The 551,641-nt window shown below is 53.4% G+C and overlaps 26 protein-coding genes, 4 long non-coding RNA genes and 1 other non-coding gene across 84 annotated transcripts in view; 15 read left to right on the top strand and 16 right to left on the bottom strand.

Moving 5' to 3' along the window:
• The window catches only part of ZNF592 (zinc finger protein 592), a 44,801-nt gene extending 28,849 nt beyond the window's left edge, over window positions 1-15,952 (top strand). For 3 of the 5 annotated variants that reach the window (XM_065077192.1, XM_065077194.1, XM_005509245.3), the window contains 6 exons: window positions 2,074-2,250; window positions 4,016-4,175; window positions 7,035-7,313; window positions 8,641-8,753; window positions 12,079-12,214; window positions 12,964-15,952. In XM_065077192.1, coding sequence (XP_064933264.1) covers window positions 2,074-2,250; window positions 4,016-4,175; window positions 7,035-7,313; window positions 8,641-8,753; window positions 12,079-12,214; window positions 12,964-13,476 — 1,378 coding nt within the window. In that variant the 3' untranslated portion in view covers window positions 13,477-15,952. The other 2 variants (XM_065077196.1, XM_065077195.1) reach the window with 2 other exon arrangements.
• A 58-nt stretch (window positions 15,953-16,010) lies between these two features.
• SEC11A (SEC11 homolog A, signal peptidase complex subunit) lies at window positions 16,011-25,098 on the top strand. Of its 2 annotated transcripts, XM_065077197.1 has the most exons (6): window positions 16,011-16,146; window positions 16,233-16,342; window positions 19,570-19,719; window positions 23,789-23,908; window positions 24,412-24,469; window positions 24,635-25,098. In XM_065077197.1, exons 1-6 carry the CDS (start codon window positions 16,096-16,098, stop codon window positions 24,683-24,685), a joined length of 540 nt encoding a protein of 179 aa, XP_064933269.1. In that variant the 5' UTR covers window positions 16,011-16,095; the 3' UTR covers window positions 24,686-25,098. The 2 variants fall into 2 exon arrangements, with proteins under 2 accessions (XP_064933269.1, XP_064933270.1); XM_065077198.1 differs by lacking the exon at window positions 19,570-19,719.
• Window positions 25,099-36,650: 11,552 nt separating this feature from the next.
• NMB (neuromedin B) lies at window positions 36,651-40,422 on the top strand. The gene is made up of 3 exons (XM_065077199.1): window positions 36,651-36,839; window positions 37,172-37,374; window positions 40,140-40,422. The coding sequence occupies exons 1-3, from the start codon at window positions 36,704-36,706 to the stop codon at window positions 40,185-40,187; spliced, it is 387 nt and encodes a 128-aa protein (XP_064933271.1). The 5' UTR covers window positions 36,651-36,703; the 3' UTR covers window positions 40,188-40,422.
• Window positions 40,423-47,711: 7,289 nt separating this feature from the next.
• Window positions 47,712-53,963, top strand: DUOXA1 (dual oxidase maturation factor 1). 3 transcript variants are annotated; one of them, XM_065076342.1, is made up of 8 exons: window positions 47,712-47,857; window positions 47,946-48,109; window positions 48,583-48,737; window positions 49,524-49,581; window positions 50,171-50,305; window positions 50,458-50,671; window positions 51,906-52,120; window positions 52,648-53,963. In XM_065076342.1, exons 3-8 carry the CDS (start codon window positions 48,591-48,593, stop codon window positions 52,860-52,862), a joined length of 984 nt encoding a protein of 327 aa, XP_064932414.1. In that variant the 5' UTR covers window positions 47,712-47,857; window positions 47,946-48,109; window positions 48,583-48,590; the 3' UTR covers window positions 52,863-53,963. The 3 variants fall into 3 exon arrangements, with proteins under 3 accessions (XP_064932414.1, XP_064932412.1, XP_064932413.1); XM_065076340.1 differs by having other exon boundaries at window positions 47,713-47,857; window positions 48,574-48,737; XM_065076341.1 differs by lacking the exon at window positions 47,946-48,109 and having other exon boundaries at window positions 47,730-47,857; window positions 48,574-48,737.
• A 533-nt stretch (window positions 53,964-54,496) lies between these two features.
• On the bottom strand, window positions 54,497-64,697 carry DUOXA2 (dual oxidase maturation factor 2). Of its 2 annotated transcripts, XM_065076344.1 has the most exons (8): window positions 64,449-64,697; window positions 61,715-61,983; window positions 61,527-61,584; window positions 59,321-59,455; window positions 58,950-59,163; window positions 57,811-58,025; window positions 56,830-57,053; window positions 54,497-54,789 (listed from the first exon to the last, which is right to left on the bottom strand). In XM_065076344.1, the coding sequence occupies exons 2-7, from the start codon at window positions 61,859-61,861 to the stop codon at window positions 56,860-56,862; spliced, it is 963 nt and encodes a 320-aa protein (XP_064932416.1). In that variant the 5' UTR covers window positions 61,862-61,983; window positions 64,449-64,697; the 3' UTR covers window positions 54,497-54,789; window positions 56,830-56,859. The 2 variants fall into 2 exon arrangements, with proteins under 2 accessions (XP_064932416.1, XP_064932415.1); XM_065076343.1 differs by lacking the exon at window positions 54,497-54,789 and having other exon boundaries at window positions 55,735-57,053; window positions 64,449-64,696.
• DUOX2 (dual oxidase 2) lies at window positions 59,598-89,201 on the top strand. Its single transcript, XM_065076336.1, has 34 exons — window positions 59,598-59,843; window positions 67,584-67,675; window positions 68,317-68,400; window positions 70,495-70,659; window positions 72,027-72,214; window positions 73,482-73,683; window positions 74,176-74,342; window positions 74,424-74,484; window positions 74,613-74,709; window positions 74,838-74,925; window positions 75,270-75,372; window positions 76,099-76,262; window positions 76,910-77,076; window positions 77,271-77,389; window positions 78,276-78,413; window positions 79,121-79,234; window positions 80,073-80,275; window positions 80,531-80,716; window positions 81,116-81,341; window positions 82,006-82,099; window positions 82,655-82,830; window positions 83,069-83,129; window positions 83,240-83,332; window positions 83,809-83,987; window positions 84,796-85,026; window positions 85,547-85,646; window positions 85,760-85,809; window positions 85,889-86,016; window positions 86,198-86,351; window positions 86,853-87,085; window positions 87,316-87,474; window positions 87,625-87,780; window positions 87,863-87,991; window positions 88,388-89,201. Exons 2-34 carry the CDS (start codon window positions 67,627-67,629, stop codon window positions 88,508-88,510), a joined length of 4,587 nt encoding a protein of 1,528 aa, XP_064932408.1. The 5' UTR covers window positions 59,598-59,843; window positions 67,584-67,626; the 3' UTR covers window positions 88,511-89,201.
• On the bottom strand, window positions 66,799-109,362 carry SORD (sorbitol dehydrogenase). Of its 3 annotated transcripts, none has more exons than XM_065076337.1 (9): window positions 109,194-109,362; window positions 105,854-105,887; window positions 104,495-104,659; window positions 101,608-101,767; window positions 99,160-99,278; window positions 98,791-98,856; window positions 93,573-93,748; window positions 92,695-92,816; window positions 66,799-67,667 (listed from the first exon to the last, which is right to left on the bottom strand). In XM_065076337.1, exons 1-9 carry the CDS (start codon window positions 109,251-109,253, stop codon window positions 67,496-67,498), a joined length of 1,074 nt encoding a protein of 357 aa, XP_064932409.1. In that variant the 5' UTR covers window positions 109,254-109,362; the 3' UTR covers window positions 66,799-67,495. The 3 variants fall into 3 exon arrangements, with proteins under 3 accessions (XP_064932409.1, XP_064932410.1, XP_064932411.1); XM_065076338.1 differs by lacking the exon at window positions 66,799-67,667 and adding an exon at window positions 89,581-90,724 and having other exon boundaries at window positions 109,194-109,361; XM_065076339.1 differs by lacking the exons at window positions 66,799-67,667; window positions 109,194-109,362 and adding exons at window positions 89,581-90,724; window positions 109,011-109,063.
• A 23,818-nt stretch (window positions 109,363-133,180) lies between these two features.
• On the bottom strand, window positions 133,181-160,051 carry RBPMS2 (RNA binding protein, mRNA processing factor 2). Of its 6 annotated transcripts, none has more exons than XR_010475507.1 (9): window positions 159,692-160,051; window positions 148,003-148,080; window positions 147,505-147,543; window positions 147,216-147,278; window positions 145,542-145,692; window positions 144,853-145,001; window positions 141,887-142,054; window positions 134,667-134,740; window positions 133,181-134,443 (listed from the first exon to the last, which is right to left on the bottom strand). XR_010475507.1 is itself a non-coding variant. In XM_065077190.1 (8 exons), exons 1-7 carry the CDS (start codon window positions 159,749-159,751, stop codon window positions 134,678-134,680), a joined length of 603 nt encoding a protein of 200 aa, XP_064933262.1. In that variant the 5' UTR covers window positions 159,752-160,050; the 3' UTR covers window positions 133,181-134,443; window positions 134,671-134,677. The 6 variants fall into 6 exon arrangements, 2 of the variants coding, with proteins under 2 accessions (XP_064933262.1, XP_064933263.1); XR_010475506.1 differs by having other exon boundaries at window positions 134,671-134,740; XR_010475504.1 differs by having other exon boundaries at window positions 141,892-142,054.
• Window positions 160,052-185,736: 25,685 nt separating this feature from the next.
• Window positions 185,737-198,130, top strand: OAZ2 (ornithine decarboxylase antizyme 2). Its single transcript, XM_065076331.1, is given in 6 exon segments — window positions 185,737-185,894; window positions 188,662-188,737; window positions 188,739-188,819; window positions 192,545-192,720; window positions 195,699-195,784; window positions 197,396-198,130. Coding segments are annotated over 6 exon segments (573 nt in total). The 5' UTR covers window positions 185,737-185,874; the 3' UTR covers window positions 197,530-198,130.
• A 2,120-nt stretch (window positions 198,131-200,250) lies between these two features.
• On the bottom strand, window positions 200,251-259,812 carry ZNF609 (zinc finger protein 609). Of its 3 annotated transcripts, none has more exons than XM_065076310.1 (10): window positions 259,640-259,812; window positions 247,523-248,383; window positions 213,000-213,225; window positions 206,736-206,823; window positions 204,136-206,488; window positions 203,348-203,714; window positions 203,027-203,202; window positions 202,343-202,559; window positions 201,613-201,682; window positions 200,251-201,476 (listed from the first exon to the last, which is right to left on the bottom strand). In XM_065076310.1, exons 2-10 carry the CDS (start codon window positions 248,267-248,269, stop codon window positions 201,470-201,472), a joined length of 4,251 nt encoding a protein of 1,416 aa, XP_064932382.1. In that variant the 5' UTR covers window positions 248,270-248,383; window positions 259,640-259,812; the 3' UTR covers window positions 200,251-201,469. The 3 variants fall into 3 exon arrangements, with proteins under 3 accessions (XP_064932382.1, XP_064932383.1, XP_064932381.1); XM_065076311.1 differs by having other exon boundaries at window positions 201,604-201,682; window positions 247,523-248,386; window positions 259,640-259,809; XM_065076309.1 differs by having other exon boundaries at window positions 247,523-248,386; window positions 259,640-259,809.
• On the bottom strand, window positions 230,812-247,516 carry LOC135580511 (uncharacterized). The gene is made up of 2 exons (XR_010475294.1): window positions 246,946-247,516; window positions 230,812-245,804 (listed from the first exon to the last, which is right to left on the bottom strand). It is a non-coding gene; the product is annotated as an uncharacterized LOC135580511 (long non-coding RNA).
• Window positions 259,813-261,985: 2,173 nt separating the features above from the next.
• On the bottom strand, window positions 261,986-291,631 carry TRIP4 (thyroid hormone receptor interactor 4). 5 transcript variants are annotated; one of them, XM_065076313.1, is made up of 14 exons: window positions 291,473-291,631; window positions 289,946-290,112; window positions 289,087-289,223; window positions 286,800-287,027; window positions 285,814-285,892; window positions 283,692-283,821; window positions 283,397-283,612; window positions 282,107-282,233; window positions 281,207-281,394; window positions 280,087-280,211; window positions 279,250-279,341; window positions 267,342-267,458; window positions 265,135-265,237; window positions 261,986-262,232 (listed from the first exon to the last, which is right to left on the bottom strand). In XM_065076313.1, the coding sequence occupies exons 1-14, from the start codon at window positions 291,556-291,558 to the stop codon at window positions 262,165-262,167; spliced, it is 1,863 nt and encodes a 620-aa protein (XP_064932385.1). In that variant the 5' UTR covers window positions 291,559-291,631; the 3' UTR covers window positions 261,986-262,164. The 5 variants fall into 5 exon arrangements, with proteins under 5 accessions (XP_064932385.1, XP_064932386.1, XP_064932388.1 ...); XM_065076314.1 differs by lacking the exon at window positions 267,342-267,458; XM_065076316.1 differs by lacking the exons at window positions 265,135-265,237; window positions 267,342-267,458.
• A 962-nt stretch (window positions 291,632-292,593) lies between these two features.
• On the top strand, window positions 292,594-295,816 carry PCLAF (PCNA clamp associated factor). Of its 3 annotated transcripts, none has more exons than XM_065076334.1 (4): window positions 292,611-292,739; window positions 292,836-292,913; window positions 292,989-293,145; window positions 295,396-295,816. In XM_065076334.1, exons 1-4 carry the CDS (start codon window positions 292,661-292,663, stop codon window positions 295,463-295,465), a joined length of 384 nt encoding a protein of 127 aa, XP_064932406.1. In that variant the 5' UTR covers window positions 292,611-292,660; the 3' UTR covers window positions 295,466-295,816. The 3 variants fall into 3 exon arrangements, with proteins under 3 accessions (XP_064932407.1, XP_064932406.1, XP_064932405.1); XM_065076333.1 differs by having other exon boundaries at window positions 292,617-292,739; window positions 292,989-293,151; XM_065076335.1 differs by lacking the exon at window positions 292,989-293,145 and having other exon boundaries at window positions 292,594-292,739.
• A 3,319-nt stretch (window positions 295,817-299,135) lies between these two features.
• CSNK1G1 (casein kinase 1 gamma 1) lies at window positions 299,136-395,017 on the top strand. Of its 5 annotated transcripts, none has more exons than XM_065076319.1 (15): window positions 299,136-299,258; window positions 319,060-319,131; window positions 339,811-340,226; window positions 347,086-347,126; window positions 351,083-351,152; window positions 371,026-371,177; window positions 375,426-375,660; window positions 376,841-376,926; window positions 378,477-378,561; window positions 379,487-379,635; window positions 381,071-381,175; window positions 385,231-385,338; window positions 387,451-387,557; window positions 389,407-389,430; window positions 392,127-395,017. In XM_065076319.1, exons 3-15 carry the CDS (start codon window positions 340,049-340,051, stop codon window positions 392,179-392,181), a joined length of 1,395 nt encoding a protein of 464 aa, XP_064932391.1. In that variant the 5' UTR covers window positions 299,136-299,258; window positions 319,060-319,131; window positions 339,811-340,048; the 3' UTR covers window positions 392,182-395,017. The 5 variants fall into 5 exon arrangements, with proteins under 5 accessions (XP_064932391.1, XP_064932394.1, XP_064932393.1 ...); XM_065076320.1 differs by lacking the exon at window positions 299,136-299,258 and adding an exon at window positions 317,806-318,228; XM_065076322.1 differs by lacking the exon at window positions 389,407-389,430.
• Window positions 351,163-360,043, top strand: LOC135580512 (uncharacterized). Of its 2 annotated transcripts, none has more exons than XR_010475295.1 (2): window positions 351,163-359,047; window positions 359,513-360,043. It is a non-coding gene; the product is annotated as an uncharacterized LOC135580512 (long non-coding RNA). The 2 variants fall into 2 exon arrangements; XR_010475296.1 differs by having other exon boundaries at window positions 359,140-360,043.
• On the bottom strand, window positions 390,122-392,132 carry LOC135580513 (uncharacterized). Its single transcript, XR_010475297.1, has 2 exons — window positions 390,737-392,132; window positions 390,122-390,442 (listed from the first exon to the last, which is right to left on the bottom strand). It is a non-coding gene; the product is annotated as an uncharacterized LOC135580513 (long non-coding RNA).
• Window positions 395,018-396,013: 996 nt separating the features above from the next.
• Window positions 396,014-398,254, top strand: PPIB (peptidylprolyl isomerase B). Its single transcript, XM_065076324.1, has 5 exons — window positions 396,014-396,273; window positions 396,926-397,039; window positions 397,145-397,238; window positions 397,735-397,919; window positions 398,024-398,254. Exons 1-5 carry the CDS (start codon window positions 396,118-396,120, stop codon window positions 398,144-398,146), a joined length of 672 nt encoding a protein of 223 aa, XP_064932396.1. The 5' UTR covers window positions 396,014-396,117; the 3' UTR covers window positions 398,147-398,254.
• Window positions 398,229-402,698, bottom strand: SNX22 (sorting nexin 22). Of its 6 annotated transcripts, none has more exons than XM_065076327.1 (6): window positions 401,898-402,229; window positions 399,915-399,998; window positions 399,156-399,218; window positions 398,949-399,043; window positions 398,795-398,871; window positions 398,229-398,710 (listed from the first exon to the last, which is right to left on the bottom strand). In XM_065076327.1, the coding sequence occupies exons 1-6, from the start codon at window positions 402,195-402,197 to the stop codon at window positions 398,607-398,609; spliced, it is 723 nt and encodes a 240-aa protein (XP_064932399.1). In that variant the 5' UTR covers window positions 402,198-402,229; the 3' UTR covers window positions 398,229-398,606. The 6 variants fall into 6 exon arrangements, with proteins under 6 accessions (XP_064932399.1, XP_064932400.1, XP_064932397.1 ...); XM_065076328.1 differs by having other exon boundaries at window positions 398,795-398,868; window positions 401,898-402,181; XM_065076325.1 differs by having other exon boundaries at window positions 399,114-399,218; window positions 401,898-402,169.
• A 135-nt stretch (window positions 402,699-402,833) lies between these two features.
• On the bottom strand, window positions 402,834-414,456 carry SNX1 (sorting nexin 1). Its single transcript, XM_021283400.2, has 15 exons — window positions 414,222-414,456; window positions 411,388-411,490; window positions 410,684-410,820; window positions 409,750-409,816; window positions 408,851-408,894; window positions 408,014-408,155; window positions 407,483-407,561; window positions 407,067-407,142; window positions 406,050-406,163; window positions 405,825-405,918; window positions 405,150-405,355; window positions 403,940-404,083; window positions 403,699-403,779; window positions 403,407-403,478; window positions 402,834-403,249 (listed from the first exon to the last, which is right to left on the bottom strand). Exons 1-15 carry the CDS (start codon window positions 414,366-414,368, stop codon window positions 403,199-403,201), a joined length of 1,557 nt encoding a protein of 518 aa, XP_021139075.2. The 5' UTR covers window positions 414,369-414,456; the 3' UTR covers window positions 402,834-403,198.
• Window positions 414,457-416,371: 1,915 nt separating this feature from the next.
• On the bottom strand, window positions 416,372-423,597 carry PATL2 (PAT1 homolog 2). Of its 3 annotated transcripts, none has more exons than XM_021283401.2 (19): window positions 422,561-423,597; window positions 421,510-421,612; window positions 421,076-421,383; window positions 420,865-420,933; window positions 420,692-420,745; window positions 420,213-420,380; window positions 420,031-420,117; window positions 419,575-419,729; window positions 419,405-419,473; window positions 419,190-419,328; window positions 418,985-419,105; window positions 418,814-418,911; window positions 418,501-418,545; window positions 418,200-418,348; window positions 417,828-417,987; window positions 417,377-417,517; window positions 417,185-417,282; window positions 416,957-417,106; window positions 416,372-416,670 (listed from the first exon to the last, which is right to left on the bottom strand). In XM_021283401.2, exons 1-19 carry the CDS (start codon window positions 422,741-422,743, stop codon window positions 416,631-416,633), a joined length of 2,337 nt encoding a protein of 778 aa, XP_021139076.2. In that variant the 5' UTR covers window positions 422,744-423,597; the 3' UTR covers window positions 416,372-416,630. The 3 variants fall into 3 exon arrangements, with proteins under 3 accessions (XP_021139076.2, XP_013227045.3, XP_021139077.2); XM_013371591.3 differs by lacking the exon at window positions 422,561-423,597 and adding an exon at window positions 422,099-422,305; XM_021283402.2 differs by lacking the exon at window positions 416,372-416,670 and having other exon boundaries at window positions 416,953-417,106.
• Window positions 423,598-423,733: 136 nt separating this feature from the next.
• Window positions 423,734-426,761, top strand: B2M (beta-2-microglobulin). The gene is made up of 4 exons (XM_005515495.3): window positions 423,734-423,926; window positions 424,286-424,564; window positions 424,865-424,903; window positions 426,079-426,761. Exons 1-3 carry the CDS (start codon window positions 423,749-423,751, stop codon window positions 424,876-424,878), a joined length of 471 nt encoding a protein of 156 aa, XP_005515552.3. The 5' UTR covers window positions 423,734-423,748; the 3' UTR covers window positions 424,879-424,903; window positions 426,079-426,761.
• Window positions 426,762-430,806: 4,045 nt separating this feature from the next.
• TERB2 (telomere repeat binding bouquet formation protein 2) lies at window positions 430,807-434,555 on the top strand. Its single transcript, XM_021283403.2, has 7 exons — window positions 430,807-431,076; window positions 431,201-431,282; window positions 432,626-432,765; window positions 433,104-433,165; window positions 433,573-433,658; window positions 433,766-433,857; window positions 434,062-434,555. Exons 1-7 carry the CDS (start codon window positions 431,013-431,015, stop codon window positions 434,205-434,207), a joined length of 672 nt encoding a protein of 223 aa, XP_021139078.2. The 5' UTR covers window positions 430,807-431,012; the 3' UTR covers window positions 434,208-434,555.
• Window positions 434,556-435,275: 720 nt separating this feature from the next.
• RPS17 (ribosomal protein S17) lies at window positions 435,276-439,213 on the bottom strand. Its single transcript, XM_065076332.1, has 5 exons — window positions 439,058-439,213; window positions 438,691-438,842; window positions 437,404-437,509; window positions 435,674-435,739; window positions 435,276-435,399 (listed from the first exon to the last, which is right to left on the bottom strand). The coding sequence occupies exons 1-5, from the start codon at window positions 439,058-439,060 to the stop codon at window positions 435,319-435,321; spliced, it is 408 nt and encodes a 135-aa protein (XP_064932404.1). The 5' UTR covers window positions 439,061-439,213; the 3' UTR covers window positions 435,276-435,318.
• LOC135580628 (small nucleolar RNA SNORA71) lies at window positions 438,500-438,630 on the bottom strand. The gene has a single exon (XR_010475546.1). It is a non-coding gene; the product is annotated as a small nucleolar RNA SNORA71 (small nucleolar RNA).
• A 682-nt stretch (window positions 439,214-439,895) lies between the features above and the next one.
• Window positions 439,896-478,642, bottom strand: CPEB1 (cytoplasmic polyadenylation element binding protein 1). Of its 10 annotated transcripts, none has more exons than XM_065077178.1 (12): window positions 478,554-478,642; window positions 473,541-473,718; window positions 463,713-463,901; window positions 448,769-448,995; window positions 446,923-447,172; window positions 446,471-446,584; window positions 446,284-446,373; window positions 445,189-445,325; window positions 443,980-444,178; window positions 442,053-442,147; window positions 441,724-441,804; window positions 439,896-441,406 (listed from the first exon to the last, which is right to left on the bottom strand). In XM_065077178.1, exons 2-12 carry the CDS (start codon window positions 473,614-473,616, stop codon window positions 441,296-441,298), a joined length of 1,569 nt encoding a protein of 522 aa, XP_064933250.1. In that variant the 5' UTR covers window positions 473,617-473,718; window positions 478,554-478,642; the 3' UTR covers window positions 439,896-441,295. The 10 variants fall into 10 exon arrangements, with proteins under 10 accessions (XP_064933250.1, XP_064933249.1, XP_064933243.1 ...); XM_065077177.1 differs by having other exon boundaries at window positions 446,269-446,373; window positions 478,554-478,638; XM_065077171.1 differs by lacking the exon at window positions 478,554-478,642 and adding an exon at window positions 477,352-477,381 and having other exon boundaries at window positions 446,269-446,373.
• Window positions 478,643-479,142: 500 nt separating this feature from the next.
• Window positions 479,143-490,486, bottom strand: AP3B2 (adaptor related protein complex 3 subunit beta 2). 5 transcript variants are annotated; one of them, XM_065077167.1, is made up of 28 exons: window positions 490,310-490,472; window positions 487,840-487,915; window positions 487,684-487,758; window positions 487,449-487,544; window positions 487,206-487,366; window positions 487,015-487,081; window positions 486,458-486,640; window positions 486,176-486,352; window positions 485,855-485,952; window positions 485,522-485,576; window positions 485,297-485,368; window positions 485,076-485,138; window positions 484,740-484,872; window positions 484,548-484,657; window positions 484,296-484,472; window positions 484,025-484,211; window positions 483,805-483,923; window positions 483,467-483,578; window positions 482,919-483,108; window positions 482,671-482,839; window positions 482,534-482,588; window positions 481,769-481,875; window positions 481,428-481,659; window positions 481,263-481,347; window positions 480,570-480,667; window positions 480,433-480,456; window positions 479,825-479,963; window positions 479,143-479,595 (listed from the first exon to the last, which is right to left on the bottom strand). In XM_065077167.1, the coding sequence occupies exons 1-28, from the start codon at window positions 490,420-490,422 to the stop codon at window positions 479,445-479,447; spliced, it is 3,324 nt and encodes a 1,107-aa protein (XP_064933239.1). In that variant the 5' UTR covers window positions 490,423-490,472; the 3' UTR covers window positions 479,143-479,444. The 5 variants fall into 5 exon arrangements, with proteins under 5 accessions (XP_064933239.1, XP_064933241.1, XP_064933240.1 ...); XM_065077169.1 differs by having other exon boundaries at window positions 483,500-483,578; XM_065077168.1 differs by lacking the exon at window positions 480,433-480,456 and having other exon boundaries at window positions 490,310-490,486.
• A 1,275-nt stretch (window positions 490,487-491,761) lies between these two features.
• LOC135580591 (uncharacterized) lies at window positions 491,762-495,399 on the top strand. Of its 2 annotated transcripts, XM_065077182.1 has the most exons (9): window positions 491,765-492,181; window positions 492,454-492,468; window positions 492,583-492,772; window positions 492,879-493,138; window positions 493,302-493,343; window positions 494,060-494,246; window positions 494,353-494,609; window positions 494,773-494,817; window positions 495,092-495,399. In XM_065077182.1, the coding sequence occupies exons 1-9, from the start codon at window positions 492,113-492,115 to the stop codon at window positions 495,098-495,100; spliced, it is 1,074 nt and encodes a 357-aa protein (XP_064933254.1). In that variant the 5' UTR covers window positions 491,765-492,112; the 3' UTR covers window positions 495,101-495,399. The 2 variants fall into 2 exon arrangements, with proteins under 2 accessions (XP_064933253.1, XP_064933254.1); XM_065077181.1 differs by having other exon boundaries at window positions 491,762-492,181; window positions 494,773-495,399.
• Window positions 495,400-498,866: 3,467 nt separating this feature from the next.
• LOC102099049 (uncharacterized) lies at window positions 498,867-502,652 on the top strand. 3 transcript variants are annotated; one of them, XM_065077183.1, is made up of 7 exons: window positions 498,867-499,226; window positions 499,597-499,795; window positions 499,901-500,160; window positions 500,324-500,368; window positions 501,086-501,248; window positions 501,355-501,455; window positions 502,453-502,652. In XM_065077183.1, exons 1-6 carry the CDS (start codon window positions 498,975-498,977, stop codon window positions 501,429-501,431), a joined length of 996 nt encoding a protein of 331 aa, XP_064933255.1. In that variant the 5' UTR covers window positions 498,867-498,974; the 3' UTR covers window positions 501,432-501,455; window positions 502,453-502,652. The 3 variants fall into 3 exon arrangements, with proteins under 3 accessions (XP_064933255.1, XP_021136991.2, XP_021136990.2); XM_021281316.2 differs by having other exon boundaries at window positions 498,870-499,226; window positions 502,203-502,652; XM_021281315.2 differs by having other exon boundaries at window positions 498,874-499,226; window positions 502,472-502,652.
• Window positions 502,653-504,886: 2,234 nt separating this feature from the next.
• On the bottom strand, window positions 504,887-511,366 carry LOC135580594 (uncharacterized). The gene is made up of 2 exons (XR_010475503.1): window positions 506,233-511,366; window positions 504,887-505,196 (listed from the first exon to the last, which is right to left on the bottom strand). It is a non-coding gene; the product is annotated as an uncharacterized LOC135580594 (long non-coding RNA).
• Window positions 511,367-511,500: 134 nt separating this feature from the next.
• On the top strand, window positions 511,501-513,865 carry LOC135580593 (uncharacterized). 2 transcript variants are annotated; one of them, XM_065077184.1, is made up of 5 exons: window positions 511,501-511,889; window positions 512,260-512,458; window positions 512,556-512,785; window positions 512,949-512,990; window positions 513,487-513,865. In XM_065077184.1, the coding sequence occupies exons 1-5, from the start codon at window positions 511,638-511,640 to the stop codon at window positions 513,697-513,699; spliced, it is 936 nt and encodes a 311-aa protein (XP_064933256.1). In that variant the 5' UTR covers window positions 511,501-511,637; the 3' UTR covers window positions 513,700-513,865. The 2 variants fall into 2 exon arrangements, with proteins under 2 accessions (XP_064933256.1, XP_064933257.1); XM_065077185.1 differs by having other exon boundaries at window positions 511,530-511,889; window positions 513,615-513,865.
• Window positions 513,866-520,557: 6,692 nt separating this feature from the next.
• LOC102098564 (uncharacterized) lies at window positions 520,558-522,714 on the bottom strand. Of its 2 annotated transcripts, none has more exons than XM_005513874.4 (6): window positions 522,449-522,714; window positions 522,162-522,176; window positions 521,857-522,046; window positions 521,491-521,750; window positions 521,286-521,327; window positions 520,558-521,007 (listed from the first exon to the last, which is right to left on the bottom strand). In XM_005513874.4, the coding sequence occupies exons 1-6, from the start codon at window positions 522,605-522,607 to the stop codon at window positions 520,999-521,001; spliced, it is 675 nt and encodes a 224-aa protein (XP_005513931.2). In that variant the 5' UTR covers window positions 522,608-522,714; the 3' UTR covers window positions 520,558-520,998. The 2 variants fall into 2 exon arrangements, with proteins under 2 accessions (XP_005513931.2, XP_005513930.2); XM_005513873.3 differs by having other exon boundaries at window positions 520,558-520,733; window positions 522,449-522,585.
• Window positions 522,715-551,641: the final 28,927 nt, after the last annotated feature.

Raw genomic sequence — 551,641 nt, 5'->3', positions numbered from 1 at the left:
AGTTTCACAGAATCACAGAATCCCAGAATGTGAGGGGTTGAAGGGCCCTGGAAAGCTCACCCAGTGCAATCCCCCCATGGAGCAGGAACACCCAGATGAGGTTACACAGGAAGGTGTCCAGGCGGGTTGGAATGTCTGCACAGAAGGAGACTCCACAACCCCCCTGGGCAGCCTGGGCCAGGCTCTGCCACCCTCACCCCAAACAAGTTTCTTCTCAGATTTCAGTGGAACCTCCTGTGTTCCAGTTTGCACCCATTGCCCCTTGTCCTGTCACTGGTTGTCACCATTTTAGACTGAAAATGAGAAAGGTGTTCTGCGGGTAAAAATTAAAATCAACAAGCGTGTCCTAAACGCTCCTTCCCAAGTGTAACCGAGCACCTTCCGGCTGTCCCGCTCCTGTTTTCCCGTTTTCCTGCTCTGGAGAGCCAAGGGGCTGGAAGGTGACGGCAAAGGAAACATTCCGAGGGTGAAGTCAACATCTTGTAGCTTTATCTTCTCTCACAAGAGCTTTCCAGGACTTTGATGCTGCTCCTCCTTGCCCTGGGGCTGCCGAGAGGCTGCTCCGGAGGCTGCTCCGGCAAATGATTCCCCGGTGTCGGGGAGACCATAGCGGAATTCGCAATTTGCAGGAGTTAGATGGCAAGCTTCTGACATCCTCCACCCACTTTGTTCTGCTAATTAGTTTACTTTATCAAAAGTCATCCTCCTGGCACTGGGATTCTTGATTAAAAGTGGCTGTTGTTTAAACTTCCATTTACTGTAAATCAAATTAACTCGTGATCATTTGACCCCGAGTTACTACTTATTTCATCCCTAATTGTATAAGAAGTACTCACTGAACGTAACACAGACCCATCTCTAGGCAGTTTGTTGGGTGTTTCTGGAAGGAGCCTGTTGGATATTCCTGGATATACCAGCCAGGCTTTACTGTCAGGATTAGCATTTGTTCTTCCATCTTTACCTGGGAATTTATTCCTCCATATTAACACTGTTCCCGGTGTTACTATAATAGGAAATCTCTCCCCGTCTCACGTGAACGAGTCTCGAAGGCAGAGCTGCCCGAACAGAATATTTTCCTGCTTCCCCAAAGACAACACCAGCTGTCACCAGCGCTTCCCTCTCTCCCTTGCAGAAAACAGCATTTCTGTGTGTATTTTGGGGCTTTGGCTCCTCGGGGTTGGCTTCTGCCGAGCCATCTTTTGAAGTGTAACTTCAAAGCGCAGGCTCGTTTCCTCAGCGCCGTCGGGAGGCCGGGTCGGAGGGAAGGATCATCCGACGGCTTCTTTGGTTTTGATACGGGCTTGGAGCTCTTCCAGCAGCTCCATAGCTGCGCTCCATCTGCCGTGGCAGCGTCCGTGCCGCGGCACAAACCCTAATTAGCGCCGCAGGCAAAGGGCAAACCTCAGCAAGAAGGAAAACGGTGTTTTCAGGGCGGCTTAGCTGCGGGCTCACCGGAGGGGGAGATCCCTGGAGCGTCTCGCATCCTCCTGGCTCCATGCGCAACTTCTGCTGCTTTTTCTTTCTCCTCCCAGAGCATCCCCCCAGATCCCAGACAAGCGCTTTCCAGGCAACACCTGTGCCTTAATGACTTTAATGAGCTTAATCAGTTCCCTGGGTGATTCTGTTGCTGTTTTGAGTATCTTTGCTGTCGCTGTTGTTATTTTCTAGGGCTTAGTGGAGTATGAGAAGCAATAGTAGAGGGTAACTGAAGATTTCCTGTTTGTTTTGTACTGGTGACCAACTGGCATTTCTGCTCCTTATTGCTACGCAGAGATCTCAACAAAATCTTTTACTTTAGTTCTTCACTTGTACCTGTGGTGGAATTGGCTTTCACAGATGGCATTTTGTTGAACCGCCTCTTCCTTTCTTCTTTCTGGGTTGTTTTAATCTTGGAAGGCTTCTTTTGTAGATCTTGTTTGCTCGGCGCTGCCATCTCGTTCTGGGATCTGCCCAGTTTGTGAATTCCTGTATTGTGTCCCCCCTTCACTCTTCCACGTTGCTACTGAAGACACTAAAGAGTTCCCACCTGGTGCTCACCTTTGTAACTCGGCCTCTTTCTTGCTGCGTCCCCAGGTGCATCCATTGCGGAGTCGTCTTCATGACCCTCGCCCTGCTCAAAGTCCACATCCACGAGAAGCACTGCGAAGTCTTCCACAAGTGTTCCTTCTGCCCCATGGCCTTCAAGTCGGCCGACAGCACCACGGCCCACATGAGCAGCCAGCACCCGGCAGAGCCTCACAAGACTACTCAGTAAGTACTGTGGCTTTCGATTTTCTTCTTTTTTGCTGGGTAGCTCCAGGATTCCCCCTTTCCCTCACGATTTTCACAGAACCACAGAATGTGAGGGGTTGGAAGGGCCCTGGAAAGCTCATCCAGTGCAATCCCCCCATGGAGCAGGAACACCCAGATGAGGTTACACAGGAAGGTGTCCAGGCGGGTTGGAATGTCTGCACAGAAGGAGACTCCACAACCCCCTGGGCAGCCTGGGCCAGGCTCTGCCACCCTCACCCCCAACAAGTTTCTTCTCAGATTTCAGTGGAACCTCCTGTGTTCCAGTTTGCACCCATTGCCCCTTGTCCTGTCACTGGTTGTCACCAGAAGAGCCTGGCTCCATCCTCCTGACACTCCCCCTTTCCATATTGATCCCCAGGAATGAGTCCCCCCTCAGTGTCCTCTTGTCCAGCTCCAGAGCCCCAGCTCCCTCAGCCTTTCCTCACACGGGAGATGCTCCACTCCCTTCAGCATCTTGGTGGCTGCGCTGGACTCTCTCCAGCAGTTCCCTGTCCTGCTGGAACTGAGGGGCCACAGCTGGACACAATATTCCAGGTGTGGTCTCCCCAGGGCAGAGCAGAGGGGCAGGAGAACCTCTCTGACCTACTGACCACCCCCTTCTAACCCACCCCAGGTACCATTGGCTTCCTGGCCACAAGGGGCCAGTGCTGGCTCATGGTCACCCTGCTGTCCCCAGGACCCCCAGGTCCCTTTCCCCTACACTGCTCTCTAATAGGTCATTCCCCAACTTACACTGGAACCTGGGGTTGTTCCTGCCCAGATTCAAGACTCTACACTTGCCCTTGTTCTATTTCATTAAATGTTTCCCCGCCCAGCTCTCCAGCCTGTCCAGGTCTCTGATGGCAGCACAGCTTCCAGTATCAGCCACTCCTCCCAGCTCCGTGTCACCAACAGACTTGCTGACAGTCACTCTATTCCCTCGCCCAAATCATTGATTAATATATTGAGTATGTATCTTTTTCTGGTTTTGGTTTCATTCCTCCTATGAGAAGATCTGTCTGCTGGGGGTCCATTCCGAGCCACAGCGTCCTTTGCTTGCTATGAACATGGTCTTCTGGGTAGGAGGAGAAGAGTTTGGGCAGGGAAGAGCTATTCAGCTCTTCACAGAATCACAGAACGGTTGGGGTTGGAAGGAACCTCTGGAGATCATCCAGTCCAACCCACCTGCTAAAGCAGGGTCACCAGAGCAGATCGCTAAAAAGCAGATCCCTAAAAGGTTCTTAATAGTCGCCTCTTTGTCCAGCAGTGCCCACCCTGGCACCTCTTGGCAGATGGTTCCAGGGTAACCGCAGCCTCTGGCACTTGCAGAGCGTTACTCCCAAAAATCACTAGAGAGGAACCTCCTGTTTTTTCCACCCTTCGCTTTCCCCTCCAAGGTTTGATCTAGTGCTGAAAATATGTGTGTTAAGGGAGGAACGGGGGGAAGGTTGGGATGGAAAGTAAAGATACTTCGAGTTTGCTCCCATCTGTCCGCGCTTAGCGACACGCACACGTAGGTAGTTAAGCATATGCATAGAAGTAAACTTATTTTTAGAAAGCTGTGGTATGTCCCTGAGGCGTTCTGTTGTTCTTCCCAGTTGCGCTGGTGGTTCAGCTGTCCTTGGGTGCATGTTGACAACACGAGGAGAGCACAGCCCTCCCGAAATTCCCGAGGTAACTTTTTCTGCTGTCTTCTTGACGTAACACAGAGAGACTGAGTTTCCCTTGTTTTGAATCATTCCAGGGTGATCTACAAATGCTCTTGCGAGACGGTCTTTAACAAGAAGAAGCTGCTCCAAGAGCACTTCGAGCAGAACACCAGCAAGTTGTTAGTAGGGGTGTTTAAGTGCCCGCAGTGTCAGCTGGTCTATATGCAGAAACAGCAGCTAATGCAGCACGTTAAGGTACGTAACTCCCGCCGCTTGTTGGTACAAGCTCCTATTTTTGGAGCTCACAGTTTGCATCAGCTGCGTGAGGAAATGGGTTGAAGAAGTGGAAGGTTCTTGAGCAACACGTTAGTAGAAAAATGGATTACAGTGGTTTCCAGTATTATCTGGAAACATCAGTGGAGTGTTTTGTGTTAGTTGGTAGTAATGCAGGTGGTTACGCTCATCTATATGTAATTTTACATTACGACAAGGAGTAAATCTTTTTGATTTTTAGCTGTTCTATATTAAACCCAAGGGTCTGATTAAACCAGGGCGGGAGATTGATCTTTGACTGGGAAACACGGAGAAGTATTCTCCGCCCTCAGCAACAGCTCATATTGCAATCGGCACTGCAAAAATCGCTCTTTTAGACACATGAAAAGCCGGTTATTGCCCATTTAGTGGTGGTTTTTAGCTGGATGCGTGTGAGGACTTGCAGGTCTGATTATCCCGTCAATGTGCGAGCGCCGCACTTGTCTCTCTCTCAGTCAGTATGTTCTATGTACAACATCTAACAACTCTACCGTGGAAGTCCTCTCGGAACGGTTCTTGGTGGTGTTCTAAAGCAAGAGCTTGCAAAGTCTTACTGCCCTTTAGCTTGCAAATCTGGAAATGCTTTGGTGTGGTAATGCATGAAAATGCGAAGTGCTCCTGTGAAGTTGATGATCGCTCATCTTGCTGCACTATAGCTTGGAAAATCGAGCTGAGATTAAGGCTGGGAGCCTCAAATCGGAATTCAACCCCCATGCTCAAAGACAAGGCTTGAGTTGAGATACACAACTGGCTGCAGCTCATTTCCAGCTCCCAGCCTCAGGGAGCAGTTTGTGCCCCAGCGCCCTGACATCTCCACTACAAAACTTCTGGATTTTGTGTATTTTGGCTGTATTGGGCCATCAACGGGTCTTTGAGATGGTAACTGAAGCAGATGTGCCAGGGTAGGAACTGCACTAATTTTTGCACTCATTATTGCACCTCTCTCATCTCCTATCAGGTCCTGCTCCTTTCTGCAATATAGAGGTTATAGAAGGTGCTGTCTGACGTGCAAAATAAAGAAACCACATGCCTTCCCATCTTCTCGTTTAGTTAAAACATAAGAGTAGGAGTTAGAAGGTCTGGTTCCTGTTATTGATTCTGCGGAGAAGTCGGTTCATTTTTCTACGCTCCTTTTTTCCCCAACTCCCCGCGGTGTAAGAAGGGGAGAGCTGGAGTAATGTGTTCTGACGCGGTGTAAGAAGAGGAGAGCTGGAGTAACGCGTTCTGATGCGGTGTAAGAAGGGGAGAGCTGGAGTAACGCGTTCTGATGCGGTGTAAGAAGGGGAGAGCTGGAGTAACGCGTTCTGACGCGGTGTAAGAAGGGGAGAGCTGGAGTAACGCGTTCTGACGCGGTGTAAGAAGATGAGAGCTGGAGTAACGCGTTCTGACGCGGTGTAAGAAGAGGAGAGCTGGAGTAACGCGTTCTGATGCGGTGTAAGAAGGGGAGAGCTGGAGTAACGCGTTCTGACGCGGTGTAAGAAGGGGAGAGCTGGAGTAACGCGTTCTGACGCGGTGTAAGAAGGGGAGAGCTGGAGTAACGCGTTCTGACCTGGTGTAAGCAGGGGAGAGCTGGAGTAACGCGTTCTGACGCGGTGTAAGCAGGGGAGAGCTGGAGTAACGCGTTCTGACGCGGTGTAAGCAGGGGAGAGCTGGAGTAACGCGTTCTGACCTGGTGTAAGCAGGGGAGAGCTGGAGTAACGCGTTCTGACGCGGTGTAAGAAGGGGAGAGCTGGAGTAACGCGTTCTGACGCGGTGTAAGAAGAGGAGAGCTGGAGTAACGCGTTCTGACGCGGGCTGTGCACAGAAGACGCGGCGTTCGTGTCGCCCTCGGCAGCCGGCGATGCTGCGACGGAGCCGCGGACACCGGCCCGTCAGGTGCAGAGCGCATGGGCTGCTCGGACGGGACCTCGTGTTTTCGAGCTTGGTTGGTGTGTAACCCACAGAAAGGCTACCCAAGGCCCGGGGCCTTCGTGTGTTGAGACTTTACCCATTATTAATTATTGCGCACAATTAAACCTCTAAATTATCCTTTTCTGTGCATGCACTGGTGGTGTCCCTAGGGTAGTTTCTTGAGGTTTCTTTGGTATGTTGCTGTTTTGCTTGCTTTTGCTTTCCCACAGCTCTTAGTTTATGGATTATTTTCCTTATGTTCAATTTTCTTTGTTAAAATAACTTTTTGGGGGGGACTTTGGATTTTAGCCTGTTGAACAACCAAAGAGCCTGGAGACATATTCCTTATAAGGCTGGTTTCTGGCTTTACGCTCACTGGTATTTGTCAGGAGCCAAGTTTTGAACTCAGAAAATGTAAATAGCAATAGACGGTGTGGAATTGAAGAACATAGAGTTGGAGAAGCCAAGAGGTTGTCTCTTGCCGTCCCTTGAGCAAAGGTGAAGCAGCTTTGGAGCCCCTGAGATAACAGCAATCGTTTCATTCAGAGCTCACCAAACTCTGTGTTTTTAGAGCTTGGGCTCTTGAAATCATGACAATTAACATTTCTCTCCCATGACATCTTCCCCGTTGAACCGGAGCTCTCAGAGCTCCTCCAAAATGTTAAACAGGCAGCACCAAGGAGCTGCTACTGTCATGCAGGAAACATAAATAGAAGCTTCATGTTTCTTGGGGAAAGCGCATCAAGGGGAGATGGGAAAACCTGCGGGGGCAAGACATCAGCTCATTGTTTTGAGGGGTGGGGGGCTTGAAGTATGTATTTAAATAATAGATGTTAGTAATTGATAAATAAAGCTGTGTCATATGAATTACATGTAAATATTATGTGTGATTCTATTATTATTGTTATCCAGGGTGTTCACGGAGTCCCCCAAAATCCTGAGGAGCTCTCCAATTTCCGCCAGAAATCTGAGAAGGCGTCAAGGAACCAGGTTCATACCCCACCAAAGGAGCTGTCGGTCGCCAACGGGACTTCCCACCCCCCTGTGCCGAGGAAGGACATGAGGCTGGAAGGACACAACCCCGAATCCAAGTCCAGATTGAGAAGAACTGGTTGGATTTGCAAGGAATGTTCCCAGTGGATCCCCGATCGGGAAACCTACGTGTCCCACATGAAGAGAAACCACGGAAGGGTAAGGTCTCGGGTGAAAAGCTTTGACTGGGTAACAAGTTAGTTTTAGCAAAAGAGTTGGATAATCGTTAATATTTGGGGCAAAAAGAAGATGAGAATCTGATCACCGGCTCACTGAGGAGTGAGCTCAGGGCCTGAACAAAACCAAAATGATGTAGCCTGTTATAAGCACATGTTCTGTCCTTGCTCGCATGCTCTAAACCTGCGCACCTCATCCTCTTTGCTGTTCCTTCTTGCACTGCGTCTCATCTCAGGCTTCCTCTTCGGCTCATCGGGTGAGTGGATGGAAAGTCGTGTCTTTCCAGTTGCCAGTTCAACAGTCTGATCTCAACTACCTGCACTCAAAGTTACAGAAGGACATACGGTTCCTCGACTGATGTTTTATTGTTTGGTAGATATTGCTGCACCTAACTAGGGAAGGGCGAAAGACTCATGCGGTGCACAGAGCGACCGATCTAAGAACTGTACATCTCAATTTTGTTGCTTTGCGTTGCGTTGACCTACTTCTGTCAAGCGAATCCTTGCTCGCTGGCGGAACACAGGCCAAGGTGATGCGCACAGCCAGATTTCTTAGTCCTTTGGCATCAGGACTTCTTGTTTGATACACTGAGTCGCCCTTCTCGAGTCCCATGGGCAGAGGCTGTGGAAATCTGGATCGTGGTCTTTGATTCCTTCCAGCTTGATTGGGCAGAGCTGGATTGTCCCACTCGCTAAGTATCGAGAGAAGATGGGGGCAGGGGTGAGGGAATGCTGGATTTTCCCATTTGAGTTCTATAGAAGCAGGAAATGTGCTAAATAAGTAAGTTCAGTACATATATGTATTCATTAAACAAATCCCAGAAGATTTTAAATGGAATGCACGGAGGTTATACGAAGGGCGGCAGGAAAAGGAGGAGGCTGGTTATGGGGCAGAGCTGCGTAGGGGGACGTGGATGTCGGACGTGGATGACAAGTGGGACTGCGTGATGCTTTTTAACATCTCAGCCTTTTATTGTGCTGAATTATGAGGAGAGAAACAGGTAGTTTGGCTTGTACTTCACACCGGGGTGAATTAATTCTGCAGAGGGGCCTGTGGGGAAATGAACCCACAGGTCAAGCAGCTAATGCAATTCCTATTAAAAACAAACCGAAAAAATAATATACTTTAACTAGTCCTGGTTTTTATAAGACCAGTGCTGCTATTAGCCAAATGTTGGGCTGAGTCTAAGTGGGACCCCAAAATTCTCAGTGGGTTTTTTTGCACCTGAGAGGTGAGGTTGAGATGAAGAGCATGGGAACGTTAGAATCCGTCTCCCTGTTATTAAAGGATCTTTGTGTTCTCCTGCCAGTCTATGAAGAGATATCCCTGTCGACAGTGCGAACGCTCGTTTAACGCCTCCAACAGCCTGCGCAGACACATCCGCAATAATCACGACACAGCAAAGAAAGTTTATACTTGCTGGTACGTACCAAACACCACTTTGTTTTCAAGGACAGGCTAATCCTTCGATTTTGGAAGCGCTTTGTAACAGATCCTCTCTGCTCCTGTCCACTCCAGCCTGTAAGGTACTGAGGGAGAACGAGATGTTAAACGTGAGAGACCTGGTGGCTACAATAAGTCCTTGCTTTTGACTTTGGAAGCTTAGGGAAAGGTTTAATTTGAGATCCACAGGTGCAAATGAGATTTATGTCACGCACCCTTGCGGAACAGCCCATAGAATATTGGGCCAATCTTTGCTGCTTTGTGGTTGGTGTAGTGATGCATCACTCTTGTAGCTTCCCCATGAAAAGATGGTACAAAAGGTGACCGTGCAGACTTGTTTTCCCACCTCATTCTGAGACAGAATTACAGCACATTTGTGTTGGAAGTTTGTAGGGCTGTATGTTGGGGGATATTTTTTCGTTTAACTCAAATTTTGGTTTAATGCAAGTGTTTCTGAGGAGCGTGCTCTCACTTCGCTGCACTTAAGTTACTAAAAGCCTGTCCTGAAGAGTGCAACCCTTGTGTACTTTATTTCTTTGCATTGCCATGTGAGCCACAATAGCTTTTAGTAAATGGATAAAGTATTGGCATCAGCACTGGGGCATGACAGGAATGCATTCCTGACGCATTTTTTGGCCAGGGTGTCTAAACTTTAAATTTCTTGTATCCGAGCTCTGCTGTGGAATCTCTAGAGAGGACGAAATGTTGACTCCCAGGATGCTTCATTCTGTTTTAAGTTGGTGGGTGTTGGTCTTTGGAGTTACGTGCACGTGATTTGTATAAATCCAGTCTCTCTGAACCAGTTGTTTTCAAGGTGGAGCGTATCAGAATCAAAATGAACACAAGGCCTCGCTGGCAAGAGGGATTTCTATAGAAACACCCGAGGACTCACCAGCTTGTGCAGGCCCCAGGGTCCAGTTTATCTATGATTTTTTAGAACACACAGTTGTGGATTCCCAGCTTCACCCACAGGTCCGTGGTTGATGCTTACAGCAGAGAAGACCCTGCTAGAAATTCAAGTGAATTAGGGTTGTGTTCAGTTCTCAAGCTTGCAGTTGCTCCTTCTCGAAATCTGTTGATGAAGTCTTAATTGGGCAGCGGTTACGCCCTCTTTAATCACTCCTGAAATCACAGCGCTCTTCTTCCTTGAAATACTCATCCCAGTGTCTCCAACAGCTGCTGTTTATTTGGATCCAAGGTCTTCTCTCTGACATTCTAAAAATCTCTGTGACCATTGCTCGCAAATCACGGAATGGACTGGGTTGGAAAAGTCCTCAGAGATCATCCAGTCCAACCCTTGGTCCAACTCCAGTCCGTTCACTAGATCATGGCACTAAGTGCCATGTCCAATCTCAATTTACAAACCTCCAGGGCCGGTGAGTCCAGCACCTCCCTGGGCAGCCATTCCAATGCCTGACCACTCTCTCTGCAAAGAATTGCTTTCTCATCTCCAGCCTCAATTTCCCCTGGCAGAGTTGAAGCCCATGGCCCCTTGTCCTATTGCTGATGCCTGGGAGAAGAGACCAATTCTAGTTCTAGTTCTAGTTCTAGTAGTATTTCTAGAACTGCCCTTCAGGTAGTTCTAGAGAGTGCTGAGCTCAGCTCTAAAGCCTCCCTTCTCCTCCCATCCCTCTGAACATCTCGGCTCCTTTCTGTGCTCATCACATCTCCGCTGCTCCTTTTCTTTTCCCTCAGTTGCTGGTCTCTTTTTTTCATCCCACCAGGCAGTTTGTATCAGTCTCACCTGTTATTTCTTTCAGGGGTTTTGACGCTTTAACTCTGTCTCACCCTCTTCTCCTGGATTTCCAAGTGAGTTGGGAGGAAAATCTGCCATTTTTCTGACAACTGAGTATTTTTGTGACTCCAGGACGCTGTCTTGTAGGTGACCTCCCTCTGGCTTCTACCATTTCAAGCTGTGATTTCCCCTTCTCTGCCTTCTGCTAAATGTGTAGGGAGGGAGCGGGATGATGGTCTTGCTTGAACACCCCCTGCCAAGCTTCTCACTGAAGAAATTCAGGTTAGGAAAGCGTCTTCGCCTGCTCACATGAAAAGAATTCTAAATTAGGACAAATTGCAAAATAGTCTTATGTTTTGTGTGTTTTCTTTCATAATGCATTGTGATGAGGACTCGCTTTTATTTCCCAAGCCTTAAGTACAAACTGCCTGGCACGCCTGATTTTCAACATGTTTATTTTTGATAAATACCACTTAATAACCTCTCATCTTTCCTCCACGAGTTAGAAAAATTCCATCACGATTAAATATTGATTCATCATCTAAGAGGCTCCTGTTCAAAACCAGAAGTATTCAATGAGCACATCTACATTTTTACATCGTTACCGACTGTTGCTTAATTTCCATCTCGTTACTGGAAGATCAATAGGAATCTTCTTCCCTCCTTTCAAACGGAGTCTTTGTTGCCCAGAGACGCTTCGACTCCTCTTGGCTGCTTTTCATCCCACATTTCAGCTGCCATTTGTGTGTCTCAGAGAAGCCTCATCGCTGGGGTCGACACGGAGCTGCTGGACCGTCCCATGTCACCCAAAGGCAATTTTGGGTTTCCACGTTGCTCACAGAGACCTCTGTGTACCTCACCGTGCCACACACGGGGGGTTACGTCTCCGCAAGACCTGGCATTTATTTCCAGTAGACGTCGGTCATCGGAAGAGAAGGTTGACAGCTGGCACGTCCCCTTCATGTCTTTTGAAACATGGACCGTGCTCTCTGGCGGCTCTTGAGTCCTACCTAGTCTGACCATGAATAATTACGTATAAATGATGCGTTGTGAGGGCCTCTGCATAGATTATTGTATTAAAGTTGGAAGTTCAGCAGTTTAGTAAGGATTTTGAGTCTGTTATGATACACGTGGCCTCGTGCTGCAGGCTCCTCGGTGTTGGATGAGCCATGGGGTCCATCTCCGTGTAGGTCTCTCATCAAAGAGTGGTTTTCCCCTGTGCTTTTCCCATCGTGATTATTTATCTTGTGCTTGCATAGCATGTGTTACAGCGGGCCTGATCTCCTCTAGGCCCCGTATTTATTAAAACTGAGCACTGTAGTACAATAAGACGTGCCTTGCTTTCATTCTTATTCATCCATAATCTCTGAGCGGTTCTAGATTTCTCTCAGGGGTAATATTTTACTATTAAAATGATGATTTGCTGCACATTTTGGTCATCTAACAGTACATCACTCACCAGTGTCCGTCCCCAGCGACGCCCGTTGGTTTGGCACGTAACAAATTGTTGTTTGGATGGAAATGAACAGCTGGGCTTTAACAATTCCTTTTCCTTTTTGTATTTCCCAGGTACTGCACAGATGAACATCAGACCTTTCCTCAGCCGTTCATGCTGGAGAATCACATCAGCCTCATGCACGGCATCAAAAACCCGGACTTATCCCAGATGGCCAAAGCAAAAGTTCCAGAGAGAGACACAGCAGAAGTAACTGATATATTTTCATTGCAAAATAACCGTACCTGGCAAGTAGCTGTTCCCTGGGGGTGTCACGACGAGCCCTGGCAGATCCTTCCCCTCTTCTCAGTTCCATCCACGTTGCTTCTCTCTGGCAGCGTTAGGGCCAGAACCGAAAGTGCAGCTGAAGCTGCAGCAGTACCAGGGCAACGCCTTTTGCATTTTTCAAGACATTCTTGAACGTGCAGCCTGATATTTTACCGGCCTTTTCTCAGTCTGCTTTGTAACCAGGTCTAACGTAGGTTTGGTTTTACCCTTGTTTTGCGGCCACTCAGTTCATGAGCCTGGTACAGTTTTCCTGTTTCTCCCATGTATTTTTCTGCTAGTTACCAAAGATTTCTGTTTTAAAATACTTATTAGATCCATTACCTACAAGAACCACATTCCTCCTAAGTAGCACATTTTTCAGCAAACATAACTGTTTGGCTGCTTTTGAGTTGGTTTGGAGGACTGGCCGATTGCGCTTCATCGCTCCATTTACTTAAAAAATAGATGTGAGGTTTCGTTATCACCACAATTTATCATTCAGCTGTACCCTGGCACTGAGGGATCGCAGCCCAGACTGACTCCCCCGTTTATGCCGTAAGGGAATCTGGAGTCTCTTTGTGTAGTTTGTGTCAACAAACCAACGTGTATTCACCCTTAGGGTGTGGAATTTAGCACCGACTCTCCCATGGGCTCAAACGATAAAGTAACTTTTGAATCTTGTTTTTTTTAAGGCAAAATCTCCAAAGAAGACGGCAGCGGACGAGCTGGGTCAGGCACAGACTGTTGCGGGTTCGGACGCGCCGCCGGCCAAAAAACTGAAAGCGCACTGGAAATGCGCGAAATGCGGCTTTGCCACCGACGTCAGCGCCGAGTTTCAGGAACACATCCCGCGGCACAAGACAGACAGCTCCACCTACCAGTGCTTGTTCTGTGGCTTGTGCTACACCTCGCACATCTCCCTCAACAGACACCTCTTCATCGTGCATAAAGTAAAAGATGAGGAGGAGGAGGAGGAGGAGGATGAAGAGGAGGAGGAAGACGAAAGGCAGAAGTTACAAAGGGAGAGGGGTGAGAACGGACACAAGGGGTACAATGGCGAGACGAACACTACGGCGGAAGAAGAAAACCCGAAATGCAAAGAGTGCAAAAGTGACTCAGCTCTTTGTGAGCACAGTCAGACGTGCGGCGTGGAGGGGCCCAACAGCACCTCGCAGAACAATCATTTGAAGTCTCTTAAGACTTAAAAACAAAAAAGAACCCCTTTTGGTTGGTCGGGGGGGTTTTGTTGGGGGGTTTTTACTCAAAAGACGGGGTGGGGATGGGGCGAATCTTTGAAATATTCTGTTGATTTCTTGGGGTGGACACAGCCTTCCGTTAACTTCTATTTGTAAGGGAAATTTAAAAAAGGAAAAAACAAAACCAAGCCAACCAAACCCTGCCATTGCATCCTAAGCGCTACCTCTCTGCCAGCCCAGAGAGGTGAAAAGGGAAAGCAGGGCGAGAATCCTCGCTGGAGCTCGTGCAGCTCCTGAGGATGGAGGAGCACTTTCTGCAGCTGCCGTTCCCCTCGGACGAGCTCTGTTCCTCCGCGCGCCGCCTCAGCCCTGCCCGGGGCCCGGCCTCGCCTTCCCCGTCTCGCTTTCTTTCTCCTGTTTATGGCTTTCCTCTCTTCCCATCCTGTCTTTGTTTTATTCATTTTCACTCGTGACACCGTCTCAGCAAAACTCGCTTGTCTGGACCGTGCTGGCCCATCCGGGGGCTCCTGCGTGACACGGGATGGGTTCGAGCTGCGAGCTGTGCTCATTTTTGTTTAATTGCCCAAATAACCACCTTGTTCTCCAAAAGGCAATTTAATGAAATATCTTGGACATGAATCATCCTGAAAGAGCATTTTGTAGCCCCCATCCTCTCAGGTGAGCACAGCTCAAAGCCGCGTGTCGGTGGGGCTGTGCTGCTGGACGCCGTCCCGGGGTGGGCAGAGCCGGGGGGCAGGTTGGCACCATCCCCGGAAGGGGAAAACATCTCCCGTCCCATCCGTGGTGCTGGCTGGAGCCAAACCATCACTGACCGTGTCGGCCGGTGTCAGAGCTCCCCGGCGGATGGGTATTGAGCTGCTGTGGTGAGGAGGGGAGCGTGGCCGCTGAGAGCATGGCGGGAGCTGCCATCCTGCAGCACCGTGAGGGCTGGAGTTCCGTCACCAGGGCTGGCGTCTGGCGGGAGCTCCGGTGTCCATCACAAGGGCATTTGGTTGGGACCTCTGGTGTCCATCACAAGAGCATTAGTTCCATCAGGAGCTCCACTGTCTGTCAGGAGCTCTGGTGTCCATCACGAGGGTGTTTGGTCAGGAGCTCTGGTGTCCATTGCAAGCTCTGGTGTTGATCGCGAGGGTGTTTAGTTGGGAGCCCTGGTCTCTCAGGAGCTCTGGTGCCCATCATGACGGCATTTGGTCAGGAACTCTGGTCTCTTGGGAGCTCTGGTCTCTCAGGAGCTCTGGTGTCCATCACGAGGCTGCTTGTTCCGTTGGGAGCTCCGGTGTCTGTCGGGAACTCTGGTGTCCATCACAAGGGCATTTGGTCAGGAGCTCTGGTGTCTCAGGAGCTCTGCTGTCCATCACAAGCTCTGGTGTCTCAGGAGCTCGTGTCCATCACACGCTCTGGTGTCCATCACAAGCTCTGCTGTCCATCACACGCTCTGGTGTCTCAGGAGCTCGTGTCCGTCACAAGCTCTGGTGCCCATCACATACTCTGGTGTCCATTGCATGCTCTGGTGTCCATCACAAGGTCTGGTGTCTCAGGAGCTCGTGTCCATCACACGCTCTGGTGTCTCAGGAGCTCGTGTCCGTCACAAGCTCTGGTGCCCATTGCACGCTCTGGTGTCCATCTCACGCTCTGGTGTCCATCACATGCTCTGGTCTCAGGAGCCTGTGTCCATCACATGCTCTGCTGTCCATCACAAGCTCTGGTGTCTCAGGAGCTCTGGTGCCCATCACAAGCTCTGATGTCCATCACAAGCTCTGGTGTCCATCACACGCTCTGGTGTCCATCACATGCTCTGGTGTCTCAGGAGCTCGTGTCCATCACACGCTCTGGTGTCCATCACATGCTCTGGTGTCTCAGGAGCTCTGGTGCCCATCACAAGCTCTGATGTCCATCACAAGCTCTGGTGTCCATCACACGCTCTGGTGTCCATCACATGCTCTGGTTTCTCAGGAGCTCGTGTCCATCACAAACTCTGATGTCCACCGCACGCTCTGGTGCCCACCGCACGCTCTGGCGCTGGTTCCGTCAGCTCTCCCGCGCGGCTCAGCGTGACTCCTGCCCTGGGAGCCGTTTCTTTCCGTGTGGTCACACTGACTCTTTCCTCGCTCACTCCCCCGTCTCACTCCTGCTTTGTGTAATATAATTATCTCCTCCGCCATTATTTTTATTACGTTGAGCCAGAACCCTGCTCGTTATTGTTTACTATGACGATGTTTAACTAATTTAAGAACTATTTATCTTGTCGCATTCGGCCCGCTCACCTCCTCGACGTGTTTTGATACGAACACTTTGGACTCTTTGTACTTTTGATACCTGCGGGCGGCCCAGGCCTGCCCGAGCGCGCAGGGCAGGCCGCAGGGGCCGCTCCCGAGCCGTCACGTCTCTATTTACCCCGCAGCGGCGTCTGTGCCTTTGCTCTGATGTTTACTTCGAAGTATCGCCAATAAACGCATCCACGGTGCCGGCCTGGGCCTCGTTCTTCCCTCGGGCCGCCGTGGCCGCCGCCCTCGGGGGGTGCGGGCGGAAGCGGCGGTGACGCGGGCGGCAGCGGCGCCGGAAGCGGAAGCGCGGCCGGGCGGGCGGGCGGTGGTGGCGGCGCCGGCGATGCTGTCGCTGGATTTTCTGGACGATGTTCGGCGCATGAACAAGCGGCAGGTGCCGGAGGGACCGGGGGGCGCGGGGAGGGGCCGTGCTTGGCGGGGGTCGGGCCGGGCGTGCCCCGGTTCCTGACCCCCCCGCAGCTGTACTACCAGGTGCTGAACTTCGGGATGATCGTCTCGTCCGCGCTCATGATCTGGAAGGGGCTGATGGTGGTGACGGGCAGCGAGAGCCCCATCGTTGTGGTGCTGAGGTAAATCCCGCCCCGGGGGCGCGTGGGGGCTCGTTCGGGAGCGGGGCCCGAACCGAGGGGCTTCCCGGCCATGGGGTGAGAGCCCCGGGGCTGCGGCGGGACAGGGACAGGGACAGGCGGGGAACGAGGGGAGCGGGGCCACCCCGGGGGTTCGCTGGTTTAGCGCCTGCTGCTCAGCTAGCGGGTTATGTTTTAATATTAGTGCGATCTGCAGAGATCTCTCTACACCAGCATCGTCACACTGTGCTTGATCCGCTGTACATGTCTCTGCTCCCAAGGAACAGGCAATGGGACGAGAGGAAATGGCATCAGGTTGCGCCAGGGAAGGTTGAGGTTGGATCTGGGGAACAATTGGTGACATTATTAATATATATATAAAGGGGGAGTGTCAGGAGGATGGAGCCAGGCTCTTCTGGTGACAACCAGTGACAGGACAAGGGGCAATGGGTGCAAACTGGAACACAGGAGGTTCCACTGAAATCTGAGAAGAAACTTGTTTGGGGTGAGGGTGGCAGAGCCTGGCCCAGGCTGCCCAGGGGGTTGTGGAGTCTCCTTCTGTGCAGACATTCCAACCCGCCTGGACACCTTCCTGTGTAACCTCATCTGGGTGTTCCTGCTCCATGGGGTGATTGCACCAGATGGGCTTTCCAGGGCCCTTCCAACCCCTGACATTCTGGGGTTCTGTGAATTTCTTCCCCAAAGGGCTGTGGGGCATTGAACAGGCTGCCCAGGGCAGTGGTGGAGTCACCATCCCTGGAGGGGTTTAAAAGGCATTTAGACGAGGTTCTTAGTGACAAGCAGTCTTGTAATCAAAGTGTCTTTGATTTGGGGTCAGGGCTGGTTGCTCTCCCCATCTGGCACCTTCTATCCCCTCAGTAGATCTTTCACTTACACATTCTGTCGCCCTGTCTGAGCTGGAAATCCCACAGCCTGGTTTCCACCACCAGTTCCATTTATTACACAAGATTCTTCCTGGAAAGGGCTGTGGGGCATTGGAACAGGCTGCCCGGGGCAGTGCTGGAGTCACCATCCCTGGAGGGTTGAACAGGTGGAGATGAGGTTCTCAGGACATGGGGCAGTGCCAGGGGTGGGTTATGGTTGGACTCCATGATCTTGAGGTCCTGTTCCAACCAAAATGATTCAGTGAGGCTGCTGGGCGCATGTAACAATAGCATCTGTCAGCTGCCTGGAGTGTACCTGAGAGGTGGCCCTGAGGGAGGAAACAAGAGGAGAAAGGACTTCAAAGGAATATGGTGAGAGCGCAACGCAGGCATTTCTGGATCGTAGCAAACCCCTTGAAGAAATGCTCAGCCACAGCTCTGAGCGGGAGAGGTTTGCCAAAGGCAAGTCTTGAAACACAGAGCCTGGCAGAAGCGACGAGCCCCTCGTTTGGGGGTCATCCCTGTGTCAATGCAATGTTTGTGGCAGAGCTCGTCTTCTCAGGGCAGTGCTGGAGTCACCATCCCCGGAGAGCTTTAAAAGACATAGAGATGAGGTTCTCAGGGACATGGGTTAGTCTGAGAGTTAGATTATGGTTGGATTCGATGATCTTGAGGGTCTTTTCTAACCCAAATGATTCTCCTTAAGGTCAATGGCACCTCCCACAGTGGCAGCTGCGGCAGCAGAACACAGCGGCACCTCCTGCCCTGCCCGCCTGTCGCTGCTGCTGCCCGAATAGTTGTCTGGTGGGATGACTCTTGGTCAGCAAAGAGGAACCTGAAATCTTTGAGCTGCCAGAGAATAAACTCGTATAGTGAAAAGTGTATTTTAAATGGGAACTGGCCGCAGCGAACTCTATTATGTATTATGTTGCATCCTTAAAAGGATCCACTAATGCTGCTTCTGCAACTGTTTGGTTTTTTTCCTGGCCTTCTGGTGAGCTGTAGCGTGACCAGGAAAAGGGGAACTTCAGCTGTACCCTTTTATAGAAGGGCTATTCCCCTGTAACTGGATGTGATAAAACATGTTTCATGTGTTGCCCTCAGGGAAGCGCTGTGCAGGAGGCAGCACCTGTGTCCCCCCATCCTCCTGCCCGAGACCAGTTCACAGAACCACAGAGTGTCAGGGGCTGGAAGGGCCCTGGAAAGCTCATCCAGTGCAATCCCCCCATGGAGCAGGAACACCCAGATGAGGTTACACAGGAAGGTGTCCAGGCGGGTTGGAATGTCTGCACAGAAGGAGACTCCACAACCCCCCTGGGCAGCCTGGGCCAGGCTCTGCCACCCTCACCCCAAACAAGTTTCTTCTCAGATTTCAGTGGAACCTCCTGTGTTCCAGTTTGCACCCATTGCCCCTTGTCCTGTCACTGGTTGTCACCAGAAGAGCCTGGCTCCATCCTCCTGACACTCCCCCTTTCCATATTGATCCCCAGGAATGAGTCCCCCCTCAGTCTCCTCTTGTCCAGCTCCAGAGCCCCAGCTCCCTCAGCCTTTCCTCACACGGGAGATGCTCCACTCCCTCCAGCATCTTGGTGGCTGCGCTGGACTCTCTGCAGCAGTTCCCTGTCCTGCTGGAACTGAGGGGCCACAGCTGGACACAATATTCCAGGTGTGGTCTCTCCAGGGCAGAGCAGAGGGGCAGGAGAACCTCTCTGACCTACTAACCAACCAACCTGCGGCCGCAGTTGTGGGGCAGCCACTGGACGCTGGTGTGGACACCATGTGGGGCCTTGTCTGTGTCTTTTTACATCGGTGTTAATTACCGTATGTCATTTAACAAAGCTCCGTCCTGATGGGGCTGTGAAGTCCAGGGCAGCAGGGAGCAAGACGGGGCCTTTGGGTCCCATCCCTGCTGCAGCGATGGGATCTCCTGTGCTGAATAGCAGCTGTCTCGAGATAAAACACAAATATATGCGGTGCTGAAAGTTCATCATTTTGTCTTCTACTGCATTATTTATTCAGAATTAAGAAGGTTAAGTATTTCGTAACAATTGCCATTTACAAGACAGGAGAAAAAGAACTTGAATAGTGGTGCCTGAAATGAGATAGTTAAGCAAAGCGATGAATCACAGTAACACATTTTTAGCGCATCTGTCTGTCTGTTCCAGATGGGAATACAAGAGCCCTGTGTGTTTTCAGCGCTTTGTTCGTGAGGATGATCTATCTACCTGCAAAAAATTAAAGATAAAAAATAAATGACAAAAGTTTTGCACCACTGCGGTGCTGCCAGCGTAGCCCTACCGACTGAGTGTTGAAATCTTGTTGAACCGCTCCTCTTCTCTTTTGCAGCGGAAGCATGGAGCCCGCGTTTCACAGGGGAGACCTGCTGTTCCTCACGAACCGAATCGAAGATCCCATCAGAGTGGGAGAAATCGTCGTCTTTAGGATAGAAGGACGGGAAATTCCCATAGTCCATCGTGTCCTGAAAATTCATGAGAAGTATGTGGAGAACTGGGCGGGGGTTGTAGTGCAGATGTTGAGCTAAATTGTATTTTTCCTCGTCTCGTTGGGTAAACGAATGGGTGGGATGTCAGTAACAGGTGTGCAGGTGCTGTAGGAAGTGACGCAGAAGTTTCAGACACACAGAATCTGCCCTCCTGGGCTTATGTGTGAGGATCACCCAGCTGAATGCGCAAAGTGGGGAGTCTGTGCCAGAATCCTGGGCTCCCCACACCACTGAATGTCTCCGGTGCCATCGTTTCCATCCCAAGCTGCTGCATCGTGTTGCTGTGTTGTCCCTTGGAGCTATGGCTGTATTTGTGTGTGTGAAGTGGGTTTTGTTGGTAGAGGTAGAACTTACGGAGAAGGTGTTTTGTGTGTAGCATGTGTTATTTTTAAAGTTGTCTTTATGGTTCTGGTCTCATGCAGAGGCAGAGTGTTCATAGAATCACAGAATCACTTTGGTTGGAAGAGACCCTTAAGATCATCGAGTCCAACCATAACCCACCCCTGGCACTGCCCCATGTCCTGAGAACCTCATCTCCGTCTGTCCAACCCCCCAGGGATGGCGACTCCAGCACTGCCCTGGGCAGCCTGTTCCAATGCCCCACAGCCCTTTGGGGAAGAAATTGTTCCCCAGATCCAATCTAAATGTTCCCTGGCACAACCTGAGGCCGTTTCTCCTCTTCCTAGGCCACTTGAGGCCATTTCCTTGTTCCTTTTCTTCTCTGTCAGAAGTTTTGTGCTGTTTTATGCGCTGTGCTCTCCACGTACTGTCGGTTCTCTTACATTTCACAGGTTGCATGTCTGACGTGCAGCCGCTTGGGTTTGATTGCTGAACGGGGCTTCATTTTCCAAGCAAAGCTTCTTCTGGAGCCATGAGCCTTCCTGGTTGGAGAATCCCAGACTGATGGGGGCTGCAGGGACCTCTGTAGATCCCGCAGACTAACGCAGGGTCACAGAGCAGATCACACAGGATCCCAGGCGGGCTTGGATGTCTCAGAGCAGGAGACTCCACACCCGCTCTGGGCAGCCTGGGCCAGGCTCTGGCACCTCCCAGCAAACAAGTTTCTCCTCCTGTTCACATGGAGCCTCCTGTGTTTCAGTCTGTGCCCGTTGCCCCTCACCCTGGCGTTGGGCACCACTGAACAGAGTCTGCTCCATCCTCTGACACTGAGACATTGATCAGTTCCCTCTCAGCTTCTCTTCTCCAGCTCAACAGCCCCAGCTCACTCAGTGTCTCCTCATCACAAAGATGCTCCAGACACCTCAGCATCTTTGTAGCTCTCGCTGGACTCTCTCCAGTAATTCCTTGTCCTTCTTAAACCAGACACAACACTCAAAACACAGTCTGGGGGGACACGTGCCAGCCCCATGAGGCGTTTGAGCCAAAACTAAATCTTGAACTGAATCCCTGTTCTTCAAGGCAGCTCTGAGAGCGCAACAGCATTTGTAGCAGCCACAGCTGTTGGGACATGGAGACCATGGTCTCCATGGCCCAAGGTCAAGGTGGAGCACCTTTGTGGGCATCAGCAGTGCAGCAGAAGCCCCGTCTGTGTGAGCGGCACAGGGTGGCCCAGCAGGTTGTTTGCTGTTCAGGTGTGTTCTGCACCCAAAACTTTGACCAGCGTCAGTTCCTTGAGACCACTAATTTAAAAAGAAGTTCGATAGGTGTGGTGACTTTGCTATCTGACGCTGCACGTGCGCTTTTGGTGGTGTGTCAGGAGCTCTTTTAAGTAAAACGCTGCTTTCCATCTCCCGTGTTGTTCCAGTGCTGCTGTGGGGCTGATTATTGAAGAGCCGGGGTCTCCGCTCTCAGCCGGTGTACGGCAAGGAGAAGCACAAATGTGCATTTGGTGTGGCAGTTGGTCTCCAAATATTACCCACCCTTCTTATTTTGCCTCTGCAGGAGGTATTAAGGATCCAGCACATTTTTTTAATATAACAGGACCATAGTGCCAATCCTAGATTCTCTGGTATTTTAGGTTTCATTTAAATGAAACAACCAAACACATCTTTACGTTACGAAAGATACAACTGAAAAACCTGTACTGTGACCTGAGGTGAGGCGCTGAAGGTATCGGACTCTGCGGTGTCGGCTGCTTCGTTTGTTTCTTTTTCATTCACTATTTAAAGAATATTCTTCTGGTACTGGTTTGGAATTCAGGAGTGTCCTCTGAGTGGCTGGAGATTCCCGTTTCTTCCTGTAGTTACGGAATGAATAGGAAAACTGTGAAAAGTCTCCGCAAAAGCCGGCAGGAGTGTCAAAGTGCAGGAAAACTGAAATCCTGTTCTTCAGGGTTTTGTGGTAACTCAGAATCACCCAGAATCACAAAATAATGTGAGGGATTGTAAGTGCCCTGGAAAGCTCATGCAGTGCAATCCCCCCATGGAGCAGGAACACCCAGATGAGGTTACACAGGAAGGTGTCCAGGCGGGTTGGAATGTCTGCACAGAAGGAGACTCCACAACCCCCCTGGGCAGCCTGGGCCAGGCTCTGCCACCCTCACCCCAAACAAGTTTCTTCTCAGATTTCAGTGGAACCTCCTGTGTTCCAGTTTGCACCCATTGCCCCTTGTCCTGTCACTGGTTGTCACCAGAAGAGCCTGGCTCCATCCTCCTGACACTCCCCCTTTCCATATTGATCCCCAGGAATGAGTCCCCCCTCAGTGTCCTCTTGTCCAGCTCCAGAGCCCCAGCTCCCTCAGCCTTTCCTCACACGGGAGATGCTCCACTCCCTTAATCACATCAGTATCGTTCCAGTGAGACAATGGTTTTTCCTCGCTAGCCTGTGTGCAGAAGGAAATTGAGCTCATTCTTTATCGCTAAACGGAGTCTGCGCTCAAACTGTGCCCAGTGGTGCTGGTGCCGGGAGCTGGAGCTGCTCCTGGAGCTGGTGCCTCCAGCATCATCTGCGGGCTGAACCCGTGTTATCAGGACCGGCAGCATCTGCCAGACTGTCCCTGAGCTCCCAGGGTGCTGGTTGTTCCCACACTGGACAAAATGTGCTTTGAAGAAAGATCTGGTCTTAAAAAAGGGATTTTTTTCCCCCTTTTTTCCTTTTATTTCATTCTCTCCCCCCTTCTGTTTTTCTCTTTTCTCTCCTTTTTTACCCCTCTTTTCTCTTTTCTTTTTCCTTTTTAATTTTCCCCCTTTTGCCCCTTTTTCTCCCTCCCCCCCCTTTCCCCCCCTTTTCCCCCCCTTTTTCCGCCTTTTCCCCTGGTTTTCCCCCGTTTATCCCCCGTTTTCCCCCTATTCACCCTTTTCCCCCCCTTTCCCCCCACTTCACCCTTCTCCCCCCCTTTTCCCCCCTTTTCTCCCATTTTCCCCCTTTTTCCCCCTTTCCCCCCCTTTCCCCTGTTTTCCCCCCTTCTCCCCCCGCTTCCCCTTTTTCCACACCTTTTACCCCTCTTTCCCCCTTTTTCCCTTCTCCCCTTTCCCTCCCCTTTGTTTCCCCCTCTGCTTCCCCCCCCGGCTTCCCTGTTCCCCCCATCACTCCCCCTTCGCTCCTTCCCTCCATTCCCCCCCTTTTTCCCGTTTCCTCTGCCCCAGGATCCTGTTGCTGGCAAACTCACTAACTCATCTCACAACAAATTAAAGACGGCACGTAGCAATCATTTCCCCGCTCTCCACAAATGATTTTGAGCGCAAATCCTCAGTCCTTTATTAATAGCCTCCTCCTTTTCCTTTCTCACACTGGTCGCTTCTTGAACTGATACCATTTTTTGGCATCCGAACCATGCTCTGGGGGAGCCGGGATCCGGTTCACCACCGTTAGTTCTGCACGGCACCTCGTCTGTCGTGAATTAACCCGTTACCGCCGCGTCTCATTTGCTGCCGTCTGGGTGTTGCGTTGGAAGAGGCAGCAAAAGCTGTTTGGTTGTTGCTGTCTGTGCCATTTCTGTTGGACAACTGTTGTATCTCCATCAGTTCCGCCTTTTCCAGGCTGCAGAGTCCTGTAGCGCACGTTTGCTTCTAATATCTTAGTGTTAGTCTCAACACGCTCGTTCCAGAACAGCTTTAATTAAGTTCCTGTTCCCTGCCTTACCGGCTGTCTTGTCTTTGCCAGGCAAAACGGTGACATCAAATTTCTGACGAAGGGAGACAATAACGCCGTGGATGACCGAGGGCTGTACAAACGGGGGCAGCACTGGTTGGAGAAAAAGGACGTCGTGGGACGAGCGAGAGGGTAAGTGACGGTGAAAAAGCTGCGGCTTCTCACGCTGCCCTCCCCCAACGCCGTCTGTTAATCCTCTGGATCTCTCCCTGCGCGAAAGGTTTCAAAAAGTACTGCGGGGAGTTAAAAAACAAAGACCGCTCAGTTCTGAGCTTGGCTTAAGCGAAGGCATCAAGCTGTGAGCTGAGCCCGGGGCTCCGCTGCCGGGCGCACAGCAGTGCGAGGGCAGCGCACGCTCGGGCGTGATCGGAATGTCCATCGAAATCGTTCTGCGAGGCACCGGCTTTGCTGGGAGGCGAGGTCTGAAAAAGGCCGAGGCTCAAACACTCTCTGGGGCTGTTTGTGGCTCGTTCCGCGCGGCCACGGCCACCCTGCTCGGGGAAGGACGTTCCGAGCCTGTCAACCATCACCCTCGCGTGCTCGAGCGGCTTTTCCTTGGCACACAAACCAGCGCGGGGCTTCCCCGCCTGCGCCCTCCGACCCTGTTTGATGCCATAAAACCTCTTCTCTTGTAGATTTGTGCCCTACATTGGAATAGTGACTATCTTAATGAACGATTATCCGAAATTCAAGGTAAGAGCTCTTTCATTCTCCGCCTGCTTCTCCCACCCCAGCTGAAATTCCTTCTTGAGAACCTTATACGCACGGGCAGAACCAATTGCCCTGCGTGTTTGCTGCCGCTGCTGCATCTTTAGATGTGGGTGTGCGCTCTTGTGTCTTCTCTTCTTTCTCCTACAGTACGCAGTCCTCTTTTTACTGGGTTTATTTGTGCTGGTCCATCGAGAGTAGCCTCTTGCACTGAAACACAAGCTGAACGTGCCAAGGATTTTTTTAGATGAACGTTTGAAGTAGATGATGGTCCGGCGTGCCGGGAGGAAGAAGAAAACATGCATTTCAAAGCTGCTTGCCAGTTTGGGTTTGTCTTGTTTTTTACTGCGCAAGGGCGGATGTTTGTCACAGTATTTCCAATGGTTTGTCACATTTTAGCATTTTTAGTGAGTTTTTATATTAAAAATTTAAGCCAAACCGTTCAGTGTTTGTACTTTGGAGCTGAGCTTCCTCTCCAAGTGCCTGCAGGACCGTGTCCTCCGCGTCGGGCGAGCGCGGCCGCTCGGGCGCTGCCCGCGCTGTCACACCGCGAGCCGCGGACGCGATGTTTGTTCCAATTCCCATTTGGAATAAAGGTTTTTCATCTCGCCCGACGTGAGCCCTGGCATGTTCTTCGTTATCGCTGCCGAGGGCAGCCCCGTCGCCCGCTTCCCCGGGGGGTACGTGCGCTTTGCTGCTGTGGACGCTCCTAGAGCTAGGCAAACTCACTCGGCCTCTTTACAGAGCAACAGCGGCTGCTCCTCTTGCTGCTTTTTGGAGACTGAGCGGTTCCCGAGCTGTAGATCCGCTCAATATCGTACTGAAATCATTTAAACACCGCGAGGTGTTCTGTGCTCAAGGTGGCAAAGGATTATTTTGCACATGAGCTGTCACTGCGGCCCTGGGTAACAGAATTGGGGTGGGAAATACCTGTAGCTATAGCTAATACCTATAGCTAGTACCTATAGCTATTTGGCAGGGTTAACAGCTCTCCTCAATCTTGCAGAATCCTCAGACAGTTCAAACGTACAGAGTGTGACTTCAGGTGCATTTCACTGTGTCCTCTATTCCCTCGTGTTCGTGGCTGCTCCAGGGTCGCACAGTTTAACCGGGGGGTTTGTTCTCAGCGTAGGATGAAGGAAAACAAATCATCTTATATTTGGGATGCTGCAAAAAGTCTCTGAGCAGGTCCAGCCCGTGGCGCTAGGGGCCTGAGGGTCTTGGAGTAATCATCACTTAGTAATAAAAAATGAGGATAAAATCCCTACCTCCCACTCCCAGTGCTGGAGCCCTTGAGATGAGGATTTGGATGCAGAATTTCTCCAACACGAACGGGGTGTTTTGTTAAAAGCCGAACCTGGGCAGCAGCGAGGGAACACAAAATCTCCCTTTGGGAGCTGCTGTCGCAGCTTTTCCACCTTTGCAGGACACGCTGAGCCCAGGTCTGTTCTCAGCTTTGCCTTGAGCTTCAACTCCTTCGGAGCTTAAATCGGTTTTTAACTTGGGACTGAGCCGAGCTCTTCTGAAATGTGCTGATCAACACCTCTCGGTGCAAACTCGCCCAGAGCTGTTGCTGTTCTCCCCGTCCTCTCACTTTCACACCTTTTGCGAAAACCTGAGCGTGCAGCAGCTGTGTTACTGTCGCTGAGTCAATTTGACATAAAAAAAGGCTGAAACACAAAGGATTTCTGATGGTAGGGGATTCAAGGATTAGCTCTTAAAGGGCACCTGCAGAAACCCCGGTTCTGAGAGAAAAGAAATGGTCGTTTTTGAGATGTGGGGAATAACGTGCCCATCCTGCTTGTGGCAGGAGGGTGTTACTGGGTGGCCACTCTCTTCTGCATTTGCAAATGCTTTAAGGACAGAAACATTTGCCCTAAATCAGGGGCTGTAGCGTGAGGTTTGGGAAGTTGTCTCTGTGGCCCGTGTTCTGTTTATTTTCAGCTCGGTGCAGCTGAGAACGTGGTTCTGCGTTACCCACAGTCGCGAAACGAGGTGTTGGCTCTAATTAGAGCGAGGATAAATCAGCAGCTCCCGCAGCCCCGTCACCCCCGCGTCCCCGCGACACCTTTTGCAGCGGGAGGAGCCGGGGACGGGGCTGCACAGCCCGGGAACCGAGAACAGGGGGACAGGATGACAAAGGGTTGTTGCTGGCTCTGTCCCCACCAGCTTTATTCTGCTTTGCTGAGCAGAAGAGCCCCAGAGCGTGCAGGCTCTGGGTGCTAATGCTGAAAGGTCTGGTGAGCGCCGCTGTGCTCCTGCAGAGCCAGGGTTTTGCTCTTAGAACTTGATGCGTCTTTGTTTTTCATTTCGGGTTTCTCCTTGTTGTTAAAGGTGAAGCTCCGGCAAAGCCTTTGAGACGTGAGGCTTAGGGAAGATGGGGGTGGGAAGGATGGAGATCTCCGTGTGGCTGCGGGAAGGGGATTTGTTTGTAAAGCGTGTGGGTGTTGAACGGTCTGGTTTATAGAGGCAAAGAGAGAAAAAAGAGTCTGCCAGGGCTAAGGTTGCTGCTGTGTCTGTTGTGGTTACAGCCAAACGCAGCAGGTTCTCTGGGAGGCGATTTATTGTTTAATTACCGTTCAGTCACATCCGCAGCGCAGGGCACAGATTCCTCCATGGGCAGGACTGTTCCACACAGCTCCTCATCCTCACTGGAATTGTGTTGGGTGACTTCTATTCGTATCAAGCCGACGCATATGCGCAAGCACACTGGACGGGAGGCGAGCGGTGAGGTGTAATGTGCTGAGAGCTGAGGCTCCTTCAGACCAGCCTGTCTGTGTGTGTTTACGCCGCTTGAACGCGCGGTTGCCGGTTAAACAATGATACACATTACACTGCTTCACCCTGACCTGTGGTAGCAGGGGTTGCCAGGGCTTGGGTTGGTAAGTTGATTGGTTGCCTGCTTTATTTCGTGAGACCGGGTAATCTTACGGTGGCTTTCTTGCCCTTAAAATGAGAACAGTCAACCTTATTTTTTTTGAGGAGAACCTACAGGATGAAGTCGTGTCCATGCACAGTTCCAAGACCTCTTGCTGCTGGAGGAATGTGTGAAGACAACACCAGCTCCCGGAATGGGCTGCGTGCAGTGGCCAAGAGAAGGAGGGGACGCTCAGCCAAGTGTAGAGTCTGACATCTGGGCAGGAACAACCCCAGGTTCCAGTGTAAGTTGGGGAATGACCTATTAGAGAGCAGGGTAGGGGAAAGGGACCTGGGGGTCCTGGGGACAGCAGGGTGACCATGAGCCAGCACTGGGCCCTTGTGGCCAGGAAGCCAATGGTACCTGGGGTGGGTTAGAAGGGGGTGGTCAGTAGGTCAGAGAGGTTCTCCTGCCCCTCTGCTCTGCCCTGGGGAGACCACACCTGGAATATTGTGTCCAGCTGTGGCCCCTCAGTTCCAGCAGGACAGGGAACTGCTGCAGAGAGTCCAGCGCAGCCACCAAGATGCTGAAGGGAGTGGAGCATCTCCCGTGTGAGGAAAGGCTGAGGGAGCTGGGGCTCTGGAGCTGGACAAGAGGAGACTGAGGGGGGACTCATTCCTGGGGATCAAGATGGAAAGGGGGAGTGTCAGGAGGATGGAGCCAGGCTCTTCTGGTGACAACCAGTGACAGGACAAGGGGCAATGGGTGCAAAGTGGAACACAGGAGGTTCCACTTAAAGATGAGAAGAAACTTGTTTGGGGTGAGGGTGGCAGAGCCTGGCCCAGGCTGCCCAGGGGGTTGTGGAGTCTCCTTCTGTGCAGACATTCCAACCCGCCTGGACACCTTCCTGTGTAACCTCATCTGGGTGTTCCTGCTCCATGGGGGGATTGCACTGAATGGCATATGCTGCTAACACAAGTATTATAGACCAGCTTACCTACAGAGGCTGTTAAAAATCACCTGCTCCAGAGGAATATACATCTGAGGTGACCTTTGGCATATTTGCTTTATATTTAAGAGACACTTAAGAGGTTTTAGTTATCAGGATAATTTTGGGTAACTGAGGAGATGTTTGCTTTGTGCCAGGATTCGTGAAAATAGGTAACTATAAACAAAAGTAATGGGAGGTTCTCTTGTCTGACAGAAATTTTAGGGAAAAAATGAAGAAGACCAAAACACATCCATCAGTAACGGAAGCAGACACAAATAGAAGTCTTTCCTAATCCGTTTGCACTTCCATATTGCATTTTGAGCTGATTTAATCTCTTCCTGCCCCTTTTCCCTTCTCCCCTTCCTTGCAATATTAATTTGTCATCTTCCTCTTGTTCATCTTCATCTTCATCTTCACCTTCACCTTCATCTTCACCTTCACCTTTGTCATCTGCAGCCGCCGCTTCAGCTCATTCCCCCCGTGCGAAGGGACATGGTGGCTTTCCCAGTGGCACCTACCGAGCCACCATCGGGTGGACTCTCCGCTGGCTGGTGATCGGTGGCTTTGCTGCTGCGTCTGTAGGAAACCACCAGCTCCTCCCCACACGCGCCGGGTCCTGCTCACGGGACAATCCCTACACAACTCCGGCAGGTCCTTTGAATGCTTGAGCTCCCCAAACCTTGGGGGAAATTGTGGATCTCCGGAGACAAGAACAGACGAATTAGGGACGGACTAGAAATGCACCATGTGCAATTCAGGACTCTCAGTCGCTTGTTTTTGCTGCCCGGCTCCTCATCTCTTGACTTTTTTTTGCTGCTTCTGTTTAATAATATAAAAACACTTCCCAGAGCTCTCTCTTCTGAGCGTCTTTCCTTCCCAATCTCTCCTTGTAGAAACCAGCCTTGCGGGGCTTCAGTTTCCAGCGAGACAGAAGTAAAAATAATGTGGAGAAAACAAACTTCAATTTAATTTGTCGGAACCTCAATTCACTGAGGCTGGGATGTCAGATTTCTGCCATGTAATTCTGGTTGGGACGCTTCTGAGTTAGGCCTGGCTTTGCCTGCAAGAAAACAAGGTTTTGTTCGCTAAGTCTTGTTGCAGAGCAGTTATTTGTGCTGTGGCCAGCGGGTGTGGAGTGAGCAGGAAACCTCAGGGAAAACCACAGCTCATTTACGGCTTAAATGGAAATTGGAAAAGAGTTGAAAACAAGATGTGCGAGATTTCACATTTCATCTTTTATAAACAGCGGTTGTTGCCTGTGGACGAATGAATGTAACAGGGGGATTTAATCTTTGTAAACAAGAGACAAAAACATCAACATAGACCTTGGGGCACACGGCAGGACTTTAAATTCGACCTGGCTTTGGTGAGCGGTGAAGAGTCCGCAATGGCTTAACCACTGCTAAGAGTTTTATTGACACCAGCAGCTCTGCGGAAGAGACAAATAGGGGGATTTGAGGCCTTTGCTCTTTGTTTTTTATTAGAGCCATCGTTTTTGAGCGTGTGTGCCTGCCCAGCTGGGTATTTGCGGAGCCTGCGCTGTGTTTCGGGAGCTCCGCAGCTCCCAGTATGTCCCAGTCCAGACTGGGAGTTGCATCAGTCAACACCGAGACATCAGCCCAAAACTCAGCAGAGAAGAAACAACACAGACCTGGCTTTAAATGCTCCAAACCAGGGTATTTCCGGGTTGGTCTGTGATGTCTGTTCATTTTTAGTTCCGCGTTAGCAAGGCCGGATCAGCTCAGCGGTTTATCGATATGTTTATTTTGCATCGTTACAGAATCACATAATCCCAGAGTGTCAGGGGTTGGCAGGGCCCTGGAAAGCTCATCCAGTGCAATCCCCCCATGGAGCAGGAACACCCAGATGAGGTTACACAGGAAGGTGTCCAGGCGGGTTGGAATGTCTGCACAGAAGGAGACTCCACAACCCCCCTGGGCAGCCTGGGCCAGGCTCTGCCACCCTCACCCCAAACAAGTTTCTTCTCATCTTTCAGTGGAACCTCCTGTGTTCCAGTTTGCACCCATTGCCCCTTGTCCTGTCACTGGTTGTCACCAGAAGAGCCTGGCTCCATCCTCCTGACACTCCCCTTTCCATCTTGATCCCCAGGAATGAGTCCCCCCTCAGTGTCCTCTTGTCCAGCTCCAGAGCCCCAGCTCCCTCAGCCTTTCCTCACACGGGAGATGCTCCACTCCCTTCAGCATCTTGGTGGCTGCGCTGGACTCTCTCCAGCAGTTCCCTGTCCTGCTGGAACTGAGGGGCCACAACTGGACACAATATTCCAGGTGGTTACAGAAAGATCTTTCTTCACGTGGTGAAATCTTGCTTCATCTTTAGGTACCTTTGAAGGATTTGCTAACGGTGCCTGTTTCAGAGCTCTCTTACTACCCGTATTAGCCAAGAGTTGCTTTTTGACAGGGACCAAGGCACACTGATGTCCTGTGCTGCCACCAGCTCCGGGACACCAGCCCTGGCAGAACCTGCTGGAGAGATCAGGGACCAAGAGGAGAACCCACCTGGCGTTTCCAAAGGTATTTGGGAAGGTCTATCAGCAAAGGCTCCTAAAGAAAGGGAGGTGATAAGAGGAGAAATCAATTGCTAAAAGGTAAGGAACAAAAGGTAGGAGGCAACAATCCGTAGCAGAAAACAGCAGGGAGCTGAGCAGGGACCACGCTTGTTATATTCAAAAGCAATCAGCAAAAGCCGGCAAATAGTGCAGTTTGCTGCTGATACACAGGGTTGTGCGGGTGAAGGCAAACTGCGGAAAGAGACTGGGCAATAAAAAAGATGGAATTCAAATGTACCTAAATGTAAAATGGTGCACAGGGGGAAAGAACAATTTAAACTCTATTTATAAAACAACGGGTTCTGAGTTAAGTGTTACCATCCGGAACGTCGGGGTTGTAACAGATTGTGTGATGGAAATGTCAGTTCAGTGGTCAGTACCCATCAAGAAAATAAACGGCATGTGGGAATTACTGGGGGAAAACAGAGCAAAACAGACAATCGTGTTTCCTCCAGCTGGGGTATCGGGAGAAACCGCGGGGTGCGCTGGGGATCCTGGGGCTCTGAGGCTGCTGTGGGTGACCAGGGGCCGTTCCTGGCGCCTGTGGGTCTGTGCAGAGGGGGCTGCAGGGCCAGTCCCACCAGGAAAGGGGACATTTGTCATGGTGCAGATGCAGATGTGATCGTCGGCGTTTGCTGTGTCATCCTTCCCTGGCTGCGTTGGGTGGCCTTGGCAGCAACCTGGTGGCATCACCTGTAGAAGCTGGTGTGGTGACGTTTATCAGCAAAACTGGTTTCTAAAACAGAATTTTCCCTGCTTTTTTTAATACGTAAGCTGGCCCTGCATTGAATCCTGTGTTCGGTTTTGGGCCCCTCCTCATAAGATGGACATGGAGGTACTGGAGCGAGTGGAGAGAAGGGAACGGAGCTGGTGAGGGGCTGGAGCACAAGTGTGATGGAGCGGCTGAGGGACCTGGGGGTTCAGCTGGAGAACAGGAGCTGAGGGGAGACCTCCTGATCTCTGAACTGCCTGAAAGGAGCTTGGAGCCAGGGGGGTCGGGCTCTGCTCCCCAGGAACAAGCGCCAGGAGCAGAGGAAACGGCCTCAAGTTGCGCCAGGGGAGGTTGAGGTTGGATGTGGGAACAATTTCTTCCCCAAAGGGCTGTGGGGCATTGGAACAGGCTGCCCAGGGCAGTGCTGGAGTCACCATCCCTGGAGGGCTGGACAGACGGACATGAGGTTCTCAGGACATGGGGCAGTGCCAGGGGTAGGTTATAGTTGGACTCGATGATCTTGAGGGTCTCTTCCAACCGAAATGATTCTATGATTTTATAAGGTTCCTTCAGTGTCTGGCAGCAGTTGGGAACTTCTGCCGAGCTGAAGAGCACAAGTGGTGGAGGAGCACGGGAGAAGATCCATCACAAACCCTGACAGACTGGTGACCTGAAGTTCCAGTTGTGTTGCTCCCAGGTAGGTCCTGGCTACCAGTTATTATTCCCAAATTAGGAACAACATCACCTCTTTTTGGAGGAGATCCAGACTAGAAAATCCAGAGAAAACCTGGTCACTGTAGGCAAGGCCACTTTTGCCACAGCCACCTCTTAGGCTGCATTTGTTCAGGCTCAGGGTGACGAGGGAGGTGGCAGCTCTCTTGCCTTCCCGGGAATGGAGGAATTTAGCCACTCTGGCCCCATACAACCTTATTTCCAGGTGCCGTAAAACACCCTCCGGATGGACCCAGCTTGTCAAGCATCAGACCTGCCCAGGGGCTGCTCAGCACCAGCACGATGTCCATCGGAAAGCTGCCTTGGCTGTAACTGTGCTGCTGAAGAGGGCGTGAGCTGCGCAGGACCTGTTGGCATCGGGGGCCGGTTTGTGCCGAGGCTGCTGCGGAGGATGCGCTCAGTTCTCAAACCCTGCCTGGGTTACAGCTCTGCAGTTCAGCACTGACGCCGATGACCTCGGGTCGCTCACACAAGGTATTTTCGGTAAAACCCCAGAGGCTGCCCTGAGCTGTGCTCCCGCTTCAGCCTCCGCTGAGCCCCCCAGCAGCTCTTCCATCGCTCTTCCCAGGCTGGAAATCAGGGCTCGGAGCTCCCACACATGCCCCGTCTGGCCTCAGTCCTCAGCGATTCACCCCGTGTCCCCTCAGGTTCTGAGCATTTGTTGTGACAGTGCAACAGGGCAGGAACTCCCTGCTCTCCTTTTCCCAGCCTCTCCCGCTCCTGCCTTGTCATTGGCACCTCTGGCATCAGAAATACCGTTCCTCCCAAGGCAGGTAACGCCTGCAGCCACCAGCTGAAAAAAAAAGATGTGTGTCAGGTCTGTTTTGTATCTAGTTTAAAAGACACCAGCACAAAAGCCTTCACCCTGTTTGAAATGCTTGTTCCCGGTGCTCGTCCCATGTCCCTCTCAGTTAATCCCCCAGGAGCTCTGTGCTGCCCCGACACAGCAGGGCTTAACCCCCCGTCACACTTCGGTAGGTGCTGTAATTGCTCAGGGCTCTTTTCTCTGCTCTCTCTGCAACTGGTATCACTTTATCCGTGGCTTTGTCCTCCCTAATCCTACAGGTATCCCCGTGCCTCACTGTTCTCTGCGTCTGGCCGCGGGTGTGCGGGACACGGTGGCTGTAGCAGACCCAGTCCTGGGTGATCGGGCAGAGCTGGGACCCTGACGCAGGGAGAGGCTCCCCCGGCTGGCACTGCAGCTCCCTGAGCGAAACCCTGGAATTTGTGGGGGAAAAGCAGTGAATAAATCACCTGCATGTGCAGTGGAGGAATCACAGAATGTCAGGGGGACAGGTTTCTCCTGGTGCTGGGGAAGGGTCATTACCTGGGCTGCTGCATTGTGTCCAGTTGTGGCCCCTCAGTTCCAGCAGGACAGGGAACTGCTGGAGAGAGTCCAGCGCAGCCACCAAGATGCTGAAGGGAGTGGAGCATCTCCCGTGTGAGGAAAGGCTGAGGGAGCTGGGGCTCTGGAGCTGGACAAGAGGAGACTGAGGGGGGACTCATTCCTGGGGATCAAGATGGAAAGGGGGAGTGTCAGGAGGATGGAGCCAGGCTCTTCTGGTGACAACCAGTGACAGGACAAGGGGCAATGGGTGCAAACTGGAACACAGGAGGTTCCACTGAAATCTGAGAAGAAACTTGTTTGGGGTGAGGGTGGCAGAGCCTGGCCCAGGCTGCCCAGGGGGTTGTGGAGTCTCCTTCTGTGCAGACATTCCAACCCGCCTGGACACCTTCCTGTGTAACCTCATCTGGGTGTTCCTGCTCCATGGGGGGATTGCACTGGGTGAGCTTTCCAGGGCTCTTCCAACCCCTCACATTCTGGGATTCTGTGATAACATAACATTAGAGCTGTGTTTGCAGTTCAGACTCCAACCCTCTGCTGTTGAGGAGGAAATAATCTCCTCTGGGATAGCAGGACATTCTGGGAAGGGCATCACTAGTAAATCTTCCCAGGAGAACTGGGTCATCTCAGGCACTTCCTCCCCTACCAGCCAGCACCTCCTTGCTACGTTATGGAGCTGTAAATTTATCAGAAGCTGTCAGGGCTCTGAGGACACTAATAGGCATTAACTGGTCTCACCTGGGGCCTCATGGACCCAGGAACCCATTTAAGTTCAGTCCTGGGCCTTTAGTCTCTCGTTGATCTGTGTTGTAGGAGCACTGGTGTCCAGCTCAGCAGGGCCTGACTTGGCCTTAGACCTGCCTCGTCAATACGGACCAGTCTGGATGTGTCCGAATTTGGTGACCCTCACCAGACCTGCAGCTCACCCCAGGACCTGCTCCATCACCATGAAGTGCCTGATGATCTGGGCGCTCTTGAACTTGGTGACGGTCTCTGAATCCGCTCCGCTTGGCTCTGAGGTCCTGTGGCTGCTGAGAGCTGCACCGCTGCCCGCCTGGTCCTGGGCAGCCCCAGACTCTTCAGACCTTCAGCTTCCTGAGAGCAGCCTGTATATACGACACAAAATGGAGAAAATTTAGAGCCCCGAAGGAGATTTCTGAGCATTCTTAACTCATCTTGTCTTCATTGTTTCAGACACACAGGTTTCTCCTGCAGTGGTCCAACCCTTGGAGCACCCCTTGTGTAAATGTGGAGCCTGAAAGCCCTGCAGGCTGAAGGAGCAGAAGAGACAAAAAGAATCCATTTTTACATGGACTTCACTTCACTTGAGCCCTGGGCGTAAACAGCCCGTGTCACAGGCCCATGCTATCGCTGGGCCCGGCTCCATCCGTGCTGTTCCTGGGCACGTAGAGATCCATCCCATCAATGGAAGAGGAGGAAATGGTGGGGAATGGGATAACTGGTGGTGGGTTTGGGTGTAGTGACCAGGAAATGGTCTGCAAGGCCCTCAAGGGAGTGGAAAAGGTGAGTGGTGATGCCCAGACTCTGGTCTGCAGGGAGCTGGGATCCCATGGGAGGCTGCTCTCAGTGGGAAAGGAGCTCAGCAGAGCTGCCAGGTCTTCAAGGACGGGATCTTCCAAGTACACTCCAATAATTGGGTACACAGGTGGATGTACTGGGAGGTGGGTTTGGCTGAACTGGGAATGAAACTCATAACCGAGCTCCCGTGTGAAAAAGCAGCATGAAGGATGTGGAAGCATGGAGAGACCATGAAGGAGAAGTTTGGAAATGTTACCAGGGTGTGTAGGAACACTAAGAAAGCCAGAACTCAGCTTCAGATGTGCAAGGAACATCTCAACTAAGTCAAGGCTGAAGAAGGAAAGTGTTCACAAAGGCACCACTGCAAATGGTAGCGGATGTGGACAAGTGCCACCTTTGCCACAGTGTTTACCAACAAGGTCTCCCAGGCCACACACCTGGAGACAGGGTTCAAAGAGAATAACAGCATTGGACGAGGGTCAGGGTGATTATTACTTGGAGAACTTGACCCATAAAACCCCAGAGAGGCTGTGTCCCAGGGTGCCAAGAGCTGGCCATGGGTGCTGGTTGATGTCCTCCCAAGGCCACTCGTAACATCATGGAGCATATTCCTGGGCAGACGCAGAAGCAGGAGGTGACTGGGGAATGGGCAGCCTGGGGTGAGAAGGGGTAAACCCACCCTGGTCACCTCCTGTGGTGGGACCATGGGATTCGTGGGCAAGGGCAGAGCAGTGATGCTGTCCACCTCTGGGGTAGGTCTGGCACCATCTCCCACCACCGCCACAGGGACAAGCTGGGTGGTGAGGAGAGTCCAGTGAGAGCTGTGAAGATGCTGGAGCATCATTATGGTGAGGAAAGGCTGAGAGAGCTGGGGCTGTTGAGCTGGAGAAGAGAAGCTGAGAGGGATCTTATTGATGCTGATCAATGTCTCAGAGTGGGTGTCAGAGGATGGAGCAGACTCTGTTTGGTGGTGCCCAACGCCAGGGTGAGGGGCAACGGGCACAGACTGAAACACAGGAGGCTCCATGTGAACAGGAGGAGAAACTTGTTTGCTGGGAGGTGCCAGAGCCTGGCCCAGGCTGCCCAGAGCGGGTGTGGAGTCTCCTGCTCTGAGACATCCAAACCCAGCTGGGATCCTGTGTGATCTGCTCTGGTGACCCTGCGTTAGCAGGGCTGGGCTGGGGGATCTGCAGAGGTGCCTTCAACCCTGATAACCCTGTGGGGCTCTGAGGGTTGTGCTTAAGGGGTCACCCCCCACGGGCTGTGGGCAGCAAGTGCGGCCCGTCCCCCTGAGGTGGGCGCTCGGGCTGGGGGGTCGGTCGGGGCTGAGGTGGGTGCCGGGGGTAGCGGGGTCGGCCGGTCCGGGCTGAGGCTCCTCGGGGGCGGGTCCCCAGCGCTGCCGGGGGCGGGTCCCGCCGCAGTCCCGCCCGCCCGCGCTCTATAAGGCGGCGTTGGCCGCGGCGGGTCCCGGGCGGCCATGGCGGCGCTGCGCTGCCTCCTGCTGCTGCTGTGCGGGGCCGCGCTGGGACCCGCCGTGCACCTGGATTTCGCCGAGCACCGCAGCCAGGCGGCCAAGATCAAGGTCAACCCCCGCGGCAACCTGTGGGCCACAGGTACCGCGGGGCGGGAGGACACGGACACGCGTGTGCGGGGACGCTCCTACTCCCCTCTGCGCGCTGCAGGACCCCGCGGTGGGCGGCGAAGAGCAGGGCAGGGATGGGGCAACATCATCCCACATCCCTTGGTGATGGGTCCTGCATCTCCTTAACCTGTCAGCCAGGGAGGGAAGTTTCTTGAAGTCCCGTGTGGAACGAGGACCTGGGATTTCTGGGTTTCTGCTTAGCTGCGCTCGCTGATTTAGGCATTACGTTTGCTCGGTACTTCGTGTTCACTTGTGCTGGGTGAGGACGCGGCTGGTGCAGATGCTCCGTGTGTTTCGTTACAGGTCACTTCATGGGGAAGAAGAGCGTCCCGGGCTCGCCGCGCCTGGAGCCGCCCGAGGAGCCCGCGCTGCCCGTGGCCTTCGGCCCCTCTCTCCGCGCCTTGCTGGAGGACATGGTGGAACTGCTGACCCGGGAGCTCCTCAAAATCCTTTTGCAAGAGAGACTTTTGGATGAGAACCAGGGGAAATATGACCTCGCTGACCAGGTGAATATTGACTAAGCTGGAGGGAGATGCTCGGAGCAGGGAGGTGGTGGTTGTGTGAAGCTACAGCAGCCGGCTTTGCTGGAGATACCCCTCTAGCAGCCGTGCTGATGCTGCTGTTTCCCCCCCTTCTCGTCCTGTTAGCCCTTCTTACACCAACAATTAAGGGGCTGAGAGGAAGGGTTGTGTCTGGCTGGGCGGTGGCTACTAGTCCCAAATGCTGGGGAAGGGTGTGAGGACGAGCAAGGGATGCCGTGATGGAGCTGTGGCAGTGATCTCCAGCCCAGAGGTTGTTAATAAGCATCTGGGTCTTCCTCAGCCAGACGCAGAAGTGGCTGGCTGGGAACTGTGGCTGCTGTGAGGAAATGGCCCCTTTTCCAGCCACTGCAGGGCCGTGGAAATCCTTTTTTACCTTCTGTGGAGAGAGGCCAAGAGGGACACAGCTCCATCTTGGGCTTCTGATGCCCCCGACCTGGGTCTGTGTCGCTGTGGTTGGTACTTTGTTCGCTTGCCGGGGAGCAGGGGGAGCTCTGGTGGTCCCGCTGTGCTTCAGCAGACCCTCAGCCTCCTCCCTGTGGCTTTTTGTGTCCGAGCCACCCGGCTCCAGGTGGCAAACCTGCCCCTGGGAGCAATGCGCACGCACAGATCCTCACGCAGGACATGGCGACGGAACCGCTCGGTCCGTGGGGCTCGCTCAGTCACCTCATGGTGCGATTCCTGGGTGTTTTGCCCTTTCGAGTCTCTGCAGGAGGTAACACAGAGCCTAAAAGGGATGAAATCTGCTCAGGTGGGTCCTGCTTGTGCTGTCACACTGAACTGCTGGACTTGTGGAGCTACCAGTGACCCTGCACACAGGTAAAGCTGCTCCTGCTGTCCAGGTCTGGCAGCGCTGGCTCCTGTCCTTGGCATTTTTTGGGAAGGCGCAGGTGCAGCGGAGTTGCAGGGATGTGAACCTGCGTGGCACTGGTGTTGTTCAGGTGCCTTCTTGGCTTGGTTTCAGCAGACTAAGGTAAACTGAGGCGTTCCTAGAAAGCTGGTCCTGTTGTGACAGAGGGATTTCCACCACAAAGATACGGCTGAGCCCACCCTGCTCCCCTCATGGTGCCGTGAGCACTGCTGCGACTTTGGCTTCTGGGGTGCAGCTGAAAGGGAGGAGAGGACGTCCTCCCCGCGAGCTTTTGAGGGGGAGATTTGCTGCGTTAACCCCTGCAGCGATGGGAGGGCGGGTGGGTGTGCTGCCCTGCCTCGTCTGCAGAGACGTGCTGGGGTTGAAGTGATCCTTGTGTAGCCAAGGCGCACGGTTGCCGCTCGCCCCGTGTTGGCTGTGCTGGGAGCTGGGGTGTCCTGCACGCGCGCCCCATCGCAGCTGAGCTGCCTGATGTGCGTCTGGCCGCTCGTCTCCTCCCGAAGCCTCTCACCTCTCCGTGGCTGCTGTGCCAGCTGTCCCCTTGGTGGCACTGGGGACCCTGCTGGGTGGCAGGGCTGGTCCTGCCCTTCAGGCGCCTCTGAGCACCTCACTAAACTCAACTCCTGCTCCTTTCTTCACCATCCTTCCCCCCGAGCTGCGGGTTGATACTGCAGCACTGCTCCTCCCCCGTGCTTTTGGGTGCTGTCTGCGTCAGACTTTTCTGTGGGACCTTAAGTTTTTTGTTCCTTTTGTGGGTGACACGGTGCCGATGTGCATCCCTATGTTCCCGCTTGCTGTGACTGTTGTTGGACACCTGGGCTCAGCTCCCAGCCCCTGCTTAGCTGATCTCTGCTGTGTTCAGTACCTGCCTAATAAGCTGTTCAATAGCTCTGCTCCATGAAACTCTCAGTCCACCCCTTGCTGAGGATCCGTCACTTCCATTTCAACTCGGTTTAGGAAGGCAAACAAGCTTTTTCCTTCCTTGGGGACCCCCGGTCAGCAAGTCGGGAGTTAACGTGCTCTCTAAGTGTTGCTCTGCTCCTCCGGCACACATGTGGCAGGATGAATATCGAGGGAATTTGACTTTTATTGAAAAAGCTGGTGGGCTTTTCCTTTTCGGAGGGTGTCGCTGATCATTCACAAGCGGGTTCTTCCTTTCTGCGGGTGAGCACTAAGTAAACCCCAGGGCTTGCTCTTTTTGCTCGTTGTCCCTTCCTGTGGCCGAGTCCCGCCAGCTGCTGGCGGGTTTTGTCTCGATGTTTCCCAGCCTGTCGTGCGGAGCAGAAGGCGTTAGCGAACGGGTGTTTCTGTGTTGGATTTTTAACCGCAGGGGGCGGGCAGGGCTGGGGCTCCCGGTGCTGCCGTGTGTGACCAGGGTTTGACCGGCAGAGGAGGATCGTCTCCATCCCTTGTCATCGTGAGCCCGTGGCAGTATTTCTGCTGGAGACAGACGGGGTGACACTGGGTGAGCGGTGACTCGCTGCCCTGCATTGCTCCGGCACCTCTGGCCAGTACATAATCCCTCTATTAACCCTTCCCTGCTGTGTTCTGTATCATTCTGTATCTGCTGAATCAGACCCTGTGGCTGCTCCTGGTCCTGAATCCCAAACCCAGCGTGCTGGTGAGGTTTGGCTCTGCTGTCTGCCAGCTGTGGTCCAGCTGTTGGAGCAGTGGGTGGCAGAGAAGATCCGGGCTCCTGGTTCTTTCCCTCTTGGGTGCTGCCCCCAGCCTCTGTTGTCCCAAACCACCCCTGGAAGTGCCGCTGTGGTCCAGTTTTGTCTGCTCCCCCGCCCCGTGGCACCAGGCGGGGATGTCGGCTGCGCACGGGACCAGCGTCTCACCCTTGTGCCTTTTCTTGTAGGAGACAGGGCTTCTGGCAAAGGTGCTGGAGAAGTACTTTTCAAACTGACGGAGCCCAGCGCTGGAGGATGAGCTCTGCAGGCTCGGCCACGCGCGGCGAGCGGAGGAGAGCATCGTCTTTGTGGGTTACTGTAGCAACGTCACTTTTATTTATTATTCCTTTAATCTTGTCAATAGTGATTGCTTGTATGAAAAGCAGAGCCTCCCTCTATATTTCCTGTATGTTTTCTGCTTTCTCGGTGGCTGACATGCCCCTGTGAATAAAGCCGGCTCTGCGCACACCAGCTCAGAGTTTTCCGTGGGTGTGAGCAGGCGGAACCCCAGGGCTGGTGTGGGAAGAGAGGAATGGGGGCAGAGTGGTGGGGAGGAAGCTCCTGGTTCTCCGTAGGAGCTGGGAGGGGGTTGGATTCAGTCCCTGCTCACTGAGGGAGACCTGAACTGCTGCGTGACAAAATTACAAGCTTGGACAAGCTGATTACACCACTCACTACCGGAGCATCTTTATAACCCTCTTTGGTGGGGGCATCACCAGCAAGCCCTCCTGAAAACAAAAAGCATCTTGCTCGAGGCTTTGCTGGGGTTTTGGGTTCAAACAGGGCTGCCCAAAATGGGTGATGGAGCACAGTCCTGTGAACAGGCTCTGGTTCTGCCCCTTCTCAACGTGCTGCTCACAGGTACACCCAGGCAGAGCTAAACCTGGCAGCAGATCCCGGGGTGGTGCTGTAAATGAAGCCATAAGCTTCTCCTCCACTTCTGACGCTAAATTCAACCTGAATGTTTGAGCTCCTGCAGGGAGGAGAGTGATGGGAACCCAGAGCCACGCCAAGCCAAGGCACAATCCAGCATCTGAACATGCTGGCGACCGGTAGAGAGGAGAAAGCTGCTGTAGGAGACCTTCCCACCTTGCTCCCTATCACTTCGAGGGTGCCTTGAAGCCCAGGTGGTATTTATAACAGAATGACAGAATCATTTTGGTTGGAAATGATCCTTAAGATCATTGAGTCCAACCATAACCTGACTCTGGCACTGCCCCATGTCCTGAGAACCTCATGTCTGTCTGTCCAACCCTCCAGGGATGGTGACTCCAGCACTGCCCTGGGCAGCCTGTTCCAATGCCCCACAGCCCTTTGGGGAAGAAATTGTTCCCAGATCCAACCTCAACCTCCCCTGGCGCAACTCAAAGCCATTTCCTCTGGTCCTAAATATATGTTTATGAATGTATTGCTCCTGCAGGAACTTACTGAGGAGTGAGGGAAAGGCAGCAACAGCCTTCAAAACAAACCTTATTTCCAGAGTTGCCCGTCTGCCCCATTGCTCACCTGTCCCCTTCTTGTCCCCTGTGCCACTCTGGCGTTTGCTGGCAGCACCTGCCCAGGTGCCCCAGTGTCCCCCCGTGCAGCGAACACAAGCCCCACACATTGGCCCCCAAAACTTGCAGATCTTAGACCAATAAATGAGAATTTGTTTCCACCTACAGCCTGGCTGTTGAGCCTTCAGAGTCTGTAGTATTTCACCTATTCAAAGGCTGGTTTTGGTGGGTAAACCCCAAATATCCTACAGCTAGTTTGTCCCAAATATTGCCTTCAAAACCTGGTGCTCCCCATTGAATGTCCCACTGACCTGTGTCCTTCAGGAGATGGGACCAAGCAGGGAGGGAGTTTTCCACGAGGTGTGTGATGATGGTTCAGGTCATGGCAAACTTCCCCTGCCTCGCTGGAGCAGCTTCATGACCCCTGGAGAAAGTGCCACCTTGCTGCCAACTGGAGCCCTCCCAGGTTCTCCAACCTGTGCACCATAGGATCATTTTGGTTGGAAGAGACCCTTAAGATCATCAAGTCCGACCACAACCTAACTCTAGCACTAATCCATGTCCGTAAGAGCCTCATTTATGTGTCTTTTAAACTCATCCAGGGATGGTGACTCCACAGTTCCTACCCACCAGCTTCTCTCCAGAGCTGTCCCACTGTCCTTCTGTGGTCACTCATGCCCAGGGATGCAGGAGATTTTTCTCCAACCTGTGTGTTTTCACCCGGGCTTTCTGCTGTGTGCTGGGACATGGGTGACCCCCAGCTTGCCTTTCATTAGCTGTAGCAAAGCCTTGGCTTAAAACTAATTATAAGCAAGGAAAATAATGACAGAGCGTATCGCGTTTGACGCTGGAGCAGACCAGATGCCTCTCATCCGGCCGTGGGATGGACTGGCAGCCCAATGGGATTCCTGACCTGATGTCACGTCATGGGACCACCAGCTCATGCCGCACACAGGCAAGCTCGTGGGAGGGCGAGCAGGTTCCTGAGCGTCCCAGCAGAAACCTGCCACGAGACACCCGGGTGAGATCCTTGTTCTCACACCCACCCAGCAAGACCTGTCCATCTGTCTGTCTGTCCTCCATCTCCCCCCATCACTGTATTACAGGTTGAGATAAAGATGGGGAGGTGACTTGGTAATTACTGTCACCGGCAAAACAGACTCAGCTTGGGGAATTTAATTTACTGTCAGTTGATAGAATATAAATATTTGAATACTGATTCAGGTTTTGCAAACAAACTAAAACCCCTGAGCATTTTCAGCCTTGGGGAAAGCGCCTCCCCTGCCCTTTGCCAGGCTTCCTGCACCTCTTCTCCTCCTTGTTGCCACCACAGGTGACATTCGGTCCCCTTGGTGAAGCAGCCGCTTCGTTCTCCTCCTCTGAACTGCTCTGTAGGCTTCTGGAGCAATGGTGATCCCCTGAGCCATGTGCTTTTGAGAAGCAGCGTGTCCAGCACCTGCCTTGGACGCCATCCGAGAAGCGCAGGATAACTCAGGCTAGAGAGGACATCTACAGAGGACTCCATCAGGGCGATGGAGCGCAGGGAGAGGAGGTCTAACACAATTTCCCTTCCATTTTCTATTAGTTATGATGGATTTTTAACCGCCATGTGGTGCTGAGAACCAGCCAAGGACTATAAGAAGAATAACAATATATTAATAGGTTCTTCAGGCTCGTGGTGTATAAAATATAGCGAGTGGGCTAAACGTGACGTAGCGCCGGGAAACTGCTTTGCACCGGTGACAGCTCCTGGAGCTGCGGGCTGGAAGGTGCTCCTGAGTCCACCTGCCAACCTCGGGACTCCTCGTACGGCACTGAGACTGTACCAGGAGCTGTGGTGCTGCGTAATTGATGGATTTTATAAACTGATGGCTTTTATAAAATGTAGGTTTTATAAACCTACATGCAGTTTATAAAATGCAACACTGAGGCGTTTTCCCAGTGTGGGAGGCCAATCAAAGCCGTAATTCAGGCACGTCCCTTCCTGAAGCAGTGGGCAGAGGTGGGCACAGGAAGGATCTGGAAAGAGTGAACGTGGGATGTTCCTTTCTTCCCATTTCCAACTCTTGCTGTGTCTATGGCCTTGGCATCCCCCGTCCTCTGGTTGGAGGACTTGTGGGAATTCAGTTCTGGGCCTTGGGCCAAGGTGGACTCTGTTCCTCTTGCCTGGAAACATCCAGGTGGCCATGTCCTTTCTCCCCAGCTTCCTCATCTGCCATGTCCGCTTTCTCTGGAAGGATGGGACACACATGGCCGGAAAGGTTTTGGGGAACCAGCTCTGCTGGGAGGTCTGTGAGACTGTGGTGGGAGGAGCAGCACTACCAGATTCATATAAACGCTGGTGGGATGACCTTTGAAGGTCTCTAGTTCAACCTTTCACAGCAGGACTGTCACCAACCGCAAGACACTATCCGAAGGTGATGGGTGGAGGAACAGGACCACTGGGTGGGAAGAGCTCTGCACCCCAAGCCACAAAACTGGTAGAGAACACGCGCGAGAGACCTGCCCAACCTCAGATCTTCTTCAGATATCTTCCACCACGACGTTTATCCTCCTGTTCCAACATCTGCAAGCTCAGCCCCAGCAGGAGGTTGTCCAAGTCCTCTGAGCTCCAGAGGCTAAAGCCATGTGGAGGGACTCTGCTCAACCAGAGGTCCTTGGGGGTCTCTGGGACAGTGACAGGGTCTTGCAGGATCAAAACCGGTTGGCAGATTGTCCCACAAGCCCTACAAAAATCTGCGCTAGTTGAAGCCAGATTGCAGTATTTATTGCACATAAGGCAATCCCACCTCTGCTTGCAGACTGCATCGACTCTACGGATTATTATTATTATTACTTTTTGATATTAAGCAAGCGGCTGATTTTAATTTGTGTTATGCTATTTCTGCCCACACGCTGCGGAGCAGCCTTTGGATCCTTGCGCAGCTTTTCCGACAGACGCGGGGTTTCTTATTGCACCGTGTGCTATGGGCACTTCTGCCTGGCTGGACGGCGCAGATTCTGAATGATCCCCTGCCCGCAGCTGGGACACGGGGTGCAGAGCGTGTGTGCTCAGGCACAGACCTGCTCCGGACCGAGGTGCGGTAGCGTTGCTTTGTACGTTAATCTCAAGGCTGGCGGGGAGACACCAGGTGCAGGAGTTCTGTGGAAAAAACGTGTATCACTTTAATTACACCTCTAACAACAGGGATTACAAAATAAAGCTTCTCTCTATGGTACAGCCTGGGACAAAAGTGCTAATTACCACTGAGTGCATCATTAACAAGCCCCAGCAGATCCTGGAAAAGTTCAACTTGCTGATAGTTGTGTCGGAGTGCTTGTTATCTGTGGGGACAGATCCCGAGCTGGGATGGTGAAGCCCCGAGGAGATGTGTCCCAAAGGCTGATGTCCTTCCTGACGCTCATACCCGGGCAGCAGAGATGTGCTGGATGACTGGGGTCCACGGGGATGAGGCGAGTGAGGAGATCGGGCACCCACACTTGCTTGAGTGGAGAGGCAACACTTCTTTGTGATGATGGGGTCAAACATGGGGTGTCTGGGTGGGATGGACATATTCAGGAGGCGATGAGGCAGCTGTTTCTGTCCCCTGGGTCTCTGAGAGCATGTGGAAACCTGCAACAGCACCTGGTAGGAGATTCTGGCACCTCTCCTGCGTGATAGTGATGGCTCTTGTAAGGAGCAGAAGGTTGGACACCCAACACAATTTCTGGCCTCAAAATACGGCTGAAGCCCCTCCATCAGAGGATGGGTGGCTCCTGCTGAGCTCTTCTTCCATCTCCTGGGAGCCCTCCCAGTTGGCCCAGAGCTGTCTCCATCGTGAGATACAAATCCCAGTGACACCTTCTCTAAGTCTTTCAGTAACTTCCACGCAAACCTGGAAAAATAGATCCTTCTTGCAAGTATTTCTAGAGCCAAACTGCGGCGAAGGCGCTGTGAACGTCCCTGCTCAGCCGGGTGGACGCTGGCCAGAGGAGGTCCCTCCACCCTTCCTTCTGTCCCTATGTCAGGCTGCTCCATCGTGTGTCAATCGGCTGCTGCAAAGGATCCCGAGCAAGGAGCCACATCCATGCATCAGGGTAATAGAATCACAGGATGGTTTGGGTTGGAAGGGATCTTCACAGCTCATCCAGTGCCACCCCTGCCATGAGCAGGGACATCTTCACCAGCTCAGGTTGCTCTGAGCCCCGTCCAGGGATGGGACATTGCACCGGCTCCAACGCGACAGAGCCCCAGCCTGACCCAACCTGCAGCATCCTCCATGCTGGGGGCCAGGATAAAGGGGCCATGGGGACAGCCAGCGGGGCAGGGTGACACCTGGACGCATCTGTCCCACAGAAATCCCCTGAGCAAGGGGCAGCCCCTTGGGGGTCCTGCTCGGTCCCCAATCCACCCCCCTGCACCACGAGATATGGCGGCTGATCTAACACGGCTGCTTGTGCAAGAGGTGACAGGTGCTGCTCCCCTTGCCCCCGGCTCCCTGGGGTGATCTGGATGGGGTGACTCATCCCGAATCGCCCTGTCCGTCGCTCGCACACGGCTGCAGCAGAAGCTGCCCAGTTAACCCGGGCTGCCCGGGCGGGAGCAGTGCCCTGAGCCTGAGCCTGGGAGCTCCTGGTGAGCAAGAGCGAGTCCCCAGACCAGTTCAATGAGCTACACACCTTTACTACCTACAGAAATACTCAGAAAATTAAAAAACAGAGGGGGGAAAAAATAAATCTCAAAATCCAGTTATCATCATGGCCTCAGGCTCTCTGTGGGACATCTTTGTGGATGCAGAGCGCTGGGTGAGGTGAAACCAGCAGTTTTCCCATACTTGGCAGCCCACAAGCCCATCAGCCCCCCAGGAGCATACCCCCCTGACCATCACACCCCATTTCCATCACTGCTGGGGACAGATAAGGGAAGCAGAGCAGCCCTGTGAGCTGCCCTGATGTCCTTGCATGCAAACACTGTGTTTCTGGGCACCTCCTTTAGAGAAGAAGGAAAACTGCCTCCCCCCAGCTTTCCTTTTTGGCCACAGGGAGTGCAACCAGCGATGGTCTAACCCCAGACCACTCATCTCAGTACCACCTCACACAGTTGCTTCTTCCCCACCTCAATTAATCCCAATTAATGCCAATCACAAGGCACCTCCCCAATTATCCCTCTCCCACACTGGAGGGGTCTTTCCACCTTTCCATGCGTTCCCAAGCCCCACGCGTGTCCTCACCCCGAGGTCTGTGCCATTTGCTGTGAAGTCCACATCTCCCTGCGCTTTGCAGATGCTGCCACAGCTGGTGCTGACGCCACATCCCAGCACCATCAGACACCTCTGAGCGCAGCTCTGCGCACACATTTCCCAGCCACGTCACCCTTGCCACCCTGTATTTGATTTAGTTTCATTTAATCCCTCCCTTGGGAAAGGATTCAGTGTTCAGACTGCGTTGCACCAGTCTGAGACTTGAGGGGAAATGGCAAAGTCTTTGCCCAGAAATGCCTTTATTTCCTGCTGGGCATGCATTAAAGCTTGGTTTTACCTCCCTCTGCCCAGGGAGGGAAGCAGAGCTTCTCAAGGCACCCAGCCAGGCCATCACCCAGGACGCAGCAAGAAGTGTCCAGGGAATGGCAGTAACTGTGCCGGCTTTGGAGGGAAGCCCCAAAACGTGGGTCAGGAGGGTGTTTCTGCCACGCCAGGACCTCTCTGCATCCATGCAATCTGCTCCAACCAACCAAACTGCCCAAGAACAAGAGCAAACCCCAAAAGCTTGAATTTCTGTGATCTCCAGATTGTGGTCAGGTTAGTAACCTGAGCATCTTCTGCTGGGGGCCCCTCTAGACCTGTGCATCTCCTCTGGTCCCCGTCACCAATCACTGTGTCACCTTGCTCAGTGACCCACAGGTCAGCTGGGACCTTCCCAGGGAACCTGCCCCAGGGATGGAGTCAGGAGCAGGGTCAGTGGGATGGTGCAGCCACAACCCGTGCTAACTGACCTCGGCTGGGATGCTGCACCGGGCAGTGCTGGTCAGGGCTCCTGAGGAGCCCCAGCGTCCCCATCCCATAAGGAACAGATGGACTTTTCACTGCTCTGCAGGAAAAGTCAAGGAGAAGAAATCAAAGCCCCCCTGGGATCACCCACCCTGTGATGCTGCACAGCACCGTGCTGGCTGTGGCTCCCCTGCCCACCCTGGGGCTCAGCAGGGCTGACAGTGGGGACTGACCTGCCGTGGGGACTGACCTGCCGTGGGCACGGCTGGGCCATCCAGCCGCCTCTGGAGGCGGGAACCGTGAAAAACGCTGGGACAAGCACAACCGTGACACGCCGGGCTGGCTCCTCGCCCGCAGCCTGTGCAGGCAGCGCGAACAGGCAGCGCGAACAGGCAGCACCCGGAGCTCTGCGCTCATCCAGCCCTCGGGACCGGCCAGGCAGAGGTAGGCTCGTCTGGGAAAGGGGACACGGGTGTTTCTGCTGGGACAGTCCCCACTCGCAGGGGTGCTGAGCAGCCCTTTCCCCTTTCAGAGCAGGGAGGTGCCTTGCCCCAAACTGCGGCACCTTCCCCAGCAGCACCCCTGCAGCACCTTCCTCCAACGGCTCCAGGAACGGCTCCAGAGGGTGGTGACTGGCAGCAGTGACAGGCAGTTCTGTCCCCTCTGGGTTACTCCTGTTTCCGTGGACAGTGGGAAGTGAGTTTTCTGCGTGCAGGCTCAGCGAGGAGCAGCCGGGCTGGGTGCAGCCGTGTTTGTGCAGTGATTCACCGGGTGCCCTGAGCGGGGAGGATGGGAGCACAGGCAGGAGACGGGGTCACGGACAGGAAGAGGAGGGGAGCAAGAGGCCCGGAGATGTGTGCACATCTTGCTGTCCCATCTTGGGGACAATCTGAGCATTGCACCAGGAGTCCCGGTGTCTCCAAACCTGCTTTGCTCTGGGATGTGCCCCGGGGAGATGGAGGGCTCGGGCGGGAGATGCCTGGGCGTACACCCAGATGTGGGACTGTGAGGTCCATGGGTGCTGGGATGCCACACAACCATGCCTGGGACAAGGGACATGCTGGCAAGTGGGCAGGAGGTGGCTCTGTGGAGAAGGTTGGGTGGGATGGAAGTGTGGAGGTGATTTTCTCCATGCTGTCTCTCTGGGTACTGATTTCCAGCCCTCCCAGGCAGCAGGATGACGCTGTGGAATGGCTCCTTCCCCTTCTACCCCGGCACCAACGCCTGCTTCCCCGTCGACACTGCCTGGGCCATCATTATCTCCATCTTCCTCTCTGTCTTGGCCACTTCCATCATCATCTTGCCGGGGATCCGGGGCAGGGCGGTAAGTGGAGGGACAAGGGAGCTCAGGCCTCTGGTCCCTGCCCTGTGCATCCCACATCTCCTCTCTCCCAGCCTCAGAAACAGACTTGGGGAGCAAATGTGCCCACAGGGTTATGGCCAGGGCTCTGGGACATCTAGCAAGCCATGGGGATGAGCTCCAGCCCAACCCACCATGCACCCCCATGCCAGAGACACCAAACTCCCCCACCCCAAATTTAGGAGGTGCCCAGGTCTGAGTGTGGCTGGATTTCCCTGTCAGCAAGCCCCGGTGATTTCACAGGAGCAGAAAAACAGGGTGAGGCTCAAAGACCTCACTCCACCTTCCCCGAAACTCCACTCAAAGATGAGGTGTGCGCTGTGCGTGCCCCAGCTCCTGTCCCACGCTGAGCTCTGCAGCGGGGCTGGCCGAGAGCCGCCCCCAGGGGACATCCCTGGCCGCTGCTCCTGTCTCCAGCTGTGGCCAGCTGCCAGCACGTCCAAACACACAAGGTTTGGCTGAGTGTGGAAATCCCAGCTCAGAACCGTTAAAGGGAGCATCTCCATCCTCCGTCACAGAGACGGGACCTCTCGGCTTTTCCAAGCGGGCTGTTTGCCCCTTGTTGCTCTGCCGGCATCTCCCTGCTGCCTCCCCGCTGCCAGCCACACGTCCCCACCGTGCCACCCGCCTGTAGAACCCATGTCCCAGGGAGGGACAGGCCCGTTTCTCAGCAGCTGGTGATATGCTTGGTGCCGAGATGCCCTGAGCAAAACCTGAGACCTGTTCCCCTCCTCTGCTCACCCTTCGCAGCGACTCTTCTGGTTCCTGCGGGTGGTGACGGGTCTCTTCATGGGAGCAGTGGTCCTCAGTGAGTACCAGGGTCCTGGGGGGAAGCTCAAGGATGCCCAGGACACGGGAGACGGAGAAGCAAAGCAAGGGAGGGTGGATGAAGCAGCCAGGCACCAAGTGCAGCTTGCAGGATAAGTTTATGGGGGAGACCAGTGCCTGTTTGTGCCTTGGACCTGGCTCCAGCAAGCGGTGGGAGATGCAAGTGGTCATCTGTCTCCTCTCCAAAGGCTGGTGGTTGTATGCACAGACACCCCCTGGGCAGTCAGCAAAAGCCCACAGCCAGCTGCCAGGGGACTCAGACAAACTGGCAGGGGCTCGGATGAGGAGCAGTGCCTGGATGGTGCCCCCACAAAATCCCCATTGCCTCTAGGGCTGGGGACTGCGCTGAGTTTGGGGAGAAACCAACCTAAGTGGGGCTCTCAGGGTCATGAGTTGGGATTGGCCTTGGGGAGGGTCATACAAGGCTTCTGCTCCTTGGGGCTCACAACTCAGGCCCTGCCATTGGGATGGGGTGGATGATGCTCAGGCCATGGTGACTATCACGGCAGGTGCTTTCAGCACTAGATGTCTCGCTGCCAGGCCATGACTAACCTTTGAAGTCTTCACAGGCGTACAGTTCAGCAGGGACTGGGAGACGGGCTGGGTGATGGCAAACACCTCCTACAAGTCCTTCAGCCGGGCCCTGGTGAAGGTGGACATCGGGCTGCACATTGGCCTGGCAGGGGTGAACGTCACACTGGTGGGTGAGTGCACATCACAACAGGACGGGACCAGGTGCAGGTTTGGCAGCCATGCACCTGGGTACTTGGGCTGTGGACCCTCGAGCCCCCACACCAGGGAGTCTTGGAGCTGCCTCCAAGGCTGAGAAAGGTCCTTAGTCTTCATCATCTGGCAGGAAACCCAGTGAATCAGGTCAATGAGACCATCAACTACAACGAGCACTTTGCCTGGAGCTTCGGTGCAGACTACGACCACAGCTATGGTGAAGGACTGGAGAAAGGGCTGCCCAACCCCATCCTTTATGTGGCAGAGAAGTTCACCACGCAAAGCCCCTGCAACCTGCACAGGCAGTACCGCATCTCCGGCCACTACGCGTCCCTCACGCTGTGGTGAGTTAGAACCAGAGGTCAGCCCTGTCTCTGGTGACCAGAACCAGGCAGAGCAGAGGAAGCTTGATGGAGCCACCCTGTCCCTGTAAGGCCATTCCAAAGCTTTGGCTGGTCACTGGTACCAAGCCCTGTGCAGAACCAGGGGTGCTGATGATTCCTGACCATGTCCCCTGAGCCCTCCTCTGTCTCCTCTCTCCTCATGTGCAATATTGCAGGTGGAGGAAAATTATTTTTCAGTTGAAGGAAAGCAGATACATCTGTGTGGGGTTTATGGTGCAAGGTCCTCTCCCAAGCAAGACGTGGAGCCCTGACGAGCCCAGTTGTGGTGGGGTTCCTCTTGCATGCCCAAGAGGGCATGAGACCCACTGGTGAGGAGCAGGAGGGACTGTCATGAGAGTGCTCAGAAGCTGTCTTGAGGTGTAAAGCTGAGGGCCCTTGTGTGTGTTGTGATCATGGAGCCCCAGAGCATCCTCACGTGCCCCAGAGGTCATGGAAGAGACACTGTGGGGAAGAGTCTTGCGACTCCCCCTCCAGGTCCCTGCCCACATCTCCTTTTTGAGTTTCAGGAAAAATAACAAGCCCTGCTCAAACCTTCTTGCTGTTGAGAAGGAATATTTCAAGGCAGGGATGTTGACGCAAACTTATTTTTCGTCATTATTATTGGAACGAGAACAATTTGCTGTGCTCAGCTCCCCCGTGAGCTGAGCCCAAAGCTGGGCAGGGCTGGCAGCTGGGTTCACTCCAAGAGCTGAATCAGACGCGGGCACGACTCCTTGTGCCGTTCTCCAAACAAAGGTCTCCCTTGTTGCCTTAGAACAGGTGGGAACCGCCTGGGCGCGGCCAGGTGTGGAGGACCACAAGAGTCAGAGAAAGAGTTGATCTGGAGGGACCTCCAGAGGTTTCCACTCCAGTCCCCCGCCCAGAGCAGGGCTGGTATCAAAGGCGTATTGAGGTGTTCAGTGCTTCGTGAAGTTCAACACTGAGTGTCCCCAAGTGTGGAGACCCCTCTCCACCACTGTGGGACCTGTCCCACAGCTCCACCATTCATGAAGTTATGGAATCATTTGGGTTGGAAGGGATGTCCTTATATCAGCCTGTGCAGCCTGCTTGCTCAAGCGAGGTCAGCTAGAGCAGGTTGCCCAGGGCCATATCCCTCTACTGGAATGTGGAGAGAACAGCCTGAGAGAGGCTCCAAACCGGATTCTTTCTGCTCAGTTTTGTGGTCCTTTCGCAGGATGGCCTTTTGCACGTGGCTCATTTCCATCCTGTTGTTCTCCATGCCCATCCTGCTCTACGGGGGCTACATGCTCCTGCTCACTGCTGTGCTGATGCTCTTCTCACTGCTCTTCTTCTTCACTGCGAGGAACACCCCAAAGTGCCCCATCCAGTTTGGCCGAGCTGCCTTGAAAACAGACTACGGTGGATCTTTTTGGCTGACATTAGCGACAGGTGAGTGCTCAGGTTACTCCTGGGGCTTTTGTTCTCCGTCCCTGCAGGGTCGGGCTCTGCTCCCAAGGAACGAGCGACAGGACCAGAGGAAAAGGCCTCAAGGGGAGGTTGAGGTTGGATCTGGGGAACAATTTCTTCCCCAAAGGTACTGTGGGGCATTGGAACAGGCTGCCCAGGGCAGTGCTGGAGTCACCATCCCGGGAGGGTTGGACAGACGGACATGAGGTTCTCAGGACATGGGGCAGTGCCAGGGGTGGTTTAACAGTTGGAATTATGACCTTGAGGGTCTGTTCAAACCAAAATGATTCTGTGATTCTATGATCTGCCCCAGTTCATTGACTCCTCTTTTGTTCTGGGGACCCCAAACTGGTGGCAGAGTCCAGGCGTGAAGAGGGAAATAACACCTTCCCTTAACCTCCTGCGTGATGCCACATGCTGTTGGCCTCCAAGCCCAGATCTGTGTCTGGATGGGGCTGGGACACATGGGGAGGAGGTGCTGATGTGTCTCCCCATGCTGTGCATTGCAGGGCTGCTGTGCCTGCTGCTGGGGCTGGGCATCATCATCCTCAACTCCCTGCGGCCGGAGAAGCTGAAACTGGTCTTTAACCTGGACGAGGACAAGGGAGAAGAAGAAGAGGTGTGGGACAAGTCCTGCCAGCCAGCTGAGCCCAGCTCCTCTGCACGGGATGTGCTGATGGTGCCCCTGGGCGAGCTCTGCGAGGTGACAGCCACCCGGCTGTAAGGCACTGGCAAAGCCCAAGGACACCCCCCGAATTCACGCTCTGGTCCAATTCCCCCAGGAGGGATGTGTCACAGCAAGAACTTGGTGACAAGTCTTGGAAAGGTGTCTCAAACACGACAGTTTGCCCCGGTTTTCCTTTGCAGCTGTTGTACTCACCAGCAGCTGGAAGAGCTCCTGCCTCATCCCTGGCTGCCCAGTTGCAGGCGCTGGGCTACTGCCCTGTCACTTAGTCTATCCCCAACCAACTTCAAGAGTCCTCCTTAAGATGCAGAGAGTAAACCAGAACAAACTGGAGATAAATCAAATAAACGCAGAATAAATATGAACCAAAGGAGAAGTAGAGCCCCCCCCGCCCAGGTTCACCTTTACCCCAAAGACCTCTCAGAAGTCCTGTCTGCCCAGGGATGCTCGTCCCATCAGTGGTCAGGAAGAGCAAGCAGAGCTGTGGTCACCAAGGTGTCCCGTATCCCGCACCTTCTCTTGAAGAGTAGATTGTCAAGGAGGTCTGTGATTGCTGGAGATACCAGACCTTGAAGACACCCTGGATTTCAGACCCAACCTGGCACTGCACAGCCCAGCTTTGTTGTGGGTCTGAGATGCACTGGGCTGTACATTGGGTTGGAAACATTGCAGTCAGGAGCTGGTTGGTTGGCTCCTTCTTTTCACAGTGCTTATGAAGACCTCAAGCCACAGCCACCAGCCTGTGAGCTATCGGTGCTCTCACAGCCCTCTGAAAGGGAGACAGAACGTTTTGGTGGGAGAGAAGCAGAGGAGAAGGTGGAATGAAGGTGCCGCAGTGCCCTGGAGAGCGGCTGTAATCAGTTAGCAAGAGGTGAGCATCACACCTGGTCTGGGAGGTTTGTCTTCCTCCTGCTCAGCCGTGGAGATACACGTCATGGGGCAGGTGACACCGAAACCCTGCACACCCAAGGTGGGTGCAGCCAACCACCAACACCTAGCAGGTACCTTGTCCATGCAGGGGGGGAGCATGTTTCAGGTTTTCACCCCTTTAACTGTGTGCATGTTTTGCAACTTGTTTTTTTTCTGTTTTGTGTTCACCTATCTTCCCCTCTGTCTCAATAAAAAATAAGTCGGACTTGGTGTTTCTCTTGTCTGTCGACAGAGGTGTCCCTCAGGGTGGGCTGGCAGGGGACGCTCTGCTACTGGGACATGTCATCTGTAGAGAAGGGAAGGAGGCAAAGGCAGAGACCTTTTGTGGACCTGTATGGCGCGTCTAACCATGGCTGGTCAGTGCAGGGCAATGAAGTCCACAGGCGGTAAATAGGGTGTTGGGGCATCCCCAGGCAAACAAGAAGGGGAGATATGGGGGGACTTCAGCTGCTGGAGTGACCCTGGGCCTGTGGAAGGTTTGGCAGGAGCAGCTCCCAGCCCAGCAGAGAGGTTTGCAGAGGGACCACCGTGGGGATGGGGTGCTCAGACATGGCATCCCCATCCCACTCCAGATGGAAAAGCCTTCAGTGAGGATCTAGAGAACCCAACAGGCATTTAAAAATAGGTTGGAGCTGAATTCCTTGGGCTTGGGAGACCTCAGCCAGGATGTCTCCAGTGGCATCTACCAGAAGGTGCTTCGCCTTACAGCTGGACTAGATCCAAAGTACAACAAACCCCTTGTATTTATTGGGTTGAAATTCAGCCCTCATAAACCTCTGCCTTTCGCAGGTGTGTTTCCCTCTGCAGCCCAGCATGGGGACAGGGGAGGGGATGGCTCTGCTGTCTGTTTGATGGCATGGTGGCTGCATGTCTTGGTGCAAGGAGTTCCTCCAGGCGTGGGGACCACGGTCCTTGAAGACGCTCCTTGCAGAGCTGTGATGTCCAAGATACTTACAGTGTTTGCTCCACTGCTGCCATTGTCTCCCTGGTTAGATGCGAGATCCCCTGGAAAGCAAGGGGCAGAAGCAGCCTGGCCCTAGAGGTAAAGATTTAATGGCAATTATTTTACGTTTTGTTGCCCACAATGGCTCAGTCCAGTGAGTAAACTGAGGCAGGAGCTGTGGTGGACAGAGGAGATAGGACCTGCAGCAACACAACCCAGGAGCTGTACAACCACAGTTCTTACAGAGCAAGTGAAGCAGCTCCTATGACAGCATGTAGTGAGGAAAATAATCACCCCTGAGCGATGGCCCTTGTGTGTGCACATCCCCATGGTGGCAAGGGGAGAAATCCTCCACCTGCAAACCTCCGTGCAGGTGGTGAACCATGGTGTGCTGACAGCCTGCTCTGCAGGAGACACGATGCACAAAGGAGTCCCTGCATCCCCCATCATGTCACTGGCCCCATGCAAGCCCTACTGCAGAAATCCTGGACAGCTGGTGTTTGTTGGGAAGCAAGCAAGACACAGATCTGGTGTCTTTGTGCTTCAAATGGATCAAATTTTGTTTATTTGGGTTCATGCCTCTGTGTGTCTGATGCAACAGGCCAAAGCTTTTCTTCTGCTGAGGATGCAATGGGGGAAAAGCAGGACATGGGGCTGGAGAGGGGCAGATGCATTGACAGAAAGGATGGGAAACCCCACAGCACCCTGTGCTTTCAGGACATGGGATCTGTCCCACACCAGCTCAATAACTTGTGGTTGGTTGTAGCATCTTCCCATGATGCTTTCAGATCTGACATGTCTGGATGCAACAAAGACTTGAGAAAGGCTCCTCCTTTTCCTGAGGGAGTCTTGTTGGTTTGATCTTATGGCTTTTGTCCCACTGCTTGGCTCGTTAAATTCCTTTTGATGCTCTCCTGCATCCCTGCAGGGTACTGCTCCCCGTGACAAGGGTCTTTCACCTTGACACATGTCAACAAGCCTCGTCGTTCCTTTGGGACACCTCTGCCAGGGCAGCTGGGGATTCACAAGAGCCCCTGCTTAAGAAACCAGCCCCCCAAAATGCCCAAAGCATTTCCAAGGAGCAGGGCTTTAATGAAGTTTTGTAAAAAATAATAATTCTTGCCCATAACAAATCACATTAGTGCAACACAAATATGATGTGAAAGAAGTAAGTAACTTAACAGCAAGGGTCTTTTTTCAAGATAGAAAAGAGTCCAAATACTGAAATTATGTCCTTTACAATTAATTGGGCTGAAGCTGCCCGGGTCTCCAGCATTCCGATGTAGTGATCTCCTTATGCGGGTGCTTGGAGGCTCCCTCAGGCTGTGGGTTTGGTGCCAGAGCCCGTCTTCTGTTTGCAATAACGCAGCCTGATGTGTGTCATTTCTCACCTTGGCTGGCTCTGGCCTCCGGTTTGCATTTTGTGGTGAGCCCAACCAGCCCAAGTGTGCTCCAGCTGGATGGGGATGACTTCAGCCTTCTGGCTCTGTCCTTCCCTCTGGCATGTTTTCAGCCCACACTAGGCTACAAGTCTTACCTAACAAAGCCCAGGTTTGGAAGCGAAAAGAAATCACATCGCCACATTCTCCCTGCGCAAACTGCATCGCAGGTTTGCTCAGTCTGTATTTCTGGAGCAGCTCGTGCAGCATCCAGCCTGGTGGGGTTGGGGTCTGTGCCTGGCTTTCCTAGGTAGGCCGAAAGGTCTACATGAAAAGGTCTATACTTTATCAAGTGCTTGAGAAAGAGATGAGCAGCTTTAATCACTGTCTTTTGGAGTCAGGGGTCCTCCTCATGAGAACGTGAGCAGTGAGCTCAGTTTCTGCTGTGGGAACTGGTCATCGGAGACTCGCTGCACCACGTTGTGCCAGGGCACAAGGCAGGAGGGACATTTCTCCTGGGACAGAGATCCCCAGGGGAGGGTCCAGCTCAAGTCACCAGAGCTGGGAGCTGCTCCCTTTGCAGCTCTCTGCAAAGCCTGTCCTTTTCCAGAGGGCACGGTCTGGGAGATACAGCCTGCAAAGGTACATCACATCATCCCAAGGTGCGCTCGTGTGCTCTTCAAAGGCAGTTGAATGGGGAAATGGATTTCTGGGGACATCAAGAAGGATTTGTGTCCTGCACTTTCAGACTCACCTTCAGGGAAAGTGCAGGAAAAACTTTCTTCTAGATGCTGTTGAGTTTGGAGGGCTGAGAAGGACACAGTCCTTTGTTTCCACAATGAGAGTTGACGTACACTTGAGTCATCTCCTGGTACTCCTCTGCTTTGTCCTCGCGGAGGTCGAAGAAAGTTTTCAGCAAGTCCAAGTTGAAGTAGTGCAGTGCGACAACAGCGATCCCGGCCACAAGACAGAGCAAGCCTGGAAGACAACATGCTCTCTGTGAGCATCCCTGTAACCATCAGCACATGGCCACCCCTCTTCTGGTGTCCCCCTGCCAGGGGAAAATGTCTTCTCTTATGGAAAATCATAGAAAAATTTGGGTTGAAGGGGCCTTCAAAGCTCCCCCAGTTCCCCCCTGCCATGAGCAGGGACATCTTCACCAGCTCAGGTTGCTCAGAGCCCCGTCCAGCCTGGCCTGGGATGTCTCCAGGGATGGTTCATCCACCATCTCCCTGCCCAAACTGGGCCAGGCTCTCACCACCCTCAGGGGCAACAATTTCTTCCTCATGTCCAGCCTGAATCTCCCTCCTTTAGTTTAAAACCGTCACCCCTTGTACTATCACAACAGGCCCTGCTCAAAAGTCTGTCCCCGTCTTTCTTATGGGCCCCTTTTAAGCCCAGAAAGGCCACAACAAAGTCTCCCCGGAGCTTCTCTTCTCCAGCTGAACACCCCAACTCTCTCAGCCTGTCCTCCCAGCAGAGCTGTTCCAGCCTCAGATCATTTCTGGGGCTCCTCTGGCCCCTCTCCAGCAGGTCCATGTGTGTCCTGTCCAATCTCTCACCCCCAGCATCCAAAGTCCTTCTCCTGGGGCTGCTCTCCATCCCTACATCCCAGCCTGGAGTGACACCGGGGTTGCCCTGACCCAGATGCCCCAACCGTGCACATGGCCTTGTTGAACCTCATGAGGCTTGCATGGGCCCACTTCTCGAGCCCAGTGTAGCCCAGTGTCCTTACCAATCACCAGCGTGAGCCAGAAAGATCCCCCATAGCCTATGTGCAGGACTGCAGTCCCAAAGTGGATTGGGCACATCGGGGAGTTCCTCACAGTGGAGAATGAGATCAACGAGAAGATCATGAAGGCCCCTGTGATCAGCAGCATGTAGCCTCCATAGACTAGGACGGGCATGGAGAACAGCATGTTGGAGATGAGCCAAGTGCAAAAGGCCACCCTGGAGATAGGAGAAAACAAATGGATGAGTTGTGCAAGTGCCAGGCACTAGGATGCTCTGTGAGGATTTCCAGGTGGGAGGAGGAATCTGGAGTCCAGGTTGCATTGCATGAGGCCAAGAAGCTCTGTGGGCAGGCTGGAGTGACCCCAGGCTGAGCAAGCAGACGTGCAACGCTCACACTGCTGCATCCCGAAGGCAGAAGCCCGGATTTCCTCCTCCCATTGCTCAGCCCACAGTCTGTACCAGCCTCCAGGAGGTCACGGCAGTGTATGTGGACTATCTCAGCTTCCCGCCTTTCCAAGCGTGGGGCAGAGAGCAGCACACAGCACTGGGATAACTGCTGCTACGGACCAGGGCCTCTCACTCCATGGTACCACCAGGTCCCTCTCCTGCATCCCTGCTCTCAAATCCAGTGCAATGGTCTTCACCCTCCGCAACCCATGGTAGAGAGGAGCATCTCCTGACAGTTGTGGACTAGCTCTCCCTCGGCCCAGATGAGCAGCAACACATCACTGCCCAGCACAGACAACTGAAGAGTTGAGGTCAACCCCATAATAACAGCATCACCAGTTTCTCCTCATCTGGTCTCGCTCCCAAACATTAAATACCCTCAGAAATGGGGATGGAAGAATTCTACACATGCCCTTGGGCCTCTTGGGGCCACTGAGGGTAGCAGGTCCACAGGGATGGGCCCCTGCCATCATCACCACATCGCAGCAGGGATCTGCATCACGTTCCTCTCTCCTGTGCCCAGCCCTGGTGAAGCTGATCAGCAGAGAACCAGGACCATCCCTCTTATCTGCTCACCCCAAGGTGCCCTTGCAGAGGCCCCATCACGCACATGTATTTCCTCCTGAGAAGGGCAGCAGGGCGTTTCCCACATCTCTGCATCTCCCCTGCTTGGACCAGGAGAGCAAGGCTCACCAGAGAGTGGCCGACGCGTAGTGGCCGGAGATGCGGTACTGCCTGTGCAGGTTGCAGGGGCTTTGCGTGGTGAACTTCTCCGCCACATAAAGGATGGGGTTAGGCAGCCCTTTCTCCAGTCCTTCACCATAGCTGTGGTCGTAGTCTGCACTGAAGCTCCAGTCAAAGTGCTCGTTGTAGTTGATGGTCTCATTGACCTGATTCACTGGGTTTCCTGCCAGAGGGAGAAGATTGAGGTCCTGCTGTGTCCCAGTAGCTGGGGTGGACAGCAGGGTCCCAGGAGCCTGTGTGCAGACCAAGGCTACCCACAGAGCACTTGGAGACCTCCTGGGGCCATGGCTGCTCCAGAGCTGCAAAGACATCAGACTCACCCATCAGCGTGACATTCACCCCCGCCAAGCCAACGTGCAGCCCGATGTCCACGTTGACCAGGGCCTGGCTGAAGGACTTGTAGGAAGTGTTTGCTGTCACCCAACCGGTCTCCCAGTCCCCTGTGAACTGGACAGCTGCCAGGAAGAGTAAAGCTGGGGTTAAAGAGGGTCCAGTCCTGGGCTCTTCTGTGCTCAAGGGGGATGACGGGCGAGCAGCAAGGGCGGCGTTGGCACTGCAGTGCTGCCAGGGAGGGGAAGGACGGCAGGAGAGCTGACTCAGGCCCAGGACGTGCCTCAACCAGCCCCCACGCCCTGGCAGAGCTCGTGTCCGCCCCGCGCTCAGCATCTCCTCCCTCCATCCCGGAGCAGGGCAGCTCATATCCCCAGGGATGAACCCCACGACCTGATTCCTCCTTGGACATCCTCACCAGGACCTCCCTGCAAGCTGCCCAGCACGGCAAGCACCGCAGCCCCCGGGGACAGGGCTGGGAAATGAGCCCATTCCTCAGCCTCGGGAACACGGGTGAGTTTCACTGCCAAATATTAAGTTCCCTAGATCGCACTGTTAGTGAATAGTGAAGATCACTGTCAAACCAGGGTGGCAAGTGCCGTCACAGCTCTGCCAGACACTTCAGCTGGGGGAAAAGGTTGAAACATTTCTAGTATATGGTGTTTTTTTGGAACAGAATATCTTTTTTCTGATATACTTTCACTTTGTGGTGGGCTTGATTTTGTGATGCTGAGACAAGCTGAAAGTGAATCACAGATGGTTTGTGTTGGAGGGAAGCTTCAAGGCTCCCCCAGTCCCCCCTGCCATGACAGGGACATCTTCACCAGCTCAGGTTGCTCAGAGCCCCGTCCAGCCTGGCCTGGGATGTCTCCAGGGATGGTTCATCCACCACCTCTCTGCCCAACCTGGGCCAGGCTCTCACCACCCTCAGTGTAAACAACTTCTTTTGAAAGAAAAAGAAGGTGACGATTTACTCCCAGGCTGAACAAGACCTTTTAAACCTGCCTGAAAATAAGTTCAGCTGCTGAATCAGCTTGTGAGGGCACTGATCCAGTAGCAGCTCTGCAGGAACGTTTCCCAGCTGCGGGGTTGAGTGTGCCCTGCTGCCGACAGACAGAAACCCTGATTCTGGCTTTAAAACAATCAATTCCGCCTGGCTGCGTCCTTGTAAAGAGAGAGGCACTGGACGGCTCCCCAGGGCTGAGCTGGTGGAGCAAGCCCTGACCTCCGTCCCTCTGCCATCTCCATCCCGACACCACACTCCCGGGCAGCTCTGACAGCATCTCCCAGTACCTGGATGTCCCCAGGCAGAGGGTGACCACCACGTGTCAGCTGGCAGAGCCCCACGGCTGGTCACAGCCTCGGTATCTCCTTCTATCACCTGGGTGAACTGGGGGTTGTGTCACTTAGGTTGTGCTTCACCATCCCTCTCCAGGCAGTCTTGTAATCAAAATCTCTTAGATTTGGGGTCAGGGCTGGTTGCTCTCCCCATCTGGCACCTTCTGTCCCCTCAGTACACATTCTGTCGCCCTGTCTGAGCTGGAAATCCCACAGCCTGGTTTCTACTACCAGTTCCATTTATTACACAAGATTCTTCCTGGAAAGGGCTGTGAAGCTGTGGAACAGGCTGCCCAGGGTGGTGGTGCAGTCACCATCCCCACAGGGGTTAAACAGATGGAGATGAGGTTCTCAGGGACATGGGGTGGGTTAATGGTTGGACTCGATCTTGAGGGTCTTTCCAACCAAAATGATTCCATGATTTTGATATTTCCTGGTTTCTGCTAAACCAAATCCTTCATCTCCTTCTGCCTTGCTCCTTCAGAGGTCTTTACCCTCTCTCCCACCACACTTCTGCCCTGCCTGTGTTTTATTTTCACCCATCACCTTGGCCATGGGCAGCTCAGGAGAGCTTGCATGGCCAGAGGAACCACCTATTCAACCTCTGCTGTGCAGTCACAACCAGCAAAGCTCCTTCTCGACTCAACAGTAACCACAGGCATCTCCAGATGCCAGGGAGGGGGAAGCCCTTTTGGGAAGCTGTGGGACTGCTTTGCAGAGCAGGGGTTGGGCAGACCATGCAGCCAACCCCGGCCAGGCCACGGCTGTGACCACCACCTGGTGTTTCCCAACACAGACCCTGCCCTGGGGTTTAATCCTGCCCCCAGATTCCCCCTCCGAGAGCTGAGCAGCACTTACTGACAATCACCACTCCCACGATGAGGCTGAGAAGAACCCGCAGTGTCCAGTACAGCCTCTGCGGGGAGAGAAGTGGGACATGAGGTGGGACATCAGCCCTGGCTGTCCTCCCGCCTCACCCTGAACTGGCCAGGACTGTCCCAGCATCCCAAACGTGGGGAGCAGATATGGGGAGAGGGGTCACGCACCGCCCGTCCACGGATGCCCGGGGTGATGAGCAGGAAGCTGCAAGCAAACGTGAGGAAGACCACGATGACTATGATGGTGCTGACGTTGAACACGGAGGCCTTCCTCAGCTGCGGGTAGAAGGGGTAGATGCCGTCAAAGAGAGTCATCCTGCACCTCCGGGAGAGGGCTGGTCACAGTGGTGGTGGTGGCCAGTCCCAGCTCAGCTCCAGAATAACCAGCTGCAGCAGGTCCACCTCAAAACTCCCCGGAGGGACAAGGAAATGTGATGCTGCAAGGAAACAAGCAGGTGAAATACTTCCCAGCAGAGAAACACACCGCCCAAAAGCTCTCGGTGGAGAGGAGGTGCCTGGGGCAGGGCTCCGCCAGCCTGGAGGGTTTGTGGCAGCCCAGGGAACCGCCAGCTGCTGTCCTGCTGCGGCTTGAGGAGCAGCACGAGCCCAGAATCCTGTCGAGCAGCTCCTCCCCAGCCAGAGCCGGGTCCTTCCTTCCAGCAGCCAGAATCCCAGAATGTGAGGGGTTGGAAGGGCCCTGGAAAGCTCATGCAGTGCAATCCCCCCATGGAGCAGGAACACCCAGATGAGGTTACACAGGAAGGTGTCCAGGCGGGTTGGAATGTCTGCACAGAAGGAGACTCCACAACCTCCCTGGGCAGCCTGGGCCAGGCTCTGCCACCCTCACCCCAAACAAGTTTCTTCTCAGATTTCAGTGGAACCTCCTGTGTTCCAGTTTGCACCCATTGCCCCTTGTCCTGTCACTGGTTGTCACCAGAAGAGCCTGGCTCCATCCTCCTGACACTCCCCCTTTCCATATTGATCCCCATGAATGAGTCCCCCCTCAGTCTCCTCTTGTCCAGCTCCAGAGCCCCAGCTCCCTCAGCCTTTCCTCACATGGGAGATGCTCCACTCCCTTAATTAGCCAGGGCTTTCCACTTTGTGGAGCACCCTTAGAGGAAGCCCATGAGCTGGCAACCACCGGCAGGTGCAGCCTTCCTCCAAAACGACACGGAACCACTGATACATCGATCTCTAAGCAGCAAAATTACCCCCAGCCAGGGGCCACCACCTCCAAGTGGAACAAAGCCCACCAGCCCCATCTCCTTGATGAAGCTTTTCCCCCTAAAAAGTACAATCTGGGGAGGCAGGACTGTTCCTGTGCTTGGTCCAAAGGGACCAGAAGCAATTCCCAGAGCTGGGATGTGGGTCCAAGGAGTGCACGAGCATCAGAAGCTCATCTCAAGGCTAAAGGAACATGAGTTACACGAGACAACAAAGTGCGTAATTCCCACAGACGGCTTTGAACTCCTGCTGGCACTTTAGTTCTAGCAATTACAGAGCTTCCCCCGTTCCTGGCTTAGAGCTTTTCTACCAAAACTGATTACATGCTTAGTCCTTTTATTTTGCTTATTTAATAGCATCTCTGCAAGCAACTACCCCAAGAAGTCTCCTAAAGTCAGGGAATGCCGGCGCTAATATGACTCACACCCAAATACAATTTCATTCTATCCCTGCATGGAGGAGTTGATTTTATTCTCGTTTTCTGAAAACAGTATTCATCATATTTTTAGGTAAGATCCAACCCATGTGCTCACGAAACAGTCTGAGCAGCTATAAGAGGAGAAATAAATGAAGAGTTTAGCCTAGGACAAGTTAAATCTTGATTGCTTGAATTCCGCCAGTTTCAATATATCTTTGCCCAAATTTCATATGAGATGCAGAGAGGGAAGGAAAGATTCCAAGTGTGTACTCACTGAAACACAACTCTTCACAGCTTAAACAGATACGGAACAACTGAAACCCCAAAACATAACATGCAAAGTGTTGCCTTGTTAAATCAAAATTTAAATTTCGAGTTATATAAAGGGAGATTTACATTTCTTCTATACTTTAGAACTTCTGGGAATAGTTTTATAGAGGATTTCCAGGGAAACAATTCTTTCTGTTGCTGTCCGCCCAGTCTTTCTCACTTGATTAACCTGCACAGGAGACCAGCTACTTGGCATTTTTGCAGCTTTGAAGTGGAAAACTGATGCCTGCAGCTCAGGGCAGGAGAAACTGAAGCTGTTACACCTTGGAAAGCATCCTCCATGCAGAAGCACGGCCCTGGAGTCTCTGTGCTTTCCTCTGTCACAGTGTATGGACAGGGAAAAGACTAGAAACATCTTAAAGGAAAGATCAGTAATTTGGCATAGACAGACAACTTTTCTGTTTGAAGTATTCTGGACCGGCAAGGGAGAAAGGTAAAGGAGGCAGAAAGTTTGCCCCAAACCCAGGAGTTTCTCCTTACAGAAACCCAGTTTTCCTGCCCCACAATGAATCAAGGACCTTTCTAAAGTGCCCAGATAAAACTCCTCTCAGCAGAGCCAACAGCAATCCTAGACTGGGTTGCTCGGGGCTGCAGATGGGTATTTTCCATTGAAACAAGGAAAATCCTGTCCCCTGGAAACCGAATGACCAGAGCTGCAGTTCCGGGATGGGGGGACTGCATTTACCTGCCCCTTCAAGGGGGTCAAACTGGGATAGCAAAAACCGCCGGGCTAGCTCAGGATGGGTATTCATCCTCCCCTCCCTCCCCCCGCCTAACCAGGACCCCTCGAGCAGCGTCCGGGGGCTGCTCCCCGGAGCGCCCGAAGCGCCCGGGCGGGGGCGAGGCGCCCCGGCGGGGTGCAGGGGTGGGCGGTCAGCGGGGCGCGGGCGGGGCGGCTCGGGGGGTGGCGGCCCTTTTTCAGGTACCTACCTGCGGGCGGTGGCGGCGGCGGCGGGGATCGGGCGGCACCGTCCCGCACCGGCTCTTATAGGCGGCGGCGGGCGCGGAGCCCTATGTAAATGCCGGGGCGGGCCGCCCCGCAGCACTGCCCGCCGCACCGCCGCCGAGGTGAGCGCCGGGACCGGGGGCTGCAGCCACGGGGGGAATTTGGGGAATCGGGTCCACGCGTGTCCCTCCTCCCCCTGCGTGGGGAACTGGGAGCCAGAGCCACGCAATTGCTGCCTGCGGGGGGGATTGTGCTCCTCTCGACTCCTCCTGTGCGGGGGACAAGTTGGGAAGGGGTCATGCATGAAGGGGTGGAAAAAATGGGGCTACACGTTTCTTTCCTGGGTGATGGACAGGGTGGATGCGGCCGTGTGTTCCCCCGACCTGCATGGCTGCTGGGCTACTGGTGTCCCTGCCTGCTCGGGGGACAGGACACAGAGTGAGATGGGGGTCACATCCCCATCTGCACGGGGTACCAAGGGGACAGGGCCACTGTGTCCCCACCTGGCTGGGGGACACACGTGAATGGGGCACTAGGAGGTTGGGGATACATCTGTCCCTGCCTGCATGGACTTGGGGTTCTGGGTCACGTGTGGGGACAGATGGGATGGAGTCACGCGTGTCCTCACCTGCAGGGTGCGACGGAGCCACGCACACCCTGCCTGGGAGGGAGCAGGGTGGCAGGACAGAGCAGGTTGGGACTGTGCATGTCCCTGCGATGTGGACACAGGGCACCGTGGGGACAGGTAGGGACCTTCTGTTCCACCAGGGGAGGCAGCCCTGCTGTGCACTCTGGTGGCACTGTGGCATCTGGCCCTAGGGGTGTCCCGAGGTGGACACCTCCCATTGGTCCCTGTGTGCGTGCACACAGGTTTGGGATTTTCTGGTGGGCATCCAAGGCTGGAGAGATGCAGCTTGCTCCCAGACCCAGAAAGGTGACAGTCACCTGGTGCATCTGCTGAGATCAGGTGGAGCAGGAGATCCTTGCTCTGGGGGAAGCCATGTGTTGCACTCTGTGCACCATTGTTTTTGGAGGAGTATGAAGCTCCAGGGCACAGGGATCCTCTCTGATGGGAGAAAAAACGACGAGGGAAGCAAGTGCTTGATTTCATTAGATCCAGAGGAAAGGAGTGACTTCCCAAAGGTGTCACAGGGAGTCTGTGGAACAGCAGAGCCCGGAGAGCTCATCAGACTTCACAAGCTTCCTGACGCTTCACAAGTCTGCGGAGCTAATCCAAGCTTGCAAAGCTTTCCTGCACCATGGGCTTCCGAGGCTGATCTGGTTTCCTTATGTCAAGGAACCCCCTGGGTGGTTTGTGAGATTCGGGAGGCAGGTGTGAGGGCAGGGAGCTCTTTCTGGAGAAGCTTGGCAACTGGTCCTCAACTTTGGGAGAGCACGTTGGGGAGTGCTGCAGCATGGATTGTGGGACAACTGGGTGCCACTGGCACGAGGTCCCCAGCCCAGATCTGCATGTCCCTCTTCTTAAGTGCATCCTGTAAGGACTGCTGTGACTCAGCCCTGCCTGAGAGGATGTTCCCAGTAATAGCTGGAGAAGGCTTGATGGTGTCAATGTCTCCTCATGCCTTTACAGACCAAGTTCTGCCAGGGAGAGCTGCTCCCAGGGAAGGGATTTGGTTCTTGAGGTTTGGTTGGGAGAGACAAATGTGACCAGTAACTTGTAGATAGACATAAAGGTAGTGTGGAGGCATGGGAGAGAAGTTCCATGTTGGTGGGAAAGGCCTCAGAAGTCTGTGGTCCAAACTACTGCTTGGAGCAAGACCACCACTGTCACTGTATCATGTTGTCCATGGTCAAGGTCCAGAGACCCCCCCCACGGTCTTGGATTGACTGGGCAATATGTGGGTTTCCAGTGCCGCGCCATGGGGAGATGAAAAGTGCCTGAGAGCCACCATGTCATCTTATGGCTTGGGTCAAGAGTGATTCCGGGAGCTGAGGACATGGGAGGTTTGCTCAGCGCCAGAAGGAATCTTAGCACACATTTTCTGCTGGAGCCCTTCGAGAAGACCCAAGGGGAAGGGGGAGACCTGCTGCACCGTGCCTGTGCTGATGTGCTTTGAGCTTTGGCTTTGCCCCATGCAATGTGGCTAAATCTGGTGACGCCTTCAGGCCTCAACTCTAGGTGGGGGTTGCAGCTCTGTCTGTGGAGGTGAGACCTGAACCGAAAACATGGTCAGCGCAGAGGCATTTCAACAGTGATTTAATGTTAAATCCACGTTACGGGAACCTGATAACGAGGTTTGCATGTAATAATATTTAGTGAGGTGTGGAGCGCAGAGAAGATGTTGTGACAGAGGAGGAACATGGAGATGTCACTTGTTGAGAAACAGCATGTTGCAAAGGTCATAATACAGAAAACTATCAGAAGGGAGTTAACGCGGGTTATATGCTGCACTCACAACCTGACAACTAGTGTTCAGTTTATCAACACAATTAATGTGACTGCAAATGACAACATCTAAATCTCAAACCACTTCGTTTGCCAAGCGGATGTTGTATTTAGGGCTACAGAGTTGCTGGCAACATGGAAGCCTTTTTGAAACCATCATTTCTTGGAGTTTTGATTAAAACAATGAAAACAAGAAACTAAAAGCATCGCTTTCACTTGCAACAGGGCGCTGCAGGAAAAGCTGAAAGCTGTGCATCGTGCGTCTCTTGGCTCTGAAGAGATGCTGCTCTTTGGGCACACACCTGCAGCACTGGAACAAGGGACGAAGAGACAGATTTAACAGAAAACCCTCTCTTGGAGTTAAATCCAAGCTTGGTGTTCCTGTGCGTGCAAAGCCAGCGGAAGCATTGTAGCATTTATGAGCAAAAAACATAGCTTTTGCTGTTCGTGTCTGGGAATATTTCTCCTCAGTCAGGTGTTGGCCGGGGTTTTAAAGGTTTATGTCCCACTGATGAAATTTGCTCTGGATCCAGGGCCTTTGTGGAAAGTGAGGTGGTAAAACATCATGAGAAAGGCTGGTTATGAGACAACTCCATCGAGTTGGATGGTGATGGCAGCGGGGTTTTACCAGGCAGAAAAACCACCAGAGGGAGCTGAGATGATGGTCTGAGCATCCTCCCAGCTCCAGCTCCCTCCTTCTCTCCCTTCGCAGGTTCCTTCTTCCAAAGACCCAGCAGCCGCCGCGACCCGCAGAGATGATGCTGAGTTTGACGGTGGCTCTGCTGCTGACGTGCACCTGGGGAAGTAAGCGTGATTTCAGGGAAGAGGATCCAAGGGGGTCCGCTCTGAGGACCTTCCTCAGACTCATAGGACATCGTATCAGAAATGGGGATGATTCAGTTTGTGATAAGAAAAAAATGGAACGAAACACTGAACTTGCAGACCAGGAGACACACCTACTGCTGTTTATGTAAACAGCTTGTAACCAGGACCTGGAGCTTCTTGCTAGAATTATAATAAAAGCAATAAAAATTAATGCAAAGGAAACAAAGTATATATTTATTGACAAGGGCTGATGCTGATACACAATGCAGAGCAAAGTCCAGTGTCAAGGCCTTTTCTTGACTCACATGAACACTGTGGGCATCAGAAGTAAGGAGAGACTTCTTCTGATACCCTGAGAGAGAAGGAGGAAATGAAGATCCTTTGGAGTAGACTGGTGGGGGCCAGAAATTGCTTTGGGGACATCAGGGTCACAAGCATGAATTTCCGACTTTAGACATGGCTATCCCTCAAAAAGAGTGTACAACTCGTCTAAAGAACTGTTTGTATAGATAGTTTAAGAAAGAATATGGGAAAATATCACAGTATAAATATAATTCTGTAATGGAGATGCTCGTTTCGTGTGTTTGTGATGGTCACCAAGTGGGTCTGATCTCTTGCAGGAGCCCAGGAGAGCATCTCTTGGGAGGTCCAGCGCTATGACGGCTGGTACAACAACCTGCTGCACCACAGCCGCGGCGCGGTGGGTGAGTGCCGGGGACGGGGATGGTGGGACGGGGCGAGCTGGCACACTGGCGTCTGGCTCGCTTTCTGACTGAGAGAGAAAGCCCTTCTGACCTGAGCACAGAGGTGACCAGGCGAGGCCACCTCCCATGGCCCTGAGAGGCGGCTGTTTGCGCCCAAATGATGTCCCTGGTTGCACAGGTAGGAGGACCCAGCTCTTCCCAGCAGGTGTTTCAGTGACTGTCAGGGATCCCAGAGCTGGGAAAAAGGTGTTTTTAGCCAAAAGTCAGCATGTAGTTCCAGCAGCATTCAACACAGGGCCAGAGACAGAGGAGTTCCAGGCACACTGGACCTACTGCTTTTGTGCTCCACACAAGGCAGACATTGCACTGTTGGGCTGATATGCAACATGTACTGGCGTGCACTGGGACAGGCACGTGGGATTTCCCTGTGCCACTGGTGAGCTGCTTTCTCGTGCCTACAACCAGCCCATGGGACCACCTCCAGGAGATGTCCCCAAGCCACACACACCAGGGCAGAGCAGGCAGGATCTTATCGAAAATACTATGAATCCTTCTGTTTCCTGCAGCACAGATTGGTTGCCTTCATGGTGACACAAGGTGCAGTGGAAATTAGACAGCTTCTTCTGAGTCTGGTTGGCTCTCCAACTTGATGTGTGTGTCATCAGCCCTGTGGTGTAACCAAAGGGACATCCAGGGACATCTCAGGGACATCCAGCAGATTACAGCAAAGCTTTGGTTACAGCAAAGGCTGTCAGGGACATCCCTGGCAGATGAATCTCCCTCTTTCAGAGAAGACAGATCAAGCCTTAACACTTGGAAACAAACCTATGGAATCTAAGCCTGAAACTAAGCCTGTAATGTAGGATTTGCTCCAGCAAATGGAGCCCACCACAGTGAAGAGCCTTTCAAAATGAACTTGCTCATCAGTGAGAAATGACCTCCCACCTCCTGGATGCTCAGTTCCAGGACAGGTGGTGGGTACAATGTCAGGGTGTTTCTCTCTCATCTTCTCCCTTGTCTCTCTGCCTTTCTGGCTGTTCCCTTTCCTAGACAAGGTTCTTAGGGCCATGGGTTAGTGCTAGAGTTAGGTTATGGTTGGACTCGATGATCTTAAGGCTCTCTTCCAACCGAAACAATTCCATGATTCCTGTTTCCTATGGTGTTGTCAATCACTGTGTTTATGCAGGATTACATAGTAAACATGGGCAGCTTAACATCACTCCAGTTAACTACTGGACCAAGCCACCCCAGAGCCCCAGGAGGCAATGAGGATGCACATGGACCAGAGAAGGACAACTGAAAGGGAACATGCCCATGGAGGATCCCTCCTAGTGTTAAGAGCACTGATCCCAGTCTTGCAAGAATTTTTGGGTGTTGGTACCAAAACTTGTGTGGTTTCGGCCACTGTAATTCACAGAATCCCAGAATGTGAGGGGTTGGAAGGGACCTGGAAAGCTCATCCAGTGCAATCCCCCCATGGAGCAGGAACACCCAGATGAGGTTACACAGGAAGGTGTCCAGGCGGGTTGGAATGTCTGCACAGAAGGAGACTCCACAACCCCCCTGGGCAGCCTGGGCCAGGCTCTGCCACCCTCACCCCAAACAAGTTTCTTCTCAGATTTCAGTGGAACCTCCTGTGTTCCAGTTTGCACCCATTGCCCCTTGTCCTGTCACTGGTTGTCACCAGAAGAGCCTGGCTCCATCCTCCTGACACTCCCCCTTTCCATATTGATCCCCAGGAATGAGTCCCCCCTCAGCCTCCTCTTGTCCAGCTCCAGAGCCCCAGCTCCCTCAGCCTTTCCTCACACGGGAGATGCTCCACTCCCTTCAGCATCTTGGTGGCTGCGCTGGACTCTCTGCAGCAGTTCCCTGTCCTGCTGGAACTGAGGGGCCACAGCTGGACACAATATTCCAGGTGTGGTCTCCCCAGGGCAGAGTAGAGGGGAAGGAGAACCTCTCTCAACCTAGTAATTGTCTATGCCAACCTCTCGGTCCCTTCTGGGACTTTCGCACATGCCGGTGTACCCCGCTATCACTGTGTCTCCCATCTGTTGGGTGCCACCAGACCCACACTGTGTTGCTTGGGTGCCACAGGTTCCCGGCTGCTGCGTCTGCTGCCAGCCAACTACGCGGACGGTGTCTACCAGGCACTGCAGGAGCCCCACGTGCCCAACGCTCGCCAGCTCAGCAATGCGGTGGCACGGGGACCCTCCGGGCTGCCCTCCCTCAGGAACACAACCGTGCTGGCCGTCTTCTTCGGTAAGAGCTGGGACCTGGCAATGGGTAGAAGAATGTTGGTTTGGCTGGAAAAATGTTGGTTTCTTGCACCTGAAGGCAACGTATCTCAGTGCTCCTCACCCATTGCTTAGAACAGACCCACACCCAAAAGACAAAGCCTTGGGTATGGCCATGCCAAGGTACTGTCCAGCCAAGAGAGTTTGCGTGAATTTTCATTGACCTTCGGCAGTTGCCCTAAATACTGATATTTGTCATTTGAGAACTTCCTCATTTGTTTTAGCGGTAGAGTTACCTTGTTGCAAAACATCTGAGAGATGCGATAAGAGCCATGCGGTGAGTGATTGCTGGGCAGAATTCCTGCAAGTTGGAGCAGTTTTTGCTGTTCCTCAGGAGCTCATTGGGGTCTTGGGTCTCCAAACCCAGTTGTGTCTGTCTCTGGGAAATACTCCCAGCTCATTCAGAAAACCGTCTGAACTTGTCAAGGTGGAGACAATTATCTCCTCGTACAGCTTAAGGTTCATATACATCCCCTGACACCCAAGCCTGGAGAACAGGAGCTGAGGAGAGACCTTCTGATCTCTGAACTGCCTGAAAGGAGCTTGGAGCCAGGGGGGTCGGGCTCTGCTCCCCAGGAACAAGCGCCAGGAGCAGAGGAAACGGCCTCAAGTTGCGCCAGGGGAGGTTGAGGTTGGATGTGGGGAACAATTTCTTCCCCAAAGGGCTGTGGGGCATTGGAACAGGCTGCCCAGGGCAGTGAACCCTGGAGGGCTGGACAGATGGACATGAGGTTCTCAGGACATGGGGCAGTGCCAGGGGTGGGGTAACAGTTGGACTCGATCTTAAGGGCCTCTTCCAACCATAGATTCTAAGATGTGCCACAGGCAGGGCAGACACTAGTGCAGTTCCATTTAGCTTCTCCCTGGAGGCACTTTTTCCCATTACACTGAAGTTCTAATAGGCCAAGAGCAACAGCAGCCACGAAGCTCAACATCAGCAGCAACCCTTGGCCTGAAGGCCACGGGCAAGGAAGAGCTCAGGGAAATAGTGGCTACATGCAGAGCCTTGATCCTGGCAAAGTGGTGGCCAGCAGAAGGTCCAGCTGCCGGTGGTCTCTGTACATCTGTTGGCTAAGTTTCTCTGTGCGGGTCCCTGAATGACCCTACCCTACTTGTGAGGTCTAGCCAGGGGCTCCTAGAGTCCTGCTTGAGTTGACTGGAGCTCAACACCTCTGGGCTCCAGCCCAAAGAGACTTTTTCAAAGTCGTGTAGCAAACCAGCAGTGAAGGCAGGGGAGGAAATCACGTACGGCTCAACTGGCCACCACCACATCCCGTTCTGGGTGCTGGTGACTCTCCTCCCAGCTGCTGACCACCCTTGGCTCTCTGGCAGGTTTCCACGTGCTCTCGGACATCCTGGGGACAGAGAAACCCGGCTGTCCTGCTGAGTTCCTGAACATCCACATCCCGCGCGGAGACCTTGTGTTTGACCCCACGGGCACTGGAGATGTGGTCCTGCCCTTCCAGCGCATCCACTGGGCGACGGGGACAGGGCAGAGCCCCAACAGCCCCCGGGAACAGGTAGGACATCATGTTTCTTTTGCTCTTTGGCTCAATTCCTCTTCACCTAACACCGGGGTCTGTAGTAGCCAAGATAGTGTTTGCAAATAAAAAAATAAAGGAAAGCACCACCATTTCCTTAAAAATATGTCTTTCAAGTGTTTGAACCAATTTCAAATGAACCCAAAGTACAGTCTCCAAGATTCTGGTTCACGCAGAGCAACATTTGGGGTTGCTCAAGTTCGGTGCATTTCTTGGCCGCAGAAAATGTAATTACTCTAGATCTGTGTCATGTATTTTAATGCAAGGTTGAGTATCTTGCATAGTCTATGAGGAGCAGAAGAGGATACGGTAAAGCAGGAGCAATTCACGGTTATGCTTGGCTGCCAAATTTTTTATCACTTCAATTAAAATGAGCAAAGGTAGGGCTGTCTGTGGTGAAACAAGGGATAACTGGAGCATTTTGGAAAGTGTAATGAACTTCCATCACTAATTTATATGTGTGTGCCACTCTAGAAGGTCAGGAATTATGACATGGTTTTTTTAATCATCAACTCTTATCTTTAACAACATATCACAAAACTGAGCCGGTACTGTCATAAAGTTGTAAACTTGTAAAGCTTCTCTTAATTTCAGTCATTTTGGGAAAAAAGTCCAGATTTTCCCCAGATTTTCCTCTCTATTTTTCTGTGCTAAGGCTGGATGTGTTCCCAAGCACATGTGCTTTTCCTTTGCTGACAGAAAGCTTCCCAATCAAAATCACTGAAGCAAAATTCCCTCCTGAACCTTTCACATGACAAACCACGATGAGACCAGATTAGCAAGTCATGGTTTTAGCAGTATTTCAGACCTTGGAAAAACGGAAACTCCAGCATGTTTTCAGACTAAAAAGGTGGTTTTCCTGAACACATTTAGCAGGGGAGATACTCAACATGCTGCCAGGACAGGGCTCACCAGTTGTTTCCAGTTTCCCCAGAGATGGATGTAGTCCCCTTCCAGCTTGGTCTTGCCTATGTAGGGATCCATGAGACAAAATGTACTTTTGAAGAAGCTGTACCTGGTCTTTTCTTGTACCTGGAACTCATTCCTGCAGTTGGAATCATAAAATCATTTTGGAAGAGGCCCTTAAGACCATCGAGTCCAACCATAAGTATAGTTTGCATCTATATATTTGAATACACCTCTTGTTAAAGCGGGATGGGATGCCTGCCTTGCAAGACAAAAAGGGCCGGTTTGGGGCTTTTCAGATGTTTTGCACCTTCCTGTAAGACCCCTTTTCCTGCCCTAGACCAACGAGGTGACGGGCTGGCTGGACGGCAGCTCCATCTACGGCCCCTCGCACTCCTGGAGCGATGCCCTGAGGAGCTTCTCGGGGGGACAACTGGCCGCAGGGCCCGACAGACGTGTCCCCAGGGAGACGGATGGGAGGGTCCCCATGTGGAAGGCGCTGGACCCCTCCACAGGACAGGGCGGTCCCCAGGGGATCTACGGTAACGGTGGCATCTTCAACGGCTTTTCATGTGATCGCGAGCAGGGGGAGCAGGAGGAGCTGAGCCCAGAGAGGACCCCAGGAAGGGGTGGGGGATGCGATGACACAGGGGTCATGAGTCCCGTGGGAGAGCAGGTGGTTTCCCAGCCCCAGGAGTAGGAAGATGTGTGCCCCAGCAAAGGCTTCCCAGCACAGACACGCTGTGAACTTCAGGCAGCGGGTCATTTCCCAGCCAACACATAGAGACCGGCAGGTGCTGCTCTCTCTGATCTCAGGCAATATCTCCTGTGGGGAAATGGGCTGCTGCTGATAAAAACCTGCTCAGTTTGCTTGGAATCCTCACCTTTTGTCCCTGCTGGGGTTCTGCTTCTCACTCACTTGGGCTGCTCATCTTCCCAGGGAGGAAGGAAGGGTGAGGGGATGCTGGGCTGCTGGGCTTGGGATGCTCCTCCAGTGGTGACAACCCCCCTGTTGTTCCCGGTGGCTCTTGCAGACCTGGGCAGCGCCTGGGGGAACGAGAACCTCTTCCTGCAGGCCGAGAGCATCGTCTGGTTTCGCTACCACAACTGTCTTGCCGCAGCACTGGCCAGCAACCACTCCACGTGGTCGGATGAGGATGTCTTCCAGCACGCTCGCAAGCGGGTCATCGCTACCTTCCAGGTGAGGGCTGGGACACTCTGGCTCTGCCAAGGCCCCCAGTAACCTCCCATCTCTGTCCCTGACCTGATTTCCATGTCCTAGAGCATCGTGCTGTACGAGTGGCTGCCGACATTGCTGGGGAAAACTGTCCCAGAGTACAATGGTGAGGGGCACAGCGGAGCTGCGGGGGGCAGGGTGGGGGGAGCAGGGGAGATGAAGGGCGGGGTGGGATGGGGGGCTCAGCCCCTTTCACCCCAGCCTGACCGCTGGACCGCGGCCGCTGCCTCGCAGGGTACCAGCAGCACCTGGACCCCAGCATCTCACCGGAGTTCGTGGCAGCTGCAGGACAGTTCCTGGCCACCATGGTGCCACCGGGCGTTTACATGAGGTAGGATGGGCTTGGTGGGGCTGTGGGAGGGTGGTGCCTGTGCCCAGGATGAGGATACCCGAGCTGGGGATGGTCCTTGTCCATTCCCGGTCAGCAGCTGTGGGTCCAGCCCCTCTCTGCTGTTCCAGAAACCCCCAGTGCCAGTTCCAGCAAGTGCCCGGCCCCGGTGGCTCGTTCCCAGCGGTTCGGCTCTGCAACAGCTACTGGAGCAGAAAGGTACAGGGAAGGGAGCGCGGGGTCCTGAGGACATGGCAGGCTGGCTGGGGGGGCTTCATTCCTTAATGTATGTTCTGGAGGAGCTCACAGGGGTCTGAGAGGGAAATGAGGTGCAGAGCATGACAGCCAACCAAGGGGTGTGAAATCATCCCCAGATACCACCTCCAGCTGCACCAGGGTCACACCTCACGGTTGACCTGATGTGGAGAAAATGAACCTGGAAAAAGCCCCTGGTGTCCCTGCACCCAGGGTCTGCACCCTCATGGGCACCAGTTCAGGGGTGTGGGGCTGCCCCATGTCCTCAGTCCTGTGAGCAATCACCTGCTGTTCCCATCTCCCCTCAGAGCACCGGGCAGACAGACGATATGGACGTGGACAACCTCCTGCTGGGGATGAGCTCGCAGATTGCAGAGCGGGAGGACAACATTGTGGTGGAAGATCTCCAAGGTCTGCACTCCCCTGCACTCTGGCTGGCATGTCAGTGTGGGACTGTCTCTTGTGGGGCTGTGCAGAGGCCAAGGTGGGGAGGCAGGTCCCAACCCACCACCATCAGCACCCAACCACACCCTCAGACGATAGTATCATAGAATAATTTTGGTTGGAAGAGATCCTCTAGGGTCATTGAGTCCAACCATAACCTAGCTCTGGCACTAACCCATGTCCCTAAGAAACCTCATCTAAATGCCTTTTAAACCCCTCCAGGGATGGTGACTCCAGTACTGCCCTGGGCAGCCTGTTCCAATGCCCAACAGCCCTTTCTATGAAGAATTTTTTCCTAATATCCAATCTAAACCTCCCCTGGTGCAACTTGAGGCCATTTCCTCTTGTCCAATCACTTGTTACCTGGGAGAAGAGACCAACAACCCTCCATGCTACAGCCTCCTTTCAGGCAGTTGTAGACAGTGATAAGGTCTTCCCTCAGCTCCTGTTCTCCAGGTTGAAGCCCCCCAGGTCCCTCAGCTGCTCCTCGTAAGACCAACTTGAGCCTTGTTAATGGAGGTGCACAGAAGGTGCAGGGCATGTTAAGTGTGTTACTGGGACTACCTTGACAAGGCCATGGAGATGCCCTCCATGTTCAGCATGGCCCATGGCAGAGGGACTAGGCTGGTCCAGCAGCTGTGGTTGCTCCTCCAGCTCTGCCTTGCCATCACAACAGCTTCAACCCACCTGCAGATTACTGGTACGGGCCCCTGAAGTACTCCCGCACCGACCACGTGGCCAGCTGGCTCCAGCGCGGGCGAGACCTGGGCCTGCCCACCTACAACCAAGCCCGGGAGCTATTCGGGTTGGAGCCTCTCCAGAACTGGTCGGCCCTTGCCCCACACCTGGATCAACAGGTAACAGGGAACTGGTCTGGCCACAGAAAGCATGTGGCTCAAAGGACGTTGGGGCCGTCCAGGTGCTCACTGGCTTCTCCAGCGAAGTAGGAAGAGGGACATAAGTGCACACCCTGCCCTAGCACATTTTCATGCCTGCGGGGCTGTTGCATTGGGGTAATTGTAATTAAATGGTGTGAATAACTATATCTTGCCCCATAGAATCATAAAAATCATAGAACCATTTCGCTGACTCCAGCCATAACCTAACGCAACTCGAGCAGTAACCCATGTCACTGAGAACCTCATCTAAATGCCTTTTAAACGCCTCCAGGATGGTGACTCCACCACTGCCCTGGGCAGCCTGTTCCAATGCCCCACAGCCCTTTCTGTGAAGAATGTTTTCCTAATATCCGTTCTAAACCTCCCTTGGCACAACTGGAGGCATTTCCTCTGTGCCTGCACTGCTGTGATCTGCGTGCTCTGGGAGTGATGCTGAGTTGCTCAAGTCCAAGCCACGACCTCAGGGCCGTGTGGGGCTGAGCATCCTCACAGCACATGGACGAGTGATGATGCCTGGAAAGGCATGTTCCTCACTCCTCCAGCCAGCACTTGCAGGCGCTGGCAGAATTCCCTCTCCTCACGTGTGCGGTGTGGGTTTCTGCCAGGTCCTGGAGACGGTGGCTTTGCTGTACGCCAACGACACGGCCAGGCTGGAGCTGCTCCCCGGGGGCATGCTGGAGGCTGACAGCTCCCTCTTCAGTGCCATCATCCTGGACCAGTTTGTGCGCCTGCGTGACAGCGACAGATTTTGGTTCGAAAACACCAAGAATGGGTAAATACCTCTTCCCTGTCTGGCCCACAGAGCAGCTGCCCACTGCTTTGCCAGCCCCAGTAAGACATAACGACCAGGGATGGAGGAAAAACCATCCTCCATCTTCCTCAGTTCCTAAACCAGTGTGGGGAGCGAATCCCTCCTGCCACCAGTGACACCCAAGGCCACCGCTTGGCCCCACATCTTTTCCACAGGCTATTCACGGTGGAAGAAGCCAAGAAGATCCGTAACATCACCTTCCATGAAGTCCTGACCGCTGTCACCTCCGCAAGCCCCGAATTGCTCCAGGCCCAGGTGTTCACGTGGAGCGAGGGTGAGTCCTTTGTGCAGCAGCAGGGAGTCGGGGAGGGAAGCAAACCCATCTCGGTGACACAGCTGGTGACTCAGTGACACAGGGGAAGCATCAGACGGGCAGTTTCTCCAGCCTGACACCTGTGGTGGCCCTAAGCCAGCAAAACGTCTGCAAAATGCAAGGGTTGCTTGTCAGCAAGGCAAACAGCGCTGGTGTGGAAGGTGGGCTGAAGTCCAGGCGTGTGCATTGCATGAGTCTTGGAAAGATCTCCAGGCACAAAAATGCAGCTGATGCCCTGGAAGGTCATGCTGGGGTTGGAACTCATCCTCTGCCCACCCCACGCTGTGTCACGCTCCGCACTGATGTGTCCTCCAGCTCCTTTGGTATAAACACACAGCTCTGCAGGTTAAACTGATGAGTGACCCAAGAAGTGATAAAGTTTGCAGATGAATTAAGCTTTGCACGTTAACTGTGTAACGTTGCCTGCTTTTGCCTTTAATGGCAACAACCCCTGAGTGTTTTGGTTCCCTTGGCGTATGCTCCATGTGGTTGCACCAGGAGAACTCCCTGGATGTGCAGCACATGGATGAGCAGAGGCTCAGAGCCCAAATGTACCATGGCCTAAGGTGCTTCTTGCTCAACCCATCCCATCAGGAGAGATGATGGTGCCAAGTTCCAAGGGTGCTTGAGTCCAGTTCTGTGCTTGGTTTGCTGTGGCAGGCAAAGTTTCAACCCAAAAACTAGGGTTGTCTCTTAACATCTGGAGTTTATCTCCAGCCTCCCAGTTCTGCAGAGCTCCCTGGGTCACCTGACAATGAAACCCACCAACATCTGAATGCCGAGGTTCCTGGGGATGATGAGAGGGGTAGAAGGTCCCTGACACTCACAGCCTGTCTCCCCTGTGCAGGGGACGCGTGTCCCCAGCCCCAGCAGCTGACGGCTCAGCACCTGGCCAACTGCACGCCCATGACCGTGCTGGACTACTTCGAAGGCAGCGGCGCAGGCTTCGGGATCATCATCGTTGTCCTCTGCTGTCTGCCTTTAGGTTTGCTGCTCCCTTTCTTTACCCATCTCCTTTTCCACCACAGAGAGGGACTCAGTGCCAGTGGATTGAGCACCTCCCAGCAGGAGCTGCTGAGTCTTGGCCACTCTTGAGGTCCTTGAGGTGGCAGGATCCTCAGGCAGCAGTGGGAGCAGGGCTTTCATGTGGCAGCCCTGTGTTAAATAAAGCCATAGAGTCATGGGGAAGAAATAACACCTTTGGCTGCCCCGTCATACAGGTGATGCTGCCAAAGCCGGAGGAGCTTTGTGATACCACATGCTTTCTGGGCTATGAAGATGATGAGGGGTCTGCAGCGTCCTTCTTGTGAGGAAAGGCTGGGGGAGCTGGGGCTGTTCAGCTGGAGAATGATGAGGGGAGACCTTATCAATGTGATAAGTATCTCCAGGGTGGGTGTCAGAGAATGGACCAGACTCTGTTCAGTGGTGCCCAACGCCAGGGTGAGGGGCAACGGGCACAGACTGAAACACAGGAGGCTCCATCTGAACATGAGGAGGAACTTCTTTGCTGGGAGGTGCCAGAGCCTGGCCCAGGCTGCCCAGAGCAGGTGTGGAGTCTCCTGCTCTGAGACATTCAAACCCGCCTGGGCCCACCTGTGTGATCTGCTCTGTGACCCTGCGTTAGTCTGGGGGATCTAGAGAGGTCCCTTCTGACCTCAACCAGTCTGTGATTCTTCTCCCACGTGTCCCCAGTGACTCTGTTTGTTGCCTGGATCGTGGCCGTTCTCCGCAAGCGAGACTTCAAGAAGCTGCAGAAGAAGCAGGGCTCCAGTGTGCGATGGGAGGTGACCGGCGAGGCGATACAGGGTGAGGTGGCTCTGCTGGTCCCACCATGGTGGCTGGTTACGCTGCTGGAGTCAGGGGACACAGGCAGGGCTGCTCATGGAGCTTGTGCCCAGACAGGAGAAACTGTTTCCCCATGGGGATAGGCAAGCAGTGGAGCAGGTAGCCCAGAGAGGTTGAGGGGTTGTGTGGTCTCCATCTTATCCGAGACCTGACTGGATAAAGCCTTGAGCAGACTGGCCTGATGCCATAGCTGGTCCTACTTTAGGCAGGAGGCTAGGCAAGTCCCTTCCAACCTGAGTCATCTTATGACCCTTTAATTATAACCCTCTCCAGATCACACCTTATCTGAAGGAATCCTATGTGGAGCAATTGCACCAGTAGCTCCAGGATGGGGAATGGCAGAAGATGTGCCAGGGGAGGGTCAGTGGGACATGAGGAAAAGGTTCTTCACCCAGAGGTGCTGGACACTGAACAGGCTCCCCAGGGAGGTGTCACGGCCCCAACCTGACAGTGTTCAAGAAGAGACCGGACAGACAGATGGTGTGAATTTAGGAGTTGTCATATGCAGGGACAGGAGTTGGACTTGGTGATCCTTGTGGGTCCCTTCCAGCTCAGGACATTGTATGATTCTATTATCTCCTTGTCCTGGACAATGGAAAAATCTGACCTCCCTGCTCCATGGTCTGTACTCCTCCCCTGACCATGCGCTTGTATTCTCTGGGTGGGAGATCATCCTTTTTCCCTTAACATGTGTCTGCTCATGCAATCACTCCCAAGCTGAACATCGGTAAAGGAAGTGCTGGGATGAGTAAGAGGCCAAGTGCACCTTCCAGCTGAGCCGTGTCCTCTCTCCCACCAGCTATGGAGTGGCACGGTCCCAAGACAGACAGCTCTCCCGTTTACATTCAGCTCCAAGCTGACAAAGTCCTCAAAGTGCTGGATAGGAGAGGGTGTGCGCTGAGGAACATCAGCCTGAAAGCCCATCAAAGCGTGGAGGTGATCCTCTCTAGCAACAGAGGGAACAAAGCTCTGCTCCTGAAGAGCCCCAAGGAGTATGACCTCGTGAGTACTGTGATGCCTGGGGTACGATACCTTCCCCTGGACCCTCCACCATCCTCTGCCACTGGTCACATACACCCTGCACCACCCAGTCCTGGGCACTGGGACCAGCGTGTGTCCCCAAAGGGTGTCAGTGGCTTCCTGAGAACCACCAGGTCCAACTCTGACCATGGGGTGACCACTGTGGTGAAGAGGAGCAGTACAAGCATCCCGATGGAGTGTCTGCTGCTCACAGCCATTTGGTGGGGTCTCCTGCAGGTGCTGCTCTTCAGCGAGGAGGCAGAGAGGAGCAACTTTATCGGGAAGCTGCAAAGCTACTTGGAGGAGAGTGGCCTTGACCTGCACATGTCCGAGATGAAGGAGCAGAGCCTGATGAAACGGGCAGTCACCCAGGAGCAGAGAAAACAAATTCTGGAGACTTTCTTCAGGCACCTGTTTGCTCAGGTATGTAGAGGTGTGGCTGGCTCTGCATGGAGGAAGGTATTTTGGTATTGATTAAGCAAAGAACATTGCTGCTGCTGCTCACCGTAAGAGCTGGTAAGCCATGCACAAGGAAGCTTCAGGACCAAGGGACATTTCCCCTTGCAGAAGACAAAAGGCTGTGGTGGTAAAAGTGTCTGGAGTTGAAAAGGGACTTTTGGATGACATAACTGAGGTCTCTGTAGTGGTTGGTGGTGTTTAGTGTGGAAGTCACGTTGTGTAGGAGTGACACAGCTGTGGTATCTGCTGTAGGGTTTGTGCTGGGGGAGGCACCGGTGTCTGTGCAATAGGTTGGGCAAGTGGACACCGGCCTTCTGCTCTGCCAGCACTCACGGGACTTCTTTTGTGGGACACAACCTGCAGGTGCTGGAAATCGATAGGTCCGATGCCGGGGAGCTCAACTTCGAATCTCCACAGAAGGCCAAGGAGTCCCTGACGTGTGAGCTGAGCAGGGCTGAGTTTGCCGAGGCCCTGGGCCTCAAAGCCCACTCCATGTTTGTGGACTCCATGTTCTCCCTGGCCGACAAAGATGGCAACGGCTACATCTCCTTCCGGGAGTTCCTGGACATCTTGGTGGTCTTCATGAAAGGTGAGAGCTGGAGCTGGCCTTCATCTCTTGCCCCAAGTCCTGGCAATGCCACCAGCAGAGTGAAGGACAAGATACATCCAGCAGGTTAACCTGTAGACACTTCTACAGATTAAAATCCCCTTCACTTAGGACAGCTTCAACTTGAATTATGGGGCTGTGACAATGTAATTATGTTTTCTGTAAGACTGTCCATGAGGGGAGCCATCTCAGAGCAGTGATTTACTGATCTGTCACCGCCATGGACAAGTCTTCTGAATGGATCATGCATCCTGTCCTTGAAAGACAAAACAGCCGTATCAGACATCACATTTGATCCCCCCTAAATGACCACTGGGAAAGCAGGTTCATATATGGAAGTGGTGAATGCCAGATTTTATCAAAGGAGCTCCCAGAAAAATCATCACTGTGCAAAACCCCATTTTGAGTGTGAAAAATAATGCCCAAGAAAGCATCAGTATCTACCTGATTTTTCACCTTGCACTTGAGGAGGCCAAGCAGAGGCTGTTCCCACTGTTCACGGTGCGCTCAGCCGTGTGATCTCAGTCTTCTCGGAGCTGGGTGAGACTTTGCTGCAGACCCAGACTCTCAAAGACAATGTTTGAAAGCACTTTTGCCAGTGAAAACAGGATCTTGTTCTTACTTCGCCTCTTTCCCTCCCCTCCAGGGTCCCCAGAGGAGAAGTCCAAGGTGATGTTCAGGATGTATGACATTGATGAGAACGGGTTCCTCTCCAAGAAGGAGTTCCTGAGGATGCTCAGGTACTTCTCCTCATTTCTCGAGATGTTTTCACAGTGTCTGTAAACAGAGATGTCTCCAAAAGCAGCTCCAGATTCTGTGCTTAGTTCCCCAAGGGTGCTGTGGGAGAGCCCACGGGTTCAGCATGCGCAACCAAGAGACCATTTCTCCTATGAAATTGGTCTGGGGCTCTGCCCTGGGTTATTTTGCTTATAAATATCTCAGGGTGGGTGTCAGAGGATGGACCAGACTCTGTTCAGTGGTGCCCAACGCCAGGGTGAGGGGCAACGGGCACAGACTGAATCACAGGAGGCTCCATCTGAACATGAGGAGAAACTTGTTTGCTGGGAGGTGCCAGAGCCTGGCCCAGGCTGCCCAGAGCGGGTGTGGAGTCTCCTGCTCTGAGACATTCCAACCCGCCTGGACCCACCTGTGTGATCTGCTCTGTGACCCTGCGTGAGCAGGGGGGTTGGACTGGATGATCTCCAGACCCCCTCCAACCCCAACCAGTCTGGGATTCTGTGATTCTGTGATGTGAAGGACTCAGGCTGTGGTCCCATCTCCCCTCCTTGCTCCAGGTCCTTCATTGAGATCTCCAACAACTGCCTGACAAGAGAGCAGGCGGAGCAGGTGACCGAGTCCATGTTTCGGGCCTCAGGCTTTGAGGACAGGGATGAGCTGACATGGGAGGATTTCCACTACATGCTGCGGGACCACGACACAGAGCTTCGTCTCACCCATCTCTGCCTCAAAGGTCAGGTGCACAGGGTCACCGCAGGCCCTGCAGGGCTGGAGGTGATGGGCAGCACCCAAATCGTGTCCCATCAATCCCTCCAGCCCAGCTGCAGTAATGGGGCATCAGCTGTCGCTCCATGTACAACATGTTTGGGTTCTCTCCGAGCCTCCCCCCACCCCAATCCTGCCCAAACATTGTCCACTGCATCTCACAGACTCTAAATAAAACGGCTCTTTGTCCTTTTTGCTCCTGAAAGGTGTCCCCGAGGAGCTCAAGCAAAACCTGCACAACCGCGTCTCCTTCATAAAAAAGAAAGAGTAAGCTCTCCTCTTGCTGCTGCTGCTATATACGGGGAAATGGGGACAATGCTGCCAAAGCCCTTCCTGCAGGTACAGCTTTGGGCTAGATGTAGCTCTGTGTCCAACAGGACCATCTCAGAGGAGAAAGACCCAAACCTGGACAATGTGAGTCACTACGTGGAGCAAGAAGGGCAAGAGCTGAGGAGGAGACCAGGCAGAAAGTGAGTAATGTCCTCTTCTCGCTGGGCACGCTGCTCGGGTTCGGTCCAGCCTGGTTGCTGTTCCTCATATCTCCAAGTCACCTCAGCGAGGACGGTGCTGTAGGGTGATGGGTCTGGGTGATGTGCAGGAAGGAACCAGTGAAGTGGTTGTTACCCATGGCCAGAACATCCTGGTTTGCCTTAGTAGCTCCAAGGACCTTTCCCTAACCCGCAATCAGTTCAATATCACTATGAAAATTATCCTTTATAGTTCTTATCTACTGTTTCATTTATGAGTCACTATCTGCATGTTTGCTATTGGCTTTCAAAAGTGCTCCAGCCTGCAGGATGACCTGAGATCACCCGCTGACACCATGCCCTGCACGTCACCGCTGTCACCGGTCCGCAGAGGTGGCCACCAGGATGAAGACCCAAACCTGGGCAGCGTGGCCTGGGCCATAACTTTGAGATGACACCATCCCTCCTCTTTTTCCCAGGGTGAACCAGTACCAACTGCATTTATACACTGAAGCGCAACGGAAGAAGTACGAGCGGAACAAAATCCAGCAGAAGATCCAGGAGTTCAAGCGCTTCATTGAGAATTATCGGCGCCATATTGTCTGCGTGGTCCTCTTCTCGGCTATCACCGCCGGTGTATTTGTGGAAAGAGCCTACTGTGAGTGCCCAGCCAGAGCAGGCCTGGCTCCTCAAAGCTGCCGCTTGCGTAGGGCATGCTGGGCTGTGAAAGGTCCCGGCTCAGCTTTGGGCAACAGGGCTGGTCCTCCCTGGAATAACCAAAGGGTTGCGGAGGTTGGAAGGGACCTCTGGAAGCCTCTGGTCCAATGCAAGGCCAATTTCACAGCTGAATCAGGCTACTGAAGGCCATAATTAGAGAAGGTTTGTAGAGGTCTGAGGTTGGAGATCCCACCACACCTCGTTGGGCTTGTGCTAGTTTTTACCATCCTCTAAACCTGAATTTCCTTCAGTGAAAGTCATGCTGTTGCCTCTCATCCTTTCGCTGTGCATCTCTGAGGAAGACTTTGGCTCTCTCCTCTCTGGAACACCTGTTAAGTTGTTGCAGACAGTGACAGGGTCTTCCCCAACCAGTCTCCTCCAGCCTGAACAAGCCCATTTCCTTCAGCCTTTCCCTTATGCAACATCCTCCAACTCCCACCCATCCTGGTGGCCTCCACTGGACTTGTTCCCGTTTGACACGTCTCATACTGGGATGCCCAGCTGAGGACACTGTACCAAGGTGCAGTTTCACAGAGGAGGACAATCACCTCCCTTGACCTCCAAGGAGACCCTGTCACCAGCAGCTCTGGGGTGTCTGACACAGCGAATCGTGCCCCTGTCCCCACACAGCCCTATCCCTGGTGACCGTTTCATGGTAGAGCTGCACAGGTGGCTGTCCCCTTGTTGCAGGAAGGGTCATGGCCTTCGACGCTGACCACATTGATGTCTTCTCCTCTCTCTTTCCCCAGACTATGCCTTCGCATCCCCCAGCACTGGAATCGCACAGACCACCTTTGTGGGGATCATCATCTCCCGGGGATCGGCTGCCTGCATCTCCTTCATGTACTCCTACATCCTGCTCACCATGTGCCGCAACCTCATCACTGTCCTGCGGGAGACCTTCCTCAACCACTACATCCCCTTCGACGCCGCCGTGGACTTCCACCGCTGGATTGCCATGGCCGCCCTGATCTTCTCAGGTAGGTGGGCTGCTGGGGGATGCATGGCCCGTGAACCACAGCTGAAGCAGGGGGACCAGCCCATCATGGCACAGCAGGACCAGGCAGACTCTTGAAGGCCCATATGGAGTGCGGAGAGACACAGATGTTTTGCACCAGAGAGGAGGAGGAATTGCCAGGTCCCTGGCACGTGGAATCATAGAATCGTTCTGCTTGGAAGAGACCCTTAAGATCATAGAGCCCAATCACAGCCTAACTCTAGCACTACCCCATGTCCCTGAGAACCTCATCTCCGTCTGTCCAACCCTCCAGGGATGGTGACTCCAGCACTGCCCTGGGCAGCCTGTTCCAATGCCCCACAGCCCTTTGGGGAAGAAATTGTTCCCAAAATCCAACCTCAACCTCCCCAGTGCAAATTGAGGCCGTTTCTTCTCATCCTGTCACTTGCTACTCAGGAGAAGAGACCAACGCATCAGCAGGATCTGCCACATCTCCACCCACACCAACAGTGCTGCTTTTCTCTCCTGCTTTTCTCTTCCAGTGCTCCACACTGCAGGTCACATAGTGAACGTCTACATCTTCTCAGTCACGCCCCTCAGCGTGTTGTCCTGCCTCTTTTCCAGTGTCTTTACAGACGATGGGTAGGTGACTTCTAAAACACCATCCAGAGTGTCCTGAGCATGGATGGGAGTGGAAGTGGAAACCAGGAGTTTTCTCTGGCCACTCCATGCTGCAGCCTCTTGTCCTTCTCCAGGTCACAGCTCCCACAGAAGTATTACTGGTGGTTCTTCCAAACGATTCCAGGTGAGACCACCTGCCCTGCCTATGTCCAGATGGAGCCCATGTGATCCCTGCTGAGACCTCCCAACCTCTTCTCTGGCAGGCATGACCGGAGTGCTGCTGCTGGTCATCCTGGCCGTGATGTACGTGTTCGCCACCCACCACTTCCGACGTGTCAGCTTCCAGGGCTTCTGGATCACCCACCATCTCTACGTGCTGCTCTACGTCCTGGTAAACCCTTTGGGTTGGGAGGGTGGATTGGTGGCCAATGCATCACAAGCCCAGGGGGCAGCCTGGTCACCAAAGGAGCTGGTGGCCGCAGTCCTGGCTGCTGCCGAGCTGCCACCAAGTCAGACAGAGTGGTGGCTTGTTGGGCTGAGTGTGGTGCTGATGGCGGCTGCTCCCCGCCCAGGTCATCATCCACGGCAGCTACGCACTGATCCAGCAGCCCCGCTTCTACGTCTACTTCATCATCCCGGCGCTCATCTACGGCGCGGACAAGCTGCTCAGCCTGAGCAGGAAGAAGGTGGAGATCAGCGTGGTGAAAGCCGAGCTGCTGCCCTCAGGTACCGCGTCCTCCACGTGGGCTGCAGCAGTGCAGGGGACACAGCAGCCGGCCCTGCCAGCACGGGGTGGCAGCGGATCCCAAACCGGGTGGCAAGTGGGTGACCCTGGCACCAGGAAATGTCCTCACACATGCTGGTGGGTCAGGCTGGCATCTCCAAGCATTAGCTGTATGTTGCCCCAATGCCTTTGCAGCACTTCTGCATGGCAAGAGTCTTCTGTGCCACCCCTTCCCCCCAGACAGGGAAACTGAGGCACAGAGCTTGGGCCATCACCCACGGGGATTGGTTAGCTGCCCAGAAGACCTGTTTGGCCCCAGGGCTGTGGCCCATCACAGCCTCTCCAGCACCCTGATCCCTGAGCTCCACGCCTTGTCCCCAAGCCCCATCCCACCCGCCCTGTGCACAGCTCCATCTTTCCTTGAGCCCACTCATCTCCCCAGCTTTTCCTGTCCAACACTCCATTTCTCCACCTTAACAACGTCCCCATCCCCGTCCCGCCAGGTGTCACTCACCTGCGGTTCCAGCGGCCGCAGGACTTTGAGTACAAGTCGGGGCAGTGGGTGCGCATTGCCTGTGTGGCCCTGGGCACCACCGAGTACCACCCCTTCACCCTGACCTCGGCGCCACACGAGGACACACTGAGCCTGCACATCCGAGCCGCGGGGCCCTGGACCACGCGCCTGCGGGAGCTCTACTCCCCGGAGAGCCTGGCGCTCATCGGCAAGATGCCCAAGGTGAGCCCCACGCTGCTCCTCCGGGGACATCTGTTCTGGGTGAAAGCAGCGGGTTGGACTGAATGATCTCCAGAGGCCCCTTCCAACCCCAACCAGTCTGTGATTCTGTGACCCAAGCCCAAGAGCAATGGGTTGTGCCCAGCCCGTGGTGCTTCTCCAGCCTTGAAAGAGGCCAAGCCGTGGGCAAGTGGAGGAGGGAGATGCTCTGCTGACAGCTGTCCCCCTTCCAGCTCTATCTGGATGGGCCTTTTGGCGAGGGCCACCAGGAGTGGAACAAGTTCGAGGTGTCGGTGCTGGTGGGAGGAGGCATCGGGGTGACGCCCTTTGCGTCCATCCTCAAGGACCTGGTCTTCAAGTCATCCATCAGCTCCAAGCTGCTGTGTAAGAAGGTAAGAGGAAGCATCTGGAGGACAAGAGCCCTCCCCGGTTGCCTCCTGCTGCTGTGGCCTTGTTGGGGGCAAAATTCCCCGTGACCCAGCTGGGAAGGAGCCCCATGGACGTGCCAGCTCCATGCTGAGCCTCGTCCCCGTGTGCCGCAGATCTACTTCATCTGGGTGACGCGCACGCAGCGGCAGTTCGAGTGGCTGGCGGACATCATCCGCGAGGTGGAGGAGGCGGACGGGAACGACCTGGTCTCTGTGCACATCTACATCACGCAGCTGGCCGAGAAGTTTGACCTGCGCACCACCATGCTGGTGAGCCTGGCCACCCACTGGGAAGGCTGCCACGGCATGCTGGGCCATGCTGGGCCACCTGACACGCACTGGTGTCTTGCAGTACATCTGCGAGCGGCACTTCCAGAAGGTGCTGAACAAGAGCCTGTTCACGGGGCTGCGCTCCATCACCCATTTCGGGCGCCCTCCCTTCGTCCCCTTCTTCGACTCGCTGCAGGAGGTGCACCCCGAGGTCAGTGCTTGGCTGGGGATGGGGGGGACACTCACCCACCAGTCTGGAGGACTGGAGCTGGTCCCAAACTGTCCTCCTGGCCCTGGAGACCTTGGTGGCATCTGCACCAAGGGTAGGTCAGGAGAGGCATGAACCCCACTTTGCCTCCGGAGCTGGGATGAGCTGCAAGACTCAGCGATGCCCCCTGGCGCTGGCAGGGACCCTGGGTGGTCCCATCCTTCCTCCATGGCCCCAGCAGCTCCATGGGGAGGTGACAACCTCCCCAAAAGCCTCCTCAGACCAGGCCAGAGCCATCATCTGGGCCCAAAGCTGCTGGAGGGCACAGGGCCAAGGGGAGCTGGGCTGGGGGGGAGCTGGTGCTGTGAGGTTTGAGCCCTTTGGTTGCTTCTTCCCCAGGTGCAGAAGATCGGGGTGTTCAGCTGCGGCCCGCCCGGGATGACCAAGAGCGTGGAGAAGGCTTGTCGGCAGCTGAACAAGAAGGACCAGACCTACTTTGCGCATCACTATGAGAATTTCTGACCCTGCCCCGTGCTGTTTCACCCCCCGGGCTGCAGTCATTGAAAACGTGTGTTCCACCCCAGCGCCTGTGTGACAATTCTCCAGGTGGTCACGGTCCTGGGCTCCCACCCCCAGGAGAAACCCACCCATGGCTGAGCTGGGATGCTGAGACCAGCTCGGGGTGCACCAGCACAGCGCTGCCATCCCAGCATCACCCCGCACGGCCATGGTGTGACCCCAAGCATCCTGCTGCCCCCATGCACCCCTGCAGCCCCACACCAGGGTCGGGCTGACACGTCCCAGTCCGGAAAAGCCGGTGTTTGAGTCAAGCCTGGCTCTAGCACATTAGCCCCAAGTCAGAGCCTGGGTTACATGGGGAACGGCTCTGAGTGGCTTTGGGGAACAGCCCGGTGCCTGCACCCCCCAATTCACAGCAATCTGGGGGACCTGCACTTGGGGTGAGGAGTCAGAGAGCTCCCCACCATCCCTTGTTTTGAAACTCAGCTTCACTAACACGCTCACTAGTGCCTGCTCGTTAGCACTCCAAGCCTTCCCTGGCTTTGCACAGGTGGTCCTTGGCTTCTTTCAGCAGCATCACACTTAGATCAGGGATCACTGGGGTTTGTTTAACCAAGGCCTGGCTTTGCATCGCTGGGCTGCTGCTCTCGCATGCTGTGATTGAGCTTAAATAAAGCTGATTGAAGTTTTAAAACATTTTCTCGCTTCTGGCGGTTGTGTTTTGGTGACCTGGAGCCTTGCCAGCCTTGTGGCACAGTGCTGGCCTTGCTCTGAGTTGGTTTTACCTGCTCGGGCTGACACGCTCACAACCCTGTTTACTCCACTTTGCTGCTCCGGGGAGTTCCCCTGGGTTACGTCTGAGCAGACTCGCAGGGCCCTACCTCTGCCAAGATGAACTTAGTCACGTCTGCAATAAACACAGGCTTTGATTTACAAGCAGCTGGGTCATTTAAGGATTCACAGTGCTGCCAGCATTGAGCTCATCTGCAACCCTCAGCCCAGGGGTCCGCAGGGTCCCTAAAGTCAGAGACCCCTTCAAACCACCCACCCACACTTGAACAAACACAAACACAGCAGGTAGGCAGCATTTATTGAGGAAAGTTCAGTACCGGCCCAAGAAAGGGACTGATCTCCCGGTGTTAAAATTAACCATAATTAAAGATGAGATTTTATTATGTGCAACCTGCTACTTCACTAGTACCTGGTTCTTGGCTCACAAACTCAGCAGGAAGCTCTGATATTCCCCCAAAGTTGTAATTTGTTTGCAGTGGTAAAACCTTTGAGTGATGCTGTCCCTTACCTTCTCACCTGCGCTTCCCCACACGCTAAAAAGCGAGCTGTGCCCCCAGCCTCACAGGGAGCCACACGGGACAGGGCTCTCTGCCTCAGTTACCCGCACACACCCCCCAGTGAAGCTCTGCAGATCCTCGCTGCCCCGCATGGAGCAGATACAGTCCCAGCTGGCCTCCAGATGTCTCCTCCAAAAAAGCTCTGGGCTCACACTCTGCTGTTTGCAAAGAGCACAGAGAGAACGACCTGAACGTGCAAGGCTTTGTTCTAGGGGCTGTGCAGCCCCTGAGCATCCCCGAGGGACGGGGCGACTGGAAAGCGCAGGGTTCACACTGGGCTCCCCAGAGCTGGGTGGGAAGGCGGAGTGCCAGCATCTCCGTCCTCCCGTCACCCCACGCCCGGTGACGCCTCCCGCAGCACGTCCAGACGGACACACAGGCGGCTCTGCCTGATGCAGAGAGAACCAGGCTCTTCTGGGTCCGCCAGAGGAGAGCCAACGATGTGAACCATCGTCTAAACAAACAGCAGCACTTTGATTCAAATCTTCTGATTTCTAGTTACCTGTTAGTACCCTAACAATGTATCTACCCCTCAGTGCCATTCACCCTTATTATGGTTTGATTTTTTAGCTCTATTACAAAGCTGTGCCTGCATAAGGTGACGGTGTAAACACGCAACAGCCAGACATCGGCATCCGGTGGCCTCTTGCTCGGCGTCCTGCGCAGGCAGCATGGTGGGGACGGGGCCGGGACGGTGGTGGCTCAAGGGTTGTGGTCAGTGGGGTCACACTTCAGCATGACTTTGATCCCCTCACCCCTCCTGGTGGTCTCAAAGGCCTCCAGGGCCTTTTCCAGGGGGAAGCGGTGGGTGACCAAGGGCTTCACGTTGATCCGCTTGGATGCCAGCAGAGCAATGGCCACCGGCCACCTGCCAGGGGAACAGAGTGGGAGGTGAGAGAAGTCGCCAGTTTGGCACCCCAAGGAAAGAGCACAGAGGAGCCTGGCTTTGTAACAGTGATTTCCACAGCAAGGGAAACCAAGGGGAGTTTTTGTGGCCAGGAAGCCAATGGTACCTGGGGTGGGTTAGAAGGGGGTGGTCAGTAGGTCAGAGAGGTTCTCCTGCCCCTCTGCTCTGCCCTGGGGAGACCACACCTGGAATATTGTGTCCAGCTGTGGCCCCTCAGTTCCAGCAGGACAGGGAACTGCTGCAGAGAGTCCAGCGCAGCCACCAAGATGCTGAAGGGAGTGGAGCATCTCCCGTGTGAGGAAAGGCTGAGGGAGCTGGGGCTCTGGAGCTGGACAAGAGGACACTGAGGGGGGACTCATTCCTGGGGATCAATATGGAAAGGGGGAGTGTCAGGAGGATGGAGCCAGGCTCTTCTGGTGACAACCAGTGACAGGACAAGGGGCAATGGGTGCAAACTGGAACACAGGAGGTTCCACTGAAAGATGAGAAGAAACTTGTTTGGGGTGAGGGTGGCAGAGCCTGGCCCAGGCTGCCCAGGGGGGTTGTGGAGTCTCCTTCTGTGCAGACATTCCAACCCGCCTGGACACCTTCCTGTGTAACCTCATCTGGGTGTTCCTGCTCCATGGGGGGATTGCACTGGATGAGCTTTCCAGGGCCCTTCAACCCCTGACATTCTGGGATTCTGTGGGAGGCGGGACAAGCCAACTGCTTTGTGCTGCTGGGCACTGAGGCGGGAGGCACTGCCACACGCAGAGATCTGGAGCTGCTTCACCCTCCAAATGAGTGAAAATCATGGGTAACAACTGAAGCATCGAACAAAAAATAAAACTGCTGTGCTGCTCTTGTCCTGCCCCCTCCTTTGCAGACTGATCGCTGTGGAGTCCAAACTCACCACCTCGGTGCAGGGAGAAGAAAGAAATAACCTTGATCAGCTTCCAGCCTCGGCTTGGGCTGAGCCTCATGCGATTTGGTCACCTCATTGCTCCACTTGAATGGGCCAAATTAGAGTGATAGGGATACAAAGGGATGCAGCAGCTAATCTAATTTCCAAACCACCTACTTAAAGACATTTGTCATTTTAGAGCAGAATAGAATAAAATTATTTTGGTTGGAAAAGACCATCGAGATCATCGAGTCCAACCATAACCCACCCCAGCACTGCCCCATGTCCTGAGAACCTCATCTCTGTCTGTCCAACCCTCCAGGGATGGTGACTCCAGCACTTCCTTAAGAAAGAGCTTGACTGCGCCTCACAAATCCTCACTGGAAAACAACCTCTACGCACTAAGTGGAGATTCCTGCTCTGCAAGGGAGAAACTACAGCTCTGAAGACACGAGGAACCAGGCTGCGAGGGCGCAACGCTGGCTCTGCCCAAGGAGAACAAGACCAAGGAGGGAACAGCTGAGCTTTTCCTTCCTTCAGGCAAGACCAGCTCTCATTACGCTAAAATATCCACCTGTGCTCGAGCCGTGCGGCTCAGCAATCCGCACAGAGCACACACACCTTCACACCAGCTCCGGATATATCCAGAAATGTCTCCTCCAAAACCCCCAGCACCCAGCCTGCCCTTTCTACAGGACATGAGTTGAAGGCATAAATACTACTGACAATTTTTAAATCATTCTGGCCTGCTTGCTTACAGCAGATTAAGGGTTTGTTGGGCCTTTTGTTTGCACCAAATGCTGCGTTGAAATAGGACAGCGGGACAACCCAACTGGACAGCTCTGCGGTGGTCAAGGCTCTTCCAGGGAAAAATGCAAGACGTATCCATCACGCTGCCTGCACCGCAGTGCTGGGATCACAGAGTGACATGGGGTTCAACCCACTATATGGAAAACCAGCCTTTTCTGCGACCTCTCTCCTTGTGGAAAGCAAGAATACCCCAAGGCCAGAGCTGGAGACACATCAGGCCACCTCGCAGGAGACTCACGTGTTGCAGTAGCGGAAGATCCCCCGGATGTCGACTTCCCGCACGGCCGCGTTCACCACGGGCAACGTCACCATCTCAGGCCCCAGCCCCACCAGCACCAAGGTCCCACCAGAACGGGTGGCCTGGAGAACAAACACACAGATATATGCTTTATTTTGCAATAAAATCAAGTCACACTTTGAGGCTGTAACGGGCTGTCCAGGGTGCAGTGGAGAAGCTGGGGAGAGGCAGGATGTTGTCAGGAGGCCCTAAGCCTGAAACATGCAATAAATAAGGCTTAAAAAGCAATCTTTCAAAAGTCCCTGAAGGGTTTTGGTATCTAAATCTCATTCTGATAAACAACTCGCACTCAGGAGTACAAAAAGTACTTCCAGATTTCAGTGGGAGAGATTTAAAACCAAGAGCCCAATGCTCCACTGGAATGTCTCTTTTTGCAGCTTGTCCCATTTGTCTCCTGTCCTTTCTCTGTGAAACTCTGTGCTACCTTCTCCACATCCTCCATGACAGCAAGACACCCCCTCCTCAATTGCTTGCATCACCTGCCGGCACTAATTTTCTTAATTATTCTCTTTATTTTGACATAACTTCAATGTAATGGAAGCTGCTGCCCTACTTGTTCCAGCTGCCAGACACGGTGGCGCAGCCGAGCTTGGGTTTCACTGTGGTCTCTGCTAAGTGGTAAAGCACTTGAGCATCAATTCAGACAACTATTCCTCGCCATCTGCAAAGGCGTTAACTCTTTAATTCCCTCTCTTCATTTGTCGTCTAATGAGCACCTTCTCTCAGTGAAACGAAGCGCTAGGGGAGGGAAATAACTTGCCGTTCACCGCAGAAAGGACGCGCGTCGCTGCTGCGCCCCGGGGCCGAGCGGTACTCACGTAGATGCCAGTCTGGATGCAGGCCTGCACCCCGGTGCACTCCACCGTCATCTCGGGCATGCAGCCCAGCAGAGCCTCCACCTTGGAGGCCACCTCCTGCGGGGTCTCGGTCGTCACCTGGATGGTGAAATCCGCCCCCACCTCCTTGGCTTTTTGCAGGCGAGAGGCGGATAAATCTGGGGAAAGACAAAACAAGGCAAGAGCTGGAGCCTGCAATCTGCTTCCTATCTCAACAGAGCCACCTGCTTGGGGGACCAGCTCTCACCTATCTCAGGAGAGAAGAGAGAATTCGTTACATGGTAGGAGAAGATGGAAAGCTCCAGCCCACTAGTACATTCTCAAAAATTTATCTAGACCACCCAGACCAAAGTAGGCAGGACACCATCGAGGGGCCCTGATGGAAGCACATTGATCTGGGGTCTGAGCACGCGTTCACAGCTATAACCAGGAGAGGAAAGAAAGGGTCTAAGCTCCCTCCCTCAAACTCACGCAGGGCAGGGAGGAGACCTGCCTGCTTTTCCCGACAGGCAGAAAAGGACAAGTGATGGGGACAACTCAAAGACTTGGGAGATGCCGAAGCTTGGGGGTGTGATTCAAAGAGCTTAAACTCACAGACAAAACCTGCACCATGCAAAGCAACGTCCAAGGGGAGGAACAACTGTCACTGCTAGACCCAAGGGGTGTCTTCTATGAGAACATTGGTTATACATCTAGGGAGATCTAGGTTATGGTTGGACTTGATGATCTTAAGGGTCTCTTCCAACTGAAATTTTATGATCCAAAGGGCACCAGGCAGAGACAAGGTTGCTTTGATTTTACACCCCGATGCTCAGAAATGACCTGGCTACACACAGCACAAGACCAAGGAGCCTTTCAGACTGGAGACGTCGGGCTCAGAGGATCGTTAGCACGGCCATTTCGCTTCTAACGGTACCAGATGAGAGCAGATCATGAGCTGTCTGGTCTACAGTGTGCTGGCACTCATAAAGATGTTCAGATCAAAGGAGGATGTATACTAACAGCCAAGATGTCCTAGAACCAAGACTGAAGGGTGGGCAATGTCTCCTAGACTTGAAGACTTGGAAAATCATGCTTTGCCAAGGCCATACTTGCTTCCAGGATGCACAGCATACTCACTGCAAAGAAAATACTGCTCCCACGGTCTTCAGGGAAGTTAAAGGTGGGCGTAGGGGGAAATATTAAGGGAAAAGAGGAGGAGGGCAATGCCGCTGCTCCGACATGAGCCGCTCTGACTCAGCGCCAGGAGGAAGCCAGGCCAGAGGACCTGCCCTGCCCACCGCACCGCGAATGTGATGCTCTTCACCACCGGGATGGGTGATGGATGTGCCCCGCCAGCAGCAGGAGAGGTTGGGATGCCGTCTGAGGGGACACCCAGCGAGATGAGCACCCAGGAGGTCTGTGGAGGGAGCTTCAAGAAGTGAGAACAAAGAGTCATAAAACGCAAGCGAAGGAGAGAAAGCCAAGGCTGAAAAGTTGAGGGCAGCGTCACCCCGGAAGCCTCGACGTGGGTTCTGCTCCCTGTGGCTGCAGGAGATGCGAGTCACTTCTGTCCCTCCAGAGCTCTGAGCCTCAGGTTATTGTTTGCAAGGTCTTTGCGGGCAGAGTTGCACCCAGAGACCTCCGAAGGCACAAGAGCTGCTATTTCTGAAGCACCTGAAGAGCTGAGAAGCACTTCTACCTGGTGGCTGCTGTCTCCCAAATCTCCGTGTGCAGCGAGGAGACCACAGCGCTCCCACCACACGCCAAACTCCCCACGACGTCCCCTGCTCACAACACCCGTGAGCAGCAGATACCGCTGGATTCAGCCGTCTGTACTATCTGCCCACTCACTAATGTATTTTATGCTCTCTGGCAGAAATACATCCAGACACAAGTGTCTTGGAGCAACAGGAGAGACAGGCTGTCCTGCCAGGCCACAAAAGCTGCTCTCAGGCAGCAGAACTCCACATCTCAACTATAGTTGCCCTCTGGTTTGCTGACCTGCTCGGGTAGGACATCCTGGGGCTGGAAAGGCACACAGGACGCGGCAGCAACACCATCAGACCCAACTGTGCTACCACCTTGGTACACCTGGCCTAATGAATCACTTAACGAAGCAGACAGATCTGCACATTATCAAATGAGAAGGTCACCACGTCGTTTAGAGCTCCAGACACTTGTGAGTCTCAAGAAGGACTGAGTTGTTTGGATTTGCACCCTCACTGTGGCTGAAACCCACACTGCTCTTGGGAAACTCGTCTGTTATACAATTAAAGGTTGCATCTCGCCTCTAGGCAGAAATTTGTTTTCACTTCCTGGCTGCTTGGAGCTAATTAAAGTTTTGGCTGCCAGATTAAGAGTTCTTGTATCTCCGCTCCCATGGAAGTTATTACACTTAAGCTTCTCGTGATGGTTTATAAGCCAACTTAACAGGCAAATACTCTGGAAGCTCTCACACTTTCTATGTTGATCTTTTTCCACAAAGGAGCTGAACTATGTCCAGTTATTCATCTTCCCTGACCTTGACTTCCAGGGTTTCTGGAGACACCAGCACCCAGGACTTCTCACTGAGACAACGCAAGGCGAAGTTTCCCTTAAGCAGGAATTACTAAGCACTTTTAGTGACAGAGCGAGGCGAGACATCCCAACACTGCCATACGAACACCCAAACTGTCCCTTCACTTGCTGGTGATTAAGGCTGCTCTTTTATGAGCTCGTAAGGAGAAAAGCAGTTTTTCAGTGACGTCCACAGGCAGAAGGACAGGAGAAGGTTGCCCATAAAAATCAACCAGGAGGAGTGGAGGAGGAGCGGAGAAAACCACAGACCTTAGGGAAGAGAAGATGAGGACCCACGGAACAAACTGATCTTCTGCCACCCAACTGCAGGCCATTAGGTACAACACACACCCCCCAAAAGTGAGAACACCAGCCTGCCAGGGAGAAGAGCAAAGGTTACCAGGAGCACTAACAGCTTTTATCACCAAGCTCTGGCACAGACCAGCCTTTGGAAGGTCAGGCTGAGAAATCAGTGTCTAATTATGGTGCCAGCTGCTCTCTGGGGGTCCCAGGGAAGGGACCCGACCCCTCGGCAGAGACGTAACTTTCCTAGACTCCTTGACTCCAGGTGTGCCAAAGACAATTGCCACAGAAGCTGCAGGAGGCGAGTTCTCCCCTGGTCAGGAAAAAGCTCTTGTAGGTATTTCTGTATTTGTGTGCAGCCTGTCAAAACAATCTCAAACATTTCAACCCTTAAGCGCTGCCAAAAGCTCTTCACAGACAAAACGCCTCATAAAAACCCAAAGAATCTGGTAGCAAAGCACAAGAGGGGCCTTTGTGGGCACACAGTCACCTGGCAGGTGTTGGCTCCTAAAGCCGAGGCAAAAAGCAGTTCCTTAAGAAGGGCAGCAAAATCCCCCGCAGCAACGAGCCAAACTAAACCCTTTCCTTGGCTCGCATCACGTACAAATATTTGACCAGGGCCAGCACCTCCATGGGTGTCTCTGAGCATCTCCGCCAAGGACCTCCCAGGTGGAAGTTGTCTATGAGTCAGGATTGTTACCTAGGCCAAGGCGTAAAGATCGGAAGGGGTTAATTCCATGACGCTGAGCTTGCTGACCCTACAAACCAGGTACCAAGAGCTTCCTACCATCACCTGGAGCCCTGAAGCGGCTGCCTCAGCCCCACCAAGCCCTGCCAGCTCACCCAGCCCTTCCCCACCCACCCATGGGCCCACACCAGCCCCTGCACCAGCTCAGCTTGTGTGTGATTCAAGAGGCAGAGCTGCTCCTCCTGCTAGAGCAACCATCATCCCCAAATGACAATGCTTAGCGCAATCCGAGGCCCAGACTGATTACGTCCACCGAGGACACGCCTGCAGGGTGGGGTGAGCGGAGTGAAAAGTGCCCTGGACTCAGCAGCAAGTGGATTTAGGGAGGAGAAGGCAACCACCTGCCTTTGGTTCTGACGTGAGCTACTCCTGAAGAATGCTTCTGCGAAGGCAAGAGGGTGCAACCTGAACGTGGTCTCTCAACCTGAAAATGGCAAGAGGTCAAAACCAGACCTGGCCCGAAGCGTGGGAGGTGGAGTGACAGCCTTCTGAAAGGTCCACGTTGGGTCTTGGGCCCAAAAAAGCCACAGCAACCTGTGTTTGTTGTCTAGTCGCACCTGTAACCACCCCCCGGTCACCACTGCTCAGAAGGATCAGAGCGGTGGAAACGTCACTTCCAGGCCCTGCCCAAGCCCCAGGTGGAAATTTCAACCTGGGGACCTCCTCAGGTTCCTCCAGGTCTCAGTTCTTCGGGACAAGGTACACCAAGAAGAGCCTGACCTTCGAGGAGAGGTGGAGTGAGCTGGGCTGGGGTAGGAGGGCAAAGAGAAGAGGAATTGAACCCCAGCAGGAAGAAGGGCAGAAGAATTAGAGAGGGACAATGTGTCGGGACACAGAAAGGACTGTGAAAACATGTTCAGGCCATCTCCGTGGACTTCTAGAGGAAGGAAGAAACCTGCTCAGAGCAAACTTCCCAAGAATAGCTCCAAACAGGGTATAAAATATGCTGTGTCGCATGGTCTGTGTGCCTAGGTGAAGACCAGAAGCAAATACAATCAAGGTCTATAAGCACTACAGGGAAGATGAAACCTGATCCTTAAGGCTTATGAGCCAAAGGCAAAACACAAAGCTGCGGTTAGAAGAGCTCAAAATGGAAAAACCCCAAACCAAACCCCAAACAAACAAAGAGGCAGTGATCAGAGGTGCCAGGAGCAAACAGAGCTTCTGTAACTCAGAGCTTTGTCACACAGTGTTGCCTCTTCCCAAAAGACCTGCTCAGAGTCTGAAAAAGGTCTCTAGGCTTGACCCAATGGCCACTCATGAGCTGCTGGTTTATTGTCCTTGAAGCACTGTGGTTACTCCACCTGCACAACTTGCCTGCGTCGGGAAGCAGAAGTTATTACCCAGGTCTGCTAACCTCACAGAGAAGCATCAGCTGTGACCTGCACCTTCTCACAGACCCCAGTTAGTGGGGATTAAAGTCTTGTCCTGAGGAACAAGGTGTTAATTAGGATTCCCTCCAGAAAGGCACATTACTACTCCATTCATAAACAGACTTTCCATTGTGCGTGGGCTGCCTTCCCCAGTGGTTACTTGAAAGAATAATGTGGAACGAGTCAAAGTGTTGTATTTTGGGAAACAGGCACACTCTTATAGGTTAAAAGGACTTACCTGTAACTACCACAGCTGCTGCGCCCATCATCTTAGCAACAAGCACGTTAACGAGGCCAATTGGTCCTGGGTACAAAGGGAGAACATATGGAAGTGGCGGAGAGCAGCAGCGTGGGCTCAGCGTGCTCCCGGGCAGCAGGAGGCTCCGGCTGCGCTCCGGGTCTCTGGGATTGCAGCAGCACCACAAGCCCGGGGCAGCGAGACCAGAGGAGCGGCTGCTGCATGAGAAACTCCGCAAGGAAACCAGCGCCCGCTGCTCTGCCCCCTCAGCACACCCAGACCCTGCGCATTGCGTTTGGGCTGCGCAAAACGCAGCGCTGGAGCGCAGCACCCCGTCCATCCCCTGGGGACTGAAAATGTTCACCGTACCGGAGCCAGACACGAAGACTTTGCTTCCCAGAGTGACTCCCGCCCTTTTGCAGGCATGGATTCCCACCGAAAGCGGCTCGATAAGGGCTCCTTCTTCAAAGGTGACGTTATCTGGAAGCCTGAAAGAACCAGACACAAGCAACAGTCACCAAAGAGGTTTATGGGGGGTGATGAGGAAAGCCACAGCATTTGAAATGCTGAAACCCCAAACACGGGTCTAAACCACAGTGGCGAAACACACTCTCATTGTATGGTCTGAGAAATGCAGGGCTGGAAGGCATTTCAAGTGGTTATATCCCTCTTAAGCAGCAGCCAGGACACCTAAATCATTTACCAGTGAGGTTTGCCCGAGCACCAAAGGCAAACTTCCCCACCCCATCTCTCCAGTACTTGGTGAGTCAACCCTAAAACTCCTTCGCCACCCTCGGAATAAACCCCACAGTTGTGTATGTACCACCTGGAAGTCTGCCCTGCGGCTGGGACCCACCACTGAGCTCCCAGACCCCTCATCTGGGTTGAATCGTTCAGCTCTGCACTTTTTGAAAACATCTTGCTGGCAATGGTGATGCCATGGAGAGCAAAGGTCTCCCCATCACCCCCTGGATGTCCTCACTTGATGCACCAAGTACTTCAATCAGTGGATTGGTCCCAGCACGAAGTGTCCCAGCAGTCAGGAAAATGTGTACAGTGGGTGTCTAACACCTTCTGGACACAAGCAGCACTGTAATGCAGCGGTGGAAAAAAGCAGAGTGGGGCAAAAGCCATCTGAACTGCTGCCAGAAATAAATCCCAACCCTCCAGAAAGCCACCAGCGTGGGCTCTCACGCGGTGCTGGGAGCTGTGTCTGCGAGGAAAGTCTTTGTGACAGCCCTGGGAAGCCTGAGGTCAGATCTCAGCCAGGCCAACACAAAATAAGGGAAATGACAGTTGTGGGAAGGCAGCTGTAAGATGTCTGTATGTCCCTTATCTCCAGGAGGCACCGAAGGGCTGATTCCAAACGTTTAGTTGCCCGAGAGTCTGGCATCACATTTGGCATCACATTCACTCCTACTGGGTCTCCCATCAACGGGGAGAGCAGCTCTGCAGCACGATCCCCCTCCATCACTCTGCTCGGAGTGCCCAGCACAGTCTGTCCGCCTGCAGAAGGACAGACAACACCTGCCAAAATGTGTGAGAACCCAGGGAGCTCAGACATCATCTTTTCTCAGCAAATCCGCGCTGGCAGTGACTTTGTGCCAGGGAATGAGCTCTGCATCGGATGGGCATGGCCCTGCGGATTCGAACCCACGGGCACCAAATTCAGGCTTTGCATTTCACAGCCTAAGAAAAAAACAATATAGCCCAAGTAATATTTACTCAAATTGAAGAAAGCAATCTCTCAAAGCAGATCTCTCCCTGGAAGAAGACAGCTACAAACCAGCCACTTCCTCCCAAGCAAAAGCTTGTAATGCTATTTTAACAGTACACAGGACATCAGTGACAGTGGGTCTCGACAGGGAGAAGTTTGTCCCATCCAGAGCAACATCTCTTGACACCGGCTGCTCGGGGTTTGCTTTGAAAGGAGCCTCCTGCTCGAGAACTCTCAGGAGAAGAGCACTCAAGCATCAACTCCCGACCCTCTGCAGATCAGCCCTGAGGATGGAAGCACCAGCTCCACACAGACTGAGAAAGAACAAGCTCCACAGGTAGATCAGTCTCGGGAGGCCACGACCTGAGCCTATTTTTAACTCATTGTGTAAATGCATTTATGCAAGTATAACACCGCAGAGGTTTGTTTAGGTTTCTAGAGTATTTGCCAAAGTACTTAAGCACAGACTTGCTTTTAAGCAAATGCGTCAGTCCTGCCACAATTAAGAGGAGATTCCAGTTTGCTGAGCTGGATAGGAAAACAGACACGTAACGCCGGCAGCTTAGCGGGGCCGCTCAGCACCACGAATTAAAGCAGCATAGTAGGGACACTGCTTTCTGTTCCTGCTCTGCTCTGAGCAGGATGACTTTGTTGTAAGTGACACAGCGAGGTGTGAGCAGTCAGTGTGGTGCTTCCCAAAAGCCGCAGCAAAGCTCACTCAGCTCAGAGAATCAAAGACCTCCAGGCACCGTCCTAAGAATGCGAAGATATAAAAAGACGGCAGAAAAGAAACCAAGAGGAGGGGGCAAATAGTAAAATAATTAGAGGGTAAAGCAGAGGTGACATCCCAGGAAACACACGAGAAATGTTTATTTATGTCTGGCAGCAGAGGGGATAAACTATAGCTGCCTGACAAACCCTTTGCAAAGTGGCTGCCATCCAAGCCTTGAACATGTTATTTATGGATCAGAAAGCAATAAAACCCTTTGTGTTCAGGTAAAGAGAGCTCCCTGCAACACTCAAAAGGGCCACGAGGCGATTGCTTCAGCTAATCCCTCCCAGGGAGTCTATATTTCTCCGCAGAGAGGGCACCGACTAACTTGTAGCAGTAGCTGGCGTTGTGCTTGTAGTAGCGGCACAAGTTGCCGTCGTCGGGAGGCGTCGCGCAGAAGAAGATGGTTGGAGACAGGTTGTAGCGGCCGGTTTTGCAGAACTCGTCCATTTCTCTCGGGACGCCGGGCTCGATGGCCACTCGGTCACCTGCCAGGGTGAAAGCAGACCGAGTAACTCACGAAGAAGGTGGGCACGTAGGTACAAGTCGCATCAAACCGGGGAAGATGGCGTGAAACCCCAGTACGAGAGAAACACGAGGGACGTCTGCTGAGAAAGGTGACGCTGCTGCACCAGCCAAACTCCCGACGCTCCCTTCACTGTGGCTGCATCACCGAGATCTTCGCCGCTAAGTGAAAAGAGCTGCTGTTTGAGGCACAGACACAGATGAAAGCTCAGTCACACACAAACCTCCCCAGCTGCCTTGTGCTCAGCAAAAACGCAGTCCTCATCTCAGGTGATCAGGTTTTTTCCCAAATCTGTAGTAACTGGAACAGTAGATAATTAGCCTTTTTCCCTGAAAATAAGCCCTACCCCAAAAATAAGCCCTAGCATGCTTTTTCAGGATTTCCAAGGATGCTCAAAATATAAGTCCTACTCCAAACATAAGCCCTAGTTAAAAGTCACTATAAAGTCAATTTAAAAAGTGTCCAGGCAGCTATACATGTAAAAAAGTAAAATTAATTGGCAACGGAATGCAGCAGGAGCAGACAGACCCTTCACCAAGAAATGCAGACACCCCCGAAAGAAATTCACAATGGAATTCAGGGCTTGGAGAGTTATGATGATGTTCCAGAAGATAATGACATGACCATGTTTGAATAAATGTTGACTTTTTTGTTCAAGAATCATTTTGGTTGGAAGAGACTCTCAAGATCATCAAGTCCAACCATACCCCAACTCTGGCACTGCCCCATGTCCCTGAGAACCTCATTTAAAAGCCTTTTCAACCCCTCCAGGGATGGTGACTCCAGCACTGCCCTGGGCAGCCTGTTCCAATGCCCCACAGCCCTTTGGGGAAGAAATTGTTCCTACAAAAATTTCCTACGATGAAGCTGCCCAGACGGGACAAAAATTACTTATTTATTTGCAATCACGAGGCAGGATGGACTAAAGACATGAATGTACGAGCACACTAAACTTGCAAGTACACAAAGAACACAAGACAGCCCTTTTTATTCAGCAGATGAAGCCAACAAAGCCAAATCTCTCCACCAACAGACTTTCAGTTGGCAGGAGGATGGATTGAAGCAAAAAGCCACCTAGCCCACTGCTCCTCAACTTCCCAGCTTAGTCATTCGTCACAGAGATGGTGATACACATCTCATCTCATCATTATTCAATACATTCATAAACTATTTGGACGAGGGAATAGAGTGTACTATCAGCAAGTTTGCTGATGACACGGAGCTGGGAGGAGTGGCTGACACTGGAAGCTGTGCTGCCATCAGAGACCTGGACAGGCTGGAGAGCTGGGCGGGGAAACATTTAATGAAATAGAACACGGGCAAGTGTAGAGTCTTGAATCTGGGCAGGAACAACCCCAGGTTCCAGTGTAAGTTGGGGAATGACCTATTAGAGAGCAGCGTAGGGGAAAGGGACCTGGGGGTCCTGGGGACAGCAGGGTGACCATGAGCCAGCACTGGGCCCTTGTGGCCAGGAAGGCCAATGGTACCTGGGGTGGGTTAGAAGGGGGTGGTCAGTAGGTCAGAGAGGTTCTCCTGCCCCTCTGCTCTGCCCTGGGGAGACCACACCTGGAATATTGTGTCCAGTTGTGGCCCCTCAGTTCCAGCAGGACAGGGAACTGCTGGAGAGAGTCCAGCGCAGCCACCAAGATGCTGAAGGGAGTGGAGCATCTCCCGTGTGAGGAAAGGCTGAGGGAGCTGGGGCTCTGGAGCTGGACAAGAGGACACTGAGGGGGGACTCATTCCTGGGGATCAATATGGAAAGGGGAGTGTCAGGAGGATGGAGCCAGGCTCTTCTGGTGACAACCAGTGACAGGACAAGGGGCAATGGGTGCAAACTGGAACACAGGAGGTTCCACTGAAATCTGAGAGGAAACTTGTTGGGGGTGAGGGTGGCAGAGCCTGGCCCAGGCTGCCCAGGGGGTTGTGGAGTCTCCTTCTGTGCAGACATTCCAACCCGCCTGGACACCTTCCTGTGTAACCTCATCTGGGTGTTCCTGCTCCATGGGGGGATTGCACTGGATGAGCTTTCCAGGGCCCTTCCAGCCCCTGACATTCTGGGATTCTGTGATCTCCTCCTCCTTGGAAACTTCACTTTTTTAATCTCTCTTTGGAAAGGAGAGCAGAGCTGCCTATAGCCGTGCGGTGACAGCCGCTTATTGAGCCTCTGTCCCTTTCCTAACACCGATCTTTGGCTGTGTCAGAGCCAAAGGCCTCTCTGCTCAGCAGTGATGCTCAGCCCATCATTTTAGATACAAAGCTGGTTTTGTTTCCTCTGCAGCGAAAACCACTTTATTTGCATTGACATTGATCTACATCTTATTACCCGGGCACCCGTAAGGTCTCTCTGCAACTCTTAACAGCAGGTTGTTGGCAAAAGCAACGTATGTGTTTTCTGACCCATTATCTATCTACTTTAAAAGGCACCCCGTAGCAGTAGACATTCTGCTCTGCATTAAAATCAAGTCAGAGCAGCTCAAGATATCACAGGATCAAGCCTACTGAAGAAATACCATAAACTACAGGGGCCAGCACGGTGACAGCCTTTGAAAAGAGACGGTCACGCTGTGGAATTCACAGCTCAGAACATCAGATAAATTCACCCAACAAAAAAGCACAACCTGTTATCAACGCATTCTCACGAACCGACCGGCAGGAAAACAAATAGAAAGCCATTTTTCGTTCCAGGTACCTGGTTTCAGATGAGTCACTCCCGATCCCACTTTGATGACGGTCCCAGAAGCTTCGTGCCCCAGCACCATGGGGTTCTTCACCACAAAATCCCCGATGCGGCCGTGCTGCCAGTAGTGAACGTCGGAGCCGCAGATCCCAACAGAATGCATCTGCAGCAGCACCTCTGCCGCAAAACAGAAACACAGTTCTTATAAACATCTTACCTTCTCGGGAGAGCAACACGTGTGCTGTCCCCGTGTCCCAGCGCAAAGGCCAAGGCGGCACTGAAACATCTGAATTTATTAGCATTAAATAAATGTAGCAGAACAGCACATGCACGCATAAGGATGGGTGGCGTGTTCACGAGACGTCTGCTGAAATACAAAGGGTTGACAAACCAGGAAAGCTTAAAGACCCCCATCAACAATGCTTATACAATCTCAGAGGGGCATAACTACCGCTGGAGCAAGAATGAAAGAGCAAGTCTGTTTAATTTTCTCCTTTTCCTAAACCATGATTTCAGCCCTGGAGAGTCAGTGAATCAAATTCCCACCCTGTTTCCCCGAAAATAAGCCCTACCCCAAAAATAAGCCCTAGTTATGGTTCGTTAAAAAAGTCAATTTAAATAGCTATACATGTGAATAAAGTAAAATTAATTGGCAATAGAATACAGCAGGACAGATAGACTCTTCGCCAAGAAAAGCAGACAGCTGATAGTTAACTGACATTTGTACATTATAAGCAAGTGACTTGGACATGAGGTGCTGATTTAAAGAAAGCGCTGTTGCTGGACATGAGAAATCGGGGCTGATGGTTCTCAAGAAAATGGAGTCACAAGAAATTCACGATGGAGTTCAAGGTTTGGAGAGTTATGATGATGTTCCAGAATGTGACATGATTACGTTTAAATAAATGTGGATTTTTTTTGTTCGAGAATAAATGTAGATTGTTGATCATGGAAAAATAAGACATCCCCTGAAAATAAGCCCTAATGCATCTTCTCAAGCAAAAATTAATAGAAGACCCTGCCTTATTTTCAGGGAAACAGGGTATCAGCCCATATGCCCAGCCTATTAATATTGAGTCCTGCAGTGAGATCATCTGACATGTCCCAAAAGCCATTTAACATGAAATACGTGAACTGAGGAGACAGGAGGTGGAAAAGGGCAGATTAAGGGAGATCTGCCACTGCTCCAGCTCTTCTTTTCTACTGGAAATTCAGTGTTACCTGTTTCAACCATATTTTCTTTTTTCAGATTATTTTATACTTTCTCAGAAATACTATCTCTCCTTGCAACATCAAGGACCGACGAAAGAGAGTGAGGAAAGAAAGGGATTGTTAAAAGAAGCAGACAGAAGCAGTCATCTCCAGACCTACCGTTGGGACCCGGTTCTGGGATCGGACGGTTTTCCTATGGACAAAAAGAAGATACAAAAGCGTTCAGTTGTCTGTGCGTGGCCATGGGAATACCTGGTGGGAAGTCAGCCCAGGGTGGCTCAGGTAAATCCGTAATCACCTTCTGTAACCAGGAAGATTCTGAACCACCTCTTCCTATAAAAAGTTGATATTGAAGTGCTTTATTATTACTATAAGTAATAGGAAATATTTTACTATGTAATAAAGTATAAATCAACTGTAAATATTACTGTAAATCACATTTAAAAGCACATCCTCTTGCGGGATGAAGGATAAAACCAGAATCAAAGCAGTCACTTGGCCCCAAGTCGCCCTGCACTGAACTCCCACAGCTGCCTCAAAAGAGAAAGGCATCATTTTGTTGGGTTTTACAACCTCAGGACAGTACAACACCCACCTCTAGGATCGAGCCCCCACCAAAGTTAATTAGTGCTACCAAGGAACTCTTCATAACCATCTGCTGCACATTTTCTTTGCATCTTAGAGCCCAAAACCGAGCGCAAGACCTTTGAGTGCAGCTCCTATTCGCACAGTTCCTTTAAAAAGTATCTGTTACGCACATATTAAGGAGCCCACGGTCAGTTATTTCTCCTCGCCAGAACATCTACTTAGCAAGAAAATTGATCTCTGGATTTGAGAGATGCACAATCACTTTTAGCCCTCCACGTATTCACTGTCACAGGTAAAAGCTGCTACACAACACGGAAGACGAGATTTCCCTCCTGTGGCGAGAGCGGGGAACCCCCTCTTACTTTTGGGGAGCGCTGGTTTGCGTTCTAGCTAATTAAATCCATTCTCAATCCCAGCATGACTCCTCAACTAACACTTTGGACTTGAGCAATTTAATGGCACAAAAAGAACACCTGCTGAATAATCAGCAGGCAGGACGGCCTGAGTTGTGTCAGCTGGAGCGCAAATCAAAATACAACCCAACCTACTGAAAGCTCAGTGCTCAGAACTGCACCTGCATTTTGGGGTGTTTGTTTTGTCCCACCAAGGGCACAGCCCAGAGCATCATTTTTTAAAAGAAGTCGACCTAAATGTAACCTCCTACACAGAAAATATCTGATGAGCGTGCAATACGCTTTTATGTTTTTAAATAACAGCTGTGCTGGAAAACAGACGTTTTGGTGGAAAGTAAATCCCCTGGAGTGATTTGCAGAAAACAGGGGTGACCAAACTGGACCCCAAAGCATTTCAGAATGTGTGTTCTGCTCACTGAAAGACACAGAGACGGGAACTGGCAGAACGGAGGATGTGAAGGAAACAGAGCAACTGTTTTCTGTGGAAGGAGACATGTAAAGAGAGGATACGGTACATGCATGAGAAACAATAAATCCTCAAGTGGCAGCAAATATGAGCCCGTGGCAACCGCCTCAGACCAAGAGGAGAGTCAACAATGAAGCCAACGCAGTTTCACGTTAACGCGGGTCGGCTACTGAAGTCATGGAGCCTCTCCCCGCGGGCAGCACGTCCACAGGAATGGAGAAAGGTGTGGGAATTACAGGGAGGATGATCTCACCTATCTTTAGGAATCAATAACTCAAATAACAGGTGCAGAGTTCACTGTTTCAGCTCCTTACATGGTCAGCGGGCAATGTAACGAGTGCCATTCACAGACGTTAGGGAAGCCAGGAGGATCGCACCCCGAGGGTAATGCCAGGGGAGCACCGACGGCACCTCCCAAGGCTCCAGCAGTACGAATATCCCAAGGAAAACTTACACATTTGGGTGTAAGTCGGTTTAGAGACCAGCAACGTAGATGGGATGGAGCCAGAATCCACCCTCACATCCCACACGCCTTTGTAAATCACAGGGGTCTGGAAACATGTTCTTGAACTAGAGGGACCATCTCCATCCTCACCCATTATTTCTAGTAGAAGTGGGGCTGCACGTGCTTCTAGTGCAATCGCAGTTGTATCAAAGGTGGCTGGAGCCACAGGGGAATTACCACATGAACACCTTTGGCACGTGGCGCTTGATCTGTGCAGGAACAGTAAAAAATCAACAGTTTCCCTGATAATCATCCCCCAAACAAGCTGCAGGAGGTATCCAAAGTCCGCACGTTCCCCAGAGCCCTCCTGCCCGCACTGTTTGCACGGAAAACTGCCCGTCAGTGTTTGCCTATGTAAATCATTCTCGCCCCATCCAGCGCTCGCCAAACCAACACCAGTCTCCAGCAGCGATTCGGCACCCAGGGACATCCGAGGAGCAGAAATGGTTTGAAGCACCGACTGAACACCAAGGCCCCACAACAAGACGGGCAGGAAGGTGGTTCCTTGCCAGCGGTTGGGCAGACAAGTGGCTTTTTGTTGGGGCAGAACAGGTTCCTTCACCTCTCCTGCTCCTCCCTGCCGGGACTGTAAGGAAGGTTTAACGAAGGACTGTTGTTTTTACGTAACTGAGGACCAGATACCTGACCCCAGCAGGGGGGAAGGACCGACAGACACCGGACTATGTAAAACAGTCTTTTCCCACAATATATACTGACACCTGTATACATACCAATACCTGTATTTACAAGGTAGTTTAGGGGGAAGTGTAGCCAAAGCACCAGGAATCCATATCTTAAATAGATTGATAATGGGAAGGGTGTTGTAAGTGTCGGGGTGGTCTGTAAACCCTGCAGTACCAACCAACGGGGAACAGGGGAGGGATATTGCAGCAGCGATTTTTGGGGGGATATAAGCAGGGGCTTTTTGCCCTATTAGGTGTGCTGACCTTTAGACAGAACACCCAGTCTTGCAAAACCATTATTAAAATGGTTTGCTGAGAGATCCTGCCTGGGCCTATCATATTTGTAAAATAACTGCTTCCTACAACTATCAGTGCAGTGTCCCCCGTGTCTTCCCCTTCTCTTTCCCTCTCACCGAGGGCGCTGGGGCGCACGCTGCCCCCCGAACCCTTCCTGCTCCTCGCTCGGCGAAGCAACACGCGTCCCCCCGCCGCTGCTCTCGGGGAACGCCTTTTCCACGGGGCTGTGCGCCCAGCAGCACCCACTCCCGCCCCCTCCATCCCTGTGTGACCCCGGGGCAGCTCAACGCTTCGGGCTCCACTCCACCCACGGGTCACCCCAGCACGGGCGCGGCCGCAGCCCTTCCCGCCTCAGCTCACCGACCCCCTCGCACTCCCCGGGGCTCATCCCCGGGGCGCTCCCGGCTCGGCTCCCCCACCCCGGGCCGCGCTGCGGGGCCGCCCCCGTCACCACCCGGCCCGGCCGCCGGGCCCGCCCCGCAGCCTCCGCCCCGAGCCCAGCCGAGCCGCGGCGGCCCCGGGCCGGCCCGCTCCCCCCGGCCCGTACCAGGCGCAGGTCCCCGGCTCGGTGCACTACCACGGCCAGGTTCTGCCCCGGCGCCGCCATGGCTCGGCTCGGCTCGGCTGGGCTCGGCGCGGCGCCCGCGTCCAAGGGCCGGCGGCGGGGCCTCCCGCGGTGGGGCCGCCCCTCTGCCCCCGGCCGCCCCCGCGCCAGCCCCGGCACCGCCCCCGCCGCACGGAGCGGGCACGGCGGGCCCCACACGTCGGCCTCGTGTCCGGGCTCCTTCCCTTGCCCCAGCCCCAGCCCCAGGGCTTAGGCCCCAAGCACCGGGGCCACACTCCAGGCCCGAGGCCTCGGCCCCCGCTCACACTCCAGGCCCAGGCCCTACACTGGCCTAGCCTACCCCCGGGGCACACAGTGAAGAGAGGCCGCCAAATTAACGTATGCTGTGGTTAAGTTATAAAAGACATACCCATCAATTAACCAACTGACATGAGATAAATGCTTTCTGGCCACCTGCAAAATGAGGGGATATTTTTTCAAGTTTTAGATCCTTCTTCATGACGAGAGGGAGACAGAAGATCAAGTAATACATTGTTCAGAAGCAGAGTGCTTAGTTTATATTTAACAATAAATAGGTGTAAGTAAGAAATTAATTATAACTAACGTCATTATTTCTTAGTGTAGATGTATGTGAAAATTACCAAAAATTGTAAAGCATATGTAAAAATTACGTGAATATAAGCAATGCAAGAGCATCCGGTGTTTGGAGCACTTACGGGGAATGGTTCCCAGAGCTCCCCTGTGCTGATAAAATAAAGAATGCTGCTTGACAGTATAACTGACTCTGCTGTGAAGTTTATGTCTTCGTTTTCTCTGTTTCTGCGCTAAATGGAGTGTCTTGGGTCACCCCGCCGCTGGTGCGAAGCCGGAGCCGATGTGTCACTGCGCACTTTGGCTAAGATTCCAGAAAGCCCGTGGGCTCGCCTGGGCCCAGCCAGCCGCAGCATTGCTGGAATGTGGATATCTCCAAGGAGAGAATGGCTTATCAAGAGAAAAACTTGAGATTAACGAGGATTCCGGGTTCCAGGGATAGGAGGTTTTCTGCCCAGAATCCTCGGCAGATGGAGCTGGCAAAGATCTCAAGAGGTTATGCTCTCCAGTGCTCCTTAAGAGCCATCTGAAGTCAAAGGCTTTCCGAGCTTGACTTCCTTGGAAAAATAGAAAAAGTACAGGATATGTAATGCAAAGTTGCCAGCACCAGCTAAAAATAAACCACGCTTCTAACGTTATTGCTTCCTCCCGCTTGCATGAATGGGAGCGTTTGCTTTCCTTGCAAAAATGTTCCACCTGCCGGGCAGCCAAGGGCTGCTGCATTTCTTTGCTCCCTGTTGGTGTCATTCCCTGTTTATCTGAGTTGAGCCAGGGTCTAATTAGTGGCCATGAGCCGCCCCCACTGTTACTCTGGGGGCAGGAGCGTGTGTATGATTCAAGCCGCGATGAAACGCCTTACTCAGGGTTTACGCAGCAGCGGCTGCCGGCCGCTGGGCACGCTCGTTTTGTCAAAGCGCCTCTCTGCACCTCTCCTTTTTGGGGTTTATTTGCAGCCAGCCTCCAAGCTTGACTTGCCGTGCAAACGGTCTGCATTGTCTTGTCTGCATCCCAGCTTGGAAGTTGCTGTGAAGCCCCACAGCTCTGCAGCAACGTGCAGCCTGGCCCTTTGGCTCCCGAAGTCGGAAGAAACGCCGGAGGCCCCTACGTGGGGCTCAGCTGAGAACGTGGGGCTCTTGCTACAGTTCCTTTGGGTCACAGCAGTCATCTTCAGCTCCCACAGCACTAAATCTCACTCTCCTGATGAACTCTCTTCCCCAATATTGCTGATCCTCAGGCAAAGCTCTGCAGTTGCCCAGATTTCCTCTGAGTGCATCGAACACACCGGGCCAATGGCAGGTGTGTTGGGCCAGCCAAAAAAGTGTGTTTCAATTACCACGGGCTTTGTCTTGCTGTGAAAGTGGCTTCTGTGCTGCTTTGATCTGCTTTTGCGCAGCAGAGGATGCACTGAACATCCCACCCCCAGGCCGCTGCTGTGCCCTGACGGGGAGGGGAGGGCTGGCGGATTTAAAATGCTTTGGTTCCGTTCTCTTCTCTCCCAGGAACACCTGATGGAACTGGTTCTTCGTGCCCTCGGCCAACACGACCCTGTGGCCACACAGCCTCTGCTCCTGCCCCGCAGCAAGACGGGGAGGAAAGTGGTTCCTTGCCAGCGTTTGGGCAGACAAGTGGCTTTTTGTTGGGGCAGAACAAGTTCCTCTAGCTCTCCCGTTGCTCCCTGCCATGACTATCAGTGCTGTGTCTTCAGTTTTCTCCCCTTCTCTTTCCCGCTTTCCTTCTGAATCAGATTAACTCCACGTCCATCTGTGTTTTCTCTCCAGCGTGCAGACTGGGTCTGCTCTTGCTTCATGACCACCAGGACCTTCTCCAGCTCCTCCAAGTCCTCAGAGATCCTCGTTTAAAACAAGTTTTGAAGCTCTTCCCGTGGTCCATTTCTGTTTGTTTTTTCTTCAGGACTGTCTGGCAAGCTGTTTTCCCTGCCAGCCAAAGAAAGCTCTAAACAAAACATACTTAGGACTTAGCGGCGCATTCATTTCTTTTTCAGTTGTGCTTCTGGGCATCCAGGTTTTACTGACCACAGGGATCATTCACATTCCTTCAAGCACACATCAAGATCGTGCCATAACCATAAGTTGACCTTGCAGAAAAATCCTTTCCACCAGAACAGTTTCACTTTGGATTTCCTGAAGTCCCTCCGAAGCTTCTTGCCCATCCCAGTGTTGCAATTCTATTTCTGAGCAGCTAGATCAGATGTTTTCTCTCAGATTTATGCAGAAAATACTAAGATGCCTGTTCAGATCCACCAACACCTGTCACAACAGTTAGAAAAAGAATCAGTTTTGTCCCCCCCCAAAATAGAGTCTCTGTTGCTGAACATACCAACAGGGCTGGAGCTCAAAATATCTATCAACAATCCATATTTTAAAATATTTACTCCTACCCTGCCAAAGCAGTTCCTTTGCTGTTTTGGGGGTTTGAGTGACCACCACAGAGCTTGCCCCCGCTCCTTGTCCCCTGAGCACGTCACAAGATGCTCTGCTGGGAAGACAGACCAAGGAATATATCAGGATGCAACATTTCCAACACTCGGACAGCTGGGTGAGGGCAGGAGAAGATCCCGTGAGTGTTTGTGGCTGCTGATTAAACTTTTGCAGCGTTGTTCTGTTCTGGGTCAAGACAGCCCTGCGTGTACGTGCCACCACTCACCCAGCCTTTTCTATGGAATGATTTGATCAGTCACATATTTCCTAAACACTAGTTATGTGAACAGTTCAGATTTATAATTTAATCAGAAGCCATCCTCAGCCACTGACTTCCTTGTCCACACCTGCTTGTACCCTCACATGCTGATAAGACATTGCACTTCGGATCATCCCATCAATTAATATGTAACTTAATTTTCCCCAGAAGAGTACAGCTCAGGGCATAAATTGAAGTGCGTTTGTGAGACACTCAGAGGTGGGGTGTCAGTTTTTTAAGCACATGAAGGCACGCACCTTCCCCCATCCCAGGAGAGGTGGCTGTACCCTCAGTGACAACCACCCAGGTCTGTCCTGTCCCCAAACCTGAGACGGGACCACAAGTCCTCACGGTGTGTTTATTCTCAGAACTACAGAGCTTACCAACCACCTCTTTTGCAAACGAGCTTTGTCTGCATGGCAGCGGTGGGTCTGGGACACGCGTTGCTTGGCCAAGACGTGTCCAACTGTTTCTTTTGTGTGTCCTTCCCTGGAATATCCCGAGCCCACACACACAGCGGTGTGAGCCACCCTTGCAGGCTGCGCCAGGTGCAAACTGCCACGTAGTCACCCAAGAGAATTTGGTGGAGTTTTAGGGGTTTTAAGCCAAAGACACATCCCGGAGAAACTTTGCTCCGGTACATGACTAACTCTCACTTCACACACCCGGAACACCCCACGTCAGCCAGCTTTGCTAAGCCACCGGACAGTGGCAGAGCTCTAAACATCCACATAAGCATCCAGGACTTAAAGCACTGGCTCACATTTATGTACAGAGGGGACTGAATCCAGGGCTGGTGGGAGCACAGAGCCCTCGGCTCTGGTCCTGCTCCCCAGAGCTTATCAGGAACAAAATGTTCTCCTGGACATATATGGTTATAAAATAGGTTTAGGAGCAGCAAGACCTTCTTGCTGATGTATTTTGAAGTCTCCTGTACTGCCTCTTTCCTGGCCTTGACATTGCCACCCCATGAGCAGGTCATTACCACCCAAACACGTCCATGCAACAGCATTGCCAAGTGTTGCCATGCCTGCTCTGATCCCCCTCGGTTTCAAGTACAGTTTTGCTGATTTTATGTTCACTTTTCACTCAAGACACTGCCAAATCTTTGGCAACTCCCTCCCCAGCCTTACTACCATTCCTGGGAGCCAGGCACTAGTATCAGTTCCCCAGACTAGTTAGTCTGCCTGCGTGGACTATAACCAGATCTGCTTCTTAGTCTGATCCAGCACAACATGGCAATTGGGCGTATAATTCAGGAGACTTGCCTGGATTAATCATTCATGTTTAATCCACAACCCTCTGTGTGCATAAGCCATACAATATCCTACTGAAATTCCTGCCTGAATTAAAATCTGTTATTCACTTTGCACAGATGAGAAAAAGACACCAGTGGTCGCATTTTAAATGGCCCTAAGAGTCCAGTGTCCTCCCATGGCTAATCTGCAACGCATCAAGCAGCAAAATAAACCCCAACTGTCTGACCCTTTTTGGCCCCACAGGAGTCTTACTCATGGAATTAAGAGAAGTGGGAGAAAGAAACGCAGTCACCAGGATCTATCACCATATAATCACAGTGAGATTTAGGCTACATGGACCTACTGGGGGTCTCTCATCCATCTCCTGGCCAAAGCAGGGTTAACTTCAAAGCCATGTTGAGGTTGTTCAGGGCCTTGTCCAGACTGGTGGTGATGTTTTCACGGCTGGCGATCCCTTTCTGAGTCTTTGAGTTTGTCCAACAGCTGCACCATGAGGAATTTTATCCTTTCCTGAAATGTCCCTACTGCAATTTGACCTGTTACCTCTTATCCTTTGGGCATCTCAGAAAAGGCTGGGTCTGTCTTCTCTTTATTGTCCCTCTACATAACTGAAGGCAGCAATTATATTTCCTGGAAACCTTCTCTTCTCCTATGGGACAAGTCCAGCTCCTTCAGAATCTCCTTAGGTGCCATGTAGTCCAGTCTCAACCATCTTAGTGATGCTCTGCAGGACTTTGCAGCTGACCAAGCTTCCAACACCTCTCTGGAAGGATATGGACAAAGTCCTGCTTCCACAAACACAAGCGAAATCAAGTGGTCAGTGATGTTACATCCCCTCCATTGCAACATCCCTTTCTCCATGTACCACCTGCAAGCTATCTGCATAAACATGATTATCTTCCCAGAGTCACAGAATGTGAGGGGTTGGAAGGGCCCTGGCAAGCTCATCCAGTGCAATCCCCCCATGGAGCAGGAACACCCAGATGAGGTTACACAGGAAGGTGTCCAGGCGGGTTGGAATGTCTGCACAGAAGGAGACTCCACAACCCCCTGGGCAGCCTGGGCCAGGCTCTGCCACCCTCACCCCAAACAAGTTTCTTCTCAGATTTCAGTGGAACCTCCTGTGTTCCAGTTTGCACCCATTGCCCCTTGTCCTGTCACTGGTTGTCACCAGAAGAGCCTGGCTCCATCCTCCTGACACTCCCCCTTTCCATATTGATCCCCAGGAATGAGTCCCCCCTCAGTCTCCTCTTGTCCGGCTCCAGAGCCCCAGCTCCCTCAGCCTTTCCTCACACGGGAGATGCTCCACTCCCTTAATGATTTTTGTTGCCCTTCTTGTTCATGTCTGGCTTTTTTTTTCATTTTTTTTTCTGCTACTGGTCACACACCACGGTGCTCGTGTTCAACCCCAGAGACTGTTGGTCCAGTGCAGTCAACGGTCTATGTTTTGGGCTTCTAGTATTTTTATTTTTCCATAAGAAAGGGACATGATTTTTGATGAAGGAACGACAGAGAAGCTGCCTGAATGCTTTTCAGAGCTTTTCCTAAGTTCATAGAATCATAGAATCATCTTGGTTGGAAGAGACCCTCAAGATCATCAAGCCCAACCACAGCCTGAATCTAGCACTAAACCATGTCCCTGAGAGCCTTGTCTATATGTCTTTTAAGCCCTCTCTGAAATCATCATTAAGATAGCAGCTTGAGCCCTGACAGATCCATGCAGGAGAGGTGAAGCCAGTTTTGGGGGAGCTGTTTCATACCTGGGGGACGGGTTGTGGAGCATCTCCGGTGTGAGGAAAGGCTGAGGGAGCTGGGGCTCTGGAGCTGGACAAGAGGACACTGAGGGGGGACTCATTCCTGGGGATCAATATGGAAAGGGGGAGTGTCAGAAGGATGGAGCCAGGCTCTTCTGGTGACAACCAGTGACAGGACAAGGGGCAATGGATACAAACTGGAACACAGGAGGTTCCACTGAAATCTGAGAAGCAACTTGTTTGGGGTGAGGGTGGCAGAGCCTGGCCCAGGCTGCCCAGGGGGTTGTGGAGTCTCCTTCTGTGCAGACATTCCAACCCGCCTGGACACCTTCCTGTGTAACCTCATCTGGGTGTTCCTGCTCCATGGGGGGATTGCACTGCATGAGCTTTCCAGAGCCCTTCAACCCCTCACATTCTGGGGTTCTGTGATTCTGTGAAATGGGACAACAGAGCACAAAACAAGTGGGGCTTGGAGGGAGATGTGGATCCACAGAGAGGGGACCCTGGACCATGGTGAGATGGAGACCGCAGGAAAGCTTGGACAACACACAAGGAAGCTACAACGTTCTTGGGCTATGCGGAAGGTCCAGCTACTTCTCAGCAGCGATCAATACTCCAAGCTCTGGTTGATGGGAGATTTCTGCACTTTGTCCCCTCCTAGCTGGTTTATTCCCCAGGGTTTGTTTCCTGGGAGTGCCTGGGCTTTTTTAGCACTGGCTGCAGTCATTTGTTTGCTTTGCTTTGCAGCCGTATCTAATCCATTCCCGTGCCATCCACCACTAACTTCAACACCAGCAGGACGAAGGAATACTATAAAAAAACCACACACACATCTTCAAACACAAATAACTAAGCACTCTGGAACGAAGCATAAATCATACTTCTTCTGAAGATGAGGAAACACGGGGAAACAAAAACATCAAGTGCAGTAAGGAAGCTGGGTATTAGTTTGTTGCCCTACCCCTCAAGGTTTGTTTGGCAAGTTAATATAAATGTGTTGACATTATTTCTTGTTAAACAAGGTCACCTATTTACAATAAATCCAACCACTCAGGGCTAGAAATGAATGCTACATCTGACGGGGGAATTAATAACTTCCCCTTCTCGGGGGGTGAAGCTCTGGTTTCTGATGTGACGTGGACCCCACTTCTGAGACGGGAGGGCAAGTATTGGCCCCAGTGGAATCTCAGCCCTTGGATAGTGTTAATAGCCCATATGGGCAAAAAAGGTTGAGACTTTAACAAAAGCTATTTAGGACATCAGGGTAGTGGCCCATGGGGAAGATACTGAGAGAAGAAACAAGCTCTGAGCAGATCAGATGGATGCTGGTGGTCCATGCTGTGAACATCCCCAGCAGACGGGACCTGGGTACATCAGGAGCAGGAACAGGCCTCTGAATGTTTCCTGGATCCAATGGAGGGTAGGACATAAAAATCTACCCATCAGGAGCCCTGCTTGGAGACTGAAACACAAAGACAGACAGAAGACAACTTGTGAGTCAAGTAATAACTGCAGCATCCAGGTTTTTCCTTCCTCTGGCAGCACCAGACACCTGGAGGTCTTGCTCAATGCCACCAAGGAGGCCTTGGACAGCACAGCAGTTCCCTGATTGGTGGTCTTGCCAGAAACGTGAACAGCCTAGTAGTGAAGCCTCCCAGGAGGGTTTTCTTCCTTGTTTAACCTCATCCTGAGTACACAGAGGTGTGACACTCTTGTCCTTCTCTGCTCTCCTCCAAGGAGGGAAAAGATCAACTAGACATCATCTACGGTAACCGTCAGGGTGGATTGCAGCAACGCTAATCTGCGCTCTGAGCCAGGTGGACGTCAGCAGTAAAGAGCTCCTCATGACAAACATTTCTGCAGAAAGTAGCCAGAGATTGCTCTGAAATTAAACAAACATGGACAAACCCTGGTTCTACCTTATGTCTGGCTGGTTGCCGTACAAACCCCCAGTTCCCAAAGCACCAGAAGGACTTGGAGAAGCCCCTCTTACTGATGAGAACAGCAGGTTTTGAGGCCAAATAATCTCCTTTCCAAAGGCTGTGGATCTAACAATAGATGTTTGTGTGGTGTTTGCTTGCTGGCCAAACTGCCAGCGACTTGTGGAGCAGCTCTGCCAAGGGAAGGGAGCAACCCAAGGAGATCACAACGTCACTGTCCACCTTTAAATCTTCAGCCACAGAGGAAACATGGTTCCCAGTCATAGAATCATAGAATGTCCTGAGTTGGAAGGGACCAAGAAGAATCATTGTGTCCCTCTCTTGTCTACTGCTAAATGACTGTTCTCATTTATAAGCCTGGGATGATAGCCTAGAGGCAGGAATAGCCTGTCCTACTTATCTTCCATAAAAGTAATGCATAGTTCCTGTCACCTAATGCAAAAACCCTAGAAAAAAAAATCGTTTTTAGGTGGAACAAAAACATAATAAAGAAAATATGTGAGAGTTCAGCAGCTTCTTACCTCAAGAGGTATCTGGAGAAGAACATGGGAATACTAGGAACATCTCACCCTTCCAGATCTCACCATTGGAGAAGATCTCACCCTTTCCAGTCAACCTCAAATGTTCTTCTTTGCGATGTCCCCTTCTCCTTCAAGGCCTCCTCCTCTCTCTCCTCTCAGCTCTTTTGCCTGCTTAGGGTCTTCTACAGAGTCACAGGCAGTTCCTTGCCCTCAAGGCTAACACCCACCCAGTAAACATCTCTCCTTGCAGTCACCCGCTCCCTCATTCCCCACTCCTGCCAGACTTCTCCCTTGGGTTGCCCCGTTGGTTCCTCCTGGTCTTGTCATCTACAGCACTGGGCTTCCTGACTCCTCTGAGAGAGCTGGAGAGGCCTCAGACCTCAGTGGTTGTTTTATGTTACCCAGTGTGGCTGAGGGCTACAAATAAAGCTCTGCTGTTTCACTTTTTGGTGGTTCTTTACCAGTCTGTAGGGACCATTGATTAAATTTTCTCCATCCAAGTGTTGTTCAACAGTCTTGGAGTAGCTCCAGTTTCTGGAAACCACCATGCCAAGGTGTTCTGATGTTCCTAGTGTTCCCACATTCTCTGGACACCTCTGGAAGTGAGAAGCTGCTGAATTGTCACATACTGGCTTCGTTATGTGTTTGTTCCATCTGACGCTGACTTTTTTCCTAAGGTGTTTGTATTAGGAGGCAGAGAGTATGCATTACTTTTAAGAAAGGTATGTAGGAGTTGCATACTTATCCTCACGCTGTGAGCAGCAGGAATGATCTGGAGCATCCTTTTGGATGCTAAGAGCTGGGTGTGGTTAGAAAGGCATGCTGGGCTTGGCATGACCAGCCCACTGTCCACGTACAAATGACATTCCTTCAGAAATACGATGGAAAAGCAACTGCCAAAGGAGAAGGCTGAGCGTGGAAATCTGGCTTGAGTTGAGCTGGGGAGGATGTTGTAGGAAGAGCTCTCCCAAGGCTGGGAGTGCGCTGGAGCCCATCGAGCTGCAAGCCGCAGGTGTTGGGCTGACAGCTGGAATATGAGGTAGATCTTCTGCACCCACCTGAAGACCAATGGGACTGCAACTGATAAATGCTTAGATTATTTCACCGTGTGGGCTACCAATGTTCTCCCAGTGACAAAAGACACTCCTGGGCTGTCACTTCTCTGCTGCTGCATGGCTGAAGTGACCTGCATGTGCATGGTGATACATCCTACTCCAAAACTTGCTCTGAAGACCAATCTAACGGATCATCTCCAAGGTTTGCCCCAGACAACTCTCAGCCCTCTGTGATTTGCTTGTCCTAATTTTGCATGTGGTAGAATCATAGAATGGTTTGGGTTGGAAGGGATCTTCACAGCTCATCCAGTCCAACCCCCTGCCATGACGGAGACATCTTCACCAGCTCAGGTTGCTCAGAGCCCCGTCCAGCCTGGCCTGGGATGTCTCCAGGGATGGTTCATCCACCACCTCTCTGGACAATCTGTTTTACCACGCTCACTGTTCCTTTTGGATAGCAGTGAGTGATTGGCTCCTTCACTGGGGAGCAGCCAAGCCCAGCTGGGGAGAAAGCCCAGGACTAAGAGCCACGACAAGGAGCTGGGAAGCTGTGTCTCCAGAAGAAGCTGCTAGAAGGAGCATGGAGGAGGTGCTGGGGTGATGGAGAAGGACCAATGGCCTCACACAGAGTTGATCTCAAAGCCACAGAGCTGACCAAACCCAACTCTGGAAGCAATGACAGCCTCATGGCCACAGAACTGGAGGAAAATTTGTATAAACTTCTTGTTTTTCTATTCCAGCATTGCAACTTTGAGTCCCTTTTAGATGAAAAGCGATCTGTTGTAGTTTATACTGGGTTTGCTATGCTAGCAGTCTTTGTGGGGATTGGGAAGTCTGCGAGCCACAGCAAGGGTTTGACTGACTCAGGGTGGGAACATGCCCTGGCAAGAAGTAAAAACCTGGGGCCGAGAAAGAAACGGGATGATGCCTTCAGAAACCCCGTAAAGGCTCCGTCTGACTCGTTTGGTGGATTGGTGACACAGACAGTGACCGCTCTTTTAGCCCTTGGCAGGTGGCCATCCTGTACATCCCTGGGCTAAGATGGACATAGGCCAGCAAGGTGCCAAGTCTGGCCCTGACTTGCAGGCTACAGATAATTAATTGGTCTGTGGGATGCCGAGTACAACCTGTTCATTCCCTTCTTCTTTCCAGCATACCAGTTGGCTTACACGTGAGACTTCACAGTTGAGTCACTCCTGTGTTTTCTTCTCTTCCAAAGCTGTGACTGAGCTGGAAGTTGCTGATCCTATTAGAAAAGCTGGTTTTTAAATTACTAAGCCCATCTCTTGCAAGATTGTGGCTCCCGCGGCTGAGTCCATCGCTCCTGCTTATCACCATCACATCTGTGTGGCCCAGCAGTCATTGCCCGTTCCTCACGTGTGTTAAAAAGCTAATCACCGCTCCCACGCTGGCAGCAAGGTCTGAGCCGCCGGGTGCCTTTGTTTACCTGCTCACTGCTTACTGCACAAAACCAACTCGACAGGGCACTTCAGCACTTGCCCGGAGTTTGCTTTGCCAACTCACCTTGGCAGAGCCACACCACTCCTTCCCCTGCCCTGCTCATTTCTGCACACGGGTGTTCTTACGGCGTTAGCCATGACTGCCTCTGCCAACAGCTCAGAGCCAGAGAATTTGTTTTGCTGACATTTTTGTCAGATTTTTCAAAAGACTGGTTAAAAGCGCACTTTCGCTTCCCTTGAACTGGTTATTTACAGGTGGCTTTGTGCAGATAATTATATACTAAGTAGCCTCAGAGGCAGGGAAAACCACTGCGTTAAAATACAATTAACTTAGCTCATAAATGGAGCAGCAAGTATGACAAGACTAATTTTCTTATTTTCAGGTGCAAACTTCTCCTTGAAGTATGCATGGTTGGTGATTTAGAGCTGCACAAAAATCATAATGTATTAGTGATTGAGAAAATGTAGCTTCAGACTTGAGTGCAGCAGGATTCAAATCTCAGTCAAAGCAAGCACGTCCTCCAAAGCTGTCCTCCAAAGCCTTTGTGATCTTGGCAATGGCTCCTTCCACGCAGCACTTTCGGCAGTCAGCTTTAAAAGCCCACTGTGAGCCTCTGAAGGTTTTATAACTTGAGTTTTTATAACATTGTTCCCCCAGCCCTGCCAGGAACCCATTTGCTAGAGGTTCCAACACACTCATCACCAGCTGAGGGGCGGGAGAAGACTTCAACAGGACAATAAAGATGATTTCACAGATGTTCATCATCACGGGGCCTGGCATGCAATAGAACAATCCTTGTTTTTGGACCGTGGCTTTATCAGAGTTCTTCATACACAGATGCTTCTTGCCCAAACCTTGGGGCAATTCTCCAGTTAACAAACGGAGTTTGCTCTACCAGCTTCTCCAGTGCGAAGTCCTGCAGACCCCGTGTCCTGCTGCAGCGTGGAAGCATCTCTGACACCCGTGATGGCTCCTGTCCCATCAGCGCAGCTGCAGCTCTGCCCCAGGTGAAGTCCACCCTGACCTGGACGTGACCAGGATTGTGTTTCTTAGCTGAGAAGCAGCTGGTGGGGAAAGGGAACCCTGTGGTTTTGGAGGAGCAAGGCTGGGGAGAAGCCGGATGCAAAAGAGTTGGTGGTTGGAAGAAAATGGTTTCTCAGAGCTGTGAATCAGTCCTGGGGCCCTCCCACATTGCTGGAAAACTCCAAAAGGCCTCAGCCAAAGAAGATGAGAGGATCCCAGTCTTGCCGCGGGCAAAGATGACTCAAAGGGAAAGGCACGGTGGGGCTTCATGGGTGGAGGTTGTTCTCCCCTTCAAGAAGGCAGCACAGGTATTTTTTGTTGCTCCTGTAAGCTGGGCCAAGTTGCCGGTTGTTTTTGTTGGACTGAAGGTTGATTTGAGACACCTGACAGGGGTGATGGTGGATGGGAAGCAACACATGAGTATCTGCTGCTCCACGTCACCATCCAAGCGCTCAGCCTCCCTTAGGTCCCACTGCCTTGAGTCCCCACGGCTCTTCCAAAACCTCCTGCTCCTGCAGGTTGTCACTGTCGGCACTACGATGAGCATCTCCAGGGCAAGCCTTTCACTGTGGTCCTTGAGGCTGACCCACAAGGGTTGGGCTTGGTCTGCTGGGGCAAGCAAGGAGGAATGAGTGCAAGGCCGGGGACAACATGAATCACAGAGACATGCTGAATTCCCTGCGGAGCTCTGAGAGTGCTCATCTGTGGCAAATGAAACCCAGTCCTTTAGTTTGGTATTATTTTCACGCTGGAAAACATCTCCAGTGGCCACTGATGTGCGAGCAGAGCGTGACCTCGGTCCTGCGCTATGCGCCTGACTCACCAGCACAGCTTTTGCTCTCCGCTGGAGATCTTTGTGCCGTTAGTAAGAGAAACTTGATTTCAACACATCGTGGCACAGAGAGCGGGTTTTGTTCTAAAATGAGGAAAACACATATTCGATTTTACTTTTCTATACTCATCTTCTTATAAGATTATTTTCAATGACCTTATTTAGAACTGAACTGTCTCTGTACCATTTCCCTGCCAAAATACATGATTTCCTGCACAATGCTTTGGAATTTGTTAGCCCGAGCTTTGCTCCTAATGGTCGCAGCCACACAAGCATCAGTGCTGGTATAATGTCTGTATTTGCTCTTCCCTAAAAGAACATTTTCAAAATTATTTAAGACAGCTCACCATTTTTCTCCACAAAGATTTAATACACATTTTAATAGTGACCAGAAATACCCACAGTATCGGGAGATCCTAGAAAAAGAACCAAAGGGTGGGATGCATGTGATGGAGAGAAGGGATATGGAGATCTGTCCAAAATCCATGGGAGGGAGAGGCACATGACAGCACTTTCGGGTACTGGCGATGAGTGTGCACGTTTCTCTAGCCCTGTAATCTCCACAGAGCAGGTTGGTTTTGCCCGTGTTTGCTCTAAGGCTCTCCTTTAAGCACCAGTGGGATTTCTGTGGGCAAGTCAGGACACCTCAAGGTACATCTCTGCAGGTGGAAACAAAGACAGGCAAATGCTTTCCTGATACCAGTTTTGCATTTCTGAGAAGTATCTGCCCTCGAGATCTGTTACCAGGTGAGAATCGAGCCACACATGGGTTGTTGGGTTGACATGGAGCTGGTTTTCCTCCCAGTCGGTTCCTCTGTTCCATCTGGGATGGTTTTGTCGATCGTCTTGTCCAAGGAAGGTCACGCGTCTCTGCCCCATTATCTCAGGAAGGTAAATGTCTTCTCTCCACAATCTCTCCTTCATCACAGGCTCTGGAGATGATGTTCCTCATAGTCCTCAACAGTGCTCTATCACTTGGGTTTTCTCCTGCAACTCTCCCAAAATGCTTTCTCACATCCTGCCTTGTCCACGCAAGAAGGTTATACTGGGAGGAAAAAACATGAATTTAAATGGAAGGATATTATTTTCCACAGCTCACCGCAAAAAGCATTAGATGTGGTGGCTCAGCTCCCGCCTTTCTCATCTTGACTTTGACTTTGGCCAGTTCCTCTCTGTCCTTCAGATCTGCTGATACTCCAGATCTTACATGGACTTTGCCCAGAAATGGAAGGTCCGTAGCTCTGACTACCCCCATTCAGAAAACCATGAGAAAACCCATTTTGTGTTTTTTCCAGGGCTCACCCAGCACCATTTTCTGTGAGTCTCACCAGCATTTGCTTCCACTTTCAGCTCAAGAACCTCCCGCGTTTCGCAGCTGATCCGATACGCAAACACACGCCTCTGGGAGATCGCCTTTCTCTTAACCACAATGTATTTTCTTTAGATACCCAAGGTTTACTTAATGGCTTTTCATTTGTGTGTGTGTTTGTAATAACCTTTTTTAAGATTATAAATAGTTTTAAATGCTGTTAGCTTCCAGTTTTCTTTTATATAGCACTTTTTTTAAGGGCAGGTGCGATGAGAAGTGAACACCAAGATGTGCTTGAAATGCTGAAACTAAGAAATACTTAAAACTCTGGAAAACGTCGGTTGCATTCAGTGAGTATAATAAATCTAATCCTGAAAACAATAGGTATTTTTTGTTCTGAGCTAGAAACTTACTTTTTAAAGAAAAAAATGTGTTTATCCACATGTATTAAGTGATAAATTCCTTCCTACAGACTGTGGCCAGAGACTTAGCCAGAGTTATCCCGTCTCCCCTGCAATGTCCCATAAATTGCGAGAATCAGAAGAGGTTTGAGGGAACTCTGGAGGTCCCGTCCCACCAGGAGTGTGTGAAGGTCTCCAAGGATGGAGGTCCCAGTTCTCTGTCTCATCTCCAGCAGCTCCATCACTCTCCATGTGAATTTTTTCCCTTGGATCTGACTGGAATTTCAGCCCTTTTCCCAAGGGGCTGTTGGTTGTTCCCCAGCCACAGAACCTCTCCATCACAAATTAAAAAAATCATCATTTTCAACTGTTAAATGTTAATAAAGGATTTTTAGCCTTAGTTAAATATTAAAATAGTTTTTAACACTCCACCACCAAGATTTTTTTTTACATATATTGGATCCAAGTTTTCCAGCCAAATCTATAACATGAACTCAACACGCCTTCCAATGAGATGCCATTGTAACCTTTTCGTCTGTAACATGGGCAAATTTTTCAGATTTTCCTTTTTTTGAGAAAATAAACCAAGGCCCAGTGGTCCCTGGCATTTGGAGGTAAGCCTTTTTTGTGTATATTAAGAAAAGAAGTCCATATCCAGCTGCTCAGTTCAAGGCAATGAACCTACAGCCAATGTACCTACAGGTGGCAACTTCCATGGAAAAGCAGTATTTCCTCACTGAACAACAGCTCATATCTAAGCGCCTACAACGGAGGAGTAACCCAAAAATGTGCGTATTTAATTAAATTTTAATCAAATTTTAACTTATGTGGTCCTTGTCAGCATTTTGATGTGCTCAGGACACAAGTGCAAGGGCTGGTTCAGGAAGAGGGTAGTCCTGACTTGTGGTCAGTGATTTGTCCTGGAGTTGTTTTCTTACAGAAATGAGCCATTAGGCAATTAGGCCGGGTGGTGATTCCCATTCCTAAAGGTCTCAGGGCTTCGTCTGTGAAGCCCTTATCGCAACTGGTCTTAGAATCATAGAATCATTTGGGTTGGAAAAGGCCCTCAAGGTCATCAAGTCCAGCTGTTACCCCGCCCCTGGCACTGCCCCATGTCCTGAGAACCTCATCTCCGTCTGTCCATCCCTCCAGGGCTGGTGACTCCAGCACTGCCCTGGGCAGCCTGTTCCAACGCCCAGAAACTCTTTCCGGGAAGAAATCACTCATGATATCCAATCTAAATCCCCTGTGGCGCAACTTGAGGCCATTTCCTCTCATCTTTCATTCCTCCAAGAATGAGGATAAAAACCAAGAGGTTTCTGTTGAGTGTCGTAGCCCCACAGACAGAGCAGTGAACTTCTGCAGAGGTGATGGGTTCCCACCAGCTGGTCAGGGACCCAGAGTGCGTTTCTCCAGGTGGAGGTGACTCTGGGGGTGACAGCTGCTTCCCAAAGCCACAGACATCTCCTGGACAGCACAAGGGCTACATGCTCACACCCTTGTGCTGCAACATCTCAGGAAGGAAAACCGATCCCAGGGATCTGCTTCCACGCAGGTCCCACTGCCTGCTCTTCACTCCTTTTTTTCGGAAGTGGTCCTCTGGCACAGAAACCATATTTCCTCATGGTGTGGGTTTGAGAAGCAAAAGCACTGGCTGCAGGTGACTGCCAGGAAGGCGGGTGAAGGCATGAAGCTTCCTGCAATGCAGGGATGCCTCATCAGGCTGTCCATCAACCCATCTGGCGCCCCACCGAGCCAAGCACGCGGAAGCAGCGCTCAATGTGTTGACTTTGGCCAAGGATGGCACCCGCAGCTCAGCTGGTCTGCATTAGCAGGACCTGTTCCCAAGGTCAGGCGCTGGGATGAACCGCTTGACATCCACCTGCACCAACATGGCCACCCTGCAGCACAGGGACCTCCTGGGGCCTGGCAGGGAGGAGGTGGCAGCTACTTGGTCTTCCCAGAGCTGGGTAGCCGTGATGCTTCTTGCTTGGAGGAGCAGGACATGACCCAGCTCAGGCTGAAATGGGGGCTGTTGTGGAGAGAGCAGAGCTGACAGCCTCTCCCAGCCATCTGCAACATTCAGGTTCTTCTGTCAGAGCCCTTCTAAGCTCACGCGTTCCCTGCAGCTTTCTCTCCCAGAAGGCCATACGCAAGTCACGACCACTGCTGCTGGTGCTGAGAACTCACAGTAACCTGAAGGTCAATGACAACAAGATGTAAGTTGTTTCTCCATGCAGGACAGCTCTGTCCCACCTCCAGAGAGGCATCATGAAGCACCATGGTCCAGACCTCTGTGCCTTGGGGAAACGGCCAGAAAAGCTTGTTGCAGGAAGATTTCCAGCACTTGCTGTCAGTATCTGTGATTTCCAAGCTGGAAACACCCAACAGGCAGTAGCGTGGGCTGAGGCCTTGTCATGAACCCGAGGCACCAGTCCCTGAGGCCAGCAGGTCACAGAATCGCAGGCTGGTAGGGGTTGATGGGACCTCTGTAGATCCCCCAGTCCAACCCCCCTGCTCACGCGGGGTCGCAGAGCAGATGACACAGGATCCCAGGCAGGTTTGGAGAGCAGGAGACTCCACACCCGCACTGGGCAGCTTGGGCCAGGCTCTGGCACCCTCAGAGTAAAGAAGTTTCTCCTCATGGTCAGATGGAACCTCCTGTGTTTCAGTCTGTGCCCGTTGCCCCTCACCCTGTCATTGAGGTCTCCCATGAGACCCTCTCAGATCAGACCCTGTTTGCGTTCTGGCAGGGCTGGCAGATCTCCTCAGAAACCCCAGCACAACCCATGTGAGCTCAGCTCACCACTGGTGGTGGACAGAAGGCTGTCTTTGCTCTCTTTGCCAGCAGAGAAGGGAAAGACCCTGCAGATGACAGCAGGTACCCACCTCACCAAGAGAGCAGGAGGGGGACCATGTTGTCACCTATAGACCCTTGAGCAACCACCCCAGTCCTCAGCAGGACGCCAAGGAAAGCCAAAGGAGAAAGGGCACATGTTGGCACAAGTCACCATCCTCCTCTTGCCCATGGAAACTCCTGGATGAGCAGCATGGAGATTGGGTCCCCCAGGGAGCTTCAGGAGTTCCCACTTGGTACTATGATTCCGAGGAGGATGGATGGAGTGTGTCAACCAAAATGAAGCCCAGGAGATGAAGCCCACCAGATAAGGTGTGCTTGGGCTGCCGTGCCTCGAGTGTGGGAAGGGGAAAGCTGTGGATTCCTGCAGCAGGACAAACACCCTGGAGACTCCAAACCATCTGCGTCAGAGAGGAAAAGCTGGGATGTCTTCTGTGAGAGTGCCCCAGACCAAGGAAGCAGAGCATTTTAGGTGTATTTGGAGACACTTCTTGCTTTTTTGAGGTGTGGGTGTTCTCCTGCTTTCCCTGTCCCAGGGGCCTGGGTTGCTGCAGCCGTTTCTTTCTTCTTGGTCATAGAATCATAAAATGTGCTCAGTTGGAAGGGGACCCACAAGGATCATTGAGTCCAACTGGTCTCCTGCCCAGCCTGCTCAACTGCTCTACAGTCCATGCTGGAATGAGATTGGCAACTCCAGCGGTGGCCATCCAGGCATCCCAACGTGCTCCGTGCCTCCCAACCTGGTGTCTCAGTGACATCTGCTGTCTGCCCCAACACCATCGTAGGTTGTGGTGATGCTCCCACCCATTGCAGCCCTCAGCCTCACTTGCGAAAAAGAGCTGGACCAGGTAGCCCACTGTCAAGCCTGGGTGGACCTTCCTGCCCTGGTGAAGAGCTGCATGTGTCATCACTGTGTCATCAGCTAAGACTGTGATAAATTTTCTTCTCTTTTAGTTAAATGAGTCATACCAGGAGCTATGCCTGGGCAGAGGCACCCAGAAGAGGGACTTCTCCAGCCTCGGGGGTTTCCCAGGCTCAGCTGAACCAAGCCAAGACTGGCCAGAGTCAGTGCTGGTGATGGTCCCACCACAGTCAGGCTGGGCTGTGGACACACTCCTCCTCAGCAAACCCGCTTATATTCAGCATATTTTTGCTAAAAATGCTATAGCTATATATGCTATAGCAGAGATTCTTTGACTAAAGCACTTCAAGGAGGAGAGGAAGGCGCAGGACAACATCTGTGCATGTTTTCTGTGCTGTCCCAAGCTGCAGCCTCCCGTTCAGCTGCCGCTTGGGAAAGTGTCCTGGTTTCATGTGCTCAGGTCTCGGATGCCACCTCCTGGCTTTTCCACCGAACTGTGCGTCTCCACAATGTGCCGTGACCCAACAGAGCCGGAGCACCTTCCCCATCACACTACAGAAAGATAACTAAGCCATGCGAAGCCTTTACGGGTTCAGAGCAGCTTTTGTTCTTTGAGAATCTGACCCCATCCCACGTATTTTTGGATCAGAATGGAGGTAACTCCAGTAACTAATAACCCTCCTGTCACTCACTCGCTGTTACATTAAAGGCTTTTGTGCAGAATCCATCACAGCAGCACCTGGACCCCCGAAGCCCCCCTGGGCTGTGATCCATCACTTTGGTCCAGGTCTGGATACCTCTCCCTTTTCACCAGCAGATAGTGTGCAGGTTGTATTAGTATTTTTTCCCTACACCCCCTGTGTGTATTAATATCACCTTGTCTCTCTGTGCTCGCTGTTTGGGAATGCTCTTTCCAAGTCCCTCCAGATTTCTTGTTCAGTTGGTGAATAACTGAAGTGGGTCGTTGGCAGGGGGATGGCAAAGGTGTTTTTGGAGCTGTCAGTGTGGCAATACCCAAGCCTGGCAGGTGAGCACAACCCCTGCGAGGGGGCACTGTGCGGTAAGGAAATGCACAATAACGTACCGGCAGCGTGCTCTCTCCTCCCTGCTGCCTCTCCGTCATTTCCCAGCTCTTTCTGCCCTTCCGGTGATGTTCCTGGCCTGGTTAAGCCAGAACCTGCCAGCCAAACCAGCCTGTTCCAGAGCTGTGCTGCCAAGTCCGTGCTTGGCCACTCATTTTATTTGGCCACAAGCCACGGCTGGGCAGGGGCTCCACAGAGCTGGGACGGTGATGCTCCCCAGCGCAGCAGACTTGCTCCTCAACCCCACGGGGCTGGTCCATGCACATTTGCCAGGGAAATCCCAGCAACAGGACGTGAGCTGCAGCTTCTTGGAAGTCAGCTGGGAGCGGCAGCTGCTTGAGCCAGAAATTTCGGTGGTTTCTGGGATCATCTGAGACGTGGTTCACAGAATCACAGAATCACAGAATGTGAGGGGCTGGAAGGGCCCTGGAAAGCTCATCCAGTGCAATCCCCCCATGGAGCAGGAACACCCAGATGAGGTTACACAGGAAGGTGTCCAGGCGGGTTGGAATGTCTGCACAGAAGGAGACTCCACAACCCCCTGGGCAGCCTGGGCCAGGCTCTGCCACCCTCACCCCAAACAAGTTTCTTCTCAGATTTCAGTGGAACCTCCTGTGTTCCAGTTTGCACCCATTGCCCCTTGTCCTGTCACTGGTTGTCACCAGAAGAGCCTGGCTCCATCCTCCTGACACTCCCCCTTTCCATATTGATCCCCAGGAATGAGTCCCCCCTCAGTGTCCTCTTGTCCAGCTCCAGAGCCCCAGCTCCCTCAGCCTTTCCTCACACGGGAGATGCTCCACTCCCTTCAGCATCTTGGTGGCTGCGCTGGACTCTCTCCAGCAGTTCCCTGTCCTGCTGGAACTGAGGGGCCACAGCTGGACACAATATTCCAGGTGTGGTCTCCCCAGGGCAGAGCAGAGGGGCAGGAGAACCTCTCTGACCTACTGACCACCCCCTTCTAACCCACCCCAGGTACCATTGGCTTCCTGGCCACAAGGGCCCAGTGCTGGCTCATGGTCATCCTGCTGTCCCCAGGACCCCCAGGTCCCTTTCCCCTACGCTGCTCTCTAATAGGTCATTCCCCAACTTACACTGGAACCTGGTTGTGGCTGTTAATGTCTGCCAAAAGTGCCAACAACCGGGAGGACATCAGTGGTCAGAGCAGCTGGGTAGAGTTTATCTGGGGGAAGGAGGCCACCAAAAATAAAACCCAATAAGATACTGGACAGATTTTTAAGGTGTACAGTATGGGAATTAGTAGTGTTGTGCTTTTTCAAGGTGCAGGCGAAATCTTAATAGTGATTTTTGCAAGTCTTTCTGTTGGCTGAAAAAAGCAATGATGTAAGTAACAAACTTGTGCTGTTATGGAGGTTGTATCTTGCCATATCCTTCTTTAAAGGTGAGAGATTTTTTAAAAGTCTCAGAAAAGAGGCTTAGTATTTGTTACCAAAAGTATTGGTGACAAAAGAAGAAAACAATCGTATTTTGTAGGTGACTTGCTTAAATTGGTAACTGCTGTATAAAACTCAAACAGAACAGGAAAATATTAAACTTGGGTTTCTAAGAATGTTTTGCTGGCTATTCTGGTAGTGGAGCTGGTACCTGATATGCAGACTAGGAAACCAACTGATAATTTATCATACAAGACACTATGTATTCAGTTGTTCAGAGTGATAGTTTAACTCGTCTTCAGAGGTTGTTTCTGATGAATGATATATTGAAGTTTTTGTCTATTCCAGCTATTTCTAAATATTATCCTTTACAGAGTGGCTGAAATTCAATCTTAGACTAGATATTCACACCTCTAATGATGGTGGCGATGAACAGACAGTTTTTGGGAAGCTCCAATGCCGTGATGTGAGTGTTTTCTGTCAGTGTAACTCTTCATGCAGAAGGTCAGGCTGGAGCTGCAGCAATGGGGTGACGTTGATTGCATCACCCTGATTCCACGGGCAATGGCGTTTGGGCAACAGCTGGCAGCTGTGCAGTTGTACCTTTGCGTGTTTTTCACTTGTCCTTTAGCGATGAAATCCAAGGTGGGCAAGTAGGACTGAAGGCAGAGCTCAGGTGTGGAGACACCCCTGCTTCTGTCCTTGGAGACCGATGAGAATTGTCCTCCATCCAGAGGACAAAGTGGTCTTCAACCACGAAAGCCTGCAGCCCGAGCGAGGAGGGATGCCTCGGGAGAGGAGCCGGTGGCAGCGGCTGCGCTGCCCGTGCACACCAGCAGATGGAAGTTGCTGGAGTTTGCAGGAACCATTCTGATGCTTTGCAGAAGCCGGTTGAAGCCTCATCGGCATTAGCCACAGAAATGGGCTGAAGGATCACACAACCTGCCTGACCAAGCCGCGTCTGGGTACCCGTGACCATCTGCAAGGGTGTGCAGGACCCTGAGGAGAGCGCCGGCTCTCCTGACCTCGGGGACAGGAGCTCTGCGGCCCCTCGTGACCAGTGGGTGGGTCTCTGGATGGGTGACCACAGGTGTTAGATGACCTGTCCCCCTCCACCGCAGTTTGTCCAGCACGGTCATGCCAAGAGGCCTTTTTCCCTCAGATTCCAAAGCACTCGTTCCTGCAGCACCTGGACCACACGGCGTGGTGGAGCACGGCATTTTCAGGAGAAAATGCTCTGGAAGCTCCCAGATTGATTTATTTATTGTCCCACCTTCAAAAAGGGGGAAAGAAGAAGGAGAGCGCTCGCTCTGGCTGGCGGGGGGGACGCCTGGGGACCCTCGGAGCAGACGTGACCTACTTTAGCTCTGAGGCGAGCCGTGTTGCGCGGGTCCCAGTGTAAAAGCTTAATAGAGCTGGGCATAAATTATTCATTGCCTGACCATGTTAATGCATGTGCTAAAGGCTTTTCTTTTTTTTTAATATACAAAAAAAATCTCCTCTATAATTTAAAGCCTTGCACGCTCCCATCGCCAGGCCCCGGCTGCTCTCCGGGGTGTTCGCGCTTCGGTGAGCAGAGCTGTGAGATGCGGATGAAGCCGGCAGGTGCTGGGATGCGGGATGGAGATGGGATGCGGGATGGAGCTGGGATGTGGGATGGAGATGAGATGTGGGATGGAGATGGGATGTGGGATGCAGACAGAATGCAGGATGGAGCTGGGATGTGGGATGGAGACGGGATGGAGGCAGGAGCTGGGATGTGGGATGGAGATGGGATGCAGGATAGAGATGGGATGTGGGATGCAGACAGGATGCAGGATGGAGCTGGGATATGGGATGGAGACAGGATGGAGGCAGGAGCTGGGATGAGGGATGCAGATGGGATGCGGGATGGAGATGGGATACAGGATGGAACTGGGATGCAGATGGGATGCAGGCAGGAGCTGGGATGCAGGCAGGAAATGGGATGCAGGATGCAGATGGGACAGAGGCAGGAGCTGGATGCTGGATACAGATGGGATGCAGGCAGGAGACGGGATGCAGGATGCAGATGGGATAGAGGCAGGAGATGGGATGCAGGCAGGAGCTTTGCAGCCCGTGGGTGGGGGTCCCGCGGGGCAGGGGCTGGCAGCGTTGCTCCAGCTGGGTCAGCCCGTGGCCCTAGAGCGAGTCACTTCCCGGAGCAGCCGAGCTCAGCTGAGCCCGTTCCCAGGCACAGTGGCCAGCGGGGCTATTTTTAGATCCGGCTTTTGCTTTTCTTTCCTGCTCTTTGCCTTTGCTCAGTGCTGCCCTCAAAACCCTGGGGAAAGAGGAAAACACTGAGCCCCGGGTGGGTGGGAAGCTGCGTGGGAGGGTTTTCGGAGCACCCCATCACAAGGACATGCCGAGCCCAGCCACAGGGCACAGCCAGGATAGCCCGCAGGCCAGCCTGCTGGGATTTCAGCTGCCTCCAGCGCATCCACAAGCAGCTCCCGCTGCTAACACCCAGCCCTGTTTGCATCCCACCGCTTCAACCGCCCCCCACCCCAGGGCTGCGGTTCCCACGGCTGCTTTACCAGGTACCGATAAAGCCCAGAAAAGCAGGGGCAGGCAGGGCACCCAGCGCTGGAGGAGGAGCGGGGCGACGCTGCCGCAGACGTTTTGCCTTCTATGGCCATCTCGCCACGGTGCTGGCACAGAGGAGAAGCCCTGAGCCTGCGCAGGCACCGGGGAGGGGGAAACAAAAACAGCCAGAAAAAGCTCCTTTTTGCCCTCTCAGGGGCCTCCAGAAGAGCTCGGCATCAAGCAGCCGTCATAGAAGAAGCTGCCGCAACCCCACAGCATCATTCCCCACATCCCTGCATCCCTCCCAGCAGCGGGACAAGGGGTGCAGGTACCACCAGACCCACAACATCCCACCCTGTCCCCAGAAGAAAACACACCACACCACAGAAAAAGAGTCACAGCAGCCTCTGGGTATATTTTTTTCTTTTTTTTTTGTTGCATTTCATATATTATCCAGTTTCACATTCTCATAGGATCAGCAATTATATAGCAACTTACTCTCAAATCTTTTAATACAAGCGAGACAGCCATGGTCATATAATACTTAAAGCACTTCAATACCAAGCAATAAGATGCTAAAACAAAAATTGCACAATTTCTCATTTACTATGCCTGACTGAATCATTGGTACAGAAGACAACCCTTCTCTTTCAAGCTTTTAACTAAACATTAACTTATCTTACAGGATTACAATTTATCTTTAATAATAATAATAATAATAATTAATTGCACACAAACACACAAAGTCTTTATGATGCATAAATATTTCCTTATTACACATGGTACAAAAATACTCGTACTTCTTTTTTTGTTCGGTATTCCCATAAGGATGGCTGATTATTTGGCAGGACTGGATGCTCTCCAATCAGAAGGAGGTGGAAATTAAAAGAACAAAAAGTTAGGTATTCTACAGCCATTCTATATATAGAAGTCTGAAGAAGAAGAGAAAATTAATATAATAACCCTGACTTTAAAACTGGAGAAGAATGGATGAGAACAGAAACCCAGTGCATCATACTTAAAAAAAAAAAACAACAAAAAACCCATTTTTCAAATTCTTCTGGTTGTACTGGGATGGGGAGGGCGGAGGTGGGAGAAGGGGTGAGACAAGGACAGTTAGTATTTCTCAAAGCCAAGTCTTCACCGAAGCAAGATGAAAACCTTGATGGATCAATCCGTTGGGCCAAGACCTGTTGCTAACGGTTACACAAACGCTAGAACAAACAAACTTACACTCACACGGACACAAGTTAAGTGTTTTAATTCATGCCAGAAAACATGCAAAACCCATTTGCCTTTCATTGCCTTCAGCCGAGCCGCTGGGGCAGGGCGAGCCCGGGGAAGCCCAGGACCGAGCGCCCCTGGCCGGGTTTCGGCACAGCCGGACGGCGAAGCTCGGTCGGGGAGGAGGTCCTGGGGACGGAGGGATGCGGGGATGGACGCAGGGTGGAGGGATGGAGGCGGCGCACGGCCTGTGGCGTTGGGCCGCGGTGGCTTCACAGTCCGGGGAGGGGGACGCCAGCAGCCCCGGGGGGAGTGCGGCGGGGCCCGGCGCCTTGTCCGCAAACCGAAGCGAGAAGACTTGGAGCCGTCATCCCTGGCACATCCCTCGGCCAAGGGGCAGGGAGGAGGAGCGCGAGCCGAGGAGAGACGCTGTGGGAGAGGAGCGGCGGTGAGGGGGCCGGCCCCATCTGCTCCCCACTTCCCTGCCCTGTGGTTTGGGAGGCTCCCTGGTGGATTTAGTCCCATCACCCACCAGTGTCACCCAACCGCATCCCTGGGCGCTGAGCCCCAGCTCCCATCCCTCCTCCCACAAGAGGTCAAGGAACCCAGGGATGCGCAAGACAAGGACCCAGCTCCAAGAATAATTACTTACTTACTAACAAACTAACAAAACTGACGAGACTTCCATCCTTGCTGGGTAGCTTCGGAGGGAGGATACCAACGCATCTGGAAGAGAAAGCCACGCCAGAGGTCCGTGATCCAGGTTTATTTCAAGCAGAGCCCAAACCTTCAGGTCCTTCAGGCCACACCTGAGGTACACGGAGTAGAGGCATCTCCAGCATTGGGAGGCTCCATGGTGAGCCCCAAACACTACTCAAGTAGCACCCCAATCTGGGGTTGCACCATGGGCAGCACTGGTGGCCCCTGCAACAACAGGCTCAGGCTCCCCCGGCACCAGGACGTCCTGCCTTACAGAGCATGGCAGGACCCCACACATCCCAGGAGGGACCTAACACCCATCTCAGGGCTTGCCAACATCTCCAGTACTTTCTGCCTGTTGGTGTAACCAGATGACAGCCCCAAAATTCACCGCCATGCCTGGCCCCAGCTCACTACACACAGAACACCACCGGTCAAGCCAGGAAAGCTCCTCACCACCAAGTTCTTGATAACATTTATCACTGCCAAAGTGCACGCAAGGAGGGGCTGTTTTCCCCCAGCACACTCCCACACCCCAAATTTACATCTTCCCCCTGTGCAGGTGCAGACAGGGCAGAGGAAGATCCCTTTGGGCATGTAGCACCCCAAGGTGGTGACCGCTCCATCCTCAGCCAGCAGGAGGAGGAGGCATCTCAAGACTGAGCATTTAAACCAGACCACCTCTCTATGACACACACGGGGTAAGAACTGGCGCTCCCATGGCAGAAGAGACCCATGGAGTTTTCTGAGCCACAATCCAGCCATCAGAAGTGGCTTGAGGCAGATCACATCATGGGAAGAACTTGGTAGAGCTGCCAACCAGCAAGACTGGGAGGCTTCTCCAGCAGGTCGCTGCTGCCACATCTACTGCTCCTTCTCCTGCAAGATGGAGACACAAGGAGCAGAGGAGGGAACAGAAACTTCCCAGCCCGTCAGTAGATGCAGCAAGCTGGCAGCATCCAGCAGAATAGCATCAGACATGCAGATGCTCCCGTTTGGTCTCCAAGACCTGCAGACGTCAGGCTGGGCTCAGTTAGCAGCTTCATGCCTGAGAGGATGGGAAATGAGGTTGTGCTGCTTGGCTGAGCGCAGATCCAGCAGCAGGAGCAGCCAGAGCTGCTCAAACACCGTGGCCGCCCCCCGTCCTCCCGCCCAGCCGGTGGCAGGTACGGCCATGGCTCTGGGTACCCACAGAGCGATGGGCTTCACTTTAAGACGGATAGAAAAGAGGCAGAAAACCCCTTAGAGCACAACATGAACTGTCCCCCTTGCCAGACCGTCCTGAACAAGTCTGGCCAGGTGTTCCCCTCCCAACACATGCACCAGTCCAGGGCCAGAGGGAGAAACCAGTATTCCCAGAGCAGCTCCAGCCCCTGTGCACACCACTAAGAGATACCCTTCATCATCATGATGGGTTTGGGTTGAAGAGACCTTCACAGCTCATCCAGTCCAACCCCTGCCACAAGCAGGGACATCTTCACCCAGATCAGGGTGCTCAGAGCCCCATCCAACCTGGGATGAGGATGGGCAGAGTTTCTTGAAGCAAGAACCCAGGTCAGTTGGGCAGAGGAAGAGCTGGAGCCACAGCCAAAGCATCCAGCTTGGCAGAAGCTTTACAGCTCATCTCGCTCTACGTGGCTGTGCCCAGCAAGGGTGATTCTGCCATACTCTTCCTAACAGAGCTCTTGCCAGAGCCAGGTCTCCCCCACAGACGGTAAGTGTGCAAGGACATCAGGAAAGCCACTCCAGGTGGAGAAGACAGCTGGCAATGAGGGGGAGAGGCGCTGGCTATTTTCCAACCTCAGCCACAGGAGACCTCCAAAAGATGCACACAGGTCTTCAGAAGAGACAGTGCTGAAGACCAGCACACCTAGAAACTCAGCGAGAGCCCCTGGGTTACTCTCCAGGCTGGGCACATCCTAAGCAGGTCCCATCAAACCCTACTCTACCACTGCAAGAAGCAGAAGCCAGGCACCTAACAGAGGGGAAGAGTCAGAGGCTTTACATTTGCTCCTTCGCACAGAGACACGCAGCAAACTGCCAAGACCTTGACACTACCGCCTCCTTACGGGAGCTGGAGGGGACGACAAACCCCCACCTACCTGCAATGGCCAAGTCCTCCCATCACGAGCACAAGGGCTGTGGTGCCAATAACTGAACAGCCCCAAGCACAAGCTCAGGGACCTCGAGTCCCTCTTCTTGTGATGGCTCCTCCAGGAATGAACCCTACAAGTCCGCAGAAGCTCTGTCCCAGCAGGAGCCCCTCAGCAGGGCAGATCTGCTGAATGTCCTCAGTAGGAAGGGATCCCCAAGGATCACTGGAGTCCAACTCCTGTCCCTGCACAGTACACCCCACAGGTCACCCCGTGTGTCTGAGGACGTTGTCCAGTCTCTTCTTGAACACCGTCAGGTTGGGGCAGTGACACCTCCCTGGGGAGCCTGTTCAGTGTCCAGCACCTCTGGGTGAAGAACCTTTTCCTCATGTCCCACTGTCCCTCCCTGGCACATCTTCTGCCATTCCCTGGGCTCTGTCACTGTCACAGAGCAGAGCTCAGCCCTGCCCCTCCTGCTCCTGCTGAACCTGCAGCCCCATGAGCTCTGCCCTCAGTCTGCTCTGCTCCAGCTGAACAAACCCAGGGACTCCAGCCGCTCCTCATACAGCTTCCCATCAAAGCGCCACCTTGGTGCCACACACACCATGTCTTCGCTTCTCCCTCGGCCTGTGAGAGGATGCAGTTCAGCTCCCCAGTCTGTGGCCACCACACTGTCCCAGGGCACCATGACCTCCTTGCACTGACACCCCCAGGAAACAGCCCCGCGCAGGCATCCGCGTCACCAGCACCTCATGGGGCCACCACAGCAGCTACCAGGGCACGGATGGGAGTGACACACTCCCCCCCAGCCCTGTCACCAGGAGGTGCTTGCTCAGCAGAGCCACATTCAGCAGCCAGCTGTCCTCCCTGGCCTGCTCCCCCGCTCCAGCACCTCAGCAGCTGGAAGCACATTCCTCCTGCCCAGCAGCAGGAACCTCCCCCTGTGGTCACAGGGCCACCAGCTTAACCCGAGAGCCGCCTCCATCCCACACCATACGGCCATGCCCACCCGCTGCCTGCGCCTGGTGGGTCTCCATCCCCTCCTCAGGGCACCCAGCTTCTGCCCCACATGCACACCCCACACCTGGCCAGAACCTCCAGTTGCAACAGAGATCCTGCTTTTCTCCCCAAACACGCACCATTTGTAGCTCTGGCACTAATAAACCTCCACTTCCGATGGGCCACCTCCCCTTGCCTTCCTCCTGGAGGTCTCCAGTGCTCGTATGCACAAACCCAACCAGCCTGACTTCATGTCCCCTCCAGCTGGTGGCAGCCAGAGCAGCTCAGTCCAGAGCAGGGGCGGATGCGATGGACCAGGGGACAGGCCAACACTCTGCTGTGCTGACCTGCCAGGGCTTCCAGCCCACAGAAAGATGAAGGATGTGTTGGGACAAAGCAGGAATGACTAGGAGGGATGTTTCTGAAACCACTGGAAGAACCAGACCAGAGGCAGCAGACAGCCAAGAGGACACATTCTTTAAAACAGTGGCACCTGCCAGGACACTTCGCATCCTTCAAAGTGTCTCAGACACCTGATTTTGCCCCAGGCTCTGCAAATAGAGCAGCTCCCAGAGCCACCTGGAAGAGGAGACCAGCACCACGAGAGACTGTGCAGGGGTGCTCCAAGAGGGATCGCAACCTAGCGGGTCAAACCAGAGCTCCTGTAGGGAGCAAGTTTCTCAGGGGGCTTCTGGAAGATCCATTGTCTCTCAAAATACCACATCTGTCAAAGAGGGAGCTGAGAAAGAGTGAACGGAGGCATCCAACACTGGGTGAGGAAAGTGGAGAAAGGGAGGCCTTTACTGGAAGAGACACAGTTGGAAAGGAGTCTGGCCATGCCACAGTCAACATCCCCTTCTCACCCACCCATATGGATGAGACAGGCACCACCAGCCTCGTGCTGCCACACTCAACGTCTGGCCCAGAAAACAGCTGGAAATGAGAAGTTCGTGCCTCTGCCTGTCACCTTCCAGGGACCAGGTGAAGCATCTGGAAGCAAAGAGCCTCTCCCTTGCTGCAGCGCTACCCAAAAATCACGCAGAAATGATAAACAGGGGGGATAAATGGCACTCCACTCTCCTTGTCACCTCCTCCATTGTCCCAGTTACCCTCAGAATTTTAATGTCCCATCTTGCCACCACCCTTATGGAGAGCGATTCCATCGGCAGGCAAAAAAGAGCAAGGAAGGACCCGGCACACAGACGGGTGGCCTCAAGCCACCTGTACCTTAGATGACCTGCCTCTCCTCCTTAGTCACTTCTAGGTCTGCTTATCTTTGCTCTCCAGCATCTGGCGGCGCTCAGAGCTCTCCCTACAACTGGGATGGACCCAACCACCTCCCCAGGTACCAGAAAGCCATGAGCCCTTCACGGTCACCACATCCCCCAGACCGCAGGTCACCGGGTGCAAGCCCTGGGCAAGGTGCCACCAAGAGCTGCTCTGCTCCAGCTGCAGACACAGTTGGCAGGAACACAACCCAGGGCTGGCAAGGACAGCTTGCAAAGGTGCACCCAAAGGCACCAACGTCACCCATTAGTGCTCTCTGGACACACATTTCAAGCCACCCACCTCCAGAGTCCTTCAAGGGGTCTGGGTTGAGATGAACATCCAAACACTTGCATCTGTGCAAGAACCAAGCAGCTCAGCCCACCACCAAGAACCGTTGCTGTGTTCGGAGCAGACACCTCTCCTCATGCAGCTACAGTGAGGGAGAGCTGGAGGATCAGCACATCATCTCTCACCGTGTTGCAGAACACACAGAAGATGGACACTGATCCATCCTGTTGCTTAGAAGGAGTATTTCAACAGGGGTCCATCCTTTGCTTTGTGCCCCCCAGGCCCTGAGGTGTCTCATGGAGATGTACACATCACACAGACTCCAACAAACAAGTGTTTCTCCTTTTCCCAGAGTGGAAGTGGCTTGTGCTGCTTTTATTTGGGTTAAGCCAGCCAGGGAGGACCAGTGCTGGCCACTTCTGACACTTTCTCAGTCTGACTCACTCATTAGGTGTGATTTAGTGAGAATCACTGCTCAGCAGGTATCTGGAAGATCTCCCGCCTTTCTCTGGCCAGAGGGACACAGCTGGCTTAGGGACAGCGTGCTCCAGGCTGCTTGGCCAGCCTGTGCCAGCACCAAGTCTCCAGAGTTTAGGAGAACATCATAGCTACACAGATCTCGAGGAGTGCTTGACATCTCCTAGAAGCCTAGAGATTGCCCATAAAAAAAATAACCCTGGCAAGTCCTACGTGACAGCCCCAAATAGGCAATGAGACTCTGCATACAGAAAATCTGTCACTGTCTCCAGCCTCCCACCCCAAGGAGGGTCTATCAGCACCGCAGCCCCAGCAGATCTTCTCACATCCCCAGTTCCATGGGCTCAGCATCAGACCACAGCCACTGGGATCTGCCTCATGTCCACCCACAACCATAGCCACCACCCAGGAGAACCAGCTTGCTCTGAGCCAGCCCAGGCAGCAAAGAAGAAGGAAAGGGTTTTTTGGAGCACTGACCTCCCCTTCCATCGATGGGCTCTGCTGGGAAGCCTCAGGGTCCTGCTGGGCTCTTGCCCACATAGCCATGGATCCAGAACTGCTCCTTTTACCCACAACTTGCTTGGATGGGTCCCAGCTTCAGAGGTCCACCTCCACCACCTCCTCAAAGCATCTAGACAAGGCTGCTGCCAACAGCTGCAATGTGGATGCTCTGAGGGCACCTTGGGGATCCCACCTCCAAAAAGATGGGCAGCTGCCAGCTTTCAGTCCATCACCTGCTCCCTGTCTGCGAAGCACCTACCACAGATGGCCTCCTGGGCTCTACATACCCGTCATGTCAGCCTAGTGTCCTACAAGCACCATGCGGTAACCACCACCAGCCTCATTCACGTTCTTATGAAACAACCCTGCATCTAGTCCCTGCTTTCCGGGGCAAGTCTTGCCCTCAGGGGTGCTGCCACAGCTGGAAGCACCTCATTGCAGAAGAGCCCCAGGAGCATCAGTAGTCCCTGGTGTCTCCCCTGCACTCCACAACAAGAGGTTTCACATCAGAAGCACAATGCAGCCCAACTCCATCACACAGGCAACACACAAAACTGTTCACCAAGCCCAAAGAGAACAAGACAAGCCATATCATTGTCTCTATCCTTGCATCAAGTGCTCCCCATCTTCCTGGAAGACTAGCTCTGCACATCTTTGCAACTCACAGTCTTCCAAGGGCACAAGCAGACCTGGGCCCCCACCTTTGGTGGCTTCTTTCCCCACCACCACTACCACACAGAGGAAAATTGTCTACTCAGAACCACCAGAAGAAGTGAGCCAGGACTCTGTTCCTTTGGAGCTGACCACAGCCACCATCCTCCCACCAACCAGTCCTAAGCCAGACCATCTTCCCTCTCCCCGAGCTCCCAGTTCCCTACACTGCTCACATTTCTCCCAGGCTGCCGACTCCCTTTGTTAGGGCTCACGAGACCTCTGTCCTGCCTGCCATTTCAGGCTGCAAAGAGAGAAGCCAAGCTCCAGGTAGGAACTTGCTCTGTTTCCAGTAACTGGAGAGGAAAGAGGTGAGATTAGACCCAGACTGAGGGCAGGGTCTGTCCCGGTATGCAATTCTGGAACAAAGTGACCGGCAAGTGCTGTTGTCTAACGTGCCCGCTAGAATTTAGTCGTGTGCTGTCGCTACCACGTCACTCACCTCCCCCACCGTGTGCCAGGAGTGAGGTCAAGGTGTATTTCTGGTTGCCCTCGAAGGGTCGTGGCTGGGGAGAAACCGGGTTTCTTTCACGCCGAGCGGCAGGGTTGTCGCTGCCCCGGCTCAACCGGGCTGCTCCCCTCCCACCGGCGGGGCCTGGCTGAGCCTGACTCAGCTGGGAGGAGTTGATGTAAGATGGTGCCATGCTGTGTGCGCCATGTCATGTGCTGCCAAGTTGGAGACGTGGGTTAGAAAGAAGGCCTGGTATCTCATTCCCCAGGCTCTGGTGGGTGGGTAGCGTGAGGCCCATGCACTGGGTTGCCAAGGAGATACGGGCTACAGAGATGGGCAGAAGCTTGCAAATCCCATGGTGCACCTTGGAGGAGAGATGGTTACCTTACCAGTCTTTCCAGACGTGGCTGCCATCATGCTTAACACTTCTAGGAATGGAGCTGTGGGACAGCCACTCCACTAGCTGCAATAAGGCATCACTAGGGCGTCCCATCTCCGGGGACAGCTCTGAGCTTCGGGGCTAGCCTGCGCTGGCATCATGGCTGGAGTTCACTAGGGACATCAAAGGAGGGATTTGAGAGAGGGTTGGAGGGAGGGAAGGCAGATGGGACAGTCAAAGTCAGTGGAGTTCCCACAGGTAGAGGCTCCCAGCAGTGCAGGGTCAGGCCACGGTCACTTCTACAGCAGCCTGGTGCCTGCAGGGACCATCACCATGGCTTGGTGGTGCCACCAGTCTCATCGGCAAGCAGCTCACCAACAGCTCCTTGCACCATCTCCTGCCCCTCCGGGCAGCTCTTCAGGAGGTTGCACAGGTCCATCACAGAGGGCAGCCACCTCCTTTCCCACTTGAACACAGAGCCACGAGGGGATGAGCACTTCGGGTTTAAATCTCTTGCGACAAGCTCTCGGCTTAGCTACCACCTCCAACTCCACACCCGGCCCAGGACTGAAGGACACGGAGCTGCTAAAGCTCTGGCCACCCCCATGAACATCCTCCAGCTGACACCAGTCTCAAGAGGAAGACCTGTAGCTGTCCTGGAGAACAACTCACGTGCCCACCATCCCACCAGCAAGGCAAACCAGCCCCTACCAGTGTGAGCAGAAGGCTCAGCACACCAAGACCAAGGTTACAGCTTTTCGCCCAGTTTGTGAGCAAAAGTCATCTCACTGACTCGCTCCACCCTGCCTGGGCTCCGCGAGGGACAGGGCTCCAGCCCAGAGATCAGGCAGCTCGGAGCTGCCAGCCCGAGTAATGTTTAACCCCATAAAAGTTTATTGGTAATGTATACTGCACCAGAAGTTCTCCTGCGAGGTCACTGCCGGCTCAGGCACAAGGCAGCAAGGAGCAGCTCTAACTGCTTGGCCAGCCCAAGTGCTCTTCTCCAGAGGAGAGCTGGGTCCAGCTGTGGCCACGGCCTTAGGGGCTACACTGGCTTAGGGACATGTCACCACTTACAGACTGCCTTGGGCAGGGATTCCTACCCATGCAGAGAGCTCCCTGGAGCCTCAGGGTCTTTCTTTAGACCAAAAGACCTCTTGGAAAGCTAAACTGTCTGTCTAGAACAAGTAGCTTCCCACCTGGAGGGCAGGAACTAAGACCCCAGAGGGAAAAGATCTGGCTGAAGCCATCCTTGATAACTGCTCTCCTAAAGCAGAGGGTTTCTCCCCTACCATGCAACATAAGTTTTGGTATCTAACCCTTACACTCAGGGTCCCCATGTCATTGGTGATCCATCCTTGAAGGACCTGCAGTTATGGTTTCACCTTCCTCAATCACCTCAGCCAGAACAAAGAGGTTTTTTTCCTGGTGCTCCCTGCCAGGGGCAATTCAACCAGCAACAGCTGTTGGCTCCACCACCCTACACACAAACAACAGGGACGGGAAGAACCTGCTCTCCAGGGCTGCCCAAGAGAAGAGCACACTCAGGTGTGGACATCATCAATAACTTTTGGAGAACAGCAGCAAGCACAACACTCCCAGTTAAGGGCCAGCTGACCTGGAAAAGCAGCCTGGCTCTGGATGCCCCTGGAAGAACCAGCCGCTGCGTGGTCCTGCCCTGGGCCCCACATACTCTGCAAGAGCTTCAGCCCAATGTGAGCTCACCAGGAGAAGGGCAAAAGCAGCAGAGGCCTTTGAGCATGTGAGAGGCAGGACAAACAAGCCTACATAGGCCAGGAGCTCACATCCATATTGCTTCTGGGAAACAAGCTGGGGTCAAAGCTGAACAGTCACAGTCAAGACACTTCCAAGAAGCAAGAAAATGCCAAAGGGCCAACTGAGCTGACCACCAGGCAAGTGGACAAGGTGAAGGGACACGGCTCTTTTTCCTTTCCATTTAAGCAGGAAAGAGCGGAGCTGAGCACCCTGCCTGGCAGGGCAGAGAGCAGAGGTTATGCCCTGATGCTCTGGGGTCTGAGTGCAGAGCCCCAGTGCCCTCGTCCCCTGCCACTACTGCAGGAGCAGAGACCGAGGCAAGCAGAGCACAGCTGGCTGGGAACACCTCGCAGGGCAGGGACAGGGCCTCCAGGCTCTCCTGTTGTACCAGTGCTCCAAACCAAGCTCCTTAACCCAGAATTAGGACACCTCTCTGTTTTACCTTTCTTTCTCCACTTCCATGGTTTCATGGACCCTCAGCAGGAGTGCTGGTCTCAGGACATTCCAGTTCAAACCAGTACAGACATCACTACACCTCCAGCTGTCAGCGAGCACACCTTGGGACACCAGGCAGCTGGTTGCACCACCACCAGCATTTCCATAGGCTCGTACAGAGTGACCCTCTCTAGCCTGCATCCAGTGGCTAACACCACCATCCCATCACGGTCCCTCACTGTGGCAAGGCTCTGGTCGTCATCTCCTGTAGGACATCCCCCTCTAGCTTCAAAAGTGTGGGAGTTGCTTGGCCCAAGTGGGTTCTGGCTGACCCTGACAGCTCCAGCACCAAGCTAAGCCTATTCTGGCTTCAAGGAGAACATTTTTCAGCTATTTTACTTGCTGGCATGCTGGGTTTCCTCCCAGCAGTCCCACAATGTGGCTCTCTAGCCATGGGGACCAGCAAAGCCAGCCAGAAATGGAGCCCTGCCTGTCCCCACCTGCCTGCCTCTCACAGGGAAGCAGGTTGGACCCGCAGGGCCAGAAATCCTCATCCAGCTCCAGCTGCTCTCTGCCACTTCGATCTACCCCCTGCAGTTTGCTCAGGGCTGGGGGGCCCCCCATGCACTTCAGCCTGGAGGAGGCTTTGCCCAGGAGCCAAGGATCGAACCAGCCAAGCAGAGACCGGCAGGAGCAAGCACTAGGGGCAGGGGAGAGGGGACAGCCAGGTTCCTGGCATGGGACGCAGAGAGCGACTCACCTGAGCGTGAAGAGCAGCAGCCGCGGCGGCGGCCGCCGGGTAGGTGAAGGCGGCATGGGGGATGGCGGGGGTCAGCTCCGTGGTGTAGAGCGGGTAGGGAGCCCACGCTTCTGGGGAGGCTGGGATAAGAGCCGCTCCAGTCAGGTCATCTAGACAGGAGGAGACAAGGTGACAGCGGCTCAGCTTGCTTCAGGGACAGGCTCTGCATTTCCAACCCCAGCTAAAGCTCTGCAGTGCCATCCCAGTGAGGTGTAAAATTAAACACCCTGCCAAGAGAGGGCAGGAACACGCTCCATCACTGCTCAGCACCCCACACAGGCTTTGGGCAGGCTGGCTGACACACAGAGCATGAAGCTGGTGCCACCAGGGCACATCTGCCCCACCAGGGCACATCTGCCCCACCAGGCTATGCTGAGGGTGCACAGTGCAAGACTCATCCTTTCTACTTCACACCTACAGATGAGTTAAAAGACTTACATCACTTGAGCTACCAAACCAAACCTGCTCTCTCAACATTTCCAGTGTTGGCCAGAAGTTTTACCAGATGTTAAATATTCTCCTGCAACCCTAACAGGCTTGTCCTCCCACACCAGGCAGATTCCACCCAGAGCGCTCACAGTTTCCTTCCCATCCCAGCATCTCCCAGGCTGGACCAGTCACGACCTCCACCTGCCTCGCAGCATACTCACAGGGGTCCCGTGCAATGAAGTGTGCGCCCAAGGCAGGGTGGATGTTGGTGGGGTTTGGTGTGGCCATCAGCTTGCTCTTGGCCATCTTTGTGTTGGCTTTAGCAAACTCTAACCGCAAGGTCTGGGGGTTCTCTGGGTCGAAGCGGATGCCCTGTCACAGAAGAAAGCACATGAATCTCTCAGAGGTGAGGTTTCCAGCCCAAGCACAGGTGGTGTCTACTCATGGAGAAAAGCCCAACCAGGCAATCAAGGCCATCATGCTGCAGTCACACGCTCAGATTTTTGTCCCCTCACTGCAACACTCAAGCTCCCACAGGCTTTTATTTCTATTTTTAGCTAGCCTAGTGTCACTGCTTCCAACATGAGACACAGTTTTGCTCCTTATGTGCAGTTCACCAACTAGCACTGGTCAGGAAAGATCTGTCTGCTGGGGTCCCATCTACACTGGAGCTGCAACATCTATTGCCAGCTGGGCAGAGCCACCAGGATGTGCCCCAATGCCCAAGGCAAGGTCCACAGCAGAGCAGAACCAGCTCAGCTTGTCTTGCTGCCTAGATCCCACTGACTTCTGCAGGGCCACATGGGATAGACATCATTTTGGGTGTGCCTGTCATGCTGACCAGTCTTCTTCTTGAGTCACAGCAGCTCGAAAACATTGTGAATGTGCTGAAGAGCCTGTATCAGACAGTTTTGTCCCTGCCTCATGCCCTGCCATGGAAACAGCAGCGTGGGAAGGCTGGTTTGCTTTCTGAAACAAGTACCTTCTGGCTGCAAAGGTCATGGCAGGCCAGAGACCAGGACAAGGACCTGCTCTGCTCAGCTGCCACACATCAGGGCGTTTGGTAAGCGAAGCTTTAACTAGGCCACTAGCACTAAGCAAGTCCTACAGTCGTATGACAGACCAGCTTTGCTATGAGCTTGTTTCACTACCCTTGTACCCTGGTGAGCTTGACCTAGAGCTTCAAAAAGCTGATGCCAAACACAAGTTGAGCTCTACGTGCCTCATTAAAGCATTACAGGGCATCATCGGGGTTTCACCCTACACCTGGAAACCCCCTCTGCCCACAACACGTCTTCCCATCTGCTTGCCAAGGGTTGGTTCCCCAGAGAAGACCTGCCTGCTGCAGGTGCTCCAAGCTCAAGTCAAGGTAGGATGAGCCCCCACCATGGTGCTCAGCCCAGACAACAGGAGAAAAAGCTCCCTGAAGAACAGGTCTGGCACACACAGCGAATCCATGCTCATTCGAACAAGGGGTTGCTAAGCCCACAACTCTTCCCTGTACAAGAGGGAGCACTTGATGGGAAAGGAACAGGATTCACAGCCTGGGTCCTGTTATCAAGGGCCAGCTGCTGAGCAAGGAGGTATACACCAACTCGAAAAAATAAGTAGTTGTTCTTTCCCTACACCCTCAGAGGCCCTGAAGAGTCTTCCAGCGGTTGGAAACTTCACCTACACTGAGCACAGGACAGTTCACATCCACTTGCTCAGGCTGATGTCAGCCTTAAACAGGTCTCCTGCTTCCCAGATGGGATCCTGCAGGACCATTTTGCTTCCAGACTCAAGGGCACAGCGGGGACACCCTGACCCTTCCCACGCTATGGACAAGCCAAGCATTGCTCCAGCTCACAGCAGGACGTACGACCCCCAGCCCTCCCGGCACGTTGGGTACTCACATTCAAGGCATTCTTTGCTGCTTCAGCACCAGCACGGCTGTCAAAGGTCACAAAACCAACTGGCTAAAAACAAAACAAAACCCCAATTTCAGTCTGGAAGCCTCTTCCAGCTCCTCAGACTACCCTGCCACCCCCATCTGTCCCCAGCAAGCAGAAGAGACCACCTAAAGCTGCAGAGGGCCTTCAAGCGGAGCTTGAAGGGTCTTGGGTCGTCAGCCCAAGATTCCTGCTCCATATCTGCTCCCACCACACCAAAGCCACTAATACCCAAGCTGGAAGAAGGAGGTACCTGCTTTGAAGTGAGCTTGATCAGTGACCCTTCATAACCCTGCAGAACGGAAGAAAGCAAGTCAGCATCAGGTTCCTGAAGGAGCTGAGCTACAACCGAGATGTGATGGGACATCTCCAGGAGCTCCTGCAGCACCAAACCCTTTGCAAGGCAAGGTTTGCAGCAGGAGTAGGTACATTAACATGTCTCTTCTTTCCCACCATAAGACTAAGATTAGCATCTAAGGACAGAGGAGGTATCTCAGCTAGCCCTTTGGGAAGAAATCCCCTTTTCTAGCCCTTCACCAAGCTTGGAGACAGCATGATTTCAACAGGCTCCAGGTGAAGTTAGCCAGCTGAGCATGAAACCACACTGGTTTCAGACCAGGTTCCCCAAGCTCTCACAGAAGACCCACCTTCCCACTTCATACATGCTTCCCTCTGACCGAGATCTTGGCTGCAAGGTTGGCCACAAGGCAGCACCCTTCCCACCAAAGATCAAGTCTGAAGACCTCCTTACCTTGAATGGTCGGAAGAGTAGGTAGAGCTCTCTGGGCTTAATATCCACAGGAAGTCCACTGACAAACAGCGTCCGGACCTAGGAGAGAGGTCAATGAGGTCTACTGAAAGGCCCAAAGAGGGCAGTTGACAAGCCAGGTGCAATAAGAGTGGGCCACCTTGTACCAAAAAGTGGCCTTGCAGGCACTAACCCTTCTCTGCGCTAGAATCATATAATCATTTGGATTGAAAGAGACCCTTAATAGCATTGAGTCCAGCCATAACCTAAGTCTAGCACTAAACCATGTCCCTAGCAACCTCATCTATACACCTAGACGCATTGTCCAGGATAAAACACGCCCAGTCCTTTCCTCCCTGCCACAAAGGATTTAGACCTTTACAAAAATTGATTAGGTTGGGTTGATTAGGACATGGACACCAGCCCCACACTCTGACTGGACTTTGATAACTCAAACTTGAAAAGACTGCTAGAAGACCATAGACTGTCACGAGCACTAACAGAGTTTGACACATATCAAGGGTCCAGAAGAGACCAGTTGTCTCTCTAACTCTTTCTACAGATCATGCACTAGATCTCCTTTCCCAGCCCATCCTGGCACTTCCAGCCACCCATTCAAAGACAGCCCTCAACTTTCAAAAATACCTCACATCTTTTGACTTCTGCAAAAGCCCCAGGATATTGTTTGGAGGCTCCTTCACCACCACACACCAGACCCTTCAGAAGTTGCTGCCAAACCAGCTCTTGCAGTTGGTTCCATGGTGGCCAGCCCAAAGCCAGCTGTGCTACACCAAGACCATGTAGTGCCACTGCTCTTACCAAGCTGCAGAAGTCACCTACCAAGTCCAAATGCACGCAGCACAATAAGCAAAAATACAGCATTGGAGGAAGATTTCAATAGATAATTTCTACAGACTATCTGTAATAGTTCACACAAGGATCCAGGAAGAAGAAATAGTGCTGAAGGCTCATGGGCTGAGACAACTCTGTTCAACACTGCGACCATGGTGGTCACCTTCTCCCAGCACTGGGAGATGTTGGCCAGCAGCCTATTTCCATAGCAAGCAGCATGACAAAGCTGCCAAGATGTCTCATAGATCAACACGGAGCTCGAAATGGAAGTTATGTGCAACAGACATCACCAAGACACTAGTCATCGTCAACGAGGACCAGGAGATGGCATCCACAGCTTGGCCAGTACTGACAGGTGAGAAAAGACAGAAGACTGAGATGGAGCTTTATGTTTCTCACTCTTCATTGCACAGGGATGCCACCCACTGAGCCAGCCCCAAAGAAGCCACAAGAAGGTCATGGGACAGCACTGATGCCCCAGTGCTCAGAACGACACCAAACAGTGCCAGATGCTTCCGAGCTGCAGAACATGCAGCAGGACCAGGAGCCATAGGCCAAGCCCACCTCCTGGCCTGTTCCCAGTCTGGAGTGACCACATCACATTTGCTGGGCAGAAGCACTCTGCTCCCACATTTGAGTTTTTGCTCAGCTGTTTCCCCTTCCCCAGACAAAGGGGGTTGTATCCAACAGCCTCTTTTGCCACCAAAGTGAGTGGTACGTGCTTGCCCTGCTCCTGGGCTGGAGACAGGGGGCACCTGCAAACACAGGAGCACACAGCAGAGCCTCTGCACCCTGTAGCTCTTTGGGGGCAGCCAGATTTAGACTCCTCCAAGTAGGGAAGCTTCTCCTCTTTACAGGAGAAAACAAACCTCCTTGTGCTGCTGTGCCCACTACAGTCCTGCCGGAGCAGAGACACCCTCCACATCAACTCAGAGGGCAGCTTAAAGCCCTCCAGGATGGACAGTGATCAAGGAAATCTTGGGGTCCCCTTGCTCTCCATGCATGTTGAGACATGGTGGACTGCTGGCATATCTCAAGACTGCTCCAAAACGCAACTACCAAGCATCCTTCCGTCCAACACCAGCATCCTTCCCATCCCATACCCTCATCCCTCGGTATGGTTGGCCCTACCACACACCCTGGCTTTTGCTTTGCCCCATCCAGGGCAGCAGGATGCTCTCTGGAGCACACCAGAAACATCTCCCAGGCTCAGCACTACAGCCTCCCTGTCTGACCCAGCCCCTCATTTGATGCATCACTCCAGGGCCACCTCACACCCGGACCGAGCGCAATGGCTCCATGTCTCAGCTTGCTAGCTGCCTCGACGGTCTCAGTGTTTGCGCCTCAGCAGGAGCTACATGGAGCAGCGATGCCTGCAGCGCGTTCCCAGAAGACGCGCGGCCATGTCTTGCAGGGGAGGACTCACGGTGGCATGCACGTGCCTCAGCCACGTGAAAGCACCGGCCCTTTTCAATATTTCAGGATCCGAGTGCGCTCAGCCCCCCAGAATGGATGTTTCTTCCAAGCAGATAGAAATCTGCATCCCTGTTGGGTCTCTAAATGGTCCCGTGATGTGTTGCTCGGTAAGTCCATGCGACAGGCGTGACAGAATGGAAGATGCGCAGTTGCTCGGGGAAGGGGCAGTCGGCTACTCGGAGCACTTAAAACCGCCTGAGCAGAACAACACAGGTGCCCGGGAAAGCCCTTTGTCAGGGGTACCAAGCTCCTAACGCCAGCCCCACAAGCCGCTGCCAAGGATGGGAGCAAGAGACCTTCTGTCACAGACCAAAAGCCTCCCTTGGCCTCCAGGCCCAGCCTGTCACCACACACAGTATCGCAAAGGGGATCCCAGCCAACCCACAGCACCTGCCGAGGGCTGGCACTGCCCCAGAGCAACCACGTGCCACCAGCTAACATCTTCAAACGAGGTTTCCCCAAGGGTCTCCAGACAGACCAAGAAAGGTCACCGCTCAGAAGAGCGTGTTAGAAACGATGAGACCAAGCAGTTAGTTTTCTGAGATCTCTAATTCAGCACACCCATAAGGGATCTAGAAAAGGGGAAAGCAACACCAGGTTATTCAGGGAAGTGAGGGTGAAGCTGGTGAGAATCCTGAGCAATACATTTGAGGGACAGAGTGGGGTAAACCACAAGGAGAACGCTTCTGAGACCAGGTGTAACCAGCAGCAACCAAAAAGCAAAGGAGATCTGGCTTATCCCATGGCAGATAAGTAGGAGGCAACTTGCCAGTCTGAGCCTCTCATGCCCTGTGGGCCACCCTGGTCCAGCCTCCTCCCTCTGCTCCCCAAATTAGGAAACTAGATGAGGACAAGAGGGTCTGGACAAGCACCTTCCAGTGGGTTAACTCAGCTGGGCCTCTCCAGTCACCCCCTTTGCAGGACAAGTCCTGCTGGCTTCGAGAGGCCACGGGTAGCACCCAGGGCTGATGAATCCAGGTTCCCAGCCTCTGCACCCAACATGCCAAGACAGGGTAGGTTTCTGTTTAAATATATTTTCCCTGCCACCAAACACACATAGATATTCAGCCTCCCCACAGAGCAGCTGGAAAAGCCACGGGACAAAAGAAAACAATATGTATAAAATAATAATAATCTATCCAGGGCTACATCAAGAACTGCCTGGGCCAAACTGTATGTCCAGCAGGAGCCTGGAGAAGGTACTGCAGAAGCAGATCTCCAGGAATATCTTGTTCTGATGGTCACTTTTAGACTCTGCCACCAGCCACTTGAGGTGAGGTACCAGGTGAGAACAAGTGCATCTCAGCCAGACAACAGATCTTCACTGGACACGCATGGGAAAAGCAGGACAGGGAGCAGCTCTGGGCTGCAACAGCCCAGCCAGGTGATGCTGCTGGAGGCCCTGCAGAAAACACTTTCCCTTCCCATCCCTGCCCCCTCTGGGGATGTCCCCGCTGCAAACACCCAGCGGAGATGGAGGAGAGCCATGGAAAACAAGATTTGTGCCAGGAGGGACATGACCATCCAGGCCATCGCGTAGGGAGGGAGGATCCCAGCACAGCTTCCCACGCAGGAGTGTGGAGGGACAAGGACAAACTCGTTTAGTGCTCAAGTCCTCGGTGGCTATCAAGCAGTCCTTACACAGCTGTGCCTCCCAGAAGAGACACATCTCTGCTGCAAGCACAGCCGGGTACTTAGCACCAAGGCTTTAAAGAAGCCAAGCAGCAACACCTGCCACTTCCCACCACAGCTCCAGCACTGCCAGGAGGTCAGCAATGGGTGTTACAACACCCACAGCTCCTGGCCATGTCTGCTTTTAAATAAGAGCTCTGGAAATGTTGTCTCAAGTGCAGCCATACACTGCCCTGCAGCCCAGCAAGGCTCAGGTTATGTCAGAAATGTTAAACACAAAGGCATGAGCACCCACCTGGCACAAGGCTGCTCCGGTGGGTCTCCAGCACTGGGCTTTTGTTAAGACACAATCCACAGCTTCGGATCCTCCCCTTCTGCAAGATCATCCCTTCAGCTGCATCACCTACAGCCCCCAAAACCAGCTGTGTCCTGGGGCCACATTCCCTGCACCAGGAGCACACCAGCCTTTACCACCACTGCTTAGGGGACCTCTGGGGACAGCTACAGCAAGAACGTGCTCTGGTGCCTCATCCACATCAGGCCACTGGCCGTCCCTCCTCTTGGAGAAGCCACCCCCTGCTATGTGCCATTTATTCCTGGGGACAAGCCGTCTCCCACCGAGCCTTCTCCCTATGCCACCAGCAGCAGGGACCCCGCGCCATCCTGCCAAGGATGGGGACAAGCTCTGCTGCAGCCACCCTGAGGTCCCAGCATCCCAGTGGGGTGTCCCTCCAGCACCCAGGGCCACCAGAGCCATGGGGGGTACACAGCCCCAGCCCTGGCCACCACGATGCCGCTCAGGCCACTTGACGCGAGGCCGCTGGAATGCGGTGAGGCTGCCGGCGGCCCCAGCAGCCGGGACTTATAAGGCACGGCAGCGAAAAGCGGCGAGACGAGCTTGCAAAACAGAGCTGCGGGGAGGGAAGTGCTCCGGGGCCCAGTGGCGTGTCTTAAAAACAGGACAGTGCCCTCATGTCACCAACCCAGTGCAGTTCCTGCCATGGGGCTGGGTGCACCCAGCCCTGGGATGTTCTGCTCCTCTACACGTCAAACCTCCAGAAAACACAGATAAAGGGAAAAACTGAGGGAGGGAGATGGTTGATCTGCACTGGGGATGGCTCAGTGGGAGAGCAGGGCGGCCTCGATGTGCCTCCCAAAGGGAATGGGCTTGCTAACGGGCTCCTTCACCGCTCCGTGCCTCAGTTTCCCCTCCACCAGCAGAGGTGCTGCGAGAGCTGGCTGCAGCTTGCAAGTCCAGCACCAGAAGAGCTCTGATGTCCCCAGGCAGCTCCCAGGGCAACACTGATCCCCCACATAGGCATTTCATTCCAAAATCAGCCTTTTGCACGAAAGGCACCAAAGGACCAACATCCTGCTCACCCAAAGCAGAGGAAGGCAGGCTGACCACCAGCCAGCCCAAGCACAGACACATTTCATCCCCAAGGCTGGAGCGTTTCACATGTGACACCGCTTATATCAGGGTCAGCCCCTCACCAGCATCACGGGGACCCTGTGTCGAGCAGGGGGATGTCAGGGGGCTCAGCTGCCCCTGCGGTCGGGGCAGGAAGAGGCACCAGGAAGCACATGGGCACCGATAAGTCTGGGCGCAACGGGGCAGCACCCAAAAATAGTCCATGGTCCCGCAGAGGAAGCTCTGCACCAAAGACTCCCCACTATCGAGCCCTGTCCACCATGTCTCTGCGGTATCTCGTGAACAGGATGGCACATAGGGGGCTTGGGCCACTGCAAGGGTTCAGAGCTGTTGAGACGTGGGGAAGCCACCCCCGCGACTCCCCAGATATCAGGTCCCCAGTGCAGGGAGATGCCACCACAGCTTCCCCCCTTGCTAAGGGGTCTGTGAAGCTGGAGGAGACATGCAGGAGCATCCCAGCCCACTGAAGGACACTCACATCTATGTGTGCACCGCCCAGCCCGCTGCACTGAGCCCGCGGATCTGGGGACCCTGGGATGTTGGGGACATGCACCAGCAGCTCTGGACCTCACCCACAGGGACAGCTCTCACACCAGGGAGTCCTGCCCCAGCACTGCTCCTCCTGCCCACACCCCGGCATTTGTTCTCCTGGCAGGAGACACAGAGGTGAGACGAATTCCTGGCAGCCTCTGCCCTGAGCAGACAACATCGGTCTGGATGCAGAACCCTCATGAGATCCATTCCCACCTCACGTCCTTCAGCAAGTACATCTGTCTCCACTTTGCCCTGCCACAAGGTGATTCCTGGGCACTTTTCAGTCCTTTGCCTGCTCTGCCCACAGCACCAGGACACAGGAATCCCTCCTCAAGCCAACTCAATTGGGGGCAGCACACTGCTGGCCATGCCACAGCCCCACAGAGCACATCGGGCACCTCTAGAGCCCAACAACAAGCAAGGTTGCCACAAAACCCAAGTGATGGCAAGCTGAAAGTTTGCAGCAGCTCTCCGCTGTTGACAGTGGTTATTGTGGTGTCACCTCCCTCACAGGGAGACCTTTGGGGACAGCAGGAGGATGCCAGGACAGGGAAGCCCCAGGAGGTGAAGCTTCCTTCCTTCCTCCAGTACCTCCCAGAGGAGCTGGCTGCTCTCTCCAGGTCCATAGATCGCTGCTCTAGGTGACCCAGGGGGGTCCCACTTTCAGACAAACACTGGTGTCCTGCCCCTGAAAGCAGATGTGAGGGACACGTGTCCCCAGGACAACAGCTGACACACAGCCGCGTACCAAGACCTGACCCCACACCAACGCAAGAACCCATCACCACATCCTTTGCAGTAAAGGAAGGGCTGCACCATCCCAAACGAGGAGGTGCAACATTTCCATGGGCTCTTCTGGGCAATGCAGTAGGGCTGGAGATCCTCCGCATGGGTCAGACTGCCCTACAGGGTCCTTGGGTTTCCAGCACAGCCTGCAGCCAGGGGAGCTGGGGCTCAGTGGCCAAGGAGAGCGACACGCAAGGCCAGCATGTGAGGTCCCACACAACTGTCCTCTAGAGAAATCCACAGCCACTGGACACACCAGGACAAAGCTTGAGGCAGGGTCTCAGATGTACACCCTTCCACCCTGCCCTACCACAGGATAACTACAAGTGGCCAGTTGGGCTTGAGACTGTTCCTTCCCATAGGGCAACACCTCATCCCCATCCACAGGACTGGGTGCAGAAGATGATGTTCACTAGACAGATGGACAGACGAAGCCTCAGCATCATCCCTGCTCCTATCTCCAAGCAAGAGGGTGAGCCCTGGGGCCACAGAAAGCCTCACCAGCCCAGACACACCAAGAGCTCCACACTCACCTGCCATCCAGCCATCACCCAAAGCATCAAGACACTCCTCTCCGGTGGGACAGGCAACATCCCAACCATGCCATGACCCTGCAGTGGTCAAAGTGTCCTTTTCAAGCCTGCAGCATCCACTTCTGCAGGGTCACCTGCCACACATCTCCTCACTGTGCTGGTGCCACTGCCTGCCCCATGGCACCTCCTCATCAGATGGTCTTCATGGAACGGTGGCTGTTGCTGCAGAAGGTGCTTTTCTGCTCCTGGGGTGGCCTGTGATGTACAGATATCCCTGGGAACACGGTTTTGAGATTGCTCACCTTCAAAACTGAGAAGACTACTGGATCTCAGCCTGGTGCTCCTGGAGAAAAGGTGCTGAGCACTATCGGTGATGTCCTGACCTGGTGAAACTTCAAGACGAAGCCTTTACTACAGGCACTCAGATGTCCAAGACAGTCTCCGTGATCAGAGTGGCAAAGTCTACTTGACTTGGCATGGCCAAGGATCTTCTGGCTCCACAAGCTTTCCTTACCAGCTCCAGCAAGAGCCGTACTTAACTTCACACAGCACCAGTTCCTCCAGCAGAGGCACAAGAAAGGACAGCAAAGCTTGAACTACTCTTAGCTGCCTTCCAGACATCTCCAAGGGCATCCTTCCCACTTTGGTGAGGGGAAAGCAGAGTCCCTTGCTAGCAAGGGAGCATTTGGGTTTGGCCTTTCATAACTTGTGCAAGCACCACCAGAAAGCCCTTCATTTTGAGGGCAAGTAGGGAAAGCTCTGCTCAGCAACTCCTCAGATTAGCCAAGGAGGAAGAATAATTTCTGAAGCTGGGTCTCATTTACTAGACCAGCTACAGGAGGAAGAACAGCTACCCCATCATGGGGTTTTCGTGCTCAAAGCAACTGAAACTCATGTCTAAGATGTTTAGATTCAAAAGAGCAAGAAAGAAGAAGGAAGCTCCTTTGCAGGGTATTTACAGAGGCTCCAGGACAAAAATTCCCACAGCCTTCCTCTAGCAAGAGCAACTCATTGATGGACCAAGAGGAGGTCTGTGAACACACCAGTTCCCAGAACCTCCCTGCACAGTGACTTCAGGGTGTTTGCTCAGCCAACAAGCTGTCACTAGCAGAAAGCTGCATCTAACATTGAGGGGACTTATGATGCATGAAAACAGCTCTGAAGCACCATCTTGGTTCAACCAGACCAAGTACAAGCAGATTACCAAGTGGTGACCATAACTACTACACCCTCAAGTTCTTTGTAGCAAAGAGCGGCATCACAGAGCCATTTGACTTCAGAAATTACGTTAACCTTACTTGTTTCAAGCCAGACAGCCAGAATCCACACATGCAAGAGGTATCTAGGTCCACTCAAGCAGAGATTACAGGAATCAAGAGATGCCTGGCACCCGTCCGTGATGTGCTACAGACATCCAGCACGTAACACGGTCTGCTTGCCACTGGCATCCCTGGCAGCTGAGAAAGGCCAGGGATGAGGTACTTGCTACCGAGGAGGCCATCTGGGAGCCAAGAGCTTCTGCCTCCCCTCACGGGGCGTTTTCTAACTCTGATGGGCAACACTGCAGCCTTGCCATGGGCCGGCGGGGAAGATGGTCCTCCTTGAGCAGAGCTCAGCACCATGGCTTCTCCTGGTCCTCACCTTGGCTCTGCCCACCCAGCACAACCTCAGTTTTGACACTTTCCACATCCACCAGTCTATAATGTCCAAGCTCTACCACGACAGCAGCTGCCACTACCCGTGGAGCTGCAAACATGTCTTTGAGACTGGCCTAGAGAGACAAGGCCAAGGGGACACACGGGACAACTGCAGACTTCACTACAGCCAGCTCCAGCTGTCCCCTGCTCCCCACAGATCTTCAGCTTCCCAGTGACCTCCTGGGAGAACAAGGTTGAACTTCCAGAGCAGAAGCAACACTTCTGCATCAGACACCCAAGACAGAAGGGTGAACGCATGGCATCCTTATTGCAATAAGGACACAAAGACAACACGCAGTGCCCATGGTAAACGAGGAAGCCCCCCCGGCTGCTGGAAGAAGCTCTGCCCGCAACAGGGGGTGCGCAGCGCCTTCGGCAGCACCCCTCACGAGCACCGGGACGTTTGCTGTCACGCTGATCAGCGGCTGCCTGGAAAACTAAACAGAAGATAGCAGCGAGCGGGGAGGGATCGAGTTTGGGGAGGTGTCTGGTGAGGAACAGCAGGGACTGACATTAGGCCCTGTTTGTTTAACATTCCCCTTAACGACCTCAAGAGGAGCGAGAGGCATTCCTGTCCTCCGCATGTCACCGGGCAGGAAAGGGCTGCGAGATCCAGGGGCTTGCAGATAAGATAAAGGGAAAGGCTGGATTTAGGAGCTTCGCCTTGCCGTATCTGGGGCACACCGTGCCCTTCTGAAACACTTGAGGAGGCGGCGAAGGAGCCTCGCAGGGGGGAAATGGAGGAGTGTCCGCAGCACCAGGACCTGGTGGCGTCATCCACACAGTGTGGGAAGATGTTCCAGCGCAGCCCCCTGCGTGTGTTGGGACAGAAGGATTCAACTTTGCACCAAACATACTTATCGCTCTGTATTGAAGGGAGCACTAGGCCAGAATTTCGGTGGGATGTGGTGTTAAGATCCCCAGATCATGCTGGGACCCTGAACACAAGGTCACTCTTTGTACCACCATTGGCTGCTTCTGTGGTGAGGAACGGCCCCTGGTCACCTGGGAGCATGTGTAGGAAAAACAAGCGTTTGGAGAGTTCCCGGGGGCTCAGAATGGTCACTGTGGAGCCCAACCAGCAGCTCAGCACCCACAGTGTTATTTGTGATGGATCTGGGTGCAGAGAGGCTTTCCAACTGCAACAGCACCGGGGTGGGGACACCCCCCCAGTCCCAGACCAGATGGAGAGCAGGGGCTGCTTCTGTTCAACCCCTGCTCCATTCCCCAGGGATACAATCTTTAATTTGGTTTTCCGGCCACCAAGCATCACTCCAGGGAGGACCAGCTTCCCCAAAGGGCTGGGATTTCCAGGCTGCCAAATGCAACAACTTCCAACACCCGCTTCACCAAACCACCACCCAGCAGCAGAACAGGCCAGTTCTGCCCCCGGCCACCACCCGCCATGCACCAAAGCAACGCAGCCGGGGTTCGCCAAGCAGCACCAACCTCAGGGAGCTTTGCAGGCCAGTGAATAATTGGATCAAGGAACCGCATTGAGTCTTCTGCGCACGCGTGCGCAGCCCGCGAAACCCCTTGGTACCGAGCCTCCCCGCACCGGGGAAGTGGTGCAGGGACCCAGGTGCTCCCTCTCCACCCACCCACACCAGTGCCACCCAGTGAGGCTGGGAGGTGTCACTAGCAGCATCACACCCATGTCCCATCGCATCACCAAAGCCCTGATCTGCACAGGGGAGAGAAATGCTATGGCCGCTGCCCGCCAATCCATTCCACCCCATTAGCCGGGTCCCCCCATGCCACGGTTGGAGACCAGCGGCCACGGTGGCCCCAAGACAGCTGGTGCACGGGGACCGTCCAGCGCCGGCGGGTGTCGGAAGGAGCCAGGCGCCATGTTGCGGCGGCGCGAGCGCACGGCGCGCTGGAGGGGAGCGAGGGGAGGGGGCAGAGCACCTCCCCGGTCCCGAGGGCCGGGTGCGGAGGACTGCAGCAAAACGCTACCGAGGCCGGGCGTTTTCCAGCGCCGGCTCCAAGATGGAGGGCGGCTGGTGACCCACTGTTCAAGGGGCGCGAGGGGAAAGGCGCTGTGCCGGCAGCAATGCCAGCAGTTCCAAGGGCAAATGCATGGCACTGCAAGCTCAGCTTCGGCATGTGGTTGTGGACAAGTGACCCTCGCAAGCCCACCCAGCACAGGGTCCATGCTCCGGCTCACAATGGCCACCCAGGGGAAGGGACTTTGGGCACAGCCCTCCATGCCCAACGAGGCTGCTAGCACATGGGGAGCAGAGCAAGGTCTCCCACACCATGGTCCAAGTGGGTCCCTAGCAGAGCAGTGCCTAGATGCGGGAGCCTGGTGCCCTCCAGCCACAAGGACTTGGGGACAGGACACTGTCCCCTCGGTCAGGCTGGGGGAACCACGAATCCACCATTCCCCTGTCCCACAAGGCTAGAGGGACATCGGGCTGACAAGGGGGCTCCCAGCCAGGACTCACCCTACCCACCCCAGCCCTGGTCCCTCCCCGGCCAGACCCACGGGGCTCCAGCCCCGACGCCCCGGCTTCCCGACGGCTCCACACACCGGCGGCTCCGCACCCCGGCTCCCACGACCCAGCCCCGGCATCCCGTCTCCGGTGCCCCGACGCCACAGCCCCGACGCCGCGGCCTCGGTTCCCCGAGCCCAGGGCTGCGTTCCGCCCCCAGTGCCGCGTCCCCGCCGTCCCATCTCCAGTTGCCCGCCGTGCCGTGCTCCTTCCCCAGCCCCCCGCCCCGCCGTGCCGTGCCCCGGTCCCCACCTCCTCCTCGACGTTGCCGCTGCCGTTGGTGTGCTCGGTGTCCTTGTTGAGGTTGCTCATGGTGGGGGTGCCGGGGTCGGTTAGGGTAGTGGTGCCGGCTGCTCCGGAGCTCCGCGGGGCCGGGCCAGGGGTGCCGGTGCGGTGCCGGTGCGCGGGGGCGGTGCAGGGCGGTGCGGGGCGGCGCTGCCCTCCCGGCTCACATGCGGCGTCCCGGGACCGCGCCGCTGTTAAGGGCCGGGCCGGGCGGAGCGGGGCCGAGCGGAGCGCAACGAGCCGCAGCTGCGGGGCCGACGCGCCCCAGCCGCCGCCGCCGCTCCCGGTGCCGCCGCCGCCGCGCACCGAGCAGCGGGGCCGGGACCCGCCCGCCCCCGCCCCGCCTGCCCGGGGCCGCCCCCGGGCCGCCCGCCGCCAATCCCGGCCCGGCCCGGCCCCCGAGGGGGTGCGGGGCTTTTTTTTTTTTGCTGTTGGGCTCGAGTTATTTTAATTTATTTTTTTTTCCTCCTTTCCACGAAAAACTTTCTCAACTTTGATGAACTTTCGGGCTTCGACTTTCTTAAAGGGGCCGCCGGCGTCTCCACCCGCAGAAGGGCCGGGCTGCTCTTTTCCGGGCATCCCCGGGGCAGGGTGATCGTGGCTGAACCCCGTGGGGGTCCGAACGCCCCGGGACTGCGGCCCCACAGCCCTGGGACGGCACAGCTGTAACCCCCGGTGAAACCCCTGGGACAGCAGCCCCAGGAGCGCAGGACTTGGGTCACGTAACCCTGGGACAGTGGCCCCACAGCCCCAGGGACAAGTGGCCCTGTAAGCCTGGGACAGTGGTCACACATCCCCTAGGACAGTGGCCCTATGAGCCCAGGACTATGGCCCAGATCCCCCAGGACAGTGGTCCCACATCCCCCAGGACAACAGCCCCGTGTACCCCAGGAGTGCAGCCCCAAGTCCCCAGGCACAGCAGCCCGGGGTTCCCTGGGGACAGCCACGCCGTGCCCCTGCAGCCGGTCAGTGGGTGCCAGGAGCCTGGGAAGAGGAGCAAGGTTGAGGCATGTCCATCTTCTTGCCCTTCTCTCTGCCCACCCTTGTGCCCGACCAGCCTCATCCCAACCAAGCCGGCAGGAAGGCCGACACAGGTCAGGGTGCCCAGATCCCCAGGAGGGATCACACAGAGATGCCCCCCATGCCCAGGGAGCAGCCCAACCCATTCCTATCTCCACTATGGCAGCTGGAGAGGATGAAGAGGGTCCTGCCTTCTTCCAAGACTTCCTGCAGCCCGCAGTTGGGGATGTGTAACAGGAGCAGAAATGGGCTACGTGGCTCATCCCTGCACGACGCATCCCCCAGCTCGCTCCCTGTGCGAGGCAAAGGTGTAAAACCTCAAGAGTTTGGGGTCAATCCACAGACTGGGAGATGTTTGGGGGATCCGAGGCACATCAGCTCCACCAGTGTGGCTTGTACCCAGTGCTCACCGCTTCCCCAGCTCCACAGCTGGGTGAAAGGGAGGTGAAACATCAGCCCTGGTGGCTCCATAGCCCCCCGAGCTGCAAAAGCAACATGTCCTCCTGGCTGGAGATGCTCTAACGCACCCATGGCCTGTGCTGTCCCAGCTGCATCAAACGTCACTTCAAAATCGACTGGCTCTGAGTGACCATTTGCCTGCAGCTGCGGGATAGCGTTTTGCTCATGTGCATGCCCTGAAGAGAAGTGAGCCTGCCTGGGGGCGATCACAGCTGATTTCTCCACCAGCACCTGGGTTTGCCGCCCTGGTCAAGCCCCAGCCTCTGATTCGCTTTGCCACCTGCTTGTGCAGAACCTCCCCATGAACATTTAACCCTCAGCTCAGCCATCCCCGTGCACAAGCCAAGGAGCTGCGGGTCCAGCACTGGAGGGGACATGGAGGCAGCACCATCACAGAGGTGGTTCCATACTCAAGCAAGCGCCTGTGGGGTCACAGGATTTCATGGCAGGAGGTGTTTTGGGGGGAGGAAGTGTCCTCCCAGGAGTGTTGGCTTTGCATTTGCTTGCTTTCTACATGAGGGCTTTTAGCAGCAGTGGCAGTTTGCATGCGGCACAGTGGATCTGTGTGTCGAGTTCTCATACATACAGCAGCAAAGTGACTATTTCTTTTTGAGAGGCTGTGTAACAAGCCACTAAGCCAGAAAGCCCAATCCTTGCCAGGTCCTGCAAGAGGGGAGGAAAAAAACCCTTTTTAACTAAAAAACTTATTGACAATGTTGTCCTACGGGGTGTTTTCTGGGGAGAATTTTCACCCAAAGAACCCACCCAGCCCTGCTGAACCACAGCGAGAGCCCCCAGTCCACCCGCAGCGCCCAGCATGGATTGATCCTCAGCAGAGCGAGGGCTTTCTCTGCTCTTTGGCAATGCTGTGTTTCACCAAAACTTCGTCCCTGCGCAGTAATAACTCCCAGGAAAGTGCTGAAAAGACTCGAAGCAAGCCCGCCCTGACAAAGACCAGGGATATTTGCTTCCTGTGCTAATTAAGCAAAACCCAGCGTAACGTGGGTGTTTAGAGTGGGGGTTTTTGTACTTTCTATAGACTGGGAGTCGGAAGATGTGCAGCCTGCGGCAAGCGGAGGAGGACACAAAAGGGTGGAAGTCGGGAGCAGCAGCGGGTTTCCATCAGAGCCCGAGGAAGCGGCACGGGCGGGGGAACATCCCGCCTCCTCCGCGCCAGGAAAGCCCCGCCGCAAGCCAAGAGCTGCCACATCCATCGCCCTGGGACAACAGCGGTGCCCGCGACCTGTGGTTTATTCCGTAGGCGAGTTCATCGTGGTGCTGTTGGGCAAGAGAGAGGCGTCCTGCTTGTGTGGCCGTATGTGGTGGCAGCGTCTCTACATCTGAGCAGCTTGTGGTTTGCAAGTCCCTTTGATGTCCCCATAAACATCGCACCCAGGCAGCCTCTCCCCTCCCAAAGCACGGCGGCAAAGCAGGGTGTGCTTCGCACATGGAGCCCTCGATGATCCAACCAGCTGCGCGGGGAGACGGTTCCTGCCCCCCGGGGTGGACGAAGGTGGGACAAACAAGCAGCCGCTGCTACCAGCTTGTGCAGGTGAGCTGGAAATCTGGGACGTCTCCACAGTGGGTTTGGCTGCGGGTTTTTTCTTTGGGTGGTTCTCCACTTCCACATGGAGATGCTCAGCTGCAATCTGAAACCACATCAGAGGAACCAGTGCAGGACTGGGGGAACACTCTGGTTTGACCCCTGCTTATCCAGGTTTTACAGAAACGTGTTTTTACACCAACACTTTTCACCCAACAGCATCTACCTGTGCCGTCCAAGCACCAGAGGCCCTGTCCTCACCACCCCAGATCTACCAAGATGCTATTTCACACGTAGGGATGGGCAGCACACACAGGACTGTCCCTGTCCTCAGTTGTCCTGCCATGATGCCACACTGTCCAGCCTGTAAATGATAGAAAGGGCAACGTCTCACCAAGAAAATGCAGTAAAAGCTGTGACGTGCTCACAACCATCAAGAAGGTCCTAGTGAGGGGGTGACTTAAGTACCTGAGATAGAAACAGGTTGTCATCAGCTGAGAAATCAAGGTGCAACTTGAAACGACAACCACCTGTAGGCAATCTTGTGTTTTCGCACAGTTGTTTCACATTTTCCAAGTGCTCCTTCTCACTCTAGAACGAGCAGGTCACGGGCACAGGAGATGGGATGTAGGTGATAACGGAGCGATGTCTCTCTCCGTTTGGATTCTTGCATCCTGTATAATTTTGTGATCCCAGGACTGTATAGAGGCAGTGAATTTCATTTTGGCGCTCACGGTGGTTGTCACGGGGGATCCTTTGGGCCACTCGCAGGCTGTGCCACGCTCTGGATGAGGCGCTGGGTTGTTTTGCTGTTTCTCGCTGCTTATCTGGACAAGAGCTGAGCCTTGGCACCTGTCCCAGGGCAGCGAGGATGCTCCCGTGCCACATCCAATACGTTTGAGGTACGGTGAAGGGAGGATTTCCTCTGCTCAACACCAACTTCTCCTCCTCTTGTCCTTGCCCGGGAGGCCCCACACCTCCCTGAGACCCCCCTGCACAGCCCTCCGTCCATCCCAGCTGCTCTGCCCTTGGTCTTGCCGGTTAATTACTCTGGGATTCGCAGCGCTGGTTGGAAAGCGGCCACTAACCATGGGATGTGGAGAAACCCTGATTTCCAAGCAGGCTGTGCAGACCGGGTGACCCCACTGTGCTGTGGGGCTGACACTGCTGCAGTGAGTGATGGGCATGTGCGAGTGTCACCGAAGACTCTTTGCAAGCCCTCAGATGAGTTCTCAGAGAGCTTTCTGGCCACAGGGAGGAGGCAGCTTTAGGGCTGAGATGCTGCTTTTGGAACGGATCATCGCTCAAACATCTGGAGGCTTGTTAGAGCACCAGCCAGCAATGGTGGGGAGGCGCCTCTGGAGTCTGCCATCAAACAGCCCACAGGACTCTCACCAGCACCGGGTTGGGTTGGTCCTGCCTTGAAAAGCCTCAAGGACAGAGCAATCCCACCTCTCCAGGTGTCTGTCCCACCACCCCTGACACCCAGCCTGACCCTCCCAAGCCACCATCCACAGCTGTTGCCCCACGTTATATTATCTGCCACTGTCACAGAAAGTGTAGCTCTACCATCTTTGTAACTACTCCTCTGGGAGTTGTAAGCTGCTAGTAGACCCCCTTTGAACCTCCATGTGACGAGACTAACCCAGCCCACCTCCTTGGTGACCCCTCGCTGTCTCCACCAGTGGCTTCCCCACCTCCTTGGTGACCCCCCAGTGTCCCCATAAGTGGCTCCCCCAGCTCCTTGGTGACCCCTCGCTTTTCCCATCAGTGGTTCCCCCACCTCCTTGGTGACCCTCATTGTCCTCATCAGTGGTTCCCCTGCCTCCCAGTCCCCTTCTCTGCCAACACAGAGCCTACCCAGCCGTTCCTCCTGGACCCACAACCTCCTTTGTCCCGTCTGTCCCCAGACAGCAGGGATGGCACTTGGCCAAGGCCAGACTGAAGAGCAGCTCCCAACCCCTTCCCTGTGCTGGACCAAACGCCGCATGGCTACACCGGTCCTGAGCACCGCAAAGGTTCAGGGGATGGATTGCTGCTCCTGCCCAGTCAAACCATTTAGCTTCCCGCTGGTCCCAGTTCTTTTGCTGTATTTAACCGCGATAGCTGCAGGACACGTCACTCCTTGGAGAAGGGGATGGGCAGCCCTGGAGTGTGTCACCAATGTCATGGTAAGAGGTGTGAGGGCTCTAGGGCAACAGGAGGATGCTCTGAGGTGGGAGAGCAGCGGGTCACCCATTGTCATGGCCAGAGCGACCTCCAAGGGGAACCACTCCCTGCCCCAAATCAACCAAAACCTTCCCTCCGAAACCCGGGACATCCCCAGGACTGATTCAGCAGCACCGCTAAAGGGCAGAGGGTGAAATCCTGGTAGGAAAAGTGGCACCGCGGACCGCTGATGTTTGAATACCGAATGATGGGATGCAAACAGCCCCATCCTGGGGGCTGCGCGGGATTTCGGGTGGCCCGGTGGGTGCTGGGCAGAGACGAGGAGCGGTGGAACATCGGGTCTCATCCAACATCACATGCCTGGAGTAGCTGCTTGGAGGACGGCGGTGAGCGCTTTCAAACTTTAATTCCTTTCTGTACGTCACCACTCATCTTCTCCAGCTCGGCCTTCCCCCAGGAGGACGAGCTGAAGCTAACCGGGAGAGACAAGGGCTCGGAGGTGCACAAATGTTTGCTCAGATGCATCGCATCGCTGCAAAGCTGCTTTTATGGGCATTTTGGAGCGGCTCCTGGCAGCGCCGCCGAGGACGCTTCGCCGCGCCCCGTGACGTGAACCCACTGAGTTGGGCTTCGGACCAAAAAGGGGTGAGGAGAGCTGGTGTTTACAAAATTTGAATAATAATAAGAAAAAAATACCGCCAAACTGAAAAGCCTGGTCGGAGCCAGGAGAGGGAACAATAAACCCAAGCGCTTCTTTCCGCTGATGGGTTGCAGATGCAGCGTGCTGGCAATCTTCGGGTGGAAACAGAACGGCTGCGTGCAGGGCTTTTGCTGTTTATTCACCTAGGAAATGAAGACAATACTTTAGTCTGCCCCGAAACTCTTTGTTTTTTCGCCTTGAAGATGAAATACGGAGGAAAAAAGGGCAGCGCTCCTCCTTGCTTGTGCAGTGCTGTTATCTCTTTAGTTTCATAATTAATGTGTCGTTTGCACTGTCTGGGCGTATTAATTGCAGGGGAGCAAACCAGCGTGAGTGTTTCATACAGGAATTTGTTAAAGCCCCCAGAGAAAGCCTGGCTCCAGCACCCTCCCGCACCAAACCGCTGCCCAAGGGACACCGATCGCCGGTCCCTAACAGAGGCAGAAACACGGCTGTGCCGAATGGGTCCCAGCACCGGGGCCATGCGACGTGCACAGACCTTGCAGACACGCTGGAGCATCAGGGTCTCCCTGATGGAGACTCCAACAGACTCCAACTCCATCAGACTCCATCCTGCCGCTCCCTCCGTGTCCATCCCTGCAGCTCCTTCCACCGCCGTTCAGCCAGGAGAGCAGCTCAAGCCACCGCGGTGCTCTCGGGGGCCAAAATGCTCTGCATTGTTCAGCTGGAGCTCAGCAAAACTTCTCCAGGCAGCCTGTTGCTGTGCTCTGGCACCCTCCAAGCACAGGAGTTTCGTGCTGGCGGAGGGACGTGCTCTCAGCTCCGCGGGGGAAGGCTCCCCCAGCTCTGCTATCACCGGCTCTGTCAGCAAGCGCAACTCTGCTTGGGCATCTGGCACTCGGCGCTGACAAAGTGGCACCGACGGTCTCCAGATCCATGCCGGTGGCCGTGGTGAGCCCTTGCCAGGCCAGATCCCGCCCATTGCCACCCTCTGCCGCTGTTTGGCTGAGGTTTTGACAGGGTGGTCGGTGAGAATATCGGCCCATGGGGGTGGCTGGAGCAGCAGGGACGGGACAGGGCTTGATCCAGGGCATTGAGACAGGATCAATGTCATCGGTGTCCTGAGCCCAGGACCCGGCACAGGCACCTCTGGGTGTCAGCAAACCCAGGTTGCCCACTGTAGGATCCCTCAACCAGGTGCTACCAAGTGGAGAAGCCATGTCCCATCCTGCTCAGCAGACCCATCTCTGACCATCCATGTGGCTTCTCCAGCCCAGTATCTCTTAACCCTCTGCTAAGTTATCTTCGTACCTACTTAGCAGACATTATGGATCATTTGGAGGGCAGAAATGCTCCCAAACTTTGCTGTTAAGCATGTAGAGAGTCAAGAAGGGGCACCTTTGTAATGGAGCTTTGAGCCCTGCCGCGTGATGTGTTCCCTGGTCACCACAGAAAGCATTACCCGAACTCTCCCAAGAAAAAAGGCGCTCCATTTTCACGAAGGTTATTAATGTCCAGCTCTTCTACACACTGCAGACCTTGTCAAATAAAACAAAAGGACTTGTTGTGGAGGAATCTTTGGCAACACGACCGACATGCACATGACCTTCTGACTTGGAAAACAAATGGCCCAAAAGCCAAGCGAGTGATCCCACCTCGAACGGCACGGCCTGGCTCCCGTGATGCCACCGCGGCTGCCAGCAATGGGCCCCAATGCCACCGCAGTCCCCAGAGCCTGACGGAGCAAGCGGTGAGCGAGAGGGGACGTGCGGGATGAGCATCGTTCCGGTCTGGATGTGGCGCTTTCTCTGTGGCAGCTGCAAGCTTGGAAAAGCCCTTTATCAGCTCGTTTATCACCCCTTCCCCTGCTCAGACAGGGTCCCCTCAGCCACCTCGGGGGTACATGTCCATGGATGGCTTCAAGGGTAGGGAACAACCCTGTGTCTCTCCATCATCAGACCCTGTGTGCTGGGAAGATCCCAACCTACCAAGCATGGCATGGAGACGATCTCCCACTGACTCCAGCCTTCCGTCTCCTCTGGTCAAGGAGAACTCATGGAGAACCTGGAGGCAATTGCTGGCCGAGGGTGCAACCTGCTCTGCAAAACCCGGCGTTTCGAAGGCTGCTTCTCGGTCATGTGGATAACAAGAGGGATTAGCAAGTCAGGGGAGGACGAGAGCTCAGTGAAGCGTTGCCTCGCAAGAGGCGGCTCCGTCCATCCTGTCTTCAGGTGGAGAAGGGAAGGCATTGTGGCTCCGCCATCCCTCCGGGACATGGGGGTACAAAATGCACCCCAGCAGCACCCGTCCCGGTGCCGTCCCCATGCAGGGACGCTCACCGCAGCTCAGCCTGCACGACCTGCATGGTTTTCCAGGGCTCCTTGGCTTGGGCAGAGCATGGGGTTCCCACCGGGCACAGCATCCCCATCCCCAGGGCACCCCCAAGTCTCACCCCATGGAGCCTCAAGCCTTGGCAGTGAACCAAAGCCATAGATCTTCCCCATTTCTCAGTGGCAGAAGCGCCAGACTTGTTTAAACTGGACTGTTTAGATGAATTTGTGTACGTTGGTATGTCAGACACCCAGCATGAAAGACTTGAGCTCATGATTAAAGTTTGGCAAAGCCTTGAAACCACAGAAAACAAAGAGTTTTATCATGGGAAGCACCGGTCCCTGGGACGAGCTATAATTACTTCTGTTCTACTTCAACTACAGTGTGTAAACACCGAGGATCGATGACTGATTTTCCAGAGGTGGTCGCTGCCGATGGCTTCGGCCGGTGTGATGGGAGGGGACACGCCGTGGTGCAAAGTGTCCCCGTGACCACCACGCTGGGCTCGTGCCTGCAGCCCAGGCATTTCCCCCAAAATTCCTGCGATTCCATTGCATCACTGCCCATCGCCAGCGCAAACTTCCCAGGAAAACTTCATTTTCAAGAAGGGAAAACTCCAGCCTTGGTGGGGAACAACAAGCAAGGGGCTGTGATGGAAACTGCTTTGCATCTTTAATTATTTCACCCCAAACGCTGGCAGCCCCGGCAGCGCCTCTCGCCTCGTAATCTCATTAGTCTCCTTGGGAACGCCTGCCCCACGAGAGCCCCTCTTGCCCTCTTATCACTCCCCGTGTATGTCCGCTCCCCTCCAGGCACCAAAAATTGCTCCCTGCGAAGCTCGGGGGTCTGGCCAGCCCCCCGCGCACCCTGCCAGGCGGCTCCTGGGAATGCCTGATTTATCGTCCTATGCCTCGTTGTGTTTACGCCAGGCGAGTTATTTAAAACGAGGAGAGCGAGAGGAGCCCGGGTTTTGTTTAAAAAGTCCAGTGAGGAGATTTGCCTTAAATAGTCAAGAGCTGAGGTTGGAGGGGAGGCCGCCCGGCAGCCCGGACCTCCGGGCTGGGAGCTGCTGAGGGGAGGTGGCAGGAGTGTCCTGATGAACCCCGGGGAATTAAACCACCCCGCGGGATGGCTCACAGGCCCGGCTTTGCGTGTACACCTCCCCGACATGGAAGACGTGAAACAGCAGTCTCAGGAGAAACACTGCCGGTCCTTGCAAGACAGCGTTCACTATGAACCCTAATGATGGCGAGCTGGTGTTCACTCTGAACCCTAATGATGGCTCCATGGCTAGAACTGGTGCAACCAGCCCGCCTGGCACAGCTCCAGCTCTGAACCCCCCAAGCAGTCCCCCTCCGGTCCTCGAGCTCTCCTCCTTAGGTATGAGGATAAACGTGAGGCCACGCTGATGTAAGAGCATCCCGGAGCGGGGGGACGTCCCACGGGGGGGACAACACAAGCTCGGTTTGCTTGGTGCTGAGCACAGAGCTGATTGCTGTCTATAAATACATCCGGGGTCAACACCAGGGACGGGGAAGAGCTATTTAAACTCAAGGGGGATGCTGGCAAAAACAAAAGGCTATATATAAACTTTCCATGAGCGACGCCAGGCTGGAAGGGAGGTTTTAACTCCTGGAGCCAGGAGGTGGAAGAAGAGCCCCCCAAGAAGTGGGGTGAGGCCATGGGATGGGGCCAGACATGTCTCTTTATGCACCCAGGGTGGGCAACCCCAATTTCTCTCCGTCCCCCGTCTCCAAGACAGCAAAATCAGCAGCGGGGCTGGCGACCATCCTTGGCACAGCAGCAACAGCTCCCAACCCCGCTCCGGGCAGGACGGCAAGGGGCAAGAACCTCTTCGGATACTTTTCCACTTTCTTGACTTATTTGGTCAAAATTGCTGACGACTTAATCAGAATAATGAGTAACTCGGGTGCCCCGAAGCAACGGTCAGACACTGCAAGGCAGAGCTGTTGTGCAAAGCCTGGCAGCCTTTGTCAAGCCCTGCTGCCTGCGCCCCAGTGATCCCAGTTCCTCCTGCCCAGCCCTGAACTGGGAGGGGAGGAGGAGAGGGCGGCTGTGTCGCGGTGTCATGGCCCCAGCGAGCGGGCGGGCTCATGGGACACCATCCTGCCTTTTTTTGCAGCTTATCTCCGGGGGATCTGAGCGCGGGGACGTCACCATCTCTCGCGGAACAGCAGAACCATCCGCGGGGCGGGGGGATGAAATATTCAGAGAGGTTTAAAGCAATTCGGTGTCTCCCGCGGAACACGCTGATGAATATTTCAGAGGAACAGGCACCCGGAGGAGGCCGGGGGCTGGCTGAGCACTTCGCCAAACAGCCGCCCTGCGGTTGCGGTGCGGTTGGGCAGGGACACTGCTGGGGACAGCAGGTGACACCGGTGGGGACGTCCAACAGAACAGAGCTGTGAGACAGCAGTGACCAACGAGACATCGGTCCTGGAGGGGTCTGGGGTCTTCCCACAGTGTGACGGCAGCCAGAGCTTGCTCCCACGCACGTGCCCACCCACCCGTTCCACATCACTTTGGAGTTGCCTCCCAGCAAACACCCCATCTTCCCAGTTCCTCCCAACTGACCTCCCTGCCACTCGTGTCCTCCAAGCAGCTCTGCTCCTGCCCTGTCAGCCCCCGTTTTGGTGGCTGTGGGGGGAAGGTGACGGTGTTTGGCACAAAGAATGTGCACGCCTCCATGGGAAACCCCTTGCAGCACCAGCCGCAGGATCTGGTCCTTTCCATGTGGAATAGGAGGAAGCCGACCACAGGGACAGTGAACAACAGGCTCTAGTGTGAGGCCCACAAACATCCATCCCTGTAAATTAAAGCAGAGCTGCCCACATGGGTCACGCTCCCCAATCCCCTAAGCCACAGCCCCGCCGGCAGCTCTGCCGGCACCGGTGTTGTAACAACCAGGGGAGTGCGCGGAGTCACGTCCCGGGAGAAAAGTTCAGGTGTGAGCTGGGGGAGCCTGCGGGGCAGAGGAAAGGTTTGAGGTGCAACACCAGGGATGCACCTCGGTGTCCCCAAGCTGAGCTGTCCACCACCAGACACATGCTCTCCTCACTGCCAGCGAAGCCGCCTGGGACAGGACCCCCCGTGTGCCGGGAAGGGGCTTTAATTCCTGCTGCATCCGGGGGGAACAGCGGCAGGGCCGGGAAATGTGCTGCTGGGAAACTCGGGGCGGCAGGAGGGAAGGCGGCACAGCTGCCACGGGCCGAGCCGGCGCTGAAGCCACATTCCCCAGGGACAGATAAAAGCTACCGTAAAAGGGGAGACCTGTCACAGGGGCTGGCCTGGTTTGTGTCAGCGCGGCGCGGAGAGCGGTGAGCCACTCAGCGAGCGGGTGCCACCGCGGCTCCCGCGGCTGGGGGCACCTTATCGGCAGCACCCGCTGAGTGACGCCGGGGACAGCACCGACCCGCCGGGCACCTCCGAGCTGTGTCCCCCCGCGATGGCAACCTGCGGGGACGCGCCTGGCTGGAGCTGCCACATCGCAGCGGGGTCCGCCAGCTGCCGTCCCCCGACTCTGCGTGCTGTCCCCTGCTCCGCACACTGTCCCCACTCCACACAGTCCACACTCCTCACACTGTCCCCTCACTCCCCCAACTGTCCCCCCACTCCCCCAACTGTCCCCCCACTCCTCACGCTGTCTGCCACTCCACACTCTGTCCCCACTCCACACACTGTCCCCCAACTCCCCAAACTGTCTCCCCACTCATCACACTGTCCCCCAACTCCACACACTGTCTCCCCACTCCACACAGTTCCCCACTCCACACACTGTCCCACATGCCCCCAACTGTCCCCCAACTCCTCACTCTGTCTGCCACTCCACACACTGTCCCCCGACTCCACACACTGTCCCTTCACTCCACACTGTCCCCGCTCCACACACTGTCCCCCCACTCCTGATGCTGTCCCCCAACTCCTCACTCTGTCCCCCACTCCATACACTGTCCCCCCACTCCACTCACTGTTCCCACTCCACTCACTGTTCCCCCACCACCACAGCCCTTTGCTGGGAACCTGGACTTGCTCATGGGGCCCCAGCATTTCCAGCCCATGCCCACTCCCTCCATCCCCCCCGTGCACCCCAGCGTGGGCAGAGCTTGGGCGAAGGGAAGGCAGGGGAGAGCAGCCCCCCCAAAACAGCAGGAACGGCGCCCCTGGGCCCGGCAGGAGCTGCAGGGGGGCTGACAGCCGTGACGGCTTTTGCTTACGCTGAGCAAAACGCTCGAGATCCTGCTTATGCAGGAAGAGGCTTTTTTTGAGTGAACTGCAAAATATTGTCTTTGCAGGGCTAAACTCCCCCGCCCGTGCCTTCTCCTTGCCTTCCTCCCTACCCCTCGCTCCTCCCGCGGCCAATTAGTGAGACAGGGTCGGGGGTCAAGGGGCTTCCCGAGTTCACGGCGCTAATTGCTGAACCACTGCCGAGTGGAGCCGGCGTCGAGCAGCGCACATGGGGCAGCCCCCGCGTCCCTGGGACACCCTCCGGACAACCAAGGCCCCCACGAGGTCTCCAAATTTCCCCCATCGTCACCCATGGCCAGGTTCCCCGCTCGGTGCCCAGCTCCCCGCTTCATTCCTCCGCGACCTGACAGCCTCCAGCTGCCGAAACGGCCCCCACGCATCTCTCGGCAGAGCCATCGCGGCTTCATCCCGGTCTGTGGGGCTGCAGGAGGAGCCCATGTCTCTCCAGCCCCATCTCGGCACCGCCACGCCGGCCCGGGCAGCCCCATCGACACCCCCCGCCAGCCGCCCCTTCTCCTCCCCGAGCCGCGCTGCAGCAGGCCAGTGTCCGCTATCAAATATTCATGGCCCTGCGTGGTAAATAAGCATTATGAATTTATGACTTGCTGAATTAAACAGGCTCCGTCTCCGGCTGGCTGCCGTTCGGCGAGGCGGAAGGAACGGCGGCGTTGCCGGCACATGTGGCAGCAAAGGGCACCACCAAAAGCCAACCACGTTCGCATCCAAACCAAACCCTGGCTTTGGGGATACCCACAGCCCCCGAGCACTTGTTCCAGGCTCCTTCACCTCCCGCAAATCTGCCACTGCCCTCTCCGTTTCAGCGCGTCCCGGGGTCGCCGACGGCGCAAACTTCTCCTCCATGGAGCTGCGGTGCCTCGGAGCCGACAGGAGGGGGTGAATCCAGGCACGGGTTCACTGGCTTGAACAGTATTGAGTCCAGTGCTACAGCTATGTGACTAACCGGGTTAATGAATAACACGGCAAGTGTTTGCCCAGTGCAGGAAAGAAGCACAGGGTGATTTTGCTGGGCTCGAGGAGGCCAGCAGAAGGTTGCCCATGAAAGCCCCAGGCTGCAGCACCGATGCAGGGAAGGAGCAAGGCCCCACATGCCGGCACCGTTGGAAGGGGATGGTTTTCCACAGCTGATAGAACACGTGGGATGTGAGGAGAGGGCTGCCCCTGTGTAAGGGTCAGATCCAGAGGGGGAAACACTTTTGCCTGAGCAAATAGGGCACTTCACACCTCCCTGCCACATCGCGAGGCCAGGAGCGTCCAGCCGGTGCACTGGCCATCCCGCCAGGCCCAGGACGTCGCCAGCGCCACGTCCCCTGGAACATGCTGGCAGGGTGTCACTGGGCCCACGCTCAGCAATGGGACCCCCTGCCACACTGTTAATAAAGCAAATCACCTTCTCACGGCCCCCCCATGGTGCCAGGCTGCAGCTGGTTCCTCGGCACTGGCACGTCCTCTGCGGAGCCGGACACCCTGGAACTGCAAAGCACCCCGCGCTTGGGTGATCTGCTCCCCAAATCACCCCCAGCACATCTCCTCCGGGCTCCTCTTCCTCCAGCAATAACAGCCCCCATGGGGCTGTGCAATCCCCCCACTCCATCTCCCTGCCCCGCCAGCTGTTCGGCGCTTCCCGGCACTGCTTTGCTACCCAGCGCCAGCAGCAGCCACGTGCGCTCCTGGCATGCCTGGCTGGTCACACAGCCGGCCACAGCCAGCTGGGCTCTCTCACCACCACTAAACCTCTCCCTGAAGACCCCTCCTCGCTGCAGTCGGTTCCCAACACCGGGTGACACTTCGCTCCCACCCCCACATTTCCCCCGCCATCCTCCCCCAGCTCCTCAGCCAGGACAGGACGTTCCCACGTGGCCGCGCGTGCCCCGGGCGGGCTGGGAGAGGCCACGTTCACACGGGACAGACCCCCTGAGGATGCTCCAGCCTGGCCACCCCCAGCCCCTCATCAATAGGGCTTCAGCCCGGCCCCCCCGTGCCCACCACAAGCCAGACCCACGCACCACGGTGGCATCGTTCCCTCTCCCCACCCAGGCTGGCAGCCACAGGGATGGGTTTGGTGGGTCTGTGCCCCCCTCACCCCAAGAAGGTGGTTTTGGGGCTGTCAGGGTGGGTGAAGCAGCTCAGGGAGGGGCTGAGACGGGCAGAGGTGAGGGAAGGGATGGGGAGCAAGTTGTGGGGAGATCCCCCATCTCTGCCACCAGTGCACGGCAGCCAGGGCACAGCCATGACTTTATTCTTATTTTTTTCTGCTTTCTAAGTGCATTTTCCACTGGCCCTTTCAGAATAAATTATAAGTCTGTCACGGGGAGAAACCATAAGCCCTCCCCACGGGGATCCTGCCACGGTCCTGGCCTCACCCCACACTCCCCCTGTCACAGGACCGCAGCGGTTTTGGGGCGCCAAGCAGGAGGCTGTGGTGACCGTGACAAACACGGTGGCATGAGCCCGTGTGCCAGACCTGGGGATGACACTACAAGCTTAAGCCACATCACTCCCTCCCCACCGACGACAGGCCAGATGACGAACAAATCCCACCTCCCTCGCTGGATCCAGACCTAGACAAGACCACAGAGCTTGAAAACGGATTTCTTGAGCTTTTGGGGCCACGAAAAAAGCTTTTTCCTGCGTGGCTGCGCTATTTAAAATTAAAGATGTTGCTGACCGCGTGTTCGTCCAGAGAACGTAGCTTGAAACCCCGGCCGGCACGTTACTGGGATACAACGCTCGGAGCTTGGCGCAACGGGAGCTCGGGAGAAACCGCTCGTTGTGAAAGAGTGACCCCAACCGTCGCGCCGCAGGGAAAGCTCCGCCGCACCCCGGCCGCGCGGCGCCGGACGGCGAGGGCAGAGCGGGGAACCGCTGCGGGGAGACACTGCACAGCCACAGCGCGCGCAGGGGACGTGGCCTCGCGTCCTTCTCGCGCAGGAGTTCGCCTGGGGGGGAGAAGGAGAGGAAGCTGGTTTAGTTTTAGATGCTTGAAAAAGTTTTTGAGACTCCAAAGTTTGAGGTGTCACGAGGCGGGATTTAAATGGATCAATCTCTATTTTCACCGCCGGCAGCAGTGAGATGTGTCGCTGTTCCTGGTGTCACCTTCCTGGGACAAGGAAATGTCCCACTCTGCACCTGCCCTCTGTGCCCCTACGAGGCCACGAGAGCTGATATAAACCTCATAAAGTGGTAAAAATGCAGTCACTAGTGGGAATGGAGGGAATGGAGGAGCAAGAGAGACAAAAAAACAGGTAACGGATGGGGTGACAAGTGGCACTGAGGGGTGCAGAGGGAGCAGGGTGGCCGTGGGGTTTGGTCCTGGGACATCCCCACCCTGAACTGTTCTCTTCTGGCAATGGGGTGCAGCCCCTCAGCATCACTCTCCTGCCTGGATGTGCTCCACCGCAGCCCCGTTTGGACACCCCCAGTGACCGGTACCAGCTGGGGAAACACTGAGCAGACTGAGAGCAAAATCATAAACCCACCAAGAACTCCTGTCCCAAATAATTCCCCCTCCCTGTGCGTATCCAGACTCACTGAGAGAGAAGGGAGCTGGAAACGTACCGAGCAAAACAGCCAGGAGGTGGAGGCTGAGCTGAATATTCCCTAAAATAAAACACAGGGCCACGGGCCAAGTGTGCCTGACAAGGCCGTGCTTGGGGACAAGGACGGGACACTGCTGCACCCACGTTCCCAGGGCTCTTAGAGCACGGCGATGGCCCCAGAAAGTCCTGGGAGAGATTTGGGGCATGAGGGACTCCAAAACATGCCATTTCTCAATCAACTGAGAGCAGAACTTGGCATAGTATAAAAAATCCTGCTGGCAGAGCCAAAAGTGGCACTTCAATCATTTCCCAAGTACGCAGAGGTTTTAGCAGCCAGAGAAGTTGCCTCACTTAATAAAAAGGAAGAAAATAGTAAAAGGCACATGGGACATTTCAGCTGGTCCATAATAACCCGCCTCTTTGCTTCACGCAGCGCCCAGCGCCTGCTCGGACGGGGGGACAGCTGGTGGGAGCGACTGCTGAGCAGGAAAGGGGTGACGAGGGGTGCAGAGCACCCACACCTGGAGAGGGGCAGCAACACGGGCATGGGACATGTCCACACATGATGCCATCCTGTGAGGGACCATGAGCCCGGGCTGGTGACACGTGTCCCTGCACAGCCCTGCACCTGGTTTCACACAGAATCCCAGAATGTGAGGGGTTGGAAGGGCCCTGGAAAGCTCATCCAGTGCAATCCCCCCATGGAGCAGGAACACCCAGATGAGGTTACACAGGAAGGTGTCCAGGCAGGTTGGAATGTCTGCACAGAAGGAGACTCCACAACCCCCTGGGCAGCCTGGGCCAGGCTCTGCCACCCTCACCCCAAACAAGTTGCTTCTCAGATTTCAGTGGAACCTCCTGTGTTCCAGTTTGCACCCATTGCCCCTTGTCCTGTCACTGGTTGTCACCAGAAGAGCCTGGCTCCATCCTCCTGACACTCCCCCTTTCCATATTGATCCCCAGGAATGAGTCCCCCCTCAGTCTCCTCTTGTCCAGCTCCAGAGCCCCAGCTCCCTCAGCCTTTCCTCACACGGGAGATGCTCCACTCCCTTCAGCATCTTGGTGGCTGCGCTGGACTCTCTGCAGCAGTTCCCTGTCCTGCTGGAACTGAGGGGCCACAGCTGGACACAATATTCCAGGTGTGGTCTCCCCAGGGCAGAGCAGAGGGGCAGGAGAACCTCTCTGACCTACTGACCACCTCCTTCTAACCCACCCCAGGTACCATTGGCTTCCTGGCCACAAGGGCCCAGTGCTGGCTGTCTTTTCACACTCCGGGCTCGGCGGGGCTCATCCTCCCATCCCGGGCTGTTCCCATGACCGCTGCCCTTCCTGCAGCGCTGGGACGTGGGGGTGGACGCGCTTTCCGCACCGCGGGTGGAAGGAGAGGCCGAGAGCGGGTCCCGGGCTGGGAATGGCCCCTGTGCAGCATTCCCCAGCCGGACACCTGAGCTGGGACTCACTCACAGCCAGAACTGCTCTGTCAATGCCGCGGGTCTCGGGTGATTTCTTAACATCCAGAGCAAGGCTGAGCGCCCAGCAGAGCCATTATACGACATTTTGTACAATGCTCCAGCCCAAACAGCCTCCTCTCCCTCCTGAAGGGCCGGCCGAAGGGGACGCTATCGAAAAACTCAAATCCAAATTATCCAAGCGCCAGGTTCCCTTTGAGAGGATTCAGGAGATCGTCCCACAGGAGCTGTGGGCTGTAGTGAGGCCATCACATCACTTCCCACAGGTGTAAGACCTTTATCCGTACCCTAAACAGGTTAAGGTTGGACTCGATGATCCTGAGGGTCTCTTCCAACCAAAATGATTCTATGATTCTAAATCTACAGGTGAGCCCCAGCAACACGTGTACCCCCAACTTTCGGTGCTGTATTCACGATCATCCTCCACGCGGGCAGCTCGTGAATCCTTTTGTCAGTGTTACAGATGACCGGCACATCAACCCCTTCCTCGGCATTTTCTAAAGTTCCTTATCACTAAATATTTTGAGCTTTCCTGAGGTTGGGCTCACCCTGCAGCTGGAACCGGAGCCCCCAGGACAGGCTGCCCCATCCATAAAGACACCAGCGACACAGCCCAGCTGTGCACCTCGGCTTGGTCTCCCAAAGGAACGAGGTCTCCAGAAATATTTTTAGCTGTGGGGGGTCTTGAAAAACAAAGCATTTGTTTTCTTGGGGACTCCTCTCGCTGGCCAACACAACCGGATGAATCCAGCTGGAGTCACCTGCGACACAAAGGTGTTTGTCCCCCCGCCGCGCAGAGCCCGGGGACGCCCTTTTCCTGTCTCCATCCCCTCTCTTTCCCCTCTCCATTCTTTGTGTTTCAATACAAATTCCCCGGAATGAGGCGAACGGCAAGGTAAGAGGTATGAAAAGGTTTGGCATCTGGACGTGTTCTGAGCTGACAAACCCCATTATTCCACGGCTGTTATAACAATGCTGGCAAGCGACGTGCCGCACACACCCCCGCAGCCAAGCGCCGGGGAGGAGGGAACGGCACCTCGGGCACCCAGAAACCGAAGGAACGCACTGGAGATCCTGCTCACCCCCTCGTGGGCACACAAAACCTTCCCGGCCGCGTTCCCCGCTCCCATGTGGGTGCACATCCCACCCAGTGCTACAGATGCGCGGTGACAACCCCCAAAAGGGTTTGCAGTCTCCTTTGCAACACAACAACCCACCATCAACTTCACTTTCCTTCTACCGTTTTGCTACCAGAGTTACAGGTGATCTAACTTGGGAGCTTTGGAGTCTCTTTCTAAGGTAGTGGTTGTAAAAGAGCTCACGGCATTTTTCTCATTCTTATCACATCCGCTAAATTAAACTCGCAACTCCTCCAGAATCCAAGACATTTCTCCCCCTCCTCATGCCCGAGAAGTGACTTCTGAGGTTGGTTCAAATAAAGAATGTAATTTTGTAAGAGTAAACTAAATCACACCTAAAAAAACCAGAACACAGCCAACTTTGAAACACTAGAGGAAAGTTTATTTGGCGGGTTCGAAACAGGAAAGGATTGCAAGGTTATATTGTATGAAGTGACTTAGCTATCCATGTTGTGGATAAATAATTGGCCTACATCACTTGGGAAAATATCCATAAAGCACAGGCTTCTAGGACATGAGCACCTATATATACATACATCCATAATAAAACTATCCAGAGAGCAGTTTTAGCAGTATTTGGTAAATATAAAGGAGTTCATCTTCAGAAAATCAGCCACTTGAGGGCTGGCTTGTGGTTACCAAGCTGCGGAGAGGAGCCCAAAGCCGCGCTGCGGTCCCAGTCCAGGAGCAAGGCGGGCAGATCCGCAGCGAAATATTCCTTCCATTGCCTCCGTTCGCAAACGGCGCGGAGGGTGAACACCCTGCAACCCCAGCAGGGAGCCCCAGCGGTGCCACTGAGCCGGCAAATTCCTGCGGGCCAAGAAAACACGAGCGTCACGAATCTAAGGACACAGGAACGGAGACGCGTTGAGCAGAGACCTCGTGTGCCCACAGAAGGGTCCGAACCCGCGGGGTTTTTGCACATCCCCGAGCCTGGGCGGCCAAGTCCACGTTTGCACGTGTGACATGGAAAGAGAGGAATGATGTTTTACCTATTCTAGAAATATCCGGCTATCAGGCCTCAACGTAAGCTTTTAAGTGCGTTAAAACAGGCCCAGACACATTATTATGGGGGTGTAGAATTGAGAAAAACACAATTATTAAAGCAAACGGAGGAGGTGTTTTGCCTGGACAGGTCCCTGAGCTTCTCGTCTCTTTGTTTCCAACAAGGGAGTTTTGAGATGGCGCTTTAAGGATTTCAGATCTGCAGGGACTCCAGATGTCCCTTCTGAGACTTTTTCATTTACGGTACAGCCATAGGTTAATATAAATGACACAAAACAAGCTCCCCCAGGACATAATTCTGAATTCTTTCACGTGAAATTTCTAGGAAGCCTCACTCCAATACTGAGAAATGCCATAAGGAGATGCAAGGCTTTAATTTCCAGATTGTGCTCGCAATGTGCAGTCAGCCTGTGCTCTTACAATGCAGCTCCACGATGCCTTTTGGGTGTTTGGCTGTGGCTCCCATCATCATCACGCCTCTTCACGCCAACACATCCTTTTCCACAACCCCCTTTCCATTCATGGGAACAGATCCCAAACTACCGAAACCGCATGGAAAAGCAAAAGCAGCTTGCGAGCAAGTCCCGTTGCACAGAGGTAGGACATGGGCATAGTTTTGGCTAAATTTGGGCAGCTCTGTTCGAAACACCTCCAGCTCCATCCACCCCATCTTCACGCAGCGTCTTTAAAGCACCAAGACACCCTCCAGGCACCTGTTTTTATGCAGGAACAACACGCGGAGCTGCCCGTTCCCGTGTGGGAAATGAAACCAAAGGGATGTGAAATGAAAACTGCCGTGTCTGTATGAAACGAGCAGCGACGTGCCAGGAAAGATGAGCTCATTGAGAAAATAATTGAAAGAGCTTTCACAAAAATCAATACAGAGACCTAGCTGGGTTCAGATGTGCAATGCCAGACACAGTGCTTTCCTTTGTGTGTTTTTTTTACCGATTTGTCCTCAGATTTTCCCCCTTTTTGTCTCTTGGTGCTACACACCAGTCCTGGAGTGTGACCATGGGCTCCAAGGAAAAGAGCTCCGGGCACAGAGGAGCGGGGATGGCGCAGAGAAGAGGCTACGGGCAGGTTTCCTTCAGGGAGCACTGATTTTGGCCAGGAGTGATCTCCAGACTTACCTCGGGAGGCCATCTCTTGGCCAAAAAGTCCTTTGGACTTCCCGGCTCGCTCTTCCCAACACGCCTCCTTCCCGGGTTCTGTTATGCCAAGGGGTTATGGGATCGCTTGTTTCCCCGGCGTTTGCCCATAAAACCACGAGCTGCCTCTTCAGGGCAGCCCATCTCGAGGTTCTGTGCTTGGCGGGACGGCAGGTTTGCGGGCACATCTTCCACAGCAGCATCTCACCCCGCGTCCCATCGTCCCGCCTCTAGCGCCTGTAAAGGTGCTGGCACTGGCCCGGAGCATCGATCAGAGCGCGGGGCTCATCAGTGACACACGAGTGACAGAGCCACCTTGTGATGGGCCACCACGTGGCTTCAATCCCACCCCAGCACGCCCCAAATTCACGCTGCACAAGGATAACTTCGTTGCACTGGCATGAAGAAGGATGATGCCTCTTCAGAGCACACACTCGCTGTGATTCCTACATGTTTTCACACCGGTCCGAGGCCTTGGACACATCGCCCAAGCTAAGCTTGATGCTCAGTGTGCTCCGAAACAAGACGTCCCCTGACCTGCTTTTCTCTCATCACTAATTCACACCTAGCAGATTCTCAACTCAGCTCATGCGTGAACTCCACGCTGGCACCGCTTAATGGCTAAATAAATTCTGACAAAGCTCATTAAAAAAAGAAAGCCATTGATGGCAGCGACGTGCCTCAAGTCTGACCCCCAGCTTCAGGCAGGTGTGCCAAGGAATCAACTCGTCCCGTTAGAAATATGAAGGAAGGGCAGAGAACCGCATCCACACAGCTTGGAAGGAACCTCTTGCGACAGAGGTGACGTGCTCAGTTCTGGGCCCCTCAGCTCAGGAAAGAGATTGAAGTGCTGGAGCGGGTCCAGAGAAGAGCAACAAGACTGGGGAAGGGACTGGAACACAAGCCCTATGGGGAGAGGCTGAGGGAGCTGGGCTTGTTCAGTCTGGAGAAGAGGAGGCTTAGAGGTGAGCTCAGCACTCTCTAGAACTACCTGAAGGGCAGTTCTAGCCAGGTGGGGATTGGTCTCTTCTCCCAGGCATCAGCAATAGGACAAGGGGCCATGGGCTTCAACTCTGCCAGGGGAAATTGAGGCTGAGATTAGAAAGAAATTCTGTGCAGAGAGAGTGGTCAGGCATTGGAATGGCTGCCCAGGGAGGTGCTGGACTCACCGGCCCTGGAGGGTTTTAAACTGAGATTGGACATGGCACTTAGTGCCATGATCTAGTGAATGGACTGGAGTTGGACCAAGGATGATCTCTGAGGGCTTTTCCAACGCAGTCCATTCCGTGATTCTGTGCGCAGGAGACACAGGTTGGTGACACTGAACAGTCCAGGAGTTCAAACACCGAAAAGCCACCTCTGCGGCGACACCTCGAGCGCGGTGCCAGGCTGACGGCCGCGCAGTGGGGAGCTGCCATCCCAGGGGCGCTCCGGCGCTGCCGCGGCTGTAACCGATACGGGCGTGTTGGCACAGGACGGCCAAACCGGCAGCTGGGCTGGGAGCACCGAGGTATGAAAACAAAATTCCCTGGCAGCCTTCACTTATATTTTTCCCCTAGCAAAACAAGATCCTCGCGTTAAAAAGAAAAGAGCAATCACAGAATGGGGGATGAAAAGTCTGCTGTTGAAAACATAATTACATTCCCAGATATGTGTACAGTTCTGAGTGACACAATTCTCAAGGTGTTTTTCAATAGCAACAGGGTATTAATTACATATAAAACCATCAGCTCTTTTCTCCCTGTTTTGAAACCTCTGCTTGTAAGCGTTTTCCACGAGGGAACCCCTTTCAAACGCATGTGCTGTAGGAACCGCGGCGGAGGCTCCGGCTGGACGCGGCACCCACTGCGCACCCCAGCGCTGGAGAGTATCGTCTGAGAGCTCCAGAGCCCACAATTAACCACAATAACTAATGAGAATAATTAGGGAGGTGCACAAGTGCTGTTTGCAAGCCTCTAAAACAGGAAGGTTGCAGACGTCACCTGTTCTGTGTCTAGAATTTGGGATAATTAATCCTAAAACGTGGCGCGACAAACAGCAAACCTATTCGGAGGTGCCCGTAGCAAAAAGGCAAAAACCATGGCACAACAGCACTTTTCAGTGCTGAAACCCCAGGCAGGGCAATAAAACCACCTCCAGGCCTGGGGAGGACACGGCAGCAATGATTTTATAAAGGAGCGACGTGGCGCTAGCAGAACCGGAGCACAGCGGAACCAGCCGGCGCTAAATCACCAGCAGAGCTCTCGGGGCTGTGAAGCTGCCTGGAAATGGCTTTTATTCGGGAAATAAAAGCAGAGAGAAGCGTGATAGATCAGCGAGGAGAAGGGTGACGGTGCCGGGCAGAGGGCAGCAAATGGGAGGAGAAGGAAAGCGGCGCAGGGCCTTGCAGAGCAGGGGATGGGAAAGGCACGGGGCGAGCGAGCGGCACAACGGGTGCTCCTGGCGTTCAACAATGTGACATCGGCGATATTTTGGCTGTTAGGACGTCTCTCGCGGCACCCACCACCCTCCCCAACAGGGACACGCAGGCAGAGACACCCACAGCAGCGTCTGAGACCCGCGAGCAGCAGCCGGAGACCTCGCGCGTTGCAAACTTCCCTCGGCACAGATGGGGACACGCAGCAATTAAAACAGAAATAATCCTTCCCAGAGGGATATAAAAATAATACCGTGTACATTCCAGCTTCCCGAACAACAATCGCCCAAGAAGCCGGCACTGTGGGAAAGTCTCAGCTCGCTTTTCCTGGGTATTATAAATAGAACGCCGGCTGCGAGCGGGGCTTTAAACGCGGAGGAAGGGGGAAAGGCCATTTAACGGGCTGCGTTTGAACTCGGGCGCTGGCCGGTGTCCAGCTCTCTCACAACAGCTGGTCGCTTCCTGCGCCGCGCTGGGAACCGGGACGGCCAAGCCGGGCAGATCCTGGAGCGCGGGGCTCGCTGGGGACATGGCGCTGCCACCAGTGTCACTCGGGAACCCGCGCAGGGCCTGTGTTCTCCGGCGCGTTGTGAGCAGCAGCACACGGACAGCGTGAGAGCCGGCGAGGGGAGCGAGACCCACAACCCCAGCCTGCAGGGTTTGCATCTCGAGGGTGTCAAGAGCTTCTCTTCCAGTCTCTGCGCCCGTGGGAAGGTTCGGTGTCCACCGAGCTCTGTGGGACTGATGGCACTGCCTGGTTCTCCAGGGTCCTTGTCTTTGTCCAGGTGACTGTCCTGTTCCTTACGGGTGTGCCGCAGAGCTTTGCCACAGGCAGCTTGACATCCCCTCCACCAGTTTCCTTATTTTAGCTCCTGCTCACCTGGGTTATGAGCCTGCAGTCCCCCAGGCCACCTTCAGTATAAAAACTTCTTCCTCATGTCTGGCCTGAATCTCCCTCCTTTAGTTTAAAACCATCACCCCTTGTCCTATCACAACAGGACCTGCTCAAAAGTCTGTCCCCATCTTTCTTATCGGCCCATTTTAGGTACAGAAAGGCCACACTGAGGTCTCCCGGAGCTTCTCTTCTCCAGCTGAACACCCCAACTCTCTCAGCCTGTCCTCCCAGCAGAGCTGTTCCAGCCTCAGATCATTTCTGGGGCTCCTCTGGCCCCTCTCCAGCAGGTCCATGTGTGTCCTGTCCAGTCTCTCACCCCAGCACCCCAAGTCCTTCTCCTGGGGCTGCTCTCCATCCCCACATCCCAGCCTGGAGTGACACCGGGGCTGCCCCGACCGGGTGCAGGACCTTGCACTTGGCCGTTGAACCTCAGGAGGTTCTCATTGTAGGAAACAATACCTTGCAAATATAATAGGCTCAGGCAAGATCTCTCGGCAAAGCATATTTTAATAATGGTTTTGCAAGACCGGGTGTTCTACCTAAAGGTAGGCACATGAAATAAGGCAAAAAGCCCCTGCTTACATCACCCAAATCCTGGCCGCACATTCCCTCCCCTGTTCCCCCTTGGTCAGTACTGCAGGGTTCACAGACCACCTGCCCCTGCCTCAGTTTACCTGTCTCATTCATCTAATTCTAACAACCTCAATCCTCTTCTTGATTTATTTAAAATATGGATTCCTGGATCTTTGGTTACCCTTCCCCCTAGATTACCTTTTTAAATACAGGAATCAGTCTGCAATCTGGGATTAGTTCAAAGAGACTGTGTTTTGCATTAAGGATTCGTAGTCTGATGTCTGTTGGTCCTTCCCCCCAGCTGGGGTCAGGCACCAGGTCCCTAGTTTTGTAAAAACAACAGTTCTTTGTTAAACAATCCTTACACTGGGGGACGGTTGTAACGACCTTGCACTTGGCCTTGTTGAACCTCAGGAGGTTCTCATGGACCCGCTTCTGGAGCTTGTCCAGGTCCCTCCGGATGGATCCTGTTCCCAGAGAGCTGCTGAGAGCACACTCGATCCCTTCACCCGTGTCACTAATGCAGATGTTGAACAGCTCTGCAGATGTGTATGTTTCCCACCACAGTGCTGCTGCATCTGGAATATTGTGTCCAGCTGTGGCCCCTCAGTTCCAGCAGGACAGGGAACTGCTGCAGAGAGTCCAGCGCAGCCACCAAGATGCTGAAGGGAGTGGAGCATCTCCCGTGTGAGGAAAGGCTGAGGGAGCTGGGGCTCTGGAGCTGGACAAGAGGAGACTGAGGGGGGACTCATTCCTGGGGATCAAGATGGAAAGGGGGAGTGTCAGGAGGATGGAGCCAGGCTCTTCTGGTGACAACCAGTGACAGGACAAAGGGCAATGGGTGCAAACTGGAACACAGGAGGTTCCACTGAAATCTGAGAAGAAACTTGTTTGGGGTGAGGGTGGCAGAGCCTGGCCCAGGCTGCCCAGGGAGGTTGTGGAGTCTCCTTCTGTGCAGACATTCCAACCCGCCTGGACACCTTCCTGTGTAACCTCATCTGGGTGTTCCTGCTCCATGGGGGGATTGCACTGGGTGAGCTTGCCAGGCCCTTCAACCCCTCACATCCTGGGATTCTGCTCGTTCTCCTCACGCTCGCTCCGCAGCTCCGCTCCCAGCCCCGGCAGAACCGCCCCCCGGCGCACAGACCCGCGCTCCCCGCGCTCCGCCCACTCTGGGTGCCGGGAGCCCCGGAGTGCGTGACCGCGACCCGACGGCCCCCGACCGGCCGCCGTGGTGACGTCACTCGCAGGGGGGCGGAGCGCAAGGCGCCTGCGCGGTGGGTGGGCGTGGCGGGGCCTTTGTTTGGGGCGGTGGTTTCCCAGGGCGCCCCGCGCGGGGGGCGGGGCCCGGGCGGCGCGCGGCGCGGGGGGCGGGGCGGGCCGGGCCCGCGGGGTCAGTCGGAGCGCGGCGGCCGTAGGGAGCGGAGCGGGGTCGGTGGGCACACGTAGGGACGGACACACGGACACGGCCCGGCCGCGGCGAGACGGAGCGCAGGATGATAAACACCCAGGACAGGTGCGGGGCCGCGCCGTCGGGCTCGCCCGTCGCGGCCTGAGCGCCCCGCGGAGCGGAGCGGCCGCCGGGCCCGGGCTGGGGCGGGGGCCGGCCGGGGGGCAGCGGGGGATTTTCGCCGCTCTCTTAAGATCCCCTCTCTGTTAAAACCTCTTCTGTCCCCGCGGGGGTGTCGGGGCTGGGGTGCATCACCTCCGCGGTGTCCGAGCAGCCCTGTGCTAATGAGCCTATTGCTAATGAGCCTTTTCCTAATGAGGGTTTAGCGCCGGCAGGGTCCGTGTCTCCCCCCGCAGCCCCAAGGAACGCGGATCTTTTTGCGTTTATCGTGAACTTACACCGTTTGTGGGTTTTTTTCTCAGCTGACCGAATTATCTCGTGTGTCTCTTCCTTGTTTAGAGCCCGAAAAGTGTCATTTCCTGAGCCTCTAGATAAGCGCCTGGACCGGCTGTGTAAACCATCCTTGTTTCTTGGCTGTAGGTGCGTGAGCCGTGCTGTTATTTACAAGTTGCTTTTTAAACCAGGTTCCTTAATATACGACTTGCGGTGGCTGGCGGCGTGGTATTATTACAGGCGAAGCGCAACAGCATCTCAAAACCCTGTTTTGAAAGGGGTGAAAAAGAAAACAAGCAAAAAACCTTCATTTCTGTAACATCAAGGGAGCTGCAAGGATGGTTTCATCTGGTCTAAACCCCACAAAGCGTGGGTCTTAGCCCCAAAATGGGTTGTTGTGGGGCAGGGCTGGCTGCAGGTGCTTGTCCTTTGCGCTGCCCAGGGACGGGACACGGGCTTGAGATGGCTGGAAGCTTAGTGAGTTAAAATTATACCCGCCGGCTGGAAACAAACACGCGCTTCCAGCTCCTGTTTCAGGCGGGGATCCGTCCAGAGGCTTTTGCTCGGGAGTTTCTTCGGTGAAAGGCCCGTGGTGATCTCAGTGCGCCGTAATCTCAACCAAGCTGCTGGAAAGCAGCTCCTCCAAAGGGCAGAAGGGAGCACAATCCTAATTTTTAAGCAATGAAGAGGCCTCGGGGAGCGGAGTCGCTGGTGTGCGGATGCACAAAGCGCTCAGGCTTTGTCGGGCGCTCGCACCAACTTCTTCCCGAGGTGCTAATGTGCATCTGGAGGAAGCAAAACCCCGTTTAATTTGTGGTCCTGCTCTGGGGGACCCCCCCCTTCCCCCCCACAAGTTTTGGGGCTGGCACGCAAGTCTTGGCTAAGCCGGGCTTAGCAGCTGGAGGGGTTTTGTGTTTTGACTTCTGCATGTGCCAGAGGAAGCAAAACTGGGAAGTGTCTTGAACTGCTTTGCATGTAAACTACAGCCTGTCTCTTTTTTGTGTGTGTTTTTTCCCACAACTACAGTTCATTATCCAGCTTCTCGATGCCTTGGCGGCGAGTTGGAGCGAGCTATCAATAGTACATTGTTGACTGGGGGGGGCGAGGGAGGAGGGAAGGGAATAACAAAGCTGCCAACAGCTTTCTGGGGGTGGGGAAGTGCAGAGCAAAGTGCTTTGTCATGGCTCTGCACATCCACTACTCCGGAATACACACCGCTCCATTGATACCCTGCGGGAGGAGGGACCGAATCCACGCTCATCGCCACTCCTGGGGTCTTTAAATGCCTTCTCTCCAAGCAGGGGCTGCTCTAGGCCACCGCAACGCTGCTGAAAAGCTCAGAGGAGGGGGAAATATACGGAGCAAGGCTATTTTGTGTTTCCTGAGTATTTTGGTGTGAGGTGGCGAGCGGAGATCTTAGCAAATTCCGCCCGCGGCACACCTGTGGGTTGTTTTTTTGGTGTTCAGAAATGGCAGATTGCGGCGGTTCGCTTGCAGGCTGCTGGACGTTCCGGGTGGTTCCCCGAGCGGGGTTTGGTCCTCGGTCTTGGATATTTCAATCTGTCCCCTTTGCGGAGAGGGATTAGAGCGGAAAAAGTCTTGGGAAACAGCTCCAGTGAGAAATTTTAGGACAGAGAGTAAGTTGTCAATGCATCTCCGGCATCTGTCCCTTGTAGCCTTATTTCTCACTCCGTGTGCTTATCGAAACCGCTTTATTTTGGTGGTGTTTCCATAGCTTTGCGCTGGCGCGGTTCGTAACCAGGGGAGCAACTGTTTTCTCGGCGTTGCTTTTGCAGGCTTTGTCGGAGGAATATCGCTGTGGTGCCTCGCAAAGAGCTTCTGTGGCACCGCTAAAGGAAGCGATGCTCCAGGAGTGAAATCATTGGCTTTCGTTAAGTTTCTAAAGCAGATAGTAAAGTGTGTGTTCAAAGCGATCCTGAAAGACCTGGTTTAGGGCATCCAAACTGCAAGGGAAACTTAATTTCTTGCTCTTAAAAGTAGATCCGCGTGGCGCGCTTATAACTTTTAGGGTTGGAGTGAAGGATGCGTGTGTGACGTTGCATATGAAAATGTCAACGCGGGCGTTGTAGAGCGCGTTGCAAAAATACCTGCAGAACCGGCCCTTTTTGCTGCTCCTCGTTTTGGAAGGGTGAGAGCGAAGCCTCCTCCTGCGGGGCCCTGTTGGTGAACTGGTGGATGTGTGTCTGCAGGAGGTGTGTGCTGCTCTGGCCGCGTGTCCCCCCGATAGCACCAGCTTGCTCGGCGCTCGTGTTCCCAACCCAACGCCGCTGATACGCCGCGGGCAGCGACTTTTCCTTGTGGATATCGGGGCTCGAAAGCCTCCGATGCGCAGGGATACGAGTGGTGAGGAGCTGTTGCGTCCTAAATGTGATTCCTACTGATGTAACCTTGTTTTTTTCTCTCTTTTTTTATCTTGCAGTAGTATTTTACCTTTGAGTAACTGTCCCCAGCTGCAGTGCTGCAGGCACATCGTTCCAGGGCCTCTGTGGTGCTCCTGATGCCCCTCACCCACTGTCGAAGATCCCCGGTGGGCGAGGGGGTGGCAGGGATCCTTCTCTTTCAGCTCTGATCTACAAGGTGAGACAGATCTCGTGCCTAAATACCGACCTGCAGCTGCGTTTGGTTCGTTCCGCGCTCTGATGGGAATAAACCCAAACAACTTCAGGGTGATAAGTGGGAGAACGCTTAATTTTTCAGCAACAGCTAATTTTTGGTTCTCCTGCTTAAGTGTCACCTATTTATTAAGAAATCAGAGACCTTTTTCTTAAAGGTGTGCAGCAAATAATTCACTAGCCCTGTGTCCCAGCGGCCTGTTTCAGCTATTGTATGCGGATTATCGAAACATCAAACAACTTCTTAAAAGTCTCGCAAGAAGCAGAAAGGTAAAATGCAGAGAATGGTTGATAAGCTCCTTCCTGTGCCCCGGTCCGGAAAGACAGAACTGTCGGGGCCTGAACCGCCGCACGGAGGAACTTGTGGCCTCACCCACGTGCCAACGGGGCCGTTTCTGGAACGCGGACACGGGCAGCGCGGATCGGGAGGGTTTGTACCTGCGGACGCTTGCTCAGGAGCACGTGGAGCCGCGCAGCTCTTGGCTTTTCTGGCCTCTTCACTCTCCAAGGCCTTTCCGTCCGCACGAGGAGACCTGGCTGGTCCTCGCTGAGGGGTAACAGGCGCTTCTCTTGTGTTACAAGGGGAACACATCTGCCCGTCTCCCTTTTGGGACACGGAGCTGCTCTGCCATGCGCTATCGGCTCAGGCAGCATGAAGTTCCGCGCAGCTCGCACAGGGGTGTTGTCATAGGCGTCAGGCTTGATTTTCAATTACCCCGTGGGAGGCACACGGCGATGAGAAGATACAGGGACTTTTGGGCCACAGCAACCAAAGTCTACTCTTGAAATCCGTGAGAGAACCTCATGGCTGCTTCCAGAGGCCTTTAATGCAGCCTTGGTGAGTTTTTAGCACATGCCTCAACCGTTTACCTTGTGAGTAAATGTCACCCTCTGTCGCCTCTTAATAATAACGTAATGTCAGCTTAATGCCATCGAGTTGAATTGTCACAGGTGGTACAAAATCCAGAGAGGTAGGAAAATTGCACAATGGGCTTCCTGATGGATAACAAAGGTATATGAATGGCTTCAAGAGGGGCTCAGCGCAACTAATCAGTTCCCTCACGGAGGGGCTCAGAAATAAAAGACCCTGCACCTTGAACTGCTGCTTTGCTGTGCCTTGGACCAGGCGAGGGCCCAAGCCAGAAAACGGGCTCAATGTAGGAGGAAAATCACAGTTTGGAGGTTTTGAAGGGTTTGGCTTCAGTACGGTCCCGAATTCACACAGAAGGTTTTGGCGGCGGCGTGTGGGCAGGGGGGATGTGACCCGAGAGCTGCACCCGGAACACGGCTGTCATTCCTTCTGGGTCAGAACGTCAGCCCCTTCTGTGGTGGCGCATCCCAGAGCAGACGGTTGCGAGTGCTTCAAAATCCAACCTCAGGCGGCGGTTCCTGGGGCTCTGCCCCTCCCAAATCCCGCTGGAGTTGGACCGGGCCGAGCTTTTCAGCCAGCGAGCTCCGCCGTCACCTGGAAAGGCACCTGGACCGAAAGCTTTGGTACTTTTTCCAGCTGTATCAGCTGCTGTGGTTCAAGGGGTGACCTTTCCCTGTGCAACCGCGCTATCGATTCAGCAGCTCCCTGTGGTCCTTGCGTTACGAGCAAAGGCGCTTTACCGGAGCTGGGAGGCAGCGGCGATCGTGCGAACGGACGTGCCCTGGCTGGCAAACTTGGCAGGATCCCGCAGGTGCAGCCCATGCCAGCGCGGGCTTCTCGAGTCGCTTGGCTGTGCTGGATCATAACATCCTCTGTTCGGACGCTGCCAAGGGGCTGCCCCGTCCTTCTCGGCACATCGGAGCTTGGAAAATGGAACTGTAACCCAGTGGAAGCTGCTCCTTGTGGCTCCACTTCCCCGAGGCTGGAGAGCTGGTGGTTTCGGCAGCTGTGTATCTGATGGCTTTATTTTCTTCCCCACAGGGATTTTGCAGGGGTTGAACTAAACCCCAACGTTTGTTGCGTAGACAGGGTTTTGCTTTCAGCAGCTTCCCAAGGGTTCTGAGCTGCTGCTTCACAGGAAGGGCTTCTCAGCCCAGCATCTCGCTGGCTGCAGGTCTAGAAATCAAATGGAAACGTAATTCCCACCGAACCGGGGGAACCGGTTCTCTTAATCCCTGCAGTTTCCCTCCGCTGTTGCGTTCGGGGGTGTTCAAGTGGCAAAGCCTCGGCTGGTTTGGAGCGCGGGGTGACGCTCATGGGGACACGAGCCCAATGGCTCCCAAAGCTTCTCCCTCCTGCCACGGGCTCCCCGTCCCGTGTGTCACCCCCAGCTGCTTTTGTCAACTTCCTCGCTCTGTTTTTGTTATCACAAAGTATAAGAAAAGCATCTGTGAGCTGTTGTGGAGAGGAGGATCTTCGCTGAAGCGGAGACGCGTTCTGCACAGCAACAGCTGTCAAAGAAACTGCAGGATGTGCGATAATCCCCTTCTTGCTGGTTTTTGGGGTTTTTTTTGTTGTTTTCTGCAGCACGGAGCTCTTGCTGAGCTCAGATCTAACTCTTGCTGCTGGCTTTAGCAGCAGCAAGCCTGACTTAACTTGAGCCTGTGGGTGCCTTCATGCACTTGGCTTAAAACAGGAGTAAAACCCGACAGCGGGCGCGACCACAAAAACTTCTTTCAACTTCGATGAATAAACTTATTTCCTACAGGATATTTATTCTGATGAAGTGTAAACTTGTTTTTCAGCTCAGCTTTGTGGGCTTTAAACAAACGGCGGCTTCCTCTGCCAGTGTTAACATACTCAACGGCGGCTTCCGTGTCACAATAGTCAAACCACGAGGGATTTATTTTAATGTATGTGGTTACAGGAGTTCAAGCACCGGCACACAGCCTTGAGGAGCCTCGGAAGGTTCTCGGAGATATTTTTTCTGAACCAGCAATGCTTTTAATAGCTGAAGAAGAAAAGATCTGCTTGAAAATGTTGAGACCCTCAGCATCGTTGAGTCCAACCATAACCCAAGTCGAGCGCTAACCCACGTCCCTGCAAACCTCACCTAAACACCTTTTAAACCCCTCTGGGGATGGTGACGCCACCACTTCCATCTTCATCCCTTAAACCTGTTGGTTGTAAAATCTGGGAAAGCAATTTGTGGGCATTTAAACAAAGAGACCGTGTTGGGGGTTGGGGATATAACAGAATTGGTGGCAGCAGATGCTCCGGTAGTTCATGTGGCTGGGACCTGTGGTGAATGAAGACTCAATACACAGATATTTAATATAACGTAAATTTGCAAGGCTGCATCACTTTGAACAGGAAAACATGAGCAGACAATCACTCCGAGGTCTGAGCGCTCATTGTGGAGTGTGTCCCAGAGAGGGAAAAGTATCATGTTGGGAGTAATTTGCCATTTGCATCCCTCTAGTTACACTCCCCTGGCTGTTTATAATGCAGGGCTTTACTCTTTTTGTTCCTGATTAGAACAGAACAAAGTACTCCCGGTGGTTCAGAATGATAGCTCTGAACCTTTCAGGCTTGTGTAGAGCTCTGCGGCTCGGACGTGAGCTACGGCGAGTCCCCCGCTGTCCGTTTTAGTCTGTAATTCTGGACTTACAGGGCTGGTCCTTACTCAGGAGTAAAACACCATCCCTCTGCATGCTCATTTAAGCACGGTTGATTACCGTTTTTAATCTACAGTCTCACAGATAGTTCCCTTTACCCCTTAACCTTATTTCACGCGCTCTCCTCCCTCCCTGGCACAGGACGAGAAGATCACTGTTAACCAAGATGTCCCGGTGCACGAGGGGAAGCCTCATCTTGTCCACTTCCAGTACAAGGTCACGGAAGTGAAAACCTCCTCCTGGGATGCCGTGCTCTCGAATCAGAGCCTCTTTGTGGAAATCCCGGATGGATTATTAGCCGATGGAAGCAAAGAAGGGTAAGCTGGGCATCCCACGGGCTCTGGTCCTGCTCTGTGTATCCCTTCCCCCTTCCTTCCCCCTTCCTTCCCCCTTCCTTCCCCCTTCCTTCCCCCTTCCTTCCCCCTTCCTTCCCCCTTCCTTCCCCCTTCCTTCCCCCTTCCTTCCCCCTTCCTTCCCCCTTCCTTCCCCCTTCCTTCCCCCTTCCTTCCCCCTTCCTTCCCCCTTCCTTCCCCCTTCCTTCCCCCTTCCTTCCCCCTTCCTTCCCCCTTCCTTCCCCCTTCCTTCCCCCTTCCTTCCCCCTTCCTTCCCCCTTCCTTCCCCCTTCCTTCCCCCTTCCTTCCCCCTTCCTTCCCCCTTCCTTCCCCCTTCCTTCCCCCCCCTGTGTCCTCCTGTCAATCCTCCTTATATAAATTTTTTTACCCTCAGTGATCGGTTCAGATGCGTTCCTGTTTTTTTCAGTCCCTGTGCTAACGAAAAATAACCAACAGCTTTTCCTGCTTCAGTACGGAAAAAATCTACAAGCCTTTCTCCATTTTTTGGCCCCTTGGCAAGCTTCTTTTGGCAGCTGTTTTCCTCTTTTTTTAAGGGAAAAACCTAAACCTCCATGATACTGATGCGCTCCCCATCAGCAGGTGGAGCCGCGCAGGCGCTGGGCTGTGCCAGAGCCCCTGGTTTCGATCTGTTGGCAGAACCGGACGGTGTTTTGTCCAGACAGCTCCGCTCTGCGGAGGTTGTGTAAACGCAGCTTCCAGAGCAGCTCCCGCTGCCAAGCGCTCCCAGCTTCACCGCGTCCTCCTAAACCTCCCAGTAGGCTTCATCCATCAATTACACAAGCTAATTAAGGAAAAAGCCCTCATTAGGCACTGTCAGGAAGTGCTGGTATTCTCGTGTCTCACATTTGACTCCGAGGCCCAGGTAAAGGTTTGTGTAATTTCTGCAGTCAGCCCGTAAATCCTTCAGCTGTCGCAATTCCTGCTCTCCTGGCAGTGGAACCTTCTGGGAGGGGATTTACCCGCCTGTGTCACCGCGACTTAAAGTGCAGCTCCCCAAGATTATTTTCAGCTGGGTAAAACAGCCTTGGAGAGGCTGTAATTAAAATAATTCGTTACCGCATTAACAAAACCCTTGCAAACTTAATCTCCCTCTCTTCTCTCCTGTCTCTTCTCTTTTCTTCCCATCCCTGTCTCTTTCTCTCCTGTCCCTCCTCTCTTTCTCTCCCCCATCCTGTCCCTTCTCCCTCCTCTCTCCCTTCTCCCTTTTTCTCCCGGTCCCTTCTCCCTTTTTCTCCCGGTCCCTTCTCCCTTTTTCTCCCGGTCCCTTCTCCCTTTTTCTCCCGGTCCCTTCTCCCTTTTTCTCCCGGTCCCTTCTCCCTTTTCCTCCCGGTCCCTTCTCCCTTTTCCTCCCGGTCCCTTCTCCCTTTTCCTCCCGGTCCCTTCTCCCTTTTCCTCCCGGTCCCTTCTCCCTTTTCCTCCCGGTCCCTTCTCCCTTTTCCTCCCGGTCCCTTCTCCCTTTTCCTCCCGGTCCCTTCTCCCTTTTCCTCCCGGTCCCTTCTCCCTTTTCCTCCCGGTCCCTTCTCCCTTTTCCTCCCGGTCCCTTCTCCCTTTTCCTCCCGGTCCCTTCTCCCTTTTCCTCCCGGTCCCTTCTCCCTTTTCCTCCCGGTCCCTTCTCCCTTTTCCTCCCGGTCCCTTCTCCCTTTTCCTCCCGGTCCCTTCTCCCTTTTCCTCCCGGTCCCTTCTCCCTTTTCCTCCCGGTCCCTTCTCCCTTTTCCTCCCGGTCCCTTCTCCCTTTTCCTCCCGGTCCCTTCTCCCTTTTCCTCCCGGTCCCTTCTCCCTTTTCCTCCCGGTCCCTTCTCCCTTTTCCTCCCGGTCCCTTCTCCCTTTTCCTCCCGGTCCCTTCTCCCTTTTCCTCCCGGTCCCTTCTCCCTTTTCCTCCCGGTCCCTTCTCCCTTTTCCTCCCGGTCCCTTCTCCCTTTTCCTCCCGGTCCCTTCTCCCTTTTCCTCCCGGTCCCTTCTCCCTTTTCCTCCCGGTCCCTTCTCCCTTTTCCTCCCGGTCCCTTCTCCCTTTTCCTCCCGGTCCCTTCTCCCTTTTCCTCCCGGTCCCTTCTCCCTTTTCCTCCCGGTCCCTTCTCCCTTTTCCTCCCGGTCCCTTCTCCCTTTTCCTCCCGGTCCCTTCTCCCTTTTCCTCCCGGTCCCTTCTCCCTTTTCCTCCCGGTCCCTTCTCCCTTTTCCTCCCGGTCCCTTCTCCCTTTTCCTCCCGGTCCCTTCTCCCTTTTCCTCCCGGTCCCTTCTCCCTTTTCCTCCCGGTCCCTTCTCCCTTTTCCTCCCGGTCCCTTCTCCCTTTTCCTCCCGGTCCCTTCTCCCTTTTCCTCCCGGTCCCTTCTCCCTTTTCCTCCCGGTCCCTTCTCCCTTTTCCTCCCGGTCCCTTCTCCCTTTTCCTCCCGGTCCCTTCTCCCTTTTCCTCCCGGTCCCTTCTCCCTTTTCCTCCCGGTCCCTTCTCCCTTTTCCTCCCGGTCCCTTCTCCCTTTTCCTCCCGGTCCCTTCTCCCTTTTCCTCCCGGTCCCTTCTCCCTTTTCCTCCCGGTCCCTTCTCCCTTTTCCTCCCGGTCCCTTCTCCCTCCTCTCTCCCTTCTCCCTCCTCTCTCCCTTCTCCCTCCTCTCTCCCTTCCCTTTGCTTTTTCCCCCATGAAGCACAAACGTGCAGATCCCCCACGTACACTGTGCCCCGGCCACGGGCCAGCTGTGGTTTTCAGCCTGCATACGAAGCCGGGCGGCGTGCCGGGTGCGGGGCCGGTGACCCGCGGGTGCCTGCCGGCTGCGGCTCGCAGGGCCGGACAGTGCGGCAGGAAGCCCATTGTTCCAGCACATTGTTCGCTGGAAGGGGCTGTAAACAAGGGATCTTTCTGCCCAAAAACATTGGAACAGTTGATAATGCTCTGAGGCTTCCTCAGGCCAGGACTTCCTATCGCTGATGGTCCTTTGTTGTCTCCTCCTTGGCAGGTTATCAGCGCTGCTGGAGTTTGCTGAAGAGAAAATGAAAGTCAACTACGTCTTTATTTGCTTCAGAAAAAGCAGAGAAGACAGAGGTGAGAACTCGCCCCCGCCGTCAGGTTTGCTCCCTCAGTCCAAACCAGCACTGCTGAAACCGTACTAAAGTCTGGTAATCCCGAGGCCAGGCTTAATAGATGCTGTCTACTGCAGCGTTTTCATGGTGTTCTTGCAAAGTAGAAATAGTTTCTTATGGAGAAAATAAGCCCTTTCTTGAGACTGAGAGAGAGGGAGCAGTTGTGGTTTCTGCAGCAGGTAGGCTTTGCTGTTACTCCTGTGGAAAGATGCTCCTGAGCAACCTGGAGCATTTTATTGTCCAGAAATTGGTGACTGTTTCACCTTTGGTGAGGAGTGATGTTCTGAATTTGATACCAGGCTTCTGTGATGTGGAAGGAGAAGCCGGGGAGAGGTTACTACAGGGGAAACGAACTCTTGTAGCTTGTTGCCCTGATGTTCAGCTGCTATTTAAAGATCTCCTGGCACTTCTGCCCTTCCTAGACCTCCAAGTAATCCTGACCCTGGCTCTAGATGCTTCGGCTTAAGGGGCTGCATTAGGATCTAAAGATAGATGTGTTGGAGGAGTGATTACAGCACGGAAGTTGGAGGCGATTTGTGCTGATGTTCCGAGCTATGGATGGATTTAAATCCTCCGAGACGCAGGCGAGTAACCAAGTGATCGCCATGGCAGGAGTCATTCAAACCTGAATTCGCAAGCTGCAGCGTCTCCTCTGAAACAAAGCGCGTTAGCAGAGCCGCGATGTCACTCCCTGGTATGACGCCAGGAATAATTTCCAGATTAAGTTCTTGCCATGGTGTCACCACGATGCACAGGTGACCCCGCAGCGGCTGCTCACAGGAGACAGCTGATACTGGGGTTTGTTTTTAAAAACGGGTACTTGGACCAGGCTTATGAGTTCTGGAGAGCTCCAGATTCCGGGTCCTTGTCTGTGCAGCTGGAAATTGAGCGCTGGCTTGAAAACCATGTAGGCTCTTCCCTGTGTGCCTGGACACTGATGGATGCTGCGGAGATGAGATGCGGCACCAGGGTCACCTCCCGGACCACGGGGAAGCGATGGCTTTGTTACAAGCGAGGACGTGTCTTGTCGCCCGTGTAACCTTGTCTGACCGAAACAAGGTGTGCGGGCACTTCTGGAGTCGCCTCGCTCGGATTGCCCGCGTCACCTGCGGTGGCTTTCCCGGGGGAGCTTCCACCAAGCTCCGGCTCCTCGCAGACACAAAAAACTCCAGCCTAGAGCTGGAGTGAGGAGATTGCTGTTTGCTGCTGCCTGACCCGCTCAGGGGTGCTGAGAGCAGCCGCCGTGTAAGTACAGAATAAAAGCTGGAAGCTTGGGCGTGCGGGCCAGTAACCAGGCACTGCTGCTTCCGAGGGGCTGGCACAGCCGTCGCGGGATAAACGGGGCCGAACCTGCTCCGCTGCACAACCCAAATCCCCCCGGCGCTTAGGGCAGCTGTGCTGAACGCAGGCAGAGACGGAACCACCTATTTGAGAGCGCTGTCGGGTTAAAAATGTGTTTTTCTGAGCAAGCAGCTCACAGAGGGTGCTCGATGCCCGCGGATACTCGTGGCTTCTCGGGCGCCGCAGGTGGGGAGGATTATTTGGCGGTAACCAGTTTCCTTCTCTTTGGTAGCTCCGCTCCTGAAGACGTTCAGCTTCTTGGGCTTTGAGATCGTGCGGCCCGGTCACCCCTCGGTCCCATCGCGGCCAGACGTGATGTTCATGGTGTACCCCCTGGAGCAGAACTCTTCCTCCGATGAAGAATAACCGCAGCGGGGGACCCCAAAATGCTGTTGAGGGGAGAGGGGGCGACACCTCCTTCCTCAAGGAAAGGGAAAACAAGCTTCTGTTGGACTGAAACTGCATTTCTCATTGTTAGGTTGGCCTGTGTATCCTCCGAGTTGACTATCTCATTGAAACGTGTTGCCTAGAGAACTATATATCCACATGTAATCACCAAATAGTACAGGGAGGTGTTGAAGGGGCGCAGGAGCTGTCGGGGTGCGATTCGGGGAGCCCAGCGCTGGTGCAGCGGTGGCTCCTCCAAACCCGCTGGTCCTTTCCCGTGTGCGCTCATCTGACCCACTACTTTGGTTTTCATGTTATTTTTCACTCAGACTCTTAAATAGACGGCGTGTTTGGGTGTTAGGAGGGAGGAGACGTGCTCGAGTTTAACCTTTAACACTACATTAAAAACCCCGCACATCTCCACTTCGGGGCGACCGATGCTGTTTAAGCTGGTCTTTTTTTTTTTGTCCTTTTGAAACTTCTTGCTCTTCCAGCTTTTGTTTTAAGCAGTCTTAACTCCGTTCGATGTTACCGCCGCACTATCACAGCGTTCGTTCAATAAAAGGGGCATTCGGATGAACTTTGCTCAGCTGGGGCTGCTTTTTTGAGAGGAGCGGAGCCGCCGGTGCTGCTGCGGGCTCAGAGCAGTGATTCCTCCGCTCGGGGGGACGTTTCCTCACCGTGTGATGGTCCCAAAGAGCCAAAAACCCGACGGACAGGTCTGGAGTGGGGCTGGAGCTGCCACCTCTCCTTCCTCCTCCCCTTCCCAAAGGGATGATCTCAAACCTTGAGACACCGAGTTGTATCCAAACCAGAGGAGGCTGCGTGCAGGGGCAGGTGTGGATGGTGGTGCTCCCAGTTGGGTGGGATGCTCTCCCAGTTCAGTGAGGTGCTCTCCCAGTTCAGTGAGGTGCTCTCCCAGTTCAGTGAGGTGCTCTCCCAGTTCAGTGAGGTGCTCTCCCAGTCCCGTGAGGTGCTCTCCCAGTCCCGTGAGGTGCTCTCCCAGTCCCGTGAGGTGCTCTCCCAGTCCCGTGAGGTGCTCTCCCAGTTCAGTGAGCTGCTCTCCCAGTCCCGTGAGCTGCTCTCCCAGTCCCGTGAGGTGCTCTCCCAGTTCAGTGAGCTGCTCTCCCAGTTCAATCAGATGCTCTCCCAGTCCCGTGAGGTGCTCTCCCAGTCCCGTGAGCTGCTCTCCCAGTCCCGTGAGCTGCTCTCCCAGTCCGGGGCTGTCCCGCTGTGCTGGCCGGAGCTCGTGTTCTGTGACACTGGAGGTTGTGCTCTTGTCCCCGGGCTCAGGCGGGTGTCTCTGGAAGCTGTTCGCTGTGCCTTGTCCCCGTGCGCGTTGCTGTGCTCTCACACTTGGAGGGTTGTTTTAAGTAGCCGAAGCCGAGCCGTTCCACATCCATCACCTTCAGTGCTTTCTGTTTGGGGGAGAGAGGTGCGGCTGGGATATGAGTTGGTGTGAATAAATCATCTTAAAGTTTGTGCCTTTCCCTCCTTCCCCTCCAATGAAACCAAAGTGCTGGGGGCTCTGCTCCTCCTTGAGTAGTCTGGTTTGAAGTGGGAGCCTGGGAATGTATTTACTGCCATTTGCTGTGCCCCGTGACAGGTATGACCCTCCCGTCCCCTCCACACGCAGCGCAGAGGAGACCTCGCACCATTCTCTGCTTAAACCAACACTCATTTTTAGTTCTGGCTTTAGAAAAGCCAAGTTTTATCCCTTCTTGGAGCAGAGCTGCCTCAACCCCTTCCCTGGGCCGCGGATGTTCCCTTCGCTGGCACATCCCGGCGTGACGGAACCGCTTTGCTCCTTCTTCACCCGTCACAGAACGTGATGCCAGGAGCAGCACATCTGCTTAAACCCTCAGACACCCCAGGGATGGGCACCCCCCGCCCCCCAAAAAAATCACTGCCCACAGCGTTTGGGGACAAAAGAGAATTGGGGGGAGCAGGAAGAAAAAGCCACCCTCACAGGTTTGTGATTGTCTCTTAAAAAGATTTATTCTCTCTCCTTGCCCAAATGTACAAAGGCAAGAAGAGTACAGTTTGTATATATATATATTTATATATATATATATATAAAAAAAACAAGGAACTTGGTAATAATGTACACTTTACAGAAGGGCAGAATCAGGAAGACTGAAATGAAAACCCAACACAGCAATGCCAATGGAAACAAGAGCTATAAACACCAACGGTTTGACACCCTGGGGGGGCACGGGGACCCCCGGGCAGCGCTGACACCCCGGGGGCTGCGGTACCACCCACGGGCAGCACCTGACAGGGAACCCCCAAAAAAAAGTCAAACCTCAAACCTATTCTGCTGAAACGGTTGTTTTGTTTAACATCTAAAGGGAGACGCAACTGGGACCCAAGGGGGAAGGTGGGGAGCGGCACCTGGAGCCCCCCGCATCCCCTTCTGCTGCCAGCGGAGCCGGCGGCACCCACCCCGCTCTGGCCACCCCTCCGTGCCGCGGCTGCCCCGGTTGTGCCGGCTCTGCCGACACCGCGGCCGGAGGTGGGAGCAGCCGGCGGGACCCCCGAGCCCCCTGTCCCCGAGGGCCGCGCTGGGTCCATCACCAAGAGCGGAAGAAACATGTGCGGAACGCGAGCGGCCGCCCCAGCACGCGCCTCCTTTCCAACCGGGTAAAGCGGGATGGAGGGAACCGGAAGGGGAAGAAAACAAAACCCAAAACCAACAGCTTTCAAACAATTGCTTTTTACAGTATGTACAGAGCCCGGCGGGCAGAGCATCCCGGTACAGCCGCCCCTCGGGGCCGGGTGCGACACGGACGCACGGACGCAACCGAGACCGACGGCTGGCGGGGGGAGCCGGGGCAGCCGGTGCTGCGGGGCCGAGGTAGCGTTGGCCAGGGGAGCCGCTGCGGTGGGGGCAGAGGACCAGAAAGCCCCTGTCCTCGGGCAGAGGGACCGGCGGCCTCAGTGCCCGGTGCCCCCAGCCCCGGCTTGGGGAACCAAGGGCCGGACGGGACCTGGCGCAGCCGCAGGTGCCTCTGGCAGAGCCCGTGTGCTTGTTCCTGGCCGGGCTCTGCCCGTGGCCTGGGAAAGCCCATTGAAAAGCAAAAGGTGGATGCGAAGGGCATCACAGCCCTCGCCCCAAGTGGGGTGCACTGCCCCAGGGTTTGGGGCGAGGGGGGCAGAGGAGAGGCCGGGGGTTTGCAGAGTCACAGCTCACAAACCAGCTCAAAAGCCGCGGGCAGGAGCCTGGGGCAGGTCTGGCCCACGCAAGGCACTGGGGAGGGACCCTGGTGGGGTGCAGGGGGGGCAGAGGCTGCTTTGCCGGGCCCAAGAGCAGCCCCCGGCTCCCCCAGCCCACCGCCCCGGCCACAGCCCACGCGCCGGCAGCTCCAGCCCACACACGGGTGCCGTGGGGTGTGGGAGCAGCCACGGAGCTGGGAGAGGCTGCGCCCCACATGCCGCCCGTCCCCGCGCCCCCGGCTGCCACCGGTCAGGGTGACACCCCCAGCTCGCACCAGCCTCCCCGACACGTGCGTGACTCCCGGCGGGACGCGGCCCCTGCCCGGCCCCAGTCCCACGGCGCTCGGCCCCAGCGCCAAGCAGCAGCTCGCAGAGCCGCGGCGGGGTCCCAAATCCAGCGAGAAACCTCAGTGCTTCCGTTTCCTCTTCATATGCACCAGGCGGGAGAGTCCCCTCCGTCCCGAGCGCTGGTGCCCAGTAGAATAAATATTTCCGCAGGTACCAGCTCGCCCACGCACCAAGGGGAGGGTGTGGAGGGGGGTCAGTGTGTGTCCGACGGGGGGGACGGGACACAGTCTGCCTCGGATCACGGCAGGAACGTCAAGCGGAACAATTAACACCATTCAACTGATGTCTAACGAGTCTCCAGCGCTTCCCCATGTGAGCCAGTCACATGTCTCGTACAGCCCAGGCGTCCGGCGCGTCACGTCCTGCCACGACCCAAGGGCACGTCAGCTCCCGCCGCCGCCAAACCCCAAACCCACTGTCCCCACGGGCACCCCCGGCACGGCCACCTCCTCGGGGAGCAGGGTGGCCGTGCCGGCAGGACGGCCTTACCGGTCTCACCTCCGCGGAGGTGGGTACAGGGAGGGAGCGGAGCCTTGCTGGCTGGCCACGATGGCTGTGGAGGAGAGACCTGCGGAGGAGAAGCCGCGTTAGGAGTTCCAGCCTGGGACGGGAGAGCCGGAAAATCACAGAATCCCAGAATGTCAGGGGTTGGAAGGGCCCTGGAAAGCTCATCCAGTGCAATCCCCCCATGGAGCAGGAACACCCAGATGAGGTTACACAGGAAGGTGTCCAGGCGGGTTGGAATGTCTGCACAGAAGGAGACTCCACAACCCCCTGGGCAGCCTGGGCCAGGCTCTGCCACCCTCACCCCAACAAGTTTCTTCTCAGATTTCAGTGGAACCTCCTGTGTTCCAGTTTGCACCCACTGCCCCTTGTCCTGTCACTGGTTGTCACCAGAAGAGCCTGGCTCCATCCTCCTGACACTCCCCCTTTCCATATTGATCCCCAGGAATGAGTCCCCCCTCAGTGTCCTCTTGTCCAGCTCCAGAGCCCCAGCTCCCTCAGCCTTTCCTCACACGGGAGATGCTCCACTCCCTTCAGCATCTTGGTGGCTGCGCTGGACTCTCTCCAGCAGTTCCCTGTCCTGCTGGAACTGAGGGGCCACAACTGGACACAATATTCCAGGTGTGGTCTCCCCAGGGCAGAGTAGAGGGGAGGGTTTGCTCAAAGCAAAGCTCGGTGTGCAGCTCACGCTGCCCAAAAGTGCCAGGGCAGGCTGGGCTCTCACCTGTTGCATAGGGCAGGTTGTACTGTGCCGGCAGCAGCGAGTACCCGAGGTGGTGGTGGTGGTGATGGGTGGAGAGCAGGCGCTGCGAGGGGGACGTGCGGGGCCGCTCTGTGCTCCTCTCTCCCCCGCCTGCTCCCCCGACGCTGCTGCAGCTCCCGCCACCCCCCACCACCCCGCAGCCGCCGCGGTCCCGCTCCTGAGACGTCTTCTCGCTTATCTGGAGAGGAGAAAGCAGACACAGGCTGAGGGACGCTACCTGCTACCCCGGGGCTGTGCTGGGCACTCGGGCGGCCCCATGGGGATGATATTCCCCTGCCTTTGCCTACAGGTGCCCACGACTCTCTGGGAGATGATTACAGGATGGCTGGTGACCAGCCCAAAAGCCAGACACAGGTTGTGTTTCAAGCACCCCCATCCTGCCCAAAACTGGGGTTTGCTGCCCCTGTGTCATCCAGGAGGAGCTCGTGACCCTGCACTGCTGTGGGATGGACACAGCTCCTGCATCCCACCCACCAGCTCCAGGGCTGGGGACAAGTGTCACCCAGTTGCTGCAGGGCCTGCAGGTTTGGCACGTCAAGCCCAAAAGGGCTGTGCTGTGGGATGACGACTCAGCCCCAGGATCCAGGCAGCATCTCGAAGCTCAAGGACGGAGCCGGCCAAAGCCGGCGCCTTCCCGACCCTCACCGTGGGCGATTTGCTCTTGTAGTGGCTGGCGTGCTGCTGCAGGATGTCCAGGGCCTTGGACTCCGAGCTGGATTTACAGCTGACGCTGGGGCTGGCTCGGGACTTGTCGCTGTCATCGCTGCCGGACGCTTTGCTCCCATACGGAGAGAAGGAGTAGCTGGAGGGGAGGTATGATCCTGGGGGAGAAAAAGCACCCAGGGCATGAGGAACCCGCGTGCAGCACAGCCCTGACGTGTGCAAGAGGATGTCCCGCTGCCACCCACCACCCCAGCACGGGGACAGCAGGGAAGGGACGTCCCTGAGAGGAGCCCGGCTCCCTACCTGGGTAATTCTGCATCATGACGGTGGGCATGGCCCGGTAGCTGGGGTGGTTGGGGTCGTAGGACTGGCTGTAGGAGTAACCGTGCATGTAGGGGATGTAGGACTGATGCTGCGTGAGAGGTGAGGACACGGGGACGTGGACGCTGGGTCTGGGGTCCTTCCCCACCAGCCGAGCCTCCTCGCTGGGGGTCAGCTTGCACTCGGAGCTGCCGCTCTCCTTCCCGTCCTCCTTGGACGCGGCTTCTTTGCTCCGATTCCTTTCTTCCTTCAACTTACGGTCCCTCTCCTCTTTCCATCGCTCGTCCTCGGTCTTGATGTCCGAGTACTTTGCTGGGTACACGTAGGTCCACATCCGCGGCTCAGCTTCCTGCAAGAACCAACCACCATCAGAGCAGTTGCCGTCCCCCAGCCCGGCCTGTACCAAAATTTGGTGGATTTGGAGACCAGTGAACCGCACTCCCCTTCCTGGGCTCCATCCCCAGGGGAATCCTGTGGATTCCCACCATGAGCAGAGGACTACGCGTGTTCTCTGAGGCGATGGCCCCAGCAAACCCCATGGGCATTACTGAATCACAGGAAGCTCCATCTGAACATGAGGAGAAACGTCTTTGCTGGGAGGTGCCAGAGCCTGGCCCAGGCTGCCCAGAGCGGGTGTGGAGTCTGCTTCTCTGGGACATTCAAACCCGCTTCGACCAACCTGGGCGATCTGCTCTGGTGACCCTGCGTGAGCAGGGCCGGGGGATCTACAGAGGCCCTGCAACCCAACCAGCCTGGGATTTCGTGATTACCTGTCTGTACCAGAGCACGGGGTCCACTTCGGCTTGTCGCCCACACTCAGAACCAGCCTTCGTCTCGCCGGGTTCCTTCCCGAGGTGGCCGCCCTCGCTCAGCTTCACCTTGAGCCCCTCGGCGACCTGGCTGCCCGACAGCTTGCCCGAGTCCTCCAGCTTGGGGATGATGACGGATTTGGCCATGTCGGGAGCTCCCGGCTCCTTGGCCTTGCTCAGCCCTGACTTGACGAGGTCTGTGAGGCTCGGGGCCTTGGTGAGCGTGGGGGGCATGGGCGGCTTTTGCTTCCACTCCTCTTTGAGTGCCGCCTCCCTCTCCTTCAAGCCCAGCTCTGCTTTCTTCTCCAGCCCTCGCTGCTGCTGCTGCTCCAGGCTCTGCCGCTGCTTCTGCTGCTCCTCGTACTGCTGCCGGTACGCAGGGTTGGTGCTCAGCAGGTGAGCGTGGTAGCCCTGCTCGTTGTAGCCGTACGGGGGGACGTAGGCGTACTGGTTGTAGTAGAGGGACTGCATGTACATGTTGGGACGCTGCTGGATGACCGAGGGCTGCTGGCTGGAGCCGCCGAGCTCCGGCTTCTTCTCTTCGCAGCCCTCGCTCTTCACCTTCACCTCGGGGTTCTCCTGCTCCTCGTCCTTCTTCAGCTTCAAGGCCTGTGTGTCGGCTGCGGCCTGGCCGCCGGGGTTCAGCGGGCCCGGGCTAGCCTGCGGGTAGCCAGGGGAATAGTAGGTGTCGAAGCCTTGGTAGTAGGGAGACTCTTTGCTCTGCGCTTGCGGGGGGAAAAGAGCTTTTTTGGCGCCTTCCTTGACCAACTGCTCGGGATCCTTGGCCTTCACACCCTCCAGCTTGCCCTCGCCGTCCTCCCCGGCGTCAGAGATGTCGGAGTATGCCGGGCTGTTGGTCTTCACCGAGCTGGCCTCGGCGCCGTTCTGCGTGACGACGTGCAGCGGGGTGAGCGGCTGGGCCGGGGCGCTGCTCTCCAGCCGGCTGGCGCCGCCGATGGACGGGCTGGGCGCGTTGTCGCTGAAGCTGTAGATTTTATCCGCCTCGGCCTTGATGCTGGCGAGGCGGCTCTGGTGGGGGTCGGACGAGCCGTTGAGCAGCCCCTCGCCCTTCGGCCCCAGCTCGCTGGGTTCCCCGCGGAATGGGCTCTTGCCCTCCTCCGCTCTGCAGGCCTTGCCGGGAGTCAGAGGGTTTTCCACCTCCTTGGGCTCCTTCTTCTTCTTGTCCTTCTTCTTCTTCTCCTTAGAAGGGGTGAGGGCAGGGTTGACAGCGAAGGGCTCTCCCATCACCGTGGGTTTGGGCTGGATGGGTTTGAGCTGGGGGCTGTTGGGCATGGTCTGCACCACGGTGGTGGCCAGGCCGGCGGAGGAACCGGGGGCGGCCGTGGTGAGCGTGGCCGTCTGGAAGGTGTAGATGGGCTGCGGGGGGATGGCTGGCGCGATGGGTCTGGCCGACTTCAAGCTTTTGGAAGGGATCTTCTCCGACTTGGCCCCAGATGCCTTCTTGGGCTTGTCCTTCTCAACACACCTTTTCTCCAGTGAGTCGAAGCCGTCGTTACTCGTCTCATCGGCCACCGACGGACCGTCCTCAGAGCCATCATTGGACAGGGCACCTGGGTCGGTGTCTCCTTCTCCACCCAGCTTCTTCTTGCAAGGAACCTTGGCGCTGAACTTGCTGGAGGGGGACGGGCTGTGTGGCTCCATCAAGCGCACCTTGGGGGTGGCCGAGCGCGCGGGCGAGAGCGAACCCTTCTGAGCGGCGGCGGCGCCGTTGCAGCTGCCGACGTCGGCGTGCAGGGCGGGCTCCTCGCCATACTCGCTGTCCACGTCCGCCTCCAGCTTGCTGTCGTCATCCGTGTGTGCGTGGGCCTGGTGGTACTTCAGCCCGTTGATGTGCTTGTACTTCTTGTTGCAGTTGGGGTGGGGACAGTCAATGAGGATGGGAGAGGGGCAGTTTCGGTCCAGGACGGCCGGTTCCACCTTGACGGCGGCGGGCGGCACGGCCGCCGAGCCCATCGAGTTCGTGCGGATGCGTTTGCTGCCCTTGGAGTCCTCCGAGCTGGAGTTGAGCTCCATGTCGGAGAGGGGTTTGCTCTTGCGCTTGGTGACGGAGGAGGGACTGGCCTTCACGTCCTCGGCCGTGCCGGCAGGCGGCGTGCGGTGGTCTGAGGAGTTCTGGCTCCCTCGGCGCCCTTTGCTGTTGGCTCCCGCCCGCGTCTTGCTGCTGTTGCTGGTCCCTTTGCTGTCCGAGGCGGCCGCCGTCTCGTTGACGGGCGTGTTGCTGTTCGGGCGCATGCGCTTGCCCCTGCCCCGGCCATTGCGCATCTCCAGGTCACTGGTGGGAGAGTCGCAAAACCTGCAGGGAGGAGGACAGGTAGGTTTAAACACAGAGATGGTCACACCGGGCAACACAATCCCCCTTTCTCCCCTCGCTTCCGACCCTGCGTGATGGTTCCCCAAACCAAACCAGGTCAGTCTGCAAACGCTCGACCACCTCTAGCCTCCAGGATGAGGGAGCCTGTGACCCGGACAAGGAGATGTCACCCCCCATGGCAGAGCTCAGTGGGTGCCCATCCGTGGCCAGTTTGCCCACGGATGCTTACCGGGGAGGTGCCCAGTCGTGCTGCGTGCAGTCCAGCAGCGTCCCCACGTATGTCTTGTTCCTCCAGGTGACGTTGACCACCAGCATACCTGCAAGAGGAGGGGACAGGGTCAGCTGGGGCTGGTGTCACCGCTCAGCGTCTCGCCCTTCCCCGGGCATCGGGGCAAAGGTGGATCCCACCTCGAGACCAGCAGGAGGAAGAGTTCAGCTCTAGGGCTGCCGGAAGGTGGATAAAGGCTCTTGGGGCTTTGGGGAGAGGTGAGACCCTGGGCTTGGGGCTGGGGGGGACACCAAGACAGGCGCTGGAGCCCCCCAGTACCCCTCTCTCAGCCAGGCTCTGATCAGTGTCCACCCAACCTCCTCCTTGAGCCAAAACCAGTGACTCCCAAAGCTCTGCAGGCTCCGGGGGGGCCTGAAGAGCCACATTGTCTCTAGGTGTGCTCAGGTCAGGCAGGGAAAGTGGAAATCGCTGTGGAGCGAGGGCTGGGAACCCCCGGGGAGATCAGACAGCCCCGGCAGGCTGCGGCCCCAACGCGGAGCCACAGAACCCCAGCAAGGCTGAGACCCCCGTGTGCGGCTGTGAGCCCCACAGCCTCCGGCAAAGGCTGGGTTTGCCACTAGATGGCAAGCTGAGCCCAGCATCCCAGCTCCACAGCCCACCCTGGCAGGAAAACCAACTTTGAGGGAATAATCTCGGTCCCTCTGCACCTTGCAGGACACCTCGCGGCCTGCAGAACCATCCACGGGGCCACATCTCCTCCTGCCATGGAGCAAAGGCATTGGGTGTTCAGAAAACCTCCTGGTTTCAGCTTTTTCACCCCCATTTGAGAAGAGAAGCAGCCCGGCTCACACCTCATAGACCCTCAGCATCTCTCCTCGGAGCTGGGGGCCTTTCACAGCGTCCCTTGGCTCTGGGAACAGCTCTTTCTGCTGCAAACCACTCGGATCTACCGCAGAACTACCGGGAGCGGAGCCTGTCACACCAAGAACGTTTATCTGAGCAAGGAAAAACCAGAGAGATTGAAAACTCGTTTGCGAGGGGCGATGAGCGCGGTGAGATATACGGCCGGGTGGCCCTGGGAGATGGATGGAGCCCGGAGCAGCTGTGCCTGAAGCACGCTGATAAATCTCAGCGCGTATCCCACGGTGTGCCGTGCCAGCAGCCAGCTGCAGCCTTCAGGGGGATAATATATGGAGCCGAGGTCTGAAACGTGGCTCTGTTTTGGGAAAAGAAGTAAAACGCAGGTCTGGTTTTCCCTGGGAAACGTTGGGTGCTCTGGAAAGCGCTGGGGACCTGCCTTAGCACGGACACGGCCAGGACGCGACGCTGGAGGTGACAGCGGGTAGAAACAAGCACAAAACCAACTGCTGGGTCCCCCACGCAGGTGGAGATCGATGCGTGAGATATTAGAAAGGACGTGCTGGCATTTTATCTTCCCCCGGCGCTGCGATGGCGGGCGGGAGATGAAAGGCGAAGGGCGAAGAGAGCAGCACGCAGCCGGCCCGCCCTCCAATGCGCTCCAGCCTATATTTAACCCGCTGCAACCAATCAGCTCAAATCCCCTCCTAATCCTCCAACAATAACCCAGGACAATTTAAACCCCGGGGATAGATCCTAAGCAGCTTTTTTCACCCGCCGTGTCCTCCTCTCGTGGCAGGATGATGAGCAGAGCAAGGGTGGGCAGGGAGGAGGCGACGTCCTCGCGTCCCCGAGGCTGCAGATGCTCTTGCAGAAGACGAATCCCACTCGGATAACACCAACCCCACCTGGTTTTGTGTGAATCCATCATCCTTCTTCCATTAACTCCTCCTCCAGCTCCATCACGTTTGGGATGCTCCAGCTTTGGGATGCTTTAGGCTGCCCATCCTTCCATGCATTTTTCCTCCCGCTCCATCACCTTTGGGATGCTCCAGCTTTGGGATGCCCCTCTTTCCACAAATTTCTCCTCCAGCTGCATCGCTTTTGGGATGCTCAAGCCTTGCTGTAAAGCCTTGCTAAGCCTGGCCTGACCCACAGTGGCTTTGGGACACAACACCCAAAGGTGTTTCTTGGCCATCATGAGATGGGAGAGCAGAGGACACCACAGGGCAGGGGACAGCAGGACAAGAGCCACCTCACCCAGCAAGGAGATATCGGTCACCGGTAAAACAGACTTGGGGAAATTAACTTCATTTATTGCCGGAGTTGAACCCAGTTTAGCTACGAGGAACGTGCGGCAGAGCAGCCCGGGAGCCTCCTCATGAACGAACCCTTTAACGCAGCACTCGGCAGCTGCAGCAGGAGCTGGTGGCACCCGAGGCAGCTATGGACAGTAGGAGATGGATACCAGCACCAGTCCCGTCTGGAGCAGAATATTGCTCACCCGGTGCTAAACCAGCCTCTGCACAAACGCTCTGAGGGCGCTGAGCGGTGCGGTAGCTCTCCTCCAGCAGATGTTAGACCAGACAGCACTCACAGCTGTGGCTGTTGCGGCTTTGGGGGCAGTGCGGTGGCTCAGCGACCTCAGGGGGGATTTACAGCCGCTCGGGCCTTCGGGAAACGCCATTAAAGCAAAGGAGAAATCCATATAAAAGCTCATCTCCTGTGCCTGGGTCTGGGGACACGCAGCGGTGAAGACCAGAGCGCAGCCAGGGGACAGTGCAGCCCCTCTGAAGCCCCATGAGCGGTGCAAGCCTGGCACATCTCCCCTTTTAAATCATCCCCAGAGCAACTGGGGTCGCAACCGAAGGCTGCGGGAAGTGGCGAGGCAGCACCTTCAACATGCAAAACCATCCGATTTGGGGTCAGGCTTCCTCATGGTCGCGGTAAAACCTTTCAGTGTGTCAGCTGGCGGCTTTTTGGTTGCGAGCGGTGCCAGGAACAGCGAGGAGGTGACGTGCTCTGAGCCAGGTGACACCGGCTCCGTAGAGGGGGATGGAGGAGAGCCGGCAGCTAACGAGGCAGCAAATGGAGCGCCGCTTTCCGGTGTAATTAGATCAGCTAATAGTTCCCGCAGACTGAAACCACAGCGAACAGAATTAGGGCAACTGCCGAGACAGCTGCTCCCACCGACGGCGTCCCGACAAGCCCGGTCCTTGTGCAGAGGGACGGTGTCACCAGCGTGGCCACCAGGACCAGACCCCGACCTGCAGAGCGTTAGGACAGACTGACCAGCAACATTTGGTGATGCTCGTCCGGCCATCGCAGGCTCCCAGCAGCTTTTTCAGAGAGAGGAGAGGACCAAGCTGGTGTCGGAGGCAGGAGGGACATTGTGGGGCCTCTCAGAGCTTCCCACTCCCATCTCAGCTGGGTCAGATCCAGCGTGTCCTTCTGAGGTCGCTGGGCTTTGGCTTTGGGAGCCTTTCTCCCTGATTTTGCAACCCAAAAGCGCCAGTTTCTACAGAAAGGGAGCTGTGGTTGAAGAACCATGTTGCCTTCCTCACCCCAGCCCCACGGGAAGGGAAGTTTTGCAACCGCCTGAGCCCAAATGTCCTCAAGTTGGACCAGGAAAGGTTCAGATTGAATATTAGGAAATATTTCTTCCCCAAAGGGCTGTGGGGCATTGAACAGGCTGCCCAGGGCAGTGCTGGAGTCACCATCCCTGGAGGGTTGAACAGAGAGATGAGGTTCTCAGGACACGCGGCAGTGCCAGGGGTGGGTTATGGTTGGACTCCATGATCTTAAGGGGCTTTTCCAACCAAAATTACTCTATGATTCTAAATACGCTTTTCCCAGCGAGCGCAGAGCAACGCAGATTCCAACATCCCAACGTCTTGATGTGAGGAAGAGCTTTCCAACCCAACTGCTTCACCCAGCCTCTCGCAATTAAGTGCTGCTCTCGTTAAGCTGGTGGAAGCAGGTGGGATCCACACACTGGGACCCATCGAGCTGCGGGGAAGGATCTGTCCTGCGGTCACTCGGAGCCGCCCGGCGAGGACTCAGCATCGCGAGGAACTGGGGAGAGGTGGATCCCTCTTGGTGGAGGTGCTGGGATCTCTCTGGAGATCCTGCTGGAATCCCCTTGTTTGGGTTTGTAGACATGCCCTTGGTGCAGCTTTCTTCCCCGGATCCTTCAGGTGGGGGAGCTGCCCAATGAAGCCCCCCACATCGCACAAGCTCCAGCTTTGGCCAGGAGGTCCAGTATCTCCTCCAACATCACCTTCGATGCCCCGTTAATAATGGGAACGCAGGAGAGAGGGGCCAAGGACACAGGGACGGTTTCACCCGGACTTTTCACTCAAGGACAAGACACAACGCTACAACACATGCAGCACAGCACAAGGGACCAAAGGCACCGGTGGGATTTGTCTTCTGCACGGTTGGCTGGAAAAGGCATTACTCCCGATGGCGGCAACCGGGCAGCAGCCAGTGGAGAAGGACCTCTGCGCAATTCATCAAATTACCGCAGATAAAACTAGCCAGGCTGCGGGAAACTGCAAACACGCTGCGAACCAGCGTGGGGTGATGCGGACAGACAGAGAGACAGGCCACGGGGATTCGCAGTGGAGAGCGGGAGAAAAGGGAGAAGAACCAGAACCCACCCCCATGGAACCGCCTCTGAACCAGGATTTGTGGGGAGGATGTTTTTGTGCCCTGTTCATCCCTCCTGGCACAGCCGCATGGGTTCCTCTGCCCGCCATGAGCAGATTCTCCTGATTTCCGCCCCAAAAACACCAATCCTACAAGGTCCAAGCTCTCCTGGCTGCCTCAGCTCCGATGAGTTTGTTCCTACTGAACAAGACACAAGGACAGAGGAGCGTGACACAGCTGGAGGTCCCAGCAATCCCATCCCAGCCTCCCCCAGCACAGTCCAGGTGCTTTTCTCTCCCCAAACAGCCCACGTCACGACGCGTTTCCCAGCTTTGGCGCCCACCACCTCCACATCGAGGGCCACGGCAGCACTCAGTCCTGCGCCAACCGCAGCTTCCAAACCAGTTTTCCCAGTAGGGAGAGCGGAAAGGCAAACTGGGCCCTGCTGCTGTTCTCCCAAAGTGGGGGGTGAGAAGGGAACCCCTGGGAACGTGGGGTTCAGTTTGGCTTCTGTCAGATAACGAAGGGCGGGCAGGAGGTCAAGGCCAACATGTTCACCAGCGATGGAAGATCAGGAGCAGACATCCAAGAGGTCAAGGGCCGACGTGAACCATCAGTTGGCCTCCACCACCGCTGCTTTTTCTCACCTTGGAGCTTCTGGGCTCTGTTTCTGCTTCCAGAGCCCAGCACAAGGCTGAGGAGCTCAGCCCGGAGCAGAAACCTCCGGCGTCCCATTGAGGGTGGAGGGCCGGCTGGGTTCCAGCGCTCGCCACCTATTCATCCCCACGCTGCTTGGCAGAGCCCCAACAGCAACGAAACCCATCAAAGGAGCTGGGCAAACAAAGCAAGCTGCGCGGATGAGAAGAGCTCCGGTGGAAAAATAGAAAAAATCAAGGTTCGATTGGCTTGGCAAGAGAAGTGAGCGCCTGATCTCCCGCCGAGTCCATTTTGAAAGCTCCGCTGGGGTTTTTTAATCCAGCAGGAGATTTCTGCCGCCTCCCAGGGTTTGAGCGTTTTTGTGACAGACCTGCGGGTTGCCAAGCAGAACCGAATCAGCTTCCTCGAGTTCCCGTGCGGGCTGGCGCGGCCGCTCCTCCAGCACCGCCACAACAAGTTTGCTCTTGCAGGAAGGTGGAGAAACCACAGCTCGGGTTTTCACCCGCGGTCAGGGCAGGGGGACGACTCAACGCATTAGGCTGACACAAGTGTGATGGCTGAGGGACCTGGAGAACAGGAGCTGAGGGGAGACCTTCTGATCTCTGAACTGCCTGAAAGGAGCTTGGAGCCAGGGGGGTCGGGCTCTGCTCCCCAGGAACAAGCGCCAGGAGCAGAGGAAACGGCCTCAAGTTGCGCCAGGGGAGGTTGAGGTTGGATCTGGGGAACAATTTCTTCCCCAAAGGGCTGTGGGGCATTGGAACAGGCTGCCCAGGGCAGTGCTGGAGTCACCATCCCTGGAGGGCTGGACAGACGGACATGAGGTTCTCAGGGACATGGGATGGTGCCAGGGGTGGGTTACGGTTGGACTTGATCCTGAGGGTCTCATCCAACTGAAATGATTCTGTGATTCTATAAGTTTTGGCCCTTTACTCCCTCTGCTGGACAGATTAAGGGCTCCTCTGTGTCCTGACCACCCAGACACAGAGACAAGTCCAGGATGTCCCAACAAGCGACACAGCAGGAACACAGGAAGGAAGGGATGGCCGTAACTCCACAATGACACTGTGAGAGAGCACAAAGCTCTCCGGTGACACTTACCATCCTCTGTCTCTTGCCAGACAATGCCCTCCAGGTTGACGCTGGTCCCAGGCTCGCAGGGGCCCAGGCACTCGGGCTCGGTGGCCAGGGCCACGTCGCAGGTGTTCACTCCCACCGAGCGGGTGCGGACCATGATCTGCTCGCAAGGCGATGAGATGTCGTTGTTGACAACGGGGACGAGGAGGTGCAAGGGCAACACCGCAGGTGTAGACACCGGAGACTCCATCTGTGGGGAAGGAGAAACACGCCGGTCACTGTCAGGAATTCAGGAAGGAGAGCAAGTATCGACAGGCATCTCCATTCCTGGAGAACATCAAGACCGGGGCTGCCAGCTCCTCAAGGTCTGTGCCAGCGGGCGGTTCAGGTCCCACACCCATCAGAGGACAAGGAGCTCGGAGGTGTCTCCCACCCGCCGTGCCCATCCGCACGTAACCATTAAGAGCTTTGTAGTCAGAGATCACACCCAGGAGTCCCTCCGCAGGAGATATCTGCTCTCCTGCTCCAAGAGTTTCTGCCAAGCTCTTCCCCCGGGTAGTCATCCCCGCTCAGGATGCCTTTTGGCTACTGCTCAGATGTTAACGCAGACACGACTTTGGACCTGATGGCTCATTAGAAGGAAAAAAAAATATACAGGCTTCTGCTCAACTGGCAGGACAGGACAGACAAGTAGCAGTCTCCCTCCAGCGCCCATGAAAACCACCCTCCTCCTCCTCCCAAATCCTCCCTGTGACCCCCTGAAGAGGCAGATGTTGGGATCACATCCCTCTTCCCTGCGCAAGCCTCTGCAGAGCCGGATCCAGCCGACGGCTGAGCCAGCTCAACCTTCCTTGTCATGGAAACCACATCTCCCGGCCAGAACCGGGCCTGGCAAGCCAACGAGCCCATGCGCCAAGGGGAACCACGGCCAAGTCCCCCTGCGGGTGACGAGCCAAGGTTGGCTGCTCTGCCACGCCGGCGGATCCCAGCGGTGTTAGGACAGCTGATGGGCGGGTTTTGCTGTTGGCCAAGGGACGAAGAGAGTGGAGACCTTCCTGTTATAGAATCATCACATCAGTTTGGTTGGAATTGACCCTCAAGATCATCAAGTCCAACCATAACCCACCCCTGGCACTGCCCCATGTCCTGAGAACCTCATGTCCGTCTGTCCAACCCTCCAGGGACGGTGACTCCAGCACTGCCCTGGGCAGCCTGTTCCAATGCCCCACAGCCCTTTGGGGAAGAAATTGTTCCCCAGATCCAACCTCAACCTCCCCTGGTGCAACTTGAGGCTGTTTCCTCTTGTCTCATCTCTCGTTATTTGGGAGCAGAGCCCGACCCTCCCTGCTCCCCCATCTCTGAAACCGTTGAAACCGTTCAGCTTCCTTCCACTCTGCGACAGAAACCACAGCGCAGCACAGGAGTGTTTAATTACAGTTCCAGCTCTGCTAATTATCACTCGGTCACATTCGTAATCTGCATTACGCCATGGTGCATAATAAGCAGCTGGCTGAGATCTCTCTAATAAGCAAGGCGGCTTGATGGGATTTCGTATTTCACCCCGTGCTGGAGCAAACACGGCCCCGTTCGGCAGCCGCGGGGGGACACGGCGGCAAAATAAAAAGACCCAGCGTGGCTCTGCAAGGGCAGAACGGAGCCGCTTTGCTGGGACACGTGATAAATGCCCAAAGCCAGGCTGGAGGAAGAGGCAGATGGATCAATCCCTGAATTCACCCCCCTGGCGTGTGTCTTATCTCCGGTGCCACAGCTTTTCATCCTCCGGCTTTACCGAGCAAGGAGATGCACTGCCTGGCGTTCCAGTTCCCTCAGCTGGGCCAGTAGCCGAGGGACACGCTGGCACTGGGGCCACCGGGCAGCAACTGTACCCTCAAGCAGTGGCTTTTGCATCTCCTCCGGTGAGCGGGGATGAAGCTGGAGATCTCCGGTCCGCAAATCAAGCCCTGCACCCTCCAGCATCCAGCTCCCACATGCCACCCCGAGCAAACCGCTTAATGCTGCTGGGTCCTAAATCCCCGTTGCAGAACGGACAATTGATTCCTCTTTCCTTGCCGGGTAGGCTCTAAGATTAAACGCCGGCGAGTGCAAACGCAGGGGCTGCCCCAGGGAGTTGATGTATTTGCAGCAGCCCCTCCGCAGGAGTCAGTGGGGGAGAAGCTTCCCTGCACCCGCCCCGATGAAAGCCCTTTGTGTTCCCCGCCGAGGCTTTTCCAGCACGGGGAACGTGCTCTCGCCACTGCTGAGGACACAAGTGGAACGAAGCCAGCTGCTCAATGGGGAAAAGGCAAAGCAGAGAGAGCGCGGGGCAATGGCGCCATCCGGGAGAGTGTGTCTAGGGGGTAATTAAAACCTCCCCCTCGTCACAGCCCAGGTGAAGGGCAGTGTGGGGAGATGAGCACAAAGCAGCTCTGGCTGTCTCAGAGTGGCTTCGTTAGCACCAGGTGCCATTAAGGGCAATTCACAGCAGCAACCGGCTACCGGGAAACAGAGGAGAGGGCACAACGAAAATAAAAACACCACACTGATTTTGATGCCAACCCCTAAACCACTTGCTCATATTTATGAGTATTTTGGTTTGCTCCTGATAATCAAAGCCAAGCAGGCAAGAAAAGCGCGGTTTTGAGCAATCCAACAGGGACGCCAAAAACACAGAGGAGAGGAATTAGCTGAGATATTTGTGGTGTATCTACAAGGGAACAAGCAGGTGGGACAGGGTGCCCACCGAGCTGCAGCCCTTGGTCAGCGAGGACCTGGCCGTGGTCAGCGTGGGACCACTGATGCACTGCGATGGCGCTGGGCTACCAGCGTGTCTCCATGTGAACGAGGTTTTCCTCATCTAAAAGGTCCTTCAACTCCTGCAAATCCCAGAATGTGAGGGGTTGAAGGGCCCTGGAAAGCTCATCCAGTGCAATCCCCCCATGGAGCAGGAACACCCAGATGAGGTTACACAGGAAGGTGTCCAGGCGGGTTGGAATGTCTGCACAGAAGGAGACTCCACAACCCCCTGGGCAGCCTGGGCCAGGCTCTGGCACCCTCACCCCAAACAAGTTTCTTCTCAGATTTCAGTGGAACCTCCTGTGTTCCAGTTTGCACCCATTGCCCCTTGTCCTGTCACTGGTTGTCACCAGAAGAGCCTGGCTCCATCCTCCTGACACTCCCCCTTTCCATATTGATCCCCAGGAATGAGTCCCCCCTCAGTCTCCTCTTGTCCAGCTCCAGAGCCCCAGCTCCCTCAGCCTTTCCTCACACGGGAGATGCTCCACTCCCTTCAGCATCTTGGTGGCTGCGCTGGACTCTCTGCAGCAGTTCCCTGTCCTGCTGGAACTGAGGGGCCAAAGCGGCCCTCAACCTTTACCGCTTCAGCCAGACCCTCCCTGCTAGCGAGGATGAGGTGCAGCAGCTCCTCTCCTAGTCAGCTCCTCCACCATTTGCATCAGGAAGTTCTCAAGGCACTGGAGGAACCTCCTGGACTGTGTCTGGCTGAGTTGTCCTTCCAGCAAATATCAGGGTAGTTCAAATCCCCCACCACAACCAGGGCCTGTGACTGTGAGGCTGCCCTCAGCTGTCTGTAGAGGCCTCATCAACTACCGCACCCTGATCTGGTGGCCTGTAACAGACACCCACAATAGTATCACCCCTGCCAGCCTGGCCCTTAATTCTCACCCACAGACTCTCAGCTCTCTCCGCATCCGCCCCTGGACAGTACTCAATACTCTCTCGCATAAAGAGCAACTCCACCACCACGCCTGGCTGGCCTGTCTTTCCTGAGAAGGACACAGCCATCCATGGCCACATTCCAGTCATGCAAGCTGTCCCACCGTGTCTCCGGAATTGCCACCAGATCATAATCTCCTGCCTCAACACAGGCTTCTGACTCCTCCTGCTTATTCCCCATGCTGTGCATTGGTGTGCAGGCATTTCAGGGAGCGAGCTGAGCACACCCATTTCACCCCAGGGGGACGGGAGGCCTCCTGGTCTTCATCAATTCCAGAGCGTTCCCCCACTGGTGCAAGCCCAGCTACAACCCCATCCCCCAATCTAGTTTAAAGCTCTCCGAATGCAGATAGACAACAAAAGCCAAGGAGGAGCCTCATTAGTGGTGACAAACTCTTGGCTGCCGTGTGCCAGGGGACAAAACCCGGACCAGAAGTGCTCCATCTCAGGAGCATTGCCTAAGGCCACAACCACCCCTTCCCACATCAGCCCAACGTTTGGGAGCTTTCATGTGGGCACTCTTGTCCTGCTCGGCCACCACATCCCCAACAGCTTTGGATTTTCAGAGCAGGACCTGGGAACGTGAGCTGGGATAGCTCACAGATAAGCTGGGAGCAGATCCATCCAGTTGGTGGATATATGTGGTGGACTTCTCCAAACGTCAAAACCGCACCACCCGAGCTGCCTCTCATCCACCGCCAGTGACCTCGGCAGGGATTTCAAAGAGGAACTGAAGACTTCTCCAATCTGACCGCCAAAGCTGGGTATGGAGAACCTGAAGACAAATCCTGTTGTTGACACTGGTGCCCACCACGCCTACGATTCAATCTTGTATTTACTTGCAGGCATTGCTCAATAAGCTCCAACAGACCAGCTCTGGGTGCAAAGCTGCTGGTCACGTCCCCCAGTGACAACATCCTAACATGACCCCAGGCAGCACGGAGGAAGCTTCAGAAGATTTGTCTTGACCTTGGCAAGGAAGCCACCACCAAGAGCTTCCAGCAAAACCCCACATGCCAGGAACTACTGGTGGCACAAGCATCAGGCCCAAGGATGGAGCGGGGAGTGTGGTCCTGGACACGGATCCCAGCACTGTTGCTTCTCTCATGCTAGCTGGAGGTTGAGGTTGCTCACATAAAGATGTCAAAAAGCAAATCTGTTTTAGAAGCAAGCTTCCCTTCCCTGGAAAAACGCCAGCTTAAAGAAATGAAGTTATTCCTCCGGACCACGGGAACATGCTCAGGGAGGACACTGGGTTTCTCAGTCAGCAGATGGTGGCCAAAGGGCCAGCACACCACGGCACATGCTTTTCACACCCAGACTCACCTTTATCTGGGTATTTTGGGGAGAACCTGGCCAAGGAAGTCCACCCCGGCCACAGATGAGCACGCCACAGAAACCCAAGCCTGCATGAAGACTTCTGCACCAAGCTCGAGGTCCCGTCACCAGAACCGCTGCCAACAGAGCTGGTTGGGATAACAGGTATATCAGGATGCGACAGCTCATCCCGTAACAACCTCCTCTCAAATCAGTGACAAAAAAATGATCCAAATGCTGCTCCTGGGCGATCCAGTCAGTCGGATGCATATCAACCCCAGCCAGGCTGCTGGAGAAATTCAAATGTCACCCAGCACGACCTCCAACCAGCAGCTTTTTGTCCCCGGGCCGCCGCTCTCCAGCACAGAGGGGAATCAAATCCCTGCTCCAACACGACGAGTCTTATCTCGGTGCTCGCAGCATTTCGAGATCAAGGGGAGGCAGACGCGGCAGAGCCACAGTCTTGCATGTTACCGCGTCTTCAGTAAAGCCAGGAATAGCATCCAAGGCAGACGTGCTGGCACCAAGTCACCTGCTCCAACCACTTAGGAGACTATCAGATCTGCTCTAGGAAGGGGAAAAAAAAGGTGTCTCCAGCAGGAGGGAGGTAGAGAAGAGCAGCGATGAAAGGGGACAGCTGATGTGAGCGAGAGACACAGGAAAGAAGAAGCTCAAGCTGGGACCTCTCTGGATTGATCCCCAACTGAGGACAGAAATCTCCAAGCACCCCTTGTGTTGGCCAAGCCAACCTTTGGCCCCTTCTCAGCCCCTCTGCTGCTGTGCAGGGGCTGCTCCCGGTCACCAGAGTCATCCTCACCGCTGGCAGTGCTGTCCTGTCAATGTGGCCAACGTATGGTTGGGTTCTTAGATCGCTGCCCTGTCTCCAGCATCCCCTGCACCACCAGCCATGTGGCCTTCAAGCCAGGACGCTAAATGGAAGAACCACCACGTGGCAAAGTCTTGCTCTTATTTCTTTTCTTGCTCCCAAACTCAACAATATAACCAGGTGACCCTACCCAAGCAGAAAAAGGATCCTTCCACACCACGGGAGACACAGCAAGCCCCTTTCTTGGGGACCTTCTCAACCACCAGTGCAGCCTAGATCTCCAGTGTCCCCCTTCAGACACATCTCTTTGCTTGCAGGGCTGGAGGCCACCATCTTGTCCCTGGGACTGGCTGCCCAGCAAGGTCCCAGCCCCGTGCCCAGCCTTCTTGAAGATAACAGCTCTTCAAGCCCCCCAAACACCCTCAGCTCACAATGTCCACCTACAACAGGCTCCACCAGCTGCTCTCAACCAACCGCCCCCACCTTCGCCTTCTGCTCTGTTCCCACTAGATGTTCACATAGGAAAGACCAGAAGCAAGAGGAGCCAAGCCATGATGACAGCAAACAGACACATTTTCTGCCTCGGACCACATGAAATTCAAGCCCAAATCCCAGCAGCGCTCAGATGGCCACCATCAATACCAGCACTCTTTGACCAGCACATCAGAGCAGGCAAAGGAGCAACACCAAAGATTTCATGCACACCTCGGTGAATCCATCTCCTGGAAGAAGGACATAAATACGACAGGCCCTTCAGGAACCGCTCACCGCAGCGGGATGCAGCTCCAGTCACTGCTAAGAACTCACTGATCATCGCCAGCTACACAAAATCCACCTGGAGGACCATGCCCATGCCAGGAACACGCCAGCATGAGCCCCAGCCAGCAGGTTCCACCACAGCTAGAGGTCCCTGTACAAACACCCTGGGCCAGACCCTTCTTAGAGAGTCCCCAACTCCTCCACCGGCCTCAAAGAGGACACAAAAACACGGTTCTCCCCATCTGCTGGGCACTAGGAAAGAGACTGAAAACAGGTTTCTGGAGGTGCTGAGAAGTGGCCTACAAAGGATTAACTACCTCAGTGTACAAAGGAAGGGCTACGGATGTCACCTATCTGGACTTCTGTAAAGCCTTTGACACGTTTCCACACAACATCCTTCTCTCTGAATTGGAGAGGTGTGGATTTGATGGGTGGACTGTTTGGTGGATGAGGAACTGGCTGGATGGTCACACCCTGAGAGTGGTGGTCAATGGCACAATGTCTGGATGGACACCAGTGACAAGTGGTGTCCCCCAGGGGTCCATACTGGGACCAGTGCTGTTTAACATCTTCATCAACGACATGGACACTGGGATCGAGTGCACCCTCAGCAGGTTTGTGGGTGACACCAAGCTGAGTGGTACAGCTGACGTGCCTGAGGGACGGGATCCATCCAGAGGGACAAGGACAAGCTCCAGACGTGGGTGCATGAGAACCTCCTGAGGTTCAACGGCCAAGTGCAAGGTCCTGCACCCGGTCGGGGCAACCCCGGTGTCACTCCAGGCTGGGATGTGGGGATGGAGAGCAGCCCCAGGAGAAGGACTTGGGGTGCTGGGGTGAGAGATTGGACAGGACACACATGGACCTGCTGGAGAGGGGCCAGAGGAGCCCCAGAAATGACCCGAAGCTGGAACAGCTCTGCTGGGAGGACAGGCTGAGAGAGCTGGGGTGTTCAGCTAGAGAAGAGAAGCTCTGGGAGACCTTAGTGTGGCCTTTTCAGTGCTTAAAAGGGGCTGATAAGAAAGATGGGACAGACTTTTGAGCAGGGCCTGTTGTGATAGGACAAGGGGTGATGGTTTTAAACTAAAGGAGGGAGATTCAGGCTGGACATGAGGAAGAAATTGTTGTCCCTGAGGGTGGTGAGAGCCTGGCCCAGGTTGGCCAGAGAGGTGGTGGCTGAACCATCCCTGGAGACATCCCAGGCCAGGCTGGACGGGGCTCTGAGCAACCCAAGCTGGTGAAGCAGGGGGGAACTGGGGGAGCTGGGAAGGTCCCTTCAACACAAACTGTTCTATGATTCTATGATTCATTTTTTTCCCCAAGTTTTCTCCACCTCAGCCTTGCAGGTCTAAAGCTCCAAGCCCCAGCAGCTGCTGGGCTCCCAGCAATTCACACCAGGGCGAGCGCACTCACCAGCATGCCAACTCAGAGCATTAATAATTAAGTGATTTAATTAATTAATGATGCCCGTCCAGGCACAGTGTTCTTATCTTTGGAAAGCTGCAGTACATGTAAGTCAAGCAGAGGAGACACAGCTCAGGATTTACTGACGATTCCAGTATAAAACTGAACTCCAGTAAATTCAGAGATGGATCCGAGACTCGCCAGGAAAACGAGCTGGGCTCAGACCTGCCCCATCCAGGGTTCTGTGGTCCAGGGACCACCCTTCTCCCCATCCATCCCAGTATCCACAGCAACTGCGCCGGTCACCCCTTCCCAGGTGAGACGGGACAAATCCAGCCCACAGGTCACCGCAACCCCGGAGTCACTGTGCAGGGCGGATACGGAGTTATGGACATCGATAAATCAGCCAAGCGCTACCCCAAGGTGGTCATTCCCATGATTTACAAGGGTATCAGCTCCAAGATGCCATCTTAGCACCACTGAATGGTTTGGGTTGAAGGGACCTTCAAAGTCCAACTCTGCCATGGGCAGGGACATCTTCACCAGCTCAGGTTGCTCAGAGCCCTGTGCAACCCGACCTTGAACACTTGTAGTGATGGGGCATCCACAGCTTCTCTGGGCAACCTCCTTCAGCGTCTCACCACCCACAACTTTAAAAATGTTCAATCTGAACCTGCCCTCGTGGTCTTTGTCCACGCAACACGGCCTGGGGGTCCCTCTAAGTGCAGAAATAGCACAGATGGTTAAGCGGTGTCACCAAGCTGGCTCGGCTACACTTGTCCTATTTTCTGTAGCCACTGGGAAACCAGGTACTAATGTGGTAAGACCAGTTTGCAAAAGAGACCCGGAGGCAGAGCCAGGAGCAGCAAATGGGACTTTGCTCAGTCACTTCTACATCGAGCCATCCTTGCATGTCTCAACCCCCATTCAGCTGGGACACAGTATATTCTGGACAACTCATGACCAAAAAGGACAGAGAGAAACTGGAGGAAGTTCAGAGAAGGGGAACAAAACCAACAAAGAAGCTGAAGGGACTGGTTTGGAAGAGGAGATGAAAAGAGCTAAATGTGGATAACGTGGTTCAGCCACAGCTACATGGGGACATAGTCGGAATCTGCAAATGGATGAAAACACCAAAATGAGAGAGGAATTGCGCAGGGTGATGTCCAACATCCAGCCGTTCCGGACCTGGCCAACTTCAGCCGAGGCACCAGCAAACCTCAGGCTGGCCAAATTTCGGCACGGTAGGAAAAAAGATCCTTCTCTCATCACATCACTCATCACAAACAGCAGTTGGTGAGCTGAAGCAATTTTCTAAGCGCTTCTGTGCAAGAAACCAAACAGCCTGTGCCAACCAACATTTGGTCCTGAAGGTCACGTGGACTCATCTCCAAGGCATAAGAAGTCAACGTGTGCGCTTGGTGCTCGGACCTAGAAATGTGGGTGGTGGGAAGGAGATGCCAGGAGGTCTCTGCATCTCCTGAGCCACCTGCACAGCTCCGGGATGAGATGTAGCACTGGGGGAGCAGCATTTCGAGGACACCGGGGGATCGCAGCCTTGGTGGGACACCAAGAAGCATCACATCTCAGTCCCCTGCGTGCAGGGTGCACCCAGGTGTGGATTCGGGGGAAAAGAAGCAAACCAAACATTTTACACCCATGTGGTTATTCGCAGCTCCCGGAAGGGCTCAATTCCAGGGCAAGACGCACATATTTCAGATACAATAAGCAGCAAAGTCTAGGAGGAGTTTCAGATCTATTTATCCCCCAGGCAAGAGGAGACATCTTCCTCCCATCTATTTAATATTAAAGACCTATCTTGGTATGATTTTCACGTCCCAGCCCTCGCAGGCTGCGCGTTTCGGAAGCCGCCCGCTTGGCTCTCATTGGTTCTTTGTAGGTTTTGCTCAGGTCGTCAGGAGAAATCCTGGTGGTTTCCAGACACAAAGCCAGCTCGGTCTGATGGGAGATGACGGGAGGGGAGCAAAGGAACAAGAAATAAGCCCAGGCACATGATACACGAGGATGTGGGTGAGCAGGAGGGTGGCACCAGGACAAGGTGGCACCAGAGCGGGGACAAGCGTGGCGCTGCCCTTTGGGGACGCCCATCTTGAAAAGCAGCTTCCAGCATCGCTCCTTGGGTTCTCCTCAGCACCCAAGATGGAAAACTGTCCCCCCCACTCCCCAAATCCCAGCTTTCCAGCCAGTTTGGTCAAAGATGCTATTTTTAAAGCAGCATAAGCCAATACTCCTATTGTTCTCTCCGCAGTCCCTCAAGCGATGACTTGTGCGCGGAACACGCAGCCGTCGGTACCCGCAGGACACAGCGGTTTAAATAAGAAGTTTTTCAAGCCGATTTGGGTTTCTTTGATTATTGAAATCAAGCCGCTGTCTCTCTAAGCCCAGACACACCCACCGACCCCAAAGAGGCATGGAATGTGTCCATATTGCCCCTAAATCTCGCAAGGGGAGGAGGCTTTGCAGAGGCTCCCATCACCTCCCATCGCTCTCGATTTTAGTTTCAGCCTCAGAGATGAAAAGCAGCTCTCTCTTCTTCAGCTCAAATGCCTCTTGGTGCCTCTGGTTTGATCAAAGGCAGCTGCCCGGAGGAGAGTGAGCTTGAGGGGACATCCTACCCCAAGCCAGGCTTTGCCAATCACAGATTCACAGAACAGTTTGTGTTGAAGGGACTTTTAAGGTCCCCCAGTGCCCCCCTGCCATGAGCAGGGACATCTTCACCAGCTCAGGTTGCTCAGAGCCCCGTCCAGCCTGGCCTGGGGTGTCTCCAGGGATGGTTCATCCACCACCTCTCTGGGCAACCTGGGCCAGGCTCTCACCACCCTCAGGGCAACAATTTCTTCCTCATGTCCGGCCTGAATCTCCCTCCTTTAGTTTAAAACCGTCACCCCTTGTACTATCACAACAGGCCCTGCTCAAAAGTCTGTCCCATCTTACCGGCCCCTTTTACGCGCAGAAAGGCCACGATGAACCATCCTCCAGCACAAGTCTGGTTTGTACCCGCCGGGATTGACCACTGCAGCTTTGCTCAGAGTTGACACATCTGAGCCCGTTTTTAACACCCCCAACACGATGGTGTCGAGCCGGTGCCCCAGATGTCAGACACATCTGGGCCGTGGTGCTGGGAGGTCTCGGTTTTGTGCCGACACCGGAGCAGGGCAAACACAGAGGACGGATGCGGCTGCAGCTTTCTTCCAGCCCAATCAAGCTCCGGGAAGGTTTTTAGCCGGTAACCCCACGTTCCTCAGCCTGCACGCAGGGATACGCGCAGGTCACTGAATTCCGGCTAAAGAGAAATAATTCCCCTTCGCCACAAAACCAAGCGCGGTTTGAAATGAGGCAGCAAACGCCATCGCTGGGGCAAAACCACCAGCAGCCGCTGCGCCTTTTCCACCCGGCAGCGCCTTATTTTGCACGTACATGTGCAAAACCGTGATGCCGGGGCTGGCGGGCACGTGGGTCAGGGCTGAAGGCCAAGGTTATATCCAACCAACACGCTGGATTTTCAGCTGGCCTCCCTAAAAGAAAGCAAAGCTAGAAAGAGATCCACCGTAAGCAAGCCCAGATCTTCACCGATTTTATTCCCTGTGCTGTTAAAATTTCATTGATTCTTCAAATCAACAACCAGCTAAGGCAGAGAAAACCTGATGTCATGAAAAAGAGCATAATAATAAAAAATACAGGAATATTAGCAGCAAGGATGTCACGCTCAAGGCTCCCTGCCATGTATCGGGCTTTGTTGGCAACTGCAGCCCTGAATTCGGACACCCGTTATTAAAAATCCCCCATTCCCCGGATCCGAGAGGGATCACTGAACTCTCCTGCGGTAAAGAACGCGGGTCCTGTTTGGAATGACACAAGGGAGTCACAAGTCACCCCAACGCCTGTGTGAATGTCACCAATCAATATGGCAGACACGTTGGGAAATTACATATTAGAGAGCAGTGTAGGGGAAAGGGACCTGGGGGTCCTGGTGGACAACAGGATGACCATGAGCCAGCACTGTGCACTTGTGGCCAGGAAGGCCAATGGCATCCTGGGGTGTATTAGAAGGGGGGTGGCTAGTAGATCGAGAGAGGTCCTCCTGCCCCTCTACTCCGCCCTGGTGAGACCCCATCTGGAATATTGTGTCCAGTTCTGGGCCCCTCAGTTCCAGCAGGACAGGGAACTGCTGGAGAGGGTCCAGCGTAGGGCAACAAAGATGATGAAGGGAGTGGAGCATCTCCCTTATGAAGAAAGGCTGAGGGAGCTGGGTCTCTTTAGTTTGGAGAAGAGGAGACTAAGGGGGGACCTCATTAATGTTTATAAATATATAAAGGGTGAGTGCCATGAGGATGGAGCCAGGCTCTTCTCGGTGGCAAACAATGACAGGACAAGGGGTAATGGGATCAAGCTGGAACACAGGAGGTTCCGCTTAAATTTGAGAAAAAACTTCTTCTCAGTGAGGGTGGCAGAGCCTGGAACAGGCTGCCCAGGGAGGTTGTGGAGTCTCCTTCTCTGGAGACATTCAAACCCGCCTGGACATGTTCCTGTGCGACCTCACCTGGGTGTTCCTGCTCCAGCAGGGGGATTGGACTGGATGATCTTTTGAGGTCCCTTCCAATCCCAAACATACTGTGACACTGTGATACTGTGAAAAAACATCCCATAGCTCAGCGCCAACCAAGGAGCTTCCCCAACACAACACAGCCCAGTGGCATAACTCAAGGACACGGTCCTTGGTCAACCCAACCGAGAAAGAAGAGGCATGGGGGCAAAATAGGAGTTAGGAAGCAAGGCCCAGCAGTCTGGAGCAGCCACGAGGCTCCAGGAGGGATCAAACACACATGGGAATAGCTGATATGTCGGATCCCAGCGATTCTTCTTGGCCATGGAGAATAAAGACAAATCACTGCATCTGAAGGACACTGCTGCGGAGAAGAAAGGTGACGACTGCAGGGATGGAAGCCCTAGCAAAGCTGCATGGGACCAGGGGCAGGGAGGGATTCAACAGGATAAAAGAGTTAAACCTTGGTAAAACACCGAGAAATTCCTCCCTTCTCGTGGAGGAACATCACCACAGACATCATGGAGAAGAGGGGTTGAAGAACACCCCTGAATAAGGTAAGAGTAACCAGAGGAATGCAAATAAGGATGCAAAAAGCCAAGGTGACGCCCCAACAGGATTCTAGTAGGAGAAAAGCCTTTCTCCATGATATCAGTGACCTTCCTTCCCACCAGCACGGAGCAAATGTCTCCTATGCCCTCTCTGGGCCCCACACCAGCTGCCGTCCCTGGGGATCGCTGAGCCTGGGGCCCGTCCCCTCAGCTGAGCATCCCCTGTGGTCCACAGCCCTCACTCTTCTTCCCTTGACAGCCAAGAGACCGCAACCCATCAGTCATCCAGCTTGAGACATCCTACCCATCCGTCATCGCCCCCCTGGCCTGGCAGCTGTGGGACAGAGGCAGGAGACGTGGTGAGACCACACCTGGAATATTGTGTCCAGCTGTGGCCCCTCAGTTCCAGCAGGACAGGGAACTGCTGCAGAGAGTCCAGCGCAGCCACCAAGATGCTGAAGGGAGTGGAGCATCTCCCGTGTGAGGAAAGGCTGAGGGAGCTGGGGCTCTGGAGCTGGACAAGAGGAGACTGAGGGGGGACTCATTCCTGGGGATCAATATGGAAAGGGGGAGTGTCAGGAGGATGGAGCCAGGCTCTTCTGGTGACAACCAGTGACAGGACAAGGGGCAATGGGTGCAAACTGGAACACAGGAGGTTCCACTGAAATCTGAGAAGCAACTTGTTTGGGGTGAGGGTGGCAGAGCCTGGCCCAGGCTGCCCAGGGGGTTGTGGAGTCTCCTTCTGTGCAGACATTCCAACCCGCCTGGACACCTTCCTGTGTAACCTCATCTGGGTGTTCCTGCTCCATGGGGGGATTGCACTGGATGAGCTTTCCAGGGCCCTTCCAACCCCTGACACTCTGTGAAGAGCGTGGCCGGTGTGGGGCGGCACTGGCACACACAGACCTCGTGTAGACATCAACTGAAGGCTGTGGGACACTGCTCCAGAGCTGGAGATACAGACACAGATGAGCTCCTTCTACCAGAGCCCAACTGCTCACCCACCCTTCTCCACAAGTCCTGCCTCGGCCCAGCCAACGCTACCAGCTTTTCCATTGGGATATGGCCATACTGGGACACACAGTGCCATTAAGTCCTCCTGGGGACCAGGCCCAGCTTGGGGTCTCAGGTCCAGCATTTCACAGCTGTACCCAGGCTGTGAGAGCACAAGGATGTTCTGGAACGTGGACACCACCTAAAGAAACCAATCCCACCTTCTGCTTCCTCAACCTGGGCAGCTTGATCAAGCTGACACTCAGACCATCACTCTCGCAAACCGAACCACATCCCCAAGCAAAGGAAAAACCATGTTTGCTGCCACACATCAGCTGCAAGAAGCTCCAGTGGAGCCTGTTTGACTCCCACTGCTCCCAAGGATGCAATCAGCCACCTTCTCGGGCCAGGAGAGACATCCCAGCTCCAGCCATGGCTTCCCCATCCCCAGGGTCCATATGGTCCAACGCTGCTGGGACAACCCAGCCAGCACGGGGACAACCCAGCCAGCGCAGGGACCGGCGCTGCTTTCCCCGGCCAGCAGCTCCCTCCTCCTCCTCGCACGCAGGCAGAGGAACCTCGGAGGAGGGAAGCGAGCGCAGAGACTGCAGACACATCTCGGTTTTAATTGCATCAGCAATCGCTAAGCAATTAACAGCAGGGAGGAGGAGGAGGAACAGGGCACCGGGAGAGAGAGAGAGGGATGCAGCGAGCGAGGGGAAACGATTGACTCGTTCCCTAAGGACAGGGGCACTATTTACAGGCGCAGCTGCAGCGGCCTCACCCGCTGCATCCCGCTCCCAGAGCATCTTGTGCCATACCCAGACCGTTAACCTGGTTTTCTTTGTGCTTTAAGCCCCAAAGTCATCTCTTAGCCCCAGATGGAGGTCTCTGACCCTTCCACATGAGCAAACCCTCCTACACGCTTCCCAAGAGCCACAAGCCATGGCAAAACCACGCGTCAGACAATAACTATTGCCCAGGACATGCAGGGAGCGGAGACGGAGCCTGTCTGCTCTGCAAAGGCACCGCAGCTCCCACCCAAAGTGCTGTCTGGTCCCCATTGTCACCCAGACCCATCGCACCCAGCGCAGCAAAGCTCATCCCTGCGAGATGTCGTCCTTCAAAGCCTCCACGGCTCGATCCCAGAGATCGCAGCTCCCCAAACGCCACCTGGAAAGCAGAGCCGCTGGGATGCCAGAAACGCATCATGGATGAAAACCAGCAACCAAGCGCCAGGAGCCGTGACCGGCTCTGCTGCGTCTTTAGCCACGTGGAGCAGACGCTCAAGGAAAAGCCCGAATCCAGCAGCACTGACAGCTGGTGCAACAACCTTCAAGGACGGGGAAAACAAGCAGCTGGTCTGATCCCCAGCTGGAAAAAAAAGAATGCAGAGCAAGGAGGAAAGCATCCATGGGAATTGCCCAGCAGCCGGTTTGCAGCCTTCTCACCTAACCCTCCTCTTCATGGCGTCTGGCAGCCCAGCCCGGCGACACTGCCGCTCCAGGACGGCACAGGGAGCAGCGATGTCCCCGCCGGGCCGGCAGCTCCGCTCACCTCTGCTCCTGCTGTTGGAATGAAGCACTACAGCAGTTTCTTGCTCTGTTTAGTGAGTGCCAGGGACTGCCAGCACTTGCAAAGCTCAGGGCCTGACTGTGTTCTCTGCTGAGCGATTCCTGCTGCAGTTCAGCCGGGGATGGAAAACAGCTTCTGATGCATTGAAAAGCTTGTGCTGAGGTCAGAGGATTCATCCCCCACGGCTCCCTGTGACAGACAGAACAGGCTGAGACACCTCAAAGCTCAGCGCTGGAGACCCATTGAGCATGGAGCCATGCAAAGCTGGTGGCCACAGCCTCCTACTTGTCAGCAAACCTCCTGGTGGCTTCAAAATCCAGTGAGCAGGAACAAACCCACGTTGGGGAATGACCTATTAGAGAGCAGTGTAGGGGAAAGGGACCTGGGGGTCCTGGGGACAGCAGGGTGACCATGAGCCAGCACTGGGCCCTTGTGGCCAGGAAGCCAATGGTACCTGGGGTGGGTTAGAAGGGGGTGGTCAGTAGGTCAGAGAGGTTCTCCTGCCCCTCTGCTCTGCCCTGGGGAGACCACACCTGGAATATTGTGTCCAGTTGTGGCCCCTCAGTTCCAGCAGGACAGGGAACTGCTGGAGAGAGTCCAGCGCAGCCACCAAGATGCTGGAGGGAGTGGAGCATCTCCCGTGTGAGGAAAGGCTGAGGGAGCTGGGGCTCTGGAGCTGGACAAGAGGAGACTGAGGGGGGACTCATTCCTGGGGATCAAGATAGAAAGGGTGAGTGTCAGGAGGATGGAGCCAGGCTCTTCTGGTGACAACCAGTGACAGGACAAGGGGCAATGGGTGCAAACTGGAACACAGGAGGTTCCACTGAAATCTGAGAAGAAACTTGTTTGGGGTGAGGGTGGCAGAGCCTGGCCCAGGCTGCCCAGGGGGTTGTGGAGTCTCCTTCTGTGCAGACATTCCAACCCGCCTGGACACCTTCCTGTGTAACCTCATCTGGGTGTTCCTGCTCCATGGGGGGATTGCACTGGATGAGCTTTCCAGGGCCCTTCCAACCCCTGACATCCTGTGACTCTATGAGCCGTACTCCACATTCAGGTGTGCTGGGAGGAAAGGCATGAGGAATTTCGTGCCAGAAAGTGGCAGCAGCTTCTCTCCAAAACGCCCGCGGGAACAGCCCGCTTGGCACCCCCAAAGGAGATGCCACAACATTTCACTGCATCAATTTCACCATTTTCTAGAGAAAGCCCTGAGATGCAGGATTCCTGACCGACGGTTCAAACCCTCTGAGCTGGACACACACCCCAAATGGGTGCTGGAAATCCAAGCTTTGCTCTAGCAAAATGACAATAAAAACATCATTCACCCACTGACCTTTGCCTTTTAAAGATTATGGGCTTGAGTGGCAAGCCCGGTGTCTGTCAGGAGCCGCACTGCACGCAGGTAAAGGGGCAAGCCAAGCTGCCAGCATGAAGTATATCAGAGTGATTCTTTCTGTTTATCCCTTGAGAAATGATGTTAAAAGAGGAGCGGGACTGGGCGGGAAGCCTTCAAGGACCACGCTCGCCCAGCAACAAGGAGCAACTGGGCAGCTTGGCGGCGGATACCGAATTTGCCAAGAATCAGGAGAGAGGCACGAAGCGCCGGCAGCGATTTCTAAAGCTGCCGTGCCATCCCAGGTCACGTATTGATAGCAGCCTCGCCTCCTCCGCAGGCGGGGAGCCAGGCCGATTATCTGTCATATGCTGCAAGCCGCTGTGCCAACAGCCGAGCCGAGATCACCCAGCTTGTTCGCAAGAAAATATAATATAAAAGAACCACGCAGATGCAGGCAACCGGCTTTTGTTCAAGCCCGTGCTTGCTGGTGGTGGGTGAGCGAGCACATCAGCCTGCAAAAGCATGTAAGGCCTGGGGCGATCCTCCCGCGGCTCCTGGAAAGAGCGAGAGCGGCGCTATCGCCCGTGGGAGCAGCTCTGCCCAGGGCTGTCCTCCCACCCTCACTCACCCCAAACTCAGCCCCGGGCTTTTGGCGGCGTTTCCCGAGGACGGAGCGAATTGTTGCTTCTGCTCGCAGCGGCAGAACAGGCTGGGTGAAGAAACGGCGTCCGTGGGGCTGCGCGCAGGTGGGTTTTGCAATTAGCCCATGCTAACAAGCACACTTTCTTTCTTTTTGTAAATCACCTATTTCAATAACTCGGAACTTCAAATTTAACGCGGTATTTCCTCCAAATCCCGTCTCCTCTGCCAGACCAGAGGGATAAGCCGAGGAGCACCTGCACCTGAGCCAGCCGAGCTGAACCACGGCTTGGAGGACACGAGTTTCTGGAGCTGCCAGCACCAAATTAACCTCTTCTTTTCCTGCCTTCTGTTTTCCCGAATAATCCCCAGCGCGGGGACTCTGCGCAAGGTGCCGTTTGATATTCCTGAGGGAGCCGCAAAGGTTCACAGCGCTTGTTTGACAGACCTGGAGAGCAAGTGTGGTGCAAACCCCACCACCTCCACAGCCTGTTTCATCCAGAGGTTTCAGAGAAGAAACCAAATTACATTGGAGAGAAACTCAAGACTGAGACTTTGAGAAGCGCTCGCTGATTTTTTTTGGTCCCTTGGGTTCTGCCAAATGCCTCGGAGGATGCAGATTTTCCGAGGAGGGCATACTGAGATTCTTCAAAACAAAGACATGCAATAATCGAACCATCTAACGTAATCCCTGATGAAAATACGACCCAAACCAACAATACAACCTTGTGTTTCGAAGGAATAAACAAGCCTGGAAGAGCCAAACTGTCAATGCACCATCCGTGTGGACCACCGACGCAACGATGTGTCGCAATAGTCTGTCTATTGAAAAAGCTTTAGTGGAGATTTTGAGCCCATTTTGGTGCCACCAGCTGCACAAGCAGCTCATGTAGACCAGAAGCAAGGCCAACACCTGCTGCCAGGAGGATCCTTGGATCCAAGCAACATCTTCACCTGCGACACCAAACACAACGCACCGGGAACCCAGCGCTGGGTCATTACGAACCGGAATATTTTTCCACCTAAGATCCATTGCTCCGGTGCTGGGAAAAACGGGACCAGGAGCTGAGGATGTGGGAACAGCAACAAAAGCCTGGGGTTGTGAGCCAGGCTCTGTCCCAAGTCCAGCTTGCGTGCTACAAGTTGAAGAAGGGGGTTGTTTGTTGACAGCTTAAAGGATTTAAGGGCAGGATTAACCACGGCTTTGCTGCTGAGGGGATGGGTGGCAAACTCGGAGCAATCCCATGAGCATGGGGAGAAGCTGGAAGAGGACGGGAAACAGGGGACGGGCCTACAATGGCAAAACCAACAGGGATGGTTCATTTTGTGTGGGGAATTCAACCGCGAGCTGCTCTTCCAAGTGCTAACGACCTTCATTTGCTACTCAGTAATTACGGTGGAGTCCCAGCACCTTCATGGGAGAGCGCTGTGGCATTTGTAGAAGTGAGAACATCCCAGCCCTCGGTCATCAGGAAAGGTGCCCAAAAAGAAGCGATAAGGAGGATGAAGATGGAGGTGATGGTCCTGGGCTGGATGTGGGGCAGGAGGTGACGCCCGTCCGGAGCCGCACACAGCACCAAGAGCCAAGAAACATTCATGTTTGCTGCCTGAGAGCTCCACAAAGCGTTTCCAGCCAAATCAGGCTTATATCCAGGTGGACGTCACAGGCAACGAGCAGGAGGCGGCAGAGCTGCTGCTCCAGCTTGGCTCCACGCACTGGAGGGGTTCATTCCGGCAAGCGCACAATGGCCGTCGATGGAACGACGGGCTTGTCTGGCGACACAGGAGCTGCTAATCCACCCTCCCCAGCCAACCCAGCAAACCTGCACGGCCCCCTTAAGAGAAAGCACAACCGGCCCCGATTTAGCTGGAAGAGGGTGGAGATATCGCTGAGCCACCGTCTGAACCTTATCTGCTGCTTTAATACCTATCAGTGTTGATACAGATTAAAGGATTAGGCAGGATTACTGCAGGCAACCCCCGGGGTGCGGCACAGCCCCCTGCACCCACAGCTGCACCCTTGGGAGAGAAGGAGCCCATGAAAATGTGGCCAAGGGCTCCCCATGAGCCTTGAGACATCAATCCAACCGCCGGGGAGCGAGACTGGGCTCTCCGGGAAGAAAATGAAGCCCAGCAGGAGTCGGGTTTGCTGTCCCTGCGGTCGCCTACCAACACAGGCCGTGTCCAACGAGTCTTCATGGGCCAGCACCGTCATCAGAAGGAACCATCCACCACGGCCCAACCACAGCCGTCCATCCCTCCCCTGGCCCAAAGCCCTTTTACCAACACAAGCGCTGGGAAACCGCCTGGTTCAAACCCGCTTTTGATGTTGCTCGGTGTAGCTTTTAATTGGATCATATCCCTGACCCAGTTCCCCACACGGTTGCACAAATGGTTGAGTATCAGTGTGGGAAGAGGTGGCCAGAGGCAGGTAGGACACGTCCCAGTGTTGCAGACAAGCTCAGATGATCACGCAAGGAAGCACAAAAGCTCCTGTGCCCAAGCTCAGGCTGAACATGAACCTGGTGAGATCTCCCATCTTCCAAGAGATCGTAACCAAATATCTGCTGTGTCCTGACACCCATTGAGGAGAGCAGCCTACAAGGTGGTAGAACAGGTGGAACAGTCTACTCCTGACGTCCAGACAGATTTACGGAGGAGATAAGAAAATGCAAACGTGCATTTCGGGATTATTTAGTTGCTTGGCACAGCTGCGGTCTCAGTTCTTCACACCTGGCTTAGGAGGAACCAATGCCCTGCGATCTGTGCTCCAGCCAACGCTGCTGATGAAAAACACACACAGATAAAAGATTCCCCCTGCGCAGAGAAGGCTTGAGTAAGAGGAAGGACCAAACTGACCACGCTTCAATCCAAAATACACTGGAGGAACAAGATGAAGACCTGTGGCTGAACTTTCACAAAAGCCCGATGACAAACCTACGTGGAGATTTTCACTTGGGTCCAGAGGAAACGCGCAGCGTTTGCCCCCCGGGAAGGCAGAAGCTGCAGAAGCTGCGGCGGGTGCTCGGTGCTGCTGACACCAATAAACGTGTCGCTGGAACGGCCTCGCAGCCCCGACGGGTCAATTAAACCCCTAAGAATCCTTGGCCTAGGCGGGACAGCGGCGGCTCTGGGCCCTGTTGAGTTCCCAGCCAGCTGGAGCCCTCCAGCGAGTCTCCAGAGCTTGGGTCGTGTCCCGCGCCATTCGCCAGCATGGACACGGCTTTGAGGAGCCACCAAGCGCCTGGTGCTTCCCAGAGTTCATGTTTCTAGAGTCACGAGGAGCCCCCGAGAAGGAACACGTTGTCCCACTGACACAATCTCTTCCAGGTTAGTACCCAAACTCCTGGTTGTGACATGAATCCTCCACCCGCTGGTGGTGGCATCATCCCCGGGTTGCACTCACCCTCCAAAGCTGCTGGTTGTCTTAAAGAGAACCCGAGCAGCTGCACATTCAAGGTTGGGCTTTGTGTGCTACTCAACGGGACATGACAGCCACCAACGTTCTCACCGCACAAGTTCCACCTGCAAAACGTGACCCCTGAGGCTTGCCGTGCAAGCCACCAGCCAAGGGGTTCAGCAGACAGCCCTCCTACAAGCACACTTTTCTTAACAACACCTTAAGAAGCGGCTGTATTCAGTTAATTGTGAATTCATACAACCAGCCCCGTGTCCTTTGGGAGAGGCGTGGTGCAGCACAAAGCCAGGGGAGCACGTTAAACCCCCTCCGGCAGACCCAACTCCGTCCCCTACAAAGCAGACGGCATCAAAAACAATATTTTGCTTCGTGGCCACGTAACTTTGGAGAACTCATACCACGTAGACCTCCATGTCTCAGCGAGACACAAGTTGTCAAAGTGACAGCATAGGGACACGTGATGATGAGTGCGAACGCTGCCAGAGGGAGGATGATGAAGGGGCAGAGTTAAGGTTGCTGCATCTCAGCACTTCCCAGGCTGCACCACCCTACTTTTCATCCAAAACCCTAAAGATCAGCCATATCCCGTTGTCACCTCAACACTCAATGCCATGCCAGCCATCGGACTCGCCCTATCAGCTTATCACAAGATCAGAATCTTGAAGGAGGAAGAGCAAGTCACAGAATCATTTTGGTTGGAAAAGACCCTCAAGGTCATCAAGTCCAACCACTATGCTCAGTCGTTACAAGGCTGAGGAAGATGGACATCTGCATCATCAAGTTCCAGATGGTTCCCACCAGCTGGCTGTGGGCAGATCCTCCTCTCAAGGACCTGGCCACCTCAACCACCATCTCCTGCAACTTCCCTGACCCGATCACATCATCTCACGCAGCGCGTGACAAACTCAAACATGAATTTTCAGTCCTGGAACCCCCAGCAGGAAAAACCAACTGGAGCATTTGGGGGCTTCCCTGGGTCATTCGTTGTCCTCACCCACAAATTGTTTTACAGGAGAAAGCCCCGAGAGTGGTACTTAGTCTCAAGCAATGATTATTTTTGGCAGCTTTATCAGAACAGTTCACACTCCCTTAGCCTCTTCTTGGATGAAAGCACATTTACGAAAACAGTCCAGATGTTGGAACATCAATAAAACAAAAGCAATGGTAGAATGGCGTCTTGAAGAGCCTTTTACAAATAAACACAACTTTGGGGGGTTCTGCTGAGCAGAGCCAGGCCCACGCTCATAAACCAAAATTACATGCTCACCTCGCCTGGAATAGGGAAATAAAAGCTGGTTTGGGTTACCCACCTGCAGGACACACACGCAGGAACCGCTCCTGCAGCATTCCTTCCCTAAACAGCCAAGCTACTCGTACCACTCTAGGGATTTTTAATCAAATTTTCCGAAATAACAGTTTACAGAAGGAGTTACAACTGAGCCAAACCCCAAAATGAGAAACTTGAGCTGAGATGTTATGGGAAACTCATCGCCAGTGATACACGGGGTCTGGAGAGCAGAGATGAATCTCCCAGCACAGCAACAGGTTTGGACAAGTGAGGAGACACCCCTCAAGGGGACACCCCTCCAACAGACACCCCTCAAGGGGACACCCCTCCAACAGACAGCCCTCAAGGGGACACCCCTCCAACAGACAGCCCTCAAGGGGACACCCCTCCAAGAGACACCCCTCAAGGGGACACCCCTCACACAAGTCTCGGTCTGAACCCAAACGTCACCCCCAAAGGCTTTGAGCCTCCCAGCAGCATTTCTCACTCCCAACAGCATTTATCGTCAACAACTTCACACCACAGACCCACAGAACAGTTTGGGTTGAAGGGACCTTCCCAGCTCCCCCAGTGCCACCCCTGCCATGGGAAGGGACATCTTTACCAGCTCAGGGTGCTCAGAGCCCCGTCCAACGTGACCTTGAACACCCCCATGATGGGGCATCCACAAACTCTTCCAGTGTCTCACCACCCTCACCATAAAAACATTTCTTCCTTAATTGCAACCTAAATCTCCCCTCTTTCAGTTCACAATTGTTGCCCCTTGTCTCGTCACTACAGACCTTGGTAAAAATTCTCTTTCTTCCTCATACATATTGAAAAGCCACAATAAGGTCTGTCCAGCGTCTCTGCAACTGCACAACCCACCTCTCAGCCTCTCCCCATAGCAGAGCTGCTCCAGCCCTCTCACCATCTCCATGGCCTCCTCTGGACCTGCTCCAACACGACACAACTGGCTTTCCGGGCTGCGAGAGCACACAGACAGCCCCTGTCCGCTTTGTCACCTCCCAGTGTCCCCACGTCCTCCTCCACAGGGCTGTTCTCAACCCGTTCGCCCCCCAGAGTCTGTATTGATACCGGGGGTTGCCCCAACCCAGCTGCAGAACCTCACGCTTGGCCTTGTTGAACTTCATGAGGTTCACATGAACCCAATCCTCACGCCTGCCAAGACCAGCTTCTTGAAGAAACCCAACCATACCACACAACAGCCCCAATCTGCAAGACCACAATGACTACAAAGCCATCTCCTCCAAGCCATGCTGGGCATCATCTCCAGGTCTGGGATGACTTCCATCAACCACCCCAGAGGACTCTGCCTCATTTCCAGCTGACAGCAAGTCTCTTGCACGTTGAAGACGACTGATTTCTCCTCTCACTCAGCTCAGGGGGTCAGGAATGCTAATGTGATCCCACTAAACAGGCCAGAAGAAACCCAACCCACCCAAGTCTTTGCCCTTTCCGCTCATCGGCAATCTCAGTCGTCTGAAGATTTCTTGGGTTTCTCTAAGTTCTCCTGCCAAGTTCTGATTAAAATCCTCCCCTAAGTGGTTTTCTCTTTATTCGATTTCCTAGAACTGAGAAGTAAAGAGGACCGGAGTGCCAGAGCCAACAGCCACCAACACAGCCGGCCCGGCTGAGCCTCCCACGCCGGCTCCGTAGGATCAACGGAAAACTGAGAGAGATTCTCTTCCCATCTCCTGTATCAGCCCATCAGCTCCCAGAGGAGATGGGGTTTTAATGGCCTTGCTGGGTGGTGGGACGCTGGAACCCTCACTGCCCAGGCCCCTCTTGCCCGGTGCTGCTTTAGTGCCACGTTTGAAACAGGTTGGCCAGGGACCAAAGGGTTTTGGGCAACGCACAAAGGCAGAACAATGAGCAAGGAGCAAAGCACAGCACCGTAACACGGGTCTCTGCGCCCAGAAATGTCCAGTTTACCAAAACCCCGGCCCCCTGCCGCAGCTCGACATGCTCCGCTTCACAGTAGTGGCTTTGAAAGAGGAGCCAACCCCTCACCACAGGCTTGGGATCTGCACCAAATGGATCCCTCTCTTGCCCAGAAAATCTGGCTGCTCCGGCGGCCTGGAGGATGAAGCTCTTGGTTTCTTGCCCAGAAAGAAGAGGCACCTGCAAGTCTGGTCGCTCTCGTTCCTGCGGCCAAAGGACACCGGGAAAACGTGGTGCACCTCACCCATGCCCGTCCCAGGGCTGGCCCTTCCCTGTGCGCAGCTCGCAGGGCATCGCTTCAACTTCTGTCTTCTGCCTGAAATATAAGAAATCGCCTCCTTCCTCTTCTGTCGCTTCAAAGGTGGCTGCAAGCTGTATATTTTTGACCAGACTCTATAATCAGACTTTTTGTTTTAAATGCCATCACTGTAACTATCTGCTGCTACGCGGAAGAAAGAAATTAAAGTTAAGCTGTTTGAGCAGCATTAACACATTATCTGACCCACGCGCCAGCAGAGCGCAGTCTTCAGAGTGCTAATGGGCATCTCTTGTTGCTCCAGGACTTTGGGAAAAGCTTTGTGCGAGCACACTGCCATCTGACAATGAGAAGTATTGCTATTGTGCAGGCCGCATTGAGATTTTAACGGCAGACGGTGTTGCTCTTTACGTTCACCCTTGCTGACTTCACATTGAAGCCAACAGGAGCTTTGCTCACTGGTTCAGGATCAGGTCTCACCCCTGGGCTCGAGCACACTGGGAGTGTTGGGAACCCCAAAACAGCCACCGTCCGCATGAGAACAAACAGCCCGGGACCTGCCGCTGCCCTCTGCACCGGGACCCACGGCCCAGAAATCCCCAAATTCCCATTTTTTAATGCCACGCGCCTCAGGGAATGAGCAAACACTGAACCTGCTTACAGAGCCCACACGGACATGATGCCCCATTCGCTACCATCGAATTATCCATTGTGGGGAACACCACCATCTCCTGCTTTCCTGGGCTGCAGGACAGAGCTGAGACAGCGTTTTCCTGGGACGACGCTCGTCCGCAAACCAGGCAGCAACTGGCAAAGCCACGGCACGTTCGGTCATCGCGATGCTTTTTTGACACAAGATCCAGTCCCTGCAGAACCACCAGCTCTCCCCGTTAGCAAAGGGCTTTATCTCTCCCCCTGGGTCAGGGCGGCTGAGAAACATTCTGGTTGCGGCTGTAGGGTTTGTACCAAAAGGCTGGCTCCCCTCAAAGGGCCATTCAACGCTCAGCCCCTCCAGCTCCCTTCACCCTGTACACAAAGTATTAATAGCCGGCCTGGAAGACCATAAAACACTAAATACCTCCAGAGTTCCTGTACCTTGAAATGTTAATGCTCAGCAAAAAATAAACCTTCCTGTTAGCAAACTGCTGGGCTCTGTGATATATATACACGGTGCCTTCCTCCCCTCCCGGCCGCAGAACAGCAAACAGCACTTGAAGCCCTAAAGCGTCGCTCTGCCGACAAGGCCGCCTATAGATCCGCCTGTCTGGGAGAGGCTTCGCCAGCACACGCGGCTCTTCCCCGCCATTCGTTACCGCCTGGCGCCCGGCCATCCCCCCGCACAGGCTCCTTTTCAGCCCCGGCTCGTCCTTTCCTTCCAATCCCTCCTGCGCTCCATGGCCAGGGCTCAGCTCCGGCACCAACGTCCCCGCTTGTCTCCTGCCCACATCACAGCAGGGAAAAATGTAATGAAATAGAACAAGGGCAAGTGTAGAGCCTGACATCTGGGCAGGAACAACCCCAGGTTCCAGTGTAAGTTGGGGAATGACCTATTAGAGAGCAGTGTAGGGGAAAGGGACCTGGGGGTCCTGGGGACAGCAGGGTGACCATGAGCCAGCACTGGGCCCTTGTGGCCAGGAAGCCAATGGTACCTGGGGTGGGTTAGAAGGGGGTGGTCAGTAGGTCAGAGAGGTTCTCCTGCCCCTCTGCTCTGCCCTGGGGAGACCACACCTGGAATATTGTGTCCAGCTGTGGCCCCTCAGTTCCAGCAGGACAGGGAACTGCTGGAGAGAGTCCAGCGCAGCCACCAAGATGCTGGAGGGAGTGGAGCATCTCCCGTGTGAGGAAAGGCTGAGGGAGCTGGGGCTCTGGAGCTGGACAAGAGGAGACTGAGGGGGGACTCATTCCTGGGGATCAATATGGAAAGGGGGAGTGTCAGGAGGATGGAGCCAGGCTCTTCTGGTGACAACCAGTGACAGGACAAGGGGCAATGGGTGCAAACTGGAACACAGGAGGTTCCACTGAAATCTGAGAAGAAACTTGTTTGGGGTGAGGGTGGCAGAGCCTGGCCCAGGCTGCCCAGGGGGGTTGTGGAGTCTCCTTCTGTGCAGACATTCCAACCCGCCTGGACACCTTCCTGTGTAACCTCATCTGGGTGTTCCTGCTCCATGGGGGGATTGCACTGGGTGAGCTTTCCAGGCCCCTTCCAGCCCCTCACATTCTGGGATTCTGTGAAACACTCGGAGCTGGAATAATCACGTTAGCAGTGGCTCTCGGTGCGCACGATGCTCAGCGTGGGACTGCGAGGACATAGCAGCCCCTCTGCCACAATGTGCCATCCCGGCACCAACACTGGCGTTAGCAGCACCGATTATTTTGTAGATATCCTAGAGAACAAACCCCTTTGGGACAACACAACCCCACCACTGTCACACACACAGGCTGCTCTGCTTCCTCCAGCCCAAACGTACTTGAACGCAGGACCAAGCCCCAGCACGGGATCCTGTTTCACAGGTTGAACCCCAGGCCGGTGCCGCCACAGGGTTCACTCCATAACCAGCCCCCTGTGCAACGGGTGAACGGGGCTGTTCCCAGGGCGGGAGGCCACGTTCCCGCATCCCAGCAAGCGGAGGGAGGGATGGGGAGGCAAGCGGGAGGAGGCTGGGAACAGCGTTCGTTTGCATAGCACCTGGGGAAAAAAAAATCACAACATTGCATTTACATCGCTAATTGGGGAGCGAGCTTCCCAGGGTGAAATTACTTGCTGACATGGGGGAAAAAAGCAAAGGAAACACAACATCAGCACAGGGTTTGTAGCTGTGATGGTGTGTTCTCCAGCCAGAGCACTTGGGTGCTTCTGCTCGACAAAGCACCTAATGGGGCATCTGATCCACGCATGGGAAACTGAGGCACGGAGGCTCCAGCACTAAGGAAGGGCAGCGCAGAGCCCGCACAGCTCCTCCTGGTCCCTCGCACCGGGCAAAACACCGTTTTGAGTTGTATCACATCCCATCCCCTTGACGAGATGTAAAATGTGGCAACCTCCACGCCGTGACCAGAATTAATGCTGAGGGGCAGGCTTGCTCACCATCTTCACCAGACCCCAAGAGAACGAGGGCCAGACAATATTTTACAATATATCTAGACACCGAGTTTTAAACTAAATTCAGTCCAAGCACAGGGGGAACATCAGCAGACAGAAGCACGTGCTGTTACTCCACCGTACAAAAGCTTTGTGGTTAACGTCTCCCTGCAAAGGGATTTATCCTGCCCACAGCACCGCTCAGCCAGGGGACAAGGGACAAGAAGAGGTGCTGGCCAAAGCCACCGCCAGCCCCGCGAGAGGCCCTTACACCCCAACACCGGCCGGCAAAGCCGTGTCCCCCGCTGCCCCGGCCCACAAAACCCCTTTATTCTATTCCAGCAGCTCAGCCCCCCGCGCTGCTCCGTGGGCAGGAGTGAGTAACAGCGACAGGAATATCTCCAGCAGATGTTGTCACCAAATACAACGTATCATCAGGCTGCTGGTGGCATTAAATCATCTCAGAGCCCGGCGATTCTTTTTCCAGCCCTGGGCTGTGTCTCCCCGGCTCTCCAACTCCTGCGAGACCCAGGGCGGCTTTGCTCTTGCAGCGAAATGAGGACTCCACGACCACCACGAGGTGGGAAGACCCCGATGAGTCACCACAGAAAGTCCATTGCAATCTCCAGCTGCACAAGGACTCGCAGGTGGGATGGATTTCACAGCCCGAAAATCACCGTCAGAGGAACACAGCACCGTGTTTGCACGGCAAACATTGGGAAAACAGCGGCACAAAGCCTGCAGGAAACAGGGAGAAGGTGGCAAATCCCCACCAAACCACGCTGGAAAAGCGGAGGAAGGGACAAGCAGACGGTGCTTTGCTCCCCAGCCCTTTCCAGTGGTTGGAGCAGCTTTGCTCATTAGCAGGTTATTCCTGGCACATCCCCCTACATCACCTCCCCGGCACAGCCGCCGGGTTTTGAAGCTTTCGGAGACGCACGAATCTTCCTTTAAAGCAATCTCACTCGGAGAGATAAATGGTGCTGGGTAACCGGGGTCATTAGGCTAATGAGCAACCACCGCCAGCCTGGAAGCAAAGTAACAAACATGAGTCTACCCAGGCCGATTAGCCTCAAAATCTGACCCATCTCCAGCGTTCCCCTCGCCATCGCAGGAGAAATCAGGTCCGTGAGTCAGCAGGATCAATCACCCACCGGCCTTTTCATCAGCATTTCTAATCACAGTGTCAGGTGTGCAGCTCGGCCGTGCCGAGGATGCGGCGCAGACCCCCCGGAGGAGCCGTCCCCTCCATCAGCGCCCTTTTCTCTGCTTCCCCAGCTCCGGTACCTGCTGCCACAGGTCCTGCTTCCCGCTCTGGTGGGGATGGGGCTGCGATTGGGCTCAACGAGCGATTAACTGGGATCCGGTAATGCCGGTGGGTCGGGCAGCACAACTAACTCACCCCTTAACTAGTCCTTCCTCACGCTGCCAGCCGGGAAAGCAAACAGGGAGAGATGCAATTTTGCCTTCAGAGGTGGGATCGGCTGAAGCTGCTACATCCAGCAGTTATTAAAAAAAAATAAAATAATAAAAGCCCGCATATAAATAACTTCTCAGCAGGAGCCAAAACTCAAAGACTAACCCCATGGTTTTAAGTGAACGAGGCCAATTTCCTCCTTTGTAGCTCTTGACACGAGTTGGCCGCGTGCCCCTCGCGCCTTGTTCCCGCGGCAGAAGCTCCGGGGCCGATAAGGAACCGAGTGGTGCTGTTCCCAAAACCTCCCAGCACGGCCCTGTCAGCAGCTCATCCCAGCCCGGCCGGGGACAAAAACCATGGCGAGAGGCAGCTGCCTGCACCCCGTGTCACTGCACCCCCATATCAATGCACCCTGTCTCCCTGCAGCCCCATGACAATGCACCCCCTGTCACTGCACCCCTGTGTCCCTGCAGCCCATGTCGCTGCAGCCCCGTGACAATGCACCCCCTGTCGCCCCACGCCCATGTCACCACACCCCCTGTCACTGCATCCCTGTGTCGCTGCACCCCACATCACTGTCAGCGCCATTCCCTGCAGAACAAGGGGGACACAGCACTGAGCGGGCAGGAAAATCACTTCTGCCCGGATTCGGGGTATGAGCAGGTATCCACCCCAAGCGTTTGCCCGAAAAATCCCAGGGGAAAAGGAATGGCAGGGTTGAGGCAGCCCTGGAGACCAGAGCGAGCTGCAAGGGAAAGGGTGGTTTCACCCAAACGCCTCCGTTGGGAAGTTTTCCTCCCCAAAATCCAGCCCCGAGGCAAGTGAACCCAGGCTGGGCGCTACCTGTCACTTCTGGGTCCAGATCACACACACGTCTGCCACACATGAGGCCGAGGAGGCCTCTCCATCCTCGGTCAGGGCAGCCTGGGCTTTGCTGAAGCCTCGCGTCAAACGTCTTGACGTTTGGGGTGGGAAAAGCTGCTTTGGTGTGTTTTGGGTGGTTTTTTGCGAGCACGGAAGGCTCAAGCCCTAGGCACGGCAGCTCCCACGCGTCCCTCTTTCTATGAGATACAAACCCAGAAGGAAACGCAACACCTAACGTGCAGAAATGTCCCCAGGAGGGTCTGCGGCCGCCTCCTGTTGGGCTGGACCTGGTAGATCTTGCCTCTCCAAGCTGGAGTCACCTTGGCACATCCAATCCTCGGCCCTCCCAGCAAAAATGTCTTAACAACAACACAAAAGCACCATTTCCAAGGCCACACTGGCCCCCAGGGAACCAGAAATGTATCTTCACACCACTGCGGTGTCCCCGACCCGACAGCCAAAGCCTGCGATCTCCGCTCAGAGGGGGAAATTCAGGGTCAAAACAATGCACCCCTGGCTTTTATCCCCTATGGCACGGAGGGACATGGCCAAATCCACCCTCCTCGCCGCAGCGCACGTGACCCGGAGAGGCTTTTCAGAGCTGCCGAGTCTCCAGCAGCTTCTGTTTGCCTTTCCCTTGCTTGCAGCAGCGTCGCATCTGGACGCTCGTCAGGAGGGGAAAAAAAAACCAACCCATGCGCCCTCCTCCTGCTGAACAACCTCTCAATCAAAACAAAGCCGGAGCAGCAGCCAAGAGCTGGGAGGCTCTTTTGTTTAATGCCGAAGGTCCGCAGCCGGGCGAGCCGCCCCAGCGCGCGGGTGCCGGGGCAGCAGCACGGCGGAGCGGGGCTGGCGGGGGCGTTCGCCGCCCCGGGAACCCACCCGCGGGACGGGAACGCGGCCGGCGGCACAAAGCGGCTCGCCGAGCCCCGCTGCGCCCTGCACGGCCATTTTGCTGAGCGCGGCCGCTCGCCCAGCGCGGCCGTTCCCTCCCAAACCAGACCTGGTTCTGGTGCCCGTGCTCCGGACACGGGTCCATCAGCACGTGCTTGTTTCTCTTGCTCCCGCTGGTGGCCCCAAAAATACCTTTTGGGGCTCTGGGAGCTGGCGAATGGCAGCCCCAGGGAAACCTGCACCCGCGGCCTGTTCCACCCCGGAGACCCTGGAAGGTCTCGGAGAGGTTGTTGCCAACAGGTTTCGTCACCATCAGCCCGATCCCTGGCGACGTTATCGCTCGTGTCCCGATGCACTGGTAGCAGCGGGCTCAAGGCGAGTACATAACAAGTCAGGACATGCCACAGAGCTGGATATGTGTTGAGAAAAAGGGCGTTCGGGAGATTTGGTTCCCAAGGAAAGCGGCAACCACAAGAGCTGTGGGGTCACACCGGCAAAACATCTCCCACTGAGCCCATGGGCCACGTCCACCAGCAGCGCCAGACACAGGAGCAAGGGTGACCTTGCCCGTGCATACCACGGCAACTCCTGCAGACGTGAAAACCCCAAAGCAAAGCTCTTTCCTCCAGCCGGCGCAGACGGGAGGGCTGCGAAACCCTCCAGCGAGATGTTCAAAGAGCACAAAAGCAGAAGGAGGGGCGAGAGGTGGCACCGAGGCACCGCAGCGAGGCGAAAATACTTGTTGTTCAAGTGCTCTTTAATCCAGCCAGGGAGGTACAACGAAACCGCCCGGCTGCTCCACCGCACGTATGCACGGGAGAGAAGGTCCCTCCCGCTCCATCCCAGACGCGGAGCGGGAGCAGCGCCGGGTTACCCAGAGGACACGCTGCCGGGGACCAAAGGTTGGGCTGAGTCACGTTGCGGCCGTTCCTGTTTCACTCTGAACAAGCTGCTCCGTTCCCAGGCAGGGTTTGTCCCCAGGCCTGCAAGAACTCGTCCCCTCCGTCCCGGGCACAGCTGCCCTCCCACGGCCAGCACAGCCCTCTGCTCTGGGCTTGTCCTCCAGACCCATTCAGCAGCATCTCTGCAGCTTTTGGGAGACAAGGACAGCACGAGGCCGCTCTCATCACCATCCTCCACCCTGCGCCGGTCACTGGCTCATCCTCAGATGCTTCTTCAAGAGATAAAACCACGTTCCCACTCCTCACCACACAGACTCCATTCTTCTCCTCACCCATGAGTGTCCCAGCCCAAGGGAAGTCATCTTGCTGTGCCCAGGAGGCTGATGGAACATGGCCAACGTTTCCTCTTAGACCAGACATGAGATGTTTTCCTGCAGATCCAGACCTTAAATCACTCCCCCAAAATCGCAATGAGCCTTTATCAATGTGGTTGTACCTGAACTGGGACAAGTGAAACAGCAGAACTGTTCTCACAGGATATGTGTGCAGAGATCATAGACCCACAGAATGGTTTGGGTTGAAGGGACCTTCCCAGCTCCCCAGTGCCACCCCTGCCATGGGCAGGGACATCTTCACCAGCTCAGGCTGCTCAGAGCCCCGTCCAGCCTGGCCATGAACACTTGCAGCGATGGGGCATCCACAGCTCCTCTGAAGAACCCATCCCAGTGTCTCACCACACTCACCATAAAACATTTCTCCCCGCTGTCCAATCTAAACCCACCCTCTTTACTTCTCTGGTAAAAAGTCTCTCTCCATCTTCTGTACAAGCCCCCAGTATGTATTGAAAAACCACACTAAGGTCTCTCCAGACCCACCAGCACCACCGAGTCCTCCTCCACAGGGTTGTTCTTTGCAGGATACCGGGGTTGCCTTGATCCAGCTGTGGGACCTCACACGTGGCCTGGCTGAACTTCAGGAGCTTCACGTGGGCCCAGTCCCATCAACACCCATGATGTCTGGTCCCTGTCTTCACAATCCCCACCCTGCTTTGGCATTGGTACCTGTAGATGCTCTCTGCACCCGCAGCAGGGAAAGAAATCATAGCGAAAATACAGGAGAAGCCCCATGGGGTCCAACCAAAGGTCCAGGCAGCTCCCATGGCAGCGGGGATGGCCGTGAAGGAACAGAACAGCCTCAGGACATTTCCCAAACCACTTCCCGAGCTCCAGCCCTCCTCGGGCTTCCCCAACCAGGAGACACTGCCCCGTCCATCCCCACGACGGGTTCCTCCTCCACCAACCCACCCAGCTGAGCCTCCGGCACCCACAGCTTCTCATAGCAGCGTTCAAGTCCACCACGCAAAAGAGCAGCTGCTGCTCTCCCCGCTCTCCTTTGCCGGTTCTGCTGCTGGGAGGGATGAGGAAACAACGCGGCGTTTCCGCACCACCCTTCATTTTACAGGCTTCACTCTCCTGCCCCAGGAGCCTTTCTCTTGACGGAGGAAGCACTGACCTACTTAGCAGCTCTTCCCCCATCACTGACCATTCCCACCACGCTTCTCTCCGTATATATTCTATATTTTGCAGGTGGAAATAAAATAAATCTCCCCAACATCTCGCTGGTCTCAGCAACTCTCCCAAATCCACCGAGTGCTCTCCACCCAGCACCGTGGTCTCTATACCAAAGCCGGAATGCTCCCGGGGAGCCGAAAGCTGCAAACACGGGCACACACACACCCGACACCCCCCAACCGCTCTCCCGACACCCAGCACGTGGAGACAGCGCCAGGGCTGAGCCCCAAGAGCGCAGACGCTCGTGATGCTCACGGCAAACCCGATCGGACCGGTGACGTCCCACGTCCAACCGGTGCGGAGAAGCTTCAGCTCCGCGCACCCCAAAGCGGCCCCCGCCTGCCCACAGAAACCACGACAGTCACCACGATTCCTAAAAACCAACTGAACCCAGCCGCCCATCAGGAGGCTGCATCCACAAACAGCTGTGCAGAGCCAAACGGCACTCGGACAGACGGACAGACAGACAGACGTACACCACATCACCGCACACCACTGGCTGGGCTTTTTGTGGGCCCCATGACCTGGAAAAGGAACTTTGCTGGCTCAGCATGGCTGCTGCACGTTAGTGGAGAAGGAACATGACAGGAAATCCACTCAGGAACCCACCGATAGTCACCGCGAGGGGGACAAAGCCCACGTACCAACGGCGGAGTCAGAAACCAGGTGGCAGCTCCTGTCAATCTCGTGCTTGCCCGCGCCCCCGCGCAGATCCCGCATTTACCAACACGCTGAGGTCTCCTTCTCTGCAAATGATGCAACTGGAGAGAAATAAGTTCCTGTGGGAGCTGCGGAGAGCTCTGACACGCAAGGTGAAGCCCCTGGGAAGCAGAGCATGGCGGCCAGACACGGTCCTGTCCTGGCAGGATCCGGCACAGGCTGCTGAGATCACCTTCACCGGCCCTGGCTGCTCCCGCAGAGCCACAGAGAGACTCGGACCCACTCGGCACCGATGAAACCAGATCCCCGAGGGTCCGGCAGGATCGCAGCCTGACGCACCGCGACTGCAAGGTCTGTAGAACACGGGCACAGCGCGAGCGGTGCCTTCCCATCGCCGCGGCCAGACCCGGCACGTCACACGGCCAAAGTGTCCTCACGCCACAACCAGAAGCACCAGCTGCCCACCAGCACCGGCCGCCAGTGGTCCCTGTCATTCCCTGGAGCAGCCGCCGGAGCCGAGCGGCAACGCCACCTCCACCCGCAGCCCTTCGCCTTTCTTACCTTCTCCGATTTCACCTTTTTCAGCTGCCGGCACTCGCTTTCCCCGTCCTCCAGCTCCGACTTAACTCCCAAGGGGTTGAGCGCAGCTCCCGTGTCGATAGCTATACTCCCGAGCTGCTCGGCAGCAGCAGGTTCTGTCCCCTGGCCCCCGTCGTACTGTCCCACCCTCACGGCCAGGGCCAGGGGCTGCAGCACGCTGGGCTCCTTCTCGGCCGCAGCCCCCGCGCCCTCACCCCTTTCCTTCTTGCTTTTGGACGAGCCGCCCTCCTTCTCCTTCTTGGAGCCGGCCACGCTGCGAGACGCCTTGGCCGACTTCTCCGAGCCCTTTGGGGTGACAGTGGCCACCAAGCCACCCGAGTTCGCGCCGTCCCCAGAACGTCCTTGAGCCTCCTTCTTGCCACCAGCGCCCTCGCCGGGAGTGAACAAGGAGGTCCCCGGCGTCGGCTTGCCACTGTCCTTGCCACTCTTGCTCCTTTTCGATTTGGATTTGCCCTCCTTGCCCTGCGGGCCCGGCACCGGGCTCACAAACTTGATGTTATCCGGTAGTGTCGCCACCGCGTTGGGTGCCGGCAGCCCCACCTCTTTGGAGCCCGACATTTCCAATTTCTGCTGATCCTTCTCCAAATCAGCGTCCAGGTCAATGATGAGATTCCCTACGCCAATGTCCCACTCATCCCCGCTGTCGTACGTCTCAACCGGGTTCGCATCAATTCCTTTCCCTCCGGAAGCTCCGCTGCTCAAGGACATCTTAGAGTTAACGGCCCCTCGCGGTTCAAGGCTCTTCCCTGCTCCAGGCCCTGGGGGTCACCTACTTCCTCAGGGGGCTTCCAGCGCTCGGGGTCTGCGCAGGTGACGGCATCGCTGCTGAAACGAAGAGCACAGACAACAGCGTTACACACCAACATCTGCCTTCACGTGCGGGCAGGAGAGCTCTAAACCCCCCAAAAATCCCCTATCGCAACATCCTCCCGTCTCCTCCCCGCCACAGCAGCCATCTGGCACCGGTCCCTCGATCAATAGCAGCCCTGGCAGGTCACGGCTCTCGGCTCCAACAAGACATTACTCACACGTTTCCCCGCTCGCCATTTCCCTTTGAATTATCGAGCGCTGCCCCGGGAAGGGAGGATTGATTCCTCTCCTGCCGATGCCACCCGGGGGGAGGGACAAGAGCCGCTCGCCGGGGAAGTCGAGTGTCTCGGTGGGAGATAAATCCCCGGCTTTGGAGTGCCCGCGAGGCTTAAGAACGGTAGCGGGAAGCGCTGGGTTTCCATCCTGCACCCCCAGGCTTTATGGTGTGAAACCCATCACCTCCAGCAGCTTCAGATGGTGGGAAACTGAGGCACAGTTGTATGGGTAACTGGTCTTAACTGGGAAGGACGGGATCGGCCCACGGTTGACCCCGGACGGCCCGAAATTTCTCCTTCGGAGAAATTTCGGGCCGTCCGGGGTCAACCGTGGGCCGATCCATGTTCCTGCTCTGGTGTGGGGATTGAAAGATATTCGCTGATATTAGCTGGTGGCAATTATAAGACATAATTAAGAGGTGAAACAGCTTCTTCCCAGCCAGCTCCTGGCTCTCCACATCTCCTCCCAAATCCTTGAGCGCCCATTAGGCTGGCGCTGCTCTCCTGCCTGTCCTCGCCAAGCTCTGAACAGCACTTCAAAACCAGGTGATTTAAACAGAAATGAGAAGGGGGGGGGGGGGGGGAAACAACACCACCACGCACACAAAACCCACACAAGCACGAATTTCTTCAAACCCCAGCAGGCAAGAGCCTGGAAAGCAGCTTCGTGGTGCGTTTCCAGAGATGCAAACACTGTAAAAATGCCAGGGATTCTTTCATCAGCCAGCCTGCCGCAGCCAGGCCGTTTTCCATCTGCTCCCCACAGCATCCTCGGCCCTGTACAGCTAATAATCCGCTCTCTGACAGGTCATTACGGAGATTTTTAACCCCAGGAGCTGGGGGCTAGCACGCAAGCTGGAAACGAAAAGCACTGACCTCTCATTTCAGCGGCACAGAAAGTGCCAAATCAGGAGAACACTTTGTGCGCCGCAGTCGCTAAACGGCTTCCCAAAGCTGCCCCACGTGCTCCTGCCGCTGCTGCCCCCTCCTCTTCCTCCTCCTCCTGCCCCGGCATCCAGCCCGACCCCACAACCCACCTCCCCAAACTGCCCATGGGGTTGGCGACGGGCAGCAACCATCGGCACAGACGCCCCGGCGCCCTTTGTGCCACGGATCCGCAACAATTGCTTTGTCCAGATGGGCAAAGCCGGGTGGATGAACCAGATTTTTAGGTGGTAACAGCCCCAAAGTCGAGGCACAGCGACAACCCCACAGCGCGGGGACACGCGGGACCAACACACCAGCTACCGGGGAGGATGGGGGTCGGTGTCCAGCCCCGAGAGCTGCCCACCCAAAGGGCCACGGCTGGCTCAAAACAGAGGGACAGACGGACAAGGACACGAAGGCGACAGACAATCTGCAGGGCTGTATTGCGACAGGCACAGCATCACCTGCTCCGCGCGACGCCGGCTCTCAGCTCGCTGTTTTGAGCATGCATTTGTACATAAATATTACTTACACATACGAAATAAGGAGAGCAGACGAGCAGGACTTTGCTCTGAAACCATGCAAACAGCAGCAGCGTTTGCCAACTCCTACCACAACAAAAAGAAGAAGGAGCCCAGAAGTCCGCTGGGTTCCCGGAGATTAGAGAGCCAGGAACAATCAAAGGGTTAGAAAACAAGAGGAGAAAAAAACCATTCACCCTACGGAGGAGGCGTCGAGGGAGCCCAAGCTCGGCTAATGCAGAGGGAACCGCAAACAGGACGGACGAGAACAGGCGGGTTTGCAGGAGCAGTGGGAAGTCACGTCGTGCCCAGAGCTCGGGAGAGGGACCGGGGCAGCGATCGGCCCTTCCCAACCCGCGGTTGGGGACCAGGGCCCCGGGGCAGGATCCAGGGGCGTCCCCTGCAAGTCACCCAATGCACGTGCCTCTGAGGCACCTCCCGCAGCTCAGACACTGAGATTCCCACCCTGATTCCCCGTTTCTTGTCTCTTTGGAGATGAGGGTTTCGGCTCTCTCTCCCAAGCAAGACCCTCTGACCTGTGATGCCACTGCTACGTTGGTCGGACCCATCGCAGGGTCCCTTCCCACCGCCTGGTTTGGCAAAGCCGGAGAAGCTCCGGGTGCCATCCAGATCCTCCTCGTCTGCCCAACGGGGGGAGTGAAGCCGCCACAAATCCCAGCACCTCCGAAAACAGAGCAAAGAGATTGATTGGGCTCTGAACGTGTCCTTCCCCTTACCTCCTGCCATCGCGGGATTGATCCCCGTGCAACATGAAAAGCATGTGCTCACTTGTTGGCCTGGAGACCTGCCAACAAAGCGTTTTAAGAGCAGTCCTGGAGCGCAGATCCTACAAGGAGGCAGCTTTCTGCTTGGGAATGCTGCGCACACACAGCACCAGACATGAATAATTCAGCTCCATTAGGTGCTGAGACCTCTACAATCCGCAGATACGGGCTGGGACGGAGCCAAGCGTATTAAGACAAAACCTGAAAGTTCACTTTCAAACACACCTAGAGAAAGCTATTCAAACAGAACGGGCTCACCTTCAAAACGAGAGCGAGGAAACCGCACGAGCCCCCGGCTCTTTGTGCTCAAACCCGGGCAGGATGCTTGGTAGCAAACCCGCGTGGCCCCGGCTTTCTCCGCCGCTTACCGGAGGCCAAGAAACCAAAAGCGAGGAAGGACTGAACGCCCAAGGGCGGCGAGATGCAGGAGAAAAGCTCTTCTCCTGGCAACGAGCAGCCCACACGGAGGGAGCCTGTCTCATCGCCATGTGCTCCATCCAGCCTGCAGCGCTCCAGCTTCAGCCTCTGGTGGCTTCCAGACATGACCGACTGCAATTTTCACCCTGATTAACTTTCAGGAATGCCCGCAAGAAGGAGCAGCAAAGACGACGGGGTGGGGAGAATAAAAACCCGCAGGATGCGGCGTTACCTCGGGCGGGAAGCTGGGGGTTCGGAGAGCGCTACCCAAAGAGCAAAGAGACCCCCGGGATGGAGCGGCGGGGGGCAAACGCAGCACTGGCAGCCCGGGGAGAGCTTCACGGGGACGCTGAGCCCCCCCTGGCTCACCCAGACCCCAAAGGGCTCCTCAGGAGCAGCACGAGGTGTCCAGGCCCCTCCTGGCAGCGGGCCGGCCGCTCTCCCCATCCGCCGCCTCCGCACAAGATCCCTTTTTGTTTCCTTTTACGACTAAAGAAACTCGGGGCGGGGGGGGGAAACGCGCCTGCCTCTCGCTCGGCTCCTACCGCCGCGTTTGTAATTCCCCAGCTGGGCTTGTTTGGGTTGGATTTTTGTTAAGTGACTCCCATGTCTTTTCTGCAGATTTCTTTTTAAGATGTTCTCCTCTCTCCCCACCCCCTCTCTCTCTCTAGAGATGAGGAAAAAGGAGGAAAAAAAAAGAGAAATGTTGAACGCGAGCCAGCTGGCACGCACAAGAGGAGACGGAGAAATCTGCACAAAGGAGCTTCCTCACTCACTTGCTGCTTTCAGCTCAAGAAATCACGCAGGGGAGGAGGGTTCGCTCTCCCCCATCCATCAGTCAAGCTGCAGCAGACAAAGGAGATTTACCACGACCCCCTCCAGAACCGCCACCCCACGGGGGCAGGATCCCCCCATCGCCTGCGCCCCGTGGGAGGCCGAGCTGTTGCAAAACACGCTGGGGCGCGGGGCTTCCAAACAAGCTGCTTGCTGTGAAACGGAGCGAGGTTCGGAACGGAGGAGCTTCGGGACAACTTCGGCGCTCTCGGGGCCGGCACCGGCGAGCTGCGGGAGGGAGAAGCCTGAACGCAATTTGAATAAAATGGAGCCACCCTTCTGAGGTTTTTTTTATTTTAATATGGAGGTGCACCCCGCCAGGACTACATTTTCCAGCATGCACTGCAGGCCGAGCGCCCGGCGAGGAGCTCGCGCCGGGACTCCCGAGTTTCCATAGGCTGAGCCTTGACACTGGAGATGAACCTGACACGGGGCAGCGCTCGAGGCCTGAGTCATTTGTTGGCGTCCTCGAGAAAAGCCTGAAATACTTGAGTCCAGGCTTACAAAAGCAGGACGGACGAGGTCACGGGAGGATGGACAAGAGGAGCAAAGGCCTTTCCGGTGGGGATGGTTGGGCGACTGCCCTACCTGGAGCAAAGCTCAGGAGACTGAGCAGCCACAACGCTCTCCCGCTACCAAACACACTCTCGAGTGTTAACTTCACATTCATCATCAGGCAAAAAAATGCAGCTCGGATCAAAACTCAACCCCACATCCACCCCTATCCACCCACGACCTTTATGGCAACATTCAACAAGACTATGGGGCGCAAAGACGTCCAGCAAAGTTGTAGATATGAGATAAGGGTGCCAGATCTCAACCTGGCTGTGTATGAAAAAACACTTCAGCTTAGCTAAAACTGTTCGCTTCTTCTTGACGTGTCTTTAACCACGGCACCCAAACTCCACGTAGAGCTGGAAAACCCAACGTTCTCCAATACGGCTCAATGGCAAAGCCGAGAAGCCAAACGCAACGGGCGGCAATGTTGCCAGCGCACAAAGGGGGGACATGAAAAGGAGGAAACGTTTCAGGTGCTCCTTAATGTCACAAAACAGGGAAAACTGGAACATGTTCCTCTTCAATCCTCCCATCGCTCTTGGAAGTGTCATTCAGAGTCGTGATTTTTCGCTTCTCGCGCCCCCAGAGCCGGCGGTTCTTCAGGTTTACAGTGATTTCACGTTGATGTCTCTCAATCCCTGCATTTCTTTCGAGCTCCCTACATCTGTACTGAATGAAACACGACTCGGATTTCCTCTGCCAACACACGGGGAAGCCTAGAGCTTTGTATTTCGAGAAAACTAACAGCGAGAGAAACATCCCTGAAGTGTGTGGTCCCTGGTTCAGGCATCAATACCCACAGAGCCACACGAAGGCTCCAAACATCGTTTCTTCCCCGTGAAGGACAAGAGGCAAATGTCACGTTCTTGGTGCTCCTGTTTGTCCTCTGCTGAAGACATTTCTCCGGTGGGAAGCTGAGCAAGCACCATCATTACAAGCGGAAACGTACGTGTCAACATGACTCACGTTGTAGAGCAGATGGGGTTGGAGGGGACCTTGACAAGTCACCCGGTCCAACCTTTGGTGGGAAAGGGAGCGCAGATGCCATTTTCCACCACCCTGTCCATTGAAAACCTCCAGCAACGGGGACTCCACCACATCCCTGAGGAGGTTGTTCCACTGAATGATTGCAGAGTTCAAAACCTGAGAGCTGACAACACCTCGGAGCCCGCTCAGCACCCCCAGAAACACACTGGTGCCCAGCGCTCTCATCACTGCGGAAGAGGAGACCAACACTCACAGGCACGGGAGAACAAGAATTCGGTGGGTAAGATGAAAGAGCCAGCTTCCTTCCCGCAGCCTCTGATCTCTCCTGAATCAGCGACACTCAACAGTTGTGTCTGCACACGCGGAACCCACCGCGTAATCGCCGTGCCCAAACCTGCACGCCAAGGTTCACCGGTAACAAGAATTACAGCCCCGTCTTCACCCCAAACCAGCGTCCCCATCCGGCAGCACCAAGAGGCGTCACCACGGGGTTCGGCCACCCACGGACTGGTGGCAAAACCAAAAAGCAACCCTGTGAGCAATAACCAGCCAGGATTAAGCGGGGAGCGCTCGGGATGAGTCTCGGCTAGACAAGCCGGCGCTACGGCTCATCGGAGACGCTGCCGGCAGCACCGGCCCCGCAGCCGCTCTCCCAGCGCCGCAAAGCCCGTTCTCCTTGAAGCTGGCCAGCCGTGCCGCTGCCAAAAATAACACGGAACGCTCAAAACGGGACCTCTGAGCAAATTCGTTTGGCACCGAGCTCTGCAACGCGATGCTCCCCACAGGGACAAACCTGGGGGTTGGCTGTCCCCGGAGCGGGGAGCTGGTTTCCACCGGGAAAGCGGAGCAGCCGCGCGGATTTAAAACCGGTCCGGTGACACCCTCGCTAAGCCCAGCGCAGAAGTGAAGTGATTTACGAGAGGCTTAAAGAGATCGGAATCAGCGGCCTGTCCCCACGTGCAACCTAGAAGGGGGCAGAGAGCATGTTAAAATAACCAAAAAGGCTTAGAAATTTCAGATAAAGCTCTGCGCGGGCTGGAGGATTGCCAGGAGTCTGAGAAATTCAACAGCCAGAGGAAGCAGCAAGATGGATGTGACCAGGAAAGATCCCCCGAGCATCAGTCACGGAGACGGGAAGAAAGAAGAGCTGGCGAAGACCAAAGACAACCAAGGGGCATAAATAACCGTGGGGGTAAATGTCGGAAAAAAGGAGCTCAGCCTTTTCCCCCGCTTGCCGCTGTCACTTTTGGCAGCAGCACAAGCTCCGCGGTGCTGGTGAAGCCACCAGTCGTACCCTTCCCATACGGGGCTCTGGAGGCTCCCCGTGTCCCTGTGGTGGTCCCAGTCCCAAACTGGGGCTCCCGTGGTCACAGCCATCTGGTTTTCCAAAGAGAATCCTCCTCCGCAGAGCTGCATTGGGAAAGGGGAACCGCAGAGGCGGGGAGGGCTCCGTGCCAGTCGGCATCGTGGCTCTGTCTTCTCCATCCAAAGGCAAAGCACCGGAGTGGTCCCAGTTGAGTGACCCCAGTTGCAATGGCAGAAGATGTGCCAGGGAGGGTCAGTGGGACATGAGGAAAAGGTTCTTCACCCAGAGGTGCTGGACACTGAACAGGCTCCCCAGGGAGGTGTCACGGCCCCAACCTGACGGTGTTCAAGAAGAGACTGGACAACGTCCTCAGACACACGGTGTGAACTCTGGGGTGTCCTGTGGAGCTGGACTCGTTCCATGGTTCTACGAGTTGGGTGATCCCGGTCGAGCGATGCTCCCGGTCACAGCCAATTTGGAGAGGACAGACAGAAGGGAGAGCTGCTGGGGTTTATTTTCTCTCGGAGAAGAGCACGCAGGCAGCCTTGGCCATTCCCCAGCCTTCGGAAGACGACTAACATCCCTCTGCTGCTCCAAAAACGAAGGAGCTGCCACTTCACCTATTAACGCCTCTAATTCCCTTCATTCAATAAGCAATTAGGGCACCTTGGCTGCACCAGCTAAGGCTTCATTTGCGCCGGGCGGCTCTCATCTCTCTTGCTGTCAAAGCCACCGGTCTGGGAACGATTTGGGAAAAAACGACCAGGCTGCAAACTAAAGGAGGCAGGAAGGTGCCCGCAGACGGGGACCAACGCCAGCAGAGCCAACGCCATGCCAAGAAACCCCCTTTTTCCTTTCCCGGGGAGGGATAATAAATAGGTGTATTTCAGAGATTAATAAAGCGCATTTGCAAAGCTACGATATCCATCAGAAAGTTGCTAATTCACGCTAATGACCCATTGCAAATTGCCAAATTTTGTGAATTAGCCAGCATGGAAAGGAATAAAATCAAAAACCAGCGAGGAGCATGCATCAAAGTGTACTCAGCTTGTTTTGGTCGCTGTAGTTCACTTTTAATTACTTGTGGCGATAGGGAAGGAACAGATTAGACGTGAAACCCAAGCAAAAATAAAGAGGAGATCTTCAGGACAAGAAATTTCATCTCCGACGTCTCTGGGGAAGGGGCAGAAATGCTCCTGGAGATGAGCAAGACTCTACCTCTTCCTCCCACACCTCATTTTCACTCCTCAAAGAGCTGAAGAGCAGACAAGGCTCTTCCCAAGTCGCCCCTTCTCCTGTTGGAGAAGCACCGGGATAACCCCGACCCGACCCAACTCTTTGCACTCGAACGCTCCGTTTAATCGAAACCACAAATGGGCTCAGCCAATGTCTCAAAATCCTTCTCAAACTGCCCGGCTTTGTTAGCAATAAATCAGTGCAGCCACACCGTAAACGAGGGAATTAACTGTAGATGTCGAGTGCTTAATGTTTAAATACAAAATATCAAGGTTCTCCTGGAATTATCCGTATTCATCCGTAACACTGCACTGGCATCCTCTTTTATGCCCTCACACATCTGAGCCGATGGTGAAGCGGCGACGTCAGTGATTTTTGTGCATGCGAAGGACGCGCAGCTGCAGCAACAGCAAAACAACCTCTCGGGTTCATCTCAAAACCCCATTTTTCACCAAAAGCGAAACAGACGTTTCTTTATAGGAAATTATATCAATTAAAAGAAACTAAATCGCACAAGCAAGCAGAGTCCCGGGGCGAGTTTCTCTATTTTCTTTAGAGCAAAACCTCACTCCTTCCTCCACACCCACGTCACGCGAGGCACCGAAGGCGCGTTTCTGATGCACAGCAAAAGCAGCCGTGTCCCGGCGGGATCTTTTTCCTTCCCCGTTCCTCGCGTGAGCCGACCTGGGGCCACCAAAGCTCTGGTTCAGTAGCCACGCGTGGCCACCGATGAGCTCGCACCTGGTACAACCACCTACATTGTGACTTTACCAAATCAATTCCATGGGGAAGGGAGCAGCTCTCCTCGTACTTCAGAGCCCACACGTGCGCGACTTGCGCTCGTGGAGCATCAGAAGTGTCATAGGAGAGCTGCAGAGCATCTCTGGGCGCTTTGGGGACATTGGTGCCCCTCAAAAACACCTTTCCGCAAAGTGTCGGCTGCGAGGAAACACGGGGTGTGTTTGCAAACAGCCCCGCGACTCTCACAGACTCGAGGATGGGGAAACGTGGGGCTGTATTCACCTGCGTCCAAGTGTCACCAGCCCCTGGCAAGGTCACCTGCGGCCCCGGCTCCTTTGCGCACGTGATGCGCCCCCGGCCGTCCCCTGGCCAGTGTCAACACTCAAAGGGCAGAGCCGCCCCGAAACAACATACCTGGGACCATAAATACCGGCTGATTTACATAATACTCCGGCTAAAGGGGACAAAGAGGCTTATTGCGTTCCAGCTGGGACTAGGATTGCATCAGCGCCCGCAGGAGCTAATCCCGAGCGCGGCCGAGGCGCGAGCAAGGTGCGAGAGCTCTTCCTCTTCCAGCCGGCGCAAAAATCCCCCTTTTGAGCCAGGAAATGCGGAATAAATCACAGCACCGAGGACATGACAAGACCCAGGTCCCCAAGCAGCGAGTCCCGGGATCTCCAACCTCCGGCGTGACTCGCGGACATTGGCGCTGTTTCCGCAGGGCGCCCAGAAGTGCTAAATAAACAAGGCAGCTTCTGGTTTTCTTTAATGTATTCAATTAAAAAGATAGTGTAAATATAATCTGGAGGCAAACTGCAACTCAACACTGGCCGGTTCTCGACAAGAACAAACCAGACGGAGCGAACTCTGGCCCTTCCTTCTCGTTCACCCATAATAAAGACACACAAGCTGTTAGTAGCTTGAGAACACCTCAACCGCCTTTATGCTTCGCAAGCCCTTTTTTTCCGCCCAAAAAGGCACATTTTCAGCTCTCCTCACGATTTCAAGGGAAAAGCTTTAGAGGCAGCAGAAGCCACAGCCACCAATGTCCAAGTTGGGTGCAAACAAGGGGACTTTGCGACCCCGCAACTGCGGGGAGGGAGAAATTACACCCAGCACGGGGACACGGACGGACAAACGTCCCGTATTCGCAGCAGCTTCTCCGCTCCCCCCCAAAAATAACATTTTCAGCATGCGCAGAGGCCGCCACGATGGGATAACGTGTATTAAGAGATGCTTAACGAGCAGTCTAATGGCGACTCGCAAAACACGCAGACCCTCCGCTGCAAACTGAGCGCCCAGCTCGGAAAAAGGCACACAAAAAACAACCCCACGTCCTGGCCGTACTCAATTACAGATCATTACGACTTGCTTGATAATTAATTTCCTCCGGTGGCTCTAACCGGCTCGTTGTCCTGAATGCGAGGCCAGTTTAGGTGAAACATTAAAGGCTTGTCTTTTTGCAGCAGCGAGACGGCCGAGCGCACGTCTCCTTCCTCAGCCAGCTCTACCCACAGCAGAAAACCTGCCGGGACGAACCAGGGGATAAAAGGGCAAGGATTTTGTTGTTTCCAGAGCGAAACGGCTTCAAAATAATAAATTATAAATTCTTTCTGGATGAGAGCTAATCGATAAAATAAGGCGAGGGGATTTTTCAAGCGCCGCGTGTGTGCGGCCGTGGACTGCCAACAAAGAGCTAGAAATGTGCAGCATAATCCGAGGCCGGAGCCATCCATCGCACAAAGCGTGGAAATAGGTTTTCCTGAGGATGTCCAGGCGGCGAGCGCCCAAACCAGCCCCGGCGCTGAAATCCTTCATCTTCTGGAGGGGGGAAAAGGGTCTGTGGTGCGTGCAAGGCAAAATGAGCGCGTCCAGCAGCTCCTCCGACCGAAAGGGCCTTTCCAGAACGGGGGGAAAGGGAAAGAACAGCAGGAAAAGAGCTGGAGGTGGAGGGGAGCCAAGTGTGGCGGCTCAGAGCTGAACCTGTGACCTTCCCCGGGGTCGCTCCCCGGGCTGCGCCCCCCGATCCGCCCGCGGCCACGTTGTCACCTGCGGTGTCACCCCGGGACGGACCCTCGGGGCCGCTCACCCCGCGCTGGGACCCCACGTTCTGTAACTGGAGACGCCGCTGCTCGGGGGTTTGCCCCACAAACACACACACTCCTCGCCAAGGGCTTTTGGGAACGCTGAATCTTCCGTGATTCGGCCCCGCGAGGGGCTGTGTCCCCACGCACACCCCAGCGCGGCGCACGAACCCTCGCAGGGTCCCCGCGCTCCCCAAACTCTGCGCAAGGAGGGGGGGACAAGAGGGGGGGACCCCCCCGGGGACGCAGCCGAACCCCATCCCGCGTCCTGCCGCCCCCAGCCCCACCACACCGCGTGTGTCCCCGGCCGTGAGCCCCCCACGCCGGGACACGCGTGTCCCCAACCCCCCCGCGCGGGGGATCCGCACCCCGGGCGGAGCAGGTGAGCCCGCACCCCCCACCGTGGGGGGGCCCGTTCCCAACGGCCCCGCAACGGGCTCCCGCGGCCCCAACGCTCACCGGGGGGAAGCGGCCGAACAACGGCCGCGGGGGCGGGCGGCACGACCCGGGCCCAACGGTCACGGGGAGCCGGGCCCAGGCCCAACGGCCGCGGGGGAGCCCTCACCGCCGCCCCCCGCGCACGCCCCCCGCACTCACCCGGTTCCGCTCCCCTCCCCGGCGGCCCTAAGTGTCCTCCATGGGGCCGCCTGGCCGCTCGCCGGCAGCTACGGGCCGGGCGCCGGGGCCGCCATGCCGCCCAGCCCAGGGCCGCGCCGCGCAGGCCGCGCCGCTGTCCGCCTGGCGGGGCGGGGCCGAGGCCGCTCGGCTCCGCTCGGCTCCGCTCGGCTGCCGGCGGGCGCGGCAGCCCGGAACCGGATCGCACCGGCGGGCGGAGCGGAGTAAAGGGGAGGAGGAGCGGGAGGGCGGAGAGCGCCACCCCCGGCGGGGAGGAAAACACCGCCCGCACAATGGGGGGCGCTGGGAAAACGCGGAGACTGGATTTGTGCGCGGGAACGGCGCGTTTTCTCCACCTCGGAAAGAGGCAGTTGCAAATTTTTGGGGGTGTTTTACACGCTGTGTGAGACCCCGTGGCTGAGGAGGTCCCCCCCCGGCTGCACTGGCCAGCGGTTCAGATCACCCAGCCGGTTTTCAGGCTCGGAAGGACCAGCAGGGAGCTGGTGGGGAGGTCAACACCCTGGGCACCCACATCCACCCCAAAAACACACAATGTTGTGTCCCGCACAATCATTGTTCCTCCCCAGAGGGGTCTCCAGCACTGGGTGGACGGAGAATCTTTGTTCCCAAAAGCACCCCAGTCCCCAGGGATTGTCCCCAAACCCTCCGTGTCCGACCCCAAAGCCTCAGCACCAGCCTCAGAGGAAATTTAGCTCATCTCAGCAGGGCCGGGACACCCCAGAAGAGGTGAAGAGGAGAAACTCTTATCACTATAGAGGAGAAACCGTCCTCATGGGGCACAAAATCAAAATGATCTATATCAACAAATTCAGGTCACTTTTTACTAACATTATTTTGAAGGACTGGGTGAAAGGTTTTGTGGGTGCTCAGCGCTGATTTTCAGCACATCCCAGACCAGGAATGCTGCTCCGGAGGGTGGGAAAACCAGCTCCTGCCGGGAACACGCACCAACCCGGGGACGGGCCGGTGCATCAGCGCTCGCTCCCGACAAAACCATAAATTACGTCATTAATACGGGAGGAAAATAAAAACACTGCCGGGCACCGCGGCTTCGTTGGAGATGACCTGAGCACCCCACGGCGCGTTTTGCCGCGAGGGTGAGCAGCGGCCGCGATCCAGCCGCATGATGAGGGAGAACATGACACCCTTGGGGCTGGAACCCGCAGGTGACACACAGCGATGTAAAGGACGGGGAGGTGACACAGCAGCTGCCGCTCTCACCGAGGGATCCTGACGTCCCCTCGTCCCGGGGGGGTGGTGGAAGGTCCCACTGTGTCACCGAGGATGCTGCGGTCCCAGGATGAGGAGCTGCGGCACAGGGGATGCTGAGCGCTCCCTGCAGCCCGGTGCTCGGTGTCCCCAGCATCCCGCTCACCCCAGGCCGTGCCGGGCAGCAGGGACCTCAGCGATGTTTTGTGGAGACGTTGTCCGCCACGGAACCGGCGGCTCCTTCTCCATGGATCTCTCTTCTCCCTGGAAGAGCATCTCGGACCCTTCTACCTCCAGGAGAGACGCTCCAGGCAGCTCGGGCAAAGCGACCTCTGCGTCCCGCCTGTCGTACCCACCACCAAGTCCTCTCCTGCCCCTGCTCCCCACAGCACCAGCACCCCGGGATGTCACCCCAAGCTCCCTCGTTCCCCTCTGGCTGTGCTCCTACAGGCACTGCGGACATTTCCCCTCGCTCTCCACGGTACGAGAAGAAAAACACGTGCAGGGAAGCCACCAGGAGTCCCACCACCATAGCGGTGGGACACGAGGGACAGGTGGGCACACCAGAGGAGGACAGAAGCGCTGGGGGGTTCTCTGTCCCCCCAGAGCAGGGCGGGCTCCGGGCAGCGAGGACTATGTCAAGGCAGAGCCCGGAGCAACACGGCACGAAGAGCTCACAGCTCAGTGAACACCAGCGCGTAACGCGCACAGACACGGCAATGCGGGGAGCTGCTGGACACGGAGGGTGGAAGAAAACAGGAGAAATTAATCTTATTCCAAAGGCAGGGCGGGTTTTTAGCTCCTGTGCAGCTTTTGCAGGGTGGCTGCTGCTTCGAGACAGATCAGGAGGTAAGGACACGCATCCGTGGAGCCCAGCGCTCACCCCGAGCCCTCCGCTTGTTTGAACCATCCCCCTCGTCCCCCTCACGCCCCATTTCTCCCGCACGCCTCGATGTGTCCGAACCCAGCCAGCCAAAAGGCCCCGAGGGGCACATTTTGGGGAGGGCGGACGCTGCCAAAGCCACCGTGGAGATGGGCAGCGCATCCCGTCACACTCCGCCTCCCACCGCCCGCAGCGCGGCGTGTGACTCGCAGAGCTGGGTGAAAACACGTCTCTTTTAATGCTTTTGGAAAACGAGGGGTAAAGCGATACCTAAGAGCACTCGGGGATTCATCTTGCACCCGCTTTCCAGAGCCGAGGACCATCCTGTCACCCTTCAAGGACCATTTGTCACCCTTCGGTGGCCGCCGGGTGCTGCGTGGGAACCCGTTGCCGCTCACCCCATCGCTTTCTGCTTCATTAACCCCTTCTTCGCTCCCTGATGGATCTTTGCATCCAGCTTCCCTGGAAAGAGAGGAGAAAAAAACCACAACAAGCCCTCATCAGTCTTTATTTTTAAACGCTATTTGCAATGCAAATCAGCTGGAGGCAGCGAGGTCTCCTCGTTAGTGTGTTCCTGTCACATTGGATTATCGCGCTTGAGGAGCCAGGCGTTTCCAGCCGCCGTGGTTTCCCTCCGCAGGCACGACACGGCGGAGCCGGGGGCACAGGGACGCCGAGGAGGGGAAATTCGGTGAGGAGGAGAGGGAATTAACATTTCGCCGCGGCCGAGGCGGGAAACCGATCCCTTCCCTCGCCCGCAGGATGGATGTCGCGTTCGGAGGAGACGGGGGAACACCGAGCACCACAGCTGGGCCCCTCCGGGGGATCGAGCCCGGTGTCACCCCCGGGGGACACGCAGGTCCCTGTGAGAGCTGCGACGCTCCAGCCCCAGCAGATCTCATCCCAGGCTCCAAACCACTCTCGCTTTGGCTCCAGACCAGCCAGAAACCATCATCCTCACTTCAAACCAAGAAAACGTCTCAATTTCAGCCAAACGAAGAGTCCGACAAGGCTCTGCGCAGGAGAGGGAGGTCACAGAACCGCTTCGCTCAGGGATGTCCCGGCAGGACAATCCGGCCTCCCTAAAACCGGTTTCTCCGCCTTTGGCTTTACTTTTGGGCCAGCCTTGGTCCTGTTTGACCTCCAGAGGGAAGCTCAACACACCAAACCCGCGACAAATGCAAAACCAAATGTGAGCGAGGGTTGACAAGTCATCGTGCCGCAGACCCCGGAAGCGACCAGGAGGCTCCTCGGCTCCATCAGCAAAAATAAAGCATTGCGTGGGGAACCTTTAGGAAAAGGCAACAGACCCCATGTCCCTTTCTCTTCCCGCTCAGTGATTTAAGGATCCTTGTCTTGCGCTGCAGCTCATCCCAGTTGTTTTTTTCTCCATCCCCTGGCTGCTTGAAACAGCTAATTTGCAATGGAGAAGCATTCAGATGTCACCGTGGTGAGCTCCATGCTGTCACCTGGCAAGGAAAACCGTTCCAGCTTGGCTTCCCGACACGACGAACTGGCATTTTGTCATGGCTTGAGCTGGGCTTAAAGGAGCCCGGGGCACGCAGGGAACTCAGGTGGGGCCGTAAGCCAGCGCCTTCCCCTTTGCTCTGCATCCAGCTTGCAGAATTAAGCTTTCGAGCGCCTGGATGTAACGCCAGCTCCTCCAAAATCAGCACCTTACCCCCACGGAAGGCCAAAGGCTTCCCTGCTCCTTCCCCCAGCTGTCACAAATGTCACCTGGATGGACAATGTCCCCTTTGGGAGGGGAATGTGCAGCTCCAGAGCTCTCCAGGCCATTAGACTGACCCTTCTCCAAGCAGGAAAGCGTCACAACACAAAGGATGGGAAAGAGCCGTCCCGGGGAGGATGGTGCTGCCCGCAAGATCTGAGCATCATCTGTCACCATCGGCCCGATGCACCCTGTGGACATTGCTGCAAAAATCAGGGAGGAAAGCAAAGTGTTTCACCCTCCTCAGTAAGCCCAGGAGGGCAGGACGCCCAGAGCCCACGGAGAGACCGATGCTGTGGAGAACAGTGCTTCTCTGAGCAGAGAGGGGGCACAAAACCTCAAACCAACAAAAATAACCCCATGCTGTGCTTCATAACCCTTATCAACCAGTCCTGAGCAACTCTGCCGCTAGAGAACTCCTCCCAGCGAACTGCGCTGCAAACAAGATGGAAAACCCAAGTGTCAGTGCTGCTAAACCAACAGCCACAGCTATTTCTGCTTATGCTGCTTTTAGCCCATCAAATTAATTTTTCCCATCCCCTGGAAGCACGTGAGGCTGCTCAGCAGGCTCTGGGTGACCACGGGCTCAACCGTGTCCCTCCTCCAGCCTTTTTTCCGGCACCGGGAATAACCGGCAGCCCACGGAGGGGCTGGTGGCTCGTAAAAAGGGACTAACGACGCTGGCGAGCGTGGCGCAGGCAGATGCTGCGGAGCTTCCCCGTGAGCTGTGCCAGGACGTCCCGTCCCGTCCACCTGCAGATGGAGAACGTCCATCTGGCCCCGCGGTTTGGAGGAGCCGGCGCAGATCACAGAATCCCAGAATGTGAGGGGTTGGAAGGGCCTGGAAAGCTCATGCAGTGCAATCCCCCCATGGAGCAGGAACACCCAGATGAGGTTACACAGGAAGGTGTCCAGGCGGGTTGGAATGTCTGCACAGAAGGAGACTCCACAACCCCCCTGGGCAGCCTGGGCCAGGCTCTGCCACCCTCACCCCAAACAAGTTTCTTCTCAGATTTCAGTGGAACCTCCTGTGTTCCAGTTTGCACCCATTGCCCCTTGTCCTGTCACTGGTTGTCACCAGAAGAGCCTGGCTCCATCCTCCTGACACTCCCCCTTTGCATATTGATCCCCAGGAATGAGTCCCCCCTCAGTGTCCTCTTGTCCAGCTCCAGAGCCCCAGCTCCCTCAGCCTTTCCTCACACGGGAGATGCTCCACTCCCTTCAGCATCTTGGTGGCTGCGCTGGACTCTCTCCAGCAGTTCCCTGTCCTGCTGGAACTGAGGGGCCACAGCTGGACACAATATTCCAGGTGTGGTCTCCCCAGGGCAGAGTAGATCTGCCCCAATATCGTGCAGCTGGTGCCAGACGCGGATCAGCTGCAGACACCAGCTCTTTGCCGAGCGTTTGCAGAGGCAGGAAGAGGCGTTTGTTTGCAAGGAAGGAACATCTGGGGAAAAGGGAACTGAAGACAAAAAATAAAAAAATGACAGACGTATTCAAGTCATTAAACAAACACCTACAGATCAAAGAGGACAGGGCAAAGGTTGCGAACTCATGTGGCAGCGGCGAGCGGAGGTGGTGATGACAGCAGGCACGGAAGGCCGAGGGGGCATCTGGGGAAACTTTACTACTTACAGATTTTGTGTTTTCCTTTGATGGGGAACTTCACAACCATCTCCTGGGGATTCGTGCAGATAAAGACAAACGGGGAGTCGGACTCCTGGCTGAGCTCGGGGTACTGCGAACAGATACACACACAACAGGGTCAGAGCCGCTCCGCGGTCACGGGCAAATCGTTATTGGCGAGACGGGTTGTATCTAGGCTGTGGCAGCTCGGACTAAACAACAACAATAACAACAAACAATTGCAGATTTGGGTCTTAGTGTGAGCCCCTCACTAAGCCTCTGCTCATTGAGCCACGGCCAGGACTTGCTCCCTTTTCAGATCTGCTCACTGAGTGCTCTCACTCCTTTAGAATCACAGAATGGTTTGGGTTGAAGGACCTTCCCAGCTCCCCAGTGCCCCCCCTGCCATGGGCAGGGACATCTTCACCAGCTCAGGTTGCTCAGAGCCCCGTCCAGCCTGGCCTGGGATGTCTCCAGGGATGGTTCATCCACCACCTCTCTGCCCAACCTGGGCCAGGCTCTCACCACCCTCAGGGACAACAATTCCTTCCTCATGTCCAGCCTGAATCTCCCTCCTTTAGTTTAAAACCGTCACCCCTTGTCCTATCACAACAGGCCCTGCTAAAAAGTCTGTCCCCATCTTTCTTATCGGCTGCTTTTAAGTCCAGAAAGGCCACACTAAGGTCTCCCGGAGCTTCTCTTCTCCAGCTGAACACCCCAACTCTCTCAGCCTGTCCTCCCAGCAGAGCTGTTCCAGCCTCGGATCATTTCTGGGGCTCCTCTGGCCCCTCTCCAGCAGGTCCATGTGTGTCCTGTCCAATCTCTCACCCCAGCACCCCAAGTCCTTTTCCTGGGGCTGCTCTCCATCCCCACATCCCAGCCTGGAGTGACACCGGGGTTGCCCCGACCGGGTGCAGGACCTTGCACTTGGCCCTGTTGAACCTCAGGAGGTTCTCATGCACCCACGTCTGGAGCTTGTCCTTGTCCCTCTGGATGGATCCCGTCCCTCAGGTGTGTCACCTGCCCCACTCAGCTTGGTGTCACCCACAAACCTGCTGAGGGTGCACTCGATCCCACTGTCCATGTCGTTGATGTCCATGTCTTTTCAGCCCCCTTTAACATCGATCTGTGTTTTGCTGCATAAAAGTTGTGGTTTCACCCTTGCCTTAAGCCGGTCTAAAGCATGGGGTGTCCACAAGGCAGTGGTCGAGGGCCCTGCCCTCCTAAACTTGTCTGCTCATCGCTGGGACAAGCACAGGACGGGTTTTTACAGCCCAATGCTTTCCCAAATTCATCTGACCAGGGATGTGGGCACTGAAGCCGCTGTCCCGGCTCTGGCTCCATCCCCACAAAGCTCAGTCCTGACACTTTGAGATCTGGAGTGATTCGGCTGCATCTAAAGGGTAAGCGGCACAAAAACCGCTTGCAATGTGCCAGGTCGATGGCTCCGAGACACCGGCTGTCCCCACACAGGGCTGGCTCTGCATGCGGAGAATATGGAGAGAATTTGCTGCAATGAAGACATGGGGGAATTATATCGGAAGGGTATAAACGGGGAAAAAGAGCAACAAACAAACCTACTCAGCGAGGGAAGCGCACTGAAGTCCCATCTGAACGCAGCTCAGCCTCAACAGTTTGTTCAGAAGCAAAATGCAAAACAGTAATAAAAAAAACCCCATCTATCCCACCCATGGCTTCAGATTCCCCGTTGGCTGCAGCGCTCCAGCCCAGGAAACCCTCTTCAAACCGGCTGCGGAAGCGGTTTTTCCTTTCATGGGAAAACCGCTTGCTTTTTATTTTCTTCCGTGGCGCTGCCTCCCTCGAGCAGATCCATCCCGGCTGCCAGAGGGACAGGATGCCAGAGCAGATGGAGCAGCGTGTCCTGGCAAATCCCCCATTTGTTCCTAACAAATGACTCCTGGGCTGTGTGTTTGCAAAGCTCTCACCGACCTGCCAAGAGGAGTTGGGATTTGCCCCCGAACAGCTGGGCCCGGCGAGGGGAGCGGGAGCGCGGCGCTGCAGCGGCGCTTGGCAGCCAGGCCAGCGGTTAGGGCAGATTTACAGAAGCCTGACATGGGTTGGAACAACCAGCGAAAGCGTTTCCAGCCCCTCTCATTTTACAACAGCGTGAAGGAGCCGTGTGCTGAGCGAGAGGGAGATAGACGTGCCCTGAGCTGCTCTGTAAAGCAGAGAGATCCGCACCACACACAGCTGACCTGCTGTACCCATCTGGGGCTGGACGCGCTTCTCCCTCTTGTTATTTTTTGGCTGAGCCACGTTACTTGACTCGTTTCCACCGCTCCACACCGATGCCAAGGATTTTCATCTCGCATCTGCGGGGAAGGAGCTTGGAAGGTGAGAAAGAGCCAAAGCGAATATCCCGAGCCAGCGCCTGCCGAGTGCGAAACGCCGGCGCCGCGTTATTGCTCCCGGCGTGACGCAGGTGACCGGTGGCAGCCGAGGACTCGCCCAGCAGCTCCCACACCAGCACGGCCTCGGGACGTCCCACCGTAAAGCTGTGGGACAAAGCCACCGCCCAGACCTGGTGGCAGAGGTGACCCGTTCCCTCTCTGCTGTGAGGTTCAGGCAGTGGCTTCTTCAGGCAGGTTTTGTGTCCGGAGGTTCTGCTGCTCCCCAAAGCTCCTCAGCAAGCTTCTCCCAGGTGGAACTGGACATCACTGTCTCCCTTACCGGCCCTCAAAAACACCAGCCAGGGTGGTTTCTCCACTGATAGCTTTCATCTGAAACCAGGACCAAACCTTCAGCTCCAAAACCTTCCAGCTCCAAAACCGCCCAGCTCAACGCAATCCCGAGGCCAAGGCGGATGCCACAGCTGCAACTCGGGTTGACGCTTCCACACCGCAGCTTTCATCTCCGCTCCCAGGGTACGTTCCTGTGCCAAATCCCTCCGTGTCCTGCATCTTAAAAAACTCCGTCTTTCCTCTGGCATCTCGCTCCCAGGAGGCAGGGAAGGAGCCCCTTGTCGAGTTGTACATTTAATGCTTCCTATTGTACCCACCCTGGAAAGCTCTGATCCCGTCCTGGTGAACAATAAGAGCAGAATATTCCTGCTGGAGCTGAGAAAAAGCCGTAACCTTTTCCTCCGCCTGGAGAAAAGATGCTCCCAGATGGAGAAGCTGGGGCTGAGCCAACTTAATGGCCAGGCTCCTCTTCCACCAGTCAATTCCACTCGTTCCCCCTGCAGGAATTTAGGGAGGTTTTGGGTAAAGCCCATTTTCTGCCAGGTTAACGGACTGAACTGCTCAAAGAAGTGGCTGGTGAAGCAGGTGGCCGAGGCCTGGTAGGAACCAAGATTTCTCTTAGAGAGCAGCGAGAGGTGGGATGTGCTCGCTGCAGCTCCTGAAACCGCTGCCACAAACCGGACAGACACAGGGAGATGTTCTGCTGCTGCACGATGCGTCACCAGGACCAAGAGCGCGTGTAAGAAGCTGCCAATGTTCAACCTGTTTACCACAGAATCATTTTACTGGAGGAGACCCTCAGGATCATGGAGTCCAACCGTAACCCACCCCTGGCACTGCCCCGTGTCCTGAGAACCTCATCTAAATGCCCTTTAAACCCCTCCAGGGCTGGTGACTCCAGCACTGCCCTGGGCAGCCTGTTCCAATGCTCCACAGCCCTTTGGGAAGAAATTGTTCCCAGATCCAACCTCAACCTCCCCTGGCGCAACTTGAGGCCGTTTCCTCTGCTCCTGGCGCTTGTTCCTGGGGAGCAGAGCCCGACCCCCCTGGCTCCAAGCTCCTTTCAGGCAGTTCAGAGATCAGAAGGTCTCCCCTCAGCTCCTGTTCTCCAGCTGAACCCCCCAGGTCCCTCAGTCTCCATCACACTTGTGCTCCAGAAACCACCTCCATGGACCTCGTTCTGAGAAGTCAGTCGAGTTGTTACTATTTCCTACCCAAAAATCTCTCCCTGTTTCTATTGAGTCCCCTAAACTCAACGTCCTGCATGATCACCACAAGCAATGTCACCTGTAGACACCTCTGGACTGCATCTGCGCTGTCTTGTCTCATCATCAAGACCAAGACGGCCAGCGTGGCCGAACGACAGGACTCCTGCGTCTCCACGGCTCGCTCTGCAGCTCAGCTTGCACACCCGTACCCACCTACCCCATGGCAAAGACCCTTCTCGTGTTGGCAGCTCCTCAGCTGACTTACGCCCTCAGCAGAGACGCTGCCACCAGGACACCAAACACATTCATCTCTGTTACATTTCCAAAGCTGCCTGAGTATCTAAGGGGTAAAATACTCATTTATCACTGTTTCTGCTGGAAGAGGTCACTCAAGACGCTCTACAACCTGCAACACAGTAAGTTTAGGAGACGGGGAGCAAATTTAATCCCAGCTGCTCCACCCCACACTGCCCATCAGTGCCTCAGCAAACCTGGGACTTGTGGTAAGAGCCCAAAAGCCGTATCCAGTCTGCCTGAGAGAGAATACAGAGCCCGTCCCCAGGAAACAGCACCTGCTGCAGCAGTTTTGTAAATAAAAGGTCAATTTAGAGGGAAACCACATTCTCTCTCCCCAAGAGAGCAAGAATCCAACCCAGCCAGGAGTCTGACGGGGGATGTTCCTTCCTAATTTCAACGGATCCCATCGTTATAATCCTGAGGATGCCAATAAAGCAGATGCCCGTACTCCAGGCTTTGACATTGTCTGTACCAGGAACCAACTCAGCATTCAGGAGAAGGCGGCTACAAAGTCCCTCTGCAACAAAGTCCAGACCCTCAAGGAGAAAACCCACACTCCTCCAATTCTGAAGATGCGCAGGGAAGCTGGAAAGAGAGGGCTTATGCAATGTAACGATGGCGTAGAAAGAACAAATAATAGATGATTCAGCCTCTTCTCAGGCCTTCTGCCACCTCGGAGCGGGTTGGCGATGAGGCACAGCTCACCAACTGCTGCTCCAGCCCACTGTTTGCAGCCGAAAACCCCACGTACCTCCGCATGCATCCCCACCGCCCTCTTCGCTCATCCCATCCCCACGGTTGCAATTTGCTGCTAACACGTTGGCGAGATCCGGCCGCGAAGGGATTAGCAGGAGAAAAAAATAAAGAGAAGAAAAAATAGCAGATCTCAAGGCAGCTTAAGAGGCTCAGAGAGGCTGAGGTTAAACGCAGCGGCTGAGTCCGAGCTGGAAAAGGGAGCGGAGCAAAAACGGCCACAGATTTGCCCTCGCGCTGGAGCCGGCACTTTGAACACACACGAAGTGACTGTCAGATGGCCACAGCAGCCACCCCAATCAAGCTGTGAGCAGGGTTAATTGCTAATGAATGTTCCCTACGCTTTGTTTTCACCGTCCCTCAGCTCCCGCCCCCACCAGGAACAGCAGCAGGGCTGCCCGGCCGCCCCACGCTGCAAGAGCAACGGAGGGGACGAGCCACGACCAAACACGAATCCGCCTTCTCTGACAGTCGAGAACATCAACAACAAAACTCCTGCTCATTTTCCCCCCCCCTAACAATCTGTTGAAGTCAATATTTTTTTCCCCGCCTTGGGTGAAGGCTGCAGCGGGGGCCGTGTGGTGACAACGTGGGGACCCTCAGCTCGCCCCAATTCCATCTCAGCACTGAGAAAAGAAACCAAAAGCACGGACAAGAGTTGTGCTGAGCCCCTCGATTTCTTCACCCTTCCCGATAAGCTGCGCTCGGGGTGCCAGGAACCCAAGGCAGGGGAACCGAGAGAGCAAAGGAAAAAGGGGAGCCGAACCATCGCTCGGTGCACCCGAAGGACAAAGGCACCGTGTGCAACACAACACCGCAATGCTCCCCGGCAGCCTCGTTAGCAACCTTTCCAGAGCATCCTGCGCTCTCATTAAAGGTCTCCAGACACAAAAAGAGGAGGAGGAGGAGACCCAGGGTGGGAACAGCGATGAAGCCAGAGCTCTTCATGCCCATCAACAGCACGACAGCTCAGCCGGAACGCAGCCCACTGGAAACCACCGTCCTTCATCGTGTCCCCGCCGTCCTCTCCATCACACCGTGGCCATGGGGCAGCGAGGAGGCGGTGAGGACGTCCTGCGAGGTTAATAATGGAAAGGGTTGAATCATTTTCCTGGCGCGGGGGAGCGCGGCTCGCTCTGCCAGGACACCAGCTCCAGCGCTTCCCCGCTGCTCCCCGAGAGCTCTGCAGTCAAAGAGGCAGCGCTGGAAAGCGGCGCTGTCTGGAAAGAATAAAGGCAAGCGGAGCCCATGTGTTGGCAAGAGAGCTCACCGTAAAAAAGCCTTCAAAGGGAAAAAAAACATAGTCATCTTGGCGGAGACGGCGGCCCCTCCGAAAGAGCAGGGCTGCTGCACCCGGCGGCCATAAATCAGCGCTCCCCAGCAGGCAAAAACACGCGCCGGGCTCTTCCCTGGGACGAGAAGCCCCTCGGCCACGTGCGAGGGGACGTGGGACACCCCCGGGAGCTGGGGACAAACGCCAGCGCCCCCTTTTCTGGGTGATTTGTGGGAAAGGCGGATCCGCTCTTCTTTCACGCCTCATAAGCTTCATAGCCGTCAGACTAACGTAACAGGTAATTAACTACTAAACAGCCATTTTCTCCTCCTCTCCGGAGGGAAATTGTTCGCCATCCAGCTAGAAAATGTTTCTTTAGCGGTTTGCAAAGAGGAAAAGAAAATGGGGAGTTCCTGCCGCAGCCTGAGGGGCATCGGCAGCAATGCCAGCGACACGGACGTGGGGATGCAGGAGAAACGGAGCCATCGGAAACACCAGAGGTGATGCTGGTCCGGTTGTTGGTGCTGCTGTCGGTACCCCCAGCAATAACCCTCAGATACCCCGCGGACCTTTGGCTGATCCAGCACTCGCGGCTCCGTTATCACAGTCTGTCTGTAGGTGGGAGTTACATATTTAACATCCAGAGGGGAAACTGAAGAAACCGCATCCTCGCAGGGTGCAGAACCAGCCCTGGAGAGGCGCTGTGCCCACGCGGTGCCCGTCCCGGCCGCTTCTCCACGGGGCGAAGCGTCATTTCGCTGTCTGACAGCAGGAATCTCCACCGCCTCTTTGAAGTATGTTCATTTTGGGGGCTCTCTAGCCAATCTTCCCAACCCAGCCTTGACCCAAAGCGCTGTTGTTTGCCCAAAGGTGACACCCGACTGGCGACATGAGCCAGGAGATCCAGGTTTGTCCCGCTCTGCGTCACCTTCTCCTCAATCAGACCTTTGGGAAGGGCTTGCGGAGCACCGAGCACTTTGCTGTGAGGTTCGATTGCATCTCACTTTCAACTCCAAGCACGTTTTCCGGCATCATCTTTGAAGGACCTGTTCCCTCCGCCTTTGCACAGGCCAGCCGAAAAACATCAAATTTTCCTAAAGAGACCCCAAAGCAGATCCAATTTTCTAGAAACACTGATTTTTCGAGCCTGAGGCAGAAATATCCAGGCACCCGAGAAGCTCTCCGTGCTGCTTTTGGCCACGGAAGAGCCTGTGGATGCAGAGCATGGGTTAGAAAAAGGATACTCACTGACGTTGAGGCCAAATCAACAGAACGAGCGAAAAGAGAATTAACAAAAAAAAAGCGGGATCGCAAAGAAACACAAACAAAAGGCGGCAGCCAAACTTTTGTTTGAAAGCCTGTCAGGTCTAGACTGCAACGTGTGAGGAAGGAACAGCTCGAAACCACAGCTGCTAATGGTTATGGATTTGGCAATCAAAATGTCTTTTGTTAAAAAAAAAAAGAAAAAGAAAGAAAAAAATAAGTTAACTGCCTTGCTATTGAGGTTACAAACCGCAGCCTTGATGCATTGTTGCAGTCAAACATCCTCCCCGCTGCTCTGAGCGCTCGCAGCTGCTGCTGGCACGGCCTGGCTGGCACGGGCTCCTTCGCGAGGATGCGCGAGGGATCTGGGGATCCTGTGGTGATCCTGCCGTCCTTCCCCTGCCTCCCCATCGCCGGCACAAAGCGGATCCAGGGAGGGATCCCGCGCGCCGGCCGCTCCGGCCCATCCGCTGGGTGTTCCTCACCTCCCTGGCTCTGTGCTTGGATCCAAAGGGCAGGGGAAGCAATTAAAGAGTAATAACAGCACTTTGAAATGCAGATTTAATATCCCAGCTTGTGCGCTGATTTGTAAAAGGCTGAGCGGTCTGTGTTGAGAACTGGGGAACTCGGCGGTGCCGGCAAACGCACCCACCCCGCTGGCCCCGAACCTGCGGCCACCAACACCCTCCCGTGGCTCAAACCCCACCCGAGAAACCCCTGACCGCGGCAAACCCGACAAGAAGGGCTTGAGATGTTTATAGAGAGCCCGAGGAAACCGGGTGGACCTGGGAAAATACTGGGTGGTGTACAAGGCGCAGCCAAAAGAGCCGTTTTCAGCTTCCCTTGCCGAGGGACGGAAACGAGCGAGGAGGAAAGAGACAGCGGGGAGGAGAAGATGAGAGGAAACCAGGGCACCTGCTCCTGCCCAGAACGTCAGCGCCCTGCTAGATACAGCCAGGCACGTCCAACAGCTCCGGCAAGTCCCTTCATCCATCAGAGCTGCAAAGCAAAGGGGTAAAAACAGCACAGCACACGACGGAGATCAGCAGAACTTTGGGGAAAAACCCATTTTGGTGAATGTGTCCCTGCCTGGGTCTCCCTGAGGTTTGATCCCAGCGACGTGACGGGATTCCTCAGGGCAGGGCCAGGATACGCACCCAAGCAACCAGTCTGATAGGGGTGACGAAACGGGTGACGCGCTGAGGAAAGCGGAAGCAAGCGGAGTCCTTGGGTGCTCCTACGTTTGCTGCGGTGGTTTTATTCTGCTGTGGTTTTATTCCGCGGCCGGCAGGTCCCCCGTCGTTTGGGGACATCAACCAAAGGGTGGTCACAGCTCAACCTGAGCAGCAGCCAAGCTCCAGGTCAATTCGACCTAATGCTCGGTTTCAGGATTAACAAAAAACAACACCAAGAAGGCAGCAAGTATCGTTAAGTGACCACATTTGAAAGGAGAAAAATCCACCTCACAGATCGGTGTGGAGATGGTAGCAGAGGCTAAGTCCACAGTCATCATTAATTAAGTCATATGCTTCAGCCTTGGCTTCGTTTTTTCCCCTGGGTCTGGGAAAGCAGAGGAGAGGGCAAGCTCGCCTCTATCATTCGATTCCTTTGGCATGTTAATGCATTCCTAAATTAATCATCATCAAGTGACAATCTCTCCCTCATCTTAACAGCCTGAGCGGTGGCCTCGGAAAACCTGCTGGCTCAGGCGAGGCAGCTGGAGCATCCGCGGGGTCTCCGCTGGAAACCAAAGCGCTTCGCGTCGGGAAAAACTCCCCCGTGTTTTATCGGCTCTAATCCGAACCAGCTGCTCCGCGTCGCTCCCAAAACCACCAACCAGGGGAGATCGGTGCGGCGAGGAACCGACAAAAAGAGACGCGGCAGCCCCGGGTCCCCGCAAACCACACCTGATACCGCTCGGGAGATAAATTTGGCTTCGGGGAACTTGGGGACCTGCCAAGTTCAAAGGCCTTGCGCTGGTTGGCAATCATGAGCAGCCCCCCAGATGGCTGCGGGAGGAGGCTGAGCTGATTTAGCCCTCAAAATCCTGCAGGAAAGAGGGGCAGGAATAAAAACTCGGGATTGAGGAGGTAAATCTGGCATGTGGGGAGCGAGCGGAGGCGCCAGGGCAGCCCCAGCGCCGCACAAACCAGCCAGGAAACCTCTCCTTTGGGGACACGGTCCTCGTAAAAAGTCTCGATGTATTAACATGTTCTTTGAAGCGCACGTCAACGCACATGTTTGTGTTCCTCCCTCTCATTAACTTCTCTCTTAGGAAAACATGACCAGTGGGCTATTGTTCCTTTATTTGGAGATAATCTCAACAGGCACCTTCTGCAGTCTAAATATAGACAATTTCTACCCTTCTCCTGCGCTCGTGTTTGAGAATTTAAAGCGAGTTCGGGATGCTTGGTGCCCAAGCTTCATTTTTTCTTGCTGTTATTTTCACCAGGGTGGGCAAGAGATTAAATGCAAATTTCCTGACAGGGAAAGACGGAGCCTATTGCAATGACAGTCGCAGTCTCGTGGCACAAAAATAGCTTAGACGTGTTCCCTTGTGCAGATTTAGGACACTAAGTGATCGCCTAGAAATGAAAAATAAACACTTTACTCCCGTCAAACGTAATTACCCAATATTTCAAGCCGAGATAATAGCTCCATCTCGATACCGGCGTGTGTGCACGCTTGCATTCAAAATAAGTCCAAACACACCTATCAACGACTAAAATAGCGGCGGCGGAAATGTTCCTTTTTTCCAGGTGAAGTAATAGTCTCTCGGATCAAAGTCGTTAGCAAAACAAACGCGGGATTCGGAGCACGTTAAAGCAGCGTAAATGGGAATAGTTCCCGTTTGCTTGAGCCCCTCGCCAGCCCCAGCGAGTGTGGCTGAAGTCACCGACACCTCGCGCGGGGAACGAGAAGCAAAAGCGGCTCCGCGTTCTGCTCGAGGTGCCGGTGACGTCAGCCCGGGGCGAGGAAAAGCCGCCGTCAACGCTCACATCTCAACGGGGAGGGCAGAAAAATCAAACCCCACCAATTTGCAGGTCACCTTTAGCGCGGTAACAAAGGGATCGTTGTGGCGTGAGCAGGGTTTTTTGGGTGGCTGCCACGGAGAGAAGGAAATGAGCCCAGAACGAGGTGCGAGATGTGCAAAGCTCCGCTGGAAATATTGAGATGGAGAGCGACGCGGAGGGAGCTCCGGGTACCACAACCACGCGCTGAATTCGGAAACAGCTTTTGCTGCGATCAAACCAGGTGACACTCGATACCCAGGCTGGACTTTCCTACCTGATAGTAACTCCTGCTCCCAGAGTGGCTTCGATCCGAAGCTCGCAGCTCGGAGCGCTACAACGAGGCGCAAAGAAGCTCTGCCAGGGAAGCGCCGCTTTATTTTCCACGTGGGAAAGAGACCCAGGGGAACGGATTAAAGCCATTCATGCAATCAGCGGCACAGCCGAGATTAGGGCGATGTCATCTGACGTGCCGCTGATTCTAACCGCAAGGACGTCCCTTCTCGGCTTCTCCTCCGCGACCACAGGTCCTGTTGTCATCGCTTCTCCTGACGACCCACAAACCACTTCAATGGGTATTTGAATGCTCTACATGGGGCAGAGCTGCGAGACTGACCCCTCCAAATGGACCACAATTGGCCAGACTTACCAACAATGCAGCTAAATAACTGGTCCCTGACAATAAGAGAAGCTCGTGGGGCAGGATCTGAGTCTGCTGGTGCAGTGAAATGGGGCATCGCTGCCTGATTTGGGGTTTTTTGAGCACAAGTTTAAAATATATATATATATTAAATGAGGATAACGATAGAAAAATACCAGCAGGGTGCCACTAACATCTTCATTAGCAACTTGAGAGAGGATGCGACCAGCAAGGAAATTAAATCTGCAGGCTGTACTGAACAGGGAGAGGGTGACAGCATCAAAAGGACCACGAAATAATAGAAAAGCCACAGGAGGGACAGACCAGGAAGAATCTCCCTCGGTCACAAGAGTCAACACAAACTCTGTGGCTGCTGGAAACAGCAGAACCACCATCAAAAGCCAAAGAGCACGTCAGGGAACTATTCCACCTTGGGGTGGTGGGTTTAACCCGCAAACGGGGCTTGTGAAATGACTTATTCCGGAAAACGCAGACGCTTCCAAGTGGGAGCTGAGAGGAGGAAGGTGTGAGACAAAGCGCAGCGCCCAAAGAGACCTCGGCGGTGGCTTCACCTCCGAAAGCCTCTCCTGCTGCATCGCATTAATTACCCGCTAATATCCTGTGGGTATTTTGAAATATACCACATTCTTTGCAACGCCGTAAGTGGTGAAAACTCATCTTCCTTTCCCTGTCCCCCAGAAGCGAGGGGGAATCTTCGTACAGCAAGAAACGAGCAGATTACGCTGCTGATGAACCTGGGCTGAATCACCAGCCTGAGCAACAGGGATTTCCTACTCCCAGCCACATCCAACCCGAGTTTCTGCACTGGCGCTGCACGTTTTCCTCACCTTGCTAGCACTCGCAATTAAATTAGGCTCAGCTTCCTTCAGATGCACTCACTGCTCATCACAATCCGCAAAAACACACGTTTCCTCATAAAGCAGCTTCAGAAGGATGCTCAGACCTCTGAATTCAATCTTAGCAGCTAGGGAAATGAACACTGCGTAAAGCAGTCCTGGGGAAAAAATGGACAAAACCATTGTAAAAAGGCAACATATTAGGAATTCTAAAGAGTTTGCAATACGGGAGCAGCAAAAGGGCAGCGAAACATGAAGTGCCGTGGCATCGCAGCGTTGAGAAGAGAGGAACATCTCTTGCTGGCACGTCTGGTCATGGCGCTCCTGGGATATTCTGCTCTTCCCCCAGCGCCTCTGCGGCCGAGCAAAGCGGGAGGAATTTACAGACAACACCGCTCACTGGGGGGCTCCTCCATGGGAAGATTTAAAGCTTGTTATCTACAGCTCAACTTCCTGATCTGTCGCAGCCATTTTACCAAAGCCTGAAGAACACAAGGACAAGGAGGAATTGTTGGAGAGAGAAAAGTACTCATGAGAGACCACGATGTATTTCCCACCATGTTATAAACAGAAGGATGAGAATCTCCGTTCAAGACCAAACTGCAAAGCAGCAGATGCTACAGGAGAAAAACCCACCGCTGGCCCCAGTGTCCTTTCCTCTTTGCCCTCCCAAGGCTCGTTCCCCTACAAAGCCAAATGCTCCTGCAGATTTCCGTGTGTTCCAGTCCCAAAGCTCCCTCTGCTGCTCGTACTTCCAACCTCTCGCCCTTCCGCCCGCGACTGAGACACAATCTCATCAGAAATATTCTCTTCACCTCTAGTTTCCAGGCATTTCCCTCTAGTAAAACACCTCACAGGCTCCATGAGTTAATATTATTAACAAAACCCACCGCTCTGGATTTTTGGGCGCAGAGTTGGGCGCAGCATCAGCGCTCAGACCTCAGGAGGTCTCCAGCAAAGCGAGGTTGACACCGTTCAGCTGAGGTTGCTCATGGATTTGTCTTGATCACAACTGCTCCGGGCAGCGCTCAACCGTCCTCCCAGGAAATATTTTCCTTAAGTCACACTGAAACCTTCCCTTTCAATTTATGACCCTCCTGCTATGTATGACACCAAAGAGCCTGGCTCTGTCTCTCTGTAACACGCAATATTAACCTTTCTCTAATGATCAGCGTCCTCTCCTCATCTCCACCGCCTCCCCACGGCAAGGGCGGCTCACAGAGACATCTGGCAGCTCCCAGCACATCTGGGTGCACATCAGCACCCACGGACTCGTAGGGGTTGAGATTTCACAGGAGATTCCTGCGTCGACCCCCATTCCCTGCAGGTCTCCCTCCTTCTCGAACCACGAGATCTTGCCAGCGAAGCCTCAGGCAAAGAAAATCTCAGTAGCTCGACCTGATCTGTGTCCCTGGCCTCCAGCTCACCTGCCGCATTCACAAAAAGGCCTATTAAACGTCCTTTGGGAGTCTTAATCCACTGTAATCTCCAGCTGCTCTCCAAAAGCGGCCAAATGGGTACGTGATCCCTCCTAATCCAGAGCCCTCCATGCAACGGGAAGATCAGTTATTCCAAGCAGTAGCAAAATATTGCTGCCTGCCCAGGCAAAACTCAGAGCAATCCTTTCTATCGGCACTCCGGGAAGTTTCAGGAGAAATCAGCGCTTTGGAAGTCACCCTGAGGTAAGATGTACGCTCCCAATTTTGCGAAACGAGGATGACAACCAAATATCCAACGTTCAGGTTGCTGTTTTGCGCCGCCCAGCGCGGCTGCAGCGTCCTGGCACACGTCCATCTGCGTCGGTTTAATGAAGCAGGTGTGAGTCCTCCTTGAAAGGAGTTTCAGTGTACATGAGAAACCAGCTCCAACCAAACCCCCTCGCTGTGGGAGAGGCTGGGGATGGATTCAGGCCGTATTAGCCCACCGCTCCCTTCCACCGCTGCCCAGATGCGTTTTCTCGATATATTTGCTTTCTAGCTGTACAAGTCACAACTTCTCCCATCACAGCCGCAAATCTCCGTTCGGCATCCGCTCCGGAGCATCTCACAGAGGCGAATTACGCAACTCTAAAGCTTAAAAAGCTAACGCAAAGCTCCTGCAGGTTTATTTGCTGTACTCACCTGCTCGTTAAACTGCTCTTGCGACAAACAGTCGGTCACGTCCACGCAGCCCAGGAGGCATCCTGAGGGATAATCGCTCGGGAATTCCACATCTGCACGAAAAGAGATCTCTCTGAAGGCGGCGCACGTCCCCACGCACAGCTGGGGCTCCTGACCCCCATGCCCTCCCCTCTGCTCCACACACTCCTCATTCTTGAGGCATAAGAAAACACACAGTGACTGTAACACCCTGTCGCTGTTTTTTTCAGCACAGGATATTGGCCGTGACAGAAGTAAGGTTGGCAGATTTAATTCCATATCCACAGAGGAGCCCATAGCGCAGGAAAAGCCCCTTTCCCTGCCGAGGGAGCTGACAGTCCTGCCGGGTGACATTTAAGCCGGGTGACACGGCACAAATAGGCGGGCAGTGCAGCCACCAGCGTCCTCCCACCCACGGGAGAGAATAACACCTTCCCGAGAACCTGCGGCTTTTCCATTCCAATTTCCACAAGGTCGGAATATATGAAAATCCTCTGACACCACCGCAATCAGGCTGAAGCACAAGCTGCTTTACACGCTCGACAGTTTGTTGCTAGAGCCGAGGATAAAACCAAGTCCTTCACTGTCAAAAGCTATCGCAGAAATCAGGTGTTTGTGCTCAGAGTACGTGACCACCTAAAGGACAGAGTTCAAATCTGCCACCGGCTGGCGAAACGCAGCGAGGATGAAGAGGATTTCAAGAGCAGAAGGTTGAAAAGCGAAGCAGTAATAAGCGCTCAGCAGAGACGGCTTCCTGCCACTGCTCATTACAGGGCTCAATGCAGCAAATAACACCAAGATGCAAGGAGAGGAGCTCACCTTTGCGGAGCAGCATTCGGTAGGTGGCCTGCAGTTCAGAGATGTCCTGAGGGGAAGGTCTTTTAGCGGTGGCTGCGATCCATAACCGCCCTCTGTGAGACGTGTACCAGGTCCTGCCCTCCACCCTGGAGAACAAAGGAGAATTAGACCTTGAATTTCAGCAGAAATCACCCACACGGACAGATTTTACAACGGAACGTTTCCCTCCGCAATCCCTGCTGCTGAGCTTTGCCCTGACTATTGAAACTCGAGCAACGTGTCAGCGCTACGGAGAAAAGCTGAGACGGGCGAGAATAACGCCACAAGCAGAGCGTGGCCTCACCACAAAAAAGACGTCAATCCCCGGCCAGGACAGCAGGACCTGAACACGTGTGGAGGACAATCTGCTCACACCATTCCCTCACAAGCTCAAAAAGTCACACACAATAAGTGTGTGATCGAGGGAGTCATCACGGACCACACATGTGCACAGGGTGGTCAGTAGTTGCGGCTCCTGGGGATCCCAGAGCACCTGGATGCAGAATCCGGACAGGTTAACGTTTCTAGCATCTTTAGCTTGGGAAGTGCAAAAGCTTTGCTCTCTTAAATGAAAAATTCTGTGAAGGGAAGAGGGAAAAAAAGGCTAAAGGAGATTCTTTGTTCTGCGTTAAAGAGGTGAATTAACGTGCCTGGGATGCTGGGCAGAAGGAGCTTCTCTTTGTAACCTGATTCCAAGCCCAGAGGGGGAAGGTAGCGGCAAGGGGTGTGTGCACGGGGTTGTTTCTTTAAACAAAGCCACCGTTGGCTTCTTTATGACAGACAAAAAGCACATATTTCACATTTTCCGCTTATTTGCCTTTCCAATTCTAGAAAGCTACGCCGTGACTGTGCCACAGAAATCTCGGCCTCTCGCTCCATTTAACCAATGTGAAGAAACTTGCACCTTCCAAACCCCAAAAAAAACTGATTCCCCAGCTTCTCAACCCATCAGTGCACCGGATGAGGAAGCACGGCTGCCAAACCTGGAGCTACCAGCAGCTTGTCCAAAGCACAAAGGTCCCCTCAGGAACACAAAACTTTCCACCTCACCTACGAAGCAAGAGCTGAGCGGGATACCTGAGGGTTCAGACCAGCCCTTTACCTTTTGATTCCCCTGACGAGCAAGGACGCCCAAGGCTGGTGCAGGCTGAGGCACCAGCCGTCGTCCGAGATCTCCTGCAGCTCTCGGTCCTGGATCCGCAACCTGCTCCGCTCCGGGTCGGGCTGGTCCCCACTGTCCAGCGACGGGAGGCTTTTCCTGGGTGGCAGCACACCCGTTTGGTCCACCCACTTCAGCGTGTCCAAAAGAAAAGAGAAAAGCGTTAGCACCTCTCTAAGAACGACGTAAATCGAGTGCAGGTCCTATGTGAAGTTTTACTTCATTCAAGGCCAGGGGTATTACTCTTTTGGGGACCAGCCTCACGTGCCGTGCTCGGGCAGGAGGAAAAACAAGGTGGTGCTCTGCCCTGCGTGGTGTTTCCTTTCTGTGCATCACAGCTAAACCACGGATTTGAAAAATAAATCTACCTGCTGGCATTTCAGAGCATTCACAGGAAGACACAGTTTCCTAAACATATTTACAACGATCAACACTCAAAACAGGGAAACATCCAACCCCCAAATGCTTAGTAGGCACCAAGCAACCCACGACTGAAGGGGAATTGGAGGGTAGAGATGATGCCCTTTGCAAATTGAAAACCTGGCAGCAAAGGCTTCATAAAGAGCTGAAAAAGTGACACAGCCTTAGGCTGATTCACAGAAATTCTTGCGAGTTCCTGAAGATGAGAGGCAGGAGGCTAAAAACCAGATAAATCAGCTCCCAAGAGCAGGGAACAGAGCAGGGCATCGGTAAAGCTTCTGGCCCCAGCTCAGAGGGTTAATGACGATCTCTCAGACACGGGGCAGGAAAGAGGCACTACAAACATGCCAGATACACAGTGCTTAAGCTCAGCTCTTCAACATTAGTCCTTACTGTGGTATAAACCATTCAACACGTACTGACCAAAGGAGCAGGCTGAAGAAGACGGGGATTCACCAAAACACCAGAATTCGGTGTCGTCTTTGCTTCTGGGCTTCCCGCTGCCTTGCTCAGTGTGCCACAGTTAATGGCTTCAATGGTTTCATCCAGCCTGCAAAGCACAAACGAGAGGCGTGAAAATCCCCTGCTCCCCCCAGCAACGTCTCCCTGCTCCCCGCACACACATTTCTGAGCCAAGGCGTCTTATCACCACCTCTCCTGGCCAAACGATTTCCTCGCTCGCTCTGATTTCTAATTGGAGCAGTTAAATCTACCACAGAAACTCAGCCTGCTTTGAATTTGAGGCGAATGCGTTCTGTTGAGATCGGCATTCCACAGCATCTCTTTTCAGGGTGGCTTTATCTTTAACAGACACGCCAGCTATCGAAACCCCACGCAAACCTTGCTCAGCTGGGCTTCGGAGGGGGTCTCAGCAGAGCTGTGCTGGAAGAGATGACGTGCTGCAAGCCAAAAAACACCCTCACAGAGTCACAGAATGTGAGGGGTTGGAATGGCCCTGGCAAGCTCATCCAGTGCAATCCTCCCATGGAGCAGGAACACCCAGATGAGGTTACACAGGAAGGTGTCCAGGCGGGTTGGAATGTCTGCACAGAAGGAGACTCCACAACCCCCCTGGGCAGCCTGGGCCAGGCTCTGCCACCCTCACCCCAAACAAGTTGCTTCTCAGATTTCAGTGGAACCTCCTGTGTTCCAGTTTGCACCCATTGCCCCTTGTCCTGTCACTGGTTGTCACCAGAAGAGCCTGGCTCCATCCTCCTGACACTCCCCCTTTCCATCTTGATCCCCAGGAATGAGTCCCCCCTCAGTCTCCTCTTGTCCAGCTCCAGAGCCCCAGCTCCCTCAGCCTTTCCTCACACGGGAGATGCTCCACTCCCTTCAGCATCTTGGTGGCTGCGCTGGACTCTCTGCAGCAGTTCCCTGTCCTGCTGGAACTGAGGGGCCACAACTGGACACAATATTCCAGGTGTGGTCTCCCCAGGGCAGAGCAGAGGGGCAGGAGAACCTTTCTGACCTACTGACCACCCCCTTCTAACCCACCCCAGGTACCATTGGCTTCCTGGCCACAAGGGCCCAGTGCTGGCTCATGGTCACCCTGCTGTCCCCAGGACCCTCAAGGAAGAAAAGGACATAAAACTGCATCCTAACATCAGAGGCGCGCTTCAAGGGATCCACTTGCTCTCTTACACCCGCTCCACCCCATTCAGCCCGTGCAGATTTCCCGCCGCGTGCCTCAGCGCTGCGGTTCTCACTCACTTGCTGTGGTACTCGGCCATGCTGGTGTCCTCCTCCAGGACCTGCCGGCCGGCGAAGTCGATGGTGATTTTCCTGGCGAGGCGGGAGGCGTGCCGCAGCTCCCGCAGCTCCCGCTCCCTCCTCTGCAGAGCCTCCCGCTCCTGCTTCGACAGCCACTGGTTGGAGTCCGTGGCAAAGTAATCAGATTCATCATCAATGACCTGGGTTCGACGCACACTGCGAGATACAACAAAGGTGACTTATCCCGCCAGGTCATTGATGCTCTTCCAGGAGCGTCTCTCAGCTCCTGTCTTACCTCGTCCTGTCAAATTCCAACAACTTGTCTTTGTGTTTCACGGCCATCTCCAGGCCCGCTTTAAGCCGCGCTTCTTGGCGAGGCAGCAAGTCTTTGCTTACAGCGTCCAAATTCCCGGAACTCTCAGCGCCTGAGACAGAAAACAAACCACAGCTCAACAGGCAGTCGTTTCAAGCCCAGCCTTGGTGGGCCCGGCTGCAGAAATCCCTCCTAAAACAAACACCTTCCATGGAACCTTGCACCAGTTCAGCACCTTTCCAAACCAGGTTTAGCCCTGATTTTGCCTCTAGTCCCTTTGACAAACTCCTTCCTCCAAGGAGAAGGAAGCGTTTAAATACTACAGTGACAATGCGTTGACAGAGAAGGTCTTGCTCTTCAGTTCTCCACCCCTCCCGACAATTTGGGCTGTTTAAATTCTGCCCATCACCAGCCGCAGGCCCCGTGCCCCCTCCTGAAAGCCAAATTCTCTCCCGAGTGTTGTCACCTCCACAATGAGACTCTTGGTCACACTAAATGACCCACAGGTGCCAGTTCCAGAGCAAACCGTGCAGCTGCCACCGGAGCCTCTCGCAAGCAAAATCCTCCCCCCACACACCTCAGCGGGTTTTGCAGACCATTTGTTAGAGACGGAGAAATCGATTCCCAGCAACCATCTCTTCTTCATCACCATTTCTGGCCAGGAGCCAAAACCCAACCAAACAAAGGGAGGGGGGAACGCAAACCAAGCGTGTTCGCATCAAAGCCACAATGGAACAAACCGATGAATTTCGCAGCAGACATCACACAGGCTAACGCTTTTATTTTGAGGAAACACAAAGCCTGTATTTCCCTGTCATCGCTGATCCAGTTTTTCACTCCCAAGACAAATAATTACTCGCATTTCAGCTTTTTCCTGCATGGATAAGGCTGATAAAACGGGGAAGAAAAGGGGATTCTGAAGTATAGCGGGATCTATAAGGGAAGATTATAACCAGACCAACTCCATGATCTGTTGCTCTCAAGGACTTACAGGACCTCCCGCCATCTCAGCTGCTCTAAAGAGAAGTTGACATCGAGACCCAGAGTAAATATTTTCCCAGTTCTTCAGCAAAGCGTGTTTTTCAACCAAGAACACTGTGACCTTGGCTGTGCTTCAGCTACACTCAGACAAACAGGTCCTTGCTGGGAGACTGGGTATTATTTCCTCTTGCTTTCCTTGGCTCTGCTCCTATTTTTAGCTCCTGAGATAAGTGTTAGACAAGAAGAGCCATTAGAAAATATTCCCCAGCACCTCTCCAGACCCAGCGAGTCAGCCGGCAACGCATCATTCCACAGGAGCCTTGTCCTCATTTTCAAAGACTGCTACGGCAATCCAGTTCCTGTCATTGATTGAGAAATGCCTAACGAGCAGCCCTGGGGCCTCTGGGTAAGAACAATACCCGCTGCCGTTTGATGCGCAGAGTTGTCACCTCTGTGGAAGCCCAGAAACGCTGGCGAGCGCTCGCAGAGGGGACACAACATCCTTTGATCGGCCACCACGGCCAGCGTGCAGCAACAGGGGCGGGAAAGCCTGAAGTAAATAAACTTCACAAACTGTCCTGGCAGTTTACAGCCCAGAGAAACATCCAGGTGTCTGCTCCCGAGAGGGAATTACCATTAGGCTTTGCCAGCAGCTCTTTATAATTTGGATGAATCACAGAAGCGTTTTGGTTGGAAAAGACCTTTAAGACCGAGTCCAACCACTACCCATCCCTGGCACTGCCCCATGTCCCTGAGAACCTTGTCTAAACACCTTTTCAACCCCTGCAGGGCTGGTGACTCCAGCACTGCCCTGGGCAGCCTGTTCCAATGCCCCACAGCCCTTTGGGGAAGAAATTGTTCCTAAATCCAACCTCAACCTCCCCTGGTGCAACTTGAGGCCGTTTCCTCTGCTCCTGGCGCTTGTTCCTGGGGAGCAGAGCCCGACCCCCTCCATGCGACAACATCCTTTACCAGCTTCGTTGCTTTTCTCTGAATGGATCTGGACATTCTGGACACGCACAATCTCACCCCTCTACGGTTTCAATGCGAGCGTAGCGCAGGGCTCCTGCTGTTGCGCTACTGATTGGATTCGTTATATTACAGGTACATAATTGCTACTGACCCGCCATGAGCTTCTTCAGCAACTTCTGGCTCTTGTTCGAGTCCCGTTGGAGAATGTCCTGCTCTTCTTTAGTGCACACCTAAGGAAGAAAAAGAGGACTTAGGAAGGATCTTGAGCAGCTTCAAGAGCCTCAGACAACAGCTCAAGATGAACTGTTTAAAAAGGGCCAGGACAGTCCACACCTCCTCTCCTTTGGTGTTATTTATGCAGGGAGAATCTTGAAAGCCCGTTCTTTATTCATGAGAACTGTACAGTTTGTACAGCAACACGACTGGTGAAGGGACTTGAACATAAGACCTATGAGGAGAGGCTGAGGGAGCTGGGGTTGTTTAGTCTAGAGAAGAGGAGGCTTAGAGGTGACCTCATCACTCTCTATAACTACCTGAAGGGCAGTTCTAGCCAGGTGGGGATTGGTCTCTTCTCCCAGGCATCAGCAATAGGACAAGGGGCCATGGGCTTAAACTCTACCAGGGGAAATTTAGGCTGGATATTAGAAAGAAATTCTTTACAGAGAGAGTGGTCAGGCATTGGAATGGCTGCCCAGGGAGGTAGTGGACTCGCCGTCCCTAGAGGTTTTTAAACTGAGATTGGACATGGCACTTAGTGCCATGATCTAGTAAACGGACTAGAGTTGGACCAAGGGTTGGACTGGATGATCTCTGAGGTCTTTTCCAACCCTGTCCATTCTGTGATTCTGTGATTCTCGGTGCTGTGGGTTGCTACATGACCTCAAACTGCACTCAGAACCTCCCCAAGCAGCTGAACAACGCTTAGCGCCGAGATCCTCTCTCAGTTGGCCGCTTCGAGTTAAACAAATCTTTACAAATAGCAACGGATCTGATTTTAAACATTTTCTTCACCCAACCAATCTTTTCCTCTATCTCTGCTAGAGGAATCTTGATCTCGAGAGGCTAATTCAGCCCCAAAGCGCGACGCGAACCACGTCACGCTCTAGCGTGGCAAATCAAAACCACCGCGTTACTCACCAGAGAACCACAGAACAAGCAGGGCCCAGAGCCCTCCTGCTCGCACACGATGCGCCCGCAAACCAGGCAGTTGTTGACGAGCTTGTGCTTCTGGCCCAGGCACTCGCAGGCGTGACGCCCGGGGATCAGCACGGCCAGCTTGTCCTGCCCCTCCTTGGTGTACAGGCTGACAAATTTGGGCTTCTTCTTGGAGGAATTGCTGCTGCCCACGCTGCTGCTCTCCTGTGCCTGAGAAGCAACAAATTCAACAAACAAACTGTACTCATGCTGCAATCCCAGCAGCAAAGGGAAACACCGACCCTTGAGCAGGCTGGGAGACTCAGACCAGCGTTATTCCACCTAGCTGGAGCGAGACTTGGCCCAGAACCCTGATTAAACGGAAAGACAAGCTTAGGCCTGCCAGAAAACCTCCGAGGAATCTAAACAAAGCAAGAACATCAGGATGTTGCTGATCCACTTGATGTGTGCCGACTCTGAAAGCTAAAACCGCTTGGCAGGCGCGCTGCCCGTCCTCCAGACCCAGTTCTCAACCCACGCGTATTTAACAGCTCCCAACAGCAGCGCAGCGACGCCCCGATTGATTTTCAAGGGCCGCTGAGGTTTGAGCAACCCCCTGTTTGTAACTCTGAAGTCCTGTGCGCCTGTCCCCACACACAGCTGGTGGCAGCAGGACCTCTGGGCTCACAGCCGCCCCAGATTTTGTTTTCCACACACTGCGTGTTCAAATATTCAGCTGTGATGTAAATTCTTCTCATTAAATGGCATGGCATCGGTGAATCTGAGATTCACCTCTCTGAGTTTCGATCAGAAACTGCACTAGGGGCAGGGATTAAGCTTCAGGTCAGGCTCAAGGAGAGAAACTCTGATCAGAAACAAAGCAAAATTAATTGAGATGATGGCTGGATTACTAATCTAACAGTGGAACTCTGCATTTTCTCCCTCAAACCTTACACCTTGATCGACGAAACAAAGGGTTCCTCCTCCCACTTGACGTCTCCAGCACGTACCAGATGAGAAGTGAATTGTTGAGAAGCTAATTGCAGGAATTAATTACGGCACAAAGCTCCCGCTTTTCCCTTTTTTCTCTGCATCAGGGCACCTCTTGCCTTGACTCTTTTTCCCTGCTCTGCTCTCAACGGTGTTTCCAGTCCCCTCCAGTTCTGCCCAACTGGTTTTACTGTCACATCCAGATCCAAACAGTATTGTTAGGAAAAAATTAAACACATAAAGCAAACTTTGGCACAGCTTGCTTGCTTTTCTTTTTAATTAGCTCAAAAGACAACCACAAGACAACAGAACACCGCTGTCCTTTTTCAACCCCCAGCTCAAAACCTGTGGTTTTTTAACCTTTCATACAAACACTTCTACAAATGTTTTGAGCATTTACAGCCTCCTTGCTACAAAACCCTCAGCGGAAAAACATAACTTCAGGTTCCACCATTTATTCCCACTGACTGTGGGAAACAGTTCTGCTGGCTAGAGAACAAACCTGCTGCATAAAACAGCCCTATGGCCGCGTGCTGCTCGAAAAGAGCAGCGTTTCCTGGGGTTTAGCATGTCTATGCTCGTATTTCACAGTTTCTTCCATCGCAGCTCAGACTGTTTAGGAACACCGCAAAATAATTTCCCCACAAAACTGAACAGGGCCAAACCAGAGCTGCTGTTCTGGGAAGCAGGCGCTCACTGCAGCGCTCAGACTCCTCGGTCTAGCGCCCAAGGATTCCCCTCGGAAGCAGCCTGAAATATTTCATTGACCAATTAAGGCTTTCTGCAGCAGGATCGAGGAGTTTGAAATACAGCAAGAAGGAATGTTCTACCCACTTCCTTAATCCCTCAACCTTCACAGCTCTGCTTTAAAGAAATACATTTGTCACTAATTACAGCATCGATTTCCATTGCCGCTTGTTCATCCAGGCTTCTCGCGGGGGGAGTAAAATCCATTTTGACACAATCACTACCTGACGATTATTTTACGTATATCTCACAGAAGCGGTGCCGTATATGACTGTTTTGTCGCCTTTTTTTTTGCAGACGGACACAAGCTTAGAATCTTAGAAGCCAAAGCTTAGAAACACAAACCCACTTTCAAGCATATAACCTTCTCCATCAAGACTCCGATTAATGAAGGATTCGTATTTCCCAAAGCTCGTTTCCACTTTCCGATCACATCTTTGGCTGGAGCATTTGAGGTGGTGAAGAAAGGTCACCTTTCCTCGCCACCCAAACTCAAAGCATGTCCCCAGCACCAGCGACACGCAGCTCACCCTCGTGCACCACACACACTCACCTTGGCCAGGTCCAGGGGGGTTTTCACTTCCTCCACATGTGCGCTTGGCTCAGCATACGCAGGCGTCTCCTGCTTGTTCCTTCCTTTGCGTTTACCCTTTTTCGCTTGGTCTCCAGCCCGAGGCACTTCTGAAGGCTCTGCAAGTGTGTGTAAGCACAAAGAAAGGCTGGGTAACTACCAGCAGGAGCAAGATCACAGAATCGTAGAATTGTTTTGGTTGGAAAATAACTTAAAGATCATTCAGCCCAACCGTTACCCCACCCCTGGCACCACCCCATGTCCCTGAGAACCTCATGTCCGTCTGTCCAGCCCTCCAGGGATGGTGACTCCAGCACTGCCCTGGGCAGCCTGTTCCAATGCCCCACAGCCCTTTGGGGAAGAAATTGTTCCCACATCCAACCTCAACCTCCCCTGGCGCAACTTGAGGCCGTTTCCTCTGCTCCTGGCGCTTGTTCCTGGGGAGCAGAGCCCGACCCCCCTGGCTCCAAGCTCCTTTCAGGCAGTTCAGAGATCAGAAGGTCTCCCCTCAGCTCCTGTTCTCCAGCTGAACCCCCCAGGTCCCTCAGCCGCTCCATCACACTTGTGCTCCAGCCCCTCACCAGCTCCGTTCCCTTCTCTCCACTCGCTCCAGCACCTCAAGGCCTTTCTTGACATGAGGGGCCCAAAACTGAACACAGGATTCAAGGTGCAGCCTCATGTCCCTGAACTCTTACTTGGTAAATGAAAATGAGCTTTACACTGTCACAAAGGGCAGAAATAGGATGAGTCGCAGGCATTCATGGCACATAATTGTTTATAAACAGAATAACTGAGACAAGCTTATTTGAGACTTTAGCTCCTTCTTCCCCATGGCACTCACCATCCTTTTTCCGGAACGCGGGCACAGGCTCGGACAGCAGCTGGGACGATTTCCGCCACCTGGCCAGAAGTTCTTCTACAAACTGACTCTTCTTCCCATCGGTCCCCTGAATGAGGTCAATGACGTACTCCCGGATCTCATCCTCATTTGTTATTGACAAGATGTACCTGTAAGAGGGCAGGACGGAGAAAAATGGGTAAGGTGGCTTTTGTTCTGAGAAAACCAACAACCTAATCACGTACGTATGGAATTATCTCTCCAGATCAGGTTTCTGTAGAGACTACAGTAAGAGATGGGTTTATGTGGGGTAAGAAATGGGCCTCTCATCATAAGAAGAACATCGAGGTACTGGAGAGAGTGCAGAGGAGGTGACAAAGCTGGTGAGGGGCTGGAGCACAAGTGTGATGGAGCGGCTGAGGGACCTGGGGGGTTCAGCTGGAGAACAGGAGCTGAGGGGAGACCTTCTGATCTCTGAACTGCCAGAAAGGAGCTTGGAGCCAGGGGGGTCGGGCTCTGCTCCCCAGGAACAAGCGCCAGGAGCAGAGGAAACGGCCTCAAGTTGCACCAGGGGAGGTTGAGGTTGGATCTGGAAACAATTTCTTCCCCAAAGGGCTGTGGGGCATTGGAACAGGCTGCCCAGGGCAGTGCTGGAGTCACCATCCCTGGAGGGCTGGACAGACAGACATGAGGTTCTCAGGACATGGGGCAGTGCCAGGGGTGGGTTACGGTTGGACTCCATGATCCTGAGGGTCTCTTCCAACTGAAAAGATTCTGCGATTCCATGAGTCAAATTCCCAGACAGTGCTTTGGGGAAACCCTGTGAAACAGTCAGACAGGCACTTTGGAAAAATCCTTTGTGTCTGTTTCAGTGAAAAGATAATGAGATACATCATCTTTCTCCTTCTGTTCCAGTACAGAGCGACACCCCCCCAACCCTCCTGCCAAATGCCAAAAAATGCACCGTGAGACTCCAGTTCTCACTGTGTCACATAAAACAAAAAAAAAAAATAATAATAATAACCACTAACTAAAGAGCTTCTGCATAAACCCAAGGAGACAGCAGCGTGCCCTTAGAATCGTAGAATAGAAGCGTTTCAGTTGGAAGAGACCGTGAGGATCATTGAGTGCAACCACAACCCAACTCTAACACTAACCCACGTCCCTGAGAACCTCGTCTAAACGCCTTTTCAACCCCTCCAGGGCTGGTGACTCCAGCACTGCCCTGGGCAGCCTGTTCCAATGCCCCACAGCCCTTTGGGGAAGAAATTGTTCCCCAGATCCAACCTCAACCTCCCCTGGTGCAACTTGAGGCCGTTTCCTTTCAAGCCCCCTCCCCACCCACCCACAACGACCCCGTCCCGTCACGAGACACCTGTCCCAGGCACAGCCCCGTGCAAAGATCTCCGCCGTTTCCCCCCGTGTGACTCCACGGGCTCTGGGGGACGCGGAGGCCGTGCAAGGAGCCACCGCGGCCGCGCCCACGGGAAGAGGGACCCGGCGCGGGGTGCGGGTCCCGGCCCCGCTCACCTCACCACGTCCTCGCCCACGTCCAGCCCGAAGTCCCCGCGCAGGTGCTGGACGCACCAGGCGAGCAGCGCGCCGGGCGCCGCCATGGCCGTGCGGGGGAACGGAAAGGGCCGCGCACCGCGCGCTGCGCCGGGACCGCCCCCCCGGGCAACGCGGCCGCGGAAACTCCGTTCCGGGCTGTCCCCGCGGGAGTAGAACAGTTCGGGTTGAAGAGACCTCGTCCTGCACAGCCCCTGACATGAGCAGGGACATCTTCACCAAACCAGGGCGCTGGATGTCATAACAGAATTACAGAGTCACAGAATAATGTCAGGGGCTGGAAGGGGCCTGGAAAGCTCATCCAGTGCAATCCCCCCATGGAGCAGGAACACCCAGATGAGGTTACACAGGAAGGTGTCCAGGCGGGTTGGAATGTCTGCACAGAAGGAGACTCCACAACCCCCCTGGGCAGCCTGGGCCAGGCTCTGCCACCCTCACCCCAAACAAGTTTCTTCTCAGATTTCAGTGGAACCTCCTGTGTTCCAGTTTGCACCCATTGCCCCTTGTCCTGTCACTGGTTGTCACCAGAAGAGCCTGGCTCCATCCTCCTGACACTCCCCCTTTCCATATTGATCCCCATGAATGAGTCCCCCCTCAGTGTCCTCTTGTCCAGCTCCAGAGCCCCAGCTCCCTCAGCCTTTCCTCACACGGGAGATGCTCCACTCCCTTCAGCATCTTGGTGGCTGCGCTGGACTCTCTGCAGCAGTTCCCTGTCCTGCTGGAACTGAGGGGCCACAACTGGACACGATAGCCCTGATAGATAGATAGGTGTGGTCTCCCCAGGGCAGAGCAGAGGGGCAGGAGAACCTCTCTGACCTACTGACCACCCCCTTCTAACCCACCCCAGGTACCATTGGCTTCCTGGCCACAAGGGCCCAGTGCTGGCTCATGGTCACCCTGCTGTCCCCAGGAGGTTGTGGAGTCTCCTTCTGTGCAGACATTCCAACCCGCCTGGACACCTTCCTGTGTAACCTCATCTGGGTGTTCCTGCTCCATGGGGGGATTGCACTGGATGAGCTTTCCAGGGCCCTGCCAGCCCCTCACGTTATTCCGTGACTCTGTGAACTGAACGAACTGAGACGAGCGGCTCTCAGGGGCGCGGACCAAAGGGCGGGATGCCGGCGCGCTCCCATTGGCTGGCGCTGGCCAATGGGGTGTGGGCGCGGGCTCTGCGCGGGCAGGATGGCGCGCACGAAGGCGGCGGCCGGGCCCGGGCGGTTCCGGAAAGGTGACACGGGCCGGGCCGGGGGGACCCGCCGGGCGGGGAGGGGACCGGACCGGACCGGACCCGCCGCCGCCGCTCACTGTTATGCTCTGCCCGCAGTTCTGGTCGCCCGCGCTCCCCGGAAGGTGCTGGGCTCCACCAGCCTCAATGCGGGACCGTCGCCGAGCGCCAGGAGAGGTGAGAGCGGGGGTGCCGGGGATCCCCCCGTCCTTCCTTCCCCCCTCCCTCCCCTCACGGCCGCTGTCCCCTCAGGCGACGGCCGCCGCGGCGCGGGGAACCCGGTGTGCGTGAGGCCCGTCCCCGCCTGGCAAAGAGGCATCGGCGAGTTCCTGCGGCTGCCGCGGAAGCAGACCCGGGCGCCCGGCGGGGAGGCGGCGGGGAGCAGCGGGCTGGGAACGGCGGACAGGACGTACGGGTGGGCGGAACGGCTGGCACGGGCTGGAGGAGGCAGCTCCCCTTTGTCCCCCTCAAATCCCCTCAAACACCCCTTATCCCCCCCCTGCCCCCTTTTTCCCCCCCAACCCCCCTTTATCTTCTCCTAGTCCCCATCTCCCCCCTCAGCTCCCCCTTTATCCCACCCCCCAGCTCCCCTTTATCCCCCCTCAGCCCCACTTTGTCCCCCCCAGCTCCCCTTTATCCCCCACCCTCAGCCCCCTTTATCTTCTCTTAGTCCCCATAGCCCCCTTTATCACCATGTCAGCGCCCTTTATCCCGCCCCCCCCAGCCCCCCTTTATATTCCTTCAGCGCCCCTTTGTGTCCCCCCCTATAGCCCCCCTTTATCCTCCCCATAGCCCCCCTTTATCCTCCCCATAGCCCCCCTTTATCCTCCCCATAGCCCCCCTTTATCCTCCCCATAGCCCCCCTTTATCCTCCCCATAGCCCCCCTTTATCCTCCCCATAGCCCCTCTTTATCCTCCCCATAGCCCCTCTTTATATTCCCTCAGCCCCCATCTTCTGCCCCTCAGCCCCCTTTGTCCTCCCACCTCAGCCCCCCTTTATCTTCCCTCAGCCCCCATCTACCCCCACACAGCTCCATCTCGCCCCCCCCAGCTCCTTCCATCTCTCCCCCCTCAGCCCTCCCCATGCAGCACTGGGGCTTTCTCAGGAGCATTTTTAATCCTGGGTTTCCTCTCAACCTTGGAAACACCAGCGCAAGTCCCTGCAAACTGCAATTGCAACACGGGGGGGGCTGAGGGGCAGGGCAGGGGCATTTGGTGTATTTGAGGGGCAAAACACAGCACGGATGGGGTTTGTACGCTTGAGAAGTTTGGCTGGCCTGTGTGCCTGAACCCGATTGTCAGTTCCTTTAAAAGCCACTGTTTTCAAAAGCTGGCTGAAGCACACCAGGGCGCTCAACACACCTGCAGAGCAGCAGCTGTTGGCAGTGAGGTCCTGGGGGGACTTTGAGCAGCAAAATCCCAATAATCCCGAGAGCTGCTGGCGCGGGGTGTGCTGGGGCTGTCCGTGTGTCCTGGGATGGGACAAACTGCCGCTAGTTTCCCTCCTTTAAAGCTACAATTTATATTTGAAGGAGCAAGCGACCGCTGCGAAGGTGACGGTGTGTCTGTCAACCTTCAAACTGTCACTGGAGTGACACGTCTCTAAAAGCAGTTGGGTGAACAAACCCAGTTGGGTGAAACATGCCCTGTGGGTTGAGAAGGACACGCGGGGGGCAACCGAGGGTATACTGACGTTTTGTGGGCTTTGCCATTTGAATGGTGGGTGTGTGTGGCTTGATCCAGTCCTAACACCTCAAGGTGCAGCCTGGGGTTAATTAGACTCATTTAGGTCATACAGCTTCTAGGAAAAGGGTTTTGTTAGCAGCGTCTCCACGGACCTCGTGGGGCTTTTCTGGGTGCAGGAACTGGTAGTTTAGGCAAATTTTCAGCGCTCGGACGTTGGTTTGCACACAGGAGAGCGCTGGGACGCGAAGCTCAGGCGGCCGCTGGTGGCTTCTGTACGTCAGAAATGAAATCGCTCCACCAAGCTGACACTTAAATACAAACTTGTAGGCAGCAGCTGTGTGAAACGTTGTCTCTTAATTGGAAGGGTTGTTTTTCACCGTAGAGATAATCCTTGACTAATTCCCCAGAGGAATTAGTCCTGAGTTGTCATGAAGGGCAAGCAAACAAACGGAGACTTTTAAGTGTGTTTTACCTTTTGGAGAAACAAACCATGCACACTGTAGCGCTGCCAAATGTAATTCTGTTTGCAATTTGTTGGGCTGAGGAAGGGCCGGGTGGTGCAGAGCACACACCCTATCGCCACCTAAAACCATTTACAGCGTCTGGAAGGAACAAGAACTTTACTCCCCGAACTGTGCAATGGTTTTTATTCCAGTCCCGTTGGTAAGTTCGGTTGAGACTTGGGCATAAAATAGGACTTAATTTTTCAGCTTCCTAAAAATTGTGTGGATCTGCGTGCCCTGTGGGTTGAGAAGGACACGCGGGGTGCAACCGAGGGTATACTGACATTTTGTGGGCTTTGCCATTTGAATGGTGGGTGTGTGTGGCTTAATCCAGTCCTAACACCTCAAGGTGCAGCCTGGGGTTAATTAGACTCATTTAGGTCACGCAGCTTCTAGGAAAAGGGCTTTGTTAGTTGGAGCCTTTCGAACAAGAGTTGTTTTTGTTCCGCAAACCCTTGTGCTTTTTGCAGAGCTCGCCCCCCACCACCAGCCCCTGCAGACGACGGGGAGTCCTCTGAAGAAGAGTTAGACCTGACCTGAGCCCGACTTAGCGCTAAACCACACGTCTCCCATGCTTCAGCTGTTACTTGTATTATTTGTGCAGCTTTTTACAGTCCTGGCTTATGTTCAGCTGTTGTGCAGAACTACGAGAGGCTGCGAGAATGTTGGAGCAGAATGACGGAGAAATTAATATATACCTTTTGAAGCTTCACATTCAGTGCAAGTCACTGGGTTTTAACTCGGTTTCCTTGAGTTCCTCAGCGACTCCTGCGTATCGCGCGGCTTTCAGCTTTTGTTTGCCTTGTGCCTCACACTTCCGTGATTGTCCTTGTCCTGGTTTTAAAAAGCAGATCCTCAGTTTTCTAATATACCGAAGCACTCTGAAAAATACATCTGCGTCGTGTCTTTATTGAAGTAAAAGCTGTTAACGACGATTTGAAAAGCCGCCGGTGAGGGCAGGTGTCACTTGCTACGATTTAAAGGTGAAGTTGGATTAAAACGAATGGGATTGTTCTAATGAATCAAAACCCTGAAAGCCCAGGGAGCAATAAGAATAAAACTTATGACTGTGAAGAGCCCGAAGCTGCCACACAATTAGGGGGGTAATTTATATGAAGGATAAAGGGGAGTTTGGTGGATGGGTCTTGCTCTTTGGGGTTCTGACTCACATTATCCACAAATGGATAACGCGATAATTATCCACAAATGGATGATGTGAGTATCGTGGAGCTGATTAAAAGGTGTTGGTGCACGAGGAGAATTGATGGGCAGCTCTGGTGTATTTAGCCCGGGGAAAAGGGGTTAACGCCGTCCTAAAAGGTGCAAATGAAGAAGGGGGGTTTCACAGAACAGCAGGTCATGTTCTCTGAGAAACAGCAAGAAACGCGCTGGAATTTTTAAAAAGATGATGTAAATTAAGAAGAAAAACCCCTGTTGTAAAAACTCCAGGGTATTTTGCCATCATGTCATGCAGAACAACCAAAAACCCATGCTTTCTGCTTGTTTTTAGGGAGAGGAGGCAGAGCGTTAGCGCGATAACAACCGAGCAGCTGGTTCTGTAAGTAGCTGCGTGAGGTTTTATTGCTGCACTATTGACATCTAGTGCTGCAAATACTTTATATTTTAATATATATAAAGTATAACCCGGTAAAGTGTGGTCACATACAGTGTTGCAAATAGATTCAAGAGAAGGATAAATTGTTGGTATCGCTGTACTGGGTGTCACGTTGCACCTTATAACAGGTTTTCCCTGGGAAATGGGATTTTTCATCTTACAGCAAGAGGTACAAGGGGAAAAATCCCATTGTAAATCCAGCCAGTTATTAATACTACAAAGTAGGTTTTACTTTTGAGCTCATTTCTTGGCAGTTTAAAGCGTTATTGGATGCCGATGCTCTTCGTTAAATCCATATAAACTCCACAGCTCTGATTTGTTTAATGGGTTCAAAAGAGGGGAATACAAAACCAGACGGAGCTGAACGCCCCCCCTCCCTTATTAGGATTTTCAATTTGATTTATAAAATAGAGAACAGGAGGAAAAGTGAGACCCAGCGCTGCCCGATTTTTAATCTCAACTCATTAACGCACTTAGAAATAACCTCTTAGAAAAAAACAAAATAAATACCCAGAGCTGACAATAGATGTCAGCAGCGTCTCCGGGTACCAAACTGAGCTGGGCAGCGCTCGCTCTGCCTCTTAAATAGATTTATTTATATGTATTTATATTCTTTAGGTAGTGTGTGGGGAATATAGAAGCGTATGGATGAGAGGCTGAAATTGCTCGTAATCTCAGCAGGTAATTACAGAATCACAGAATGGACTGGGTTGGAAAAGCCCTCAGAGATCATCCAGTCCAACCCTTGGTCCAACTCCAGTCCATTGACTAGATCACGGCACTAAGTGCCATGTCCAATCTCAGTTTCAAAACCTCCATGGCCGGTGAGTCCAGCACCTCCCTGGGCAGCCATTCCAATCCTGACCACTCTCTCTGCAAAGAATTGCTTTCTAGTCTCCAGCCTCAATTTCCCCTGGCAGAGTTGAAGCCCATGGCCCCTTGTCCTATTGCTGATGCCTGGGAGAAGAGACCAATCCCCACCTGGCTAGAACTGCCCTTCAGGTAGTTCTAGAGAGTGCTGAGCTCAGCTCTAAGCCTCCTCTTCTCCAGACTAAACAAGCCCAGCTCCCTCAGCCTCTCCCCATAGGGCTTGTGTTCCAGTCCCTTCCCCAGTCTTGTTGCTCTTCTCTGGACCCGCTCCAGCACTTCAATCTCTTTCCTGAGCTGAGGGGCCCAGAACTGAACACAACACTCCAGGTGTGGCCTCCCCAATGCAGAGCACAGGGGAAGGATCACTGCCCTTGTCCTGCTGACCATGCTCGTTTGGATACAGGACAGGACACCATTGGCCTTCTTGGCCACCTGGGCACACTGTTGGCTCATGTTGAGCTTCCTGTCCATTAGTCCCCCAGGTCCCTTTCTGTCTGACTGCTCTCCAGCCACTCTGTGCCCAGCCTGGAGCGCTGCAGGGGGTTGTTGTGGCCAAAGTGCAGCACCCGGCACTTGGCCTTGTTGAACTTCATCCCATTGGAATGGGCCCATTTTTCCAGTCTATCCAGATCCCTCTGCAGAGCCCTCCTGCCTTCCAGCAGCTCCACACTCCCTCCCAACTTGGTGTCATCAGCAAATCTGCTGATGATGGTCTCAATCCCCTCATCTAAATCATCAATAAAGATGTTCAACAAGACTGGACCAACACTGACCCCGAATACTGATACGTTCGCTCCTCTTGTGTTCCCGGCAAAAAATACGCTTTAATCTTTGGGTTTAGTTTGATTTTTGGCTTCTTTTGTGCGAGGATCCGAGGTTTCTTTCCCTGTGCTTGTGTGGGGCTGGTGCCTCCCGATCCCCAACAGGAGCTCCATTGTCCCTCCCGCCACCGGGACAAAGGGGCATTGTCAGGAGAATCCGCCCCTTTCGTATTACTTCCCCGAAGAATCCATCAAGACTAAAATAGTTTGATGGTAATTGATGATAATTTTCAGAATTAAGAGCAGAAAGGGAGGAAAACTCAACCGGCGATACAATTATTCTTTTTATCGTTAGCAATATCACAAAGAGACAAAAACTGCAAAATATCCCAGGGCAGCGTTAGATGTGATGAAACGGGCTCTTTAGGTGGCAGGACTAAGCCGTTAATCTTATTTTTTATATCAATATCGCCAAATTAAAAGGTATAAATTGAAACCGAATCGGCAGACTGAACATATAGAATAAAATAAAGAGTAAGCAAAACAGAAAAAGCAAAATATTAGCAAGTTCTGCTAAAGCTCGGCTTTATTTTCTACTAAATTATGGCGCTAGGGGAGGACTTACCAGCCTGGCCTCAGGAAGTGGGGGAAATGTGTGATTTTAACGCCTAAATTCTGGATCTAACCACACTTTCCCGGGGGTTTTTCACCATTAACCCGCGGTCCTGGGCTGTTTTGAGCCGCCTCTCGAAGGTTCGAAGCCACGACGGCTCCACCGCCGAGTTTCAGAGCTTTATTTTTAGCTTTATCTTGATATTTTGCCGGGTTTTTCCCCCTCCCGCCGCTTTTGGCGGGGCGGGCGCTACTTCCGCCTAGCAACGCAACGCGGTTGCTAGGGCCAGCCCGCGCCGCCGCCACGCCCCGGAGGCGCTCGCCGGCGCGCTGTTGCCATAGGGCGGTGCTCGCCGAGGGGTGGGGCGTGGAGGGGAGCGCGTCCGGGTCAGCGCCCTCCCCGTCGAGCGCGGCGGAGGGAGGAGCCGCGGGGAGCGCAGCGGCGCGGCCCGGCCGGCCCAGCCCGCACAGCCCGGTACGGCAGCGAGCGGCGGCGGGGGAGCGGGCGGGAGGGCCCCGGGGAGGCCGGCGGGCCGCGGCTCGGCCGGGTTCGCTGCTTCGGCGGCGGGCGGAGCGGCCGCGGTTCTCCCGGCGCGGGGAGCGCTGGGGACGCGGCCCCGGGAGCGCGGCTGCCGGCGGAGCGGAGCTGCGGGGGGTCCCGGCTGGGCCCGGGGCGGGGGTGAGGGGAGCGGCCTGGGGAGGGGCTGCGGGCACGGGCGGATCCGGCTTGTGTCTGTGTCTGTGTGTGTGTCTGTCCCCGGGGTATCTGTCCCCCGTGTGTGTCTGTGTGTCTGTCCCCCGTGTGTGTCTGTGTGTCTGTCCCCGGGGTATCTGTCCCCCGTGTGTGTCTGTGTGTCTGTCCCTAGTGTGTGTCTGTGGATCGCTGGGGTCTGTCTGTCTGTCCCCTGTGTGTGTGTGTCTGTCCCTGGGATCTGTGTGTTTGTCCCCTGTGTGTCTGTCCCCGGGGTCTGTGTGTCTGTTTGTGTGTCTGTCTATCTGTCCCTGGGGTCTGTGTGTCTGTCTGTCCCAGCGTGTCCGTGTGTCTGTCCCCGGTGAGTTGTCCCCAGGTGGGAGCAGGTGTGGGTTGGGGTCTCTCCCTGAACCCCATTGCGTTCCACGGAGCACCAGGTGTAACCCAGTGAATCGACAGCCTGTCTGTGGGCAGTTCCGCGTTCCCCCTGTGTCTGGGACGCTTTACGCACGGGCTGTTCGGCACAGGGTGAAACTGGAAAGGTCAAGACTCATGGTCCGGATCGCTCCTGGATCGTCGTTGGCCCTTCCCAACCTGTTCCACTGCTGGTGACTGTCCTGGACCTCTCAGTGTCATTGGTACCACAGCCCTTGGTCCCCGGAGCTTTCCCACCTTCTGTGGCTCGTTAGGGGCTCACGGTGCCCTGGTCCAGCTCGCGCTGTCACGGGTGTGATCTCACACCTGATTTATTCTCTGGTTTATTTTAATCAGTGACCTCATGCGTATGCGTAACCAGCTGATGTTGCCACTCCCTGAGCTCTTCAGGACTTTTCCTTCTCGCAGCTCCTGGCTGGGACTGACCTCAATAAACCAGCTTTGCCTTAGTGCTAGAGACAGGTTATGGTTGGACTCGACGATCCTGAGCGTTTGGAAACCAAAACGATTCGATGATTCCCTCCTTCCCCCTTTAACGCCGCGTTGGGAACTCATAGAACCGAGAAGCCTGAGCTTTGTTTCCCTTTTATCAAATATTCGCCGTGCTCTTCCCACAGATACATTCCAAAAAACACAAAGAGCGCCTTTGAGTGATGAGTTTGGAGAGATCGCTCTCTTCGGGCTGCGAAAGCCGCTTGTTGACGTTTTGGAAGCGTTGCCCAGGCGGGGAAACGTTACTGAGGGGAGAATTTAGGTTTAATTATGTTGGGAGATGCCCAGTGTGGCTTTATCCGTGTAAAGCCGGGTTTACACAGGAGTCGGGGATGAGCTGGAGATGCTGCTGCTGATCAACATCAGCTGGAGTTGTACAGAGAGGGCGATCGCCGGCGAGGTGTGATCAGATAAGCGAGGATGTGGGATTGAAATACTGTGGTGTTTAGAAAAATAATAATTAGCAGTAAAAAAGAAAAAAAATACTTAGAAAATTGTAGAGGATCGTGGTGAGAACAGGCCGGGCAAGTCGCTGTTCTGTGCATTGTACCTGCTGCTGGTTGGTGGTACCGCAGCACAGATGATATTGCAGCTTTTTGGCAAAAATATCGCTGAGTTCAAGGAAATACGAGACTACCCACTTGATAAAGTCAGGGCTTTACTCTCATGCCGTGCATACTTTGCTTAGATACTTCTTCAAACGTTTTCTGCCCTGAAATCGCTCTTTCTGGGTTTGGCAGAGCGTCCACCTGGTGCATTTTTGATTTATTACGAGCTGTTGGGCCGTGCAGATGAGGACGTTGGGATCTCTGCTTTACCCTACAAGTCCACAGCAGCTTATTTTTATTCTAGCCTAAAGTCCTGGCCGGTTTAAGCCAATTTGAGCTTCTCGATGCGTTTTTCATGTGGAAAGCTCTTCTGTTCTCCTCTGGCCACAACGCCTGGAAACGCGGTTCTCAGACTGGGTTTATTTGTGGCCAGTTTGTACCCGTCTTGTTGCCTCTTGGCAAATCGGCTCTTCCCTCCTTCAGCGTGTTCAGAAAACACCTGGCTCATGGTGTTTTCTTTTCCAGCTGTGCACACCGACCATGTGGTTGCTTTTTTCCAGTGTCTGTGTCGACCGGGGGGTCCTGGGGACAGCAGGGTGACCATGAGCCAGCACTGGGCCCTTGTGGCCAGGAAGCCAATGGTACCTGGGGTGGGTTAGAAGGGGGTGGTCAGTAGGTCAGAGAGGTTCTCCTGCCCCTCTGCTCTGCCCTGGGGAGACCACACCTGGAATATTGTGTCCAGCTGTGGCCCCTCAGTTCCAGCAGGACAGGGAACTGCTGCAGAGAGTCCAGCGCAGCCACCAAGATGCTGAAGGGAGTGGAGCATCTCCCGTGTGAGGAAAGGCTGAGGGAGCTGGGCCTCTGGAGCCTGGAGAAGAGGAGACTGAGGGGGGACTCATTCCTGGGGATCAATATGGAAAGGGGGAGTGTCAGGAGGATGGAGCCAGGCTCTTCTGGTGACAACCAGTGACAGGACAAGGGGCAATGGGTGCAAACTGGAACACAGGAGGTTCCACTTGAATCTGAGAAGAAACTTGTTTGGGGTGAGGGTGGCAGAGCCTGGCCCAGGCTGCCCAGGGGGGTTGTGGAGTCTCCTTCTGTGCAGACATTCCAACCCGCCTGGACACCTTCCTGTGTAACCTCATCTGGGTGTTCCTGCTCCATGGGGGGATTGCACTGGATGAGCTTTCCAGGGCCCTTCCAGCCCCTCACATTCTGGGATTCTGTGACCCCTCTGCACGCGTGTTTGTTCTAATCCGTCCCCTGACTGCAGCAGGACAGCCAGGTGGCCACAGGTATTTCCTCTGTGCCACCATCCTTCATGTCAGTACCATTTTGGTGGGTCACAGTGACAAACTAACACCCTGTGCCTCTTCTTGCTTGGATTAAAGAGTTTTTAGTACCATTTCTTGCAAAGTCGGAAGCAGCAACCCTGCCTTGTTCCTGTCCATCTATGTTAGTCTTCCGTAGGAGTTTTATGCAGTTTTATGCAGTTCCAGTTCTTTTTTTGACAACAATTCCACTTTCTAATGTCAAATTCGCTGATGGAACATATTCTGGTGGGGTTGCTCAGGCCCGTGGAGGGTTTGCTACCTGGGTGAGACAAACACAGCCACTTGCTGCCTTTCTCGCACCAACATTGCCCCTTTTTTGTGGTTTTCAACTGATTTCCATCTCCTCCAAAGCCATCAGCCACTGCGTATTTTCAGGCTACCGGATGAAATCCTGGATAATGCCTTAAAAAGCGCTCCCAGCTGAGCCCAGGGATCCGTGTAGCCCAGTGTCCTGCTCACCAGTAAGCAGGGGCAGCCTGGGCAGGGGAGCGCAAGCACAGCAGCTCTGCTCGGGGGGAACGCTGCCGTATTTTGCCCTTTGCAGCAGTGTGTGGCCTCCCTCAGCTGGGTGTAGCAATATTGCAATTTATTAACCTTCACGCTTCTCTTCGGCGGGTTCGTCCGCTCGCTTTGAACCGCCGTGATATTCGCTGCCTTGCAGAGTCGCCACACTGGAGATAAGCGTGTTGCTCGTTATGTCACCTACAGACGAGGAAGAAACAGCAAATGGGAATGGGGGTGTCCAAAAAGCAAGCAAGGAACCAATTCCAGGCTCTGCTCTAGCCCCGGTGTCCTGTTGCTCACGTTGCCTTGAGTTTGGTCTCATCTTTTTCCAATGGGGGTGGTTGTTCCCGATGTGCTTTGTTTTGAATTGTATCACCCGCTCCCACCGTGAGATTTGCCTGCAGTTCCTTAGAGTCATCGCTCTTATTTACTGCTCGCCTTGAATTATTCAGAGGAGCAGATGTTGACATCTTAGTATTGCCTCCTCTTGCACTGCTCAAGTGAGCTGAGCGGAGTTTTTGGGCTACGGAACTGACCAGTGATGCTTTTCTTCCTCCTTCTTTATTTTTTTTAACTAGTTCTTTATGTATGTGAATGACTTTTCATTTATTCTATACAGGCTGCCCAGGGCAGTGCTGGAGTCGCCATCCCTGGGGGGTTGAACAGACGGAGATGAGGTTCTCAGGACATGGGGCAGTGCTGGGGTGGGTTATGGTTGGACTCGAGGATCTTAAAGGTCTTTTCCAACCAAAATGATTCTATGAGTGTTGCTCTCCAAAGAGCTTTGAAGGATCTTGTCCTGTAGAACGCTTGTTTTTCTGTTCTTTCCGTGAAGTATATCAGCTGCCTTTCCTTCTTCATGCGCTTTGCCTCCTGCAAAAGCAAAACAGAAAGGCGGCTCCCGAGACATGACTTCATTTTATAAAATACAATTAGCGCCGCGTCCGTTGCGTCCGTTCGTCAGGACGGCGCGGCCGCCTGGCTTGTGGTTGCTCAGACGCCTCCGAATCGCTCTGTGGGAGCTGTGCCAGCGTTTCCAGGTGCCCTGGTGAGAATTAACCGAGAAACTCCGTGAGGAGCTTCCCCGTCCTCCTCCTCAGTTGTTGCTGTCGCCTCGTCTGCGCTGTCCTTTGTCACCTGATTTGCTTGGCCGGCATTACTGGGTCAGGCAGATGTGGCCAAGTTCGGCTCGTTGGGTGTCAAAACACAATTTTAGCTTCTGTCAGACGTTGTTTAACCCAGGAATACATCACGGGACTACTAATAAGTATTTAGCTCCCTTCCTGGATGTTCAGCCTCGCTATGTGGCTGGATTGGCTTCTGTTGCTTCCTGGGGTCACTTGGTGGGACCTCACACCGATTTCAGCTGGAATCGCCGCTTTTCTCCTCCGCTGCCCGTGAGGAGATGCTTTACACTATCCAAGAACTTAGTCTTGGTGTTCTATATCAACCTGATACTCGCACAGTTCACACCGAGACATTTGAAGTATCTATTTAATGCCACGTTTCCTGCTTGTCCAACCCCCTGGTGACAGCTGCTCCTGGGGGCCCGAGACTGGATTGTCCTGGTTTCAGCTTGGAATTGTGATTTACAGGGGATTTCTTGCTGACACAGGCAACTGAGATTGCTCGGGTGGTGAAGAAAGCTCAGATGCCTCAGGCTTGCCTGGTCCTCAGAGACTCTGAACGTCCTGTTGACTCGTCTGCCTTCCAATGGGTGTTGAATGAACTCGGTACATCCACGTTATCACTTTAAAAACAGGCGTTTGCGTTTCTTCCTCTTCTAGACTTCCAGCATTTGTATAGGAACGCACTTGTGCCTTGGTTTTGTCTTTCCATCTTCTTTTATTTGTACTGTATTGATTTTTCTAGCTTCTGGGTGTTTTTTTTATGTGGCTAATTCTAGTCCCATCTGTAAGGATTTTTGAGGAGATGAAGTTCTTCTGAATCAGCTTCTTTCCCCAAAAAGCTGCATCACCCTCCAATACGGGGCTCTGAGCACCCTGAGCTGGTGAAGATGTCCCTGCCCATGGCAGGGGGGGCACTGGGGAGCTGGGACGTCCTTCAACCCAAACCATCCTGCGACTCTATGGAGAGGTAAAACCTCAGACTTGCGCCCACTTCATCCCTATATTCCTTATTAAATCCCTCTAGCCCTTGGACATCTTTTCTTAATAGAGCAAGGAGATATTTGAACTCCTGTCTTAAATCCCTGTTTGATGTGTGGTCCATCAGACACTCCCACCTTTTAGAAGCTGGAAAACCAGCCAAGTGCAATCGGTGTGAGATTCCCACCGTCTCCTCCTGGCTCCTCAGACGTTGTTCCTCCCATAAGATCTATTTAGAACTTCTGAATCTTCTCTTTAGCTTTGCTGCTCTGTTAGCAAACCCCATCGGATGATGAGCGAAGAGCTGACAGCGATTCCAGCCCGAGAGCTGCTGCTGTGTGGGAGACCATTCAGTAGCTTGGTGTTGCTGCTCCTGGTGTTTAACGTGGGAACTGGTGAAATAGGAAAACTGTTTTCCTGTCTGCTCCTGCCATCCCGCTCCTTTTATTTATTTTCCTTGTGATTATATTATAACATTCCTTTCAGCTGGGAAACTTGCAGCTGTTTACGAAGAGTTGAAGGTTTCTTTGCAGTCCTGAATCTGCGTGTTTTTCTGGAGCCGTTGTGCTCCTGTAACTGTTCCCAGCTGAGCCGCCTGTATCACACATGGTACATTAGAGGAGGCCACGTTGCTTATTAAATACCCTGAGCAGGTGCTGTCCCACGTATGTGTTTTAATGTCTATTGGTACCACTCGGTGGTTTGTGTCGTTTGTGATGAAACCGAGAAAACTCCTCTTTCTATAGAGCTGCTCCTTTCTTCCAACCCACTGTATTCCAGTGCTAATTAATGTATAGAAGAAACCTACTTGAACTCTGGGAAGCAAAGCAGCCTGAAGTCCGTGTTTCTTGAAGGTATTTATTTTACGTTGCAAAATACGATCGCGTCCATCATAGCGATTTGCTATGGAGCTCGGTTTATAACGTCGTTCACTTCTGTGGCTGAAATCTGCCTGTGTTTTTTTTCTGCCTGTGTTTTTTTTCTCGTTGTTGCACCTGTAATTAGGGCAACATCTTGTTTGTGGAAACAACAAACCAAACTTGCTGTTCCTTTGGATTCTGAGTTATCAGTCAGGGGACGGATTCAGACTCTGTCCTTTTTCTCCCTTTGTGATAACACTACAGGAAAAACTAACTTGAGGGCAATCTGTCTCATCTCCCTCACCGCAAGGGCGGGTACGTGAATTATTACCACTCTTGGGTAAAATTCTTTAGGATTCGGAAGAGCAGCAGTTTCAAGCGTCTCAGACTTACTGGGTCTTGTGGCTTCCGTGACTCAATATTCCGTGTAGATCTGACTTCTGCGTGTTTAGGTCCATTAGAGCAAATGAGAGGAAATCCTCTAAAACGCAGCTGATAATATTGTTCCATCGGCAGAGCTGGTTCTGGCAAGTGTCATGAAATAATTCAGCTCTTCTCAAGTTTGGTACAAGCTGCTAAATCCCAAGTCCTGTAGCAATTCCATTCTGGCCTTCTGGCTGTCCTGAGGTCCCTCGTAACTGTTCCCTCTGTCCCGTGCAAGGCTGGTTTCTACAGCTTGTTTTCATTTCCTAGATCTTCAAAGAACAAGTTTCAGTGACCAAATGAAACCGAAGAACCTTTTACATCTTATTTTAATGAAGCAGAGACCGCAGACTTTGTAGTTGTCTCATCCCAGGTCCAAGTGGGACTTCAAAGGTCTCACCTTGCGGAGGCTCCTGAAGACTCGTCCTCGGTGCCGCTTTCTGGCAGGGCCGCAGGAGCGGGAACCGCCGCTCTGGTTTGCGCTGGCAGGGAGGGGCTGAGGCAAAACACGCTTTAAGTACCTTCTTAGGTGCAAAATATGTGCTGTGTGTGCATCCCCAGGTCGGGAGGTTCTTCCCCACCCTGCCCAACGCTCGCTTGGTGGTTGTCGTCCCATTTTGTGAGCCGCGGGCTCCTGGCGTGGCATCGGTGCTGGTATCGCTCCCCAGCTGTGCTCTGCTTGGAGAGGTTTGCACAGGTCTCTAACTCTCTGCACAGCATTGGCAGCACCAAGGCTTCTGTTTTCCTGGTGAGAGATGCAACCCCAGCCCTGGTAAATCGGAGTCCAGCCGCGCTCCGCATCCAGGGAACAAACATCTCTGCTGAAACGGGGGTTATTCTGCGATATTGGGCTCCAGACCATCACATAGTCCTTTGTTTTTGTCTGGATCTACTGGACACAGCGCTGGTACTCAGTGGTTTTTAGCGTTTCTAAATGTTGGTCATTATCACGCGGGCCAGAGCGCCTGCACTTGTCAAGATCCAGAGCGTGTGTTTTGTTCTATTCTTCCGGGTCTCCACAGAAAACCAAGTGCTTCGGCATGCAAGGATTGATAAGGGGGATTTAGGGGTAACTTGTTGTCTCCTGCAGTGACATTTTGGGGGTTTGGCTGGGGACCTGAGGGTCTCGGCGTCCTCCTGGCTGAGGATGCGGCGGGGCCGGGTTGGATGGAAGAGCAGCTGTGTCTGGGTGACCCTCAGCTGTTCAAACAACCTTCTGCGGTACCGACTGTTGGCAGAGCCTTGAGGGATGAGGAGTGACCGACAGGTGTCTGGTTGGACCGCAAAAGCTCAACGTCTAGTGCAAGAAACCTTGTGGTAATCGTGGTTTTGTTCCTGTGATTTTGCTAATCGTCCTTTTGGTTTCTTGCACCAAAATAGGTTCTTCATGCTCTCTGAACGCCTCGGGCCTGAGGCAGATAGTGTAGATATTCCCCAGCGGTGTCTTGAAACCAAATTCTTTAATTTGCTGGGTTTTTTTTTCCTGAGTAGATTCTGTTGAACACAGAGATCCCAGACATCGAACCTCAGTTGAGTTCTGAGGTCCAACTGTGGGCCTGTGGCTGATACTGATCCTGAGACCCAACAAAGATGAAGCATCTTGAGTTGGCGCCATCTTTTGGGCTTGGAAACTTATTAAACGTTCGCCAAAGCTGTTGGCTGTGCCGCCTTTTGGTAAAGCGGGGCTTGTGTTCGTGGGCTGTTCAAAGGGTGTCTGCTAACATTTACAAAAGCTTCGAATAATGCCTGTGATCTTGTGGATCTGCTCTTCTGTAGCAGGTTCTAACTGTAGTGGGGAGTTTGAGTAGGAAACACACTTGTTGAGGAGGTGTCTAAAACACGCTTGTGCTGAGACCCCATCTGTTAGATCTTCCCGAGCTCCCATCTTTCCGACGCTGACGTTGGACGTAGTAATAGTTTACACCAGCCGTAAGACAGCGCCGGAGCCTCCTCACGCTGGTTTTGTGCGGTGTCCCAAAACGTCTCCTCTTGGAATTGAGATTGGGCGCCCTGCTAACAGCTCTGAGATCGTTTCCAATTGAATGGAGTCAAGTCTTGCTGGGGGTTCACCCTTGGACCGGTGCTCAACACCAGCAGCCGAGCTCCTGTAACCAAAGAATCACCGGCAGCTAAATTTGGTCTTCTAGCAAGCCGAGTATGACCTTGTGTTCCAACAGCTCTTGCTGCTCATGTCCGTATCAAAATGTGAAGGTGGCTTTTCTATGGGTAAAGAGCTTTGCGGCTCAGTGATGCCCAAAAGCTTTTTGTGTTGGATCACAGAATCCCAGAATGTGAGGGGTTGGAAGGGACTGGAAAGCTCATCCAGTGCAATCCCCCCATGGAGCAGGAACACCCAGATGAGGTTACACAGGAAGGTGTCCAGGCGGGTTGGAATGTCTGCACAGAAGGAGACTCCACAACCCCCCTGGGCAGCCTGGGCCAGGCTCTGCCACCCTCACCCCAAACAAGTTTCTTCTCAGATTTCAGTGGAACCTCCTGTGTTCCAGTTTGCACCCATTGCCCCTTGTCCTGTCACTGGTTGTCACCAGAAGAGCCTGGCTCCATCCTCCTGACACTCCCCCTTTCCATCTTGATCCCCAGGAATGAGTCCCCCCTCAGTCTCCTCTTGTCCAGCTCCAGAGCCCCAGCTCCCTCAGCCTTTCCTCACACGGGAGATGCTCCACTCCCTTCAGCATCTTGGTGGCTGCGCTGGACTCTCTGCAGCAGTTCCCTGTCCTGCTGGAACTGAGGGGCCACAGCTGGACACAATATTCCAGGTGTGGTCTCCCCAGGGCAGAGCAGAGGGGCAGGAGAACCTCTCTGACCTGCTAACCCTGTATCTGGATGCGGTGCAGAAGGTCTACAAGCGATCTACTGGTTCAAAGCGATCCTCGCCGCTGGGTGGTAAGGATTCAAAGACGACTTGGTGCGTGAAACAAATTACTTGGTAACGATCATTTCAGCTGCGGTGAAGATTAGGGCTTGAAAGTAGAAGTCGAATCAAAGTGGCTTCGCAGAGATGCGGTTTCCAAGCTGCGAATGGTCACGCTTGTCTCTGAGGTGAGGGTGAGTTTATCTGTACAAAATAGCACTTTACTCCAGCTTTTGGGAGAAGCCTTTAGCGCGTGTGAGACGGTGCGCAGAGGTGGCCGGTTCTGGCAGGCGCTTCGTTGCGTGGGTTTGCCTCCTTCTGTGAAGCGAGACTTCTCCTCCGTGTTCCACTTCAACAGCTCTTCGCTAAAGCTGCTTCTAATTAAAACCATAATTCATCCGAGGAGTGTAATGAAGATGCCTTCAGTGCGTAATCGGGCTTCTGGAGCTCTCCTGCCATCCTAAAAGCACCAAACTTGTCTGAAGTTGGTAGTGTGCTGCCCGCTCAATGGGACAAGCTGGAGGTCAAACAGGATTTTCCAGTGGCTGCCGTGCCGTGAGTTGTGTGGTTTGATTTGGTTTGGTTTGGTTTGGCTCGTGATAAAACCTCTCTTGCAGGCGAGTGGGCAAAACCCTTCTTGTTTGGCACGGGCACGGCTCGCGTGTTGGGACCATCAGGATCTATCTCCTTGGTTACTGTTGGGGTACCGGCCCTTTGCTTGCTACAAGTAGTACTCGTCATTTTATTTTTTGGAGGGCTGAATTATTGATCTGATTGAGAAATAGAGTTGTTGACGAATACACTGAGTGAATTTTAAGATGTGAAAAATCTATGGGGTTGTGCTTTTCTGGTCGTTCTGGAGAATGGAGAGAGGAGGGGAGTTGAAGACAGCGGAGAAGCTCGTCCTGGGGACCCTAGAATGTCCGAGACTCTCAGGATATGAAAGATTTATTGAAAAAGTAGGCAAGAAACTAGTGGATCTTGTAGGAGTTTGTGGAGGTAACACCACCATCTGTAACCCAGAACCTTCCTGCTCCCTGGAGCATCCGCACTCGGGGATGGAGACGAACCCCAGGAGGACGTTTCTCTTTTCAGTTATTCCAATTTTATGAACATCTGCCTTTCCAGAATATTGGGGTGGGGATTATTCCTGAAGATCTCTGAGAGGTCACTTACAGATACTTACAGGAGGGGAAATCTCAAGCTGTTTCTCAGTGTGTTGTACAAGCAGGCTCAGAGATTCACCACACGGCACACGCTGGTTTACGCGTTTCAAGGTGGGGTAGGTAGAAACTGAAACTCGACACATTAATATTCGAAATAAAGGATGAAGAGAGTGAATAGGAAGTCCTTGCTCCCTTTAAAAGGGGAAAGTTGTTGAAATTTTGCCTTCTTTCCTGCAGAAGGTGGGAGGAGGTGTTGGTAATGCTCCTGTTCAGCTTCCCCACGTGGGCCGGGCAGCGGGAGCAGCGGCGTTGGTGGCAGGCGGGGTGAGTGAAGCGTGCGCACATTCATGTCCTGCTCCGGGTCACACTAATTACGTGACGTATATATAGTGATTATCGCCCTGCTGTTTTGCTCCGTGGCCAACCAGCTGCGGGTTGCTTTAGTTTTGTTTCTCTGCTGAGCCATGCCTGCTAAAAATCGAGTTTTAATGAAAAACTGGACTGTTAAACCGGTGCTTTTTAGCACGGTTGAGGAGCCATTTGTGCAGTTTTATACCGAAATGTGAAACTTGGTGTTGTGATACCTTGCTTGGTATTGAAACCTCTTGTTGTGGGGTGCTGGTGCTTGTCAAACCTGTTCCTGAGCTGCCCCGACTCTCTCGCCTGGCACAAAACTCCCAGGGATTGTTGGGTTGGTTTCCTCCTGTTGTTGTAATGACTTGGACTTGGCCACGAGTGGGTCTGATGAGGAGAAGCCGGCAGGAGTTCCTGTTGGGGCGGCTGTGGCTCTTTGTTTGCTCCATTTGGACAACACACTTGGGTTTTCCTTCAAAGATCTTGCACATTCTAGACTGGAATCATCTTCCCAACTCCAATTTAGGGTTTTCAAATTGGTTTGTCTCCAATTTAGGGTTCACGCATCACAGAATCCCTGAATCCCAGAATGTGAGGGCTTGGAAGAGCCCTGGAAAGCTCATCCAGTGCAATCCCCCATGGAGCAGGAACACCCAGATGAGGTTACACAGGAAGGTGTCCAGGCGGGTTGGAATGTCTGCACAGAAGGAGACTCCACAACCCCCCTGGGCAGCCTGGGCCAGGCTCTGCCACCCTCACCCCAAACAAGTTTCTTCTCATATTTAAGCGGAACCTCCTGTGTTCCAGTTTGCACCCATTGCCCCTTGTCCTGTCACTGGTTGTCACCAGAAGAGCCTGGCTCCATCCTCCTGACACTCCCCCTTTCCATATTGATCCCCAGGAATGAGTCCCCCCTCAGTGTCCTCTTGTCCAGCTCCAGAGCCCCAGCTCCCTCAGCCTTTCCTCACACGGGAGATGCTCCACTCCCTCCAGCATCTTGGTGGCTGCGCTGGACTCTCTCCAGCAGTTCCCTGTCCTGCTGGAGCTGAGGGGCCACAGCTGGACACAATATTCCAGGTGTGGTCTCCCCGGGGCAGAGCAGAGGGGCAGGAGAACCTCTCTGACCTACTGACCACCCCCTTCTAACCCACCCCAGGTACCATTGGCTTCCTGGCCACAAGGGCCCAGTGCTGGCTCATGGTCACCCTGCTGTCCCCAGGACCCCCAGGTCCCTTTCCCCTACACTGCTCTCTAATAGGTCATTCCCCAACTTACACTGGAACCTGGGGTTGTTCCTGCCCAGATTCAAGACTCTGCACTTGCCCTTGTTCTATTTCATTACATTTTTCCCTGCCCACATGAAGGAGAAGAACCAGGAGGGACAACCAGAAGCAAAGAATCCAAAGCTTTTGAGAACTCTTGAGGAGCAGCAGAGGCCTTGAGGATGGAGAGGGGTGGGCCTTTGCTTGGAAAGTGTCACCTCTTCTCCTTAGGGGGTCACTGGTGTCACCCGAGTACTAAACTCTTCTAAAGAGCATTAAATTAAAAGCCTGTTAATGATTTAGTAAACCAATGCAAGTGAAGGAATGTCGAGCAAATCATTTTTGGTGACCTAACAGAGCTTGGTTACCCTTTTCTTCAAAAGCATACAAAGAACTCAGGAAACTCATCTTCAGCTGTAAATCTTGCAAGAAAACTCCTGTAATTAATTTTTTTAAGTTGTTTTTAAGTGGTATTGCTGGGATTGAGCCTGGAAGTGTGAACTTGACCATGTCTAATGAGACAAATGCCATTTGGGATCACTTGGTTTAGACTCGACTTAGGAGGAGTTTTCTTCTCACAGGGACCGGGAGTGGAAATGTTCCTTGTGCATCTGCTGTAAGAATATAATCCGTGTGACTCATGTTTCCCTTAAAGGCATCCTCGGAAAAGGGGAAACAAAATCCAAAATACGAGCAGAGTTCGCTGTGTTAATAGTAACACACCGCGTGTGATCCAGGTGCTGCGTTTCGGAGGTGGGCGAGCGCGTTGTAGAGACACGTGTGGCTGTTTCCATTGGGGGTTTCCCTAAAGCCTCTTTTGATAAGCCCGCGAGAGTTCAAGGATCCCATCCTCAATTTGTATGGTCACTCGATGTTTAATGGAGGTGGCTGCTCTGCGTTGGGTCTCTCCACTTGAGGCACCCGGGTGGTTACTCAGTGGCAGTTTGTTGGGTGCCCTCTGCTCTTGGTTCGGGGAAGTCCCTCTTTGTGGTAAAAAGCAGGTATTTTGCGTTAAGACATGTGCTTGTTTTGCCCAGAATCACATACTATCTTTCTTCCAGGCTACAGTTTCCTGCGCAGTATCTGCTGGGGTGGGAGGGATGCTTAAATCATCTAAAAGTGCAAAGCAAATCCACCTTGGATGGGATTTCCCCGTTAGTTTGGAGCTTTGGACGCTGCGTCCAACGGGTCAGGGTTTCGGGAGCGGGGCTGATGCTGAAAGCCCCGGCGGGGTGTAACATCTATGTGCTCACACTGAGAAGTCGCTGGATGGTGTGATCTCCAGTAAACACCAACAGCGAAGACTTTATGTAATCAAATTTAACTTTGAATAAGCAGGATGCTGTTGCGGCCGAGTCCAAAGACTGAAAGCATTTCATCTGATGCTATTCCTGTGTTGCGAGCAGACTCTACCTGCGCTTGCCCGCATTTTGCCTACATTTTGTAGCCTCCTTGTCATATTTGAGGCACCGTCCTGTTCTTGTTCATGCAGACCGTTGGCGTCAGGTTTGAAGTCTTCAATATTTTCCCAGTAACAAAATGTAGTTTCCTGTTATTTTTTAAAATATGTGCGGGAGCTTTGCTCCAAGTGCAAGTTAAACCATTCACCTTCTGCCCAGCTCTTTTCCAGGTGTTGAAGTATTTATTTTTGGTGAAAATACAGAAAAATCTACCCAACAAGGCATGACTCTTCCCCATTTGACATTCCTGCTTTCTACATTTTGAGGGCAGACAGCCTTAGTTTGGGTTATTTCTGCTTCACTGCTGTTCTGCTGTCCCCTGGACAGAGATCTTAATATCCACTGGTAATTGGCAAATAATAATAATAATAATAATAATAATACCATGTATTTTTTCGCAGCTACTTGGCACGTAAGGCTGCTGATTTAAGACTAAATCAAACCTAACAGAGCTTGGTTACCCAATCAATCAATCAAAGTTTGTCTCTTTTCTTTAGGAATTTGCTGATTTGAGGTGAGGCTTTATTAAAGACTCTCTGTCTGGTTTTCTCCCAGCCACTGTGAAGTGTCTAAAAATGTTAGTACCTCTTGAAATTTTGGAACCGTCTGACTATTTTGCAGGTTTGTTTTCACTGGTTTGAGTGCTCTGGGTTTTCTTAAGCTCTGGCTAAAGGTCCATATGAGAGGAGAACAAAATCCTAAATCCTAAGCTGTGAGATGAGCCTGATGGTGTTTAACCCGGGACTGTTTGCGTCCTTCTGTTGTTCAGAAAAATGATGCTAAGGGGGAAGGCAAACCTTTGCCTAGGCAAGGCTCCTGGATGCTTATATATTTGACTTGGAACAGAAATATGTTTAAAGCGTTATGCCAAAACTGCCTGGCAGCCTGGAGACCTCCTGAAGAGGCTTTTCTGCGCACCAGAAGTGACCTACAGAGACCTTATTTTTCCCGTGTGCGCGTGGAATTATTTGCTTGAAAATCTGCTCGCCTGAGCGTGTCTTGATCTGGGTCTGATGGGTCAAACAAGGCCCTTGTTTCTGGAGAACTACATGTTAAGCCAAGTTCTGGTTGTTGGAGCTCGATGCGAGTGCTGGAGTGTTGTGTTGGCTCCTGAGGTTTTGTTCCGTCATCTGATGCCGGCAGGAACCATCTTACCTTTTTTTGCTGTGCTGGTGGTGCCAAGACTTTGGAGTAGAGCAGTGTCTATTAGGTTGAAATTTTAATATTGTTCCCATGCTTTAATTTGGTAACACTATAAATGCCTCGAGCCTAAAGACAACGAGCTTTTTTTGAGCATTACCCAGAGTTTTGTGCTGCTCACTGGTCATAAACTGATAACGAGCTGAAGTACAAAAGATCCAGAAACTCCCAAAAGAACTACCGAGGAATGGGTTTATAGTCATGGTCTTCCTGCAGCAGAAGCAATATCCTCCAGAGGCCAAATATATATATATATATCTGTGATATATCCCAAATTTTCAGCTGTTGTGCCTCAGAAATCATGTCTCTCAGTTCAGATTTCCCTGGAGAAGATGGAAGACCCGGTTGAGTACTCTAAGGTAGCAAATACCATCTCTTCATGGGTTGCCTTTTGGGATGTTCGTTTTTACTCTGAAACTCTGAAACAAGCTTCCCATCTGCTTCTTGCTTTGAAAAGCAATGGGGAAAAACCTTGAGTAAGGCCTAAATCTTCTGATGGAGCCTTGTTCTCTGTCACCGACAGCTGGAAGAGGTTCTGGGGGTCTGTGGGGTCAGTGTGATGGGTAAAGAACTGGCTAGATGGCTGGGCCCAAAGAGCTGTGGTGAACGGAGTCAAATCCAGTTGTTAGCCAGTCACAAGTGGTGTCCCCAGGACTCGGTATAGGGGCCAGTTCTGTTTAATCTCTTTATCAGTGATCTGGATGAAGGAATCGAGTGCACCCCCAGTGAGTCTGCAGATGACACCAAATTGGATGTTGATGTGCTGGAGGGTGGAAAGGCTGTACAGAGGGAACTAAAACAGCTGGATCGATGGGCTGAGGCCAATTGTCTGAGGTTCAGCAAGGGCAAGTGCCGGGTCCTGCACTCGGGTCACAACAACCCCATGAACGCTGCAGGCTGGGGAAGAGCGGCTGGAGAAGGACCTGGGGGTGTTGGTGAGAGCGACTGAACATGAGCCAGCGTGTGCCCAGGTGGACAAGAGGCCACAGGATCCTGGCTGGTACCAGCACTGGTGCGGCCAGCAGGCCCAGGGCAGCAACCGTCCTGTGCTGGGCACTGTGAGGCCCAACCACGAATCCTGGGGGCAGTTCTGGGCCCCTCAGCTCGGAGCTCAAAATGGCGGCACCAGGGGTGGCGGGAATCACCTCAGTGCACAAAATGGCGGCACCAGTGGCACCAAAATCACCTGAGGGCTCAAGAAAGGGCTTGAGGTGCTGGAGTGAGTGGAGAGAAGGGAACGGAGCTGATGAGGGGCTGGAGCACAAGTGTGATGGAGCGGCTGAGGGACCTGGGGGGTTCAGCTGGAGAACAGGAGCTGAGGGGAGACCTTCTGATCTCTGAACTGCCTGAAAGGAGCTTGGAGCCAGGGGGGTCGGGCTCTGCTCCCCAGGAACAAGTGCCAGGAGCAGAGGAAACGGCCTCAAGTTGCGCCAGGGGAGGTTGAGGTTGGATCTGGGGAACAATTTCTTCCCCAAAGGGCTGTGGGGCATTGGAACAGGCTGCCCAGGGCAGTGCTGGAGTCACCAGCCCTGGGGGGTTGGACAGACGGACATGAGGTTCTCAGGACATGGGGCAGTGCCGGGGTGGGTTACGGTTGGACTCCATGATCCTGAGGGTCTCTTCCAACCAAAATGATTCTATGATTTTATCTGAATATCGCAGCCTTCAAGAGGCCGAACAGCAACGCTGCGTGTTGGCTTTGGTGGCTTTGCCGTGGTTATGTTGAGCGATGCAGAGGACCGTGTCCTCAGTACAGGTGTGTAGAACCTGTCCGTGCCCAGCTCCAGAGCCTCCAGTGCTTTGTATCCTTCTCGTTTTGGCAGCCTGTAAAACAAATAACTCTTCTTCTCAAAGCAAAGTTGCCTGTCGGGAAGCAGAGCATCCTCATGGAAGTGTTTCGCGTTATTTCTGCGTGGTTGTACGAAGCCAAGGTCTGTTGAGTTCAAGCCAAGAGGTCTCCGAGGCCTAGTGCCATCAAGGAGATGTCGTAGGACATGGCGCCTGCAGGTCCTTACTAAACACAAATGGAGTTTATGTGTCTGTCAAAAGGCAGAAAGGGTCTCTCTCTTGCTCCTTGCGGTTTTGCACTGCCTTTTTTATGGTTGTTCTTTCCGCAGCAGCGCTTTGAGCTGCCTCAGTCTTCCCTTCACGGAGGGATGTGCTTTCCTGGCCCTTCATCGCCTCAGGCTTTGGGCAGCAAGGCTTTCTGGAACAGACTGGAGCTCGTTAGCATGATAAGCCAGTGCTCCAACCGGGCCGTCCGCATATTCTGGCTTGTTACCCATTGCTTTTTCTTGCTGCGAGAGGTGGCTTTCTGTATCACGCCATGCTGGCCGCTACGCCAGGTTCCTGGGCTGAGCCGGGCTTAACGTGCGCTGCACCCGTGGGCTGGATCCTCTCATTGCTCTGGGCTTCCAGGTGCAAAACGGGCTCTGCCTTTTGAACACACAATCTCGAGATGCTGGAGTCTCGTCTATGTGAAAGAGTCACGTTTGTGGTGCCGCAGGTCTAAAAGTCTGTTTAAAAGCGTTTCGTATGCGGTAGGGATGGGTTTTGTCACCTGGCTTTGCCAGTAGAAGCGTCAAAGACTGACCCGCACGGGGAATTTTCTCACGTTACACTTTAACTCCGCCATAACGCGCCTGTTATCTTTGAGCAGAACATGAATAATATCTAACCCTGCTTTGAACCTGAGCCTTAGGGTAGCACAAGATGGTTTATTTACTTTTATTCCTAAAGCAAATCATGGTACCATAGGGTGAGTTATAAATAGTCTTCTGTTCAGCTTCCTTGTTGGAGACACAGTCTCTGAGCAGAGGTTGGTATTTATGTAAGGAAACTGAGGCAGTTTCTGGCTGATGAACCCCATTTGGAATTTTTACACCCAACTTTTGCTTCTCCTTCTGGGATGAACTGTGTTGGAAGTGGCAGAAGAGCAAAGCTTTGCTGCTTAATGGGTGTTCAGCGTTACAATATGTGGCCTGTCCTGTTAATGGGATGTTCTGTTCGTTGCCCAAGAGGGCTTTTAGGGTTGCGATGTCCAGTGACTAAACCCTCTGCGATCCTTCCTTGCCTGTGAATACAGGTGCTGACGTTTTCTTTCTCATAGGGCTTCGTTTGGTACCAGTTTGACTGGTTCTTCCCTGCTGCAGCCTTTAACCCGGTCAAGTCGCTTGGAACGGCTTTAGCGTGGAGTAGAACAAAAGCTTGCCTTAAATGCCTTACAATAAACTTAATATTGGGGGTTATATTCACCTGCCTGATGCCTTTTCATTTGGGAGGAACGGGCATCACTCAGTGCTCATCTGCAGAGCCTGTCCCTCGCTCGGGTCATTGGCTTCGTTCAGGGCTTGGTGCTGGCTAATTGTAGACGAGGATTAATTAACGAGAGCTGCCGCGAGCTCGTGGTGGCTTTTGAAGTCTCGCATGACGCCGTTGAGCAACCCTCGTGGGTTCTTGAGGACAGAAATCGCGAACGGCATTGGAAGAGCGCTCGCGGGGCTCGGACCGGACGGACAACAAGCCGATGACGGCGCAGGGCCGGGCTGGCCCGGCTCCTGTGTGCTGTGGTCAAGCGGCGTCTCTTGCCGGCGCAGCGACGGCCGCTTTGCTCTGCCTTGACTTGGTGTTGGAAGAAGCAAAAATACTCCGGTGCAGGGTTTCCTTCTGCTGTCGTCGCGGTGAGGAGTGAGCATTTTTCCCCATTGTGTTGACAACAGAACAGGCCGTCTGAGAGGTTAGTGTGGATCCTTAAACTCAATCCTTGCTGTAATAGTTAGGAAAATAAGGATAAAAGTGCATTTTGAAGCCCCATTAGGTGCTTGGGGAGCCTGGTTGCGTCGAGCCCATTGCAAAGCAGCACGTGTAAGGGAGTCAACGTGGTATAAATACTTCAGCGTGTCGCAAGAGCGTGTCTTCTAGGTGATGGTCACAGCCCCTCAGACCTCCAGGTTGCTTTTTAATGTGTTAATTTTTGTCGGAACGATCCATGGGTTTGCTCCCAAAGGAAGTTAAACGCCCAAGTTGGGAATGCAGAACGGGACAGCGTGTCTTTAGTTACCCGGTTTTCCAGAAATAGTTTCATTTTGGGTCAACCTTCACATCCATTTTACAGCGCGCTCCCTCTTGGAAAACACTGTTTGGGGTCATTTAAGAGGGAAAAAGGCCCAAATGGAAAAACAAACCACCCTTGTGCTTCCTTCTGAGCAAAGCGCCTGAGGCATTGCAGGGGATGGAGCCGGCCCGGGATGCGGCGGCACGCGAGTTCAGGTTTGGCAACCTGTTTCCCAAGGTGGGGAAACGCAGTTTACCAACACCAAATCACCCAAGAGCTGTATTTTAAGAAAACGCTGTCATCTTCTGAGCTCAAATTCACTTTATTGCGTAGGAAGCTATTGGGGTAAGGAGAAACACAAGACTTTCCTGTAAGTGGTGTTTGGCTCCGTTTCACCCACAGTATATGGAAGCTGGCACATCAAACCGAAAGCTGCAGACATTGGCAAGATTGAAAGTTTCTCGTATGAACTGCTGCATTAAGACTTCTCTAAACCACCCTTTATTTCCCCAGGTTGGCCACAGGTATGAGCGGCTGGCTCTCATCGCCGAGAAAACACACGGACCGGGGGAAAAAAAACCTGTGGTGAGTAGTGTATGGCTTGATGTTCCGCCATAGAACTCAACTATTCCTTCCTAAAAAAGACAAACCAACCATATATAAGTGAAAACGCTTTAAAATCTGATGCGTCCAACCTGTGGAAGGTTGAGCCGAACGCAAGTTGCTTGATGCTTATTCCTTATTTCTATTTTGACACATTTTTTCCTCTCGATTTTGTTGGTGTTTTTCACCCCAAGTAGCTTCTCTGGGCACTTTGCATCCCTGATTTGCTCCCCCTGGCTTTATTTTTAGCAGCATATGTGTTGAGCGAAGTCGGTGGCTGCAGCATTCTGTGTTGGTGCTGAGTGTCCCCAACAAGGAAACTGGGGAGGATTCAAGTCAGGGAGAGTCCAAAGTCCTTCAGAAGCTTCTCTAAAAGTGCTTTAACTTTATTACTGGGAGGAGAGTTGATGTGCTGTGTATATAAGTATTTATTCCAGTGTGACAGGTGAAATATGGCCCAGGTTGCTTATTCTATTACAGCCAACATATGAAACGAGGAGAAAATTCAAAACTGAAGGTCTTGTGGCAATTTTTGTCTCCAGAACAGAGAAATCAAAAGGAATAGCATTTGGAGGTGGGAGTGTTTGCCTCCAGCGCGGATAGATACCTTGATTTCATGAAGCGAGCAACAGCAATGCACATAAATAAAGCAGCAAGTGTTTGGATTGGATTCAAGCGCTGACCTTGAGAGCAGCGCAAGTCTCTGCTTGGCAGGAGATTTCTCTTTTCTGGATGTACGGAACGAGTGTGAAACCGACACTGGATTTGCCTCCCCCACTCTGAAAAAGCATCGAAATAGCGACAAACTGCTTTGCTGCTCAGCCCTAAGCCGGTGCTGGTTAATTAGTTGGGGCGCTTCGTTTGGGGCCGCCGTTGTGGATCAGCCCTTGGGAACAGTGTTTCTGTGGATGGACAGAACAACGTGACTAAACAAATTCTGAATCGTCATTTCCATTTTGCGTTTTGGATGTAGAAGGCTTAACGAGCTTTTGGTAATTTCGGATGAGGGGTGTGGATTGGTGGACAACAGTTTCACGCGTTCAGTAGCTTCCAGCCCAAGAAGAAATCTGTTTGCGATTTGACTTGACGCACTATCTCGAATTATTTTGCGGTTTCATGCCCTCAAACTGATTTATCGTGTTGGTGCCGGTAGCTGGAGTGCCGTTAATTGTTCGAAAAGTCTTTATTTTGAGCGATTCAGTACAGATCTTTTAATTTCTTCATGCGAGCCCGACAGTGACTGTATTAATCTCACAGGGCTTCATTTTACATTGTTTTGTCTCAAAGATAAGCCCCTGAAGTCTAAATTTTTGCTGATGTGATGTTGTGCAGAGTTTCTTTTGTGACTGAAGTCGCCGGCTTGTTTTCCCTCATCCCTCTTGGAAGATGTCTGCGATCTTGGCAACTTCATTTTCATCAGACCCACCTATTTCCACAGGCTTTGGGATCGTAATGTGCTTTTTCGCTGGGGTGAAGCTTCTCCCCGGCTCACGATGTTTGGTTTGTTCCTTTTCAGCCATTTCCACCCGAGGATTCTCAGCACAGCATGAATGCTGTTAGTAAATGATACAACCAAGAGACCCGTTTTGTCTCTTTTTTAATGTGCTAGAAGCTGATAACGCATTCCTGAAATTCTTTATCAACTCTGAGACACTAAAAAGTGCTGCTGTCTTGCTCCCAAGCTGCCTACACTTGTATCCCATTCCTGTCTGCTTTTCCCTTTCGATATATTTAAATTTCATACCTAAAGCAGCTCTGGTTCTCCCATTTCATGACTTCTTGTCCATCCTTGTCTATAAAATCGCACCTTGACTCCTGTTGTTACTCGTTCGAGGAGCATTTGTGTCTTCATCTGTGTGTTCCCAGCCCCAGGATCCCAGGCAGAGGTTCCCAGACCTGACTCCTCCCCAGTGCTCCCGGTGCCACCTCGGCGCTCCGGAATCTCTCATTGTCCACACGAGCCAAGAGTTGGCCTTGTCCTCCGGTGTCCTTGGTGACCACGTCCAGCTGCAGGAATCTGGATTTAGGAGCCGATTTATTTTTTCCTGGATGGCATAAATGACCAAGAGCGACAGCCGCTGCTGGTTAAAAGTTGGATTTTGTTTTAAACCCAGCGGTGCTGGAGGAATCGACCTGGAACTGAAGTCTTGGAGTCTGTCTGAGACGGCAGTAAAAACCATAGGTGCCTCCTCTGTTCTTCTTGAGAGCGGTTGTAGCTGAAATATCCTTCTGTACGCGAAGCTTTCTATTTGTATTAGTCATCCTTCAGGCTTCTGGATTATTTGAGTGCTGAAAGAAGAACAGCAATATCTATTTGGAGAAAGGTACATCATGTGAAGTGCAATTCCAGTAGATCAGAGCTACGTGGCTTGAGGTGTTGTCGGGAATGTCGCCTCTCCTGGGGCTTTGCAATCGGTAAGGCCCGGATCAAAAATCTGGTGTCTTACAAGGCTTCTGCTTGGTTTTAGGGACTCCAACGATGATGCCGTTTGAGCTCCTGCTCAAAATCACACTTGAATTGTTGGGTGTTGGTTTCCAAACTCTGCTAAACCCTGAGGAAAAGGAGCCTAAGGGGTCCAGGGATAGGACATCATGCCCTGAATAGCCCAAGCGGTAAAGGGATGAGAAGTTTTGGCTCTTGATGGCCCAAGTGGGCTAGAGATGGGACAGTATGGGTCCAGGGATGAGATATCCTGGGTCTCGGTGGCCTCACAAGGTCCAGAGATGAAACATCTTGGCTCTCGGTGGCCCAAGTGGTCCAGGGATGGGACATCTTCATTTTTGTGGCCCAAGATGGCTGGATATAGGACATCCTGGTCTTGGTAGCCAAAAGGGGTCCAGAGATGGGACATCTTGGTCTTGGTGGCCCAGGATGGCTGGATATAGGACATCCTTGTCTTGGTAGCCAAAAGGGGTCCAGAGATGGGACATCCTGGATCTTGGTGGCCCAAAGTATCCAGGGAATTGACATGTTGGCCTAGGTTGGGGAATTTTAGGTCTTGGTGGCTCAAGAGGGCTGGAGATGTGACATCTTGGGTCCAGAAATAGGACATCCTGGGTCTCGTGTCCCAAAGTGTCTGGGAATGGGACATCTTAAGGCTTGATGCTCGATAGTATTAAGGAAAAATATTCTATAGTAGGTATGGGGGGGGGTCCCTAACTCAAATAGGTAATGACCAAAACTATCTTCTATGACTCTTCAACTTGTATGGGCTTGATCTAAGTCTGAAAATGCGTCGAGCTGAGCTGGTCTGTTTTTAAGCTGTAATTCATCAGTCTCTGCTGGTTATGGGGAATCTTGAGGCCAGCTGCTAGCTACAAGGTTAATTACAATACAGCAGGGTCATCTTCTAAACTTCAAGAAAACCCAAATATTCATGACTTTTGTAGTGCGTACAGGTTCACTTCATCGGATTCTAACCCAAGAATGAAATGTGGGGTTTGATGTAGCGTTTGAGATTCGTGGTCTGGCAAAACCCTTGTTCTCCCTTACGCAGTCTGGCTTTTATGTAACTCATTATTTCTGCTCCAGCGTTGCAGATAGTCTGGTTCCTCTAGCAACAGCCACCAGATGTTGAGCTGAACAAGCCTTAATTCTTTAAAATTGACCTGTGAGAAATGTGTGAAGGCGAACGCGGGGGCGGAACAATTGTATGTCAGCATGATTTCCATTTCCTCGCAAAAACCCAGCGCGAGCCTTCGCCGCTCCATTGGCATGGCGACGGGTCTGGGTTTTTTGCTGTGAGGCCTTTTCCAGGGTTTTTAATGTTTCCTAAACGTATTTTTGTGAGGGTAGGGGCTGGCATCAAGCTGTCCTATGAGAATTAGCATTCCTTGGGCCATTAGCACTGTATGGGCTGAGTGTCTGGTGGACAGGTCGCTGTGCCGATCCTGCCGTGGGTTCTGGTTGCCAGCCAGACCTCTCACCTACCTGTACATCTTCTGCGATCAACCCTCGGGCTTCACTAGACTCACTTCATTTCATGTTTCCATGGGAAACCATCTCTTGTCTGGATTTCTCAGCGAGGTGAAGAGTGCCCCAGTGTTTTGCTGGGACATATGGGATGAGTAGTCCTGACGGTGACCACAAGGAGGTCCAGGCAGCTTTTGTCTCTGAAACGTCCCCATTCAAGAGCTTCGGGTCACACTGGTTATGCTGGTTTTGCCTGGGACAGAGTTAATTTTCCTCGCAGTAGCTGAGGGATTACTTAGCAAGTTTGCTGATGACACAAAATTGGGGGGAGCTGTCAACACCCTGGAGGACAGAGAGGCCCTGCAGAGGGATCTGGACAAACTGGGCAATCACCAACCACATGAAGTTCAACAAGGGCAAGTGCCAGATTTTGCACCTGGGACATGGCAACCCCAGCTGTACAGACAGACTGGGGGACCAGGTGCTGGAGAGCAGCTCCATGGAGAGGGATCTGGGGGTTCTGGTTGATGGCAAGTTGAACATGAGCCAAGAGGGACCCGTGTCCTGGTGCGTCCAGCACGGCCAGCCGGGCAGGAGGGGATTGTCCTCACCTGGAGCATTCACTGTGTGCAGGGCTGGGGACACAGGAGAAAAGGAGATAAAGCTACTGGAGAGTGTCCAGAAGAGCCTATGAGGTTAGTAAAGGATTTGGAGGGGAAGCTGTACGAGCAGCGGCTGAAGTCCCTGAGTTTGTTCAGCTGGAGCAGAGCAGACTGAGGGCAGAGCTCATGGGGCTGCAGGTTCAGCAGGAGCAGGAGGGGCAGGCTGAGCTCTGCTCTGTGACAGTGACAGAGCCCAGGGAATGGCAGAAGATGTGCCGGGGAGGGTCAGTGGGACATGAGGAAAAGGTTCTTCACCCAGAGGTGCTGGACACTGAACAGGCTCCCCAGGGAGGTGTCACGGCCCCAACCTGACGGTGTTCAAGAAGAGACTGGACAATGTCCTCAGACACACGGTGTGACCTGTGGGGTGTCCTGTGCAGGGACAGGAGTTGGACTCCGTGATCCTTGTGGGTCCCTTCCAGCTCAGGACATTCTATGAGGAAGGGGGGATGTTTGGAGTGATGGCGTTTGTTTTCCCAATTAACCGTTATGCACAATGGAGCCCAGCTTTCGGGGACACATCTTCCTGCCATGGGAAGCAGTGACTGATTCTTTGTTTTGCTTGTGTGTGTGGCTTTTCCTTTACCTATTAAATTCTATTTATCTCACCTCACAAGTTTTCTTTTACCCTTCCGATTTTCTCCCCCATCCCACCGGGGGAGAGTGAGCGAGCGGCTGCGTGGGCCTCAGTTACCAGCACTGCTCTGCGTGGGAGAAAACTGCACGGGGGCTCTTCTGCTGGCAGGGAGTGATCCAGTACATGGAATTTTGGGTCTGTTTTCTCCTCTAGGTCTGCAGAGACTAGATAAATCCAAGCAGAGCTGTGCTATTTCCCTTCATGCCAGGACCTCTTGTTGTGTGGCTTGGACGCGAAGCTGCATGTCCTGGACGGCCGCGGTGGCTGTAGCTGTGGCCACCTGGCTGGACCTTCAGTCGGTCTGTGGGCAGCGCGGTTGGTGCAGGTGTGATGTGGCTTTTAGGAATCTGAATGCATGAAAAGCCACACAGATAACCTTCCAAAATACGTTTATTAATCTTTAACAAGTCCGTACCTGAGAAGTGTGGATGGGGAAGAGAAGCGCAGCTCTGCAAATGGCTTCAATGTTTCAGAGGTCAAAGGACCTGCTGGGTTAGATTAGAGATGGTTCTGCTGGAAATAATTTTTACCTAGAGCTGGAAATGCGTCAGGACACACAGCAGATGCTCCAGTCTTCACAATTAGAGATTTTGGTATGTTAGCCTTCTGTTTGGTGCTATTTCAGGAGATCTAGGTGCCTTCCCACAAAATTTGGACACAGCTGGAATGGGAGGTATTATAATGTAACTTAAATATCCTTTTTGTCCAGGGAGGTGTGGGACTGGTACTCAAAGTAGCTCCTCGAGCTCCTTTCCCTTGTGCTGTTTGTGTATTCAATAATACTTGTGCGCTGGGATATTTATGGTAAGATCTTCCTAAAATGAGCTCACGGGCCACATACTCACTGGCTCCCACTGCCAGCATCCTTGCACAACAAGTTGCGCTTCTTTCTCCTTGCTAGATAACTCCTTTTCTAAATGCTACCAAATCATTTTGCTTCAAAACATGCCAGTTTTGAAATTCAGCATTTCCCACCCAGTTTTCTGCTGGTGGGATGGGGGCTGTGCCGCATCCCGGCGTTTCAAACCCGTGGAGGATGTGGAAGCTGTTGCTCCTGCAGTTGAAGCAAATCAAAGCCTTTCCGTTCTTGGCATTCTGTGTTATACAGCGTAGCTGATTGAATATTAAAGGTGTCGCCGCGTATTGAAGTCGCTATAAGATCAAAGCCAGAAGCAGGGTACGTACGGAGCTTCGACTCGCACCCAAACCTGTGGTTGTGCTGTTGTAAATAGAAGCTGTTTCTAAGCACTGCTCGGTCTCACTGATAAAAAAACACCACCAGGAAAACTAAAGATTATTAATTGTTAAGATATGGATCTGATCACCACATAGGTCATAAGCTCCTTATATACATATATGAATTGATAAAGTAGTCATACAGTGCAACAGGCTCTTCCTTCAATCTGTGAAAACCCCATTGGTAACGTGCACCTGCTGCAGTAGCCCAGGAAATGGGATGTTGTGCCAAACACGCCCCTTGCGTGTCGTGGTGTGTTTGCTCGTGCCCTCATTGCAACCTGCGTTCCCATGGCATGAATTTCTTCCGATAAACTCTGAAATGTCCTCTCGGGCCCTGCCGGTTTGTGCGATCTGACCGAGAAGCCTCAGCTGGCAGTGACATGAAGTTTCTTTTGCGTGTGGTGACTCGAAGGGATATTTTGTAACTGGAGACGGGGTTGTTTGCAGGTTTCAAACCACAAAAGGTGACTTTGTACGATGTCCAGTATTTGCCTGTAAAGACGCTATCAAGAAGTGCTGTCTTTCCTTGTGGAAGAATTGCCTCGTAGGCTGAAGAATTGGGCTTTGTTTTCAGCTTTCTTGAGGTTACACTCTTTGCATGAAAGGGGAACAAGCGATTAATCTGGAAAATATGGTTTCAGGATAATGCCCAAGGGTGGTCTGTAGTTACAGGAGGATTTCAGCAACGTCTCCTTAGAGAGTCAACTTCTTTCTTTATTTAAGTGAAGATCTGGTGATGGGGAGGGATTTAGGTGCCTTTCGGAGGACACAAAGACGCTTCTTGCTTTAAATCGTGATGTTCAAGTTAATGGGGTGGAATAAGGTGTCGTCTCTCTGCTTGATAAGATTGCTGCTTGTGAAATGAAAGCTAAAGCTCGACGTGAAGGGGTCCGCCAGCCCAAGGTCGCAGGGAGGAGCAACGAGGAGTGTTCTGGTCAGGATGTGCTTTCCTGGGCTGCAAAGCTCCAGGAGAACCTGCGCTGCATCTCTACTTCATTTGAAAGGATAAGCTTCAGTCTAGGTGAGTGTGAAAGCGTAGAATAAACAGCTTTCTCTTCCAGCTCCAGGAACTAAGGCCTTCCTTGGATAACCACTCCTTGCTTGCCCTTTATTTCTTTGCTGGGTGTTGACTTTAGGTCCTCCGGTTGCTAATCCAGAGGAAGCCATAAAGTCCCTCTTAATCTTTACACCAAACTCACCTGAGTTCCCTTCATCTTATCACAAGGACTGGTTTTGGTTCTAGCGACATCTTTAGGCTTCTCTCTACGCCGTCACTAACTTAAGTCCGTACAGGATAAGAAATAGCATAGCACGGAGCTGTGCTACTCTGGCTTCTTCTGTTTCCATGTGTCCTTAAACCTTCATTTCTGTGATCCTGGAACACAGGGAATAAATGACATGGAGAACCGTTTAGGAAATGTGGTTTCAGTGTTCACATAATCCAATAATCTACCCAGACCCAAGTTGTGAAGCTTTTCTTGTGGACGGGGATGAGCGGCTCCTGTCCCGTGTACGTCCCTTGAGTTACACTCCATAACCGAGCTTGTGCTTCGTTATTTTCCTCGGCGAGGGAACACGTGGATTTGTCTCCTTTGGCTTCATCGGAATAGCTGGAGAAATTTCAGATCTTTGAATTATTTGTGGAATGGGATTGAAACACATGAACTGGTTGGTATCCCTGTTCTGCAACCTTCTAACCCAGCAGTCTAATTCCTTAAGGAATGGAGCGTGATATTTATTTTTATTAACTGCAAGGCTTTACTCTTGTTCATACTAGCTGGTATTTATAGTTTGAATAACTCCAGGTTCCAGTGTAAGTTGGGGAATGACCTATTAGAGAGCAGTGTAGGGGAAAGGGACCTGGGGGTCCTGGGGACAGCAGGGTGACCATGAGCCAGCACTGGGCCCTTGTGGCCAGGAAGCCAATGGTACCTGGGGTGGGTTAGAAGGGGGTGGTCAGTAGGTCAGAGAGGTTCTCCTGCCCCTCTGCTCTGCCCTGGGGAGACCACACCTGGAATATTGTGTCCAGTTGTGGCCCCTCAGTTCCAGCAGGACAGGGAACTGCTGGAGAGAGTCCAGCGCAGCCACCAAGATGCTGAAGGGAGTGGAGCATCTCCCGTGTGAGGAAAGGCTGAGGGAGCTGGGGCTCTGGAGCTGGACAAGAGGACACTGAGGGGGGACTCATTCATGGGGATCAATATGGAAAGGGGGAGTGTCAGGAGGATGGAGCCAGGCTCTTCTGGTGACAACCAGTGACAGGACAAGGGGCAGTGGGTGCAAACTGGAACACAGGAGGTTCCACTGAAAGATGAGAAGAAACTTGTTTGGGGTGAGGGTGGCAGAGCCTGGCCCAGGCTGCCCAGGGGGTTGTGGAGTCTCCTTCTGTGCAGACATTCCAACCCGCCTGGACACCTTCCTGTGTAACCTCATCTGGGTGTTCCTGCTCCATGGGGGGATTGCACTGGGTGAGCTTTCCAGGGCCCTTCCAGCCCCTCACATTCTGGGATTCTGTGGTTCTGTAATGGTACGTGCCTTGCCTTTCCTTCCTAATAGATTGCCAGCCCGCAAGTGGGTGGAAGATTTGTTTGTTTTGGCACAATATTTGCTTTCCACGGGCATGTCTCAGGTTTACAGCAAGCGGAGGAGCCGGGCCGGGAGCTGTGCAAAGTTCCTCACGCTGCAGAAAGGAGAGGAGGAGGAAAAGTTGTTGTGTAAAATTGCCTCTGTGAGACTGAAACGTCTCCTCTTTAGCTTGTTTCTCCTCATCACTCGCACGACTTTGCCTTAAGCTGACATGACTCCATCAAACACAATGTGAGATTGAGTGTGTCAGTGTCTGCTGCTCCACATCCTTATTTTGGGTGCTGAAGAACTCCAGTGCTCATCTTCTGGTGCTGGGGAGGTCAAGCATGGCTAGAAGTACCCAAAACAGCAAGAGAACCTGGAAAAAAGGTATCCAAGGCATTCACTCACTGTTTCTTGCTATGAAAAATCAGCGGTGGGACGGTGCTGAGCTGCAGACAGGGGGTTATTGGTTGATAACAGCAGAGCTTGGCACCAGTTAAACCCATCCCATGACCTTAGCACAGTGTTGTCACCAACTACATCTGGCTTTGATAAAGAAAATAACAACTCAGGAAGCTAGATTTGCATTGTAGATTTTGGTGGGTTGCCGGGTGTCCTTGCTGGCGTGAACACCCTCTCCATCCCCCCCTGTGAAGGTTGGGGTGACATCGGCCACCTGGATTTGTCACCCGCGTTCAGGGTTAAGGTGACATCTCGTAACCGCGCTGATCCTTCACAAATTGAAATTTGCCCAATTACTCTGTGCTTAAGGGGACAAATTTGATGGTGCGTGAAGGCAAATGCTGTCAGCAGGACAGGGATAGTCAAAAGAAGCCTCTGGAGCTTATCTCAAAACTGGTTTTAATAAAGAACCTGTGTCTCGTTGAAGCACGGGTAGAAAAATAATGGATGTGGGACAGTGCTTGCTAATAAATCTGGAATAAGCTAAAGCACCCATTGAGCACACAAAGACATTTAAGCTGCTGTCAACTTGCAACCTTTGGATTTGAAGAAGAAAAAACCCTCAAAACCTCAAGTATTAGAGTTTTCTCAAGCCATGTCTCTTGCTCTCTGGACTGTCTATGGCTTGCGCTTGGCCTTCCCCTGTGGGCCGGGGGGCTGGGCTCCTTCCTTGCCATACCAAGGCACCACCATTTACTGTCTGTGAACAAACACAACTGTCCGACGGTGTATTTTTGGATTATTACGTGTAATCGCGCTGAGGAAGTGCAGGTTTTTATGGAGCTGGCGGTGATTGTGCGGGTGTAGCCCATCTGGCCTCTTGCGGGCGCAGAATGAAACCAGTAAGCAGGGCTGGACCTTGCACCGGGTGGAGCTGCCGGAGAAAGGAGCGACCTTTGTTTGGAAAAAAGAAATACAAACTATTAAAAACACTAAAAGGCAAGGGGGCTGTTCTTCCCCAGCGCTTGGTCCACGTGTAATTCTTGGCGTCTTTCAGTCGCATTGGCAATCTGGATCCAGCCCTTCTGACAGCTGAACCGCTTCATCCGGATACTCTGAAAAAGCAGAATGTTGAATCTCGGAGAGAAAGGAAAAGGTGGTTCTTTATACGCTGTAAGGATGATGTAGGATGGGGGTTTGTTTTTCACGCCTTCACGGAGTCACAAAATCCCAGAATGTGAGGGGCTGGAAGGGCCCTGGAAAGCTCATGCAGTGCAATCCCCCCATGGAGCAGGAACACCCAGATGAGGTTACACAGGAAGGTGTCCAGGCGGGTTGGAATGTCTGCACAGAAGGAGACTCCACAACCCCCCTGGGCAGCCTGGGCCAGGCTCTGCCACCCTCACCCCCAACAAGTTTCTTCTCAGATTTCAGTGGAACCTCCTGTGTTCCAGTTTGCACCCATTGCCCCTTGTCCTGTCACTGGTTGTCACCAGAAGAGCCTGGCTCCATCCTCCTGACACTCCCCCTTTCCATATTGATCCCCATGAATGAGTCCCCCCTCAGTCTCCTCTTGTCCAGCTCCAGAGCCCCAGCTCCCTCAGCCTTTCCTCACACGGGAGATGCTCCACTCCCTTCAGCATCTTGGTGGCTGCGCTGGACTCTCTCCAGCAGTTCCCTGTCCTGCTGGAACTGAGGGGCCACAGCTGGACACAATATTCCAGGTGTGGTCTCCCCAGGGCAGAGCAGAGGGGCAGGAGAACCTCTCTGACCTACTGACCACCCCCTTCTAACCCACCCCAGGTACCATTGGCTTCCTGGCCACAAGGGCCCAGTGCTGGCTCATGGTCACCCTGCTGTCCCCAGGACCCCCAGGGTCCGCAGTGCAGCCACAGCCCCGACCTCACCCAGTTTTTATAATCTCATAATGGGAAGGGAAGACAAATCACTGCAGCCCTTCCCAGGCTCTGAGTGTAACAGCACCTTAAATATTAAACTGTCCATTTTTAGCACAAGTGAGTTATACCAGTTCAAAACTTCACCCTACAAAGAACAGAATGAGGCGACAGCGTGGAACTGGGGTGCTGGCAGATTGGCTTTGAGATTTGTTTGCTTAGGCTGAGGCAACATATTTATTAAGCCCGAACGAGCAGGATTTATTATCCTGCAGTCCTGGTTCTTACCTTCTGTACTCCCTTGAATCTCTGTGTGTGGCTGCGAGGTTTGTCACCCCCGTCTGACAGCAACTTGCCTCCAAATAATCAGCACATGAAAAGCCGGGGGAGATTTCTCTCTGTATCTGGGTTTCAGGTACATAATTTCCTCTTGGAGACATAGTTGAGTTGCGAGCTAAATATGTAGGTAATGTCAGCTGAATTCCTGCCAAGTGACTCATTGTCTGCAGTGACAGCATGGGCTGATCCTTCGGCCCATGATTGCTGGAAAAGGCGGTATCTTTAAGCAAGGGAAAGGTGAAGTTCAGGCATTGAAACAAAAAGACATACATTAAATCATTAAGCATCAAGTTTTCTTGCGTTTCCTGTTACTACACCGCTTGTCTCACCTCCTGCCATCACCATCGCTGCTTGTCTCGTTTAAGAGATGCTGATATTCCAGCTCACTGTCTCTTACATCGCTGGGTTTCCGTTTCATGAAGCAGCTCTTAGGAGGAGTTTCTGGCCATGAGCAGCCTGGGCACAGGAGTTAGGGACAGAGTCAGCGAGCTCAGCACAGATCTCCGCTCCCCGCTTTCCACGGCCGCGTGGCCTTAAAGTTCAGCTCCACTGACTTTTACCCACCTGGAATGTTGGTTTGAGTCACGGCCCCTTCGCGGTTTCTCTTTTCATCTTCGTACAGGGCTGCGCGATGATAAGAACAACTCTTCCAGTTTCTGCGATGCTGGGTATGTCCCCCGGGTGGGTCACGAATATTCTCTCCTCACCAAATTCGCTTTGCGTGGTTGCTGGTGTTCATCCCTGAAAACACACTTGAGATGGATCTTGTCTGATTTATGATGTGCACAGGTGCTCAGGGCCTAAATCCTTGCGTTGAATTAGATATTTGCATCAGGCTTCTTTTCTGAAGGCACCTGCTTCTGCTGCACCTTCGTAACCTCACTCCTGGGGTGTGGAACTGGTGTTTTCTCTATGGCTTTATTCCTTTGTGCGGCGGACACTGTGCGTGCTGTTACACTTGGATTTAGGGCTCGGTGCTCCGAGAAGCCTGGCTGATCTTCCTCCGTCTCCTGGGCATCACCCTGAGGATCTACACTCACAAGGTGCAGCACACGCGTACTTTTGGGCTTTGCAGCCGTATTTTGGACATCATGTTACCCACATGCTGATGAACAACAAGTGGAAAGTGTGTCATCCCAGGTCTCTGTTTGCCCTCATTTCACAGGCTGAGATCCTAAATCTGACCAGTGGTGTCAAAAGCTCTTTTTAGGAGCTGATAGGAGGTTTGGTGTCCTTGGTCTGAGGCGATAAAGAAGCTGTTCTGTTTATCATCTGCTTTTTTGAGGCATATCAAGCATTGTTGGGACAGGAAACCTGGTCCCATCAGTGCCAGAGTCAGGTTATGGTTGAACTTGATCATCTTGAGAGTCTCTTCCAACCAAGACGATGCAATAATTCTATGACCAGGTGGTCACAAGCCAAGTCTGGGGACCTGGAGATTTTCTCAAGTTGAGGTACAAAGAACCTACATCTGGATCCTGCGTCATTGCTTGTTTGTAATTACACCATTTTGATTGATAATGGGTGGCACTCAGCACAAATGAGGGAAACACAAACCTGATGAGTGCCTGTGTTTGTTCTGACACACGGCCAAATGCTTCTCAGACCCGCTTTGAATTAGTCGGGGCTGCCCGTCAGTTAAGCTGGGTTTAACCAACACAGCTTCCACCCACCCTTGGCTGTCAGGGGGTCTTCAGTTTTCTCCTCAAGTTCATGAGGATGTTTCTTCTAGCAAGAGGCTTTTCCTTGCCCTGCACGCACGGTGAGCGCTGTGTTGGCTCTGAACTTGATACTTACATTCCTTTCTGGACGCAGAAAAAGCACTTGATGGTTTGGATAGTGCAAAGGGGTTTTTTGGTGTGTTTAACCACCTCATTTACAGGTCTCTTCAAGCTCTCTGAGCCTGTCTGCAATTCATCCTCCAGGCTTCTCTTCCTTGCCAAGCGGAGCGCAGATCAAACAGTTGTGCGCCGTTGAGGTGCATCTGTGTTAAATTACGCTATAAATCTGCAAAAGCCGCGTTGCTGCCCCTGGGCCAAGCCTGGTGCGGAGCCCAAGCCGCTGTGGTGGTCTCATCCGGGACTTTGCTCATCATTGATACCAATAACTGCAAATTACACCCCTCAACCACCACGGAAGCACCTAATCTGAGTTATGCTTTGAAGATGCATGTGGCTGTCTAGAAATCACCTCTTCTCTGGTAGGTGTTGCCCCTTTCTTCTTCAGACCTATCGCCTGGAAGGAAGGGGGTGGTGTAGGTAGACCTGAGGCTCCCTTTTTGCTTTTGCAGAATCCCAGAATGTGAGGGGCTGGAAGGGCCCTGGAAAGCTCATCCAGTGCAATCCCCCCATGGAGCAGGAACACCCAGATGAGGTTACACAGGAAGGTGTCCAGGCGGGTTGGAATGTCTGCACAGAAGGAGACTCCACAACCCCCCTGGGCAGCCTGGGCCAGGCTCTGCCACCCTCACCCCAAACAAGTTTCTTCTCAGATTTCAGTGGAGCCTCCTGTGTTCCAGTTTGCACCCATTGCCCCTTGTCCTGTCACTGGTTGTCACCAGAAGAGCCTGGCTCCATCCTCCTGACACTCCCCCTTTCCATCTTGATCCCCAGGAATGAGTCACCCCTCAGTCTCCTCTTGTCCAGCTCCAGAGCCCCAGCTCCCTCAGCCTTTCCTCACACGGGAGATGCTCCACTCCCTTCAGCATCTTTGTTGCCTTTTAAGCAACGTGGTATTTTAAGATTAAAAAAAAAATGCGAGTATACGTGGTGCCTGGAACATCTGCCGGGTTCTCATCCCACCCCAGGTCTGTTGCAGACCCTTTGCTGCCGCCGGGTTTTTCAGCATCCTCACAAATATCCATTTTTGCAGGAGCCTGACCTTCTGCACCCTTACCCAGCCAGTTTTCCATGCAGAGATGGTATCTTAGATATCACTGCAAGTTTTTGAGATGGTTTTAAATGCTGGGTTTTCAAGCTGGGCTCGGTCACTCTAATATCAAGAGGTAGATCTTGGAAATTTTGGGGCCGCACCGGTTTCGTCCTGGGCTGCCGAGGATGCACCGGCTGCGTGTGGGCTCAGCACCCGCGGCGTCTGCCGGAGTTGGCTGCACATCTGGCATTTAGTCAGGGCTTCACTGCGACTCGTGCCGCCAGGCTCGGGAGGTGCACAGGAGCTGATCTGGCAGTTGCTTTCCTTAAGAAAATTAAAATATGCAGAGCTCAGGTTTCATTAGGGGATTTTTTCTTCATATTATTCAAGCATTCAACTGTTGGTTTAGCTGTTCCGGCATAACGCGACTCTTCCTAAAGAGCACTAACCCTCTTTCTGGTGGATTGTGGTCTCCTAGTGCTTTGCTAAACGTATAGGAATATGTATACATGGCTTGTACCCAAGTGAAGCTGATGAATTTGGCTTGCATCACACAGTTTCCCTTAAAAACGGTGTATTTTTTGATTTGACTCTCTTTGTATGGAAGAACTAAATGACTAAATTACTCTTTCCCTCCCGAACATTCCTGGCTTTCATGCTGAGGTTATTGAGAGCAAAGTTCAGGAATAAACTTGGATTGCTCTTAGTGAAACAATCAACCGAGACCCATTTGGAAAAGCAACTTGCCAACGCGTTTAGTTGAGGCTTGTACAAGTAACATGTTTTAACAGGTTCACAAGGTCTTCGAGGAAAAGCCCTCGTGGAAGTTCCCTTCCCTAGGGTGGAAAATGCTACAAGTTAATTTGGGTTCATCCCTTTCTGTACAGACTAATTGCGGGATGTCAGCCCGATGGTCCCATGCGTTCCTGAGTAACAAACGAGCGCCGTGATCCGCGCTTGTCCGTCCCTCTCCCTTCCCCGCAATTTAGACTTAAACACCGTTTGTGTGCCTCATCTCACAAGGTGCTTTTTCCGCCCGTGAAGCGCTGAACAAAACCAACTGCGCAAGCCGGAGATTAAATTGCTGGTTGGATGATTCCCCTCATAATGTTTAAAAGGCATCCGGAGCCTTCGAGGTTGGAAAGAATGTCCCAGGTGTGGGATGCGTGCCGCGCACCCATAGCTCTGCCGATGCTCTTTCCGGAAGGATTTTGACCTGCTTTATTCAGTTTGTCGGTTGTTTTGTGCAATGTTGAGGCTGCTGAAACCAGGTCGGTTTGGTGCTGTTTGAGAAAGCACAGATCCTTGTGATATCTGCGTGAAGTTGTTACCGGGGTAGTAACAGGAAGCTTTTTGGGGGAATATGTCCTAGTAGAAGACTCTTTAGGTAACCACAAAGCTCTTGAGAAGCAAAAAGGCAAAAAAAAGTATTATTATGGCTGAGTGGATCTATTGTGTCGTCCCTTCCTACCAGCTTGTGTGGGTAGCCAAGCACCAGGTCGGACCAAGGTGGGATATTTGGTTTTCTGTTGAGTTTTCTCCTTAGGAACAGGGTACATCTCACAATTTTTTATTTCCCCGTTAGTAGAGCAGCAACTCTACTTTCCTTTTTGGAAAAAAGGAACTTTTGTTGGGGCCAGTCGGAAAGTAGCATTGGGCAGAAGCAGGGCAAGAAGTGGAACATCTTGGGAAGGAAGAGGTGATGTGGTGGGATGAGAAAGCTCAAAGGGACCTGAAGCCAATGGAGATGTGTCCACATAGAGAACCAAGTTCTAAGTGAAAGGTTTACTAATCGCATTTTTATACAGGAATATTGACATTGGAAAACACAGCGAGAGGGCATGTGCCTGGTCCTAAAGCAATAATTTGGGAGTTGCTTTGAGAAACTGGGTTTCTTTTTCTATAGAGAGCGGGACGACATCACCCATCTCAAAAGAAAATGACGCTTTCTTGAAGGTCTCTACTTAAAAGAAGGAAAAGGGAGTTGTAGGGCTGACCCAGTTCTGGTTGTGAGGGTGACGATCCATCCGCCGAGCATCTGCGGTTTGATTTCTGGCACGTTTGGACTCCCTTGTGAACCAGAAACACACACAGACCGGGATTGAGTCCGCTTGATTGGAGCTGAACAAAGGGGGATTCGTTCATTATTTCAGTTTGGGCAGGTTTTTGGAAATTGTGCCTCAAAATGCGGCTTTGACAGCTCTTGCTCTTCTCATAGAAGGGTCTCCAGAGTATCTCGAGTAGGTCGAAGACATTTCAGCGCAAGATAAACGAGCTTTTAATTTGAAGAGCTGGAGTGAGGATTGTTCTGGCTTCACTCTTGCGTTGTCTTTTACCACTGCTGCTTTCAAACTTGAACACTTAATTGAGAAAACTGGATGCCTGTCCGCAATATCTGTGCCCTAACGAGTTCTCGGTGCGCAACAAACCTTCCCTGGTGCCGTGCTCCCAACGCCAACCGCCTTCAACGCTTCTGGAGCTCATTTAGAGCTCCAGCGCTGCCATTTTATTGATGGAGATGGGGCCGTGATTTCAATCTCAGGCCCTACGTGTTTCAAAGTGTGTAGGATACAAGGTTGGGGTTTTTAGCTAACTGCTTTATTTCCTTTTGAACCTGTATCTTGTGTTAAATAACTGTTCCCGTGTCTCCAACTACATTGCAGTGAAAAGCAGACTGGAATCGGACTGAGTCACCGTCAGGGAAACATCTTCATGCAGCTTTGCTCAAATACAAGTAACTTTCGAGAGCGATTTTGCTGAGTGGGTGGAAAGGTAGGAAGGAAAATCGTTACGACAAGGTTGGAATCGCGGCAGGAAATGGTCCTGGCCTTCTGAGCAGTCTTGAAATATTAATGCGACTGACTTCAAATTACAATCTCGTCTTGGTTCTTCTGCGCTTTCTTAGTCCTCAAAAGCAGTGTTTGGTGCTATATTTTTGTGTTTAGTAGGGAGTAGCGGCAGCGGATTCACACGGTTGGATGTTCCAACAGGCGCGATCTGCTCGTAGCGTCGGCCGTGATGAAGAGGTTACCAAGCGCTTTGTTCCCTTTTCCATCGCTGATCCGCGTTGCTGTTTGCAGGAGGCTTTCAGCTGCGAAAAAGGATGTTTAATGTGCACAGACTGCCAGGCGTGACCTTTCCATCCTTTTTCCCTGGGGAGACCTTGTACAGCTGGGGAACGGGGGAAGGATGGAGGTGCAGTAGCTTATAACCATTAACATCTTATTTCCCAGGCCAGCTTGTCTCTTCGGTCAGATTTTGCCTCTTTTTGTTAGGCTTTTGTGACATCTGTAGTCGTTGCCTATTGATTATCCAGCCTTAATGAAAATAATGACTTTGCTCTCCAGGGGGAAAAAACGTCCTCCTCTGTGGCTTTGGTAGGATCAAGTGTGTTGTCGAAGGTTCTCATAGTGATCCAGCCCTAGAAACACTCCGTCATGCTCACATCCGATTGTGTTCAGCGATCAATTCCCTTAGTTTCTGCAGTGGTCTATGTTTTATACAATGTTGTTTGTTTTGGAGCAAGTCTGTCCTGGGGGTGGGTCAGATCCCAGCGCTTCTCTGGTATCTGATAGAGCATCGTCATTGCCATCGCAACCCGGTTTCACCGAGTGAACCCGACTCCACTCGCAGCCCCAAAACCAGCGAACATTGGGACGACCGCCACCAAAACCCAGTTGGTCCTGTTTGCCTGCTCCCTGCTCGTCCATACGCAGTTGGAAGAATTAAATCTTGCCTTAATTTGAGGTGCAAGTAGAGCTTAGTGCTTCTAAACACTGAGTTTCCTGTATGTGAGCATCTCCAATCCCCAACTCTTCTGTCTCCAGACGGGCCAGAGATGATTAGATCGCAAAAGGTGTTTCACACGTTACTTAATACCGCATCAGGAGCTTGATGCTGCAGCTTCTGTGTTGGCAGACGGGTGGTTTGGGGGGTTGTTATAATGCATGAAGCATCTTTCACGTGTATGGGTGTTTCTTTACGCTATTATTAGTTCCTCAAGGTCTTCCTAGTGCTGGGGAGGGACCAGCATCCTTCCTGGGAAGGTGAACTCTGTTCCCAGTTCTGTCTGATAGAGAAGCCTCCAATAATATACGAGTAAAAACAGTGGAAAGTAATCGTGAAGTTGTGCATTCTCTGTATTTAATCTTTGCTATTTTGCAGAATGATTAAAAAAAGATCTAGGGAGGAAGCTCAGGATGGGGAGAACTGCGCAAACATACAGAACTGCGGGTGGAAACAGGTAGAAAAGATCAGTTGTGCTAACGATATGTTCAATATTCAGAAACTGGAATTTCCAGCCACCTGCATTTTCTGGATCTCATGTGAATGATTTCTGCCTTCTGTCCAGATCCAAAAGTTTCCAGAAATAAAAATATACCGCAGTTCAAGGCTGGGCAGCGCACACTCATATTTCAAGAGGGCGAATGCTTTCGTTCCGTGCCACCGCTTTGCAGATGGGTAATAAGTCCCATCTTTTAGTTTTGGATGGCTGGGAGCAGACAGGTTGGCTTCATCATCTCATGGAACAAACCTCAGGTCTGAAATTATTCAGCACTCTTCCTTTCAGACCTAGGAAACTGTGAATGCAACAGTATCCCCTAAAGGAAAAGAGTCCCCTATGTATCCTGGGGGCCCAGGGGTCAGTGTTGGTCCAGTCCTGTTTAACATCTTTATTGATGATTTAGATGAGGGGATTGAGACCATCATCAGCAGATTTGCTGATGACACCAAGTTGGGAGGGAGTGTGGAGCTGCTGGAAGGCAGGAGGGCTCTGCAGAGGGATCTGGATAGACTGGAAAAATGGGCCCATTCCAATGGGATGAAGTTCAACAAGGCCAAGTGCCGGGTGCTGCACTTTGGCCACAACAACCCCCTGCAGCGCTCCAGGCTGGGCACAGAGTGGCTGGAGAGCAGTCAGGCAGAAAGGGACCTGGGGGACTAATGGACAGGAAGCTCAACATGAGCCAACAGTGTGCCCAGGTGGCCAAGAAGGCCAATGGTGTCCTGTCCTGTATCCAAACCAGCGTGGTCAGCAGGACAAGGGCAGTGATCCTTCCCCTGTGCTCTGCATTGGGGAGGCCACACCTGGAGTGTTGTGTTCAGTTCTGGGCCCCTCAGGTCAGGAAAGAGATTGAAGTGCTGGAGCGGGTCCAGAGAAGAGCAACAAGACTGGGGAAGGGACTGGAACACAAGCCCTATGGGGAGAGGCTGAGGGAGCTGGGCTTGTTTAGTCTGGAGAAGAGGAGGCTTAGAGCTGAGCTCAGCACTCTCTAGAACTACCTGAAGGGCAGTTCTAGCCAGGTGGGGATTGGTCTCTTCTCCCAGGCATCAGCAATAGGACAAGGGGCCATGGGCTTCAACTCTGCCAGGGGAAACTGAGGCTGGAGATTAGAAAGCAATTCTTTGCAGAGAGAGTGGTCAGGATTGGAATGGCTGCCCAGGGAGGTGCTGGACTCACCGGCCCTGGGGGTTTTAAACTGAGATTGGACATGGCACTTAGTGCCATGATCTAGTGAACGGACTGGAGTTGGACCAAGGGTTGGACTGGGTGATCTCTGAGGGCTTTTCCAACCCAGTCCATTCTGTGATTCTGTGTTTATTCTAGTTCTGGTTATTAATTTTCTCTAAGACACTAGTTTCAATTAGCAAATATATCTAAGGTCAACTTTAAGCACTGTAAAATTATGTAAAATTTGACTTTTTAGGGTGGGAGATGCACACAGTTTCCTAAGCACTTCAGTATTTTGGCACCTTTCGTTTGCCACTTTCTACTTTTTCTCTGGCGTTTGTGTAGTACTTTATAGATGTATGAAGTGAGAAGAAAACAAATCTTACACTTCACAGGTGCTTTAAAGACGGGACGTGATCTCCGGGCAGTTTCCACCTGATGTGCTGGCAGAATTGAAATTGCTTTTGTTGGTATGTGCGGCGTGAGTCCCCATAACCTCAATAGCAAGTGGTGGACAGGCAGCACTTTTATGTCTTTTTATAGACATATATATAGGCTTTTTATCAGAAAATTGTTAATTTTCTCAAGGCCAGGAACGTTCTGGACATTGGCCCTGCTGTACATTCCTTACTCGGTATTTTAAAATAGCGATTTTGATTGCATCTCTCCTTTCTTCTTTTCCCTAGGTAAGAAACCAAAAGCAGCCTGCCTTGATTGAGTTCTCAAGAGCATCATCGACCCTTTGGTACATTATCAAGATGCATTAGGAAACTGGACACGGTGCCAAACGAACTCCCCGCCTTTCCATGACTCTCTCGGACCCTGACTCAGATACTTTGGGATATATATTTCTATTTTAAGGAGAAGAGCGCCTACTCCAATTCCTTTCCGCCGGCTCACTGGCGGAGATATTTCCCTGAGATCATGGACCATCCGAACAGGGAGAAGGATGAACGGCAGCGGACGACGAAGGGGATGGCGGGCAGGAGCGGGCACGGCTCTCGCCCTGGCTCATCCACGTCCTCGGGCGTTCTCATGGTGGGACCCAACTTCCGAGTGGGCAAGAAGATCGGGTGCGGGAACTTCGGAGAGCTCAGACTAGGTAAGAAGGAATTGTTTTAGTGGCCTGCATTGCGCTGATTAGTGTTTTGCCACCGGAATATAAATATGTAAAAATCTGGCTTGAGAAACATGTGCGCTTGTCTTGGTTTCCCAAGTGTTGAGCTGCTGCACCTGAAGCTTCGGACTCAGCAGATGTAACTTTTTATTCGCATCAAAATGAATACACTGGAGAGGCCAAAGATGCGAATTTTCAACAATCCCAACAATGAAGAGCGTTCTTAGAATTGTTTAGGTTGGAATAGACCCTCAGGATCATCAAGTCCAACCACAACCCAACTCTTAACACTAACCCATGTCCCTGAGAAACTTGTCTAAACGCCTTTTCAACCCCTCCAGGGATGGTGACTCCAGCACTGCCCTGGGCAGCCTGTTCAGTGCCCCACAGCCCTTTGGGGAAGAAATTGTTCCCCACATCCAACCTCAACCTCTCCTGGCGCAACTTGAGGCCGATTCCTCTCATCCTACCGCTTGCTACTTGGGAGAAGTTCTTCCCACTGAATACGGTGAAAAGAAATCTCCCTAACTACCTAGATTGCTAAATTTCCCTCTGATTTTCTAGCTGGGACACCTTATTAAAATAACAGGTGAGACTTTTCCTTCCCTGTGCCCTAATTTCAGCCCCATCGCCCTCTCCCCGATTTATTCCTGACAAGCGGGTTGTGCCGATGGCCCATCTGCCTCTCGGCCGCTGAAACACCCCAGTGGCCCCTGATATATTATTTTTCATGGTTCATTGATCTTCAAACCACATGTCTTGCAGCTGGTCGCCGAAACAGATGGTTACACTAATGCATCATTTGTTGAGGAGGAGCGAAGGGCCCAACGCGCTGCAACGCAGCGCGTTGGGCCCTTCGCTCCTCCTCAACAAACAATGGTTGTTATTTAAATGAGGTGGAGGAAGCAGCCGGTGTTTTTAATTACGCATCCCTGACCTCCCCATACGTGGTTTGTGGGGTTAGAAACGGCAGCTCACGATGGTTTTGAGTCTTGAAACGATTGCGTTTCTCCTACCGAATGGATCGGACTCAAGGGTGCCGATAGAAACTTGGGATGGATTTAGAATTGACATGAATATCATTTGTGCGTCAGGCACAAGGGGTGATAGATAAATAAATGGGTGAGGAAATTGCTTCAGGTAACGCATAATTACTGATAATATCTTTGTACTGCTCAGAATCTATGTAATCTTTGATGAATTGACGTCACCTTTTGTTCTAAGGTTTGGTTGTTGCATCTATGTGATGTGCCACTTCTCCTCAGCATGAAGATATCTATCCATCTATCTATCTGTCCATCTCTCTGTCCATCTCTCTGTCTCTCCCTCTCTCTGTTCATCTATCTATCCGTCCATCTATCTATCCGTCCATCTATCTATCCGTCCATCTATCTGTCCGTCCATCTATCTATCTATCCGTCCATCTATCTATCCGTCCATCTATCTATCTATCCATCCATCTATCTATCCGTCCATCTATCTATCTATCCATCCATCTATCTATCCATCCATCTATCCATCCATCTATCTATCCATCCATCTATCTATCTATCTATCCATCTATCTATCTATCTATAGACATAGATATATATATGTAACATCTCAGTAAATGGGCAGTTTGATTTCAGGATTACGTTGGAGGAGTTTTATCGATTTACAGGAGCAGAAGATGCTCCAAAGATGGAGAGAAACGAAGGGCAGGGTCAAAAACTCCCGCCTTCATCAACATGAGCATCATTAGCAGCCAAAGAGAAGTTTGGATCCCTACAGTAACGTAATGTGACTATTTCATTGCATTTTCCAAGCCGTCCCAACTGCATGATCCCTGTGGAGCCGCTGAAATGGTTTATAATCCGGATTCTGCTTCGATGTTCAGCGGCTCTAGTGGATCCCTCCACTTCATTTATCCCGTTTCCATGGCTCTTCTTCACCGTTCTCAACATTTTACCAGTATGGCGTTTCTGACTAACGTGGAGTTTCAAAAAGCAACACCTCTCAGGTCTTTTTTTTCATTACACTGGTAAATATTTTATTAATTCTGGTTAAATAAGTAGTGCTCTGGATTTGGCCAACAAGCCGTACCTACTGATAACAGCAATTAAGTGTAAGGTCCTTCAAAAGCTGTATTACCTTTATGTTTTTATAAACTCCTATTACTTTTTGCGGGTCATTAGAGCTTTAAGAACTCAAGATATTTTCATTGTGCAGATGTGCTGCTGATTGTCACCGGGGGGGAGGAGAAGCAGCACATCTGCAATCCGAGCAAACAAGTCTCTGATAACACTTCTGTCCTGCAAAGATGAACGACGTGCCCACTTGTTTTTTATGTGGTTTCGGAGAAATTAAGCACCGGTGAATGGTTTTAGTAACACTCAAAGAACAGATAATTCTTTCAGAAGCAGCACAGTTGGATTCCAGCCTGAAATGGGAAGATTTTCTAGCGAGACTTTGGTGAGCGGGTCCTGGATCTGCACCCTGAGCTGATCAGAGATCCAGCGTTCCATGAAATACCTGAGAACGGGCTGTAAAACCTTGTGCTTGCTGCTCAGGAAAAATGGGATTGAACCTGTTGAATCTAGTGCTGCGATAAACCACGGCTGTAAACTTCACCAGCCAAACCTACAAACAACCTCCATATATCGACTCATGTTTGACTATTTATTGGATTTACCCAAAATCCTGAACCGTGAGCCATGTCAGGAATAAATAAGCATCTTCAAACGTCTCATTTTTCCCCATTGGGTGTCCTGGGGACAGCAGGATGACTGTGAGCCAGCATTGGGCCCCCTAAAGATAAGAGGTGACACTTCCCAAGCAAAGGCCCACTCGTCTCCATCCTCAAGGCCTCTGCTACTCCTCAAGACTTCTCAAAGACTTTGGATTCTTTGTCCCTCCTGGTTCTTCTCCTTCATGTGGGCAGGGAAAAATGTAATGAAATATAATAAGGGAAAGTGCAAAGTCTTGAATCTGGGCAGGAACAACCCCAGGTTCCAGTGTAAGTTGGGGAATGACCTATTAGAGAGCAGTGTAGGGGAAAGGGACCTGGGGGTCCTGGGGACAGCAGGGTGACCATGAGCCAGCACTGGGCCCTTGTGGCCAGGAAGCCAATGGTCCCTGGGGTGGGTTAGAAGGGGGTGGTCAGTAGGTCAGAGAGGTTCTCCTGCCCCTCTGCTCTGCCCTGGGGAGACCACACCTGGAATATTGTGTCCAGCTGTGGCCCCTCAGTTCCAGCAGGACAGGGAACTGCTGCAGAGAGTCCAGCGCAGCCACCAAGATGCTGAAGGGAGTGGAGCATCTCCCGTGTGAGGAAAGGCTGAGGGAGCTGGGGCTCTGGAGCTGGACAAGAGGAGACTGAGGGGGGACTCATTCCTGGGGATCAATATGGAAAGGGGGAGTGTCAGGAGGATGGAGCCAGGCTCTTCTGGTGACAACCAGTGACAGGACAAGGGGCAATGGGTGCAAACTGGAACACAGGAGGTTCCACTGAAATCTGAGAAGAAACTTGTTTGGGGTGAGGGTGGCAGAGCCTGGCCCAGGCTGCCCAGGGGGTTGTGGAGTCTCCTTCTGTGCAGACATTCCAACCCGCCTGGACACCTTCCTGTGTAACCTCATCTGGGTGTTCCTGCTCCATGGGGGGATTGCACTGGATGAGCTTGCCAGGGCCCTTCCAACCCCTCACATTATTCTGGGATTCTGTGATTTTGGCACCCTGATTTAGTCAAGCATTAAACAGTGATGTAAAATATTTCTAGTTTCACTAGGTTGAAGCATTTTCTAAAATAAGCTTTTAGTTCTAGATAGACCAGGCGCTCATGTGAATGCAGAGCTGTAGACTGGAGCCCAAAGCTTTTTGCTCTAATACAAACTTTATCTGGCATTTTTAAAACAGCACCTTCAATTATCATTTAAAAATGACTTTTCATGTGCTCCCCAGAGAAATTGTGCAGGGTTTGGAAACCAGACAGCAGCGTGATTCACACACAGGTCTCGTGAAGAGTCAGCGTATCTCAGCAAACCCAGCCCTGACCCGTCATCCACATCTATTGTCCATTGACCAAGAGCCTCCAAGGAAGGGTCAAAGTGTTTTTACTGTCAATCACAAGACGCTTTTCACTTGTAGCTCTTGACTCTGACCTGTGGGAGACGGATCAGCTTGAGCTCCTCTCTGTATATTCGGCTTGAGAAATGGGTTCTGTTGGGTTTTCCACATGACTCAATGCGTCGCTTCTCATTTCGGATCCATAATTGTCAATGGAACTACCCAAAATTGAGCCATGAATTTAATCGCTGCTCCATCAAAAGCTTTGCTTGAAGTCCAAAGGCTTTTGTTAGTGCTCTTGTATCATCTCGGGTGTATCACACATCTCTGGTCTTGCTCAGATAAGACGCAGCTTCTATTCAAGGCTTGTTTTACCGTGTAGATTCACGTTCTCCTGTGAGCATAACTGCATTCCATTTTAGCACCAGTGCTGCCTTGTAGGAGGAGGGAGGATAAACCATTACACCTTGGAGAGCAAAACCCAGGGGTAGGTCTTGGTGTGGAGAGATTTGGGGGTTTGCTTTGGTGCCATCACTGGCAAAGCAAACGTCTTGGAAGGGTTTGGAGTTCAGAAGCTGCACCCGTGTGCTCAGAGTCTCCCCATAGTGTGTGCTCTGAAGATGATGAGCTAAGAATTAATTAGTTCATTTACCTTTGGCTGCCGGCCCGACATCTCAGGCTCGTGTTTTGCTAATCCCAGTTTTTTAGCTGGAGAATTTCTTTACCAAAGTTACCTGCTGTCTAGTCATCAGCTTTACGAACCAGACCATAATAGTCTGGATCGTGGCTCTGCAACAAGCTTGGAAGAGCCGTTTTTCCCCAGTATCGCTCTCCTACATCAGCAGGAGAGCACGAGTGTCGCTAGAAGGCCTGTGGCTCCCGATGGGGATCTCCAAGGTGGAGGTCCTTGCAGCAGGGATCTGCAGGGAACAGCATTAAATGGGGTTTTTCTGATTAAAGCATCTCACTTTATTACATATTTGGGCTGGCGCTTCCCTTGGGCTGGCTCCGTGTCCTCAAACGGAGCATCTCGATGGGAGTCCAGTCATTATCATCAGTGGACAAGCTGCTGGCGTGAGTCCTGTGCTGGTCACTAATCAAGAGCAGATAATTTAAGTGGTTTTTAGGCATCTTCCTTAATGTCCTTGCCCGTTCTCTCCTGAGTGTTCCTGATGTGACTGCAAAACCTCCTTTGTTTCCAGACTGGCCATAACAACTTTTCATAAAAGATCTAACAAAATAGTCAGGTGTTTTTCCAACCGCCCCATGTTGCGAGGGTTGATGCTGAAGCTCAGCTTGCACATCTGCTTGCATCAAACACCTCCTCTAAGGATATTTAACCTCACATTTAAACGCCTGTCCTGCCTTAAACAGGCACCGCCAGCTACTGTAACAGCTTGACGCTTTCTGTAAAATTCTTTGCCTTAAAGCAAACCTGCGAGTCCCTGATGCAAAATTCAGGGGCTGGAACTACACTGAGCAAAAACTTCAAATGCAGCAAATATGAAGCTGTTATAACATTAAAAAATGATGTGTCCTTCCCTGTCCCGGACTTCCTCAATAGCTGGTCTGTTCTTCTGAGCATCAGTATCTATTACAGGATTGGAAAATCAATGTGAAGTAGAGCTGGGTGAAGCTTGATGCTACAACTAGACGCTGATAACCTCCCATAGAGATCGCTGCTGGATTTTGGAGCGATACGGTCGCCCCGTGAAAAGGTGACATGTGCGAGGAAAAACAAGCAAAGAAATTCAGCGTTCCCTGTATCAAACCCCGGGCAGCTTTGTGTGGTGGAGTCTTCCCTACTCAATGGGGAGTGGAGGAGCTCAGGTGGCAGAGATGATGGGAGAGATCAGGTCTGAGCATCCTTCCCCGCTGAGATCTCTTCCAGCAGAGGTTGCTGTCAACCATGAGCCACGCAGAGGAGGCGAAGAGGGAGCGATCGCTCGAAGCGCGAGGTGGATGGACCAGAGGATGTTGATTGAGATGATAAGTGGCAGCTTCAGAATGTGCCGGGAGATGCTCCGTGACGCGTCACTCAGGGTACTCGGGGTTTGGTTCACACACCAGGCGGGTTCCTAGAGGGAAAATGCCCCTCCAGCTGCACCACACGCATCTCACATCGTGGAGCCGCTTAAACCCGGCCTAACTCTTGCGCTCACCAGAGCTCTTATCAAACCAGACACAGCTGTTTTTGAGGTCCCCAGAATGGATTTTGTTCTCTTAGCATGTCCTTTAACATCCCGTATTGTGGCTGTCGTTGGCCCCGTTAGTTCCGAGGGCTGCTGCTCTGCGTTTTGCACGCGCTGTCTGCACCAAGGGCAAGAAATAGAAGCTGCGTGTTGGTCCAAGGGTTATTTTCAGAAGCCTCCTTGCTTTGATGGGTAGCACGGTGAAGCTGGCGACGCTCCCTGTAGCTCACGGGATAAAATCATTCCGTGTCCAGCAGATTGAAGACGTTTCTGACATAAACGATGCTCCGACTTCTCGTGTTTTGTTCCCCAGACTTTTTTTGGCGCCGTGCGGATAATAAAACTTGGTGTGTCTGGGATAGCTCCTCAAACACACAGAACGTTAAGTGCTGCCATAAAACACACTTACCTTGTGCTGAATAGAAAATAGTGTTTGCCGGCCCTGGTCAGCTGCTGCAGTTCTTTATTTTGAGGTTTATGCTTTGTTAAAGGGATGAACCTCAGTGGGGAGCTGAGAACAAGTGAAACGGGCATCGGTGCCGCTCATCTGCCTTGTACCTCGAGCTGGGAGTGTTGAATGTGCAACTAAAATAGTGTTCTTTTCCATTCACAGGTAAAAATCTCTACACCAATGAATATGTAGCGATCAAACTGGTAAGTAGAAGCTTCTGATGTGCTTAAGTGGCTTGGACTTAGTTTTGAAAACTCAGATAAAAAGCAACTTTCTTACTTTGGGCTTAATGCTGCTCTCCCCCTCAGCTAGAATAACTTATTTAAATGAAGATAAATTCTTGAGGACACTAAAAAGAAATAACCCATTCCTCCACCTGCAAAATGCTTTTGGTACCTAAATGGTATCAGAAGGAAAGGGCGTGTTTCAGTCGTTGAAATTCCCTTCCAGCAATCTGAGCTTTTCCAGTTAGCTGTGATTTTCTCTCATCCATCCACTCTTCAATCGCAGTTCCACACCCTCAAATCTGAAGTTAAAGTTGTCACGCTGATTTGCTGTTAGCAGCAAACGTGCCTGTTTGACCAACCGCTGCTATTTTGCCAGATGACGGGAGTAATTCAGATTTCAGAAGCTCAAGGTGGGCTCGGCGCATTAATTCCCCTCACGTTCAGGTGCCGCAGGTTTCTCTCTCCAGTGTTCTCCTCATGGGATGTGCAGTAAATTAAAAAATAATCTGAGTTTTGCAGGAGGGACTTGTTTTCAAGCCTGTCACAGAATCACAGAATCACAGAATGGACTGGGTTGGAAAAGCCCTCAGAGATCACCAAGTCCAACCCTTGGTCCAACTCCAGTCCATTGACTAGATCATGGCACTAAGCGCCACGTCCAATCTCAGTTTAAAACCTCCAGGGCCGGTGAGTCCAGCACCTCCCTGGGCAGCCATTCCAATGCCTGACCACTCTCTCTGCAAAGAATTGCTTTCTCATCTCCAGCCTCAATTTCCCCTGGCAGAGTTGAAGCCCATGGCCCCTTGTCCTATTGCTGATGCCTGGGAGAAGAGACCAATCCCCACCTGGCTAGAACTGCCCTTCAGGTAGTTCTGGAGAGTGCTGAGCTCAGCTCTAAGCCTCCTCTTCTCCAGACTAAACAAGCCCAGCTCCCTCAGCCTCTCCTCATAGGTCTTGTGTTCCAGTCCCTTCCCCAGTCTTGTTGCTCTTCTCTGGACCCGCTCAGCACTTCAATCTCTTTCCTGACCTGAGGGGCCCAGAACTGAACACAACACTCCAGGTGTGGCCTCCCCAATGCAGAGCACAGGGGAAGGATCACTGCCCTTGTCCTGCTGACCACGCTAGTTTTGATTTGTCAGCAAATGTCAGAAGATATTCCTTAAAAGAAATAAACACCGAGGGTGTCATTGGTGTGGATCCACCTCGGGCAAGATGGATGCTCATGTTTTAGCCAGATCTGCCATTAGAAAATGCGCCGTGTATGCAAACGAGGTGTTTTGTAGAATCAATAACGCTTCTAATTTGCTTTCAAAGATAATCCCACAAAGTTACATCATTGGAAGGTGTAAGGAAGGAACAATCCAGGAATAAAACAGCTGTATTAGTCCAGAGGATGCTGGGCCTCTCAAAACAGCGTCCAGTAACCCGGAACCTTTCACTAGCCCTATCACCTTTATTCCTACCTTGATGTTACTGATTTTTTCCAGTAGCATTTGTTCTTCTTTTCGTTTTTCCTCAAAATACCTGAGTGTTAACAAGCTACTCTTCAACACACTCTGGTTTTATTTGCCCTGTTTGACTCATGCTTAAAAAACCCTGGTTTTTCACGTTGGAAGGACTGGAATTGCCATCCAGTGGCCATCCAGGCGTTCGCATCCCTGCTCCACTTTTGAGAACATTAATGAGGGAACAGTAGACGAGACCGGGTTGTTTTGGTCTCCTAATTTCAGACCGTGTTCCCCAGGAGTGAGAATTACTCAGCCTCAGCAGCAGCCAATATGTTTGTCTCATGCCTGTGCTCACTGTGATTTTCTTTATCCTTCAAATAATTCACGGACTAGCGGTCGAGTAGCCGCGTTCAATGTGCTTGAAGGCAACGTTTTCTCTTTTATCTGCATCACTGGACCGAGTCAAAACTGCTCCGAGTCCTTCTACCTGTGTAAAATCACCTTCTGCGACTGCCGCTTCAGCTGTTCGCGCCTCCTGTGGTGATGTCAAAGCTGGAAAATGAGGGAACGATGTGACGGAAGCCAAAGAGCTGATCGGGAAACACTGTGAAGTGTCTCCTGGTTTCTCTTCATGGCTGATGATTGTGCTGCATCTCGGAAAACTGCTGGCGGTGGAAAACGCCAACTGGCGTGTGGTGTCAACGTGTAGCTCCTCGTCCTGCTCTTCAGCTGAATGTTATTTGGTTAAATTCATGGAGTTTGGCTTCTGATGTACCATTTGCTGGTTTAATCTGAGAGTTTTTACTGCCGAGTTGTGCACAGTAGGAATTAATGTTTATAAATATCTAAAGGGGGAGTGTCAGGAGGATGGAGCCAGGCTCTTCTGGTGACAACCAGAGACAGGACAAGGGGCAATGGGTGCAAACCGGAACACAGGAGGTTCCACTGAAATCTGAGAAGAAACTTGTTTGGGGTGAGGGTGGCAGAGCCTGGCCCAGGCTGCCCAGGGGGGTTGTGGAGTCTCCTTCTGTGCAGACATTCCAACCCGCCTGGACACCTTCCTGTGTAACCTCATCTGGGTGTTCCTGCTCCATGGGGGGATTGCACTGCATGAGCTTTCCAGGTCCCTGCCAAGCCCTGATGTTCTGTGGTTCTGTGAATTCCCTCCCCACGTTAAACCAGCCTATTGATGTGCAGATGCGGCACCTCGGCCGTGCCTTCGTGAGCAACCCGAGCTGTGGATTTGGCACGTGGGACTGTGTCATTTCCGTTATTTTCACTACAAACACGCCGTCTGCCGGCATCCTTCAGCCCTCGGACACCCAGCTGTGCCGGCATCACCTCGGGAGCTGCTGCGACCCCGCAAACACCCCGAGCTCGGGCTCCACAAGCACCTTGTGCTGATATGCCCTTATTTCCTCACGGGCAGCCTCACATCCTGATACTCATAACACATTAATCCTTCTACCTTTATCCAAATAGTTTCTTTGGATAAACAAACTCTTTGCTGAACAGGCTGTGTTCCTGCTGCCCTAAATCCCTTTGCCATGCAGGTGTCTTTCCCTTAAGCCGCCACCAACAATTATCTTAATTTAAATGCAACTTATATAACAAACTTGGTTTTGCGTTGCTTTGTTTGCCTTCAGTACAGGTTCAGTTTTGCCTTCAGAATAATTTTCACAGTCGTTTTCTAAGTTGTTGGTTCTATTTGACTTCCGAAGCTTTTAAACATCAGAAGGCGTCCAAAAATCCTCCTTCTGACTCAAAAAGGAGCCTTTTAAAGTGGAGCTATTCCACCGGATCGAAGACATTGGCTCAAACTCTTGTCCGTGCTTAAGATGCTCTCGAGTCGGGGCTGATGTGAAACACAAAGGGACCTTTTTTGCATAGGACTGAAGGGTCTCCCTTCTGGGCAGACTTCTAGACAATGAGTTCATCAAATCGAGGGCTATTCAATTGAAATTCTAACTTTGGTGCTATGAATTTTTCATAGTATTTATTTCCTCAAAAGGCGACGTCCAAACAAGAATTGAGCCCAGGGTTTATTTCCGTCTTCAAAGGTTTCAGGGCAGCAGGTGAATCCACATTTCAAGTGCACGGGTTTATTGGAAACGTAATTACTCAAGTCTCTTAATCCCCTCCACGTTAACTTTATATTTGAGGAGCTTTATCGCCTTGCGTGCTGACGCCTTTATGGATCTGTGCGTAAAGCGCAGATGAGTAACAGTCGACAAATGTAATTTCTCTGCCGCGAATGAGCTTTGTTCTCATTTAAATGAAGTTATTTCTCCTCCAGAGTGCAGATCGCAAGTCTTATTGCTTTTTGCTCTCTGCTTGTTTAAATCGACGTCCAATAGATTTTCAATCTAGGGTGTTTCACCTTGAGACTCTGAAGCATTATGTACAGTCATAAATCTTCAAGTATAGGGTGGAACCTTTTTCAGTCAAACTGATATTAACTGAATATTGTTTCTTCTGTTGTAGGAACCCATAAAATCGCGTGCACCGCAGCTCCATTTAGAATACAGGTTTTATAAACAACTCGGAAGTGCGGGTGAGTAAACCCATCTTAAGCTTATAGAAAGTTTGCCATTTCTTTATTAAATCATATTTGTTGTGCAACTCAGGCTTGAAATTACTGATCTGGGCAAATCCTTTTCGCCTCACACAAGTTTTGGAAGAGATTCGGTCAGAAAAGCGTCATAATGATACTGGGTGATTACACAGGCCTAGAAATGAGGGTTGATTAATGTGGGAAATACCTGGGTGTGTGTTTGTAAAGCTCTGATGGAGGGAAAGTTATTGATTCATTGAATGGCAGATTTGAGAAATAATAGTCTTAAAACTTAGGAAATTGTGGAAGAAACATAGAGTGTTTCTAATTAAACCTGAAACACTGTTTTGTTGGTATTTAGCAAAATCCCAAAGCCCATGAGCTCAGTAGCGTCTTGGTGACAACACTTAGGGCAAATAGGAGAATAGCACATATTTTATTATTATTATTATCTTTCTGGCAAACTCTTGATTTCCCAGATGTAGGAGAGCTGGTGTCTGACAGCGTTTGGCCTTTTTTGCCCTGAATTTATGGTCGCTCTTTAAACCCATATACATATCCGTGACGGGGAAACCTTTCTGCAGCGAAGACCTTCGCCGCTCCTTCTGTGTCTTGGTCGTATATTGACCCGGCTTTCGGCAATTTCCTACATTACCGGAATTTCTCTTTCTACACTTTCTTCTGATTCTATTTTCGTGTTTGGTCAGGGTGGATGTACCTTCTACTCGCAGATGATGTGCTCTCATATTTCCAAAATACAAAATGGAAGATACAGAACAGCTCATAATAGGCCGTACCTGAGCAATCATCCTGTATTTTTCCTTGTTCCAATTAATGTTTCTAATCGGTTTCCTTCATTTTGTGGAAATGCGCTCCACGTTTTGTGGCTTCTTTGCTCCTTCCAGGCTGCAAAATCTGGGAGGCAGGAACCAAGTAAGTTGTCACTGTTGGAAACACTAAGTTATTGTTGTCATTTTTGTTTTAAACCCACTGAAATAGTTTATAAGGATTTTTTATTCTGGTGGTAGCACCTGTGTGGGTGCACAAAGCTCATGATAGTTTAATGTCGTCACTTAATTCGCTTTTGAGACTTTGGGCGTTTCTGCCGAAGACTGTGTAGGAAATACATCAAAAGTAGGTTCACAGAATAAATAATACACTGAATTTTGCTCTTTGCTCCCTACTTGAGTTGGGTTGATTCATCTCTGTCTCTAGCAACACATGAATTAACCCCAATATGCTTTTTCTACACCTGTTAGCTTCCAACCACTCTTCAAGGTGTTAGTGAGGACTTTTCCAACTGATCACACGTTGGCTTTATTTTGGTCAGATTAAGTATTTTTAATGTGTTTTCTCCTGTCCCTAATGAACCCAAACTTTTCATCCTACGCCCCATCTGATGCTGCGCATGGTATTTGATGTGACCTGTGGGGTGTCCTGTGCAGGGGCAGGACTTGGACTCTATGACCCTTGTGGGTCCCTTCCAGCTCAGGACATTGGGTGGTTCTATGATTTCTACAGAGATCTTGCCTTCAAGATCTCTCTTCCCTTCATCCTAGACTGTCACCTTGAGCCTTTTTGCCGGCTTTTGTCAAGATGAGAAGCCTCCTGTTGTGTTTAAGGGCGTCCTGTTTTGCAAGGGGCTAAAAGATGCATTATTTTTATTAGAGGGCATCTGTGCGTTTCCCCAGGTAATGGTATATTCGTGAATCAGAGCTTTCAGTGGACAGCAGCATAGCTCAAAAAGGAAAGGAACGGAAGAGGTAGCCAGAATGCTTCCCAATGAATCCATGGACTCACCTCCCAGGGACTATGGTATATACTCGTAGAGCCACATCATATCAAAATAGACTTGAGGTCAGAGATGATTTTCCTGTTCTGGGTTTGTAAAAAAGTCTAGAACAGTGAGGTCTTGTTGCCCCGTGTAGGTTAATAATAATAATAAAGATAACTGGAAAATCACAGCAGGGCTTAGCGGAGGCCAAAGAGAATGAGGAACGCAAAGATTTGCTTCTTAATATGTACTAAAGATCTAAGGAAAGACGGAACAATATGGAGGAAATTACAGAGGTACATTATCATTTCTTGATTACATTTCTCATCCTCTTTGTGGTACGTACAGGAGGAAAGTAAATAATACAATTGAAAGAGTGGATGCTCAAAACTAAGGTGTGGAAATGCTCTTCTGAGCACACAGTTATATTAGGGCACTTGGAAAAATGTAAGAAAAAGGAAGCAGAAATGTAACACGTAGAGATAGCCGGGAAGATCATGGTTACAATGATGGAGAGTATCTCCAGAAAGAAAACAACAAAACCAAATCAATCAATGAGCCAACCGAAAAAAAAACATAACAACAAAAAAGCCACAAACCAAAAAACTTAAATTTTGACTTTAATTTCTTTGTGGTCCCGCGAAGCCAACTCAGATAATGCCGTTGGAAACTCTTGTGCTGGAGTTCTGCTAAAACAGCTGGAAATGGGCCAGGAGCTCGGGTGGAGGATGTGAGCTGCATCTCTGCTCCATCCATGAACTTGGAAGCGGAACAAAGTAAATGTTGGTGGAGTCAGAGCGCCAGGACCAGGGAATCTCCCCTTGGTGTCTGCACATCACGCAGAGAATTAGCAGAAGTCAGTCAAAACACATCAGTGCTAAATATGTGCCAAATTTGGGGAAATAGATGGGTCTGTTCTCAGTGATGTTGTTAATCCCGCACTCCCCTTAATGGTCGTTGCTTAAAAGCTTCAACTGCTCAACCATCCAGCGTAAACTTCCAGTAAGCACGGCTGGTTATTTGAAATTAGACTCGCCGAATTAAAGACTAGAAGCATCCGAACCCGCGGTGTGGATGACTCAGATGAGAACAACAGTAGCATTGCGTGTGACACGCTGTTCGATAAATTAGCCAATTAATCCTGCCAAATAACGGGGCTGACTGCAAACCTCCCACCGTCGGGCTGAGACGAGGAGCAGCGTTGCCGCAAGTGCTGCCGTCAGCTGCGGGTACAACCAGATGGTCTCCAAGAAGTCTAAACTGTCATCACCTGCAGCGTTTGGAGAAAAAGGGTCTTGTGCCTAATGAGAAGACTCTTAACGGTGATTTTTTCCTGGGTGTTGAGAATATTTTTAAAGTATATTACTCTTGGGTACTAATGGTATGAAAACTTAGGGTGGAAGGGACTGGCTCACCATGGTGTCATGGAGGCACCCCAAGGTTAGTTTAAGGGACAACAGGGTCCAAACCAACTTTTATTAAAGCGGTGAGAAACCAGGTTTTAGCACTCCAAAAGTGACTTGAATACAGGTTCGGATATCAGTTGAGGAAAATTATTAAGGAGCAACAACTAATACAACAGGAGTTTCACAGTGTGCATGCATGTGGCTTCACCAAAACAATGCCGGAGCCATCTCGTGAGTCCCGGAGGAGTCCACACTTGCCTGAACATGGTGTGGGATTATTTTAAAGGGATACACATACTCGTAGTGAGTACGGAAAGTGTACACTCACAGACCTGCGAGGGTAAATTTATAATACACTCGCAATCCTGCAAGGAGAAATACACATGCAAATGTGCACGGAATATTACACGTGCTTATGTGGAAGCACGGGAAGAAAATACACCCGTGATTATGCGAGGATTAATTTATACACGTGCTCGTATTGAGCGTGTGAAGTACGCGTGCAAATGTGCACGGAAAGTATAAATACACGTGCAAATGTGCACAGAAAGCAGATACACTCGCAATGCTGTGAGGGTTAATTTACTCACACCCGTGGCGGCGAGGCAAGCGCAGTCTCCGTCCCGGGGAGGGGAGGAGGTGGTGGCTCCGGACAGCCGCGGCTCGGCTCCTAACTCCAAGAGATCCGCACCAGGGACAGAGTCTCGACGAGAATCCCATTTTATAGCCTGACCAGATCTGACTGTGGGCATTCCAGAAGCTTCTCTGCACCCCCACCCTGGCTGTGGGTGCCCCTGAAGCCTCCAAACATCCCCCACACTGGCCACGGGCGCCCAGCGGCTCCAGTGTGCCTTGGCGCTCCCTTCTCCTAACGGCCCTGGCCAGTGGCCCTGGGGTCAAACAAAAGAAGCTGTCAGCCTCAAACAGCAGAGAGAGGGAGATGTGTCTACTCCTTCCACATCGAAGGAGGGAGGGGGAGAGAGGGGGGTTTGCATTCTGCCACACATGGGTCAAGCAGGAAACTTCTTGTACCATGTCTTTGTGCCAAGAAAGATATTTCATCTCTCGTATGAGACTGGATGTGTCCCATGAAGCTGGGACCAGCACGCTAGCGTCGCCGAGCCTGGAGGGAAGTATTTTGTGCCGAGAAAATGGTCTTGGATGCTAAAAACTGCAGAAAGCTTGGCCATGACTTGGTTGCAACGTCCCTGATCAAGAAGTGCAACCTCCAAACTCTTCCTTTCGCAGGTTCTCTGTGGCTTCCAGTGCCACGTGCTCCATTAAATGGGTGTTTAAAGATGTTCTGACAAGGCACCCAAGTTGCATCTGTTTCCTTCCATCAGCATCAGCTCCCACGTGGTTCCACGGAAGATCACGAGTCGGCTTGGATTAGCTGAGAAGAACTCCAGATTTCTTGTGTCTTGTCCGTCTTGAGCCAAATTTCACGCTAGATTCAGATACACAGTGCAAAGTTTGATGAAGGCATCTAAACTGTATTAATGTAGCTCCTTTTGGTGCTTCTCAGAGTTGCTCAATACCAGCGGGTATATTGAATGGATTCAGAAATAGCTACTGAAATAGTTCTGGCTCAGAAGAACCAACTAACAGGCTTCTATGATGCTCTTCTACAGGAATTGAGGCTATTTCTGATCTTTCAATGCCTCCCTGTATTAAAAAACTGATAACCCCCTGTAATTTTTTACTTTGCCCCCTACATGGGGCGATATTTGCTATAGAAGTGGGTTGTCTTGATTCTTCCTTGAGCTTTTCTGCCCCCCAGCAGAAGAGGCTGGGGCCTGCTGCACCGTGACCATCTGCTGGTGTCTTCTGCCTCACTGGGGAATTTAATACTTAATAACCTAAAATAGTGTATGACTGCTTTACCTTAATGTAGGCACTGAAGCAAGAAAGAAAGCAAAGCGCAGGCACCAAGTCAAAGACCTGATGGTCAATCCGTAGGGTGTCTTGGAGGAGGAAAATTCCTTTAGGTTTTAGGTAATTTGGGATATGATCCAAGAGGATTGGAGTAGTTTTAACAGTGTCTTTGCAAGCGGTTTGTGTTGCTCTGTCATCAGTTCTCTTAGATGTTGGTGTCCTACGGAACTGTTGCTTCTTTTTGTCGTAAAGTCCACGTGGACACGCACGGACATCCTGGTGTAGAAGATCCATCCTGCTCTGGGCTGTCCCCAGGGTCTCACTTGACCGGTGGTGGCACAATCTATGGATATGAATCCCAAAATTTGAGTATTCCCCAAAATTTGGCTCTTGCTCTCTGACCCGCTTTGAGGAGCGGCTGTTCCCCTCCTCTTGGAGACATTTGTCCCCTGTGAAGTTTGTGGAGAAAAGACTTGGCTTCTTGTCACTCCTAAAAAATCTGGAATAATCAAGCCCTACGGTTGCAGGACAAGGAGCTGAGAAGCTCCATCCCCACTGCAGGCTGATGTTTGGGTATCTGGTTCCTCTTAAATACTGGGGTGGAGACGCTGGTGTTGGCCAAACAAAACAGAGATATTATATTTGGACCACAGTCAAACAGATCCTGAGATGGTTGCGTTTCCTGGGCCCGTCCCAAAAGGCGAAGCTTTTGCCTTGCTCAAACTGCCCAGCAGCATCCCAGGACCTTCCTTCTTGGTTTGGGTTGAATAAAGCAGTTTATGGGGCTTGCAGGAGCCCCGCGAGGCCTGTTGGGCCACCTTCAGCACACCAAGGTCTTAGCGGTTGCGTTGGCTTTGTCTCGTGGGCTCTTTTTGCTTATTGACACAGTTTGGGCCTATAAGATTCCAGAACCTTTAGTTTAGGTTAAATTCACCTACAACTTCATAGGGGAAACATTTCCATATTTTTTTTTGGAAACTCATCATTTACCAGCAAGCAGTGCCCGTATTTCCGTGTCTTTGATGTTCACTGCTTTTGGCTCGAGCTGCTCTTTCTGGTGGCCACACAGGAGGACGTGTCCACACTTTTATCTGCACCCATCCCACCATTCGGGTTTTTGGTTGCAATCCGCTGCGCCTCCTACACGTCCCTTTGTATTCCCAACCAGAAGTTGTTTATGATGAGGATGGTGAACTGGCCCAGGTTGCCCAGAGAGGTACTGGATGCCCCATCCCTGGAGACATCCCAGGCCAGGCTGGATGGGGCTCATGAAGTTGAGGCAAACATCTCTGCAAATCTTTAACTCTGTTTTTCTCCCCAAAGTATGTTCGTCTCCTGAGGTTTTTCTCAAGGCCAGGGAGCCCACGGCTGCGTGAGTGTTACTGCATTGTTTGGAGCCCCATTCCTCTCTCTCAGGACATGACCGTGTCTGAAAAACATCTCTAGGCAATCAGGAAACTGCCCTTTAATCTTACACCTCCACACAAACAAATAATTCACCGTGGCCCTGGGAAGCATTGACTTCTCCACAGTGACCAGGAGATGTGCAGGAATTAATTTTCAGGTTCCCTTTGGAGCTGATGCTCAAGCTCCTGTGTAGTGACAAAGATGCTGGAGGGAGTGGAGCATCTCCCGTGTGAGGAAAGACTGAGGGAGCTGGGGCTCTGGAGCTGGACAAGAGGAGACTGAGGGGGGACTCATTCCTGGGGATCAATATGGAAAGGGGGAGTGTCAGGAGGATGGAGCCAGGCTCTTCTGGTGACAACCAGTGACAGGACAAGGGGCAATGGGTGCAAACTGGAACACAGGAGGTTCCACTGAAATCTGAGAAGAAACTTGTTTGGGGTGAGGGTGGCAGAGCCTGGCCCAGGCTGCCCAGGGGGGTTGTGGAGTCTCCTTCTGTGCAGACATTCCAACCCGCCTGGACACCTTCCTGTGTAACCTCATCTGGGTGTTCCTGCTCCATGGGGGGATTGCACTGGATGAGCTTTCCAGGGCCCTTCCAGCCCTGACATTATTCTGGGATTCTGTGTAGTGACAGCGTGAACAAGTCCCGCAATTTTGATTCACTAGTAGCTTATTTTTCCATGGGATGAGTCACGCCGGCCCCCGTTCCCTCGCAATCCCGCCCGGCACGTGTGATTCACCCGGGTGGCAACACGCGTTGAGTTTCGTGCAAGAGCTCGGCCCTGGGACAGGAGGTGACATTGGCGGCTGGATGTCACGTGTAACGAGCTCAGAGCAGAGCGCGATGCGCTGGAGGATCCCGGGAAGGCGATTTCTCCGCAGCCCACGCGCGGGATGAGTCACAGAACACACTGAGTCAGGGAGGGGGACATCGTTACTTATAGAACAGCCGTGGATTCGGGGTTTTGTTTTAATTCTTGCTCTGTAAACAAGCGCACCTCGAATGAAGGATGGAGTCTGCGTGTTTGCACAACTTGCAGTCTGTTTACTGCCAGGGGGTAGGAGCAAGGAAAAGGAAGGTGGTATAAATAACCGAGTCTTTTACATAGTCTAGTCAATATTTGCATATGTATTTTTCAATGTAGCTGAGCTATCTGCTGCTCCACACGTGTTAAATCAGCTACGCTGAGCACGTTTCTCTCACTCTCCTCGCGCTTTGTACGTACCCGTGTCCTTTGCACAGAGACTCCGTGCCGGTTGCACAACGCTGTTGTTCACCCGGCGGTTAGGCCGGGGTCGTTTCAGCGAGACTCGTCACACGGGTGGATGTAAACACGTCCCCGTGGCCCAGCGCTCTGCCAGGATCGGGTGTTTCACGGGGAACTCCCTGCTCGACGCTTCTCCCCGCGGGAGCCGGAGTAACCCCAGGCCACGTGAGTGTGGGTTAACACAAGACATCTACACCCCCGGTTAATGAAGGAGTGCAAACAGCATTAGCTGCTGCTGCGGTCGCTTTAATCTTCAGAAATCCCACATGTATTTACCACCTCGATGGAAACGCTGCGGCAGCCAGGAGCTGAGCTGACAGGTCGCCCCATGCCAAGGACTCGCTGATCTTATCTCTTCCAACCAAAACAATTCTATTAAATTAAAACGCACCCTCACGTCCTGCTTCATTGTACGGAAAGATTTGTTCGTAGCTGCCGCGCTGCAGCGCTGGCTGAGCGCTGCAGCCGCCTCCTTTGAAATAGATGGAAATATTTTAGAATATTCAGTTACTCTAAGTATTTAATAAGTGACTTATCTGTGCAAAATGATACAAAACTGACACCTATTTGCACAGAAAGCACCTTGCGCCTTCGGGTCGCATCTCATATTTAATCATCTTCCTGTTTCAGGGACGTGTTTGAAGCTGTCGGGTTAATTTTCCAACAGCAAAGGAAAACTCTTCTCCCTTCGTTCTGGAACCTTGCGAAGGAACGTGGTGGCTTCAGGGCGCCTCATCCATCTGAAAATGGCCATTTGAAACAAAAAGTGCAGCACGTGGCGGTCCCTCGCACCTAAGGGACGGTGATCGGCAGCTTCATTATAAAGTCAGGATAGTCCAGCAGACTTCTGAACTTGAGAGATCTCTGAGTTCGGAGCTTTTGAATTGCAAACTAAACCGTGGATTACTGCAACACGCCCCGATAAAACCTGCATGATTTCAAAGCTGCCTTGCTGGTCATCTCCGGAGGATGATATTTTACTATCTAAAAATACTTGGGGTTGTTTTAATGTGGCGGTTCCCTTTTTAGGAAGGGCTTCCTGAATGCGCACATTTCAGCATCCCTTTTAACAGCCAAAGTTTTGGCTTCCTTGGGCTAAATTTAAGCTTTGTCCATTGGAAGCTATCAGGTGCTTTTAAAGCAAGGCTATTAATAATTGAATGTGAGATTGGGACAGTTTCCTTTTTACATTTTGAAAAGTCCTCCTGCATCTCTTACTCTTCCGGAATTCGTTGCGGTCATCACAAATCAAAGCCCGGCGACACCGGGAAGCTGAAAAATACCTTTCCAGCAGACACTTTGCCTTGAATCCTGACACGGTGGTCGTAAATCTGTAGCGGTCGGACTCATCGGAGTCATCCCAGGTGCTTCGTTGGGGAGGTTTAGGTTAGATATTCGGAATAAATTCTTCATGGAAAGGGCTGTGGGGCATTGGAACAGGCTGCCCAGGGCAGTGCTGGAGTCACCATCCCTGGAGGGGTTTAAAAGGCATTTAGAGGAGGTTCTTGGGGACATGGGTTAGTGCAAGAGTTGGGTTGTGGTTGGACTCGATCCAGAGGGTCTCTTCCAACCACAATGATTCTGATGGACGGTGACGTCTACCGAGAGCGGGTTGTGCGATGTGCCACTGGCTCAAGTGCCGTAAGGATCCCGCTGGGCTGGAGGAGTGGGACAAAACAAGGTGTCCGTGCTGCTTCTGGGGCTTTCCAGCAAACCCTGAGCTGAAACATCTTATCTCCCGCGTGCCGGCAGACCAGGTTGTGTTTGGGACTTCGAGCGAGGACGTGAAAACATTCCACGGTGGAAGAGAAACTTTGGAATTCAGATTTCCGCTGAATGGAAAAGCCAGTTTGGCATTTAGGGCTGTGATAATGAATAAGGACGTAGCAACCGGTTAACCTTGCTTGTGCCCCTTTCCCAGCCTTCTCTGAACATTTCTCAATGAAACTAATTGAGGTCTGGAGCCGGATTCATTTTGCAAAGGGCTCGTGGGTCTCGTATGGAGCCAATTCCCTTTGGGAAAGTGGGTGTCAGGTTTAGTGGGATCCCTTCTGTTTGTGCTCCCTAAGCACCAGAAGCACCCTGTGCATGCTGAAGGGTTTAAGGTGCTTGCACTTTTAAGGGAAAAACATTTGATCTGTGCCAGGGAGGTTTGACACAAGCAGATTTCTGCTCCATAGGGCTGTTCGCCTATTAGAGTTTGCCTTTCTGAGCTGTGCTCTGTCAAAAACCTCCTCCCACCTCTAAAAGATAAGCAAGAATCTCTGGCTCCGAATCCCTTGTGGATGCAGCTACCCGAGAGCTTTGCAGCGAGCTCTGCCCTGGGTGCAGACCTGCGGGTTTGCGATAACTTTTCTGTCTGAAAGCGGCACAGTTTCTCCCTTCCGAACTCCATTCCCACCTGCTCGGCTGTCTCAAGGTGCAGGAGGTGATACCTGGAGGTAGGATGGGGTTTAGCACCTCTGAACGTCGGTTTTGTGGCAGGTTCTCCTGTAACAGGAGGGGATGGAGGTTTTCGATTGGGCTGGAAGGACCCTGTGGGTAACGCTTTACTACAAATCCATAAAAAACCCTTTTTTCCTCAAAATCTCTGGATTTACTGCGGAGAGCTCACGCATTTGACTCCGAGCATCCATCACTTACTAGTTTGATGCTATTGCAGAAGAAAATGTCCATCCTGGGGCTTTTTCATCAGTCCTGATGGGTCCCGCGCCAATGCTAAAACAACATCTCTGATGTCCTGAGCATGCTCCTGAGCTGCCCGAGCATCGTTTTGCTCCTGTGCCCCAAAGCTGGTACTGTCGTCTGCTTTATCCAGCTAAATTTGACCAGTCTGAGGTGTCATCCAGGACCCAAGTGCTGCTGGATCAACGATGAATCCCTGTGCGTGCCAGTTTTGCCGTGTGTTGCTGGGCCATCCTGTCTAGAACCCATCCTGGTCACTGCATGGAGCTGTGAGTTGCAGCTGAGCAGTAATTCAAGCCATCAAATCCCCTCTGCATTATCATGTTCCTCACACGGGAGATGCTCCACTCCCTTCAGCATCTTGGTGGCTGCGCTGGACTCTCTCCAGCAGTTCCCTGTCCTGCTGGAACTGAGGGGCCACAGCTGGACACAATATTCCAGGTGTGGTCTCCCCAGGGCAGAGCAGAGGGGCAGGAGAACCTCTCTGACCTACTGACCACCCCCTTCTAACCCACCCCAGGTACCATTGGCTTCCTGGCCACAAGGGCCCAGTGCTGGCTCATGGTCACCCTGCTGTCCCCAGGACCCCCAGGTCCCTTTCCCCTACACTGCTCTCTAATAGGTCATTCCCCAACTTACACTGGAACCTGGGGTTGTTCCTGCCCAGATTCAAGACTCTACACTTGCCCTTGTTCTATTTCATTAAATGTTTCCCTGCCCAGCTCTCCAGCCTGTCCAGGTCTCTGATGGCAGCACAGCTTCCAGTGTCAGCCACTGCTCCCAGCTCCGTGTCATCAGCAAACTTGCTGACAGTCACTCTGTTCCCTCGTCCAAATCATTGATGAATATATTGAATAACACCAGCCCCAGCACTGCCCCCTGAGGCACTGCACTGGGTACAGGCCTAACTGGACTCTGCCCCACTGACCACGACTCTCTGGCTTCTTCCCTTCAGCCAGTTCACACTCCACCTCACTACCTGATCATCCAGACCGCGCTCCCCCAGTTTAGCTGTGAGGATGCTGTGGGACACTGTGTCAAATATCAAGAAACCAGCTTGTACGATGCAAGGAAAACGTTTTAATAACACAACCATTGTGCGAATTGTTTTTCGGCAACTAGAGCAGCAATCAAATCATTTGGAATGTTACCAGCAGTGAGAGCAAATATGTTCTTCCGTCTGTCTTTCCCATGTCTGTTTTTCTTCTGGTCCTTTCCCCGTTCCTTTTTTGGTAGGTTCAAATATTAATACTCCTCAAAACGCAGCGGGGGTTCAAGAGGCTCCTGAGAAGATGCACAAACCACACCAAGATATGAGGACCATAGTCACCAAGACCATCGTTCTTGCTCTACTTTTTTTCCCTGGGTTGAATCAAGCAAAGAGTGAAAAAGTTCTACATAGTTCTCACTAAAATTCCCAATTTTCCTTTTATGGGGAAAAGATGGTGAAGATATTAGCCTGAAAGACTTAGTCTCCCTACTGCAACTGGCTTTTTGATTGTCCTGAAAGAATAGCTTTAGGTAAGAAGACCTATTTTATGATTATTTGATATTAAAAACCCATTGATTTGTTTAGCAAGATTCTTCTACTGCACTGTAGTAATCAGAGAAGCCTTGGGAGGAGATTCCAAAGGAACGTAGGTATTTATCACGGTGTGATGTTATTTTTGCCCCGTTAAGTCACAGGAATCTGTCTTGTAGGATCATTAACAAACAAAAGCGGCTTTGAGTTGCGTGTTGCTCAGCAAGATAAAAATGTAACTTTCTAAAGGCACGTAAATAGGATTAACCCTGACCTGTGGTCCTCTCTAGGTGTGTGAGAAGACACTTGTGTCGCTCATTTTTCTGTTCCAGTGCTTTCTTCTCGTGGCTCGTACTCAACCGTTGCATCCCCAGTGTCATCTCTTCCTTTTAAAAGCTCGATTTGCTCTGTGGTCACCCATGGGGAAGGTGTCGATCCGGCTTTGATGTTCTCCATTGCTTCATCTCCAAGTACCCCTTGAGTTTGGGGAGGGTTTAAGCTGCGCCTAATCCCCATCCTAGTGGCAGCGCCACAGCCAGGTGGGGTTTGAGGTTTGCCGGGCTTTGGGCCAGGGAGAGGAGCAGCTGGGACTGGGTCTTGCTAAGCCAAGCTTTGCTGAGCGCTGCGTCTCCCAGAGGAGCTAAAGCCAGCAGGGACACAGGAGGTGATGGTGGGACGCAGCCAGATGTTCCGGACAGGTCCAGTTGCTCTTATAGAATCATAGAATCTCTTCACCCCGTTCAAAATGAGAGAAAACTTTAAATCACAGGCACTTAAACTGGCATATCCAATTTTTAGGTGGTTTCCCTAATCTGTTGGCAGTTCAAGGTTCGTAAAGTCTTGGAGCGATTGGCAAGACTGGGGTGATCCCTGTGCCGTCACCCCCTTTTCTACCTCAGCGCAGCTGCGAGTTGGTGCTGGAGTCGGAAGTTTCCTTTTTTGCTCATTTTGCACCCCAACTGCTGCGTGTTTTCTGATAAAAAACACAAGAAAATACTCAAATCGCCCCAAATCTCTGTCGTTGCCCAACTCCTCTGGCGATGGATGAAGGTGAAGGGCTATACTGAAAAGATTTTGCTTGATATGAGACATCTCTGGAACATGTGCAATCAAATATTTAAAAAAAAACATTTAAGGTAACTTTATTCCAACTACCAAGCCAATCTTAATTTTAGGGCCATGGTTTAGCGCCGGAGTTGGGTTATGGTTGGACTTGATGATCCTCAGGGTCTCTTCCAACTGAAATGATTCTATGATTCGATGGACTTTTCTCCCCTCTTTCTACTTTTGAAGCAGATTATTGAGAATCCTGAAGGTCAGAAGGAGCGTCTGTAATTCCAGCTCAGACATAACCTGTTCACCAATGTGTTTGGGTAGATTTAAACCCGCTTTAAGGGTGTGTTTGAAGAGGTTAAAAGATGAGATCTTGGCCCAGTCGCCATTGAGAGCAAAGCTGCTGTCTCGGATGGGATTTTATTCCGATTTGAAAACTAAGAGAGGGGTAGATCCTCATTAGTGTAATCAGCTTAAATGGGTTGACTGCTCTAAAGCAATTTGTTTAATTTGTTTGGAACACGTTTAATTTTAGCTGGAGATGTTCAGCTCTTGCCCAGTTGCTATTTCTGCTGTTTATCGTGCAATTCCGCATTCCGTGATTTGCCGAAAGAAACTTTCTGAATGAGAATATTGTGACAATCTGCGTCCCATTCATCAGCGCCGCTTTAGAATCCCGCTGAGCTTGCTGCGCGCTGGCGCTGCCGTCGTGTCTCCGCGCCTGTTTCTATGATGAACAGTCCTTGCCGTGCACATAGAGTGTGTTTTTGTGCTGAGCACGTTCATTTGATGTTGGGTTGCTCCCCCATCGCTCTGTCTTTGGGTGTTTAATTTGGGGTTCCTCAGGATCATCTCTTTGAAGCCTACACAAAGAGAGGTTATGAAATTCTATGGTAAGTCTTGAAATTGAAGCCGACGGCTCCTTGTTGTTCAACCACGCTGCATCTAAGGGCAGTGAAAACAATTTCCCATAGCATCGTTTGGTTCTCACAAATTGGGGTTGTCTCCTGGCAACTGGATGGATGGGGACTCGGCTTTTGTGACTGCACTGATGGAGATGCCGTGTTTTGTTTCCTGCACTCGCTGCCGCGTCTCTTCTCGGGTGTATTTTGGGCTGTGACACGAGGTTTATCCACCTGATGTACCCAGTGTGTCGGTACGTACTCACTGTCCCTTCCACGCGGGGTGGTTGCTACCAAATCCGCGTTCCCATGGGCACAACCTTTTTGTGGCGTCTCTGCCCGTCACCATTTCATAACCCGTCCTGAAATGGCCTTGGAGCGTCTGCAGGACTCGTACATCGGGACTAACGTGGCGCGTCGGGGTCTGCTGGGTGTCTGACAAGTTTTTAGGATCTGTAAAGCACGTGGTGACAAGACAATATGACTCGAATCATGCTTGATGTTGAGATAGAAATACGCCTCAAAGTGTATTTCGCTGGTGTTAATCCGGTTCAAATGAAGCTCTTTCTGCTGTTAGTTACTCTTGCGCTCAAGCTCAAACACCGAGCTTATTTTGGGGTTGATCCGACTGATTGCTCTGGTGAAAGCAAGGCCTGAGTTTTCAGCTTTGATGTCTGCGTTTGCCTCTCGTTCCAGCCACGGAATCACAGGATGTGAGGGATTGGAAGGGCCCTTGGAATATCATCCAGTCCAATCCCCCTGCCAGGCCTTGGATGTACAGCCGAGACAAATCACTGAAGTTGTTGGGCATATTCCGATTATTTCTGCTTGCAGCAGCCTTCGCGGTAATAGAAGGAGAACCTGCACTTGTTATGGCTGGATTTTTTCCGCTTAATGTGTTTCTTTTGTGCTGTGGAGCAATTCCTTGTTTAGATGTTATTTTGTACATTAATTGCGTCATGGTTTGTATTTCAAGTGTTGAGTTGACCCGTTGAATACTCAAGACTTTTGCTCTGCTTTTCGTCCTGGAGTCCAGATGTGCTCATCCAGGACAGGTCATTTCACTGTGTCGCGGTTTGCTTTGGCCGTTTCAGTCCCCTGCCCATGCAATTGCTCGCCATGAAAAACCTCAGGTTCCTCTACCCGGGCCAAAGAACATTTTTCCTCCCTCAATCTCTCTTTTTGGCAATGTCCTTCATGAGTATTTACAGCTCTGATGGTGAGATTGGTGAAGTTCTTGCAGTTCACCGTAGCGATTGACTCGGCGGGACCACTTGTTGCTGAAACAGAGGCCAAGCTTGGTCCTGAATTTTGCAGATGGGCTGTGATTAAATACAATTTTATGCAGGTTTTCTTAGGCTGCCCCTTTTTACTGTTCCTAAAAACAAGACCAAAGATGCCCATGTCTCAAATTTGAAATCATCCTGTTTGAAAAATCCTGCAGGCTCAGATACCCTTTAATAGAGTGGAATGAGGGGACAGAGTGACTGTCAGCAAGTTTGCTGGTGACACCAAGCTGGGAGCAGTGGCTGACACTGGAAGCTGTGCTGCCATCAGAGACCTGGACAGGATGGAGAGCTGGGCGGGGAAACATTTAATGAAATAGAACAAGGGCAAGTGTAGAGTCTTGAATCTGGGCAGGAACAACCCCAGGTTCAGTGTAAGTTGGGGAATGACCTATTAGAGAGCAGTGTAGGGGAAAGGGACCTGGGGGTCCTGGGGACAGCAGGGTGACCATGAGCCAGCACTGGGCCCTTGTGGCCAGGAAGCCAATGGTACCTGGGGTGGGTTAGAAGGGGGTGGTCAGTAGGTCAGAGAGGTTCTCCTGCCCCTCTGCTCTGCCCTGGGGAGACCACACCTGGAATATTGTGTCCAGCTGTGGCCCCTCAGTTCCAGCAGGACAGGGAACTGCTGGAGAGAGTCCAGCGCAGCCACCAAGATGCTGAAGGGAGTGGAGCATCTCCCGTGTGAGGAAAGGCTGAGGGAGCTGGGGCTCTGGAGCTGGACAAGAGGAGACTGAGGGGGGACTCATTGCTGGGGATCAATATGGAAAGGGGGAGTGTCAGGAGGATGGAGCCAGGCTCTTCTGGTGACAACCAGTGACAGGACAAGGGGCAGTGGGTGCAAACTGGAACACAGGAGGTTCCACTGAAATCTGAGAAGAAACTTGTTTGGGGTGAGGGTGGCAGAGCCTGGCCCAGGCTGCCCAGGGGGTTGTGGAGTCTCCTTCTCTGCAGACATTCCAACCCGCCTGGACACCTTCCTGTGTAACCTCATCTGGGTGTTCCTGCTCCATGGGGGGATTGCACTGGGTGAGCTTTCCAGGGCCCTTCCAGCCCCTCACATTCTGGGATTCTGTGATTCTCTAATATTGACATCAAACTCAGAACTTCTCTTCCCAGCTTCTTAAAAAGTTGCCAAATATTGACTTATGTTCAAGCGAGCCGAGGGCGCGTTACCCTGTTTTCCGCATAACTTGATTTCAGTGATGGGTGCGGAGCTGAGCAGCCCCAGTGATGTCCTGTTGGGTCTGGGGTGTGCGAGCGATTCCATTTATTTACAGCATTTTTCTCCTCGCGAAGCCAAGAGGTATAAGCTCTAGACTGCACAGCTTGCAGCGTCACTGCTGAAAACCCTCCGAGGAAAACCGAACGCTCAAAAATATGCCAGAAACTAATAACGTCTCCTGTAGGCTGGCATTTAGGATGTTTTTTTTAATGTTCTTCATTCCAACATCACCTTGCAGGAGCCCCCACCTACAGAAGAGCCTCCCTGTGCTTGGAAGCTGGTTCTTACGTCTAGTAGGAATTCTATTTTAATTGCGATGCTGTAAATTACTCCTTTCCCCTTGCGCTGGGAGTGGGATTCTTCACCTTCTTTAAGAGCCTTTCTGCAATTTTATCCTCCCGTGTTCTTTAATTAGCACACTCCTAATCCGGGTGGTTTCCTTCCTCATTTGCACTTTTCAAGGCTGTTGTCCTGCTGTAGAAATTATAGAATCACAGAATCATTTTGGTTGGAAAAGACCTTTAAGATCATTGAATTCAACCGCTAACCCAACACTGCCAAGTCCACCTCGAAACCGTGTCCCTAGGAACCTCATCTCTTTTAAACACTGTATATATATATTGAATTTATAATAGTTTTAAACTTGTCATAGAGTATTCTGCTACTGTTTTCAATTATTCTCTACTAATTCTTCTCTAAAATACGATGATCTTGGTGTTAGAGGTGATGTGGGTTAAGACTTTACTCAGCGCTCAACCACAAGTTAATTCAAGACCTGTTGTGGTTGTTCAAGCCTTCAACACTAACCTGGCGGCATTAAATGATGATTCGTGTTGGTTCAGGGATGTCTGAAAATGTTTTAGAGCTGCCTGGTGACATCCCATCATCTTTCTGAATCACTCCTACGTCAAACCATCCTCTTTTCTTTGAAGACTTCAGTGCTGTTGATGCTCCTTAAGGCGCGAAGCTCTGGTGGGAGCAGGAGCTCCCGAGATGAGGTTGGGTCAGTGTTTTACATGGGACACAAAACTCCGGTTAGACTGGGAATTCCTGCAATACTCTGTAATCTCTCCTTGACGCGTCCTGATGACTGATACCTAATACGACTCCCCAGTAACGAGATTAAACCCATCCTCCGGTAATCTTTGTCAAGCTGCGTTTTGCCATTTTTGAGTGACATATGAGAGCGTAAGTTCTGTAATATTTAAGCTTTAGTCATCTCAGCGTTGCATTTATTGTATTGTTGGCAAGTTGATGAGAGCTGTCAGCGGATTAACGAGGCTTTCCTAATCCCGTTAGGAGGACAGAAGGTCGTTGCGTTGCTGACACTCTCCAGCCTTAGTGTTGCTCTATTTTACCACCGTGACCAGGCAGGTACCAAACCTGCACTTACACAAGCAATTTAATCACTGAATTAATCATTTGGGTTGGAAGAGACCCTTAACATCATCGAGTCCAACCATAATCCTGGCGTCTGATGATTAGTGAGGGATTTTTGTTACCTTTAATATTGACGTCTTATGTAAATATAGGTGTGCATACGCATTGACTTTAAACATGTTGTAAAATTTGTAGTCACTGTCCTTTAAGGTCCCGTGCTATGTAATTTATGGACCTCTGTGTATATATAATACAGAACGTTTACACCGAATGGCAGGACATCTTATCTTCCTCTATTCAAGCCAAGATGTTGTTTTGACATAGGACAAAAACCCGGATTTCAAAACAAGCCCCCTTCCATTGTGTTGTGGAAGTGCTTATGAGCTGTAAACTGGAGATATATTTATTTGAAGGAGGTGTTACACAGGTTGGTACCAATGCCGGGACACTGAGCGCCTGCGGTAGATGCCGATTTGAAAAACTTGCAGTTAGTCCTGCGCTTAATTCCTCCTCTTGTGGGCTGGTCTGATTTTTGACTCAAAGGTGGTTCAAGGAGTGATGTGGGACCTTTGCCCTCTCTTAAAGGAAAACTTTCTTTTTTCCCTTTGCTCGTGGGTATAATCACAGAATGGACTGGGTTGGAAAAGCCCTCAGAGCTCATCCAGTCCAACCCTTGGTCCAACCCCAGTCCGTTCACTAGATCATGGCACTAAGTGCCATGTCCAATCTCATTTTAAAACCCTCCAGGGCCGGTGTGTCCAGCACCTCCCTGGGCAGCCATTCCAATGCCTGACCACTCTCTCTGCAAAGAATTGCTTTCTCATCTCCAGCCTCAGTTTCCCCTGGCAGAGTTGAAGCCCATGGCCCCTTGTCCTATTGCTGATGCCTGGGAGAAGAGACCAATCCCCACCTGGCTAGAACTGCCCTTCAGGTAGTTCTAGAGAGTGCTGAGCTCAGCTCTAAGCCTCCTCTTCTCCAGACTAAACAAGCCCAGCTCCCTCAGCCTCTCCCCATAGGGCTTGTGTTCCAGTCCCTTCCCCAGTCTTGTTGCTCTTCTCTGGACCCGCTCCAGCACTTCAATCTCTTTCCTGAGCTGAGGGGCCCAGAACTGAACACAATACTCCAGGTGTGGCCTCCCCAATGCAGAGCACAGGGGAAGGATCACTGCCCTTGTCCTGCTGACCACGCTGGTTTGGATACAGGACAGGATACCGTTGGCCTTCTTGGCCACCTGGGCACACTGTTGACTCATGTTGAGCTTCCTGTCCATTAGTCCCCCAGGTCCCTTTCTGCCTGACTGCTCTCCAGCCACTCTGCGCCCAGCCTGGAGCGCTGCAGGGGTTGTTGTGGCCAAAGTGCAGCACCCGGCACTTGGCCTTGTTGAACTTCATCCCATTGGAATCAGCCCATTTTTCCAGTCTATCCAGATCCCTCTGCAGAGCCCTCCTGCCTTCCAGCAGCTCCACACTCCCTCCCAACTTGGTGTCATCAGCAAATCTGCTGATGATGGTCTCAATCCCCTCATCTGAATCGTCAATAAAGATGTTAAACAGGACTGGACCAACCCTGACCCCTGGGGACACCACTAGTGCCTGGCCGCCAGCTGGATGCAGCCCCATTCACCAGCACTCTCTGGGCCCGGCCCTCCAGCCAGTTCTTAACCCAGCAGAGAGTGCACTTGTCCAAGCCATGAGTAAAATTGATGTAAAAAGCGATGGGTATGTATTATCTTGGTTGAAAACATGGCTCTTTTTTGCACATTTCTCATTTTCTTCCCGACCATGCCAGCCCATGGGTGGGGTTGTGCTCTGCCCGGTGTTTAGTGTGACGTAGGGAATTCCGTGTCTTCTTCCACGAGATCCAGGTGTTTCCACTGCCAGAGCTCAACGTTATTGCTTTGAAATCCATTTCTCTACTGAAGGGTGAGCAAAGCTTGAGCTGAGTTGGCCTTGGGTTCATCGCTGAAAATTATTTGCTGGGCAAGATCAAACAGAAAAGACACTCAAGGGGTAAAAAATAAAGGCTTTGCCCAGCGCAAGCTTGATACACACAACGGGTATAGACTGATTTCAATTCTTTCCCTGTTTTCACAGCGGAAGGGCTTCCCCAGGTATATTACTTCGGACCATGTGGAAAGTACAACGCCATGGTACTAGAGCTGCTTGGGCCGAGCCTGGAGGATCTGTTCGACCTGTGCGACAGGACGTTCACTCTGAAGACGGTGCTGATGATTGCCATCCAGCTGGTGAGTGACAAACTGTGGTTATACCAGGCTTAGATGGAGGATGGGCTTGGTTTAATGTGAGGTTCAGGAGCGGCTCTTGGTTGGAGAAGCTCCTTCCATCGTAGACTCACAGAAGGGTTTGGGTTGGAATGGACCTTCAAGGACCGTCTATCCCAACATGTCCAGGACATCTTCACTAGACCAGGTTGCTCAAAGCCCCGTCCAACCCAACCTTGAACACTCCCAGTCATGGGGCACCCACAACTTCTCTGGGCAGCCTGTTCCTGTGTCTCACCGCCCTCGTCATGTCCTATCTAAACCTGCCCTCTTTCAGTTTATAACCGTTGCCCCTCATCCTGTATCTATAGATTTTAGTAAAAACTCTCTCTCCGTCTTTCTTATAAAAGGACGTTTCTCAGGTTTGAGAAAAACTCTTGAAGGGAAGGTCAGATTATGCTTATGAGAAAACTTGTTCCTTGCGCAGCAGAACCAGCAAAGCCGGATTCCTACGGCCTTGTGTCCCGTGTCCCCTACACACCCCTGCCCCAATACCTGCCCCAGCTCCTCCCTCTCTTCGGACACCCCCACAACACCTCCTTTCTCACCCGGGACACAGGAGCACAGCACCCTCCCACACTCCTACCAGTTTTACTGGTTTGGTGCTATCGGGCTGCTTGCGCAACCTCCCTGAGCATTCCAGCTCTCCACCATGCTCAAATTCGGTCAAAATTGGAAAGGAATAAATCTACAGGCAACATCATGAAGCCTCTAAAGGAACTCAAGCTGAAAGCATTAGCTTGGATTTGTGTTTGCATGAAGAGCGGACAACGTGAAACCCGAATGTCCTGAATGCGGTGGGTGGAGTTCCATGGTAGGGCCAACCAGTTCTCATCGGAGTTTGACTTTCTGACTTCCAGCCCATGGTCTGCAGGTGCCCAAGAGGCACAGCAGAGGTGGGACTGGATATTCACATTAGGTATGTTCACATTAACAGATCTGTGGAAAGAAGCATTGAAGGAAAGAGAAGATGGTGGGGGAGCGGGGAACACAATGTTTTCTAAATAAACTGACGTTTGCCACGGCAAAATCTCAAATGTAGCATTGAGGTCGCAGATGCCAAAGCTGGAACAGCACCTGCCTGGTAGTGCGTGCATGAAGTTGTGCTGCTACAGCTCAGGGTCCAGTCTTGTTGGCTTTGAGTGTGCCTTCATCAGTGGAAAACCAATTTATAGTGTTGGTTTTGATTGAATCAAGTGGCACCAGATGGCAAAGCCTTGGATACAGCTTGTATGACCTTCGGGTTGTAAAGATGTAAAGATGTAAAGTGAGACTGCTGGGGGCATCAGGACTGTCCCATCGTGTCCCTTTTGCCCAGCCCTGGGCTTGTGATTGAGCTCTGTGCTTGGAGGGTCTTCACCAGCATCATCTTGTGACCTCAAAAGCATCCAGGCAGATGGAGGTAAAGAGAAAAAGAATATGAAAGACCCAACAGCTTCTGCGTTTGTGGTGGCAGTAAAAAGGTAAACGAGTATTTTCAGGTGCTGCTGAGTGTGTCAGGTCATCTGACATCTGTCCAGATTGTTGTCCTGGCCATATCTGCTTTGCCTTCAGGTTTTAAGGAACAAAAAAAACCCCATTTTTTTCTCAGGTTATGTAATTCCTGTTGCCCATTTCAACAACGGAGCTTCTCCGGTAGCAGCAACAAATGAGCCATTTGAGCTCCGTTTGAAAGCTCGTTACGTACAGAGAGGCGAGGAGGCGCTTTGTTCCAGCTTTAGGGGTCGCGTCTTCGTTTGAATCGTCCCCATCCCGGCACCTTTTTGTCTCCCAACCCGCCGCCACGTCCCGGAGGTGACTCGGAGCGTGAAGAGCGGCTGAGGCGCAGAGCGTCTGCTCCGCTCCATCTCCCGCCATCCATCCGCAACAACCCGGGAAACCCATCTCCTCGGTGCCTTGAAATAAATCACCACCAGAGGGGAGGGGAGCGGCAACACGCGCTATTGCTGTCTTTCAGGAGCAAGTCCTATTTGTTAAGACTGATTTCACCTGATTTTTCCTCGTCTCCCGCCCTCCTTGAGCGGCGGGTTTTTTATTCTTTAAGGAGTGCTGCCCCCTCCTGCCTGGAGCTTCTTTCCAAGTGGCTCAGATGCAGCAGGTTTTCCTTGAAAATAAGGTATTAATCAAGCTCTGGGAGGCTCCTTAGGCTTCCTTGTTAGGCTCTAGAGTTAAGATTTGTTCAAAGGTGGAAGTTTCTTTAGGACAACCTATAGTCGCTGTTATTTCTTCTCTTAATTGGGTGAATAGTGTAGAAAGATGTGCCATGGACAGGGACACGCCGCTCTCTGATGAACTGCACGATTACATTCTTGTGTTGGAAACATTTTGGTAAACTAGTAAATGATGCTTTCTCTTTTTCATACACTTGATGGAAAAGGCTGACGTATGTTCTTCAGCTTGTAAAGATACATAAAATGAGTAAAGAATCAGCAATGTAAATAGTCATTAAGAAATACTGAAAACGTTTCAAGAACTGTTTTTTTTGGCAGTGTGGGGGTGTTTGAATAGCATGTGAAGTTGTAGTTTTAAGCGTAGCTTGCAGGACAACTTCTGGCCTGGATGACTTGGTTGCCACCTCTTGAACCCGCTGGCCCGTTGCCCAAGGGGGCTCAAGAGCGGACCGCGCCGTACGTGTCATTTTGTGCTGACCCACCAATTCTGACTCATTGAACTGGCGTCGTAGGTGTAAAATAGCTGCATTACACACTCACTGTGCTGTTGGAATAAACCCGATGCTGTTCGTACGATCAGTCGAATCACTCTCTCTTGGTCACAACCAGCCGTCCTAGGAGAGGTGAGTTCCGCAGGACGTGGTGACACAAAAGATCCCAAATAGGATGAGCATCCTTTTTTTGCCTCTAAGGACTTTTTATTGGTACTATGTGCTCACTGTCTCCTATGTAGACACACAGCTACACAGTCATTTCCAAATTGCTTGATTTACCTATACAAACAGCAATCATTTCTGTTTGCTCTCTTGTATTGAGCTACAGTCACATATACTCTGAATCCAGATGTTACATCAAAATAATAACAGAGGGTTGGAAGGTGATGTAGTCAGATGGATGTGGTTCATCGAATGGGGTTTTATAACAAATTCTCTTGAACTGCCACATCAGTAATAACAACCCCCAGGATTTTTAAAAGGATGAGGTTGGTGCAAAAGTAATTGTGGTTTTGGACTGTGAGTTTTAAATCCTTATAATGGATGGGACAGAGTGATCATGGGTGTGTGGAGCTTCCAACCAGGTGTTGATCCAAGGTCTGGAAAGAGAAGAAGAGATCTGGGTTTGCCAGCCAGGGACATGTCTGCATTCGGAGTGAGAAACAAAAGAGCAGCCAGGGACTATGGACCCCAGGGCGTGTGGATTGGCGCCCGTTAGTGCCAAATTTGGAGTTCGTGGTGGTTTTGTGTCAATAAACGGGTATATGGCCTTGCCAAAGAAGCATCTTACCTAACGAAGCCACCATGCAACAGCCGTGGACCAAGCTGGGCTACACATGTGTTCATTTAAAACCTAAAAAAAGAAATGAAAAGGTAATAAATGAAATGAAATAGTGAATTATTTCCAATGGGGATTGTCTAAGAAGTTAGGAGCCCGAAGGAGAACTGCTTGCTGAGCCGTTCGAACTTCATCCGCAATAGATTTAGTTCCACCTTGAAAATGGGGTTCCTACCCTTTTCCCTTCCCTTCTCAGTTGTACCGGCAAAGCAAAGTTAGGCAGAAGCTGAAAAATATTCCGAACTGATGAGATTAATTATTATTTTTAGTCAGCACTAAGGATCGTAAGGCCCAAAAATCCCCCTCCGTGAAGAATCTGGCGCGTCTAATACAACATATGGGTCGAGGGCGGGAGGTGGGAAGACACCGCGTGGCGAGGGAAGAACTCTTGGTAACCGGTTTATTGTGTTTAAAATCAATGCTGTTCCCCATGGAATCTTTCCAAGAACTGGGAACGGGTCAGAAACAGCCTTTGCAGTTTTCAATCAGGATAAAGTCAGGGAGCGCAGACAAATTCCTCTTCCAGCTCTCATCGTAACGTCTGCCTCGGTTGGCTCCATCCATCGTTGCGTTTCTCGTAGAGTGGCCGAAATCGGGGACGGCACCGAGCAGAGGGCGGGCGATGGGCTAACAAACTGCGTGCCTCGTTAGCCGGGAGGGTGCGTTACCTGCAAATAATCCGCATAATTCTCCCCCGGTCGTTTTGCAGATCTCTCGGATGGAGTACGTGCATTCCAAGAACCTCATCTACCGAGACGTCAAGCCGGAAAACTTCCTTATCGGCCGGCAAGGCAATAAGAAAGAGCACGTCATTCACATCATAGACTTTGGCTTGGCCAAGGAGTACATCGACCCCGAGACCAAAAAACACATTCCTTACCGGGAACACAAGAGCCTAACGGGAACGGCGAGATACATGTCCATCAACACCCACCTCGGCAAAGGTCGGTGTGGCCCCACAGCCGCTTGGCTCGCGGCTCTTTGATTCCCTTCCAGATATCATGAGCTGCTCAGTGTCGTGATGCTACACGACTACAGGCTATTTTTAAAATCTCTATAGGCTTTAAACAAATTTTGTACAGGCTTTTTAAACTTTTCCACCCCCCGTTTTGAGGAACTGAGACAGCTGAAGTGTTGGAAGCCTCGTAATTATAGTTTTTATTAGGAACTAAATAACCGGTAGCAAGCCCGCACTGATAGAATGCGAGTAGGCGGGTAGTAATCGCCGTACTTAATGGTGACCAAATTGATTTTTATAGCTCAGCTCTGGACCGGTACCTTCCAGTTGCAGTTGTTAGAGCTGGATGTTCCCTGACCTAATGATTGGTTGGAGAAAATTAGTGATTTAATTACTTTTAAACCTGGCTTTCATCTCCTCGCTGCCTTCTTTCATACCGAGAGATGGCATTTATGTGGCTGAAAGGCAAAAAAACCTTATTCAATGTTTATTTATGTTAACTTATAAGAGCGGTAAGACAACGGAATATTCTGCCGGGGGTGTCGTGGGGCTGATGTTTTGCAGCCCAGGTGGAGTCAGTCACTTCACGTTTCAGGATCAAAGGGAAGGAGCCTGGTTGCAATTTGTATGTGAGATGAACACACTCAACCATCTTCCCGAGAAGTTCACCTGCATCGTTGCACTTAATTACCCAGGACATCCTCTTTTTTGCCCTGTTTTAGAGCTATACCAGAGTAACCTGCAGCCTCTGGTATCCTCCCTTGGGTTTTTGATGCATTTTGGTGGGTTATTTTAAGGATGCTTTTTCCTTTGGCTCAAGGCCGTTTTCCCCTCCCAGTTATAACATCTGCATGGCAAAAGCAGCAAGGAGAAGCCTGAAGGATCTATTTTTGCTTGGCTCTGATGTGATGAGCTGCAGAAGCGATTGGGAAGGGGTTGGCACCATGCAACATGTTCATTCCTGCCTGTTCCGCTGTAATTCAGAGCAATCTCCTGCCTTCTAGCAGATCTTTATGCATTTTACGCGTTTTTCTAATAGCTTTATGCACAGTGTCTGAGCTACAGACAGCAAGTGAACCTCCCCGTGATAACTTATCTCAACAGTACTGTGGCTGCTGATGGAATCCGTTCCTGCAACTGCAGCATCCGTTTGTCTTCTATTTCAGAGCAAAGTCGTCGAGACGACTTGGAAGCCCTTGGCCACATGTTCATGTATTTCCTCCGAGGCAGCCTGCCCTGGCAAGGACTGAAGGTAGGTTTGAACTTCAGCTTTTGCCCTTTGAAACTTTGCTCTCTGCCCAAAAACAATGAGGGAAACATTCGCAAAACCCAGCCAGAAACAGAAACACCATCCTCTCCTTTGTGTCCTTGAAGTCGAATGATAAGGCGTTAGCTTAACCCACAGGAAAGATTTTATGATACATATATTTTAAGAAGTACATCACCTGGCACTTCAATTACAATTAGCTTTGCTGAATTGGTCCAAGTCAGGGGAGAAGACCCAGCAGAGGCTCCGCTTAGTGCTGTGAGAGAAAATAAACCAGCTCTTGGGCTCGCAGGCTCGCAGCAGAGCTGTGGTCAGAGGCGGCGTCTTGTGTGCTAGACCTTGTTAAGCTGCTTTGTCACCATTTATACAGACTTAGTCTCAGCTTAGCCTTATCAGACGTGCGCCAGGAACATTGGCAACCAGTCATAAAATCAAAGAAGGGGTTTTTTGAGCATTAAAGTGATTGAATCTCTCCTACTTTCAGTTCACACCTTTGCAAGTGTGTCTTATTTGGTTACATATTTTATTTCTAGCTTAGTTGAACTTGTCTGCTTTAAATTTATCCTGTAAGTTGTTCTAAATTAGTTCCAGGTTTAGACAAGGTTCTACAAAATTTCCTCAGTTCATTGCTGAACTTGAGAAGAATTAGTTCACTGCTCTTGAACTCCTGCATTTTTTTTAGCTCCAAAACCAAATATAGACTCTTTAGATTGATCTAGAATATGGCATCTTCAGACTTCTGTGTTCAGCTTACACTTTTGGCCTATATTGTCAGTGCTAAAGTCTGGAGAGAACGTCTTATGATGCTAATGATGCTGCTGACAGGTCTAACGGGCGGATTTGAAACAAAGGCGATAAAACCCGTTCTCAGGGTGCCAAGTGGAGCAGAGTTCTCTGCTTCAAGAGGGATCGAGATGGGAAATCTAACTGATAATTGTTTCATTTTTCATGGTGACCAGCTGTTTAATCAGTGGTCATCACTTTGGGGGTGAGAGAAGAGGTAGTGTAGCAGTACCGTGGGATTTAAGAGAAGTGTGACTGATGTAAACGTGTTGTTTGGGGTTTTATACACGATAAAAACCCAGCGTGCCCAAAGTGCCGTTGTGATCTTTCTCCTTTTACAGTTCGTGGAAGTGATGAGGTTGCCAGTGGCTCTAAGCCTGGGACTGACGTGCGGTCCTAGTATGTGCAGTTTATTTTCTCGTCCTGTGAAATCTTCCCTATAGAGTCCTCAGGACTCGACTGGTAGGAAATTGGCCTCATAAGACACTAACGAGTGTCCTTCTTTTCAATCCTGAAGATGTGTTGAACGTGTCCTTGGATATTTGGTGCCAACAGCACGTAAAACGCATAGCAAGAATTACAACAGATAGTATTCCTGCTAGTGTAGTCTAGGCTGCAGTTTATTACAAGTAACATCTCCTGATACCACCCAGAATCAGCCTTAAATTCTTTGTTTTTCTTCCCACACAGCATGTCGTTTATCACATGGTTGAACTCTTTCTCCACAACTGTTTTGTCTTTGTGCGCTGCAGGCTGACACCTTAAAAGAGAGGTATCAGAAGATTGGGGACACAAAGAGAAACACTCCGGTTGAGGTTCTCTGTGAGAACTTTCCAGGTAAAGCCCTGATGGCACCGTTTGCCCGCAGTTGGAGGTGGACACACCGTGTTAAATATGACGGTTCTGAGCTCCTCTGTGTATCCGTGACGTTGTTCCTCAAGCTGGCAGACAACAGGAGCTGCCGCTCTAAATTACCAAGGCCTGAGGGCTCGTGGCTGTGGCTTCCAATTAGAATAACTCTTCCCATCAAGGAGGCTGGACATGGCACAAGTGTTCCTGCTTTGCTTCCTTCCAAAAGAGGGTGTCATTATCTTCCCCCTCCCAAGTGACGGTGTTGGGTCTACTGAGTTAACTCTTGTCCAGATTGAAGGTTTTACAGCTTAGAAGATGGGGTGATGTGTCTGGCCTTGAATTCCACCTTCTGAAAGCAGTTTTAAGGAGAGTGTTACTAAAGATGTGCTTCTGGCCAAGGCCAGCACCTTTTCTCCAGCTAGACAAAAGTCCACCTTGGAGCTGGGAGAGCACAGTACAAAGTTAAAGCCCTCGCTGGGTACCAGTGGCCTTCACAGAGTGGGGTTTGTGGTGTTTTTTGAAATGCTGACAGCAGGGAGAGCAGCCAGGTCCCCACAACCAGCCCCGTTCCTGTAGGAGTCGTCGTGCCGTGTGGCGCGTTCCCATACAGGAGTTAATCCATTCATAGAATCATTGAGCTTGGAAATTACCATTAAGATCGTTGAGCCCAAACATTAACCTAACGCTACCAAGTCCACCACTAAACCACGTCCCTAAATGTCATGTTGCTGAAATAAAATAACTTGAGTAGAAAAATGATGATCATAGGCTTGACTTTCTAAAAAATCTCAGAGGTGCTCTGGTGAGTTTGAGGAGCGTGTTTCCAGTGTGTGCGTGTCGCTCCGGGTGGTTTGTGAGTGCTGCAGCTCGGCTGCGAGCGGAACTGACGCTGCTGCTCTTTTCCCAACAGAGGAGATGGCCACGTACCTGCGGTACGTGCGGCGATTAGACTTCTTTGAGAGACCAGACTACGATTATTTACGAACCATCTTCACAGAGCTGTTCGAAAAGAAAGGCTACACCTTCGACTACGCCTACGACTGGGTCGGCAGGCCGATTGTAAGTTGTCCCCACAAAATGCAGCACCTTGCCTTCCCGCTGCTGCTTCCTCACCACCTGAAAATGTCTAATAATTCCAATTAAATGCCAGTGAGATTAGGATCAAATTTTTCACTTGTGTTCTCCACCTAACATACTGAAATATCCCGACATTGCGTTCAGGGTTTATTTGCAGTTTCCCTCAGGGACAGAAGGTCCCTTCCCACCAATTTGGCCTTGTCCTGGTGGGGCGTTCAAACCTGATTTTCCCACCTGTGGCAGTGAACTTGACTAGACTTAATTTCCTCTAGTCTAGCGCAGGATTTGAGACCACTATCTAAAGACATCCATCCTAAAGCAGGAGAACAGTGCTAGCTCAGCACTGAATGGTGAAAGACCTCTGTAACGGTCAAGTTCTCACTGAGACATATGGGAGATCTAGACAGGACTCTGATGGATGTTCAGTGAACAAACAACCAGTTCTAAGCTCAGATCCTGAGCCTTACCCTACTCCAGAGGCTGGACCAGCTCTTCATAGCACACAGCAAGGAAACGTGGTAGTAACCAAGCTCTATTGAGTAGTTCGTGACACCAGGTGGACGATAACTGTGATCTCGTTGCATCACTTCAATTATCAAAAGCCATTTGTAGTCGAGAAGACCTTGGCCAACAGACACGTCATGGGGAAATGTGGTGGAAGAGTCTAAAGCTCTTCCGCTGGCTGCCTTGTCGCTTGCATTTGGTGTCGTTCTGCCCATCGCCTCATTGCCAACGGCCGCTCACCACACACCAGCATCTGTAAATTAACCGTCTCTGGTGCTGGATCAGATGCCTTCAGTGCTACGTTGGTGGTGATTTACCATCCCAACTATATTTAGCGTCACCAATGTTTACTGCGCCCAGAACAGTTCATAAGAAATCATTCTCTTTGTGAATCGTGATTTTTCTCCTCGTTTTTCTTTAATTACGAAGGCAATTGATAAAAAGCCCCTCGTAAGACAAGCGTGCAATTGCTGACAACTGCAACGGTTGCTATGGAGATTGTGGTGGTGTGAGCTGGGATTATGACTTGGGGGAGAGTAGAGCAGATGAAGCTTTAATTTTAACACCTCCTGTTCCTATGTTTTTAAAAGCGGTGAGACAATGAGATGAGGAAAACAAGTCTGTATATTTTCACTTGTAATAATCCCATGTGAGACACATTAGGTGTGATCTGACACCATTACAGATACCCAACTATAACTTTTAAATTTATTTTTATGCAAGGCCTTTGGTGCTGATGTCCGGCATCAAATCACAGGGATTTTATAGCCTTGGCTCTAATTTTCCCTGGTTATTTTCAGTACTTTTTCCTTCTTCTCCCTGGTGGGATCCAGCCCTGACAAGTCCGGTTTGCACACGCGCGTGTCCGGAGAGCGAGAGGCACCTTCGTGCTAACGAGCGCCTTGTTTTCCAGCCGACTCCGGTGGGATCCGTTCACGTGGACTCTGGGACGTCCGCGATAACAAGGGACAGCCACCTCCATCGGGACCGGCCATCGCAGCAGGCGCTTCGCAATCAGGTGCGTTGCTCGCGGCTGCTCCGGCAGCGCCGTGTTGGTCACCTTTCCGAATGCCTCTCGGGCTGGAGAAGCTCAAAGCCGTTAGAGGTGGCCGGGGCTGATTCTCGCCTCGGTCATGGCGAGCACGCTTCCTGCTTAATTTAGAGACTCTGATTTGAGTGGAATTTTGCCGAAGCAACAGGTTGAGATACTGTATCAGCCAGCAGGGTTCTTCAGCGGAACACAATGTGGAAATGCGGCGATTTTCTGTAGTTTGTGGTTAAGCTCTTTCAGTCAATTTGGTCAGAGTACCCGGCCAACCAGGTTCTCTTGGGTGCTTTTGGTCGTAGCTCGTGGATCATGGAGCGGACGAGCTGTGGCAATAGCAATCTTCCTGTGGACCGTGTGGCTGCAATAAGGATGTGCGTGTCCCATGTACGCGCAATGTGTGACAAAGATGTGCGTGTCCCGTGTATGCACAGTATGTGATAAAGATGTGCGTGTCCCATGTATGCACAATATGTGATAAAGATGTGCGTGTCCCATGTATGCACAATATGTGATAAAGATATGCGTGTCCCGTGTAGGCACAATGTATGATAAAGATGTGCGTGTCCCATGTATGTGCAATAAGTGATAAAGATGTGTGTGTCCTGGGTACACGCAATATGTGATAAAGATGTGTGTGTCCCATGTATGCACAATGTGTGATAAAGATGCGCGTGTCCCGGTTATGCGCAATGTGTGATAAAGATGTGCGTGTCCTGTGTACGCTCAATATGTGATAAGGATGTGTGTATCCTGTGTACGTGCAATAAGCGATAAAGATGTGCGTGTCCCGGGTACACGCAATATGTGATAAGGATGTGCGTGTCCCATGTGCATGCAATATCCTTCTCGGGGTGTCGTGTTCACAGCGTGGGTGTTGCAGAACATAAAGACCATCAGGGCAGGATCCCTCTGGGAGGCTGGGTGTCATCGAGTCATTTTGGTTGGGAAAGACCTTTAAGGTCATCAGGTCCAACCATTAACCCAACACGGTTACGTCCACCATAGAATTATAGAATGCCCTGAGTTGGAAGGGACCCACAAGGATCATGGAGTCCAACTCCTGTCCCTGCACAGGACACCCCACAGGTCACCCGTGTGTCTGAGGACGTTGTCCAGTCTCTTCTTGAACACTGTCAGGTTGGGGCCGTGACACCTCCCTGGGGAGCCTGTTCAGTGTCCAGCACCTCTGGGTGAAGAACCTTTTCCTCGTGTCCCACTGACCCTCCCCGGCACATCTTCTGCCATTCCCTGGGCTCTGTCACTGTCACAGAGCAGAGCTCAGCCTGCCCTTGTGAGGAAGCTGTAGACCGCGATGAGTTCTACATGAGGTCACTGTGTCCCTAAGAACTTCATCATGGTCCGAAGGAACTACCAGCTTTTGAATTTCCCCGTTTTTTTCCTTTCTGGTTGAAATGCTTTCTCGGTGTTGAGAGTTTGGTTTTTCTGCATTAACAGAACTGGCGAGAAGTTGAGTAGATGTCCAACCGCCGGCTCCTAGCTAGAGCTGTTGGTGCCCGTACCTGCCCGTGAGTGGTTCTGGGCTCGCTCCGCTCCTCTAACCGCTGTGTGCTGCTCTGGCGCCTTCTGCTCCCATTCAGGTCCCGTAAGCCGGGCTTTGTGGGTGCAGAACCGAGCATGAGATGTCGTAACCCGCCTGGGCTCGGCTTTCCTCACTCCACACAGCCAAGCTCAGGCTGGTAGAGCCGCTAACGTAGACTAGAACACACCTAAAGCCATCAGGATGAATCTCCCTCATTAGGAGCATCGCTTGTAGGACGCAGGATTGTTTGCAGCGCGTGTGCAGCACTATTTATGCATGTTGATGGGCGTGGAGTGGTTTGTGAGCACTAGTAAAATAAACCGCTTTAATATATCACCTGATTAATGCATTAACAAGCCCATTTTTGGGCGGCAGTCTTTAGTTGTCCGCTTTGACGACAGACCTTTGTGCTCTGTGCGTACGAGGCGTCGTTCCCTTCAACAATGACACCGGGCTTCATTTTCAAGCAGGTTCATTCCCAAATTAGAGTACATAGTCCCAGGAAATCTTAATTATCAAAGCCGGGTGAGCACTGTCCCTGGCTGCCAGGCCTGGCTCGCGGTTCGTTAGCTGGGGGAAGGTGATGAGCGTTAACGAGCGTTCACGGGAACGTGATTCTCTGACATTTCACAGTGTCACTGGGGTTGCGTTTCAAGCCCCCGTTCCAAGCCCAGCTGATCCGTATCGGCTGGAGAGCCGACAGGGCAAACCCTGAGCCTCCCGGGACCTTGCGTCTATTGGGAGCCGCTTGTGGGCTTTTTTTTCTCCCCCCTTTTTTTTTTCTCTTTTTTTTTTTTTTTTATTTTTTTCCTTTTTTTTTCTTTTTTTCTTTTTTTTTCCTTTTTCCTTTTTCCTTTTTTTTTTTCTTTTCTCTTTTTCCTCTTTTCTTTTTTCTTTCATATTTTTTCCTCACTCATTTTTTCTTTTTTCTTTTCTCCTTTTATTTTCTTCCTTTCTTTTTCCTTTTTCCTTTTCCTTTTTCCTTTTCTTTTTTCCTTTTCCTTTTTCTTTTTCCTTTTCTTTTTCCTTTTTCTTTTCCTTTTTCCTTTTCTTTTTCCTTTTTCTTTTCCTTTTTCCTCTTCCTTTTTCCTTTTCCTTTTATTTTTCCTTTATTCTTTTCCTTTTCCTTTTTCCTTTTTCCTTTTCCTTTTTCCTTTTCCTTTTTCCTTTTTCCTTTTCCTTTTTCCTTTTTCCTTTTCCTTTTTCCTTTTCCTTTTTCCTTTTCCTTTTCCTTTTCTTTTTCCTTTTTCCTTTTCCTTTTCTTTTTCCTTTTTCCTTTTCCTTTTTCCTTTTTCCTTTTTCCTTTTCGTTTTCTTTTTCCTTTTTCTTTTTCCTTTTTCCTTTTTTCTTTTTTTCTATCTTTTTTCTTTTTCCTTTTTCTTCTTTTTCCTTTTTCCTTTCTTCCCCTTTCCTTTTTTCTCTTTATGTTTTCCTTCTCTTTCCTCTGTTCTCTTCTTCAATCTCCTTCTCTCCGTTTCCCTGTGTTCTGTCGCTGGCCCGTTGGTTCCGTGTGTTGTTCCCATGGCTGCTCTCCAGCTCAGCGCAGGGCTGGATCTCCCACACGCGGCTGGAAGTCGCAGCACAAATCCCAAAAGAGCTGGGGGCTCTTTGCTCTCCTCCTTCAGCTTCACCGCCGATAACCTCATGTTCCTTTGCTTGAGCCTCTTCTTCTTCCAACTCCCACTTCACCTTTGAAACATTTGCTGGAATTTTGGATACGGCGTCCAGGGAAACGTGTCCCTTGGTCACTTCAGGCTTGACTGTATCCTCTGCCGTTGTCCTGAGGACAAGGTGGATCTAAGGTGAATGCTGGAGATGTTGCCTTCAAAGCCGGGTGACCCGTAAGGACCTTCACACTCAAGTCCCAAGTGGTTCTTCTAATAAAACAAATGACATTCTAGTAATTTACTTGTTGCATTGGTTGGGGATAAAGAAGAAATTGTTAGCGAAAGTTTCTTTAGCTACTTATCAGCAGAAAACCAAAGAGCCACCAACGCTCTCTCCAGTCAAGCAGGTGTAGTGGATGTTTCCTCCTGCAGCATACTAGTGGATCAGTGTGTGGAACTGGCTTTTGCCGGAAGAAAACACAGCTTTATGTTGCAAAACAATACATATTTTAGGGAGGCCAAGCTTGTGTATCCAATCTCGCTGCCACACCAAGTGCTCTGGAGTGTGTAACCTGACAGGCGCAGTTAAACTTGGCGCCGGTGTGTTTATTTCTGCGCTGAAACCCGTGGAAATGAAGCCGTGTAAAGAGATCATTTCCCGAGCAGATCTGAGCTGGTTTAGCAGCTGGAGGAGAACTCACCGCTGAAGTAAAGCGCGAGGCGCACTTGGTAAAGAGAAATTTTAGCCCAGCTAAAAGTTTACATGCCTCGCTTTTTGCAAAGGAACTAACTCACTAACAAACACAGCGGTGTTTCTTCCCCTCATTCACCTTGTGCCTTCTCTTCTCTTTCTCTGGCGCTCCCAAACTCGTGAGCAGGCGTCATCGGATCGCCGAGGGGAGTGGGAGATCCAGCCCAGCCGGCAGACAAATACCTCCTACCTGACGTCTCATTTGGCTGCGGATCGGCACGGAGGATCCGTACAGGTGCGTTACAGCCTTCACAGAACCCCAGAGTAATGTGAGGGGTTGGAGGGGACCTGGAAAGCTCATCCAGTGCAATCCCCCCATGGAGCAGGAACACCCAGATGAGGTTACACAGGAAGGTGTCCAGGCGGGTTGGAATGTCTGCACAGAAGGAGACTCCACAACCCCCTGGGCAGCCTGGGCCAGGCTCTGCCACCCTCACCCCCAACAAGTTTCTTCTCAGATTTCAGTGGAACCTCCTGTGTTCCAGTTTGCACCCACTGCCCCTTGTCCTGTCACTGGTTGTCACCCAGAAGAGCCTGGCTCCATCCTCCAAGAGCTATTTTAAACTCAAATTGGTCAAATTGAACCCGGAAAGGAGGGTCTATGGGCAGGTCTGGTCGATAACACACCCCTCATCCCCACCTTGGGGGTGCTCTTAAGCAGTAAGAGGCAGCTGAAAGAAGCTCTGTTGCTTATAAACCCCAGAAATGTTAGAAAAATAGTTGAGCTGTTGCAGTTCAGGCTTGACAGGTGAGATTTTGCTGCTTCATGGAAATCTGGGGGTGTCAGACTGAGAAGTGCACAGGGGGTGGCTGGTGCAAGTCATAGAATCATTTCAGTTGGATGAGACCCTCAGGATCATCGAGTCCAACCATAACCCACCCCTGGCACTGCCCCATGTCCATGAGAACCTCATCTAAACGCCTTTTAAACCCCTGCAGACAGACAGAGTGTAAGGGCACGGTGGCTGCACAGCAGATCTCTGTGTGCTTGCACCATGGAAGGTGGATGAGCAGACAACACTAAAGGCACTGCTAAATTTTTAAGTTCCCAAAAAAACCTGCGTCTGTTTTTGAAGGTGTAGCTGCCTCTGGTTGTCACGCGGGCTCGCTAAGGGCATCTCTCGCTCTGCTGCCAGAGTGAGATGGCTGGACGTGCCAGAGAGGAGGTGCAAGAGTCGTTCAGGCAGACAAGAACTGTCTGGTGTCGCTGGCCGGGGGAAGGCTGGCAGAGGTTTGTCTGCCAGAGCCACATCTGGCGCCAGACACACCGCTTGGAAACCTGGCTCTGGTGAATGGCGATTAGTGCCTGGAGCGGGACGAGAAGTGCAGGGTGCCCCCAAGCGAAATGCAGGCTAGGTTGAAACTTTTACTTATTCCTGATACTTGTTTGGATTCAATATATTATTTTTACTTGATTAGCCACGTTCCTTTTTGAATTTAAAAATTTAAAGATATTTTACGGTGTAGCAGAGAAACGGAAAGATGAGGAGAAACTAATGTGTGTGGAGCTCTGACCTGAGACGTGAGCAAACAGCAGAAGCTTTCAAGGTCAGGTTGGATGGGGCTTTGAGCACCCTGGGCTGGTGAAAAATGTCCCTGTTGATGACAGGGGGTTGGACTGAGCGACCCGTAACGGTCCCTGCCAACCCAAACCATTCAAGTAAGTGTTTTTATTGGGATTATTTTACATAAAGGGAATAGTTTCCTTGCACATGCTGTGTCTCCCCACGAGCAGAGCTGTGCTTGAGCTGTTTACACACCTGTATGTGCCACCGTAAGCATGAAAATCCTGCTTATCTGCAGCCAAGGACATGAAATATTCTGCTGTGCGTGGCCGCTGGGCTGCAGATGCTTAAGTTGTTTCTCGACAGATGCCGCGGCTTTTGCTGAACCCTTGGACAGTCACTCGCTTCAAGGGGCTGTTTTCCTTTAAGGCAGCAGTGGAATTTGCCACATCGGGATGAAGGAGGAAAATCAAAGCTTTTTGCAAAATGAGATTTATCAAGAGAGAGAGCGAGGGAAGATCACTGGGAACAGCGCCATCGCGTTTCACAAATTCGTGTGGGAAGTGAGGGGGTCTGGAGAAGCGGGTGCGAAGGGAACCCAAAGGGTTGTCACTCGAGGGTTGTTTGGAAGGGCCAGCTGAACTTCCGTCCCATACAGGCTGCTTTGGTGGTTGTCCTGGCCGTAATTACCCAGAAAATCAGGTGTTCTCTTGGCAAACGCGGAGCTGCCGGCAGCTGGGGTGTGGATTGTCATCCCTATAATGGAAATGCTGAATTCATCCGTGGGAGTAAGCGTGACGTGCAAGGGGGCTTCGCTAACAGACCGTTTGTCTGCGTTTCAGGTGGTCAGCTCGACCAACGGGGAGCTGAACGTGGACGACCCGACGGGGGCACATTCCAACGCGCCCATAACGGCGCAGGCAGAGGTGGAGGTGGTGGAGGAAGCTAAGTACGTGTGCTTTATCAACGGGCTTCCCACTGGTGTGGTCATTAATCCTCACGGGAAACGAGTGGGGCCGTTTACCCGTGGTGAAGTACTCGATGCTCGTGTCCCTTGCCCTTTTCCTTGCATATCGCTGCTTTTGTGCATGGTGCCTTCAGTGCTGCTGCTGCTGCTTCTTTTTTACACTTGTCGTGGCTGGAGAACGTAACTCTTACTCAGAGCATGTGTTGCAAGGTTGACAGTAGCACAAATACCGAAATAATGTGAGTTGATTTCAGGAATCCCGGTGAGCGTCCCCTGTTCCAAAAGGAGAACGCGCTGTACGCTCCTGCTGAGTGTAGGAGTAGCTTGAGCGCAGCTCAGGGAAGAGATTGTTGCTCTGAAAGTTAACACTTGATTTCTGGCTGCAAGAAGTGGGTGCCGGGTATCCAGAATGGTCCTGAAGTACCTCACGCAGGGATGGGCAGTTCGCTCCTTGAATTCTCTTGGTCCAGCCCAACAGAAGCACAGAGAGAGAAACCAGAAGATCGTGCTCCCTCCGAGCCAACCTCTCCCATAGCTCGTGGCCAGGAGTGAGAACTGACGTACAAAGTTGCTGCTTTGACCATTTTGGCCTTTTTTGCACCCGTACTGCGTCTGGCACCGTCACGTCACCTTTTGCATGATCCTCCACACGGGACCTTCTCGCTGCCTGTGACCCAGAGCAGGAACCGTGTCATCCTGACGCTCCCCGTGCGAGCGGTGACCAGAGCCGGGGCTGCCCTAGAACCGCGCGGTGTCACAACGCTGCCCGCCGGCCTGGTGATAACTTGACCTGTGCCGCTTGTCCCACATTGTTTGTCTTGAGTCTCGGTGGGAACTTGTTAGGAACGGCTCGTGGGGGGGTGACAAGCGGCAGTCGGGGCTTCTGCTCTGTCCCGCTGTCCCTCGGGACGCGCTCGCGCGTGGGCGCGATGCGGGCAGTGCCGTTCCCCAGCAGCAGAGCCGCTTTGTCCCCCCAGCACACCCCGCTGCTGGTGCAGGGGGACATCTTGAGGTGCAACGTGTGGGTTGGACAATGTTCCTCTCAGATTGGGTGGCGTGGCGTGCAGAGCAGCACTTTGGCGCCACAGGCTCTGCGTGGGGCAGACTGAAGTGGCTTCCCCTCGGGCACGTGGCGTGGGGTTGCTCCCAGGACGGGACAAACCGCCACCCGTAACAGTTTGGTCTCTCTCCAGCCCTTGCGGTGCCAGATTGGTTTTGGAGGCGCTGGGACGCAGAGCTTTACGCTGAGAGGTTTGGGGTTTGTCATTGCCGAGCGCAGCGCGCTTCATTCCATGTGCCGCAGGGCGGGCCGGTTCATCTTCCCCTGCGTCTGTGAGCATCAGACCCCCTCAGTTCTGTGAGGAGGGCAAAGGACTTTTGGATTCTGTGGGCCAGCAAGTGCCAGAAGGAGCCAGAGCTGTGTTTCGCGACGAGGGGCAATAGCGGCAAGGTCTTTCCCGGCGGGCAGAGCTGCGAGGTGCTTCTGCTGCGGGGAATGCTGGAGATAAGCTGCCGATCCTGGCCGTGGGTGCCACCGCAGGGCAGGTCCCAGGCGAGCTGGAGCCGCGGGGATAAGAGCAGGTTCCTCTCCCGGCGGCCCAGAGCCCCTTTGTGATCCCAGACCCAGCTACGAACCCCCCGGGGCCTCTGGAAAAGGGGTTTTTGTCGGAGGCTGGAGAAGGTGGAAGGGCCGGGGGGGCGGGCAGGCATGGTGTGTGTCTGCCGCTCTGCACGGCACGTTTGCATGGCTGCAGTGACACGCTCTCATCCCACCTCTGTGAACTAATTGCTCTTTCTTCCTTTCTGTGTTTTTTCTCTACACTCTCTGTAGCTGCCTGAAAATGCTCAACTTGTGGTGAGTCCCTCTCTCCAGTCCACATGCGAGGGGGAGCGGACCAGACTAGACAAGGGTTGGCAAAATCAAACCCACCAAACTCTAAAAAAGGCACAAAGTCAAAGCCAACCCAGAGCTGTTTGGATTTCAGGACAGTGCTGAGGACCACATGCAATATTGAGGAGGGTGTCTGAGCGGCCGCATTAGGCCGAGCGATTCGGCTGATCTCGAACGACGCAACAAAATTGATTTTAATCCTTTTCTATTCGGCTTACCACCTCCCCCAAAGCGTCACGTCCGTGGGCAGATGATGTCTAACGGAGTTGGGCAGAGTCGGGACTCGGCTTGCAGGAATTCCTCACGCAGACGGTTCCAAAGGGAAAACCCCGTGCTGGGTGTTGAGGGGAAGGGGCCGGTTGCTTCCTCGGGGAGTTTCCTCTGGAGAAGCACCGGCCAGGGCTGGTGTTATCAGAGAGGATGGAAAGACGTGCCCAGGGTGTCCTCGTTAGTGACAGAGGCCCCGCTTGGACAGCCCCGAGCAGCCTGAGCTGGTGAAGGTGTCCCTGCTCATGGCAGGGGTGAGATTTGAAGCTCCCTCCAACCCAAACCGTTCTGTGACCCCAGGGTGGGCAGGAGAAGCCTCATGTCCAAAAACCCTGCAGCCAGGAAGGAAGGGGTGGAGGGGTTGGGATTAGCCCTAATCCACGCTCACTTCAGGCCTAAGTACAGTTTTATTGGGGTGTTGAAACCGCAGCTGTAGCGTCCCGCTCTCGAGGTGTCCCATGGAGATGTTCCCTTGGGGAACGCACGTACCCAGTGAGGGAAGGGCCGTGAGGAGCTGGTGTGTCCCAGCAGGGCGCGGGTGGGAGTCCCTGCGGAGCGAGGTGACGCAGCCCGTGTGCGGCGAGGAATGTCCTTGTTGGACGGGAGACTGACCGCCTCTGCCCTGCTCTCACAGGCATCGCCTCCAGTTCCTCTGGCATCTCTGGCTTCTCTGTGTGTCGTAGTCTGGGGCTGTTCTCTTGGGCATTGTCTGCATGCAGAGAGATCACGTTCTGTAATCGTCAGCCTGCCTTACCCTTTTATTTTGGTGTTTTGCCTCTGCCTGTCTGACCTGCCAGGACTTCCTTTCCTGAACCCTTCCCCGGACCTCTGAGTAACAGCCTAAAACGCCGATCGCAAGGAAAACCAGCCAGAATCAGTCAGCTCCCTCCGTGCGGTGCCCGAGGAAACGAGCGCTGCTCAGCCCTTTCCCCCTTACCCCCTGCATGCGGAATCCTAACTCCTGCATCTCCATCCTCTCTCCCCGTAACATCCCCCCACTCACCGGTGCCCAAGTCATGAAGGCGGCTGCTGTGGGAGAGAAATACTGCGACAGGCTGAATCAGGAGAGGGCAATAAGGTGCCAGAGCAGCGCTGGGGCGCTGGGGAGAAGGTGCCAGCCAGGGCTGGGTGGGTAGTGACAGAGTCATCCCCCATCACTCGAAGCCCGTGTTCCCGCTTTGTGTTTTCTCTCAGCTCATGGCCAAACTGGGCCTGTTTGGGGACATAAAGACAAATCGTGGATGTTAAACTCCCCTCGCAGACCAGAGGAACGTGTGGCGGGAGGTGCCCCCCCTTGCCGCCGCTCTTTGAGTTGGAGGGGCTTTGGTCTCCCCAGCAACCGCCTGTTTGGCTCACGGGGCGCTGGCGGTCACCCCAAAGCTCTTGCACCCCGCAGTAGGGCCCGTGCATGCGGGGACAAGCACTTTCTGGGGTGCGAGTGAGAACAAATCCGTTCCTCCGGCTCTGGGGGGACAGAAACGTAACACCAACGTTTCAGAGCCGCGAAGGGCCCAGGGGAGAATAATATGGAGAACTTGTTAGGGTGGTTTGAATGCTTTTTATCTGGCTGTTGATAAAAGATGCTCATAGGATAAAAAGGGTCTTTGCATAGCCAGATGTGCTCTCGCTGCTGAGCCAGGCATCCCTTCCACCAGCCTGAAAGAGCAGCCTCAGCATCCCGGAGGAGGACACGGAGCTCAGGAGCAGAGCTCGCACGGAGCGCTGTGCGGAGCATTCCGGACGGCCGGCTGAGGGTAGAAACTCAAGTAGGAAGCCGGCAGGGCTAGGAAAGCTGGGCAACCGGTTTCAGTGTGTCCCGCTTCACACGGTTCAGCTGCCACGGGCGTTTTTCTCCCCTCCTCAGCTCCACTCTCCATCCTTTGCTTCCCCTGCTCCCCGGGCGCTCTGATCCCCCTCGCATCGGATGGGGAAGATGCAGGGGGTTCCCGACACAACGATTTAGCCGAGGCGCAAGCTCTGATTGTTGTGAAAGGTTCAGTAAGGAAACCCTGAGCCAAGATCTCTTTGGAACTTGTCATTTTAGCGAGCGGTGGTGAAAACCCGTGCGTGTCGTAGCCGGGCAGAGCAGCCAGGGCTCGCCGTCCCCGTCCGTTTCCTCCGGGCTTCGCACAGAGGGAGCCGAGCAGCTGGCTTCTCGTTTTCCTGCTTTCCCACATGGCTCCTGGTGTTCCTGCCCTGGTTGGGAGGGGACGCGGCGTCCTGCTGTCACCTTTGCTGGGCCACCGGTCCCAGCTGGGGGTGCCAACCAGCACCTGCCCGCCTCGGGCGCCGAGGTGCTGTTGCATGCGGAGGGAAGGCCGGGGTGGTGGGGAGACCAACCGGGGTGCCAGGGACCTTCCCGGGGTTAACTCGCCTTGTCCTTTGTGCCCCAGGTGCTGCTGCTTCTTTAAGAGGAAACGGAAGAAGACGGCTCAGCGTCACAAGTGACCGGTGCCTCCCGGGCCTTGCGGGACCCACCGCCTGCAGCTCCTGCCCTGTCTCACTGGAAGGGGCTTCTCTTTAGGGGGGAGGAGGAGGCGTAGGAGGAAGAGAGAGAGAGAAAAAAAGAAAACAAACAAAAAAACACATAAAAAAACGTAAAAAAAGTGACATTTTAAACCAAAAAGAGAAGAAAAACGTTCCAAAACAAACCACTCTGGGGTGGATCTGCTGAACGGTCTCCCTCGGTCACTCCAAGCCTGAAGCTCCTTGCGGGACCAGGACCGTGGCTGGCTCGGGCGGCAGGGCGGGGGGCTGGCTGGCTGACCCCCCGGCCCCTCGGCACCGCCGGCCCCAGGACTGCGCTTAGCTCCTGCTCGCCTCCTCCCCTCGCTCCCCGTCCTGCTCCCTCCCTCATTCCGCAAAGAAACCCGTGGGCTCGCCGGGCTGCGCAGGGGGCAGGCGGCGGCGCGGGGAGAAGGGCCCGAGCGCCGCGGCGCTGGGACGGGTCCCTTCTCGGCTCCTCGGGAACAGTCCCGCTGTCACGTGCAAGCTGTGAGAAATTTGCAGTCTACTGTTCCACTTAGGGTTTATTATTTTCTTGTCTTTCCCCGGCTCCCTTGCCACCTCCCTCCTCTGATGGTAACAGAGCAATGCGGATTGTTTTAAAGAAGCTGACGTCGTTGCACTTTTTTAATTACTTTTAGCATTTACAGATGTACATTGTATCTGTGCGGCTCTGCCTGGTCCCGCGGTGCCAGCGCAGACAGACATCCAGCTGGGAAGACGACGGGGCGCAAAGAAGTGCCCTCCGAGTGGGGATGGCGCCGGCCCGGGCTCCGCGTGCCGAGGAAACCGTACTTGAATTTCCAGTCGCCCTTCCCAGCTGCCGCTGAATGTCCCCACCATGGTTTCCTACACCGTGCCTGACCCAGCCGGCCGGGAGACGCGAGGCAGGAGGGAGCAGTGTCAGCTTTGCTGAGCTGGAGGAGTTTGCGCTGGTTTAAGGGCTAGATCTGGATTAAGGTGACCGGGAGGCAGGCGTTTCTTGGTGCGGGCAGCCTTCTCCAGCCCCTCCGGCTGCGAACCTTCGTGAGCAGGAGCAAAGCTTCCCCGGCCGGGGAGAGGATCCTTCGCTGCCTTAACACTGATTTCATCTCCGGATGGTCAGATAGGTTTGACTGGAATCGCCTTCACGTCCTCTCCGCGGGCGCGAGCCGGGGCACCGGGACGTCAGCCCGCCCCGCGGGAGAAGCCACGGTCCTCACACGCCGCTTCTGAGCCAAACTCGTAGTTAGCAAAGGGCTCGGGGCGCTTTGCACGTGCGTAAAAACATAAATACCTTGCATCCTGCTGCAGCGTTTGCGAAGGCGGAGGAGGCCGCGGCTGCCCGGGCACGCAGACGTGGCCGCGCTCTCGGGGTCCTGAGCAGCTTGTTGTGAACCGGTTCCTTGTGCTTTTGCTTTCCACGTGTGACACCCAACCAGGCTGGGACTGTTCGCTTGAGGGACTTCATCCTAAACTCAGGCCTGGCTCACCCTGAATTCCCCGGAGAGCATGAAGGGGGGAAAGGCAGGGACTAGATCTCGGTATGTTTTGTTTTCCAATGACGATCTGCGTAGCTTGGAGATTGCGGAGCGGCGATGCCGGGAGGTTCGGATCCCCCGGCTGGGCAGGAGCAGCTTTAGGGGGCAGGAAATGCCCCCAGGCGGGCGGATTCTGGGCTCGCTCTTGTGCTTCCTTGGGGAGGCGAGCGGGTGGAAAAGCCTCGTGTCCTTCCCGGGATCCCCGCGGGCCGTTCCCCGCCGTTCCCTCCATGCCTTATCCCGACGAGAGGCGCAAAGAGACACGCTTCCCCCCTTTCTCGTTCCGCTGTCCTCGAGCCGGGGTGGAATGGGACCGTGGCTGCGTTCCCGTTTCTCTTTCCACACTCGGGTGTTTCTGGCGCAGGCGTTCCCCTCTCTGCTGTAGGAAACCGCGGTTTGGCGTCTTGGGAGGGGGGACAGGCTCCCCGGAGCAGCCCTGCCCGCCGCAGGGGAGCCGGCGCCGAGCCCTTTGTGTCGCTGCCCTCCCAAGCCCCACTAAGTGCCTGTCACCAGAACTCCATTCCTTCTGCATCTCCTGCCGTGGTTTGGTCCATTCCTCGCTGCCTCCGCCCGAGGAGCAGCTTGTAGTTGCAGCATATGTAAGTGTTTGCAGGGTGAGGGAGGGCGGGGGGAAAGGGGCCATCTCAACAGTTTCTGTTCTTAAATTTTGTTTTGTTTTGGTCTTTTTGTTTTTTTAAAGTGAATGTATTTGATTGTTTAGAAACTTTCCTGACCTTGTTTTTAAGTGGGTTGGTTTGAAAGCCCTCTCACGGTGACCCGCTGCAGCTTCTCTCCGGAGATACGATGTTCTTTTAATCCTACGATGATGTGTTTGTAGGGGAGGACCGTCCCCCCGCGGCATGCTGGTAATGCTCACTTGTACCAAGCCCTCTTGCACTATAATCGTACGTTGGACTCTCCATAAAGGGCAAAGATGTGGGGTTGGGGATTTTTATTTAAAAAAAAAAAAAACACAAAACACAAAAAAAATAATAAAGCGAGTTAAAAGCAAGTCCTGTGCTTGAGGGACCGTCCCCAGGGAGGAGACACGAGCCAGACTGAGCCAGCCACGCTGTGGTAGGACGCAGGGCATTAAACCCCTCTCCCGAAGTCCGTCAGCAGGCGGGAGGGCTGCGGGCCCCCCGCGCTGCGCCCGCCAACGTCGCGATGCAGTCTTCTGAGGTATCAAGTGAGATGGTTATTATTATTATTATTATTTTGTTTTTCAATAAAACATTGCACTGCTGCATTGTTCTCCACGAACTGACGCATTTATTACCCCTTCCTGACGACGTCGCTTGTGTTTTCTCTCCCCGGGCTCCGTTGAGGGGACGATGCGCAGGATGGGATCTCGAGGGACTTTCTCGACGCTTTGTGGCCGTGGACGGTTCAGCCCCGCAGAGCTCGGCCACCGATTCCTCTTGTGCCTCCACGTTCTGCTTCGAGCATCCTGGTGAGCAGATATTGGTTACTTGACCTCCAGGATCCCGAGGTTTTCCAGTTGCAAACAGGCACTAAAGCCAAAAAGCATCTTCTAAATCAGCTTTGACTACCTCAGCGCCTGCTCTCGAGATGCTTTTTCTCCTTCCGTTTCCCAGCCTTCAATGTAATATTTTTAGAGCGAACTTTCATTTCCCGTTCCCAAAAATGAAGTCTTGGGCCACTCGTGCTCCGAGAAGGAAGGAAAAGCTGGGCCCTTGTAAATGGGAAAACGATGTGGTGGGTGATGAGCAGACCCAGCTCTACTTGTGTTCAACCAACTCTGGTGTTTGTGAATGACTGTGCTTGGCCACACATGGGCACCTGCGATCCTGCGAATGGTTTTTGGTGCTGGGATTACACAGAAATTGAAAATATGGGGTTTTCGCTCCTTTATCCTGCAGCCTGTCCCGCTGTTCCCTCCGGCCTCAGCTCCGCTTTGCTCCGCTGCAAAGATGGAGCTGAGGCCGGAGGGAACAGCGGGAAAGCTGCACCAAGGGCAAGCCCACGTCCTCCCTGTATTACTTTCTCCGTTTAAAGCCCACGCTGGACCCGCGGGGACGCGGTTCTTTGTTTCCGCACGGAGGACTCGAACCCGCGACCTCCATCTCTGCGGCCGCGCCCCCTCACAGCCCGCCGGCCGCACCCCTCGGCCCCGCCCCTCAGCCGTCCGCCCCTTCTGATTGGACGCGCCGCGGCTTCCGAGCGAGGGGCAACGTGGCAGCCGCCCGGCCGCTCGCACAGGCACCGCCCCCGCTCGGCCGGAAGGTTCCGCCTTCCCCCCCCTTCTCTCCGTTGGTCGCGGCCGGAGCGGGCGGGTGGGGAGCGCGGCGCGTACCACTGCGCGGAGGGGGCAGGGGGGCGCGGCGGGCGGGGCCGGATGCAGGCGGCGCGGCGGGCGCTGTGGCCGGGCTGCGAGCGGCGCAGGATGAAGGTGCTGGTGGCGGCGGCGGCGCTGGGCGCTGCGCTCCTGCTCCTGCTGCCCGCCGCATCGCGGGCCGACGAGCGCAAGAAGGGGCCCAAGGTCACCGCCAAGGTCGGGGGGGGGGCTGGGCGGGCCCGGGGGGGTGGGACGGGGTGGGGGCCCGGCAGGGATTGGGGGAGTGTGGGGTGATGGGATGGGGGGGTGGGATGAGGGAGGCCCGGTTGGGGTGGGAGAAGGGATGGGATGGACATAGGGTGGGGGGAATGTGGGGTGAGGAGGCCTTGGATGGGGGGTCTGGCATGGGATGGGATGGGGGGGACATGGGGTGGGGGGGCCTGGGTGGGATGGGGGATCTGAGATGGGATGGGGGGACATGGGGTGGGGAGAACGTGAGGTGAGGGGGACCTGCAGTGGGATGAGAGGGCCCTGGATTGGGGGGAACATGGGGTGAGGGAGGCCTGGGTGGGATGGGGGGACATGGGTGGGGGGAACATGGGGTAGGATGGGGATCTGGGATGGGGGGGACATGGGGTGGAATGGGGGGCTGGGATGGGGGGACATGGGGTGAGGGGGGCCCATCTGAGCCTGGGGGATGCCTGAGGTGAGGGGGCCTGGCTGAGGTTGGGGGTGAGGGTGCACGTGGGGCCAGTCCTGCTGAGCTGGGCCCAGGTTAGACTTGCTGAGCCAGGCTTAGAGCGGTGGGCTGGCCCAGTGAGGTCAGGCCAGCTCTGCTGCTGCCCCCAACCTGCCTCTCCCCCACAAGGTGTTCTTCGACCTGCGGATCGGTGAGGAGGACGCAGGCCGCGTCGTCATCGGGCTCTTTGGCAAGACGGTGCCCAAGACGGTGGAGAACTTCGTGGCCTTGGCCACTGGAGAGGTGAGGGGCCAGTGACCCCTGGGCTGCTCCTGCGCCCCGGGCAGAGACGTGGAGGGAGCTCCCGCCCGTCCCTTTACACACTTTGCTTTCTGATCCCCTCCCCAGAAAGGGTTCGGCTTCAAGGGCAGCAAGTTCCACCGTGTGATCAAGGACTTCATGATCCAGGGAGGAGACTTCACCCGCGGGGACGGCACTGGAGGTAACTGGTCCCGCACCAGCCCAGGGATCCAGGTTCTGAAGCTCCCAGCAACTGCCTGAAAGGAGCTTGGAGCCAGGGGGGGTCGGGCTCTGCTCCCCAGGAACAAGCGCCAGGAGCAGAGGAAACGGCCTCAAGTTGCGCCAGGGGAGGTTGAGGTTGGATCTGGGGAACAATTTCTTCCCCAAAGGGCTGTGGGGCATTGGAACAGGCTGCCCAGGGCAGTGCTGGAGTCACCATCCATGGAGGGCTGGACAGACGGACATGAGGTTCTCAGGACATGGGGCAGTGTCGGGATGGGTTACGGTTGGACTTGAAGATCTTGAGGGTCTTGTCCAACCAAAACAATTCTAAGATTCCATGATAATGGTGTTTGCGCTTGTAAGCTCTTCTCTGCCGGGCTCCTCGTGCCGCAGCCTCCAGCCGTGCGGCGCCAGGGCTGCTCTCGCGCGGCCTCCTTTCTGAGAGCAACACACCCTGTTTCTTCTCCGCCCCATAGGAAAGAGTATTTATGGGGACCGCTTCCCCGACGAGAACTTCAAGCTGAAGCACTACGGCCCGGGCTGGGTGAGCATGGCCAACGCCGGCAAGGACACCAACGGCTCCCAGTTCTTCATCACCACGGTGAAGACGCCGTGGCTGGACGGCAAGCACGTGGTGTTCGGCAAAGTGCTGGAGGGCATGGTGAGGGGCGAGGGGTGCGCGGGCACGATCGATTCCTGGGGAGAGCAGAACCGGGTGGGTGGGCTGGGGTTGCTGTGTGGCTCTCAGCCCTCTGCTCTGCCCAGGACGTGGTGAGGAAGGTGGAGAGCACTAAGACCGACAGCCGGGACAAGCCGCTCAAGGACGTCACCATCGCCGACTGCGGGACCATCGAGGTGGAGAAGCCGTTCGCCATCGCCAAGGAGTAAACGCGCCCCCCGCCACCTCCCAGCCATCAGGACAGGGCGCCGGCTCCTCTGCCATCACTTTTGTAAGAAGCACACGCACCAATAAATGTGACCAACGTGTTTTTTAAAGGAGTCGCCTCTCTGCCGCTCTTGGAGGGGTCTGGACCCCTCAGCCGAGCGCATCCCCCTTGGTGGCGGCTGCGATCCCACGGGTTGGCTTTGCAGAACGACAGCGCAGCCATCTTTTGGTCATCAAGTCCAAGTGATTTATTACACAAATCCCAGACGCCAGGAGCGTTTTCCAGCACTGTTTGCGTTCCGAAGGCTCCGAACGCAACCCCAAAATGTGGGCAGAAGGCTCCTGCTCCCCAACAAAGGCACTGGGGAGGGGTGGGTGAGCAACTGTGCCCATTGGCTTCTCCCACCCCCAGTTTTACTGCAGGGATCCTTCCCCCTGCCCGGTGCTCCCAGCACCGGGTGCTCAGGGTGGGCAGGGGGCTCGGGGGGCAGCCGAACATGGGGGGCAGCCCCACGGCAGGTACAGGCCCTGCAGCACCCCGCTGAGCACCGTGTCGGGGAGCAGCTCTGTGGGGAAAGGAGGCAGCTGGAGCTTAGGAGGAAACACATGTAGGGGGCTTTGGGGACCAGCACCCTGGTCCTGCTCCTTACCGGGGCTCAGGGGCCGCGCGTAGGGGTCGGTGCAGAACCCGATGACGGGGCGCTGGGAGGGCAGGCGGCCGGCGCTGCTGTGGGAAAAGGGACATCAGCGCCCGGCAAAGGGTCCCCTGTCACCCCCCGCCTGTCCCCGGTGTCCCCAACTCACGGGGGGCCGCTGGCCTTGGGGTCCTGCTGGCAGCGCCGAACCTTCAGGAAATCCAGCACGTCCTGGGGCAGCTCCTCGTTGTGGTACAGGACACCCTGCCGTGTCGGGGGGGTCAGCACCCCAGTAACAGAAAACCAGCCCCCAAAGGCACCGCGGGGCGCTCACCCGCAGGTAAAGCTCCAGGCCCTGCCGGCGCTGCTCCAGCACCTTGGGCATCCAGTTGGGGACACGGCGCGGGGGGAAGTCGGGGACCTTGCAGGTCTTCTTGATCTGGGGAGAACGTGGAGGGACGTGATCATAAAAGAGGATCCTAGAACTGTTTAGGTTGGAAGAGGTCCTTGGGACCATGGAGTCCAACCATAACCCACCCCTGGCACTGCCCCGTGTCCTGAGACCCTCATGTCCGTCTGTCCAGCCCTCCAGGGATGGTGACTCCAGCACTGCCCTGGGCAGCCTGTTCCAATGCCCCACAGCCCTTTGGGGAAGAAATTGTTCCCCAGATCCAACCTCAACCTCCCCTGGTGCAACTTGAGGCCGTTTCCTCTGCTCCTGGCGCTTGTTCCTGGGGAGCAGAGCCCGACCCCCCTGGCTCCAAGCTCCTTTCAGGCAGTTCAGAGATCAGAAGGTCTCCCCTCAGCTCCTGTTCTCCAGCTGAACCCCCCAGGTCCTTCAGCTGCTCCATCACACTTGTGCTCCAGCCCCTCATCAGCTCCGTTCCCTTCTCTCCACTCGCTCCAGCACCTCAAGCCCTTTCTTGAGCCCTCAGGTGATTTTTGATGCCCCAGCACCGCTGTTTGTGCACTGAGGTGATTCCCGCCACCCCTGGTGCCGCCATTTTGAGCCCCGAGCTGAGGGGCCCAGAACTGCCCCCAAGACAGTTGTTTGGGCCTCACAGTGCCCAGCACAGGCACGGTGGTGCACCATGGCTGAGGAGGTGATGTCCCCCCCCTCTGTCCCCGGTCTCACCCGTTTGTGCAGCGCCTGGAACTCGCTGTAGCGCTTCGCCACCGTGTGCCGCCGGCCATTGCACAGAACCTCCACCCTGAACACCTGCACCAAGGAGCCGCCACCGCCATCCCCACCCTCAGCAGCTGCCCGGGGGGGGCCTCCACAATGCCCACTCCCTGCCCCACACCTTCCCAGGACATGTGGGGACTCTAGGGGACCATTGGAGGGGAAGCAGGGACACCCCGGGCAGAGAGGGACCCTCTAACCATTCGTCCCAGACAAGGGACCTCCCCCATTCTTCAAAAGTAGCAGGTTTGTGTCCCCCTGCCCAGGGACCCCTGGGGACATGTGGGGACATCCAAGACTCAGCCATAGGGGTCACACACACCCCTGGGGAAATGGGGACACATACCTGACTGTCAGCCCCATCGCACAGGGCAGAGGGGTCACCAGGGGACATACAGGACACCCTGCCATCCCCCCCCCCCCCTCCCCCCCATTTTATAAGGGCAGAGAATCCACCCCCACCCCCCCAACCACCACTGCCAGGGACCCTGGGGACAAGCAGGGACATCCACCCACCAGGGCCAGAGGGACAAATCTCCCCCTCCCCGGCACCCCCAACAACAGGTGGGGACCCCTTGGGGACACTCAGGGACACCCACAGCCCTGGGTGGGGACAGATGGGACCAGGAGCAGCCAGAGGGTCTCCAGCAGGATGGGGACATGCCTTCACCAGGGGGGACATGAGGCCACCCCTCCCCACCCCATGGCAAATGGGACCCCAGGGAGGGGACAGACCCTTCCCACACAACCCCTGGGCAGGGGGGCACCCATGGCCACCCCCCAGAGGGAACCCCCCCCACCTTTCAAGGTTAGAGGTCCCCACCAGTAGGGACCCCTGGGGACAGTCAAGGCCACCAAACTGCTGGGCCAGGTGGATCCCCTTCTCTTCTTTCCAGGGCAGAGCGTGCCCCCCCAGCAGAGTCCCAGGGCAGCTGGGGACCCCCCGGGGTGGGCAGAGCCCCCCAACCCCTGGGACGTGTGAGGATCCCCTGGGGACGCTTGGGGACATCCAAGCCCTGGGGCAGGGTGGACCTTCCCCCCACTCCCTTGAGAACAGATGGGACCCCTGGGAGCCAGCGGGACCCTCTGACAGGGGGGTGGGCAGAGCCCCCAACCCCACCACCCCCTCCCCAGGGCAGGGACCTTCACCCCCTAGAGGAGATGGGGACACCCCGGGGGTGCAGGAGCCAGGGGACAGACAGGACCCTCCACCCCCAGCCCCAGCGGGGACCCGCGGGACAGGGACACCCGCTCTGTGGAGGGCACAGGGACCCGGGGCAGGCAGAGCCCTCAGCCCTGAGGTGAGTGGGGACACTTGGGGACCTTCAGTCTCCAGCCAGAGGGAGACACCCCCACCGCCCCCGCGCCATTGGAGGGGAAATGGGGACACCCCAGGGCAGAGAGGGACCCCATCTAAGCAGGGGTGACGGGGGACCCCCTGACCAGGGACACCCGCCTCCCCCCTTCAAAAATAAGGGGTCTGTGTCCCCCAGGGAACCTTGGGGACAGGCAGGGACCCCCACCCCCCATGGCAGGTGGGGACCCTGGGGCAGATGGAGACATGCACAGAGCCCCCCTCCCCGGGCAGTGGGGTCCCCGGGGGAAATTGGGGACTGTCAATCCCCGGGGCAGGTGGGGACACCCCGGGGCAGACAGGGTGACAAGGGGCACCCCCCTCCCTTCAAAGTTAATTGGTCTGTGTCCCCCAGGGACCCCTGGGGACAGGCGGGGACCTCCACCCCCTGTGACATGTGAGGACCCCCGGGGGGCAACTGGGGATATCCAAGCCCCGGCTCAGACATCCCCCACCCCGCCCAGGCAGTCGGGGACAGGCAGGGACTCCCATCCCCCGTGGCAGGTGGGACCCCCCGAGGGCCCTTGGGGACAAGCAGTGACACCCCCCGCACTCCAGAGTCCCCCCGTGTCGCCCCTCACCGTGTGCGCCTTGTCGGGGCTGCGGGTCCCACCCTGGGGCTCCGCCGCCGGGATGGACACGACGATCATCGCTGCGGGGGGGACACAGGGACAGGGGCGGCCCCGGGGCTTTGTCACCTCCCGCTGCGGGAGGCGGGGGGGGGTCAGCCCCACCCCCAGCCCTGAACACCCCACAACCAAGCCGGGGGCACCCCAAGGAAGGGACCTGCAGCCCCACATCCCGCACCGATCTGGGGGGATCCCGGTCGCCTGGGACAGGGGGAAAGGAAAGTGGGAAGTCAGCACAAGCTGCTTTTGCATGTTTGAAGGCAGAAGAAGGGGTATCGGTTTTGATGAAACCCATATCAGGGCTCCTGCAGGGGGGGATTTTCCTCCCAGAGCTATTCTGAACCCTGATGTGTCAAACCGAACCCAGAAAAGAGTGGAAAGGCGCAGGTCTGGTGGACAACACACCCCTCATCCCCATGTTGGGGATGCTCCTAATGGGTAAGGTCTGTTGCTTATAACCCCCTATTTCAGCAGCTTATAATTTTAGAAATCTTTAAGGAAAGTGTAAGGAAATTTTGAGGAAACGTAGGAAACTTTAGGGGTTTATAATTTTAGGAGAACAGTTGAGCTGTTGCAGTTCTAGTCAAACTCCTGCTTGATGGAAACTTCGGGGTGTCAGAGCCATGAAATGCAGAGCGGCTGCTCCACAGCGAGGGGTGAACAGAGCATCCAAACCCCCAAAGGTTCCTCAGTGGCTCTTGAGGGGCAGATCCCCCCAAAACACACTTAACGTGGCCACGGGCCCGAAAGCTGAGCTCAGATCCTAAAAACAGCCACCCTGGGCTCGTGCTTAGAGGCACAAAGCCAGAGCTTAATCAGGAGCAGCGTCCAAGGTCACTCGTGTCCCCGCCACAACCGTTCCACCCCCGCACAAACACCCACAGCCTGTTTGCCCTGATACAAGTTTTATTACAGAATTTTAATGGCACTGCAGGAATAAGATAGTTATTAGAGCCCTAAAACCCAGCCTGAAAAATATACATTTTGACATCATATACCGTTAACCCCCTGCTGCAGGTCTGGTCGGAAAGCAGGAAACTAGTTTCTCTTCAGTAAGAAAATATATGTTGCTAAATGAAAAATATACAGTTAGAAGAGTTACTGGCTCGCAAAGCTGCTTGTTCTGGGGGGTTAAACCTCTACCAGCTCCAGAGTGTTTAACGAGGGTTTGTTCACGTGTAAAAGAGGAAGAGGTATAGTGTATAAAAAACCAAAAAAGGCAAAATTCAGGTGCGCTCGTTTGTTCGGTCCAGTTAGGAAATGGCCTTGGCCTCGGGGAGGAACGCTTCCCAGTACTTCACCAGCTGTGCAGAGGAGAGGAGAGAGAGTCAGGAGGGCGCTTTGCCAGCACAGCAAAGCCCGGAGCGAGGCAAAACACATTTGGGGGGATGGAAGCACCTTTACAGCCGGAGCTGCTGAAATTCGGGGGGTAAAACCCATGAGGGGGCTGGGGCGACTCACCTGTTGCTGCGAGTTTAATAACGTCTCTAGGTATTTAGTGACGTGGTTTCTGAAGTCCTTGGATTTCTCTTTCTGCAAGGGACGGGTGCGGGAGTGAGCACAAGGCGCAACAACGCACCGAAACCCTCCGGCTTTTCGGGGGGAAGGGGAAACCACCAGGATTTTCCTGTTCCTCCTGTGGCCCCACGAGCAGCCGGAGATGCTGAGGATGCAGCTCAGCTCTGGCCAGATTTGATGGCTCGGAGGCTCTTTGCCCACCCACTGTCGTTTAACTTCCCTGCACAGAACGTACCTCAAACCGTATCACTTCCTTGCGGATAACGGCAGAAATGCGCTCAAAGTCCCTTTCGTACTGTGTCACACGAGACTCCCACTGCGGAGAGAGGAAGCGCGCTGGTTCCAGGGCCGGCCCAGCTCCCGCTCCCCTCGCCGAGCCGTTTTGCAGCCACAACTGGCTGTGTGAGAGGCACTGCCGGCGCAAAGCCCGGCTTTTCTGAGCCTGAGCCGAGCGCCCAGCCGCTCCTGGTTCCTACCTCCGAGATCTCCTCCTTGGCCTGCTGCAGCTTGTCGGGTTTGTTGGCCCACAGCAGCCTGGCCTCCACCTCCCGCTTCTTCTGCAGCATGGTCTGGGCGTCCTGCCACCGCTGCCAGGTCTTCATGCGCTGGTCAAAGGCTCCCTGCAAGGAAGGGGCAGAGGTTGAGCTCCGCTCTGCCACCGCGCCAGCTCCTGGACCCATCTCGGTGCCACCAAAGCTGAGCCAGAACACAGACTTGTTCTCCTAGAAAAGGAGCCTGGTGCGACACCAGCTCCTGCTTCAGGAGCAGCTCTGGGGCCTCTCGGGTTGGGTAGAAGCTTTGGAAAAGCCCGTTACACGTGTAGCTCAGCGCAAGCCCAGGCAGGCCTGAGCGCACCTGGCAGCGTCCCAAAACCAACGTCAACCTGTCCCCCGAGCTCCGCTGCCTCTGCCCAGCCCACGCTGGGTCTCCAGCAGGTGATTTTAAGGGGCCTACAAACCACCAGCCCAAGCAAGGAGCCCCATTAGACTCCTGAAGGTGCCCAGCCAGGTTGTGGAGAAGCGCTAGAAAAGCAGAGAGCAGCGTCCCACAGCCTGGTTGAGACAGGGGAAGCCTGAGGAAACGCCCGGGCTCCTCATCCCGAGAAGTCTCACCACCTCCAGCACTACCAGAGATCTCGGTCCTGCTCTCCAGCACCCACCACACCTCCCAGTACAGACCAGGGAGGCTCGTGCCTCCTCCCTCGCTGGGTCCTGGCCTCTGCGCCCTCCAGAAACAACCGCTCAGAGGCAGGAGAAGTTTGGGGCAGGAACCAGCCAGCCTGACAAAGCCCCAGCTTGCTTGAGACTGGTTTCTTTCAGCCTCCAGCAAGACCAGTGCACCGGGCGGGCTGCAGGGACTGGGAGGCTCCAGCTCTTCCCCAGGAGGTGCTTGGCAGGTCTGTCTGCAACAGTCAGATCACAGGGACGGGCTGGGGTCACCTAAGAGCTGCAAACTCGCTCCATGTCCCCCTGGAGAACAGCAGCTCAGCCAGGCCTCGCCTACCCCACTTCTCCAACCTGATCACGCCAACATGTGCACAACGGGACAGGCAGCAAGTTCATCCTCTGCCTGGAGAGCTTTGAGACACACCAGGCCCTGGGCTGGCATTTAGATGATGAGCTGCCACATCTAAGCCTAAGCTCGGCGCTAGGACCAGCCTAAAGCTTGCCCCAAAGGAGCGCTTACCCTTACAACCGAGAGCAGGCGGATGTAGTCTCCCAGGAGCTCGGCCAGGAGGAAGAAGTCACTGTTCGCCTGTTCCTGGTGCAGCTGCTCGATCTTCTCCTCCACCTCGGCCAGCTGGGACAGCGCCCGGGACAGCGCCGTGTTGTCCTCCGAGCTGCCCAGCATGGCCAGGCTCTTGGCAAACTGGGCTGTATTCAACGCTAGCTCTAGTGATCAGAATAAGAGAGTCAACCCATGGGCAGGTTAAGCCCCAGCCTAGAGCTGAGCCCAAGGAGCTGGTTTTTCTGGAGCCCCCAGCTAGAAGAGCCAGTGCCGCCTTGGGCAGAGCAGAGGAAGGAGAAGGGAAGGAGGGACAGAGCTGGGCAGAAATCAGCCAAAATGTCCAGAGGAAGAAAAAAACCCCATCCCATCTCCCTGCCAGAGGACAGCCTGGAATTAGTTAGATCAGCTCAGGTTTGCTACGGCTGCTTCAACACTGGGTCATCCTGAGCTTGGAGGGCTGGACAGAAGAGGTGGAATTATCATTTTACTTCTGCCTCCCATGATGAAGAGACCAAGAGTCCTTTAGATTAAAGAATCACTATCACATCTTCTCTAAGTGTCTCCTGGGACACCTGGTGACCTCCAGCCAGGCTCAACCGGTCCGGGTCAAGCTACAGAGCGTGCGGTACCAACCTTTCCTGTGGGTCACCAGCGCTTCGACGACGGCGTGCAGCTTCCGCAGCCGCTGGTCCTCGCACTCCACCTCCTGCAGCTTCTCCTCGAACCACTGCAACAGGCAAAGCCCGAGCTGATCCCCACAGACAGGGATTCCCTTGCGTTTCACGCCCAAAGCTTGAGCTGGGGAGAGCAAAGAGCTCCAGAGCGAGGATGAGAGCCCAGAGGTGCCCAAATACTCACGATGTCCGATTCATTCATCTTGATGGTCATTTTACTGACAGCGTCTGTGGCTTTGTTGAACATCTTCAGTATTCCCGCTCCACTCAGGGTCTGCGTGCCCACCGCCCTTGGTAGCTAAAAAGAAATAGAAAAGCTTGTTTTGCCAGGAGATAAGAGCAGCTCGGAGAGCAGCACCCACACAGCATCATTCTCCTGCATGGGTCTCTTCACAGCAGGTTTTCTGCTCATGGTTTTGGCAAAGGATTAGCCAGACACCGCCTGACCAGAACAATATTTCAAATAGCAGGACTGGAGTGGTTTTCAAACCAGCGAGGAGTTCCTAAACCCTACACCGTGCCTGTGGCCCACCCGCTCTGCTTGGCCAAGGTCACACTGATCTGTAAAAACCGGCCACACGACTCGAACCCCTGATCCGAGGGCGGCCTGAGCTGCTGCAGGTCGCGCTTTGGAGCTTCTCTGCAAAAACCAGCAGCTGCCGGGGGACACTGGAGAGAGCCATGATTTGATGCTGCGAAATACTCAACGCCAGCCACAACGACTTTGCAGACAGAGCTGCACCTGCTCAGCAGCAGAGCGAGGTGTTTCCGTGACGCCAGAGCCCTCCGGTGCAGCGCTAGTGCTGGAGTCACCCAGGTTAAGCTCTCCCCAAGGCTCAGTCTCTTTAAGCCTCTGACTTCTCCACGTCAGGTGAGGAATCTGGCACAGTCACGCTCTGCTGGGAGGTGCAGGGACCACATCAGGTCTCCCTGAACATCTGAGCATCAGGCCACGCCAGCACAGGACCCAACTCCAAACAGCGAGCTGTGCTCTTGTCACGGATTTCAGACAACACAGTGAGGCAGAGCTTGTTACGAACACATAGTGCTCAGACAAGCGCTGACACGCACAAGAGAGCCCTGGTCTCGTCATTGCTGCAGTTCTGCCGCTTCTCGCTGAGCTTTCAAGCATCCCACCTCCTTAGCTGCTCGTGTACCGTTCCCTCCTGTGCTCCCCGCTACGTTATTTCACGCTACTGACCTCCTCCTTTTCCAAGAACTCCCTGACGTCCGGGTCCTGCAGCATCGTGGGATGGCTGACCACTCTCCGTAGGTACCTGCGGAGAGAACGCGCCGAGAGTGACTCGGGTTGCAGCAAACCCGGCTCCAAGTCATCTCTGAAACGGCAGTTCCGATCTGCACTGTTACTTAACGTCCCTATTTCTGGGCTCCCGACACAGCTCAGTTCCCTCCCTGCTGCATCAGTGGAGTTTGGTGATTTGAAGCAAACACCAGCGGGGGCTTTTGAAGCAGGAGACAGTTTAACAGAGTCAAAGTGACTCTTCGCAGCTGCAAGATTTCAGCAGCCTCCATGCTGGGTGCAAACCTCGAAGCAGACGGCTTTTCTGACCTGCCCTGCTTGGTTCAGGCCCGAGGGGAAGCTGTCGGGGTCTGTACCTCTCCAGAGCAGCCCGTCGTTTTTCCAGGAACTCGGCAGAGGAGGAGTCTTCTTTCCCGACTTTCACTTTGGTCATTCCTGGCACAGAAAGAAGATGTGATTACTGAGCAGCTTCAAACTCAACACGCATGGTTTGTTACAGACCATCGGGATGATGGGAGAGATTTTACAACAGGAATTAGATCTCGCGTCAGCAACAGCTGCTTGGAAACGTAAAAATCTGCTTATACCAAACACACCGAGCAGAAGTCAGCACACAGAAAAGCGGCAGAGCAACGCCGGGCAAGGCTGGAAGAGCTGCAGGCGAGCAGCAATTCAGCGACAGCGCAGAGGACGAGGTTTGACTCTACATCAACAGATGCAGGAGCATCTGCAAACTCCAAGTACGGAACCAAAGCTTTGTCTGTGCCACAGGACCCAGATTAACCTCCACACCTGCTCTGCAGCTTCTCCCCCAGCTTGGAGACCTTTGGGCACAAAACTTGCCATGAGAAGGAGCGATTCTGGTGCTCCGCACCTCCGCCACTCACCTATGAGACTCTTCTCGGGCGGCGGAGGAACAATGAACCCGTTTTGGGCGTGCTTCTCCGACAGCTTCTCATAGAGACCCAGAAAGTCGCTGAACCTCCTTTTCACCGAAAACTGCTTGTTCCTGAACATCGGCATGCTCGTCTGGGGGAAGAGAAGAGACTCAGGTCACCTGCTGTCACTTCTGGGGATGAAGTGGGACAGTTTGAGCTTCACATGACAGGAGGAACGAACAGAACAAGCTTCAGGCTCTGTTTTCAGCAACTTACCTGCTAACGGTTCTCTTCAGACTGAGCAGCAGCATTAATGCCACTGAAGAGCAGAGCAGCTGTTGGTAAACCCTGCGCATCACCTAATCCCACCACCCTGCCCCCCACAGGAACAGGGACCATGGTCAGGTCTGATTTTATCACCTTAAGGGACATTTCTTGTGATTAGCTCAGATCCTGACATGAAACCAGCTAAGGCAGCAGCTCTTCAGCAAAAGCTGAGCTCGGTTCAGCTTAATCCGACGCAAAAATCGGCACAGAACCATCAGTAACAGCCGCGGTGTCTGGGGATGTCCCTAACAGATGTCACCCCTGCTGCTCACTCTGTGATCAACCAGAACTGAAAAGAAGTAACTGACTGACAAAAACCAGGCAGCCTCCTTTCAAACAGGTTCAAAACCTATTTCTCAGCTCACCCTTTGATCTGTAGGAGAGGATTATAACTCCTAAACCTACATAAGGCGTTCAGACCTCCTGTCTGTTTAGGTTTGGCCAAGAAAGGACAGGCCGGCTGCCTTCAGGAGTGGAAAATAACAACACCCCATCTCGAAAGCGATGAGTTAGACGTACCTGTGTGGACACTTTGTAGGCTACGTACGCGTTCATGCCATCCCCTGCGGAAAAGAGAAACGAGGCGTTAGTGTCACAAGATCGGCACGTTCTGCTGTCACCTGAACGCAAAGCACGGGGTTCCTGCATCTTCTGGCCTCCGATCTTCAACCTGATGGAGCCCCAAATCTTCACACCGAACTGCGGGGAATCCTGGACTATTCAGAGGATGCAACCCTGCCTGTGCGTGGTTGGATTCCAAAATACCTCAGGCAGTTTTTCTCCATTACCACAGAAATCCCCTTGTTTGGCAAATGAAGAGTTCACCTGGTAGTTCAACCAAAGGGCATCTGCAGAAGTCTGATGCCAGCCAATATACTTGTAATTTACAAGCCATTGCACCTCCCAGCTCCAGAAGTCGGAGTAAGAAGGAGCTGCCACAAGAGAGGCTGCTCCACCAGCTGGGATCAGACGTTACTTTGGGTTCTCTGCACCCACAGAGCTCAACAAGTTCCTCTGACACCCACTTTCAACAGAGAGAAACCCTCTTGCTTCTCAGTTTGAAGCCAGAGCTGCTTCCCTGGCAAGGAAGGTGCCAGAGCACAGAATAATACACTTCATTTTAGGCTGAAGCAGCTTTGCCTCCCCATTTCCAGCCGCACACAGGACAGTGCCACCCGGAGGTCCAGGAAAATGGGTCACCACCAAGTTCTGCGATGGCAAGCATCACGTTTGGCCTTCCAGAACCTGCTGCTGCCTCGCTGCTGTGCAACCCAGGCATTTTGCTCAGTGTTTCTTCTAGATGTTGGGAGAAGTTAGTCCGGGATCAAGTTTGTGCTCGCAGAGGCAGCTCGAAGCCGGCGCTGCGGCACGTGGAGGCGACACCTGCGTTTGGTCCTGCTGCCGAGACGTTAACTCACCAACTTTCTCCGGGTCGCTCACTCCTACGGTCAGCTCAAATTTGTCCTCTTGTTCTTCTTCTTCCAGCTGTTGGGAGGAAGCACATGAGGACAGTAAGTTGGAACCAAACCACTCCAAACCATAAAATCCCACACGTTACGGTGAGGTTGTGACACTGCCAAGGTGGTTTTGGCATTTCAGTCTGGCCAAGGCTGTTCTATAAAGCCCCTGAGCTTCTCCCTTGCGTCCAGGCTACACAATCCAATGATCCCAAACCGGATTTGTCTTTACAACACCGTGATCTGCACAGAGTGATGTACAAACTAGCAGAACTCCGCAGCATCCAGCCTCAGCTTTGCCCTTTTGGGCTCTTTGACGTTGTGATTTCAGTTCTCATCCAAAACAGCGCCGGATCCCGAACCTCTGCGGAAGGCAAGTTGTGCAGTGGAAGCGCGTGGGGATGGAGAGCCAGGGTAGCAACCGACAGACCCAGTATGAACTTGTCTCCAAAACAGTCTCTTCTACAGGAAAAAATCCAGATTTAGGCCAAGTACCACCTGATTAACTGGGCTTGGCAACGGGGCTACAAGTTCTGCTTAAAGACCCTGTGCTCTTGTGTCTTTTGTCTTGTGTCTTTTAAAAAACACACACAGGAGCAGCCACTCCATTTGCCATCTGCAGCAACACAGCTCTGAGCCCCAGGACCCCTCACTATTTCAGTTTTGGAAGGAATCTGCGCCACCGCACGAGCAAAAATACCATCAGGCTGACCTGAACCCCACTTCAGCCCTATCAGGCCCAGACTGACAGTTTCAGATACAAGCCAGGGCACCCAATACGGCAATTACATTAATTGCATCATTACGATGCGTGTTTACAAGTCAGTGAACAGGTTCCTGCCAATTCCAGCCCCAAACCAGCAGGACGAGTTGGAAAGCTGGGAGCGATTCTCACCTCCTCGCAGCTCTTTGCAGCGTTTCTAGAGGAAGAACTTGCAGCTACTTCTATCGAGGGGGCAGGATTGGATGTTTTGGCCGGTTCCTTCTTCTGGTTGTTCTGCGTGTTGTCCAGAGTCAACTCGACGGTGGCGTCTGTCAAGAGAAGTTCGCAAGGGTCAGCTTCTCCGCTTTGGGGTTCTGGGAAGGTAATTTCAATATTCTCCAGCAGGTTCATGGGATCTAGGCGCTAACAATAGTATTAAATACAAAACATTAAAAATCCATAAGGATCTGCCAAGTGTGTCCCTCCTGAAGGGTTGGGGAGGTCTGACCCTCCTTGTTTTCTGTGGCTGAGGGGTGTTGCGTTCCCTGTTCCGGGGGGATGGCCACGTTTTAACCAGAGATGCAGAGGGAGAAGTTAGAGAACGAAAGACTTCAACTCTAGGAAGACACCACCACGACAACAAAACTAAAGCAAACTCCATTTTCAAGCTTCTTCAGCTTCGAACAGCAAATCCCGTCACATAATTACGTGAGAGACCTGGAGGAGGCTGCGCCGACCTTCCCGAAAACACCGCCAGGCCTGAGTGCTTCCAGTGGATAGGAACAGGAGCCTGAGATAAGGACCTGCCATAGCTCAGAATAAGCAGGACGCGCAGGTCGTGGGTCTAAAACAGATCAGGCTTAGAGTTCAGAAAGCCCCAGCAGATAGAGACTCACCTGCAAATAAATCTTGATCATCTTGCTCCAGGCGAACCCCGTTCTCTTTGGAGGTGCTGCTCACGGGGAGAAGAGGTTCCCTTTTCGGTGCCGTGAGCTTGCTCTGCCACAGAAATAAAAGCACGTGAACAAGAGGTTATTTACACCAAGGAATGGAGGCTGCAGGAACAAACGGATCGTTTTCCCCACCGCTGCTCCCCACTTACGGCTCGGCCGCGACAAGCCAGCCCCAAACCTCAGGATTTAGGCGGCCTCAGGAGTCGTCCCTCGTTTTGTAGGCAGACGAGCGAGTACAAGTTATTCCAAGCGAGACTCGGACAGCGAGCGCCGCTCTTTCACGTCTCCACAGAGAACAGAGCAGGTCTTTGACGGCCAGTAAATGGAGCATTATTAGCCAAACCAACAGGCTCCTCGGCGCTTTCTTCAGCAAAGAAACATCTCCAGCTCCCACCGTTCCCCAAGGAGAGAAGTGCTGCTGAGGCAGCTCCTCTCTGAGGTGGCCCCAGTCTTTGGGGACATAAAACACCAGCACCATATGACGGCGAGTTCTCTCTTCAAGCTGGTAAAGAAACCCCAGACAAGGTAAAGCGGGATCTTGTTTTCCAGCTTTCAAACACAAAAAAAGAGCTATCTGCGTTCTCAGTTTGCTTTACATCTCATTTTGCAGGCTGTGGAAGCACCACACCCTGTTCCTGCTTCTCCATCTGTCGCTCCAGCAGAGTCACGGCCCCTTTTCGAGCGGCCCGTGACACAACGTGTGCGGGGAGAAGCGCTTCGGGCTCCTCAGCACAAGCTCCACGCCTCCCACGGGGAACCAGAGCCAGCACTCCAGAGCATCTCAGAGAGAGCTGTGAACGTGCAGGGACACAACGTTCCTCAACAGAGCGATGAGCTCCAGCTCTGGGTGTGCTCGTGTCTTACCCAAACGCTTCTTTACCAGCTACCGTACGACAGCCAAGCGCCATCAAGTCACCGACCTGCCTCACCAACCCGGCTCCACAGACAGTGTTTTGCTAACGCTCAAGGGCAGGCAGACAAGCAAAGCCACCGGCACAGAGAAAAGCCAAGTATTAGTTGTGACACTTGCTTCGACAACACCAAACACCTGATAAGCTTCTTTAGCTCAGTAGACTCCAGTTCTGGCCAGGAGTTGCTTTATTTGTGTGAAAGCCAGCGGGCGTGGGCACTCGTGTGTTTTGCTTGGCTGCCTCTACCACAAAACAACAAGCCACCTGGTACATCTTCCACAAAGAAAGCAGCTGAGAAGTTCTCAAGCATCACTGTGCCCCGATGCTGGCCAGAGGCTGCAGCACCTTCCTCTCACCAGGCCAGGACCCCACACGACTCTGCCGCTCCCCTACACCTGGATCAATGCAAGAGTTTCATCCTCATGAGCTCACACAGGGCAGAATCCACACACATCTCCCCGCATCTGCCTTGTTCCCTGTTGCAAAGCCACCGGCAGAAGAGTGGGAGCTCCACCAGGAGCAGGACAGGGATGGCTCCAGGAGAAGCTCGGCCAGGCCAGCTCCACTCCCAGGTTCGCGTGTTCGTGGCTGTGGCCTCCTATGAAAACATCGTGGCTGGGACGCTGCAGAGAAGAGAAGGTTCCTGGAGAACTGACCAGCTCCTCTGCCCAGGAGCAGGCTGGGGAAAGCCCAGGGCAGCTGGGCAGAGGCCATGGGGCCAGGGGACGGCGTGACCGGCCTCAGCTCGCAGAGCCTGGGAAATAATCCCCAGGGCTTGTTGCGTTCAAGCACCCAGCCTGCCGGAGGAGCCCAGAACCAGCAATTAACACCATCAAAAACAAGAAAAGGTGCTGAAACCTTTCACCGCTCACACCTCCACCTTCAGCAGACGATTCACGCAGCAACACACGGCCATGGTTTGCTGAACAAGCACCACCAAACCGTCCTGGACCCTCCTGCAGCTGGTTGTGCCAGTACAAGGCAAAGGAGGTCACCAAGGTGTTGGGGACCTCACCATGAGCAAGGGACACCAGATGCCTCCTGTCACCTCATCCCTGCCACACAGTGGGGTTCACCCGCCAAGTGCACTATGAAGGCAGCTACACCAGACAGCAAGGGGACAAGAGCTGATGCTGGAGGAAGACGAGGCTTTTCCCTGTGAAGCCTCACAGAATCCCAGAATGTCAGGGGCTGGAAGGGCCCTGGAAAGCTCATGCAGTGCAATCCCCCCATGGAGCAGGAACACCCAGATGAGGTTACACAGGAAGGTGTCCAGGCGGGTTGGAATGTCTGCACAGAAGGAGACTCCACAACCCCCTGGGCAGCCTGGGCCAGGCTCTGCCACCCTCACCCCAAACAAGTTGCTTCTCAGATTTCAGTGGAACCTCCTGTGTTCCAGCTTATACCCACAAGCAAAGACACTGAGCTGTGACCACCCGCAGATCTCAAACCAGCAACGCACTCTGCTCAGGGGTTACTGTGACCCTGATTTGGGTATCAAATACCTGAGCCAAACAACATCTTGGGTTCTACGAGAACTGATGGGTTATAACCCCGGAAAACTGAAGCCAGCCCGGGACGAGCCGTTCCGCAGCCGCAGAGCCGCCTGCTCCCCGACCTCGGGCACCCCTTGTCCCCCCTCCACAGCCACCCGGGGCGGGAGGAGCAGCTACGCTCCCCGCAGGAACGAAAGTCCAGCGACACCACGACCCCCCCTTTGATTTTGGGGCCGCTTCCCCCTGTTTTAAGCAAGCCCGGAGGACACCACGCCGCTGCCTGCAGGCACCGCAGAGCCGGGTCCGCCCCAGGCCCCGCAGCTGCTCCCCGGGCCGGGCCTACCCCCGGGGCACCCCCGCCCGCACTCACGGTGCCGGTGAAGATGTCCTCGCCCTCCGTGTCACTGTCGGCCCCCCCGAGCGCGTCGCCGTCGCCGCCGTGGGGGTCGGGGAAGGGCGGGGGTCGGCGCTCGGCGGGGGAGGGGGAGCGGGAGCCGCAGGCGCCGCCCGACGCCATGTCCGCGCTGCCGCCGCTTCCGCCTGCGACAGCCGCGCCGGAAACCGCCGCCGCCGCCTTAACCCGCCGGGGCGGGGCCGGGGGAGCGGACGGCGTTACGATTGGGCAATGCCTTCACCCGTCCCGCCCCCTCCCGGTAGGAGCGCCAATGAGGGAGGACGTTCTCCTCCGCTGGCAGGCGTCGCTCCGTCCCCATGGAAATGGTCACGAGGCTGGCGAGGGGCGGGAAGCGGGGGGAGGCCGGAGGGATGTACCATTGCAGCGGCAGAGGGGGGGGCTGTACTCCCTCTGAGGGGACAGGGGGCCTGAGAGCGGCTGTCACCCACGGGCTGTCACCCTCTGTCCCCTCAGCACCCTGGCTGGGATTACCATGATGCCTCAATGCCCCAACCGAGACGGCCATGCTCGCCTCAACAACCCATCTGAGACAGCCATGGTCCCCTTGACGACCCAGTCAACACGGCCATGGTCCCTTCAACAACCCAACTAAGACGTGCGTGGAGCCCTGAGTGTCCCAACCGAGGTGGCCATGGTCCCCTCAATGTAGTCCTGCACGGATCTTTCCCTTTCCCTTGGGACAAGCTCTGACCTCATCCCACCCGACAGAGCCCAACAGATGTAGGCAGTGCTCGAAAAAGCTGGAAAGAGCCCAACAGAGACCGACAGTGCCCAACAAAGCCCAATAAGCCCTGACAGGGTCCGACGGAGACCCACAGATACCAACAGGGCTCAAAGCCTGACAGAGTTTGGCAAAGCTCGACAGAGACCAAGAGAGCCTGACAGGGCTTAGCAAAGCTCAACAGAGCCCCACATAGCCCCAACCAGGCTCGACAGGGCCCAATAACAGTTGAAAAAGCCCGACGCAGACTGACATGGACTGACAGAGGCCAACAGAGGCCGAAAAGGCCCAAGAGGGCCTGAGAGAGCCCAACAAAGCCTGACAATACCCAACAGAGATTAATAGAGCCCGACAAAGCCCAATAAAGCCTGACAGAGCCAGACGGGACTTGACCAATGCTCGCAGCATTCAACAAAGCCCAAGTTCCAACAGAGCCAAACAGGGCCCAACAAGGCTCCACAGGTCCTGACAGAGCCTAACGAAGCCTGAAAGACCCTAACAAGTCCCAACAGGGCCTCATAAATCCCATCAAAGCCCGATATGGCCCAACAGGGCCTGACAGAGACCAACAGGGCTTAACAAGGACCGCGAAAGCCCGACACGTCCCAACAGAGCCTGACAGGGCTTGACAATGCCCAATAGGTCCTGACAGAGCCCGACAGAACCCGACATGGATGGGAATGGACCAGCATGGACCAACAGGGCTTAACAAGGACTGAGAAAGCCTGATAGTTCCCAACAAAGTTAGACAGGCGTAGACAGGGCCAAACAAAGCCCAACAGAGCTTAACAGAGCCTGACAAGAACCAACATGGCTCATCTGAGTTCAACAGAGCCTGGCAGAGCCCAACAAAGCTCGACAAGACCTGACAGGGCCCAACAGAGCTCGACAGAGCCAAATAAAGCCTGAGAGAGCTCAATGAAGTCCGACAGAGCTTAACAGGGCTTGAAAAAGCCCAACAGTTCTCAACAGAGTCTGACAGGGCCCAACTGAGCGCAACCAATCCTCACAGAGCCCAGCAAAGCCTGACACAGCCCAACAGGTCCCTACAGAGCTTGACAGAGCCCAACAAGAGCCAACAGTGACTGACAGGGTCCCACAGAGCCTGACCAAGCCTGACAAGGCCCAACGGAGTCCAATAAATCCCGACAGGGCCTGACATGGCCAGACAGAGCCCGACAGGGCTTCATAATTCCTGACAAAGCTCTACAGGGCCCAATAGGACTTGACAGAGCTTGACAATGCCTGACAGGGCTCAACAAAACCAAACAGGTCCCAACAGACCCCAACACGCCCCAACTGAGCCCAACAGAACCTGACAGAGCCCAACAAAGAATAACAGGGCCTGACAGGAACAGAAACTGCCCACAGGAGCCCAAGGAGCTTGTTCATCACCTTTTTAAATTTTATTTCAAGTGCTGTACACAAACTCACCCCCAGGTGCTCCCAGCGCCCCTGTGCAGACCCCAACATCTTGATGCCTGCTGGGTGCGAGGCCAAAAATAAGTTACCCACGTCCCCGTGGCTGTGTCCCTGAGCACCTGGGCAGGTCACCATCGGTCCTGCCCGCGCCCGTTCACCCGGAGTGCCCTGCACCAGGGTCAGTGTTCGCTTCAGAACTCGAAGTCGCAAGCTCCCTGCGCTCAGCACGGCATAGCAGCCTCGGATGGCAGCGGTGAGCACCTGCGGGGAGGGGACAAGGTGGGACACGGGGTTGTGACACTGCCCAGCCACCCCAGAGCTGCGTGTTAAATCACTGGGGGCATCCCCCCCAGCATTCTGCCCCCCAAATTGGATCCACCCTGCAGGTACGTGCCATCAGGTGTGCAAACACAAAAGCGGGATTGCTCAGCAGAGCCAAGTCACAAGGATCAGCTCAGCCCCGGGGAGGCTTGGAGACTCATGCCCAAGGGCACAGAAGCCCAAGGGACCCCCAGGTGAAGCAGGAGCCACGCCACGCCACACTCACTCCATCTTGGCTTCCAGGTGGTGGACGGTCTGCTTGTCCAGGTAGCGGCAGAAGAGCGAGAGGAGGTTGCTGGGCAAGAAGAGCGGCTCCACCAGCAAGGCCTTAGGCACTTGTGACAGCTCCCGGGCCACCAGGAACACCGTGTCCGTCCTGGGGATGCAGAGGCAGCGGGTTGAGCACCCCAGTGGCTGGCGAACCCCAAAGCCCATGGCTGGCACAGTTCCTCACCATGTGTCGAAGTCACCGCTGCACGGTTCCAGCGGCGTGTCGGAGGACAGCAGCCTTTCACCATGGCTTAGCAGGGAATAGAGCAAGGAGATCCCAAACTGCAGGGAAACACCAGGAGGGAGTGTCACGACCAGCAGTGGTGGCACCTTGGGGACATCGCACAGCTCTGCCCCTCTCCTTAGGGCTACCTACCTGGTTCTTCAAGGCCATGGTGAGGGGGAGCTCAGGGGACTCAGGCAGAGGTCTGGTCATCTCCTGCAGGACCTCGAGGAGCTTGCTGAAGGTCATCCCACCCACCACCTCATTCAATGGGCTGTAGAGCAGGGGGAGAGACTGGGTAGGGCAGAGGGGAGAATGGGATCTGAGACCCTTCGACCCGTCACAGCCGCAGCCCCAGCTCTGAGCCCCATCCCCACACCTGGGGAGACAACGCTGAACCCCCGATATGAGGAAACTGCCACCAACATTGCTTTGACCCCTCCTGGAGACATTTCTCCTCCCTAACGAAGGAAGGAGTCTCCTGACTCATGGCAACCTGACCCAGTAAGATGGGTTCCCCCCCTTGCCCAGGTCACCCTCAGCAAGAGCAACAGGGGAAACTGAGGCAGCCCAGAACACCCCTGCCCTGACTGGAGGTGCTCGCCTCATCCAACACATCCTTCTTCATGAGGAAAGGCAGATGGTGAGTGATGGTCAGCAGGATCTTCTCTGTTTGCTGTCGGGTCAAGTAGGGCAGCAGCCGGGCCGTGAGCTTCTTGCCCTTCCTCACACACAGGAGCTGCAGGAACTCATCCTCTGCCTCCCTGGGGATGAAGGCTCCGTTTGGCACAGGTCCCGAGGGACCTGGAGCATCTGTGTCCATCCAGAAGGACCAACATCAGCTCCAGTGGAGGAAAAGGCTCACGGGCAGGGTCAGCACAGAACCCAACCCACATCATCACCCATAACCACCCACAGTGACCCGTGAGGACCAGGACATGCTACCCGCTCCCCTCTCCCCATGGCACAAACTCACTCTTCACTGCTGCAAGCCCTGATTTTCAAGGCTTGGTAGATACGTTCCACTTCTTGGCTCTTCTGCTCCTGACAGCAGGGCTGCTGCTCCTGCGGGGCCAGAGACATCTTCCGCTGCATCTCCTCCACTTCCAGCAGCTGCAGGAACAGCTGGACAAAGAGCACAGGGGAAGGGGACAGCTCAGAGTGTCTCTTACCAACTGGTAGGACCTCTGCCCAAGTAGAAGTCACCTCACAGAGCTCCTTGGGTGAAAACCGAGTGTCCGCATGTCCCACCCTGCCCCGAATCACGGCTCGCTCACCTTCTCGATCCTGTGCAGCGCCCGAAGCCGGTGGTTCCCCGCAGCCTTTTGGGGGGAGAAAGGAAGGTACAACAGTTATAGCTGGCACCAGACACTGCCACCAGCACCCCTCAACAAGGGACAAACTGCCACCATCAAGGTGGCACCTACTCCAACTGTGCATCCCATCCCACAGCTCAGGGCAGCAGCCAGAGCCAGGACAGCACCCATGCTTGGTCACAACAGCTCCTAAAGCTCCTGCGAAAGCTGCTCCAGGGCCGTGGGTAAACTCTGAGCGGTGTCCTCAGGCTCCCACCAGCTCCCCATTACCTACCTCCTCCACAAGTGCATGGTACACGGCGTCGATGGCCCGGCGAGGGCTGTAGCAGGTGGACACGGCGACCTGGCCCAGAGAGCCCGCGATGCGCACCACTGGAGGAGAGACAGGACATGGTGACACCACATCCCTCACCCCCTGGCCTGGCCACCCGCCCCAGGCCCTCACCAGAGTCATACGTCTCCACTTTCTGGATGAACGGTGTGACCAGCTTGGGGGGTTCCTGCTTGTTGCGCCCACCAAGCAGCTCCTCCTCCGCCTGTTTGTGCTCCAGCCGGTGGTAGTAGGTCTGTGAGAACAGGTGTAGAGCCACCATGAGCCCAGGCACCTCCAAAAGTGACAAAACCCCAACCCTGAGGAGCACAGAGCTCACCTGGTAGTAATAGTCATCATCCATGTTCTCGCTCTGCAGCTGGATCATCTCCACCTTGACCACCCAGTCCTTCTCCTTGGAGGTCATCAGCCCCACGTAAGGGTCCACTTGAGGAGACCACAGCTTCTTGGGGGAGATGCTGGGAGAAGATTGCAGCCTGCAGTGACTGCCCAGGGGTCCCCCCCAGTGCCTCAGGGACCTGGGGACCCCCTTACCTCTGCGTCTGCCGCTGGGTCAAGATCCGCTGGTGCTGGGGGTGCAGCTGCGTCAGGTGGCTGGGCACGCTGTGAGTGACATCAGACAAGGGTTGGGGACTCAGCACCAACACCAGAGCTGTCCCCAGAGCTCCAGTCCCACCCGGACACCCCACTTGCCGTCCTTCTACCTGAGACTGAGCTGGCCACTGGCTGACGGGCCAAAGAAGAGAGCGGGGTCCAGAGATGGAGACATAGGACCGAAGTGCATGGCGAGAGGCTGCGGGGGGCTGCTGACGGTGGGTGACATGGGCCCAAAAGGGGTGGGAGACGTGTACCCTGCGGTCTGGAGAGGAAGGAAGAAGCATTTGGGTGATCGAGGGTCCCAGAGGGGTCTGTCAGATCCCAGCCTCACCAGGGCCACCTCCCTGCACGGAGGGGACACATGAGGTGACACCCCCAGGATCCAGCCACTAAGGCTGGGCAAGGGGACCCTGGTGTCACCAGGGATGGGACGCTCCAGGTCCATCCCAGCATGACACCAAGCAAAATGCCACATTCGCTGTGGGTCCCATGGGAACAAGAGGACAAAAAGATTTATAAAGCCACCTCAGTGGGGACACAGAAGTGGGTCGCAGCTGCATTACCTGGTTGGAAGCGAAGAGTGGAGAGGGTCTGCGAGGCAGAGTGAAGGGCCGAGGGGAGCATGTGGAGCGAGGGACCAGAGGTGGCTGCTGCAGGGTGGAGATGGGGGTGTCATTGGGACAAGACTGTCCCCAAGAGAGGGCAGAGGAAAAGAGGATGCCATAGCCTCCCCAAAACCTGGTACCTGCTGGAGAAAGCGCTGGGGGAAGGACTTGGGGGACACCAGCCTGAAGTCGGGGCGCTTGGGGCGGGGAGAGCCCCTGTAGCCTCTCTGCGCCGGGGAGCTGAGGAAGTCGAGGGCCACGTTGGTGGCTGGCAGGGGCCTCTCCAGGACTTGCAGGATGGCTTTGTCCTGCGGGGAGGAGGCAGCAGGAGGTGGGAACGGGGCTCAGCTGGGATCCATTTAGCTCCCCCAGCACTGAGCAGCTTCCCAGAGCCTTTTGTTATTGCTCAAGCAGACTGTGATGACATGCAACAGCAGGGGACACAAAGGGACACCTGGCACAGGGAGTCCTGCTCCCCAAAACTCAACAGCTTTGCCTTCAAAGCCAGGCTCTGCTTAGGGTAGGCACCACCTTGAGACACATCCTTGGACCTCCAGACCCACAATGAGGCTTTGAATGTCCCCTGGTCACCCCAAATGGCCCAGTGAGGAGTACCCACCTCCAGCACATGACGGGGCGGGATGGTGCCCCACACCGCGGGATCCATCGCCAGCTGGAAGACAGGCAGATGGTCAGTGTGGGGAAGGAGGACAGGAGAGGGGCAGGGGACACTGCAGGGGCTGCTCAGCCCCGTCCTCAGGTGGGAGAAAATATCAGAAGGAATATTTTTACCACATCCTCTTTGTCAAACTCTGCCCAACAAGCACCAATCTTGCTGTCCAGCACTGCTGAGTCCTGGCTCTGCAAAGAAAATGCCACAGACACATTCACTCATCCCCCCTTGGTAGGGACCAAACCTTCCCCTGAAGCCTTCTGTGGGGCAGAACACCCAGGTATGGGGCCCCCCTGCCGTGGATCCCCTCCCTCTCTGCTCAGGCGTCACCTCCAGCGAGGGTTTGCTCTGCACGGCTCTCATCACCGCCGGGTCCCCCAGGTTGTCAGGCTCCTCACAGAGCTCCTGCTCTTCCTCCTGCTCCTCAGTCCCCAGCTCTTCTTCCTCTTCCTCCAACTCAGAACCGACGTGCTCAACTTCTGGCTCCATCCCACCTTCCTCCTGGGGCTCCCCTGGCTCCTCAGCTGCTCTGGGTCCCAAATCCTCCTTGGTCTCCTCTGCCACTGCTTGGGTCAGCTCAGGGCTCATCTCTGGAGGCATCAGGAGTTTTGCAGTGTTCTTATCTATGGAGTCTTGGTCTTGGAGGGGGGAAGCAGAGCATGCCAGGGTGGGTGAGAACCGGGGCAGAGGAACACCTTCCTCACCCCCACACCTCCATCCTCCTCGCCCTACTGGGCACTGGCTGCTCACCCCTAAGATCTTACCTAACCCAAAAGTCATCTCATTGTACAGGTCGAGATCCTCATCCTCCTCGGCCATCTCCTCCAGCAGAGGCTCATCTTCCACCAGCAGGTAGTCCTCAAGGATCTGGGTACAAAAGCAATGGGGTCACTGCTATGGGAGATAGGCAGGGGAGGGGTAACCCTAACCTGACCCCAAATTGGGGGACACCCAACCTCTCCCCCACACCCAGGGCTCGTGGCTGCTCTGCAGCTGGAAAGGGAAGAGCAAGAGCCACCGGCACTACCATTGAGGGCAGAAGCCCATTGAAGCCCGATGGGACCAACGCTGTGGCCACCCAGAGGCAACAGTGGCCAGTGCAGGAGTGGCACTGCACTGAGTGACACCGTTAGGCTTCAGAGTGAACACCCCGCTGTCAGGGCATGGTCAGCACCCGAGCACAAGGCAGGAAAGGGCACCCCACCAGCACCTCCAGGGCAGTGTCTTCTCCGGTACCGACTGCTCCAGCGAAAGCCAGTACCGGGAGAGCGGGGAGGAACCGACACCGGGAGAGTGGAGTGTGACTGGAGAGAGCGGGAGAGGAGGCGACCCCAGAGCAGGACAGACACTCACAACCGGCTCGCCGCCCTCCGCCATACCGCAGCACCACCCGCCCGCCCGCGTCCCTCTACGGGGCCGGGCTGCCCCCGCCGCCGCCTTTTACGGGGCCGCCGCCGCCACTCCGGCGGCACGGCGCCGCTGCGCATGCGCCTACCGTACAGCATGGCAGCGCCCAGCTGGGCTCCACGCCTGCGCAGTGTCTTAGCCACGCCCCCTCCCGCTAAACCGTGCCCAGAAGGGCGGGCCCGCCGGAGGAGCGTGGAGCGGGATGAATCAAAGCAGGAGCGCCCTAAAAAGGAAAAATTTGGCTTTTTAAAGCAAATCATGCTGAAGAAACTCGTGGTTCGGCTCCTCTTTACAGGGGAATTCTTGCTGGTTATGGCAGAGTCATCCGCAGGGGTTCCCATCCCGACAGGGACAGCCCAGAGAAAGGATCTGTGTCCTGCAATTAGCTAAGCCGAGGGGATGGCTCACCTGGATACCCAGAGCAGCCTGCAGGTCACTCTGGGGCGGTGAGCCCCGATGCCAGCCCAGCTGCCAACACAGCGGTCGGTGTTTATTGTGTTTATTTCTGCCGGAGCCATGAGATCCCTGATAAGGCTCTGGTGGCAGCTGCGTCCTCTTATCTCCCAGCAGAACACCCAACAGCAGCTGCATGGCTGGTGCTGCTCACTGGGCAAGAGCTCAGAGCTGCTCCGGGGTGGATTGATAACAAGTATTTGCAGGATTTTTTTCTTTGCTCAGTCTCTGATTTACCTCCTGCCTTTGGGGGGGATGTTCTCCATATGCGTTTTATTGATTTAAGTTAGGTTTTTAAATTAGATGCATTAAGAAGTCTTAAAGAAGCCCATTGTTAGAGGAGCTGTGTGATACTGCTGTTTTATTTCCACTAGTAGCAACTTCCCTTTCTTTTCTCCTTTTTAACTTTTTAATCCTTACGCAGCTGGATGGAAAACAATATACTTATGTTTGCTTCCCAGTCTGAAACACTGACTCTAAAGACCTGTAGGACCACAAGCAGAGAAGCTCCTATGTGCATGAAATATCTATGTGCTCTTCAATACTGCTTCATTTTCCTTGTTTTAACCTTGGTTTTCTTAATGCTGCCATTCAAAGCCGCTGTACTTCTCTCCTCCAAGCAGCGTTACAGGGCCATTTGGAGGCACGCCTGCCCTGGCTGGGCTGTGGTGCCTTGTTCTTCTCAAGGAGGCACCAGGAAACCTGATTATTTGGCCTTTGGGTTGTCACGTTTGATGTCAGGGAGTCCGTGCGGCACTCGAAGAGCAAAGTCCATCCGTCCCACAGCTGTCAGATGACATCAGACCACAGGCTTTCAGAGCAAACCAAGGTTCAGACAAGAAGGCGGTTGGGGCTGCAAAATCTTCCACGAGAGGAGGGGTTTACCCCCTTTTTGGTGAGGGTTGGGAGCCAGGTGACCTGTGCCCAGGGCGGTTCTTGTCCACACATGTCCAGCCGAAGGCCTGGGGTCAGCTAGAGCCCAGTACCACCTCACACCTTTGACACCCGCCCCCCTGAGGTGCAGGCGGGACAAGCCCCGGGCGGTGCCCGCCGTTCGAACCGAAAGCGAAAGCAGCGCTGCGCGCAGTGCGCAGACGCGCCGGGAGCGCACAACCTCTCTACTCCCTCTCTGCTGAGAGACTGATGACGCTCCGCAGTTCCGCGCCGCGATTGGCCGCGCCCGACGGAGTTTATAAAAGGCGGTGGCTGCCGCAGGACGGTCAGTCGGCGGGCGGAGCCGAGCGGGAGGGAGCCATGGGGCTCGGTCCGAAAGTTGGGCTGCTGGTGCTGGTCGCGCTGCTCGGCCTGGGGAAGGCGAATGGTGGGTGTCCGGACCGGGGTGATGGGGGTGGAAGGTGTGAGGAGCTTGGGACCGGTTACCGGTGGCGGAAGGGGCCCTGGGACCGTGGGAAGTGGGTGCTGCGGGGATGAAGTACCGCTGGGAGGAAGTACCGCTGGGGAAGACCGTGAGGACCCTGGTACCGCTATGGGTTGGGGGGGACCCTGGTAGGGTGGGGAGTGGGTGCTGTGAGGGTCCTGGTACCCGTTTTGGGGTAAGGGGTGGGTGCTGTGAGGGAGGGGGCTGGTCAGGACCCCGGTACCGGTTACTGTGGCTGGTTGGGTGGGTGCTGGCTCCTCCCCCACAGCCCTGCTCCTCACTCCCCCTCCTTCCCCCCGCAGAGGCACCCAAGGTGGAGGTGTACTCCCGCAAAATCGCAGCACTTGGCCAGAAGAACACCCTCAACTGCTTTGTCAGCGGTTTCCACCCTCCGCAGATCGACATCACCCTCCTGGAGAACGGGGAGCCCATGGAGGGCGTGCAGTACGCTGACATGTCCTTCGATGACAAGTGGTTCTTCCAGCGCCTGGTCTACGTGCCCTTCACCCCGCAGAAGGGCAGCACCTACGAATGCAGGGTGGCCCATTCCACCTTCCGCGAGCCGCAGTCGTTCCGATGGGGTATAGTGTGCTTTCCTCTTCGACCTTTGCCACCCTGCAGAACCCAGAGCTCGTTAATTTATATCCACAACATCCCCGTTCTTAGGAAACAGGGTCCTATAGCAGGGTGGAATTTGAAGATCTTGTGCTACAGGTGGAAAATTAAGCTGGGTTTAGCTGGACTGCTGTGTGAAAGAGTTCATTAGCAGCAGATAGGAAAACTTGCCCTGTCTGGCTCTGGAAGTGTTTCCAGCTGTGGTGATGGGTGAGCGGGGGTGCTGGTTGGCCCCCACCCTAACACTTTCCCCTTCTTTCTTGCAGATCCAGACTTCTAAGCCATGCCTGGGATAAATAATCATGGTGAGTTTTGCTGGTGCGCTGTGCTGGCAAAGGGGACTTTTTTTGGGCGGGAGGGGGTCTGTAGATTGTGAAGTTGAGGAACAAACGCAACCAGGCAAAATAATAAATATATATAGTGTTGGAGCTGACTGGGAGCAGGGCTGTTCCGGCACCCTTTCTGCCCACTATTTGAGCAAATCCTCAGCCGTAATTTGCCTGGAAGTCTGTTTTGCTCAAAAAAAAAAATGGAGCAAAACTTCCTGGCATGTGTGCCAGATAATCAGAGTTGTCATGTGTCCCCTGGTGCTTCCCCAGACCCTGTGGTGCTCTCTTCGCTCTGATGAGAAGTTTCCATACCTTGGGAATCCCCGTGGCTTGGGGGAGGCGCAGGCTGATAAACCCCGCGGCAGGCGGTGTGTCGGCTTGGTAATCTGGGTTTTATGAGGCGCAGACCAGAAGCGGTCTTAATTTTATTCACTGGTGTCTCAGTCTGAGTGCTCTGTGTTCTTCAGGCTATCAGGACGTATCTAGGTGTAACTGATCTGGGTTTAGCAATCCAGAAATAATAGGAAGAAGAGAAAAATAAAGATACATGGCTTGGCTGGATCGCCTGATTTGCGTGCCTTGGTAGAGGCTGGGTAATTATTAGCTGTCCTTGGCACAAGCCTTTGCAACACCTCACTTGAAATGTCCTCTGCATTGGACCAGCAGGTGTTATCGATGGTTTTCAGACTCAGGATAATGAGTCCAACGAACTTTGTAAATTGGAAAATATGGAGGTCAGTTGTCCAGCTTTCTAGTGGGGGATGACAGATGAAGATACGCTCTTAATTTGTGGCAGAAAAGCTGAGGTGTGATATTAGGGCCTGAGGAAAGGCTCAAGAGATCCCCTAGAGCTGGAAAAGGTCGGATTAGGAGGATATTTAGAGTATTATATATATTTAGATATTAGAATATTTAGATTCAGGTCTGGGGTGTGTGATGCCCACAGGGCAGCGCAGAGCGCGGCAGCTTTGGGACGTCGGTGTGAAGGTCACCAATGGCCAGGGGGGACCAGCTTGGTTGGAGGTGGGACATGGGTGACTCTGACTCTGCAGTTGGAGTTCCCTTGTGGAAAACACTCTTTTTTTCTTAAAATAACTACAACTGAAGGTGCAAACAGTGTGACTGATATCCATGTCCTTTCCTCTGTGCAGCTCTGATAGAATTCTGCCTTGCAAGTCAAAATCACCTTGGGCTTCTGTCCTTTCTTCACATCGCGCTTGCTGTTCTGAGGGAGAAGAGCAATCGTCTTCATTGCAAAATTACTTCTTAGGGAAACCATCCCCTACACTTAAAATTACTGCTGTAAAACTACTAGTGGCTTTCTGCGCTGTGGAATTAAAATGCTGAGGCACTGAGAGGAAAAGCACAAGGAGGATGGGCAGGTGGTCTCGCACCTGTGAAGCTGATGTCCTGTGCGTACGGCAGTGCCATCAAAGCCACCCTGGCTGCTGGTGACAACGAAGGAGCTCCAGCGTGGGCCCATCAGGGTTCAAAATTTTGGCTGTGTTGTGGGAGATTCGTCATGCAAACTCCCACCATTCAAAACCTGCCAATAAATACTCCCCGAAATTGCGTAATTTTTCAAAGTGTTGCTCTGTTGTAACATCTGCCCTCCATAAGTTTTAGCTGCAGCCACAGTTAATAAAGCTTATAATTAAAACACGGTTTGCCCAAAGCAGTATGCTAGCTTGGCTCTCTGTTTATTGAGCACATAGCTGTGGATGTATTACTGATTAAAAAGTAATTGTAGCCCTTCAGTGCTTTGATATGTACAGGATTTTTACCCAAATAAAATTGGGGACTTCAGCAAAGTCCTTAAAATGTTTTTTTCTAAGTCGTATGACAATTGAAGCTGATTTAATGGGCTCTGGAGGGTGGTGGTGCCACACTCAGGTGCACTTTTTTCTTGCTGTGAAGGTGCAGGAAGTGTTTTGTGTTAAAAAAGTAAATTTGGGGATGCTGGGTCTGATTTTAAAGGAGCAGAATGTGGTGTCCATGGAGGAGCACTCCAACTGATGCTTCTCAGCACGATTGGTGTAAAGCCAGGTTGAGGGGAAACAGAGAACTGGACTGAGTCCTGAGGGGATAAAAAACCAACTCTTACACTACAAGAAATGAAATGGGACATCTTGCAGCTCTTGATATGGTAAATATATCTGTAACAATGGGAAATAGTGAGCTGGAAACCTGGGATTCACACAGTAAAACGGTTCTCTGGCTGTGGGGGGCAAAAGGAGGGGACAAAATAAGGTGGAAAAATGTATCTGACATTGCTACTTACATTGATAGATACGAAATTAAGAGCTGCAGCCTCACAGTCAGGGTGTTAAATGTAACTTACGCAAGCATATGACAACTTGCTGGGGTGAAAGGAGCGGTTGTGGGGACTTCAAGCTCATCAGAGGATCATTCAAACCAGGAGGGGTGGTTGCGTGGTCACACAAAATGCTTGTGACCCCGCATGGGATGGCAGGACATCAGCCGTGCTCTGGAGGCCACCCAGGGGAGTCACCAGGGACCAGCAGTGGCCCTTCTGTGGTAGAAGATGGTCTGGGAGGGTGGAAAACGTTTGGGCTTCTCCTCCAGAAACCCCAGCGGGGCAGCTGTGAGAGCCAGAGGTGGCTTGAGCCATGGACCACGTCCTGGCTTCCTCCTCTGGATCACAAAGAGCCACCAAAGCACCTGCCACCGTCTGAGCTTCACCAGTACTGTCCTCAGGAGCATCACAGCAAGAGGAAAACATCCTAATTAGGACACAAGCACAGTTGCCTGCAGAAGCTGAAGACACCACGGCACAGACAATGCAAGACGACCACTTCTCCAAAGCAAACGTAACACCAACATCTCCCCACACCAGGGAAGTTTGTGCCCCGATTGCATCTGTGGGCTTGTTGTGGTCTTACTTAGGAAATACTTTGATGGCTTACTCAAAAATCCCCGCTCTGGGGGGAGAACAATGCCTGGCGATCCCAGAGGCTGGCTGCTTTTGATTAACATTTGAATTTCAGGATCATAGCTAGAAAAACTTTCTCTACTTTATCAGGTATCCTTGGGGTCAGCCTTCAGGGGCCCAAAGGTATCCGGAATGTAGCTGCACTGCTCCTGGTGTCATTTCAGCAAAATTTCGCAGGAGATGGCAATTTTGAGGGATATTTTGGCAAATTTGAAGCATGAAACAAGCCTCGTCTGTGCTTTACGATATACAAGCGATTTTGCTGCAGACAAGCAATTTCCTGAATCAACCAGGATTTTTAGAAGAAAAACTTCTAGGAGAACTCTCTAGGAGAACATAGAAGAAATTTCTGGAGATCAGCTTCTTCAACGTCACATCTCTTTGGAGTTTTTAAAGCGTCACCAGTTCCTGCATGATAGGGAGCAAAGGAATAGGGTGCAAGAGGATTGGGAAATGTTTGAGGACACATGGGTGAATGCAACATCCTTTGAGAGAAGTGGAACCAAGCGAAAGAGATGCTGCGGCACACATGGTTCTGGCTCTGCCACCACATCCCCAGCTCTGTGGAAAGGAGTTTGCGATCTCCTCCCTGCCGGCAAACCACGGCAAGCCGGGAAAGGTGAATATCCACAGCGTGTTTTTGTATGGTGTCTGCAAGAGGAAGGGTGCACAGCACCTGGCCAGCTGCTCGACACAGTCTGCCCCACTTCAGCTCAACTAAACCGAGCTTAGCTGTGCCACACGGCAGTTACACCACGGCCTAACACCTTTCCTTACCTTTCTCTCCTTTAATTTGACAACGTTACCAAGCCCTTCGTGGAAGGGTGAGCATGAGCTGAAGGAATTCTTCAGCTCGTGTGATGAAAAATGAGTAAGAATCAAAAACAAGAGGTTTCTACATCACTTTTCAGTACTGCTGACATCTCTGGGGCACAGTCAGCTTGCTTAGATAGGACACTAGGACATCTTGGACATGCAGAAAATCTGAGCATGGAGGAGACCAGGCTGAGTCCTCATGTATCTGCATCTTGTCCGTGTGTCCTGCTGAGCTGGACTTGCCCCATTTGGTGATGCCAAACCGCCTGGCAGGATGGTTTGTTCCCTCCACAGCACAGAACACACACCTTCTGAAAGGGACGGGGTCTGGCGAGCGGCTCTGATCCAGCAGACAGGACAGGAGGACACAAAATTCAGGCACAGAGATGGTGTCTTTTTCTCACTGCATCTTCTGCCAGCACCTACAGAGAACATGAACGCAGAGTTCACTGCCAGGTTCTGCCACCACCTTCCCCTGGGCAAGTCAGCCACAGCCACCACCTTGTCCTGCTCCCTTCCCAGGGGTGACACAAGTCGGTCAGGGCAGCCCCACTCCTGGGGTCCCACGGCTGTTTTGGGGTGTTCAGGTGAAAGCAGATGGGTCTGGGGAGGTGGCAGCGGGACCCTCATGAGGGGTGTTTGAGACCCGGGTGGCTGCAGTGACCTGAGTGACTCGAGGAGGGGTTGGCCAGCCTGAAAATGGCCACTGCCTTTCGGGGCATCGCACTTCTCCTCAGTGCCTGCTGCCCCTCGGCTTCCCGCCATTGCCCCTGAGTGTACTCCCGCCATCACCCCTCAGCGTCCTCCTGCCATCGTCCCTTGGCTTCCTGCCATCACCCCTCAGTGTCCTCCCACCATTGCCCCTCGGCTTCCTGTCATCGCTCCTCAGGTTCCTGTCACTGCCCCTCAGCTCCCTGCCACTGCTCCTCAGTGTCCTCCTGCCATCACCCTTTGGTTCCTGCTGCCCCTCAGGTTCCTGCCATTGCCACTCAGTGTCATCCCATTATCGCCCCTTGGCTTCCCGCCACTGCCCCTCAGGGTCTTCCCGCCACCCCTCAGCTTCCTCCCACCATCACCCCTCGGTTCCCGCTGCCCTTCAGGTTCCTGCCACTGTCCCTTGGGCTCTTCCCACTGCTGCCGCCCCTCAGTGTCCTCCCGTCTTTGCCCCTCGGCTTTCTGCCATTGCCCCTCAGTATCCTCCTGCCATCACCCCCCAGGTTCCCGCCACTGCTCCTCAGGATCTTCCCACCATCACCGCTCGGCTTCCCACCATCACACCTCAGGGTCTTCCCGCCACTGCCCCTCAGTGTCCTCCCACCATCACCCCTCGGTTCCCACTGCTGCTCAGGTTCCCACCGCTGCCCCTTGGGCTCTTCCTGCTGCTGCTGCTCCTCAGTGTCCTCCTGCCATCACCCTTTGGTTCCTGCTGCCCCTCAGGTTCCTGCCATTGCCACTCAGTGTCATCCCATTATCACCCCTTGGCTTCCCGCCACTGCCCCTCAGAGTCTTCCCGCCACCCCTCAGCTTCCTCCCACCATCAGCCCTCGGTTCCCGCTGCCCTTCAGGTTCCTGCCACTGCCCCTCAGTGTCCTCCTGCTGCTGCCCTTCAGGGTCTTCCTGCCACCCCTCAGGGTTCCCATCACTGCCCCTTGGGGTCTTCCCGCTGCTGCTGCCCCTCAGGTTCCCGCCATCACCCCTTGGGGTCTTCCCACCCTCACTCCTCAGAGTCTTCCCACCATCGCCCCTCAGGGTCCTCCCACCATCGCCCTTCGGTTCCCACTACCCCTCAGGTTCCCACCACTGCCACTCAGTGTCCTCCTGCTGCTGCCCTTCAGGGTCTTCCTGCCACCCCTCAGCATCCTCCCACCATCAGCCCTCAGGTTCCCATCGCTGCCCCCTGGGGTTTTTCCACTGCTGCTGCCCTTCAGTGTCCTCCCGCCATCACCCCTTAGGTTCCCACAATCGGCCCTCAGTGTCCTCCCGCCATCTCCCTTCAGTTAGCACTGCCCCTCAGGTTCCTGCCGTCGCCCCTTGGGTTCCTGCTGCCCCCTGGGGTCTTCCCACCGTCACCCCTCAGGTTCCTGCTGCCCCTCTGTGTCTTCCCGCCATCGCCCCTCAGGGTCTTCCTGTCATTGCCCCTCAGCATCCTCCCACCATCACCCCTCCGTTCCTGCTGCCCCTCAGGTTCCCATCGCTGCCCCTTGGGTTCTTCCCACTGCTGCTGCCACTCAGGGTCCTCCCGCCATCGCCCCTCAGGGTCCTCCCGCCATCGCCCCTCAGGTTCCCGCCATTGTCCCTCAGCGTCCTCCCGCCACCATGTTCCAGGGCCACCGCGCCTGGTTCTCTCAGAGCGTCAGCCCCGGCCCGCGGCAGCTCTGGGGTGAGGGGTCCCGGCAAGGCTGAGCGATGGGGCGTGGGGCTGACACGTCCCCTCGGTGGGGCACAGCCCGTCACCTGTGCGGACACAGGGACACCCATTTCTGCTCCCCCTCTTGTCCCCGCAGTGGCCGGCGGTGGGACGCTCGCCCACCAGCGCCACGCCGAGTTCCTCTTCAGCAGCGACGCCGCCCACCCGGACACCCGCAGGTCTGTCCCCTGCTGTCCCCGCTCCTGTCGCCCCCATGCCACCCCCATTTCACACTCACATCGAGCTGCCTTCATGCGATGTCCACCATGCAGTCGCAGCACTGGAGGGTCCCACTTGCTCCAATGGCTGGATGTAGAAAGCAAAAGAGAAGGGATAGATAATGGTTTTAATGTATTTAAAATCTTAAATCCTTTTAAAACCCAGTGGGGTGTTTTTAGTCCCTGGTACGGGTCCTCTGGGCTGTTAGCGGGGTCTGAAAACTCACACCTTCCCTAAGGAAAACAGAAAAACAGCTGGAAAAACCATCCATGCGTTAGGCTGGCCTAACTATGATGTCAATTAAACTAATCGCGTTGGTTTTCTCACCGTCTTTGAATTGATCATCTGGAAAAATCAGGGTCTAAAATAAAGGTGAGGCTGTCCCCAAGGAAGGAACCAGGTGCAAAAAAGGCAGCGCAAATTAACTGTGAAAGGAAACGAGGGGGTAAAAATGGCTGGAAAAGGGCTGAGTCACTCATTTCCTTCTGCTTATTTCATATAAAAAATCAGAGCACTCAACAACATTTGTACAAACACAAGGAAAGGCTATTTGAGCATCTTCCTCCACCCAGTGAATATTTATATATATTCAATATCATGCATATATATTCACCTGAAAGGGAATTGCGATGTTTTCTCGCAGTGCTCTGCAGCAGGCTTTGCTAAGCTGGGCTGAGCAGTTTCTGTTAACCCAATTGCTTAAAACTGACTTAAATTTTTGTCATCCTTCAGCTCCCCGCATCACATTTGTGAGGGGAATCCCAAAAATCCCAGAGTAATCAATTTGCACCCACTGCAGACCAGGATGTTCCCCCAAGGGGCATTATATATAATTATATATGATAAATACATATTCAAATTCTTGATTGGAAAAATGTAACCCTTGTTCATGCCCTTAAGCCCCACAAACAATATTTAATTCCCCTCCAAGGAGGACGGTGGGTGCTTGAGCCTCCTCCACCCTTCCTTGTAGCGCTGCCGCTGATTTGGGTTAAGAATAAACACATTAAATTCACATTTTTCCCCCCTCCCCAAAGAACTGTCTCGTCTCAAGAGCAGGTTGTGGAACGGTGCTGTTTAGTCCCTAAAATTAAGTGTTTACCCAGTCCCTGCTGTCCTTCCCAGATTGTAATGGGACATCACTGGTAGAATCTTAGAGTTAGAAAAGTACAGAAAATTAGGTGCTTTTGGCAAAAATATCGGCACAGGTCAGTTTTAATGACGCTATCCCTTTGAATTTGTTTTGCTTTGTGTATTTTTTCGGGCTTACCTTTGGAAACGGGCTGTCTCGTTCCTCTTGCAGGATACACGAGAGCCTGGATTACCTGGAGGGCAGAGCCACGGTGTTCCACTCGCGGTACCTCTGCGCCTGGGCCAGCACCGGGGCCACGCCGTCCGTGGCTCTGGGACACTTCGTCCTGCCGCCCGCCGCCGTGCAAGAAGGTCGGGGGGAAATAGAAGAAAACACACTAAAAAACGAGGATTTGTCTCTCCTGGGGGGTTACCCTGTGAGCGGAGCCTTTTGGGGGGCGCAAACAAGACCTTGCAGGTAGTTCTGCTTTAAGTGGAGGGAATTTCCTCCAGCTGGGAGTGATTTTTCCACCGCAGAGGATGTTCCATCTATTATATTCTCCATCTATTATCGTCGAATCACAGAACGGTTGGGGTAGAAGGGACCTTAAGGCTCACCTGGTCCAACCCCTGAGGGACACCGCTCCTCACCAGTCTCCACCCAGACATCGAGACGTTATATTTGACACTCTCTTTTTTATTCACGGCAGAAATCAGAAGGAAAATCGGCAGTTTTATTTGGGAGCAGGCAGACGATTCACTCGCGGAACAAGTAAGAAGAGAAATAGACACTAGGGGAGGTGTAGTTTAAAAAACATCGGTTCTATGAACTTCAGGGAGGCTGGTTTTCATCTTGCTGCGCTGTGCGTGTCCCTCCCAGCGTGACATCCCCGCAGGGGACAGCGCGGGACGGATTTTCTCCCTCACCCAGACATCCCTGAGATCTGAGCCCAGCCCTTTCCTGTGGCATTTCCCTCCTCGTGTAGCTCCGGGTGCCGCTTGCTCTCTCTTCCAAGCGATTTCTCAGTACTTATGAAGCAAAAAAGTCGATTAGATTTAAAACCTTTTTCTAAATTACGCTTGAAATCACAAGTCCTAAAAACACCGTCCTTGGAGCGCGCCTCCTGTGTTCTGTGGGGAACTATGGTGCAATTTTAACTAAACTCTTAATATTCGCAGCATGAAGAAAATCTGACAGAAGAGCCGGAGCGGGCGAGACAAGGCTGTGAGGAAGCGGAGGAGCACGTGCTAGACCTGGACGAAAGGTATTTTCCTGCCCTTGGCGATGGGATTTGGACGCACCCCCCGAATTTCACAAGTCCCCCAATGCACAGGAAATAACACACAGATTTCTCCCTCCTCCCTGATACAGCAGCGAAGAAGAAACGGGCTCCAGAGATCCTGCCCAGGGGGAATTCCCCTACCGCACCCTCCACGAATACCCGGTGAATAACATGGTGACAGGTAACGGTTGGCGTCGGTATTTTAGGAGCGGAAAATACACCTGAACACAACTGCGGATGCAGCAGGGACCCCCCTGCGTGCTCCTCCCGCAATCACGGCTGCGGGAACGCTGAGGGTGCGACTGCAATCGCTCCCTTCTCCTCCGCGCTTTGCGTTTTCCGCCGCCCTCGTTTTGTCGGAGACCCCAACGCTGTCCCTCCGCAGGCTACACCTCCGCTCGTGACATGAAGAAATACGTCGGGGAGCTCCGCGATTTCACCCCCGGCACCTCGGGCTACACGGCGTATTGGATTCAGAACGAAATTAATATTTACTCTGAGGTGAAGAGTAAAATGAAAAGAAAATTGTAAGGAACAGGTGGCTGTTTGCATCCGAAAAGCTGAATTTGGGATTTCAATCCCGTGGTTGGACGCCAGGATGCCGCCTTGCTCGCTCTTTTCTGCAGATTGAGGGTTATTTTAACTGTCGTCATTTTCCCTGTGTTTTAGTTAAATTGTGAAGATTGGTGGTATCAAGCCACAAATTCTGAGTTAAATCTCTGCAGTACGCGGGTAATTTAGAAATTATCCCTGCTTGGCGTATCCCGACCACAGCTCAGTGTGGTTGGTGTGTGCGTTGATACCCAACTGTATTTACTGTAACTGTTTCCTTGCCTAGCAGCGATTTAAAACAAATTTCACAGCAAACTTAAATACAGACGTTTCTCCCCAAAACACAAACTCTTCTGCCTTTTTGTTTTGCACTGGAGGGATTCAAGACATGGCTGCGGGGGGTCATTTTCCTTGCAGGGACACGCGGGTTTGCAGAGGGTTTGAGCTCAGAGCCTCAGACTTCCCCTGAACAAAATGCACGTTGTGCCAGAGCCAGGCTGAGACTTTGCTGTCTCCTCTGCCTCCGAGCAGCAGCTCCACGTAGCAGGACAGTTTTGGGGGGCAGGAGCGAGCCCCAAAACTCTCCCGTGCCTGCTGCACCCTGGGGAAATGGCTGGCTGGAGCATCTCGCTGGGGACAGGATGGCACAAAGCTCTGCAGGCACGAAGCTCAGAGCTTCTCCTCTGTTCACTCCCCACACATGAAGAAAAACAGTGAGAAGACTTTCTTCTGTTTAAACACTTAAAAGTGATCAACAGCATCATAAAAAGCAACTTTCACTCCGGCACAGAATGACCCCCGAGCTCTCTGCTTGGTGAATCTGGGTGGCACTGAGGGTGAGGAGCTCCAGGAGCCACCGCAGTTGTCCCTTCCCACCGCCCTGTGAGCAGGAAAGCCTTTAAAATCAACAGCTTTGCAGCACACACCTCAAACGGCCAGGAAAGAACCCCAAAAGATGCCAAAAATGTGAAGATGTTGGGTCCTCCTCACCCCCTGACGCCTCGGATGCCCCAAGGAACCGGCCCTCCAAAAACCAGGCAGGCTGCGATGGGTTCCCCACGTTTATTGGAAAAGCAACATACAGAGTGGCTCAGAGAGCTCCTCGCGGCGTTTTGAAGTTCATCCCCACCGTGGGTTGTGTCACCTGCAGGTTGGACAGGCTGCCGAAGTCCTGCAAAACAGCGCGGAAAACGGGATCGGTGACATCGCCCTGCCCGTCACCTGCACCCGATCCCACCAAGAGCAGATTCCACCCCAGGGGAGCGGGGAGCACCAAGGGGGGATTCACATCTCCGGAAGGGGAGATGACTACCCCACAGGTCCCAGGGTGGAGGGACCCACAGTGCTGAAACCTTCAGCCAACACAACACCTTCAGTCCCCTCAGGGCAGCGGGAGAGCTGGGACATGCCACCAGCCTGGCAAGAGGACAGCTGGGGACACTCACCAGGAGCTTCAGCATTTCCTTGGTGTCTGGGTCCACTTCGATGATCTCCTGGTCAAGGGCAGAGACCTGGGGACAGAAAAGGACCCGGTTTGATAAGGCCACATCCTTGCTGCCCCCCGGTTGTCCCCACACACCCACTGCAAAGGGGCTGCTGGAAGGGACCTGATTCCCCCACACCCCCACCCAGCGCTGCCCAAATCTTGTCTCCACACGAACAAGATCTCGCTGTCCATCGTGGGGAACAGCTCCAGGAGCAGAACAAGCCAAGAGGTCCCCAGCAGAGCCCAGCTCTCCTGTCACCACACCATGAGAGCCACCCAGCACCAGAAGGGCCTCACATGAGAAGAGCCTCTTATATGGCAAGTTTTTGTCAACTTGAGGCCAAACCAGCTCCACGCCAAGGCTGCCAAGAAGAACCGGGGTCAGGTTCACACCTGCACCGGTCCTGGTGGTCACCACCAACACTCACACTTGTCCCCAAGGCCAGACGTGTGACCACCGCAGTGGCACACAGCAATGCTGAGTGACCATCTGGGCTGTCCCACCCCCAGGACCTGAGTTTTCCTGCTCTTCTAGCCCAGAACATCCTCCAAACCTCTCCAGACCCCAAACCTCCATCTCCCTGTGCTTCCTTCCCCAAGAGACCACATCACACCCCTTATTTTTGTAAGAAACCATGAAAAACGCAGGGTCAGCTAACGCCGCATCGACAGCTACAGCACGGACGCTCCCTCCCTGCTCGGGGTCCCTCCAGGGGTGACTTCTCCCACCAGGACCACCTCATCCTGCCTTAAGGTCACTATGTAAAACACAGGGACTGTCAGCCCAGCCGCTTCCTCCGAGCCTCCACCCCCCGCCCCGTGCTGACACCTAAAATCTGGGGCACCTGCGAAAGGATCTGCTGGTGTTTCACGTGTCATTTCCAGCTCTTAAGGGCGAGGGAGCCACACAGAAGCCTGGTCTCTCGTGGAGAGCACGTCACCTCCCCCTGGGCTGTCAAGCAGCGAGGACATTTCCGAGGAGATCCTGAAGTGGGGGGGAAAGCTCCTGCCCACCTTACCTCACCCCCACAACTCCCGTGACATCCTGCTGTGGCACCTGTTCCCCTCAGACCACCGCTAAAACAACCTTCTGTGGAACCAAACGCCAACACCAACGGTTTGGGAGAGCCGAGGTAACAACCGAGCGCTTCTGTGCGGCGCAGACACCAGAAGATCACAGAGATCTCGAAGCGGGGGAGACGTGCTGTGTCTGAAGCTACAGGGCTTGGGAGTGACAGGATCAAACCCACCGAACACAGAAACGCTTTGAGCTCCTCTCCCTGCGCTATCAACGACCAGTCGTGGGTGAAACCTCAACCCCTTGCGAACGGAGGCTGAAGACAAGAGGGCATTTCACCAGCTCCCTCTCTTCAGAGACATCTGCTGCTCTAAGCCACTGTAAAAAAACCTCTTGCATCCCATCAAGTTCTTTTTTTTCTTCATTTTAAGTTGGGAAAATCGAGGACAGATAGGACCTGTTAAAATGCAAGAAGTCCGCTGCCCTTCCCACCCCAGGCTGTGGTTTTAGTGATAGCACCAGGATACCAAGCCCAAATCCTCCTCCACCCAAACCCTGCTCAGCTCCTCCTGGCTGAGGTTTGGTTTTAAACTTGGGGCACTAACAGAGGACGCCTCAAAGCTGGACGGACAGACATCGAGGCGGGTGCTGGAGCACAGCCAGAGCCTTACCTCGGGGACGTAGTTGTCCCTCCTCTCCCTCTCCTCCTCCTGCAGTTTGATGGAGATGCCTCGCACAGGTCCTCTCTGAATACGCTTCATCAGGTGGGTGACATACCTGCGGGGGACACGGGACCATCCAGGGCTTCCCTCCACCCTCACGCTCCCAAAACTGCACCAGGCTGAGGAGACAGAGCCCCTGCCAGAAACCCTGGCCATGTCCCACCAGCAACCCCAGCGTTATCCCACCAGCGACCCCAACCATGTCCCACCGCCAACCCCAGTGTTATCCCACCAGTGACCCCAGCCATGTCCCACCACCAACTCCAGCATTATCCCACCAGCGACCCCAACCATGTCCCACCACCAACCCCAGCGTTATCCCACCAGCGACCCCAGTGTTATCCCACCAGTGACCCCAACCATGTCCCACCACCGACCCCAGCATTATCCCACCAGCAACCCCAGCGTTATCCCACCAGCAACCCCAGCGTTATCCCACCGCCAACCCCAGCGTTATCCCACCAGCAACCCCAGCGTCATCCCACCAGTGACCCCAACCATGTCCCACCACCAACCCCAGCATTATCCCACCAGCGACCCCAACCATGTCCCACCACCAACCCCAGCGTTATCCCACCAGTGACCCCAGCCATGTCCCACCGGCAACCCCAGCGTTATCCCACCAGCAACCCCAGCGTTATCCCACCAGCAACCCCAGCGTTATCCCACCAGCAACCCCAGCGTTATCCCACCAGCAACCCCAGCGTTATCCCACCAGCGACCCCAGCGTTATCCCACCAGTGACCCCAACCATGTCCCACCACCAACCCCAGCATTATCCCACCAGTGACCCCAGCCATGTCCCACCACCAACCCCAGCGTTATCCCACCAGCGACCCCAACCATGTCCCACCGGCAACCCCAGCGTTATCCCACCAGCGACCCCAACCATGTCCCACCACCAACCCCAGCGTTATCCCACCACCCAACCCCAGCCATGTCCCACCACCAAGCACCGGAATTGTGCCACCACCCCCCCAGTTATGTCCCACGATCAGCCCCAACAATGTCCCACCGCCCCCGAGGCTCCTCAGGGACAGAGAAGTGTCCGACAGCGACAGGGTCTGGGGGGGAAGGACAGACCCCCCCAAACACGGGAAAGCTCTCGCCGTTCCTCTCCCTGCACTATCAATGACCAGGTCACAGGCCAGACCACGATCACTTTCGAATGCAGGTGGCGGGAGGAACCCACGTCCCCGTGCCCCACGCACGTCCCCGTGTCCCCCCGGCTCTCACCCCGCGATCTTGTTGCGCAGCTTCTTGCTGGGGATGATGGCGATCTCCTCGCACACCCGCTTGTTGGTGTGGAAGTCGTTCCCCAGGCGGGTGTAGTACTTCTCGATGATCACCCGGGCGGCTTTCTTCACCGTCTTCGTCCGGACGCGTCCCTGGCCGAGCGGGGGAAACGCCCGTCAGGCCCCGCCGTCCCCCGGCTGCAGCCTCAGCCCCTTCCCCCGGCCCCAGCCCGCCCTGCCCGCCCCGCCGCAGCCCGCGGCCTCTCGTCCCGCTCCCGCCCGCTCCCCGATGCCGCTCGGCGCCCCGGGGGAGCGGCCCCGGCGGCGGATGGCGGCAGATGGAGGCGGATGCCACCCGCGGGACCCACCATGTCGGCGGCGGCCGCGGAAAGAGGGAGAGCAGAGGACGCCGGGAGGCGCGCGGGGCCGCCGGGAGGCGGTGGCGCTCACAGCGCCCCCACGTGGCGCGGAGGACCCCTGCAGCGGCGGTGAGGCCTCGGCTGAGTGGGCGGAGCTCCGAGCGGGCTCGGCTCCGGGGGGCGGAGCTCCGATCGGGCTCCCCCGGGTCCCAGCGCCCGCCGGCACCGTAGGCAGCAGGGCAGCCAAAAAGGCAGTTCTGGGGAGGCAAGTGCCAGTCCATCCCACATTAGACTGACATAGAGGAGGATGCAGAGCACCCACAACCTCACAGCACCCATCTGGGCCCTGAAGGCACCCCCCAGCCCCAAATGTTGAGGGGTAGCCACCCCAGGTTAGTCACTGCAGGAGATGGGAAGGGGGAACACAAGGAAGGAACACAAAGTCCCCACCCCTCAGGGACATGTGGCACCTAAGGGTACAGCCCCACCACGCCCTACAGCCAGGAGCCCTGGACCCCATCTCCCCATCAACCCCCCCCTGAGGGCATCACACCTCCACCAACATGAGTGGGACATTCTAATTAACCTCATTAATTCACTGCTCCAAGTAGGGGAGCTCTAGCACAGAGGTCCCAGGAGTTCCTGCTGAAGGAACCATTGGTAATTGGTACCTAAATTTGATAAATTGGTACCTAAATCAGGTAAATTGGTACCTAAAAAAGCATCTCACAGAGAACCCTCCTCCAGCATCCACACATCCCCCACCACACCAAGGCTGTTTTGACACCAAGCTGATGATAAGAGACACCGCAGGTTGTAGGAATCCCACACAAAGAGCACAAAAGCCTTTTTTTGCTGCAACGTGTTTATTATGTGCCAAAAACTACACCACAGCTTACTCCACGCATCTGTAGGAGAGTGCAGTCTTGCCTGCATATACTACAATGAGGTAGAGACTTCACACACAGCTTCACGAAAACCCCACAAAGAGCAGCTGGGATATGCAACAATGCAACATCAGCTCAGCAGGAGGAGAAAAAACAACCAAAACAAAGAAAATACCAACGGAAACAAAAGAGGGAGAAATTATGACACTGGTTCTTTGGCACACAGCTTCCAATAGAGGGGAAAGTAAAAAAAAAAATACATAATAATAATTAAAGTTCTCAAATCCCAGCAGCAGCATTTCAGTCGACTGCACCGTTACTCCATACGTTTTGGAAAGGAAAAGTACTTGTCCCCTCTAAGAGAAAGGGCTCCTATGAACCTTCATCCGTCCACCGAAACGCAGCCCTTTTTTAGCTAGTTACAAAAGAAAAGTTAAGTCCTGTGACTTCGTGTGATTAAAAACCTCTATCAACCCCCCTTAAGTGCAACTTAAAAAAGTGCAACAAACTATTTAAAACTATATACAGCAGCTCAGAGATCATTTATCCGGTCCAGTTTCAAATCCAAAAAACAAACAAAACAAAAGCCCGTCCTGTTCTGTTGCAAACCCCTCGATTTACAACTTTCCACCAGCAGCCCCCAGACACAAAATTGCAATAATGTTAAAAGCTGCCAGGAAAGAAAAAAATCTCTCGTTTCAAACGACTTAAAAACTGTTTAAGAGTGTAAAAAGGAACTGGTAAAAACCCTCGAGCGTAAAATATGAAATATGATTTGGTTTAAATGAAGAGCAAAGTCTCCTTGTTGTTACAGTAAAAAACGCCAGCTGAACATTCAGTTTATGCCGTTCAGATGGGGGTTAAATGAATGGAAAGGCACTGTATGGCAACTGCAAAAAAATGGAGCCAATGAGACCTGCATTATTACCATCAGTATTGCAAGGAATGTAAAAAAGCGCCTTTAATAAATAAAAAACCAGGTGAAGGCATCTGCATAAACACCTTCTCAACACATGGCCCTTTTTTAAAGTTTTCTTGTTTTGCTTCTCATCAGCAAACGAGGAACCAAAGTCTGGGAACTGCAGAATCGCTTGAGGGGTGCGCTCCCCCCCCTCTCAAAAAACCCCCCAAACAAAACCCGACAAAATTCACTGTGCATTAGTGCAGAAACAAAAAGACCAGCAAGTGCAAACGTGAATGTAAGATTATTTTGTCTTTTTTTGTTGTTTTTTAAATCTTTTTCCCCATTAGTCCTCAGGAAGCGCGTTCCCAGCCTGGGTCCGGCACCGGCAGCCACGCTCCTGCGCTCTCCGCTCGGCAGGTTCACGAAAGGACTCTCTCCTGCGCCGCGGCGGCCCCTTTAGCTGGAGTCCCTGTTCTTCTGGTTGCGCATCAGCGGGCGGTGGTGACGCAGAACCTCCATGGAGTGCTGCCAGTGCCAGCAGGAGCGGCAGAAGTACTTGAAGCAGATCTGTGGGGAGAGCAGAGGGGGTGACGCCGTGGGGTGGGGGTTTCCAGGCTGGGAGAACAGCAGCGGTGGATCGTGGAAGCGCAGGAAGGGATTTCCAGCAACGCTGCTGGAGATGGGTTGTGCTGAGATCCAGTGGGACCCTTTTTGTTATAAAAAGGTTTGAAAAACCAGGATTCTGGGCAGCAGCAGCCACCACACAGGGGCTTCATCCTCCCTGCTCAGTGAGGGACAACAGGCAAACCCTGACACCACAGTGGACACTGCTCCCCGTTGAAGAAACCCCCCGAGCACCCGCAGGGAAAAGCAAAAAGCCTGACCTGGTCTCTGCAGAAGAAGGGGCCGGGCTGGCCGCTGCAGACTTGGCACATGGAGTCTTCCAGGTACGGGTCGATCTGAACCTGCAGGAGAAACAGGCAGTGGGCACGGGGCAGTGCTGGGGACAACCACCTGCCCCCAGGTGGCACCAACCCACTGCCCTGGGCACCCCAAATCCATCACCAGCACCCCCCAGAACAGGCAGAGCAGTTCACCACCTCTCGCTGTTCCACAGGGAGACAAGCCTGGCTACACAGGTCGTGTCACTCCTGGCAGTGCCACCGTCACACACACATTCAGCTCCCCAGGCTGCACCATCAGCCCCACTCACCTTTTTAGTAAACTTGGTTGTTTTGATTTCCACAAACGCAGCGGTCACCGCCTTCAGATAGCTGCGCTGGTTGTTGAAGGTGACACGGCCAGACCCTGGAACAAGCCAGATGAACGCTAGAGTGACCCAGCACCCACGGCAGGAACCGGGGGAGGCTGAGCCCGAGCTGCTGCCAGCACCATCCTTTCCCAAGCAGGGTTCAGCTTTGCCAGGGAGGTGGTATCCAAAGGCCGTGGCTCTCCCCCAGGTGGTAACAGCACAGCCGGCAGCAGAAAAGCTCTTCCACAGACACCTCCAGGCCAGTTAAGACAAGTTTAGAGGCAGCAGCAGTCCCAGGAGGACTGACAGTGGCCAGAGGCCACCAGGGCACAGCTGAGGCCCCCCCGCCTGCACCTGGAAGAAGCTGGTGCCGACACAGCTCAGCAGCTTTTATTTTGAGCCTCCCACTCATCCCAGAGCCTCATGTTTTAGAGCTTCACTGTTAGTCAGCAGTGCTCCTGCACAGGTTTCCAGCCAAGCTTTGTTAAGCTCCAGGAAAACCATGCTTACCTATGAGTTTTTCTTTGGTGTGAAGGAAGCTTTGGCTGTTACAAGCCTGTCCTACGCACCAGCAGATCACTAAAGCTCAGCTCACCAGTCACAGCCACAGTGCAAAGCGTTGCCCAGAACCCATTAACTCTCCTGCTGTAGCATCCCACAGGACACAGGCTGGAGGGCCCGGATCTGGTTGGGGTTACACTGTATGTGGGGATTGCAGCCGTGCTCATGGGTCCTTCCTCTGCTGAAAGGGCCAATTCCACCCTCTCGGGGAACCCCTCCCCAAAAGCTTCCTCTGCTGGGCTGGTCTCAAAGGCAGCTCCTCACAACTACAGTCAGATACTGATTTTTATACTAATGTCTCCAGCAGTATCACCCACTACTCAAGATGATTCAGCACAAGGCAGGTTCTTCCCATGAGGAACCTTCTGCCAAGCCTGGGGCAGCATCTCAGCACAGGAGATGCTTCAGTCAACACTAAGTAAAATCAGGGTACAATTTAGTTACCAGAATTGAGTTTGTTGCTGTAATGCTACAGCAACTCCAAGTACCAGCCTGCTGTTGGGAGCCAGAGATCTCACCTACTTGAGGGAGCCACCTGGCTATGCGTGAAGCCACAGCAGCTTTTCAGGTCATGCTCTGGGACTTCACAGCACACAATACTTCATCTGTGCTCATACAGGAACTCTATTTGCTTAAATTCTCATATTTCCATACCTAACCCCACTTGGGACTGTCCCCAAAGCCACCTGAGTGCATGTCCAAACCCCAGGCCTTGGGCACCAAAGCCTTGACCAGAAATGCCTGAAAGCTGCCCAAGGACAGTGACAAGCAGCTGACAGCTCTGTGCCACCAAACCCTGATGTTCCTGCCTGGCAACACACAGGAGATTCACAACACTGCAGCCTGAAAAGCTGGAACTCATGCTCAGGGGTTTTCCACATAAATCAGCAACCTCAGTCTCCTGTCCTGTGAGGCCACCAAGGAGGTACAGGGGACACTGTGACATTTCAGCACCCTGAAGGGGAACCAGAGAGGACAGTGGGGACAGGATGCTGCCCATGGCCCTGCCCTGTTGCTTTGCAGCCAGTGGATCCGAGTTTGCCCTGACAGGCAGCAGGAACCAGGGTGAGACCCACAGCTCTGGGGATGGAACAGCAACTAAAGCAGCATCTAACAGCACTGAAAAAGGGCAGAAAAATCCTTCAGAGAATATTAAAAACCTCAGGCTGCTCTAGAATGATCTAGGGGACCTTCCAGCTCCCAGGCACATCAGCTCTGCCAGCTGTCCCCACAGTGCCCTGGGCATCACTGCCATCAAGGGACCAAGGGACACTGCTGTAAGCTCCTCAGAGCACATCATGAGTGATCCTGGGGGAGCAGCACTTACCGATGGGGTACTTGTGCTTGTCCGTGTCGATGCCAGCGTAGGCCACCCCTCCAAACAGGTCGCACATGACGGCTGCCAGGGCCTCAGCATTCAGCATCCCATGCAGAGCCCCCACGAACACGGTCTTGCTGGGGTCCAGCCGCTGTGATGGGCTGCGCACGAAGTTGCTGTCTGCCAGCACCCACGGGATCACCTGCACCTGAAAACACACGAGTGGGTTGGTTGGTCAAGGGCCCATGAAGCCACGCGCTGCGCTGCTCCTCAGTACCCTCGGCTGACAGAAGCCACCCCAAAACCTCAGACTTTACCCCTAAACTCAAACGTCACTCTTTTATGCCCACATCCAAACTGGAATCCACCACACTGGTCCCTTAGGGCTGGTGTCCAGGAAATATTCCATGCTCGAGTGGATTTTACTTATCAACATTTACAGCCCAGTCAGACACTGCCCTGCACAGGAGCTTGTTGTTGATCAACAAAACAACCCACCCACTGCCAACTTCAACAGGAGCTTCCATCTGCTAGACAGACAATCTAGGGCTCCAAAGGGGAGAAACTTCTGCCAGAGCTACATCACTGAGCACAACAGCACTGCCAATAGCCGGCAGCAGCGCTCTCTGCAGCCCAATGAGTTTGTGCCTATCTAGATAAGAGTGGAATCCCTAATCTTGAACTCGTCCCTCTTTACTGGGAGGCCACCCTGCGCCTCTGGCAGCCTCAGCACCTCCAGAGCACAGGTTAGCCAGCCAAGGCTGTGCTGGAGAGCAGCTGCATTTACAGCTGCGGATCCAAAGTATCTGCCTGCAGCGAGCACAAAAGCCATTCATTCTGCAAGCAGATGAGGTTTAACAAAGCAACAAAAAGGGATTAAAGTCTGTCTCTGTAAGCAAGGGTATGCTGAACAGAAAATGAAGCAGTAAAATCCATGTTTCCATGCTCCTTTCCAGCTAACCAAAGCTGCTTGGCTTCATGAAATCAGTTTCCAACAGATACAGGTCACAACTCCCAACAGTGGTGGTTGTGAAGGACACAAACACCGATCTGACACTTCCCTCCCTGCCTGCATCAGCCCTGCTGCAGGAACACACCAATTAAAGATGGCCAAGAGCCAGGTTGACCTCTGCTTTCCTGGAGTAACACTGTGCACCCCCTTGTCCCCAAGGATCTCATCAGCGCTCCCTGCAAGGCCACCCTCACAGGTCTGCTCACCTCTTTGCAGCGCATCCTGCGGCTGGACATCTTGAAGTAATATTCACTGAGCCCGTCGGGGCTCAGCAGGTCCTGGGAGCAGGCCTGGAGCAGAGCACGCACAGATTTCTCTGACTCAAACACCAGGTAGACGTATCCTTTAGAGGCAAAGAGAAAGAAGCGGCTGTTATAATTGTAGAAAAGGAGAAAGATCATCCCAGTTGGCAGACATCTTCCAAAAAAAAAGAAATAATCACTCTCAGATGCCAGCTGAAGTATCTGCACTGCGTGCCCCCTGCTGCCCCCAGCCCCTTTGAGGGAAGGCAGCAATTTGCAGTAGGCTCTGCACACAAGATCCACAGAGCCCAGCTGGGCAAGAGCCCAAACACAGCACCACAAGGGAACAGGTTGCCCACAGCCAGTGCCCATGGGCCAGTGTCCCTCACACACAAAGCCACATCTAGACGTGACAAGTGGGCACCAGCCTGGCCATAGCACGATCTGCAGGAAAACAGATTTTGCTTCACGTTTAGGATGCCTCGGCCCAGAAACAGAAGTTCAGGGCTTTAAAAATCGCTTCCATCAGCACAGCACTTCATACCTCACACTGCTCTGGTGACTGAATGAGGTCACCAGGCACCACTGAGACTACAAAACCAGCCGCTCCTTACCCAGTAGCTTACTGTTCACACAATGTATTGGCCCAGCTGCTTCAGCCATGATTGTGCTGTGGGGGCTCTTCTGCTCTCTGGTCCCCACAGCCTGCCAGATTTATGCCAAGGATGCACACAATCAGGTGCTTGCACTGGCAGAGGGGACTAGTGGCCATTGCCCAGAGAAAAACAGCCCCACGCAGGGCTCCAGAAGCACCAGAGGAGGTTTCTCACCAACCCACGTTTCTGCCTAGCCCTGCAAGGGACAGTGGGGATACCAGACGAGAGGTGACAGTGCTCTGCAGCCCTGGTGCTGACCCAAGTGAGAGCGGGACATTTACTCTAAGGTGCTCTGTACCATCCAGTCACCAGCATGCAGCCGTACCAGCCCAGCATCCGTGCTGTAACATAGCATGGGAAAAATGTAACCCTACCGTGTCGCTATTACCTTTAGGCATATTACCTTTGGGAGGGCAGCGTGGGTGTTTGCCATCCTTACCAGGCCACTCCACACTCAGTGAGCCAAAAACACGGAAGGTGTTGATCAGTCCAGCTACAGACAGAAGGAGAGATGTCAGCATCCCCCAAAAAGCTCCATCCCGAGCCCTCCTGATGTCAAACCCCAAGCGCAGGACCTGGGGGCTACTTGCCTTCCGTAATGTCCCACGGGACTCCTCCCAGGAACACTTTGCAGGAGTAAACGGGGTTCTTGTAGTTTCGGGGAGGCAGCTGCCCGCTCCAGGTGCAGGTCGCTTCATTCACAGCTGGGACAAGCACAAGCAACATTCAGTACAGACCAGCAACCTCCTACAGGTCTCCAGGCGAATCCCCGTATTCCACAATCGTAGGTTCATCAGAGCTGCAGCAGCAACAGGCAGCTGCCCACACACTCTGCCCGTTTTGCTGTCAGCTGCCCACACAACCTGCCTGTTTTGCTGTCAGCAGGCAGACCCAGCAGCAGGCTGGAGCAGGAGAAAGCTCTGATCTGCTGCAAACTCACTTCCAGCCACGTTACCTGCACAGGGGCCACCTTCGTGACCTCCCAGAAGCACAGGACCGTCATCACACGCCAAAACCTGCTAAGACCCACCACCCAACTTACCTGCTGCTTGCCTATGAAGCCTGGCTTCTCTTTCGATACTGAAAGGGTCTTCTGGAGAGTCCAGGAGATCCCAGGAAGGCCACGCAGATGCTCCAGGCCATCTTTTTGACACACTGGCCGGAGAGGAAGTGACTGCAGCCAGGGCAGCTTGGTCTTGATCCAGACGGGACCCCACTCCCATCTTGAGAGGGTCTCTTGACACCCCACTGAGAGGCAGGAAGGGCAGAGGCGGGGAGATGCGAAGGCTTGACTGCAAGAGAAAGTCCACGTTAAAACATAGCTTCTAAGCAGGAGAACGGAATACTGGAGGCCATAGAATCACAGATTTGTTTTTGGTTGGCAAAGACCCACAAGATCATAAAATCCAACTGTTAACCCAACACTGCCAAGTCCACAACTACCCCAGGTCCCTGAGAACCTCATCTCTGGTCTGTCCAACCCTCCAGGGACGGTGACTCCAGCACTGCCCTGGGCAGCCTGTTCCAATGCCCCACAGCCCTTTGGGGAAGAAATTGTTCCCCAGATCCAACCTCAGTCTCCCCTGGCACAACTTGAGGCTGTTTCCTCCCATCCTCACAAGCTCCAGCATGCATCCCCAAGGGCCCTTCCCTCACCCACAGCAACAGAAGGGGCTCTTGGTGACCTCCTGTTCTCCTGAGAACCCCCAAGATATGGCAGAGGCAGGAGAGCAGCCACCTCACCCACACAGCAGCCTGATGGGACCACAGTTTCCCTGGGGAAGGCCTGTCCCTTCAGCCATTCCCCCCCAAACCCAGGCCAAATTATGAGCAGCAGGGCTGGTTAAGCAGGAGGTACCTTGCAGACCCAACTGCTCACAGGTTTAATGTGCCTCTCCTGGAGTGGAAGGAGTAAAAGCAAGGATTAATAAAACAGCAGGGATGCGAGACACAGTGTAGCTCAGTGCCAGCCACTCTGCAGATCCAGCCGCCCACACCAGGGAAGACCTGACCTTCACAAACAGGGCCGGCACAAAGCCCTGCTGTCACCAGAGCCACTCACAGCTCAAGATCCTGACTCTCCAGGGTGGATTGTAGGAGAACTGACTCCACATCAAGTCAGCTGTGTCCTTCATGCCCACCCAAACACAAGGGTCAAGGCCAGGGCTGCACCTCAGCAGATCCAGGCACAGCTCAGGCCTGGTTTTAGCCTCGGGTGCTGAGGCACCCAGCAGCACCCACGGGGCTGACCGGAGCCAGGCTGTCCTGCTGGCACCCAGGGCTGCTGCTCACACTGCAGCACAGAGCAGGTCAGTGAGACAGACACTCGCCTCACTTGCCAGCTTCCAAATTTAGCTGTGCTTTAGGGAACAGGAACAGGCTAGACCCAGTTAGCTTTAGAAGAAACAGCCCTGAGATGCAGAAATGCAGCCAGCAAATGGGAAGGGCAATCAAAGGCAGGGACATGGAGCTCCTGAGAAGCCCAGGCTGAGGCCTGGAGACAGCTGTGCTGATCAGCCACCTCACTGCAGGGATCAGGGCACAGACACCCTCCTGCCACACAAGCATTCACTCCCCTCCAGGGGCTACATTAACCCTTTAGGGCTGCAAGCACAAAGCCAAAAAGCCCTAACATTTTTTTAAGAAAAAAATTACAAGGATACTGCTAGCTTGTGCTGAAGGAGGATTGCATGAGCAGCCCTCCTTCCAAACCCTGGGCCATAGCAGAACCTTGCTGTGTCAGTGTGGGCACAACAGCTCCCTCCAGCACTCCTTCCTCCTCCCAAGTAGGCAGGGCTGCAGCTCACAGCCCCCCCAGCTCTGCCATGCTCCCCAGAAACACAGCACAACACCAGCAACCCCCAAGCAGGTACAAAACCCAAACTTACAATCAAATCTGAGAGGTGGTCAGAGCCAGAGCTGAAGCCGCTGGTGTCGGAGTCCGAGGGGCTGCTGGAGCGGGAGTCCAGGAGGGAGCGGGAGTCCAGGCGGGAGTTCCTCAGCATTGGCGTGGAAAACTTCTCAGACAGGTCTGAACCAATAGGGTCTGGAGGCAGGAAACCCAACGGGGGCTTCCCTAGGACATTCCCGAGAGGGTTACTCAGCATGCTGAGAACTGCAACAGAGTAAGAGCCCATCAGTGCTGCAGCATGACACATCTCCTTCCCTCCTGGTGCTCGGGGCAGAGGCTCAGGAAGGCACCAGGCTCCAGCAGCCCACAAACCGCTTGTCCGGCAGGTGGCACATCCAGGAGGTACCAAACCTCCACAGCGCTCTGGAAAGGCTGCGTGCTCTTTGCTGTGGGTCACAGCCCCATGCCACATGGCTGGAGCCCACAGAAGCAGCCACGGGTGACAAAAGTGAGGCTGGGTCACTAGATCAGCCGGGAGATCCCATTTGATCGGAAGCAGAACTGAAGCCCCCATGTCATAGTTACGGAGCTTGAGATGCTCCAGACAGGCCTCTGTGCCATTACACTAGGAGGTTTTCTTTGCTGCTTGTGCTGGAACAAGCTCAGCAGAGGCATCTACTCAGTTTTAGAAACTGGGGGGCACAGACCAGGCGCACAGCTGCACACACCAATGCCTAGGCTGAGAATAGCAAGGCCTGGCTCATTAGCAGGCATTTGCAGGCTCAGAGGTGAGATGCCACAGACACCAGCCCCAACAGGAGATGGCTACAGACAGCCAGCAACATGCCAGCCTGGCTGCTGACAAAGACGCCTCCCAGGGGCGAGCACTGTCCCCAGAACGCTCACAACAGCCTGTTTGGTCAGGCCTTGCCCAAGAGCCAACAGGCAAGTCCGCACCAGACCACTCCCCTCGCACAGCAGCAGGTTTTCTGACCACTGAGAACCCAAGCAAGGAAATTCCTCTCTGTGAACCGAGCAACCCCCACTCCCCCCCCACCAGCAGAGCACCAGGCCACCAATGGGTCACAAAAGTCCTGCCCTGCTCCACAGCTCAGCTGCCACCCCAGAGAGGGAACGCAGGGATCCCACAGGGACACAACAGCAGCCAGCTCTATTCAAGAGGAGCAAGTCTCAGCAAGCTGGACATGTCCCCAAACCAAAAGAAAAGAGCAAAGCGTTCAAGAAATGGTTTTAATTATTCAGAGGCTGCAAAACAAGGCAGCTCGCCCTGAAGCTTTCAGTTTGCAACAAAGCAAGCTTGCGATCCAGTTGATATCCTCCAGCCTCACCTGATCCAAACCAGCAAGGGCCACAAGGTTAACCCAGATTTTCAGTAGATTTTGTGCAAAATAATGCAAACTACTGCCCAAACTAGATGAGTAAAAAAATGCCATCATGCTCAAGTGCAGTCAGACATCAGTACCAACTCAGCGCCAGTGCCAGGGAAAGTTTGAGAGTGCTCAAAGAGAGATGTTGGGATGTGCCCACGCCAAGGTGTGTTACACAGCGACATACCTGCATGGAGCTGGTGTCTCCAGCCTCACACTGCAGCAATAAACCTCAAAACACCCACAGAAACCCCAGACAGGTAGAGGTGTGTCCTTCACTTGAAGCATCAACCTCCTCCCAAGGCAGAGCCGGTCTGCAGAAGCTGTCAGCAAGTCACAACATCTTCCCACATTTACAGAGCTTTATCCCTGCGAGTTTCCCCAACAGAGGCACAGACTCATTTCAGCTGCAACACAGGACTATGAACTCCGACCGCACTTGGAAAAGGGCCTCCTGCCCAAATATCTGTTCCAGCTCTCCCCAAAAGCAGCACCTGCACTGACACCCAGCCCTGCAGCCACAGAAAAACCTGGCTGGTACTCACCCTGGGCAGAGCGGGAAGAGCAGCAGCCGCCCCGTGGGGCTGCAGCGCGTTGGCCGGGGGAAAAAGCTGCGGCAGACAGCGTGAGGCAGGGAGGAGACCGCTCCCTCCTCGTCACTGCTCCGGGCAGGGCACAGCATCTCCCGGCACAGGCCAGCCGCGCCACCACGCTGCTTTGCCGACTTCTCCGAAGCCACGTGACGCATTTAAAAATACAGCCAGCGTATTGTTTGAGGGAGACAGCTGAATTTGTTAAACAGGCTCAAAAATCTGATTAGTCACTGAACAGTGCAAGAGTCAAAGCAAAGCAGCTGATGCCATGGCCCGAGCCTCATTGCTGACAAACACCTCTGCCATTGAGCAGGGGGTTTGTAACGCTGGGCAGAGCAGCCCTGCACAGACCCCGTGTGTGCGGCGTTCCTAGAGACCCACAGCGGCAAACACCACACAGACAATGCCATCCTGCCCCTCACCTCCTGCTTATTGGGGAGGTGGGACCAGAGTTCCACTTGCGATGCACCAGCAAGGGTCGAGGGGCTCAGCAGGAACACCCAAAGGTGTCCTGGGGTCCAGCTGCTCTGCCCCATTTCCTTCACCCCCATATCTGCCACCACCCTGCCACACTCACACATTTGCTCTTAGGATTGCTCAGCTGTCACCATGGCTAGAAAACCAGTAAGACCAGTATGAGTAGCAGGATTACTGGCCTTTAAAGTGATCTGCTCCCTGGGCATCAGAGTTCCAGCACTTACCACCACGCAAAATCCTGCTGGCTACAAGTGACCCACTGCTAACCTGGTGTCCTGGCAGCGCTGACATCCCGCTGTGAACGCAGATGGATTTCATCCGCTCCAGAAGCGGTGACAGGTCTGAACAGGCAGCGCTCAGTCACACGCTCTGCAGGCTGATCTGAGCTCACGGGAGACCCCACATCACCCCAGTGCATCTGAACCTGCCTCACCTGGTACCTACAGCTGCTCACAGGGACATCAGGAGGAAAAGCTGCAAAGCCATACTCAAAATCTCCTCCTTCGCAGTTGCTTAGCGATCAGGTTGCATCCCCTGAAGACAGTGTTTACAGGTAGCCTAAGAAACAGAGGGACCAGATCTTATTTCTTACCCTCCAACTCCTGCCTGGGGGTTACCCACTGAACCCTCTTCCTGGGGATGGGGCACAGAGCCTGACAGAGGCTGCCCACCTGAAAGAAAGCCCTCACATCACTGGGGCCACTCAAACAGCAGTTCTTGTGGGAAAAGTCAGCCTTGTCTCCCCCCCAAGCAGAAAAAGAACATCTACAACGCACATGACACCAGAAATTGCTGATGCATCTTGCCAAGATCCCAAAGTGAAGTAGCAAACATCAAAACTCAGATTACAAAAAAAGAACACCACCAAGTGCAAACACCTAAGTATTTTTCACATCTATGGGTGAAATTTTAACTGAAGGGTCAACGTGATTCTCATTCATCTGCCCACACCCAGCAGCTCTGCTGCCCAGAGCCATTTGCAGAAAGCTTCTGGAACTTTTCCTGCCTCCACTCGGAGCTGCAAGAGACACACGTGCCAATGCTCCTTTGCGGGGGACAGCAAAAAAGGTGGCTTTTAATAGAAACTCAGCTGACTTTTGACTCGCTGCTGCAGCTCTAATGCCTGGATTGGGAGCCAGCGTGCTCCATCTTCGAGCGCGTGAGCCAAACCCTGACGGATTTAAGAGCTCTGTGGAGCTGTCTCGACACCGGCGTGGCACTCCTCCAGCTCACAGGCGCTCGGGTCGCTCTCTAGAGAGCAAATGTTTTATGAACCGCTCCTCCTCCTCAGCTGAGCTTTCACTAGTAAGAGTGATCAGGACAATGCTGCTGCAATTAGTCCTCTTAATTCCTGCATCATCCCAGGGCCCCTAAAGATACCAGGGGAGCACACACAAGCATCGTGGACCCATCACACCTGAGCCAGATGTTTCACAGCACAAATCCACAGCCACACTGAGCCCACAGTGGTGGTTTCAACTCTTCAGGCCAACCCCAAACCATCTTTTCGATCCAATTACAAAGCCCTGAACTACTACATTTAAGGTGAATGCACCCAATCTCAAGCAGATCACTCCACCAGCACAAGCTGCAATTCACAGCACCCATCTTGGGAAAGACACCCCAATTGATGCCCAACACCCAGCCAGCCGCAGAACAACTTATTCTTCCAAGTGCCAGTTAGACTTGCAATTTAAGATTTTTCAGCCCCTGCCCAGGACCTCAAAGCATGCAGCTGTCTTCCCTGTATACTATAATTTACAGCTGTTTAGGAATTAGACCTTTCTAGTAGCTTTGGCCAAGCCCATTTTATAAGAGATGGATGTAAAGTTGAGCCCTAAGGAGCCAGGCTTAGCAATGCTGGCAGCTCAGGAAAGGGCTCTGGGTAAATAAACCACCTTACCACTGTGCTGATAAATGATGCTTTAATGCCTTGAATAAGGCCTCAAGATAAGAACACAACATACAGTGCATCTACTGAATGTATTCCTGACAGCTAGCGCTGACATAAAGCTCTGCCACCAGTAAGTTGTTCCTCCAAACAAGTACTTCAGCTTGGGTCTGTGGGAGACCACCCAGCAGAACAAGCCACTGGCAGAGCGGTGCTTGTGCTCTTAACTTGCCTAAAACTGGAGGGGAAGTCCAGGAATAATCTCAAAACTGAGTCCTGCAGAAAGCAAAAGAACCTCTTGCCTTACAGCTATCCAGCTCCTTCTGCTCAAGGTCTTTCCCCACACGGTAGGAATGTTGGTGGAAGCTTCTCTATAGAGGCAGAAAACAGCATTTGCCACAGGGCAGCACATGTCACAAGCCTGAAGGCACATGTAACTGTGGGTGTGCTCACAAGAAACTCACGTTAGTAGAACATCGTACCAGACTGTAGATTCTTATGTTATCAGCAATGTCTGGCACCTGCACGCTCAACGCACAGGAGCTGGACACCACATTTGGCAGCAGCAGCCAGTGCCAGATGAGCACATGCGTGCACTTTTTAAAGTCATGCTCCAAATGAGTATTTCATCCTCTGAATGCTCACCACAGAGCTGCAGTAAGGCTGTTTAGAAGGGATCTGGACTTCTCTGAGCAGGTCTATAACACCAGGCCCTTCAGTGTGTCACCTTTGCTGGCTGGCACCCCCAGCAAGGTGAGACAAAGGAACATTTTAATCTCCAGAGATAGAAGTTTGTCCACTGGGACATTACTCAGCACAGGAGGGATGGCAGAGTATCAAATCCTTCCCTTCATCCACCAATTACACTGAAAGTCCATCCTTCTGCCCCCACCTCCTTGCAGAGGTGATGAGATCAATAGGAAAGCTCTTACCAACAGAAGCCAGGCAGAAGAAATGGGTTTCAGTGCCACCATGGATACACCTGCCATGCACAGAGGCTGCAGAGCCATCTGCACATTTGGGGCAGGGCAGAGGAAGAGGGAAACAGCACAACCGAGGCCCTGGAGATGGAACACAGTGCAGTTTCTTTTGTAATTTATCAAATAAGCTTGTAACGAAGAAAAAAAAGCTGATGTCCTAAACAATAGCCTGCTGCAGTTCCAGAAAAACAGCTCGTCTGCAGTTTTTACCGCCCAGCCAGACTCTGCCCCGGTAGGGTGGGAGCAGGCTGAATGTTTTAGTCAGCCAAAAAGCAGCACCTCCTACAGACACCAAGCAAATCCATGGCAAGGGAAACATTTGCATGTCTGAAAGGCAAACGGGCATCTTAACCACCTACAGCTACAGTTAATGTCTCTGTAGTTATGGCAGCCATGCAGCCAGGATGCCAGAGTGAGTTTTCCCCCCTCCATCGCACACAAGCACCTTAAAACAACCACCTTGCTGCAGGAGAAGAGGGAATCAATACCCCAGACTAATTTTAAGTGAAGTTCTAGTGCCTCACACCCGCAGCCCTGGGACCTCGTGCTGCCAGCAAGGAGCCAGCACAGCTGCAGCCACAGCATGGGGAGTGGCAGGGGACACCAAGAGAAGCTACGGTGACACTCACAGGGCCACAACACACTGTACAGGAACAGGTTTTGCTTGGCATACGGAAGGCAGACACCACATTCCCATTCTGTTCAGTCATTAACAGGGAGCTCTTGCAGGCTCCTACAGTGCACAAAGAAACAGGAAAAGCTGCAGCAAGAGAAGTGGCACAACTTTCCTCTTAAGTGGTGCAGCCATGGGACGGTGCAGAGAAGTGGAGGGAATCTCCATCCTTAGGCTCTCAGTTCATCTGAGGGGGTCTGGTATTTCCAGAGGTCTTGTCCAGCTCAAATCCTCCTGATTTGATTATATTACCATTATTCCAATGGAGAAAAGTCAGTGCTGTTTGAGAAAAGTCACCTGAAGTCAGGCACACACATCTCCAGAGCTGTACAATGCAACAGAACTCTCCATCATCTGGAGCCAACTGCCAACATTCAAGAAAAGCACCTCCCAGAGCTGCAGATGTGATCAAACCAGCAATAACTGTCACCTAAATAGCAACTACTTTTTGTTTCTGAACTACAAAAGAGGAACCTCTGCCCTGACAGATTCCTCATGTGGGGCGGAGAAGAACTGAGGATATTCAGGCAGCTATTTCTGGTTTGCCAAGAAGGGGACAGGGGAATAAAGACAGGCAGCACGATCCCACAGCTGAACCACAGAATTAGAGTCAGGACACCTAAGGTCTATTCTTGGTTCCAGCATCAGTGTGGTAAGTCACTTCCCCGGTATGCCCTGAAAAATGGAAACAGCGACAAGTAGGAATACGGAGCAGCTTATCACATTAACAGAGAGCATGGGTCCTCCTGCGCTGGTGGGACCCAGCTGACCACAAGCCTTGCTGCCTCTTGAGGCAGCAGGGAACTTACCACTGTGTTTCTAGAAACAGAAAACAGATGCCCAAGGTAAATATAAAATCAGTAAAGACAGCTAAAACACAATTCAGGATGAGAAGCGTGCCCGTAATTGCATTCACCAAGCAGACTGCCACAACTGCGTTTGTCTTTAAAAAGATCAGAACATTGAAATGCAGCAGGGTTTAACATGTATCAGTCCCAGAGGGATTTAAAAGCCAACATATTCAGGTCAAATTCTGCACAACAAGCTTCAGCTTCACAAGCCTCAAGAACAAAACACTTCTATATTTAAGTACCAAACTCCTCTCAATTATCTGCTGCAACATCCAGGGTGCAAACTCTGCAGCATGTGTTACTTTAGGTGCTAACAAGGATGCGACTGACTCATTTTCACCGCAGTTTGTAGGGTGTTGAATCCATCAGGATATCACCTTTGGGGGAAAGTACGTTCTCTATAGGGGGAGCAGGCTGGTGGCCGTATCCCTTTGGGCAAGACAGCAGGCTGCAGTAAAGGAAAAACAACTGAAAAAAAGACAACCTTCAGTCCCAAATGCAATCTGATTTGAAAAATGGCACACAAGCCTGACTAAGGCGTTCAGCTGGCACAAAGCCACATATTTCATCAGGAGACTGGCACAGCCAGTACCATCAGTGATGCCTGCAGCTTCCCAGTTACCTTCCAGAAGGCTCAGGTGCAGAATCACAGCTTCAGGGGTTTGCTTCACCTTCCCTCTTCACTCCTGGGGAGAAAACATGCCAGAGGGGCAGGGAGGGAAGCCAGGCGTTTCCCTGCAGCCGTCTCAAACGGACAGCGGCTGCTGCCGTGCCTGAGCACAGCCTCTGAGCTGGCAGCAGCACAGACATCACTTGTGATTCAGCTCTTTTGCCAGCGCCCAAAGGGACCATGCACAAGGTGCCAAGACAGAAGATGCGGCACCAGCTGAAGACACCCCTGTTGTTAATCCAGGCACCAGAAAGCACCTGTGTGGTGACAAGCAAGGACCATGTACCTTTTGGAAGTGGACTGTTCCAGAGCCAGCTCAGAAGCCAGCCTTGTTCTGGGAACAAGACAGCCCATGGAATTAGTTTCTCCAGCCCCCCTGGGCTACGCTACTTTTGCCACCCTCTAGCAGCTTTCCCATCCTGCTTTGAGCAGGAGCTTGGGACTAGATAACCTTGGAAGGTCCCTTCCAACTTGAGTTACACTGCCACCCTAAAAGACAGCAAGGTGGCCCAAGAGGACCTCTCACAGCACTCCCAGGTGGAGTCACTGCATGAGATCTCAGCAGGATCTCAGCTGTACAAACCAGGCAAACGCTGGCCTTGTCCCTAGTGTTCCTTCCAATGGTGGCACTGAGGCAAAAACACACTTAGGGTCTTTTTTAGAGAGTTACCTTATTGCCACCAATGAGCTACAGCAGGCAAAGCCTTTCACTGAGCATCCCAGCCGTTGCTTAGACATCTAACAGTGCAAGGGATGGAGAAAAAACAACCCACCACATCTGGCAGAATCCTGGGGATGAATCTCTCCCGGAATCAAAGCTTGCACACATATAAACCACCCTGCCACTACCTCCAGTATCAGTCACAAAAAAAAGCCAGGCTATTAGTTGCCTGGGGTAGCTCAGGGCTACCAAACAGCCACTCTGATGCTCTCCTCAAAACGGAACGTGCTTATTAAGGCAGATTTCAGGAGCCGACACACAGTTCAGACTGCAACTTGAGTAAAGAAAAACTTATAGACAAGCTCCATGAGCCCAATGTATTTGTTGCTCACACCAGCATCACCAGGTAGCTCCAGAGGCTGCAATAAGACATCCTTCCCCAACAGAAGGTTTTGGGTGGTGCGTGTCTGCTCCTGCAAGCCACCTCCAGCACAAGAGTGCCCTGACCCACTTCAGTCCTCGCTGGATACAAGCCGAGATGCTGGTTAGGTTCTCATCTCAGTTACTCATCATTTTGCATTATTTTACAGCATCAGCGCAAATGAAATCTGTTTAGGAGATGCTCAAATGGAAGCTTTAAGAGGTGGATTAAGAGCTACTTCCATTAGAAACCAATTCCAAACTCAGAGTTTTGATACTTGTTTTACTTATTTGATACATATTTTCTTCCGTTACGGATCAAATACTGCTGCCAGATGAGCAGTCTGCAGCTATTAAGTGCTCTCTGCTTTCTACTCTGCAGCATGGCTGGCTCCAGCTAGTAGTTGAAAATATATATACATACATATATATATAAAAATCAGACCACGGAGCATGAGCAGCCCTTGCTGAAACACACTCAGGACACAAGTGCCCATTAAGCATCCATGCCAAGTGCACCCTCAGAAAAGAGCTACAGGAGCTACAATGGCATGGGGCAAGCTTGTAGTAAGGCCGTCTCGGGCACTCCTGAAGCATGATGGCCAAGGAGGCCACCACACAAGTCACAGCAGCTCCCAGCTTTGCTCCCGTGCACAATTATTACAATTAACTCCACACTGAAGGCACCACCAGTATGTTTGTGGTTCCACAACAAAGCCCTGAGCAAGGCTGGTCCAGAAGGACCAAGGCTTAACATGCAGCTGCTGAGAAAAACCATCCTCCTTCCAAGGCAACAAACACCACCAAAAACATGGGGAATTCAGGATTCCCACCATCAGCAAGTCTTTGGTTACCATTCTGCCTGAATCAGATGCAGGTTTAAGTCCAGCAAGAAGGGGTCTTGCCCCAACATAACCAGTCATACCATCCACACTACAATGGAGCCTTTTGAGTTTTCTAGGCAGACTTGAGCTTAAATCTGAACAAGTCTCAGGGTAAAGTACTCCCTGGACCCGAGTGCTCACCTGTCACTAAGAGAGTAAAGTCTTTCTTGAATACACTCTGGTTACACCCTAGAAGCTGAGCTCTTCTACCAGAATGAACCTCAGAAACCTTCCTCTAGCACAAGGAGGATTTTCCTACAGCAGTTAAGGGCACATCTAGGCAGTGATCACCTTCTAAAGCCAGTTGTGCAAAAGACAGTGGGTAAAAGAACAGGGAGAGACCCAAACATGCAGAGGGACACAACAGAGGTGGCAATGGAGCAGGTACTCTGCACCATAGGTTGGTGTAGCAGCAAGTTAAGTCACAAGGGGAGATCTGGTAGACTTCCCTCCCCCAAATCCTCTGACCCTCTAAGTTCTTCCACAAGCTTTGCGGCTTGAACACCCAAACCAACAGCTCAAGGAAGGCCTCTTATTAACAACCACCAGACCCAGACCGATTAGCAGCTCACTAGGGCAGTGTTTCTCAGGTGTCTGCCACCACACACAGCATTTCTGAGGAGTCTGAAAACAGCCCGTCCCAGGGGAGCAGCTTAGAGTCCCTCCTGCTGTTACAGAGAAGAAAGGCTTTGAGCCCATGACAACAACCACGCTGCCTTCCGTGAAACAGATCTTCTCTTTCATCCTTCAGAGATAGGGTTTTGCCTTGAAGACTTCAGAGTGATCCACACTCGGAGGCCTCAGCTATCTGCCAGCAACACACAGGCCGCCTGCAGGCCTAGCCTAGCTGATTTTAAGCAACTGCAAATAATAAGGACATTCAAGCTTACTGCAGAAGTTGCTGTGCCCTGGGAAGCAGGAGAACCAAGTGCTGGAAAGATCCAGCAACGCACCCCAGCACCAGAGCAACTGGAGCTGTAACCTTGCAGGCTAAAGGATGAGACAGCAGCAGCCACCCTGGAGAGGGCTGGAGCTGCAGTCTCAAGAGCAAATCCAAGGAAAGAAAAAAAGCTCAAATCTGTTGCTGCACCAGCAGCTTTAGGGTCACACACCAAGCAGAGAGGCAGATACAGCAATATCATTCATCTGACACCATCAGGAAGGCTCACCTGATCAGGCTAGGCTCACCTAGAGAGGCAGATGTCCTCTGTGGAAGAAAAGCTGATCCTCCTGGAAACATCCTTGCAGGTCAGCATCACAAACTTAGCATTAACAGACTGTTTTTAGGATGATTTCCCAGTGGGCAAGTCTGTCTGTCCCACATAGGGTTAGTCTCAGCCTCCCGATGTAGGGCAGGCCAGGCCAGCTGGCACACAAGCTAAAAAACCAGCTGGGGAGACCCAAAATCTGCACACGGATCTGCCTGTGTACTGCTGTCACCTGTTCTCTAGGCAAAAATTGGATCAAGACCCCATTTGCTTGTGCTCCTTGAGGAACAGGGCAGTAAAGGTAAAGGATACCACCAAGGGCAGTCCCATCTCACTGCCTCTTAACCCCTTCTTGCCTCTGTGGAGAGATAAACTTGCAGGTCTCAAAGTAAGTGACTGCTTACTACAAGGCTACTTTAAAGAAAAGGAAATGCTGCCTCAAGAAATACAGCCAGGAATGACAGGGCTGGAAACATTCAAGGCCTGTTTCCTGCAAAGGCTCCTCCACAGGCCACAGAGGAGGTTTCTGGGACTTGCTGAAGTATTTCCAGCCTGACAGATCTTAGTGGCAGCAGCGGGTTTGAGATGCCTTCCCTGCTATGAGACAGCAGTTCAGTCCTACAGCATGTAAATGCTGACAGCTCAAGCCTGCAGCAGCCACTGCCTCCTGGAGAGGTTCTCTCCAGCACATCCGGCACACTCTCAGGGCTACACACACCCCCTCAGAACATTACAGTGCTGGACCCAAGAGCAAAACTTGTCACAAATAACCCTGTCTGGGTGCAAGAGGTTCAGCAGCCCCTTGGGAAGGGGGACATAGGCAGGATTAGAGTGTACAGACCAGCCCTGCTGTTATCCAGCCTCCTCCGGCATGGCCCTGGCACCTGATCCCACTGCACCAAGCTGCACAATGACACCGCCCTGGCAGTGCAAGGTGACACCAGCAGGGCTGGCAGCCAAAGGTCCTTCCCAGGCCGAGCACTCCTCACAGGCAGGGACTACGCAGGCAGGAGAGGAGGTCCCAGCTCATCAGTACTCAAGCTCAGGCACTGCAGGGGACCACATCAGCAGTATTTTTAGCCTGATTGTTAGGTGGTTTTTTTTTTGCATTTCCACCCTTCCAACCCTGTGGGTCTGCGCAGCTGAGTCACTGCTGGAACCTTCCAAACACTTGGGCGCCAGTGGCATAACAGCTCTGCTTGGCAGCACTGTCCCCAGAGACATCCCAGCCCTGCTGCAGCCTCACCTGCCCTCAGGACACTCCGGAGGCCCCAGCCCACAGGGCCAGGCCAGCTGCAGCCTCCCAGGCCTCAGCACTGGGCATCAGGAGTACCTGGACACAGCAGCATCCTCTCTACATCCCTCTCTCCATCACAGCACGGGCAGGCCACCTGGAAGCATCAGCATCTGCCAGCTCCTCAGATCTGTACAGCTTTCAAATACAGGAACACTACCTTGCCACCCAGAGAGGAGCACCTCAGAAGATGCTCCTGAACTACAAGATCTCTGCTCCCAAGGAGCTTAACATTGCCACTCCAGGGCCCACGCAGAGGAGGAAAAAGAGATGAGGCTCTGCAGATATGGGTAGGCTGAAGTGATACAACAGCTGTGCACAGATACCAGCCTTTCACTTCTCCAGTCAGTGTACACCATGCCCACAGCTCTCAGAGCAGAAAAGCAACAGCATCCCAGGCCAACGAGCACTCCTGGCTCAGCTGCTGCTCACTCAGTATGGGAAGGTGGGATTGAGAAGAAGAACACTGTCTCAGGACCATGAGACCCCCAGCTATATAGCCCTAGACCTGTGCACAGCCTCTGTAAGCCAGGCTCCTCTGTGCAAGCAGCACAGCTGCATTTGGGTCACATGCCTGCCATGCTCCCCTCACATACCAAGGGGAATATCAGGAGTGAGAAGAGATGAACAGGCCTCTCCAGACAGTATTGCGTGCCATCCTCTAGCAGCTGTTCCACATGTTGTCACAAACAGCAGTGGGGTGCAGATGGCCTGAGCCCAGGGCAGTGCCACACTCAGATCCTTCCCAGGGCTCTGCGGCAGGTGGGAGCTCCAGCTCAATGCACTGCAGTCAGCGAGGGCACCTGACACCAGACGCAACCTTTGCGAGCAGAGAGGTCACCAGAGAACCTTCAAATCACCACCAAATCAATCTCCCTCCTGAAACCAGAGGCCCCTTCACCCTTGACAGTGACACCCACCCCCCCCCACTCCACTTGGCCCTGTCACCCAACCTGCAAGGCACAGGGCCGGCCAGGGGCTTGTGCAAACACTGTTCGTCTGCCTGCCAGAGAGCTGCAGAGACACCAGCACCTCTGCCAAGACAGCCTGGTGGGAAGCTGGCCAACAGAGCGCTGGAGACTGCTCCAGCGGATCAGGTGGGGCTGGGACAGCCGCCCCGGTGTGCGACAGCCCTTGTTCCGCAGCGCCATTGTGCACTGAGACCCAGGCGCTGTGGCTGCCAGCAGCAGCAGCACCATTGAGCAGGGATGTTTAAGTGCGCTCTTTAACGTAAAGGTGCTATAACATGGGTTTGGTGCCCCATAGTCTAACAGCCATTGGTGCAGAGCTCTAAGGCACTACTACACCAGAATAACTTTCATTTCTCCCTCCTCCTTCAAGGTTTCAGCTGGCAACAAAAAGAAGGCAGATACCAAGCATGTGGTATTCCCTGGTTCATTCAGGGAAGCCCAGAGGACGATGTGCTGGAGCACAGCAAAGCTTAATAAAACTACCAGGGTCTGCTTGCAGTCAGGCTGTAAGTGCCAGTGCTGGGGCCCACAGGCAGGCCTGGACCCTAAGTCTGCTGGAAATCAGACGTAAAAACTCCAGTGAGCTGTGCTGATCAAGCTGTTGTTTCAAACCCCACTACCCCACAAGTGATTTATTTTTGCTTTGTTTTACAACCCATGCAGCAACATCCAGGACTGTGTCCCAGAAGCTCTACCTATCCTGAGAGTAGCATCCCCTGGACATCAGAGGTGGTCAACAGCACCCCCTTGTCCCCCCCAAACATCTGTGAGCAAATCCCACTGCCCAGGCCACCCCAGAAACCATCGACATTCCTGTCAGCACAGACTTGACGCCTGGGGCCTCCTGTGTCACCCAAGTCTGCCCACAGATGCACTACCCTTTTAACAAAGCAGCAGCGTGCTGCTATAAAGGGATGAGTTTCTGTAGCAACCAGGCTGAACTTGTACAAACTCTGCCAAAACACTAGATCTTTCCATGGACTGCTACTTGAATGAGCACAGCACTATTTGTGAAACTGGTTTTTACAGCCCTCAGAGGCTGGGAAGCAAACTCTTCCCTGTTTTACCCCCTGCTCCATCACCAGGCCAAGCAGATGCATTAAGTTTGTGCACACAGCACCCCTTTCTCCTCCTGCAATTTTACAGAGAAGGCTGGTGCCTGTGGAAGAGTTAACTGGACCCTGCATCACTCTAGCACCCCAAAACCTCCCCATCTGATCCCAGCTGCAAAACCAGACTGTAGAGGATAGAGGGGGAAGGGCAAACCAGCCAGCAGCACGTGGCTGCAAGCCCACACCCTGCCAAGCACGTAGGTTTGTGCTGGACCAAAAGAGTTAAAGCAAGAAGCCATTCCACAGCATCTCCTCCAGCCCACTGCTAGGCACAGACCGCTATTTCTAGTTGAACGTGGGAGTGGAGAAAGATCCCTCCACATCTTCCACACAGCCTGCGAGCTGCCAGCTGAAGTTGTGAGTCGGCTGCACCTACCACACCCCATGGGCAGAGTTGGGCAAGCAACAGCACTGTAGGGTAGGAGCAAGTGGTGCTGTCTGGATACTCACAGTCAGGTAAGGGGGCTACCTTCTCCAAGCACACACACCCCTGCCTACAGAGCTACCCACCCCCAGGGATTTTCACAGGCTGCTGGAGTGAAGTTCAGCATCACTCCCACCCCATGTGTTCAGCCTCCTGACACCACACCCCCACCCACACTCCCTCCAAATGCAGGGAGAGGATTTCTCCCCTCTCTGTGAGGTTGTTACAGCACTGAGGAAAACATATGCCTGGGCACTTTTCGTCTGCAGTGAACTGACAGCAGAGCAGAGGGGGCTGTGGCACAGCAGCCACAGCCTCCCCAACTCAACCGCCACGTTATACAAGCATTACAGGTCCAGAAGCCCCCATCAGCAACTGCAAGCACTCCGTTACACAAGCAAATTGCTCCACATTAGCTTTAAAAAGCCCCCCAAAATAAAAAAGGGAATCCAACAAGTGTTGCTGCATGTGTCAGCAGACTCACCGGACTGTGGGCTGGTTTGTGCTGCAGCTTCGGAGTCCTGGGTGCTCCAGGGTCTGTCCCACCCTGTCAGGTTGAGGGACTGCAGGCCAAGGCACAGATCGTTGGTGTCTGGGAGGCCACGGGAAGACTCTTGCGTGGATGTGGGGAAAAGCATCCTGCTTGCCACTGCTTCTTCAGAGTCCTGGAAGTCTGCTCAGATTGAGAACAAACAGAAGCTTGAGAGTTCAGGGCTGCTTTTTTTCTTTTTTAAAAAGAGGAGTTTTCCGAAGCGTTAAGCCCCGAGCCAGGTCTCGCGCTGCTCTGAAGCCACAGCTTCTGCAACTAGCAGTTGAACCCCAAAAGGGAGGGCTACCATATGTCCAGAAACCAGCCCCCCACCCCCCTCAGCCCCTCCACCTTCCTATCCCGTCTGCATTACTGACTGGGTCAGCATGTGACCAGGCTGCTGATGCTTACTGTGCTGACAGTGACGTCACTCAGCCATGCAAGACTGCATCAGCTCTTACAAAATCAAAGGTAAGAAGAAAGGAGAAGATTTTTCCCCAAAAGACAAGGCAGCAGGAGGAGAGGTACAGCTCCAGTGAAGGGGGGAGGCAGGCAGCACAAAAGCAGGGCTCCCCGATCCGACACCGCAGCCCAGCTGGAGGCAGCGATCCCCCCAGCAACGCCGACAGCAGCAGCAGCGACAGAGCAGACAGTTAGTTCGAGTGCTACCCAGCTCTCCTGTCCCCGCCTCCCTCCACCCACAAAACCCAAAAACACTTTAGTCCTGGCCAGCCTCCAGCTGCTGGCTCTAATTCAGAGCCCGATGCAAAGCTTTGCAATTCTGCTAGCATAATCTATTTGGTTCAACTTGGCCACTGTGCCTCACTGACTCTGCATTGTTTACCACTGAGTAACGAGGATAACCTTCAACCCTGCTGCTACCCAGAGAGATGTCCACCATCCCAGTCCAGCCCACACGAGCACATCATGTTGGCACAGAGGACAGGACCCAATTCAAATCAGGAATTTTAAGGCCTGATTACCTTCCCTCTGCCTGGTGCCCCCCTTTCCCAGCCCTCCCCTTCCCTAGGGGGTGTTCACAAGCCCACGGTACTGGAGACACCGGATTCTTGCTTCAGTTTAAGCCTGTGCCAACAGCCTAAGGAAATGCAGCAGGTTCATAGTCTGAGAATTCCAGTTTAATGCAGGGATCTGGGGGCCGATAAAACCACAAGATGCTCAGCTGTGTTACCCGAAATCTGAGTCAGAGGGCATTTAAAAGCCAGCTCCCAAGCAGCAGCAGCTGTCTCCTCCTCCTCCTCCCTGCGCGCCCTCCCACTGTGCCATCAGATGTACACCTCGCACACACCAGCCAGGCTGCAGTGACTCCAGCCTGTCACGTTATCCCTCACGTGCGGCCCAGACAGCATCCCCAGCCTCTTTTGCCACATGCACAGCCACATCCTGGACCACTAGCCAAGCCCAGCAAGGCCCCACCATCAGCTGGATGTCCTATGCAAGACTCAGGCCACTGCCATCACCTCACCGTCACCCCACATTGATTTGGGGAGAACCAGCATTTCCAGATCACCAAGGGGGAGCTGAAACACTGGGGTCAGGATGAGAGCAGCTAAAACCACAACTGCTGGCAGCACTCTGCCTTCCCAGCTCTTCACCAGGATGGGGTTTTCTTCTCCCCTACTAGCACTAGTACAAGCTGCAGTGCCAACTCAGTCACATTACTATCAAGCACCTATAACAGCATTGAATATTCCTCCGAGAGCATCACGCTGCATCTTCAGCAGGGGATTTCAGTGCGTTAATTCTTCCAGTCTAGTTTTCAGATTGCTTGTTTTGGACAGGCCCTAAAACCCGTTTATAATGCAGCTGTAGGGAGGAGAGGATGAAGGCACATTGCTCTGACAACTCAGTTCCCACAGCAACCATAACTTGCCCATATGAATATGGAACACTTCTGCATTTATGAAAATGCACAAGTGCTCTGCTCTAGCCCAGATCCCCAGCAGCAGGAAACTACCTTCTTTTTGGGGATCAGAATCTTACTGGGTTTTAGGTTGTCTTCAAGATTAATTCCCACCAAGTTTTCACAGACACAGAATACTGACAAACAGCACAACTCAAATCCCAAACAGAGTCCCTCATCCAACCTCCTGGATGAAACCCACCATTGAAGAAATAAGGAAAATGTGGAACAAATTCATCAGCCACAGGAAATGCTCACTCCACAGCATCCAGCCACATTTTCCCTAGCTATCTACATTTTTCAGGAAATAAGCTTTTTTGTTTAATTAAACCCAATCAGATTCAAGTTCAAGAGATCTACATTTCCCTCTGATTACTTCAGTCTACATTAAAGACAAGCTCCCTGCAATTCAGTTATGGGTAAACTGCTGAATCAGAGTAGAAATTGCTTAGATAACCAGCATTTTTTTAAGTAGACCTTTTCCCATCTGAAGCAAACAGCCAGCACAAGCCCGCTTCCCCTTTAACACTCCCAGCCACACCGAAAGCTGGATACGGGTCATTGAGGAAAACCACAAACTAGTAGTTAAACAGATCTCTGGAATAGTTATTTTCAAATTCAGAGTATGGAAGTTTGTTACAAAGAAATCAATTGTTGATAGAAGACAAAACAAATAGGGTACTGGGGCAGGAAAAAAATCTCCTACAAAAACTCAGCCTAAAGAGTCAAAACCAAGTTAGTTATAAGTAAAAATCTCCCAAATACAAAATAGTTTCATTTTGCAACCTGACACAGCCCAACCCAGCCCAAATGCTTCACTGCAGACTTTTCCAAGCCCCACAAACCAGCACGAGTTTTTCCAACCTGGATTTTTCCCCGGAGTTGCCACTGGACGCCAACCATCCTGGCAGAGGAAGCCGCGCCACGCTGGGCTTGTGCCCGAGCATCTGGAAGAGCCCAAGCTCCCGCCTCCCGAGCTGGTTAGGTCGGATTTCAACAGCATCACAAGAAGCAAGTCCTTAGTAAAATGCTCCGGTGCAGGTCTTGGAGCAGGCGGCTGTCCTGGATGGCGTCCTCCTGTCTGTCCAGGAGATCCCTGGAGCCAGGGTGCAGCACAAGCTGAGCAGCTTTCCACACCACCACTGCATTTTTCAGACTTCAAATGTTAGCACCGCATTTAAGATATTTCAAAGGCTTCTTGAAGGTGAGCATCTCCACACAGTTCAGCTCTTAAACTGCAGTTAAACTCTCCCAGGCCAGACAACTTACACAAGCTGCAGCCACAGCCACTTGTCCCCACCCCAGCACTCCCTCCCCGCTCACACCAGTTTAGGCAGATGCATTTCCATACAGGAAGCTGGTTTGAGGAGCTCATCTGGTTAAAACCAAACCACCAGGAGTTAGTTTGAGCTCAGCTCATTCCCCTAATCTGGTATGTAGTGTGGCTGCACCAGCCAGGCATTTGAAACAGCAAAATATTTAAAAAAATTACAGCCTAAGCCCATGTGGAAGGGACAAGCAGGGACTGGGATCAGGAGCATAACCCACAGGCAGTTTGGAGCAGGTAAGTTAGGACTAGGAGAGCCAAAAGTGATTCAGTCCCTGTCCTGCAGGAGCAGCATATGTGTCATCAGGCTTAGTCTTGAGAAGTAGCACTACTTTCAAGCACAAAGACATTCAGATGTTTGAGATTTCCAGGCTTAAACCACCTGCCAAAACAGCTAAATATCCAGCAAATGTATTTTAGCTGGAAAAGCCAGAAAATCTAGAGAAAGAAGGCAACAGAATGGTTAAGCAAACATGAACCAAACAAGCTGGATCCTACTCATACCGCCTCTGCGGCCACAAAGAGGTCTGCCTTTGCTCCCACGTGCTAATTTCCAGCAGAATCTGAGTTCTAGCAGAATCTGAGTAGAGAGGAAGCCCCTCCATGAACAAGGTCTGAGTCTACAGAACAGGGGAAGGATAAGCACAGCTCAGCTGTAAGTTCTGTGCTCTGACAAAACCAGACTCACCTCTTTGGGCTGCAGCCTTGTGGTCTAGAGCTCTGACCAAGGTGGAATTTCCAAACCAAATTCAGAAAAGAGGCATGGCCAGCATCGCTGCAGCCTTGGGATCACAAATGGGAAGACAGCTCACAGCACAAAGCACTGTTTTGCCTTTCACGCCTCTTTACACCCCCAGTTTTAAAGGCTAGGAACTGCAGCCCTGAAAATTAAGCATCTCAAGTACATTTTGCACACAAAGCAAACGAGTCTCAAGTGAAGGCTTTTAGAGGATGAGCCAATTGTATTCCTAAGGTACACCAGGGATCATCAAGGCTTAGGAAAGCTCATTAGGCATAAACCAGTAGTTAGAAAAGGTTTTACTAAAATGCAACTACACATCTTCCCTGTAAGCTGAAAAATTCCTCAAGTGGAGACATTTGCTGCTGCACAACCTGTTTCACAGCCAAAGGAGTCTGCCTTCCTCCAGTGACCACAAACACTTCAATGGCTGGCAAGCCACTATTTAAGCAATTAAGAGGGCACTGCAACTAGTCTTGTTGCTCTACCTACCCCTTCCAAGAGCAAGAGTTTGCCATGGGGCTACAGCAAAGCCTGAACGTCAAGAAACCTGCTGCTTCTTCAGCAACACCATCCAATTTGCAGCCGCCGCAGAGTGAAACAGTTCTAGGCCAAGTCTGAAAAAGAACACTGTGATCTGCTTCCACTTGCAGATCTGATGAAGAAATCCATTTGCTAGAGCTACTTTCCAGCGCAGAAAAACATCACGCCCACATGGGCAAAGAAAGACCTGTTAATGTGACACTTGAAATATAAAGCCCAAAAGCAGAGGCAAGTAGGTGTGCACCTCTTTTGGGGCACAGGTGTTAAATTTCACCATTCTGGATGTGTGTCATCTGGCACACAACATTTATTTGGGGCAAGCAAATTGTTTTCAGCTGCCAGCTCCAGGTGAGCTCCTGTAAACAGTCTCTGCCTGTTAACCCCACAAACTCCAGGCAAACAGTGCTACATTTTGAGTCTTACAACATTATCTTCCTTTATTGAGACCACACACATCAGGTCAGCACTGCGACATTTCCTCATGGCTGCAGGGTAGTGAAGAACAGAGAAATGTACATTTTAGCACCAGAAAGCACTTTTCAGGTGGCTAAACAAGTGATAGGTCATTAATTGGCTGCAATTAAGAGCAAACAGGAAGCCTATTTAGTCATCAGCTAGTCTGGGGTTGCATTTGTCCTCCAGTTTTCCTTAAATAAAGCAGTCACTGAGAATAATTAGGACCTGATGGGCCACAACTAACAGCTTTTACACTGAACTTGGCCCCTTAAGCCACTCCCATGCACAGGAAGTCATTTAAGCATCTCCCATTTCTTCACACAATGGCCTGTCAACTTGTAGCAAAATAATGGCTGCTTTGTCTCAGTTAAATGAGCAGAGCTTAATGAAAGGGAAATCAATGCTGCTGGGACATTTGGGGTACCTGCAATCCTTTTAAATCCATTTGTTTTAAGACACTATTGCCTTCAGTTGAAGTCAGCTTAGCTAGGTGAGTAAATGGGCATGCAAAAGCTGAAGAGGAAGCTTTACTCACTGTTCTACTTAATTAAGCTGAAGTTGTGCCTACTGAACAGGATGATGATGTCAAAAGCTGTTTTGTTTTGGTTGTTGAACCAAATCTGGTAACAGCACCTTCCACTCAGCAAGATGGCAAAGCAAACAAACCACCTGCTATCTTCAGAAACTGGCTTTGCTCACATTCTTATTCAGACCAGTGATGAATATGCAGATCAGGTTTAAATTTGGGAGCAGACAACCAGGATCCCTGTGAAGCAGTTGCTCAAGGACAGGCTGCAGTCCAGCAGCACTGGCAGATGTTGACTCCTGCCTCTGATCGAGGCCACATTCTCTCTCCCATCTCCAACCCCACTCTAAAAGCCACCGAAGGTGACACACAACCTTGCTGAGGAAGTTCCACCTTTCTTCAGAGAGGACTAAATCAGCCAGAAAGGCAGGTGTTTTGAAGCACCATGCAATCCTGTCCTAAAAGTTACTAGACAGGTTCTACAATTACAGCTTTCACCACACTGCTGCACTGTACCCTTTGGTTTGGGCCACTAAACTAAGCCTAAGCTTGGGAAACTCCTGCAGCAAGCACCCATGAGCCACTGCAACAGTGGTCAGGCTGGGCCTGACAGCTCAGATCATTTTGACAAGGCAATCAAGCTCACCAAGGATTATCATTAACTGTAAAATGATCTTTACAGAGATTTAATATTAGGTATGGCAAGCTAAACCTCCAGTGGCAGTCCCTCCTGCCACACAGCTCTGCCCAGATTTGGATTACTCCAAATGTGTCAGAGCCAGGGCTGCTGAATAAGCTTGTTCTCTCACATTGCTCAGACCTGCTGTACTGATCTTCTCATCACCATCTTGCCACGCACCTCACCACACAGAGTACGGTGCCTCCACACGTGTTTCCCCAATAGCATTAGTGAAAGGTCACAAATTTCTGTCGTCCCTTCTCCACCATGTGTAATCCTCTTAATGCTGAAAGAGGCTTCTTACACACAAGTCAAATCCAGGATAAATTTAGTTTGACCTGAGGAAGAGAACTGAGAAGCTTGAGGGACCATGAATAGATTAAAGTACAAGTATTTCTCCTGTTGGAATAAAATCTCCTCCCCAAGCTCTCCCACCAAGAGTTTAAGTTACAAAAAGACAGTCCTTTCACCTACTACACACAGGTATATCTCCATGCTCATTAGGACTGTCCAAGCTACAAGTTTCAAGATAATACAGCTTAACTACAACACACAAGTTGTTCCCACACAGTAAAAGCACCTGAGGCTCATGAATTCTTCAGAAGTAATTTAACTTGGAGCAGTGACAAGACACCACATGAGATCAAGGGTCTGTGCTCCACTGGTCACCTACCCAGAAGCTGGGCTCACCAAAGACAAGATGCTGATCCTGCAGAGCAGAGTTTTGTTCATGCAAAGGCATGGCAAACTCCTCCAACAGTCCGCTTCAGGCTCTAAATCATCTACCCTGGGCAGGGGACAGTTAGCAGCATTATATTCTGAATTTTAGTGATCAGCTGCTCAGCCATAGGGTATGAATTTCCACAGGGTCCAAAGGCCAAAGCATCTCCGCATTTGCGGATCACGGCTGTCCTAGAATTCACATCCTTGCTGTCAGCACCAACTTTATCACAGAGAAGATACTCATTAGCAACACATTAAACAACCAAAGCAACTCATAACACTTTGAGACAGAAGGAAGCTTGCAGAACTGCTGCATTCAGGGCCTTATTACCCAGAGAGGTCCTGACAGTAACAAAACAAGGCCAGGACTGCAAGCAGACTCATAACTCCAAACCCACGATGCACTGGCAGATGCTGACTCATCCACATATTTATGGCTGATAAATGCTGGCCCGCCTGGGGTAGCTCAGGTCATACTTTATTATCAGTCTCTTGCACAGCCCAGAGGCACCTTCTGAAAAAGATGACAAGTTTCCATCAGCCTAAACAGCAAGGGCACCCAAGGCAGCCACTTTCTAGTCCCAGCTCAGTGCCCAGCAAGTCTCTATCACAAGTGTTTGTGCCACTGCAGAAGCTAAAAACCTCCTGTCAGGTTACACAGTGCTGAGCAGGACCCATCCCACCACATAAATGGCTGAGCCAGCACCTACTTGTGAGATTGGCCTTAGCTGCTACATCAGGAACAAGAAAAGCTGCTTTGGACACCCCAAAAAGCACAACTTGTGTTGTCCTGAAGCAGAAGTAACATTTGCTAGAGGAAGCCTCCTCTTACTTTTAAACACAAAGTCCCACCATACTTGTCCTACAAAAGGTCTTCCATAGAAGTTACTCAGTGATAGCCTGAAACATGAGCAGTTTCATGCTGAAGGAAAATCCACCCAGTTTCCAATCAAATTTAAGGCTGCTGAAGTGAAATTCACCCTGTTTCCAACCAAGGCACCACCTTCCAGCAGCTCCAGGCATCCATAAGGAATACCACAGCAGCTGATGAACCAGAGACTTACATGCAGTTATTTCATTGCCAGGTGAATAGCTCAGTCCCAAAGAGAATGGCTTTACAAGTCTAGAAGACAGTACTGCAAATTCAAATTGATGTGCCAGCTCTAAGCTGAGACCTAAAACCAGAACTAACCCACATCTTCACAGGATGAATCTGCCATAGCAGGCAGGGATAGTTCCTTTATCAATCAACTAGGTTAACTCTGGCAAGTAAGCTGAAACTTCATTAGAAAACATTCCCATTCCCAAATTATAAATGGAATATGAAGGGCTACAGCTAAGATTTCAACCAGGCAGACAAAACAACTCTAACTCATTGAAGGAGATAAAAGAAAATACTCTGTTTTACTTCTCTCTTATGATTCCAGTGCATCCAGATCAGATACAACACTGACTGCCACTGTGCCAAGGGACAACAAATGTCTAAACAGCTCAGTACAACAGCAAATCTCTAAAAACACACCACTAGCCACACCACTGACCTGAATTAGTTAATATTCACTACGCAACTGCGCAGGAGTAGCCAGCGCATCCTCCAATGTCATTTTATTAGTCATGTTTTAAGCAAAGCTGGCTATAGATCCGTACCTCGAAGCGAGTGATTCCCTTCCTCCAGTGTTTCTGCAGCGCCAGCACAGAATCACATGGCCAGATCAGCCCCTGCTACACAGTGCTAAGCCCTTCAAACACCCCGGAGATTAAGCTGCACTGGAAGTCATCTGGTAGCAGTCATTTTGCTAGTTCAGGACAAAGTCACACTGCACAACCATCAAACAGGATGCCCAGACACCTGTTCATTGCTTTTTTTACACTCATTTGATTAAAACTCAGATTATCCATGAGCACAAAACAATGCTGTCTCCAAGTGACTGCAACAAAAGCTGTTCTGCCCGCAGCAGCAAGGTCACCAGCTGCAGAGGTTTTTCCCTTTGCTTCGGGCCAAGTCCAGAGGGTCAGTTTGTTTCTAATAATGGCCAAAGTGTTTATTGACCCCATAATTCAGAGGCTGGAGAAGCAACAGCAGTCTCTTCCAAGCACCAAAATCCTTGGCACAAGTACTGCCGCACAAAATTGCGCTGGCAAGAGGAACCTCAAGGCACTGGGCAGGTACATTTACTGGCAGGTCTCGCCTAATGTAAAGGGACAAAAGCACGTTCTTCACTTCCATAAAGATAAGATCGGGCCCAACACTCTTTGCTTTGGCATTGAGCCTTCTGTTTTGAGTGCAAGACAATATGCTTGCTCCTCTCAGCCTGCAGGTAGCAAGAACTTGCCTCACTGATTTCATAAACTTGCTTTGCAAGAAAACCTTCACCTACACACACTGCTTTGGTGTACTCTTAAACATGTGATTAATTGACCTGTAGCAAACACGGTTATTCAAAATTCTTTTGCATTTTTAATGTATGCAGCAGATAAGCCATACTAACTGCTAAAAGATTAACCCTGCCTCCAAGAGAAGCAGACTGTAGAGGAGTCCACAGGAACTATCTACAGCAGAAGCTGGCAGGTCCTGCTCAGGTCCTGCCCACATAATCCACAGCATCACAGGGAGCACAAGCAAACCTTCCCAAGTACCTCCATGCTGCCAGGGAATGCCTGGTTTATCCATTTAGAGCACAAAAAATGAAGTCCCCAGTAGCAAATCAGCATTAAACCCAACTCCAGGCAGCTCACAAGCACATGCCAACAACCACACCACCAAGGTTTCCCACCACCACGTGTTCACCAGGTCCCACCAAGCAACTCCCCACTTCTGCCAGCCCCAGACCCTCAAATTCATCTTGAACCCAGCCAAACACGTCACCTTGCAGGATGTCACGTTTGCTTTTTGTGACGGGTGTGGTGCAGACTCCACTGAAATCCAAAGAGTTGTCCAACATGGCATTTATTCGGCGGAATATATCTGCATTGCTGCAACTGGAAAGTGCAGGGGCATCTGGGCTATCCCAGCAGTCTTTTATGCTCCTCCCAGTATCTTCTTTCTGGTAAAAAAGAGCAAGTAATAGTGTTAGGCAGGCTAGTAGTCACCACAGTGTGGAAAAGTCTGGATGGCCTCCAATACTCATATCAGCTTTAGCTCCAGGTCTTTGCAACACTCAAGTACAATTCTTGGCATTAATGAAACAGTTAAGCAAACATGTCAGCAATTTGTCAGCACAGCACATCTAGGGCCATCCCAGTCACAAAAAGGTAACAGCTTACCATGGCCAGGATCAATCAGCTAATGAGAGCCCCAAATTTTAAAGTCTGCTTCGGAAAGCGAGAAAACCAAATCCAGATCTTCCCTTTAGGCAGCAGCTCCTGACCACAAAGGGAAGTTACCCAAAACCAGCTCTGCTTTGGCATGACCCTCCACAGGCACTGATCTACCTTTGGGACCATCCATCATACACAAGCCAGAGCTCCTGAAAAGCTTCCTCTGCATATGAAAATCAAAAAAAGGCAACCCCCTCCTGCTTCCTGGTGCAGGTCCAGAGAAACAGCAAGAGCAGCTGCTTCCCCAAGCTCTGCTCACAAGCCACTTTCACACCCAGGCTTGTTTCAGCACAGCTGCACAACATTCAAGCCTCTGCCAATCTAGAAACCACTAAACTTAATCTCTAACCAGCACTTTTGGACCAAGGGCAGCTCTTCCCACCACCCAAAAGCCACTGCAGCAGAACTCTGCTCCTGAACATGCTGAGCAAATGGTATCGCTATCAATTAAGTGCTACATTAAAGAGAGAGCAGGAAGGCACAGCCTCGCCAGCCTTGGCCTCCGGAGCAGAATCCTTGCTATTAAGCAAATCGAGTTAGAGCCAAATTCAAATACCTGAATTGCAGCGAGGCTGGCGAACAAGCCCCTGCTACACCAAGACACACAGAAGCCTACAGTTCTAAATTGAGCCATTTGTACTTGTCAAGGAGGCATTTAATACATCTACCTTTTGGATGCATTCCTGCCAGAGTTTTAGGCTTGACTTCCCCACATCTCTCCCCCGCACCGCTTCATCCCTGAAGCACCGAGCTGGTTTTACTTCCAAATCATCCCCTTACTGAACTTTCCCCTGTGCAGCCTGTGGCAGAAAGCAGTTTTAATTGGAATTCCACAAGGACACAGGAATTTTAGCCTTCTTCCCTTTAAGGGTATGTGCATTTCTTACCCTGCCCTGTCATTAGGAGCAGTTTTACTGCTGTAAGGTATGATCTGGTAGTTTTCTCCGCACAGGAAAGCCTCCCCCTTTACCACTAAGGTAAAAGCAAAGGAAACTCTGTCCTGGGAGCAGCAGAAATAAAGCTACTGAATTGTCAACTCACATGATGCCTCCAGGCAGGACCTGAACAATTGTTTCAGGATTTCAGCCCATTTAAGACTATTAACATCTATTCAGCACTGGGGTCTGCGATCTTGGTGTATTAAAAAGCTCAGCCCACCCCCAGGTAAAGTCCTGGGACTCTGCAGGAGCATTTGCAAACTAAGAGTACAACAGGTAGGGCTGAAATCTTCAGGCAAGAGGAAACAGGCAGAGCAAGCTTTAAGTCATCTTTATAAAAAGCAGCTGAGGAGCACAGAAGCTCAATTTAAGAATGTATTGCCAGTCATCTTTAATAAAAAGAAGTGCTGCATCAGGCTGCTTTGGCACAAGTATGAAACTCCATATTCTACTCCTGTTACTGCTAGAGAAGGACTTACAGCAGGAGGCAAAGCTTTTCCCTAGGTGTTTGTGCTAGCAAGACAAAAATAAACCCAAGCAGCAAACCAAACACCTGACCCATTCCTGCTAATTTAGCATTTAATGCTTCCCACAGCTGGCAGCACCAGCCCTGCTACAAACAAGAACAGAAAACAGCAAAAGCACAGCCATGCATTTCCACAAAAATTCCTTCCACTTACAGAGCTTTTCACCTTAAGCCTGTCACAGATATCCTAGAGATATTGCAAGCAACCCAGAGCGGGAGCTTGAAACCAAACCCTTGTAGGAAGCAGCTCATGTCTCTCCTAGTAAAGCTCAGCCCCGTTCCTAAACCCCTAAACCAGAGATACTGCTCTGAGAAGAGCTCTGCAGGTCTTCAAAGCACACAGAGGCCCAGCAGCGACCTAGCACCTTGGGTGACACACCAGGGTATCACCAGCAGCCCAACAAAGGGCCTCCTCAGACGGTCCCACCTCCTACAGCCTGCAATCCCAATCCAGGAGAGGAGACATCATTTTATCAGTGTAGCCAGTGGAGGAACAAGTCACAATCCAGCTGACAGGTCATTTAAAAGCATTAGGAATCAAACCCCATCTCCATTTAAGAGTGGAGAGTTTCTAGGGGTGCTCAAGGATCAGAAACCAATGCGAAAGGCAATTCAGCCCCCGCAGTAGGCACAAAGTGCCACCAAGCAAAGGGTTTAAAGGCTTCAGGTTAAATCATTGTGGTAGATCTGGAACACAGACTCAGACAAAGACACACAGCAAGGTGAATCTCAGGCAAGAACACAGCCCATCCAAGCCTGGCTCAGCTAAACCCTAGGCCAAAAACCCATGTCCAAGCATGAAGACATGTCACCAGGGTGGTCTGAGGTCTCAAGGAGGGCACAGGCAGGCTCCAGACATCTCCAGCACACCAAATAAAACACACCTGAGTGAGAAAAGTGATTTGAAATCGGGTGGAAGAGTTTCTGCTCCCTTGGAGCAACAGAAAGACAACTGATGATCCTCACCACCACGGCCAAAAGCTCTTGCTCCCTGGCTCTGCATTGAGAAGCCCATAGCCAAAGCACAGCCACTGTCAGGTCTCTGGAGGCCCCAACCCACCAGCCCTGAGCCCTCACTAGAAAGAAGTAACAGGAGGTTTCATTTAAATGTGGGAAGTGTTTCAGTTTGCACCCACTGTCCTACCATTGGTTGTCACCGAGAAGAGCCTGGCTCCATCTTCCTGACACTCATCCTTACATATATTTATAGCCATGAATTAGGTCCCCCCTCAGTCTTCTCCAAGCTCCAGAGCCCCAGCTCCCTCAGCCTTTCCTCACACGGGAGATGCTCCACACACAACCTGCAGCACCTCAGTAGAACAACATACCCTTCTGCAGCAAAAATCGACCAAAGACATCCACAAGAAGCAGAAACAAAGACACCTCCACAGCCCCGAGGCACACACACCTGTAGGAAACCTACAGATGATGAAGCCTCAGGGGGCCGGGCAGAACTAGAATTAGGATATCCTAATCCTTAGAGAAGTCATTAAAACACAGCTAAGATGCAACTCTAAAAGTCATTTTTTCCAAGGCGTGTTTTGCTTCCCCTCGGCTTGTGATCCACACGCAACAGCGGGGCCAGGCTCGGGGGGGGGTCCCCGAACGGGGGCTTAGCCCCCGTTCGGGGACCCCCCCCCGAGCCTGGCCCCGCTGGTTCGCTGAGGGAAGGGCCCCCCCAAATCCCCCCCACACGGAGCAAGGGCGGGAAATCACCTCAGAGTGGCGTCTCCCCCCAGGCCCCGTCCTCACCGCCCGCCCCGCGCCGCCAACGTGTGAAACCACGTGACCAGGGGCGGCCCTTAAAGGGGCCGCGTGCGCCGCCTGTCTCCTCCCTCCCGCCTCGGCACGTGTCCGGTTCCTTCACTTTCTCTCTCTCTCTCTCTCTCTCTCACCGGCGGGAAGGCCATGAGGCGGCGCTGCGAAGCGAGCGGATTCCCAGAGAAGAAGGAGAGTAGCGCGAAAGCAACGGGACAACCCTTGCTCGCCCCGGCGGCCTTTTATGCGCCGCCGCCGCCCCGGGGAGGGGGGCGCGCAGCTGAGGGGAGGGGTCGTGGCGCATGCGCGTTGCGCAGCATCCCGCTCCCCCTCATTACTCCTCCCCTATCCCGGCGTGCCCCGCGGCGCGCACGCGCCGCTTCCCGCCTTCGGGAGGCGTCGCTTGTTTCGCAGAATGGCAGAGTAATGTGAGGGGTTGGAAGGGCCCTGGAAAGCTCATGCAGTGCAATCCCCCCATGGAGCAGGAACACCCAGATGAGGTTACACAGGAAGGTGTCCAGGCGGGTTGGAATGTCTGCACAGAAGGAGACTCCACAACCTCCCTGGGCAGCCTGGGCCAGGCTCTGCCACCCTCACCCCGAACAAGTTTCTTCTCAGATTTCAGTGGAACCTCCTGTGTTCCAGTTTGCACCCATTGCCCCTTGTCCTGTCACTGGTTGTCACCAGAAGAGCCTGGCTCCATCCTCCTGACACTCCCCCTTTCCACATTGATCCCCAGGAATGAGTCCCCCCTCAGTGTCCTCTTGTCCAGCTCCAGAGCCCCAGCTCCCTCAGCCTTTCCTCACACGGGAGATGCTCCACTCCCTTCAGCATCTTGGTGGCTGCGCTGGACTCTCTGCAGCAGTTCCCTGTCCTGCTGGAACTGAGGGGCCACAGCTGGACACAATATTCCAGATGTGGTCTCCCCAGGGCAGAGCAGAGGGGCAGGAGAACCTCTCTTGACCTAGTTTCTCGACCCCTTTTTTCCCTCGCCAGGATGCTCAGCAGCTGTCCCAGCGGTTCCCTGAGGGAAATGGGACCCCCGAGGGGTTAAAAAGGGTCCCCGAGAGGTTAAAACAATGTCCTCAAGGGGAACGGGGCAGCGGTGGCGCTGCCATCTCCCAGTCAGCCCCTCTGGGTGTGAGGCAGCGCTGAGCACCGCAGCCCTGCCCCCGCTGTTGTGGAAATGAGCTTTTCCCCACAGGAGTAAGTGCTTGATGCCCAGCGGTTTGGTGCTGCTGCGTATTTTGTTACGTTATCATAAAAAAAAAAAAAAAAAAAGAAGATTATTTTACCCTGTTTCCTACTCGCACACCAGAAAAAGCAGAAAGCCCCTCACCCTTTTTTTGCAGCAGAAGGGGTCAGACTCGATGTGATTTGGTGTTCGGGCCTTCCTGTGTGTCCCGTGCTTGTGGTCCCACTGTGCTATGTCTTTGCAAGGGGAGAGCCAGGGCCCTGTTAAATCCCACCCAGCCCGTGCTGGGAGGAGAGATCTTGATAAAGAGTCAAATTTCTTTTTTTTTTTTTTTTTTCCTCCCAGTTTGGAGATGAAAAGCCAGCCCCCAAAATCCCCTCAGTGACACTGCAGAACAGCCCCAACCCTGCCATAGCAGGTATTTCTGCAGCCGACACACAAGCAATTCTGCTTTTGAATAAATAGCTGGGAACCTCCCAGGATGACTCAGATCCCTGGTAGGGACCAAACGCCTCCCACCCTGCACCGAGCCCAGGGGGGTTCACCCCAAACCTATGTATTGGTGACATCAATAACAGGTTTTCTCTGACATCCAGCAGCCACCACCCCCAGGGGACTCCCATGTCCCCAGCTGCCTAAGGGATGTGTCCCCTTGTGTCTCCGCAGCAGAGCCTGGAGTGGGGACAGGTTGGGGTTATCCAGCCACTATGCGCACAGAGCAGAGGGGAAGAGAGCGGGTTCGAGAAGAGCTTTATTGGGAGATTCTGGCCATAATAAATAGGGGTTACATTGGGAGACGGTGGCGAGGGGCCGGGAGCTGGAGCCATTGACATCACTCCAAGCAGGACATCACCCCGTGTCCTGTCTGTCCCATTCTGCTCCTTCATCCCAGCAGCAAAATTGCCCCCGGGGTCACTGCCTGCTGCCCCGTCGGGGAATAACCCAGCAGAAATGGGAGCAGGGGGCATTTTGGGGAGCGACGTGGGGCAGAGGAGGGTGGGAGGCCAAGGCTGTGGGTGCAGCGGGGCCCGGCTGTCACTGCGCCAGGGCCTGGACGATGTCCTTCACCAGCATGGTGCCAATAACCATCTTCTCGCTGTTGACGGTGAGCTGGGCCGCAGCGCCCTCCCGTCGCTCCAGGGTGATGAGCACCAGGCTCCCACTTGTCATCGTCTTGGCTGCGAACCTGCTCGCCGGCAAACATGAAACGTCAGGGCAAACTGTCCCCCCATCACCTTCCTGTCCCCTGGGATGCTCCGGTGGGGACCAGGGAAGCGTCTGTCCCATGTCCACCATCACAAGTGGGTTCACGCAGGTTCCTTGTCCTAACAGGAGCCCTGAGTGTCCTCACTGTGATTTGTGTAGGACCGGAGAAGTGACAGCGTCTGCGTGGTCCCAGTGTGGGGTCCGGCTACCTGTACTCGTTGGCGGCGCCGCAGGGCACGCGGCCCACGTTGGCGGCCAAGGTCACTTGCTGGACGATGGCGTGATCGCTGCGGCACTTCTCGGGCAACGTCAGCTTCTCCGTGATCTCGCTCATGCCCGTCAGCTTCCCTGGAGCAGCAGCAGAGGGACCTGCCCGTCTCCGGCCACGCACCCAGCGGCCATGTCCCTGCTGGCCCCTGTTTTGCTGTCCCCAAACCAGCTGCCAGCTCCCCACGTCCCCAGCTGGCTGCCCTGCTTGCTACTCTTCAGCCCAGCAGAGGTGGATTCGGGAAAATCCCTCTTCCCAGGCTCAGCACTGTGTCCCTGCCCAGTGGCAGCAGCCACATCCCTGGGGATGGGCTCCTGTGGTCACCAGTAGCGATGGGGGATGCTGCTACTCCAGGAGCATGGGGACACAGGGCCAGGGTGTCCCCGTCGCTCACCAGACACAGTACTGGGAGCACCAGGGGTGGCACAAGCCCTCCATGCTGCACAGGGACCCAGTGGGGCCACCCTGGTGCCAGGGTGGTCACCCCAACCCGCAGGGGTGCAGGGGAGACACAAGGGGAACAGAGCTAGTCTAGGGGCGGCCACTTACCCTCGCCCGGCCACGCCAGGTGCTCTAGGGGCACGGCAAGGGTGGCAGAGGGGACAAAATGGGGGATGAACATTTGCACTGTGGCAGTGGGTACCCATGCGCCGCCCTGTTCCTGTCCCCGTCCGTCCCCAACTAACCCTGCTCCTTCTTGAACTCGTTCTCGCTCATGAAGACAGGGGCCATGAGCTCCCCCACAGGCGGCTGGATGGAGACGTAGAAGTGGCGTGTGTGGGTGCTGGGGAGAAAGGTGGGTGAGGGGGATGTATGCTCAAAATGTGTGTCCGCACCCCACTTCCCATCCCTACCCTGGAGCAAAACTGAGGCACAAAAGGCCTTGGTAATAGAGAGAAGCTGTCAGGCTGGACCTGGGACTGCTGCCACCTCCTTGACCCCTGCAGGGCCTCAGTGCCTGTCCTGCTGTCCCCTGACCACCCCATGCCCAACCCAGTGTCCCCCCTGCCCTGTAAGGACCCTGGTTCCCATCCTACTGTCCCCCATCTCTTGGAGGGACCCTGTCCCTCTGTCCCCAGGGGCACACCACACTCTCTCCTGCTGCCCTCTGTCCCTTGGAAGGATGTTGGTGGCTGTCCAGCTGTCCCCAATGCCCTGGAGCAGCCCTGTCCCCTGGGGTACCCCATACCCTGTCCTGTCCCTTGTCCCCTTACATACCCCATGCCCTGTACAGCTGTCACATGTCCCCTGAAGGGATGTTGGTGCCCACCCCCACTTTCCCCATCCCCTGGAGCACCTGTGTCCTGTCCCTTGAGCCCCCCATGCTGTCCCCATCCCCTGGGACACCCATCCCTTCCTGCCCAGTGCCGGGCACTCACCACAGCTGGAAGTTGGCCGCCTGGGTGGAGTCACAGAAGTCGATGCCCATCACCACACTGGCTGTGTCCCCAGGTGCCAGGTGCTCTGAAACCACAGGGCTGCCACCACGTCCCACATCCCTGACCCCACCCCTGTCCCCCCGCAGCGTCGTGGCCGTGCCATACCGATCTCAGGGAACTCCTGGATCCGCATGCCAGAGAGCAGCTTGGGCTCACTGACCCGCAGGTTCTTCACCTCGGCGTCGGTGTTGTTGGAGATGTGGATCTGGACGGCCACCATGTGCGGGTCCCCCGGGAAGGGCCGACGGCTGAAGCAGTACTCCACCGACAGCCCCTCGCCCGCCATGCGGTGCAGCAGCTCGTAGGTCCTCATCGCACCCAGCCCCGGGCTCAGCAGCTGCCAGGGACCGAGGGATCGGCGTGGGCCGCCCGCCCCCTCCTTGTGACCGCCGCAGGTGGTAGGGGTCCCAGGAGCCCCCTGGGAAGAGGATGCTGGGGACACTTACAGCGGGTGCTAGGGAGGTGTCAGTAAGCGTGAGGCCCTCCAGGTCGGTCACCAGGCTGGTGGAGACGATGCTACTGGAGGGGATGGGCTGGGGAGGAGGGGGGGTGACTACAGGGTGGGGAGGAAAGGGTTAATAGAGCTCTGATGAGCCACAGCCCCATGGGGATAGCTGCATGGGGACAACCCTGGTGGCACAGCCCCATGGGGAAAACCCTTTAGGCACAACCCCACAGGCACAGCCCCATGGGAACAGCTTCAGTGGCACAGCCCTGTGGAGCAGCCCTGTGAGGACAGCACCAGTGGCACAACCCCAGAGGGACAGCCGCATGGCAGCCCTGGTGCACAGCCCCATAGGGACAACCCCAGTGACATAGCCTCATGGGACAACCCCATGGAGACATCCGTGGTGGCACAGACCCATAGGGACAGCTGCATGGGGCCAGCTCTGGTGGCCCAGCCCCATGGAGACAGCCCCAGTGTCAGAGCCCCATGGGTACAGCCCTAGTGGCACAGCCCCATGGGGACAACACTGTAAGCACAACCCCATGGGCACAGCCTCACAGGGACAATTCCATGGAACAGCCCCAACGAGGACAGCCCCACTGTCTCACACCCATCCTCTGGGGACAAAGACCACTCACCCCACTGGTCCCTGTCCCAGCTCAGCAGCCCCCAAGAGACCCACAGGACCCTGATCCCACCAGGGTGGGTGCCCATGCCTCAGTTTCCCCAGTTGCCACAGTGATGGCCCTGGGCAGCCACTCACAGTCATCCAGGTCGAGCAGGGAGATCTCCTTGGGGCCAGCCCTGCTGCTGGGGGGCTGCAAGGGGGCAGAGAGACGGGGGTTGGTGAGAGGAGACCTGGGGGTCCCTGTCCTGCCCCCCATCCAGCCCGGCCCTCACCGCCTTCCTGCGCTTGGCCTCTGCCTCGGAGCCAGACTCGGAGTCTGAGGAGCTGCTCTCGGAGGCGCTGGCCTCCTCTGACGAGGTCTCAGTGCGGCCCTTCCTCCCCTGTGACGCCTTCTTCTTCTTGGTCTTCTTCACCCCATCCTCCTCCTCTTCCTCACTGGGGCTGCGGGGGGAGCCCAGCTCAGGGAGGGCAGGGATGAAGGCTCGGGGAGGGGGGGCACCCCAACCTCCCTGGGGGGTACCTGCCCGGGGCTGCCTTGCGAGAGCCTTCCTTCTCCTTCCTCTTTGGCCTCTCCTCCTCCTCCTCTTTGTCCTCTGACTGCTCCCCGCTGCCTTCCTCCTCATCTTCCTCCTCCTCTTCCTCTTCACTGCTGGAGCTGGAGCTGCTGGAGCTGCTGCTGCTGCCGCTTTCCTCGCTGACCGACTCGGGCTCTGCGGGTGACACAGCTCTCAGCCCTGCTATTGTGTCCCCACCATGTCCCCACACTTCCCTGCTGTGTCCCTCCATGTCCCCAAAGCTCCCTGCTGCGTCACACTGCATCTCCCCATCTTCCCACTGCATTCCACTGTGTCCCCATGACCCCCCCCAACATCCCTGCATCCCCCTGCTACATCCCTCCGTGTCCCCTGCCATGTCCCCATCACAATGGGATGTCCCCACTGCAGTGTCCCCTGCCCCATGCCCCACCATGGTGGCACTTGTCCCATGCACCCACCACGGTGGCACCTGCCTAATGTCCCTGCCACAGTGACCCCAGCCCCACACCCTACCGTGCCACTGGGTCCTCACCACTGTCCGCCGACTCCGTGGGCCCCGACTCACCCTCCGAGTCCGAGTAAAAAGGTTTCTCCACCTTCTCCTTCCTCTTCTCCCGGCTGGTGCACTTGGTCCACTCAGGAACCTGCCGGCACAGAGTGGATGGATCAGGGCCACCACCCATGGGTGGGGAGCCCAAACAGCTGCCCTTGACCCTCTTCTGTCCCCAAGCACGTGTGTGGGCACCAGAGAGGCGACATGGGGCAGCTGAGAAGCACCTGGGCACCTCCTGAGGCTCTCCCAAAACCTCAATGTGACGCTCCCACCTCAGCCCCACCATGCACCCCAGCACCCCAGGGTGCTCCACGTACCTCCACATTCCTCACGGAGGGGTCAGGAGCCTCGTCCGGCCAGTCGGGCAGCTCCTGGTAGCCCACAGCCTTGGCATTGAGCAGGTGGGACAGGGAGCCCAGCTGGAAATGGTCTCGATCTACGGTGGGGTGAGAGGTGGCAGCAGCTCGGGGAGAGCCATGCAGCACCATGGTGACAGCTGGCCCCGCGTCCCCATGCCCTGTGACCAAGGGTGGGTACCTTTGAAGGAGGACTCCAAGATGGGGGCAGGTTTTTGGGCCAGGAAAAGCTTCTTGGCGTACTTGTTGAGGGCTCCGCTCTTCTCGGTGGGCACGATGAGCTGGCGGATGAAGCGAGCCCGGTCACGGATGTCATAATTCTGGTCGTACTTGGCCAAGTTGAGGACGTACTGGGTCAGCAGCTTGCTCTGCACCAGGGGACACACTCAGGGTCAGCCTCCTCTTCCCCAGTAGGGAAACTGAGGCACACCGTTAAGTCACATCCCTGGTACCTGCTTGGAGTTGGTCAGGTAGAGCTTGGCTGCCAGGTTGATGACCTGCAGCTTGACGATGTCCTCCTCGTTGGTGAAGGACTTGGCCATCTTGCGCAGCACATCGGGCGCAATCTTGGGCACGTGCTCGCAGTACTCGCCAATGAGCCACAAGATGCTGGCCCGTGCCATCGGCACCTGCAAAACGCCCTCAGGCACATGGCATCGCTGCCACCTCCCTGGTCCCCGGGGCCACACAACATCCCATCCCACCTGGATGTTGTCGGTGAGCTTGGCCATGTGCTTGATGATCTCGCTGTGCTGGGCCGGTTGCATCTGCAGGAGCTTTTTGATGACAACCACGGATTCAGCCACCACCAACTCTGCGGGTAGAGGTCCATCCTTAGTGGGGTGCTGCCCTGAGAATGACGGAGTCCCCATTTTGTCCCCAACACGTGCACTCACCATCCCGGTTGGAGAGGAGCTGGACCAGACCATTGAGGCAGGTGTCCCGCACCTTCCCAATGTTGGTGGCACAGCGCCCGATGGCTTGAATGGTGGCTGCCACAAAGTCCTTGTCCATGCTGCGGATGTATGTCTGCACAGGCATGGGGGGGACACACGACATGTCACCCCCATGACACCCCCATGTGTTGGGGCTGTTTGGAGCCACCCATGAGGCTGGCATGGCCTTAGCCTACTCCTGGTGGGACTCTCCTCCATCCCCTCTGTGGTGGTGTTTTGGCACCCAGAGCCATGGCAGGGTGGCACAACGGTGACATCAGTATGGCCGTGGCATACCTGGAACTCCCGCAGGATGGTGGAGATGTTGGTCTCGTTGGCCAGGTTGGTGAGGACCTCCAGCTGCAGGAAAGAGGAAGAGATGGGGACATGGTGCCAAGGCATGAGGTCCTTGCTGTCCTCCTGTCCCCAGGGCATGGAGAACAGTCGCCCCACGGGGAAGGGCTCCATGAAGCCCCAAAGGCACCAGCAATGGCTTCTGTTGGGTGTTTCCAGGTCACCTTGAGGATCTTGATCTGTGTGGGGTCCGTGGAGCGAATGTAGAAGCTCTTCAGGTAAGGCTCAAACATGCCCTGCAGGCAGAGCCAGTGGCGTTAGTGCTATCCCTGTACCCCTGTCACCGAGGAAACCCACACGCAGCTGGCCCTGGTGACCCTGCTGCCTAGCCCTCATTCCGCTCCAGAGTGAACAGGGCCAACTCCTCCAATACCAAGTCCAAGACTCACCCGCCGTTTGATGGACATGGTGGCCACATTCTGCAGCACCACATACTGCACCTCGCTGTGGGAAAAAATTTGGGACAACCATCAGTGAGGCAGGGCTAGACCCCCCCAGCAAGTCCCTGTGAAGATGGGGCAGGACCCACCACCCAGCTGGTGCCACCACGACACTGCTACCCCATGTCTGGATGGGCCTGGACCAAAAATCCCTCTTTTTTTGGCAATTCACCCCAACATGATGTCCCTAAAGGGATGGGCATTTTGGGGGTCTCTCCCAGGGTCCTGGGCCACCCCATGGGGTGGTGGGGTAGGGGACAACCACAACTGGGTGCCACAGACCTGTGACTCCGCAGGAGCCGCACCAGTGCCTTGGCGATGACGCCAACTTCCGCCTTGGGTGCCAGGTGGAAGTAGAGCTGTGCCACGGCCATCACCACCTGCCGGGAGACACCCCGGTGTCACCCACTGAACATCAGGCACCCCGAAAGATGCTGTGTCCCATTTGTGAGCACCCAGAGGAAGCCCATCCCTGGGGACGCCCATCCCTGGGTGTCCCTCAGGTGCGTCACTGGCTCCTTAGCCAGTGGAGACATCACAAGCCCAGGCTGATAGACACCAGCGGTGGCCTTGGGGACAGCCAGGCCTGCGGCAGGGGCTCACCGCGGCATTGCGGCTCTGCAGCAGGGGCTTGGTGTTCCGCAGGAGCAGGCGGTGGTCGGGGTCCATGACGTAGGGCTTGCGCTTGGCCAGCGGTGCTGCCTCCGCCTTGGCGTCCTTGGCGTCCTCCTCCTCAGAGCCGTAGAAAGCCTTCTCGGTGCTCTCCTCTAGCAAGGACTCCTGTGGTAGATGGGTAACCTTGCACCCCCAACAGTACCCTCCTTCACCCCACCTCCCTGGGGACACCCAGTGGATCCCGGGTCACCCCAAGGCTCCTGCACTCACGTTCTGGTTGGGGCTGAGGAACTGCGTGCGCGCGTAGCGGGTCAGCATGTTGATGATGACCACCTGCCCCCACTCCTCCACATCGATGAGCAGGTTGCAGAGCTTGCGGTAGTTCTTGTGGATGAGGTCGATGCGCTCGGGGCAGACCTCCTCGAACGCCATCACCACGCTGCCGGCCACCAGCTGTGCAGGGAAGGCCCAGGGTGACCCACTGGGGTGGTGGCATCTCTGTGAGGATGCTGCTTGGTGGGAATGGTGGCATCTCTGTGAGGATGCTGGCTCAGTGGGGACATTGGCATCCCCGTGAGGATGCTGGACCTGTGGGGTTGGCCGCATCACCACGAATATGCTGTATTGGTGGGGATGGTGGCATCTCCGTGAGGAGATGGTGGGAACACCAGTATCACTGCAAGGATGCCCGCTCCACATGGTTGGCTGCATCCCCATGCGGACACCAATTTGGTGGGGACATCAGCGTCCCCAATGATGACACCAGGTCAGCAGGGACAGTTAGGTGCCCAGATTTAGGGGCAGGGGAGACACAGTGCTACGCTCACCGTAGTCTTGTCCGCCAGGAGCTTCTCAATGACCTCGATGAGCTGGTCCTTCTGGTCCGAGTCAAGGCTGTGAGGGACGAGCAGGGCAGGTGTGGGTGGACCAAACTGGCCACCCCACCACTGCCCATCCCTGAAAGCAGCCGAGATCCCAACGCTGCACCCTTACTGGTACCCCAAAATGTAGCTGTTACCTGTACAGCTTAGGGATGGCATGGGCAGCCGTCTTGCGCACGTACGGGGACATGTCCGAGGCTGCCTCCTTGATGGCCAACATCATGATGGGCACGATGATGGGCACGCGGATGCTGGAGAGGACCCGCAGGGCGCTGGCACGGATCAGCTGGTTGGGATCCTGTGGGGACAGATGAGGAGCTGCAGTGTGGGGGGCTCACTGTCCACCCCAGGATCCCCTTTGTGTCCCCAAACCAACCCACCTTGAGTCCTCGCTGGAAGGTGGAGATGGAAAGCAGGGCTAGATCCTGCTGCTCCTCTGCATAGCGCACCAGGTAGACATACACCAGCTTCTTCACCTGCAGGGTGAAGGTGGTGGGACCACCTCAGTGTCTGCCAAAACCCAGCCCATCCCCAGGACCCTCCTGCAGGTGAGGCACCACACCCCGGGCACCACACCACCATGGGTGCCACCTGGACCCCCAAGACCTTCCTCACCTCGATGTTCTTGCAGGCGACGTTTTTCACCACGGCTGGGAAGAGGTCAGAGGCGTTTTTCCCCCGGGCGATCATCTAGGGGGTAAACGAGCGGCACGTCACCGGGCAGCCGGCACAACACCAGTAATTGTCCCTGTCAGTGACAGCAACACTCACCGCCACAATCCTCTTCATGGCCTCCAGCTTGAGCGAATCCTTGTTGCTGTCAAGCATCTCCTTGAGGTCATCATGCCTGTGCCGCGGCAAAAAAAAATCCCATTTTTCCATTTTTAGTCATTTATACCTATTTTTACCAATTTCTAGCCATTTTCTTTTTGTTTTGTTTTTCACTCCCAGCTTGCCATCAGGCTGGCAAAACAACCGTCTGCCATGCAATATTCATGGGGACAGGAGTTGGGTTACAACCAGGTGAAAAAGGAGCCGGAGGGACCGGTGCGGTGCTGGTACCCAGCTCTGTATCCATCCCCTGCACTGGGACAGGGACCCCATTCCAGCCCACACTGGGATTGTCACCCTAGAATGTCCCCAAATGGCTTCTTGGGGAGTGACCACCCATCACTGGCCCATCCTGGTTTCCAGCTCAGCCTGACTGTGTGTCCCTTGTCCCCTCGTGGGCACAGTGGCCATGGCATCCCAACTCAGAGCCCTTCACTGTCCCCTCCCTGGGGTGGGAAAATGCCACCACTGTCCCCTGGGTGTCACCACTATCCCCTCTTCTAATGAACATCCATCCCCACAGAACCACGGGGGACCTGCAAGGCCGTGTCCACCCAACGCTGCTGGATGATGGGACAATGCTCGGCCAGAGCCACCATCGCCAGAAGGTCCCAGGAGGTTCCTTGGGGGGGTCTTACCGCCGTGCTAGCCCGGTGTCGGTGGCCATCGCGGGCTCGGGGCCAGCAAGTGGCCGCAGTTCATCAGCTCGCAGGGCACTGTAGCAGGCAGGTTGTCCTGCCTCGCTGTCCAGCATGGGGCTCGTCACCTCCTTGGCTGTGTCAGCACCCAACGGTGCTTTTGGGCGCCCGGCCGGCCCCACCGGCAGCTGCTGCAGCAGCTTCTGCACCGGTGGCAGGGACAGCATGGCTGCAGCCGGGGTGGTGGCCCTGCAGACGGTGGCGGGACGGTGGCCCCGCTCCTCCTCCCAGCACCGCCGGCTGAAACCTGAGCCTGAGGATGGGCTTGGTTTGGGTTGCAGCCACGATTGTGAAGTCCTTCCCAGGGGACGAGATCACTCCGGGGTGTCACATCCCAAGTGACACCTGTCGTGCAGCTGGGGCTTGGGGACATTGCAGGGAGCTCCTTCCCTGGGCAATTTGAGTGGCTCAGTCCTGGCCAGGGACCCCATGTCATGATGGGACACTGGGCTGGGTGGCGGGGTGGCACCATGGGACACCTGTGGGCATCTCCCCCAGGTGATGGGGTGTCACTTGGGGGACATTTCTCTTTCCCAATATCCATGCCCGGCTCATGGGGATGGTGACAGATCTGGTGTGGCCACAAGGAGACAGGCTGTGGGGAAGGGCAGCACGCAGGTGATGGGGACACTGGTGGGGGTCAGGGGTGGGAGACAATGCCGGGGGGAGGTTTGGGGGGGCACTGCCAGCCTATGGTGACATGGCCAGACTGGGGGACACTGACAGAGGGACAGGGATAGGAGACACTGCCAGAGTGGGGAACACTGACGGCAGGTCACTGTGGGGACCTGGCCAGACTGGGGGACAAAGACAGGGGTCAGGGCTGAGCGACACTGCCAGACTTGGGGACAGTGCTGCGGGGGTGTCAGAGATAGGGGCCACTTCCAGAGTGGGGGACACTGCCAGGGGCTCACAGATGGGGGACACTGCCAGACTGGGGACACTGCCAGCAGGGCTGGGGACACATCCAGAGTGGGGGACACTGTCAGTGGATCAGGGCTGGGGTGTCACTGCTAGACTGGGGGACACTAACAAGTGCTAATGGATGGGGGGACACTACCAGAGTGGGGGACAATGCCACGGGGTCACAGACTGGGGACAATGCCTGAATGAGGGACACGGTCAGTGAGTCAGAGCCAGGGGGACACTGCCAGATTGGGGACACTGCCAGCAGGTCAGGGATGGGGACACATCCAGAGTGGGGGACACTGTCAGTGCTGGAGGGACAAAGGGACCCCCACATTTCCGCAGCTCCAGGGACCCTCCACCTTCTTCTGTGTCCCTGCCATGTTCCCCTAGCAGCCTGTCCCATACAGGGGTGACATTGCTCAGCACCCCCGGGGACCTCCTTGGGGGGTTTGGTGCCATCACCCGGGCACCCCCTGAGACCCGCAGGAGCCAGCAGAACCGGGAGGGGGACACTGTCACCAGGGTGTCCCCCAGCTCAGGATCCCAGCAGCTCCAAAACCCCGCGGTTTTTCCCCAAACCCCTCCCCTGCCTTCACAACCTGCAGCTGCGGTGTCACCGCGTCCCCTGTCCCCATCCCCATCCCCATCCCCATGCTCATCGCGGTCCCCGTCCCCATCGCCGTCCCCGTCCCCGTCCCCGCGGCAGTCGGGTACCACGTCCCCGGCGGGGAGCAGCCACCCAGACCCGCGGTGCCGCCCCCCCCCGCCCGGTGTCCCCGCGTCCCCCCCCGCGTTGTCCCCACCTCTTGTAGTCGGAGGAGAAGATGCCGCCGCTGGCGGGGTCGTGCCCGTACTCGGGCTCCCCCAGGCTGGAGGAGCCCCCCTTGTCCTCCCCGTAGGCCGGGCTGGCGGCCATGGCGGGATGCGGCCGGTTGGGATGCCGGGACCGATTACGTCAGCGCCGTGACGTCAGCGCCGTGACGTCAACCCCGCGGCTCGGCGTGCCCCCCCGCCCCACTCCGGGGTGTGGGATTACGGGGGGGATATCGCCCCAAATTGGGAGTGGGGGGGGGTTAACCCCAAAAAAAGAGGGTCCCCAGCTCTGCACCCTGAGCTACCTGCACGGGTTTGGGTGCCAGACAGTGATAAAACGGGTGTAACTGAGGATATTAGCAGTAGTAGCATGTGGGATGTGATGATATAGTATATATCATATAGCTCGTATAACATACACCATGATGGAGTTTATAATGATACATATTTACAGAACAGTAATATATCATAACATAATATCATATAATGTACTGTAATGTACGTGACAACATGTCATGTCATACCCACAGTATGTCATATTATATTACATTTTATTACATATGATATTAAGTATATTCTATGACGTTATCTATATTCTGTATTCTATTGTACCACGCTATAAATACTCCATAATCCATTCCACATTCTATATTATACGCTAGATGTTATATATAATGTGTTACATATTATATGTTGTATACATGTTATACCACATTATATTATATTTCAGATTATATGAATTATATTTTATATCCTATATTCTATATTCTATCCTAATAAGTATTCTACATGACACATTATCTTCTACATGCTATATGGTATCTTGCATGTTATATACAGTGTATGATATACATCTACGATATATTATGTATGATATTGTATTATATTATTTATTCTTAATATAGTCATTAGTGTTGCTACTTTTCCTATTACCAACAATAAAAATAACAATAATATCAATAATAATCACCAGTAAATACTGACGTTGGCCAGTGTTACAGTCATTATCACCCTGGGCAGCCAAGAAGCTCCAGAGGCTGGTGGCAGCCGGGCAGCTCTCTCAGCCCATCAGGCAGGACTGAGGCTGTAGGTAAAATGAGGCACGTTTCAGGTAGCAAAATTTAATAAAACATCTGATTAGCGCATGGCAATTAAGCTCCAGGAAGCAGAAAGCAACGTTTCCCCCCCCACCAAAGAAAAGCTCCTTCCTGCTGGGGACCACAAAACCCTCCTGGGGACCCCACAGCACTGCTGAGGACCCCAACACCCGCTGAGGGACTCCACAGTCCTGCTGGGGACCCCGCAGCCCTCCCAGAGACCCCAACCCTGCCAGGTAGAGCCAACCCTGTGGCATTTGTGCTGTTTTCACTTTCACTTTCCAGTTCCCAGCAGCTCCTTTCCCCGAAGCCGCCGCTGAGCCACGTCCCAGCCCTGGTGGCGCCACCCCCTCCTGCCCCCCCGCAGCAGCAGCTGCTCTTTGCTCCCCGGGGCCTCTTGCAGGACACGCACTTTTGCACGTCCTGCAGCTCCTCGCACTCCCGAGCTCTCTGCAATCTCCCAATTTACCATTTTGAATGGAATCAGCAAATTAATTTGAACTAGAACAAGTGGAAGCAGCCGCCCAGAGCTTTTCTGTACTTTGCTCTGTTCGGGGTTTGGCTATTGACCTTTCTCCACCTCTAGTGTATCAGGAAGAATGTGAGGTCAGGATTTGCCCCATCCCCTGCATTTCCCTCAGCCCTCGGAGGAGTGAGCAGCCCAGGTCTGTCACTGATTCTGTCCCAAAGAAAACAATGGCACACGCTGCCCCTTTCATCGGCGTTGGATCTATCTTAGTTTCAGCTGCTGCAGGTACCAGCCTGGTAAGTGCACTCCCATCTCCCTCACCCATTGCACGCAGCTGCCTGGACGGTGGTCAGAGCAGGGCAGGGAGGGGAAGATGCACAGGGCTTGTCCCGGGACGGCTCCAGCTCGGAGCCGTTGGGAAGGACGGGTGACTTTTGCCCGAGCCCTTGTGCCTGGCAGGACCCACCCCGGGCAGGGTGTGATGGCAGCTGGGACCCTGCCCTGGCGCACGGGCAGGACGTCACAAGCACGGCGCTGACACCCCTTTTCTGTTCCTCTCTCCTTGCAGGTGTTCAGAAACACTGTAAGTAGGAGCTTGGAGAGACCTGCACCGACATTTTGAGGTCCTGGGGGGCATTGGGATTGATGGGGCCGGTTCTGCCACCTCCTCACCTCCCCTTCCTGGTGTGGTTCGTAGAGCACCAGATTTCTGCTGTTCAAGAGCGTCCGCGGGCACGGTCAGATCTTCAAGGTGCTTTCTGAGAGTGAGTTGCACCCTGGAGACATCTTGCTCTTCCCCGTTGATGGAAGCAATAACATCGTTGTCCAGATGATCTTCAAACATGCAGCCGTCTACTGTGGGGATGACGAGGTCATTCACTTTGTGGGTAAGCGCCAGACCCGCTGCTGCCATTTGGGTTGTAGTGATCCTCAAAGTGTGGCCAGCGGCTGTGGTGGCCGGGCCAGGGCGATGGGCGGCTCTTGCTTGTCCAGGCACCAACACTCAGAGGAAACGTGATGTGATCAGCAGTCGGAAGACTTCTGGAGTGATCGCCAAAGAAGGTTTGGTGAAAATGGAAAAGGAGAGGGGAAAGTACCTGATTTACCGGAAAAAAGATGGGGTTAATCTCAGTGATTTCTGGAGAAAAGTCAAGGAGGCGATGAACAGCGAAGCTGAGTATTGCGCCAGCAAGAACAACTGCATCCACTTCGCCCTCTCCCTCCTGGGCTTGGAGAAGTTCTCCTCAAAACTGGTGAGCACGGAGCTGGTGTCACGGCCGCGGTGGGATGGCTCCTGTACCCACGCCCAGCCCTGCGTTTGCATCCTGATCTGATTCCCCCTGGGGTGCCCATGGGCGGTGGGGACAGCGGTGGGGACAGCGGAGCCCCCTGCACATGGACAGCTTTCTCTTGCAGGTGCAAATCCAAGATGAAGGTGACAGCAGCCGCAGTGAGACTGTGAGTACCCTCATGTAAACCCCCCTGGCAGGGTTTGGGGTCCTTAGGAGGGCTATGGGGACTGAAGGAGAACTGAGTCTTGAGGAGGATTGGGGTCCCCCAAGAGGGATGGGTTCTCCTGGAAGGACCTCATGGGCCTAGAAGGACTTTGAGGTCCCCAGAAGGGCTTTGGGGTGCCCAGAACAGACAGGTATCTCCACGAGAGTTGGAACACGTGAGGGGGATTCAGAGTCTCCAAGGAGGTTTTGGGGAAACCAGGAGGGCTGGGGTGCCCACACACAACTGGGGTCTCCAGGAGGGCTGTGGGTGCCCAGGGAGGTCTGAGACCCAGGCAGGACCAGAATCCCCAGGAAGGCTCCTGGCTCCCCCACCCACTGCACGCAGCTGCCTGGACCATGGTCAGAGCAGGACAGGGAGGGGAAGATGCACAGGGCTTGTCCCGGGACGGCTCCAGCTCGGAGCCATTGGGAAGGACGGGTGATCTTGCCCAGGCCCTTGTGCCTGGCAGGATCCATCCCGGGCAGGGTGTGATGGCAGCTGGGACCCTGCCCTGGCGCACGGGCAGGACGGCACGAGTACGGCGCTGACACCCCTTTTCTGTTCCTCTCAGAGCTTGGAGAGACCTCTCTCAGAAGTGTGGGTGTCTTGAGGGGGGTTGGGGCCGATGGGGCTGGTTCTGCCTCCACCTCACCTTCCCTCCCTTTTGTCATGGGCAGACATTCAAGTTTCGCCTGTTCAAGAGAAGCCCTGAGCATGGGAACATCTTTGAGGAGGTGCCGGAGCACAAGTTGCAGCCTGGGGACATCGTGCTCTTCCTCTTGGAGAGCAGCTCTCAAGAGCTCAGCAGCATCTTCAGACATGCGGCTGTCAGCTGCGGGGATGGAGAGTTGATACAGTTCCGACGTAAGCACTTGACCCCCTGATCCTGTTTGAGTTGTGGTGGTGGCCAAAGTGTGACCAGTGACCGTGGTGGCCGGGCCAGGGTGATGGGCAACTCTTGCTTTTCCAGGGATCCAGAGCAGCTCCGGTCTGACCAGCAGCAGTGTGACAGCCCCGGCTCTGGTCACCAAAGAAGGCCTTGGGACCATGAAAAAGAAATGGGGGAAGTTCAAGATATACCATAAAACAGACGGGGTTGCTCTCAATGACTTCTGTGAAAAAGTCAAAGAGGCAATGAACAATGATGCCAAGTATGACTTTATGAAGAACAACTGCATCTACTTCGCCCTCTCCCTCCTGGGCTTGGAGAAGTTCTACTCACAACTGGTGAGCACAGAGCTGGTGTCACGGCCGCGGTGGGACGGCTCCTGCACCCACCCCCAGCCCTGCGTTTGCATCCTGACCTGATTCCCCATGGGGTGCCCATGGGGGGTGGGGACAGCGGTGGGGACAGCGGAGCCCCCTGCACATGGACAGCTTTCTCTTGCAGGTGCAAATCCAAGATGAAGGTGGCAGCAGCAACAGTGGTGGGGCTGTGAGTATCCCCATGTCAGCCCCCCTGGCAGGGGTTGGGGTCCCTGGGAGGAATGAGGGGTCCAAGGCAGGGCTGTGTCACCAGAAGAATTGGGTCCTCACTGAGGGATGGGATCCCATGGGATGACACTGTGGTCCTGGGAGGGCTTTGGGGCTCCTCAGGGACTGTGTGATCCCTCAGAGGGTTTTGGTGTCCCCATGAGGGTTTTGGTGTCCCGTCCACACGGGCTGGGAAGGGCAGGGCAAGGGATTATGGGTCCGTCCCCCCTTTCCAGGCCATCTGAAGCCCCCCCAGCCCGGTGGGGCAGGGGAGCAGCCACACGGCGTGAGGGGTGGCAGCCCCGTGTCCCCCGAGGATGATCCCCGTGACCCACAGAGGATCCTCAGCATCACCCCGCGCACCCCAACTACTCACCCAGGGAAGGAGCTTTTGTTTGGGAGGGTGGGGGACGTTCCTTTCTCTTTGGAGCTTAATTGCCATGCACTAATCAAATGCTTTGTTAAACTTTGCTACCGGAAAGATGCCTGATTTTGCAGACATCTCTATAATAAAATAAAATAAATAATGCAATAGAAAATAGAACATTTGGTGACTGTTTGGTGGGAATGGTGACATGTCTGTGAGGATGCCGGCTTGGTGGGAATGGTGGTATCCTCCTGAAGATGCCGGTTCTGGGGACGGCTGTGTCCCTGTGAGGATGCTGGGTCAGTGGGGACATTGGCATCCCCATGAGGACATCAGCCCTGCGGGGATGGCTGTAATGCCACGAGGATGCCCTGTGTATAGGGACAAGACACTGAGCCCTTCCTTTGTCCCCTTCCTGAGATGGGAAAATGCCACCACTGCCCCATTTTTTAAGGGATATCCATCCCTACAGAACATGCGACACCATGTCCACCCAATGTTTCTGTTGTGTCACCCATGGGACAATGCTTGACCACAGCCACCATTGCCAGAAGGTCCCAGGGGGCTCCTTGGGGTGGCCCTGCAGATGGTGACAGGGCTGTGGCCCTGATCCTCCTCATGGCACCACCGGCTGAAACCTGATCCTGAGGATGGGGTTGAGGTTGGGCTGCAACCACCATTCCGATGCCCTTCCCAGGGGACGAGGCCACTCTGGGGTGTCACATCGCAAGCGACACCTGTCCTGCAGCTGGGGCTTGTGGACGTTGCAGGGAGCTCCTTCCCTGGGCGCTTTGAGTGGCTCAGTCCTGGCCAGGGACCCCATGTCATGATGGGGCACTTGGCTGGGTGGCGGGGTGGCACCATGGGACACCTGGGGGTGTCTCCCCCAGGTGATGGGGTGTCAACTGGTGGGCATTTCTCTTGCTCCGTGTCCATGAATGGCTCACGGGGACAGTGACAGATCTGGTGTGGCCACAAGGGGACAGGCTGTGGGGAAGGGCAGCATGCAGGTGATGGGGACATTGCTGGGGGTGAGGGGTTGTGGACACTGCCAGGCTGGGGGACACTGCACAGCACAAGCAGCAGGGTTGGCACGGTCACCAAGGTGGGTTTTTGGCATGGCGGTGTGAGATCACAAATTTTGGGGGCAGAGAGGTTCTCAGGATGCAGCTGGGCACAACTCTGTGTCCCCAGCTCACTGGGCATCAGGATTTCTCTTTGCAGAAGAACCTCCTCACCAGGTAATGGGGCAACTTGCGGGGAAGCACCCACACCCAGGAGGTCCCATGTATTTTGTGGCACCCTTCACCCATGGACTCCGTGGATGAGACCGGCCCAGTTCTGAATCTGGGGTCAGAGGGACTGAGGCGTGGAATGACCGTACAACCCTTGAAGTTATAAGGAAGATATGCATCTATTTACGACGCCGGACACACGGGGAATCGTTTCACCTAATGCTTGTGTAAAATTACAGTAGCTGTGAGCTTGGTTAAATGCAGTAAAGTGTTACATATTCATGAAAGTTTTAGGAATGCCTATAGATATTCATAATCTGTCCCCAAGAAGGCGGTTCGTATTACAATGAGTTCTGGGAGACCATTTCCATAGTCTCCATCTCTGGCTCCTCCTGGTTGCAGCTGCGCAGTGATCGCGACCCCGGGTCCTCTTTCTCTGTTGTGGCAGAATGCAAACCCCTCTCCTTCCTTCAGTATGGCACATCTCCCCCTTTTCTCTGCTACTTGAGGCTAACAGCTTCTTTTGTTTGACCCGGAGCACCCTGGCTCCTGGGACATTGGGAGAGGGGCGTGCCGAGCCGCTGGGCGCCAGCGGCCAGGGTAAGGCTTCAGGGGCACCCACAGCCAGTGTGGGGGGTGCAGAGAAGCTTCTAGAGTGCCTACAGTCAGATCTGATCAGATAAAAACGGGACTCTCGTCGAGACCTGGCCCTTTTGCCGTGGGTCTCTCGGAGCACGAGCTTAGCCACTGCCGCCGAGAGCCCCCCTCCCTGGGATGGAGACTCCGCTTGCCTCGCCGCCACGGGTGTAAGTAAAACTTCTCGCAGGATTGCGAGTATATTTATACTTTTCGTGCACATATGCACGTATAACTTTCCGTGCACATTTGCACACGTACTTTACATTATTTCCTCGCACAATCGCGAGTGTATTCTCCTCCCGTGCTTCTACATAAGCACGTGTAGGATTCCGTGCACACTTGCACGTATAAGTAAATTAACTCTCGAAGGGTTGTGAGTGTATTATAAAGTTACTCTTGCGGAATCGCGAGTGCACACTTTCCGTACTCACTATGAGTATGTGTATCTCTATGAAAATAATCCCACACCGTGTTTAGGCAAGTGTGTACTCCTCCGGGACTCGGGGACGGCTCCGGCATTGTTTTGAGTGAAGCCACGTGCATGCACTCTGTGGACCGCCAGTTGTATTAATTGGCTGCCCCCCTCAATAATTTTCCTCCACTGATATCCGAACCTGCATTTAAGTCACTTTTGGAGTGCTAAAACCCTGTTCCTCACCGGTCTAATAAAAGTTGTTTTTGGACCTTGTTGTCCCTTAAATTAACCTGCGAGGACTCTCCGTGACATCTGTACACCGTCACCTTTGGTCAGTGTGACGAGCTGGTTGGGTCTCAGACTGCTGAGTTGGTTAAAACTGGCGTATCTCCTGTCCTGTGCCCAAGTTTCTGTAATCTAGTTCACCCAAAGATGCATCAAGGATGCACCCAAGGATTATTATCCTTGCAAGGCGTCAGGGAAGTCCTGATTCTCATACAATAAGTTACACAGAGCTAAGCAAGGCTAGGCAATAGTGATGTGGGTTAAAGGGTTAGCTCTTAGTGATGTGGGGTAGGGTTAGTTCTTCAAGTGTTAGTTATTAAGTGTTAATAAATTCGTTGTCAGTTCCCTGTATCAGGACGGGGGTTTTCGGGGGCAGGTAGGTGGGGGCCCGGTGCTCAGTACCTGGAGGAGATGACCCCTTCTCCAAGGGTTTCCCCATCCATGGAGAACCAAGCTGTGCCCAAGCCACCAGGAACAGGGGATGACCCAGAGGTTCGGTGATTCTGTTGATGTCCCAGAGCACCAGTGACCCTGAGACACAGATGGGTCCCCATGCAGTGACAGGGAGATCATCCACCTGGAAGGTGAGCCCCAGCAGGTGGTCACAGCAGGAGGACGTCCCTGTGCAAGAGACACGGGGCACAGTGTCCCCTCTGTCCCACAGGCAGCTCGGGGACGTCCCATCGGGGATCATGGAGGAGCACAGCAAGAGCCACCTCCTGCAGATGTTGGATCCGGCCAAGGTGCTGCAAGGGTGACAATGTGGGTGCGGGACACACGGGGATGGAAGATCCTTATCCTGAGGATCGGTGTCGTGATGGCGCCTCTGGCATCGCTCTTGCGTGGCAATGGATGGTTTGCATGGGGAGGCTGTGCCAGTCCTGCGGAACTTCTGTTGTTTTCACTTTCACTTTCCGGTTCCCAGCAGCTCCTTTCCCCGAAGCCGCCGCTGAGCGACGTCCCAGCCCGGGTGCAGCCACCCCCTCCTGCCCCCCCGCAGCAGCAGCTGCTCTTCGCTCCCCGGGGCCTCTTGCAGGACACGCACTTTTGCACATGTCCTGCAGCTCCTCGCACTCCACAGCCTTTCCAGGGTCTCCTGCCCCACCTCCCTCCCTCTATGCCCAAACTTAACATTTCCAGTGGAATTAGCAAATTAATTGCAGCTTTGGGAAGTGGAAATGCCTCCTGGCGCTTCTCTGCACTTTGTTCTACTCGGGGTTTGGCTTTCAGCCTTTCTCCGCCTCCTGTGTATCAGGAAGGATGTGAGGTCAGGTTTCGTCCCTGCTGCTGTTCCACCCATCCCCTGCATTTTCCTCAACCCCTGGCGGAGCGAGCAGCCCGGCTCTGTCACCAGCACCGTCCCAGAGAAAACAGTGATGAATTTCTTCTCTCGCATGTTTGCTGGTTCCAGAGTTCCAGAGAGTGTCGCGGTAAGCGCGCTCCCGGCTCCCCCACCCATTGCACGCAGCTGCCTGGACGGTGGTCAGAGCAGGACAGGGAGGGGAAGATGCACAGGGCTTGTCCCGGGACGGCTCCAGCTCGGAGCCGTTGGGAAGGACGGGTGACTTTTGCCCGAGCCCTTGTGCCTGGCAGGATCCATCCCGGGCAGGGTGTGATGGCAGCTGGGACCCTGCCCTGGTGCACGGGCAGGGCGGCACGAGCACGGCGCTGACACCCCTTTTCTGTTCCTCTCAGAGCTTGGCCCAACCTCTGCTGGCAGAGTGGGGGTCTGGGGCTGTTGGGGTGTGATGGGGCTTGTTCTGCCACCTCCTCACCTCCCCTCCCTGGTGCTGTTGGCAGAGGGAGTATACGTCCATCAAGTTTCTGTGGTCAAAGAGCCTCCCTGATCATGGGGTGATTTTCGAGGAGGTGTCGGAGCAAGATTTGCAGCCTGGGGACATCGTGCTTTTCCCCATGATGAGCAGCTATAAAATGTGCAGCAAAGTCTTCCAACATGCAGCTGTCTACTGCAGGGATGGAGAGGTCATACACTTCCTGGGTAAGTGCCCGACCCCCTGGTCCCGTTTGGTTGTGGTTGTGGTCAAAGTGTGGCCAGTGGCTGCGGAAGCTGGGCCAGCGTGATGGGCGGCTCTTGTTTTTCCAGTTGGAAGCGATACAACCTCATTGGGTCAGATCAGCGGTTTCACATATGAGGGTATGATTGTCAAGTCAGGCTTCATAGCCCTGAAAAATAAAAGAGGGAAATGCAAGATTTACCGGAAAAAAGGTGGGGTCAATCGCAATGACCTCGATAGTGAAGTCGAGAAAGCGATGAACAGCGAAGCCAAGTATTCCCTCTATAAAAACAACTGCATCCACTTCGCCCTCTCCCTCCTGGGACTGGAGGAGTTCTACTCAGAACTGGTGAGCACGGAGCTGGTGTCACGGCCGCGGTGGGACGGCTCCCGCACCCACCCCCAGCCCTGCGTTTGCATCCTGACCTGATTCCCCATGGGGTGCCCATGGGCGGTGGGGACAGCGGTGGGGACAGCGGAGCCCCCTGCACATGGACAGCTTTCTCTTGCAGGTGCAAATCCAAGATGAAGGTGACAGCAGCCGTAGTGGTGGGGCTGTGAGTATCCCCATGTCAGCACCACCAGCAGGGTTTGGGGTCCCTGGGAGGGCTGTGGAGACTAAAGGAGGGCTGAGTCTTGAGGAGGATTGGGGTCCCCCAAGAGGGATGGCTTCTCCTGGAAAGATCTCACAGGCCTAGAAGGACGTTGAGGTCCCCAGAAGGGCTTTGGGGTCCTCAGAGCAGACAGGTATCTCCAGGAGACTTGGGATGTGTGGGTGGGTTTCAGAGTCTCAGAGGAATCTTTGGGGTCCCCAGGAGGGCTGAGGTGCCCACACATAAAACTGGTATCTCCAGGAGGGCTGTGGGTACACCAGCGAGGTCTGAGACCCAGGCAGGACTGGGATCCCCAGGAGGGCTGCGATGTCCCCAGGAGGGAGTGGTGCCCAGATGGGATGGGGTTCCCAGGGGGCTGGGTGCCCCGAGGGGACTGTGAGATTCCTGGGAGGTCTGTGGGTACCTGAAGAAGGGCTGGGTTTCTGGGTGGCCTGCAGCATCACCAGGACTAAGCATGGTAAGCATGGTCCGATCTGCACACCCCGTTGCACACATCTCTCCTTGCAGCTGTGGGCCAACACTGTAAGTAGGAGCTTGGTGAGACCTGTGGTGGCATTTTGGGGATCTGGGGGGCATTGGGGGCAATGGAGCTGGTTCTGCTGCCTTCTCACCTTCCCTCCCTGGTGTGGTTGACAAACAATCATGTTTCTGCTGCTCAAGAAAAACCACATACATGGGGAGATTTCAGAGAAGGGGCCGGAGAGAAATTTGCCACCTGGGAACATCGTGTCCTTCCCCTTGGAGAGCAGCTCTGAAAAGCACAGCAATGTCTTCAAACATGCAGCTGTCTACTGCGGATCTGGAGAGGTCGCAAAATTCCAGGGTAAGTGCCAGACCCCCTGGTCCCGTTTGGGTTGTGGTTGTGGCCAAAATGTTGCCAGCAGCTGCGGTGGCCGGGCCAGAGTGATGGGCGGATCTTGCTTTTCCAGACTCAGGCACCCAGAGCACAGAGGATCTGATCAGCAGTCAGAAGTGTCGGGGTGAGATTGTGCGAGCACGCGGCTGAGGAAAACATGCAGGCCGACTCAGTGTGAGTGATAAAGCATGATTCAACTTTATTGCCCAAAATAGCGCGTATTTATACCAAACACAATAGTTATGCATACTTGTCTCTACCTAATAGGCTTAGCATTAAAAAGGATACATTTACTTATACCACCTACTTGGGTTTAGTTATCTATGCACATCCTGCACTCCTCTGACCCTTATCTCTTCAAGAACAGACCCCATTCCTCTCTTCAAGGATATGCAGACCCTGCCACAGTCAGTACTTTTCCATCTCCCCCTTCCCCATGGCCTAATACTCAAGCTAACTAAGGCCTACTTATGTCAACTAAAATGGGCTCTGCTCGTACAGTTGCTTGGTGGACTCATGTCCACGCTCCTTGAGCCAATCCCTGACAAGATTGTCAAGTCAGGCTTCCACGCCCTGAAAAATGAGAGACCCGACTGGGAGATTTACCGGACAAAAAGTGGGGTCAATCCCAATGACCTCTGTAATGAACTCGAGAAAGCGATGAACAGCGAAGCCGAGTATTCCATCTATAAAAACATCTGCATCCATTTCACCCTCACCATCCTGGACTTGCAGGAATTCCACTCAGAGTTTTGGGATTCTGGGAGAACTGTGGGGTCCCTCAGAGCGTTTTGGGGTCCCCAGCAGGGCTGTGGGGTCCCCAGCAGGGCTGGGCTCCAGCTGCCAGTGCTGCCAGAGGACCCATCTGCACGAGCTGGGAAGGGCAGGGCAGGGGCTCAGGGGAACTTCCCCCCTTTCCAGGCCACCTCAAGCCTCCCCAGCCGGCTGGGGCAGTGGAGCAGCCACACGGCGTGAGAGGTGGCAGACATGTGTTCCCCTAGGACGACCCCCCCGACCCACAGAGGAGCCTCAGCATTGCCCCGCGCACCCCAACAACTCGCCCAGGGAAGGAGCTTTTCTTTGGGAGGGTGGGGGACGTTGCTTTCTGCTTCCTGGAGCTTAATTGCCATGAGCTAATCTGATGTTTTCTTGAACTTTGTTACCTGAGAAGTGCCTGATTTTACCTACAGCCTCAGTCCTGCCTGATGGGCTGAGAGAGCTGCCCGGCTGCCACCAGCCTCTGGGGTCTTGTCTGCCCAGGATATTAATGAGTGAAACACCGGCCAGTATCAGTATCACCAGTGAAGAACAGTAATAACAGCAACAATCAGCAGCTATATAATAAAATAAATAATGCAATAGAAAATATAACATTTGGTGACTGTTTGGTGGGAATGGTGACATGTCTGTGAGGATGCCGGCTTGGTGGGAATGGTGGTATCCTCCTGAAGATGCCGGTTCTGGGGACGGCTGTGTCCCTGTGAGGATGCTGGGTCAGTGGGGACATTGGCATCCCCATGAGGACATCAGCCCTGCGGGGATGGCTGTAATGCCACGAGGATGCCCTGTGTATAGGGACAAGACACTGAGCCCTTCCTTTGTCCCCTTCCTGAGATGGGAAAATGCCACCACTGTCCCATTTTTTAAGGGATATCCATCCCTACAGAACATGCGACACCATGTCCACCCAATGTTTCTGTTGTGTCACCCATGGGACAATGCTTGACCACAGCCACCATTGCCAGAAGGTCCCAGGGGGCTCCTTGGGGTGGCCCTGCAGATGGTGACAGGGCTGTGGCCCTGATCCTCCTCATGGCACCACCGGCTGAAACCTGATCCTGAGGATGGGGTTGAGGTTGGGCTGCAACCACCATTCCGATGCCCTTCCCAGGGGACGAGGCCACTCCGGGGTGTCACATCCCAAGTGACACCTGTCCTGCAGCTGGGGCTTGTGGACGTTGCAGGGAGCTACTTCCCCGGGCAATTTGCGTGGCTCAGTCCTGGCCAGGGACCCCATGTCATGATGGGGCACTCGGCTGGGTGGCGGGGTGGTACCATGGGACACCTGTGGGTGTCTCCCCCAGGTGATGGGGTGTCAATTGGTGGGCATTTCTCTTGACCCATGTCCATGAATAGCTCACGGGGACAGTGACAGGTCTGGTGTGGCCACATGGGGACAGGCTGTGGGGAAGGGCAGCATGCAGGTGATGGGGACACTGCTGGGGATCAGTGATTGGGGACACTGCCAGGCTGGGGGACACTGCACAGCACAAGCAGCAGGGTTGGCACGGTCACCAAGGTGGGTTTTTGGCAGGGCGGTGTGAGATCACAAATTTTGGGGGCAGAGAGGTTCTCAGGATGCAGCTGGGCACAACTCTGTGTCCCCAGCTCACTGGGCATCGGGATTTCTCTTTGCAGAAGAACCTCCTCACCAGGTAATGGGGCAACTTGCGGGGAAGCACCCACACCCAGGAGGTCCCATGTATTTTGTGTCATACTTCACCCATGGACTCCGTGGATGAGACCGGCCCAGTTCTGAATCTGGGGTCAGAGGGACTGAGGCGTGGAATGACCGTACAACCCTTGAAGTTATAAGGAAGATATGCATCTATTTACGACGCCGGACACACGGGGAATCGTTTCACCTAATGCGTGTGTAAAATTACAGTAGCTGTGAGCTTGGTTAAATGCAGTAAAGTGTTACATATTCATGAAAGTTTTAGGAACACCTATACATATTCATAACCTGTCCGCAAGAAGGCGGTTCGTATTACAATGAGTTCTGGGAGACCATTTCCATAGTCTCCACCTCTGGCTCCTCCTGGTTGCAGCTGCGCAGTGATTGTGACCCCAGGTCCTCTTTCTCTGTACACCGTCACCTTTGGTCCAGTGTGACGAGTTGGTTGGGTCTCAGGCTGCTGAGTTGGTTAAAACTGGCGTATCTCCTGTCCTGTGCCCAAGTTTCTGTAATCTAGTTCACCCAAAGATGCATCAAGGATGCACCCAAGGATTATTATCCTTGCAAGGCGTCAGGGAAGTCCTGATTCTCATACAATAAGTTACACAGAGCTAAGCAAGGCTAGGCAATAGTGATGTGGGTTAAAGGGTTAGCTCTTAGTGATGTGGGGTAGGGTTAGTTCTTCAAGTGTTAGTTATTAAGTGTTAATAAATTCGTTGTCAGTTCCCTGTATCAGGACGGGGGTTTTCGGGGGCAGGTAGGTGGGGGCCCGGTGCTCAGTACCTGGAGGAGATGACCCCTTCTCCAAGGGTTTCCCCATCCATGGAGAACCAAGCTGTGCCCAAGCCACCAGGAACAGGGGATGACCCAGAGGTTCGGTGATTCTGTTGATGTCCCAGAGCACCAGTGACCCTGAGACACAGATGGGTCCCCATGCAGTGACAGGGAGATCATCCACCTGGAAGGTGAGCCCCAGCAGGTGGTCACAGCAGGAGGACGTCCCTGTGCAAGAGACACGGGGCACAGTGTCCCCTCTGTCCCACAGGCAGCTCGGGGACGTCCCATCGGGGATCATGGAGGAGCACAGCAAGAGCCACCTCCTGCAGATGTTGGATCCGGCTGTTATAAATAAGAGCCAATAAATCGATTCTGCGTCAATCAATCGATTTTATTTAGCAAGCGGTAATTAGGCAAAACAGCGCTGGGTGACCGGGGGAAGCTCAGTTCCACCAACAGGCACACCAAATCAACCTTTCGTATGTGCTTATATACGTTATGCGTTCGTTTACGTGCTGGGAATTTCCGCCTCTGGAACTTTAGTTATCTGTTGCAACATCCGAGCGCTTTGTTATCTGTAACACCATCTGGGAGTCCTATTATCTGTGGCACCATCCGGGAGTCCTGTTATCTATGACACCATCCGGTAGTCCTGTTATTTATGGCACCACCTGGTAGTCCTGTTATTTATGGCATTGTCTTTAACTACTACTACAAGGTTCTACAAAACATAATCAAACTCGCACAAGCACAGTTACTGCTTACAATAATATGCATAATACAATTGAATCCCACTCGATTTGTTCAACATTAAAAATTTTGACCATCACTTATTACAATTCCCCCCTTTTTTTTTTTTTTTTACTCATTTATTTGTTGATCAAATCGAGTTACCGCTTTTCGGGCTAGTAAGGTCATTTCAGCTTCTTCATCAGTTCCATGTTTCTGTAGCAGCATAAGGTGTACCCGCTCTACACGGTTTTTAACTAGTCCAATAAATCGATTTAGGATACATCACATCTTCTTGATGATATAATATCCTTGGAATTATAGTAACTGACATGCAATACTCTCGGGAACTGTTAAACACTTTTAAAGACACACATGGAGTAAGTCCCGTCCTGGAACATATCCATTTTGTTCTATTAGGGGGAATAATATATCCTGTGGTTTTATTAAGGCTTGGTATGATATTCCCACAAAGTGGTCTCTTGGAATTTGGTACTTTACCTGTACAAGTCCCTATTCCAGTTACATGTTGCATAGTTATCCCTCTTTTCTGCTTTTCCCAGGGACATTGAATAGGCATAGACTCCTTGTTTATGGTATACCGACGATTATCCCATATAGCTTCATAAAAGGGTGGATTAACATTATAACACAACCAGCAACCCATGGTTAAGTTGGGTTGAGTATAGTTTAGAGTTTGATAAGCAGCCAGAATAATTCCCCATAGAGGATTCAAAGATTCCGGGGCTTCAATATTCAGAGATTTCAAGGCTTCAGTGACAGTTTCCTCTATTACTATTATATTCTCCTTCTCTACTGTCTTTGTCTCCCTACCTAGAGGGGTCGGTTTAACTTCTTCTTTCTTTATGAGAAACATGCTTCCTCTATCAGCACCCGGTCGATAATATCGCATTCCCCAGGTTTTTCTAACAAACCATCCACTATGTTCAGGGTTTGTTATGTTAAGGAATATATATTCATACTTGCCATCACTGTCCCGCTCGTTTCGGTTGCGAGGATAACCGAGTTTTAGTCGGCGGCCTTGGTTCGAAGGAGGAATGCATCCTACAGGTCCCCATCCAACCTTTAAGAACTTATCAGTATTTGCCGGAGGAATTGGCCAGCTTGAGGCAATCATTTCACACCCCCAGTAAGAGCAGTAATAGTGTCCTGGAGTATTACAATACGAGGGCCCTGTGCTGGGGCACATATAAAACCCCATTTTGTTAAGGTATGGCTCAATCTGAACTAATTGGCATAAGGTTACAGTAAAAGAAGGTGACCCTGATGTGGTCTGTTGTTGTATTATCGTTTGGTCCTCCCATCGATAGAGGGTCCATTTAAAAGGTTGGTGAGAACTCCCCTGCTTTATTGCTATTATTACCGGTAAGGTAAGGAGGATTAGGGAGAGCAACCCGGCCCCTGGCTGGCTGAAAATCAGCCAGTGGAGGTTCATTTTGTTGAGGGTTGTTCTGCTTAAGGAGCTGCTTTATTTTAGAAGTCTTTGGAGGCACTTGCCAATCCCCACAAGGATACCCCTCTGCCTTGCCCTGGGCCTACTCTGTTGCTTCAGAGTAGCCGGATAAGTTATCTTCTCGGCAGCAGTTGTAGTCTTCAGGGGACTGCCTCCTGAATTCTCTCCTTGTTCTGTCACAACCCACTTTCCAATATTGAACCCAATAGGGCTATTTTCAAATACAAGGGTTTGGCCACTGTCCCGAATCCTTACAGGGTTTGGAACACTTCCTGTATCTTTTCTTACCAAAACGCTTCTTACACTTCCTCTTGGTTATTTCCCAAATGTCTGGACTTATCAGTGATTATTAATATCCTAATGGTATCTAAGGTTTTTTTTCCCAACACTCATTACACCATCGTTCAACATAAGGAAACTTTTTTTTCACTGCTGTATCCCGCACCCGTGACACACACGACATACCCACGGATTGCATTGCTTACATACAGGACATGCGATGTGCGACTTATGTAATTCCTTACAATTGTCCATAAAAAGCCTAGTATCCAGGGCTATGCGTCACGTGTCTGTTTCCTCTTGAAGGTCAGCTTCAACTCATCCAGTTTCCCAGTGACTTCCCAGTCTGTGTGCAGTATAGGACCTTTTACTCGATTAGCGTGTGTCCATCCTCTTTCCGCGGTGCAGACTGTGATATCTGTGGTGAGTAAAACAAGGAAAGGTCCCTCCCAGGACGGGTTAGCGATGATTCCCTCCATGTTTTTATGAGTACTTGATTTCCTGGTTTGATACGATGTATTGCTATATCTAAAGGTGGTCTCTAGACCACCAGACCTGGCTTTAACAGTTCTTACGAAGCCACACAAGCACAAAAGGGCCCGCGGGACTTCACCACACAACGCAGGAAGAAAAAAAAAAACAAAGAACATATGTGGCAGGGACAACACCTCCCCCCCCACTCTGCTCGGTCCCCTGGACAGGAGAAACGGCACAGGAGCCACAAAGTGACCTTGGACAGGTGCCACTGTTCACTGATCAACCAACTGCAAGTCTGGTTCGTGCTGCCAGAGATGCACTTTGCAGACCTACAAAACCCAAGAATTTGCCCCAAATATTTCTGCATAGCACAGCATCAAACACATCTTAGTATCTTATTCAGTCTGGAATTCACACCTCAATATATTGCGATTATGGAAGCTACTGAAAAGTCAATGAAAGGGGTTCTATGAGAGTTGGTCCCCACACTGAACACTAAAACACATGTAAAATAAAAGGGGGCAAACTTCCAAGTCACGATTAGGGACGGTGATAGGTTCGACTTTTTTTCAGATTCACCTCCCATTAAAGCAAGAGAAAAGTGCAACTTTGCAGCATGTTTGTTCACGTCAAGTTTTGCCTCAAGAACACATTTTGCAGTAACAAAATATGGTCTATAAAGTTGCAAAGTGCACAAGCTGAAGGCACAGAGTACAAGCACATAGGAAAACAGATTTCAAAATACAAAGTAACAAAAAAGAAATCTGGTATTTAAAACTCCCTGACAGAAGATACATTTATATGGGACCAACTCTTAAAGGTGACAATTTTTAAACTAATGAACAAATATTGCACAATAACAAAGTTTTATTCTTATTAAGTAAAAGCTCCCGAAAATACCTTGAAGTTTAAAAACTAATACACTGACATGTTAACTAGTTTTAAGAATGTCCTTAATATTAAGAAAAGAGTGCAAAAAGGATTCTTCCATTCTAACACTTTTTGGAAACTGCTGATTCCAGCTGCCCATTTCTTTTATTACCAGCAATGCAGCTTTCTTAGCTTCCTCATCTGCTAAATTATTCCCTCTTATTTGCGTGGAGGTTCCCTTCCGATGGCCCTTTACATAAACTACCGCAATTTGTTTGGGCCCTCTTAATGCCTCCAAAGTTTGCGTTATTAAGGTCTCATGTATTAATCCTTTACCCTGAGAATTCATCAGTCCCCTCTCTTCCCAAATTTTTCCGAACGTGTGAACCACCCCATATGCATATTTAGAATCTGTAAATATTGTTCCTCTCTTATCTTTTAACAACTGTAATACCCTCAATACTGCGAACAGCTCACAAGCCTGCGCTGACCATCCTGAGTTAAGGGGACCTGACTCCTTAGTTGTCCAGCTGTTTCCATCTATTATAGCGTATCCTGACTTCCTTTTCCCATCCACTACCCGTGATGATCCACATAAAAACTCCTCTTCTTCTTCTAAATCCTCTCTTACCTTGGTATAGTTTTACTTTCAATTCCCGATCTTTTATTTCTAAACTAATTCCCAATTCGACCATTAAATCCCTTCCTAATAGGTTATATTCAGCTTCAGGCACTAATAAAAGGGACCCTATCCCTATTCGGGATGGGGATTCTATTTCTACCCCTTTAATTACTAGTACAGAAAAGGGGTCTCCTTTTGCTCCTATTACTTCTATTTTCTCCGAAGATGGAGCACATCCCCGGGGCACAGTTTGGACAATAGATCTTTCTGCCCCCGAATCTACCAGGAATTCCATTTCCTGGCACTGGGGACCTAACTTTAATTTTATCAAGGGCTCTGTTGTTTTAGGAGTCCCCAGCAGATAGAGCCCCTGACACCCCTACTCAGCATAATACATTTTCTCATCCTGTATAAGTTTCCTACAGCTCCTTCGCATATGTCCCTTCCTCTGACAGTAAAAATATTCGATTTCCTTCAAATCCTTCAGTCCGACTTGACTTCCCTGAGGTGGCCCATTCCCACCTATGCGTGGTGGCCCTCCCTTCTGTGGAGCCATCCTCTGTACCTCTCGAACTGCCGCTACTAAAATTTTAGCTTGCCTCTTCTGAGTCTCTTCCTCCCTTCTCACATAAACCTTCTGTGCTTCCCTTAGCAACTCATCCAACCCTTTCTCTTGCCAATTTTCCAATTTTTCTAACTTTTTTTTTTTTTTTTTTTTTTAATATCCGGCCATGACTTCGCCACAAACTGTGTTTTTAAAAGAGCTTGCCCGACCGGTGTCATAGGGTCTATACCGTAATAAAGCTGCAAGCTCTTTCTTAGTCTTTCTAGCCATTCTGTGGGAGTCTCATCTTTCTTTTGTTGTTCTTTAAAGGCTTTATTTATGTTCTGCCCTTGAGGGACAGATTCCTTAATCCCTTGGACGATTATAGTGCGGAGATCTCCCATATGGCCCCTGTGTTCCGGGTTTTGATTATCCCAGTTAGGGCGCTGCTGGGGCCACTTAATGTCAGCACCCGGCCCTTGTTGGTGCCGTTGGTAAAGATTTAGGGCCTGACAAATCCAATTCTCATATGACCCAAAAATTGGCCAAAATAAATGATCTGGTCTAATCTGCTGGTTTCCCCAGCCATGCATGCAATAGTAAACCATCTTTTCCCTATTTTTGTTTCGCGTGCTAGACCTCTCCCTGGGTCCCTTCCCAGTGAACACAAGGCCCAATGAGGATTCTCGGGGAATATCTGGCAACCTCTCTGTGGGTCCCTTCCCCATGAGATCAGAAGGCTTGCCCTTCTTCTGTCCCATCTTCCGGAGTGTCTTCTTTTCACACACACACACGCACCCCTCGTTCGTGGCTCACGCCCTCACGGGCTATGAGAACCGCACTACTAGAGAGTCCCGCCCTGCCTTATGGCAGGGTCCACACTCACTTCGCTTCCTCCCCAAGCCGGGGGGGGGCGTCTCGTTCATGCACACTCCAGGATACCCACCCCAACCGAACGGAATCGCTTTCTATACTTACCCTCCCTGGGGTCTTCGTCCGGTTCTTCGTGCACAAAGGTTTAAGGGGTTCAATTCTTTTGCCTAATTACCTAAATTTAGGGTTCGGAGGTTAAGGTTTCAGGGCAATCCTCTGTCCACTCCAGGGCCGTCTGAAAACGGGACGGGGCGCCTCCCTGAAGTTTAAGAGTCCCTCCCAGAGATCCTTAATCCGAGTCACGGCACCAAAATTTGTTATAAATAAGAGCCAATAAATCGATTCTGCGTCAATCAATCGATTTTATTTAGCAAGCGGTAATTAGGCAAAACAGCGCTGGGTGACCGGGGGAAGCTCAGTTCCACCAACAGGCACACCAAATCAACCTTTCGTATGTGCTTATATACGTTATGCGTTCGTTTACGTGCTGGGAATTTCCGCCTCTGGAACTTTAGTTATCTGTTGCAACATCCGAGCGCTTTGTTATCTGTAACACCATCTGGGAGTCCTATTATCTGTGGCACCATCCGGGAGTCCTGTTATCTATGACACCATCCGGTAGTCCTGTTATTTATGGCACCACCTGGTAGTCCTGTTATTTATGGCATTGTCTTTAACTACTACTACAAGGTTCTACAAAACATAATCAAACTCGCACAAGCACAGTTACTGCTTACAATAATATGCATAATACAATTGAATCCCACTCGATTTGTTCAACATTAAAAATTTTGACCATCACTTATTACACGGCCAAGGTGCTGCAAGGGTGACAATGTGGGTGCGGGACACACGGGGATGGAAGATCCTTATCCTGAGGATCGGTGTCGTGATGGCGCCTCTGGCATCGCTCTTGCGTGGCAATGGATGGTTTGCATGGGGAGGCTGTGCCAGTCCTGCGGAACTTCTGTTGTTTTCACTTTCACTTTCCGGTTCCCAGCAGCTCCTTTCCCCGAAGCCGCCGCTGAGCGACGTCCCAGCCCTGGTGCAGCCACCCCCTCCTGCCCCCCCGCAGCAGCAGCTGCTCTTTGCTCCCCGGGTCCTCTTGCAGGACACGCACTTTTGCACATGTCCTGCAGCTCCTCGCACTCCACAGCCTTTCCAGGGTCTCCTGCCCCACCTCCCTCCCTCTATGCCCAAACTTAACATTTCCAGTGGAATTAGCAAATTAATTGCAGCTTTGGGAAGTGGAAATGCCTCCTGGCGCTTCTCTGCACTTTGTTCTACTCGGGGTTTGGCTTTCAGCCTTTCTCCGCCTCCTGTGTATCAGGAAGGATGTGAGGTCAGGTTTCGTCCCTGCTGCTGATCCACCCATCCCCTGCATTTCCCTCAGCCCTTGGCGGAGCGAGCAGCCCGGCTCTGTCACACGCACCGTCCCAGAGAAAACAGTGATGAATTTCTTCGCTCGCAAGTTTGCTGGTTCCAGAGTTCCAGAGAGTGTCGCGGTAAGAGCGCTCCCGGCTCCCCCACCCATTGCACGCAGCTGCCTGGACGGTGGTCAGAGCAGGACAGGGAGGGGAAGATGCACAGGGCTTGTCCCGGGAAAGCTCCAGCTCGGAGCTGTTGGGAAGGACGGGTGACTCTTGCCTGAGCCCTTGTGCCTGGCAGGATCCATCCCGGGCAGGGTGTGATGGCAGCTGGGACCCTGCCCTGGTGCACGGGCAGGACGGCACGAGCACGGCGCTGACACCCCTTTTCTGTTCCTCTCAGAGCTTGGCCCAACCTCTGCTGGCAGAGTGGGGGTCTGGGGCTGTTGGGGTGTGATGGGGCTTGTTCTGCCACCTCCTCACCTCCCCTCCCTGGTGCCGTTGGCAGAGGGAGTATACGTCCATCAAGTTTCTGTGGTCAAAGAGCCTCCCTGGGCATGAGGACATCTTTGAGGAGGTGTCAGAGAGTAAGCTGCAGCCTGGGGACATCTTGCTCTTCCCTGAGAGCAATGCTAACTTCATCAGCAGGGCCCTGTTCAAACATGCAGCCGTCTACTGCGGGGATGGAGAGGTCATTCACTTCCAGAGTAAGCACCCAAGCCCCTGCTCCCGTTCGGCCCGTGGTGTTGGCCAACGTGGCTGCGGTGGCCGGGTGAGGGTGATGGGTGGCTCTTGCTTTTCCAGGCACAGGCAAGGGACACGGTGGTCTGATCAGCAAACAAGGCTTTGAGGCCCTGAAAAGGGAGAGGGGGGAATGCCACATTTACCAGAAAAAAGGTGGGGTTGATCTCAATGACTTGCGGAGTAAAGTCAGGATAGCGATGGACAGTGAAGCTGAGTATTCTCTCCGCACAAACAACTGCATCCACTTCGCCCTCTCGCTCCTGGGACTGGAGGAGTTCTCGTCAGAACTGGTGAGCACGGAGCGGGTGTCACGGCTGCGGTGGGACGGCTCCTGCACCCACCCCCAGCCCTGCGTTTGCATCCTGACCTGATTCCTCCTGGGGTGCCCATGGGCGGTGGGGACAGCGGTGGGGACAGCGGAGCCCCCTGCACATGGACAGCTTTCTCTTGCAGGTGCAAATCCAAGATGAAGATGACAGCTGCTCCACTGGGGCGGTGAGTATCCCCCTGTCAGTTCTCTGAGGAAAGGCTGTGGGCTGGTAGAGCTTTGGGGTATCCAGGAGGGATTTGGCTTCCTCATGGCGCCCAAGTCACCAGGGTCCCAAAGAGGAATGAGCATCAGGATCCCCAGGAGGGCTTTGGGGTCCCCAGAGCAGACAGATACTTCCAGGAGAGTTGGGACCTGTGAGAGGGATTCAGGATCTCCAAGGAGGATTTGGAGTACCCAGGAGGGCTGGGGTGCCCGCACACAACTTGTGTCTCCAGGAGGGCTGTTAGTGCCACAGGGAGGTCTGAGATCCAGGCAGGACCAGAATCCCCAGGAGGGCTGTGGGTTCCCAGGAGTGAGGGGTGCCCAGATGGGATGGGGTTCCCAGGGGGCTGGGCACCCCAGGAGGGCTGGGGGGTCACTGGGAGGGCTGCAGTTCAGAAAATGGGCTGGGGCCTTTGGAGGGATGTGGGCTTCCCAGCATGTCTGTTCGGTCCCTCACAGGGCTTTGGGGTCCAAGCAGGGCTGTGGGGTCCCCAGAAGGGCTGGGCTCCAGCTGCCAGCGCTTCCAGGGGACCCATCTGCACGGGCTGGGAAGGGCAGGGGCTCAGGAGACAGTCCCACCTTTCCAGGACACTTGTAGCCCACCCCCTCCAGAGGAGCAGCGGAGCAGCCACACAGCATGAGGGGTGGCAGCCCCGTGTCCCCCTAGGATGATCCCCCCGACCCACAGAGGAGCCTCAGCATCGCCCCGCGCACCCCAACAGCTTCCCAGGGAAGGAGCTTTTCTTTAGGAGGGTGGGGGACATTGCTTTCTGCTTCCTGGAGCTTAATTGCCATGGACTCATCGGATGTTTTATTAAACTTTGCTACCTGAAACGTGCCTGATTTTACCTACAGCCTCAGTCCTGCCTGATGGGCTGTGAGAGCTGCCCGGCTGCCACCAGCCTCTGGGGCTTCTTGGCTGCCCAGGTTAATAATAACTGACACACCGGCCAATACTAGTAATTACCAGTGAAGAACAAGAATAATAACAACAACAATAATCATACCTATAATACAATAAAAAATATACAATACATTACCAGATACGAGACATGATAATATAATTGTAGCAGGTTGGCCTTGTGGCTGCCAGGACCCCATGTAGCAGCTCTGTCACTCTCCCTCCACAAATGGATAGAGGGAGAACAATTCAACGAAAGGCTCGTGGGTCCAGCTCGGCACAGGAACATCACCCAGCAAGTGCTCCATGGGCAAAACAGGCCTGACTGTGCTGGTGTGGCCTCACCTGGAGCATTCACTGTGTGCAGGTCTGGACACCACAGGATTAAAATGAGATAAAGCAACTGCAGAGTGTCCAGAAGAGCCTATGAAGTTGGTAAAGGATTTGGAGGGGAAGCTGTATGAGCAGCGGCTGAAGTCCCTGAGTTTGTTCAGCTGGAGCAGAGCAGACTGAGCACAGAGCTCATGGGGCTGCAGGTTCAGCAGGAGCAGGAGGGGCAGGCTGAGCTCTGCTCTGTGACAGTGACAGAGCCCAGGGAATGGCAGAAGATGTGCCAGGGAGGGTCAGTGGGACATGAGGAAAAGGTTCTTCACCCAGAGGTGCTGGACACTGAACAGGCTCCCCAGGGAGGTGTCACGGCCCCAACCTGACGGTGTTCAAGAAGAGACTGGACAACGTCCTCAGACACATGGTGTGAACTCTGGGGTGTCCTGTGCAGGGACAGGAGTTGGACTCCATGATCCTTGTGGGTCCCTTCCAACTCTGGACATTCTATGATTCTATGATCTGGTGAGCACGAGGGTTCCCGGGAGGTGGCCATGTCCCCCAGTGTCACAACGTTCATCTTCCGAGAGTGGCTGCTGGGCCAGCACTTCGAAGTGGTCCCCAGTGGGGTGGCCAAGCCCCAGCCCCATGTTATCCAAAAATGCAGGTCCCTTCCTGGTGTGCAGTGAGCTGATTACACACAGAGAGATGCTGTTTATTACAGAGTTGTGCAAGGCTGGATGCTGGAATACCGCCAGCAGGGCAGAACAAAAATTGATGGTTGTCATAAACAAATTCTTATCACTACTTTCACACCCTCAGGACAGTCCTAAACATTTTAATGGTTAGACATTTGTATATTGGTTGGACATTGGTATATTGGTTAGGCAACGTATTGGTTACACAATCATTTCACGACTATGCAGGCACCCTGAGGAGGGGAGCTCTGCTGTCCCCACCACTGTCCCCACTGCCCACGGGGCAGCCCCAGGGGAATCAGGGCAGGATGCAGGGGATGGGTGGTTCAGCAGGCACTGGGGCGAAACCTGACCTCACATCCTTCCAGATACACAACAGACAGAGAAAGGCGGAAAGCCAAACCACAGACCGAACAAAGCGAAGAAAAGCCCCGGGCGGGTGTTTGCCGTTGTTAAAGTTCCAAATAATTTGTGATTCTATTGGTCATGTTAAGCTGGGAGTTCATGTAGCACTCTGGAGTGCGAGGAGCTGCAGGACATGTGCAAAAGTGCGTGTCCTCCAAGAGGCCCCGGGGGAGCAAAGAGCAGCTGCTGCTGCGGGGGGGCAGGAGGGGGTGGCTGCACCAGGGCTGGGACGTCGCTCAGCGGCGGCTGCGGGGAAAGGAGCTGCTGGGAACCGGAAAGTGAAAGTGAAAACAGCACAAATGCCACAGGGTTGGCACGTGTCCTGGGAAGGGCATCGGAATGGGGCTGCAACCCAGCCCCAGCCACAACCTCAACCCCATCCTCAGGCTTAGGTTTCAGCCGGCAGTGGTGTAAGGAGAATCGGGGCCACAGCCCTGCCACCGTCTGCAGGGCCACCCCAAGGAGCCCCCTGGGACCTTCTGGTGACGGTGGCTCTGGCCAAGCATTGTCCTATGGGTGCCACATCAGGAGCTATGGGTGGACGCTGCCTCGCAGGCCCCATCACTTTAGTGGGTATGAATGTCCCTTAGAAAATGGGACAGCTGTGGCATTTTCCCATTTCCAGGAGGGGACCAGGGAAGGGCTCCGTGTCCTGTCACCAATGATAGCACATCTTAGAGGTGTTGCAGCCTTTCCTGCAGGTCTGGCATCCTCATGGAGATACCACCATCCCCAACCAGCATCCTCACAGAGATGCCACCACCCCAGTGGGTCCCCCTGGGCTTTCCCTGCACAGCTGGTTGTCCATGACGGCCCTTGCTGGGTGATCTCTTGATCCTAAGCTGGACTCATGAGCCTTTTCTTGCATTTTTTTCCCTCTGTCCATCCAGTTGTGGAGGGAAAGTAACAGGGTGGCTGCGTGGGGACCTGGCAGCTACACAAGGCCAACCCGCCAGAGATATATTATCATGTCTGATGTACCACAGATACAGGATGTGTTATGTATGATACTGTACTATTTATCCTATTATATAATAGAGATTATTTTTATTGCTGTTATTACTGTTCTTCACTGGTGATACTGATATTGGCCAGTGTTTCAGTTTTATTTAGCCTGGGCAGCCAAGAAGCCCCAGAGGCTGGTGGCAGCCGGGCAGCTCTCTCAGCCCATCAGGCAGGACTGAGGCTGTAGGTAAAATCAGGCACATCTCAGGTAGCAAAATTTAATAAAACATCTGATTAGCACATGGCAATTAAGCTCCAGGAAGCAGAAAGCAACGTCCCCCACCCTCCCAAAGAAAAGCTCCTTCCCTGGGCGAGTTGTTGGGGTGCGCGGGGCGATCCTGAGGCTCCTCTGTGGGTCGGGGAGATCATCCTTGGGGTACACATGTCTGCCACCTCTCACGCCATGTGGCTGCTCCCCTGCCCGCCAGGCTGGGGGTCTTCAGATGGCCTGGAAAGGGGGTACAGTCCCCTGAGCCTCTGCCCTGCCCTTCCCAGCCCGTGCAGATGGGTCCCCTGGCAGCGCTGGCAGCTGGAGCCCAGCCCTGCTGGGGACCCCACAGACCTGCTGGGGACCCAAAAACCCTCTGAGAGACTCCATAGCCCTGTTGGGGACCCCAAAACCCTCTGAGGGACCCCACAGCCCATCTGGGAAACCCAAAACCCTCATGGGGACCCCACAGTCTTCCCAGAGACTCCAAAACCCTCCTGGAAATACTACAGCTCTCCTGAGGACTCCTAGGTCATCCCAGGGGATCCCATTCTTCTTTGGACACCCCAGCCTTCCCGCTGACAGAGCCATTCAAGGGACCTCACATTCCTTCCGTGGGCCCTAAACCTTACCAAGGCCCCCAAACCCTGCCTGAGGGCTGTACATGGCAATACTCACAGCACCACTGCAGCACCTGACATCTTAATTTTTCATTCGCACCTGCAAGAGAAAGCTGTCCATGTGCAGGGAGCTCCACTGTCCCCACCACTGTCCGCACCGCCCATGGGCACCCCAGGGGGAATCAGGTCAGGATGCAAACGCAGGGCTGGGGGTGGGTGCAGGAGCCGTCCCACCGCGGCCGTGACACCAGCTCCGTGCTCACCAGGTTGGAGTAGAACTCCTGCAAGCCCAAGAGGTAGAGGGCGAAGTGGATGCAGTTGTTTGTGTAAGGGTCATACTTGGCTTCGCTGTTCATCGCTGTCCTGACTCTATGACGGAAATCATTAAGAACAACGCCATCTTTTTTCCGGTAAACCTGGTATTGCCCCCTCTCCTTTTTCATTTTCACCAATCCTTCCTTGGTGATCACACCAGGGCTTTGCTGAGATTCCGTGCCTGGGAAAACAAGAGCCGCCCATCACTCTGGCCTGGCCACCGCAGCCGCTGGCCACACTTTGGACACCATTACAACCGGATCAGAAGCAGGGGGTCAGGTGCTTACCCTGGAAGTGTATGACCTCTCCATCCCCACAGAAGACGGCTGCATGTCTGAAGAGGGTCTGTGCGATGGTGCTATTGCTTTTGTCCAAGGGGAATAGCAAGATGTCCCCAGGCTGCAAATTGCCACTGAAAACCTCCTCGAAGATCTCCCCGTGACCAGTGACGCACTTGTAGAACAGAAACTCGAGAGACACATATTCCCTCTGCCAACCGCACCAGGGAGGGAAGGTAAGATGGTAGCAACACCAACCCCATCACGCCATAACGCCCTCAGACCCCCACTCTGCAAGCGGAGGTCTCTCCAAGCTCTGAGAGGAACAGAAAAGGGGTGTCAGCGCCGTGCTCGTGCCGTCCTGCCCGTGCGCCAGGGCAGGGTCCCAGCTGCCATCACACCCTGCCCGGGATGGATCCTGCCAGGCACAAGGGCTCGGGCAAAAGTCACCCGTCCTTCCCAACGGCTCCGAGCTGGAGCCGTCCCGGGACAAGCCCTGTGCATCTTCCCCTCCCTGTCCTGCTCTGACCACCATCCAGGCAGCTGCGTGCAATGGGGTGCAGAGATTGGAGTGCACTTACCTCACCAAGTCTGGAAGCGCTGGCAAGACTCATAACACTGCCTTTTAACATTCTTTTCTCTCTGGGACGGTGCTGGTGACAGAGCCGGGCCGCTCGCTCCTCCGACGGCTGAGGGAAATGCAGGGGATGGGTGGATCAGCAAGTGCTGGGACGAAACCTGACCTCACATCCTCCCTGATACACAGGAGGCGGAGAAAAACTGAAAGCCAAACACCAACCAGAAATAAGTTCAGATAAGTCCTGGGTGGGCTTTTCCACTTGTTAAAGTTGCAATTAATTTGCTAATTCCACTGGAAATGTTAAGTTTGGGAACAGAGGGAGGGAGGTGGGTCGGGAGACCCTGGAAAGGCTGTGGAGTGCGAGGAGCTGCAGGACATGTGCAAAAGTGCGTGTCCTGCAAGAGGCCCCGGGGAGCGAAGAGCAGCTGCTGCTGCGGGGGGGCAGGAGGGGGTGGCTGCACCAGGGCTGGGACGTCGCTCAGCGGCGGCTTCGGGGAAAGGAGCTGCTGGGAACTGTACAGTGTCAACAGCAACAAGCGCCACAGGGTTGGCACAACCTCATTCCCTGGAAGGACTTCACAATCGTGGCTGCAACCCAAACCAAGCCCATCCTCAGGCTCAGGTTTCAGCCAGCGGTGCTGGGAGGAGGAGCGGGGCCACAGTCCCGCCGCCGTCTGCAGGGCCACCACCCCGGCTACAGCCATGCTGTCCCTGCCACCGGTGCAGAAGCTGCTGCAGCAGCTGCCGGTGGGGCCGGCCGGGCACCCATAAACACCGTTCGACGGTGACACAGACCAGGAGGTGATGAGCCCGGTGCTGGACAGTGAGCCTGGTGCTGCTACAGCATCCTGCGAGCTGACGAGCTGTGGCCGCTTGCTGTCCCCAAGCTTGCGGTGGCCACTGACACGGGGCCAGTACTGTGGTAAGACCCCCCCAAGGAACCCCCTGGGACCTTCTGGCGATGGTGGCTCTGGCCGAGCATCGTCCCATGAGTGACACAACTGCAGCATTGGGTGGACGTGGCCTTGCAGGTCCTGTCTCTTTGGTGGGAATGGATGTCCCTTAGAAAAGACTTCAGTGGTGGCATTTTCCCATCTCAAGGAGGGGACCAGGGAAGGGTTCAAAGTCTTGTCCTCATGGATAGGTCATCTTCATGGCATTGCAGCTATCCCTGTAGGGCTGATGTCCTCATAGGGATGACAGTGTCCCCACTGAGCCAGCATCCTCACAGGGACACAGCTGTCTCCAGAAATTGCATCGTCACAGAGATGCCACCACCCCCAAGCAGCATCCTCACAGAGATGCCACCACCCTGGTGGGTCAACCTGGGCTTTCCCTGCACAGCTGGTGGCCGGCAGCGTGGTGATGGCGTTCAAGGAGGTCTGCCCCGAGCGCATCGACCTCACCCACAAGAACTACCGCAAGCTCTGCAACCTGCTCATCGATGTGGAGGAGTGGGGGCAGGTGGTCATCATCAACATGCTGACCCACTGCGAGTGCACCCAGTTCCTCAGCCCCAACCAGAACATGAGTGCTGGAGCCTTGGGGTGACCCAGGAACCTTTGGGTGCCCTGGGAGATCCTGTACACAGTGGGTGACACTCGGGTGTCTCCTGGCAGGTGGTGATGGCCGTGGCACAGCTCTACTCCCACCTGTCACCCCAGACAGAGGTTGTGTCACCACCGAGGTACTAGTGCAGCTCCTGCAGAGTCTCAGGTCTGTGTCACCCAGCCAGTGATGGTACCCAACCCCACTGCCATGGTTGGTGGGACTCATGGGGAGCCATAAGGCACTGGGATTGATCTTCAACAAGCCCATTCCATCAGGCTTATGGAGACAGCACCAGGTAGGACCTGTCACCCCATGGACAGCAGCTCACGCTGGAGCAGCCTGTGAAGAACTGCAGCCCCTGGGAAGGACGCATGTGGCAGAAGTTTGTCCTTTGTTCTCGTTGTCCTTCCCTTATTTGAATGGCAATAAATGGAGTTAATTTCTCCAAGTCAAGCCTGTATTGACCATGATGGCACTTGCTGGGTGATGTCCCTGTCCTGAGTTGGACCCACAACCCTTTCATTGTATTTTTCTACCTCTGTCCAGTTGTGGAGGGAGAGTGACAGAGTGGGTATGTAGGGTCCTGGCAGACAGGCAAGCCAACCCACTGCAACTATCTTATGATGTATGAAGACACTTGAGACATTATGTTTTGCATATTATTTGTTTAATTATAGAAAACATTATTGTTGCTGTTATTACTATTCTTCAGTTGTAATTACCAATATTAGCTGCTGTTTCACTCATTATTATCTTGGGCAGCTATGAAGCCCTGAGAGGCTGGTGGCAGCTGGGCAGCTCTCTCAGCCCACCAGGAAGGACTGAGGCAGCAGAGGAAATCGGGCAGGTTTCAGGTAGCGAAGTTCAAGAAAACATTTGATTAGCGCATGGCAATTAACCTCCAGGAAGCAGAAAGCAACGTCCCCCACCCTCCCAAAGAAAAGCTCCTTCCCTGGGCGAGTTGTTGGGGTGCGCAGGGCGATGCTGAGGCTCCTCCTGGGTCATTTGGATCGTCCTTGGGGGACATGGGGCTGCCACCCCTCACGCCGTGTGGCTGCTCCCCTGCCCCACTGGGCTGGGATGGCTTCAGATGGCCTGGAAAGGGGGGACGGTCCCCTGAGCCCCTGCCCTGCCCTTCCCATCCCTTGCAGATGGGTCCCCTGGCAGCACTGGCAGCTGGAGCCCAGCCCTGCTGGGGACCCCACAGCCCTGCTGGGGAGCTAATAATCCTTCTAAGCCCATGAGGTCCTTCCAGGAGAACCCATCCTTCCTTTAGGACCCCAATCCTCCTCGAGACTCAGCCCTCCTTTAGTCCCCACAGTCCTCCCATGGAACCCAAACCCTGCCAGGGGGGCTGACATGGGGACACTCACAGTCTCACTGTGGCTGCTGTCAACTTCATCTTGGATTTGCACCTGCAAGAGAAAGCTGTCCATGTGCAGGGGGCTCCGCTGTCCCCACCGCTGTCCCCACCGCCCATGGGCACCCCAGGGGGAATCAGGTCAGGATGCAAACGCAGGGCTGGGGGTGGGTGCAGGAGCCGTCCCACCGTGGCCGTGACACCAGCTCCGTGCTCACCAGTTCTGAGGAGAACTCCTCCAAGCCCAGGAGGGAGAGGGCGAAGTGGATGCAGTTGTTCTTGCTGGCGCAATACTCAGCTTCGCTGTTCATCGCCTCCTTGACTTTTCTCCGGAAATCATTGAGATTAACCCCATCTATTTTCCGGTAAATCAGGTACTTTCCCCTCTCCTTTTCCATTTTCACCAAACCTTCTTTGGCGATGACACCAGAAGTCGTCCGACTGCTGATCACATCACGTTTCCTCTGAGTGCCGGTGGCTGGAAAAGCAAGAGCCGCCCATCGCCCTGGCCCAGCCACCACAGCTGCTGGCCATGCTTTGAGGATCACTACAACCCAAATGGGAGCAGGGGGCCTGGCGCTTACCCACAAAGTGAATGACCTCGTCATCCCCACAGTAGACGGCTGCATGTTTGAAGATCATCTGGACAACGATGTTATTGCTTCTGTCCAAGGGGAAGAGCAAGATGTCTCCAGGGTGCAACTCGCTATCTGACACCTCAGTGAAGATCTCCCCTTGCCCGTGGACACTCTTGAACAGCAGAAATCTGGTGGTCTACGAACCACACCAGGGAGTTAAGGTGAGGAGGCAGCAGAACCAGCCTCATCACACCCCAACACCCCTCAGACCCCCACACTGCTGCCACAGGTCTCTCCAAGCTCCTACTTACAGTGTTGCCCGACACCTGCAAGGAGAGAGGAACAGAAAAGGGGTGTCAGTGCCGTGCTCGTGTCGTCCTGCCCGTGCGCCAGGGCAGGGTCCCAGGTGCCATCACACCCTGCCCGGGATGGATCCTGCCAGGCACAAGGGCTCGAGCAAGAGTCACCCGTCCTTCCCAACGGCTCCGAGCTGGAGCCGTCCCGGGACAAGCCCTGTGCATCTTCCCCTCCCTGTCCTGCTCTGACCACCGTCCAGGCAGCTGCGTGCAATGGGGTGCAGAGATTGGAGCGTACTTACTGCATACACACTGCTGGAAAGGCTTGCAATGCTGGCTGGTAGCATTGTTTTCTCTGGGGCCGAGTCAATGACAGAGCCGGGCTGCTCGCTTCTCCAAGGGCTGAGGGAAATGCAGGGGATGGGTGGTTCAGCTGGTGCTGGGATGAAACTTGACCTCATATCCTTCCTGATACACAAGAGGCAGAGACAGGCTGAAAGCCAAACACCAACCAGAAATAGGTACAGCTAAGTCCTACGTGGGCTTTTCCACTTGTTAAAGTTGCAATTAATTTGCTAATTCCACTGGAAATGTTAAGTTTGGGAATAGAGGGAGGGAGGTGGGTCGGGAGACCCTGGGAAGGCTGTGGAGTGCGAGGAGCTGCAGGATATGTGCAAAAGTGCGTGTCCTGCAAGAGGCCCCGGGGAGCAAAGAGCAGCTGCTGCTGCGGGGGGGCAGGAGGGGGTGGCTGCACCAGGGCTGGGACGTCGCTCAGCGGCGGCTTCGGGGAAAGGAACTGCTGGGAACTGTACAGTGTCAACAGCAACAAGCGCCACAGGGTTGGCACAACCTCATTCCCTGGTATGGGCATTGGAATGGTGGCTGCAACCCAAACCAAGTCCATCCTCAGGCTCAGGTTTCAGCCGGCAGTGCTGGGAGGAGGAGCGGGGCCACCGTCCCGCCACCGTCTGCAGGGCCACCACCCCGGCTGCAGCCATGCTGTCCCTGCCACCGGTGCAGAAGCTGCTGCAGCAGCTGCCGGTGGGGCCAGCCAGGTGGCCAAAACCACCCTTCGACGGTGACACAGATGAGGAGGTGACGAGCCCAGTGCTGGACATCAGGCCAGCACCACAATAAGACCCTGCAAGGAGCTCCCCGGGACCTTCTGGCGATGGTGGCTGTGGTCGAACATTGTCCCATGAGCGACACAACTGCAGCACTGGGTGGACGTGGCCTTGCAGGTCCCGTTTCTTTGGTGGGGATGGATGTCCCTTAGAAAAGACATCAGTGGTGGCATTTTCCCATCTCAAGGAGGGGACCAGGGAAGGGTTCAATGTCTTGTCCTCATGAATAGGTCATCTTCGTGGCATTGCAGTTATCACTGCAGGCCTGATGTCCTCATAGGGATGACAGTGTCCCCACTGAGCCGGCATCCTCACAGGGACACAGCCATCCCCAGAAATGGCATCCTCACAGAGATGCCACCACCCTGGTGGGTCACCCTGGGCATCTGCAATGGTATGTGCAGATGGGAGCTGTCCTGTCTCAACAGATCAGATGGGGGATGAGTTAACTCTAAACGCAACACGCGCCCTGACTCAACAGGGGAGACCAGGTGTGAGTTAACTCTGGCTTAATTCTGCGCGGTTGTGTGAAGTGAATGACAGACAATCACTCCTGGGGTCCAATTCAATTATGAGTTTTACTAAAAGTAGGTGTTGGAATACCAGTTACAGCGAATAGTGACTTGGCAGAAGTATAACAGAAAGTATCATTACATTAACAGCAAAGGTCATACTACGAGTGATGTATTGGCAATCATTAGTAGTTATAATATGAAATTTAACCAGAATCTACCAGCAGAGCTTAAAGATTGTGTTATCCTTATACGTTCAAAAGGGAAAGAGAGAAAGAGAGTGGTAGAGAGGGAAGGAAAACTAAGGTATAAGGGAGAGAGAAAGAGAGTAATATATATAAGGCAGGAGAGACAAAGAAACGGAGTTATAGAAAAAAGGAGAGAAGGAAAGAGCAGAGAGAAAGGAAGAAAGAAAAGGGTGAGGGATCCAGTCTCTTACGGCCCCACAGTGAAGATGACAGGACTTGTATGATGGTGTATGACCTCGGTGTTCCATGGCGAGGATGCTGGGGTTTGCAGTTCAGGAGCGCAGCGTCCTCCGATGTCTGGTTCAGAGTCCTCAGGGTGGATTCCCTTCAGCGAAGCTGGTGGGCTGAGAGTCCTCAGGGTGCTGGATTCCCTGCGGTGAGGCTGGTAGGCTGAGTGTCCTCAGTGACAGAGGAAACTAACTAACACTTGAAGAGTGCCTAGTTTAGAGCTTTATGTAACCAATTATGTTAATAAAAAACAGAACTCAATTGAATGCCAAGATAAGAAGTTTTACAGCACCTAGATGTAAACTTGAGGCACCTAGCTGTAAACTTGAGAAGACGAGATAACGAAGATCTATGGCAAAAAGGGGGGAACCAGTCTGATTTCAATCGGCTTGGCAGCTTGGATTCCAGTCATTCAACATAATGAGACAAAGGAAAAAAGGTCATTGTGACGAAGCTGAAGGGGCCTTCATCCAAAGACTGCTTCAGTCCGCTCCGGCTGGTCACCACAGGGGCAGACAACAACCTTTTGCATTAAGCGGATAACGTATGCCTATGTTTTACTGTAACACGGGCCTGTGACATGGGGGGCCAGTAACTCGTGAGGGATGCCTGTGCAAGGCTGGATTTCCCATCTTGGTGTAAACGGGTACCTAAGGGGGTCACTAACTTGACTTGACCAGAAGGGGGTCAGCTGCTAGTGATCTTGGGGGCAGATCGAGTAACTCTGAGACTTCTGTTGCATCTCGATTACGGAAGCCAGAATCGACCTGCTAGTGACTGTTATGGAAGCGGGAGAAGGGTAAACAGAGTTTCCAGTTGTGGGTTCGAGTCCCACTAACAACTGTTGGGGGTTCGAGTCCCCATGGCAATTGACGCCTTATAACATCTTAACCCATGGGAACTGAAATTTATATTGCTGTAACTGTAACTGGAATACTTACGTTGACAGTAACATGTTGTATGATCAAGAAGTTTTTGTGCCCGGTACCGTGCTCTGTGTGAACGAGTGCTCTGTGTGAATGAGCGCCTGAGACGCAGTCTGACTGCGAAGCGAGTGCGGAGTCCCGATCCGCGGTTCCGTGTTCTCCGCGAGGAGACCGGCCGGAGACGGACGAAGCAAATGATAAGTGTTTTTTGAACCAATAGCTAGCTTGGTAATCATGTGTGTTATCTTTATAAGTGCCTGGGCATTCCATGTCTATTGTAATAATATTTAGAGTACAACCATCTGTACAATGAGCAATTTAGCTTTTAACTGTGTGCATGTGGTGATAAGATTATGTGTGTGATAAGCTGTGTCTCATCTCGGTGTATTAAATGTAGCTTTTTGTATGTACACCAAGTAAGAAATCCTGGTTTGGGATAACAGTTGTAATACCCCAGATGAGACACTAATAAGAGCTTTGGCCAGCCCAGCTTGCTGAAGGAAGCGGGGGGGTGGGTGCCGAATGGGGCTCCAGCCGCACTGACCTGCATTGTCAGGGAGACCCAGCGGTACCTCTACCCGGCTGAGCAGTAAGTGGCTTAAAGGTGCAATGCTAAAATCGAGATATTGTCTTGAATGAGTGTAATTGCGATTTGTTTGCATATTTGAGCTTAGTATTTGGCTTGCGTCTTTGAGCTCAGTATTTTAGTTTGTATATTTATATTTGGTACCAAAAGAATTTTGTTTGGGGAGATACTTACAAAATGAGAACCGGTTCCATTACCTTGCTCCCCCTTAAGATGCATCTGTACACATGAGAGTTAATTAGTGGGGAAAGCGATTTGAATGTGAAATTCTGGGTTAGCCGTATTGCAGTTAGTGTTGTTCTGTGGATGGACTGATTTTGATCTAAAATTAATCTAAAGGATTGATGCTTAATATGCTGTTTATTGATATCTGTAAGAAATTACAAAAGGTAGGAGCTGAGAGATGTAACTATAGCTCAGCTAATTGAAGTTGCTTATAAAGTTTATAGTCACAGGAGTTAAATGAAGAGAAAAAAAAATAACATATATATATATACACACATTTTGACTGGGTTCAGAAGTAGGGATACAGCAGTTAGTGGTGTTATTTACAAGTCAGCCAGCAAATGATATTTGGAGGAAGTTACAGAAACAGAAAGTAACAGAAAGTAGGAATTTGGAAACATTGTTAGATGAAGCCTGGGAAGTATTTAGTAACAGGTGTAAGGAACATTTAATGAAGAACTGTTGTTTTTACATAACTGAGGACCCTCAGGTCCTTGACCCCAGCAGGGGGGAAGGACCAAGGGACATTGGACTATGAATTCATAATGTAGAACACAGTCTCTTCCCGGAATATATACTGACACCTGTATGCATACTGATACCTGTATTGACAAGTTAATTTAGGGGGAAGTGTAGCCAAAGCACCAGAAATCCGTATCTTAAATAGATTGATAATGGGAAGGGTGTTGTAAGTGTCGGGGTGGTCTGTAAACCCTGCAGTACCAACCAACGGGGAACAGGGGAGGGAAATGGCAGCCAGGATTTTGGGGGATATAAGCAGGGGCTTTTTGCCCTATTATGTGTGTCCAACACCCAGTCTTGCAAAATCCTTATTAAAATATGCTTTGCCGAGAGATCCTGCCTGGGCCTATTATATTTGCAAAACAATTGTTTCCTACAGAGGGAAGAAGAAGACCGTCAGAAGGATAGGTGTATGATAGCAGCAGTACTACAATAGAGTAAGGAACTGAGAAGTGGAAGGGCTGGAAGGTTCCGAAAGTCTTTAGAAAGGGAGCAGTGTGCATGGTGTGGGAAACAAGGACATTGGCAAAATGAAGGTCGAGAAAGGAGTGGAGGAAGTAGGTGAAGGGGGAATCGGACAGTAGCAAATGTTGAAAGAGACTGACGGGGACCTGGGGAATCCACCCTGGCAGACCCACTGGTTGTAATGAAGCTAGGGAAAGAACAAAACAAGTAGAATTTTTGGTAGATATGGGAGCAACATTCTCAGTTCTCAATCGAGTGTTAATGCCAATAAGTAATGAATACATAGTAGTAAAGGGAGCCACTGGCCAAAGTGAAAGAGTATATTTTTATGCTAGGGTAATTTTACACCAGCTGCATCAGAAAACTCATTGGGAAACCCAAGCATCGTGTGATTGGTGTCTTACTTATTTTGGGTGTTTTGGGATATTTGAACTAGCAAAACAAATCACCCATGGATGCATAACTTATCAAAAGATAAATAAAGGAAACATGAGGAGGGCCCAAGCAGGAGGAAGAAAAACTGTGTGTAGACCTTTTGAAAGGATCCAAGTAGATTATACAGAACTTCCGAAAGTGGGACAGCACAAATATCTGCTAGTTATAGCAGATCAATTGACACACTGGGTTGAAGCCTTCCCGGCAGTGAGAGCTAATGCCCCGTTTGTGGCCACGATATTGTTGGAACATATCGTCCCAAGGTTTGGGATGATTCTGGCCATTGATTCAGAGCAGGGAACGCATCCAAAATACTAAAGGCCGTAGTATCTGCTTTAGGCATAGCCTGGGAATATCACACTCCATGGCATCCCCAGAGTTCTGGAAGGGTAGAGAGAATGAATCAGACTCTGAAACAACAACTATCTAACTTGATGACTGAAACCCTATTATCTTGGATAAAGTGTTTGCCTTTAGCCTTACTGAACATAAGAACAATGCCTAATTCAGATACTGGCCTTTCCCCTTATGAAATGTTGTATGGCACGCCGTTTACCAAGTGGATGCCAACATCCCCTCCTGAAATTGAAGATTTATCTTTCCAGCACTATGTGATCACAGTAAACAAATATCAAAATGAACTAAGAAAAAAAGGGATTTTAAATCAGACTCCGCCTTTAGGGTTTCCGATTCATAAAATACAACCCGAGGATAAAGTACTAATTAAAACCTGGAAAGAAGAAACTCTAACCCCACGATGGGAAGGGACTTTCCTTGTTTTATTAACTACAAAAACGGCCATTCAGACTGCAGAGAAAGGTGGCCACATGTCTCTCGAGTGCAAGGACTACTGATGGAAGAAAGAACCTGGAAAGTAACTCAAGGACCAGGGGAATTGAAATTGAAATTGACATGGGATTGCTGGTGTAACTACTATCAGTATTATTAATATGAATGTCCAGTATAAATGAAAATAAGAATGTTTCAACAGTTAAGTGTGTTGAACCAAGCTGCATATGTAATTCTCTTATTTGTATTCGATGTTTAGATTGTAATGGACTGTGGCATAAGCATATCCACAAAGAGAACTTACCGAGAGGTTTGTGTAATAAATGTCTAAGAATAGAAGATAAGGAAACCAGAGCTAGGTTGAGGATTCTAGTTGCCACTGGAAGAATAGAAAAAGAATAGCAAAGAATGGTGGGAGGTATTTACTAAAGGGGTGAATGGGAATTTAGTGTCCACCAGTGATGAGAAGAATAGAGTGTAGAAAGAGAAATCAAGTTCCGTGTTGCTCCTGTTGTTTCTGGGAAGTGAAGGCCAAGAGCTGGGAAACGATAAAAAGTCACCATGCTAAACAGCAAAAATAGGAAAGGAGGGGACACTGCCCTTGCTGCCGAGAAGATGATGAACTCGGCTGCCAGCTGCAACCTGGTAGGCCAGAGAGGCAGAGGGTGAAACCTGGACCTGATCCTCTTGCTAGGAGTGGTGACTTATTGATCCCAACCTAGCCTGGCTAATCCCTGTACCAAGTGCTACGAGCGTGTGAGAATAGGAGGACTAACCCAATATGTTCTAAATTATCACACTCATGTTAATTCTGGATGTTATGATAGAACAAAACTGGAGAAGTGTGAAATCCAAGGGCAGAAGTTATGGGTAGCAACTAACCCAGAGAAAGGTGGACTCGGTGTAGGCTCTGTCTCCTGCCCTAGGGGAGAACAGAATATCTGTTTTACACAAGCTGGTATGTGGGGCTGTTCAGATGGAGGGGGAGTGAAAGATCAGTATAAGGAGGAATTAATTAAGAGTGCAACCCAGGAATTAAAAAGAAAGCAAGAGAAACAGAAATTGGTACAGAAAAGTGGTGATTGGTATGAGGAAGTAAGGCAAGAAGACAAGGAATTACAATTACCAACAGTAGGGAAAAACCTGTTCATAGATCTTATGGAAAAGATAGCCCGGGAATTAAATGTCACCTCGTGCTGGATGTGTGGGGGGTCTCAAATGGCAGAACAGTGGCCTTGGAGAGGAGAGAGTGTAAGCCCAGAAGGATTACTGGTATGGAACAGAACTCATGGAACTTGAGAAAAAAAGACCAGAAGGACGGGTATTAAGTCACTTAATAATAGGGCAGATATGCATATCAAGGGATGATGGTAAACCAGATTTTACTGAATACTTTGGACAAACCCCTTGTAAGTTAGTGTTGCGGGCAAATTCATTAAATACCTCTATTCCTCCCACTTGGCCAGGTCCACCCCATGGATATTGGTCTTGAAATTGTAGCCTGGAAAATTAAACGATATGCTGGAAAAATCAATGCAAAGCAAACCCCTTTGAGGAAATCGGGAATTTAAGGAGATATTGGCAAAAACCTGGCTCTACCTATATAGATGAACCATGGAAAGCCCCTGATGGATTATTTTGGATATGTGGGAACAGAGCCTATGATGAGTTAATACCTAGGTGGAGAGGGTCCTGTACTATAGGGATAATTCAACCAGCATTTTTCCTTTTACCAAAAGAAAAAGGGAGTCATCTAGGGAAACCTCTGTATGAAACTTTAAACAGAGAGAAGAGGATTTTAAATGCCCCCATAGGAGGAAGGCAAACTTGGAAAGATGATGAATGGCCTGCACAAAGAATAATTGAATACTATGATCCAGCCACCTGGGCCCAAGATGGACGCTGGGGATACTGTACCCCAATATATATGCTAAACCGAATTATTTGGTTGCAAGCAGTGGTTGAAATAATAAGCAACCAGACAGCTGAGACACTGAATCTCACAGCAAAACAATTGTCTCAGACCAGAGCTGCAGTGTACCAAAATCGGATAGCCTTAGATTATCTCTTAGCTGAAGAGGGGGGCGCCTGTGGGAATGGAATACTTCTGAGTGTTGTTTGGAAATAGATGCCAACGGGGAAGCTATAATGAAAATGGCAGAAGAGATTGCGCATATACCAGTACAAAAATGTAATTCTATACTTACCAACCACTGGTGAGATAACTTATTTGGAGGAGCCTGGTGGAAGAAAATAGGGTTCATGATATTATGTGCATTTCTGGGTTTACTGTTTGTGCCATGTATGATCCTGTGTTTTATTCGGTTAATACATTCAGTAGTCCAAGGCATGCAAATCTCAGCCATTACTATAGATCCTGAAATGGCAACAAAACAGGGTATAAATTAATTATTTTAAAAGATAACACCAAACTGGACGTAGCCGTCGCTAGGCAAGTGCTAGCTAACGTTGAGGCCAAAGCACCAAGAAATAGGACAAAAAGTAAAGGGGGAATTGTGAGAAACGCAGTTGTGATTCGTGCTGAGAAGATGTTTAATGTTTATAGATATAACCAAATGAGGCACGGGCTCTGAACCTGGAAAAAGGAAAAGGTGGTTAAGTTCTATGTAAAAAGTTGTGAAACTTGTTTATGAAGTTATACTGATAGAGGGAACTAACATTTTAAGGGTTAACCAACCACATAATGAGTGCTTACTAACGAACTAACACTTTAAGCCACATGATGAATGCCTAGTTTAGAGCTGTATGTAACCAATTTTGTTAAGAAAAAAACAGAATCTCGTTGAATGTCGAGATAAGAAGTTTTACAGCACCAGCTGTAACCTTGAGGAGACAAGATAGCCAAGATTTACAGCAAAAGGCGGCGTCAGTCTGGTTTTGGTTGACTTTGCAGCTTGGGTTCCAGCCAGTTCATCATAATGAGCCAAAGGTAACAAGTTCACTGTGACGAAGCTGAAGGAGCTTCATCCAAAGAACCCCAAAGACCCCTCCTCAAAATCACCAAGTGACACCGCGCAGGCGCAACAGGGAGGGTCAAGGAGGAGACTATGGAAATGATTATCTGAGACTCATTTTAGTAAGAAGCAGGGAGAGATTATGAATATGTACAGGCATTCCTGGGGTCATTATGAATATGTAATACCTTACTGTATTTAAGCACACTGCTTATTGTTAAAAGGTGTGCGTGCTGGGCGGAGTGAATCCCCTGCACACCCAGCGCTGTTTTGCTTATGGTTTAATGAACATGATTAAATGAATTGCATTAAACATTGCTGTTAATAAGGAAAAAGCGTGGGTGGTTTATTTCAACGGGCATGGTCAGATCTTCGAGGAGGATTTTGGAAGCAAGTTGAAGCCTGGGGACATCTAGCTGTTTCCCTTGGACAGAAGCAATAACATAATTTTCCAGATCATCTTCAGACATGCAGCCGACTACTGTGGGGATGGCGAGGTCATTCTCTTTGCGGGTAAGCGCCAGACCCCCTGGTCCCGTTCTTGTTGTAGTGATCCTCAAAGTGTGGCCAGTGGCTGTGGTGGCCGGCCCAGGGCAATGAGCGGCTCTTGGTGGTCCAGGCACCGGCACTCAGAGGAAACGTGATGTGATCAGCAGTCGGACGACTTCTGGTGTGATCGCCAAAGAAGGTTTGGCGAAAATGAAATAGGAGAGGTGAAACTACCTGATTTACCAGAAAAAAGATGGGGTTAATCTCAATGATTTCGGAGATAAGTCATGGAGGCGATGAACAGCGAAGCTGAGTATTGCGCCAGCAAGAACAACTGCATCCACTTCGCCCTCTCCCTCCTGGGCTTGCAGGAGTTCTCCTCACAACTGGTGAGCACAGAGCTGGTGTCACGGCCGCGGTGGGACGGCTCCTGCACCCACCCCCAGCCCTGCATTTGCATCCTGACCTGATTCCCCCTGGGGTGCCCATGGGCAGTGGGGACAGCGGTGGGGACAGCGGAGCCCCCTGCACATGGACAGCTTTCTCTTGCAGGTGCAAATCCAAGATGAAGTTGACAGCAGCCACAGTGAGACTATGAGTGTCCCCATGTCAGCCCCCCTGGCAGGGTTTGGGTTCCGTGGCAGGGCTGTGGGGACTAAAGGAGGGCTGAGTCTCGAGGAGGATTGGGGTCCTGAAAGAGGGATGGGCTCTCCTGGAAGGACCTCATGGGCCTAGAAGGACTTTGAGGTCCTCAGAAGGGCTGTGGGGTCCCCAGAGCAGACAGGTATGTTCAGGAGAGTTGGGACGTGTGAGAGGGATTCAGGATCTCCAAGGAGGCTTTGGAGTCCCCAGGATGGCTCGGGAGCCCGCACACAACTGGGGTCTTCAGGAGGGCTGTAAGTGCCCCAGGGAGGTCTGAGATGCTGGCAGGACCAGGATCCCTAGGAGGGATGTTGGGCCCCCAGGAGTGAGTGGTGGCCAGATGGGATGGGGTTCCCAGGGACTGGGCACCCCAGGGGGACTGTGGGGTCCTGAAGAGGGATGAACGGGTCCACAGGATGGCCATAGGGTCCCTGGGAGGGCTGTGGGGACCTGAAGAGGGGTCTCTGGGTCTCTGAGAGGCCTGCAGGGTCACCAGGAGTAAGGATGATAAGCATGTTCCCATCTCTGCACCCCATTGCACACATCTGCCTGGACCATGGTCAGAGCAGGACAGGGAGGGGAAGATGCACAGGGCTTGTCCCAGGACGGCTCCAGCTCACTGCCCACCTGCTGTTCCAGGTGTCCCCAGCAATGCAGCGATGGAGGTGGCAATGGGCCTGAGGGACATGTGGGACTGGAGCAGCTGTCCCCAGAGACCAGTGTTGTGCCAGTAGTGTTGGCATTGCTCTTGCGTGGCAATGGATGGCTTGCATGGGGAGGCTGTGCCAACCCTGTGGCATTTGTGCTGTTTTCACTTTCACTTTCCGGTTCCCAGCAGTTCCTTTCCCCGAAGCCGCCGCTGAGCGACGTCCCAGCCCTGGTGCAGCCACCCCCTCCTGCCCCCCCGCAGCAGCAGCTGCTCTTCGCTCCCCGGGGCCTCTTGCAGGACACGCACTTTTGCACATGTCCTGCAGCTCCTCGCACCCAAGAGCCTTTCCAGGGTCTCCCCCTCCACCTGCTTACTTTCCCAAACTTAACATTTCCAGTGGAATTAGCAAATTAATTGCAGCTTTGAGAAGTGGAAAAACCGCCCGGGGCTTCTCTGCACTTTGTTCTCTTTGGGGTTTGGCTTTCAGCCTTTCTCCGCCTCTTGTGTATCAGGAAGGATGTGAGGTCAGGTTTCCTCCCAACACTTGCTGATCCACCCATCCCCTGCATTTCCCTCAGCCCTTGGCAGAGCGAGCAGCCCTGCTCTGTCACCAGCTCTGTCCCAAAGGAAACTATGTTAAGACTCGCTGCTGCCATTATTGGCAGCCTTGTAGGGGCTGCAGGAATTGCAGGTGTTGGTGCCAGCCTGGTAAGTGCACTCCAATCTCTGCACCCCATTGCACACATCTGCCTGGACGGTGGTCAGAGCAGGACAGGGAGGGGAAGATGCACAGGGCTTGTCCCGGGACGGCTCCAGCTCGGAGCCGTTGGGAAGGACAGGTGACCCTTTCCCAAGCCCTTGTGCCTGGCAGGATCCATCCCGGGCAGGGTGTGATGGCAGCTGGGACCCTGCCCTGGCGCACGGGCAGGACGGCACGAGCACGGCGCTGACACCCCTTTTCTGTTCCTCTCTCGTTGCAGCTGTGGACCAACACTGTAAGTAGGAGCTTGGAGAGACCTGTGCTGGCATTTTGGGGGTCTGGGAGCTGTTGGGGTCATAGAGCTGGTTCTGCTGCCACTTGACCTTCTCTCCCTGGTGTGGTTTGTAGTCGACCAGATTTCTGCTGTTCAAGAGCATCCCTGGGCATGGGGTCATCTTTGAGGAGGTTTTTGAAGGTGAGTTGCAGCCTGGGGACATCTTGCTCTTCCCCTTGGACAGAAGAAATGGCATTGTCAGCAGGGCCCTCTTCAAACATGCAGCTGTCTACTGTGGGGATGGAGAGGTCATACACTTTGTTGGTAAGTGCCAGTCTCCCTCGCTCCTTTGGGGTTCTGGTGGTGGCCAAAGTGTGGCCAGTGTTTGTGGTGGCTGGGCCAGGGTAATGGGCAGCTCTTGCTTTTCTAGGCACGGGCACTGCTGGTCCCAGCAGCAGTCAGACGATCCCTGGTCTGATCAGCAAACAAGGCTACCAAACCCTGATAAAAGAAAGGGGGCAATGCCGGATTTACCGGAAGAAAGGTGGCGTTAATCTCAGTGATTTCCGTAATAGAGTCAGAAATGCGATGAGAAGTGAAGCCAACTATAACGCCTACACAAACAACTGCATCCACTTCGCCCTCTCCCTCCTGGACTTGCTGGAGTTCTACTCTGAACTGGTGAGCACGGAGCTGGTGTCACGGCCGCAGTGGGATGGCTACTGCACCCACCCCCAGCCCTGTGTTTGCATCCTGACCTGATTCCCCTGGGGTGCCCATGGGTGGTGGGGACAGCGGTGGGGAGAGCGGAGCCCCCTGCACATGGACAGCTTTCTCTTGCAGGTGCAAATCCAAGGTTGATGTCACAGCTGCAGCAGTGGGGCTGTGAGTATCCTCATGTCAATCCCTGGGCAGGGTTTGAGGTCCCTGGGAGGAATGTGGGGTCCAAGGGATGGCTTTTGGATCTCCAGCAGGGCTATGGGTTCCCTCAGAGTATTTGGGGGTCCCCAGCAGGCCTGTGGGGTCCCCAGCAGGGCTGGGCTCCAGCTGCCAGCGCTGCCAGGGGACCCATCCACACGGGCTGGGAAGGGCAGGGGCTCAGGGGACCATCCCCCATTTCCAGGCCATCTGAAGCCCCCCCAGCCTGGCGGGGCAGGGGAGCAGCCACACGGCGTAAGGGGTGGCAGCCCCATGTCCCCCAGTGATGATCCCCCTGAGCCACACAGGAGCCTCAGCATCGCCCCGCGCACCACAACACCTCACCCAGGGTGGGGGATCTTGCTTTCTCCTTCCTGGAGCTTCATTTTTTGTGTGCTAACCTGATGTTTTCTTGAACTTTGCTACTTGAAACGTGCCCTATTTCTTCTGCTGCCTCAGTCCTGCCTGATGGGCTGAGAGAGCTGCCCGGCTGCCACCAGCCTCTTGGCGCTTCTTCACTGCCCAGGATAATCATGATTGTATCACTGGCCAATATCAGTAATTATGGGTGAAGAACAGTAATAACAACTTCAAAAATCATCTCTATAATAAAATTATTAATATGCAATACATAATGTCTTATGTGTCTCTCATACATTATAGCAAAGTTGTAGTTGGCTGGCCTTTTGCAGGACTAGTTCCCCACGCATCCGCCCTGTCACTCTCCCTCAACAAATGGACAGAGGGAGAAAAATACAATGAAAGGCTTGTGGGTCCAACTCAGGACAGGGATATGACCCAGCAGGTGCCGTCATGGTCAAAACATGCTCGACTGGGGGAAATTAATTCCATTTATTGACATTCAAATAAGGGAAGGACAATGAGAACAAAGGACAAACTTCTGCCACATGCGTCCTTCCCAGGGGCTGCAGTTCTTCACAGGCTGCTCCAGCGTGAGCTGCTGTCCATGGGGTGACAGGTCCTACCTGGTGCTGTCTCCATGAGCCTGTTGGGATGGGCTTGTTGAAGGTCTCTTCCAGGGCCCTACGGCTCCCTATGGGTCCAAGCAACCATGGCAGTGGGGTTGGGTACCATCACTGGCTGGGTGACACAGACCTGAGACTCTGCAGGAGCTGCACTAGTACCTCGGTGGTGACACAACCTCTGTCTGGGGTGACAGGTGGGAGTAGAGCTGTGCCACGGCCATCACCACCTGCCAGGAGACACCCGAGTGTCACCCACTGGGTACAGGATCTTCCAGGGCACCCAAAGGATCCCGGGTCACCCCAAGGCTCTAGTACTCACTTTCTGGTTGGGGCTGAGGAACTGGGTGCACATGTTGATGACGACCACCTGCCCCCACTCCTCCACGTCAATGAGCAGGTTGCAGAGCTTGCAGTAGTTCTTGTGGGTGAGGCCGATGCGCTCGGGGCAGACCTCCTCGAACGCCATCACCACGCTGCCGGCCACCAGCTGTGCAGGGAAGGCCCAGGGTGACCCACCGGGATGGTGGCATCTCTGTGAGGATGCTGCTTGGTGGGAATGGTGGCATCTCTGTGAGGATGCTGGCTCAGTGGGGACATTGGCATCTCCATGAGGATGCTGGACCTTCAGGAATGGCTGCAAAACCTCTAAGATGTGCTATCACTGTTGACAAGACACGGAGCCCTTCCTTGCTCCCCTCCTGGAAATGGGAAAATGCCACCACTGTCCCATTTTCTAAGGGATGTCCATGCCTGCCAAAGAGATGGGACCTGCAAGGCCACATCCACCCATAGCTCCTGATGTGGCACCCATAGGACAACACTCAGCCAGGGCCACCATCACCAGAAAGTCCCAGGGAGCTCCTTGGGGTGGCCCTGCAGATGGTGGCAGATCTGTGGCACCGTTTCTCCTCACAGCACCCTCGGCTGAAACCTGAGCCTGAGGATGGAGTTTGGGTGGGGTTGACGTGCCAACCCTGTGGCATTTGTGCTGTTTTCACTTTCACTTTCCAGTTCCCAGCAGCTCCTTTCCCCAAAGCCGCTGCTGAGCGATGTCCCAGCCCTGGTGCAGCCACCCCCTCCTGCCCCCCCGCAGCAGCAGCTGCTCTTCGCTCCCCGGGGCCTCTTGCAGGACACGCACTTTTGCACATGTCCTGCAGCTCCTCGCACTCCACAGCCTTTCCAGGGTCTCCCCCTGCTTCCTTTGCCAGACCTAACATTTCCAGTGGAATTAGCAAATTAATTGCAGCTTTGGGAAGTGGAAATGCCTCCCGGGGCTTCTCTGCACTTTGTTCTACTCGGGGTTTGGCTTTCAGCCTTTCTCCGCCTCCTGTGTATCAGGAAGGATGTGAAGTCAGGTTTCGTCCCTGCTGCTGATCCACCCATCCCCTGCATTTCCCTCAGCCCTTGGCAGAGCGAGCAGCCCGGCTCTGTCACCAGCACCGTCCCAGAGAAAACAGTGATGAATTTCTTCGCTCGCACGTTTGCTGATTCCACAGTTCCAGGTAGTATCGTCGTAAGCGCGCTCCCGGCTCCCCCACCCATTGCACGCAGCTGCCTGGACGGTGGTCAGAGCAGGACAGGGAGGGGAAGATGCACAGGGCTTGTCCCGGGACGGCTCCAGCTCGGAGCTGTTGGGAAGGACGGGTGACTCTTGCCTGAGCCCTTGTGCCTGGCAGGATCCATCCCGGGCAGGGTGTGATGGCAGCTGGGACCCTGCCCTGGCGCACGGGCAGGACGGCACGAGCACGGTGCTGACACCCTTTTTCTGTTCCTCTCAGAGCTTGGCCCAACCTCTGCTGGCAGAGTGGGGGTCTGGGGCTGTTGGGGTGTGATGGGGCTTGTTCTGCCACCTCCTCACCTCCCCTCCCTGGTGCTGTTGGCAGAGGGAGTATACGTCCATCAAGTTTCTGTGGTCAAAGAGCCTCCCTGGGCATGAGGACATCTTTGAGGAGGTGTCAGAGAGTAAGCTGCAGCCTGGGGACATCTTGCTCTTCCCTGAGAGCAATGCTAACTTCATCAGCAGGGCCCTGTTCAAACATGCAGTCGTCTACTGCGGGGACGGAGAGGTCATTCACTTCCAGAGTGAGCACCCGAGCCCCTGCTCCCATTCGGCCCGTGGTGTTGGCCAACGTGGCTGCGGTGGCCGGGTGAGGGTGATGGGTGGCTCTTGCTTTTCCAGGCACAGGCAGGGGACACAGTGGTCTGATCAGCAAACAAGGCTTTGAGGCCCTGAAAAAGGAGAGGGGGGAATGCCACATTTACCGGAAAAAAGGTGGGGTCGATCTCAATGACTTGTGGAGTAAAGTCAGGATAGCGATGGACAGTGAAGCTGAGTATTCTCTCCGCACAAACAACTGCATCCACTTTGCTCTCTCGCTCCTGGGCCTGGAGAAGTTCTACTCAGAACTGGTGAGCACGGAGCTGGTGTCATGGGCGCGGTGGGACGGCTCCTGCACCCACCCCCAGCCCTGCGTTTGCATCCTGACCTGATTCCTCCTGGGGTGCCCATGGGCGGTGGGGACAGCGGTGGGGACAGCGGAGCCCCCTGCACATGGACAGCTTTCTCTTGCAGGTGCAAATCCAAGATGAAGATGACAGCTGCTCCACTGGGGCGGTGAGTATCCCCCTGTCAGTTCTCCGAGGAAAGGCTGTGGGCTGGTAGAGCTTTGGGGTATCCAGGAGGGATTTGGCTTCCTCATGGGGCCTAAGTCACCTTAAGAGCCAGGGTCCCAAAGAGGAACGAGCATCAAGATCCCCAGGAGGGCTTTGGGGTCCCCAGAAGGGCTTTGTGGTCCCCAAAGCAGACAGGTATCTTCTGTAGAGTTGGGGCCTGTGGGGAGGGATTCAGGATCTCCAAGGAGGTTTTGGGGTCCCCAGGAGGGGTGGGGTGCCCGCACACAACTGGGGTCTCCAGGAGGGAGATCTGAGACCCAGGCAAGACCAGGATTCCCAGAAGGGCTGTGATGTCAGATGGGATGGGGTTCCCAGGGGGCTGGGTGCCCCAGGGGGACTGTGTAGTCACTGGGAGGGCTGGGGCCTTTGGAGGGATGTGGGCTTCCCAGCACGTCTGTGGGGTCCCTCACAGGGCTTTGGGGTCCCAGCAGGGCTGTGGGGTCCACAGCAGGGCTGGGCTCCAGCTGCCAGCGCTTCCAGGGGACCCATCTGCACGGGCTGGGAAGGGCAGTGGCTTAGGAGACAGTCCCACCTTTCCAGGACACTTGTAGCCCACCCCCTCCAGAGGAGCAGCGGAGCAGCCACACGGCATGAGGGGTGGCAGCCCCGTGTCCCCCTAGGATGATCCCCCCGACCCACAGAGGAGCCTCAACATCGCCCCGCGCACCCCAACAGCTTCCCAGGGAAGGAGCTTTTCTTTGGGAGGGTGGGCGACGTTGCTTTCTGCTTCCTGGAGCTTAATTGCCATGCACTCATAAGATGTTTTATTAAACTTTGCTACCTGAAACGTGCCTGATTTTACCTACAGCCTCAGTCCTGCCTGATGGGCTGTGAGAGCTGCCCGGCTGCCACCAGCCTCTGGGGCTTCTTGGCTGCCCAGGTTAATAATAACTGACACACCAGCCAATACTAGTAATTACCAGTGAAGAACAAGAATAATAACAACAACAAAAATAATACCGATAATACAATAAATAATATACAATAAATAACCAGATACGAGACATGATAATATAATTGTAGCAGGTTGGCCTTGTGTGGCTGCCAGGACCCCATGCAGCAGCTCTGTCACTCTCCCTCCACAAATGGATAGAGGGAGAACAATTCAACGAAAGGCTCGGCACAGGAACATCACCCAGCAAGTGCTCCATGGGCAAAACAGGCCTGACTGTGCTGGTGTGGCCTCACCTGGAGCATTCACTGTGTGCAGGTCTGGACACCATAGGATTAAAATGAGATAAAGCAACTGGAGAGTGTCCAGAAGAGCCTATGAAGTTGGTAAAGGATTTGGAGGGGAAGCTGTATGAGCAGCGGCTGAAGTCCCTGGGTTTGTTCAGCTGGAGCAGAGCAGACTGAGCACAGAGCTCATGGGGCTGCAGGTTCAGCAGGAGCAGGAGGGGCAGGCTGAGCTCTTCTCTGTGACAGTGACAGAGCCCAGGGAATGGCAGAAGATGTGCCGGGGAGGGTCAGTGGGACATGAGGAAAAGGTTCTTCACCCAGAGGTGCTGGACACTGAACAGGCTCCCCAGGGAGGTGTCACGGCCCCAACCTGACGGTGTTCAAGAAGAGACTGGACAACGTCCTCAGACACATGGTGTAAATTGTGGGGTGTCCTGTGCAGGGACAGGAGTTGGACTCCATGATCCTTGTGGGTCCCTTCCAACTCTGGACATTAGATAATTCTATGATCTGGTGAGCACGAGGGTTCCCGGGAGGTGGCCATGTCCCCCAGTGTCACAACGTTCATCTTCCGAGAGTGGCTGCTGGGCCAGCACTTCGAGGTGGTCCCCAGTGTAATAAGTGATGGTCAAAATTGTTAGTGTTGAACAAATCGAGTAGGATTCAATTGTATTATGCATATTGTTGTAAGCAGTAACTGCGCTTGTGCAAGTTTGATGATGTTTTGTAGAACCTTGTAGTAGTAGTTAAGCCAATGCCTGGATTGCCTGATGGTGCCACAGATAACAGAACTCCCGGATGGTGCCACAGATAACAGAGCGCCCGGATGGTGCAACAGATAACAAAGTTCCAGAGACGGAAATTCCCAGCGTGTGAACGAGCCTATAACATATATAAGCACACACGAAAAGTTGAGTGGTGTGCCTGTTGGCGGAACTGAGCTTCTCCCGGTCACCCAGTGCTGTTTTGCCTAATTACTGCTTGCTAAATAAAATCGATTGATTGGCTCAAAATCGATTTATTGGCTCTTATTTATAACAAATTTTGGTGCCGTGACTCGGATTAAGGATCTCTGGGAGGGACTCCTAAACTTCAGGGAGGCGCCCCGTCCCGTTTTCAGACGGCCCTGGAGTGGACGGAGGATCGCCCTGAAACCTCAACCTCCGAACCCTAAGTTTAGGTCATTAGGCAAAAGAATTGAACCCCGTAAACCTTTGTGCACGAAGAACCGGACGAAGACCCCGGGGAGGGTAAGTATAGAAAGCAATTCTGTTCGGTTGGGGTGGGTATCCTGGAGTGTGCATGAACGAGACGCCCCCCCCGGCTTGGGGAGGAAGCGAAGTGAGTGTGGACCCTGCCGTAAGGCAGGGCGGGACTCTCTAGTAGTGCGGTTCTCATTGCCCGCGAGGGCGTGAGCCACGAACGAGGGGTGCATGTGTGTGTGAAAGAAGACACTCCGGAAGATGGGACAGAGGAAGAGCAAGCCTTCTGATCCCATGGGGAAGGGACCCAAGGAGAGGTTACCGGATATTCCCCGAGATTCCCCATTGGGCCTTATGCTCAAGAATTGGGAAGGTGCAGCTTGCACGCGAAACAAAGGTAGGGAAAAAATGGTTTATTGTTGCATGCATGTCTGGGGAAACCAGCAGATTAGACCAGATCATTTGTTTTGGCCAATTTTTGGTTCATTTGAAGATTGGATTTGTCAGGCCCTAAATTTTTATGTAAATTTTTATGTAAATGATAAGGAGCCCTTTGATCCTGAGGAGAGCGAATATGCGCGTTGTTGGCTACCTCCTGCGACTCGCGCTGGGATTTTTACCATAGGCGAAAAAGAAAAATCTGGCCGCAAAAAGGGGGCTCCCGAGGAACCTCCACCCCCTTCCCCTCCCTGTGATCCCCCGCCAGTAGCGAATCCAAGGCCCTCCTCTCCCCATATGCCTTTGGCTTCTGAGGAGGATTCCGATTCTTCGGGGTCAGTTAGGGGAACCCGAAGACTCACAAGGGGTCAAGCTAGGCAGCAAATGACATCAGGGGCAGGACAGCAAGCATCATCAGAAACAGGGCTATACCCATTACGAGAAATAGCGATGGGAGGTCCACAACCCGGGGTGGGATTTGTGTCAGTGCCTCTAAATTCGGGGGATGTAAGAGAATTTAAGAAGGAAATGGGGAATTTGTTAGAAGATCCCTTAGGAGTTTTGGAAAGGGTAGATCAGTTTTTAGGACCTAGTTTATATACCTGGGATGAACTGCAAGCTATTTTAGGGATACTATTTACCTCAGAAGAGCGGGAAATGATTCGGAGAGCTGGGATGAGAGTTTGGGACCAGCAACACCAACAAGGGCCGGGTGCTGACATTAAGTGGCCCCAGCAGCGCCCTAACTGGGATAATCAAAACCCGGAACACAGGGGCCATATGGGAGATCTCCGCACTATAATCGTCCAAGGGATTAAGGAATCTGTCCCTCGAGGGCAGAACATAAATAAAGCCTTTAATGAACAACAAAAGAAAGATGAGACTCCCACAGAATTGTTAGAAAGACTAAGAAAGATCTTGCAGCTTTATTCCGGGATAGACCCTATGACACCGGTCGGGCCAGCTCTTTTAAAAACACAGTTTGTGGCGAAGTCATGGCCGGATATTAGAAAGAAGTTAGAAAAGTTGGAAGATTGGCAAGAGAAAGGGTTGGATGAGTTGCTAAGGGAAGCACAGAAGGTTTATGTGAGAAGGGAGGAAGAGACTCAGAAGAGGCAAGCTAAAATTTTAGTAGCGGCAGTTCGAGAAGAACAGAGGACGGCTCCACAGAAGGGAGGGCCACCATGCATAGGTGGGAATGGGCCACCTCAGGGAAGTCAAGTCGGACTGAAGGATTTGAAGGAAATCGAATGTTTTTACTATCAGAGGAAGGGACATATGCGAAGGAGCTGTAGGAAACGTATACAGGATGAGAAAACGTATTTTGCTGAGTAGGGGTTTCAGGGGTTCTATTTGCTGGGGACTTCTAAAACAACAGAGCCCTTGATAAAATTGAAGTTAGGTCCCTAGCACCAGGAGATGGAATTCCTGGTAGATTCAGGGGCAGAAAGATCTACTGTCCAAACTGTACCCTGGGGATGCACTCCATCCTTGGAGAAAGTACAAGTAATAGGAGCAAAAGGAGAACCCTTTTCTGTACCCATAATTAAAGGAGTAGAAGTAGAATCCCCATCCCGGATAGGGGTAGGGTCCTTTTTATTAGTATCTGAAGCTGAATATAACCTATTAAGAAGGGATTTAATCGTCGAATTGGGAATTAGTTTGAAGGTAAAAGATCGAGAATTGAAAGTAAAACTGTACGCTTTAACAACCGAAGACGAAGCTAAGATCAATCCTGAAGTATGGTACACTCCCGAGTCGGTTGGAAAATTAGATATTCCACCGATTACAGTGACAATAATGGATCCAGAAGTACCGATACGTTTTAAACAATACCCTATATCACAGGATGGGAGATGTGGGCTGCAACCAGTAATTGATCGATTGTTACAACAAGGGTTACTAGAACCATGTATGTCGCCCCACAATACCCCCATCTTACCTGTAAAGAAATCAGATGGGTCCTATCGTCTAGTACAAGACCTCCGTGAAGTAAATAAAAGAACAGTAACTAGATTTCCGGTAGTGGCCAACCCTTATAACCTATTAAGCCAAGTGTCCCCAGAATTGACCTGGTATAGTGTAATAGACCTAAAGGATGCCTTCTGGGCCTGTCCTTTGAGAAAAGAATGTCGTGACTATTTTGCCTTTGAGTGGGAGAACCCTGATACTCATCGGAAGCAACAACTTAGATGGACGGTTCTTCCACAGGGATTTACTGAATCTCCAAACCTCTTTGGGCAGGCCCTGGAACAAGTCTTGGAGAATTTTGAACTGGAACCTGGAGTAGTTTTAGTACAATATGTAGATGACCTATTAATAGCTGGAAAAAGCCAAGATAGTGTGCGAAGCACCAGCATTAAGTTATTAAATTTCTTGAGTCTAAAGGGTTTAAAGGTATCAAGATCTAAACTGCAATTTACCGAGGAAGAGGTAAAATATTTAGGGCACTGGTTGAGCAAAGGGACTAAGAGACTAGATCCAGATCGAGTAAATGCTATTTTATCCCTCCAGCCTCCCAAGAATAAAAGGCAGGTGCGACAACTTTTAGGTCTTTTCGGCTACTGTAGACAATGGATTGAAAATTACAGTAACAAGGTTAAGTTCTTATATCAGAAGTTAGTGGGGGAAGGTCTGATGAAATGGAGTACAGAAGATGATAAACAATTAGAAAACTTCAAAGCTGATTTAGTAAATGCCCCAGTACTGAGTCTTGTGGATGCCCGAAGACCTTTTTACTTATTTGTTAACACGGAGGGTGGAACGGCCTTTGGGGTCCTAACGCAAGAATGGGCAGGTAAAAAGAAACCCGTAGGATATTATTCCAAATTATTAGATCCAGTTAGTCGCGGTTGGCCTACCTGTTTACAGGCCATAGTTGCTACTGCTCTCCTAGTTGAAGAAGCTGGAAAAATAACTATGGGAGGGGAATTAAAGGTATACACACCTCATAATATACGAGGGGTATTGCAGCAGAAAGCTGACAAAGGGATTACGGATGCTAGGTTATTGAAATATGAAGGGATCCTATTGCACTCTCCTAAGTTAGAGCTTGAAACCACTAACTTGCAGAATCCAGCCCAATTTTTGTATGGGGAACCGAGCGAATCTCTTTCCCATGATTGTATCAGGGTAATAGAATATCAAGTCAAAATAAGAGAGGATTTAGAAGAAGAGGAGTTGCTATGTGGAGAAAAACTGTAGATGGATCATCGCGGGTAGTGGACGGAAAGAGGAAATCAGGATACGCCATAATAGATGGAAATAGCTGGATAACTAAGGAGTCAGATCCCCTTAACTCAGGATGGTCATGGTCGGCGCAGGCTTGTGAGCTGTTCGCAGTATTGAGGGTGTTACAGTTGTTAAAAGATAAGAGAGGAACAATATTTACAGATTCTAAATATGCATTTGGGGTGGTTCACACGTTCAGAAAAATTTGGGAAGAGAGGGGACTAATGAATTCTCAGGGTAAAGGATTAATACATGAGACCTTAATAAAGCAAACTTTGGAGGCATTAAGAAGGCCCAAACAAATCGCGGTAGTTTACGTAAAGGGCCATCGGAAGGGAACCTCCACGCAAATAAGAGGGAATAATTTAGCAGATGAGGAAGCTAAGAAAGCTGCGTTACTGGTAATAAAAGCAGTTGAACAGGACTCTGTACAAACTAGGTATGCTATGAGATTTACAAATCAGGAAAAGGAGAAATTGGGGCAAATGGGAGTAGTCGAACAAGAGGGGAAGTGGTGGCTACCTGATGAGAGGGAAATGCTCCCGAAAGGAGTAGCTTGGCAAGTTTTAAGAGAATTTCATGGGCAAACCCATTGGGGAGTACAGGCCCCGGTAGATCAGTTCGCTAATAAATATATGACCCTGGGAGTGTATGATTTAGCAAAAAGAATCGTTGGAGAATGTTTAACCTGTCAAAGGATAAATAAACAGTGTCTTAGGGAAAGAGTCCCTGGGGGGAGGCAACTGGCCAAGAAGCCATTCGAAAGGATTCAGGTAGACTTTACAGAATTACCGAAGGTAGGCAGGTATAAGTATCTCCTAGTTTTGGTAGATCACCTAACTCACTTTGTCGAAGCCTTTCCGGTAGTTCGGGCCACTGCGAGGACAGTAGTAAAAATATTATTAGAGCATATCATACCTAGATATGGGATCATGTCAGTTATTGATTCAGACAGAGGACCCCATTTTACTTCCAAAATAATTAGAGAAACGTTAGAAGCTCTGGGAACCAAGTGGGAGTATCACACTCCTTGGCACCCCCAGAGTTCAGGAAAAGTTGAAAGGATGAACGGAGAAATTAAAAAGCACCTGACCAAATTAATGATAGAAACCAGATTGAACTGGGTAAAGTGCCTCCCCTTAGCCCTCTTGAATATAAGGACACAACCGAGGGCAGATACAGGACTTTCCTCCTTTGAAATATGGAATGCCCTATGATTTGGAGAAACCAATCAAACACCCTAAAGTGGAAGAAAAGATGTTACAAGAATATCTTATAGAACTCATGAGAAGGAGGCAAGAACTGTTAAAGCGAGGCCTGGTGGTTCAAAGACCACCTTTAGATGTAGCAATACATAGTATTAAGCCGGGAGATCAAGTACTCGTAAAAACATGGAAGGAATCATCGTTAACCCCTCGCTGGGAGGGACCTTTCCTTGTTTTACTCACCACAGATACCGCAGTCCGCACCGCGGAAAGAGGATGGACACACGCTAGTCGAGTAAAAGGTCCTGTCCTACATACAGACTGGGAAGTCACCGGGGAACCGGATGAGTCGAAGCTGACCTTCAAGAGGAAACAGACACGTGACGCATAGCCCTGGATATTAGGCTTTTTATGGACAATTGTAAGGAATTACATAAGTCGCACATCGCATGTCCTGTATGTAAGCAATGCAATCTGTGGGTACGTCGCGTGTGTAGCGGGTGCGGGATACAGCAGTGAAAAAAAGTTTCCGTATGTTGAACGATGGTGTAATGAGTGTTGGGGAAAAACCTTAGATACCATTAGGATATTAATAATCACTGATAAGTCCAGACATTTGGGAAATAACCAAGAGGAAGTGTTCCAAACCCTGTGAGGATTCAGGACAGTGGCAAAACCCTTGTATTTGAAAATAGCCCTATCGGGTTGAGTATTGGAAAGTGGGTTGTGACAGAACAAGGAGAGAATTCAGGAGGCAGTCCCCTGAAGACTACAACTGCTGCCGAGAAGATAACTTACCCGGCTATTCTGAAGCAACAGAGTAGGCCCAGGGCAAGGCAGAGGGGTATCCTTGTGGGGATTGGCAAGTGCCTCCGAAGACTTCTAAAATAAAGCAGCTCCGTTAAGCAGAACAACCCTCAACAAAATGAACCTCCACTGGCTTATTTTCAGCCAACCAGGGGCCGGGTCGCTCTCCCTAATCCTCCTTACCTTACCGGTAATGATAGCAATAAGCCAGGGGAGTTCCCACCAACCTTTTAAATGGACCCTCTATCAATGAGAGGACCAAACGATAATACAACAACAGACCACATCAGGGTCACCTTCTTTTACTACAACCTTATGCCAATTAGTTCAGATTGAGCCATGCCTTAACAAAATAGGGTTTTATATGTGCCCCAGCACAGGGCCCTCGTATTGTAATACCCCAGGACACTATTACTGCGCTTACTGGGGGTGTGAAACGATTGCTTCAAACTGGCCAATTCCTCGGGCAAATACTGATAAGTTCTTAAGGGTTGGATGGGGACCTGCAGGGTGCACTCCTCCCTCGGGAGAAATGAGTTCCCTACAATTAGCTCCCCGCGGGTACACCCCACCCGACGGCAACTGTGAATATATATATTCCTTAACATAACAGATCCTGAACATAGTGGATGGTTTGTTGGAAAAACCTGGGGAATGCGATATTATCAACCGGGTGCTGATAGAGGAGGCATGTTTCTCATAAAGAAAGAAGAAGTTAAACCGACCCCTCGAGCGATAGGTTCCAATCCAGTAGTAAAATCCCCTCCCCCTCTAGGTAAGGAGACAAAGACAGTAGAGAAGGAGAATATAATAGTAATAGAGGAAACTGTCACTGAAGCCTTGAAATCTCTGAATATTGAAGCCCCGGAATATTTGAATCCTCTATGGGGAATTATCCTGGCTGCTTATCAAACCCTAAACTATACTCAACCCAACTTAACCATGGGTTGCTGGTTGTGTTATAATGTTAATCCACCCTTTTATGAAGCTATAGGGGATAATCGTCGGTATACCATAAACAAGGAGTCTGTGCCTATTCAATGTCCTTGGGAAAAGCAGAAAAGAGGGATAACTATGCAACATGTAACTGGGATAGGGACTTGTATAGGTAAAGTAGCAAATTCCAAGAGACCACTTTGTGGGAATATCGTACCGAGCCTTAATGAAACCACAGGATATATTATTCCCCCGAATGGAACAAAATGGATATGTTCTAGGACGGGACTTACTCCATGTGTGTCTTTAAAGGTGTTCAACAGTTCCCGAGAGTATTGCATGTTAGTTACCATCATCCCAAGGATATTGTATCATCAAGAAAATGTAATGTATGATATTTGGGATACAGGACTCCATCGTACCAAACGAGAACCCATTACAGCCATTACTATAGCCACGTTGCTAGGGTTAGGGGTAGCCGGAGCAGGAACACGGATAGCTTCACTTGTTCAACAAAATCAAGGATTCAATTCCTTGAAGACTGCGATAGATGAGGACCTAGAGAGAACTGAAAACTCCATAACCGCCTTAGAGAGATCTCTAACCTCGCTATCTGAAGTGGTGTTGCAAAACAGGAGAGGGATGGATCTCCTTTTCTTACAGCAAGATGGACTATGCGCAGCCTCGAAGGAAGAGTGTTGTTTTTATGCAGATCACACAGGGATAGTCTGAGACTCAATGGCAAAATTAAGGGAGAGACTGGAACAGAGAAAAAGGGAAAGAGAAGCTGCAAAAGGGTGGTACGAGTCTTGGTTTATTCAGTCCCCGTGGCTAACTACATTGCTATCCACAATAGCTGGACCCTTGATGATATTATTACTCACCCTAACCTTTGGACCCTGTATCCTAAATCGACTTATTGGACTAGTTAAAAACCGTGTAGAGCAGGTACACCTTATGCTGCTACAGAAACATGGAACTGATGAAGAAGCTGAAATGACCTTACTAGCCCGAAAAGCGGTAACTCGATTTGATCAACAAATAAATGAGTAAAAAAAAAAAAGGGGGGGGGAATTGTAATAAGTGATGATCAAAATTGTTAATGTTGAACAAATCGAGTAGGATTCAATTGTATTATGCATATTGTTGTAAGCAGTAACTGCGCTTGTGCAAGTTTGATTATGTTTTGTAGAACCTTGTAGTAGTAGTTAAGCCAATGCCTGGATTGCCTGATGGTGCCACAGATAACAGAACTCCCGGATGGTGCCACAGATAACAGAGCGCCCGGATGGTGCAACAGATAACAAAGTTCCAGAGACGGAAATTCCCAGCGTGTGAACGAGCCTATAACATATATAAGCACACACGAAAAGTTGAGTGGTGTGCCTGTTGGCGGAACTGAGCTTCCCCCGGTCACCCAGTGCTGTTTTGCCTAATTACTGCTTGCTAAATAAAATCGATTGATTGGCTCAAAATCGATATATTGGCTCTTATTTATAACACCAGTGGGGTGGCCAAGCCCCAGCCCCGTGTTATCCAAAAATGGAGGTCCCTTCCCGGTGTGCAGAGAGCTAATTACACACAGAGAGATGCTGTTTATTACAGAGTTGTGCAAGGCTGGATGCTGGAATACTGCCAGCAGGGCAGAACAAAAATTGATGGTTGTCATAAACAAATTCTTATCACTACATTCACACCCTCAGGACAGTCCTAAACATTTGAATGGTTAGGCATTTGTATATTGGTTAGACATTGGTATATTGGTTAGGTAATGTATTGGTTACACAATCATTTCATGACTATGCAGGCTCCCTGAGGAGGTGTCTCAGGTTGGGCCGGAGTCTTCCCTCCTGGGCATGTGATTTTTGGTATTATAATGAGCGTATAATGAGCAAATTTCAGCTATAGGCCACTTAATCCAACACTCTTGAGATATTTGTTAAACAAGACTCAACTAGTTGCCCAGGCTCCAGAAGGTCTGAGCTGCAAGGACAATTGACCTCCAAGTTCCCAATGGGAAGTTCTCCACATCCCTCTTCTCTTTGTTAGAGGAGCAGACTCTGCTAAAACTGACAGGATTTATGTATCTTAGGTTAGCAATTGCTGACAGGATCCATTACTTCAAGTGGTAATGACTACAAGGCCACCACCTGCTCCTCTTGCTGCGGAGCCGCAATGCCGTGGTGAGTCCCTGCCCCAGGCCTGGCCGCCCCCGAGGCCACCGATGGAATCCAGCCTGGGCTTGTGATGTCCCCAGCGGCCAAGGAGCCAGTGACGCACCTGAGGGACACCCAGGGATGGGCGTTTCCGGGGATGGGCTTCATCTGGGTGCTGACAAATGGGACACAGCATCTTTTGGGGTGCCTGATGCTCGCCAGGTGACACTCGGGTGTCTCCCGGCAGGTGGTAATGGCTGTGGCACAGCTCGACTTCCACCTGGCACCGAAAGTGAAGCTTGTGTCATCACCCCCATTTCATCTGGACACCACTCTGTCTCAGGGACCCCACAGTCCTCCTGGGCACCTGAATCCCTCCCAGAGGCCCCAGCTCTCCTGGAGATACCAGTCAGCTTTGAGGAACCCGGAGCCCTCCTGGGGTCTCCACAGCCCTCTGAAGGACACTTTCCTCCCATGAGCCCGACATGTTCACAGGGGAACCGATCCCTCTTTGGGGACTCCTGGTGACTGAGCCCTCCCTTGAACCCAGAGCCCCCTCAGGGACCCCAAACACTGCCAAGGACCCCATCGCCCTGCCATGGGGACTGACACGGGGATACTCACAGCTCCACCATGGCAGCTGCCACCATTATCTTGGATTTGCACCTGCAAGAGAAAGCTGTCCATGTGTAGGGCGCTCTGGTGTCCCTACCACTGTCTCCACTGCCTATGGGGCAGCTCCAGGGAAATCTGGTCAGGATGCAGAGGATGGGTGGTTCAGCAGGCACTGGGGTGAAACCTGACCTCACATCCTTCCAGATTAACAACAGGCGGGAAAGGAGGAAAGCCAAACCACAAACTGAACAAAGTGCAGAAAAGCCCTGGGCAGGTGTTTGCAGTTGTCAAAGTTCGAAATAACTTGTGATTCTATTGGTCATGTTTAGTTGGGAGTTCATGTAGCACTCTGGAGTGTGAGGAGCTGCAGGACATGTGCAAAAGTGCGTGTCCTGCAAGAGGCCCCGGGGAGCAAAGAGCAGCTGCTGCTGCGGGGGGGCAGGAGGGGGTGGCTGCACCAGGGCTGGGACGTCGCTCAGCGGCGGCTTCGGGGAAAGGAGCTGCTGGGAACTGTACAGTGTCAACAGCAACAAGCGCCACAGGGTTGGCACAACCTCATTCCCTGGAAGGACTTCACAATCGTGGCTGCAACCCAAACCAAGCCCATCCTCAGGCTCAGGTTTCAGCTGGCGGTGCTGGGAGGAGGAGCAGGGCCACAGTCCCGTCGCCGTCTGCAGGGCCACCACCCCAGCTGCAGCCATGCTGTCCCTGCCACCGGTGCAGAAGCTACTGCAGCAGCTGCCGGTGGGGCCGGCTGGACACCCAAAAGCACCGTTCGATGGTGACACAGCCGAGGAGGTGACGAGCCCTGTGCTGGTCAGCAAGCCCGGTGCTGCTACAGCGTCCGGCGAGCTGATGAGCTGTGGCCACTTGCTGTCCCCAAGCTGGCAGTGGCCACCAACACCGGGCCAGCACCACGGTAAGACCCCCCAAGGAACCCCCTGGGACCTTCTGGCTATGGTGGCTCTGGCCGAGCATCGTCCCATGAGTGACACAACCACAGCATTGGGTGGACGTGGCCTTGCAGGTCCTGTCTCTTTGTCCCTTAGAAAAGAGGACAGCGATGGCATTTTCCCATCTCAGGGAGGGGACCAGGGAAGGGTTCAATGTCTTGTCCTATGGATAGGTCATCTTCATGGTATTGCAGCTATCCCTGCAGGACTGACATCCTCACAGGGATGCCAGTGTCCCCACTGCGCCAGCATCCTCACAGGGAGACTGCTGTCCCCAGGAAGGGCATCCTCACAGAGATGCCACCACCCCGGTGGTCACCCTGGGCTTTCCCTGCACAGCTGGTGGCCGGCAGCGTGGTGATGGCATTCGAGGAGGTCTGCCCTGAGCGCAACGGCCTCATCCACAA

Source organism: Columba livia, chromosome 11 (genome assembly GCF_036013475.1).
Source record: "Columba livia isolate bColLiv1 breed racing homer chromosome 11, bColLiv1.pat.W.v2, whole genome shotgun sequence".
In the NCBI taxonomy this organism is placed as follows: domain Eukaryota; kingdom Metazoa; phylum Chordata; class Aves; order Columbiformes; family Columbidae; genus Columba; species Columba livia.
This window is presented reverse-complemented; position numbering and strand designations above follow the sequence as displayed.

What these genes read in the sequence shown, in the direction of transcription:
- SEC11A (XM_065077197.1), top strand. Translation starts at nt 16,096, where the DNA reads ATGCTGTCGCTGGATTTTCTGGACGATGTTCGGCGCATGAACAAGCGG. An exon ending in GTCGTGGGACGAGCGAGAGG is followed by an intron (nt 23,909 to 24,411) that starts GTAAGTGACGGT and finishes CTTCTCTTGTAG; the next exon opens with ATTTGTGCCCTACATTGGAA. An exon ending in ACGATTATCCGAAATTCAAG is followed by an intron (nt 24,470 to 24,634) that starts GTAAGAGCTCTT and finishes TTTCTCCTACAG; the next exon opens with TACGCAGTCCTCTTTTTACT.
- NMB (XM_065077199.1), top strand. Translation starts at nt 36,704, where the DNA reads ATGGCGGCGCTGCGCTGCCTCCTGCTGCTGCTGTGCGGGGCCGCGCTG. An exon ending in CGGCAACCTGTGGGCCACAG is followed by an intron (nt 36,840 to 37,171) that starts GTACCGCGGGGC and finishes GTTTCGTTACAG; the next exon opens with GTCACTTCATGGGGAAGAAG. An exon ending in AATATGACCTCGCTGACCAG is followed by an intron (nt 37,375 to 40,139) that starts GTGAATATTGAC and finishes CTTTTCTTGTAG; the next exon opens with GAGACAGGGCTTCTGGCAAA.
- DUOXA1 (XM_065076342.1), top strand. Translation starts at nt 48,591, where the DNA reads ATGACGCTGTGGAATGGCTCCTTCCCCTTCTACCCCGGCACCAACGCC. An exon ending in GGTGAACGTCACACTGGTGG is followed by an intron (nt 50,306 to 50,457) that starts GTGAGTGCACAT and finishes ATCATCTGGCAG; the next exon opens with GAAACCCAGTGAATCAGGTC. An exon ending in TACGCGTCCCTCACGCTGTG is followed by an intron (nt 50,672 to 51,905) that starts GTGAGTTAGAAC and finishes GTCCTTTCGCAG; the next exon opens with GATGGCCTTTTGCACGTGGC.
- DUOXA2 (XM_065076344.1), bottom strand. Translation starts at nt 61,861, where the DNA reads ATGACTCTCTTTGACGGCATCTACCCCTTCTACCCGCAGCTGAGGAAG. An exon ending in CGTGGGAGTGGTGATTGTCA is followed by an intron (nt 59,456 to 61,526) that starts GTAAGTGCTGCT and finishes TCTTCCTGGCAG; the next exon opens with CTGTCCAGTTCACAGGGGAC. An exon ending in TACGCGTCGGCCACTCTCTG is followed by an intron (nt 58,026 to 58,949) that starts GTGAGCCTTGCT and finishes TCCTATCTCCAG; the next exon opens with GGTGGCCTTTTGCACTTGGC.
- DUOX2 (XM_065076336.1), top strand. Translation starts at nt 67,627, where the DNA reads ATGATGCTGAGTTTGACGGTGGCTCTGCTGCTGACGTGCACCTGGGGA. An exon ending in ACAGCTACTGGAGCAGAAAG is followed by an intron (nt 74,926 to 75,269) that starts GTACAGGGAAGG and finishes ATCTCCCCTCAG; the next exon opens with AGCACCGGGCAGACAGACGA. An exon ending in ACGTGCTGCTCTACGTCCTG is followed by an intron (nt 86,017 to 86,197) that starts GTAAACCCTTTG and finishes CTCCCCGCCCAG; the next exon opens with GTCATCATCCACGGCAGCTA.
- SORD (XM_065076337.1), bottom strand. Translation starts at nt 109,253, where the DNA reads ATGGCGGCGCCGGGGCAGAACCTGGCCGTGGTAGTGCACCGAGCCGGG. An exon ending in AGTGACTCATCTGAAACCAG is followed by an intron (nt 101,768 to 104,494) that starts GTACCTGGAACG and finishes TCACCCTGGCAG; the next exon opens with GTGACCGAGTGGCCATCGAG. An exon ending in AGTCTTCGTGTCTGGCTCCG is followed by an intron (nt 98,857 to 99,159) that starts GTACGGTGAACA and finishes CTTTGTACCCAG; the next exon opens with GACCAATTGGCCTCGTTAAC.
- RBPMS2 (XM_065077190.1), bottom strand. Translation starts at nt 159,751, where the DNA reads ATGAGCAACCTCAACAAGGACACCGAGCACACCAACGGCAGCGGCAAC. An exon ending in TACTCTTCCGACCATTCAAG is followed by an intron (nt 147,544 to 148,002) that starts GTAAGGAGGTCT and finishes TCCGTTCTGCAG; the next exon opens with GGTTATGAAGGGTCACTGAT. An exon ending in CAGCAAAGAATGCCTTGAAT is followed by an intron (nt 145,693 to 147,215) that starts GTGAGTACCCAA and finishes CTTCTGTGACAG; the next exon opens with GGCATCCGCTTCGACCCAGA.
- ZNF609 (XM_065076310.1), bottom strand. Translation starts at nt 248,269, where the DNA reads ATGTCCTTGAGCAGCGGAGCTTCCGGAGGGAAAGGAATTGATGCGAAC. An exon ending in CCGTGCTCTGGTACAGACAG is followed by an intron (nt 203,715 to 204,135) that starts GTAATCACGAAA and finishes TGGTTCTTGCAG; the next exon opens with GAAGCTGAGCCGCGGATGTG. An exon ending in CATGATGCAGAATTACCCAG is followed by an intron (nt 203,203 to 203,347) that starts GTAGGGAGCCGG and finishes TTTCTCCCCCAG; the next exon opens with GATCATACCTCCCCTCCAGC.
- TRIP4 (XM_065076313.1), bottom strand. Translation starts at nt 291,558, where the DNA reads ATGGCGGCGCCCGGCGCGCTGCTCGCCTGGTGCGTCCAGCACCTGCGC. An exon ending in GCTTGTTCTGTGGTTCTCTG is followed by an intron (nt 285,893 to 286,799) that starts GTGAGTAACGCG and finishes TTTCTTCCTTAG; the next exon opens with GTGTGCACTAAAGAAGAGCA. An exon ending in CTCGTCAGGGGAATCAAAAG is followed by an intron (nt 280,212 to 281,206) that starts GTAAAGGGCTGG and finishes TTTGTTCTCCAG; the next exon opens with GGTGGAGGGCAGGACCTGGT.
- PCLAF (XM_065076333.1), top strand. Translation starts at nt 292,661, where the DNA reads ATGGGGTGTGGGCGCGGGCTCTGCGCGGGCAGGATGGCGCGCACGAAG. An exon ending in GCCCGGGCGGTTCCGGAAAG is followed by an intron (nt 292,740 to 292,835) that starts GTGACACGGGCC and finishes CTCTGCCCGCAG; the next exon opens with TTCTGGTCGCCCGCGCTCCC. An exon ending in ACGGCGGACAGGACGTACGG is followed by an intron (nt 293,152 to 295,395) that starts GTGGGCGGAACG and finishes TGCTTTTTGCAG; the next exon opens with AGCTCGCCCCCCACCACCAG.
- CSNK1G1 (XM_065076319.1), top strand. Translation starts at nt 340,049, where the DNA reads ATGGACCATCCGAACAGGGAGAAGGATGAACGGCAGCGGACGACGAAG. An exon ending in CTTCGGAGAGCTCAGACTAG is followed by an intron (nt 340,227 to 347,085) that starts GTAAGAAGGAAT and finishes TTCCATTCACAG; the next exon opens with GTAAAAATCTCTACACCAAT. An exon ending in TCTCTGTGAGAACTTTCCAG is followed by an intron (nt 378,562 to 379,486) that starts GTAAAGCCCTGA and finishes TTTTCCCAACAG; the next exon opens with AGGAGATGGCCACGTACCTG.
- PPIB (XM_065076324.1), top strand. Translation starts at nt 396,118, where the DNA reads ATGCAGGCGGCGCGGCGGGCGCTGTGGCCGGGCTGCGAGCGGCGCAGG. An exon ending in CCGCGGGGACGGCACTGGAG is followed by an intron (nt 397,239 to 397,734) that starts GTAACTGGTCCC and finishes TCCGCCCCATAG; the next exon opens with GAAAGAGTATTTATGGGGAC. An exon ending in GCAAAGTGCTGGAGGGCATG is followed by an intron (nt 397,920 to 398,023) that starts GTGAGGGGCGAG and finishes TGCTCTGCCCAG; the next exon opens with GACGTGGTGAGGAAGGTGGA.
- SNX22 (XM_065076327.1), bottom strand. Translation starts at nt 402,197, where the DNA reads ATGCAAAAGCAGCTTGTGCTGACTTCCCACTTTCCTTTCCCCCTGTCC. An exon ending in TCCCCAACTGGATGCCCAAG is followed by an intron (nt 399,044 to 399,155) that starts GTGCTGGAGCAG and finishes CCGACACGGCAG; the next exon opens with GGTGTCCTGTACCACAACGA. An exon ending in CGCGCGGCCCCTGAGCCCCG is followed by an intron (nt 398,711 to 398,794) that starts GTAAGGAGCAGG and finishes CTTTCCCCACAG; the next exon opens with AGCTGCTCCCCGACACGGTG.
- SNX1 (XM_021283400.2), bottom strand. Translation starts at nt 414,368, where the DNA reads ATGGCGTCGGGCGGCGCCTGCGGCTCCCGCTCCCCCTCCCCCGCCGAG. An exon ending in AGGACATCTTCACCGGCACC is followed by an intron (nt 411,491 to 414,221) that starts GTGAGTGCGGGC and finishes TTTCTGTGGCAG; the next exon opens with AGCAAGCTCACGGCACCGAA. An exon ending in CTGCAAAGAGCTGCGAGGAG is followed by an intron (nt 409,817 to 410,683) that starts GTGAGAATCGCT and finishes TCCTCCCAACAG; the next exon opens with CTGGAAGAAGAAGAACAAGA.
- PATL2 (XM_021283401.2), bottom strand. Translation starts at nt 422,743, where the DNA reads ATGCAGCTGCTGTTGGGTGTTCTGCTGGGAGATAAGAGGACGCAGCTG. An exon ending in AGAGCAAACCCTCGCTGGAG is followed by an intron (nt 420,934 to 421,075) that starts GTGACGCCTGAG and finishes TTTTCTTTGCAG; the next exon opens with AGCCAGGACTCAGCAGTGCT. An exon ending in AGCGGTGACTTCGACACATG is followed by an intron (nt 417,107 to 417,184) that starts GTGAGGAACTGT and finishes CTGCATCCCCAG; the next exon opens with GACGGACACGGTGTTCCTGG.
- B2M (XM_005515495.3), top strand. Translation starts at nt 423,749, where the DNA reads ATGACGCTCCGCAGTTCCGCGCCGCGATTGGCCGCGCCCGACGGAGTT. An exon ending in CGGCCTGGGGAAGGCGAATG is followed by an intron (nt 423,927 to 424,285) that starts GTGGGTGTCCGG and finishes TTCCCCCCGCAG; the next exon opens with AGGCACCCAAGGTGGAGGTG.
- TERB2 (XM_021283403.2), top strand. Translation starts at nt 431,013, where the DNA reads ATGTTCCAGGGCCACCGCGCCTGGTTCTCTCAGAGCGTCAGCCCCGGC. An exon ending in ACGATTCACTCGCGGAACAA is followed by an intron (nt 433,166 to 433,572) that starts GTAAGAAGAGAA and finishes TAATATTCGCAG; the next exon opens with CATGAAGAAAATCTGACAGA. An exon ending in GGTGAATAACATGGTGACAG is followed by an intron (nt 433,858 to 434,061) that starts GTAACGGTTGGC and finishes GTCCCTCCGCAG; the next exon opens with GCTACACCTCCGCTCGTGAC.
- RPS17 (XM_065076332.1), bottom strand. An exon ending in CTGCGCAACAAGATCGCGGG is followed by an intron (nt 437,510 to 438,690) that starts GTGAGAGCCGGG and finishes TGTCCCCCGCAG; the next exon opens with GTATGTCACCCACCTGATGA. An exon ending in AGGAAATGCTGAAGCTCCTG is followed by an intron (nt 435,400 to 435,673) that starts GTGAGTGTCCCC and finishes GCTGTTTTGCAG; the next exon opens with GACTTCGGCAGCCTGTCCAA.
- CPEB1 (XM_065077171.1), bottom strand. An exon ending in CAAAGGTAATATGCCTAAAG is followed by an intron (nt 445,326 to 446,268) that starts GTAATAGCGACA and finishes TTGCCTCTAAAG; the next exon opens with GATACGTCTACCTGGTGTTT. An exon ending in GCAGGATGCGCTGCAAAGAG is followed by an intron (nt 444,179 to 445,188) that starts GTGAGCAGACCT and finishes GTGTGTTTTCAG; the next exon opens with GTGCAGGTGATCCCGTGGGT.
- AP3B2 (XM_065077165.1), bottom strand. Translation starts at nt 490,422, where the DNA reads ATGGCCGCCAGCCCGGCCTACGGGGAGGACAAGGGGGGCTCCTCCAGC. An exon ending in CCTTCCAGCGAGGACTCAAG is followed by an intron (nt 487,367 to 487,448) that starts GTGGGTTGGTTT and finishes CTGTCCCCACAG; the next exon opens with GATCCCAACCAGCTGATCCG. An exon ending in CCATCCTGCGGGAGTTCCAG is followed by an intron (nt 484,873 to 485,075) that starts GTATGCCACGGC and finishes ATGCCTGTGCAG; the next exon opens with ACATACATCCGCAGCATGGA.
- LOC135580591 (XM_065077181.1), top strand. Translation starts at nt 492,113, where the DNA reads ATGGCACACGCTGCCCCTTTCATCGGCGTTGGATCTATCTTAGTTTCA. An exon ending in AGAAGTTCTCCTCAAAACTG is followed by an intron (nt 493,139 to 493,301) that starts GTGAGCACGGAG and finishes TTTCTCTTGCAG; the next exon opens with GTGCAAATCCAAGATGAAGG. An exon ending in ACAGCAGCCGCAGTGAGACT is followed by an intron (nt 493,344 to 494,059) that starts GTGAGTACCCTC and finishes TGTCATGGGCAG; the next exon opens with ACATTCAAGTTTCGCCTGTT.
- LOC102099049 (XM_065077183.1), top strand. Translation starts at nt 498,975, where the DNA reads ATGCCTCCTGGCGCTTCTCTGCACTTTGTTCTACTCGGGGTTTGGCTT. An exon ending in GAGTTCCAGAGAGTGTCGCG is followed by an intron (nt 499,227 to 499,596) that starts GTAAGCGCGCTC and finishes TGCTGTTGGCAG; the next exon opens with AGGGAGTATACGTCCATCAA. An exon ending in GCAGCCGTAGTGGTGGGGCT is followed by an intron (nt 500,369 to 501,085) that starts GTGAGTATCCCC and finishes CTGCTGCTCAAG; the next exon opens with AAAAACCACATACATGGGGA.
- LOC135580593 (XM_065077184.1), top strand. Translation starts at nt 511,638, where the DNA reads ATGCCTCCTGGCGCTTCTCTGCACTTTGTTCTACTCGGGGTTTGGCTT. An exon ending in AGAGGTCATTCACTTCCAGA is followed by an intron (nt 512,459 to 512,555) that starts GTAAGCACCCAA and finishes TTGCTTTTCCAG; the next exon opens with GCACAGGCAAGGGACACGGT. An exon ending in AGGAGTTCTCGTCAGAACTG is followed by an intron (nt 512,786 to 512,948) that starts GTGAGCACGGAG and finishes TTTCTCTTGCAG; the next exon opens with GTGCAAATCCAAGATGAAGA.
- LOC102098564 (XM_005513874.4), bottom strand. Translation starts at nt 522,607, where the DNA reads ATGAGGTCAAGTTTCATCCCAGCACCAGCTGAACCACCCATCCCCTGC. An exon ending in CGAGGTCATTCACTTTGTGG is followed by an intron (nt 521,751 to 521,856) that starts GTAAGCGCCAGG and finishes TTGCTTTTCCAG; the next exon opens with CCACCGGCACTCAGAGGAAA. An exon ending in AGGAGTTCTCCTCAGAACTG is followed by an intron (nt 521,328 to 521,490) that starts GTGAGCACGGAG and finishes TTTCTCTTGCAG; the next exon opens with GTGCAAATCCAAGATGAAGT.